At 52.5% G+C, this 571,833-nt stretch overlaps 3 protein-coding genes across 8 annotated transcripts; 1 reads left to right on the forward strand and 2 right to left on the reverse strand.

The window, feature by feature from the left end:
* Nucleotides 1–7,283: 7,283 nt before the first annotated feature.
* On the forward strand, nucleotides 7,284–418,375 carry PDZD2 (PDZ domain containing 2). 6 transcript variants are annotated; one of them, XM_055146291.1, is made up of 27 exons: nucleotides 7,284–7,440; nucleotides 52,408–52,595; nucleotides 124,494–124,656; nucleotides 149,484–150,303; nucleotides 293,552–294,032; nucleotides 308,212–308,354; nucleotides 312,566–312,698; nucleotides 316,497–316,652; nucleotides 350,121–350,217; nucleotides 362,812–362,957; nucleotides 371,040–371,159; nucleotides 371,941–372,055; nucleotides 377,027–377,100; nucleotides 377,430–377,655; nucleotides 379,501–379,618; nucleotides 381,343–381,475; nucleotides 389,752–389,833; nucleotides 391,529–391,563; nucleotides 392,735–392,891; nucleotides 393,659–394,410; nucleotides 397,432–397,576; nucleotides 399,088–402,568; nucleotides 404,051–404,168; nucleotides 404,741–404,842; nucleotides 406,186–406,456; nucleotides 410,198–410,332; nucleotides 415,198–418,375. In XM_055146291.1, the coding sequence occupies exons 4-27, from the start codon at nucleotides 149,819–149,821 to the stop codon at nucleotides 415,362–415,364; spliced, it is 7,872 nt and encodes a 2,623-aa protein (XP_055002266.1). In that variant the 5' UTR covers nucleotides 7,284–7,440; nucleotides 52,408–52,595; nucleotides 124,494–124,656; nucleotides 149,484–149,818; the 3' UTR covers nucleotides 415,365–418,375. The 6 variants fall into 6 exon arrangements, with proteins under 6 accessions (XP_055002266.1, XP_055002201.1, XP_055002383.1 ...); XM_055146226.1 differs by having other exon boundaries at nucleotides 7,284–7,435; XM_055146348.1 differs by lacking the exon at nucleotides 7,284–7,440 and adding an exon at nucleotides 49,925–50,195.
* Nucleotides 418,376–427,653: 9,278 nt separating this feature from the next.
* Nucleotides 427,654–464,921, reverse strand: GOLPH3 (golgi phosphoprotein 3). Its single transcript, XM_055120793.1, has 4 exons — nucleotides 464,393–464,921; nucleotides 440,523–440,654; nucleotides 433,464–433,578; nucleotides 427,654–429,576 (listed from the first exon to the last, which is right to left on the reverse strand). Exons 1-4 carry the CDS (start codon nucleotides 464,615–464,617, stop codon nucleotides 429,152–429,154), a joined length of 897 nt encoding a protein of 298 aa, XP_054976768.1. The 5' UTR covers nucleotides 464,618–464,921; the 3' UTR covers nucleotides 427,654–429,151.
* A 30,273-nt stretch (nucleotides 464,922–495,194) lies between these two features.
* Nucleotides 495,195–566,570, reverse strand: MTMR12 (myotubularin related protein 12). Its single transcript, XM_055120603.1, has 16 exons — nucleotides 566,333–566,570; nucleotides 532,637–532,697; nucleotides 530,747–530,889; nucleotides 528,547–528,619; nucleotides 527,585–527,715; nucleotides 525,619–525,712; nucleotides 522,012–522,144; nucleotides 517,786–517,861; nucleotides 515,703–515,809; nucleotides 514,921–515,045; nucleotides 513,531–513,609; nucleotides 511,232–511,302; nucleotides 508,776–508,948; nucleotides 501,479–501,646; nucleotides 500,678–500,839; nucleotides 495,195–497,619 (listed from the first exon to the last, which is right to left on the reverse strand). Exons 1-16 carry the CDS (start codon nucleotides 566,411–566,413, stop codon nucleotides 497,032–497,034), a joined length of 2,265 nt encoding a protein of 754 aa, XP_054976578.1. The 5' UTR covers nucleotides 566,414–566,570; the 3' UTR covers nucleotides 495,195–497,031.
* Nucleotides 566,571–571,833: the final 5,263 nt, after the last annotated feature.

The raw sequence follows: 571,833 nt of genomic DNA on the forward strand, positions 1-571,833 counted from the left end.
GAAAATAATAAGCAATACCTGATCTTTACTTGCTGGTGTCAAATTCATTTTTTTTCTTTCTAAAAATTGTATTAAAAACTGACCCCATCAAGTTGTACTTACCGAGTAGAAATGAAAGGTGGAATGAAAGATTAAAAAATAGATGGTTTAGCTGCCCAGAGAAATAGAAATTGTGTCTTCTGCAAAGGAAAACCCAGGAGAAAATAATAAATATTGTATCCCCTGTAATATTTTACAACACTGAAAACAAGAAAAAACAATGGTCTGAGTTCTGTGATCCCGCTTGTGGGAACAGAGAAGCTCATTGTTTTCAAAAACCGCTTGAACCTTTCTCCTTCACGGGGATTTTTAAAAAGTAGACATTTAGAACAGTTTCATTTTGTGCATTGACTGATACAAGACAGTTTTTATCTAGTTAAGGAAAAGATCGCCATTAAGATCTAATTCTAGAATGTGACATAATGGGTGTACATACACACACACACACACACACACACACACACACACAGGCTGGAGCAATAGCACAGCGGTAGGGCGTTCGCCTTTTATGTGGCTGACGACCCGTGTTCAATTCCTCCACCCCTCTCGGAGAGCTCAGCAAGCTACAGAGAGTATCCTGCCCCCACGGCAGAGCCTGGCAAGCTACCTGTGGCGTATTGGGTATGCCAAAAACAGTAACAATAAGTCTCACACTGAGAGACGTTACTGGTGCCTGCTCGAACAAATCGATGAGCAACGGGATGACAGTGACATGATATACACACACACACACACACACACACACACAGCACTGCACTGTAGTATTGTCATTCAGTTGTTCATAGATTTGCTTGAGCGGGCACCAGTAACGTCTCCATTGTAGTGTTGGGGATGGAATCCAGATCTCCCACATTCAAAGGATGTCCTCCAGCCCATTTCCTGAGGCCAGTCTCTGCCTTTTGGGTTGGGGGCTCTTGGAATCCCACTCACCATCAGTGGGATTCCGGAGCTATTTCTGGCTCTGTGCTCAGGATTAACCGGTGACATTGCTTGGGGGATCTTATCTGATGTTGGGATTTAAAGAAGGGTCGGTCACATGCCAGGCAAGTGCCTTACCTCCTGTGCTGTCTCCGACCCTCTCTCCCACAGGAAACGTCCCTCTGTTTCCGGGTGTACTACACATATACTCTGAGGCCACCCAAATCACAAACCTACCAAGTCACTATGTCAGGTGCTGATAAGAGAGCCCCCAGCCCCACAAGTCCTGTCAAATATGAGATCAGGCTTTTTTTTTGGGGGGGGGTGTCACACCTGGCTATGCACAGGGGTCACTCCTGGCCCATGCACCCAGGAATTACCCCTAGCGGTGCTCAGGGGACCATATGGGATGCTGGGAATTGAACCCGGGTCAGCCGCGTGCAAGGCAAAACACCCTACCCGCTGTGCTATCACTCCAGCCCCTATCTGAATTTCTATCTGAATTTCCGAGGATCCCTAAACACTTTGCAGATTCACATCCACTGAATTAATCTTTGGGGGATATTAGTCTGTGTTCGTTGTTTTGTTTGTTTGTTTATTTGTTTGTTTACTCCCAAGGGAGAGAATCTGGGACTGCTGGGTAGAATCCTTCCCTCCAGGCTCCTGCCCTCCCAGCCACCTCCCAGGTCTGGCTCTGTTCATATTAAGGCCTTTATTGGCCAGAGGCTGGCTCATTCCTCTGTGTGTTGATGAATGGAAGATTGAGTGCCCGGGAATTTGCAGAAGAAAGGAGCCTAATTAGCTGGGTAAACAGGAAGCTGGAATCTGGGAGATCAAAGACAGGCAGGGAGGTTAGGAGGAGGAGAAAGGGAATTGTTTTGGTTCTTCTTTCAGAGTCCTTCAAGCCTAGGAAAGGACAAGGAAGGGCAATGGAAGGGAAAAGGCGGGAAGCTGGCTTTTCAGCGTTTCATTTGAGTTGGAGATCCAACTTCCAATTTCCTGTCAACTGCTGTGATGTTAGCGTTTTCATAGTCTTCATAAAGAAGGAAACTCAGAGGTAGCCAGACGCCACGGTAGCCCAAGAGAGTCTACTGGACCACTGAAAGCAGGCAGCAGCCTGTTTGTGGGTTTACAGGCCACATTCGGTGCTCAGGGCTTACTCCTAGCTCAGTGCTCAGGGATCACTCCTGGAGCAGTTCAGGAGACGAGATGCCGGGCCAGGAATCAAACCGGAATCAACTGCTCAGGTCCCAAGTCTTTGGCCTCTTTCTGAGACAGCAAATCTTCAAGCAACGCTGTCTCATTCAGTGTTTTCTTATAAATTTTATTTTAAAAAAATTTATTCTTAGCCCAGAGAGATAATGAAGGAGGTAAGGTGCTGGCCTTGCATGAAGCTGACTCCACTTTGAACCTGGCACTGCATATGGCCCATGTAAGCACTGCCAGGGGTCACTCCCAGGCAGTCCGGAAGGGCCTCTGAGCAGCGCCAGTGTAGACCAAAAATCAAAATCAGGGGCTGGAGTAATAGCGCAGCAGGTAGGGCATTTGCCTTGCACGCGGCCAACCAGGGTTCGATTCCCAGCATCCCATATGGTCCCCTGAGCACCACCAGGAATCATTTCTGAGTGCATGAGCTAGGAGTAACCCCTGTGCATCGCCAGGTGTGACTCCCCCAAAAAAAGCAAAAAATAAATAAATAAATAAAATCAGTTCTCAGCAGTGGGATGGAGTGGGGGTCGGGCATCACTGTCTGTGGAGTATCTCCTGTCTGAGTGAGTGTCTTCTGGGTATGTCTGTTTGTCCATTTCTTCCCACACTCCCAAACGTGAGTGCTAAGTATTGGCATGGCCAAATGGGCACAGCCATCATGTGCTCATGTGCCCTGGGACAGACTGAGACCAAGGATTAGACCAACCGTGAGTGACCCTGCGCTACAGTAAGCAGGGCTGCAAATGAATGAATATAAATGATTGTTTTATAGTAGAAGTATGGAAGGGGTCTTAATTTTTTAATTTGGGGGGCTTGGAGGGCCATACCTTGTGATGCCCTGGGGCTGTTCATGGCTCTGTGTTCAGGAGTGATCCCTACCAGTGCTCCGTGGACCATTTGTGGTGCCAGAGATCTAACCAGAGTCGGTTGCATGCAAGGAGAGTGCTTTCCTGTACTCTCCAGCCCTTGGGGTCTTAGTTTAGAAGTTTGGTGACGTATTGCTAAACTCTGCCATGGGAACTTGACTTTTGTTTATATCAATTAGCCCACGGAAAAGTTGGTTTTATAATCCATCATTTCGCTTTACAGTGCAAAAGCTGTTGATGTTTTTAAGGGAGGACTCACTGTATCATATAGCACAGAACAATTTTTTATTATTATTTCTCGGTTCATTATTTTCATCTTTCCCAGTCTCTTAGATTTTCTGAATCTTTTCTCCTGCTCCATATTGCATTTTATTCTGAGCGGGACATTAAAATGGCGACTTGGACAGAAGTACTAATCTGCGACTAAATATTTAACAAGGGCGCAGAAATAATTTACATTTTGATCTCAAGCGCTGGAAAATAAATGCCCTCAGCTGTGAGCTGTCCAAATGGGCAAGACTGGCAAGGGCAAAACAAAATTTCCATGCATTTGATTGACCCCTGGAGAGGTGACCTATTATTAGCAAGCAAAAACTTGCCGAAACTATCTGGAAAATACTGAATGGAAAGTGTCTGAAACTAGAAGTGTTTCAAGCTGTCAGCAAGATATGTCCAAAGGAGACAGATTATAAACTATGACAGGAGCTGGAGAGATAGTACAGGGAACGGCTAGGGCGTTTGCCTGGCACATGGCAGACCTGAATTCTGTCCCCAGCACCCCATATTGTCCCTGAGCACTGCCTGGAGTGATTCCTGAGTGCAGAACAAAAACTAAGCCTTGAGTCATGCCAGTGGTTGCCCCAAAACAACAACTAACCACCCCCCAACAAAACTCAAACCTTTACAAACATATAATACACACGACTGTCACATACAATATCATATATGCTTATACATTCATTATAAGTTTACGGTTATTTACTTTGTTTCTTTTATGACCAAAAACAGCGAGTCCCTTACCTTACCAAGTCCTGACTCTCTGCCCTACAGCACTGTCGCACTATAGCACTGTCGTCCCGTTGTTCATCGATTTGCTCTAGCGGGCACCAGTACCGCCTCCATTGTGAGACTTGCTGTCACTGTTTTTGGCATATCAATTACGCCACAGGGAGCCTGCCAGGTTCTGCCGTGCGGGGCGGGATACTCTCGGTAGCTTGCCAGGCTCTCCGAGAGGGGCGGAGGACTCGAACCCAGGTCGTACACATGCAAGGCAAACTCCCTACCCACTGTGCTATCGCTCCAGCCCTAAGTTTACAAATATTTGTTAAATGGCTTTGGGTCAGACAGTCAATAAACACTGATTTGGGAGCCTAAAGAATAAGACCTATTTCCTCTGACCTCTGGGCACTTACAACCTGTGTGCAGGATTTCTACAACTTACCATCTAACAAGAATTGTGGTAGCCACTTGCAGAAAGTGCTGAAGCTGCAGTGATTTGCAGGGAGAGAAGACCCCTCGGGGGGTGCCAGCTTTCAGAGAAGGCTTCCCAGAAGAAGGGACATTGAACTCTTGGGGAATTCAGCAGACCTAGAAAGGTAAGTATGGCATTCTGGGCAAGGAAGCAACTTCTTCCAGGTTGGAGTGCCTGGCCAATAGGAGGAGGTTGGGAATTAATTGAATAAGAAAAAATAGTGCTGGGGTCCGAGCAATAGTACAACGCGGAGGTGGGTGGGGGGCCAGCAAGCACATGACTAACCCAGGTTCAACCCCTGGCATTCCTTATGGTCCCCTGAACACTGTCAGGAGTGATTCCTGAGTGCCCAGCCAGGAGTAACCCCTGAGCATCACCAGGTGTGACCCAAAAACAAAACAAAATGAAAGGCAAGAAAGCAGGAAGGCAGGTGGAAGGAAGGAAGGAAGGAAGGAAGGAAGGAAGGAAGGAAGGAAGGAAGGAAGGAAGGAAGGAAGGAAGGAAGGAAGGAACTTCGGAAGGGAGGGAGGGAGGGAGGGAGGGAGGGAGGGAGGGAGAGAGGGAGGGAGGGAAGCAGAGAATGAGAGACAGGGAAGGAAGGAAGGAAGGAAGGAAGGAAGGAAGGAAGGAAGGAAGGAAGGAAGGAAGGAAGGAAGGGAGGGAGGGAGGGAGGGAGGGAGGGAGGGAGGGAGGAGGGAGGGAAGGAGAAGAAAGGCGCTTGGGGTATGAGGAGAATACCCGGCCACTCTGTGTCTCATGGGACTGAGCTCAGCGGAGGACAGTGCGAGGCCTGCCGGGGAGAAAATAGCAGTCCTGCTAGCTTCTGGAGGGATGTTTGCGGCGTCCCAATCATACCTTTCTAGGTAATAACTGTCATTTCACCCAGCGCCTCTGACTGCTGTGCTGAGTTGTTCTGTTCCTGCCAGTGCACACAGCCCTCCCGCCTGGCTACTCCCTTGGCAGAGAGGAAGGAAGAGTTGGGTGCCTGAGGTCACACAGCTTGTGACCCCTGCAGCTTTGACTGTGGAGGTCTCAGTGGCTGGGTACTGAGAAAGCGGACAATAGGTGAATCCCCAGTACAGTCCCACCCAGCCCCAAATACCACCTTGAGGTATTTGGAGACCACCATGATCTGAGACTGTGAGTGGGATTTCTCTCCTGGTCTCTGGGGGCTGCACACATGACTTATTCTTTTTTGAAATTCTTGTTTGGGGCCACACCCCACGATTCTCAGGAATTGCTCCTGGCTCTGCAGACAGGTATCAGTCTGGCCTGCTCTGGGGGCCACATGGGATGCTGGGGATCGATCCCAGGTTGGCTGCGTGCTTGGCAAGTGCCCTACCTGCTGTACTAGCGTGCTGACCCCGCAGAGATTAGTCCACACAGCTTACTGCCTCGCCAGCTGCACCGGGCCCCTGGCCCACCCCAGCCCCCGACAGCAAAGATTTCCAATTACTGCTCTGCAGAAAATGTCAGAAGCATTATTCAGCTGTTCATTATTCCAGGTTTGGTAATTTTTTCATATGTTTTTACTCTTATCTACTAGCACTTGAAAAAGACCATCTTTTCCCTCTTAGGCGAGCTTAATTTGCAAAGCTGAGCTGTCTCTCTATTATATTCTTATCACCACTCCTGTGGTGGGCAAAAATGACAAGGATGACCAAAAAAAAAAAAAAAGACTGTCACTGTCACTGTCATCCCGTTGCTCATCGATTTGCTCGAGCGGGCACCAATAACGTCGCCATTGTGAAATTTGTCTGTTACTGTTTTGTGCGCAAGGATGACTAAAAAAGAATACGATTAAAAAAAAAAAAATTGGAAGACCTTGCTGGATGTCCTGGGGAAGGAAGGCCCAGGTCCCAGGCTGCAGGCAGCGTCATGAGTGACCTGGTCATCATTCTTCTTGTTCCCTCAGCAGGGGCTTTGGGCTAATAACTCCCAGGGCCAAAAGCCCCTTGACCGGGCCTCAGGACTGCAATACACACACGAGGGTGCTTTACTAGGTGTGTGGAGATCCCTCGGAAACTCTCATATGGGTGCTTAACTTTGGTATTCCCCAAACAGAAGACCATGGGTATCCTGGGGTGGGAGAAAGCCCTCCCTCCCCGGCCTCCCCCCGCCCGCCCCCGCCGACCCCCTTCCTCCTGGTCTCTCTGTTCCCTTCTCTTCCTAGACAATTGCCATTCCACACCCCCCCCCCCACACACACACACACATCGCCCCCATTCTCGGTGCAGGGCTACGCAGAGGTGACTTCAAATCCCCTAGCTCGCTCTCTTCCACCTAGGTGGCGCCCCAAGCCCCGCCATCTGGAAATCTGGAAATTCAGAGCCGCCACCTACATGCGGCTTCGCCTCCCAGGACCCGCGAGGTTTCCGAGCCAGCGCGCGGGGGACGCCCGGTTCCCCCCAGGGACGCCCCGCGGGCGGCGTGCCAGGCTCGGGGTGCGTGTGTGCGTGTGTGCGCGCGCGCGCGTGTGTGCCTGTGTGTGTGTGTGTGCGCGCGCGCGTGTGTGTGTGTGCCTCTGTGTGTGTGTGTGTGTGTGTGTGTGTGTGTGTGTGTGTGTGTGTGTGTGTGTGTGTGTGTGTGTGTGTGTATATCTGTGTTGGGGGGATCCCCGCCCACCCTGTCATTCCCGCGGGGGAATCCCCGCCCCCCGCGCCTGTCACTCCGGAGGGGAGCCCCGCCCCCCGAGTGCAGCCGGCGGGAACCCCCCGCCCATCTGGAGGCTCGCCCGAGCCCCAGCGCCGCGCGGCTGCCAGGCAGAGCCGGGAGCGGCCAAGTCCCCGCGCCCGTGCGGGCCGCGCCGGGCACACGGGCAGGCGGCGGGCCCCGGGGCGGGCCGTGCTGCGGGGTCGAGCCCGGGACCCGCCGGGCGGCGCCGGCGTCCGGCCGCGCGGAGCAGCGGGACCGTCGGCCGATCCCCGCGCAGGTGAGGTGAGCGTGGGGGCGGCGGCGGCGGGCGGGACGCGGGGGTCCCCCCCTCCCCGGGGTGCGCAGCGCGCGGCACCCGCGGGACCGCTTGCGCCCGGCAAAGTTTCCCGACCCATCTCGAGCCCAGACCCCGTGGGGCGGGACGGCGCCGAGCCCGGGTCCCCGGGGTGGGCTGGGGGGCGCCGCGCTCTCCCCTGCGCGCCCCCGGCCCGGACCCGGCGGGATCCCCCGCGGCGCTCTGCGGCTGCCCGTCACGGCCCCGAGCCCGGGCCGCCGGCGGGAGGGGCTCAGGTGCTCGGGCCCTGCCTGGGGTCCCTCCCCGCCAGCTCCCGCCCGACCCCGGGAAGAGATGCGCCCGGCGAGGGAGCGCGCCCGGGGCAAGGGCATCTCCGCGCCGGGATTGGCGTCCCGCCCCGAAGACGGGAGACGTGCCCCTGGGGACATCCTGCTCACTCCCTCCCAAGTCGCACTGACCACCCGCCTGTCCCCCCTCCTACGCCCCGCGCGCCCCGCAGCCCCGGTCCGCGCAGACACTGCGATAAGGGGACGAGGTCTGGCACCGGCGGGGCGCAGACTGGAATGGCAGGCACGAGGGCATTCCAGAGCGCCCGGGCTGCGCCCGCCCTGGGCTGCAGGGCTGTGGGGGCTGGCGGGGGGTCACCCCGGCCCATCTTGAAGAGGCTGCCCACGAGGGTCCCTGGGCGCGCTGCTGCGTTAAGTGAGGGTCTGGAGCGCCCGCACTGCTGCCTTGCTCCCACCCCCATCTCCACCCCCCAACTCCGCCGGCTCTGAACTGAGCCCCCTCCCCCTCCCCCGGGCCCCGCGGTTTTCTCTGGGACCAGCTTTCCCGGGCTGTGTCTTCTGGGCGGGGGTCAGTGGGTGCAGGTGAGCGTGGGGCGGGCAAGGCGAGAAGAGGCTGTCTCACACCCGGGGCTGGAGGTGGTGGTTCTGGCCCAGCCATTCCCTTTTCCATTAGCCCGCGCCAAGAGCTGCGGCTCCGCTAATCACCACCCAGTGGTGTGTGTCTCTGTGGGTGGGGCCCGACGGGCAGATGGAGGGCCCGGGTGATTGGCAGGTCCTGGGAGGGGGCGAATCAGAAACTTGTGAAGTAGAGAAACGGACTTCCCCGGGACAGAGTTAATATGCGCCTGGAAAGACACTGACGTAACATGAAATCTGTCATTGAAGTGGATTTCACAGACAGTGAAGGCAGCTTGCGATGGAAGGAAACGCTTGAAACGTCCTGATTCACCCCAAGCCTTTGATTTTGGGTGTATACCTGTGGTGTGCAGTGCGCAGGGCTGGGGAAGAGCAGAGGTGAATGGAACGGGGTTGCTCCGCGCTGTGGGAGTCTCCGCCTGTCAGGAGCCGTGATCTGTGCGTCTCCAGGGCTCTGATGAAAACCCTCTGCCTCCTGGATAAAGGAATGAAGAGGTGATCAAATGAATCCAGTGTTCCAAAAAGGAAACTGGGGTGTATGGAGGAGAAGAAACCCACATTCTGGGGGTGGTAGAGGGGATTGCTCTGTGGTGTGCAGGGCTTACTCTTGGTTCTGTGTTCAGGACTTGCTCCTGGTAGACTCGGGGATCATATGTGGCATCAGGGATCAAACCCAGGTTGGTCACCTGCAGCAAGCACCCTCCCTACTGTACTCTCAGACCCCTGCAGGAGCTTACATTTGACCTAGAAGATCTGCAGGGTTTGCAGAGGTGAATCTTCATAAAAATAGGAGGGTCCGCTCACCAGGAGGTGAGGGGTGCTTTGTGTCTGCCCAAGGGCATGCAGGAAGAAGAGGATGAGCTGGACGTGGGGGGAGCTTGTTCTGCAGTTGAAAGGGGCATTTGGGGGACTTTTCAGTGTGATTAACTCAGTGATCAGGGCCTGGGTGCATCTTAGCTCTTTCGGAGGAAGGCTTGGGATTGGTTGGGAGGGAAGGGAGGCGAGGGGCTGGGAGCTGTGGGGGCTGGGAAGTCCTAGAGGCTGAACCAAGGGGACAGCAGGCCAGGAAGTCCCCTTGGCCTTGGCCTTGAGGGTTGTGCACGGCTTGAACTTGGAGTGAAGAAACAAAGGTCACCTGCCTTTTAGGAGCATAAACACGGCGTGGCACAAGAGAGTTTTAACGTCTAGCACACCAGAGCCCAGGGAAATCCATGCTCCCAGTCTCTCACTCCGCCCACCTCTAATCAGCCACCAAGTCTTACTGATTCCCTGTCCTTGTAAAACCTCCCAGGGACTCCAGGGACCCGTGGGGGGGGGGTGGGTAGAGCCCGAATCCTCTGTGCCTCTTCAGATGCCTTTTCCGCTGCATCTTTTGATAGAAACACACACTGTAGGCTTCTACAGGCTGTTTTGTCTGGGGTGGTGGTTGGAGGGCCGAACTCCTAGAATATGTTTTTCTCCCCAGCCCTGTTGAGCTTCTTTTGGAGGGGTGAGTGGTGGTGGAGGAGGGGGGAGGGGAGCGGCATTGGGGCGAACCCATAGATGCTTAGGGCCCATTCCTGGCTCTGTGGCCAAGAGTGACCCCTGGTGGTGCTCTGAGGTACCATATGTGGTGCTGGGGATTTAAATCAGGGTGTCTTGGCAGTAGCAAAACAAGTACTTTTACCTTTTGCACTATCTCTCTGACCTCTGAACTTCTTGTTTGTTGCTGTTTTGGGGACCACACCCGGCAGTGCTCAGGGCTTACTCCTATCTCTGCACCCAGGGATCACTGCTGGCAGTGATGGGGGACTGTGTGGAATGCTGGAGACCACACCTGGCTCAGGGCGTGCAAGGCAAGCGCCTGAACTCTGCCCCGTCTCTGGCTCTGATCTCCAAGGGTCCCCTTAGTGCCAAGAAAGATGTCAGGAGGACAAGTCCCGAAGGAAGATGAACAGACAGGAAGACGCAGGGATCTCTGGGAAGGGCCAGCATCCCAGGACCAAGGAAGGCACCTACAAACAAACAAGCAAGGACTCCAGCCGGAGTGCCAGGGAAGTCAAAAGCGATTGCTGTAGCAGTGACGATAGTGTCCCCGCGGGGAGAGAGGCTGGATCTAAGGGGAGCTGGAGGGATGGCACCAAGGGCTGGGCGCATCTTTGCACATGAGAAGCCCAGGTTTATTTCCTGGCACTGCCTGGCCCCCCAAGCACGGCTTGGGTGTGCCCCCACCTTTACAAAAGCAAAACAATTCACAGCCCGAGAGTATTTTAAGGAGGTGGCAACATCGCAGAAAGGCTTATACAGGAAAGCCTCCCAGTCTTCCCCCTCACAGGCGTGTTGAGTGCTAATGAGAAGTGAGGGAACGTGATAAGGAGAGCTTGGAGGAGGGAAGGAAATGGCAGGCTTGGCCTCCCTTGAAGGTGGAGGGAGGCAGAGGAGATGTGACGCCCTTTGGGGGAGTGCACCATGCAACCAGAGCTGGGGGGGGTGCTGCTGATAGCGGGCAGGGTGTAAGTGGGTGGGTGAAGGGGCAAGGGGGCACAGGTGACGCTTTGCTGCAGCCTGGGAAGGCAGAGCTGCTTCTGGGCACCGAGAGAGGCAGCCTCGAGGGAAAGGAAAGATTTCTTCGAGGCTGCGTGGGGCTGGAGAGATAGTACAGGAGTTAAGGCATTTGCCTTGCACGTGGCCGATCCCGGTTTTGTTCCCAGCCCCATGTATGCCTTAAATAAATCAGCCATCCAATCAACCAACCAACTGGAGACGGGCTTGATCATGTGACGGATTAGAGCCTAAGTTTACAGTTGTCGTTTCCTCGGCCCGTTCTTGGGAGGAAGACAAGGTCCATTGTCCACTCAGAAAGCCCTGGTGCATGTGTCTGGTACAGAGGGAGTTCTTCTGATCATGTGTCGGAAACGAGTTAGCCTCTGGCAGCTCAGTTCAGTGCATCCGCAGGATTGTCTTCATGGACTCGACTGAAGCACCTTTGCTTGAAGCTTTGGGTGGAAATCTCTGGGCTGCTCTTCCTGTTTCCCCTTGGAGGGGTCTTTCCAGGAGTCCACAGCCTTCACTGCTGCCTGGTTTTGGTGGGTACTTGTGTATTTCATGACTCTCTTTTCCGCCAAGGGCAAATTGTTGTGCTTCTGTTTTTTTTTTTTTCTTCCTTTTTTTTGGTCACACCTGGCAATGCACAGGGGTTACTCCTGGCTCTGCACTCAGGAATTGCTCCTGGCGGTGCTCAGGGCACCATATGGGATGCTGGGAATCGAACCGGGTCGGCCGCGTGCAAGGCAAATGCCCTACCCGCTGTGCTATAGCTCCAGCCCCAAATTGCTGTTCTCCTGGGTGGTCTCGCCTCTCCTCTGCGGTTTGGAAGGGGCCATGTGTCTACTGGTGGCAGCCTGGCTCATTCCTGCTGGCGGGGAAGGTGGGACTCAGAGAAACAGAGACTCGCCTCCTCCTGTGCATCTGGAACCACTGTCCACAGCTGCCCGCGATGGAGAACTCTTCCAGTTCACTGTCCGATATACAGGGGGCTGAGGGAGAGGGAGCAAACTCTGCTCCCCTGGCTTTTATTAAAAGATCTATGATTGTTCTTTGGAAGAGGAGCTGAATAGTGACTTGTCACTCATGAAGAGGGGAGCGGGGAGGTGGCTCACCACTCACTGGATGTGACAGCTGAGGTGCTACTGGTGGCAATCATGCTGACTTGGTTTTTAATTTTTTGGTTTCTGGGCCACTCCTGGAGGTGCTGAGGACTTAGTCCTAGCTCTGCCCTGAGGAGTCACACCTGATGGGGCTGGGGGGACCATATGGAGAGCCCAGGATAGTATAGTAGGCAGGGCGCTTGCCTACTGTACTCTCTCTGGCCCGCAGATTTAGTTTTTTCAGAAATAAAATATATAAAAGTTTGGGGCCAAATAAATAGTACAGTGGGCAGGGCGCTTGCCTTGCAGGTAGCAGACCTGGGTTCTATCCCCCATACCCTGTATCCCAAGCCCGACAGGAGTGATCCCCAAGCACAGACTCAGGACTGAACCCTGAACACCTCCAGGGGTGCCCCCCCCCATCAAACTTGTATAGATATTTACAAATTATTTTTCTTTACTTCCCACCGAAATGGTGTATGTCTAGATTGACGCATCCTGTAGACCCAGGCATCTGGCCTGGGAGCGGGCGCTGAGGACTGTGAAGACCCCGAGCGCCTGCTGTCCACTCCCCACACCACGTAGTGCTTCCCTGGGCCCCCCTCCCCCAGCCCACCCCTCCCCCCACCCCCAGCAGACCTAGCCAGGCCACCGCCAGCACAGATCTCTGCGGCAGCCCCAGAGCTGGGCCCTTCTAGGGAGGCTTCCATCCGAAAAAGTGATTCCATAAAATTAATTAAAATGAGGGGTTCTTGAGGTCTTTTTATGGCACTTGAAAAAGTTTAAGTTCTCTGTGGTGGCCTGTGGCTCAGTGCTGCAGCTCGTGTCCTGCTGTAAAGCCTTGGTTTGATCCCTGCCACCCCCGCCCATGACCACCGCAATAGATCTTAAATTTTCTCTTTTTTCTTTTTTTTTGGAGGGGAGAGGGGGTCACACCCAGTTATGCTGGGTTATTTCTGGCTCTAAAGAATCATTCCTGGTGGTGCTCGGAGAATTAAATGGGATGCCAGGGATTGAACCCCAGTTGGTCACGTGCAAGGCAAGTGCCCTACCCATTGTACTACCCTACCCATTCCAGTCCAACTCTTCTTCTTCTTCTTCTTTTTTTTTTTTAAACATGGCAGGACACGAGCTGGAGCACTGAGCCACAGGCCGGCACAGAGAACTTAAATTTTTTCAAATGCCTTAAAAAGACCTGAAGAGCCCCTCATTTTAATTCATTTTATGGAATCACTTCTTTTGAATGGGAGGGGGACTCCCCAGCAGTGCTCAGGAAGCCCAGGGCCCCTCCCAGCGGTTCCTGGCCCACCAGACTGGGGGTTCAATTAAAGCGCCCCATGGATGTGGTGCTACTTGGGTTTAGGGTACCAGGGATGAATTACCACCCCGGTAATACTGGAGACCAGTCTCAGGACTGTAATGCTCGGGGACCATGTGGCACTAGAGATGGAACTGGGGTCAACTCCTGCCAGGCCTGCGCCTTAACCTCCATACTCTGCACCTCCAGATTTCAAAGTACTTTGTTTTGTTTTTGGGGTCACACCTGGCGATGCTTAGGGGTCACTCCGGGCTCTGCACTCAGGAATTATTCCTGGCAGTGATCAGGGGACAATAGGTGGTGCCGGGGATCAAACCTGGATCGGCTGCATGCAGGGCCAACACCCTCCCCGCTGTATTATCGCTCCAGCCCAGATTTCAAATTCTCGGTCTCCTACTATCCATATCGGAGGAAAGGCACCAAGCGGAACCGGGGAAAGAACCCATTTGCCGTGGGTTGTGCGGTTCTGGGCGGAGGCTCGGGTCTCAGATCCGTGCTGGGCCGCCTGTGATCTCAGGCGCTCCACACTTCGGTTTACAGATGTGTTCAAGAAAACACTAGGAGCATTTACGCTCTGAAAACTCCGTCGCTGAAGAGGCCCTTTGTGGCGGGAGCCGAGAGGCGGCTTGTGAAGGCACCAAGCGTGCGGAGAAGACACGTTTGTTTTTCAGGTCACTCCAGATCCTGGGAGGAGGCTGCTGCCCTGCCCGTGGCCTCTTGTCCCGAGGTCTCTTCAGGGGACCACCCCCCCTCTTCAAAGCCGGAGCGCCTGGCTCCTGGGCGTGCCCCTCCTCCATCGAGCTCCACTGCGTTATTAGCTTGCAGGAAAAGCGAACGGCAAGAGAGAACTCTCGGTAGAAGCCGTCTAATGAGACTGGGGAGCACTGCGCATCTGACGGGGGAAGTTATTCTCGGATTATTGGCTGGCTGCAGAGTGTTTCTGTAGCTCATCAAGCTCTCTCGGAGACAATGAGAGGTTCTGGAGGAGCCTGCTGGAGGGGTGGGTGGGGGGGTGGCGGGGACACTGGCTGCTCGGCAGAGTGGCATTTCACGCACACCCTTGTCACCGGCTTTGGATGAAACGTTAGCCAGGAGAGGGGCGGGTTGGGTGGTCGGAAGGAGCCTGAAAGGCCCAACCCTTCCATGAGAACTGGAAAAGAAAGGAAAAATCCCCATCCCAGGGGTTTTCTCAGAAGAGCGCATGGCTAGGGGCTGAAGCCAGTGCAGTTTACTCCAGACAGCGTCTCTGGGGTTCACCGGCCCCGTGGAGGTGCCCTCAGCCTCCAAGTACCCTTTACACAATGTTTTTGTTTTGTTTTAAATTTCGCGCCACACCCAGCGATGCTCAGAGGTAACTCCTGGCTCTGCACTCAGGAATCACTCCCGGCAGTCTCGGGGGACCGTACGGGATGCCAGGAATAGAACCCAGGTCGGCCGGGTGAAAGGCAAACACCCTACCCGAGGTCCTGTTGCTCTGGCCCGGTGCCCATAACAAGCGTTTTTTGTTTGTTTGTTTGTTTTTGTTTTATTTTCTTTTTGGGTCACACCCAGAGATGCACAGGGGTTACTCCTAGCTCTGCACTCAGGAATTACCCCAGACAGTGCTCAGGGGACCATATGGGATGCTGGGAATTGAACCCAGGTTGGCCGCGTGCAAGGCAAATGCCCTACCTGCTGTGCTATCACTCCAGCCCGTTTTTTTTTTTTTTTCAAAGCAGGAGTGGAGATGGGTTTGAGCTGTCCACCTGCTCTCCTTTTATTGCAGGGGCCAGGGTGTTGGTGGTCAGAGAGATCTGAGGCTCTCACCCAGAGAGGTGCCATCGCCCCCGCCCCTCCTGTCCTTTCTCTCAACACCCGACACCTCCGGCACTTGACTTCGCACCAGCTCCTGGGGAGAGCCGCGCTCTCACCCACCCTGCCGCCTCCTGCCCCCGCCGAGTGATCCTCCTGCTTGGCTAAAAATAAAGCTGGTCAGGCTGCAGCCGAGTGCTGTGGGCCCAGGGCAGCGCTAAAGAGAGGGGGGAGACGGGAGCACGAGGAGGGCCTAGAAGAGAGGGGGCGTCTGGGAGCTATGCCGCCCCTTCCCGGGGGCCCTTGCTGGGGACTGGCCTGATGCGGTCTTGGGGTGCCTGGGGAAGATGGGCTGAACACTGGCTCCTCTGTGCCTGTCACTGAAGGGGTGGGCTTCGCCGATGCCTACCTAGCAGGACCCTGCCCGTCCTGTCCACGAGCTGGGCTGCCGCTGCCGTGCCTGTGTGGTCCAAGCGTAAGAGGCGAGTGAGCAGGGGTCAGACTGGCCACATTCTCAGGCCTGGGGATTACCTTTGAGCACCCAGTCATGACCCTCAGCCTTCTTTTCGGGGTGGGGAGGGGGGCCACACCCAGCAGTGTTGGGGATTTCTTCTGGTGGGCTCAGGGACCCTATGGGGTGCTGGGGATCGAACCCAGGCCAACCGCATGCAAGGCAAGTGCCTGACCCACTGAGCCCCCCCTACTGTTGCTCTGATCCCTTGCCCTCCCATCCTTCAAAGCAGGAGCATCATGTCTTTTGGTGGAAGGGGGCATAGAGGGACCACAGGGGGCAGTGCTTAGGGGCTCTTCCTGGCTCTGTGCTCAGGAGTGATCCCTGGCAGTGCTCAGGGAGCCTATGTGTTGTGTGCAGGGCAAGGGCCTTACCGGTCCTGCTCTGTCTCTGCCCACGTATTCCTGACACTTCTGATACCTGCACACTGGCTATCTTATGTAACCAGAGTTATTTCAAGGGCTTGAATGCTTGTTTGTTTATTTGTTTGTTTTGAGTGGGGGAGCATACCTGGAGATGCTCAGGGGTCACACCTGGCTCTGCACTCATCACTCCTGGTGGTGCTCCGGGGACCGTATGGGAGGCCAGGGATCGAACCTGGGTCGGCCACGTGCAAGGTCAACACCCTACCCACTGGACTATCCTATAGCCCGAAGAATATTAGTTTTTGTTTGGGGGCTACACCCAGTGGTCCTCAGGGCGTACTCCTGGCTGTGCACTCAGGGATCACTCCTGGCGAGGCTCATGGTGGTGCTGGGGGTTGCAAGACCACAATGCCCTATGCTCTGTACTATTGCTCTGGCCCCATCAAATGTTTGAATGTTTCGGGGACTGGAGCAATAGCACAGCGGGTAGGGCGTTTGCCTTGCACGCGGCCGACCTGGGTTCAATTCCCAGCATCCCATATGGTCCCCCAGCACCGCCAGGAGTAATTCCTGAGTACATGAGCGAGCCAGGAGTAACCCCTGTGTATCTCCGGGTGTGACCCAAAAAGCAAAAAAAAAAAAAAAAAAGTTTGAATGTTTCTTTTGTCTGCCTCTAAGATGAGGAGGTGGCCAAGTTTAATAAAGCCAGATGTCCATAAACTCTCCATTTTCTGTGTTGGCCAATGGACCCTTTCAGGCATCAGCTTTTAGCTGGGTCTCAGGCGGATTTTCCCTTCCCCTTTTTCTGGCACGGCGTTTTATAGAGAGTTGGGTAAAGCTGGATTTGACTCAATTGGTCTCTTGGTGAAGAAATTAAGTTCCAAGGCTAAAGTAGCCATGCAAATATTATTACAAAACCACGCAGCATACCAGATTGGCATCGCTTTTGCTTTCCTCCGTCGTTCCCGCTGCCCACTGCCCACTCCTGCCCCACCCCGGTCACTGCAATTCCCAGCATCATTAGGCGGAAGGAAGAGACAGCTGTCCCCGGAAAATGTGCTCCGGGGGTCCTGGTCGGCTTGGATTCTCATGCAAGAGCCAGCGCGAGGAGCGGAAGGTGCTGGAGAGAATCGCATTAGCCCTCTTTGGACCCGCTGCTGGATTTCAGAAGCTTGAGCAGATGCGAAGCTCATTGGTTTCTTCACGGAGACCCAGGGGGACAGTGCATTTTTGGCTCCAGGGAGACACAGATGGCACTTGCGCCTCCTGCCCGCCTCCTGGCCTCTTACCTGCCCAGATTCTGGGCACCATGTATCTGGAGGGTCCGCAGAGCATCTGCCCTTTCTCTCATCCTCTTTAGCAGCCTGCCGTAGGGAAAGAGGAACATTGTTTTCTGGTTGGCAGGTGCTGTGCTAGACTCCTGTGATTCGCCTAATTCGTGAGATGTAGCTCTTGTCTCCAATCCCGAGGGTTGCTCTAAGAAATTACCGCAAGCTGGGTGGCCGCAAACCCCAGAAACATCTTCTCTCGGAGTTTAGAAGGGCCAGGGACTGAAGTCACGGTGTTGGCAGGAGACTCCTGGGAAAACCCTTCCTTGCTCCGTCTGGCTTCCCGGGCATTCATTGACAGGGTGGAGCTTTCTCCCCAGTTCCTGTAGAGGCACAGCCTGTGTGTCCATGTCTGCATGACTTCCATTTTGTGTGCATCTCTCTCTGTCTGTCTCTGTCTCTGTCTGTCTGTCTCTGTCTGTCTGTCTGTCTGTCTCTCGTGTCTTTTCCTTTTTTGTGGTTAAGAGGAGTCATACCAATGGTGCTCAGATGCTGTTCCTGGCTCTGTGCTCAGAAGTGACCCCCGACGGTGCTCAGAGGGCCACAGGTGGTGCTGGGGATTTGCACTGGGGCTGGCTACATGCAAGACAAGCACCTTGAGCCCTGTACTATCTCTCTGGTCCCAGCGTGTCTCTTATAAGCTCTCTTACTATTGGATTCACCCTGGATCAACCATCTCAGCATCTTCAGTTTCCTAACAAGAGCAAAGCCTTTTGCCAAATAAGGTCACATCACATTCACAGGTACCAGGGCATGATCATATATTTTTGGGGGGGGGGGTGGAGGGTGGGAGGGGACACCATCCAATGGCCTACCTCCTGTCTTTCCTCTACAGAAATAGCGGGGCAGTGTGGGCAAGCAGGTTCTCCAAGGGCCAGGGGTCTGGTGAGGTGGAAGTTTGGCTCAGGAGCTTGCACTCCTGGCGCTTTCCTCCACCCCCTCTCAAGGCACATGCTCCACGATGGCAGGGTCGAAGGGGAGGGAGCTGGAGAAAGAGCCGTTGATCACAGCGATCCGCAGCCTTCTCCATGGCTGGTCTACTGAGGAGAGTGCTCATCACCCTGAGAGTGGGGTCGTAGCTGGGCGTGGCTGTGGGTCCTCTCTGCTCGATACTCCCTCCTGGGGCATCTCCTCTGCCTTAGGGTTTTCCCCGCCATCTCTGTGCTGTTGTGCCGAGTTCCAGACCCAGGCTCTCAACGGCTTGCCCTCTGCTCGGGTGGGTAGGAGGCATCTCCTTCCTTGCACCCCCAAGTTGGAGCCCTTGGTCCTTCTCCCTCCAGCTGCTTATTTTCCTCTGCTCCGCGAGTAGCACCTAGCACCAGCCACCGTTTGCCTAACAGCACCTTCCCAGAGCCTAGAAACCACGCTTCCTTCTTCCCTGCCTTCCCTCCCAGCATTGAGCCCCCCCAGTCCCGTTGACCCTTGCTCCGGTTCCCAGCTCCTGAGTCCACTTCCCCGGCAGACTTGTTGGGGCTGCCGCAGTCTTGTCTTTGGGTCCCTGCTGTCCTAGTCCTCTCGTGGGTTCCACGGAGAACACTTGACCTCTAGTCCTTCGCCTCAGAGTGGCCAGAGTCTTTTTCCCAACACAAATCAAAGTCAGGTCACTCTTCAGCTTGAAGCTGCACATTCCTCGCTGCCATTTGGGTCAGACCCAGGAACCTTGTCCCCACCATCGCTCATATGACTTCCTCTGCAGCAGACACACTGTCCTTTTCCTTCTGGAACATTCCAAGGGGCACAGCCAGGACTTAACCTTTGCCCGGAGGCTGCTGGTCCAGACATCAGATCATCTGAAACAGTTTTGCCTCGGGACTCAATCTCCTTTGAAATGAAAGTTGTTTCTTTTTTTTTTTTTTTTGAGGGGCGTGTGGGCACACCAGGTTGTGCCCTGGGCTTATTTCTGGCTCTGAGCTCAAGGATTATTCCTGGCAGGGCTTGGGAGACCATATGGGGTGCTGGAAATTAAACCTGGGTTTACCATGTGTAAGGTAAGCACCCTGCTTCCTTAACTATTGCTCTGTAGCACTGTAGCACTGTCCTCCCGTTGTTCATCGATTTGCTGGAGCGGGCACCAGTAACGTCTCCATTACTGAGACTTGTTGTTACTGCTTTTGGCATATTGAATATGCCATGGGTAGCTTGCCAGGCTCTGCCATGCGGGCAGGATACTCTCAGTATCCTGGGCTCTCCGAGAGGGGCGGACGAATCAAACCCGGGTCGGCTGCGTGCAAGGCAAACGCCCTACCCGCTGTGCTATTGCTCCAGTCCAACTATTACTCTGGCTCCTGAAATTAAGTTTCTGCTTGCTTTGCATGCGGTTGAGCGGGGTGCGATTCCTGCCGTCCCATATAGTCTCGCGAGCTCACCAGGAGTGATTCCTGAGTGCAGAGCCAGGACTAAGCCCCGAGCATGGCCGGTGTGGCCTTAAACCAAGAAACAAAACAGCAAAGGTTTTGATCTCTTTGATTACCTGGTTGCTGGAACATAAGCGCCATCAGGGTACCTTGCCTTGCTCACTGTGTCACCGGAGCCTGCCAGCCACGGTGCCTGGTCTGTAGTCGGCACTCAGTATAGGGCAGACCCAGTGCCTGCTGAATCCAGGCTCTGATTTTGCAGATGAGAGAAAGGCAGCTCTGCAGGTCGAAGGGCCTGACCTACTTATCCAGAGTTGGGGCAAGAATACGAACCTAGCTGCCCTGACGCCGCAGCCAGCGCCCTTAGCCGTGATGGCTGGTGGCCGGCTGGGAAGCAGACATGGTGAGCACCCCAAAAGTCCCTGAAAAGTCCCGAGCTTTCAGACTCAACTTCCTGTGCATAAACCTAGGGCACAGATCATTCATATTAGGACACGGGGTAGAAATATACTCACTCAGCTGCCAAGTCTCTGATTTCTCGGAAAAGTTGGTCTCGGGGTGGGAGCTGAAGGAGGTAAAATCATTTCTGTTCGTTTAGTAGGCCCGGGCTGAGAGAGGAGGGTTGGGCCACACCCCACAGTGCTCAGGGGCTGCTCCTGGCTCGGTGCTCACTGATCCGTCCTCATGGTATCCTCTGGAGATCCAACTGGGGTCAGCTATCTACCAGGACCCTGACTTCTGCATTATCTCCCCAGCCCTGGTTTTTCTTTTTCTTTATTTTTTTTAAATTTTTTTTTATTGAATCACCATGAGAAAAGTTACAAAGTGTTCAGGCTTAAGTCTCAGTCATACAATGATCAAACACCCATCCCTTCAGCAGTGCACATGTTCCACCACCAAGAACCCCAGTATGCCCCCCCATCTCACTCCCAACCCCCGCCTGGGTGGCTGATGATTTTCATTTTATTTTCTTTTTACTTTGATTACATTCAATATTTCAACAGAAAACTCACTATTATTATTTTGAATTTTTCTTTTTCTTTCTTTCTTTCTTTCTTTCTTTCTTTCTTTCTTTCTTTCTTTCTTTCTTTCTTTCTTTCTTTTGTTTTTTTCTTTTTGCTTTTTGGGCCACACCCAGCGATGCTCAGGGATTACTCCTGGCTCTGCACTCAGGAATTACTACTGACAGTGCTTGGGGGACCATATGGGATGCCAGGGATTGAACCCAGGTTGGCCACGTACAAGGCAGACACCCTACCCGCTGTACTATTGTTCTGGTCTCCCTGTTTTTTTCTTTAATTGTATTAATTTTTTTTACTTTATTTAGTCTGTCCATCAATTTTATATCCTTATTTGCGCATTCAGATGGAACATCCAATACCAGTCTTTCCCCTCTGATTTATTTAACCTCACATAATTCCCTAGAGCTCTTAGGAGTTATTAAGAATAACTCTTAAGCACTGAGCCAAGAATAGCCCCTAAGCATCTCCAGGTTGAGTCCACAAGCAGACCACACACACACACACACACACACACACACACACACACACACACACCATTTTGTTGCAAATGGCAAAAATTTTATTTTATGTTTTATAGTGAAGTAGTGTTCAGTTGCACTGATGTACTGCGAATTTATCCAGTTCTCTATGGATTTGGGTTGCTTCCTTGTATTTTGTTTATATATTCTTCAGATAGATGCTTTAACGTGGGCTTGCTGGGCCACGGTGAGTCTGTCTTTAGTTTCTTGAGGAAATTGTGCAGCGTTTTTCCAAAATGATGGTACTGGCTTACCTTCCCACTAACAGCATGCGAGTTCCTTTTTTTGTGATTTGCTGGTTTTTGTTCTTAGTTTTGTTTTTTGGATGAAACCTGGTGTGGCTCAAGACTTATTCCCCCTGGCTCTGTGCTCAGGAGATCACTCCTGGCAATGCTCAGGTACTGTACGTATTAGGGATTCAACTGGGATCTGTAAGAGTTAGAGAGAGAGAGAGACAGAGACAGAGAGACAGAGAGGCAGAAGAGATGTAAACTGGGAACTGCCTTGCGCAAGGCCAGCACCTCGTTCTCTGTCTCGAAGTCCTGCTTCAGTTTTGGTTTTGTTTTATTGAGATCACAGGCTAGGTCTACTCCCTTGGTGCTCAGGGGTCACTTCAAGGCAGTGCTTGGGAATCCATGCAGTGCTGGGAACTGGACCAGCTCTCTGAACTCTCATCCGGGCCAATAGAGAACCTTCTCCTCAACCTTTTCTACAAGACTTGTTATACTGTGTTCTGGTGTGTGTGTGTGTGTGTGTGTGTGTGTGTGTGTGTGTGTGTGTGTGTGTGTGTGTGTTAAGCAAGAGAATTTTTTTAAATTTTATTGAATCACCATGAGATAGTTACAAGCTTTCATGTTTGGGTTACAATCTCACAATGATCAAACACCCATCCCTCCACCAGTGCACATTCCCCACCACCAATATTCTAGGTATACCCCCCCTTTCCCACCCTCCCCCTGCCTCCATGGCAGACAATATTCCCCATACTCTCTCTCTACTTTGAGGCATTATGGCTTACAACACAGACACTGAGAGGTCACCATGTTTGGTCCATTATCTACTTTCGGCACGTATCTCCCATCCCAACTGGTTCCTCCAGCCATCATTTTCTTAGTGATCCCTTCTCTATTCCATCTGCCTTCTCCCCTCCTCTCATGAAGCAGTCCTCCAGCTATGGGGCAATCCCCCTGGCCCTTGTATCTACTGTCCTTGGGTGTCAGCCTCGTGTGATGTTATTCTATACTCCACAAATGAGTGCAATCCTTCTATGTGTGTCCCTCTCTTTAAGCAAGAGAATTTTTATTAAAGCTTGCTTAGAGATTGTGGGAGAGAAAGAGAGGATGTCTGTGTTCAAGAGAGGACACGGGTTTCTCCAGATTGGAAAAGCAGAGGGATTGTGAGACCAGCGAGCGTGGCAGGTGTTCAGGGGGAGACCTGGGCTGCACCGCTGGCCTGCTTCTCTGTGTTTGATGTAAGCTGTTCTCCTCGTCGTGGTCTTTCTCTGTGCTCCCTGGGGGTCAGTGATGAGGAGTATGTTCTCCTAGCAGCAAGCCAGTGTCCTTCTTGGAGAAGGGTTTAAGCACAGCTGTCCATTTGGGTTTTGGTTTTGGTTTGTTAGTTTTGTTTTTGTGCCACACCCAGCAATGTTCCAGGGTTACTCCTGGTTCTGCACTCAGGACGTACTCCTGTGTGGCGGGGGGGGGGGGGGGGCGGTGTTGGGGAACCATGTGGGATGCCGGGGAATCTAACCCAGGTCAGCTTCATGCAAGGCAAGTGCGCAGTGCTCTCTCTCCAGCCCCACAGCTGTCTGTTTTGGAATTGGGAAAATTTTTCTTCAGTTAGGCTGTCTGAGAGCTTCACATCACATCCCTTGAATATCAGCTCTTTGTGAGGTCAAATGCGGACCACTGCCAATACTTTCTGTTACCTAGCAGACTGTCTTTTTAAATTTTATTTTATTTGGGAGGGGGCAACCACACCCAGCAATGCTCAGGAGTTACTCCTGCCTCTGCACTCAGGAACCACTCCTGGCAGTGCTCGTGAGACCATAGGTGATGCCAGGGATGGAATCCGGGTTGGCTTCGTGCAAAGCAAACTCCTTACCTGCGGTACTATGGCTCCAGCCCCAAATTATCTATTTATGCAACTCATATTTGCTGTGTCAAAGTTTTTCAGTTTGTTTATTTTATTGCTTAGTGTCTATAGTAAAATTTGTCCCTGAGACTCAGCAAAGGGGTCACAATGAGTCACTTTGTCATGGCCATGGGTGAAGCAACCCCTGAATTTGACACAACTTCAGTGTGTATTTATTTACTTACTTATTGTTTGAGGGCCACACTTACCTGTGCTCAGGGGCTACTCCTGGCTCTGCATTCAGGAATTACTCCTCGTGGTGCTCAAGGGACTATATGGGATGCCGGGGATCAAACCTTAGTTGGCTGTGTGCAAGGCAAGCGCCCTCCCCGGTGTACTATCTCTCCAGCCCACTCTTTCAATTTAATATGGTCCCAGTTGTTTGTCTTTCGTTCTCTTTTCCTTGCTATTAGGACCAGTGCTGCCACATGCCTCCAACATTGATGTCACTGTGTCATGGTCTGGTGTGTGTGTGATGCTTTGAGCTCTTACATTGAGGTCTCTATTTATGTATTTATTTTTAAATTAAATCACTGTGAGATACACAATTAGAAAGTTGTTCATGATTGGGTTTCAGTCATACAATGTTCCAACATCCATCCCTTCACCAGTATACATTTCCCACCACCAATTTTCCCCAGTTTCTCTTCCTCCCCTGCCACCTGCCTCTGGGGCAGACAACTCTCTCTGTCTCTCTTCTCTCTACCTCTCCTCTTCTTTGACTCTTTCTTTTTGGGCCTTATTATTTGCAATACAGATACTGAAACGTTATCACGTATATCCCTTTACCTACTTTTAACACTCAGTTCCTGTTCAAAATGATCATTTTCAACTATTATTATCATATTGGTCCTTTTTTCTATCACATTGAGGTCTTTATTTTTTTTTTTTTTTTTTTTTTTTTTTTTTTTTGCTTTTTGGGTCACACCTGGCGATGCACAGGGGTTACTCCTGGCTCTGCACTCAGGAATTTCCCCTGGCCGTGCTCAGGGGACCATATGGGATGCTGGGATTTGAACCCGGGTCGGCCACATGCAAGGCAAATGCCCTACCCGCTGTGCTATCGCTCCAGCCCCCGGACATTGAGGTCTTTAAACTAATTTGATTTCTTTTTTACCGGTGAGATTAGAGTCCTGTAGACTTTCCTTCCCCTGCCCCGTTTTCCCCACACCCTTTGTTGAAGAGACTCTTCCCATGGTCTGGCCTGCTATCCTTTGATAAATTCAATCTTGATAACTATGGATTTACTTCTGGCCTTTCCCTTTGGTTCCAGTAGTCCATGGGCTTGTTTATTTATTTATTTATTTATTTATTTATTTATTTCCTTTTGGGTCACACCCAGCGATGCTCAGGGGTGACTTCTGGCTCTGCACTCAGGAATCACTCCTGGCAGCGCTGGGGGGAACCCTATGGGATGCTGGGAATCAAACCTGAGTTGGCCGTGTGTAAGGCAAACGCCCTCCCCACTGTGCTATCATTCCAGCTGCTTATGGGCTTATTTTTATTCCCATAGCATGCAACTGTCATGACTGAGAACACAGATCTCTCAACTGGTTGGTAGCAAGGCCCTTCCTGATGGGTCTGACTAGAAACAAAAAATCCCAGAACCCCAAATGGATCCTTCTCTCTGTCACCAGTTTGGGGCCGTGGTGGAAGAGGCTACAGGAAGAGATCCCTGCCAGATGTGCGGCTCCGGGGCGCTTCTGCCAGGCTGGAAAGAACGAGAAAGCAGATGTTTGTTTTCTTCCCTGTTGCCGGGCCGCCTGTACAGAAAAGAAAGAAAGAAAAAGTTCCATCCTGGACGTTACATCAGTGCCCCCATTAGTAAACATCAGCTGCTACTGTTTCAGGCACGTCTTCTTGTGCCCGGGTCCAGGCCCAGCGGGCCAGGCTCTGGCTGTAGAAGGGACTGTGAGTGCCCGTGATTGACACAGCCGCTTCCCTGTGGGAAAGCACACTTCGGCCAGGGGCCTCTGCTGTCACGAGTGGGGTTTGCTATGGAAACCAGAACTTTGCCCAGGGGGGTGTGCATGTAGCGTGTCACTCATGCACAGCCTCCTTTATTTTTAGCATCACCCGAGGAGGAGCTGCTCATTGTTCCTGCGAACAGGCAGGTGGGGTGCGGTAGTGTAGTCCTGGCGTTGTGTGGGGTGTGTGTGTGTGTGTGTGTGTGTGTGTGTGTGTGTGTGTGTGTGTGTGTGTGTGTGTGTGTGTGTGTGTGTGTGTATACACTGGTTTCCTGGGGGCGTGTGTGTGTGTGTGTGTGTGTGTGTGTGTGTGTGTTGGTCTTCTGGGAGTGTGCGTGGGGGTGTGTATGCTGGTCTCCTGGCTGCCGGCCCCGCCCACTGCTTCTCATTGGCTGCGTCCCTGACACGTCTGGATTCCATTGGTTTACCATCTGCCCACTCCCAGCTTTGCTCTTGGGACTTTTTTAGAACTTTCTCCACCAGTTTCCCATCTTCATCTTGATGCAGCCTGGAGGAAGCTTTGCCAGTGAGGGTGGTTCTGCAGCTGGGAGGTAGGGAGCAAGCAGTGAGCATCCTGCCAAACTATGGAAGCTTGTGGAAGCTCAACAAACTTTTTTTTTTTTTAAATTGAATCACCATGAGAGACACACAGTTACGAAGTTGTTCGTGATTGGGTTTCAATCATACAATGTTACAATGTTTCAACACCGTCCCTTCACCAGTGTACATTTCTCACCTCCAATGTCCCCAATTTAGGGGGGTGGGTGGGTGGGTGGCAGCCTGTCTCTATGGCAGACACTCCCCCCCCCCCTTTTGGGCATTATGGTTTGCAATACAGATACTGAAAGGTTATCATGTATATCCCTTTCCATACTTTCAGCACCCAGTTCTTGTCTAGAGCGATCATTTCCAACTATCATTGTCAGAGTGCAGAGTGGTCTCTTCTCTGTCCTAACTGCCCCCCATGCACACATACACTTGTGGCAAGCTTCCAACTGGGCCATTTCTCCCAGCCCTTATTTCTATTGTCCTTGGGTATTGGTCTTATGCTATTTTTTTTTAAATATCCCACAAATGAGTGAAGTCATTCTATGTCTATGTCCCTCTCCTTCTGACTCATTTCATTCAGCATGATACTCTCCGCATCCATCCATGTATAATCAAATTTCATGACTTTATTTTTTCCTGGTGGTTGGTAGAATTCCATCCTGTAGATGTGCCATAGTTTCTTTAACCAGTCATCCGTTCTCAGGTACTCGTGTTGTTTCCAGATTCTGGCTATTGTGAATAGTGCTGCAATGAACGTAGAAGTGCCAATGGTGGCTCTGCTAGATGTGTTTGGCCCCCAGGATATATTCCCGGAAGTGGTATTGCAGGGCCAAATGGAAGTCCAATTTCTAGTGTTTTGAATTTTTTTCCAAAAAAAGGTTGGACCAGTCGATATTCCCACCACCAAGAATAAATGCGAATCCCTTTCTCCCTGCATCGGTGACAGCGCTGGTTGTTCTTGTGCTCTGGCTGTGTGCCTGTCTTTGTGGAAGCCCAGCACAACTTTGATTTGTTTTTTCTTTTTCTGGGTCACACCCAGCGATGCTCAGGGGTTACTCCTGGCTCATGCACTCAGGAATTACTCCTATTGGTGCTTGGCAGACCATACGGGATGCCGGGAATTGAATCTGGATCAGCTGCATGCAAGGAAAAGGCCATACATACCCACTGAACTATTGCTCTGGGCCCTAGCACACCTTTGGAGGAGCGAATAGGATCTTCAGTTCTTCTCGGTTCTCTCCTCGTGCTCACCCTTTACCCTTACTGCCTGCAAACCAACATGGTTTTCCCTTTTTCTTTTTAGTTTCTTATTTTCATTTTGGGGCAGGGTCCCACATTAGGCTGCCCCCAGGGATCACTCCTGGCAGGGCTTGGGGAACCATATGTATGATTCCAGGGATCCAGCCCTTCCCTGCTGTAGTATCTCTCTGGCCCTTTTTATTATTCATCTAATATTTATTTAGCAGCTGCCACACAGAGACAAGATATTGCCTGTCAAGTTAATTTGAAGGGGTGGAAAGCATACTTGATCCCTGGTACTTATTGTACCAAGCTGGGAGTGGCTCCTAAGCGCTGACTTGTGGGGGTCTCTGCCCAAAATATAATGATCCCATTCTGATTGCCATGCATTGTTAATTGTACTAAGTATTGGAGCCACAGTACAGGATTCACCTTCCATGAATCCAATGTAATTTTACCCCCATACCACATATGGTCCCCAAGCACCGCCAGGAGTGATTCATGAGTGCAGACCCAGGAGCAAGCCCTGAGCACCACCGGCTGTGGCCCCCGAACAAGAAAAAGCTCTATGACTCCCCCCCCAACCCCCAAATTGCTTCAAATAATTCATTACTTGGTGTGGGAAGAAACTGGACAAAGTGTGGCTTGAAGGCGCATTGAGTCACCCTTTGTTGGAACCGTTAGCTCGCTTGAGAACCTCTTTGGTGTACTGACTTCAGAATCTAGCTTGGCCAGGGTGTCACCAGGCTCATGAAACATTGCTTCATAGTGGGGGGCTCTGACTGGGCATGGGGACTCAGCCACCAGAGCCCCTCTGTGGGCTGACACCAGGGGTGAGTCAGAAACCTGGGCTGGGGCCAGGGAGAGATATAGTGGGTAGGGCACTGAACCTTGCATGTGACTGACCTGAGTTCAACCCTCTATGGTCCCCTGAGCACTGCCAGGAGTGATCCCTGGGTGCAGAGCCGGTAGTAAACCCTGGGCACCACCAGGTGTGGTCCCCAAACAGAAACAAACAAACAAAAAAGTAGAGCCCTGGGCTGGAAGGTTCTTCAGGGAAGAGTCGTTCCTGTCTGATGCCGTGACTCAAACCCCAGCACTGTGCCTGGGTCAGGGGGGACCTTTCCTGAGGGTTCCTGAATGTGAGCGGACACAGTGTTGCCCTGGCACGTGTGGGAGTGAGGGACTGGACTCCAGGTGAGGTCAGCGACAGCCGGCCCCAGAAAGTTCCCAGGTGTGGGAAATGCCCAGGACCATGAAATCAGCGTGGTACCAAGAGAGATGGTCTGAGGCACCCCTGATGCTGGAGGATGCGAGCAGTGAGTGTCATAAAGACTTCCCTTCCCATCAGTGGCATTTTGCACTTAGGCAGACTTCAGCTTTACACACCAGTCAGTTATATGGGGGGAGGGGGAGGGGAAATGGGTGGTCACACCTGGTAGTGTTGGGGGGAACTGTATGGTGCTGGGGTTTGAACCCAGGGCTCCTGCATGCAAAGCACGTGCTGCGGCCCTTTGAGCCTCTTCCAGACCTACTTTATTTTTCCTGAAGTAATGTTGCATTGTAACATGGTGTAAGTTTCAGTACGCATCATTTTTAAGCGCTCGGGGTATCTATTATGAGAAGGTCTCACTCAAAGTCCAGTTTCATGAGATGGAGAGAGGACAGAGGGAAGGCACTTTGGGCTGCAACCCTAGTTCAGATCCCTGGTATCACAGATGTTCCCATGAGCACGGCCAGGGGTCACTCCTGAGTGCAGAACTAGGAGCAGCTCCTGAGTGTCACCCAACCGCCCATCCCCACCCCCTAAAGAAAAAGTCTAATTGTTTTTAAATTTTGTTTTGTTTTGGGGTCACACCCAGTCGGGCTCAGAGATTGACTGGGTCTGTGCTCAGGGATCACTCCTGACGGGGCTCAGGTGACCACAAGGGGTTCTGGGGACTGAACCTGGGTGAGCCCATGCAGACAAGTACTATTGTTCTGTCCCCAAAGTCTAATTCTAATCTTTATAATGCTCCCCTTTTAGTTAATTTACTCCTCCTTGTTCCCTTCCTATGAGAAAATCAACCAGTCATTTGGTCTAAAATTAAGTTTTGTTTTTATTTAGTTCATTTATTTGTTTTCTCTAATTATACACCTGTGAGTCAATTGTTAGTGTGCATCTCTCTCCTCTGTGTTGAGAAATGACAGGATTTCATTCTTTGTCTTTTCTTTTTTTTCTTTTTGGTATTTTGGATCATACCTAGTGATGCTCAGGGGTTACTCTGGGCTCTGGACTGAGGAATTACTTCTGGCAGTGCTCGGGGGACCATATGGGATGCTTGGGATTGAACCCAGGTCAGCCATGTGCAAGGCAAATCCCCTACCTACTATACTATCACTCCTGTTTCTTCATTATTTTTCTTTTCTTTAACTTTCAAATTTTATTTTCATAAAGTTGTTCACAATAATTGATTATATTCAATATTTCAACACCAATCCCACCACCATTACACCTTCCCACCACCATTATTTTGAATTCTCCCACCACCACTCAAGCCTGCCCCACAGGTAGATGCTAGATAATTTATTTTGTATTGCTTGTTATGAATAGTTTGAGATGTCTGTAAGAGTTTATCTCACAGTGATTCAACAAAAAAAAGTAAAAAAAAAAAGGTATGCGATGTTGTGTGACTACAAAAGAGGCCGCACACTCCTGCAATTCTAAAATTTTAAATATTTGGGGCCTGGAGACATCTCTTCAGCAAGTTGCTCGGTTGTGGATTCATATGTGAGTCTCTGAATCATGGCCACTAATGTGCTTAAATGGCACCTGGAGGCAGTTCGTGGACATGACAGCCAGGACCCCGAAAGTGCGGGGAGTGGGGAAGGGTGGCCCATTCCCAACCACTTGAGGGCTGGCATTTTCAGTCACTGGTCCTGCGTACCTGGGTTTTTCAGCAGATTTATTCTCTCGCTTGGGGGGCCAGGATGAGCCTGTGAAGATCGGCCGTGACATTGGCAGCAATTGGGTTCTGGAGATTTACAGCTGCCAGAATTCATCTGGGGCAGGCAAAGAGAGGAGGACGCCTGCTCCCGTCTGCAGTGCTCCCATGAAATCAGCCTGACACAAGATCTGGGGACGTTTCTGCAGTGGGCGGCTCAGTTCCGAGATTCATTTATGTGTCTCCCCTTCGTTCTTTTCCTGAAGCTGGGTTTATCCATTGTGTATTCTGACACTCTGGCTGCTTTTGTTTGTTTGTTTGTTTTTTGCTTTTTGGGTTACACCCGGCAATACACAGAGGTTCCTCCTGGCTCTGCACTCAGGAATTACCCCTGGTGGTGCTCAGGGGACTATATGGGATGCTGGGAATTGAACCCAGGTCGGCCGCATGCAAGACAAATGCCCTACCCACTGTGCTATTGCTCCAGCCCCTGTTTTTGTTTTGTCGGGGCCACAGCCAGCGCTGGTCAGGGACCATGCCTGCAGTTGCTGGGGTATCAGACACAGTTCTGGAGATCGAACCTGGCTTGGCTTCACCCACCACGTTGTGACTTTTAAGATTTATTATCATTATTTTAGTTTTGGGGCCACACCTGGCACTGCTCAGGGGTTACATTCCTGGCTCTGCACTCAGGAATCACTCCTGACAGTGCTCAGAGGACCCTATAGGTTGCTGGGGATCGACACTCCCCCCCCCCCCATTCCTGGTCACCATGTGCAAGGCGAGCACCCTACCTGCTGTAGTGTTGTTGCCGTCCAACCTTGTGACTTTTTAGCACATTTATTGGACTGATTTAACCAGCATTTCCTCCCTGCGCTGCCCTCGGAGGATGGAAAATCTTGGCGAGGACTGTTTAGGAACTGGTGGAGAGGCTCATTCTTCAACACTTAGGACAGTGCTTTGCATCACTTAGAAACGCTGACCAGGCACTCAGGAAATATTGCTTGAGAGAACACAGTGGAAGAAACCCCGGCATTTCTAATTCTAGTACGATGCCCCGGGGATGGGCATGTAATTGGTAGGCGGCTGAGCCCCCGTGCTGGGGTTTTTTCAAACGCTCCCCCCGGTGCCACAGTCACAAAACACTCCTTGTTTGTCTCTTTCTTGGGGCTTTCTTGTGCCTCTGCGGCTTGTGCTGTTGCATTCTTAGGAAATCCATTAGTCTCAACACTGAAATTGCAGGGGGTGACTGGAGCGGGGTCGGTGCCACGTCCCCTCGCCTGCAGGTCGTGGTCGTGGCGGCATCTCGCCCGTGTGACTACTGCGGGGTTTCGTCCTTGCTTGAGCGCGGCTGAGCTCCGAGGGCCAGCGCAGAGCCCCTAATGCAGCGTCGTGCGCCCTCCGTTCCTCCCCGCCTCAAGCAGCGGCCCGGCCTCTTGGTACTTGGAATGCAAGCGGGCGTTTGGATATCGCTCAGTTCCTCTGAGGTCCATCAGGCCTGTCCCCAAGCTGTCCCGTCACCGCCAGCCCGGCTGACCCTGGCCAAGCCTCATTCCCCGCCCCCTCTGCTGGCTCTTGTTTTTTTTTTTTTTTTGCTTTTTGGGTCACACCCAGCGATGCTCAGGGGTTACTCCTGGCTTTGCACTCAGGAATTACTCCTGGCAGTGCTTGGGGGACCATATGGGATGCCGGGGATCGAACCCGGGTCGGCCGCGTGCAAGGCAAACGCCCTACCCGCTGTGCTATCGCTCCGGCCCCCCTCTGCTGGCTCTTGACCTGGCTCCAGCACATGTGTGAAGTCTATGGGGGAAGGTGCCTGTTTGTGTCCATTTTGGGACACCCTCTGCCCCCCCCACCCCCCACCCCCAGTAGGCAGTGGTGCAAGGCTGACAGATGGCCAACCTGTTCTTGCCTCATGGCTTGGCAGCTTCTTAGAAGCACTGTCCAAAGGCCGGCGGTCACCTGTGACACAGTCAGGGATCAGATTCTGCACAGACACCCTGACTGCTGCTCTGTAGTGCAGTCTTTCTCTCTGTCTCTGTCTCTCTCTGTCTCGGTCTCTCTCTTCCCTCTATCCCTCGATCCTTCCTTTTCTCCATATCCCTCTCTCCCCCTCTATCCCTCGATCCCTCCTTTTCTCCATACCCCTGTATTCTCATTCTCTTCTCTCCTCTTCTCTCCTGCCCTGCCCTGCCCTGCCCTGCCCTGCCCTCCCCTCCCCTCCCCTCCCCCTCCCCTTCCCTTCCCTCTCCTGTCCTGCCCTCCGTTCCCTCCCCTGCCCTGCCCTCGGCCCTTCCCTCCCCTCCCCTCCCCTCCCCTCCCCTCCCCTCCCCTCCCCTCCCCTCCTCTTCTCTTCTCTTCTCTTCTCTTCTCTTCTCTTCTCTTCTCTTCTCTTCTCTTCTCTTCTCTTCTCTTCTCTTCTCTTCTCTTCTCTTCTCTTCTCTTCTCTTTTGTCTTTCTCACAACTCTTCCCTTTAGTTCTCTCTCTTCTCTCCATCCCTCCCCCCAGCATTGCTCAGGCTGTGGAGTGAGTGCCAGGGATCCAACCCAGGGCCTCTCGCAGGCCTGGCATACACTCGGCCTGTCGAGTCACCTCCCACCTAGCTTTCTCAGTTTGTTGATGATTTTTTTTTTATTTTTAAAGGAACAAGGTTTGTGATGTTTCTTTATTTGGGAGGGAGGTTTGGGGGGACCAAACCTAGTGTTGTTCGGGGGTCCTGGCTGTGCTCTCAGAGGTCACTGCTAATGATGCTTGGGTGATGCTGTGTTGGACTGAGACCGTCTACAGGCCAGGCAGGTGCCCTTGTCTCCTGCATACTCTCTCCCCACGCCCCCCCTTGCCAGTTGGTGATTTTTCACAGTGATGGAATATGTAGCTTGTAAGGTTAAAATCCCTGAGAGCTGCCCCCCGTTTGTAAGTGATGCTCCTCGGTAAAGCTCAGATACTGTCACATTTGTTTTCCCCTCATGACCTCCCCGATCAGGGCCGGGAGATAACTCAGATGGTTGGAGCACATGGCTTGGCACGTTGGATCCCTGGTTCAATCCTCCAAGCACTGCTAGGTGTGATTACTGAGCACTAAGCAGGAGTACTCCCTGAGGACTGCTGAGTGTGTCCCTTCAACCAAGCCTCAAGGAAATCCAATCAATAAAATCCCGTCTTTTCAGTCCTTTGTGGTTTTTTTTGCTTTTTAGATCACACTTGGCAATGCACAGGGGTTACTCCTGGCTCTGCACTCAGGAATTACCCCTGGCAGTGCTCAGGGGACCTAATGGGATGCTGGGAATCGAACCCGGGTTGGCCGCGTGCAAGGCAAACGCCCTACCCGCTGTGCTATTGCTCCAGCCCCACATCTTCTCAGTCTTTTGTTTTGTTTTTTGGATGACAGCCATGCTCAGGGCTGACTCCTGGTCCTGTGCTCAGGAATCTCGCTTGGTTCCGGGCTCAGCCCATCTGCAGGGCTGCAAGCAAGGCGGGTGCATTACCCACTGGGCGCTCTGTCCCGAGTGCCGGCCCTTTGTCCTCAAGATGAGGGCTGGAGACTCTTGGAGGATTGCTCTTTGTCTGGCTGATACTCTTTCCCACAGCCCAGGAGCTCGGGCCCCTCGCCACCTCCCCTTGTCCCCTGCACCCTGGGGCCGGGGGAAGGTTTACAGAGGAAAGTTCTTAGCACCTTTGTGGAAACTGGTGCAGGGCTGAGTGATGTCATGGTGAGACAGGAAGCACATAAAGCTGCGAAGTGTCCTAACGCAATTTCCAGCTGGTGGCGGGTGCCCGAGACAGACCGGAGGGAGAGAAGCAAGGAGCACGTGTGTTTGCCTGTTTGCATCCTGGGGGAGGAGGTTCCAAGCAGCAGAGCAAGGAGGGAGGTGGGGGGCTGGGTCACTTCTCGGGGGGAGCACTGGGGGCAGGTGGGAGATGGGGAGGGCAGCTGGCAGTAGAGGGACAGGGGAGCTGTAGGGACCCGAGAAAATGCCTTCCAAGAGCTTGGATAATCTCCATCCCAGAGAAGCCGGACAGTTCTGCACTTAGTCTCACGATGGAGACGTTACTGGTGCCCGCTAGAGCAAATCGATGAACACTTATGTTGCTACTTATGTCTTTTGGGGCACACCTGGTGATGCTCCGGGCTTACTCCAGGCTCTGTACTTTTGAGTCACTCCTGGAAGGGTTCAGGGGACCCTATTGGGGTACCGGGTCTTCTGCCGGTAGAGCATGTGCCTTATCGGTTGTGCTGTCCTTCTGACGCCTGTACTTGGATTTAACCAGCTCACTCTGTGTAGCTGAGACTCAATGCTGTGTTGGTTCTGTTTGCTCCTGGTCACATCAGAGAAACACAGATCCCGTTTTCAGAATCTGAGCAGAAAAGCCAGGCGGGGTATGCCAGGGGGCTTGCACAGCAGCCTTTCACCACGAAGTCACAAAGTTACTCTTGGTTGGGTTTCAGGCATACAATGTTTCAACACCCATCCCTCCACCAGTTCCTACTTCCCCCATCCACGCCTCCCCGCCCCTCTGCCTCTACGAGAGGAGCTTTATTATTATTATTATTATTATTATTATTATTATTATTATTTTGCTTTTTTGGGGGGGTCACACCTGGCAGTGCACACGGGTTACTCCTGGCTCTGCACTCAGGAACCACCCCTGGCGGTGCTCAGGGGACCATATGGGGTGCTGGGAATCGAACCCGAGTCGGCCGTGTGCAAGGCAAACGCCCTACCCTCTGTGCTATTGCTCCAGCCCCAAGAGCTTTATTATTTTTTTGTAAATAAATTTGGGCGGCCAGAGCCATATTATAGTGAGTGGGGCATTTGCCCTGCGTGCAGTCAACTCAGGTTCCATCCCTGGCGTGTCATATGGTCCCCTGGGCCCCGCCAGTAGTAATTCCCGAGCCCAGAGCCAGGTAACCAGGTAACCCCTGAGCACTTCTTAGATGTCCTTTCCCACCTAAAACAAACCCCAAATAAACAAGCACCCCCTCCCCAATAAAGTAAGTTTTTTCCTGTCATTTACAGTCCTGTTGCTTCCTTTTTTTGGGGGGGGTCACACCCGGAGATGCACAGGGATTACTCCGGCTCTGCACTCAGGAATTACCCCTGGAGGTGCTCAGGGGATCATATGGGATGCTGGGAATCGAACCCAAGTCGGCCGCATGCAAGGCAAATGCCCTACCCTCTGTGCTATCGCTCCAGCCCCCTGTTGCTTATTTCAAGTGTCATGTCATAATGATTCTTTGCCACCTTCCAGCCCCACGCCCTCCTCCCGATTGAATGCATCCGTCCACCAGAGGCGTTGCCCCCTCCCTGTCCTATCCCAGCCCCCTTAAGCACCATGCTTCCTACTGAACCCCAGTTCTCAGGCTCTTTGTTTTCACTGTCTTTGGGGATTTGTTATTCCTTAACAAATGTAATACTACCCGTTATTCTGGGCTTCTTTATACCCTGCATAGGAGAGAGGTCATTTAGCTTCACTCAGCATAATACTCTCGGATCCCTCTGTGGAGCGGCCAATTGCATGGCTTCTATTTTCGTATGTACCATAATTTCTTTATCCAGTCACCTATTCGTGGACATTTGGGTTGTTTCCAGATTTTGGCGATCGCAAATTGTGCTGCAAGGAGCATAAGGGTGCAGATGTCTTTTCTCCATTTTGTTTTTTGACCTTTTGGGGGCTGTTTTCCTAGAAGCAGAATTGCTGGGCTCAGAGGAAGCTCAATTCCAATTCTTTTTTTTTTAGGAACATCCATATTGTTTTCTGAAAAGGCTGGGCCTGTGGGCATTCCCACCAGCAGTGAATAAAGGTCCCCCTTTCCCCCACACTGGTTGTTCTTGTTCTTTGTTATCTGTGCCAGTCTCTGTGGTATGAGATGATATCTCAGTGTGTTTGGAATTGCGTCTCCCTGATGGTTTGTGATGGAGAGCAGTTTTTCATATGCCTTTTGGCCACTTGAGTTTCTTTCTTGAATAAGTTTCTATTCATCCCTTCTCCCCATTTTTTGATGGGACTGGATGTTGTTGTTTTTTTTTTTTTTACTCTTTGTAAAGTTCTACCAGTGCCTTGTATATCTTTGATATTACCCCCTTATCAGATGAGTGGTAGGTTATGCAGATGTCCTGTAGAGCAGAAAGAAAAACTCCCAACTGTGCTTATCACCGGATGCCCAGGAAGCACTTGAACGATGGTCTTTTATTTTTATTTTTTTGCTTTTTGGGTCACACCTGGGTGATGCACAGGGGTTATTCCTGGCTCTGCACTCGGGAATTACTCCTGGCGGTGCTTGGGAGACCATGTGGGATGCTGGGAATTGAACCCGGGTTGTCACATGCAAGGCAATGTGCTATCCCGCTGTGCTATCGCTCCAGCCCCTTGAACGATGTTTTTTTTTTTTTTCATTTGTTTGTTTTTTATTTATTCTGGGGTTTGGTTCTTTGGACCACACCTGGTAGTCCATCCAGAATGTGGACTATTCCCTGCTCTGTGCTCAGGGCTTGCCTCCCAGGGTGCTCCGGGGACGTCTATGTTCAACCTGCCCAACTCCCTGGGCCCGACAATGTTGCCTCCCTCCCTTTGTTGTGGTGATGACGGGGTGGCCGGCTCTGCGGTGATGCTCACCCGAGCTGGCTGTGCTGTGCCGAGGATGCAGGCTGGGGAGTGTGGCGCTGGCACGCTGGCACGCTGACCTCAGCCCAGACAGACAACAGGAACAGGTGGGGCTCGCAGGCCTGGACAGATGGACAGACGGACAGATGGCAGTAGCAGGCAGGGCTTGTCCTCCTGCCGAGCAGCAGGGTACGGAGCGCCAGGGTCTCGCCTCGAGCGGGGGCCGTCGCTGGAGACCCGGGGAGGGCAGGCTGGCAGGGAGCCATTGGTACAGTCCCCGAGAGGCCCAGACACAGACCCCAGGGGGACACAGTGAAGGGCTCCTCTCAGCTGGACAGATTCCAGCTCGGGAACAGCGTGCAGGGACCAGAGCAGATCCTCAGCACAGGTGGTTTCGGCCATCCAGACAGAGAGAGAGGAGACGACGGCTGTCACACACAAGCAATAGACCTTTTTTTTTTTTTTGCTTTTGTGGAGGAGGTCACACCTGACGATGCACAGGGGTTATTCCTGGCTCTGCACTCAGGAATTACCCCTGGTGGTGCCCAGGGGACCATATGGGATGCTGGGAATCGAACCCGGGTCAACCTCGTGCAAGGCAAATGCCCTACCCGCTGTGCTATTGCTCCAGCCCCAGCAATAAACCTATTTATTTGAACTGTATAATACATTTTTTTCTTCTTAACCTTTTGAGTTTTGTGTGCAGGAAAAAATAAAACACTTTCTTGCTAATAGCTCCAAGGGTCACAAGCCCCCCAGGCATCTCTGGGTTCTTGCTCGTGAGTGGGGCCAGGGATCCAACTCAAGGGCTCTCGCCTGCAGGGCGGGCAGCGTCCTGTTGCACCTTCCCCCACCTGTCGAGGACCCCGGGTTGCAGCGGTTCCCGTGGCTCTGGGCTCCCGTGGGAGGGCTACTACGGAAACCACCTGTTCCTCAGCTGCCTTTCTCCTCGGCTGTCCCCTGCCTCCAAAGCCCTAGTCAGTGCAGGGTCCTGGCGGGAAGCAGCCCATGCACAGGGACCAGCGCCTCTGAACTGTCTGCCCTGTCAGGCTGGGGGGCGTCACCTTCCCCAGCCATCCCCCTGCTCTCCCTGCCCTCCCCCGCCCCCATTCTTGCTCTCTCCCTCGGCCTCCAACTCTGTTTCTTTATTTGGTCGGGGGGCCACACTGGCAGTGCGAGGGGGACCATGTGCGGTGCTGGGGATTCAAACCAGGGGCAGCCGAGTACGAAGTGATCACCTCACCCCCATGCTGTCTCTTGGCCCCTGTACTCTTTTATTTTTTTTCTTCTTTTTCCCTTCGAGGAAGCGTTGGAGGCTTAGTTGAGCAATGAGTAGCCTGTCCTCACCCTCACCTCACCCTCCTCCTTGCATTTTTCCTTTATCATGTTGTTCTTTTTTTTTTTTGTCTTTTTGGGTCTTTTTTGTCTTTTTGTGCAATAGCACAGCGGTTGGGCATTTGCCTTTCACGTGGCCGACCCGAGTTCGATTCCTCCGCCCCTCTCAGAGAGCCCGGCAAGCTACCAAGAGTATCAAGCCTGCGTGGCAGACCCTGGCAAGCTACCCATGGTGTATTCGATATGCCAAAAACAGTAACAATAAGTCTCACAGTGAGAGACGTTACTGGTGCCCGCTCGAACAAATCGATGTGCAACGGGATGACAGTGACAGTGACAGTCTTTTTGGGTCACACCCGGTGATGCACAGGGGTCACTCCTGGTTCATGCATTCAGGAATTACTCCTAGTGGTGCTCGAAGTAATGGGATGCTGGGAATCGAACCCAGATCGGCCACATGCAAGGCAAATGCCCTACCTACTGTGCTATCACTCCAGACCCTATCATGTTGTTCTTGATTACTAATAGATAATGAATCACATTTTGGTGCCTTTGTTTTCTTTTGGGGGGGGGGAGTGCAGATATGACTGTGCTTAGGGCTTACTCCTGGCTCTGCACTCGGGGTTCACTCCTGGCGGTGCTCTGAGGACCATATGTTAAGCGGGGGATGGAGCCTGGATCGGCTGCCTGCGAGGCTGCCCCCCTGGCTGCTGTATCATCTCCACGACCCTTTGGTTTGTGTTTGGGGCCACACCCAGTGGTCCTACTCCCAGCTCAGTGCCTGGGGCGCGGTGCTTGGGCGAGCCTGGTGCAGGGACAATACCACAACGGTACTGCGTGCCAGGCATGTACCCCCACACCACAAAGGAGCCATCTCCTTGGCCCCAAAGTCCCGTTTTTGTGGAGGAGGACCCAGAAATGCAGGCGCTCAGGGAAATTTTCCTGGATGGTCAGAGTTAGGGTTTCAGACGCTCTCTGGTTTGGAAATGCCTCAGCCTTGTCTTTGACATCGGAAAACGATTTCAAGTCAGGTCTGTGTCATCAGTTTGTACCCTCCTTGGTTTGGGGGGAGCTTTGCAGATAGTAATAAGGAGCCCCTCTGATTCCAGCGAGTGCTCTGAAATATGTCTCTATGTTTATTGCTGGCATCTCACCTGCCCCCGAATTTCTCAGACTCTCTCAGTCTATGCATGTATTTTGGGGGTGGGCGGCCACACCTAACGGTGCTCAGGGCTTGCTCCTAATTATGTGCTCAGGGATTCCTCCTGGTGGGACTCCGGGGAGCATGTGTGGTGCTAGCGATTGATTGCACTGAGTTCGACCATGTGCAAGGCAAACGCCTTCTTGCTGTACTCTCTCGCCAGCCCCTGTTTTCTGATTCTCCCGGCAATCCTAAGAACCCGCTGCCACGTTCCTCCCCGGCCTCCTCCTCCTCCTCCTCCCTTTCCCAGAGAACTGGGAAGGAAGAAATGAGAAAGGGTTAAGCCTCCGTTCACTTGGAATGGCTTTTAATTAAGTGCAGACTCCCCAGCTCTAGGGTTCGGGGTTGCTGTTAAAATAGTAGCCCGCTGTGTGACGGATGTGGCGGGGGCCATGGTGGGTTTACAGGCTGGAACAAGAGGGAGAGGCCAGATATTGGGGGAGGGGACCCAGGGGCCGAGGAGAGCGTGGCCTAGGAAGGAATATAGAAGCCTTTGTGCCTCGTTGTTTTTTTTTTTTTCCCCTATTTTGTGTCCGCCCCATTGTCCTGGAAGGACCCGGCAGGCTGCTGAATGGAGCAGGTAAGCCCGAGAGAGGGAGGCGGGCGGGCAGGCGGGCAGGGGTTTCCTTGAATCGATTTAGAGCGGGGATGGGAAACGCAGAGACTCGACTGGCAGTTCCCCCGCTGGTGATGACTTTCCTGCCCTTGGCTTGCTGCTGTTCTCAGCACTCTCGGGGGCGTTTGTCCGCTGACACACCCGCCCTGCCCGTGATCACTCCCCGCTCACACCTGCTCCCTCCAGCCTGATTGTATGACTCTCAGCCTCTTCCCAGTGCAAGGGGGGGTAGGGGGGGCGGAGTGCAGGGCAAGGCTGGAGGAAGGAAGGTTCTGCAGCCTGTCCCCCAGCCCAGGTGGAGGCCCCCCCGCCTCCCTCGGCCTCCCTTGTTTGGAGAATGTTTAGGGAACGCTGTGGGGCCAGCTTCTTGCAGAAGGTTCGAGATGAGGGCCAGAGAGATAGTACAGTGGGTAGGGCGTTTGCCTTGCTGGGTCCGGTACCTCGTATGGTCTCCAAGCCCCATCAGGAGTGAACTCTGAGCACCACCAATGTGACCCCCCCCTCCAAACACACACACACACACACACACACACACACACACACACCAGGTAGGGTATTGAAGGACCACAGACCACAGAGAGTTTGAAAACAGTGTCCAGCATTGGGCCCCAGGTCAGATACCGCTAACTTTGAAAACTGACATTCTTTTCCTTTTAATTTTTGGTTTGCTTTTGGGCCACGCCTGTGTCAGGGTTACTCCTGACTCCGTGCTCGGGAGTCACTGCTGCTGGTCGTCAGGGGACTGTGCAGAGCCGGGGGTCAAACCCAGGCTCTTGTGTGCAGAGCTTAGGCTAAGCCCCCTGCACAGTCTCGGTCCCAGTAGCTGGCTTCTGTAAGTGGTGCGGTTACATTTAATGATTCTTGAAGTCTCTTTAATCTTTTAAAGAGGAAAATGACCCCATGAAGGGCTGTGGCTTAGCGATCTGTGTTTTGTCCCACCCTGCGTCTCCCTCCTAAAGACCTCCTCGAGTCTGCAGTGCTGTGGACCGCCTGTGCATTTCTCAAAGTTCATAAATTATACCCAATTTCCGGTAGCCCTGAGGTCCTCCCGTGAATATAAAAGGGTATGAATATGAAATATGAAAAACGGCTCTGAATATAAAAAATTCCGATTCCCTTTAGCTGACAAGTCTATCTTTTGTAAACTGTGAGCGATCATCTAATTAATATTATTGTTGTTATTATTATTTTGGTTTGAGGGCCATACCTGCACTCCTGGTTCTGTGCTCAGGTATCACTTCTTTTTTTTTTCCTTTTTTTGGGGTCACACCTGGCGATGCACAGGGGTTATTCCTGGCTCATGCACTCAGGAATTACCCTTGGCGGTGCTCAGGGAATCATATGGGATGCTGGGAATTGAACCCGGGTCGGCCTCGTGCAAGGCAAACGCCTTACCCGCTGTGCTAACAGGTATCACTTCTGATGGTGCTTGGGGGACCATATAGGGTGTTGGGGGTTGAACCTGGGTCAGCTTTATGCAAGGCAAGCACCTTACTATTATACTATCTCTCCAGCCCCTTCCTCTCATATTTTATAGATGAACAAATTGGGACACAGAGAGGTGAATCGCTTCTAAAGCATCCCACAGGGGCTGGAGAGATAGCACAGCGGGTAGGGTGTTTGCCTTGCATGCGGCCAACCCAGGTTCGATCCCCAGCATCCCATATGGTCCCCTGAGCACCGCCAGGGGTAATTCCTGAGTGCAGAGCCAGGAGTGGCCCCTGTGCATTGCCAGGTGTGACCCAAAAAAGCGAAAGAAAGAAAGAAAGAAAGAAAGAAAGGAAGGAAGGAAGGAAGGAAGGAAGGAAGGAAGGAAGAAGAAGAAAGAAAGAAAGAAAGAAAAGAAAGAAAGAAAAATAAAGCATCCCACAGTAAAAACTGTTCTTTGGGATTTCCACCATCGTTCTGCATGGCATGATGTAGGTACATGGCAGTCAGTGTTTAAAGGAAAGCTGCAGGGCCAGAGCCTAGTCCAGTAGCTAGGGCGTCTGCCTTGCACATGGCCAAATAGGGTTCGATCCCACCAGCATCCCATATGGTCCATGAGCATCACCAGGAGTATTTCCTGAGTGCAGAGCCAGGGTGACCCCTGAGCATTGCCAGGTGTGACCCAACAAGGAAAGAAAAGAAAAGAGAAGAAAAGAAAGGAAAAGAAAAGAAAAGAAAGCTGCTGTTTAATTTCTGAAAGAAGTATTTTCAATAGGAGGCTATTTCACCCTGGAATTTGGGGGGGGTGTTGTGCTACACCTGGCATTTCTTGGGGGCTCATCTCGGCTCTCTGCTCAAGAGTGATCCCTGGCAGTGCTTGGGAGACCATATGCAGTGCAGGGGTTACACCTTGGAATGCAATTTTAAAACGCATACAGGGCCAAGGAGCGACTCAATGGGCTGGAGCACAGAATTTGCATGCAGGGGGCCTGGGTTCAATCCCTGGCATTGTCTGGCTCCCTGAGACCCCTCCTGGTGTGATCCCCTAAGCATAGAGAGATGGGAGTAGTCTCTGGGTATTTCTGGATGTGACTTAACCCCCACTCCCCACTATGCCCCCGCCAAAAAATGAAAAAAAGAAAGAAAGAAAAGAAAAGAAACAAGTTCCGTGGATTTGTCCCCTGAAGGCGGCCGCACAGGGTGCATTTCTGTGCTGTTGGAACTGGCAGGTCAACATCTTGCAGACAGACGGTTCTGCGCTCCTTGGTTAGCTCCTACCCAGCGCAGATCTGACTCACGGGTGAGATCATGAGAAATCCAGGCTGTTTTTCTCGATGACTTTTTCTTTCCGATTCCAATTTTCTTTTGCGGTATTTGGCTCCGTCTGACAGCCATGCTGGGGACGGGAATCTTGCAGAGGCTGTCCTGAGGGTGGCCTCTGCCAGCCTCCTCCTCACCCCAGGCAGCGGCAGGGGGGGTCTGGGCGGTGCCAGCGCTCCCCTGGGGCGCATTGGAGGGGAGGTGTGGGTTGGTCGGTGTGCGCATGCGCACACGGACGTGTGCCACTGCGTGTGCTGGTTTAATGACAAAATTGTGAATGTCCCTTTCCTAGAATTTGAGGGATTCTGGGAAGACCTTCTATTTGCATTCAGCACATGTTAACTTAATACCCACCCTTTTCCTTGGTGCTGAAGATACGTAATGGAGATTTCTACCATCTAGAGGAAGTTATTGTAATTCGATGCAATTATAATGAAATTTTGTAAAATGTGTTGAATTTACTAAATCCAATTAAATTTTTAAAAGGAACTATTATGCTACTCAATGTATTAGGATTATGTTAGCTGCAGTGAAAAATCTCCAAAATTTGTTATTTATTTATTTTTGCGGGTTTTTTTTCTCTTTGGCTGGCTTATTTTTGTGGTCCACATCTTGTGGTGCTTGGGGCATACTCCTACCTCTGTGCTTAGTGATCACTCCTGGTGGGACTCAGGGGGCCATAATGCATGCCAGGGATCAAACCTGGGTCAGCCACATGCCAGGCAAGAACCCTGCCCACCGTACTATGGTTCCAGTCACTTTTTGTATTTTTATTTGTGTCCAGAGCTTAGTCCTGGCTCTGGCCTCGGGTCCGTCCTGGAGCTGCTGGGGGCAGTTTGTGCCTGGGGATTCAGAGTCAGCCGCACGAGAGGCAGGGGCCATAACCTGTACTGTCTCTAGCCCACTTCGTCGCATTCCAGCAGCTTAGAACAACACAAAAATTCCTTCTCACAAAACAGCCTGAGTGTATGAGGGCAAGACTTTCTGGTCAGCCATTACTTAAAAGAAATATAATTTTTGCCCCCCGACCCGCCCCCTCTCGCAGTGGTTGGCGTTCCAGCGGCCACCCTGGGGTGCCCAGGGGTCCTGCATAGATCCTCACACATGTCCAGCACATGTTCCATTGCTTTGGGTCTCCCTGGTCCTTGATCAGCTGTTCTTGGGTCTTCTTCTTCCTTCCTTCCTTCCTTCCTTCCTTCCTTCCTTCCTTCCTTCCTTCCTTCCTTCCTTCCTTCCTTCCTTCCTTCCTTCAGTCCCTCTTTCCCTCCCTTCCTTCCTCCCTCCCTTTCTTCCTTCCCTCCTTTCTTTCCCTCCCTTCCCTTCTTTCCTTCCTCCCTACCATCTTTTCTTTTTTTTTTCTGTGAGGCAAGGTAGTTTTTATTGCATAAAATCTGGATAGAAAGATGCAAGAGGAGAGGAAGAGGAGGACCATGTTTGAGAGAGCAGAGGCTTCTCCAGAGTGGAAATAAGCAAAGAAACAGAAAAGTAAGTGACATACTGTTCAGGGGAGAACATGGGCTTGAAGAGTGGCTGTTCTTGGGTCTCCATCTTCCCCACCTCCTGTCTCCCGCCTCCAGGGCTGCAGTGGTCACCTCTCCCTCCCTCTGGGAGGAGAGAGGAGCTTGGGCGCTTTTCCTGGCTCAGTGCTCAAGGGTTACACCCAGAGGTGCTCCGGGAACCCCCCGAGCGGTGATGGGGATGGGACCCAGCCTTGCATGTGTGCCCCCGTCCTTCTCCCTGGCCCACCGCCCTGGTTTGAAAGTGGACTTGTTGCTTCTCACTTGTGGTCAGTAAGAACACATGCAAAGGCGTCTGGGAATGGAGTCCCTGCGCGTTCAGGGGGGACTTGGGTGCCTGATTGAGTCTCTGCTGTGACCCGGAGCACACACTTGCCCGTTCAGTGAGCCCTTTCCCTGGCGTAACAGCCAGGGCTCTAGGGGCCTCGGGGAGACGAGGGAGGCCGGGCAGTCCCTAGCTGGTGGGGTGGTGGAGAAGCATGTGACCTTCCTACCAAGTCCAAACGCCCCGCGTCGAATGCCCCGGTTCTTAGAGCTGAAGATGCAGCCTGCGTGCTCCCCACTAACCATGAGACTGTGGGGTGCTCTCTGGGGTTCAGGGTCCACATGCTGGAGAAGGTGGAGGCACCCGGGGCAGGGAGGGGGGCGCTCTCCCTGGGGAAAGCATGGCCCTTGGCAACAGGACGAGGCAGAGGACATCCAGGGGTCTTGCTCTCCCAGCTAGAGGCCTGAGGGAGGGTGCGTGGAAGCTTCTAGAGTCGAAGCAGTGGGCTCTGCCTGTTCCTGTCCCAACAGGCCCCCAAGGAACACGGGGTATTAATTTGGAGCTATAAGGAATGAGCCTGTTTCTCCTGCACTTGAACTTAGCTCCTAATTCAAGAAATATTTTCTTACTAATTATTTTTAATGATCTCAAGGAAAGTGCTTTTTGCGATTATCTTGACAAGTTCATACATGCTAGGGCCCGGCTGATCCTGCGTTTATGAGGTGACGGCTGCTTTTACTGTTTAGGTTACCATTACAGGGACCTAAAAATAGCGCGGGCCGCTGGGTGCTCAGAAGGGAACTTGGCAGGAGGGCTCGGCCAAAGCCCCAAGTAACCCCACGGGCTCTCAGCGCTGGCCTCCGAAGCTTGGTTCTCTACAGCCTGCAGTTGGGGGCTGTTCCTCTGCGAATAGTCATCATCCATAGAGACGAAAGGCCACGCATCGCAGGCGCGGGCCACATCTTTATGGGATCGAGGGAACTGTGGTTTGCAGTAGTGTAAATGCAATGCCACCGCATCACATCCAGTACCAAAACCCATTAACTGCTGTCCTTAAGACCCTCTTAGCTACCTCCATCCTTTCCTTGCTAACTCCGCCCCCTCTGTTGTAACCCCACCCCTTCATAGTAACTCCACCCACTCCCTGGTAATCCCGCCCCCTCCTTTGTAAGCCCACCCCTTCATAGCAACTCCACCCACTCCCTGGTAACCCCGCCCTCTCTGTTGTAACTCCACCTTCCATAGTAACTCTACCTACTGATAACTCCACCCCTCCTGATACTTTACCCTCTCCTTGGTATTTCGAATGCCCTCCTTGGTAACCTCGGTTTTGTCATCAGAGTCTAAGGAAAATTTATTCAGGAAAATTTATTCTCCCCATTGTCCATTTTCTTGCTTACTTGCTTTCTACACTGCATATAAGTGAGATCTGATATTTCTCCTCCTTTTGACAAGTTTCACTTAACATGGCATTCTGTCTCATTCTATCCTACATTAAAATGCAAAATTTTATATAGGTGTGTGTGTGTGTGTGTGTGTGTGTGTCCATTGTGAATATATACCACACCTTCTTTTTCACTCCTCTGTTGTTGGATGGTTTCCAAATTTTGGCTATTACAAATAAAGGGCTGGAGCGGTAGCACAGCAGGTAAGGTGTTTGCCTTACACACAACCGATCTGGGTTCGATTCCTTTGCCCCTCTCAGGGAGCATGGCAAGCTACCGAGAATATCCCGCATGGCAGAGCCTGGCAAGCTCCCTGTGACATATTCGATATGCCAAAAACAGTAACAGCAAGTCTCACAATAGAGACGTTACTGGTGCCCGCTCAAGCAAATCGATGATCAAAAGGGGTGACAGTGACAGTAACAGCGACAGTCCTTGTATCTTTTCAAATTAGTGTTTTGTGTTCTTGAGAAAGGGCCCTGGTGGTGGAATTGCTGGGTCACGTGGGAGTTCTTATTTTTTTGAGGAGTCTGTGCCTGGGGAGCTGGGCAAGCACCCCACCTTGTCACAGGAGCAGAGGACTTGGGTCCCACTGATTGGCTCACTGGAGAACAGCCCTGACCGTCCCCAAGGAAACACATCACATCTGCTTAGTTATCAGTTCAGTGGCTCATCAGTCCTTTGAATTACAAAGTTATAAAGTTGTTCCTGATCGGGTTTCAGCATGCAGTGTTCCAACACCCATCCCTTCACCAGTGTTCACTTCCCTCTACCAGTGTCCCCAGTTTCCCTCCCTCCACCCCCACCCCTTCCAAGTCTGGCCCTATGGCAGGCACTTACCAGTTGGCTTTTGATGACGCATTTGCATGCCAAGATCATTTGGGCTTTGGCACTTGGGGCTCCTGCTCTTTCTCATGTCATAAATGGGGAGTGCTAACCCAGGGGGGGAGGCTGTTTGGAGGTTTTGAGTAGAGGCCCTTTTAAATGATCAATCTTCCTCGCAGGCCAGCATGGCTAATGATAGACTAGGGCAAAACAAAATCGTGGCCGCCAGAGCACGGCCGGGTCCAAAAGGTCTGCTGCTTAATGCAGCGCGGTGGGGAGTGAAGGATGACAGGCCGCGTTCTGTTCGGATCGGCGTCCCAGGAGCTTCTTGGGTTTCTTTGTTTTTTAAACATCAGGGGCTGGAGAAAGAGCTCAAAGAGCTGGTGCGCATGCTCAGCAGGTAGGAGGTCTGGGTTTGAACACTGGTACTGCACGGTCCCCTGAGCACTGCTGGATGTGACCCGGAAACCGTCAAGATGAAGATGTGATGAACACGAAGCTCGTCTAAGGTGGGCCGTGCTTGAATACGGACGCCAGTAATCAGGAGAACTGTTCTGGAGCGTTTATGCAGATCAGGACTTGACCAACGCCTTAAATCCTGTCTCGTTAGAACCTTACCACAGACCTGCATGCAGGGGCTGCTGTCATTCCCTATACACAGATGACAAAACTGAGGCCCGGGGAGCTGAGTAAATACCGGGTGAGGAACTGACTGTTGTTCCACCACATTCCCGAGCTAGTGGCCCAACCTCTAGTGTCCCTTATTTCCTAGATGCCAAGGCGAAATTCCATGGAGGGCTCGCTTGATATAGGAGAGCAATGTTATTATTATACCTGGTTTGGGACCTCCCCACGACATGCTGGAGGTTGCCCCCAGAGGTTCTGGGGACGCCATGTGGTGCCAGGGATTGGTCCAGAATTTGCTGTGTGCGAGGCAAGTGTCTTAGCGCCTGTACTCTTCCTTCCATCCAGAGTCTGTCATAAAAAAAAAAATTAAAAAATTAAATTTTGAAAAGGGGAAGTAGGAGAGGAGGGAAGCTTTCTTTCTTTCTTTCTTTCTTTCTTTCTTTCTTTCTTTCTTTCTTTCTTTCTTTCTTTCTTTCTTTCTTTCTTTCTTTCTTTCTTTCTTTCTCTTTTTTGTCTTTTTGAGTCACACCCAGTGATGCACAGGGGTTACTCCTAGCCCTGCACTCAGGAATTACTCCTGTTGGTGCTCAGGGGACCATATGGGATGTTGGGGATCGAACCGGGGTTGGTCGCGTGCAAGGCAGACACCCTGCTCTGGCCCGAGGAGGGAAGCTTTCTTTGGGAGAAACCCCAATGTGCCAACATTTGAGATTCTTTCTAGACGGTGTAGAGGAGATAGTCTGGGAGCTGGGCATAGGGTCGGTCTCTGAGCCACTGAGAGGCTGCATGTACGGTGGAGGGAAACCCTGAAGGAGCATGAGAGGGCTGGCAGGCAGGGGGTGGGGGAGAGACCCCCTTTCCATACCCCCGAGCCCCAGGAATAATTCAGGCCTGAGCTCTGGAGGCTTCCAGGGGATGCTGTCCCCTTGCCCGTTGTGATTTGTCACCATCATCTGGTTCCTATTGTCTGTAAAAGTGGAAATTCCAGAGCCAGAGTGATAGTTCAGTGGTTGCGGGTTTGCTTTGCATGCGGCCGACCTGGGTTTGATCCCCAGCACTCCATATGGCCCCTGAGCCCAACCAGGAGTGGTCTCTGAGCCTGGTGATGGGGTTGGCATTGGGAAATGGCAGACTTAAAACTTGATTATGAATAACTTTGTAATCACAGCACTGCAATTTAAAAAAATGTTTTTTTTTAAGTGACAGTTCCTTGGAGACCTTCTCCGTGCCTTAGTGCAGAGGGTGATCGCATCAGGGGAGCTCTTAGGTGGGGAGTCACCGGAGGAGGGTCCCAGAAACAAAGTGCTCCCCTGGGCTGTGAAAAGGGGTGCCTGGGTGCCCCACTGGCCGGGCCCTTTCCAGAACATTCTCTGACAGAGCCGCACACCAGAAGGGATGGAGCTGCATCCTGGCCTCTGTGAGAACAAACTCTGAGCTCTGAATTGCAAACTGCCACAGTTGGGGGGCGCACTCTGGCCGCCTTATGGGGGTGCCCAGCCCAGAGCAGCAGCTGTAAGTGCTCCCGTGGCTTCCCCGGGGCAGGCTGTGCCTCAGGGGTGGAGGGAAGGGGGCTCAGTGGAGGGACTGAAGGTGACTCCCCCCCTTCCTGTATTCCTCCCATCAGGAACATCAGGTGGGGCTTTGATGAGTTCGAGGGGTGAAGACCCCGGAGCACCCTTCTTGTCCCCTTCTCCCTGCACGTCAGCTACCCCGAATGGCCCCGCGTCTTGACCTTGGACCCGCTGCCTCCCCCACGGGAACCTGTGTCTGTTGTTGAAGCCGCCATGTTTGTTTCAGTGGCCAGTCTAGGCCAAGGCAGTCATTAGAGGCCAGACAGTTCAGCGGGTAAGGAGCTTGCTTTGCATGCAGCCGACCTGGGTTCGAGCCCAGGCACCCCATAGGGTCACTCAAGCACAGACAGGAGTGATCCTGGAGTGTCGAGCCAGGAGTCACCCCTGAGCACAGCTGGTGTGATTCCTCCCCAAAACCCAATGACAGGGTCTGGCCACGGCTTCCATACACCCTCCAGGCCAGACAGGGGGCTGTGGGGGGGAGCATCAGTGAATACGGGGAATCAGACAGTGCCTTTTTTTTTTTTTTTTTGCTATTTGGGTCACTCCTGACTCTGCACTCAGGAATCGCCCCTGGCGGTGCTCATGTGACCATATGGGATGCTGGGAATCGAACCTGGGCCGGCCGCGTGCAAGGCAAACGCCTTACCCGCTGTGCTATTGCTCCAGCCCCAGACAGTGCATTGCTCTTCAGTTATTTTCAGAGACGGGAGGTTGTTCAGAGAGACGGAGCACGTGCCTTGCCCGAGTGTAGCGGCTGGGTGTAGCATCAGCAGGCACCAAGCCCATTCTGGACCTGTGTCACAGGGGTGGCCCCTAGACCCTGTGGTTGGGGGGGACCCTGCGTACCTCCCCCATAACTTAATTCCTTTAAGAACAGGAATTGATGCCATGTACATGTTCTTCCTATTTTCCAAGAGGTTGAACTGGCTACTAATGCACTAAATCATGTTGTTTCTTTAGTGATATTTATTTTCTTAGTATCTTTATTGGAAACCCAAAGCTCAATGTACTTTAGTTCCCCAAACAGTAACTGTCAGGTTGCTTTATTGGCCTGCGAAACCCAGCTGACCTGAAGCAGCTGCATCAGGCGGTGAGGGGGGAGGTGGCAGCAGCGTGCCGAGGGGAGAGCTCAGGCTGGCAAGGCCCAGGGGGTGACAGAGAGGGGATGCTCGGGCCTTAGAGAGAGGGGACAGGGGATGCGTGAGCACTGGGGAGTCATGATCAGACAGCGTGGATGAGTGCAGGCTTGTGGAGGCCCCGTGTGCTGGGTTTCTGTTGATGGAGATTCGGCCGTGCAGCAGCCTTTAACGCTGACGTGATTGTTGCCTCAACAAGAGAGATGATGAGTGGGTTCCCCACTAAAGCCCAGGAAGGTTCAAACCCTGCTTCTGTGTGTCGCTATCTAGAGAACATCCTGGTATGTGATGACTCCCTTCTGTGAGACCCCTGTCTGTGTGAGACCCCATCTGTGTGAGACTCACTTCTGTGATAACTCCATCTCTGTGAGAACCCCTTCTGTGAGAACCCCATCTCTGTGAGACCCCCATCTCTGTGAGAACCCCTTCTGTGAGAACCCCATCTCTGTGAGACCCCCATCTCTGTGAGAACCCCTTCTGTGAGAACCCCATCTCTGTGAGACCCCCATCTCTGTGAGAACCCCTTCTGTGAGGCCCCTTTCCTGTGAGACCCCCTTCTCTGTGAAATACATTCTCTGTGAGACCTCTTTTTTGTCAGACCCCCTTCTCTTTTGAGATACCTCCGCAATACCTCCTTTTGTGAGACCCCCTTCTGTGTGGGACCCCCTTCTGTGTGAGATTCCCTTCTCTATGAGACCCCTTCTTGTGAAACCCCTTTCTGTCAGACTTCCCTCTGTGTGAGACCCCCTTCTGTGAGACCCCCTTCTGTGTGAGATCTCTTCTCTGTGAGACCCCTTCCTTGAGATTCCTTTCTGCCAGACTTCTCTTCTGTGTGAGACCCCCTTCTGTGTGAGATCTCTTCTCTGTGAAACCCCTTCCTTGAGACCCCTTTCTGTCAGACCTCCCTTCTTGGTGAGACCCCCTTCTGTGAGACCCCCTTCTGTGTGAGATGCCTTCTCTGTGAGACCCTTGTCTGTGAGACTCCTTTTCTGTGAGAGCCCTTCTCTAGGAGACCTTCTGTGAGACCTTTTGCCTGTGAGACCCTTTTTCTCTAATTTATGTGTGTTGTTTGCTTTGTTTTGTTTGTTGGTGGGGGGGGGGGCACACCCTGTGGTGCTCAGGGGACCATGCGGTGCCAGGGATCAAACCCAGACCTCCCATATGCAAAGTGTGTCTCCAGCCCATTGAACTGTCTCCCCAGCTCAATACTTTCCTCTTCTTCTTCTTCTTCTTTTTTTTTTTCTTAAGACACGATGTCAAAACATTTTGCCCTGCCAGACAGCAGGCAAGTGACACGGGCAAGCCAGTGGTCTGTCTGTTGACAAAGCCACCCCCCACCCTCCACCCCCGTGAAACTACCTACACAAGGGCTGTCTTGCCTCGGGTGGGAGATAACGCCACCGAGCATCAGCTCTCCACGAAAGTGACTTTATCAGCGCTGCTTTCCCCGCCGCACCTGATGGAAAGATCCACACTGGGCTGGCACCAGCGCCACGCTTTCTTGCGGGAAGCAAAATATTTTATTTCATGTTTGCAAAGCAGCTTATGCTTAAAGACATCTCCAATATGCAGCCTTTCCGACGTTTCCTTCTTGACAGCGGGGGATTTGCAAAAGCGGCTGGAGGCAGCTGCTCTTTCATCTCGAGAGACTTGTCTGGGGGACACACTGAGGTTCCTCGTGGGTGTGTGTGTAGGGGGGCATCGAGGCTGGATGAGGGGCTGAGAATGTCCTGATCACACTGGGTTGGGGTTTGAACATTGGTCCCTTTTTGGGGGGGCCAAGAGGAGGGAGAGAGAGGGTCTGACTGTGCATTCAGCCTGCGGCTGTGCTTTGGAAGGATCTTTGCCCTTGGAAACCCTGGTTTAAAAGCTGGAGCAGGGGCTGGAGTGATAGCACAGCGGGTAGGGCATTTGCCTTGCACGCAGCCGACCCGGGTTCAAATCCCAGCATCCCATATGGTCCCCTGAGCACCACCAGGGGTGATTCCTGAGTGCATGAGCCAGGAGTGACCCCTGTGCATTGCTGGGTGTGACCCAAAAAGAAAAAAATAAAAATAAAAGCTGGAGCAATAGCACAGCGGGTAGGGCATTTGCCTTGCACGCGCCGACCCGGGTTCGATTCCCAGCATCCCATATGGTCGCCTGAGCACTGCCAGGGGTGATCTCTGACTGCAGAGCCATGAGTAACCCCTGTGCATCGCCGGGTGTGACCCAAAAAGCAAAATAAAATAAAAGCTCTCCCCCTCATGCTGGTTCTTGGGAAGCCGAGTCCTCCCACGCTGCTGTGAGGGGCTGGCTCGGTGCGGCTCGAGTTTCCGGGCCAGATTCTGGTGGTGAGCGCACGCAGGCAGCCAGCAGCCAAGCCCCCGGCCAGCCTTGTCTGAGCTTGATGACTCTGCTGCTTTCTGGAACCTCTGCCGGCTTGTCCTTGAAATCCCTGACCACATGCCAGTCCCTGCTGTGCTTGTAAAACCTCTCCCGTTGTCTGTACAGGCAACCTGTGTGCCGCCTGGCAGCTCGGCCCTCGCTGTTTCGCAAGACGGATGGTGGCAACTGGGCCAGCTTGAGTTTCTCTGGCCGTCTGACCTTCTCCAGAGAGTAGGTGACTGTTGCTGGCCCCTTGGGGGATTGTCCGGCTCGGAACTCCTTCCCAGGATCCCCCCAGCCTTCTCACTGTCAAGGTCAGTATCTTGCAAAACCATTACCACTGCTCATGTAAATATTCTGCTCCCCACCCCCCACCCCCGCAGTCCCCTGTGGATGGAGAGCTTTGCCCTATGGCCAGTAAATGCTCCTGGATGTTGGGTGGTAGATTGCTGTTAGTTTTCTTTCTTTTTCTTTCTAAATTTTTCATTTTCATAAAGTTGTTTACAATAATTGATGACATTCAACATTTCAACTCCAATCCCACCCCCATTACACCCCCATTACACCTTCCCACCACCATGACTTCAAATTTTCCCACCACTACTCAAGCCTGCCCCACAGGCAGATGCTAGGTAATTTATTTTGTATTGCTCTGTTATGGGCTGGAGCCATAGCACAGTGAGTAGGGCTTGCACACTGCCGACCTGGGTTCGATTCCTCCATCCCTCTCCAAGAGCCTGGCAAGCTACCGAGAGTATCCCACCCGCACGGCAGAGCCTGACAAGCTACCCATGGCGTATTCGATACGCCAAAAACAGTAACAACAGGTCTCACAATGGAGACGTTACCGGTGCCCACTTGAGCAAATCGATGAGCAATGGGATGACAGTGATACAGTGATACAGTGATACAGTGATTGCTTTGTTATGAATAGTATGCGATGTCTGTAAGGGTCTAGCTCACAGTGACTCGACATAAAAGTGAAAAAAAAATATGAGATGTCACATGGCTGCTTATGCAGCTGCATGCTCCTGGAATTCTAAGATTTTAAATAATTAGGGTCCAGAAACATCTCTGCTGCGAGCTGCTCGGTTCTGAGATTCATTTGTGAGTCTCTGGATCATGGCCATTGATACACTTAAATGGTACCCAGAGGCAGTTCATGGGCGTGACTGCCAGGACCCCAGAAGGGCCAGGAGATAAAAAAGGGAGTCCCAGACCGAACTCCTTGAGGCCTGGCATTTTCAGTCATTGGTCCCACATACCTGGGTTTTTCAATGGATTTATTCTCTTGCTCAGGGGTTGGGGGCCCAGGACAAGCCTGTGAAGGTTGGCTGTGAGGGTGGCGGCCATTGGGTTCTGGAGGTTTGCGGCTGCCGGGGTTCCTTTGGGGCAGGCAGCTATTAGTTTTCTTGATCATGGGATAAACATGGGAGATTTGATACTGTTGGCCTATTGATAGGGTCGGCTTCAAAAGCATCCACTTTAGGGCTGGAGAGCGTGCTTTTTCCAAAGGCGCCCAAAAAATGCCAGGAGTGACATTTTTTTTGGGGGGGGGCTCACACCCGGCGATGCACAGGGATCAGGGATTACTCCTGGCTCATGCACTCAGGAATTAACTCCTGGCGGTGCTCAGGTGACCATGTGGAATGCTAGGAATCGAACCTGAGTCGACTGCGTGCAAGGCCAACGTCCTGCCCGCTGTGCTATCACTCCAGCCCTGGTGAGTGACCCTTTGAGTACAGAGTGGGGTATAACTCCTGAGCACTGGCCGGTGTGCCCCCCAAAAACAGATATGCAGACACACGTATACACAAACCGTATTATTTATTCATTAATTAATTCTGTGGGTGCCGAGGTGTGAACCTAGGACATCTCACCTGTAAGTCTAGTGCCCCACCACTGTGTGACATCTCTGGCCCCCAAGCCTTCTGTTACTTATCATGTCGTGCGGGTAGGTGGAGGGCTTGCTCCATGTGTGATGTGCTCAGGAGCTACTCCTGATGTGGTACTCAGGGGACCACGCGGTGCTGGGGCTTTAACGTAGGTCTCCCACATGCAGACCATATGTCCCAGCCCTTTGCAGTCCTTTGATCATTTTCTTGGCCTCATTTATTTTTTGTGGAAGGTGGTCGTGCCAGGGCTTACTCCTGGCACTATGCATAAGGGGTCACTCTTAGCGGTGCTCAGGGGACCACATGGGGTATCGGGGATTGAACCCAGTTTGAGTGCATACAAGGCAAGCACCCTGCCTGCTGTACCATTTATCTGGCCTCATTTGTTTATTTATTTATTTGTTGTTTCGGGGTCACACCTGGTGATGCTCAGGGGTTACTCTTGGCTCTGCACTCAGGAGTCCCTCATGGTGGTGCTTTGGGAGCTATATAGGATACTGGGGATTGAACTGTGCAAGGCAAATGCCCTACCCACTGGAGTATCACTGTAGCCCCCGTGTTTTTTTTTTTGTTTTTTTTTTTTAATTTTATTAGTTTATTTTTAATTAGAGAGTCATCGTGAGGGTACAGTTACAGATCCATACAACTTTATGCTCATGCTTCCCCCATACAAAGTTCAATAACCCATCCCTTCACCAGTGCCCATTCTCCACCACCCGTAAACCCAACATCCCTCCCCCCCTCCCCAGACCCGTGCCCCCCACCCCACCCTGCCACTATGGCAGGGAATTCCCTTTTGTTCTCTCTCTCTGATTAGGTGTTGTGGTTTGCAAAAGAGGTGTTGAGTGGCCATTGTGTTCAGTCTCTAGTCTGTATTCCGCCTGCCTCACCCTTCCCCCACATGACCTCCAACCACATTTTGCTTGGTGGTCCCTTCCCTGAGTTACCCAGAATGAGAGACCAGCCCTCCAACCACATTTTGCTTGGTGGTCCCTTCCCTGAGTTACCCAGAATGAGAGACTAGCCCTCCAACCACATTTTGCTTGGTGGTCCCTTCCCTGAGTTACCCAGAATGAGAGACCAGCCCTCCAACCACATTTTGCTTGGTGGTCCCTTCCCTGAGTTACCCAGAATGAGAGACCAGCCTCCAAGCCATGGAAACAATCTCCTGGTACCTATTTCTACTATTCTTGGTAGCCCCCGTGTTTTTAATAGACTTTTAATTCTGGAATAAATTTAGCTGAAGAGAAATAGTGCCAAGATGGTTAAGGGTGTCTCTTATCTCTGGTCCCTGATTGTGTTTTATTTGCTTTTTACTTATTTATTTTTTGCAAGGTAACTTCTATCAGAAGAAATTACAGTGGGTAGGGCGTTTGCCTTGCATGTGGCTGACCTGGGTTTGATTCCTCTGCCCCTCTCAGAGAGCCTTGCAAGCTACCGAGAGTATCCCGCCTGCACGGCAGAGCCTGACAAGCTACCCGTGGTGTATTCAATATGCCAGAAATAGTAACAACAGATCTCACAATGGAGACATTACTAGTGCCTGCTCAAGCAAATTGATGAACAACGGGACAACAGTGCTACAGTGCAGATGTGAGGGGAGAGAAAGAGAAGAACACATGTTCAAGAAAGAGCACAGGCTTAAAAAAGCAAGCTGGGTCCCTACTGTTAATATCTCCCGCAACCAGGATGCTTTGGGTAAAACAAGGAAACCCCTCACCCCCAAAAACACTCGTAAGCTGCTCTCCATACCCTCTCCCGAGTTCACTGCTGAACCTTCCCCCTTTCCTGGGTGCAGCCCAGCACACCATTATGCACTTAGTGGCCTCTGCTTTGGATCAGAGTCCAAAGCAGAGCTTTGGACTTTTAGCTTAGGCAAAAGCCAAATGCACAATGAATCATATGGAGCGTGGGGTTGTCTTACAGGGAATACACTTTCTCCTCTCTGATAACCAAGACGTAACCGTGATCATTCTAAGTTGTAAGCAGTAGATGCTAGTGACGTCATTGACATCCCAGATTCTTCCTGATGTATTATCCTGCTTGGGTTTACATCTCCAGGCTTCTCTTTGTTGTATTGTGACCTCAAGAAAATGAAAACTCGGCCAGAGCAATAGTACCGCAGGTAGGGTGTTTGCCTTGCATGCTGCCGACCTAGGTTTGATCTCCGGCATCTTCTATGGTCCCCCGAGCACTGCTAGGAGTAATTTCCAATGCAGAGCCAAGAGTAATCCTTGAGCATTACCAGGAATGATCCCCCCCGCTGGAAAAAAAAATTAAAGAAAAGAAAAGAAAAAACTCTCTGAGCGCCATCATTTTGATATTGAATCCCAAGTTATAATGTAATACTAAGAATGTTAGATAATTAAGTTGCGTTATTATGTATTTGTCATAATATATTATGTCTAGTAATAATATGCTCTATAATTATAACGCATAATTATATAGTTAAATTATATAATTATGAAACATAGTCGGCTACATTATGTTATAATGATAGACTTTCTAATATAAAACACTGATAGGATATACACATATTACATAAATGTATATGTCTCCCAACCTGTCTACCCTACCTGCCATTATCTGATCTTGCCATTATGTGGAAAGCTTTTAAAATTTAAAAAAAATAAAATAAAATAAAACCTCCTTTTCTGGGTGCTGGAGCATACAGTAAGAAAGTTGTTTGTCTTGTACATGACTGACCCTGCTTTGATACCTCGTACCCCATATGACCGGGAGTAATCCCTGAGCGCAGAACGGGAATAAACTCTGAGCAAGGCCGGTTTCCACCCCCGCACCATGCCCCAGAATAGGATAAAGTAAAAACTCACTTTCTAGGGGGCTGGAGCGATAGCACAGCAGGTAGGGCATTTGCCTTGACTGCGGCTGACCCGGGTTCGATTCCCAGCATCCCATATGGTCCCCTGAGCACCGCCAGAGGTGATCCTGAGTGCAGAGCCAAGAGTAACCCTTGTGCATTGCCAGGTGTGACCCAAAAAGCAAAAAAAACCCAAAAAACAAAACTCGATTCCTAAAGTTAGCGCCTACATGGGCTCAGCGGAAGAGAGTATGTTGCATGTGTATGAAGTTCTGCATTTGGTCCCCAGCAAACCCACCCCCCAGATTAGTCCATAGAATAACAACTTGACCTTTGAAAATATTTGCCCGTGATTTGACTGCAGTCACCCTCTGAGGGGCCTGCAGGAGGAACTGCATAGAGGCTCTCGCGTCTGCCTTGCAAGCCTGTGGTCAGGACTTCCGATGGCCTTGTCACTGTGTGCCCAGTGGGATCGTGGCCCATCTGCTATTTGTCATCTCCAGAGCCACACGCAGTTTCCAGCTCCTTGGCTAGGCGTGTGTGAGCACCCCCAAAAGGGGGGGTGAGTCCTGGTGAGCTCCTGCACTGAAGAGGTGTGCAAGCACCACAGCCAGGGAGCACGGCTTCGGTGAGCTCCAGGGAGCACCATACCAGAACCATGGTCCCTAAGGAGCATCTGTGCCAGCCCCATGGTCAGGCGTCACACCTGATGTCTGATCCCGGTGAGCAACATACATAGCCAGAACCACAACCAGGAGAAGAGAAGAAGAGGGTGGGTGGGCCGGGCCAGGGTTGGAGGAAGGTGAGCCAGGAAATTCAAGACACAAGCATCAAGGCAATGGCCTTGCATGCACCTGATTCAAGCCCCAGCATCCCACAGGGTTCCCTGAGCCTCACCAGGAATGATTCCCTGAGCACAGAGTCTGGAGGAATTCCCGAGGACCATGGGGCTTGAACCCCAACAGCAAGTAGAAAAAATTTACAAGTTGATTTTAGCAACTATTGGATAGACGAGTGTATATTTTTTGTTCACTTCTCTACCTGTCCTTTTGACTTGGTCACGCCTTGAGTCCCTGTTTTCCAGGTCATGGGACAGCGTGCGGAGCTTGGGGTATTTGGCCTTTGGACAGACCTGACTTCCCGTCACTCTAGCCACAAGGGAGTCATACTTCGTGTCCATTTGGTCACTGGAAAGAGAAAGAGAAGCCCCCTCGCCTTCTCTCTGCTTTTCTCCAAGGGACTGTGAACCTCTTGGTGACTCTAGAAACTCCACACAAATCAAAGCAAGAAAGAAAACAGCGTTGTGTGGATAGTGTGGCTCAGTGGTCGAACCCCTGCCTCCTTTCTGCTGTAAACACAGAGAGAGAAATGAGAAAATGCGTGACCAATCGTAAAGCACCAGCTTCCTTGCGCTGATCTTTCTTTCTTTTTTTTTTTTCTTTTGGGTTTTGGGCGACAGCCAGGTGGTGGTACTCCGGGGACCATATGGGATGCTGGGGTTCGATCCCAGGTCAGCCGAGCAAAAGGCAAACCCCTATGCACGATACTGTCTCTCCAGCCCGCGCTGAGCTAATCTTCAGACAACTTGTTTAGAAGAATGGAAGATGTCCAGAGAGATGCTGACCCCGAGGAGAGGGACTGTAGGGGCATCGTTGAGGCTCCCTGAGCGAGAGACAGCAAAAAACAGAGCCCAGGACCAAAGCAAGGGTATAATTTTTTTTTTTCTGGAAGTCCACATTCTTTCTTCTCCCAAAGACCCACAGAGATAATTACACGATTGGAAAATTAGCCCCCAGAGGGAAGTTGAAAGGAGCTGGAACTGGTTAAACCAGAGGAGGTGAGAGCACAGGGTTCGGCTGATGGGCTGCAGCAGCTGCTTGGCATTTCCTGCCGGGCAGTGACTCAGGCCTCGCCAGAGGGACGGAGGTCAGGCTTGGCCGCAGGAAGAGGGTCAGCTCCACGCTCAGGCTTTTGCTCGCTTTCCTGTGGGAGCCTGCCAGGCTCAAACAAACGGTTTTGTCTCCTCCTTGGTGCCAGGTCCACACCCCGGGTTGACTGACCCGGGGAGGGTCTGAGCTTTGCTTTTCACCACCCAGGATCCCACCCCACCCCCCCGACCCCCACTAACCTAGGAGCTTCACTGGGGGAGGGGAACGGGACACTCCGGCTTCTAATGAGCACCAGGGTTTTATTACCGTAAAGAATCGCAACAGTCCCCGGGACGGTTGACGTTGTATTCGAATAAGGTACGTCCTCCGAAAAGGTTACGGAACTATAAAGGACGAGGGTTAATTGAGTACCTTCCTTCCCGAGTTAACATCCTCAATAACCGTTTAATTGAATTCTCTTTGTTTTTCTTCCTCTCTGCTTAGAACTAGAGGATTCTTCGTGGTTGGAATCTGTGTGTGTGTGTGTGTGTGCGTGTGTGTGTGTACACACACCCATTTTAGGACTTCATTGCGGTTAAGCCGCAAAAGCTCTGCAAGGTGAAATTCACATGGGCCAAGACACCTCTTCCACTTCATAAACTGCCTCAATCTTTTTTGTGGTGTTTCCCTCCCCGGGCTGCCCCCTCCCAACTTGCCCCCTGAGAGGCGGCTGAAGTAGGCAGACCCCTCCCCCAGCTCCTGATCAGATTTGCGCATGTGCACCCGCTGTAGGACCCCCCCCCCCACGACCCGCCCCCACTTTCCACATCAGATGGAGCTCCTTATCTGCCTGGTGTGGCCACACGAAGGCTCCCTCCGACTTGATCCCATAGAGGCGATCTCCTGCCTGACCCCTGCCATCTGGTGTTTGCCAGCCATTTGCATAGACCCTTACGTTCTGGTCATTAAACACCCTCCTTGGCAGCCTGTCGCTAGCTTGCCTGCAACTTTCACAGCTTGGCTTTGGGAAGAGGCAGCTTTCCGCAAAGGGACAAAATCTCAGATCAGAATGCTGGGGGCGGGGGTGGGATGGGGGCGATCAAGAAGAAAAGAGGAAAAAGTCACAAGGCCAAGATTTCCATTCAGATTTCAAATTTGTCTCTCATGTAACCCTAGTGAGTAGGATGTGGGGCCAGAGTCTTTGAGCAGTTCCCCCCCCCCCTAAAATAACTGGTAAGGTTGCTTTTGAAAAAAGTACAGACATATAAAGGAAATGGAATAATGCCACCTATAACTTCACTGTTTGGATAAACATTTTGTTTTGATTTATTTTCTTTTTTCTTTTTTTTTTTTTTGCTTTTTGGGTCACACCTGGCGATGCACAGGGGTCACTCCTGGCTCTAAACTCAGGAATTACCCCTGGCGGTGCTCAGGGGACCATATGGGATGCTGGGAATCGAACCCGGGTCAGCGCGTGCAAGGCAAACGCCCTACCCTCTCTGCTATCACTCCAGCCCCTTGTTTTGATTTTTAATGGAAAATCATTTACAAAATGCCAACAGTGCAGAATGCTTTAAACAACCAGAATCTGGAAGCTTTTATATGTAGATAGACACATATTTACCCAGGGGAATGAAACACAAGAGGTTCTGAACTTTGGGACTTTTCTTCTTCCCTGAATGAAGGTGTCTCTTGTGGATGGTTCGGTTTCGGCACATTAAGGTTTCTTCCTCCCTTTGTATTGTCTGCAGAGAAGTCTGTCCTCGGGACACGGGCTGGTCCCCCTCAGTCCCCCAGGGAGAGACACGCGGTGCCATTTTAACGCTTCTCTGCTGCTTACTGACTCCTTGTCTAGGCGTCCCTGGGACTTCTCCCATAAACACCATTGCATAAATGAATACAGAGAGCAGGATTAGGAAAACAAGCAAAGATGGTGCTGAAATCAGATGAACAGTGCCTTCATATCCCCAGGAGAGGCGGCACAGACATATTCCCACACGCTTGTAGAACGATCTTTCTTTTTTTTTTTTTCCAGGAACACTCATCAATAATTTTTAAAATGTCAACCCAGTTGGAAACGATTTTGATTTGAGCTTTGATTTGAAATTCATTCCCCACCCCCCAACCCCCGCCGCACCACCACCTCATGCTAAAATCGGTGACCCTCACCCTGGTTATCAAACACTCTCTATCTCCCCCCTAGATCTGAAATGTTCCTTTCATTATGTCTTTATGCTGATAACACGCAGACACACATTTCCACACTTGGGCCCCACGGTCCCAGAGCAAGTGCTGTTCGCTGCCAATTCCTCTCTGCAGTGTCTGGGGCTCGCCCTGGGAGAGAGTGCTGGTTCCCGATGCACAGCTTTCCCTGCAGAACCCGTGCCCGCTCCACTTCTCCCCAGTAACCCTGAAGAGCAAGTCCTCCATTCCTGTCTTTCATTTCGCAGTGCCGTGTTCCAACCCAACTGGGCCCCCCACCTGCCAGGTGAATTCCTGGAACCCGCTCGCTTGCCTTTTCTCTTCCTTCCCTCTGACCTCTCAGCAGCCTGGCACTATGTCACAGTTCTGCCAACTCAGACGGTGGCTTCCCCTTTGCTCCAAGTTTTTTGCAACATCACCTCTTGGGAAGACCAACACTGTGGACACTGGAATTGCATGTTGTTGTTGTTGGTTTGTGGGAAGGGGGCACACACCTCAGGGTGCTCAGAGCTTGCTCCTGGCTCTGCTCTCGGGGATCACTCCTCAAAAGGCTCAGGGGACCATCTAGGGTGTTGGGAATGGAACCTGGGTCACTCGAATGCAAAGCAGGTGCCCATCCCACTGTACTATTTCTCTAGGCCTGGAATTTCATTTCTCATGTTTATCTTTATATATTCTTTCCACAAAGGATTCAGTTATTTATAGGTTTATTTCTATCACAATTTTTTATTTCTTTAGGGTTCTGGGGCTGGACCCAGCAGTGCTTACTCCTGGCTCTGTGCTCAGGGGTCATTCCTGGTGGTATTTGGGAGACCCTTTTTGGTGCTGGGGAAGGGACTGGGGCCAGTTGCATGCCTAGCAAGTGTCTGGACCCTTGTATCATCACTGTGGACCCATTTTTAGTTTGGTTTCTGATCAGATCTGTGAGGTGAAACACCATGGATGGCCTCTATCTTCCCCGCGCCCCCCTTCCGTCTGTACCCCTCCCAGCCCATGCATAGTTTATCTGAGCTTACACCCCATGTTTCTCTAGTCTTTCCCTGTCACCCAGAACTTTCTTTCTCTTAATTATATACAAACCTCCCCTCATTCCTTTTTCCTTCTTTGTCTGAATTAGGCTTCTCCTAGAACATCTTTCTCATGCCTAGTTCTTCGGATCTCAACTCACCCTTATTACTCTTTATCTAGTCAAACAACTTCTTAACTTTCTTTTGTGTATCATGTCCTCCTGACAATGCGCCGGGTTTATTCTTGACTCTGTGCTCAGGGATCAACGCTGGCGGTGCTTGGGGGACTGTATGTGGTGCTGGGGATTGAAATGGGGTCTGCCGTTTGCAAGGCAAGTGCCTTAACTGCCATACTATCCCCCCTGGCCCAGTATTTATTTTCTTGGCAATAGTTAACCTCTTTATACTTTTTTTTTTGGCTTTTTGGGTCACACCCGGTGATGCTCAGAGCTGACTCCTGGCTCTGCACTCAGGAATCACTCCTGACGGTGCTCAGGGGACCATATGGGATGCTGGGGATGGAACCCGGGTCGGCCGCGTGCAAGGCAAACGCCCTACCTGCTGTACTATCGCTCCAGCCCCACTTTTTTTTTTTTTAAGTTGACTTACTATTTTTTTTTTAGGGTGGAGGCACTGCCCTGGCATCCAGCTCAGGGCTTCACACATGCCAGGCAAGTGCTCTACCAATCCCAGGCCTTCTTTACTGCTTTAAGGACTGGGGAGGGCGGGAGATGAATGAAACCCCGGGCCAAGAGAAATAGTGCCTGGAGATGCTAGGGCTTACTCCTGGCTCGGAGCTCAGGGATCTCTCCTGGAGGTGCTCGGGGGACCATATGGGAGCTGGAGATCTAACTCTGGTGAGCGCAGGGAAGGCAAGAGCCCTGCTCCCTGTACTACTGCTCCCGCCAAAAGGCGAGGCCTGGCGTCTGTTGCGTTGGATGCTTGTTTGTTCAACAATTCGCATCGTGCCGGGCTTCTCGCAGGCACCTGCGGCTATTTCTGGAATTGTATTTTGCACCATTGTTCTGTGTGTTTTATTCTCCACTGCTAAATTGTTCTCATTATCGGAGCCTCCTAATAAGTTCGAATGCCTCTAGCTAGCACCAGCCATTCTCGGCCCCCGTTCCCTGCACTTACCTCCTTCCCAGCTATTCCACGTTTATTTTTTCCAGAAGAGCCTTCTAAAAGGAGTTAGTTGTTGGTATTTTAATTGGGTGCACATTGAACTCAGAGATTCATTTGGAGAGGGTGAAAAAAATTAGTGAACCTCTTCAAATGAATAGTAAAAGCAAGGCTAGAGCTTTCTCCTTATTGAAAAAGTTCTTCCAGGCCCTCGATAGATTTGTTTAAAAAAAAAAAAAGAATTTTGAGTCTGTAGAGTGTAGAACATACCTAGAGGTGGTGAGAGCAGGAAAATGCCCACCCACCCCCCGTGCCTCACCCAGACCTCGCCCGTCTTACCATCTAATTTCCAAACTAATCCTTGTCCTCATTATTCTTTCTATAAGTGGTTCAGAATGTATTTCTAGAAGACAAAGTTGTTTTTTTTTTTTAAAACAACATAACCAGGATGCCATTATTATAGCAGCAACAATCAGACTGATGACTTTTGTTGGGTTATGGACACACCCCGTGGTGTGGGGAACAGGGAGGTCTGGTGTTTCCTCTCGGTGGCTCTGGGGGCGGGATGGGGGCGGGATGGGCATACTGTGCCCGGATCAGACCTGAGGCTCCCGCAGGCAAGATATGTGTTTCAGCCCTTTGATCCATCTCCACAGCACCAATATTTTGATATTAATAGTGTCTTTTTTGTTGTGGCTTTTTTGGTTTTTTTTGTTTGTTTGTTTGTTTGTTTTGCTTTTTGAGTCACACCTGGCCATGTACAGGGGCTACTCCTGGCTCTGCACTCAGGAATTACTCCTGGTGGTGCTCAGGGGACCATATGGGATGCTGGGAATCGAACCTGGGTTGGCCGCGTGCAAGGCAAACGCCCTACCCGCTGTGCTATCGCTCCAGCCCCCATTTGTTTGGTTTTGCTGTTGTTGTTGTTGTTGTTGTTTTGTCTTTTAGGTCACACCCAGCAATGCACAGGTGTTACTCCTGGCTCATGCCCTCAGGAATTACTCCTGGTGGTGCTTGGGAGACCATCTGGGGTACTGGGAATTGAACCCAGGTCAGCTACGTGCAAGGCAAATGCCCTACCCACCATGTGATGAGGCTCTGGCTCCAGCCTCATTATAAATAGTTTTAAAGGGGCCAGAGGGATAGGACAGGGGGAAGATCCTTGCCTTGATATGGTAGACCCTGGTTTAATCCTGACACCACTTATGACTCCTACAACACCACCACAAGTGATCCCTGAGCACGGAGCCCAGAGTAAGCCCTGAGCACTGACAGATAGAGCCCCCTGACAAAAATATAAACAGAAGCCAGGATCTGCGTGCCCTCGGCCCCTCAAGGTGGCTGGGCCCCAGAACTTGGCTTCTGTTGTGGCATCTCATTTAGTTTGCTTCTGTGGCACACTGGTGGTTGCTCCTGGCTCTGCACTCGGGGATCACGGCTGGTGGCGCTCGGGGGATCATATGGGGTGCCAGGGATCAAACCCAGGTTGGCTGCCTGCAAGGCAAGCGCCCGCCCTCCCTGCTGTGTACTATTGCTCCGACTCCTGTGAGACTGCTAGGGCACCTGAGGATGAGTTCTAGGTCCCTCTCAGTGGAGTCTGGAGTTAGCGCCTCGTAATGAAATGAATCGTTACTGGGCCTCACAATAGGCACATCACAAGCGCGGGGCATAAAGACTGGTTGAAGAAACTTTGGTACATCTATACAATGGAATACTATGCAGCTGTTAGAAAAAAGGAGATCATGAATTTGGCATATAAGTGGATCGGCATGGAAAGTATATCATGCTAAGTGAAATGAGTCAGAAAGAGAGAGACAGACATAGAAAGATTGCACTCATCTGTGGAATATAGAATAACAGAGTAGGAGACTAACACCCAAGACTAGTAGAAACAAGTACCAGGAGGCTGACTCCATGGCTTGGAGTTGCCCTATCCTCACATTCTGGGGATAGGGCAACTCAGAGAAGGGGTCACCAAGTATAATGCGGTCGGAGGCCATGCGGGGGAAGGGTGATGCGGGCTGAATGTAGACTAGAGACCGAACACAGTGGCCACTCAACACCTCTATGGCGAACCACAATACCTAATTAGAGAGAGAGAACAAAAGGGAATACCCTGCCACAGTGGCGGGGTGGGGTGGGGGGAGATGGGACTGGGGAGGGTGGGAGGGATGCTGGGTTTGCTGGTGGTGGAGAATGGGCACTGGTGAAGGGATGGGTTCTCGAACTTTGTATGAGGGAAACAAGAGCACAAAGATGAGTAAATCTGTAACTGTACCCTCACTGTGACTCACTAATTAAAAATAAATAAATAAATAAATCTCAGAAGAGAAAAAAAAAAGACTTTAAGTGGCCTCAGGACAGTCTGGATCCCTCTGGGGCTTTGCCGCCAAATGCCTTGTCAGACACAGTCCCGGGGTCCTCCAAGCCCTTTGCCTCAGGAGCTACACGAAGGAATTTGCAAGGCCCTCGGGAGAAGAAGGTTAGCAGGGGAGACGGAGAAGGCAAGGGCCGGTGCCCTTCCCCCGGCATTCGCTGACTTCCAGGGTCCACGTTCTAAATGTCCATGGGACATCGAACTTGCCAGAACCAATCCCTGCTTCCTCCTCCGTCCCCCTTGGTGGTGGAGCCCAGGGGACTAGGGACTGGGCCTCTCACCCATTTCGGGGACACATGTCTGTTCGGAGGTTGAAGGTTCAAGGCAGTTTTCATGCTCCAGAATCTGGTGGGAGCCCCAGGGGTCGGGGGGAGGAAGGAAGGAAGGAAGGAAGGAAGGGAGGGAGGGAGGGAGGGAGGGAGGGAGGGACGGAGAGAGGGTGAGAGGGAAGGAAGGAAAGGTGATAAGGAAGGAAGAAAGGAAAGTAGTAAGGAAGGAAAGGTGATAAGGAAGGAAGAAAATTAAGAAAGAAGGGAAAGGAAGGAAGAAAGGGATAAAGAAAAAAGAAAGATGAGGAAGGGAGGAAAGGAATGAAGGAACGAAAAGAACGTTTAGCCTTCTAGCCCCTCCCCCAGCTGGGATACAGAAGGGATCACTAGGACAATGATGGTTAGAGGAATCGTTTGGGATGGGAGATGTGTGCTGAAAGTAGATAAAGGGGATGGGGGGGTCTCCCCTCCCGCCCCGGTCTTTTCTCCTCCCTGAGAGTGGAATGAACATGCCACTGAGTTGATTGACTCTCTGCTTCGGGGAGTGAGGGTCCTGGGAGCAGGCGGGGTTGCCCGGGTCAGAGCCCGGCCATGCTCTGCTCAGCGCCTGCTGCTGCGTGAATGGGTCTCCCTGGGCTCGTTAGCGTTTCTGGTTCCCGGCGTGTGGGATTCGGTGGGCGGGGCCTGACAGGACAGGACCTTGTCTCCAGCCAGCACCACCTCCAGCTAAGGCTGTTTCTGAGTGAAGCCGCAGGCCAGGCCAGCCCGGCCTACCTGCCTGCCCTGAGGTCTGAGTAAGACAACGCCAAACTACTGTGAAAACCGGAGCCATAGCTGCACTCGTTTGTGGAATATAAAGAATAACATAATCTGAGACGGACACCCAAGGACAGTAGACACAAGGGCCAGGAATAATGCTCCAGGGTTGGAAGCTGCCTCATGAACTGGGGGAGAAAGCAGCTGGGATGGAGAAGGGATCACTAGGACAATGATGGTTGGAGGAATCGGTCGGGATGGGAGATGTGTGCTGAAAGTAGATAAAGAAAGGACCAACCGTGATAACCTCTCAGTGTCTGTATTGCAAACCATAATGCCCAAAAGGAGAGAGAGAGTATGGGGGAAATTGTCTGCTGTAGAGGCAGAGGGAGGGCTGGAGAGGTGGGTAGAGGGCGTTAATACAGGGGACATTGGTGGTGGAGAATGTGCACTGGTGGAGGGATGGGTGCTTGATCATCGTATGACCAAACTCGAACATGAAAACTTTGTAACTGTATCTCGCAGTGATTCAAGTTAAAAAAAAAAAAATCAGAGCCATAGTCCAGTGGGTCGGGCGCTTGCCTGCTCGTGGCCGACCCAGGTTTGATCCCTGGCATGTCAGGAGTGATCCCAGAGCACTGCTGGGTGTGGGCCCAGAACAAAACACACAAGAAAGAAAAGAACGTTTAGCCCTCTAGCCCTTCCCCCTTTCTGACTGGGTTCTGTCGAGCCCGATCCTCATTCCCCCTTTTCTCTCCTCGGTGTTGGGATGAGGGTCGCATTTTATTGTGGTGCCTGCACAGTGCTCCCCGGGGAGCACCCTCTTTTGTTGCTCACTCATGAGTTCGCTGTGAGGGGAAGAGGGTTTTTTTACATTCCCATCCGGGGTCTTCCCGCACCTCATTTTAGTTATGGTGCTTGCAGAGGGGGACCCTCCGTGGTGCTGGTGCTTGCACTCACCCGGTCAGAACTGTGTGCAGCCCTGGGCAGGGCAGACATTAGGACCGCAGGGATCCAGCTCGGCGCAAGTGAGCATATGCCAGGGTCGCACCTCTGGCCTCGCGCAGGTGCTCTGACCACTGAGCCATCTCCAGGGCCCTGCTGGTATCTTCTGGGATCTGGGTGATGCTTACCCCAGCCACCAAGTGTCTTTCCTCTGTTCTGGAGAAATGTCCCGGGATTTTCCCTCCCGGAGCCCTGTGGCTTCTTCTTGGAAGCTGACGATGCTCTCCCTGGGGGTCCCGTAAACCTTAACCTCTGTTCCCAACAAGGGCCAAGGCCTGGGCTGCTTTCCTGCTCTGATTAGTCTGTGCCGGCGCGTCTCTGGTGGGGGTCTTGGCTCCACTGCCCTTCCTTAGGAAGGAGAACGGGGAAATCCCCGCAGGCCCCCGCCGAGCTATTTGGGTGCTGGCAAACTCATCAAGCCTGGGGCTAGGGTCATTGGAAACGCTCTCTCCCGCCCCGCGGCACCCGCTACCTGCCCCGTCCAGTCAGTCATCCTTGGACTTGCAGCAGGCGCCAAGCCCCAGAGAGAACTCTGGTAAAAACATCACTGGGGATCGCTGAGGGCGCAGAGCTGCCGAGACTGCAGTGTGTGTGTGTGTGTGTGTGTGTGTGTGTGTGTGTGTGTGTGTGTGTGTGTGTATGCGCGCGCAGGGGTGGGGGGGAAGAGGGTGGTTGGTGGGGGGGGGGTCTCCAGCCTCCAGCTGCTGTCAGAGCATCGGAGAGCAGTCGGGACGGCCGGTTCTGTGCTGCCTCTGGGTCCCCGAGGACGCTGGCAAGTGCTCCTCAGGCCTCCTCAGCTCCTGTCTTAACTCACTGAGTCCTGGGCGGGGTCGCAGCGCCCCTGACGCGCTGGGCTACCAGGGGCAACGTCACCGCCCCTTCAGACCACGGCGGTGGGGCTCTGCCTCTGTGCTTTCCAGCGCTGCCATAACAGATTACCAGAAACCGGGAGACTTAAAACAACAGACGTGTGTTTTCTCCCCGTTCTGGAGGCCAGATGTCCCAAATCAAAGTTTTGGCAGGGCTGCGCTGCCTCGGCCGGCCCCCGGGGACCACCTCCTGGTGCCTTTGGCAGCTTGGAGCTTGGGCTGCTGCTCACGCCCCTGCTCGTGGCTGCTGCCCGCCCCCCTCCACCTCCTGGGCCCACGACGGCTGCTGCCTCCCCTCTGTGACCTGTGAGCTCCCCAGCCTGTCCGCTGGGCGTCTCTGCCTTCCCGCCTCCAGGCCCACCTCGACTCTCCCTGAGCTCAAGGGCTGCTTCTCTAGATTCATGGCTGAGAGAGGACCAGGGGTTTAGGCACTCGCTTTGCACACGGCTGACGGGGTTTGCTCCCTGATGCCCCATATGTCCCCTGAGCGTGGCCAGGAGTGATGCTTGATTGAGCCAGATCCAGGGGTAAGCCCCGTGCACGGCTGGGCATGGCTCAGGACCCCCAGCCCCCAAACAAACAAACAGTCAAACATAGCTTAAAGGGCTGAGTGCATGCTTTGCAGGCAGGAAGCTTGTGTCTAATCCCCAGCACTTCCTGGACTGCCCTAAGCTCCACTGCTGGGTGAGCCTTCCAAACAAAAGAGAGCACAGGGGGCTGGAGCGATGGCACAAGGGCGTTTGCCTTGCACGCGGCTGACCCGGGTTCGATCCCCAGCATCCCATATGGTCCCCTGAGCACCACCGGGAGTAATTCCTGAGTGCAGAGCCAGGAGTAACCCCTGTGCATCGCCAGGTGTGACCCAAAAAGAAAAAAAAAAGAAAAACAGAGCACAGACTCTTAAAGACCCTTAACCCTTGCTAAAGACCCTTAGCAAAGACGGGGATGTCATTGATGCAGCCTTTGTGGAAAATGATAGTGAGATTCCCCAAGAAAGTTAAAGGGACACTGAGGAGGCAGTTCTTGCAGACTTTCCCTGACTGAGGTCCTGTGTTCCAGCTTAGAATCAGCATTACAGGACCCCAGCACTGCTGGGTGTGGTCCCCTCAAAAAAAAAAAAAAAAAAAGAAGTGCCCGAGAGCAGACGACTGGTTAAAGAAACTTTGGTATATCTACGCAATGGAATACTATGCAGCTATTAGGAAAGATGAAGTTATGAAATTTGCTTATAAGTGGATGGTCCTGGAGAGTACCATGCTAAGTGAAATGAGTCAGAAAGAGAGGGACAGACAGAAGGACTGCACTCATTTGTGAAATATAAAATAACATGAGACAGACACCCAAGGACAGTAGACATAAGGGCCAGGAATATTGCCCCATAGTTGGAAGCCTGTCTCATGAGCTGGGAAGGAAGGCAGCTGGAATAGAAAAGGGGCCACTAAGTCAAAGATGTTTGGAGGGACCAGTCGGAATGGGAGATGTATGCTGAAAGTAGATAAAGAACCAAATGTGATAGCCGCTCAGTATCTATGTTGCAAGTCATAATGCCCAAAAGTAGAGAGAGAGTATGAGGAAAATTGTCTGCCATAGAGGGAGGGGGAGGGTTGGGAAGGTGAGGGTTAATACTGGGAACATTGGCGGTAGAGAATGTGCACTGGTGGAGGGATGGGTGTTTGACCATTGTATGCACTGTAGCACTGTCATCCCATTGCTCATCGATTTGCTTGAGTGGGCACCAGTAACGTCTCCATTGTGAGATTTGTTGGTACTGTTTTTGGCATATTGAATACGTCATGTAAAGCTTGCCAGGCTCTGCCATGTAGGTGAGATACTCTCGGTAGCTTGCGAGACTCTCCGAGAGGGACAGAGGAATCGAACCCAGGCTGGCCACGTGCAAGGCAAACGCCCTACCAGCTGTGCTATCGCTCCAGCCCACCATTGTATGACGAAACTCAAACATGAAAACTTTGTAACTGTATCTTATAGTGATTCAATAAACAAAAAAAGGGTGGAAATGCCATTTGATGTAGCCATACCATGATGCGCAAGGGCATGAAGGGATACGGGGACACAAGTTCCCCAAACCCTGTGGCCAGAGGGGCAGAGCAGCCTCCACAGGGGCTGAAGCACGGAATCAACCCCAAGGCAACGGACAGAGGACTCTTCAGGCACCCGTCCGGACACTCAGTGGAAGCCTAGTGGGCTCTTACAGTGATGAAATCGTGCCCCGTGGGGCAAAATGAATGGAGCTTGAGGCAGTGAATAAGCAGTGAGAGGCAGTTACCGGATGCCTGCGCGCCTATGAATCAGTGAATGGGCAGAACTAAATGGAACTCGCTCCTGGGCTTGATGAAAGCTGTGGCAATTACTAGGGACGGGGCGGGGGAGAGGAAGGAGGCGGACAGAGGTGTAGTGAGAGTCTTTGAGGAGCGGGAGAGACAGTTCAGGCGCTTGCCTTGCATATGGCCAATACTTGTTCGATCCCTGGCGCCCCGTCTGGTCCCCTGAGGCATCACCTGCAGTGATTCCTGAATGCAGAGCCAGGAGTGAGCCCTAGGTCCACCCACCCTATCCTAGAATGAGAGAGAGAGAGAGAGAGAGAGAGAGAGAGAGAGAGAGAGAGAGAGAGAGAGAGAGAGAGAGAGAGACAGGGAGAGAGAGAAAGGGAGAGAAAGGGAGAGAGAGAGAGAGAGAGAGAGAAACATCCTTATCATATCCACAAAGATGATAATAAGATAGAGCAGCAAAGGGGGTTTCAGGCATGTGGGGTGTGGTCAGGGCGTTAGGGCGGTGCCAACAGGACACTGACCTGATGTTCCCCGCCTCCTGGCATTGCTCTCCTGGTACCAGGCTGGCTCACCTTTCCATGGGGAGTGTCTGTGAGGTCTCAGCAGGTGATGCTCCTGAAGGTGCTGCAGCGTGTGTGTGTGTGTGTGTGTGTGTGTGTCTGTGTGTCTGTGTGTCTGTGTGTCTGTGTGTCTGTGGCTATGTGGGGGGGGGGGAAGGAGCGGTGGTAGTGGGGAAAACAGGGGCAGTTGGGGGTCTCCGGCCTTCAGACCTGTGTCCAGGACTGGTGGTGGTGGCAGCCACCTGCCTGCCTCCGTGAGAGCCTCCAGACAGCTCCATCCTCCCGTCCCGTGGGGCCGGGATTCGGCGGTTGGTTTGTTTTTGTGTTTCAGTCAGGGACGAGGCAGCTCTGGGATTTGGCAGGGACTTGGGTGTGTGAAGCGAAACCATGACAGGGACCTGCTGTGCGATTAATGGATCTGTGTGAGGTTTGCAGGGGTTGGGTGGGGGCTGCGGGGGGGCCCCTCTAGGGGCTGGAATCTGTGTGGTTCAGGGCTCTCTCTCCTGCCAGCGCCCGCCAGAGGGGGAAGGATCCGGAGTGTCCCGGGCTTGCCTGCCTGCCCACACTGGCAGGTGCCCGCCAGTCACTCTGAGCAGCGCCCTTGCTACGTCACTGCATTCGATTGAATCTCTGTTTGGCAGAGATCTGGGGGCCTCACCTGGCGGTGCTCAGGTCTGTTCCTGGCTTGGACTGGGGTAAGCCCAGAGGGTGGCGCTGTTGCTGGGAACGGAGGAAGAATCTTCCCGAAGTGCTCAGCTTGCTCCCTCCTTGGGCTCTGTCACCGTGGGGGGTGACTGGGCCCCGACTCCTCACCACCCTGCTGTGTTTGGAGACACAACATCCAGGTCACACACATTCTCTCTGACACAGGGGAGAGCCCCCTGCTGCCCTGCGCTGGCCCTGTGGGTACCCCTGGGTCCTCTGGGAATATTTGTCCCGTGGCTGGAGCGTGCGTGGGGCACGCATGGGCAAGGGTGGAGAGAGAGGCTGCGTGTGTCTGTCCCGGAGCCACTGAAGGGCCACGCCAGCCCACCCCGCCCCCTCCACAGCCGCCTCCGGGGCAAGAGTCTCCTTCCTGTGGCTTGGAGGAGAAAAAAAAAACCCTACCCCCTCCCACCTGCCCCGATCTCCCCGGGACCTGATGTCACCCGTTTGCCGCTGGGAACGGCGCTCTGGCCGGCTCCCACCTTGGGAAGCGCGCGGCTAATGAGCAGCTGCTTTTCTAATAAGCAGGAGACGAGCGGCGCTGACGCGGGCGCAGTTTCCAGCGCGTAAGTTAATTAGCAAGCTGGGGAGCCCAGATAAATAAAGCTTTCTGCTTCCTCTCCCGGAGCCGAAAATATCTGATCTGGAGGTTCCCTCCCGTCCGCCCCGAGCCCCCGGATTGAAAAGGAAGCACCTCCATAGATAGGCCTGTTGACCGGCGTGTGCGTGTGTGTACGTGTGTGCGCGCGTGTGCGCGTGCGTGCGTGTGTGTGTGCGCGTGCGCGTGTGCATGTGTGTACGTGTGTGCGTGTGAGTGTGCGTGTGTGCGTGTGTGTGCGTGTGTGTGTATGCGCGTGCGCATGTGCATGTGTGTACGTGTGTGCATGTGAGTGTGCGTGTGTGCGTGTGTGTGCGTGTGTGTATGCGCGTGCGCATGTGCATGTGTGTACGTGTGTGCATGTGAGTGTGCGTGTGTGCATGTGTGTGTGTGTGTGCGTGTGTGCATGTGTGTAGCTGGCTTCCGGGCACCCTGTGCTCCCTGCACTCCCTCACACACGCCAGCACATGCACATGCACGGGCCTGGGCTGCTGACACGGGTCCTTCCCCTGCCCTCAGAGGAAGTGTTTCTCACACCTGCTCCCAGGAGCTGGTCGGCAGGAGGTGACACAGGGCAGAGGTGACTCATGGTGGCCTGCCCGCTGCAGTAGCCCTTTATGGCTCTCTGTTGGGGCCACACCTGGGGGTCCTGGGGTTGACCCCTCACTGACCTGGGAAGCATGCAGTGGTGGGGATGGAGCCCAATGAACCTTCCTTCTCCTGATCTCCGTCGCCTTTCCAGGAGCTCAGCCGGGTGAGCGCCATAGCCCCGCCCTTAGTCTGAACCTCGGAGCGTTCCCTCAAGGGAGGCGGCATTGTGACTGCGCAGACAGGAGAATGGAGAGTTGCACTAGCTCAGCGCTGGTGGCTGGCAAGGCCTTTCCAAAAGGAAGGGCTCCTGGCGTTGAGAAACTTAAATCTCCCTCTACTCCTGCCCTCCATCCCCCCCACCCCCCATACGCACACCCTTTGTATGTGCTTGAACCAAACCTGGCACTGCCCAGGGGCTACTCTCAGTTTGCTGTTTGAGGATCACTTTCGGTGGGGCTTGGTGGATCAAACCCAGGCCTCCTACATCTCAAGCGAACACTCCAGCCTGTTGGACCCTCTCTCCTGCCCACTTCCCTTATTTTGTTTTTGTTTTTTACGTCGCCCCTTCTTATTGAGATTCCATGATGTACCACATAACAATACCGTTAGTGATCGTTTCATGCACACATTGTTCCAACACCTCCTCGCTTTACTTCCTTTTGTGTGAAACTTTATTTAAACACCATGGTTTATGAAGTTGCTCATAATACAGTTGTTTCAGACATTCAGTGTTCCAGCATCAGTGCCACGACCAGTGTGACCTACCAGTGCCCCCAGTTTCCCATCCTCCCCCTAGTCTCTTCCTTAGCAAACACAAAATAATTTACTTTGTATTGCTTCACTTGTATCACTTGTCATCCCCTTGATCTTCTATTTGTTCGAGCAGGCACCAGTAACATCTCTATTTGTCCCTGTCGAGTGCTAGTGTAGCCCAATGGTATCTGCTCGCTTATACAATACATATCTCTTAATGAGGTGACTTAGGTCGTGGCCTGAGGATTTACGGAGCTGTTCGTGCAAATTGAGTCTTCTAGGCTGATGGTGAGGCTGGAATAGCTTTTCAATTGGGTGGCAGCTTTGGGGCCCACCACCTCACTTTCAGCGTGCCATTGCAGAGTTCTGTAAGTCAGGCTGCCTAAATGATAGCATTGCTCACAGTTCTTGGGGCAGTGGGGCCTGGCTCAGGTACCGGTAGACTGTGGGGCTGGTGAGCATCTTCCTGGTCTCCAGGGGGCGACATGCTGGGGGTGGGGTGGGGGCCTGGTCCTCTCCTCTCTCTCACAGGGTGTCGCTCCCCTCTGGACCCGTTCGCCCTCATGACGTGGGGCTCTTGGGGGTGAAACTTGGGGCTTCAACAGAGAAATCTTGAGGAGCTGCCTCCAAAGTCGCTTCCCTTTGACAGTGAGGGCTAAATCTAGAGAAAGAAGTTTATCATCCGTCTCTGGTATTGCTTTGTGCACTGATGCATTTTGCTTCCCTTTTCCTTTCCCATTCTTTTTTTTTTTCCTTTCTGGGTCACACCCAGCGATGCTCAGGAGTTACTCCTGGCTCTGCACTCAGGAATCACTCAGACCGGTGCTCAGGGGACCATATGGGATGCCGGGGGTCGAACCCGAGTCGGCCGCATGCAGGGCAAACGCCCTACCCGCTGTGCTATCACTTCAGCTCCACCTTCTTTCCCATTCTTTTTCTCTTTCCCTTCTCTGTCCGGACACTGTTCAGAGCTTACTCCCAGCTGTGCGGGGCGGGGGGGGGGGTGGGGGGAGGGCTATGGGGGGGGGGCTAACTGCTGCCAGGGACTGAACCTGGGTCGGCTGCCTGCTCTCCTATTTCTCCAGCCCCAACCGTTGGCCCTTCTGCTCTTCACTCTCATCTTTAAAAAAGGGCAAAAAAAAAAAAAATGGGGGAAATTGAGGGCTGGAGGGATAGCACAGCAGGTAGGGAGTTTGTCTTGCACTCGGCCAACCTGGGTTCGATTCCCAGCATCCCATGTGGTCCCCTGAGCACTGCCAGGAGTGATTCCTGAGTGTAAAGCCAGGAGTAACCCCTGTGCATTGCCGGGTGTGACCCCAAAAGCAAAGAAAAAAACGGGGGGAGTCACTGCTGTCAAGCCAGCGGGAAGGCTCTCGCTTCCCGAGATCGTCTCCACCACGGGTTCCAGCCCCAGGCTCCTTCCTGCGCTGTGTCTGTGGGGCCAGTGCTTCAGAGCCCAGGGCTGGGCGTGGGGTGAGCAGCACCCCTGCTTGGCGCCGCGTTTGCCCAGAGGTCGTGGCTGTTGCTCGCCCTGCTTTGAAACCAGAGCCATGTGTTTTCAATCGAGGCGCGAGTTTCATGCCTGGTTAAAAATACCGACATGGAGGCTGGCTGCAGGAATGAATTCCCTTCGCAGTGGACCGGGGCAGAGGAGAGGGGAGAGGGGCCTGGGCCCGCACGCTGTCTTGATGCCGAGGTGACCCCCGTGGAGGGGGCTCCGGGCTCTGTGAATGGGAAGGACAGTCTGTCTGTTGCCGGAGAAGCTTTTGCCTTCCTTGGGGAGAGCGTCCCCCCAAGGGATATTGGGGAAGGGCTGAATTTGGGCGGGGGGTGAGGGGGTGGGGTGTTGAAATGCAGCCCATCTTACTAAAATACTTTCTGAGAACTCAAGCAGGGATGAAGCTAGGACAATTGCCATGTTCCTATCCCTAAGGCCATGCCTGAAACCGTTCCCTATCTATCTGGTTTTGTTTGTTCTGGCATTTTGGGTCACAGCCAGCAATGCTCAGAGGCTACTCCAGGCCCTGCACTTAGGAATTACTCCTGGTGGGCTCAGAGGAACACATGGGATGACAGGGGCTGAGCCCTGGTCTGTGGTGTGCAAGGCAAACACCACCCTATCTGCTGTACTATCACTTTAACCCTCAACCTAACATATTCAACCCAAAGGCCATGCTTTTCTGATGTTGAAATAAATAACTGTATAAAAATTCAGGGCTGGTCATTAGTCTTGCATGTGACCAACCAAGGTTCAATCCCTGGTACCCCTTATGGTCCCCCGAGCCTGCCGGGAATAATTCCTGAGCACAGTCAGGTATACCCTCCATACCCACCAAAAAAAAAAAAAAGGAATTTTTTTTTTTTTTTTGGTCAGTCATTTTGATAGCACAGCAGGTAGGGCATTTGCCTTGCATGTGGCTGACCCAGGTTCGATTCCTTCATTCCTCTCGGAGAGCCCTGCAAGCTACCGAGAGTATCTCGCCCACACAGCAGAGCCTGGCAAGCTCCCCATGGTGTATTCAATATGCCAAAAACAGTAACAAGTCTCACAAGTCTCTTACTGGTGCCCGCTCAAGCAAATCGATGAACAATGGGAGGACAGTGCTACATTGCTACATTTCATCACCCCCAGATAGCATTTGTTTCTATTATATTGCTTTAAAGTCTTTTTCCCCCCTCTGTGTTTCTTGATAGATAAAGAAAACAATATTTTCCAAATTGAGTTTATTCTCCTAGTGCTGTGTACCGTTCCCCCCCCCCCACCTCATGGACATATTGTGCATTTCTTCCCGTTTCGTTAACGAGCCTTCAAACGCTTTCTTGAAAGGAAAGCACAATTCTCCAGCCAGTGGATGTGCCGCGATGGATTTAACTAGCGCTCTTGTTCTCAAATATTTTGACGGCAGGTTTTTCCTATTATAGAATACACTGTCATATTCTTGTCCTTTACCCTGAATTACGTGAAATGTCTCCTTTGTTTGAAGTAGCGTTACTTTCTTCCCCTCTCCTGCTAATGATGAATGTGTTCCGGCAATGGAAGTCAAATTACCTTCTAAATGCAGAGCTCCTCTGACCCCAGTTGAGGAGGGACCTTTTGTTTAAAGGACGCCAGATTTTTAAAAATAAGGAGGAATGAGAAAGGGACAATGCCTATACATGTCATCTATAAACTTAGAGTGTATTATGCGTGTTAAGAATATACACGAGTAGGGATAGAGCAATAATATTAGAATATAAGTACTTTCCTTGCATGCGGCTGACTTTTGGTTCAATTCCCAGCACCACATTCTGTCCCCCTGAGACCCATCAGCAGTGATGCCTGAGCACAGAGGCAGGAATGAGCACTGCTGAGGTTTGTTCCGGGTGTGGCCCTAAATATCCTCCCCACCCCCCACATACACACACACGAATTAATCAGTTTATATTGTACTCTCAAGGGAGCCAATTGGGAGTTTGCTCAGAGGGCCGGGGAGCATGTCTTTACTGGTTTCGGTCCCCTAATACCACCTGGTCTCCTGAGCACTGGCTAGGGAGGACTCCCGGAATGGATGCACTGAAAGGAAGATTCAGAGAATAATGAATGAGAGACTCCTGCAAGAAGGTATCTTCGGTTGGGGCTGGAGCGATAGCACAGCGGGTAGGGTGGTTGCCTTGCATGCGGCTAACCTGGGTTCGATTCCCAGCATCCCATGTGGTCCCCCAGCACCGCCAGGAGTAATTCCTGAGTGCAGAGCTAGAGCTAGGAGTAAACCCTGTGCACCACCGGGTGTGACCCAAAAACCAAAAAAAGGGGAGAAGTTATGCTCGGCAATGGGAGACAGTCAAAGAGGAGGCAACCCCTTGTATTTTCCAGGACAATAAAGGCTTGGTGTGCTTTGGGCCTTATGCCCGCGATCTCTGTGTTGCCTTACAATTGTCCTACAGATTTACTGGGCTTTGGTTTTCAGGTCAAACCTGACTGTGCTCAGGGCCTGCTCCCAATAATGTGCCCAGGAGTTGCTCCGGGCAGTGCTTGGAGCAGCCAAACCAGTACCTCAGGGCTTACATATATGCCGGGGATAGACTCCAAGGCAGGTGCCACTGAACCACGACGTCGGCTCTCCTGCAGTTGCTCTTAGGGTGGAGGAGACGCGGGCTGAGGAGAACACAGCAGGCCGGGCTCTTGCCCAGCACACAGCGGACCTGGGTTTGATCCCCAGCACCACACAGGGTTCTTGGTCCTTACCAGGAGTAAGCCCTGAACACACACCACTGGGTGTGTTAACCCCCTTCCCCCCAGGGGTTCCCCCCCAAAAAAAAAACTCAAAAAAGCAAACAAAACAAAACAAAACAAAAAACCCAAAAAAACCCAAAAACTATATACTATAGTTTTTTGGACCCTTGCAAAACTATAGTGTAGTCAGATTATAGAATGTGCAGTACGAGAGTCGGAGGGGCCCCAGTTTAGAGATTAGCAGGCGGTGGGAGCGCTTGGTCAGGCTGTCTCTGCGGAAAGTGAGGATCAATTCCCCAGGGCATGCTTGTCATTGTCAGTGTCTCACTTGTCTGCTAGGCAGGGGATGAGTGAAGGATGGGCAGAAGACACAGAAGATAGGAGAAAGCGTGGTGTGGGTGTCTCGTTAACACTTAAAGCAACCCCGCTAGCCATGTGGCTCCAAGGTAGAGCACACAGCTTTAGACTACGCACCATTAAAAACACAACAACAGCAACAACAACAACACAAATGAAGAACCTTGCTTTGCCCTCCCTTGGCTCATGGCTTGGGTCCTTCCTCCTAACGTGACCCTGTTTGGGGATGGGGTCCTGAAGGAGAGGGTGAAGATTAGAAGAGGCTGAGGGTGGAGATGATAGTACACGGGTAGGATGTTTGCCTTGCCTGTGGCCAGTCTCGGTTCAATCCCAGCCCCCCAACAGGGTCCCCCCGGGTCCACCAGGAGTGACCCCTGAGTGCAGAGCCTGGGGTAAGCACCCTGAACACCACCGGCAGTGATCCCCAAACAAAGCCAGACGAGACTAGATGAGGTTAGTCGGTGGGCTTCAGCCTGAGAGGATGGTTGTACTTAGAACAAAAGGAAGAAACCCCAGAGGGCACCCCAGCAGTGACAGGCTCTCCCGGGACCCAGAGGGGAGACCACACCTGGCTCTGCTGCCTCCAGAACTGTGAGAAAGAGAATGTGGGGCGTCACCGCCAGCCTGTTACGGTGGCCTGAGCAGCCTGGAATACTCTGGATGGAAAATCAGACTCAGCGTTTGAAGCCCATGGGGTTGTTGGCTGGTCACTGTCACTGTCATCCCGTTGCTCATCGATTTGTTCGAGCAGGCACCAGTAATGTCTCTCATTGAGAGATGTATTGTTACTGTCTTTGGCATATCCAATACGCCACAGGTAGCTTGCCAGGCTCTGCCGTGCGGGCTAGATACTCTCAGTAGCTTGCCGGGCTCTCCGAGAGGGGCAGGGGAATCAAACATGGGTCGGCCGCATGAAAGGCGAAAGCCCTACCGCTGTGCTATCGCTCCAGCCCGTTGGCTGGTAGAGAATTGAAATAATGTCCTTCTGTCCTGCTGCCCGTGGTCGTACCTCTCCCCAGTCCTCATGCCGGAGGACTGTCCCGGACCAGGCTCCTGTTCTTGTTATCGGGGAAACTGATCAAACAGATGCATTTTGTGTGTTGTTTGTCTTTTATTTGGGAGCTGCCCCCAGCTTGGTGCTCGAACTCAGGACTCCTGCATACAAAGCATGGCCTGCAGCCTCTCTCTGGCTTCCCAGCCCCTGATGGCTCTAATCATTGCAACTGATCTAGATCCTTCTCTTCAATTTTGGTCTGACATTCCAGATCCCTCTCTCCTTGCAACTTATTTATTTATCTGATTTCTTGGCCCTCCACGGTCACTCCCTATCCCAGACCGAGCACAGATATAATCCGCCCACAATGATACATCAAAACTGTACATCTGGGGTGCATTTGGGGTGGGGGGGAGTGGTGGTCGCTACAGGCCCCTCACATGTCCCCTGATCCTAACCCGAAGCCCTGGGACACTGTTTCTAGGGGAGGGCCACGTGGCTGGGCCCAGGCTGGGGTTTTTCTTGGCAGTCTTCTGGGCTTGGATGACCCTCTTCTTTCTCAACTAGCTTCTGTGGACACTGAAGCTATCATTAAAGCAAAATTGATGCTTTTGTTTGGCATGTTTCTTTGTTTTGTTTTGGTTTTGTTTTGGGGGGTGGAATCCAGGGCCTCGCACACCCCACCACTGAACTGCATCATCAGCCCTGATGCTTCTGTTGTGTTGAAACAGAAAGGCTGACTTGGAAAATCATTCCTTTCTATTTTTTTTTTTATCTTGTTGGTGTTGCACCACACCCAGCTGTGCAGAGGGCTGACTCCTGGCTCTGTGCTCAGGGATTAATCCTGGCGGGGCTTGTGAACCACAGGGGTATGCTGACAATTAAACCTTGGTTGAAAAGGCAGCTCAGATAGAGGAGGGACCACCAAGTAAAGGGTGCTAGGAGGGCCCGTTCGGGATGGGAGATGTTGAAAGTAGACTATAGACTGAACATGATGGCCACGTAATACCTCTACTGCAAACCACAACACCCAAAAGGAGAGAGAGAGCGAGAGAGCAAAAGGGAATGCCCTGCCGCAGAGGCAGGGTGGGGTGGTGGGGGATGGGGTGGGGGTGGTGGGAGGGATACTGGGATCATTGGTGGAGGAGAATGAGCACTGGTGGAGGGATGGGTAAACGATCACTGTATGAGTGAAATGCAAACACGAAAGTTCATAAGTTTGTAACTGTACATCACAGTGATTCTCTAATTAAAAAATTAAAAAATAAAAGGGGAATGCCCTGCCACAGCGGGGAGGGGAGAACGGGGTGGAGGTGGTGGGAGGGATGCTGGGACCATTGGTGGTGGAACATGGGCACTAGTGGAGGGATGGGCACTAGACCATGACTGAAACGCAAGCACGAAAGTTTGTAAGTCTGTAACTGTACCACACGGTGATTCACTAATAATAATTTTTTTTTAAAACCTGGGTTGTTCACATGCAAGGCAGTTCATAAGCTCTGTGCTACCTCTCTGGCCCCTGAGACCCTGTATTTTGAAGCTGAGCTGCATGAGCAGTATGTGCACTGTAAGCCACTCCCCTGGAATGGATCGGGCCTCCCGGTGGATCCAAAGTACTTCCAGGCCAACGTCATCTGGGGGTTCCCTGGAGCTCGGGTCACTGACCAGACCTTGATGAAAGCCCCCGGCTTGTTCTCTTTCTACCTGCCGTGGTCCCCACGTGAGTCCTGATGGCTTTGGCCATTTTTGCCCATTATTATCATCACTGTTGTTGTTGTGACTGATGCTATGGATATAGCAGGGAGTCCAGGTTGCTTTCCAAGAAGCTGTAGGAATAACCCGATGAATTCAACTCCATCTTCTCAAATCATGCACTTTGGGGACAGTGACTGGCTTTTTTGTTTTGTTTTGTTTTTGAAGAGAGCATTTAGCCAGTGTACAGATAAGTCAAGAACCGCTTCTTTTTTTTTTTTTTTCTTTTTGGGTCACACCCAGCAATGCTCAGGGGTCACTCCTGGCTCTGCACTCAGGAATCACCCCTGGCCGTGCTCAGGGAACCGTATGGGATGCTGGGAACCGAACCGGGTCGGCTGGCTGCGTGCAAGGCAAACGTCCTACCCGCTGTGCTATCACTCCAGCCCCAAGAACCGCTTCTTAAGGTAGAGACACGTGCCTCTCGTGGGACTCACTCCAGCCCAACCTCCAACACCTCGTAGCACCCTGGAGGCCCTCGACACAGCCGGTTGTGATGGGGGTGCTGTTGGGCTGGTCTGTAATCCTGCCACTGCAGGACTCGTGCCCCCTTAAAATTTTTTCTTAGCCACTGATTTTTTTTTTCTTTTTGGGTCACACCCAGCAATGCACAGGGGTTACTCCTGGCTCTGCACTCAGGAATCACTCCTGGCAGTGCTCAGGGGACCATATGGGATGCTGGGATTCGAACCCGGGCTGGCCACGTGCAAGGCAAACGCCCTCCCCACTAGTGCTATCGCTCCAGCCCCCGCCACTGATGTTTTTGTCTTTCCTTACTTATGTTTTGGTTTGGGGGTGCACGGTGGCTACTCGCTGCTCTGTGCTCAGGGTCACCCCCAGTGGTGCTGGGAATTGATCCCAGGCCTCCCGCACGCAAAGGATGCTCCCAGCCCCTCTCCGGCCTGTTTTCCTTTTTAAGAAGTGCGGAAGCAAGGCCCAGCCCCCTCGGGCTCACATACTCCTGCGCTTCTTAGGGGATTCTCGCTGCGTCTCTGCCTCTGGGATGGGAATCAACAGGAGGGGGGATGGGTGCCCCCCCGACACTCAGAGCCTGTCCCCTACCTGCCCCAGCTGTCCCCTCCCTGCCCAGGAGATGCTCGGGACTCCCCATCCCCACCCCCCCTTAGTGGCTCTTCCTTGACCGGAAGGGAGCGTCCACTGAGGTCTCTGGGGAGCGCAGGCCAGGCTGGACATGGAAGGGCTTTCTTACAAGGGGTGCTGGCCTGAGCACTGGGGAACAGGAGTCTTCAGACACCCACTCCCTCCTCGGTGACCCTGCTTGCCCCCAAAGCTTCCTCCGAAGCCTTTTCCAACCCGGAAGCTGCATTTCCTTCTCTCCTGTTTCGAAAATGGGCCCGAGTGATAGTACAGCGGGTGGGGCCCTGGCCTTGCGGGTAGATGGCCAAGCTGGGTTCAGTCCCCAGCACCCCGGACGGTCCCCTGGGCCCTGCCAGAGAGTGGTCCCTGAGCACGGAGCCAGGAGTAAGCCCTGCACACTGCCGGGTGTGGCTCAAACCGCCCGTACTCTCCCCACAAACGAGAGAAATGTGGTCAGTGCCCACCATCAGGGTGGCTGCACCGGCTGTCTCTGACCCCAGCGCCACTCCAGAGACTGTCCCTGGGGGGCGTGTCATGTTTGATGTGCACATCGGTGCTGTGTGGTGGTTCTGAGCCCGGGTTCCGGGGCTGGCTGGACTCGGGCTGGTGCCAGGTCACCTGGAGCTGGCTTCTGAGCTGCTGTGAGCTCCAGGTCCCTCCAGTGTGCAGGACAGAGACCGAGAGCCTCCCTGGGCGCTCAAGGGAGCCAGAGAAGGTGACGCATTAGCAGACACCTGGGACAGTGTGGGGACATCTGGGGAAACCTAAGTACCTGTTGGGACTGTATCCACAGTGCCCTGGGGAAAAGAATGGATGCAGGAGGAGCTCTTCCGACCTGGAGGTCTCTGGGACCCAGGCCCAGAACCTTCACATTCTGGCTGGGGTCCGGGCACTGACAGACAAGTGGGGGCTCGATACTGGTCGGGTGTTATCTGTGAGGGTGTCATGATGGGGAGCTGAAGGGGTTCGAGCAATAGCACAGCGGGGAAGGCCCTGGCTTTGCATGAGGCTAACCTGGGTGTAATCGCCGGCATCCCATATGGTCCCCCAAACACCTTCAGCAGTGATTCCTGAATGCAGAGCCAGGAGTGACCCCTGAGAATCGCCAGGTGTGGTCCAAATACAACCCTCTACTCTGCCTGGCAAAACAAAACAAAGACAGAGAAGGAGCCAGGCTGCCTTTTGTGCTGAACTAGAGAATGGTGAGACTATGTGTGTGTGCATGTATGTGGGTGTGTACATGTGTTCATCTGTATGTATGTGTGTAGGTATGTGCATGCACGTGTGTACATGTGCTCATGTGTGTGAGAATGCATGTGCATGTGCACGTGCATGTGTGTTCATGTGTGTGTGCACGCACGTGTGCATGTGATGTATAAGCATATGTGCCAGTGTGTGCCTGTGTATGTGTGTGCATGAGGTGTGTGTTCAAGTGTGTGTTGCACATGTGTGTGTTCAGTTGTGTGTATATATACCCATGTGTATGTTCATTTGTGTGTGTGCGTGTGCATGAGTGTGTGAATGGTGTGTGTGTGTGAATGTGAGTGTGTGTGTGTGTGTGTGTGAGTGGCACACTGCACAGAGGGTCTTTCTGCTCTCCCTATGGTGTGCGTTTTCTGGAGCTCCTGGAAAAAACCGGCTTGACTGTCCATGTGCTTAAGCCACAAAGTAGAGGCCACGCTCCAGCCGGTAGGTCTGCGGGCCAGGGCAGGGCCTGTCGCCGCTGCTGGTGGTCACCCCTGGACCAGTCGCAGGAACTGGGTCTGCTTGGGCTTCTTCCTCTTTGACCCTGACGAGCCCTAGCTCATGTCCAGGACGGTGTCCTGCTGAGTGGACCGTGTGGGAGCTGGAGAGAGCTCTGTGGGCCGGGCACATGGCTCGAGTCTCCACCTAGTCCCCTGAGCACCAAAAGGGGAAACTGAGCACTGAGCACTGCTGGGTGGAGTAGCCCCAACTCCAGACCTCAAGCATACTAGCACTGAGCACTGCTGGATGGAGTAGCCCCAACTCCAGATCTCAAGCATACTAGCACTGAGCACTGCTGGGCGGAGTAGCCCCAACTCCAGACCTCAAGCATACTAGCACTGAGCACTGCTGGACGGAGTAGCCCCAACTCCAGACCTCAAGCATGCTAGCACTGAGCACTGCTGGGCGGAGTAGCCCCAACTGCAGACCTCAAGCATACTAGCACTGAGCACTGCTGAGCGGAGTAGCCCCAACTCCAGACCTCAAGCATATACTGGTGTGGGTCCATGAGCTTCCAGGCCACATGCGCTGTCACGCCCCTGATCTCCAGTATCCTGTGGCCAGGGCAGACTCACGTTCTTGGAGCCTCCTGTGGCTCTTCTGGGCGGATCAGAACCAACAGGCCACCCAAAGTCCCAGCCTCCGCCCCGGACGCAGGAGAGGCTGCCCTGTGCCTCGTCAGCAGGGGTCCCAGGGGCTTCTGGGGAGACAGCAGGAAGGACAGATCTGACCTGACAGTTTGGGGCCCCGAGTTCCGGCCCCGGCAGGGCATAGCCATACCTTGTGCATCACCAGCTGTAAGCCCGGGCGGTGCCAGGAAGCCCCAGGCCTCGCCCCCTAAACCAAAGGAATCGCTACGAGGCAGCACTGGGAACCTTCGAGGCTCCAAGTCAGGGCTGGTCTCTCAGGAACTGTAACTGCGTATCGACTTCAACGATCTCCTGGCCAGTGAGCCGGCATCGGGACCGGCTGTGTCGAAGCAAGCAGGGGCTCTAGCTCCAGCACGCAGACGGCTGCCTTGTCCCGGGTGCGAGGGACTTACATGGGTGGGTGTGGCATGTGGGTGTGGCGTGCTGAGACTGGAACCCAGATAGACAGACAGACAGGCACGCAAGGTGAGCACTGTCCCGCCGAGCCTCCTCCCCATCCCCTTATCCCAGGTCCTGAGTCATACCGGCCCAGGTGCCCACGGTCCCGGCTGCCTCCCGCTGCCGTGCCACCCTCCCGCTGCTGTGTTCTGGATTCCCTGGGCTGGGAATTGGGGCAGAAGCAGGCGGGACATTTTTCTGCTTTCTGTGGCATGAACCAGAACCTCCCTCGCCCCCCCTCCCCGACCCTCACCCCCCCACCCAGCAGCTCTCCTGGGGTGTGGCGGGTGGCCTGTGCAGCAGGGGCTGACGGCTGACCCTCTCCATCTGGCCTCGCCCTCTGCTGCTTTGGCGGCGGCGTCGCCAGGTTTCCGCGCGGGGTCCCAGGCTCCCGGGAGACAGGAAGTGCCCGGGGCTAATCCTCTTAAAGGGTGGAGCTGGACGGGCCCCTGCGGTTCTTCTGTCCTGCTCGGTGGATGGAGCAGTCCCTGGCAGCTCCCGTGCCAAGTGCTCTCACACGTGGTCTCTCCTTTGAACTGGGAAGTGGCTGGAAAGAGGAAACACCGACAGTGGCCATCTCTGGGGCTCAGCTCCCACAAGGCCCCGGGGCGGGGGGGGGGGTGGTGGGATTTGGAAGGATCCGGAATCAGGGGCCACACCAGGAGTCAGGAGGCCCAAAGGGCCTTGGGCTTGTCTGTGTTGGCCCCAACTGCCTTCAGGATCAGAGCTCCCTGTGGCCAGGCACGAGGGGTAGAACCGGTACGAGCGCTCGGGGCTTCCTGCACCCAGGAAGGCGTCCGGGTGCAGCTCCATGGATGCGCCCCATCAGCCCGGAGTTCTCTGCTCGGCTGCCCTGCTTGGGAGTGTTGAGGACACCCAGAAGGGCCCAGAGGTCTTGGCCGTGTGCATCTGGGTGTGGGATGGGGCGTTGTGATTTCTTCTATTCCATGGTCTGCCCAGGCCCGGTCCTTCCGGGAAGGAGGGAGGCTGTGGGCCCGTGTCTGGCTTTTCCCTGGGCCCGGCTGCCCGCATCTGCAGGGCTCAAGGCTCGCCCCAGTGACGGCTGGCGACTGGCGTGGCCCCCAAGGCCTACTTCCTCCATGGCGTGTGGAGTGGCCTCGTTTCTGGATGTCTGTGGACTCAGGCTGAGTGCGTTTCCACCATTAGGGCCGGCCGTGCATGGTAATTATCTTTCCATCTGCATACTAATTATTCCTAATTACGTTGCCGGCTCAATGGAAGTCAAGGTCTGGTTCTTAGCCGGCTCACTGTCCTTCCCCGGGGCTCCTGCTGAGCTGGTGCTTCTGTGGGCTGTGGCTTGACGACGATGGCGGCATCCGGAGAGCTCTGGAATGTTCCGGCACTGAGGGGGCAGTGCTCCGGGGAGTTCTGCTAAGGAGAGACTGCCTGGGTCACGAACCAGGCTGGCCCCTGGTGTTCCTGCGGACGACCCACCGTAGCCCAAACCTGGAGACAGCTCAGGTGTCCAAGAATAGGTGACGGGATAGAGAAATGATGGAATACGCACACAAAGGAACCTCTCACTCGGCTGTGAGAGAAGAGGAAAGGCATGAAAGTCACGGCTCCAGGGAGGGATGTGGAGAGTTTGGTGCTGAGTGAGTGAGTCAGAGGGAGAGAGACCGACGCAGAAGAGACTCTCTCCTATGCGGGATCTAGAGAGACATAGTGGCCAGACCCCGGGACACTCGGGACGCCCCAGAGCGGGGCAGGTGAGAGCCCTTCCCGCCCCAAGGGACCCAGCCCCGGCAGTTGGAAACCTCCACAACCCAACTGCCGCCATGCTCGAGGCCACTCTCCACAGTAAATTCCTGTGTGCAGAGCCAGGAGTAGCCCCTGAGTATCATTGGGTGCGGCCTAAATGATCACTGGGTGCGAGCCTTACCCACAAGTTAACCTGTTCCTGGACCACGCTGCCAACACTTCAAACTACACACCTTACCCATACTCCAAGAGTACCGCACCACATTTGATGGGGTTTAAAGTAGGAGGCAATGAATCTTAGGGGGAAATACATAGGGGGAAATACATACATACATATATATATATATATATATATATATTAGATATATATGTGCACACAGGACTCAATCTTTCACATGTTAGTGGTCTCTTATAGAAGGTTTTAATGGCTCCTGTTGAATAAAAACAATCTTCACACTCTTTCCTCTAAGGATACATTTTTTGTAGCATTTTCAGCAACAAACTAAACAAAAACAACAACACATATTGTTTTGGTTCAGCTTTGGGACAGGGACTGGGGTTTAGGAAGGAAACATCGGGAACTTGTTGGTGGGAAGGTGTCATGGTGGTGGGATTGGTGTTTGAATGTTAAATGTAATCAAATATTGTGAACTACCTTATAAAGTAAAAAAAAATTTTAAAAGATAACTAAAAATGGGGCTGGAGCGATAGCACAGCGGGTAGGGCGTTTGCCTTGCATGCGGCTGACCCGGGTTCGATCCCCGGCATCCCATATGGTCCCCCAAGCATCGCCAGGAGTAATTCCTGAGTGCAAAGCCAGGAGTAACCCCTGAGCATCGCTGGGTGTGACCCAAAAAGCAAAAAAAAAAAAAAAAAAAAAAAAAAAAAAAAAAAAAAAAAAAAAAAGATAACTAAAAATGAAGAAACAGTGGTGGAATAATGAATGCCCCGAGACAGTGGGAAAAAAGAACACCAGACCTGGTATTCAGTGGGAGAAATGCCTCCCAGGGGGCTGGGGGATAGGGCGGGGAGGGGGCAGCGTCTCTGGAGGGAGATGAACTCAACCCGAGGCGGGGCTGGTGCAGGGAGGTGCTAAGGTGTTGTTGTGAAACCCTGTCAGCAACAGGACTCACAGCGCACAAATGTGCTTTTAAAAAGAAAGTACCCCTCATAAAAGCAGGTGGAGGAAATGGAAGGGTGTGTGTGTGTGTGTGTGTGTGTGTGTGTGTGTGTGTGTGTGTGTGCGCATTGAGGCTCAGAAGAAAGATGGTGCGTTTGTCAGTGGGCTGTCAGAGAAAAAGCTCAGGGGGCGAGTGGGTGTCATGCTTTTCATGCCAGAGGCCCAGGATGGACATCCGCCATCAGCAGCTTCCCTGAGCACCACTGGGAGAAGCCCCTGAGAACTACACTGGGCATAAGGCCCCGAGCATCGTAGCACATGGGTCAAACTGGGGAGGAGGGGAGAGCACTGCAGATAACAGCTCTGCAGTGAAACACATGTCTCGCATTCATAAGGCCCTGGACCCAACCTGCAGCTCTGCAAAGAAGGAGGAAATGGAGTAAAGAAAAGAAACAACAGCAGTGTGGGCTGGGGACACGGCTCATAGGACTCATAGTGAGCTCAAAGCTCACTCACTTTGGACGCAAGGGCCCCAGAGCACTGCCAGGTGTGTGTGTGTGTGTGTGTGTGTGTGTGTGTGTGTGTGTGTGTGTGTGTATGTGTGTGTGTGTGTGTGTGTGTGTGGTAAGGGGAGGAGAGGGGAAAGTAGAATGAGTGAGAGTGAAGAGCAGAGCAAGAACAAGGATGAAGGAGCAGAGCGTACCAAAGCCTGTCAAACTCTCAGCCTTGGGTTACAAACCAAGATCACCCTGCAGAGTGGGGCGGGGGCAGGGAGGGGGGGTACAGGGGAGGGAGGAAGCTGCCGACCCAGGTTTGATTCCTTTGTTCCTCTCAGAGAGCCCGGCAAGATACCGAGAGTATCCCGCCCGCATGGCAGAGCCTGGCAAGCTACCCATGTTGTATTCAGTATGCCAGAAACAGTAACAACAAGTCTCACAACGGAGACATTACTGGTGCCCGCTCGAGCAAATCGATGAACAACAGGATGTCAGTGCGATGACGACAGTGCGACAATACTCTATTTTATTTATTTTTTTTTTGCTTTTGGGGTCGCACCTGATGATGCTCAGGGGTTCCTCCTGGCTCTGCACTCTGGAATTCCTCCTGGTGGTGCTCAGGGGACCAGATGGGATGCCATGGATTGACCTGGGTCAGCTGCATGCAAGGCAAACATCCTCCCTGCTGGACTATTGCTCTGGACCCTGACCCTCTCTTCTTTAAACAATCCCCCCCTCTTCCACCCCTGCCAGCTGGGTAGCTGCAGCTGTGAGCTGATGGGCACTCTCCTTTCATGGGGAGAGTGGCTGCCTCACCTGTGCTCACACTTTCTAGAGCTCACCAGGTCTACACGGACCCAGTTGCAGTGCGGGTGAATCACAGACGGCGGGAGCTGCCCCAGGCTTGACGAACAGAGATGCCAGGAGCACGCACGGCCCATGTGGTGGCCCCGGGACCTGGACCCATAACCACACGCTTTCCAGACGGGTGCTCTGAACCCCTGTGCCTTTTCTCTGGGGCCCTGCTCCTGAAACCACGTCTGTCCCTTGCTCTCTGTCCCTCCTGACGGCGAAGAGATGTCACACGGCTGCATGGGAAGCAAGCCACAGCCTTGCAACTTTCCCACACGCCCCTCCCAGTCTGTGGGACACCCCCATCTGTAACTGTCCTGGTTGCCCAGCAGAGCCTGGAGCCTTAATGCAGAGCAGCTGTGCGGCAGCCCTGGTGGGCGTCTGGGTGGGGCCTTCCAGTGTACTCTGAGCCCCAGAAACCACCGTCTCCACCAGGGCCTGGAGCCAGCTCGGGCCAGAGACAATTTTGAGGTAGGCAGTTCCTCCTGGCTCCCCCAGCCTCATCTTTGGGGGGTCTTTTCCTTGCCTTACATCCTTCAAGTCCTCCCAAAGGGGCCTCTCTTGACTCTGCACTGCACTGTAGCACTGTCGTCCTGTTTCTCATCGATTTGCTCACGCAGGCACCAGTAACGTCTCCATTGCGAGACTTGTTGTTTACTGTTTTGGCATATTGAATACACCACGTGTAGCTTGCCAGGCTCTGCCGTGCAGGCAGGATACTCTTGGTAGCTTGCTGGGCTTTCCGAGAAGGACGGAAGAATCGAACCCGGGTCAGTTGAGTGCAAGGCAAACGCCCTGCCCACTTTGCTATCGCTTCAGTCCCTCTTGAACTCAAATTGCGTAAATAGACCCAAAAGTTCTCTCCAAAGAGTATAGGAAGGAGGGAATGGTATGTGGTATAAGTGTATTTATTTCTCATTTCCTTCTTTATTTGGGTTCAGCACCCAAGAGTGCTCGGACCTTACTCCTGCCTCTGTGCTCAGGGATCACTCCTGACAAGGCTCGGGGGACCATATGGGGTGCCGGGGATGGAACCTGGGTTAGCTGAGTGCTAGGCGAGAGTCCTACCTGCTTAACGTTGCTCAGACCCATTGATTTCTCCTTAAAATCCTCTCCTCTCCCTCTGTGCTTGCTGATCTTGTGGTTTCTGGGGGCCATGCCTGCGGCCGGGCCAAGGTGTACACGATGCGCGTGCTCCCTCGGGGTCACACCCAGACATTCTGGTTGTGGGTTCACTAGGGGGCGCTGTGGTGTTCTGCGCTGCTCTCACATGTGCTCACCCAGGGTTGCACCTCTGGGCTCTGGTGCTCAGGCACCTTTCTAGGTTTTCCCAGTTGCAGTGCTTGCTGGGGGCCTCAGCCCTTTTGTGGTGCTCACACAGAGCCTGGCTGAGGGGCAGCTGGACACTGCTTCTAGTGCTGGGGGCGTCAGACAGCCGGCTGCCAGGACTGTAGCGACATAGCACACACTTGGCACGTGTGGCGGAACTGTGGGCTTGAACTCATGACCATATGCTTGCCAGGCCCCGAGCCGTTCCCCCGGGCCTCCAGTGTGAGAAGAGATGACTTTGTTATGGGGGTGACACGAGGGGTGCAGTTGTTGACCCAGGACCGTGTGTGTATGCACATGCATGTGTGTAATTGCATGTTTGCATGCACATTCATTCATTCATTCATTCATCCATCATTAGTTCTTCCACTGTCCTCGGCAGGGGCCATGGGGAACACTCTGAGGCAGGAGAGGACCCGTTAGGAGGAGGTTTGGCAGCTGGAAGCTCCAGTTAAGGCTCTGGTGCGTGTGTGTGTGTGTGTGTGTGTGTGTGTGTGTGTGTGTGTGTGTGTGTGTGTGTGTGTGTGTGTGGTGTGTGCGCATTGAGGCTCAGAAGAAAGATGGCGAGTTTGTCAGTGGGCTGACTCCAAGAGCCCTTCTGGGGGTTCCCACCCGCTAGTGCCCTGGGGGTCCTCCCGTTCCATGCCGGGAGCCGCTCCGTTCCCGTTGGCGCTTAGGAACTGTGGAGCCCGATGGAGCCGTGACCTTCTGCCTGCCACGCCCGTGCTCCAGCCCTCGGGGTTTGCTCTCACTGGCCCACAGAAAGCCCGGGAGCTGGGCACCGTGCGTGGCTTCTCCCTCCTCCTCTTACCGCGACTCTCCCGACTCTCCCGTCTGGCTTCTTTCTGAGGGCGCCAGCTCGGGGCAGGCCCCGCCCCCAGGCTGCCTCTGCTTCGACGGGAACCCACCTAAGTGGCCTCCTGCAACTCAAGGCTGGGTCTGCAAACTGGGCGCATTCACACACTGCGACAGAGGCGTTTGGGAAGGTCACGGTGCAGACCAGGCCAGGGGGATCTCCAGGTGGGCGACCGTCCAACGGCAGGTCACAGAGATTCCAGCATGGGTCCAAGAGAGAGCACAAGGGCCGAGCGCATGTTCGCACAGCGGAGGTGCAGGTTTGATCCCGGCACCGCCTAACCTCCCTGAGCACTGCCAAGAGAGCCGAGAGTACTCCCTGAGCACTGCCAGGTGTGGCCCGCGAACAGACAAGAAGCTCCAGTGCTCCTTCCATGCCAGGCCGCATGGGGAGCCCCTCCAGGAGCTGAGGGCCGGGTGGTAGGCAGGAACAGGCTGGGGGCGTGAACTGTATCAAGCGGAGCCCAGGGAGAAAGAGGCCGGGAGGGGTGGGCGGGAGACGGCCCAGTGGACTCTTCTCTTTGCTCCCACGCGCCACTGAGTTCTCACCCACTGCGCCTGCTGACCCAACAGTGGTGCCTGCCAGCGTTTGGCCCCTGACTCAAGGCTCCCCATGGATGAAATTCCGCCTACAAAAGAGATTTGCTGCATCTCTCTGGAAAGACTCGCTATTGTTCGGGTTTAGCGATGGGAACAGTGCTTCAGAGGGACCGAATTTGAGACTCGCTATGGAAAACAACACTTGTTTCCTCTGTTTGATTTAAAAAGAAAAAGTGGGTCAAATAACACTTTGGCGCGGGTGGGGGGATGACACAGCTGGCCTTGATTGAAGGCCACCCCCACACGATGCTTGGGAGTCAGTCTCGGCTGTGCTCGGGGACCAAACCTGGGCCTCCCGCACGCAAAACCTGTGCTCCAGCCCACAAATAGCAATTTAAAAAAAGAATTTTTTTTCTTTTTGGGTCACACCTGGCGATGCACAGGGGTTACTCCTGACTCAGAACTCAGGAATCACCCCTGGCAGTGCTCAGGGGACCATATGGGATGCTGGGAATCGAACCCGGGTGGGTCATGTGCAAGGCAAATGCCCTGCCCGCTGTGCTATCACTCTAGCCCCTTTAAAATTTATTTATTTATTTATTTATTTTATTGAATCTCCGTGAGATACAGTGACAAAGCTTTCATGTCTGAGATTCAGCTATGTAACGGTCGAACACCCATCCCTCCACCAGTGCACATTCTCCACCACCGATGGCCCCATTATTTGTCCCCGCCCCCATCCCAGTCCTCAACCGACTTTTTTCTTTCTTTTTTTCCTTTTTGGGTCACACCCGGCGATGCACAGGGATTACTCCTGACTCAGAACTCAGGAATCACCCCTGGTGGTGCTCAGGGGACCATATGGGATGCTGGGAATCGAACCCAGGTCAGCCGCGTGCAAGGCAAACACCCTCCCCGCTGTGCTATTGCTCCAGCCCCTCACCCGACTTCTATGGCAGACAATTTCCCCGATACTCTTTACTTTGGGGGATTATATTTTGCCAATAGCAATTTTTAAAGTTAATGACTGCCAGAAAGGGAGATTTCACAATCTGACCTCTCTGTCTCTGTCTGTCTGTCTCTCTCAGCTGTTTGGGTCACAACAACCCCTGACGCTTAGGGGTTACTCCTGGCTCTGCACTCCAGTTACTCCCGGAGGTGCTTGGGGGAACATATGGGATGCTGGGGATCAAACCCCCAAACCCTGTGTAAGGTTTCCTGCTGCTGCGCTCACCAGGGCTGGCATCCCCAGCTCCCTTTCCCAGCAGGCAAACCCCGCTTCGTTCCTCTCGGCTCCGATTGACTGGGCCGAGTCACAGGCCTGTCAGGAGGCTGGGAAAGCCAGAGCCTCACTCCACCACATACATCTGTAGAGTCATGTGATGGGACACTGCACACACCGGAAACGTGGGCCAAAACCCTGGCAGGTGTCTACTCACCACTCTCACTGTCACGGAGAAAATATGTTCCTATTCAAAAACAAAAGCCGAAGTCCTGCAATTAAGATGGGTGTGTAACATGATGGTGGTCAGAACAGGAGTTGCTTACGGCCGGTGGTGATCAAGGGAGGCTTCCTGGAGGAGGAGATTGAGTACTGAGAGCATCTTAATGGAGGAGGCAAAAAAAAAAGGGAGCAGCTTGGAGCTCAGTAAGTCACTCTCCAACCTTAAACATGCGTTCACCAGATTCTTCTAATTTGGTGCAGTGAGCACTCCAGATTTGTTTTAAAAATTGGAACTGATGAAGTAAAAGGGAAAGGCAGCCTGAAATCGGAGCGTATGAGGGTCAGACTCCGGTGAGGGTTAGCAGGAAGGTGCTCCGAGCACCCCATGGGCCGGGTGCTCTCTGGCTCGATCTTCTCCCTCCCACTTCTGCACCCTTCAGACGTCCTGAGCGCTTCTGGTTTCCAGGAGAAAATAGCCCTGACTCCAGCGGAGAAACCCTTTCCCCTTAAAATACATGTTAATCAGGAAAGAAACGAGGAGCGCAGACAGCTCGGGTTCTTTAGAAGTCGTATTTATAGCTTCATTATCTGTATAAAAATCTCAAATGCAATCAAATGACTGTGCCTTTGCATTTTCCCTCCCGCTTTCGTAGCTTAGATTTCTGAAGCTAGTCTTAGCTGTATTGCCTGATTGTTGTGTTTGGTCAATAAATATTTATTAATAATGAGGCTAAGAGTCGCGCTATTTTTAAACCTGAGGTTAACTGACCTTCCTTCCTTCCTTCCTTCCTTCCTTCCTTCCTTCCTTCCTTCCTTCCTTCCTTCCTTCCTTCCTTCCTTCCTTCCTTCCTTCCTTCCTTCCTTCCTCTCTTCCTCCCTTCCTCCCTCCCTCCCTCCCTTACTTCCTTCTTTCCTTCCTTTATTCTTTCCTTCCTTCCTCCCTTCCTCTTTCCCTCCCTCCCTCCCTCCCTCCCTCCCTTCCTTCCTTCCTTCCTTCCTTCCTTCCTTCCTTCCTTCCTTCCTTCCTTCCTTCCTTCCTTCCTTCCTTCCTTCCTTCCTTCCTTCTTTCCTCCCTCCCTCCCTCCCTCCCTCCCTCCCTCCATTCCTCTCACCTTTCCCCTGTTCCTTCTGGTTGAAATAGCACTGGTTTATGATGGTATATCGGTCTCAGATATACTCCTCATGGACCCACATCTGTCTGGACTCCATTCCGTTCACTCCCTCTCTCACCACATGTTTGACCCCTTTGCCCTATATGTCCACCTGCTCTTTCTCTCTCCTTCTGGGAACCATGATTTTATCCTTTGTTTTGCTTTAGTGTTGGAATTTCAGGACCACATATGAGTGACATAAGTGGTGCTTTTTCGTCTGACTTCTTTTCTTCATCTGACTTTTTTTTACCTACTGCACCACCCCCCACCCCCCACCCCACCTAACCTAGTCCCACCATCTGTCTTTAAAGATACACAGCTGCACAGGATTCTGCCTGCTTTTCCCCTCCTTCACCCGGGGGCACATAGCCTGTTTCCCACCGCTGGCTGCTGTGGGCAGTGCCACGGAGAATGTGGGAGTGCAGATAAGCGCTTCGCAGGGCATGTTTTCGTCTTCTTTCAGCCTGGCATTTTCTTATTGCAGCTCCCCGCTCATTTCTCTCCTAGCACTTGCTACAAGAACTCAATCCTATGGCTCGTGGGTGAGGGGGGGAGGGTGGGGTCCGGGCTATGTGTGGTGGGTGCTGAATCTCCTGGCTCTGAGCTCAGGGATCACGCCTGGTGGTGATGGAGAGCAAACCCAAGTCGACGGCATGCAAGGCAAGTACCCGGCCCGCTTGTACCATCTCTTCAACCCCCTCAAACTTTATTTCCTCACCTATGTCTGCGGGCAGGAAACTATCCATGGCTCAGACAGTGAGCCAGAGACGGTCTGAGCCAAGCACACGAATCCGCTTTAGAGCCTACAGGCGTGGCGCGGTGGGTTCCTTCATTCCGGTGAGAGGCTGCGTCGGTCTCTGAGATAGCTTGCGATTCCTCCTGCAGTGCCGTTTCCCCGCTGCAAACACATCAGACTGGGCTGTTGCAGGAACTTCCAACAGGAAGTAGCCCTGGACCCCCTCTTGGCGGGAGGTAGCATTGCTGGGAAATCAAAGCTTCCCTCTCTTTGCCTAAGACCCGGCTTAGGTGGGTGGGAACCAGGGCTCATGTCTATGTTACTTTCCCGTCAAGTTTCATGCGCTCCTCCTGGTATGTCAGCTGAGGAGTTTGGAGCTTTGTGCTCTAGAAACCGCAGACTGTTGAGCTGGGCGGGGAGCTCACATGCATGGCTGCTGACTTCGGGAACCAGGCCTCTTGATGGCTCCGGCCAGCCTTGGAAATGCAGGGGTGCTTTTTGTTTGCAGTGATTCATTTACCCGAACCTATGCAATGTCCGCCAAAGTAAGCTTCCCTTGTGGTATCACCAATAACCGATGGCTAAGATTAAGAGATGGAGCATGTAGCAGTTTAATAGTTTTTTTTTTCTTTTTGGGTCACACCCAGCGATGCTCAGGGGTTACTCCTGGCTTTGCACTCAGGAATTACTCCTGGCGGTGCTTGGGGGACCATATGGGATGCCGGGGATCGAACCCGGGTCAGTCGCGTGCAAGGCAAACGCCCTCCCTGCTGTGCTATCGCTTCGGCCCTTAGTAGTTTTTTTAATGAATCTTCATGGGATGGGGGAAGGGACTTTGAGCACGCCTGGCTCCAGGTGCTCTAGTTCTGGTCCTGGCCTGACCCCTGGCAGAGGTGCCAGGACGCAAACCAGGATTGGCCACATGCAAGACAGGTGCCTAACGCCTAGTACTATCCCTCTAGCCCCAGTGAATGAGTGCTTGGGGGTTGGTATTTCTGGGATAGCTCTTTGGACAGGGTACCTTTGGGAGGGTCTCCTCATTTGATCTTTTTGTTTTGTTTTGTTTGTTTTGTTTTTTGCTTTTTGGGTCACACCCGGCGATGCACAGGGGTTACTCCTGGCTCATGCACTCAGGAATAACTCCTGGCAGTGCTCGAAGGACCATATGGGATGCTGGGAATTGAACCCGGGTCGGCTGCGTGCAAGGCAAATGCCCTACCCGCTGTGCTATGGCTCCAGCTCCTCCCCTCATTTGATGTTTCCAAACCCCTTACAGAGCAGGTGACCCATTTCACGGATGGGGACAGTGAGATTGGGGAAGGTCGTTAACTGGGGTCAGGCCATCTGATCAGAGGAGGCCCAGTGTTTGAACAAAGATGGTCCTGCTTCCCGAAGCAGCTTCTCTTGACCCTGCCAGCATGGGGCGGCCGGCTCGGTCTCTGCTGTGTTCCTCCCTCTGCCAGATGCACAGCAGTCTCTCACCTCCCAAGTTGATCTTTCCCCCCCATATTCTGCTTTTCCTCCCCGGGGCCTCTTCACCCAGAGCGGTGCAGTGGGAAGAGGGCAGAGGAACGCCTGTCGCCCGAGCTCACGCCCAGAGCTGGCATTTCGCATGCACGGTTCAAATGCACAGATTCCATCTCCCTCTGGTCCCGGCGAGATGAGTGGAGAAGCGAAGGCTCTCCTGATCTTAGAGTGCAGATGCGGGCCCCGGAGTGTGCTCCAGGACAAGTGCTCTCCGCTGCTCTCGTTGTGGACACCGCGAGGGCCAGCTGTGTGGATGAGAAGGCTCACTGGGATTGCCCTGTGTGACGGAACTCCCTCACTCCACACACTCTTCCCGGGTGGCCGGGGTGGAGGTTGGGGGGGTGGGGAGAAGCATGTGTGTCTGCCCTGGACAGGACAGAGGGAAGACAGTGAGGGTACATGTTTACGTGTGTCTGAGCACATCTGTGGTGTGTGTGTATGTGGGGGGGTCTGTGTGGTGCCTGTGTGCATGTGCATGTGTGTGGTATATATGCATGCATGTGTGTGCTAGCAGTTTGTGTGCCTGTGCGTGTGTATGTGCATGTGTGTGGTGAGTGTGCATATGTGTTTGAGTGTGTGTGCATGCATGTGCATATGTGTGGTGTGTGTGTGCATGTGTGTGCTAGTGGTCTGTGTGGGTACCTGGTGAGCGTGTATGGTGTATGTGGCGTATGTGTGTGTTCCAGTGTCTGCGGTCTGTGTGGTGTATGTATGTGTGTGTTTTATGTGGTAGTTACATGTGTGTGTGAGTTTGTGTCTGGTATAGGTGTGGTCTCTGCTGTGTGTGCATGTGTGTGAGGGGTAAAGCCACCTGATAAATGGCTGACGTGGTCCCTTGCAATTGGCCCTGCATCTGTGTTCTCAGGGGTCTCCTGGAATGAGTCTCAAAGTGACGGCTGCCCCTGTGTCCTTGCATGATCCTTATATCCAGTGACATTTGAACACTTCAGGCTTCTCTTCCAATAAATTCTTCTCCTTCTCTCCCAGACTTCTTTCTAGGAAATTTCTTTCAATGCAAACTACTTCGTGTCCCCCAAATAACCCCACCTGAGGGTGCCTTGGTCACGTGGGTCCCCGTGACATGTTTCCCTGTAGTGGAAGGGCCGCTTTCCTGAGGAGAACTGCGGGTGTGCGTGTGGCCGCTGGCTGTGGCCAGGCCTGTTTTGGCGCCTGCCGAGGTGGTTCTTTTGAGACCTGCAACGCCCTCAGTACTTTTCTGAGGCTCTGTCCCAGGTGCTGTGGGAGTCACTCGCTTGATTTTTGCATCTGGCGCTCAGGGGTCACTGCTCCAGCCTGTCGGAGCCTCCCCGGAGTGACCTGGCCCCCGCTTGCAGCTGGGTCTGAGGTGCTCAGGGGCCTTCTGTGGCACTGCACGTGCTTGCTGGTATTGACGTTGTTTTGCATTTCCTAAGGGCAGGAAGTACGTAGAGCTTGCTGATGGCCGTGAAGAGGCCCCAAAGGCCCGGGGCCCCTGTGTTGGCTGGGCAGTCGGGGTGTCCGGGCCTCCACAGCACCGGCTCACTCGGCATTTGTTTGTATTTGGTTGGTTTGTTCCTTGAGTTCAGGGCCACACCTGACAGTGCTCTGGGACTCCCTCTGCCTCAGTGCTCAGGGCTTGCTCCTGGCAGTGCTTGGGGACCACAGGCACTGCTGAGGGTCCAGCCTCAGCCTCCCATGTGCAAGGCATGCGCTCAGCCCATCCTGATATCTCTCCAGCTCACAGCTTTAGGAAAATTGATTCGTGTAGAACCCACAAGGCACTGAGACTTTATGGCATTGACTGCAGCCATGATACTGGGCAATGATCGCCTCTATCGGGTTCCTAAACATTTTAGAAACCCCCCAAATGCCAATTCTGCACCTTTAGCCAGCGGTTCCTCGTATAACCTCCCCCTAAGTACTCCCAGTGACATTGGCCATTCTGCATGTTGCCTGTAAGAGGGGTCATGCAATATGTGGCCTTTTGTACCTGGCCCTTTTGAGATTTTTCTGTGGTATAGCATGTGTCAGAACCCTGTTCTTTTTCAGAGCAGAGTAATATTCCTGGGTGTGGAGATATAGCACCCTCTAGCTTTTCACCTCTTGGGGCCTTTGCACTGTTCCCACCTTTGTTTCTTGGAGTAGAGATCTCAGGAGCACTCGTGCACACCAGTGTGCTCGTTTGAATGTCTGTGCTCAGTCCTTTCAGGCATAATTTCAGAGCACAGTTGCTCTGTGACATGGCCATGCGTGTTTAGCTTTGTGAGCACTGAGTGTTGGCTGTGAGAGAATCCTGATCTGCTCCTAGGGCTCAGAAGAGCCGTGCTCGACTCAGGAAATCTGAGCGTGAGCAACAGCTGTGAAGATCTGAAATTTAAGGAAGTTTCACTCACCGTCTCACCCGTTCCAGGAGGTTCTGCCTATAGCCAACCTTGTGGAGTCTCCCCCAGGCCCCACATGCAGATTCTGAGGGGCACCCCAGTTCCCCAGGTGGCCAGTGCCAGCTCTTCAGTCACCCTAGTCCTGCCCTCAAGGTTGGTGCTATTGCCAGAGTCCCCAGACTCTTGGCTTTCTGCAGGTGACCTTCTATGTGGAGGAGCTGGGTTAACGTCTGTAAGCCTTGTTACCCTTGATGGGGTCACTGAGTGACTGCTTGGGAATAATCCACAAATGCCCTCTCCTTCCTACCCACAAGCTCTCGAAGGAGCACCCACTGACCTTTGTTTGATTGACAGCCCTCTGATCACTCTGCCCTTCAGATGCAAGAGCAGCAGAGGTGGGTGCGAGGATGGAGCCTGGGCTGGAAGGCTTGTGCTGAAAGAGGTGGCGCCTCCCCCTCGTGGTCCCCACGGCCTGTGACCTTGGCCAGCTGTGCTGACTGCAGATGCAGGAAGAATGTGTCGCCCTAGAGACTGTTTTGTTTGGAGAGAAGGCCATGCCCAAAGATGCAGAGAAAGTCCTTGAAAGTTATCCAGCTTATTATGAGGGTGATAGGATGAAGAAAATATTATGCATAAACCTTCCTTAAAAAAAAACTTTATTAAGTCATTAGTTTAGTTGCACACACTCAGTATTCCAGCAACAATCACACCACTATTGCATCTTCCCACCACCATTATCTCCAATTTCCCCAACCATCCCTTGAGCTGGCCCCCATAGCAGGCCCTCAGTAATTTATTTTACATTGCTTGTTATAAATAATTTGCTGAAAGAATGATCAAAAAAATGCTTTCTTATAAGAAAGTGAAGATTGTTGTATCTCACCATGGAGCCCTTAAGCTTTTGAATAAGAGATTGCTAAGATGTTACAGGTTACACCTTCTGTGTTTATATTTTGCCAATTGAGATTGGTTGCCTTCTACATTACATCCCATCCAATCTGATGTGCTACCCCTGGTTTATCAGTGTTGTAGAGTTTGAGATGTTGCATGGCCAAAATTGTGGCGGTGTGCTTCAGGGTGTCCAAATTTTTTAATGGGGTGATACAGCTGAAGTTAAGTTTTTAACTGACTGGTGGTTTTTTTTGGGGGGGGGGTGTGCATGACTGCTGAACTTCCAGAAGTACAGGGAGATGGGGGGAGGTAGCCCATCCCTGACCCGTGAAAGACTTCAGTCACAAAACCTGCATATCTGAGTTGTTGTTGTTGTTGTTGTTTTGTTTTGTTTTGTTTTTTAACAACTTAATTTCTGGATGAGGCTTGTCTGAGCAGAGGGGTCTGGACAGAAGCATGGTGGGAATTGTGGAGTGTGGATGTTTGCGGTGACCGGGCCTCTGTTTGGGTAGGTGGAGAGCCTCATATACTGCCCTCGGAGTTGCCCTGGATAATTCAGCCTTGTGCAGGATTTGGGAAAAATTCTTCTGCTTGTTGATCTCCTTTAAGATTTATTTCTGAGTCTCTAGATCATGGCTGGTGAAAGAATTTACAGGGTGCAGGAGGTGGTTCATAGGCGTGACTCTAGAAACTCCTTATTGAAGTCTAATGTGCAGACAGAGTCTTATGGTCTTGAGAGAGCACGTTCCATGGAGCTCACACTTAGAAGCGTGATAGAGACTGACATACCCATGGTGTTAGAAATCAGGATATTGGTTACCTGGTGGAATCATGAGGGGTGCCCCTAGCAGCAACTAAGTCCCAATTCCTTTGGGGGTGGGGCTGCTGGATTTTTGTGATTGTTGTTGTGACTGAATCACCATGAAATACACCATTACAAAGCTACTCATGATTGGGTTTTTAGTCATACAATGGTCCAACACCCATCCCTTCTCCGGTATGGGAGATTTTGGCAATGGCAGTTGATCGTGGGATGGCACTGTAGCACTGTATCACTGTCACCCCGTTGTTCATTGATTTGCTTGAGCGGGCACCAGTAATGTCTCCATTGTAAGACTTGTTGTTACTGTTTTTGGCATATCAAATACGCCACGGGTAGCTTGCCAGGCTCTGCTGTGCGGGCGGGATACTCTCGGTAGCTTGCTGGGCTCTCCGAGAGGGGTGGAGGAATCGAACCTGAGTCGGCCATGTGCAAGGCAAACGCCCTACCTGCTGTGCTATCACTCCAGTTCTTGTGGGATGGATGAAGGGGAGTTGGTAAAATCACATGGCTTTGGCACACAGAGGTTTTACCCGGTGTGTCTCTCTGGGCTGGCATGTGCCCTCATTCTCCTAGAACTCGGGTCTCAGTCTAAGCCATCAGTGGAGGAAATGAGAGTCAGGGTTGATGGGAACTTGAATGGCCTGCTGGGGCCCAAAGATGACTTCCCGCGGCCCATTTTATAAAAGTTGTCCATGCTTGGGGCTGGAGTGATAGCACAGCGGGTGGGGCGTTTGCCTTGTACGCAGCAGACCCAGGTTCGAATCCCAGCATCCCATATGGTCCCCCGAGCACCGCCAAGAGTAATTCCTGAGTGCATGAGCCAGGAGTAACCCCTGTGCATCGCCGGGTGTGACCCAAAAACAAAACAAAACAAAACAAAAAAGTTGTCCATGCTTATAAAAGGCACGTAAGAATTAAAGGTGGCTGCTTAGGGAAACAGATGTTTTTAATGCTTCTACCTGGTAGGGAAGGTCAAAAGAATACCCGGGATCAGTTATCAAACCTGGAATGACCCACACAGTCGGTATCTTGTGGTTTGCCATATAGATTTTAGCTACTTGTTGGACGGGGGAAAAATATTCAATATAGCATTTAAGGATTTTGTGATAGCTTGGTGAGGACTTGAGACTGAGTAATAAGTAATAATAGGCGGTGCTAGGGGTAGGGGGACGGGGGCTTGTTAAGCTTCACCCCATGGTGCTCATCAGGGGTTATTCCTGGCTCTGTGTTCAGGAGTGACCCCTGGTGGTGCTCTGGGGACTATATGCAGTGCCAGGGGAAGATCCAGGTCTGGGCTGGGAGATAAGCACTTTCAACTCCTGTTCTCTCTCTCTCTCTCTCCCACCCCCCGGGACTAGAAATGCATCCAGGACCAGTGAGCACTACAGTGCCATCTGCACGGGGACTCTATTAGCAGCCCCAGTTCGTACCTGTAGACTTGACCCCACTTGGAACAATTAAGGGCACTGACTCCCACAGTCTGTCCACAATCAACTTGAAGTTGTCTCAGCTAGAAGTTCAACTCTTTGACTCCCTGTTCACCCTGGTGGGGCTCTGAGAGAGGCTGACTGGAGCACGAGAGCAGTTCTGTTACCATTGCCTAGGAGACTGGCGCTCACGTGGCCTCATGTCGAGATGATGCCAGGGCCTGTGGCTGTGATTCATGGACCCGGGAAGGGAGTGAGTGGGGCACCAGCGGAGTAAGCTGGAGCCCAGGTCTCTGGCGCTGGGGACGGGCTTGGTGTGGGACTGGGGTACATGCTCCATTGACCATCAGGATTGTCTTGTTGGAAGAGGGAGGTGGCAGCAGAGGACGGTCCTGATGCGGTTCATTACTTGATCATGAGAATTTGTGTCCTCAGACAGGGGCTAAGTGGGACAGGAATAGTCGCAGATCTTGAATAATTTCATTTTTAGCCCTTGTGACTAATTCCACTGCCCTTATGTGCCTTACAGGAATGACTAAGAAAATATCCATAAAAAAATAATTTTTTTTGAGGGGGAGGTGTTTTTATATTTGGAAAACACCTGGTGGTGCTCAGGGGTTACTTCTGACCCTGCAATCCTGGCAGTGATTGGTGGACCACACAGGTGATAGGGATTGAATCCAGGTCTGCCACGTGCAAGGCAAGTGCCCTCCCCACTGTACTTTCTCTCCAGCCTCATGTAATTTGTTTCCTTTTTTGGCTTTTTGGGTCACACCCAGTGATACTCAGGGGTTACTCCTGACCCTGCTCTCAGGAATCATTCCTGGTAGTGTTTGGGGGACCAAATGGGATGCCAGGGATTGAACCTCAGTTGGCCACATGCAAGGCAAACGCCTTCCCTGCTGTACAATTGCTCTACCCCCCCCTTCCCCCCCTCCCCCGCCCTCAAGTAATTCTTTTTTTTGGGGGGGGGGGGTCACACCTGGCGATGCACAGGGGTTACTCCTGGCTCTGCACTAAGGAATTACCCCTGGCGGTGCTCAGGGGACCATATGGGATGCTGGGAATCGAACCAGGGTCAGCCGCGTGCAAGGCAAATGTCCTACCACTGTGCTATCGCTCCAGCACCCCTTCACGTAATTCTTTAAGTCTCTTCTTTCTGCTGAGAGGAAGATGAGTGAGGGCCAGAGAGACGGTACAGAGTAGGGTGCCTGAAAGTTGCCACTCGGGGTTGGATGCCCCAGTATCCCAGATGGTTCCTGACACCACCAGGAGTGATCCCCGAGCACAGTGCCAGGGGTAAAATTCTGAGCACTGCTGAGTGTGACCCAAAAGCCAAAAACAGAAAAGAAAGAAGACAAGTGGGCAGTGACTTCCAGAAATAAAATGGCAAAAGTGATAACTGGCTGAATCTGCTCTTGACTGACCCCATGGCTGCTGGTACGAAAATTAGCATTCTGAGAGAGGTTTCCATGGGTTCCGCCAGGTGTTCCGCTCAGCGCTTTCTAGGGATCGGCTGGTTTAATTCTCAACAGACCTCTCGGGGGCTGGAAGCACCATCACCCCAGTTCTCTGATGAGAAAACTGAGGCTCAGACAGGCTCAGTAACTGGTTCACGGTCCCCCCGGCCGTCTGAGCCTGTGCAACAAGCTTCATTGTCCACGTTTCTGGAATTTGGAGAGATTGCCAGGCAGGGAACACCTCCAGTCAGTTTGGTCTGTTTGGAACCAGGGATGGCTTCCCAGTTCTGAGAGCGGAGTTTAAAAAAAAAAAAAAAAGAGCATCCTTTGGGAGTGCTCAGCGCTAATCTCAGACTTTCAGCACTGCCTGATAACAGAAAGTCTTCACCGCAAGACGTGCCAGTCGTGGCCACCCTGGGAGGGACAGGGGGGGTGACGAGTGTCCTTGCCATCAGGGCTGCTGAAGGCTGTGGCGGAGTCCTGGGGAGATGGTGACCCCACAGCACGGCCCCTCCTTCCACTCCGGGGCTGCGCTTTCTAAAAATATCCCCGGCACACAGCTAATGGGCGTCTTGGCCCCGCGGTGCTCAACCACGCTGCCATCTGCGGGGATGCTTCTGCGGCAGCCTTGATTTATGCCACCGGGATGGAAGAGTCATTTCTCGGGCCTTCACGCCGGCCTGCTCACCCGAGGCCTTTTACAAACAATCGAGTACTTTGGGCGGTGGGGAAAGGGGGTGGCGGGGGGGGGGGTGCTCTTTGAGCCTGCGTAGCCTGTTCATTTGCTCATCAGAAATGAGGTGAGACAAACTGAAAGCTTGGCAGGAGAAAGGTCAGCGGTGGTGTCTGCCAAAGACTGGTGTCAGCGGGGAGGGGGGACGAGGGGTAGGGGGAAGGGGGAACGTCTCTCTGGAAGAAGCAGTTGCTTCACGGAAATTCAGGATGAATAAGCAACCCAAACATGATTTCAATTATAGTTTTTGTTTGTTTGGGTTTGGGGGCCACATCTGGTAGTGTTCAGGGTTTACTCTCGGTTCTGTGCTCAAGGATCACTACTGGTGGGGTTCAGGGGACCCTAAAGGGTACCAGAAATTGAACCTGATTGGCCGCATGCAAGGCGAGTGCCCTACCTGCTGTGCTATCTCTCCGGCACCTTAATTATTCACTTTCATGTAACTTGCTACAACCTTTTTGGGGGAAGCCTTCCGGAAATGCGGTTGAAAAGCATAATTCCTTTTCTTAATGAATACGTTTTAAAGAATGAGAATACATTCTAGAAACCGAGAGAGATTTAATTCATCAGAGCGTCACTGACGATATAACCCAAAATTGGGCCAAGCCCTAGCTTCCCCACAATGGAAATGACGGAAATAAATTATAGAGTTTGATTTAGTCTAGTATTTTGTAGTTATTAAAATGCCAGTCTTTGAAGAATCAGAAAAGATAGGGAAAGGTGGTTAAGCTATCAAAAGCCAAAAGACGAGCTTAAAAACTGTCTCCAGGGTATGACTTCAATTAGGTACAAAATAGTACATGTATACGCATGTGCATACAGTTTGGGGAAAGATTGCAGGAAGGGTCCAAAATGATGGTTGTTTCTCCTGGGTGAGATTAGGGGTGGGTTTATTTTCTTGATATATTTCTCCAAGAGAGAGAGTTCGCATGTGTGGTACGTGTGTGTGTGTGTGTGTGTGTGTGTGTGTGTGTGTGTGTGTGTGTGTATTTTGCTTCCATGAAAATTCATTCAGTGAAGTCAGGAGTTGGTGGTTCAGGGGTCACACCGATGCTGAGAGTCAAATCCAAGGTCTTACACATGCAAAGCGTGAGCCACAGCCCAGCCTGTGATTTTTTTTTTTTCTTTTTGGGTCACACCTGGCGATGCACAGGGGTTACTCCTGACTCTGCACTCAGGAATTACTCCTGGCGGTGCTCAGGGAGCTAGGATTTGAACCCGGGTCGGCCTCGTCCTAGGCAAACGCCCTACCTGCTATGCTATCACTCCAACCCCACAGACTGTGATTTCTTAGTTCAAGAATTCCTTGTGCCAGCATAGAGTGGTGCGTTGTTTTATTCCTGGCATCTGGTCCAGGGGTGGATACACTAGAGTGCTCCTAAGGGCTTACTGGGAAAAAGTGTCTGTGTACGGATTCCAGCAGAGCTTAGAAGTTTTCCTTTTCCAGGAAGCTTTCCTGGAGAGCCATCCTTTTTCCAGTCTTGCTAAACACATTTCCCTCTGTGCTGTACCCCACCTCTCCTGCCTCTCACCTGATCAACCCCGGGCAAGCAGGCCTCTAGCCTTTTAACCTTCCTCTTGCCGTTGCTTTCCCTCTCTAAAGGAAAGACATGCCCCCCGCCCCCCCCCCCAGCCTGTCCTAAATAAAAATGGAAACATTCGTCGTGAGAACACAGGGGGCTGGGCACAGGTTTTGTTTGTCGACGGTCTGGCTTGGACTCCCAGCCCTGTATGGGTGGGCCCTTGAACATGGAGCTGAAAGTAGCCCCTAACCCTGCTGACTGCCTCTCCCTCCTACTACCCCCTCCAAGCTCAGCTTTTATTATGTAAATCTGTACAAAATCATGTCACTGACTTTTTTCTAAAGTGAGAACTGAAGCATCCTCCTTCTCTTTTTTTTTCTTTTTGGGTCACACCCGGCGATGCACAGGGGTTCCTCCTGGCTCTGCACTCAGGAATGACTCCTGGTGGTGCTCAGGGGACCATAGGGGATGCTGGGATTCGAACCCAGGTTGGCCGAGTGCAAGGCAAACGCCCTACCCGCTGTGCTATCGCTTCAGCCCCTGAAGCATCCTTCTTGGGACACGGCGGGTTTGGTTGTCGGAATCTAAGAGCAAAAGCACAGCAACAGAACCCAGAGACACTCGAGCCCCGAAGCCTCTAGCATCAATCACACAGGCCACCCCACACAGGTTGTCCCTCAGAGCCACCCAACCTAGGTCTCTCACTGGAGCTGCGGGGGCGCTCGCCGATTCAACGGGCTTGGAAGTCTGGGGCCATTGATGGGGTTCCAGGCACCCCAGGAACGGCTGGAGTCACGGCTGGTCCCCGGGGAAATCTGGGCAGAACTTTGCCCGGGGCCCACCCAGAGGCCTCAATGTCGGCGGCACAGCCCGGGTGCCATTGTCTGCCCGGCCTCGGGGAGCTGAGGGCCGTGTGAGGAGATTTCCTGAGCAGATGAGATAAAGACCCATGAGGACAAATCCGTCTGGACTCCTGCGTCAACGCATTTTCTGGGCGCGCTGGAGCGCTCCGAGAAGACGGTGCTTTGTCGGCACTGTGTGGCGGGGGAGCTGTGATCCATGAACAATGTCTCTCCGGGGTCCGGGCGTGGGACGGACCCAGGCAGGCTCAGGCAGGCTCGCTCTTTGTCCTCTTTGCACTGACAGGAGCTGGCGCCTGCAGAATTTCAATGAGCGCTCTTGGAAGAGTCAGGGCCGGAGAGATAGAGCAGGGGCCACGGCACTGACCCCAGGTCAACCCCCCCCCCACCAGCATCCCCTGGGGTCCTCTGAATAGACAGGAGGATTCCCTGTGTGCAGAGCCACGCATGACCCCTCCCCCCAGGCATGGTGTCTGTGTGCAGCTCCCAGCCCCCCGCAAAGTTAAAATACAATTTACAAAGCAAAGAAAAGAGAATAAGTCAGTTTACGAAGGGTGCAGGGACTCTGGGGGCCACGTGAGTTTAAGAGTGTGAACCGGAAGCTTCTATATGGGGCTGACTCACTGCCCAGCTTTTCCCAGCTCGTGAGAACAGCTGTCAAGGGGAGAGGTGAGTGTGTCCAGCCCTCTCACATGGACAGAGCTGGCCTTTCTGCTCTGTTCTTTTCAGGGAGCCCCGGGGTTGGCTGTTCTTGTCTCTACTCCCCAGGATGGATGGTGAGTCCCCCCCCCAAACCTCCCCACTTTGAGGGGCTCCCAATCCAGTGAGACCCTCTTACCCTCTTGGGGATGTTGAGTTGGTATGGCATGCCAGCCACTGTTGATCTTCAGAGCCACAACCTTTTAAAAAAAAATTTATTTTATTTTTATGAAGTTGTTCACAATAATGGATTACATCCAATAGTCCAACACAAGTCCTGCCACCATTCCACCTTCCCACCACCATATTTCGAATTATTCCACCCCCCCATTCCCAAAGCCTGCCCCCAAAACAAAACATAATCATTTAGTTTGTATTGCCTGTTATGAATAATCCACTAAATGTGACCCAACAAAGTTTCCTCAGAGGAAAGTGTGTGAAGACTGTTGTATCACCTCGGAGGCATTAAGCCCTTGTAATAGCGTATGAGATGTTGCGCAGCCACATTTGCAGCCGCATGCTCCAGAAATTCTAAGATTTTAAGTAGGGCAATACAGTAAGAATGAAATTTTCAACTGGGTGGTGACTTTGGGGTCCAGAGGCATCTCTGCAGTTTGTTGCTCGCTTCTGAGGTTTATTTGTGGCTCTCTGGATCATGGCCGTTAATGAGCTTAAATGGGACCAGAGGCAGTTCATGGGCGTGACTTCCAGCTACCAGAAGCACCGGGAGATGGGGGAGGTCGCCCGTTCCTGACTCAGGGCGAGCCTGGAGGTTTCAGTCACAAGTCCTGCATAGCTGGGTTTTTCAGTAGATGCACTCATGGATGAGGCGCATCTGAGCCTGTGGCGATCGAGGGCCACAACGGCTGTGGAGAGGCCAACAGCCACCCTAGGGGCTCCCTTCAGCACCTCTAGAGAGAGTCACCAGCAGCTCTCCCGGCAGCTTGCCCAACCCTCACTCCCTTCTTCTTGTACCACCCCAAGGAGACCTCGTATCTCCTGCTTCTTACCAACCCCGCCCCTCCACCCCATGAAATCTCTCCTAGAATGGCATTGCTATCAAATATCTTTCTTTTTTTTTTTTTTTTTACTTCGGGGGCTCAGGGATCACTCCTGGTTGTGCCCAGTGCCATGGTACCAGAATTCGAACCTGGGCCGGCCGCATGCCAGGCAAGCGCCTCAACCCCTGTGCTAATCTCTCCAGCCCTCACACACCCTTCCCTCTGTGTGTGCCACCTCATTGACTGCTGTGTGTCGTCTGACATTTCCTAGACTTCCGACGCTTGCCTACCCCTCCTTTGCTGCCGGAGACCAGCTGCGGACCTCAGCCCCACAGGGAGTCCAGTTTAATTCCAACGAACTTGATCCAGTGCTGGCTGGATCCAAGAGACAGGCGTGGGCCTCGGGCGGGGAGGGACTCGCCGATGATGAAAGCCCAGCGCTTTGCAGGGGGCATTTCCAGCTCCAGAGACGATGATGTCCTCAGAAAGGCATAAACCGCTCTGCTTCTGAAGACAGGATTGCCCGGGGCTCTGACATGAGTGGGGGTGGGGTGGGGGGTGTATGTGACAGCAGGAAGCAGCATTTGGAAAGTGCTCAGAAGAAAGGGGTGGTATTTTGACAAGCGTAGAAGGCACGTGACAGAACTCAGGAGAGAGCAAGGTGAGCAGAGCAGCGAAGGAAGGCGGGGTGAGCAGGGAACCGGGAGGAGGCCTCCCCCAAAGATGTACAGACTCGCAAAGAGCAAGTGGGCTTGGGCTGTTCGGTTCCCACTTCTCTTCCCACCTCCTCCCCCGGCCCAAGGCCTGCAAGGTGTCTCACTTCCCCGACGGCACGTGAGTGATGCACAGGAGCACTGGCCCCCAAGTCTGCAGTTAGAACCCCCCAACCACTCACTCCCTCTCCATGACGCTGATGCCACACAGGGGGCTAAGACCCTTCCCAGGCTATCCCAAAGTGTGCATGTGGTGGTGGCGGGCACTGGGCAGCCCCCCAGGAGATTCTGGAAGGATTCATGGGGTGGTGATAGTCTCATGTACAACTGGGGCCACCTTCTGTGTGCTCACCAGAAGCCACAGATATAAGAGGGGGCACTGAGTGGGCTCCTCTCTGAAAACGACCAACAGGCCAGATGAGTTTGGAGACCCCTGCTGTGTGGTGTTAATGACTGGCCAAGGGGGCTCCAGTCTCCCAATGGGGCCCCACAGGGAGTCAGGCCTGCTGGGAATTGCCCAGAAGGAGACATTTATTGAATGGAAATCGACGGGGCGAGGGGTGGGGGGGGGGGCACCTTCCTGTCACATTCTGCTGATACAAAAGAGCTTGGGATTTGTTATTTGCTTCCCATTCCTTCCGGTCCAGCCTCAATACCCAGAGTCTCCACCTGCATCATGAGCACCCCCCCGCCCCTGCCCCCACCCACCCATTCTTTGCATTAGCTGCTCTGATTTTTTTTTTTAATTTTATTGAATCTTTGTGAGATAGTTACAAGCTTTCATGTTTGGGTTACAATCTCACAATGATCAAACACCCATCCCTTCACCAGTGCACATTCCCCACCACCAATATCCTGGGTATACCCCCCCTTTCTCACCCTCCCCCTGCCTCCATGACAGACAATATTCCCCATACTCCCTTTCTCTATTTTGGGGCATTATGGCTTGCAACACAGACACTGAGAGGTTTGGCCATTATCTACTTTTGGCATGCATCTCCCATCCCAGCTGGTTCCTCTAGCCATTATTTTCTTAGTGATCCCTTCTCTATTCCATTTGCCTTCTCCCCTCCACTCATGAAGCAGTCTTCCAGCTATGGGGCAATCCCCTGGCCATTGTATCTACTGTCCTTGGGTGTCAGCCTCATGTGATGCTACCCTACTCTCCACAAATGAGTGCAGTCCTTCTATGTCTGTCCCTCTCTTTCTGAGTCATTTCACTTAGCACGATACTCTCCATGTCTATCCATTTATAAGCAAATTTCATGACTTCATCTCTCCTAACAGCTGCATAGTATTCCATTGTGTAGATGTACCAAAGTTTCTTTAACCAGTCGTCTGTTCTAGGGCACTCGGGTTGTTTCCATATTTTGGCTATTGTGAGCAGAGCTGCACTGATGTTTCCTGGGCTCTGGTCCCCAGATTCTCCCAACTGGTCTCCCTCTTCTGTCGTAAAGCCCAGACTCTTCGCCACCCTGGAGAAAAGAACCTCCCACAGCACTTAGTTTTTTTTGCAGAGTGGGTAGTTGGGGTACATCCAGAGGTGCGGCTTACTCCTGGCTCTGTGCTCACGGGTCACTCCTGGCAGTGCCTGTTGGGAATCGGACCAGAGTCAGACAATGCCAGTGCCCTACCCACTGTACTCTCTCACCAGCCCTCCCATAATCCTCGGCCATTTGACATCCTCTGTTGCTTACAAAGTGCCAGAGCGTGGGAATGGTCTACGGCCAAAAGTCCAGAAACAGCCAGTGCCGGTGCAGGTGCGGTGACAAGAGGAGCCGTCACTCCTTACTACTAGTGGGGCAGTTGTCTGGCTCAGCCTCTACCAAGAAATGGTTGGAAGATGTCTCAAAAAAGAAAGAAGAAAGAATAGCGCCTCCGTGTGACCCAGTGAGCACAAAAACATCCCTCTGCAAGGCTCCGGGCACACGGTGATCATCAGTGTCACTTACCACGGGCAACCCTGGCCGGTCATCATGCATTCCCGACAGCAGCCAGGGCCTGGGAACCCCCTTAGCGCCGGCCAGTAGGTGGGTGGCTCGAGAAACCGTGACCTACCTCCACTGAGGACTGCTCCTCGGCTGTGGGAGAAGACGAGATCTTGCAGCTGGCTGCAGTGGCTGAGTTGAGAGAAATATGCATGCCGCTGCTCAGAGCATGCGACAGAACAAGGGACCCGACAGTCTTCAGTGGAAGCCAGCCGAGAGCTCGGGCTGCAAAGGGGCAGCCTGCAAGGAGGCAGACATGCAGGAGTATACTCTAAACCATCATTTTTTTTTGTATGTTTTCCTGGAAAGCGGATGATAGGGTGTGTTTGGGGCCCTCTGCCTAAACAGGTTTGCTGGATAATCTAATTTTTTTTTTTTCAAGAGCAGCTGTGGATTCAGAGTTTTGGCCTCATTTCCAGGTATTACCAGGCAATCCCCCCCCCTTTTTTTTGCCCCCCTTTTTACCTAGTGAGAACCGTTGGGAGGTCCTGGCTCCCACCCCGGGGCCTGTGATGTGCACGCCAACTCCCTCCCGTGCCCACCCTGAGGAAATAAGGATGTGGATGCTGAGATCTCCGGGGACTCGGGTCTGCTCTGTGCTCGGGAGGAAGCTGTTGGCGTCTCATTTTCTTCCTCTCCTGCTTGCGCTTCCTTGTCCTGCCTCCCTCCTGGGGGGCGGAGGGGGGCCTTGGAGTGAGGATGATTATTCTCGTCTGTGCCCCCAGCGCCTCCCTGCCCCCCCCAACCCCGATCCCGGCTTCTCCTGACACAGAAGTGCTGCGGTAGCTTGTCCTGAGCTCCGAGCAGCCGCCTTTTCATTTCCCTCCAGGAGCGGCTGGAAATGGAGGCTGCAGGCTTCTGCGAGGCGTAATTGGTTTTAAATTGTAGGTTTAATAATAATGATGTTGGGCTTAATGCGGTGCCTTTCAGCCGTGGCTTGCGGCCCGTGGCAGCTAGTCACTGGGTCCTCCTGAAACTCTGTTCAGGAGGGGACAGCTGGGGACCCCAGGTGGCCCCTGCACCCAGGTATGGCCCTGGAGATGCGGGACGAAGCCGGGCCTGAGTGCTCCTGAGCCTCGGCCCACAAGGGAGAGAGCGAGGCAGCTGGGTGGGCCTCCCTGGTGTTCAAGGCTGAGTGGTCAAGAAGGGATTTAAAGACTTGATTTTTTTTTTTTTTGAGGGGGGTGAGGGGTTATTGGACTAAACCCAGCTGTAGCCACCTACTACTTTTTTTGTGTTTGGAGGCCACACCCAACGGTGCTCAGGACTTACTCCTGACTCTGCACTCAGGAATCACTCCTGGGGGTGCTCAGGGAACCATATGGGATGCCGGGGGTCGAACCCGGGTCAGCCGCATGCAAGGCAAGTGTCCTCCCCGCTGGACTATCGCTCTGGCCCCTCTGTGGCGACTTCTGCTCAGTGCTTGCATGGTGCTTCTAGTGGTGCTCGGGGGACCTCAGGAGTACCAGGGATTAAACCCGGTTTCCTGCCAGTAGAGAGCTTGCTCTGGCCCACACCGCTACCTCTCTCCCCCACTCTTCTTTTCTTTTTTTTTTTTTAAGTATTAGTTTTGTTTGCTTGGGGGGCCACGTCTGAAGGTGCTCAGGCCTTACTGCTGGCTCTGTGCTCAGGATCACGCCTGGCGATGTTCAGGGGCTCATGCGTGGTGCCGGGATCCTACAGGGGCTAGAGGTATGCAAGGCTAGCTCCCTCTGGACCTGCTCTCCCGTCTCTCTGGGCCCCCTCTCTTTTCTTTCTGTGTTTCTACCCCCTCTTTCCTAGCCTTTGGGTCACCCTGCAGCTCAGGAGCCGAGGAACTCACGTTTCCCGAGCTGGCTTCTGTGGCTCAGGTTTAATTGGGACGGAATTAACTTAATGGACTGTCATCAGGCTGCCGGCTTCTCTGTATTTTTAGCAACTGTTTCCTCGATCCCTCTTTCCCATGGCCGGGAGAGCGTGCTTTCCAAAGATTAGATTTTTGTGCTTTGGTCTCTCCCTGGAAATGAGCTTTGCTTCGGGCGTCAGAAAGTCCGATTCTAACCCTTCTTCTTCTTCTTCTTTTTTTTTTTTTTTTTTGCTTTTTGGGTCATACCCGGCAATGCACAGGGATTACTCCTGGCTCATGCACTCAGAAATTACTCCTGGCTGTGCTCGGGGGACCCTATGGGATGCTGGGAATCGAACCCGGGTCGGCCGCATGCAAGGCAAACGCCCTACCCGCTGTGCTATGGCTCCAGCCCCTCTAGTGCTTCCTACCTCTTCTCCTTTGCTTTATTTTGGATGTTGAGTTTGGGGACCACGCAGGGGGCCATACGCAGTGCGGGGATCGAACACAAGTCAGCTGCATGCCAAGTGCCTTCACCCCTATCTCTTTACTCCCTGGTGCCCCCTCTTTGCCGCTCAGTCTGTGTAAAGTCCCCTGGCCTCGCCTCTCCTCCCGGCCGCCTTTCTACTCAGTGACCTGACCACGCTGGTCCACTCCAGGGCAGCTAGGGGAGAGGCGTTTCTGTGACCGGCCACGAGCCTCTCCTCCACCGGGATGTATTTGCCAAGTCAGGGGGACCACCGGTCCGAGGCTTGGCCCCAGGAGGGCTGGTTCAGCGAAAAACGCCGCGTTTGTTTCCCAAAAGGCGGAGGGAAGGAGGTTGGTGGTGTGTGGTGTGGGGTGTCGTGCTGGAAGATTACAGGCACCGCCAATGACAGGGTGTAGCCACCCCCCGCTCCGCCCCCATTCCAGGCCGCCCTGGCAGGCTTGCCAGGGTCCAACCCGCTGGACGAACCCGAGGGGGTGGGCGGAGCCTGTGGCCTGGTCCCCCGGCCCGGGACAAGCAGCCCCTCCTTTGGCGGCTTTGCCACTGCGTCTGCTCTGCATCGGGGTTGTGTTGTAGCCGGGCACATCAGGGCGCGGGGAGAGCGGGAGGGGGCCGAGGGGAACCTGGAGCCGGCGGCAGCGTCTCTCCAGCCTCCCAGCCCCGGGGGCTGGGAAGGCGTGCCGGGGGGTGGAAGGTTTCGCCAGTACCTCTGCGGGGTGGAGGGTCGTGGGGAGGTGTCTGGCCTGGACCTGGTGGGGCTGCCTCTGGCTCCCCGTCTCCTCCCCCCTCCCCGCATTGCTCTCGGGGGCACCTGGTCTGCAGGTCCAGAGGCTGCCGCTGTCTCTCACCTTCAGCTGAGAAGTAAGCCAGTGGGGCTGGAGCCCGAAGTGGCCCAGGGGGCAGGCTCTTGCCGCGCACACAGCCAGCCCCGGTGCCCCTCAGCCCCGCCGCGGGTGCAAGCCCTGACTCAGAGCCAGGACTAAGCCCTGAGCACAGCCGGGTGTGGTTCCCAAACACACACACACACGCGCACACACACACACACGCGCACACACACACACACACATACAGCCCCCAAACACATATACACACACGGCCCCCAAATACATACACACACACACACACACACACACACACACACACACCACACACACATACACTCATGGCCCCCAAATACATATACACACACGACCCCCAAAGACATACACACACACACACACACACACACACACTTATGGCCCCCAAACACACACGGGCCCCAAACACACACACATACACACATACCACACACACATGGCCCCCAAACACACACACACACACACACACACTTATGGCCCCCAAACACACACAGGCCCCCAAAACACACACATACACACATACCACACACACATGGCCCCCAAATTCATATACACACACTGAGCCCCCAGACACACATATTTATGGCCCCCAAACACATACACACACACACACGGGCCCCAAACACACACACACACATACACACACACATAAACACACCATACACACACGGCCCCCAAACATATACACACACGTGGCCCCCAAAGACACACACATACCACACACAACACACACAGCCCCCAAACACACACACATACACACCACACACACACGGCCCCCAAACACACATATACACACACGGCCCTCAAACACACACACACACACACACACACACACACACACACACGGCGCCAGGCAGATGTCTCAAAGTCCTGGAGCCTGTGCTTTGCCCGTGGCTCTGCCGGCTTCCGCCCTGCAGGATCCCCAAGTACTGCCAGAGCCGCCCTCAGTCCTGAGCCGCGAGCAGCCCCAGAGCACTGCTGGGCGAGCCCTCCACCGCCCCCAGCGAAAAACAAACAAACAAAACTAGGTAGGTTTTTTTTTTTTTGAGGGGGGAGGGACGGAAAGCAGAGGTCAGGCCACCCTCACCCTGCTCAGGACTCTCTCTTGGCTCTGCGCTCAGGGGTCCCTCTTGGCAGAGGTCAGGCTGGTCGGGGGCACAGCAAGTGCCCTAACCACTGCACTGCCTCTCTGACCACCACCCCTCCCCCGCGCCCCCATATGTGGTTCTAATATTGTTTCCAAAAGGCAGCTGGTCAGCAGAACTTAACGGCCTCCGTGAGTCCCCGAGTTCAGTCCCAAGCAGTTCAGGGCCCTCTGAGCACCAGCCAATGAGTGACCTTACTGGTCCCCAGCACAGCCCTCGGGCCTTGCCCTCAACCATCAGGCCCGGCTGACGAGTGTTGCCCCCTGGAGCAGCCCCTCAACCCCCCACCTCCCGGAACTCTGCTTTGGAACCCTCCCCCTCCCCCCACTGAGAGAAGGGAAGAGGTTCTTGTTTGTTTATTTGTTTGTTTTTTGCTTTTTGGGTCACACCCGGCGATGCTCAGGGGTTACTCCTGGCTCACGCACTCAGGAATCACTCCTGGCGGTGCTCAGGGGACCATATGGGATGCTAGGAATCGAACCCGGGTCGGCCATGTGCAAGGCAAACGCCCTACCCACTGTGCTATCACTTCAGCCCCGAGAAGGTAGGAGGGTTCGTGCTCCCAGAGTAGCCCTTCTCTGAAGGAGCATAATGGAAGCAGTGAGTGAGGGGCCCCCACACCCCCCTTCCCGATGCAGTTTGCTGACTCCGCCTTAGGAAGCAGAGGAGCACCATCTAAGGAGCAGAGGCGGGAGCTGCCAGGCTGATGGGGGCTGCCTGAGCGGAGAGCCGGGGCTCGGCCGGGTGGGCATGGGCAAGGGCTGCGCTGGCCTAGACCCCCGGCACATGGATGGTTTCCTGAGCACCGCTGGGCCGAGACCCCCAGGTACAGACCGGAAACAGTCCCCGCACACTGGGTCCAGTGCCCAAAGCATCCCTCGGGAGATCAGAAAATAAAAGACTGGGTATTGACTTATCTAAAGAACTCAACCAGGGGCCTGGAGCGATAGCACGGGGGTGGGGTGGAGGGCATTTGCCTTGCACACGGCCGACCCGGGTTCGATCCCCGGCATCCCACATGGTCCCCCAAGTACTGCCAGGAGTAATAACTGAGTGCAGAGCCAAGAGTAACCCCTGAGCATCGCCGGGTGTGACCCAAAAAAAAAAAAAAATAAGGACTAGAACCAGGAGACAGTGCAGGCCTTTGAGTGCAGTGCAGTGTCTGACCTGGATTCAATCCTCACACTACATGGCCCCTCAAGTATCCCCGGGTGTGGTCGGGGGTACCCCCGATTATCTCAGGGGTGACCAAGCAGTCCCTGGCACCTTTGCGGATCCCTGGGGCACTGCTTGGGAGCCCCCCACCCCCCCAGAAGGAGGCATGCTGCGTACACCTGTCCACACTGGCTCGAGCACTGGGGATCAGGATTCAGGGTGCAGGTGTTAGCTCTGAAGGACAGCTTCCTCTTCTCTTAAAAAGACTTTTTTTTTTTTAACAAAAGTCTTCAACAAAAGCAGCTGGAAGCTTGCCACACGTGGGCGGGGTGGGGAGAGGTGCAGTTGGGACAGAGAAGGGACGACTGTGACGGTGACAATGAGAGTTGGAAATGATCCCTCTGGACAAGAACTGAGCACTGAAAGGAGGTGAAGGGACCTGGATATAGGTCATGGTGGATATTCAGGAACAGTATTGCAAAGAGCAGAGGGAGGGAGGGGGAGGGGGAGGGGCGGAGGGGGAGAGGGAGAGGAAGAGAGAGAGAGAGAAAAGTGTCTGCCATAGAGGCAGGCTGGGGGGTCGGGGTGGAGGGGGAGAAACTGACGATATTGGAGGTGGGAATTGTGAGCTGGAGAAGGGATGGGTGTTGGAACATTGTATGACTGAAGCCCAGTCAAGAACAACTTTGTTAACTATGAATCTCATTGTGATTCAATTAAAAAAAAAATTCGGATGTCACCCATGTCACTAGTGTGGTGTGGTCCCCAGCAGTGCCCTGGTGGTGCAGGCGTGGGGCACTTGGGGGGAAGAGCAGCACAGGAAGAATCCATTCAGGGCATGCCAAGGGCGGGGAGGTGGGTTGGTGTGTGTGAGTATGAATGTGTGTGTGTGTGTGTGTGTGTGTTAGAGAGTGGAGAGAAGTAGACTCGGGGTGTCAGTGTGGGGAGAGGTGTTCTGGGATGTGTGTGTGTGTGTGTGTGTGTGTGTGTGTGTGTGTATGTACCTGTGACCACGGTGTGCATGTGTCAGCGAGTGTGTCTGAGCAAATGTGTGCACATGTGAGCTCATGCATGTGCACACACGTGTGTTCATGTGTGATCATTTGTGTGCATGTTTGAACACGTGTGTGCACATACCTGCGCAGAGCTCAAGGTCCCCAGGTACACCACTGACTTGAGAGTCCCTTGAGACGGAGCCCTGAGAGAACAGGATTTCCCTGAAGGCTGTCTGCACCCTCTGGCCAGGCTGCCTGCCCGCTCAGGGGGAGGGTCACTTCTGGTGCGTTCCACACCCCGACCCCTGTGGGCCAGGCTGAGGGCTCACTCCCCCCTGGTGTGGTTACATTAGAGGAGGGAAGAGGAGTAAAGGGGGGCGGGGGGACGGGGCCCTCACACACCAGGGAGGGCCTGTTCCCGGGGCCCGTGGAGTCCCGGGGTCTGTGCGGACACGCTCTGGGGTGTGTGGGTCACTGCCCGGCCTCAGCCACGGCAGTTATGGGCCAGGAGGTGAGGCTGACGGCCGTGTGAGGGCGAGAAGGGGAGAGCCCAGAGGGGCTGCGGGACCCCGGGCTGCACGCGCAGCTCTGACTGGGAGCCCGGCTGCTGCAGGCAGGGGGACGCAGCCTTCTGTCCCCTTCTCTGCCTCTTCTCTCAGGGCCTGTCAGGACGCTGCCAGCTGCATCCCCTCCCCGGCTGCATGCTTCGGCCCAGGCCACTGGCCTCTGTGGGGGGGGCTGGTGGGAGCCAGGGCATGTGAGGAGCCCCTCCCCCCACGTCCATAAAGCGGGGCTGACTAAGCATAAGACACAGTGTCCCCTGGGGGCTGGCGTCAGTCGATCTCCTTCCCCCGCCCCCCCCACTCCCATGGGACTAGCGGTCCAGTTAATCAAGCAGATGTAGCGGAAGAAGCTGCCATCTCGGCAGCTGCCTGAGAATTGGGTCTGTGTCGGGTCAGTCGTGTCAGGGTGTCACGGGACACAGGCTGTTGAGAGCACGTTCGGCTCTCGGGGGCTCTCTCGGCTGGCTGGCTGGTGGGCCACGGTGGCAAATTCTCCGTAGGCGTTTTCATGACCTGCGTTGACACGTAAAATAAGGAGACCCTGGGTGATGGAGGCAGGGGAAGGGACGTCAGCAAGGTCTGAGCAGGAAGCCGCCCTGCCCCGTGGGGACGTTGCTACCACATTGACCGCTGGTGCTCATCCTCGGACGGCCCCTGGGCTGGGCTGTACCAACAGCAGTGGTCACTGTTGCCCAGAGTTCCTGCTCCATTAGTGCAGTGCTCCTGGCGGATCCCAGCCCCGCTGATGAGGTTTCCAGAGGGCGAGAAACGCTCGTGGCTGTGCCGGTGTCAATGAGTTTAGGGAACGGCCAAGTGAGAAACTGGGAAGAACCTGAAGTTCCTGAGCCGCCTCCCCGCTCCCCGCCTCCTCCCTGTTCACTGTTCCCAGGCACGGCGCGTTCTTGGTCCTGCTCACAGTGCTCCCCACCCCTTCCTCCGCCACCTCCCCTCTGTGTTCAGCTAGTTCTCACCCTCTCTCAGCCATTCGCGCTGCCCCAGTTTTCACCCCATGAGCAAGCAAGTCTCAGCAGCACCAGCCTGGGGGAGCCCCCGCCTCCCTCTGTGCACACCCACTCCCCCCTTCGTCTCCCAGCCTTTCTATTCATGTTATTTCTGGGCGCTTGGGAGGGAACAGCAGGAACCGGGTGCTGCAGAACCGGCGTGGATTGTGAGCACCCCACTCGGAGACACATGTGGGTTCTAAAAGGGGTGCACGGGCACAGCTGTGCGTGCACCCACTGGGCGCTCGGAGGGGGCCTGGGGGCGGGCGTGGAGTGTCACGCTCTGAAATGAAGAGCTCCGTCCTGTATGGAGCCCGTCACCCCACGGGGATCGAGCCTGAGCTCCAGCCGCCTCCCGGGGTGGTTCCTGCCTTGAGGCTCGGAAAGTGAGAGGGAGGGGGTGGTTGGGAGACCGTGAAGTGTGCGCTTCTCGACTTGAGGTGCAGGTGGCCAGGTCGGGGCTGTGGTCTCTCTCGGGGATGATGGAGAGTGAGGAAATGCATGTGGGGTTTGGGAATGGGAGATGCTTCCAGCACCTTCCAGCATTGATGGATGGAAGAGGGCATTCCTGCCTGGGAGAAGGATCCAGAAGGCTCGGAAGGAAGCAGAGCCAGTAGAAAGATGGTTGCTCTTTTCTTTCTTTTTTTCTTTCTTTTTGGGTCAGCGATGCACAGGGGTTACTCCTGGCTCATGCACTCAGGAATTACTCCTGGCAGTGTTCAGGGGACCATATGGGATGCTAGGAATCGAACCCGGGTCGGCCGCGTGCAAGGCACATGCCCTGCCTGCTGTGCTATCACTCCAGCCACTCGGTTGCTCTTTTTTTATTTTATTTTATTTCTTTTTGGGTCACACCCGGAGATCTCAGGGATTACTCTTGACTCTGCACTCACTCAGGAATTACTCCTGGCAGTGCCTGGTGGACCATATGAGATGCTGGGAATCGAACCGGGTTGGCCAAGTGCAAGGCAAATGCCCTCCCTGCTGTGCTATGGCTCCAGCCCCAAGCTGGTTGCTCCTGAGGGAGAGAGGGGCCTTAGGCTGGGTTGCTCTTGCACTGGACTCCGGTACTGCTAGTGAAAACCTGTGTTTACCAAGCCCAAGAGGACGCTCGACCTGGTTCCCTAGGGAATGGGCAGGCCTCAAGCCAGGCTCGGCTGGACACAGCACGTGTCCCTCGCGGCCACTCCCTGTCTGCCTGACTGCTTTGCTGAGTGGATATACCGTGTTTTGCTCATCATTCGCCAGGGGGTGAACATATGGGTGGTCTCCCCCGGGGGCTGCTGCGAGCGCCTCGGCTAGGACCTTTGTGCCTTGTCCACACACCTGCTTTCAATCCTTCTCGGTGAGTGCAAACGCAGGCTCCTGTGGTCGTTCCAGGACCAACGTCTTGGAGGAATCGGCCCGTTTTTTTCACCCCATGGTGGTGCCCTTTTGCATGCTTTCACTCCAACACCACAGAATGCAGGAACGTTCCGGGGGCTCCCCAACCTTTGCTTGACCGTGACCGATTCTCGGCCTACTCGTTCCCCAGCCAGGGGCTGGACCGCCCCGGGCCCTTCAGCCTTGGCCCTCCCTGTTCGCTTTCCCGAGCTCAGCTTCCAAGCCGGGCCTTGTCCCCGTACCTGGGCCGTGCCACCCGTGACCCAGCCGCTCCTTGCCGAATCTCAGGAGCCAGCCCCAAGGAAGGAAGCACTGGGCACGACGTAGGAAGGACCGGGCCTTCCCTCCTTCCGGGGTCTCTGCTCTGAGCAGTCGTGCCTCCGCGGCAGTGGGAGACACATGTCAGGGTGGTGGTGGAGAACAGCTGGCGGGGGCAATCACTGGCCATAAATCAAAGCTTATTGTCCGGAAGCATGAAATAATATCAGTGTGGGGGCGGGGAGAGGGATTCTGAGTGGAGTGCTGCGTTGGGGGGCTAGCCCCGTCTTCTGTTTGGGGCATCCTTCCCGCGAGAAGAATTCCCTTCACCTGTTTCAACTTGACCTGACGCTTCCGGGGGGCCTTTCCCAGCCCCCTCCTCTGCCCCACCCCCCACCCCCCACCCCTTCCTGGCATTTCCCCTCAGCGAGGAGCAAACTGGGAATAATCCGACTTGAAATCAAGGTGGCGCTCAGTAGAGCAGATAATTAGGGATGCCTTTTTTTTTTTTCTTCCCCTTCCCCCTTTCTTCCTTTTTTAAAGTGCTGGGGGAGTTAGAGACCTCAGACATGTCTGTTCCGTTTGTGAGAGCAAGATGTTCCCGGAACATCCTCCGGCGTGGTTTTGGGAGCGGGGTTTGGGAGCGGCTCTCAGTCACGAGAGTGTTGGGGTGCGCTCTGCACGCACGGGCACCCCCTGACCACAGAGCCCGCCCTCCCAACCCAGCCTGCCGCTGACCACCGGTGGTCAGCACCCTGTTCTTCCTGGCCAGCCTGCCAGAATGCTGCATGTTGTCCCCTTCTGGGCCCTGTGGTTTCCTGTGTAGAACAGACTAGAAAAAGAAACCCGGTCGCTCCTCAGTGGCAGCGTCTGCCAATCACAAAGAGAAAACAACGCTCATGCCAATCACAAAGAGAAAACAATGCTCATGCCAATCACAAAGAGAAAACAACGTTCATGCCAATCACAAAGAGAAAACAATACTCCTTCTCTTTGGGGGAGAAGGAACCACGAGGGCAGATTGGGTTTTTTAAAAATGTTTTTTAATTTTTTTTATTTTATAAAGTAGTTCACAATATTTGATTGCATTTAATATTCAAACACCCACCCCACTACCATTACACCTTCCTACCACCGTGTTTCAGGTGTTTCCATCCCAAACCCCAATCCCTGCCCCAAAGCAGAACCGAAAGAATGTATTTTCTATTGTTTGCTGTGAAAAACTGCTGAAAATGCTACAAAAAAGTATCCTTAGAGGAAAGAGTGTGGAGATTGTTGTATTTCACCCAGGAGCCATTAAACCCTTCTATTAGAGATCACTAACGTGTTATTCAAGGTTGAGCCTTGTGTGCTTTATATATATATATATATATATATATATATATATACATATATATATACACATACATATATATACACACACATATATGTAAAAAAATGTACATGTCCCTCTAAAATTGGTTGCCTCCTACTTTGACCCATATCAAATGTGGTGCGGTACTCTTGGAGTATGGGTAGGTTGTGTGGTTTGAAGTATTGCGCGGCTGTGGATGCGTTCATGTGGTCCAGGAATAGATTCACTCCTGGGTCATGCTCTGCCCGAGTGTGTGAAGAGCGGCTGCCCCATGGCAGATTCTTCCCATGAATGACAATGACATGCAGCTCCATAGAGCTGAAGTTGGCCACACAAGACTTGGAGGACACAGACAGAGGGAGTGATGTCAGCCCGACGGCACCATGGGAAACTTGGGCCTCACTCTTCGCCCACGGAAACACTGGCCCAACAACACTACCCTCATCTAGTAGCACTGTCACTGTCGCACTGTTGTCCCGTTGCTCATCGATTTGCTCGAGCGGGCACCAGTAACGTCTCCATTGTGAGACTTGTTGTTACTGTTTTTGGCATATCGAATACGCCACGGGTAGCTTGCCAGGCTCTGCTCTGCGGGCGGGATACTCTCAGTAGCTTGCTGGGCTCTCCGAGAAGGACGGAGAAATCGAACCTGGGTTTGCTGCATGCCAGGCAAACGCCCTACATGCTGTGTTATCGCTCCAGCCCTAGTATCCCTCACAAACTGGGAGCTCCAGCCATGGCACGACAGGCGAGGCACTTGCCTTCCATGTGACTGACACCCCAGCGGGTCCCTTGAGCCCTCAGAAGTGATCCCTGAGCACAAAGTCAGGAGTTAGCGCTGAGCACCTCCAGGGGTGGCCCAACCTCCACTGTTCCCTGCCAAAAACCAAAAAACAAAAAAACAACCAAATAAGGTTTTCAGACATCAACACACCCACCATAGGTTCTCACAACGCAGGATCTGGAGTTTCCTCAGCCTTTTCCACCACGTGTCCTTCAGTGCATGTCTTTTCCCAGACAAGACAGTCGCCATTTCTTCAGCGGCTCAAGCAGAGAGCAGGACATCCCTGTGGCTCTCTCTCTCTCCCAGATGCTGCTCAGGGCCAGGCCCCCGTGGGCTGCCCCTGGTTCAGCAGACGTGCTAATGGGGACGAGTCCCCCGCCCCGAGAGCAAAGCTCCAGGTCCTGGCGGTAGAAGCGGCTCTTCCTATCCCAGACCCTCAGCCGCCTGCCCGGGAGTTTCTACTTCCCTCCAGTTTCGAGCTTCGACCTTTGGCCTTGGGTCCCCAGACTCTAAGTTGGGAAAGAACTTGGTGATTGACTTAAGTGGAGGAGTGTGAAGATAGTTCTGTGGAAACGTTTAGGAAGAAGCTAGAGGCCTCCTTGCTCTCACTGACCTCCTGCCCACCCTTTCCCCTGAAGAGAGCAGCTTGAGAGGTGATGAGTGGACATCACTCATTGGACTCAGTGGACATTCCTGGGGAGTGGACATCAGGAAACTGTGAGGCTGAGCAGCAAGTAGCTATCCCCGAGCCGGCCCCAGGATGCCGATCTGTGCCTGTTGCTTTACCGACACAGGCCGTGTGTCCTGGGAGGAGTCACCAACAAAGACTGAGCTGTTACCTTTGCAGTGACCCTACCTAGGGACAGTGAGGAAGAAAGGCAAGGTTTAGGTGGGCTCTGAAATTTTTTTTTTTTGTCTTTTGGGTCACACCCAGCGATGCTCAGGGTTACTCCTGGCTCTGCACTCAGGAATTAACTGCTGGCGGTGCTCGGGGGACCCTATGGGATGCCGGGGATTGAACCCAGGTTGGTCGCATGCAAGGCAAACGTCCTCCCCGCTGTACTATCACTCCGGCCCCAAGGTGGGCTCTAACATTTTGCTCTCTCCCATGGGGTGAAAATCAGATGTCTCCATCGAAAAATCAGTAATAAGTAAACCCAAGGAAGAGCTAGCTAGTTCCATGGTCAGATAAGTTTTTGTTTTTGTTTTTTTCCCCTTAGGCCACATCCAGTGATGCTCAGAGCTTACTCCTGGCTCAAGCACTCAGGAATCATTTGCTGCTAGTGCTTGGGGGACCATCCTCGGTGCTGAGGAGTCAAACCTGGGTCGGCTGTGTGAGAAGCAGATGCCCTTCTAGCTGTACTATTGCTCTGGGCCCAGCAGGTAAGTTTCTAAAGCCCCGGCGTAAGCTTTAATATGCTGACGCCAGCACTGCAGTTTGATTAAGCTACAGTTTGCATTGATTAAGTCACACCCGAGTGTGAGTCACTGGGGGTCCCTGCCGGCATGAACGTGTTAAACAAGTTTTAACAACACAGAAACTCACCGGGAAGGGATATGTCCAGAATAGGCTTCATCACATACTTTTAAAGAAAACACAATTAGGGGAGCAGTATAGCAGCTGGTGCTTCCCTTGCAGGAGTGACCCGGGTTCGATCCCTGGCACCCCATATAGTTCCCCAGACCCTTCAGAAATGATTCCTGAGTGCAGAGCCAGAAGTAAGCCCTGGGCACCGCTGGGTGTGGCCCCCAAACAAACAATTGCAAAAGCTTTCTTGGGGGGGGGATGGGGAGGAGTTAAGGCCACACCTGGCAGTGCTCAGTGTCTGCTCCTGGCTTTGTGCTCAGGAGTGACCAGGGGTTGCTCAGAGCCCCGGTGTGGTGCCATGGATCTAACCGGGGTTGGCTCCATGCAAAGACTTTAACCCTGTACCTTAGCCCCTGCTCTGTCTCTCCCTGCCTCTGCTCCTGTACTTACTTCCTGAGCAAATGAACAGATGAGGTGGAACTGTTTCCATGCTCAGAACTGGAGACGTGTGTCATACTGCCATGGGCTGGAGAAGCCGGGGCGGCTCCTCCTGGCCATACGTACGGCATTTGCAGACCCTTTAAACCCCAGTGCCTTGGGCTGGAGTCAGCGCTAGCCAGCCAGCCCAGATATGGCACGAAGCTGTTTGCCTGCGTCGAAGCAGCCCCAGGTTCTGTCTCTGCAGGCTGCGATTCTGCTTCTGTTTTGTTTGTTTGTTTGTTTGTTTGTTTGTTTTTGCTTTTTGGGTCACACCTGATGATGCACAGGGCTCACTCCTGGCTCTGCACTCAGGAATTGCCCCTGGCGGTGCTCAGGGGACCATATGGGATGCTGGGAATTGAACCCAGCTTGGCCGCGTGCAAGGCAAACGCCCTACCTGCTGTGCTATTGCTCCAGCCCCTCTGCTTCTGTTTAGAACGCTATGTCTGGTAAATATTTCACCCCCATGAAGATACAAGGGAAGCTCTGGCTCAGAACCCGGGGGCCAAAGTTTGAGCCTGCAGTGACATTTCTAACGTTACTGTGCAAATCTTCTCCGACTTTGGAGTGGGAGTTTTGATGTCAGAAAAGGACAGCAAAGGACAGCAGCCGCCAAAGTAGGAATCCAGAGCGGAAGGGGGATCAATACCAACTTAATTTTGATGAAGCGAGTCAGGTTTCCACCCCACCTGGGTGCTGGGCTTTTATTTTTAAATCATTCCTCCGGATACTTGGAAAAACCTTGTTGTGTTTGGGCTCACCGAGGAGTCGGAAGAAATCGATTAATTTTTAATGCAAAATGCAGAGTTTGGGGCGTGTGAGAGTGGGTCGGGCCCGGCCGGGCCAGGAGGACTCAGGCTTGGGCCAGAGTCCCCCGTCTCGGGACGCAGGCGGTGGTGAGGAGCTTTAGAATCATCGTTCATCAACCATTGGATTTGTCGGTAGGTTTGGGTTCGGGTCCAGGGGCCACAGCAGGCAGTGCTTGGGGGCTACTCCTGGTTCAAGTGCTCAGGAAGCACTACTGGCATTGCTGGGGGTGTCGAATCTAGGATTCCCACAGGCTAGTGTATGTGCTCGGCCCATTGAGTGCTCTCTCTGGCCCCACACCCTGATTCTTGTTGGTGTAAAGGCAACGGCTTCGTGGCGAGTAGGGGGAGAAGGGAGGGAAGGGGGCAGAGGTGGGACTCGCCCTTCTGTGCAGAGGTCAGTCTCTTCAAAGCCCTCCCGGGAAGTCTTGGTGCGGAGGAAGGTTACTCCTGGCTCTGCACTCAGGAATTTCTTCAGGGGACCATATGGGATGCTGGGAATCGAACCCGGGTCGGCCGCGTGCAAGGCCAATGCCCTTCCTGCTGGACCGTCACTCTGGCTTCTGAGCACGTCTTTTGTATGATGCATTGTGTCCTCATGGGTGATCTTGCCCAGACTCGGGCACCGCAGTCAGGCTGTGGGTGGGGGGGGGGGGGGGCTCTTCTCGGCTCCTTTCGGGGAAAGAAGAAAAACGTGTCTCGAAGATGCTCGCTGGGCTCCAGAAGAAGAAAGCCCCGTGAGCGCTGCATAATCGCCAAGAGCAAGAAAGTAGGTCGCTTGGCCGCTGTGCGTGGATGCAAGAGCAAAGAGGAGTAAGAGGAAAGCGTCAGATCGTTTCATTGTCTCTCAGACCGGGTGTCGCCCATTCCCTGCACTCCTGGTGCTCCAGGAGTTTTGAAGAAAGTCCTGCTGGGTGGCGCTGACCAGAGCGGGCTGCAGGGGCACCCGTGGGGAGCTGGCTGAGCCCAGGGGTGGCTCCCTCCAGGGCTGGGGCCCGGTGCTTGGAAGAATTGCACTTCCGGTGCATGGGAAGAGAGGGGGGGGGGGGGGGAGGAGGGTCCTCAGGGGCGGAGGCTGGGGATTCACCCTGAGGGCCTTAGGGTGGCCTAGTCATCACCTCCGGGCTATCAGTGGGGCTTAGCTTTGTAAACAAACTGAGGCTATTCAGAAGGCCCCCAGGGGCTTTCCTGCTGTGTCCCCCAGCCCTCACATTCCTTGGGAAGGATGCTAATAGCAAGGACCCTCACAAAAAAAACCTGATTTGGAAACTGAGCTCAGAGCACTCAAAAGGTTTCCAAGCCAAGAGGCCGTTCAGGTGAGTGTCTGGGCTCTGTCGAAGCTTCCTTTGTGCCTGACTTTGGGGGCACATTCGAGGATGCTCCAAGGTCCCTGGGTTACATCACGACTTCTGTCTTTGCACTTTGGTTTCCCGGTACTTTTTCCTTCTTCAGTGCGGCTCCTTTTAGTTTTTTTTTTGCCGGAGTTGTGGTTTTGAAAATCCGCACACCTCTGTCGTTTTGTTTTTTGGGTCACACCTGGCAGTGCTTGGGATTACTCCTGGCTCCGTGTGATTAGGGTGACTCCCTGTAGTGGTGGTTGAGGGTTACTCCCTCCTCTGTGATGGGGGGAGGGTGTCATTCCCTGCAGTGCTCCCGAGACCCTGTGGCTCCAGGGCTCGCACCCAGGGCTCCGCTATGTGAAGCAGGTATTCCAGCCCTGTGCGCCTGCCCTCTGGTCCTGCTTGCCTTTCCCTCCCTGTGTGGTAAAGAAACACGCGTGGCTGACTCATTAGACAGAGTGCTGTGAAAAGAAGCACTGCAGCGAGGCAGTTTGTGAAGGGAAGACTGTTTTGTGCAAATAAGCGCAATGCAATAAAAGTGCTTTCGGGATGAGCTGGAGTCTAACGTCTTTGCTCTCCGCAAATTGCGAGGCTCTCTGGCAAAAGCCGAAGTTCTGCTACTCTGGGTTTGTTAAAAGAGGAAGTAGAAAGTGGTCTAGAGATCGGCTGTGATTATTTTAATAGTCTCCTAAGTATCCAGAGCGCCTCGGGGAATCTCCCGCCTCCGTGTGGGTCCTATGGGGTGCGTTGAGCCCGTGCTCTTGCACACAGCTCTCGTCATCCCTACGTTTGTCATCGGCGTCTTTAGTCCCATTGACTCGGGGCGTCTGTTACATCCTGAGTGGGTAGGGCTGTTTGGGCAGTTCCCAGGACCACCAAAGTTGACAGAGCTTTGCAGAGCGTGGGGAAGCAGAGCCCTGTAAAGGTAAGGCCGAGTCTAGCAGGAGGTCGGCTGTCGGGTTGGCCGGGGGCCACGGACAGGAAATCTAAGCCAGCGAGGAGGCGAGTGCAGGTACTGGAGCCAGGCCCCCTACTGAAAACCATTAGATCATTTCCTCACTGGCAGGAGCCAGGGCTGTGGTAGACCAGAAAGCCGGGAGTATTTCGCCAGACCAACGCCAAAGAGCTGCCAGTTCCAAGGACGGTGGAAGGGAGGATAGAGTTGGGGGGGGAGTGACTGCTCCCGGAGCCCAGACTCACTTCTGCCTGACCTTTGACCCCCCCGGGGTTGGGAGGGCCTCATTGCTTCATCTTTCCAACAACATGGCTTCAGATCCGTGACTCTGTGGGCGCTGGCATCCTTCCACAAGATGGGATTAGGCATGGGTGGAGGAAGCAGGGCCCCTCTGCGCCCTCTGGGTGGCCCTGAATTAGTATGAAGGCAGTGCCTCGACCTCCCCCACCAGAGGAGCACTCAAGGATCCTGGGAAAACACTCGTCCTAATGTTCTCCGTCCCTTCCGGTTCCAAAGGGTGTTCTACGGATTTGGGGATGAGTGTATTGTCCGTCTTTGGGGAGGGGGAGTGCTCCCGGAGGTGCTCAGGGCTTGCTCCTGACTCGTTCAGGGATGGCCCCAGGCAGGGTTCAGGGGACCATATATACGGGGTGCCAGGGAACAAACTTGGATAGACCGCAAGCACCTTGCCACTCTCACCCCAGTCTGCCTTAAGTGTGTTTTTCTAATTATTGTTTGTTTGTTGCAGGGGAGGGGGGTTACACCCAGCAGTGCTCAGGGGTCACTACTGGCTCTGCACTCAGGAATAATTCCTGGAAGTGCTTAAGGGACCATCTGGGAAGCTGGGGAAAAGAACCCAGGCCCGCCTCATGCAAGACAAGGGCCCTACCTGCTGTACTTTTATTTAATTTATTTTTTATTTTTTTTGCTTTTTGGGTCACACCTGGCAATGCACAGGGGTTACTCCTGGCTCTGCACTCAGGAATCACCCCTGGTGGTGCTCAGGGGACCATATGGGATGCTGGGAATCGAACCCGGGTCAGCCGGGTGCAAGGCAAACGCCCTACCCGCTGTGCTATCGCTCCAGCCCCACTTTAATTTTTTTCCCCCAAATGACCCACAGTATGCAAGATACTTTGCTCAGATACTTTCCTGTGTTTTGTTTTTTATGTTTTATGTATAATGAGGGGAGGGAGGTTTATTGGGGTTTTTTTATTGTTTTCTTTATTAAAATATTTATTTATTTTTATTGAGTCACCATGAGCTACACACTTACAAAGCTGTTCATGATCAGGGTTCAGTCATATAATGATCTAATACCCATCTCTCCACCAGCATCCTTTTTCCACCACCAGTGACCTCAGTTTCCCTCCTGCATCCCCACCCCCACCCTCACCCTGCATCTATGGCTCTATGACAGGCAATCCTTCTCTCCCTCCCTCCCTCCCTCCCTCCTTCCTTCCCTCCCTCCCTCCCTCCCTCCCTCCCCTCTCTCTCTTCTCTCCTCTCTCCTCTCTCTCTGTCTTACTCCGTTTCTGTCTTGTCTGTCTGTCTCTCTGTCTTTCTCTCTATGACTCTCCCTGTCTCTGTCTCTGTCTCTGTCTCTCTCTCCTTGGGCATTATGGTTTGCAGTCCAGACACTGAGAGGTTATCATGTTTGTTCCTTTACCACTCTCAGCATACAGATCTTATCCAGAGTGATAATTTCCAACTGTTGTTGTCATACTGGTCCCTTCTCTATCCCAATTGCCTTGAGAGGAAGGAGGTTTAGTCTCACCTGGAGGTGCTTGGGCGGGGGGCACTCCAGGTCTTCTCAGTGATGCTCTGGTGACGGGGGTCCATGTGGGCTAGTGTGGATAGGACCACATGCAAGGTATCTGTCTCTGCCCTGGGACCATCTCCCCAGCCCCCGTCTTATTTCTAGAAGGGTCACATCTGCACAAGGCCAGGCCTGTCTGTCCATCCCTGACCAGCCAGAAGCTTCTGCGAGCCAGCTGGATCCTCAGAGCCTGGTCACCGTTGAGCAGAGCTATACAGCACCCTGAAGACATGCCTGAGGGCACCCCACAGGCCGAGGGAGAGTGGGGGCCACCGGGGCACCCCGGCTTCGTGGGCAGGATGCAGGGAGTGAACGTGGGCCATCTCCGAGCAGACAGGAGCATCTTCATTCACTCTGTGCCTGAGCGGCTCCTGCTCCGGGCAGGGCTGTGTGGGCACAGGGGGAAAAAGACGTGAGAATCGTACTCGCCACGGAGAACTCGAACTGCCTGGAAACCAAGTCAGGTCGGGGCGCCTGGCTTCCTGTCCTCTATTCATGAAAGCTGGCTTTGACTTCCCGGATCGTGAGAAAAGCGAGAGCTTCGACTTTGCTCTGAGCTCCGTGGTCAGAGATGTAGAGACCCCCTGAGGCGGCTGACTGTAGTGGCAGGGGAAAATCTGGTGAACGAATGAATCGGGATGAGTAGCTTGAAGCTTGTCTGCCCCAGTTTGGGTGCTGGCTGTGGGCAGGTCACGTGGCCTCTCTGTGTTTGAGTGTGATGTGTAATCCTGGGGTGCCCCGGGCAGAGACCCCTGTTATCTCCCCGCCAGCTAGTCATGGCTACTTTCCCAAATGACCACTAAGAGCTCAACTCCCAGCGGGCCTGAAGTCTTTCGCCTCGGCTAGACCTGAGGTGGCCTGATCGAGCTCTTTCTTCCTCAAGTTGAACTCTGCCCTCGACTCTCGAACCAGGTGCCCTTCTGGGGTAGGTGGGAACTACCCTGCGCAGAGAAGGAAAACTAAGAGCTGGAAGCAGAGGCCGGAGGGAGGAAGAGGAAGGTGAGAAAAGTGCACTCAGAAGGAAGAGGAGCTGAGAGCTCTGGTTCAAGCCCTCCTCCAGGAAGCTGCTTGTCCTACAAAGAAAACGCCTTCCCGATAAGAAAAGGAGAAAGGTCGGAGTGGTAGTTCAGCGGGTAAGGCACTTGCCTTGCACAGGGCTGATCCAGGTTTGATCACCGTCATCCCATATGGTCCTCGAGCACTATCCTGAGCATCTCTTGGTGTAGCCCAAGAATAAAAAAACAAAAGAAAAGAAGAATCAAGCCAAAGATGATACATGTGGGCCAGAGCGATAGTAGAGCAAGTGGGGCCCTAACCTTGCACGTGGCTGACCAGATTCGATTCCTGGTACCTCTTAGGGTCCTCCAAGCCCGCCAGGAAAGCTTCCTCAGTGTGGAGCCAGGAGTAACCCCTGAGCACCACCAGGTGTGGTCCCAAAACAAACAAACAAAATAGTGCTGATGGGACCAAAGAGAGATAGTTACAATGGAGAACCCAGGTCCCCTTGCACACAGTGGACCTGGGTTCAATCTCCTGCCTCTCATATGGTCCCTCAAGCTCTGCCAGGAGTGATCCCTGAGCTCAGAGTCAGGACTAACCCCTAAACATTGCAGCCAGGTGTCGCTTCCCTTCCCCAAAAGCAGATCCTTGTCAGTCACACTGCCCAGATTTAAACCGTCTGGTACTTTACTCTATTTATTTATTTATTTATTTATTTATTTATTTATTTATTTATTTATTTATTTATTTATTTATTTATTTTGGGTCACACCCGATGCACAGGGATTACTCCTGGCTCTGCACTCAGGAATTACCCCTGGCGGTGCTCAGGGGACCATATGGGATGCTGGGATTCGAACCCGGGTCTGCCGCGTGCAAGGCAAACGCCCTACCCACTGTGCTATCACTCCAGCCCCCCGTCTGGTACTTTAGCTCCTTCCAGACTAGACACGCACAGACACTCGTGCCCACATGCAGCCTGTGAGTAGATGCTTAAGCCAGAGAAGCGCTGGCTCCCTGGCGTGTTGGTAAATATTTAATAAGTACCTGGGGACGACGAGCCTCTACATCTGTCGGGCTCACCTATTTCCGTGGTGTCAGTGTTCCTGCCACAGCTGGCCATGGTCTGCAAACCAGGACGTCCCACGGCCAGGCCAGCTCCCGAGCCCTCTGCCGTCAGCTTCGAGGTCCCAGCTGGCAGCTCCTGCAGTGAATTCCCTTTCTCCCCGCGAGTCCTTGTCCCCCACAGAGGGGCTAGCCCCAGAGCCCCTCTGCCTAGAAGATTCCTAGCCATTGTCCTCCTCATCGGATTACTTTCCGAATCGCTTTTCGGAGTTTACAGCTGGATCTCAGCCTAGTGGAGGGGCTTGGGGGTGGGGAGGGCCTGTTTCACGGGCTGTTGCTTGTGTGAGGAGGGAGTGGACCCCACACTCCTTTTTATGAGGTGGCGGGAATGGAAGTGGAGTGGGAGAGAGGAAGAGAAAGGCCCTCAAGCAAAGGGAGTGTGCGTGTGTGTGTGTGTGTGTGTGCGTGTGTGCATGTGTGTGCATGCGTTTGTGTCCGTGCGTGTGTGTGTGCATGCGTTTGTGCCCGTGCGTGTGTGTGTGCATGTGTGTGCATGCGTTTGTGCCCGTGCGTGTGTGCGTGCATGTGTGTTTGTGTACGTGTGCGTGTGTGCATGTGTGCGTGTATGCATGTGTGTGTGTGTGTGTGTGTGTGTGTGTGTGTGTGTGTGTGTGTGTGTGTGGTGGCCGGATGCTGCTGTCCTTTATCCCAGCATGGTTTGACTTCGTCGTGGCCGTTTTCTCCTGGGCCGTGGCCCTGCCAGCAGGGTCCCATGGCCGTCACTCAGTGCCCCCCGTCTCTCCTCATGGAGACGGATGCCCGTTTCTGCTGGGAAGAGAGGAGGCCCTGCAACTGTTTGGCCCAGGCGAGCCCCCTAATCAGATCCACGTTTCCCGTGTCGAAGGGCGCTTGGGAAAGTGCTGGGAGAGGAGCGGAGGCCGCAGGCACGAAGCCGCCGTGTGTCCGGGCGAGTCTCTCCTGCCCGCTGGCTCCCGCGCTGAGCGCCAGCCTTGGCGGGCTGTGGGAAGAGGCAGCTTAGGAAGAGGAAGGCGGGCGGCCGTGCCAGGGCACAGACGCCCACGCGGGAGCGTTAATTGCCTGGAGAGAAGCGGAGCCCCTGAGCTGCTGATAACAAAACTTGCTCTTTCAGGCCCGGGCTGCCGCGGTTTCCCCCCAAGGCTTCCTGGGCGGGGAGCAGGGTGCCGTGGGTGGGCAGGGGCGTGGGCAGGAGCCGCGTTTCTCCCTCCAGGGAGGAAGGAGAGACACGGCTGTTTCTTCCCCTGCCTTCCCCTCCCACAGAGAAACACCGGGGGTCTCGTGTGGAGGCCTGAGAAATGAAAAAAAAGAGCGTGTGTGTGGAATCCCAAATCTAGTTCTTGCATTCCGTTCCTTAAATAATCAAATCATGGGCCGGAGTGATAGTACAGTGGGGAGGGCATTTGCTTTGCACGCAGCCGACCTGGGTTCGATCCCCAGCATCCCATGTAGTCCCCCGAGCACCGCCAGGAGTAACCCCTGAGTGAAAAGCCAGGAGGAACCCCTGAGCATCGCTGGGTGTGATCCCAAAAAGCAAAACTAACTAAATAAATAATAAATAGATAATGAAATAATAAAAATGACCAGGACTCCAAAACCACTGTCTAAGAACCAGAGGGGACACTGCCCATCACCTGTCCCATCCCTCTGAACCCTCCCCCCCTACACACACCCCAGCCTTCATGTGTCCCCTGTCCCTCTCGCCTGAGCCCTACCCATTTCCACTCGGGAGTCCCGTTGGAACAGGCACGCGTCCCCGACAGCCCGCCCCCTGCCCTTCCTGCTTCGTGAATTCCTTCACTCTCTGCTGTTGGTCTTAAGTTATTTATGTGTCTGCCCCTCGGAAAACTGGGCATCTCCGGAGGGCAGAAACAGAACTGACTCAGTTTGTATTTTTAGCGGCGAGTGGTCATGCCTGGCACGGGGCAGCGGCCCTCGGTAAATATTTATGGAATGAGCTGGCCGGCACGTGGTATGTCTGTGTTCATCTTCCTGCCAGTTCCGCACGTTTGCTTTCAGTCTTGTCCACGATGGGCGCATCTGATCTCTGCCTTTACTGCCACCTGCTCCCGTCTGAATGCGCCCCGGGCTGGGCTCCCTCTGCTGTCTTGACCTTGCTGGTGGATTGGATGGGTGGGTGGGTGGGTGGGTGGTATTTGTTTCTGGCGCCTTTATGACGCCAGTGCTGTTTAGAATCCCCCAGATGAAGCTGTGTGCTGGCTTTTCAGCATCCTGGGGCCAGTCTCCTTCTCCCCAGCCCTGTGTCGGAGCCGTGATTTATAGGGTCTGGCAGTGCTTGGATGGAGAAGGCCGCGCCAGGAAGGAAGGGGCCAGGTGGGCACCATGCTCCCGGCCAGGGGCGGCCCAGCTCTCACTGCAGAGGGCAAGGGCTCCTGAGGTCCAGCAGGGACAGCAGCCCAGCTTCTGCCTTGACATCCGGGGCTCAGCTGTGGGTGACTGAGGCCCCAGGCCTGCCCCCTTGGCCTGACCTGAGCTCCTCAAAAAAAAAAAAAAAAAAAAAGGGCAGAGGGCAACGGCAGTTCACATGTCTGGAGGCGCTTTCTGCAGCTCGGCAGCTGCCTGAGCAGCACTGGTTTGCCCACGGGAGGGAGAATTCCTTTTACCGTCAAGGGCTAGAGAGGTGGGACCAGGTTCAGGCACTTGCCCTGTGTTCACCGACTTCAGCTGGGTTTCTCAGCACCGCCCTGAGTCCAGAGCCAGGAGTAAGCCCTGAGCACCCCTGCCTGGGGCCCCTCAAGGAAGAATGATCATTCCTCCACAAACACTGAACTCAAGCTCTTTGATTCAAACTCAGTGGAAAGGAAAAGTCAACATCTCTCCTACTTGTTTCCGGAGGGAAACAGGAAGGTCCTTGTACTGCCTCTGGGGTAGGAGAGAGGTTGGTAGATTCCCCCTTTATTTTTATTTATTTATTTTACTTTTTTGGGTCACACCTGGCGAGGCACAGGGGTTACTCCTGGCTCTGCACTCAGGAACCACTCCTGGCGGTGCTCAGGGGGACCATATGGGATGCTGGGAATCGAACCCAGGTCGGCCGTGTGCAAGGTAAACGCCCTACCCGCTGTGCTATCGCTCCAGCCCCAATATAATAAGGAATTTAAAGGAATAATCCGAGCACCTGCATGCCACCGTGGCCCTCATCCCCCCCCGCCCCCCCCCATCAGAATCTCTAAGGACTGCGGCTGACTTAGCCTGGTGATTCTGAGATTCAGCCCGTCCAGACAGGAAGATGCTTTGAGGCTTAGAATTCTTCGGGCACGAGTAACGCTTTGCGTATGGCTCTCCGTGACTTTTGTGGACTGAAAGAGCACAGGGATGTGTGATTCCTCTGGGCAGAAATTCCTTGGTGCTCATCTGGTTGAACCCAGGCACCCCAGAAACAGGCGTCTTTCTGATGCCCTTCCTTTCTGAGATTTGGGGAGGGGGGGGTTCGAGTGGAGAATGGCGGGAAGACCAGCCAGGGCAGGAGCGGGCAGGAACAAGCTAGTGGTTTGCGGTGGGGGGGCCCTGGGGTGGGGTGCTGGGCCCCCCTGGGGAGGCTTATCCCCTGCTGAGGTCACACGCCCACAGCTTCAGGCCGAGACCAGCTCCATATTTCCCCGATTCCTGCTGAGCAGGAGGCAGCCTTTGCATCAACCCTGCTTCAGGGCGTGGGGGAATGGCCGGGCAGAGTTGGGGGTGACTCGACCTGGCCATGATGCGCGTGTGGGTAGCACCTCAGCTCAGCAGGGTGCACGGGGCCCGTTTCCCACAGCACCCTTCTCTGCCTTGGAAAGTCTAGATTTCTGCTGGAAAATCTGCCACCTGTCATTGAACCCAACTGCCTGCGTCTCCGCGGGCCACCCTGCAGTTACACTCCGGTGCCCACATTTTCTCCAACCCATTGAGCTGTCAGGCCGTTGTCCTTGCTGTTGCGTTGTTGGGGGAGGCAGGGGTCATACTTTATTTTGAAGCTGGTGGTGGCGCTGGCACTGCAACACTCAGGCATGTGGGGTATTGCAGGGGATCGAACTCAGGGCCTCCGGGTTCGAGGTGGTGCTGAACCACTCAGTCACACGCCCAGGCCCTAGGAAGGCCGATCTCTGCCCCCCTATCTTTCTGTTTATTATTTTATTTTATTTTGCTTTTTGGGTCACACCTGCCAATGCCCAGGGGTAACTCCTGGCTCTGCACTCAGGAATTACTCCTGGCGGTGCTCAGGGGACCATATGGGATGCTGGGAATTGAACCTGGGTCGACTGCGTGCAAGGCAAACGCCCTACCCACTGTGCTATTGCTCCAGCTCCCCCCCCCCCTATCTTTCTGGGGGAAGGCTTTGCCTGACAGATGAGCCCCTGCTTCCAGTCTGAAGGGCTTTTTTTTTTCGCCGAGTGACGTCAGACACTTGACTGAGCACTGTGACTGACGACTGGAACGCAGGTCCCCTCGCAATCTGTTCCTGCATCTGTGCCATAGGGCTCTGGAAGATGCTAGAACAGTCTGGAAGCTAGCGGCATATGCTTCCTCAGCAGGTCTCCCGGGCAACGGTGCTGAGGAGGACATGGGGCCCCCCTGGAGTTTGACCTGTCTCCCCACTTCTGTTGTCTTCTGCCCTGGACACCTGGCCCGGGGTGGGGTGAGGGGTGCCTTGCCCTCAGGGGGCCCTGTGCCCCTTTTGCGGTGACGGCAAACTGGGAAGGTGTCCTGAGTCCCTCCCCTGCCCCCTACCCGTGAACTGGGGAATGAAAAGCCCAGGAACTGTGTGGGGAATTCAATTAGCAAATGCAGCGGATGTGGTGGAACATTCATCCTCACTCAGGAGAGCCCACGTGAATCATTTCAGCCATCCAAACACAGGCAGCCAAAGGGGCATCAGTCATCCCGGGACGATGGGCCCAGGGGTCACAGGCCCAACATCACTGCCTGATGATGTCATCACTGCCACGGTACAGCATTCGGAGACTGTGGGCATGAGTCAGAGACGGGAGGGACATGCAGAGGGCACAGCCAGCCCGAGAGAGAGCCCGGCCGACTGGAGCATGGGTTTTGATCCCCTGAGCACTCCCAGGACTGACCTTCCGGTGTCCAGCTGGGAATAGCCCCTGTGCACTGCAAGGTCTGCCCACCCACCCATCCCCTCCCCTTTTTTTTTCCAAAGGAAAGTTGTAGGAGCCGGATATTAGTGCCACCCTTTCAGAAGCTGGCCGGTGGTGGCCGAGTGGCTGGCTGATCTCCTTTGGCAAAAAGGCCAGCTCGCTCGGCCGAGGCTGTCCATGGCTCTCCGGGGGTTGGGCGCCCTCGGCTCCCCTGCCCTGGTCGGGTCCATGCGAGCATCCTGCCCACACAGTAGTGGGATCTCCGGGCTGGGGAGAGGACTTCATGGGTGGGAGCCCTGGCCTTGTCCCGGGCACTGTGTGCTTCCCCCAAGCACTTCTGGGGGCCGTGGGACCCCTGTATGCAGAGACAGATGATTGCGCCTTCTTGCTGGTGGTGTGTATGGCCGGCAAGCAGGTGTTCCTTCAGTGTGAGAAGGTTTCTGAGCCTGGATGCCTGGGGACCAGATAGTGGGAAGGGACCCAGATTGGGGTCACCTTACCCTGGTGACCTGGTCTTCTTCTTCTTCTTTTTTTTTTTTTGGCTTTTTGGGTCACACCCGGCGATGCTGAGGGGTTGCTCCTGGCTCTGCACTCAGGTGTGACTCCTAGCAGTGCTCAGGGAACCTATGGGATGCCAGGGATCGAACCCAGGTTGGCTGTGTGCAAGGCAAACACCCTCTCCATTGTGCTGTCACTCCAGCCCCCAGGTGACCTGGCCTTCCGCAGCCATTTCCAGCAGACCAGCCTTTAAGAGACTGAGGGTCCAGCCTCCATGTCCCCTGGCCTCCTATGGTCATCAGAGCAGTGCCCAGAATAGACCCTCCGTTAGTGATGTCCAGCCTTGTTCCTTCTTGGCCTGCTCTTGCTAGTTTTTTTTTTGTTGTTGTTCATTTGTTTGTTGTTGTTGTTTTGCTTTGGAGTCACAACCAGCTATGCTCAGGGGTTACTCCTGGCTCTGCACTCAGGACTCACTCCTGGTGGGGCTCAGAGGACCATATGGGATGCCGGGGATTGAACCCCGGTCGGCCATGTGCAAGGCAAGGCAAATGCCCTACCTCTCGCTGTACTATTTCTCCAGCCCCTTCACATCTTCTTTCCTCCATCTCTCTCTCTCTCTCTCTCTCTCTCTCTCTCTCTCTCTCTCTCTCTCTCTCTCTCTCTCTCTCTCTCTCTCTCTCTCTCTCGGAGGGGGGTTGCTGACTGGTTATACCTTACAGTTCTCAAAGCTTCCTCCTAGCCCGGTGCTGAGGGGTCACTCCCGGCGGCTTTCGGGAGACCATATGCAATGCTGGGGATCGAACCAGGGTTGGCCACGTGCGAGGCAAGTGCCTGAACCGCATCCTCTCACTCTGACCTCTTCCCTTCGCTTCTTGCCCACCCCGTTCAAGGCCAGGGGGCGTGGACGGTGGCAGTTGGCCGGGCTCACTCCTCACAGACTCTTGCCTTCCCTTTAATTCTGGTTTCCTGTGTGGAGGAGGTCACACGAGGACTCCCGCTTCTCTCTCTCTCGCTCTCCCATGGTCTCGGACTTGTCTTCTCATGACCATTGTTGAAGAGGCCTCCCTCAGGGAGGCCTGGGAAAGGGGGCTGCTTCTCCCAGAGGCCAGGGGCAGAACCGTGCACTCCGGGAGCCCCCGTTTCCTCTGAGGATTCCGTCTCCCGCCCCGTGCTCCAGCCCTGACCCCCCCCAGGCGGCCGGGTGGGGAGCGAGGGACGCCAAGACTCCACACCATTCAGGCCTCTGCCAACTCCAAGCGTCTGTGAGGCGTCTATGGAAACAGCCCATTTCCTCTCCGACTCCACCCGCGGCCAGCCCTCCCTCCTGCCGGAGACCGGGGTTCCTTCTGCTGCTCCAGAGAGCGATTACTCGGTAGGATACACTTCTCGTCTTCTGGAAGAGCTGAACGGCGGCTGTAGCTTGTGAACGTGAAACACCCCACCCCCCTCCACCCCACCTCCCTGCCTTGGTCTTGGCAGATCGTCAAAATCTGATAAAGCAATTTGGCCCATCCCTCACTCGGTTTAAAACTTCCATGTGTTGTGTGTCTCTGTCTTAATGAGACTAGCAACTGCAACCCCGCTTTGCTAACTCAGCTCCTCCGTCCGGGAGACTTCCCAGAGTTGGAAGGAAACTTAGCAGGAGACCCCTCCCGCCTCTCTCCCCGTTCGGCAGATCAGGAAACCGAGGCCCAAGGAAGCTCACCGACTTGCCTAGGGTCCCACAGCTAGCTAGAAGCAGCCTCCCAATGGTGCTGGATGTTGTAAGGATATTGTAAGTTGTTGTTAACTCGTGATGAGGTCAGGCCCCGTGTAGTGACATGCTGATAAGGTGAATACAGGCGGTGTCTTTCAGCACCAGAAGCATCCAGACAGCCTTAACTCCTGTACTATCTCTCCAGCCCCTATTTTAGGAGGTTTTGCAAGTCTAGCTCATTTCCTCTCTCTCTCTCTCTCTCTCTCTCTCTCTCTCTCTCTCTCTCTCTCTCTCTCTCTCTCTCTCTCTTTCTCTCTCTCTCTCTTTCTCTCTCTCTCTTTCTCTCTCTCTCTCTTTCTCTCTCTCTCTCTCTCTCTCTCTCTCTGTTATTTAGGCAAGCAGTCCTTGCTCTAGGACATCCCATATGTTCAAAATGAGCTTCTCAAGACGTCTGTTTCTATCCCACTCATTGTAGTTTGCCCCCACAACAGTAGCCATCAGATCTGGAATCGAGAGTCTTGTTTTGTCCACCACACCCCCTCCCAACAGTGACCAACCATCAGACCTAGAGTTGGAGGGTCTTGTTCTGTGCCCCCCTACAGAGACCATGAGACCTAGAATCGAGAGCCTTGTTCTGTCCACCTCAACACTGACCAGACCTGGACTCAGAGGATTTTGTTCTGTCCCTCCCCCCACACACAACAACCATCGGACCTAGCATCAGAGGGTCTTGTTCCGTGCCCCCAACTGTGGCCATGACACCTGGACTCAGAGGCTCTTGTTCCATCTTGAGGTGCTGTTCCTGCGTCTATGAAGCTGGGCCCTGAGTGGATGGACGCCTCAGGCACTCCATCTTCTGCAGTTTGCTCGGAAACACATCTCCCTCCACCCCCCACCCCCCAGTGCCAGCACAGACCTGGGGGGGCCTTGCTGGCTGGAGCCCCTTGTGTGCCCCTTATCTTCCCGGCTTGTGACACTCTTCATCACTGTCACAACCTCTTCCCCCAGGAGACCACGGCCTGCACAACCCCCTCCATGGGGAGCGTTGCCCCCTTAGCCCAGCACCAAGCTTGGCCCTGCCCCTCCTCGATGCCTGAAATCAAGGTGGGGTCCAGTCGTTCTCCCATCTCGCATGCCCGGCTTGTCTGCAAGTCTGCAGCTAGCCACACCACTGAGGAAAGTCAACCTGTTCTTCCAAAACAAAAACCCATCTAAGGGAGTCACAATTTTCTGGCCCTGCAATGGTCTGGGCCCGGTGTGGCCGTAACACCAGGGACTGAGCACTGGAACAAGAAAACCACCATGTCAGATACGGGGCTGGTGTCACTCTGATTGTCGCTATTGTTGCTGTTGTCAGTGTCAGAGGAATCCGGCAGTGGCTACTGAGGGAAGCATGGGAGACTGAAGTTAGATGATGCTCTGTACTTGAGTCTGGGGGCTGGAGTGAAGGAAAGCAGTGTGTTCATCAGGGAGTGTATTTCGCTGTTGTGGAGTCAAAATGAGGGCCTGCTTTTCTCTCGGCTAAGACTGGAGGTGGAACATCTGTGTTTGCTTTTGCCGTCGTCACTCACCTCCTCAGCACCACCTTCCTGCTCTTACTCACCTCCTCAGCACCACCTTCATGCCCTCACCTCCTCAGCACCACCTTCCTGCTCTCACCTCCTCAGCACCACCTTCCTGCTCTCATTTGTCTCCTCAGCACCACCTTCATGCCCTCACCTCCTCAGCACCACCTTCCTGCTCTCATTTGTCTCCTCAGCACCACCTTCATGCCCTCACCTCCACAGCACCACCTTCTTGCTCTTACTCGCCTCCTCAGCACCACCTTCATGCCCTCACCTCCTCAGCACCACCTTCCTGCTCTCATTTGTCTCCTCAGCACCACCTTCATGCCCTCACCTCCTCAGCATCACCTTCATGTCCTCTCCTCTTCAGCACCACCTTCCTGCTCTCACTTGTCTCCTCAGCATCACTTTCATGCCCTCACCTCCTCAGTACCACCTTCACACCCTCACCTCCTCAGCACCACCTTCATGCCCTTACCTCCTCAGCATCACCTTCCTGCTCTCACTCACCTCCTCAGCATCATCTTCCTGCCCACATCTCCTCAGCATCACTTTTCTGCTCTCGCTCGTCTCCTCAGCACCATATTCATGCTCTCTCCTCAGCACCACCTTCCTGCTCTCACTCGCCTCAGCACTACCTTCCTGCTCTCCCCTCCTCAGCACCACCTTCATGCCCTCACCTCCTCAGCATCACCTTCATGTCCTCTCCTCTTCAGCACCACCTTCTTGCTCTCACTCGTCTCCTCAGCATCACTTTCATGCCCTCACCTCCTCAGCATCACCTTCATGCCCTCACCTCCTCAGTATCACCTTCATGCCCTCACTTTGTCAGCATCACCTTCATGCCCTCACCTCCTCAGCACCACCTTCCTGCTCTCACTTGCCTCAGCACCACCTTCCTGCTCTCCCCTCCTCAGCACTACCTTCCTGCTCTCACTCGCCTCAGCACCACCTTCCTGCTCTCTCTCTCCTCCTCAGCACCACCTTCCTGCTCTCCCCTCCTCAGCACCACCTTCCTGCTCTCACTCACCTCAGCACCACCTTCCTGTTCTCCGCAGCACTAATGTGTCCCGGCCAGATCTGGCTGGCCACCTTCCATTCACCATCTCTGGGGCACAGGCTTTGGGGGAACATTATCTGCTTTGTCCAGGCCTCAGCCTGGAGTGGGCACTCAGGGGACATATCAAGTGAATTAATGGTAGTCCTCTAAAAAGTATCGGCTTTCCTTTATTCATTTCCCCATTTACTTAAATACCGTGGCTTACAAAGTTGTTCCTGATACGCCTGTTCCAGGCACTCAGTATATTCCAGCACCAGCATGACCTTTTCTCCACTGTTGTCCCCAGTTTCCCAACACCCCCCAAGTCTGCCCCCTTAGCAAGCACAAAATAATCTATATTGCTTGTTACCACTGAAGGAAGAATGGAATTATTTTAAAGAAAATTTGTGAAAATGGTTGTATCTCACCACAGGCTCATTAAGTTCTTATCTAGGGTTTACCGAGCTTGTTGTTTCAAGTTAAAACTTCTGTGTTAATGTTTTTGTTTATTTAGATTAATTGGCTTCTGTGTTCCTTTCCCATCTAATTTGGTGTGCTCCTACTGGGGTGTCAGCATTTGGAGGTGTCACTCCAGAAATTCCAGAGTATTTAATCGGGCCATGAGTTCACATAGTGACAGCTGTGAACTATGGATGGGTCTGGCTGCCAGGGCTTCCAGAAGTACAGGGGTCTGGGGGAGTCTGTCCATCCGTATTCCACAAGACCCCAGAGTTCTCAGCCTGGAGACAGGTGTACCTGGGATTGTTGGCAGTTTGGCATCTCTGTAAAGCTCAGTCGTGGGGCAGTGGAGTTCGGCCGTCGGCATGGTGGCAAGCTGGGGGGACGTGAGTGCGGCCTCTGGGGGTTCAGCTGGGCTGGGACTCGACCCACCCCTCTCCCGAGGGTGCCCCAGAGTTTTCGGAATATTAGCTTTTCTTTGAAACACGAGCATTTTCTAAAAGTCTAAAGAGGGAGCCAGTCAGGAAGGGAGGGATGTTGGAAGCCTTGTAACTTGGCAGCAGGCAGAACATGAGGTCCAGAGAGGCCAGACAGTTGCCAGGGGTGCTTTGATTTTTATTTTTATTTATTTATTTTGTTATTGGATCACCATGAGATACAGTTACAAAGCTTTCATGATTGGGTTTGTCATACAATGATAGAGCACCCATCCCTCCCCCAGGGTGCATTTTCCACCACACATGTTCCCAGTATCCCTTCCTCCCCTCCACCGCCCTCACCACCCCGCCCCCCCCCTCCGTCCCCAGCCTCTGTGGCAGGCACCTTCCTTCTGACTCTCTCTCTCCTCTTGGGTATCCTGGTTTGCAATATAGGTACTGAGAGGCCATCGTGTTTGGTTCTTTGTCTACTCTCAACACACAGCTCCTATCCTGAGCAATCCCTCTAACCATCATTGACTTAGTGATTTTTTTTTCTCCATCCCAACTGCCCTCTGCCCCAGCATCTGTGGCAGGCTTCCAGGGACAGACTGCAGGACCCTTTCATTCCTCCTTTCCTGGGAAGCTTCTGGATTTCAGGGACTATGGGCCTGTGCTTGGGGGTATGGTGCCACCAGCAGGTCAACCTGTACCTGTGGGGCGAGTGCATCAGCAGCCTGATGGTGCCTTCAGACTTCCAGATACCCCCAACTTGCTGCTGTGCCTTTGGCCAGACCCCAACAACTTGGGCCAACTTCACCAAGAAATTAAACAGCCAAAAGTTAGACATGTGGGAGACACACCCACAAACCACCTCCGGCTCAGCTATATAAGCTCAAAGCCTCCACCCCTCTTGGAGAGCCCGGCAAGCTGCCGAGGATATCCTGCCTGTATGGCAGAGCCTGGCAAGCTACCCATGATGGATTCAATATGCCAAAAACAGTAACAACAACGTGCTCTTTGTGTTCCTGGTGTGAGCAGATGCCATTGGGCTACACTAGCACATGACAGGGAGGAATGGAGACGTTACTGACGCCCGCTCAAGCAATCGATGAGCAACGGGATGACAGTGATACAGTGATGGTCCTGTGCTACTGGGCAGAGGACTAATTTTTACTTCATTTATTATTGTTTCTCTGTCCTTATCATTTCTGTCCTCCTCCTCCTCCTCCTCCTCCTCCTCCATTCCTACCAAAATTTAAAAATTCTAACACAAGAGATGAAATTCTAAGGAGTAAGCTCTTTGGGGGTTAGGTAACGGTTGAGGGTTGACAATGCTAACCATGATAACATCTGGAATTTTGGAGCCTCCTCCCCCACCAGTTTTCACCCCCCATGGGGGATTTCTCTCTGCCCCCAGCCGAGAACGCATGACTTAGTTCAAGGGGACCTGAGTCAGTGGTAGATTCTAACGCTCAATCGATAAATTGTTTCAGGATGGAATCATTTATTTTGAATGCTGAGGCTGTCTGCTTCAAGCTTCTCACAATTAATTTAGATTATCATGGCTGTTTGCTTTAGATGGGAATCTAATCGGGAAATTAGAGATGGTAGACCGGAGGGGATGGGGCCGTGGCTGTGGCCTCAGTTGGCCCCATTTCTGCCTTCGTGCGGAAAGGGTCTTCAGGCTGGCATGCCAACAGACTCAGAGATTCTGGAGCGGGAGGGAGTCTGCACAGCAGACTGTTCTTGTGTGGCGTCCCCGTGTCTACGTTTTGCTGAAGGCTTTGTCACTGGATGTGGTGGGAGGACCACCTCCTTATTCTAGCACAAAGCGAATGCGCCCACCCCCATTTTTATTGAGGCACCGTGAGCCACAGTTAATGATAGAGCTTCAGGCCTACGATGTTCCCGAACCTTAGCCCCCCAGCAGAGTTTCCGCCTTTTCTCTTCCACCCTGAGTCATCTCGCATCGCTGCCGTGAGCCCGGCGCCTGTGTTGCTGCAGTCTTCGGGAAGTCGGACAGAAACGGGTTTGTCGAGTTGGTGTCTGGGGACCAGAGAGGTAGTACCGTGGATAGGGTGCTTGCCCTCCACATAGCCCACCGGGGTTCAATCCTCAGCACCAGCTGGGGTTGCCCCAGCCCTGCAGAGGTGCTTCCTGAGGCCAGAGTCAGGAGGACGGCCTCTGGTCCCTGACACAGACAGACACAGCGGGGTGTGCCCCCCAAAAACAAACAAATGGAAAAACAAAGCAACAGAGGAAGAGGGAGCTGGGAGGCTCCGAGGACTCTCCCTAAACGTCCTGCAGGTGTGGAGTTGAGCGTTGCTCTTGTCCAGGCCAGCTCGGTCAGACGAAGTGTGTGGCGGGTGTCTGTCCACTGGGAATCATTCTCTGGACAGTCCTTTCCTGCCCCCACCACAGTCCGGGTAAAAGGTGGGTTGGTTTGGTTTGGTTTTTTGGGGGGTGGGGGCCAGGAGGATTTGGGAGCTACATTCAGTGGTTCTCATGGTCTACTTTTGGCAGTGCTGAGTGGGCACTGGGGGTACCCTGTATATTTCTGGGACCAAACCAGAGTTGGTTGCACACAAAGCAAGTGCCCTGCTTGCTCTATCTGCTCTCTCTCTGCTAAAACCTGCTGTACTGTCTTCCCACTCACCTCCCCACTGTTCTTTTCTTTTCTTTTTTTCTTGAAGGCATTACATTTTCTTTTCTTTTTTAATTCAATCACCATAAGATACAGTTACAAAGTTTTTCTTGATTGGGTTTCAATCATACAATGTTCCAAAACCTGTCCCTTCACCAGTGTATATTTCCTACCATCAATGTCCTCAGTTTTGCTCTCATCACCACTGGTGCTCGGGGGACCCTATGGGATGCCAGGGATCGAACCCAGGTTGGCCGTGTGCAAGCAAATGCCCTACCCACTGTACTATCGCTGCTGCTGCTGCTCCTGTTCCTCCTCCTCCTTCTCCTCCTCCTCCTCCTCCCCCTTCTCCTTCCCCTCCTCCACCTCTTCTCCTCCTCCCCCTTCCCCTTCCCCTCCTTCACCTTTTCCTCCTCCTCCTCCTCCTCCCTCTCGGTATCTCTCTTTCTCTATCTCCTTTTAAGCATTGTGGTTTACAATACTGTTTCTTAAAGATTATCATGCATATCACTTTACTTCCTTTCAGCACCCGGTTCTGTTATTATTTCCAACTATCGTTGTCATAGTGGTTCCTCTCTATCCTAAGTATACTCCCCGCAACAACTCCCTCCCTCAGTTGTGTCAAGCTCCCAACCATGGACCAGTTTTCTCAGCCCAGTGTTTCAACGGTCTTTGTATAACAGTCTCAAACTATGCATATACATATAAACAGTAACAATAGGTCTCATTCCCCTGACCCTGAAAGAGCCTCCAAGCGTTGCAAAAGATGAGTAAGGAGAGGCTACTAAAATCTCAGGGCTGAGAGGATAAAGACATTGGTGTCCGCTCAAGTAAATTGATGAACAATGGATGATAGTGGTATATATACATATATATATATATATATACACACACATGCATATATACACTGCAAATGCATACAGTTATTTTATGCATGCAAATGCATGCAGTTATTTTATGTCTGTCCCTCTCCCTCAGACTCATTTCATTCAATATGGCATCTGTCCATCCATGTTTAAGCAAATTTCATGACTTCATTTTTCCTGCTGGCTGCATGGTGGTCCATTGTGTAGATGTGCCATAGTTTCTTTATCCACTCATCTGTTCTTGGGCACTTAGGTTGTTTCCAGATTCTGGCTATTGTGAATAGTGCTACAGTGGATATAGAAGCCTTTTCCCTGCCCCATTGTGAATAGTGCTGCAATGAATATAGAAGCCTTTTCCCTCCCCCCACTGAATAGTGCTGCAATGAATGTAGAAACCCTCCACCAGTCTTAATAAATGTCCAATAAATACAGGTTGAATCCACACTGACAGATGGGAAATTACCTGTTTCTCCTTAGTTTTCTCAAGTTCAACTCATCAAAGAGCATCTTTTCCCCGTTCTATGCTATTGATCTGCATGAGACGATTGGAATAATGACTAACAACCTTCCATCACACACCATGAGGACTGTCAGTTAACGGATTGAGAGCTGACAGGGTGACAGGCACCGGGCTGGGGTATGGAATCCAGTGATGAATCAGACACTTTCTGCCTTGTCAACTGCTGACATCCGGGATGGGTGGGCCCTTTGTTCACTGTGAGCCCCGGTACAGGTGATTCAGGCTGGGGGCGTGGCTCAGAGTCAGGGCCTTTGTCTCCCTCGTTCCATTCCATCCCCCGGGTAGCAACAACCGCAAAGATTTAGTTTATTATCTTTTCTCATTTTATTTTTGAGGAAAAGAGAGGCTCATAAAAGTGGTTCAGTCCGAGATTTTGATTTGTCCACAAGATTTAATATGTCTGCACGGAGTCACTTTTTTGTGAAGAAGTATTATTTACCTGGCCAGAGGAGATGTTCAGTTTGTCTACATTCCTGGGTTATTGTTTCTTGGGTTTTTCTGCTTCTTTCTAATAAGCCCGTGATGATGTCTATGGTTGTTTGCTAACTGTTCTGATTTATTTGGAACTGCTTACTAGTTGGCATTCTAATTTTTAGGCCACTTGGAGCTCACCATATTGGAAATTTCTTGTTGGTTGATGAGTAACATGGTCATTTATTATCTTGCAGAAATTCTAACACCTGTTTATTATTAGTCCCTGTTAACACTTCCTATAAAGGCTGGAAAACATATTCTATGCAAGTTGGTGAGGTGGGTTGCCTTGGACTTACCCTGGGCAAAAGTGATATTGGAAGGAGAGTGAAAGGAATTGTCTTTTTCCTGTGTTCCCAGAGGAGAGGGGCAAAAGCGTCTTGGGTGGAGGAGGAGAATGGGTAATAGGTGCAGCTAACCTTTCACAGAGGGCCTTCTGATGGTCCAAACTCAGTGGGGACAGGACTGATACCTGCTGCCCGGGGCAAACACCCCCCTCTCTCTGCAGGTTGCAGGATGTCGGGGTTCCCTGGAGGTGGTCGCTTCGGGGTTGGCTAAGTAGAGGTCAGTTTTGACCAAAGCTGTGGGGTGCAGGGGGCCAGCGTTGCTCTGAGTAAGTGGGAAAAGGATGGAAGGAGGGCTGAGCCCGCCCCGGGCTAACCACAGCTTCATTCACTGGCCCTCTCTCTGTGGCCTCCAAATTGCTCCATTCTGGAATCCATCCCCTTCCGGGCTTTGTGACTGGGAGGGTCAGGGCCCACGGACCCAGGCGTCCACTTCCCCAGGGTCCCCTATACCTTTCCCTCCCCCCAGCAGTCTCTCACACACCTGCAGGTTGATGCGACTCTGACGGTGTGTGCACAGAGATGCTCTTCTGCCCAGTGTGCCCCAGCCCTGGCTGCTCAGGGACGTGCCCTGCATGGGGAAGGCGGGAAGGCCCGAGAGTTCCCGTTAGAGGCAAGAGGATGTGTGTTGGCGAGTCTTCGTGTGTAACCGGGTCCGTGTATCTGTCTTATTTCTGTGTATGTCTGGTATCTGTGTCTGTGTCTGAGTGTGTCTGTGTCTTTGTGTTGTGTGTCCAGTTTTCTGTTGTTGTCGTTGTGTTTGTTTTTGGTGATGTGAGGAATCAAACCTGCACACATTCTGCCCCTGAGCTCCATCCCAGGACCTTACATGTCTGTGCCTGTGTGTATGTGTGTTCCTGTGTTATGTGTATGTCTGTGTCTTTGTGTCTCTTTACGTTGTGTATCTATAGCTATATCTTTCTGTAGGTATTTCCTTTCTTGTGTGTATTTGTGTAGATGTGTGTGTATCTGTATGTTCAAGGTAGCACTGTAGCACTGTCATCCCATTGTTCATTGATTTGCTCGAGCGGGCACCAGTAACGTCTCCATTGTGAGACCTGTTTGTTACTGTTTTTGGCATATCAAATATGCCACGGGTAGATGCCAGAAACTGCTGTGCAGGCAGGATACTCTCAGTAGCTTGCAGGGCTTTCCGAGAGGGATGGAGGAATCGAACCTGGGTCAGCTTCATGTAAGGCAAACGCCCTACCCGCTGTGCCATCACTCCAGGCCAGGGTGGAGGGACACACCCTGGCTAGCAGGGAATGGACACCTACTTCGGACCAAAATCAAACTTGGGGGCCAGAGTGATGCTACATTGAGTTAGGTGCTGGTCTTGCACACAGCCAGCCCGGGTTCAATCCCTGGCACCCCACATGATCCCCCGAGCCCTGCCAGGAGCAGTCCCTAAGGCAGAGCCAGAAGTCAGCACTGGGCACTGCTCCACGTGGGCTAATAAGAAACAAAAGTGTGAACTCGGTTCTTGTGTCGCCCAGAGGACGGTTACTGGAAGTTGGAGCCTCGGGGTTGTGACTGGTTTTTGTCTTTGTCTTTTCCTCTCCTAGGTGTGAACGAATCAGAGACGCTCCTGCCAGCGCTGCCGGGAGGGACCCTCATCCCGGCCCCTCGCGTGGCCCCAGGCGCTGAAGTGAACCCGCCCAGGTGCTGAGCCCTCCGGCGGTTGCTGTCCATCTGCCCAGGGCTGTGCCCGTCGCACCCTCTCCCCCTTGCCAGCCCCGTCGCCAGCAGAGAACCCATGGGCTGGCCTGCCAGCCTGGCGCGCCTGCCGGGCCGAGCGGATGCTGGCCAGTGCGGCGGCCCAGGCCTGCGGGGCGTGGCGGGGCCCGGCCCCCGGCAGCGGCGGGTGGTCTCGTGATGCAGGGGCGCGGGACTGAGCACCATGCCCATCACGCAGGACAATGCCGCGCGCCACCTGCCCCTCCTGTGCCAGTGGCTGCAGGGCAGCCCGCGGGAGGGCGGGGCGGGCCCCGAGCAGCGGCTGTGCCAGGCAGCCGTCCGCAAGCTGCAGGAGTACATCCAGCTGAACTTCGCCGTGGACGAGTGCGCGTGCGCGCCGGCGCCCCCTGAGCCCAGCCCCCCGGAGATGGAGATCTGCACCGTGTACCTGGCCCGGGAGCCCGGCGACGCCGACGCCGTGGGCCTCAGCTTCGGGAACATCCCCGTGTTCGGCGACTACGGGGACAAGCGCCGGACGGGCAAGAAGAGGAAGCCGCCGCCGGGGCCCGTGCTGGACGTGGGCTGCATCTGGGTGACCGAGCTGCGGAAGAACAGCCCGGCCGGGAGGAGCGGCAAGATCCGGCTGCGGGACGAGATCCTGTCCCTGAACGGGCAGCTGATGGTCGGGGTGGACGTCAGCGGGGCCAGGTGAGTAGGGGCGCGGGGTTGGAGGGGGGGCTCCACGCGGGCCCCACTAGGGCTGGCATGTTCACTGCTGCTGCTACGGCCGGAAACGAAATGAACTTGGCTTGTGAGGGTGATGGAGGCCGTGGTGCTGATGGGGGGGTGGGCGGGGGGCGGTGGGGCTCTGGGCGGGCTCTGGATGGGCTGGTCGCTCCAAGCACACTCTCCCGGAGCTGTCGTCGGCTGTTTCTAGGAATTAGCCAGTCCGGGGGTCTCCAGGCTGCACAGCCCGGAGCACTGAGTCTGGAGGGCAGGAGGAACTAGGGTCAGGGCACGGAAGTTTTCGGAGGCAGAGGGAGGACTTCTCCTTGACTGCAGTGTGGGTCTCGCTGAGAGGCACGTCGCTGGGCTCTGGGAGGGAAGCCCCCCAGTACACCCCCACACCCCACACCCCATGAGTTGGTCTTAAGGAAACATGGAAGAACTGGGGGGGTGGGACCTGAGATCTGGCTCCCCACAGCTCAGGGCTATGTAGAAGTCACGGGAGGAAGAGAAGGAGATGAGCCCTTTGGGGTTTGCAGGCTGCACGCGGAGGGGCACCCTGAGTCCTCTGGGCCCTACTCGGGAGTGACCCCTGGTGGTGCTCGGGGTGATGTCGGTGGGCCCCACGGGTGACTTATGTGAAAAGGGGAGGAGAAGGACGGTCACTTTCTCCCCAACCGCCTCTATCACCCGGGACCAGGGTTACTGGGTTCTTGTCTCGCTCGCCGTAAAGAATTTCAGGAGTAGACAAGCAGTGAAGTAAACAGATTTTATTTAGAGGTTTTTTTGAGGGAAGGAGGAAGGGATAAGAGGGAGAGAGAAGAGTAAGAGTTACGCGCTCAAGAGAGAACGCGGGCTTCTCCAAGGAGGGAGAGAGCCCCTACACATATCCGAGCTTTAGACACAGAAGTATGAAAGCATGAAAGTACACATCTCAAGAGGGGAGATGCGGGCGACACATGTGCTCGGGCACCGCATGTGCTCAGCCACGCGGGCACAAGCAACACACGGGCTTGGGCAGCATATGCGCGCGCTTCCTTTGTTCAAGGTGGCCTTTATAGGGTTTCTTCAACCTGCCCCCACGTGGGGCTTCTTTCCAGGTAAAAGTCCATTGCTAAGGAGGTTACCAGGGAGGTTGGGAGTGGTGATGGCTTTTAATCAGATTAAGGGAGAGGTCTGAGAGTTTGAGGAATTTCATGGGGAGGGGTCCATTATCCTCAGGGTTTGCTGATGGTCTTACCCAGTCTGTTGTTTTCTGAGTCCACAAGGTAGATCAGTCTTAAGATTCCCCTTCCCGGAGACTTAGATTAGTTTCATTGCCAAGGGCCTTTCCCCTTTCCCTATCTACCTGCCTACATCATAGGGTCCTTAGGTGGTGCCTGGCATCAAATCAGGTCAGCCATATGCAAGGCAAGTGTCTTAACCCATCTACTCTCTCTCTCATTCTCTCTCTCTCTCTCTCTCTCTCTCTCTCTCTCTCTCTCTCTCTCTCTCTCTCTCTCTCTCTCTCTCTCTCTCTCTCTCTCTCTCGTCTCTCTCTTGCTGCGTCTCCTTTGATTTATTTTGCTTTCGGTGCCCAACCCAGTGGGGCTCAGGGCTCACTCCTGTTTTCTGGGATCACTTCTGATAGGGCTGGGGTGAGGCTGGAGACTGACCCCGGGTGGGAGGCCTGCACGGTGAGCGTCCTGCCTGCTGTGCTAGCGTCCAGCTCCCCTTTCCCTGTTTGGGGTTTGAGCCGCTCCTGGTTTTAAGCCACGGGCCCACCTTAGCTGCCTGCCGGGCAAGTGCCTCGGCCTCGTGCTGTCTCTCCGGCCCTTACTGCAGTCTCTGTTTCCAGATTGGGCTCACACCCACACGTCCTCAGGGCTGACTCCTGGCTCTGTGCTCAGGAATCACTCCTGGTGGGGTTTGGGGTATTGGGGCTCGAACCAGGGTCAGTGGCAGGCAAGGGAAGAGCCTTTAGCCCTGAGCTGTTTCTCTGATCTCAAGATAAACACAGTGGTTTTGGAATCAGAACTTCCTTAGAGGAGATGAGGGCTTGAGTGGTGTCTCTCCGCAGCCCCCCTGTTCATCGGTCGATCCCCCCGCCTCCTCAGAAGGAGACCTGATGTGGAATTGCGCCATGGCAGATGCGATGTGTTAGACTTAGCAGTCCTGTGGTGCAGCGGAGGACTCATCTGAGAGAAAGGGCTAGTACGGGTGGAGAGAGACCTCAGCGGGTTCGATTCCCAGCACCCCTCAGTGAGCACAGAGCTGGTAGAAGCTTCTAGCACTGCCCAGCATCACCTGGAAAACCTAACCAAACAGGGAAACCCCTGTGGGCAGACGCGTGTCCAGAGAGAACGAAGACGGGGGCCATCCCTGGCCCGTCCGCCTCACCTCAGACAGAGCTCTGCCGCCACCCATATCCGGGGCCAGTCACCTCCACAGCGGTGAGTCCAGTCCTGTTGGCTGAGGCCAGTCCATCTCCGCCACCTCCTGAGGGAGACTCACGCTCCGGAAAGGTCCGGGGAAGGTGGCGAGTGTGTTACTGCTGGGAGGAGCAGCTGTAAGAGGGTGAAGGGAAGGTCACGGTTGGTTTCAAATATTAGCTTGGAGGGGCTGGAGCGATAGCACAGCAGGGAGGGCGCTTGCCTTGCATACAGCCGACCCAGGTTCGATTCCCAGCATCCCATATGGTCCCCGGAGCACCGCCAGGGGTGATTCCTGAGTGCAGAGCCAGGAGTCACCCCTGAGCATCTCCGGGTGTGACCCAAAAAGCCCAAAAAAAAAATGAGCTTGGAGGCCGTTTAGGAAGATTATCCCCATGGAAGGACAAAGGAGCTGCAGCCACCAGCTGGACATCTCTCTGCAGCCCGGATCCAGCTCTGAGGCGAACCTCCCTGTTCCGCAGTGATCGCTTCGCTTGCCTCTCCTCCGAAGGACTGCAATTTTTATCCTGCTCCCTAAGCAGTTCTGAGAAACCGTGTTATTTTTGAGTGGAGCTAGTGAGCTTCTAGAGAACATTCTGGAAGGGGGAGGGATGTTGGCCATGTCTGACGTCACCTACAAACCCCATCTTGCAGCCATAGAAGAAGGCATTTGTTTGCCAGCTCTGGCACACCTACCCTGGGAGAGATGGGATTTTCTGGAACATTCTGTGGACTTCTGTTTTATGAAGAGAAAACTGGGAAGCTTTTAAAATATATATATATATATATTAGTTCCTACAAGAAATGCTTTGTAACCCCAGACCCTCACTCCCTCCCGGTTTGCTTTCTATAAGTAAACCAGATCTGTTCCCCGAGGACAGATTGTTCCAAAATGGTAACAAAATGTGGAATTAATTAAAAACACAACCCACACACCAAAACAAAAACAAGTAGCCTTTTCTGAAAAGTAAAAAGGGCCCATGTTTTATTTAAAATGTATTTTCCAGGAGGTGAAGCTTGAATGGGCTTAGTTTTTTTTTTCTCTTGTTTTTTGTTTTGAGGTCATTTATTAATTTATTTATTTTTGTATGTTCATAAACCTGAACAGGGGCCAGAGAGGAAGTGGTATGAGGAATAGGGTGCAGATCTTGTATGTGGCCAACCCAGGTTCCATCCCCGGCACCACCTATAGCCCTTAAACCTCATCAGGAGTGAGGACTGAGCCCAGAACTGGGAGTAAGCAAGCCCTGAGCACTGCCATCTGTAGTCATACACCTATAAATTAACAATGAACATGAGGCCAGAGAGCTAGTACAGTGGGTAGGGCCTTTGCCTTGCACATAGCCGACCCAGGTTCGATCCCTGGCATTCCCTGTAGTCTGCCAAGCCCACCAGGAATAATTCTTGAGTGCCAAAAATAACCCCTGAGCCTCACAGGGTGAGGCCCCCAAACCCCCCAATTTTTTAAATTAAATTAATAAAATAAAAATAATAAACGTGAGCAGAGCCTCAGAACTCACTGAGACATGAGTCTTGCTCCAGACCTGCCTATTGGGCCCAGACTGCGGGCAGGGGAGCGTCAGACTCGGGGTGTTCATTAGTGACTGAAAGGGTGCAGCCATGAGTTGGCTTAGCAAACGGCAGACACTCAACCAAGGGAAGCTTCGAGCTTCCTCCGCCTCCTGAGTGCTGTAAGCCCCGGGCGGTCACAGCCTGAAAGGCCTTTGGGTCTGGAGAACAGAAAAAGACGGCGAGGCAAATCACCTTCAGCTCAGGAACTCGGGTGACCAGGCGGGGGTCCTGCACGGCCTGGACACCCCCCATTTGGAAAGCATGTGAGTGTGTGTGTGCAGTGACGGAGCCCGTCTTGGCATTCCTGGGGTATGAAACGTTTCTGCGATCGCAGAAGAGGATCCAGGTGAGCAGGCCGTGGGGGCTCAGGCCCCTGGCTGCCCGTGTACAGAAGAATCTCGTGGGGCTGAAGTAGCGGGTAGGGCATTTGCCTTGCACTCGGCCAACCCGGGTTCAATTCCTGGCATCCCATATGGTACCCTGAGCACCGCCAGGAGTAATTCCTGCGTGCAGAGCCAGGAGTAACCCCTGTGCACCACCAGGTGTGACCCAAAAAAGAAAAAAAAGGAGAAAAAAAAAAGAATCTCGTGCCGGGCAGCTAAGCTGACCACCAGGCGCCTGGCCGGAAGCACCCGGGTGAGATGGAGGCATCTCTGCCGGCTCAGACTCTGGTCACCCATGGCAACCTGGAATTCCTCCTAGATTCCAGCGGATTTTCAGCAGCGTCAGGAGGCTGCTAGCAGGCCGTTGCCTGGAGCAGCGGCTGCAGGTAGTGATGCGGGCGAGGGCGGAAAGGAAGGGCGGCCAGTTAGAGCCTCCTCATCGGTCTCGGGGGCCGCGGAGGGGGCTGTCTCCAGAGCCCGCGGTGATCGCCGTGATGACCTAGAAACATCAAGGAAAGGTTAAATTATATCCCGCTCGCCGTTTAAGGAGCCACAGGAGCGTGTAATGTGCTTTCCAAAGATTTCCATTACGGGAGGTTAAAAGGAAAACAAGTTTCCGCATTTAAAATTCAATTATCTGGAAAAGCCGTCATGTGGAACGGCCCCTTCCCCCCAGGAGGCCATGTGGGCTGAGCGTCGGGCCTCACTCTTATGTGTGCACCGTCCTCCAGCCCACGTGCTATCTCTGGCCGTGACATGGGGGCAGCGGGACGCCGAGGGTCCCTCCGTGTCGGCGGCTTCCTGGACATCTCAAGAGTAGTGGCAGCGCAAATTGTGGTCCAGGGACTTGAATCCTTGAAGTTCGCCTGATTTGTTTGTTCGGGGGTTTTTTGTTGTTGTTTTTTGTTTGTTTGTTTTTGTTTTTTTGCTTTTTGGGTCGCACCCAGCGATGCTCAGGGGTCACTCCTGACTCTGCACTCAGGAATTACGCTTGGCGGTGCTCGGGGGACCACATGGGATGCTGGAGATCAAACCCTGTTCGGCTGAGTGTAAGGCAGACACCTTCCCCGTTGTGGTATCGTTCTGGCCCACTTTGTCTTCGGCTTGACACATAGTAGCCAATGAAATCAGGACTTTGAAATCTTTTCATCAGGGCCTCCATGCTGTACAAAGTCACGCACAGTGATTTCTGAACTCTGGGTCCACCACCAGTGACCTCCCCATCCTTAGGTTCCCTCCCCCTCCCCCAGACGGTCTGCGGGACTCATACATATTTGTCTTTTGGGGTCACACCCAGCAATGCTCAGGGCTTACTCCTGGCTCTGCATTCAGGAATCACTCCTGGCAGGTCTTAGGAGATCCTATGGGATGCTGGGGATCGAACCCGGGTCAGCCACGTGCAAGGCAAAGAAACGCCCTCCCCGCACACACATTTTTAAACATCATTATTGTAGCTCGGGTCCCAGGCTTCCAGTCGTGTCGGGTCTAGTGGTTCAGATCTGTACGGATATCTCGTCTCTACAGCCCAGATGAGCCCAAGGCCCCTGACCACCACCCCTGCGTTACCCCGACATCTCCTTTCTTGCTCCCCCCACCTCATTTCTCTTCTTTGCTGGCATTTTCATTTCTCTCATCTAGGGCCAAGCATTTGTCCCCGTTGGACGTTCCACTCCCTTGAAATTAGGATTTTCAAACATAAAAGAGCTTCCGGTTGACAAATAGAAAATCAAGCTTTGCATTTTATGCAATCTACCTAGCCGCCTACGTATTGCCTCGCCCCCTATCTTCGTGGACCTAGTCACTGCTGGGACCTCCTGAAGGAGGAAGCGCGCAGGAAGGAAGGGATGCCCGCTGCAGGGGCCGGACCGAGGCGCTCACCTGCCCCCTGGTGGTCGGAGTCGGGCACTGAGCTGGGAGGTGTCCAGGCCTGGAGATTTCTCCTCCGTGAGGATGTTTTTGGCCTTCGGAACTCTCTTGAGGATAGCCTGCCCTGAGCAGAAAGGGAGGTTCACTTCCGGGGCTGTTCCCTCTAATCCCATGCCTGGTGTCCTCACAGAGGCGTGTCTCTTCCCCGTCCCTCCCGGCTCCCCACCTCCTTACATCAGGCCCTGACCGCGAGGCTCAGCCCTCGCGGAGGCTCTTGCACTGGGCGGTGAAGGACGCTGTCACCGCTGTGGAATGACCCTCAGCCTCTGGGGGCCGGAGAGCCTGCAGAAAAGAGGGGAAGCATGCTTGGGAGGAGCTGTCCCTGGCCTCTCTCTGTCGCTGATGGGGGCAGCTCCAAAGTGCCCACCCAACTGGGTTCTTCGGAAGAAATAGGTCAGGGAAGAAGCGACATTCTCTGATCTGAGGGGGACAGAGGCAGCAGAACCCCTTCAGGCCGGCTCTGTTTTTAAAATTAAGTTGAAGACACAGGGCCGGAGCAGCAGTACAGCAGGGGAAGGCGTTTGTTTGCCTTGCATAGGCTCAGTCCCCGGCAACCCCTAGGGTCCCCCCGAGCACCGCCAGGAAGTGATTCCTGCATGCAGAGTGAGGAGTGATCCCTGAGCACTGTCAGGTGTGTCCCACAAACAAACAAACAAACAAACAAACAACAACAACTGTCACTTGTAAAAAACTAAAGAACACCGAGGGGCGAGCGCACTCGCAGGCTCTCCGGGCAGCTCTGTCTCACCGCCCACGTCCGGTGCCCCGGAACCGCTGTGTGTGCTGTCGGTCAAAGGCAGGCGATGGGAGGAAGAAGGAAGAAGGCCAAGCTGGTTGCTCGATCCGTTTATTTCATTCTCTCTCTCCGCTTCTCTCCCGCTCTCCTGGATCTGGCCCCCATGGATCTGGCCCCCCAACCCACTCTTACAGCCTAGTTAAATCTCCACAGCATGAGGGGGGTTGGGGCGTACACATAGGTGTGGTCACCATCAATAGGGTAAGGTCCTTTCCCTTAGGGGATGCTTCTCCTAGGACTTAATTCTCTTTCCATAGGAGGATCCACCCAAGGGCGGAGTCCCATGAGTGAGTTTCTCTTCTCCTCAGCCAGCAAACATATAAGAATTCATAATATTAATTATTTTGTATGGACACAATAAGAGATGCATTAAAGCTTATAGAATTGCTCTCCTGGGGCCATCTCAATCTCAGACTACAGTGCTCAGGCCAGATCAGTCTTTCCTATCCCTGGCAGGGTCCCAGTCTCATAATTACTATTGGATCATGACAGCATTTGTCTATGATCAAGCTCTTAACTTATAGTTAAGAATTAGGCACTTTGGCCAGGCCCGTCTCGATGCCAGGGTAGCACATAACTCACCGCTTGCCCTGGATCCTTCCCGTCCCACGTCGGGGACCCTACTTTGGGGTGCTAGGAACTGAGGGCAACTGTGGCTTAAGTGGAGAAAGCAGATGCCCGGGAGGGAATAATATTCGAGGCCAATTAATTCCCAAGTTATAAAAACATAATAATGTCTTCTTGTGTCTATACAAAACAGACATAGCTTTAAAGTAAATTATTCAAAAGGCACAAGAAGAGGAGAAAGGCAATATTAACTTATATAATATAAATTCAGTATCCTAGGAAGGTCTGACCTTGCAAATTAGCAGAGTCAGATTAAAGGAAAGCCGAGGATTAACTCTTTGGGGGAAGAGAGTATGGAGAAGTGATTATAGCTAAACAAAGGGATGGGAGAGATTCGGGACCACCTTGATGGGTGTGACTGGGGTAAGCCTAAATTCTGGGTAAAACCGGGACAAGCTACTTGTGGCAAGGAGGGAAAGGACAAAGTAATGTCATCCTACAGTCACTGTCATCCCGTTGCTCATCGATTTGCTCGAGCGGGCACCAGTAACGTCTCCATCGTGAGACTTGTTGTCACTGTTTTTAGCATATCGAATATGCCATGGGTAGCTTGCCAGGCTCTGCTGTGCGGGAGAGATACTCTCAGTAGCTTGCCAGGCTCTCTGAGAGGGGTAGAGGAATCGAACTTGGGTTGGCTGCGTGCAAGGCGAACGCCCTACCCGCTGCGCTACCGCTCCAGCCCATCAACAACAACAACAACAAATTAAATTAAATTGGAAGGGGCATCGCCAGTGGCCCTCAGGGGCTATTCCTGACTCTGTGCTTGCTCAGGAGTGACCCTTGTCAGTGATCCAGAAGCCATATGCAGTGCCAGGGGTCGCACCCAGGTTTTGGGGGATGGGACACAAGGCAAATGTCATCCCTGTCATATGACTCCAGCCCGGGGACATCCTGTGATGTGGCCAGAGTTTCTACTTCTCCTTCTGTGGCCCCATCAGAGCCGTGGCTGGTGGGGGACACACACAAGTGCCGTGACAGGGGTTACCCCCACCCCCATGCGGAATTGGTGTTGTGAAGGAAAATTTGCAGACACTAGAGGCCACACAGCTGCATGTGATGATGGTGTCGTGGGTGACGCAGTGTGAGGGGCCCAGAACACCAGCACACACAGGCCCCCCGGGCTTCTGCTCCCCCCGTGTCTCCTAAAGAGGATGTCATGGAGACCGTGGAGTCATGAAGGGCTGTCTGTGTTTCACAGGGTGACAGTGGCCCAGAGAGAGAGAAAGCGCCCATGGGGCCGGAACTTGCCTTGTGCACAGTGAACCCAGGTTCGGTTCTGTGCACCCCTTCCCCGAGAGCTCTCAGGAGTGATCCCTGAGCACAGCCAGGTGTGACACCCCCCAAAAACCTATAAATAAATAAGACTCAAAGGGAGGAGATAGGTGACGGCGCCACCAGCCTTCAGCCTGGACGGGCATTACGGCCTGACACCAGGGCATGGCACAGGGCCCTGCGCCTTGTGTGGGAAGTTACTGCACGAACCAAAGTGCATCTATAGGGCTCCCGGATGCAGGAACTCTGTCCCAACTCTGCTGACTTCAGAACACGGTGAAGACCTTCAGGGCATCCTGAGAGTTGAGAGGATTGATTGTGGGCGGTGACCAGAGTCGGGCTGACTTGCGATGGGGGATGGAGTGGCCAGGCCGGAGCTGCAGGCCCTGTCCGTGTCTCCGAGGTTGGGCAAGGCTGTCCAGACCCTCAGCCGTTTGTGCTCAGCTGGAACCCAGCTGAGTCTCCTCGTTGCAGCTGGACCCTCCCCGCCGCTCCCCCACCCACCTCCCCCCGGGTTTGCCCTAACGCTGACCAGCTGAATATCCCGGGCGGCTGACTGCCGGCTGTGGGAGTCCCTGGGGCTGGATGGTGTCTCCTCAACAGTGGGCTCAGGGCTGGGGAGATACTGCCAGGGGAAGACACTTGCCTGCCATGCAGCCCGTCCGGGTACAAACCCCAGGTTTGAGCATCACCCCGTCTGGTCCCCGAGCCTACCAGAAGTGATCCCTGAGCGCAGAGCCAGGAGTAAGCCTCGAGCATACCTGGGCGTGGTCCCCCTGCGGAAAACCTTCAGGGGAAGCCCTCACCCTGACCGCTGAGTTCTCAGCCACGTTCTCAGTGATGGTCTATTCAAACAAGCAAGAAGTCACTCCCTCCCACCCTCTCCAGTTTTTTTTTTTTTATGGAAGCTATGAAGAGACTACACAAAATACAAATTAAAGGAAAAAAAACTCTCACTGTTAAGCACAGATTATGCCTTGGGATGATATTTAATGATAGTATGAGGCCATTATAATTAGCAGGATATCTAAAATCTAAATACCCATGACACGAATACAAATAGTTGTAAATGTTTTAACAGTATTTAAAATCACGCTGTACCTAGCCTAGAATTTTCGTGAATTGCATAGTGAAGAGCCTGTTTTGAGTCTTTTTTTTAAAAAAAAAAAAGGAAAAAAAACTAATTGTTTAATTGCTTAAGTTAAATTGCTTAAAGCGACCCACCAGGGGCCCGGGAGAGTTCAGTGGGCTGGAGCATGTGCCTTGATGGAGGAGGCTCAGATTTGATCCTGGGCACCACGAGCTCCGTCAGACCCCACTGGGATCAGCCTCAGAGCACAGAGCAGGGAGTGGCCCCTGAGCATACCTGGGTGTGGTTCCCCCCCCCCCCAGCCCCGAAACAAAATTCCAATATTTTGATATTGGAATTTTTTCATATCTTTTTTTTGTTGTCTGTTTGGTTTGTTTTTTAGGAGATGCCCAGGGGTTACTCCTGGTTCCGCACTCAGGAATTTCTCCTGTTGATGCTCTGGGGACCCTCTGGGATGCTGGGGATTGAAGCTTGGTTGGTGTGTCCAAGGATCATTATTGCCCTACCCCACCCCCTCTTGGTGCATATCTCACCAATGCAAATGATCTGTGGAAAATAGCAGAGCTAGAAGAGGTTGTAGCTAAATTCTCTTGGAAGCAGCACAGACAGAAACACTGCTGAAGGCAGGTTAATTTTAATATTAATTTTGTTTGTTGTTTTTTGGCTAGACCTTCGGTGCTGGGGTTCTATTTCCATCTCAGTGCTCCGGGGGTCACTCCTAGCAGTGCTTGGAGGACCATGCACTGGGGTTCCCACATGCAAAGCCTGTGGTGCTCTGGCCCTTCGAGCCACCTCCCTGGCCCCCAGGTTTCTAACGTTTCCAAGCCCCCGTGCGCGGTGTGGGAGGTTTGCTGTGCAGCTCGTTGGAGATCGCTTCTCACTTACTCCAGATGGAGGTGGTTGCTTGATTCTGTCTCAGTAATGACAGGCAACACCTACTTATTTGTGAGTCACTAGAGAAAAGAGGTACCAGAAAAGATGTATTTTCAAAAGTCAATGACTTCGTTAGTTAAAAGAACGATCTCAGGGGAAATTATGTAACGTCGCAGCTGCGTTGACTAGAAGGAGGAAGAGTTCCGAGTCAGTGTATGGGAATAGGCTGCGAGATGACACTGGCTCACCCGCACCACCACCACCACCCCACTTGGGCCTATAAAACTTAATGCCGCAAGGAAACTAACGACAGATGTGCCCAGAATACCAGAGGAGGTCCTCAGTGTGGTTCGTTGTATAGGAACAAGGTCTTTAGGGAAGGCAGAAGCTGGTCCAGTGGACTGGTGAGCACAAAATTGTGAGTTCAGACCCTGGTGATGCCACATGTGCAGAGGGGCTTCTGACAGCCTCAAGGCAGGGGATCCCAGAGAGATAGGACACAGGACATGGCTGGGAAAGCATGCAGGCAAGCATGAGGGCCTGGTCTCGGTCATCTGTGCAGACATGCACTGGGTGATCCCCATCACCCAAAGGGCTGCGGTCCTAGGAAGAGTTAAAGTAATAAAGAGCGCTGGAGCGATAGCACAGCGGGTAGGGCATTTGCTTTGCACGCGGCCAACCCGAGTTCGATTCCCAGCATCCCATATGGTCCCCTGAGCACCGCCAGGAGTGATTCCTGAGTGCAGAGCCAGGAGTAACCCCTGTGCATTGCAGGGTGTGACCCAAAAAGCAAAAAAAAAAAAAAAAGTAATAATGAGAAGGGGGCAGAGGAGATGGCTACGAGGGCTGCAGCACAGACCTTGCATATAGGAACCTTGGTGTCCGTCCCCTGGCACTGCGTGGTTGCCAAAATACCGCAGGGCAGGACCCCCAAGCACTGAGCCAGGAGAAACCCCAAACATAGCTGGGTATGGCCTGAAGACTAATAATAATTGCAATAACTATAATAGCAACAACAAGAGCTGTGAGGACTGAGATGCGTCTTGGTGGTAGACTATAAGCCTCACATGCGTGAGAGCCCGTGTTCCATCTCAGACACCACAGACCAACTCGCACAAACTCTAGCATTAATTGCAGGCTTACGCCTGCAGTGGGCCGGGAAATGGGCATGATGGGGTTTAGCGTGATAGGGTTTATCTTGAGGCAGGACACTCAACAGGGTCACCAGGGTCTCTACTGCTGTTTCCTAGCTTAGGGGATGGGCTTAGGGTCAAGGATTAGGGTTAGGGTTGGGTTGAGGTTAGGGTTGGAGCTAAGATAGGGTTTCATAGTTAGGGTTGGGGTTAGGGTTAGATTAAGGGTTAAGGGTTAGAGTGTTTGGCTGGGTTTAGGATTAGAGTTTGGGTTTTCTTCTGTCTCTTCCAGGGAGGTTAGGGTTAGGATTACATTAAACACTTGGTTAGGGTTAGAATTAGAGATAGGTTAGCATCTGTCTCCCAGGGAGGTTTGGGTTAGGGTTAGGATTAGGTTAAGCACTTGGTTAGGATTAGGATTAGAGTTTGGTTGGCACCTATCTCTCCTATGAGGTTTGGGATTGGGCTAGGGGTAGGATAAGCACTTGGTTAGGGTAGGGTTAGGATTGACTTATCTCTCTCCCAGGGAAGTTAGGGTTAGGGTTAGGGTTAGGGTTAGGGTTAGGGTTAGGGTTAGGGTTAGGGTTAGGGTTAGGGTTAGCTTAAGCTTAGGGTTGGTTAGGGTTAAGTTAAGGATTGGGTTAGGGTTAGGGATAGAGTTGGATTATCATATCTCCCAGAGAGGTATGGTATGGTGCTGTGACAGCCAGGGACAGGCTTGATGACAGTCACACACTCACAAGTGTCACACTGATGTTTACTTTCCCTGCCATGGCGACCTGTGTTTGCAGGTGCTGTGATCTGCACCCATGCAGCAGTTCGTCTGAAACACATGGTGTGTTCGTCAGGCATAGAGCTGAGTGGGAGAGCACGTGCCTTAAGCCCTGGATTCCATCACCAGCATCACACACACACACACACACACACACACACACAAAATGAAACATAAAGGTATTGGTTTGTGCCTTTGAATCTGGGTAACTTAATACAAAGAAACTAAATACATATGTGTCCTGGGGGTTAGAGGTTAGAGGTGAGTCTTTCATCGTGAGTCACCTGTGGCGTAAGCATGTGCTATGGGGAAAGTGATGGCGAGAAAGTTGATGGAGCAGGTTGTCACAAACTCTGTGTGCTCGTGTATGTGTGTGTGTGTGTGTGTGTGTGTGTGTGCATGTGCCAGGGTTTGGGTGTGGGAGTCCCCAGGACTGAACCCAGATCTTGTGCTCCATTTCTGAGCCACATCCTTAGCCACACATTTTTCATTTTTCCATAGAAAGTGGAGTGCTGGGGCCAGAGAGATAGCACAAGGTTAGGGCTGAGAGATAGCGCAGGGTTAGGACTGAGAGATAGCACAGGGTTAGGGCTGAGAGACAGATAGCGTAGGGATTAGGGCACTTTCCTTGCACTTGGCCCACCCTGGTTCAATTTCAGGCACTGTGTATGGTCCCCCAAGCCCTGCCGTGAGGCTCCCCACCTCCCGAGCACAGAGTTGGGAGGAAGTCCCGAGCAGCACTGGGTGTGACCCAAACACCAGTAAGTAAGTAACAAACATATATCATACTTGGGACCAGGACATTTTCCCCCTTTGGAATCTTGCTAAAAACAAGCATTCCTGGGATGCAGTACTAATTCGAAGGACAGTTTGCCAAGTTGCTTTCAGCTAAAGGTTTTTCCAAGTGACTGTTTCATTAAAAATGTAAACACTAGGGCCAGAGTGATAGTACAGGAAGTAGGGCATTTGCCTTGCGTGCGGCCGGCCCGGGTTTGATCCCTGGAATCCCATATGGTCCCCCTGAGCACGACCAGGAGTGATTCCCGAGTGCAGAGCCAGGAGTAACCTCTGAGCATCGCTGGGTGTAATCCCAAAAGCAAAAAAAAAAAAAAAAAAACAGTGCTCACCAGTACCATCTTCCCCGAACCTGAGACTTACTTATATCAATTTTCAATTTCCACTTAGCCATTCTTTTTTATTTCTTTTATTTATTTATTTATTTTTATTTTTGCTTTTTTTGGGGTCACACCCGGCCATGCACAGGGGTTACTCCTGACTCTGCACTCAGGAATTACTCCTGGCAGTGCTCAGGGGACCATATGGGATGCTGGGATTTGAACCCGGGTCAGCATTGTGCAAGGCAAACGCCCTACCCGCTGTGCTATCACTCCAGCCCCCCACTTAGCCATTCTTAACTGTGATACATGGTAGAAACCATACATCTGCTGTTTTCCTAAATTGCCATGTAATTACCCAAGTGTCGTTTATCAATAACTCATTTTCCTCATTGTCTTGATTTATTATGATGCACAGATACATACCCACCTACGTTTCTGTTTCTGTTCTCCTGACCTAGATGTTGATTTGATGTTCACCACAGGCTTTTTTTTGAGCATATCGTAATATTTAGCAGTGCTGGTTCCCTCCTGTCTCTGCTGAAACTTTTCCCCAAGAGTCTATGAAAATTGAACCTCTCCATTTGTCCAGGATTGAGTTGCTAAGGCCGTTCCAGGGGATACTGTCTCTTCCCTCCGAGGCCATGCTCAGTTCAAAGTCTCACTCTGCAAAATTGTTCTCTTCATTCTCTCTCGCCTTCTTGAGCAGAATTCTGCCTCCATGCACACACACACTGTTGTGTGGGTGTCATTGATCCCAGGGGGCACAGGATTCCATAGACCCCTTTCTTGTCCCGGTCCTGAATTCCCTCCTTCCCCCAGCGGGGGGCGCCATGAGTAGATTTTACCCCGATGATCTCTAGACCCATCGTTGAGATTTGGTCCTGTTAGAAGACACGGTGGGCGTTGAGGAAGGGCCTGACCCAACCCCACTCTCCCTTTCAGAGCCCCTGGCAGCGAGGGCTGAGTGCAGGACGCTGACAGCTGTGCTGAGGCCACGTGCTAGAGCATTGCCTCCTGGAGATGCTGAGAGCTGCCTCCAGCAGAGAGCTAGCAGGAAGAAGGGGGTCCCCGTCCTACACCTGCAGAGAACTGGATGTGGCCGGCAACCAGTGGACTCGGAGAGGTCCCTGAGCCTCGGGGGCAGCTCTGGCCGACACTCTGATGTCGGTCTGTGAAGCTCTGGGCAGAGATCCCCCCCCCCCGCCCTGTGTGACATTTCACCCAGGAGCTGATATCTCGGGCTTGATCCCAACACTCTCTGAGGGGGTCACGGACTCTGGTGAGCACAGTGGCCACACGCCCTCTCGCTCATGCTGTTCGCTCATCTCTACAGCAGTGCGTTTGAGATTATGTCAGACAGTGACGTTTTCCAAGCAAACCTGGGGCTTCTTCTGTGCCGGCCACCGTATCCTGCTCTGTCCCCGTGGGTGGCCACAGCTGGATTTTAAAATAGGCCGTGTTGGCCTCATTCCATCCTGCAGGCCGCCCCAGGCTCCTGGGTGGGGAATGATTCACAGGCGAGGTGCATGCTGTACGTGTGGGAGCCCGGGGTGGGAGCCCTGCTACCGCACGGCCCTCCAGCTGCTCTGGGTGGATTCCGTCTCTCACAGCAGAGAGAAAACGGGACTGGAAAGCTGGGAGAAATGACCGGGAGCTCACCGCCAGTGTCCTCAGCCCCAGGGAAGGTGGGACGTGGCAACAGGCTTATACACTTCACAGGAAGTTGTGAGGGTGGCAGGAGCGGGTGCCAGTGATGCCCTTAGCTTGTGAACAGGGCTGGGTAAACACCATAAGCATCAGCTCCTTGTCATTAGAATGGAGATGCTTTGAGGCCCCTCCCACTGTCCCCGAGGAGAGGGCAACTTGTTTTGTGTCCTGTGATGCTCATCCTGGTTCCTCCTCTGGGAACACAAACACCCGCACCCACATACTCACAGAGACACTCAGACACACATAGACACACATACACATAGACACACATACACACGTATACTCAAACACATACTCACAAACTCACACGCATACGAATATTCACACACACTCACACACTTACACACACACTTCCACGCACATACTCATACACGCTCTCACTCACACACATACTTAAACACTCACATACACACACTCTCATTCATACTCATAGACACATACACATATATTCTTTCACACACTCACACACACTCTCACAAACACACACTCACACACATACTCATACACTCACATACTCACACTCACACACATACTCACAGACACATATTCATACACACTCTTACACATACATCCTCACAGACACATATTCATACACACTCTCTCACACACTCACACACACATACAGACACATAATTCATACACTCACACACTCACACATACAGACACATATTCATACACACTTACACACAGAGACACATGTTCATACACACTCATACACACATACAGACACATTCATACACACACTCACACACATTTATACACACTCTCACATACACACACATCACACACACACACATACATACACACACACACATCCCCTACCGCTCCCTCTGGCCGCCCTAGGGAGGGCTCAACTCCATCCTCCACCAGCCTGGCAGCTCCGTCTCCTGGGAACTGGGCGTCGTGCTCAGGAGAGGGGGCACCGCTCAACTCTCAAATCTCGGGCACGAGCTGGCCGGTCCGAGGCACCCAGAGGACAGTCCTGTGATGGGAGAGGCACACGTGTGGAGCGACGGAGGGACAGACAGCGCAGGGAAGCTGGCGCAGGGCAGGGAGAAGAGAGCGTCCCCTAAGCGCTGGGGCCAGGGTAGGGTCCAGGCATGCGGGTTTCCCTGTTTCCCCCGGGCAGCCTCCAGGCCCAGCCCTAGCGGGAGCAGCTGCCGACACCCAGGAGAGTGAAAGGAGGCTTCCCGCTCCTTTCCCGGTCTCGCTGCCGCGAGCTCGGCTGCATTCCCAGCGGCCTCTGGGGGGCACTGTTCCATCAAATGTATGTCACTGCAGTGCACACAGTGGTTAAGGAAAGGGAGCGTGGAGTAGTGGTGCAAAACCAGCCTCCCTGGGCACCTGTGATGTACTGGTTCTTACTTTAAATAAGAGTTTGTTTCTTGTTTGGGGCCAGGGCTGCTGGGGTGCTACTCCAGACTCAGTGCTCAGGGGCCACTACTCCCAGTGGTACTGAGGGTCAGTGTGGAGCAAGAAGCCCGGGTTTTATCCCCAGTACTCCTGGGTTCCCCTGAGAACCACCAAAAGCAGCATCTGAGAACTGTGCCGGGAGTATCCCCTAAACACCACTGGATATCACCCCTAAACCATATATATATATATATATATATATATGTATATATATATATATATACACATACATATATATTTATGCATACGTATATATGTGGCAGAGGGTTTCTTGCCCCCATGCCTGGCTGTCTTCCCTGGGGCCCCTCAGAGAGGGTGGGCTTCAGTTTCTCTCCCCACCCTGAGCAGAGCTCCCAGCAGCCGAAGACCCCAGAGCCTAGCCACAGCCGTGCTCAAGGCCCCTCTCCACACGTTCAGATGAGTCTCATGCATAAAGGAACCGGCAGAGGAGCCCAGGTGTGTGGGACCCAGAACTGAGACCTCCAAGCCTGCTCGGATCGGGACTGGGCCTCTTCTGCCCAGATTCCCCCTGTTCCAGTAGCTAGGCAGTCACACCTAGGGACTGCCCCCGGCCGCCGTGTAATCCCACCAACGGCCAACATCCAGAGACTATAAAACCAAGCTCCCGGAAGCTTGGTTATTTTGACATCTTAAAGCCTAGTTCTCCCTCTGGGAGAACCTGGCAAGCTACCGAGAGTTTCCTGCCCACATGGGAGAGCCTGGCAAGTTCCCAGTAATGAATGGAGACGTTACTGAGACCACTCGAGAAATTCCATGATCAATGGAATGATGATGATGAGATATGCGTGTGTGTGTGTGTGTGTGTGTGTGTGTGTGTGTGTGTGCCTTTACCAGTAAGTACCATGGATCCATATATATATGTATATGGATCTCTCTCTCTCTCTATATATATATATATGTGTGTGTGTGTGTGTGTGTGTGTGTGTGTGTGTGTGTGTGTGTGTGTGTACACACACATATGGAACATGGAACACCCCAGTTTGATCAAATGGTTGTAGGCCCTTCTTGGGCAAGATAACTTGTTCCTATAGGTGTCTTAGTAACAAGTGTCAAGCAGATTGAACATTGTTTTGTTTATCTTTTCCCCTTAATGAGGTGACAGCATCTGATGGGAACCAGTTTCAAGTTCAAGGCCTTCCTCTGCTCTGTGCACTGGGGTGTAATTTGCACTTTATGGGCATGTTCTCCTTCTAAATGAACAAAATAAGGAATTCAGTACCGCACCATTACAACACATTGTGGACTGACTGAGTTATTTGAGTGACACTGAGATAAATTATTTTTTCAAGTCCCTTTGGTCCCCAGGGGGGAGGTGTTTCCTGTCTCCTGCTTTGACCTCTGCTTCCCCCGAGATCTGGGATGTTCTCAGGCCAAGCTGAAGGCTGCCTGGGCTGGGAGCTGGGGTGCAGGAAGAGGTGTGGTTTTCCCAGGGCTGACTCCTGGCTCTGCATTCTGGAATCACTCCTGGTGAGCATCAGGGGACCGTTGAGGATGCCAGGGATCGAACCCGGGTCGACTGCATGTAAGGCAAGAGTCTTAACCCCTGTGCTATCTCTCGGGTCCTCATGCTGAGCTTTTTCTTTCCAACTTTGACTTTCATTATTCAAATTTCACCCTAAGCCTCTCTCTAAATCACTTAAGCTACTGGCATTTCTCTTTCTTTAGGTACAATTTGTTTTCAAACTTTTTAACCTTTGGGGTCGGAGTGATAGTACAGTGGGGAAGGCATTTGCCTTACATGTGGCTGACCCAAGTTCAATCCCCTACATCCCATATGGTCCCTCAAGCACCACCAGGAATAGTTCCTGAGAGCAGAGGCAGGAGTAACCCCTGAGCATCTCCGGGTGTGACCCAAAAAGCAAAGAAACAAACAAAACTTTTAACCTTTAAAAGAAGTTAACTCATTAGGTGCCAGAGTGATAGTACAGCAAGGAGGGCCTTTGCCCTGCACACAGCTGACCTGGGTTTGATCCTTGGCATCCCACAGGGTTGCCAGGCTAGGGGTAACCCCTGAGCATTCCTGGGTGTGGCCGCCAAAACAGATAAACAAAAAACAAGCAAATAAACGAATCCATTAACTCAGGGACCCCACTTTCCACCGTCAGTTTGCCCCTGACTGCCCAGCGTCTGTCACTACAGCCAGTCCCTGCCCCTGTCCTGGGCCCTGGTTGTGGGCGGTAATTCTCTCTGCTCCACACTTGCAGACAGTGTCACTGGGTCCCTGCATGGGAATGACGAGCCCCTCAGCATAGTCTCAGGGTGACTTCAGGGCTGGTGTCCAGAGGTCCCGAGCGGTGCTTGTATAGGGACAACGCCCAAGGGCCCCGGAGAAGCTTTTCCATCCATGAGGGCCGGATTTGTTTCTCTGGGTCAAGGTCCTGCTTACCCGGAGCCATGGAGGCTCAAGGCAGATGTGGCATCTACTTCCCAAATTTGCTCCCAGTAGGACAGCAAGATGGGGGCCGGGCCTGCTCTGGGCAGCTGAGGCGGGCAGGGGGTCCTTGTCATCCTGGTGTTTATCCTCACCATGGGTCATTGGCCAGGAGAAAAGGACGGGTTGTATTTTGTTTTGTTTTCGTTTTTTAGCTTTTTGGGTCATACCCGGGGATGCACAGGGGTTACTCCTGGCTCATGCACTCAGGAATTACTCCTGACGTTGCTCGGGGGATCATATAGGATGCTGGGAATCGAACCCGGGTTGGCCGCGTGCAAGGCAAACGCCCTCCCCACTGTGCTATCGTTCTGGCCCAAGGATGGGTCCTGAGGGAGGAGGAGACAAGATGTGGCCACATCTCAGATGCAGATGCTGGCAGTGTCGCTGCTTGGAGAGTGAGAAGCAGAGGGTTCATAGTTCGAATTTAACGGTAGGATGAATAACCAAGAGTGGAGGAAATGATCTGAAAAGCGAAAGGGGTGGGTGAAAAATATTGAAGTGATGAATAAAAATGATTGAAAATGAATTTTGGCCTTCCACGGAATCTTCATCAGAGTAGATTCCTCTGACAGGCTTTCAAAGGAGCCCTTTGAAAGAGAACAAGAAGGGGGCTGTGTCTGTACGCTCTCCTGGGAAAAATTGTTAAAGAGAAGCAGAAGGCAGTGTTTCCAGAAGCCAGCGCTCTCTTGATCTGCATACAGATTGCTTGAAATCTGTGGGACAACTTTTTTTTTTGGGGGTCACACTTGGCGATGTACAGGGGTTACTCCTAGCTCTGCACTCAGAAATTACCCCTGGCAGTGCTCAGGGGACCATATGGGATGCTGGGAATCGGCCACATGCAAGGCAAACGCCCTACCTGCTGTGCTATTGCTTCGGCCCCATGCGGGATAACTTTCTGCTGTGAGTGGTCAATAAAATAAAAAGTGCACAAACAGTGCAGCCCTGGGTTCGAGCCCTAGCACTGAAAATTCCAATGAGTTTGACTGTCTTGGGTTTGTGTCTGTTCTCTGACTGGTTCTGATTCATCCCATTCCTTGTAGTAGCAGTACATGTCATTGAGAATATAGTTTTAAACCCCAGTAGGGCCAGATTTGAAATTTCCTCAATTACTCACTAAAAATGACTGGAAGCATTATGTGTGACAGGGTTTGTTTTTTTTTTAAAAACTTGGTGTGTTTGCAAAACAGGCATTCTCGGCTGCTGCTCCCAATATGTCAGTCTGACCTACATGTTCGAAATAGATAGAAATGTATCTCATAAAAATAGCACGCTGGTGGTATTTGTGTAAGCTCGTGCCCGTCTTTTCTCTACACATGAGCAGTCACTTTACTGGTTTTGCGAAGACAGAGAGCCCTGGTTTTTGCCTGTGTCCACAACTCAAAGGAAACACGCCTTCCTGCTAGCTAAAGACTCTTATCAGGTTTCCCTCCACTTCCAAAGGTGCTCTAGTGCCCAAAGCCCCCGGGCCAGTGTCTGAAGTTGGAGTGAGGGTACAGTGGGTAGGGGGTTTGCCTTGCCCGGGACCAGTCCAAGTTCAATCCCTGGCATCCCAGGGCATCATAAGTCCTGCCAGGAGTGATTTCTGAGCACAGAGACAGGAGTAACCCCTGACCACGGCTAGGTGTGACCCCAGAACCTAAAAATTAACTAAAAAGAGAGGAAGATGTCCCATCTGTTCAGAATTATTAAAAGAAATGATGCCCATCCACTCACTTCTGAAAGAAGGGATACTAATTTGCCTACTAACCCTCTCAACAACCTACATCTTCATCTTGATCGCAGTAAGGAGCTTCATTGTATTTTCGAGCGGGATACATAACCCTGGGCCTCTGCCCTAGGAACTGGCTTCCCTTGTCTTTGGTGTTGGATTTTCAGTGCTGACTAGTCCAGAACACTCTGGGCCAATGAGACTCTCCAGCCCACCGGCTCACAGGACCCTCTGCTAGAGGCCGGAAAAGCCGTCTTGCCTGACCCTCCACGATAAGGCAGAGACCAGAGGTTGCCACAGAACTTGCCCTTCACAGAAAAGGCCGCAGTGCCCTGCTCTGGTCAAGGCGCTTCGGGGCCATGCCCTTAGCACATGGCCGCAAGTGCGTTTCTGGCTGACTTGGCTGGGGGCCGACTTACACAAGCCAGGGCCGTGGTGCTCCCTAAACATGCTCCTTGTGAGCTTCTGGGCCCCAGAAACTTTCAGTGTATGTGAGCTTTGCTGGTTCTTGTCAAAGTTATCTTAAGGTGGGAGGAGGCGCAGGAGGTCGAAGGGCCACTTTGGACTGTGAGGGTGGGGACATGTAGTGCTCGAGCAGAACTGGAACCCAGGACCTCGAGAACGCAAAGCATGTGCTCAGCCACTTGGGTCACATCTGAGACCTTCATGAGATCCAGGCGGCGGTGACACAGTTGCTGTGTGTATATGTGGTGTATGTGTGTGTGTGTGTGTGTGTGTGTGTGTGTGTGTGTGTGTGTGTGTGTGTGAGCACTTAGAAAATGTTAGTTTCCAAGTAGCATTAGCAGCTACTTTCTGGGCATCCTTCTCTGCTCATTCACCTTATTCATTGATTCCTGGTGCTAGAGGTCAACCCTAGGTTCTGGCAAGGCAGGAGCTCTCTGGCTGATGGGTTAGCCCGGTCCTGGCCCCAGCCTAGATTCCCCCAGGTCTTCAGTCAAGCCACGTAGTTTATAGATATTTATGGCATCTTTAGAAAGAGATGGGAAAGATGGTAAGGAGAGGCTGCTAAAACCTCAGGGCTGGGAGGAATAGAGACGTTACTGGTGCCCACTTGAGTAAATTGACAGACAACGGGATGACAGTGATACAGTGATGGCATCTTTAAAGTCCAGAAACACGAGCTAAACCTTTAAAAAAAAAAGTAGTATTCTCTATGTCCAGACTTAATGGATCCCAATTCTACTTTAAACACTTTTTTGAGGGGCCAGAGAGATAAAACAGCAGGTGAGTGGCCTGCCTTGCACATGGCTGGTGTCAGGGGTCCAGGTTTGACCTCTGACACCCCATATGGCCCCTCAAGCACGGCTAGGAGTGATCCCTGAGTGCCAAGCTAGCAGTGAGCCCTGAGCACGGCCACATGAAGCCCCAAACAAAAACCAACAGAAGCAAAACCAGTAAAACCTCAAAAACTCTTTCTGAGCCAGAACTGCTCCGCAGAGAAATTCTCAGAAGCCTGGATTTCCGGAGCGGAGTCTCAGTTTGGGGGACTGAATATCTCTCCCCGCCCCTTCCTGCTGGAGAGGAGGAACGAACTAAAGTGAGCAACCCCGAATACCTATGGGTGGGTTCCCGGACCCTCACCAGGAGGCGTCACTCTCAGGGTGGCACTGGTGCTGAAACACCCTGTACCTTCCCCTTTGAGGCAGGGTGTAGACCCAGCACAGAATGTCCCAGGCTGGGCCTTCTAGGGTGATGCAGCCTGACACCTTTCTTGGCGGAATTCCAGGCCGTTGGCTTCCGTGAGAGTCTCTTAGCCTCACCCTCCCTGGGACCTCTAAGGGAAGAGAAGGAAGGATGGAGTCTCTCCCGACTCTCTCCCACTGGACTTCTTTCTCAGCAGGTGCTCTTCCAGCATCCCCCTCCCCCAAATCCTGGTTGCTGGGGGACCCCTAGGAGCTCGCTCCTGGCAGAGATGGGGAAATCCCAGCTCTGGAGAGTGAAGCCCCCACAGTCCCCTGCCTTGTTGCCAGCACAGAAACACAGGCAAAGGTCATCTTGGCCCAGTTGACTGGATTTGCTTTCAATTCGGTCCCTCCCCTGCTGGGGTCCTCTTTGAAGCCTCATTCTGTTGATGGGTGTGGGGACGGGGCACAGAATCTTCATTTATCTTTGCTGCTCTCCTTGAAGAGGACGCCAGAGATCAGAGCACACAGTAAGACAAATGTTTGCCTTGGTCATCTTTCATCATTTGAGACTTAGTGATGACCAGAAAAGAGAAAGGCGTTTGCTTCTTCTAAGCTCCTAAGAGCTGCGCGAAGAAAAATACCATAAAATGAAACAGATTTTATTTTATTATTTTTTTCTTTTTTGGGTCATACCCAGCGATGCACAGAGGTTACTCCTGGCTCTGCACTCAGGAATTACTCCTGGTGATGCTCAGGGGACCATTTGGGATGCTGAGAATCGAACCCGGTTCGGCTGCGTGCAAGGCAAATGCCCTACCTGCTGTACTATCATTCCAGCCCCACGAAACAGGTTTTCAGGAACCTTTGGTGATATTGTAAGAGCTAATAATTAGAAAATCCTTGGATGAATGTTAATGCTTCAGTCATGAGCATATTTGCAATTTATGAGTTTGGGGCTACTGTCTCACACGCAGGGAAATGAGCCCAGAGCTTTCCGGTGGCAGGGAGGAATCTGATCTTTATTTTCGGGAGCCTCAGTTTATTCAAAAGGTCCTTTGATGGGAAGGAGAACTTGCCAGTTGAATCACAGAGGATCTCGAAGATCTTGAGAGGCCCTACAGATATTTGTACCTGTCTCCACTCCCCCGGTAGCTGAGCAGTAGTTATTATCACTAGTGTTGGAAGGCTCATTTAGATTTATTTTTTCATTTGTACCTGTTCAATCAAAGTGAGAAATCATTTTAATGATAAAAGCAGTGTGTGCTCAGTTCAGGGAAGACACAAGAAGAAAAGGAACATCACCGATGGGGTTAGGAGACAAACACTCCTAAGATTTAGCATATTCCTTGCCAGAAAGATAGTACCGGGGGTGAGGTACTTGCTCTGCAAGCCACCCACTCTGGTTCTATTCCTGGCACCGCGTATGACCCCCCACCCCCCAGGTACAGTCAGGAAGTCAGGATCACCCCTGAGCCTGGGATAGCATTGCCGAGTGTGACCCAACCCCTCCCCCCCCAACCATTACCACCAACCAGATTGGGAATATTTTCCTCCGTCCTCTAGCCCACATGCCTGTTAATACTGCATACCCCCCTCCAAGAGGGATTTGGTTGGGCTGCATGTCTGTTTAAAAGCATGAGCTTGACAAGTCCTAATCATCCTACCTCTGACACGTGTAAGATTGAGCAATTTCTTAATCTCACTAAGCCAAGGTTTCCCTAGCTGTGAAAACCAGCAAAGCCTAACTCCTAAGGTGGTTCAGAGTCCATGAGGCCCGACATGCAGAGACACAGCAGTCAGCGCCGGATGCACCCCACGCCCCAGGAGGGTGGGCCTTGGCACCCCAAAAACACATCCTAACAAGCCTTCCGTGGCTTTGAGACAAGAGCAGTGCGCGTCCACTTACACTGCTGCCTCCACTGGGGCTTGCAAGTGTTTGAGCCCCTTTCTACCAGTTTCTGGAACCTTCCATCAGAAACCATGTCAACTAGCATGTTTAGGCAGATGGCAGTCACGGTCTGTACTCCCCAAGAGCTGACAAAGAAGAGTTGAGACCCCAGCTCAGCTTCCCTCTCCCAGGGGGCCACTTATCAGATGCTGTCCCCACATCCGTTTTGAAGCAAAAATGATTTTTATTGGGGGGCTGGAGCTACAGTATAGTGGTTTGGCATTTACCTTGCATGCAGCCGACTTGGGTTCAAATCCCAGCATCCCATATGGTCCCCCGAGAACCACCAGAAGTAATTCCTGAGTACAGAGCCAGGAGTAACCCCTGTGCATCGCCGGGTGTGATCCAAGAAGAAAAAAAAGTTTTATTTAAAGAAATTTAGAGGAGGGATGTTTCAGGAAAGCAGCTTCCTGACAAGGGTCCAGTTGGTTCCAAGTAGAGTGCCCACTGCCTGCCAGGTGAGGCTGGCCTCCTAGACCGGAAGCCTGGTCACAACAAAAGTCCCCACCTCCTTGTAACACTTTCTGCCCAGTGCCTCAGCAAGCGTCTAATATTTCTTTTTTTTTTTTTAAAGAATTTTATTTTATTGAATCACCATGTGGAAAATTGCAATGCTTTCAGGCTTATACCACCAAAAAAAAAACACACACACAGTACACCTCCCATCCTGCCCCCCCACCTCACCCCCCACTTTGTAACTGATAAATTTCACTTTACTTTCTATTTACTTTGGTTACATTCAATAGTTCAACACAAACCTCACTATTATTGTTAGGAGTACCCCACTAGAGTCAGACCTGCTGTGAAGAGATATGAGGTCTTGGATTTTGGATTTCTGTACTTTAGCAACTAAGTCTAGAGAGATTTCTTTCAGATATTGGATCATTGCAAGCTTGTAAACCCATCTGTGGTCCTCATAATATATAGAGAGAAATATCTTTCCCCTCCTGGGAGGGCATGGGGCCGCGGCTTAGTTCTCAGTCTGGAGACATTCTGCGAGGAGCTGCCCATGCCGAAAACTTTAGCTGGCGTCTGGAGTCAAGCGTCTAATATTTCTTGTGGAAAGTGATTGTGCTAATAACATGATAGGAAATCCTACCTACCTTTCCATTTTTTCAGCACAAAAATCTAATCCAGAAGCAGGAGAGATAGTACAGTGGGGAGGGCATTTGCCTTGCATGCACCTGACCCGGGTTTGATCCCGGACATCCCATATGTCCCTTGAACACCACCAGGAGTAATTCCTGAGTGCAGAGCCAGGAGTAACCTCTGAGCATGCTGGATATGGCCCAAAAGCCACCCTCTGCCCCCCACCCCACCCCAACAAACCTAACCCAGGTCTCACCTATGTCAGGCATGAACTCCATCCCAGCCCCACCAGGGAAGATTTCGGTTGTTTGTGTCTGCGGCAGTACCCGTGAGCCCAGCGCCCATGTATGTGGCCCTTAAACCACATCCCTGGTCTTAGGGACACTTTAAATAGAAATGATGGCCCCACTACTCTAATCTATGTCTAATTTTCTTTTGATAATTTTGTTGGGGTTTTGTTTGTATGTGCGTTTCGGGACGACACCCAGCTTATTCCTGGCTCTGTGTTCAGGGATAATGCCTTGTGGTGGTATCCACGGGACCATATGTGGCGCCCAGGATCCAACTAGAGTCCGCTGCGCGCCAAGCGAGTGCCCTGTCAGCTTGCCTTGTGCTACCTCTGTCTACTCATGCTGTCTCTCTGGTGTGGTGGGTCTTGTTGTTCCGGAGCCACGCCTGGCAGTGCTCAGGGGGTCATGCAGAGCCAGGGATCCAGCCCAGGCCTCCTGCGAATACTCCAGCTCATTAAGCTTGTCCTTTCTCTGCCCAGTCCATGTGTGTGTGTGTGTGTGTGTGTGTGTGTGTGTGTGTGTGTGGTTTTGGGCCACACCCAGCTGTGCGCAGGGCTTACTCCTGGTGCTCAAGAAACCACATCTGATGCCAGGGCTGGAACCCGGTTGTCCGCACTCGAGCTAAATGCCTCACTCTCTGTCACGCTCCCCTCCCGCCCTCTTAGTCTACTCTAACAGCTACAGAGTGGTTTTCCGTCTTTTATGCATGACCAGGTTTTCCTCGGCCTCACTCGTGTCCTGCCTGCTGCCTTTCTCACCAGCCCACCCAGGGCCCTTCTCCGTCTCTGAGACATCTTGCTGACTGCTCTGCTTTTCCCTCCGAGTTTATTCGCAGCTCCTCACCTGCTGTCTCCGTGCGTCCCTGTGCCACGTGCGAAGTAATGCAGGCTCGTTCCCATCCATGCCCTGGCCCTCCCAGACACGCGTCTGTCAATGGGTTGAGCGCTCTGTTCCTTGGAAGGGTGACGTTAGGGACCTTAATGTGGTGCCACTTGAAAAGAGCAGGGCTTTGGGAAATAACATGGTTGATATGACCCCTGGGTCTTGACAAGGAACTTAGTGTTTTTCTTAGTGAGAAAATTGACCCAATTTCTATGTTCTTGCTTAGAAAATTAGCTAGTCCGTTGTTCTACTGACCTTCTCTAGCTACTGGAGAGCAAAAGTGAAGCAAATCGGAACTCGGGTTGGGGTCCAGGAGTTGCCTTTCTGGAAAGAAAGAAAACCTAATGTTGCAAGACATGGGGGCACTTGGGAAAAGGAGTTTGGAAGACTCAGGAATGTGACTCACTGGCTGTGATGAGGTCTTTTATCTCTTATCATAATACAGTGCATGTCAAGGTGAGGTACTCAAATAAATGTGAATTGCTGGGAAAAGGAAGATGGGTCAGAGTGGTTAAAATTAATGATGCAAAGAGTGAACATGGGAAGTGAATTATAAACCGAGGGAGAAAGGTCAGGCAGAGGTGACCGACTTCAAGTGAGCCATGAAGATGATTAAAACCTTGTCCTTGTTAAGAAAATGTCCATCAGAACAGAAATAGAAACACCAAAGGGGAGGGGGGCTTGGAGGATTCTGGAGTTTTACCAGTGCATATACATTTTGTTTAATGCATCATTCCCTACTAATGTAAATAATAAAGTATATTTAGGGGCTAGATCGATAGCACAGCGGGTAGGGTGTTTGCCTTGCACGCAGCTGATCCGGGTTCAATTTCCAGCATCCCATAAGGTCCCCCAAGCACTGCCAGAAGTAATTCCTGAGTGCATGAGCCAGGAATAACCCCTGTGCATCGCTGGGTATGACCCAAAAAGCTAAAAAAAAGTATATTTAAAAAATAAAAGTGGTGGGGCTGGAGCAATAGCACAGCAGGTAGGGCATTTGCCTTGCACACAGCCAACCCGGGTTTGATTCCCAGCATCCCATATGGTCCCCCAAGCACTGCCAGGAGAAATTCCTGAGTGCAGAGCCAGGAGTAACCCCTGAGCATTGCTGGGTGTGACCCAAAAAGAAAAAAATAAAATAAAAGTGGTGACTTTGATTTTTTAAATAATGCTGTAGCAAGGACCATAAAGATAGAAACTTAGTTTTCTTTCTTTAAAAAAAAATGCTTGAAACTATTTAAATATCATGATTTACAAAGTTGCTCATAATACAGTTGTTTCAGGCACCCAATGTTCCAACACCAATCATACTTTTCTTATGTGCAACTGCCCCTGGGTTGAATCCTGGTACCCCATATAATCCCCTGAACATCACTAGGAGTGATCCCTGAGCACAGAGCCAGGAGTAAGCCCTCAGCACCTCTAAGTATGATCCCACCCGCAAAATAAATCCTCAAAAGAAAAATATTCAATTATGTAGCAAGTACCACCTAGGATTGTGAGGTAAAGCAAAATTTTGGAGGGAGCGGGCACACCCAGAGGTACTGAGAGGTTACTCCTGGCTCTGTACACAGGAATCACTCCTGGTGGTCTCGGGGGACCATGTGGGGTACCAGGAATCAAACCAGGTTGGCTGTGTGCAGGGCCCAACCCACTGTACAACCCACTGTACAGCCCCAAGGTTAAGAAAATTTTAAAATTTCTTTGCAGGCCGGAGAGATAGCACAGAGGTGAAGTTGCTTCCCTGGCACGAGGCATCCTCAGTTTCGTATTCACCCCGTGTGGTCCCCTGAGCACAGAGCCAGGGTAGCCTTGAGCACCATCAGAGGTGGCCCAAGCCTTTTCAATCAAAAACACAAAAAGAAATCCTGTGTATTAGGGCATACTTATGTTTTAAAAAAAAGTGGGGTATTTTAAAAAAATTAGATCTAAAATCTTAATTGGGTACTCTTTTTTATCTTGTGACATTTGTGCCAATCTGTGCAAAGAAGATTACTAGCCCTAACGAGCTAGAGACCTCTGGGAGAGCCATTTCTCTGGGATGCTATTTTTGGAATTCCCTCCCTCCCTCCCTCCCTCCCTCCCTCCCTCCCTCCTTCCTTCCTTCCTTCCTTCCTTCCTTCCTTCCTTCCTTCCTTCCTTCCTTCCTTCCTTCCTTCCTTCCTTCCTTCCCTCCCCCTCCCTTTCTCCCTCCCTCTCTTCCTTCCTTACTACCTCCCTCCCTTCCTCCCTTCCTCCCCCCACTTCTTTCCTCCCTTCCTTTGGCATGAGATCTCTTTCCTATTTCCACTCATTGCCGAAGCAGTCAGGCCTTTTCTGGTGCAGGGAGACACTTGTGCATGTTCTCTGAGACAGCTGGGCTTGAACCAAAGGGCCTCTGCCCATTGCAGGCAGCCCTGTTGGCCGCTCAAGAGAAGATGGGCTTCCCAATGCTGATGATTCCTCAAAGAAATCTTCAAAAGGGGGAACAAAAGGCACAGGAGGCGGAGGGGGGCGGCGGGCACATTTGATTTCCAACATGTCTCACCTGACTCCCATGCAAAGCTGCTTTCACTCAGTTCTTTCTTTAAAAGTCTCACAAGTTGAGAGAGAATTTTCTAGCTTTATGCTGAAAGATGAATCGGTTGACCAAGGTCATGGACAGGGTATTGTTGCCTGAGCCAACTGTTGTGTTTGAGTGCAGTGTGTGACTGGCCAGAGAAATGGTGCAGTGGACAGGACGCTTGCCTTGCACACGGCCTCCCCATGTTCAATCCCCACAGTATCACAGATGGTCTCCAAGCCCCACCAGGAGTGATCCCTGAGCGCAGTCAGATGTGGCGCCCAAACAAGGGACATGGAAAAGTGAGCACCAATGATCAGGGGCATCCTCACGGCCAGCCTGGTGATCTGGCCCCAGGAAGCCAGAGCTCCCCACAGTTCCTGCATTGGTGAACATGCGTAGAAAGAGCCCCACAGCCTGTGCTCATGAGCCTGGGGGCACCTTTGCCTCGAGCTTTGGTACAAACCCCTCCCTGTAGGTAATTCTGAAGCTCGTACGTGTTTGTGGGAAGAACAGCCCAACCCCACATAGGGACTGGCTCAGAGACAGACTCCTCCATGAAGGGGGGAAGGGGGGGTGCCCAGGACATGGAGATCTGCTGCTGCGGCACCCCTGAGAGGTCTGAGGAAGCAGGAGTCCCCGGATTCTTACGGACACGGGGACCAACATGCCTGTTTGTCCCTTCCAGGCAGCTTATCTCAAGCATGTCTTCTCGCCTCCCTTTGGGTGACTCCAGAATCTTGGCTGCAGGTTCGAGGGGGATAGCGAAAAGTGTGCCACTCAGCTCCCACCCCCTAGATGTGGGCTGGGAACGCTGTGATGTGTCCCTCAAACGTCCACTCGCCGGGGTTGGAGCGATAGCACAGCGGGGAGGGCATTTGCCTTGCACACGGGCAACATGGGTTTAATTCCCAGCATCCCATATGGTCCCCCCGAACACCACCAGGAGTGATTGCTGAGTGCAGAGCCAGGAGTGACCCCTGTGCATTGCCAGGTGTGACTGGCAAAAAAGCAAAAAAAAAAAAAAAAGCTACTCACAGCTCACAGAACCGCTGACGCTCATGGCCCAGGGTAGTGATAATCAAACATCAAACTGCAGATGGAGCCAGCAGGTAGGACACTTGCTTGGCATACAGCTGACACAGGTTTGATCCCTGGCACCCCCTCTGTTTCCTTCAGTCCTGTCAGGAGGGTTCCGTGAGCACAGAGAACAGGAGTAACCCTGAGCAATACTGATGGTGACTCTCAACACCCTCCCCACAGAAGTAGATCTTAACAGCTACTGAAATAAAACGAAAATTAAAAGAAGAGTTATTTGCCGGCTATGCAGAGAAGATGGAGACTTTCCGGCCCAGAATATAGCCATCAGCAAAGCTCATGAATGAATTCCCAGATAGGCTTCCTTGGTGGGTAGGATTTAAGCCCAAAGGAGTTTTCTATTGATTAAAAAAAAAATTTATTACAGTGCGTGTAAATGGCTATAATAGTGTTCAAGTTTCTGATATTGGTGTATGAAGATACCACACCCCCTCACCACTGAAGTGCCCGTGAGCCTCTTACCACTGTCCCTATGTCACCATGTCTAGCCTTGAGGAGCTAGAATGTCAGATCCTTTCTGTCAGATCCTTTCACATTAAGGTCCGTAGAGTGACGTGCCAACTCCTTCAGCTGTCCAGGGGAAGTGATCATTGTGTCTGTCACATGGGCTTTGGGGCAGGGGCGAGGGGGCTTGTGGGTACAAGAATACTCGAGAGTTTGCCATAATGCTCACTCACACTGAAAGCCCCGTAGAGAGCGCCTGTGAGTACTGTTGCTGTTCTTGTTGGAATTATCTGCTGAAACTTGTTTTCCTTGTACTTACCTCTCTCGTTCATAGTAGGCACTTGTAAGTTGTCACAGGAATGGGTGCATTTGGGGCTTTTGTTTCCTTTTTTTAAAAATTTTTTTGACTACACCCAGCTGTGCTCAGAGCTGAGCCCAGCTCAACACTCCTGGCAGGGCTCAGGGGACCGTATGGGATACTTGAGATCCAACCTGGATGGGCCGTGAGCATGGCACTATCCAATGTACTATCTCTCGGGCCCTCGGATGAATGCATTTGGGAGTTTTCTGCTTGATACTCATTCAACATGTATTTGCATACATTCAACATACATTCACCCCTGTGTGTGCCAAGCATGGTGCTAGGTTATGGCAATAAAATTATAAACATGAGTTACCTTAAAAGATCCAAGACTCTAGAAGGGTGAGCAGACAAGGGAACGGGCAGTGGGGATGTGATTAGAGCAGCCATAAGGGACCCCAAACAGAAAGACTGAGACCCTTGGGAAAGAATTCTAATCTATGCACAGAGGGAAAGCAGAGATGAGTCAGGAAAGGGAAGGAGGGACAGTCCCGGCCTTCAGGTATTCAGGGGCCCCAGGCAAGAATGAACCTGTCTTGTTTTTGTAGTTCTTTGGGCAGGTAGTTTAGTTAGGATCTCTCCGAGAGATGCTAAGAGATGATTGGTGACCACAGTTCAGCTCCAGATTTTCTTCTTGAGGGGCTCAAGTAATGATACAGTGGGTAGGGTGTCTGCCTTGCATGTGGTTTACCCAGGTTCAATCCCCAGCACCCTACAGGGTTCACCGAGCACCACCAAAAGTGATTCCTGAGTGCAGAGCCAGGAGTTACCTCTGAACAGTGCCGGGTGTGGTCACCAAACCAAAATATTAAACATTTTTTAAAAATAAGTAAAATGTTCTCTTTGATTGTGCTATGCACATAAAATTCCTGCTTGATAGCTTGTGTATTCTGACCGAACAAATAGAAATGGAAGCAGATGTTGCCACCAAGTGTGTGTGTGTGTGTGTGTGTGTGAGTCTCAGCTTTCTGGTTTGTGTTAATGTGATTTATGCAATGTCCAGGAATGTAGGCTTTTATTCTTGAGTATCCAGTTCTTGTAAGCAATCTTTCTAAACCTGTTGAAGGCTTAAAGTAATGAGTGCATGTCCTTCTTGCTTCCACTCTGTTATTTCATCCACATTCTTGATGAGGGTTTCTTTGATTGGATTCCAAGTTGTGTGTACTTGTTGCTGAAAGGGGCGGTGGGTGAGGAATGAGAGATGGAACCAATTCTCACATGCGCTCCCGGCTCCATCCCTGTGCAGGTCTTCCTGACTCTCTGAAGGATACCATTTCTGTTGGATAGAACTGAGTTATTTGTTAAGAGCTGGGAATGCTCACTTATTTTCCACAGGAATTAATGGCAACAGGGGGGGAACATGTGCGCACAGCTCAAACCCCACCATCCCCAAGAGCAACAGTCTACTTGCAGATAGTTGGGAAAACCTGAATTATTCCCGAGGGCCATGGATTGAAATCAAGTAAGGGAACATTTGCAGAGTGACAGCAAGTACAAAGGGAAGGTGCCAGAGCGGAAGCACGGAGCTTTCTCTAAGTTCATCACATTTTCACGGACTTGCTTCGACCTTCCTTTCCCAGAGCCGAGGCCACTTGGATTGGGTTTCAGAACTCCCTTCCCTGAACGTGGGGATTTGAAGGTTCTGAGTCCAGGTAAACTAACTCCTAACCACAGCTGGGCCACACCCTCATGTTTACTGGCAAAACTCAGGCCTCCTCTTTCTTTCTATGCCGTGGTGTACTCGGGAAGGGTTTGCCAGATACAGACTGTGAGCAGAGTTCTGTAGAAGAGAGAGAGAGAGAGAGAGAGAGAGAGAGAGAGAGAGAGAGAGAGAGAGAGAGAGAAAGAGAGAGAGAGAGAGAGAGAGAGAAGGGGAGCTGACACTATATGATCAACTATAGCTTGCTTAGCCCGAATGTTGTTTTGTACTGGATGGTCCTTTGCGGACGGGCCTTGCTTATAGATCACAGGATGTACCACTGTATCCCTGACCTTTACTTACTAGGGATCAGTAGCTTCTGTTGCCAGAGTTGTGACTAGCAGGGGCAGGAAAGATTGTACAGGAATTAAGGCGTATGCAGCTAACCCCAGTTCAAGTCCAGGTATCATATACGATCCTGTGAGCCCCACCAGGAGCCATCCCTGAGCACAGAACCAGGAGGAAGCCCTGAGCATCTGTGGCTGTGGCCACCCCCCCCGCCCCCCTAATTTTCCCTGAATATGACCAAATGTGCCTTGCAGCTGGGTAGGGGTGCAAAGTAGCTGTTGGGTAAGAATCATGGATTTATAACCTCAGGCATCATCCTAGACACTTCTTATATAGTTTCATATTTAATCTCCCTTCCTGGGGTGAGAATAGAGATTAGAGGACTGAGTTTATATCTGGTATACTCAAGGTCCCAGGTTCAACCCCCAGACCCACAGAACTTACTGAACTACCTCTGGGTAGAGCCCTGGTGACCTCTAGTACCTCTGAGAAGATTCCCTCCTTCCCCAACCCCTTCGGGCTTGTGGTTTGAATACGAGCAAAGAAAGTGTGAAACAGTCTAGCCAGAGCCTCATGGGTAATGACTGTGGGATTTACTCATTAAACCTGGGTCTCGGGCCAAAGCAATAGTACAGGGACGAAGGCATGTGTCTCGCAAGTGGCCGACCACCATTCAAACCCTGGCAGCAGGTGGGTCCCCAAACACAGCCACATGTGTAGCTTTGGGGGACCCCAGCACCACCAAGGTAGCCGAGGTAAACCCTGCTCCTTTGCTTGCTGGTTGTATGACGAAGCAGACTAAGCCAGCTTCTGGCCCACTTTCCTTGCCTGTAAAATGGGTAGATAGTTTAGCACCTGTCATTAAGACTGCAATAGAGATTTAATGAGACCGCGTGTCAAGGGCCGAGAGCAGGACCCTGCATTCAGCAAGTCCTCCGGTCCTCGATTCTGGGCTGCAAAGCACGGCAGTGTCCCTTCCTGTGCTAACGGCAAGATCACAAATGGGGAAATGTTCCTGTGGAAAGTCAGTCCAGTTCCTGCCACCATTCCCTGAGCCTCATTGTCCAGGGGGTGGCTGCCTCTCTGCGGCCTTAGATTTGCAGTCTCGAAGATCTTTTTCTACATAGATCTGAAGACGCAACCTGCGCCCCTGTCAGGACCCTCGCTCACTCCCCATCCCTTCCGTCAGCAGACTTGACTACCTTTCTTCTCCTGGGCATCCTGTTTCTATTAACAACATCTGGACCATCAGCCAGTCCCCATCCCGCCCCGGCATTGGCTGCGCGTTTATTGGACAGAATTGTCATTGTTTGGTTCTTAAGATAATTCCAAGTTATTTCTGTGGCCTGCATTACAATCCTGAGGTTTCTTCGCGTGCTTCCCTTGATGCCACTGCTGGGCTTTGTATTTCTGGAGATCTGATGGCCCTGGATGTGGTTGGGATCTTCTCCTGGGAATTTCCTCTTTCTTCCTTCCTCCAACTTTTTATAGTTGCATACGGTTTAGATCTGTGTGCAAACACTTGGGTAGTCATGCCCTTCTCTGTTTATAGACTAAGAATAAATGGTCCTAATGGGAAAAGATCTGTCCCTTGGAGTAATTTAGATCAAGGGTTTTAGTTGTTTTTTTTTGTTTGTTTGTGTGTGTGTGGCTCATCTGCCTTTCTAAAGACCAGTTTGATGTCCATTTCACTCATGAACGCTTGATTGTTGATATACAACAGCACTCAGTAAACCCCATTAAAAATCTTCGCTTGTTCTAAAAGTAGCTGACACTGGGAAAGTATGTGACCCATCCATCTGCTTTCTCAAGGATATGCTGGATTAAAGGAGATTTCTGGATTTTTGAGTCTTACAGGGCAACTGATAAGAGCTTCACAAATGACCCATTAGAGCCTTATCCAGCAGCATTACAGACAAGATCAGTTCAGTTCAGTGTGTCTTAAAGACTCACAGTCACCATGCACTGGTTCATTCATTCATCAGTCACGGAAGACCTCATCTGATGAAAGGTTGGGATTAGGGGAATGGCTAAGTGTTTCTAATTAATAAAGTAGGTGAACCTTGAAATTTTCAGCTTTGCGGGAGCAAGAAATGCACCCTTCCAATCAAGGGGTGGGGGTGGAGGTGGGGGAGATGGTCGTGCACCCCAGGTGATGTAAAACTGTGAAGGTGTTTCATCCATTTGACCCCTACAAGCTTAAGTACTGCTTTTTGTGAGGTTCCTCTCTCCCTTCAGAAAAAAATCCTTCATGAATGGGAGGTGATGGTGAAATGGGAAAACGCACCCTTTTGAGTCAGACTAAGTGGATTTGAATTGCGACTCATTTACTAGCTGTCCCACTTAACTTTATTGTGACTCAGTTTCCTTGTGCTCAAAGGAGGCAAATCATTATTCCCGTGCAAGAAAAAGACATCAGCCACATAGATATTCTATGTAAAGTCATTAGGTAGGACAGAGCCCAACATAATTATAGAATGAGCATGATAATTTACAGCTTTTAGCCTCATTGATCATCATCAACTATGGGTATTTATGGGCCTATCCCACCAATATTCCACCAGTCCCACCAACGGGCTGGAGCGATAGCACAACGGTTGGGCTTTCACCTTTCATGCAGTCGACCCAAGTTCGATTCCTCTGCCCCTCTTGGAGAGCCCAGCAAGCTACTGAGAGTATTGAGCCCACGTGGCAGAGCCTGGCAAGCTACCCGTGCGTATTGGATATGCCAAAAACAGTAACAATAAGTCTCTCAATGAGAGACATTACTGGTGCCCGCTCGAACAAATCGATGAGCAACGGGGATGACAGTGATCCCACCAAAAGCAATACCTGAAAGCAATAAAGAGGAGTGAATCCACAATAGCTGCGTCATCCAGGCGGTGTCTGAAGTTGGATGTGATCTGAGAGATTCCCATCCCCCAGGGAAAGCGAAGGTCCAGCGAGGTGTGTACGGATGTTTATAAACACACCTTCAGGGGATCTGGCACTCATGATCTTTGCTCCTCCACCCAGTAGGGGGACACTGCAGCCCTGGAAGGGAATGAAAGGAGTTCACTAGCCGGGCGTTTGCTTAAACATGCAAGATCATCACTTTGGAGGGAGGCTGATAGGCCAAGACTGCAGACTGCACAGGGCTATCAGTGTCAAGTCAGTTACCCTCAGGATTCAGCAAGACTTCTTTCTGTCCAACCCAAATATTATTAATGTTGCGCTTGGGCCTCTTACCTCCTCTGTCTCCTGTCGGGATGAGGAACAGCTGGCGGGCTCCCTTTATATACCCCTGCATATGGGAGAAGACTGTTAAGTTTGCCTCGAGGCACTTTTTCACTCTAGACTAAACAACTCCAAATCCTTTAACCTTCCCTCCTAGGTTCTATTTTCTCTCTTTAATCATTTTGGTTCTCCTCTGGAATCTTTCCAGTGTCTCTGCATCTTTCTTAAAAAAAAAAAAAAGTGGGGGTGGGGGCTCAGAGTGGACCTATCACCCTCAGAAGAGTCTGTCTGCTGCCAAGTTCCTTATTATGGGGGAGGGAGACATGGGGGGAGGGGGATGCTCTTCCCCTTCGTGAACACACTCCCACCGGTGTGAGTGCCCCCCGACGGGGCTGCCTGTTTCCTCTTAGCAGTAGAGCGAGCGGATTCCCATAAAATGCACAGTCGGCGGCAGTGATCCTGGAGTCTTTGTCCGTCTCTGTCCCATCTAGATATTCGGCCCCATGTGTGACTGCCATTTGGACCATCATCCCCCCGGATGCCACTTCGTAATCAGCCCTCATGCTGAACTTTAAACTGCTTTTAATGAACCATTTCCTTGATGGACTGAAGCCACTTCGGAGTCTCTGAGAATACCAGCAATTCCCGTTCAAATGAATGCCATTTGTCGACTCAGGGTGCACATAGCAATTTTCAGCATTATTTAAAAAACAGGCCCCCGCTACCCGCGTGGAGACCCTAAGTGGGTCTGAAGCGCCCCTGTCTTTACGGAGCCACTGATCTCTTTTCCAGTCTGCAGCGATACCCGGTGGAGGAAAAGAGGCCCGTGATCCCGCTGATGAGAATGGCAAACGCGTCCAAGAGCTCTGCTGAAATTAAGATATTACACAGATGTGGTCAAATTTTAATTCCCAACACATACACACCCCAAACCAAGCGTAGACAACAAGGTTGGTGGGGGGGGAAGGGAGATATTTAACTGCATGGTGCTTAAAACCTTGTTGCTTTACTTTGGGGGCCTGGACACCCTCTCCAGCCCCCAGTGATTGGGGGCCCACGTGGAACCAAGGATGCTTTGCTATGTGTAGCAAGTGGCAATGCTCCGGGCCACATCTGGGGAAGGGTGGGGGTTTTATAATGGTGTTTAGAGGACCTTGAGGTACCAGGGATTGAACTGGGGTCAACCCCATTCAAGACATGCACCCCTCACCCTTATAATATCTCTCCCCAGCCTTTTCTCGAGACACCATGGGTTTGTATCGCATCCATTTAAGTACCAGATGGAAGAAGAAAGATGTAACGCATGAGCACACTGGCAGTGAAGAAAGCCATCAGAAAGAGGGGGAAGAGGAGCGCATCTGAAATTATAATTAGAAAATCACTCTGTTTGAACCCAATTCCCCGAAAACTCATCTGCTGCTAAGATGCTGATCCTTAGAGTCTGCAAAAAGGGGGAAAGTGGAGACGGCTCAAAGGGCTGCCACGCGCGTCTGCCATGCTGGAGGCGCTGGAGTTCCATGTCCAGAACCACATGGCCCAGCCCCCTGCCCTAACATCATCCTGGCGGCCCAGTGCTTCTGGGCTCAGCGACTGGGCATTGCCGGGTCAGAGCCCTAAAGCATCAGCCTGGCACTGCCCGCCAAAGAGCGCAGGGGAGTGTGCTCCCTGCTGGTCTGAGCACCGCCCCTCCCCCCCCCCCCCCCGCAACCCCCTCCCTCCACTAAAGTGTAATAAGTTCACCGTGACAGACATTCTACTTGGGGAGGGCAGGGTGGGGACCAGAGCAATAGTACAGCCCGACTGGGGTTCAATCCCCAGCATCCCATACGGTCCCCTGAGCACTGCCAGGAGTAAGCAATTCCTGAGTTCAGAGCCAAGAGTAAGCCCTGAGCATTGCGGGGTGTGGCCCCCAAAACCAAATTAAGAGAGAGGGGTGTGGCAGGAGCTAATATTCACAGAGACCCTCCGGGTGATGAGCATCTAGTGGCTAAGCTCTGCTTCTCCTGCAGTCATCTGGCCTCTTTGGACAACTGGTGTGTCAAACCGGTTCTCTTTGCGCAGACCTCAACTCCGAGCCTCTCATTGATTGGCCCACACCTCCTGGACTTCTGTCTTCCCTTCCAGTCCCTCCTAGCAGGATGCAGCTGCCCAGCGGCACGCCTGCATAATCTCTGGGTTGATGGATGTGCCAAGGGGAACGCAGCGACTGGGAGATGCCAGGCTGGGCGATGACCAAGACTGTTTCCCGGAGTGGCCCTGGGCGGGGGACCGACTTCCGGCTGTGCCTGGACAGGGGCAGGCCCCTCCCAGGCCCTCATTCCTCCGTTCCTGTGGCGCTGCTCTTTGACCATCTTTTTTCTGATGAACTGCTTCCAATTCCAGTCGCAGAAGCGCGTCTCCTTGGGAGGGGCGTAGGGCCGGGGTGCTGGGTGCCCCGAGGAGAACCACAGTTTAGTGCTTGGATCTTTGGGGCTGGACAGGAGCCGCCGGGAGTGGGGCGCGTCTGTGCCTGGGTGGGTCCCCCGGGGAGCGGGGAGGTTTTTGCCTTCCAGCCACAGGGGTTCTCGCTCCCCCAGCTCGCCGCGACCGACCTGGTGCCTCTGGAAGCAGGTGAAAATGAGTTTGGAGCGTTTGCTTCCTGGTTTGAGGTTTGGCATTGCCCTGCCTTTTCAACAAGTGTTAACAGGAGGGGCGGGGTGGGGAGGGGGGTGGGCGATGAAATAAAATACCACTGTGAAGAAGCCGGCCTTACAAATGTGGCTTGAGCACCCCCACCCCACCCCACCGCGTCTCTGCCAGGCCCTGGGTTTTCAAGAAAAAAAAAAAAAGAAAGAAAAGAAAAACAACTCCTTTCCTGCCCTGTGCGGATCCCGCGCGTCTGCCCGCGGAAGCCGGCGGGTGTGATGTAAACAGTGCATCCTCGTGCCGAGGGTGCAGGATGCGTGGGGTGGGGTCGGGGTGACTCGCGGGCGGGAGGGACGCGGGCGCGCGAAAGGTGGAAAAAGGAAATGCTTGAGCGCTGCAGTCACCGGCGATTGTAAGTCGGCGGCGGCGGCCGGCGGGGCTTCTCCGGGGGCCTCCTGGGGGCTGGAGCAGCGACGCTGCAAAACTTTCCTGCCGCTGCGGCGCGCCGCGCGGGGATCCTCCTTGGGGGAGCCCCCCCCCCCGCCCCGCGCGCCCATCCCCATCCCCACCCCTCCCCTCCCACTGCCACCCCCGGCCTGAACCCACGCCGCCGCCGATTATGAAACGGAGCAGTTATGAAATGATTTGCTGTCGGGGGGCGGAGCTGTGTGCGGAGGCGGCCGGGGGGGGGGAACTTTGGGGGGGCGGGGTGCGCGCGGGGAGGGGCGCGCGGGGAGGGCGTGCGTCTCCGCCTGCAAACCTGCGCGCGCGTGCAGCGGCCAGCTCCGCCGTGCACGGTGGCCCCCGAGGTGTCAGTCTCCTCCGGAACCCCCAAGTCGCGCCCCCCCCCACAAGCCCTCCTCCGGGGCGGTTTCCTTCCCCCCCCCTCCCCTCCATCCCCCAAACCCCACCCGCCCGCGAGGGGAGTGCCCGGGGAGGGGGGTGTTCTGGAATGCGGCGGAGTTTTGACAAGTGAGCTGGGATTCCGCTCCAGTCTCGGCCGCGCGGCGGGGCGAGGACGGGTCCCCCCCGGGAGTGGGGCGGCGCGTCCCGGCCGGGGAGCCCCCCGGGGAGCCCCCCACCTCCGCGCCCGTCCGCGGCTGCAGGTGACCGCGCCCCGGGCGCGCCTCCGCCAAGCACCGACCACCCGTCGCGACTCCCAGGCGGGATCTGGGGTCCCTCCACTCGCCCCCCGAAGGTGACTCCAGAACTGGAGGTAGGAAACCCGGCGATCCGGATGGAGGGGCTGCATTCAGCCACATGCACCGACCCCCGGGACTGGGATGAGGGGTGGGGGGGGGGACGTCGTCCCCGCCACCGCCTCCCTCCCTGCTCGGCGTCCTCTTCCCGGGTCACTCGGGGTCTCGGGTGGGGTGGGGGTGCGGATTTGCGTGTTCAGAGAGGGCTGGTGATGCCTGGGGCGGAATCACCCGCTGGAGGGGCGGGGTGGGGGTGGGGGCGCAAGAACCCAACGGGAGGGACCCCAGCCCAGATTGGAAGATGCTGTAGAAGCAGGGAGGGGGTGGTCCAACAGTGGGGCATTGGGGGCAGGGGGGCCGGCCTCACTTGGGGGGGTGGGAGCAGGGAATGAGTCTTGCAGGGAGCAGAGCTGTTCCGAACCCAGGGTCACTGATTTTATTTTTATTTTATTTTATTTTATTTCAGTTTTAGCCACGCTTTGCTGGCTCTGTACTTACTCCTGGCTATGTGCTCAAGAATCACCCCTGGTGGGGCTCGGGGGAACTATATTAGGTTCCGGGGATGGGAACCCCAGGCCAGCAGCGTTCAAGGCAAGCGCCCTACTATCTCTCTGGTACTGGGGTCCACTGTTGATGGTCCCAGGCAACTTCAGAGCCTCCTTCCAGACTGACGCTGCCCCACGCTGAGATTTGTCCTCCTCCAGGTCCGCCTCTTCCCACACCCGCGCGTGCTGTTTGGGGGAAAAAAGGCTTTGCTCGGAGCTTCCCGCACATCTGAGATGCTGGAGCTGAAGGATGCTGCGGAAGGGAACGACGCTTTCTTTCATGATGCCTCTACTCCCTGATAGACAGTCTGTAAAGACCAGGAGTGGAAGGAATTTTGTCTTGTCTCCTGAGCTGGCAGTGAGGAAGTGATAAGTCTCACCCGGGAGCATTTCTCGGAGGAAAGATTATTCTTTTATAAAAGTGGGTCAGCCTGGTTTGAAGTCATAATGAGGATAAACTACTTTTTTTTTTTTTTAAGGGAGTCTGGACCTTAGCGGGTAGTACCCGCCTCTGCTCACAGGCCACTCCAGGTGGTGCTGTGCGGGCTGCACGTGGTGTTGGGGAATTGATCTGGGTCAGTCCTGAGCCACGCAGGCACCATACCCATATACTATCTCTCTCGCCCTAGAGAAATTTTGATTTTCTTGGCAGTGAGGATAGAACCTCGCACCTCTCGACATGTGAAGCATGCATTCTACTACTTCGCTATGTCCTTGGCCAGGAGTGACTTTAAGTACATCAATTATCCAAATATACTGTCAGACTTTGCACTTTTAGGCTTTATGCAATCCTGGATTCATGTTGTAAGGGGACCCTCTTCCCCCCAGAAGCCAGCGGGCTGGTCTTGTTTCTGGGACCTTGAGTTGTCCATGTTCCAGCAGCATTGCTGCGCCCCACCTTCATCAGCTGTCATTGTTCACCCAGCTTTTCCACCGCCTTCCACGGGGTGCTCCTCGGAACCTCTTCCTGATTCTTGCTGGGTTCTCCTTCCGGAATCTCAGCCATAACCTGAGTTTTCCTGCTTTGTCAAAGCTAGACATACACAGAGTTTGAAGCACCCAGAGGCTAGTGAATAGTAGGGCAGTTAAGGTGCTTACCTTGCATATGGTCAACCCCAGCTCCCTCCTGGGCATGGTATGTGGTCCCCAAAGCACTGCTGTGTGCATCCTCTAAGCCCCCAGATTAAATAAATAAATAAATAAAACATGATATTTATCTATTTATTTTTATGTCTTGGGCCACATTCATTGATGTTAAGGGATTATTCCTGGCTCCGCACTCGGGAATGTCTCTTGGCAGTGCTCAGGGGTACCACGTGGGGTGCCAGGGATTGAACCCAAGTCAACCGTGTACCGGGTAAACGCCCTACCCTCCGTACTTCTGCCCAAATAAAACGTTTAAGTATTTCTACCAGGAGTATTACTCGAAACTGCAGTCTCTCCCTGTCCTGTCGCTCGGGCCCTCTCTTCCCTCAGAGGTTGCAGGGGTGGGGCTGCACCACGTGCGTGTTGTGCTCACCCCACAATTGTGCAGAGGAGGTACATCTGATGGGGGTACATTTGATGATGCGCATGCACTCCTGGTGGGGTGCTCTCTCACACACACACACACACACACACACACACACACACACACACACCTGACCACCATGTGTGGGCGATTGCCCAACGTTGCAGTGCTAGGGTCTGGGGCACAGAACTCACTCCTGCATCCTGCCCGGCACCTGTGGGCAGCATGCAGGACTCAGCTCACATTTGCGAGGCAGACCCTTTTGTCACTGCGCCATCCCTGGGCCTCGACATCTTAGTGTGTGTGTGTGTGTGTGTGTGTGTGTGTGTGTGTGTGTGTGTGTGTGTGTGTGTGTGTGTGTGTGTGTGTGTGGTGAGAGGTTTTGGCCTGGTGGCACTTGGAGCAACTCTTGACTCTGTGCTTGGGGTCGATGCTGGCAACACCAGGCATCGAACCAGAGTTGGCTCCATGCAAGGCAAGAACCTCCCAGCACTTTCTCTGTCTCGGTGGCTCCGACAGACTGCGGCACTGGTGCCATCTTCCCGGGCTTTGTCGCTCTGAATCTGACTGTGTCACCTTCGTCCTGCAAGCCCTGTCCTGCTTCACACTGAGGATTCATTTTGTCCTTGTCCCGCCCTATCTCCTTTCACAGGTCCCTCTAGCCTTTGCTTCTCTCTTCCTGGGAAGACCCATCCCCAAGTTCTGTGGGAGATTTGACATCCTCCCAAGTATAACGGGATCATTAACGGGGTTGGAAGTGCTTTTTCCTCAGAATTTGAGAAGGAGAGCAAATTTTAAAATTTTTAATCTTTATTTTTTTAGTTTGGGGGCTGCACCCAGTTTCCTTCTTGCTCTGCATTCAAGAATCACTCCTGGTGGTCTCGGGGCACCATATGGGGTGCTGGAGATGAAGCCGGGGCAGCCGGTGCCAGGAAAGCAGCTTACTGCTGTGCTGTCCCTCTGGCTCCAAGTAGTGCTGCTTTAGTTCCTGGCCTTTGGATATAATTATTTCCCGTCACTGAGGTTTTCTTGTCCTTTTCACCGTGATGAAATTGCGCTGGAATATACCTGGCTCTTCTATCGTCAGCTTTACTTGGCTTTCAAAGAGTGAACTTCTCAGCTGGGCAGGGTGTTCACGTCCTGCCTTTCTAAATAGTTCTCAGGAACTTATAAAAAAATTATTTTTCTCCTCCTTTTCCTGGAACTCTTATTAAATTAAAAGGATGCCCTCATGGATTCCATCTCTAATTTTTTTTTCCTTCTTATTTTCTGTTTCCTTAAATAAAAATTCTGCTTCCTGGGAAATTTCCCCGTTTTCTCTTCCAGCCTCTATGTTGAAGTTTTGGTCTGCTATCAGATTTCTCATTTCCAAGAGCTTAAAAAAAAAAATCTTCAAAATTTTTCTTTTTATAACCTCCCGTTCTGGTTTCCCAGATGAAAAGCCTTTTCAGCTCAGCAGATGTCAGCGTCAGCTTGAAGCGTTTCCTACTCCCTGCGCTGTTTCTTTCCTCTGATTTCCTCTTAGGTTTTTGGTGTGGTTTGGTTTGGTTTTGAAGTCTCTTCAATGTTAAGTTTCCCTTCACGTCCAATAGTCTCAGACTTGACTGCAAAACCGAGAGTTCTGTATGCCTGAGGGGTGGGGGTGGGGGTTGGGATGGGGGTGGGGGTTCTTCCTTCTGAAGAAGGTGCCCTGAGGAGCCAAGCGGATAGTACAGTGGGAAGGGCGCTTGCCCTGCCTACAGCTGACCCAGGTTCAATCCCCGGTATCCCAGATGGTTCCCTGAGCACCGCCAGAAATAATTTCTGAGTGCAGAGCCAAGAATAACCCCTGAGCATCACCAGGTGTGACAGCAACAACAACAACAACAAAAACCCAAAATAAATTAATAAATAAAAGGTGGCCTGAAACCATTTCCAAATCTAGAATAATGCCTGACCTGAGAAGCTGGCCACACTCACGACTGAGTAACTTGCATGATGCGAGGTCTCCAGAGGGCAGAGAGAAGTGACCACTGAAAGCTCCGCAGACATCTGGATGTGCACTTGGCCTTGAGGACCTGAGCACGGGGGTGTGCTACCTCCGTATCCTGCACCATTCCCTTCCACTGTGGGAAAATCTTGGCTTCCAAAGGAAACTGACCCGCTGGAGAGAAGGGGGTTGGTCTGTCACCGCTCAGAGACTGAAGCTGCTCTTTGCCTGTTGAGTCAGGTGAGGAGACCAGGAGTCTGACCAGTAGGTAGGGAGACTTTTCTCTTATTCCTGGTCTCCAAGCTGCACCCCGTCCCACCCTCAGCGTCCAGGTGCAGAACACGCTTGCTGGGGCCAGATGCAGGCAGTCTCTCGGGACCTAGGACTGAGAGGTGATCTGAGCCAGTGCGCGGTGTCCCCAGTTGCGGGAAATGCCAGAGCTCTGGCGTGTGGGTCCCAGCCTGCCTTCAGATTCCCAGCGAGGCTTCCTGTCAGCTTCCACTGACTGCTAAGTTAGTTACCATTGACCTCACCACTTCACCTCCAAAACTTGCTAGCATTCTTCTGCCTTCAGTTTGGAGCATATAGCAAGCCCCTCTTCCCTCAAGAGTTATTTTAATTTCTTGTTTTGTGGCCATACCTAGTGGTGCTGGGGCTACTCCTGGTTCAGTGTGTGTGTGTGTGTGTGTGTGTGTGTGTGTGTGTGTGTGTGTGTGTGTGTGTGTGTGTGTGTGTGTAGGGGGGATGGGGGAGATGGAAGCGGGTTGGGGAAGGTTACTATTGGTGCTGCTTTGGTCAGTATGTGATGCTGGGGATCGATTCCAGGGATCCAGCATGCAAAGCATGCATTCAATCCTTTGAACTTCCCCCCATGCCTTCCTCCAAGTTTTTTTGTTGTTGTTGTTGTTGTTCGGACTGGAGCAATAGCACAGCAGGTAGGGCATTTGCCTTGCATGCGTCCGACCCAGGTTCAATTCCTCTGTCCCTCTCGGAGCACCCGGCAAGCTACTGAGAGTATCCCGCCCGCACAACAGAGCCTGGCAAGCTACCTGTGGCATATTCGATATGCCAAAAACAGTAACAACAAGCCTCACAATGGAGACATTACTGGTGCCCACTCGAGCAAATCAATGAACAATGGGACAACAGTTCTAGAGTTGCTGTTTGGCTTTTAAGCCACATCCAGCATTACTCAGTGATCACTCCTGGCATTGTGCTCAGGGATCACTCCTGACTGAGCTCAGGGGACCATTGTGGGATGTTGATGATTGAACCTAGGTTAGCTATATGCAAAGTCCATTGTACTGTCTCTCCAGCCCTTACTCCTCAAGATTTATAAAAGTTCTTTATTCTCATTTCAATCTGTCCTGTTGTTCACTGATGAGTGATTCTTCCAACCTGATGTCTTCACTTTGCTCTGGAATCCTCTTGCTCTCAGTTCTTCCTTCTGTAGTTCTCCCTGGCAAGTGCCTGCCTGGGACAGAATTGCTGTCTGCAGTAAGCATTAGTACCCTGAATGGACAGGCTACTGAACACTCAGGCTAGGCACGTCAGCGACACCCCCGTATTGTTGCCGCCTGGCGTGGAGTATCGAGCAGACAGCATTCGTGGATGTGTCTGTCGCTCTGACTTAGCAGATCTCAGGCTGTGAAAACAGCTCCAGACCCGTTAACTTCCTAGGTGTTGATTTCCCTCCTGGTCTCGTGGACTCAGAAGAATCTATTCTCTGGGATGACCTGATTGGCGGAGGGCGGGGGGGTCCCCTCCATGCTGCAACCCAGAGACAAATGTAGAAAGAGGATGTGCTCCAGGTCTGGGCAGTGAGGTGTGAAGGGAAGCCCCTTGAGGTGCTTCGAGGTATGGTTTGCTCATTAGGCAGCACAGGACGTGAATGCCAATGGCCCGTGTGCTGTCTGCTGGTCGAGAACTGCGGGATGCATCTTGCCCTCCTGTGACTTTTGGCCTCCTGAGCCTTGGGATGAAACTGGCCGCAGGAATGGGCTGGTCCCAGCGTCTCCAGGAAGCCCCACCTTTTCTCTGTACTTCCCATCATGGAGATGATGAATTTCCTCTGCTTCAAGCCATTTGCAATCTGGGCTTGGGCTCATTTATCACCGCCCTGATACAGGTGGATATTTTTCGATGTGTTGTCTCCTTCCCAAGGCGTCAAGACTCACTGTAGACCCAAGATCTAAGCTGAATTCCATCTCCTCTGCCTAGTTTTCCAGGCACATGAAAGGAATTGCATTCTTCCAACTCTGAAGGAAGGATAACTGTTGGTTTGGGAGGAGGGGTTCCTTGGCCATAGAGTGGGCCAACTGAGTCCACAGACATGTATGATATTCTTTAAGTCTAGGACACCCAGCAGTGTTCACGGCATTCATGGCTCTGTGCTCAGGAGTGACCCCTGGCAGTGCTTGGGGCATCATGTATGATACCTGGAATTTGAACCAGGGTCCTAGCAGTCACGACTGCATGCGAGTCAGTACCTTAACCCCTGCACTGTCACTCCAGCCCACAGTGAATGATATTCTTTTTCTTAAAAAAAAATCATGACACCATGATAGAAAAAGTCGTTCAGGATATGATTGTTTCAGGCATTCAATGTTCCTACACCAACCCCACCACCAGCGTGACCTCCAGCATGACCACTCAGCAAAGCCTGTCCCCTTAGCAAACACCAACACGTCGACTTCATATTGCTTGCTGCAAAAAAAAAAAAAAAAAGGCAAATGGAAGTATCAAAAAGTAGATCAATAAAAGCCAATTTGTGATCTTTGTTATATCTTACAATTGTGTTATCACAGTCACTGCAGATTTACTGGGCTGGTTGGTGCTGGTTGAACCTCTGTTGTTATTGTTTTTGCCTATTGAGCTTGGTCGTCTTCTACACAACTTCCGCATCATATCTTTTCTCCGCTCCTACTGGGCTGTCAGTTCTGTGGAAAGGTCTCACGGCCTCGTGTTTTCCACGAGCAATGGAGCTGGAATGATTTGGTGGTGTGGCTCCTTGGGGAGGTTCAGTTGTGGATCTGGATTGTGTAGGCAGGGGTTCCTGGACCCTCTAAGGTGGAGAGGCCAGCCATGGAGTCAGGGCCCATCCCCATTCTAAGAAAGTCCCAGAATTCTCAGCCTGGACCAATCTACCTGGGATGGTTCAGCATCACCATCATGTTCTTTTTCTGCTGTGGAGCTGGGCTGTAGTGAAGGATGCTCTTAAAGCAACGAGGCCGTGGGGACCAGCTGCCTTCAGCCTGGAGAAGCCGAGCGCCAGATTTCCCCTCATCCGTGAGCGGGGGAGCCCGACTAGCCCGCCCGCACCCTGGCCGTGTCCGCTGGCTTCCAGCCTGTCTGTGCCTCCCAGGCTCCGGGACGCTCTGAAGAGGACACAGACCCCCCGATGCCCAATGTGGCCCAGACAGGCCGGATGCAGGAGAAAGTGGACTGTCCCTTCCTGCTTCCTCCAGTCGCTCAAGGGGCAGCGGCACATTCTTTCTTTCTTTATTTTTAGTGCAACCATATTTCATCTGTTAACTTGAATGTTTGTTGCTTCCTCTTTTCAACATTTTTTTGCTGATCAAGGTACTGTGACTTACAATGCTGGGCATGGTTTTCCCGTGCACTTAATTCCAGCACCAGTGTACCCACCTCTCCCCCTCTGCCCAGTGCCCCTCTTTAACTTTTTTGTTTTTATAAAGAATTGTAGTACTGTAGCACTGTCATCCCATTATTCATTGATTTGCTCAAGCGGGTACCAGTAATGTCTCCATTGTGAGGCCTGTTACTGTTTTTGGCATATCGAATACGCCACGGGAAAGCTTGCCAGGCTCTGCCATGTGGGCAGGATACTCTCCGTAGCTTGCCGAGCTCTCCGAGAGGGAAGGAGGAATCGAACCTGGGTCGGCTGCGTGCAAGCAAATGCCCTACCTGCTGTGCTATATTGGTTTTCTTATTGAATCACATTGAGATGCACAGTTACAAAGTTGTTCATGGTTGGGTTTCCGTCATACAATGTCCCAACACCTGCCCCCTCTTCACCAGTGTGCATTTCTCACCACCAATATACTCACTGTCCTTCCCACTCAGTACAACCCCTATGCTTGCCTCTACGATGGGCACTTTTCCTTTCTCTCTCTCTCTCTCCCTCTCTCTCTCTCTCTCTCTCTCTCTCTCTCTCTCTCTCTCTCTCTCTCTCTCTCTTTCTATTTTTGAATGCTTCTCTTTCAACCCCCCACACACACACTTCATAAACTTGGTCGTGTGGATTTGTTCTTCTACATTCTTTATTTTTCTGTGACCAAGAGGCCCTCCACATCTCTCTCATTCTTACTAAATATTGGCCTTGAAGGGAAGTCCTTACTCAGTCAGCACACTTAACACGGTACCATCATTTTCCCATTTTATATTCTTCTCTTTCTGAACCGGGACTGTAAGGATGGGTGCTTTGGGCTGTAACGCAGCTCATATTCACGGGGCCTTTGTTCCTCGCTGGGTGACAAGCATCCCCTGTGTGAGCCTGTCTCCTCCGGGCCCCTAGGAAGAAGGTGCCGTTACTTATCCCTCTTTTGTGGGAGAGACTGGCTGGGAGAACCCCAGGGTTGGGGAGACTGCTCCAGGCAGGCTGGCTTTTGAGGGGCTCGTGCAGATTCAGATGCTGGCAGTCTGGTGATGGCGCTTGTCCTGTGTTCTAGCCCATGGATGTGGAGTGCTCGATAACCTATCCTGAGTGCCGGAGCACTCTGGCGGCATCTGCGGGACACGGTAGGGGTTCTGATGCTACTGTGAACGAATGCACACCAGGATTGTTTTTTGTTTGGGTTTGTTTTTTTTGTTGTTTTTTTTTTTGGCCACACCTGGTTATGTTTAAGGGTTACTCCTGGCTCTGCACTCAGAAATCAACTTGTGGAGAAATCAACTTGTGGAGAAATCACAGAAATCAGCTTGTGGAGATGCTTGGGGGACCCTACGGCATGCTGGGGATTAAACCCAGGTTGGCCACAGGGGAGACGATGTTCTACTGTCTCTCCGGCCTCTCACACCAGGGTATTTTTTATGTCACTATTCCTTTCTTGGACAGCTTATTTCTCCAGAGAGGACCAAGGCCCATCATGGGGAGAACCGTTTCCCTTGGGTTGGCGGTTAAGTCGTTTGGGTTGGGAGGTGCCAGGTCAGGACTGTTTGCAGCACTCTCAGACACATGGTCACCAATTAGGAAGCTGAAGATCTCTCCCTGCTTTCTCTCATGTCTGCACCTCTTTGGCAACCATCCTGCCTATCTTTCCTTGGTCCCCGGGTCCCGTCACCATCTGAGTAGTTGGTGTTCAGAGGCTCCAGTACTTTAGGGTCTTTTCCAAGGTCCTTAACCAAGGACCCTGGTTACAGGTGGGGCAATAGCTGGCAGAGAGTCACTCTCTGACATGCAAAACCCTAAAACCCCACATTCCACTTGCTTTCTCATAAATCGGTGTTTCATACTTTTGAATCCCGAGATAGTATAGTCAGCTCTTTCCTTTGTCACTTAAGACTTTTGGCTGACTGCTAGGATTTTTGTTTGAATCACCAACCTGTAGAAAACATCAACAGGGGGGAAAATGTGTACGTGTGCAAACTTGGGAGTTTGTTTTATCTTTGGGAGCTGGGGAACATGTGGGGACCAAGAGTCAAGGAAAACTTAGGAGGTGACCTGGTCTGGCTGGTGGGTTGTCTCTGGAACAGTTTGCTGCTTACACCTCTAGTCAACAAAGACACCGTCCATCCGGCAGTAAAAGTGAGACTTTTAAGTTAGAAGTTCCAGTTTCGTCAATTAAGTTGCATCTGAGATAGGCTAGAAGAACCTGAGGTTGAAATTTAATCCAGGCTAAACCCCTTTCATAAAGTAAATGATGGATTTTGAAGTCGTAGCATGGAGCGTTCTCAAATAGACCTCAAGCGCACGCGTGGTGTGTGATTTATAAGGTTGTTGTGCGTTTCTCCTGCCTCCCCGTGGATTCTTCGCTTCCCCCATCCCAGGAGTCCTGTCTCTCTGAGCTCTAACATCTGCATCCTCCGGTTCAGCCCCTGGTGGGGTGGAGTTGGCGGGAGGGACGGGCAGTCGGTCCCGCCAGCCTCTGCATCCCCCACCTCGCTAATGTCGGGGAAGTCATGTCCAGGTCTCCAGTTGGCATCCTTCTCCGCTCTGACTGAGCGGTGCCCAGAGCTCTCCCCGCTGGCACAAACCCACAGGGCTACACCCTGCCTGTGCACAGCACCTCCATAAATGCCCCCCACCTTCTCACCTCTAGTCTCAGTTAAACCCTTTCCTGCGCTGTCTGTTTCCTACCAAGACCCCGTCAGATATGGTGTAGCCCTCCTCTTGGTCTTACACAATTCTTTCCTCTCTTTTTGTTTTTGGGCCACACCTGGTGGTGCTCAGGGCTTACTGTTTCACAGGGAGCACCCCTGGTGGGGTTCGGCGGTGTCATATGGGGTGCCAAGGATTCAACCTGAACCAGCCTTACCCGCTTGTGGTAGTATCTCTCCTGCCCCCTCTCATAAAATCTTACTTGTGCTCATAAAATGCCAGTTACACTTCTTTTATGGCATCTGGACGTTTGGGGTGGGGCGGGGGTGGGGATTGGGCCACACATAGAGGTGGCCCCAGTCTGCTTCTCGCTCTCTCCTCAGGAGTGGCCCCTGGTGGTGCTCAGGGGACTATTGGGCATTGGGGATTTGAAGGTAGGGTGCCTGCATGCAGGGTGAGTGCCTTACCCCCTGTATTCTGCCTCCCACCCTGACTCCATCTGAACTTGAACTATGGCTTGTCCTTATCTGAGAGCTTTTATTTTGCCCTTGTGTCTGTGCTCTCGACCCTATTTTTTTGGAAAGAGGTGTGGGTTACCCTCTTCCTCCCACTCTGTCTTTTACCTACGCGGTCACAGCCACCAGCCGTTCATATGTGAAACAGTGATGCAGAGGGGGGCCAAGTGCACGTGGCGTTTGAGGTATGATGTAGCAGTGCCTGTGGATGTCTGTTATAAAGCGTCATTTGTTTCCTTGTCACCTTCGTTTATGCAGCTCCTCGTTGCTAAGGCTTGCAGTTACAGGCAACACAGTCGTCAGCGTTTTGGTGGTTTTTTTGTTGTTGTTGTTGTTGTTGTTTGTTTTGTTTTGTTTTAACAGCATTCATTAAGATTTAGAAAGAGTCTTCATGGGAAACAGGGAATAGTAGGAATGACACGCCAAGGAGTCTGCTTTTGTCCAGACAAGTCTTCACTTTAAGGGGGCTCAGCTTCCTCAGCACAGGTGATCAGAGTGGCCTGCATGGTGCCAGGCCACGGTGCCCTGGCTCTCGGCTCCTTCCCTCTGTCCTCTGACCCTGCGCCCTGGACACTTGGGAGGTGCTCTCTGCTGGCAGAGTCCAGTGGGGGTCCTGGAGGAACCAGGAGGCTACCCCTGAGTCTTTCTTTCTTTCTTTCTTTCTTTCTTTCTTTCTTTCTTTCTTTCTTTCTTTCTTTCTTTCTTTCTTTCTTTCTTTCTTTCTTTCTTTCTTTCTTTCTTTCTTTCCTTCTTTCTTTCTCTTTCTTTCTCTCTCTCTTTCTTTCTTTCTTTCTTTGGCTTTTTGGGTCACACCTGGTGATGCTCAGGGGTTACTCCTGGCTCTGAACTCAGGAATCACTCCTGGCAGTGCTCGGGGGACTATATGGCTTGCCAGGGATCAAACCCAGGTAGGCCACGTACTACCTGGTAGGTAGGTAAGGCAAACGCCCTACCCGCTGTACTATCACTCCAGCCGGACCCCTGAGCCTATCAAATGCAAGCCAGGTAGTCAGGCTGCAAGCTCCTAACACAGCCACACAGAGGGCTGACTGTGGTTATCCTAATCCTGTTCCACCATCAACCCATGTGTAGACAGTGCTGCACTGCCTTCCGTTGTTCACTTGGACCTAGAGTGAGGCTGTGTGTCCTAAAAAAAAAAAAAGTCAGCTTTTTGTCTGTTTCTGAGGCGGGGAGACCTAGCCGGAGGTGCTCCTGGGCTCCTGGGTGCCAGGGATGGGACCTGGCTCCTGCATGCAAAGCACAGGCCCCGTGGGCCAGAGAGATGGCGTGACGGTAATGTGTTTGCCTTGCACATGGCCCGCCCAGGTTCCACCCCTCAGGGGGATGAGCACATATGGGCCCCGAGCTGCCAGGAGCCATCCCTGAGCACAGCCAGGTGGGAGCCCCCTCACCACGCCCCCCCTAAACTGGAGGAGGTGCTCACAATGCCTCTTGGGTGCCGCTCATTTGTTAGACCCAAAGGACTCGGGAAAATCATTTCTCTCCTAAGTGTATCAGGTGAAGACACACGGCAGGAACGGGGACCCGCGCCTCCCGGGGACACCGGGGCCACCCGCAGCCTCTGTCCTCTCCCCAAAGTGGAACTGAGGCAGCAGAGGCGGGGCTCTGCCTGAGCTTGGGTCCCCTCGAAGCCGGCCGGTGGTTAGAGACTCTCTGGAAGAGCCTCCCTGGCCCCCCTTAACACAAGCCCAAAGCCGCCTTTGCAGGCCTAACAAAAGGCGCAGGTTTCACCTTTATCCCAGAGCTATTTTCAGAGCCGGGAACAAAACAAAATATTGTAAGGAAACAGACCCTGCGGCTCGTGTGATGGGAATTGGTGCCAGGAGCAGGGGACAAGCGTGTCAGTCACAGTGTCACTCGGCCCAGCCGTCACTACTGTGGCCGCCCCTCCTCCCCTCCCAGCTGGAGCGGCTTAACAGCGTGAAGCTTTGCCCCTTGTTCCGTTCCACTTCAGCTGCGGAAACGGGTACAGGGCAGGGCTTCAGAAGCCCTCCCTTCAGAAGGTTCTAGAAAGTTCTCCCCCTCCTGTCAGATCTTCGCTGGCGCCTGTGCGGTTGACAGTGCCCTCGGCAGGGCGGGGCCTGTGCCCGGGCTGGCTGCCGGGGCTTCTGAGGCAGAGGCAGGGTGGGGCTCGCCCCTTCAGGAGGTGGTGACAGGGTTTGGAGGGTCTGTGCAGCTGCTTGGGAGTCCCCGCAGGGACGCCCCCTTCCAGACTCTACCTCAGTTGTTAAGAACAGGGAAGAAATGGAAAGACGGAACCGGAAGTTGGACCCCATGGCGTACTTCAGATGCTGGCCTCGCCGGTGTCCTGAGTGTGAGCTCTGCCCCGGAGACTCCCTGCGCATGAGGGATTTCCAGTCAGGTGTGTGCGGGAGCCAGGCAGAAGGGGTGTGGCGCTCTCTCTCTCTCTCTCTCTCACACACACACACACACATACCCCATACACACACATACATACCCCCCACACCACACCACACACCCATACCACACCACACACTACACATACACACACCCCACACACAAGCCACACACACCACTCTACACATACACACCACACACTACACACCATACATAAATACCATACACACACCACACATGCCACACACACCACACACATACCACACACCACACCACATACACACCATGCACACCACATTCCCTCCCACACACACCAGACACCACACCACACATACACCCACAACCCCCCACACACCTCATACTACATGTACACACCACACACATTAACACACCATACACATATAACACACACACCACCTACACTACACACACCACATCCCCTCCCACACACACCACACACCACATATACACCTACACCCCCCCCACACAAACCACACACACTACACATACACACCACACACACTTCACACACCATACCCACACCACACATACCACACACAAACCACATACCACACATACACACAACACCACATCCCCTCCCACACCACACACATACACACACACACTCACACCATATACCACACATACTACCCCCCCACACATACACACACACACACACACACCACACCACCACCTCATCCTACACACACACACACACACACACGTACCACAAGTAGCAAGATGCATGTGCAACAGTCATCACAGCTGCACCCTGGCCACCACACTGAGGGTCTCCAAGCACAGCTCAGAGAGACCCCCCACAAGCTTGTCCGCGTATGTCACCCTCACCCCCAATACAACATGGTGGAACTGCAGCTCAAGAAGCTCATCTCTTCCTGCGCCCCTCGCCGAGTATGTGAGCACCACAGGCTGAGGTGGGACCCCACAGGCATCCCGGCCTGGGCGCCCCTCCCAGTCAGGGCTGCATCAGCAACAGCCAGAGGAAGGGGAAGGGGAAGGAAAACAAAGACAGCCGTGGCAATCCCAGCCCGGGTCCTGTGGTACCAGCCACCAGTCCTCTGGGGTGTCCTGATTTTCGGGGTGCTCTAACCCCAAAGTTAGTACAAGGCAGCGAGGGTAGGGGGCTAGGGGGTGAGGGGGAGAGGTTATCTCCCCCACCAGAGTTGCCATTTAGGTCTTCGCAAATCCTCTGGAGCTGGGAGGATCTCGCGCTGATTTTATTTTGCACATCAGTGTGTTATTTTGGGAACTCCCTGCAGCCCGGCATGACCTTTCATCCAGCCTGGGTCCTGCGGCCCAGGGAGGCCAACTGAGGAAATTGTTTAAAAAAAAATCAAGCAATATTCCTGGGCATCTGACCTCAAGTGACAAGTGCTGTATTTTTTTTGTGTATGTGTGTGTCAACAAGGCTTTTAGAGAGCACTTAAAAATGAAACCAGTTGACAGCCGTTTCCAAGTAACTTAGATGGAAGTGAAGAGGCAAGTTTCTGGGGGAACTCAGAAGAGTGCCCCTGTCGCCCAGGTCACAGGAATTTTGCTACTAGAAATGCCAGCATACCCAAGAATTTGGTTTTTGTTTGTTTGGTTGTTTGGTTGATTGATTGGTTGGTTGGGGGTCCACCCGGCGATGCTCAGGGTTATTCCTGGCTCTGCACTCAGGTATTTCTCCTGGCATGGCGCTGGGAGACCCATACGAGGTGCTGGGGATTAAACCCAGGTCTATTGTGTGCAAGGCAAGTGCCCTACCTGCTATACTATCGCTCTGGCACCCCTAGACTTTGAAAACTTGTTCTCCTCGAGTTTGAAAATGGAGGGAGGAAGAAGACACCAGAACTTACTCTAAACCAGCATGAGCCTGCATAAGGCTGACATGATTTGCCTACATTGATGCACACAGGGGCAGTGACAGTGCCGTGGTACTATCTTTATTTGATCCTGGGGTCACATCGAGCTCTGTGCTCGGAGGTCACACGTGGCGGTGCTCTGGGGCCCCTTATGACGGGGTTTCAAATCCCTCTTGTGTGGCCATCGCCACACACAAGACAAGTTCCTTTACCTCTCTGCTCTCGAGCCGACCCCATGGTATATCTTAGTGGAACATGAATATCTAATGTTGTATGCCCTTTCATTTCCTCTTCTCTAGTCCGCTATTTAATCATTTTCATTGATCTAATCAGCTTGGACTGGAGCGATAGCACAGAAGGTAGGGCATCTGCCTTGCACACAGCCGGCCCAGGGTTCGATTCCTCCGTCCCTCTCAGAGAGCCCGGCAAGCTACCGAGAATATCCCTCCCACACAGCAGAGCCTGGCAAGCTCCCCGTGGCATATTCGATATGCTAAAAACAGTAACAAGTCTCACAATGGAGATGTTACTGGTGCCCACTCGAGCAAATTGATGAACAGCGGGAAGACAGTGCTAATCAGCTTACTCCATCAATTTTTCTAGCTGTTTTCTTCCTGGGCCAGTAGGCTCTCCTTGGAATTTGGGGTCACCCTCTGATCCAGCTCCCCCTGACTGCAGAGGGAATGCAGACAGAACAGGCTGTGTTTCCATCACACACGTTGTGGTCCCCTTGAATCTTAGCATTTCTCACTTGCATTCTCTTGGCCTGAAAAAATGAGTTGAATAAATGCCAACTACTCGTGTCATTCAGTTGTGTTTTTTTCTATTATGAACAATCTGTCCTGGTGCCAGCTCAGAGTGTGGGGTGACCATCTCTGCAGACCATCTCTGGGGGGGGGGGGGTCAGAGTCGGTGCGTTGCATGTGGGTGCCACGGGAAGCCGCCGCTGTGTGACCATGAGCACAGTGCAGGCTGGGGAGGGGCGTGGGGGACCTTTCGTCCCTCTCAGCCTGTCAGCCTGTGGTTTGGGGAAAGCAGACAGCGAGAAGTTCCCTCAGGAAACTTGCGGCCCAGGGAGGAGCAGCCTCCGTCCTCCATCCCTCCTCCATCCCTCCTTCATCCCGCACATGCGCCCTCCTGGTAGTGGATCGGTCACAAGGACTGTCCCTGCTGGCACCACAGTCCACTCACCCTTTAACTCCGTTTCCTGCCAAACCGGATGTGGATGCTTCTGATGGTGTTGATGTGTCAACGACGCCTTCTTTCATCTCTAAATGTCCCTCCTTGTGGGTCGCGTTAGTGCGTGAGAAACCTCAGCTGCACCCAGAGTTGTGAGTCTAGGAGAGTTCCCTGAGGAAAGAGTGGAGGGGGAACACGACCAGCCACAGAGCTGGGGCAGGGCGGCAGAGAGGGCACGAGGGCAATGCTTGCCTTGCAAATGGCTGGCCCCAGTTCTATCCCTGCCACGCCACGCACCGTCCCCTGAACCCGATGGCTGTGGTCCCACCATCGCTACAAAACGAGAGTGTGGTAGGGGGAGAAATACGGCCGCAAGGCTGAAATCCGGGATCTTAGGCAGGGTGTCTGCACTGTGCCTCTGAGGACAGGTGTCCATTCTCCCATGTAAATATTAGCAACATTGTTTAAGTGTTAAAAGAACTCTTGATGAGCTGCTTTGGGCTTTCATTGCAGTGAGCGATTCACAGGAAGACATACATCCTTAAGGTGCTGGCTCCTGGCTCCGAGGCCAAAGTTTGTCCTTTCCTGAGTCAAAGTTCTTTCATAGCCTCCGTTGCTGTGTTTTGGTTTTAGGAGTTTGTTCATTTGTTTTGGTGGGAGGGGGATGAATTGGGACACACCCCTCTGGCACTCTGGGAGTATTCCTTGTTCTTGCTCATGGATCCCTCTTGGCAGTGCTCAGGAGTCCGTATGTGGTGCCAGGGATCAAACCAGGGCAGGCTGTGTGCAAGGCAAGTGCCTTCCCTGCTGTACTTACTATCTTTCAGCCTTTCACTGGTTTATTTTTTTAACTGCTGCTTCAAAGAAAGGCTATTGATCTGATCTTTGGATGTTTGGGGAGGGTGGTACTCAGGGCCGACTCCCGGCTCTGCAATCAGGGATCACACCTGACAGTGCTCCAGGGACCATATACAGTGTCAGAGCTAGAGCCAGGGTCAGCCCCGTGCAAGACAAGCTCCCTGCCCACTGAACTATCTCTCTGGCCCCTGGCTTTGCTTGTAGGGTCTCTCCTGCAGTGCGTGGGGTCCTGGGATCTCTCCCAGTGGTGCTAGGGATGGAGGCCAGCACCTGACACATGCAGGGCAAAGCGCCACCGTTGAGCCACACCCTGGCCCCTTTATAGTAGCTATTTAAATATGCAGCAGGATTTGTTGGGGTGAGGAGGGAGGGGACAGCAGGGACTCAGGAGAGGCAGCTTTGAGCTCCCAGAAGTGCTGTGCCTGCCATTTCTCCAGAGGTCAAAATTAGGCACAGTCATCCGACCCCACAGCCATCTGGAGTCGGCCACTTTCTAGCCTCTAGGTCTTCACCTGTGCCGAGCTTTGTTTTTTGTTTTTTGTTTTTTTCTTTTTGGGTCACACCCTGCGATGCACAGGGGTTAGTCCTGGCTCATGCACTCAGGAATTGCTCCTGGCGGTGCACGGGGGACCCTATGGGATGCTGGGAATCGAACCGGGGTCTGCTGCGTGCAAGGCAAACGCCCTCCCCTCTGTGCTATCACTCCAGCCCTCCACGCCGAGCTTTGTAAAGCCCCATATCCTGGCCGTGTGGCTCTTCCCGCTGCCAGGGAACTGGAACTGGACCCGGTGCGGGGGACTTGGTCCCATGCTCCCAGTTCTATAGTTTGATGAGAACGGTAGCCATGAGTCTGGCCAGCGTGACCCCACACCACCATGCCCCTGGCCTTTCCACCCCCTACCCCCCCATATCTGCATGAAGCCTAAGACTGGGCACAGCTTGAGAGCAGGTAGGAATGTCCACTACGGTGAATAGTTCTCATGGGTGGCCTACAGAAGCATCAGGCTTGGCACCTGGCTGCATTTGGGACCTTTGGGCATTTCCAAGTCTATCCGGTGTGACGAAGAGTCTCCATGTAGTTCCCGTGGGTTGGGGAGTCGCCCTTCAAGGGCTGTGCTCGGCTCCTTGTTAGCACACAGCGTCACCGGTGAGATCGAGCTGGTCCCAAGAGACATGATTCCAATAGATGCTCATGCTGCACTCGAGTGGCCCGCTGGGAAGGGCAGCACTGGCCAGGGCAGGCTCCCGCCGGCCTGTCCTGTGCAGGGCAGCCCTGGAATCCCGCCTGCATCCTGGGTACTTGGCCTTTTGTTTTGAGAGGCAGGGGTGGGGGCATAGTCATGGCACGACTATGATTTAGACGCAAATCCGGTGCCCCAGAATCTCACATGCTCAGGATTGGGGTGGGGGGAGGGCAGTGTGGGGGGTTGGGGAGCCCTTCTGTGTGGTCCCCCCACCCCCCTACTGTGTTGGCCCGGCCTCTAACCATGTCTTCCTGCATGGCCTTTTCTGCCGGTCCAGACGACCTTGTTTCACTCCTTCCCTGTGTCCAGGGCTCCGTCCTGGTTCCCTCGAGTTTTGCTTTAAGGCGCCGTTCTTCCCTTTCGCTCCGAACCCCAGAGGACTCAGACTTGAGCACCTGAACGGGAGCGGCGGGCTGCGAGGTGCCCGGACCTCACTTTGCTTCTGAGGCTTCAGCTGGTTTGGCGATGGCTCGCTCCTGGGTTTTATATTCTTGGATTTTGGTGGGAGAAGGGAGGGCCGTCCTCAGCAGTGCTCAGGGGCTGCTCCTGGAACTGTGCTCAGGGGTTGATCCTGGTGGTGCTGAGAGCACCCTGTGCTGGGGACAGAGCCCGAGCATCATGCATTCAGGCGCGTGCTCCCGTCCACCGAGTGCTCTCTCGTCCAGGGGTGCAGTTTCCTGCCTACTTTCCAGGGGCCTGCGATGTCTGCTGTGATTTCTGCTGTCTGCGGCAGCCAGAGATTTCCAAGGGGGAGGGATTCTTCTGCTTTTCAGTGCAGGTTTTAAAATGCTTTTTAGGGGGCTGGAGCAATAGCACAGCAGGTAGGGCATTTGCCTTGCATGCAGCCAACCCGGGTTCAATTCCCAGCATCCCATATGGTCCCCTGAGCACCACCAGGAGTAATTCCTGAGTGCAGAGCCAGGAGTAACCCCTGTGCATTGCCGGGTGTGACCCAAAAAGCAAAAAAAATGCTTTTTAGCTGGCGGCTCTCCCTGTCCTCAGCATCTTTGTGAAATGAAGAGACACCTGCACCGAGGAGAGGAGAGGGAGCGCGCCTCCGGCCACGGAACCATCTGTTTGGTTCTACTTCATCTGACTCACGTGCTATGGAGGCAGCTCTGAGGCTTCTCCCAGCATCTGCAGCACCCCTGACATCGGAATTGGAGTCTCTGTTCCAGCGCGCTCAGGGAACCACAGCAGGATGGCCAACTCGGTAGAAACCTTGAGTCCAGGAAGGAAAGTCTGGGGCCGGGTATCTCCTTCAGAGGGAAGCCTGGAAAGGTGGGGACCCTCCTCCTTCCACTTCCTCTTTACGAGGGGCCTGACTGAGCACTCTGCACTGCCCATAACCTTTCAGTACCTGTATTGTAAGCCATAATACCCAAAGAGGGGGTGCAGGGAGAGGTCTTTCCCTCAGGGGGGAAACTGAGGACATTTGTTGTGGGAAATGTACACTGGTGAAGGAATGGGTGTTGGAACATTGTATGACTGAAATCCCATCATGAACAACTTTGTAACTGGTGATCCAATTAAAAAGTAATTCTGGGGGCTGGAGCGATAGCACAGCGGGTAGGGCGTTTGCCTTGCACGCGGCCGACCCGGGTTCGAATCCCAGCATCCCATATGGTCCCCTGAGCACCGCCAGGGGTGATTCCTGAGTGCATGAGCCAGGAGTGACCCCTGTGCATCGCCAGGTGTGACCCAAAAAGCAAAAAAAGAATAATAATAATAATTCTGATAAATAAGAAAGAGAAAGAAAGAAAGAAAGAAAGAAAGAAAGAAAGAAAGAAAGAAAGAAAGAAAGAAAGAAAGAAAGAAGGAATACGAGGGAGGGAGGAAGGAAGGAAGGAAGGAAGGAAGGAAGGAAGGAAGGAAGGAAGGAAGGAAGGAAGGAAGGAAGGAAATGGAAGGGAGGGAGGAAGGGAGGAAGAAAGAAAGAAAGAAAGAAAGAAAGAAAAGAAAGAAAGAAGAAAGAAAGAAAGAAAGAAAGAAAGAAAGAAAGAAAGAAAGAAAGAAAGAACGAGGAAGGAAGGAAGGAAGGAAGGAAGGAAGGAAAGAAGGAAGGAAGGAAAGAAATGTAAGGGAGGGAGGAAGGAAGGAGAAAGAAAGAAAGAAAGAAAGAAAGAAAGAAAGAAAGAAAGAAAGAAAGAAAGAAAGAAAGAAAGAAAGAAAGAAAGAAAGAAAGAAAGAAAGAAAGAAGGAAGACGAGGGAGAAGGAAGGAAGGAAGGAAGGAAGGAAGGAAGGAAGGAAGGAAAGGAAGGAAGGAAGGAAGGAAGGAAGGAAGGAAGAAAATGGAAGGGAGTGAGGGAGGGAGGAAGGAAGGAAGGAAGGAAGGAGGGAGGGAGGAGGGAGGGAAGGAAGGAAGGAAGGAAGGAAGGACGGAAGGAAGGGAAGGAAGGAAGGAAGGAAGGAAGGAGGAAGGAAGGAAAGAAGAGAGAGTGGAGGAGGGAGGAGGCCAGCTTATATCCTGGGTACACCCTCCTTGGACCCCATTCCCAGGAATTTGTTCCCTGGGGCCATTTTTTTTTTTCTGGTAGGTGTTCTTGTTTATACCTTTTACTGAAATTCCTTAGGGTTTTTCCTGCCTTAGCCAACTTGAAGACACACATTTTTCCATGATTTCAATCTCCGAAGAGGCATCCAGATTCCCTGGCACCTCCCAGGGCAGTGGTGGGCCAGTGTCCCCACTGCCTGCCCGGTGTCGGGGAGACTGGGATGTGGAGGGGGAGCGGTCAGCCTGTGGGATCTCAGAGCGGGACTGGGTGCCCCTCTCGGCCCTCTCTCTCGGCGGCTTCACTCTGCATCCTCGTCTGCAGATGCAGAGCTCCAACTGACGGAGCCCCGTTAGCTCTCAGGGCCCCGCAACGAAATACCCGTCTTTGAAAGTCATTGTTCCCCGGGAGGGGTGGTGTGAGCCCAGAACAGTCTTTCCTGATTGCCCCACGTGGAAGCCATAAAGGTCCTGCTGCCAAGCTCAGGAACTGTGGGCGCCCAGAAAGGCGGCATGGAGAGAGTGAGAGAGAGCGGCTTGCTGGCCACGCTTAGGGGTGAGACGGCTGAGCTTGGGGTTGGCGTTCTCCGAGGCCCTCCAGCTCTGCCTCAGTCTCCCCGCCCCCCTCTGCGCAGACAGGAGATCCAAAGCCTCTGCCTACTGTTTGCCGTTATTCCGGATTTGGCTTGCTCTGAAAATTAGGGTTATTCTCGCAGGAATGCATTTTTAATAATGCCGGCTCATCTCATCCCATTTCTTCATATTTAATAGTGTTTAGTCTGACTCCATCCATCCTCTTCTCTCCGGCATGCAAAAACCCATTCTCACAGTTGACAGCCCCGCATGCCGTCTTGGCAGGCCAGAGTTACTGCAAGGGATGCCGAGAGTGTGGCTGGAAAGGCGGCAAGTGGGCACCGGCCCCCAGGCCTGACCCCGCCCAGCGGTGGGGACCCATTGGCGTCCCCTTACGCAGAGGTTCCGCAGCTGGTTCACCTGCACACACCTGCCCTGTCAGTAATGAGCACTGCAGGGCTGAGCTCGGGGACCTCAGAGGACACGGCTGTGTCAGGACCCCACCCAGCTCTGGTGGGGTTTTGCAAAGTGACCTTCAAGTGGTAGATACCCTGGTAACTGTTGTGCTACCACGCCAGAGCCCAAAGCACTTCTAAAGGAGCAGGAGAGGGGCTGGGGCACAGTGCACATTGGATAGGACATTTGCCTTGCATGCGGCAGACCTGGGTTCGATTCCCAACATCCCATTTGGTCCCCCGAGCACTGTCAAGAGTAATTCCTGGGGTGCAAAGCCAGGCAGTAACCCCTGTGCATTGCCAGTATGACCCCAAAAAAGCAAACAATATAAAGTAAATAAATAAACAAAGGAGCAGGAGGAGGGACCTTTGTGGACACCTGGGCAGCCTTTGGGCACCACTTAGGAGACTCCTGCGTGCTGCGGGGAGAATGTTTCTAGCAGAGGCCCCGGTGGTAGATGCGGTCAGATGTTTTTTGTTTTTTTTTTTTAAAGGCACCTCAGATCATTTTCTGCTTGTTTGTAGCTGTAGGTGAGATGTTTTTTTGGGGGGTGGGGGAGAGTATAAATATTTATTAAATCTATCATTTGATAAACCCAGTTATGGTTTTTAGAGATCTAAGACAGAGGATAGATAAGGTTTGTCCACTACTCATTTAGCTTCTATTCTAGTGGAGAGAGAGAGAGAAGGTAATACAGTGATAAATAAGGAGAAAAAAGACATCTTCCTTCCTTCCTTCCTTCCTTCCTTCCTTCCTTCCTTCCTTCCTTCCTTCCTTCCTTCCTTCCTCTTCCTTCCTCTCTTCCTCCAATCCTCCCTCCCTCCTTCCCTCCCTCCCTCCACTCCCTCCCTCCCTCCCTCCCTCCCTCCCTTCCTTCCTTCCTTCCATCCTTCCTCCTTCCTTCCTTCCTTCCTTCCTTCCTTTCCTTCCTTCCCTCCCTCCTTCCTTCCCTCCTTCCCTCTTCCCTCCTTCCTTCTCCTTCCTTCCTCCTTCCTCCGTTTCTCCCTACATCCCTCTCTCCCTCCCTCCCTCCCCTCCCTTCCCTCTTCCTTCCTTCCTTCCTTCCTTCCTTCCTTCCTTCCTTCCCTTCCTTCCTTCCTTCCTTCCTTCCTTCCTTTCCTTCCTCTTCTTCCTCCATTCCTCCCTCCCTCCCTTCCTCCCCTCCCTCCCTCCCTCCCTCCCTCCCTCCCTTCCTTCCTTCCTTCCTTCCTTCCTTCCTTCCTTCCTTCCTTCCTTCCTTCCTTCCTTCCTTTCCTTTCTTTCTTCCTTTCTTCCCTTTCTTTCTCTCTTCCTTTCTTTTTCCTTTTTTCTTTTTGGGCAACACCCGGTGGAACTCAGGGCTTATCCATTGGGGATGCCAGGGACCAAACCCAGGTTGGCCACAAGCAAGGCAAGCTCCTACCCACTCTACTATCACTCCAACCCCTCTACTGTTTGTTTCTGGTTTTGGTGCCACATCTGGCTGCGCTCAGGGCTACCCCTGACTCTGTGCTCTGGCCTCGTATCACTGTGACAGGGCTTGGAGAACTATACCCAGTGACAGCGACTGACCCGCAAGTGCCCTAACTCCCATACTATCATCTCCTGCCCCCGTGATACTCATTTTCAAATGAGCAAAAGTATTTATTTCTTTTCTTTCCATATTTTCTTTTCTTTCTGGGGTTGGCCCAGCTGTGCTCAGAGCTTTCTCCTGGTACTGAGGACCCCGTCGGGGCCAGCTGTCTGCAAGGCAAGCGCCTTCACTCCCATACCATCTTTCTGTCTGCCCTGGCCCTTACCTTCTTCTCCTTTGGGGGAAGAAGTGTACATGAGTCAGGTGCTCAGTGGCTGAGTTTTGCTGTCAGAGCAAATTGGGATTTGCCTCTTTTATAGGACCAAAGCCCACTGGGCTCAGAGACACCAGTGGGGACTTAGTTCTGCTGCGTTTCTTCAGTGGCTGAGTCCAGCCCAGCAGCTGTCAGCCTGGTTCCTTACGTGATGGGTGTGGGGGGGCCTGTGGAGAGTCCAGTTCTGCCCGGTTAGGGTGGGGGTGGGGGAGGGAGCCAGTTCCCCTCAGCCAGAGCACTGCTGCCACGGTGCATCTATGTTGGCGTGGGAAGCGGAATTCTGCAGGATTGGAGAAAGGACAAGGGTGCTGACAAGAACAACTGGGAAGCAACTGTGTTGTGCATGGAAAAGCACCTTCTTTGTAGGAAAATCCTGAGCAAAGCTCAATGATATTTCTAATGTTTTCTATTTCTCTCCCAGACAGGGCCGGGAGATTGTGTTCTCTTGACTTTTTCAGTGGCTTGATTATAAAACCATTGAAATTGTCACGAGAACACGATCCTCACTGTATCTTCATTGCGTGCAGGAGGCCCTTTTGTTGTTGTTGTTGCTTTTTGGGTCACACCCGGTGATGCACAGGGGTTACCTCCTGGCTTTGCACTCAGGAGTTACGCCTGGCAGTGCTCAGGGGACCATATGGGATGCTGGGAATCGAACCCGGGTCAGCCTCATGCAAGGCAAACGCCCAACCCGCTGTGCTATTGCTCCAGCCCCAGGAGGCCCATGTTTGATCCCCAGTACCATCTGGTCTCCTGAGCACTGTCAGGAGTAACCCCCATCCACCATGCGGGAGTAGCCCCTGAGCACTGCTGTTTGTGGCTGCCCCTCCAAAAGTCAAACCAGAAAAGTAGAAAAGAAGAGACACTGATGACTAGTGAGACTGTCTAAAGGGCCCCCCATGAAAAATGAACACATGCCAACTCATGAAGAAGAGAACAGTGGCCAGTAAACCTATGCCAAGATGCGTGCAGGGCTCAGGGAAATGCAGATCTGAAACATCAGGGAAACGTGAAATCAAGCAATGATCGTTTTATGCCTCCGCCAGCACTTGGTGTCATCTGCACGGTGTCGGCTCAGGCTGGGCTGCGCTGCAAACCCAGCAGTGCCGGAGTCAGATGGAGGAGCGTTAGGCAAGAGGAGTATTTCCATGCTGGCTGCAGTAACCTCATCAGCATTTTTGGGTGGGTGGATGGGCTTTGGGTTTGGGGCCACTCCCGCCAGTACTTCAGGGCTGCTCCCGGCTCTATCCCAGGGCTGCTTCCGGTGGGTTTTCCTGGGACCCTGCAGTACCTCTCCAGGACTGCAAGGCCTGGGTGCAGACCTTTGAGCTGTCTCGCCAGCCTTGGTCAGCGGTTGGCATGTGGTCTTTGATCCAGACTTTACATACCGAGGCTGGCATTTGAGCGAATACTTGCATCTGAAACTGTGCCCACTCAGGAACTGTCTGGAAGGGCAAAAAGAAAAACAAAACCTGGGCCCGGAGTGATAGTATAGCGGGTAGAGCACTCGCCTTGCACAAGACAGACCCGGGTTTGATCTCTGGCATCCCATATGGTTCCCCAAGCACCACCAGGACCTATTCCTGAGTGCAGAGCTAGGAGTAGCCCCTGAGCATCGCCGAGCGTGACCCCAAAAAGCTAAAACAAAATAAAACCTTAGTGGGAGCATAAGTAAAACAGGGTACATCCCCAGAGAATGCTGGGTGACTGTTGGAGAGAAGAGTGATCTCTTTGGGAGGCTGGCCTCGTCTCAGCCTTGAAGTGGCGAGGAAATCTCCAGGTCGGGGGGGGGGGGGTGGTGCTCCCTGTTCTCCATCTATGACTGGAATCGGAGAAAAGCAGTGCTTCCGGAAGGTCCAGATGGATAACAGAACCAGTCATGGCTCTGTGAGGGGCTTCAGGAGGAGGTGAAGGCTTATCTATCGCCGGACGAGCGTGCAGAAGGAATGTGTGTGTCGGGAATCCACTCCACCCACAGCATCTTGACTTCAAGCGGGTCTTGCCCTGAGCCCAGATTGGATCTGCCCAGTTGGTTGTCAAGGGGTCTGTGTGTGGGGAGGACACGGTGGGGGGGGGCGGTGGCGGGGGTGTCAGAAGGGGGGTGCTTTTCCTTCCCCGCCTCCCTGCCACTCCCTCTTCCTCCTGCTTGCTGGGTCTGTGGCCCGACTCCCTTCCTTCCTCTCTCCTCCCGCGCTGACTGCCTGCCAGCTGGAGAAATTCCTCCCTTGGCCCCTGCTCCCTGCTGAGAATTTCTGGGCTGGCAGGGGCCCAGCACGCTCCCCGCAGGAAGCTGCTTCTGTGAAGAAAGGCTGTGGAGCGTGGGCCCTGGGCCACGGCCCGGGACCTTTGCCACATTTCTGGCCCGCGTGCCTGCGGCGAGACGGAGTCCTTGTGAACTCGACCTGAGCGGTGCTCGCGGGCGGAGCCCCGAGTTCCCAAGGCAGCGTGGAGGTGGTGTGAACGTCTCTCGTCCACCCACGGCGGGGCGAGTCGGGTCGGGTGGGGTGGGGGGGGTGCCAGACCCGTGCTGGGCTGCAGCCTGGCGCGAGCTTGCACGGGCAGGTTCCTCTGCTCCGAGTTCATTCCCTTCCCCGCCCTTCCCTTCGCTCTGCGGATGCTGTTGTTGCCTTGGCACAGGCCGACCGCATCGCTGAGGTGCTCACGTGTGCAGTGCTCATTGGGGAGTAGGAGGGTGCAGAAGGCGGGGAGGGTCGCACGCCTGGCTGTAAGTGGGGAAGACACGCGCACACACCTGAGAGCTTCAAGTGCTCACCTGAGCTGGACTCGCTCCCACCTGGCCAAGCTGGTCTGTCCATGTGGCTCTCCCAACGCCCCGGAGGGTGGGTGTCCAAGGTGCCCACTCAGGATGTGTGCAGCACATGCACGCACATGCGTACACATGCGTGCTCACTGCAGCCTGGGGCGGACGAAGAGGGGGGGGGGGCGGGGCTGAGTGGGAACTGGACTCGGGACTCGCCTGCCAGTTGCGTGGGACCAATTCAGTGTCTGGGGGACAGGTCACTGAGAGACCTAGTGTAGCAGTGACCTCGCTAGGGTCTCCGGGCAGTCTGGGGTCTGTCCCCCCGCCCCCCAAGTGTCGAATTTTGTCTATTTAGGTGACGTCATCCTGAGCCTAGGCCAGAGCTTCCCTGAGGCCACTTTCCCATAGAAACTGGGGTTTGGGGTTGGGGGGGGCCACACTCGGGCGTTCTCGGGGGCTTCATCCCACCCTGTGCTTCGGAGGTGGGGCTTACTCCTGGCAGGGCTTGGAGGACCCCAAGGTGCCGGCAGAGATCAGTCCCAGTCTCCTGCATGCAAAGCCTTGTGCTATCTCCCCAGCCCCTTTTCACTTTGTGGTTTTTCAAGAATCTTTAGTTAAGAGAATGTGTTTACGGTAGCACTGACATGTATGGTCTGGGCGCTCAGAGTTCCCTCGTTTAGCCACCAACAACCCCCCCCCCCATCCCCTCCAGCTAGGCTGGAGTTGGTTTGCGCCCCAGGGCAGGAGGTTGCAGCCATTGAGGCTTTTCCTTGCCTTGCTTTGTTACTTTGTATCCTCATCTGCCTCAGACTAGCAACTCAGCTGGCGCTTGTCTCTCTAGCTCGGTCCCAGGGCCAGTGCGGTGCCTGACTTCATCTCCCCTCACAGCTGCAGGATGTCCCTTTGTGCATCTTGCGGGGGACACTGGGCTTGTTGTCATTCCCTGGTGCTGCAGGGAACATCAGTGTGCCTCTCTCTTCTCATGGGTGTTTTTGAGTTTGAGGGTTGATACCAGGAAGTTCTCCCCCTTGGGGGAGGGACGGGGCGTGTACACCTAGTGTGCCTAGGACTTACTGCTGACTGTCATCAGGACCCCCCTTGGTGGGTCTCCAGGGACCGGATGTGGTGCTGGGGATCAAACCTGCGTTGACTGTCCAAGCCAGTGCTCTACCCACTATACAATCTCTCTGGCCCCTCCAGCCTGACCCCCCCATCCTTTTTTTTTTAACAGCAGAAAGAGAGCACCACGCCTGCCATCTGCCGAGTGTTTCTGTGCCTGTTATCAGCAGCTCATTGTTCTAGGAACTCCGGGGCTGGTTTTCCCACAGGACTCGAACGTAGTGGAGTGTAGGCATGCAGAGTGACACCCCAACCCTCGCCAATGCACACAGGCATTGTTAAGTTCAGAAAGGCAGAAATTAAGTTCTGATGCTTAATTTTGGGCTGCAGCAATAGCACAGCAGGTAGGGCGTTTGCCTTGCACGCGGCCGACCCGGGTTCAATTCCTCCATCCCTCTCAAAGAGCCCGGCAAGCTACCGAGAGTATCTCGCCCACATGGCAGAGACTGGCAAGCTCCCTGTGGTGTATTCGATATGCCAAAAACAGTAACAACAAGTCTCACAACAGAAACATTACTGGTGCCTGCTCAAGCAAATCGATTAGCCAACGGGGATGACAGTGATACAGTGATGCTTAATTTCAGAACTTTATTTCTAGGTGCTTGTCTTGCACCCGACCAGGCCTCTTTCACCTCTGGCACCACATACGGTCCCACAAAAACCGTCAGGAGTGATCCTGAGCACCAATGATTGTGGCCCCAAAGCAAACCAAAAAAAATAGAAAATGGATTTTCCTTCTGGGAGGCCACCCATCCATAGCTCAGAGAGGTTGCTTAGCTGAAGGGCAGCAGGACTGCGGTCACCCTCGAACACCCATGGGTGTCTGGAGTCACCTCAGAGGGAAGCAAGCCTAGTTCCTCGCCTGAGTTCTAGGACAGAGTCTACGGCTGTTCTGGTCCCTTTGCAACAGGGATCTGGAGAGCAGATGAGGCCCGTGGGAGCAAGCGATAAGGTTACATCAGTCCATCTCAGATGTCAGTCTGCAAGGTCCCGGGCTCTAGCTGGGTGTCCCCCTCTGTCTGCAGGCTTAAACTCTCTGAGGCATGTGACGTTGTTATTTAACAGTGTCAGGATGCTGCGGCTCCAAGCATCTCTGCGGCAGCTCACACACAGGGTAGCCCGTAAGCCGCTGTTGATGCTGGAGCTTTTCTTAACATTAAATCATTCCGCGGGAGACGTGATCTAAAGCACCTGCTCCTGGGATGTCTTTACGATACCTCCGTGTTGGACACAGAGGAAATGTCAGGATCACATGTGTGGCAGCGGGACCATCTCGAGTGCCATCTCCCCCCCCCCCCCGCGCCCACCCCATTTACAACCCCGCCCCCCCAGGCTTGCTCCTCCTCATCCCACCCCACGCCCCCATGGTACATATTTTGTGAATCGTTCCCCTGTTGGTCTTTGCAATGATTGATTTATACTTTTGTGCAGGAAAAGTCCCAGAGCCCTTCCCTCGCCTTGCTATAAAGTTGCCATTTAATGAGGCATGGGGAAGGCCACCCAGCCACTTGAAGTTCCAAATGTCACACTGATGCATTGTTCCCAGCCAGTATTTACTCTGGAGTCAGCCTCCTGCTCCTTCCTGGCAATTGCAGCGCCAATAAATCGTGCAGGGGCCCCGGGAACAGACCGGCAGGAGGAGCTTCTGTGGGGGACCCCTTTCTCTTGGAATGCTGACCACAGTTGGCTCCAGGAGGAGACTGCACTTTGTAGGGAGGGCCTTTGGGGGGACCACACTGGTGGTACTCAGGGCTTACTCCTGGCTCTGTGCCTAGGGCTGCCCCTGGCGGTGCTACAGGACTTTATGGGGTGCCAGGGATCAACGCCGGGGCAGCCACCTTCGGCCATGTATACCTCTGCCGCCTGAGAGTTATGGCTGTGTTTTCTGACATGGTTGGAGTTGGCGCTTTCTGGGGGGCCAAAGGGCATGACCTGTCCTGGCAGCACCTGGGGAGGAAGTTTGAAAATGCCTTTTCTTGGGGCCGGAGAGATAGTCCAGCGGGGAGGATGCTTGCCTTGCACATGACCAACCCGGGTTTGCTCCCCGGCATCTATATGGTCCCCTGTGCACTGCCAGGTGTAATTCCTGAGTACAGAGTCAGGAGTGAGCCCTGAGCATCACCAGGTGTGGCCCCACCCTGCCCCCCAGCTCCAAAATGCCGTTCTTTATAAATAAGACAGGGTCGATGCCAGAGGAGCTGAGATGACCAGGCAAGAGGGGGCAGTGGGTTTTGTGCATCAGGAAGGCGTGTGGCCGCTTCCTCTGGAGGCTGGGGGAGCCAGCCTGGTCCCGGGAAGGGGTTTTCTTGCAGTCTGCATTGGAGTCTCCTCCCAGGTCACTGCCCAAGTCTGGCATGGCCGCCGGTCCCATTCCAGAGTTGCCGGCGTTGCTGGGGTCCGAGAGAGGCCCTGCGGTGGCCCTGCCCGTAGACACTTCCAAGTGACGGCTGTGATCTCTGTCCACCTCAGATGCTAGTGGATGGGCCGTGCGCCACATGGGGCCCTCAAGCTCCTGGAATGCATCTCAGTGGGACCCAGGTCCTAGGCTTACAAGGCAAGGGCCTCACCCATCCACTGTCTTATCTCTTGGTCCTAAGATGATGATGATGATGATGATGATGATGATGATGACCACCTTTGGCCATTGCTGGTGATGCTCAGGGCTTCCTCCTGACTCTGTGCTTTTAGAGCTGGCATCTGGGGTGGCAAAGCCAGGGCTCGAACTGGACTCTATCGCATCCAAGGCAAGCACTTTATCCCCTGCACTATCTCTCGGGCTACATTTTCATTTTCTTTGGCCACGCGTGTTGAGTGGGGGAATCCCTGGGTGAGTGCAGGTGTGATGGGCTTGTCTGCTTTTGCTAGACACCTCCGGGCTCATCCCCTGTGACCTCCACAGCCTGCCGGAGACAGGCGGAGGTGAGTAGACCAACTACTGCCAGGAGTGGGGGAAATGAAGGAACGGAGACCCGGAGAAGCCAAAGGGAAGGGCTCACTCCGCACCTAATACACACAGCAGTACCGGGCCAGCAGCCAGGCCCTTCCCTGCTTCCCTCCCGCCTCTGACAGGCCGGCGAGCCGGCACTAGATGTTAATTAGAATTACTCTTTAGCAAGGGACCGGCCCACGGAGGGAATCTTGGCCGGCATCTGGAATCTTGACTGTGGGCTGTGCATTTCATCTTCCCCTTTCAAATCAAACAGGCTTAATGAGCAGCGAGAGTTAGGAAATCCCTCTGGGCCCCTCCATCGGAGGAGGAGGTTCTTGGGGACCAGAGGAAATGGGCCAGACAGGTGGGAGCTCCCCCACTTTCTGTTTTAGCTCTTTCCCTGAACGCCGAGTAAAGAGATGGGATGTTGGGGGCCCTCCTGATTCCACGGGGCATCCAGTAGTGTGGCTTCTGGCAGGTAGGGTGGTCTCAGCTAGAACCCGAAATGTACCTTTCTGCCCTGGCTCCCGGCTGTGTGCTCACTGCTTTCTGTGGTCGATGAGGGTTGTTCCATGTCTCAGGGGCTCTCAGAGGGTCATGGCTTCATGCATGGGGTGCTGAGCCCAGCCCGGTGGGTCGGGATAGTGAGGCAGGTTACTGCACTGATTGCCCTTGGGCCTGGCATTGATGGAGGGCTAGTGTGAGAACCCCAGCACCGCCAGCCACTCCCAACCTCACCCCACATCACACTAAGTTCCTCCACACTTACCCCGGGTCGACCAGATGACTGGAGGGAACTTGGGTGTAGACAGTCAAAGCTGTTCATCATGGGGGCTGCCATTCTTCACAAGACCGGTGTCCAGATTTCCTGCTTCTCAGAGTTGGTCTGGATGCTGCCCCCCCCCCCCGCTGCCCTGCCCCCACCTGCCATGCCCACGCCAGCTAGTGGGCAGGTGACTTTAAATGGTGAGCTAGAGCCTGGAGAGAAGGAACAGGCTGATCCCCGGCAGGCTGACGTGTTGTGAACCCCTGCAACCATTCCCATCAACTAAGCCACAAACAAGTATGTGTGTGACTTCAGCATCCACAGAGGGACGGACAGTGGGGGGGAGAGTGCGTGATGAATGACCCATAGTGGGCATAGGTGACCTCCAGGGTTAGCTCTGGAGTCAGTCTTGAGGCGTGAGTTCAGTTGTGTGAGTACTTTCTAGTCTCCTGGCGTGGGGACTGGTTGGTCCCTGGGCACACCAGGAGTTGTGGATGTGCCGGCATGTGTCTTTGTGCTGCAGAACCACTAAGAAGTCCACAGCTGCCTTTGATTTTTGCAGGGAGAGAGGAGGCCCTCCCGAGCCAGCCAGGCCAGCTGGGCACATGCTTGGGTGGGCAGTGCCGGGAGTCTATGCGGTGGTGGAGATTAAACAAGGCTTGTGCTTCAGTCCTTTGAGTTCTCTTCCTGGCCCAGAATTACATTATTTTATTTTTTTCTGTCGATGCCCATGGTGCTCAGGTCTTAGATAGGTCTTGGGGTACCATATGTGATGGTCAGGGATCAAATCGGGGTTGACTGCATGCAAGGCGAGCGCCCTACCTGCTGAACCAGCTGTCTGGCCTCGAACATTTGTAAAAGTCATTGATTGTGGGTATTAAAATTATTTTATTGAATCACTATTCAATATTGGGGCTGGAGTGATAGCACAGCAGTAGGGCGTTTGCCTTTCACGCGGCTGATCCGTGTTCGATTCCTCTGCCCCTCTCAGAGAGCACAGCAAGCTACCGAGAGTATTGCACCCGCACGGCAGAGCCTGGCAAGCTACCCGTGGCGTATTCAATAAGCCTAAACAGTAACAATAAGTCTCACAATGAGAGACGTTACTGGTGCCCGCTCAACAAATCGATGAGCAATGGAATGACAGTGACAGTGATTCAATATTGAATCGCTAATCACTATTCATAGTTACAAAGCTTCCATGTTTGAGTTTCAGTCATACAATGATCAAACATCCATCCCTCCACCAGTGCCCATTCTCCACCACCAATGTCCCCAGTATACCCTCTCTCTTTCCAACCCTCCCACTGCCTCCATGAGAGACAATATTCCCCATACTCTCTCTCTACTTTTGGGCATTACGGTTTGCAATACAGATACTGGGAGGTTATCACGTTTGGTCCTTTATCTACTTTCAGCACATATCTCCCATCCTGAACGACTCCTCCAACCATCATAGACTTAGTGATCCCCTCTCTGTAACAGCTGCCTTCTCCCCCAGCTCATGGGGCAGGCTTCCAGCTATGGGGCAATATTCCTGGCCCTTGTGCCTACTGTCCTTGGGTGTCAATCTCATATTGTGTTGTTTTATATTGATTGTTAATGTGAAGTTCTGCCGGCCCCAATTCTCCCATCTCACTTGAGATGAGCGGAGTGCATTTGGAGGGCACCGCCTGTAGGTGGGATTCACTGAAATCTCCTCTCAGCCCTGAACTGGGCCAATGTGCTGCAGCCACATGAGGACCACCCTGAAGTGGCTGGCAGCCAGGCTGAGACCTTGGACGCATTCCACGTGGTGTCCGTGCAGGTGCTCCAGCCCACGCCCAGGGGCATGACGGCGGTGACACCGGTCCTGACTGCATTTCCTCCTCCCCTCACCCCCGCTTCTATAAGCTGCACAAACTGCATCATAACAGTGAAACGAAATGCTTTTGAGAGAGAAAATTCTGGGCCTGCCTGGAATTGAGATAGTATCGCAGGTATCATGGGCCTTACACACGGCCCACCTGAGTTTGGTTCCTGGAGCCCCGCAGGGTCTGTCAAACCTTGCCAGGAGTGATCATCCCCGCGTGTAGAGCCTTGAGCACTGCCAGGTGGAGTCCAAATCCCACATTACACACACACACACACACACACACAAATTTTAAAAAGAGAGAGTGGAAATTCTCAATTCTTCTGCCCAGGGCATGCCATTGTCTTTCCAAACTTCTCTTGTCTGCGTGCAAACTTCCAGCCTAGGAGAATCCTCATTGGAATGATGGTGTGTCGTGTTGTACCATGGCCGGGGTTAGTTGGGAGGGACTGGGGTGACCTGATGGGATGCCAGGGGTGTGGCCCGATTGTCTTGGTGACAGCAGGGGCCTCGGAGGCAGGCAGCGGGTAATGGGAGCCCTGGAGAGCTATTGAGGTGCCTCCAGCCTGAAACCCCCCCGCCCCCCCCCCCAGGCACTTGGCTGGGAACCCTGGGGCTCTTGCACCAGGGGCTCTGCACCTCGCATTCCCCGCTTGGCTCTGCACTTGCATTTCAGCCCACCGCGGGGACGTCATGCGTTAGGATGCTGGGGTTGGTTAGACGGAGGAACAGCGTGATTGGTTGGCCCAGGGGAATGGCTTTTGGGGTGGGGTTGGGGGGTTGTTGGGCCTCATGAGCAGTGCTCAGGGCCGCTCTCAGCTCAGTGCTTGCAGGTCACTCCCAGCAGTGCTTGGGTGTGTGGTGCTGGGCACTGACGCCCAGGTGGCCTCCATGCAGAGCCTGTCTCGGTCCTTTGAACTTTTCTCTTTTTTTTTTTTTTTTGGTCCCAATCCAGCTCCCTCAGCTGTGCTCACGACCCCCTATGGGATCTTGTCTCTGACAAAGGGGTTGCGAAAAGGCTTCAAGGTTTGTTGTAAGATAAATGTTTGGCGCACTGTCCGTTGCTGTCTAGCCTGGGTGCCTATGTCATATACCTACACACCCCAAGTCATGGAAGGATTCCTCAGGTGTGAAGAAGTTGCTTGTGGAAGAAGTCCCAGAAGAAGCTTTGACCTCGAAGGGGCAGGAGTTTGTTTGTTTAGGGGGCCACCCCCGGGGGTGCTCAGGGCTTACTCCTGTCTCTGAGCTCAGGGATCACTGCAGCGAGACTTGGAGGAACATAGAGGCTGCTGGGGCTAGCCATGTGTAAGGGAAACACCCTACCCGCTGTTCCAACTCTCTGGCCCAAGGGAGAGGAGTTTTTAACCTTTCTGTGCCAGCGTTCTGGGGGTAATCAAGAGAGGCGAGCCTGGGCCCAGAAAGAAAGGGGAATAAAAAGGGGGGAAATGGGGGCCAAAGTGATCGTACAGTGGGTAGGGCATTTGCCTCGAACTCGGCTAGCCCGGATTCAATCCCTGGCATCCCTTATGGTCCCCTGAGCACCACCAGGGGTAATTCCTGAGTGCAGAGCCAGGAATAACTCCTAAGCATTGCTGGGTGTGACCCAAAAAGCCAAAACAAGGAAGGAAGGAAGGAAGGAAGGAAGGAAGGAAGGAAGGAAGGAAGGAAGGAAGGAAGGAAGGAAGGAAGGAAGGAAGGAAGGAAGGAAGGAAGGAAGGAAGGAATTGCCTTTCTGGTCTCTGGCCTCTGTGCCTTCCTGCCATGCAAATACTTGCTATTTCTCCATCACCAGAGGGAGGATAAGCAACTCCCTGGACTGCTGGTGTTTGGGTGGATACCTTAACAGTGGGGCTCGCTGACCTGGTGTCTCTGATTCCACACGCGGAGCACCCTTGTAGCACGGGGGCTGCATCTGTCTCTGTCCTGTAGCTGATCAGAGAAAGAAGGCGCGTGCTTGTCTGCAGACATCACAGTCCCCGCAAGGAGCTCTGGGCAGGGCTGGCGGCCTTCAGAAGAGGCCGGCGTGACCTGGAGGCTGGACGCATGGCTGAGTGGCTGCTGTGGGAGTCTGTCCCTGGCCTCATTTCCTGGCCTGTGAAACATGCATATTTGAGCTGGGGATGGTTTCTCTTGATAAACAACAAGCCAGCACAGAAACGGGGGAAGTGCAGGAGGTGGAGTCAGCCGTCGGGTCCCAGTGTGCGTCTTTGGCGAGCAGCTCTCAGAGGGCCGAGTGAGAGGGGTGGACGGAGCTTGTCCTGGAAGCCACGCCCACCACGCACGTGGCTGACGGGTGACTCAGCCGGTGTTTTCCCAGGGACGGACAGACTGTGTCCACGGCCATCGGGAAGGGGACATTCAGGACGAGAGAGAGAGAGGTCTGAGGCCAAGCTACTCTGACAGCCGTCTGGGGTGCGGGCGGGCTGGGAGCCGGCTCGAGGTGGCATGTTGGCCTTGGGGACCTCCCACAAGCTCACGTCAGGTTCCTTTCCTGGCACCCCATGGTTCTGAGCATGGCTGCGAGTGACCCCTCACACCCCCTCCCCGAGAGCCCTGGTTTCCTGTGAGTCCCCATGACCCGGTGCCCCTGCTACTGGATATTCCCAGAGAATATCATCTTTAAGAGCCACCTCAGCATGGGGGGCGTTGGGGACCCACATGGCTTGAGGGTTCAGGTCTGATGCTTCAGTGCTCACCCAGAGAGGCTGGGGTGGGGGTGTTGAGCTTGATGTGCCACAGCCGGGGACCTCGTGGCCTGGGATACATCTGCCATATGGCTCTACCCCTGAGCTGTCTCACACCCCCTGCGCCCCCCCCCCCCCCCCCCCCCTTAATTCATTGGGAAGAAGCCGGTGTCTGGTACTCAGGGGCTATTCCTGGCTCTGTGCTCAGGAGGGACCCCTGGTGGTGCTCAGGCGACCATAAGCAGTGCTGGGGATTTGATCCAGGGTCCCAGCCACATGCAAGGCCTTCCCCTTCGCTGCTTCTCAAACCCAGATGCCCAGGCTCGGAGGCTGGAGGCTGCCTGGGCTTGTCTGCCAGAGCATTTCTTCCTTTGGACTTCACCCAACCGCTTTCTCTCCTCATACAGAATTCATGCACTCAAACAGTTGACTGAACCCTGGCGTGCCAAGCCCTGGCTGTGGGCTCGTCTCTCATTCAAGAGAGACCATTAAATAGATGGAGAGCTATAATTCTCAAGCAAGAGTTTCTAAGTCTTTGGATATATAAGGAAACTTTGAACTATTCATTATAATAATCTGTGTAAAAGCAGTTTGCCAGTTACCAGGGAGAAAAACCTCTCACAGCCATCACTTACAGCAGAGAGAGCAGTCAGCTCGTGGGCTAGGGAAGTGGCTCGGTGGTACTTCCCCTGCCTGGCATAGGTGAGGCCCCCAGTTCCATTCCTGTCACCACCTGGTCCCCTGGCAGCTAACCAGGAGGAGACCCAGAGCACTGCTAGATGTGGGTAAGATTTTATCTTCTTAAATCAGTATTACTCAGAGTAAGGTCTATGGATATTTAGTTGTGGTCTGACAAGGTATTTTCCCCCTCTTTGAAATAGTTCTGTTCAAGAGCCAGGAAGATAGTGTAAGGATTAAGGCATTTGCCTTGCATGTAGTTGACACTGTAGATCCCCAAACATCAAGTAGGAGCAAATCTCAGGCACAGAGCTGGGAGTGACCCCCAATCACCACTGGGTATGACCCAATTCCCCCCCCCTGCACCCCCACGGCACACCCTGACACACACACACACACACACACACACACACACACCAATAAATTTTAAGTAAAATAAAATAACTAACATGGTGGGGCTGGAGCGATAGCACAGCGGGTAGGGCGTGTTTGCCTTGCACGTGGCCAACCCGGGTTCGATTCCCAGCATCCCATATGGTCCCCTGAGCACCACCAGGGGTAATTCCTGAGTGCAGAGCCAGGAGTAACCCCTGTGTATTGCTGGGTGTAACCCAAAAAGCAAATAAATAAATAAATAACTTGGTTCTTACACATGCCCATGATGTGGCCCAGTGGTAAAGCAAGTCTGGACCGTTCTCAGCACCCCAAAAGAATACCTGTACTATTCTCTCCCTGAACCCAGCTCATCTCGACAGCACAGGGGAACCACACACCTCCCTTGTGTCAGAGTTTCCTGTTCTGGACATTTCATGAAAGTAGCATCGGACATGATGTGAGATGTTTGTGATTGGCTCTTTTCACTGAATGTATTTTTTTTTTTCAAGATTCACCACCCCTGCTGTAGAAATGTATTAGTATTTTATTTCCTTGTACCACCAACATGTGGCTCCACTGTTTTCCATTGACCTGTTACTAGTTGATGACTAGTTGGGTTTCCACGTTGGGGCTCTTGAGACTCACGTGGCTATGAACATTCTTGCACATCTTTTTTGTGTGGGTGTTTTGTTGGTTTTTTTTTTTTTTTTTTTTCATTTCTCTTGGGCATATCCTGAGGAGTAGAATTGCCGGGTTACATAATTCTATGGTTAACATTCTGAAGATCTGCTAAACTTTTCCAAAGTGGGGACACTATTTTACTTTCCCACCAGCAAGGCACTGAGGGCTCCGATTTCTTCACATGCCATCAACAGCAAGCAGCTAGCTGTCTTTCTATTATAGTTACCCTAGTGGGTGTGAAACCCTATCTCATGACTTCGATTTGCATTTTCCGGATGACTAATGATGAGCATCTTTTCCTGTGCTTGTTGTTCATTTTTTATATCTCCCAGTCTTTCCCAAAGTGGAAGGATACTGTCCTTCAGGGAGGGGTTTGTCGATGGTGAGGGGGGGTCTGTAGTAAATTTGAGTGTAATTTGGAGGGTACTTTCTCTTTGTATACTTAAAGGAGGTACACTTATAAAAGTTGGGGCAAACTGAGTAATTTATTTTTTGCCTTTTTGGGTTGCACCCGGCCATGCACAGGGGTTACTCCTGGCTCTGCACTAAGGAATTACTCCTAGCGGTGCTCGGGGGACCATATGGAATGCTGAGAATTGAACCCAGGTTGGCCGTGTGCAAGGCAAACGCCCTAGTTGCTGTGCTATCACTCCAGCCCCAAACTGAGTAATTTTTAAAAATTTATTTTGGGCACTGTGACTTTTGATTCTGTTCATGGTAGAATTCCATGCATGAAACATCCTAACACCACACCCTTCACCAGTGCCCTCGTGTCTTCTCCCCCCACCCCAGCTGAGTATTTTTTTTTGAAGGGGGGGGAAATAGGTTAAACAAGTTTGGGAGACTCTGCTCTCCTTTTGACAGCTGTTCAAATCCACTCCCGTATCTTTCAGTTGGGTTGTCTTCTTATCATCGAGGTGCTGATATGTTTGTTTAGGACTCCACCTGTTGATGCGTAGGATGTTACTCCAAGCCCTGTGCTCGGGGTCACTCCCGGGTGTTGCTTGGGGCCCCACAGGATGCCAGGGATCCAAGCCAGCCTGCCTACTTGCAAAGCAGATGCCCAGCCCTTTGAGGTGTCTCCCAGTATTGACTTTGTAATATAGTTCGAGCTTTTGTATTTAGGTCTCTGACTCGTTGATGTTCACTTGCGTGCAGAGTATGAAGACCGGGGTCCACTCTGTTCCTTTGAGCTCCGTGGGTTGAATGCAATGGGGAAAAAAATACGTGTAAAGCATCTTTGGAGTGAGAGGATTTGCATTCAGAAAATTGCTCTTAATCTCTTAAAATGAAAAAGCATGTCGTTTTGAGGGCAAAAGAAAATAAGTAGGACAGGAAAAGGGATTTTGATGCAGTGAAAAGTGGAGTCTTGACTATTTTGCAGTGCTTGTTTGGTTCAAGTGTCTGGTGGAAGCTGATGCTACAGTGTTTGCAGATCAGGGACACCCTTGGCAGAGGGAGCCCTGGGGGTGGGGTGGGGAGGGGGGCTCACATGCAGGGCTTTCCTTGAGTCATTTTGAGCCACATTCCCCACCCCCACAAATGTGGACTTTAATGAGCCAAAATGTAAATCAAAAAAACAAGTCAGCAAAAACACAGCCCCAAAATATCACCCATAGGTGTTTATCATGTGATATTTTCCAACCTTGAATAATGTCACTTCCCCCCCCCCCCCCAGCAGAAGAGGAAATCCACTGGTGCTCTAGTGCCACTCTACCCCACCTCAGGACACCCCACGTTTAAATTGGGAGACACTTTCTATGGGGAATAAATCTTTACCTTGTTGTTACATTTATTTCCCCTTCTTATGCTTTGAGTTTGGGAAGCTTGCTCAGACCATCCAGTTTGGACCTCAGTCAACATCTAAGATAGAAAGGAGACAGTTGTGTCTTCTCCAAACAGTGCTTTTTTTTCTCCCAAATTAATCAAAAGAGGTTTTTGGGCCAGGGATGTGACTGTGGTAGACTCTTGCCTTGAGACCCTGAGATCAGTCCCTGACAGAGAGAGAGAGAGAGAGAGAGAGAGAGAGAGAGAGAGAGAGAGAGAGAGACGGGGGAGAGAGGGGGGAGAGAGGGGGCAAGAGGGAGGGAGGGAGGGAGGGAGGAAGGGAGACAGATTCAAACTATAATAGAATGATTCAAATATAAGACACTTCCTCTTTTGTGAGGTCAATTTTAGATGAAAATGCGACCATGCCTTGACCTTTGCTATGTTGTGAGCATGCCTGTCAATCATTCGGGATGGAGGTAGCCTGTTATTTCCTGAACAGAGATCCATCTCTGGCCCTTGACATGCATTATTTAGATTGAGTCCAACCGAAGTAGTTTCCATTTGGTGTCTGAGTGCGCTGGTGCTCAGTCTGAGAAACTCCCCAGCCGAGAGAGCCGGGCCTACCCGCACCCCTTCCCTGCCAGCCCCCACTCTGAGGCCCTTCGCTGGCGGGTGACTGTGCAGCCAAGTGGGGCCCACAGCACTGAAGTTTGTGGCTACCGCCCTGTCTTGCCCTCTGGGGACTGCCGAGAACCTCTCTTAAGTAGCAGGGGGAGTGTTCAGGGTCGCTGAGGAGGGGGCTCCCTGGGACAGAGCAGCAGCAGCCTGGGCCACGGCAGCACCAGGAAAAGAGCCAACGGGCATGTGGAACTTTCTGGCGGAAACAACACACTGCCCCAGGCCTGTGACTTGCAGGAAGGTGGTGCCAGATGAGCCCGATCTGCGCGCAGTGCTCACCACCCACAAGGCCGGCTCTCAGGGGCGACCCTGACAACTTCTGCCCCCAAGTGTGCAGGGGCGGGGTGGGGGGCAAACCAGCTCTGTGTTTGCCATGGCTGCCAAGTGCTGGTGTTGGATCTAGCGCTCTATGAGGATTGATGGGCCAGTGAGGCGTGCCCGCCATGTCAAACTCCCCCTGGTGCTGGCCGCCACCATCCGTATCAAAGTCCCCCTGGTGCTGGCCGCCACCGTGGCTGCCCACCGCAGGTCTGGGTTCAGTTTAGTCCTCAGGGGCTGGTGCCTCAGAGCACCCTCCTGGCTCTGCTTCTCCAGCTGCAGCCATCACGGGGGGACAGAGGTGCCTTTGAGGGCCCTCGACAACAAACCCCTCTGTTGCATGAACGTTCTGCAATCGGAGGCGCTGAGATAGGAACGCGGAAGAAATAATCACTGATTGGAGGACTAAGGCTCGCTCTGGCTCTTAGCAAAGGCAGAGGGCCTCGTGGACCTCCTTTTATTGATCATGGTACCTCTAAAGGGCGCAATATAGTGACGTCACCAAAGGCATCAAAAAATGGTACAGGGAGAACATTGAGACAATGGGAACATATTGTTTCCTTGTATGGGTAGGCCTATAGCCTCGGGAAAAGAATACAGAACTGAGAAGGGAAAGATACAAAACCGAAACTGAAACCTTCTTCAGGCACCTGGATTTACATCCCAAAGACTAGGCTGTGCTTGCCACTTCAAATACAAACTGGGCAGGCACCTGAAATCTGCATCCCAAAGACAAAGCTGGGCCTGCACCTGAAATCTACAATTTACAATATCAAAGGTCAGGCCTGGCTAACACCATCTGCATGTCAAAGACCAGCCAGGCTTCTGTGAGAGAAGGAAAAACTGCTCTTTTCAGTATTCTGAAATTATTTTTCTGAAAGCAGCTTGAAGGGGGAAAATGTTCAGCTTCATCCAAACCAGTCAGGACACACGAGAAGTCTCGCCCATTTTCATGGGTCCCTATGTTCCTGTCCGTAGCACGGTACAGTATACATGGGCTCGCCCTGATAGCTCAGTCCAGCCCCAACACCCCTCAGCTCCCCAAACCTGGGAGTAAATCCACTCCTGCTGATGTCCCTCTGGAACAATGGCAGCTTCCCAGGGTAACGTTGTCGTGGTGGAAGCCTGTCCCTAGGAGTCACTGGCTCTAGTTGGGGGGGTCCCAGGGAGGGCAGCAGGCAGAAGCGGAGCTTCTGAGACAGCTGGACCCCACCTTGAGCACGGTGGTAATGACCAAGGTGACAGGAGCAGGGCAGCTTCTTTCTCTCTTATTATGGTTGTTATTATGAGGTAGTATTTTATAGCTTTGATTTGCATTTTGTTAATATGTGTTAGTGATCGTCTTTTCATATTATTCTTACATTTGGAAGAATTGTCTATTCAAGTACTTTGTCTGTTTAAAAGGAGAATCGCTTATCTTCTTAGTAGGGTACTTATATTCGGGAGCCTGGCGTGTTAGATAAATGACATGTGAGTACTTTTATTCTATTATTTGCCTTTTCTTTTTATTAATACTTTCCTGGGCACAAAAGTTAAGATTTTGAAGATGTCAAGTTTGTTGTTTTTCCTTTTGCTGCTTTTGTTACCAGATCTAAGAAAGAAAGCATTGTCAATCCAAGTCATGATTTGTATTTTTATCAATAATTTTTGAAAACACTTTGTATGATTTTTAAATTTTTGGTTCTGACATTCTAGTTGGCTTAATTTTTATGTATGAGGTGAGTGGAGTGATAGCACAACAGGTAGGGCGTTTGCCTTGCACACGGCAGACCCAGTTCGATTCCTCTGTCCCTCTTGGAGAGCCTGGCAAGCAACCAAGAGTATCCCACCCACACGGCAGAGCCTGGCAAGCTACATGTGGTGTATTCGATATGCCAAAAACAGTAACAACAAGTCTCACAATGGAGACATTACTGGTGCCCGCTCGAGCAAATCGATGAACAACGGGACTGGATGACTGGATGACATTACTGTGATTGTTATTATTATTTATGGCAGTGCAGGAGGGCCACACACATACTCTTTCCCCTTTGTGTGAGAAATGCATTGTGGGTCCCTGAGAGAGAATATGGGGTTTAAGGCACTTGCCTTGCAAGTGGCCAATGGAAGTTCCCAGTTTCCTCTGCCACCACATATCCCCTGAACACTGCCAAGGGGTGCTCTGGTGCAGAACTAGGAATAGTCCCTGATCACCACTGGGTGTAGCCCTAGAACTCCCTCCAAAAAGGAAGAGATCTGCCTTCCTTTTTATTTGGGGGGAGAGTGGGGGTCACTCCTGGCTCTGCACTCAGGAATTACTCCTGGCGGTGCTCAGGGGACCATATGGGATGCTGGGAATCGAACCCGGGTCGGCTGCGTGCAAGTCAAACACCCTACCCGCTGTGCTATCGCTCCAGCCCCAAAAGAACTGCCTTCTTAAGCAAACAAGAAGCTTTCCCACCCCCCACCCCCACAAAGTTCCAGTGCCACCCCCCTCCTCCCTCCCCCTCCCCAGGTGATACCAAGGGAGCATATTTCCCACCTCAAAACTCTGGTTTAGAACTTGGCCAGTACTCTAGAAAAAGCCACCCGTGTCCTCTTGCATTTTGCTGTCATCTTGAAGTCTCAATTTTGCCTCCGGCGTGTAGTAAGTAGGGTCATTTTCTCTCTGAGCTCCTCTAACTGCCACTTGCAGAGGAAGCATTTGCATATAAATTGGGTTCTCTCCTTCCCTTCTCCCCACCCAGGGTCCTGTCCTGCTGCCAGAGCCAGAGCCAGCTGTCACTGCCTGCATCTCCCACAGGAGAGTTAGCCAGCGCCATCCCCCAGGGTGCGCCCACGTGGGCCGGCGTGAGGATCTGGGGACTGTCCTCAGGCAAGCCACATTGGCTTAAAATGTAGGAGGTGTGTGTGTGTGTGTGTGTGTGTGTGTGTGTGTGTGTGTGTGTGTGTGTGTGTGGTGTTTCTTGGCCACAGTTGGCAGTGCTCAGAGGTTATTCGGGCCTGTCTACACTCAGGGATCACCATATGGGATGCTGAGGCTAGAACCTGGCCATGTGCAAGGCAAGCGCCCTACCCACTGTACTATCTCACCAGCTCAAACCCAGGAGTTTTAACTTTTTCTTGGAGTTGGTCCCTGAGGACCACCCGGTGTGACCCCATCGATAAAGAAGAACAATTTCTTGACGTTAATAGGAGAGTCGGGTAGGTGGGTAGGAGGGTTGAATGCAGTGCTTCCGACGTACAAACATCCACCGCGCTGCTCACTGCATCCCTGACCCTAAGTTTTGCCTTTCTTTCCCCTTTGACGGGGGGAGGGGGAGGAGAAGATTTGGATCACTCCCCACTCCACCCCCCAGAGGCTATTTTTGGCTCTTATGCTCAGCATAAAATGCCCCAATGCAGCATCATTGGGAAGGACGAGTAGAGAGAGGCTTCTAAAATCTCAGGGCTAGGACGAATGGAGACGTGACTGAGACTGTCGAGAAATTCAACGATTAACGGGATGATGATGATGATGATGATGATGATGATGATGATGATGATGATGATGATGATGATGATGATGCTCAGCAGTGACCCCTGGTGGTGCTCAGAGGACCTCCTGTGATGACAGGGATGGAACCTGTGTGAGTAGCAGGCAAGGAAGGTGTATTCTCCCTTCAGGTCACAGGCTGGAGTTTTCCCAAATTAGAATCGCCGCTAACAAAATCAAACTCCGTGTGTCCTTGCCAGTGACTCCTCTCAAGGGTCCAGCACCGGGGTCTCCTGTGGAGAGGAAATGCTCCTGGGACCGGCCTAGAGACTGGACGCCTGATGTGGATGTGAGGACACGCAGATGGGCTGCTTCCTTCTTCTGTTCCCTGTGGCCCTGGGGGCTGGGGGTAGATGCAGCTGGGAGCTGGGTGGAACATGAGGCTCCCGTCTGTGCAGCGCCCCTTCCCAGGGCCGTCCTGGCATGGGAAGCCAGTGGAGCAAACCCGAATCAGGGATTCGCAGCCTCAGCTGTTCTGCGGATGAAGGCGGGGAGCAGCATGAAATCCTCGCTCCCAGCCAGCCTGCCCAGCGGGGATGCACAGAGACAGGCTCAGAGAGAGGCGGGCAGGGCTTGAGGGGCCCCGGGGACCTTCGGAGACGGCTGCCTTCTGGGGGTGAACTCGGGTTTCCTTTCAGATCCTCCAGGCTCAGACTGGTCAATGGCTGGAATGTGTGTGGGGTGGAAGGTAGGTAAGATAGAGAAGGGCCCAGTATGACAGTAATAGTTGGAAATGATCCGGCTGGACAAGAATGGAGTGTTAAAAGTAAAGGGACAGACACGACAAACTTCCAGTGTCTATATTGCAAACTTCAATGCCAGAGAGAGACAGAGAGGCAGAGAGACAGAGAGACAGAGAGGCAGAGAGACAGAGAGACAGAGAGGCAGAGAGACAGAGAGGAAGAGTTAGGCAGACAGGCAGAGAGGCAGAGAGACAGAGAGACAGAGAGACAGAGAGTCAGAGAGACAGAGAGACAGAAGCAGAGAGGCAGAGAGGCAGAGAGAGAGACAGAGAGTCAAAGAGACAGAGAGACAGAAGTAGAGAGGCAGAGAGAGAGAGAGGTGGGGGTGAGGGGTGGCAGGAGGAAACTGGGGACACTAGTGCTGGGAAATGTACACTGGTGGAGGGATGGGTTGGAACACTCTATGGCTGAAACCCAATCACAAACAGCTTCGTTAGGGTTTATTGAATCTCACAGTGATTCAATAAATAAAATTTTAAAAATAAAATAAAATCCTCCAGACTTCTGCGATACTCTCACAGATAAGGCATTTGCTTACCTCGCCGGAGGCTGACCCGGGACAGACATCACTCGGCCTGTCCCTCGATGCCCAGTCCAGTGTCCGTTGTCTGGGGTCCTGCCCCTTGGCATCTGCTCACTTCCAGTGCGTGATGGCCCGACCTTGCCCCTCCACCGTGCCCGAGCCAGTGTCTCTGTGCCCCGTGTCTCCTTGCTGGGCCTGTTGCTCTGTCGCCTGGCATTGGGCGTCCTCTCTGTCCCCTTGGTAAGTCTCTGGCCTTCACCGTGCATACACACAGGGGTAGGTTCCTGCTGTCCTGCCCTGACACTATTTCTCCTCTGGGCATTCAACCCAGAACACCATCTTCTTCTGGGTCTGGGATCTGATCGTGGTGGCCTTGAGGCAGCCAACTCCCAGCAAGTCCCTAGAGACAGGCGTGGGGCAGTGGCGGGGTGGGGGTGGGGGTGGTCTGGTTTATGAGCACAGCAGTGGGTCCATGCCTGGGCCAGGAGGAACAGAGGCTCACGAGGTGCAGATGCTGAGGAGGTGGAAAGGGAGTTTGGACCTAACCTCTTCAAGCACGCGCGCGCGTGCGCGTGCGTGCGTGCATGCGTGCATATGTGCGTGCGTGTGTGTGTGCTTGCGTGTGTGCCTGCGTGTGTGCGTGTGTGCGTGTGTGTGTGTGTGTGTGTGTGTGTGTGTGCCCGCATATGTTTAAATCTTGTTTCTTTTAACCACTTACCCTGCATCGAGTCAAGTATTCTCAGTCGTGTCTGGGGCGGGAGAAAAGGATCAGAGACGGCAGCTGTGCTGGTGAGCTCTTGGTTCCCGGGGACGCGCTCCTGCTTCTGCTCCATCAGTGGGGAACGTTTCCTCCCCGCCGGGCCTCTGCACTCCAGCCCTTCACTCCGGAGTTCGCTCTCCGCCGTTGGGAGCTCCTTGTGTGGACCGAGGCTCTGTGAGCTGCGGAACTGGCAGAGGCTACACTCGGCGCCGTGTGTCTGCGTCGGGCGCGGGCAGGCTTTGGAGAGAGAGAATGGGGATTCCGGGGGCCCCTGTGTGCCCATGTTGGTGGCACATACTCACGAAGCTTGAAGACTAAATCTTTGAGAGCCAGATCACTAGTTTAAGTGCTGGCGTGAATTTTAAAACATTGCCGGGGTACCAGAGAGAGGAGAGACAAGAGTACAGCGGGGAGGGTATTTGCTTTTGATCCCCGGCACCACACGTGGTCCCCTGAGCCCCTGTGAGGGGAGATCCCTGAGCACAGAGCCAGGAGCAAGCTCTGAGCACTGCCAGCTGTGGCCTCAAAGCAAAAATTTAAAAACCTCTCTGGGCATTTTCTCTGTGTGGAACTTGGTTGACAAAAGACCAAAAAAAAAAAAAAAAAACCTTCCTCAGTGCAGAGCCAGGACTAACGCCTGAGCATCGCTGGGTATGACACAAAAAGCACGCGCACACAGACACACACACACACACACACACACACACACACACACACACACACCAAAAAAAGCCTTCCTCAATGGCCCATTTGAGACCAAGACATGGGGGGCCCACGGTGGCAGCTTCAGGTGCCCTGCCTGATGTTCAGATTCCTCCAGTGCATCCTGGGTCATTTTCACCCACCTGGGCATTGCAGAGCAGGGGGCTCAAGCCTGGCTGCTCCACTGCCGCACCCCGCCCCCCCACACACACGTCTTGCCCGTCCCCCACCTGTGTGAGCAAGAGGGAAACAGGTACACCGGTGCCAAGTTTGAGTCGCTTCAGACACGGGACCTTACCTGCCCCACCCAGCACATAGTCTGGGCAAGTTGGGTGTGACGTTGCTGCCCTGTGGGACCCCTCCTCGGGAGCCTGGGCAGCTGTTTCCAGATGAGGCAGGCCCTGATGTCACTGCCACCTGTGCTGGACCAAGACCCGAGTATGAGCAGTTGTCTCCCTCTGGGGCACCTCGGGTTTCACCCAGTGTGGCTTTGTTTGATGACAGGCTTGTTCCTCCAAGATCTTGTGTTTGCAAAGCGCACACATGCAGGGAAGGGCCACAGAGAGAGAGAGAGAGAGAGAGAGAGAGAGAGAGAGAGAGAGAGAGAGAGAGAGAGAGAGAGAGAGAGAGAGAGAGAGAGAGAGAGAGAGAGAGAGTACGGGGGTTCATGCACTCGCCTGGCACATGGCTGACCTAGCTTCTAGTTCCTGGGCATCCAGGAGTGATCCCTGAGCACAGAGCCTTGAGTAAGCCCTGAGCACTGCCAGGTGTGACCCAAAAAACAACAAACAATTTTTCTTATCTATAAATACCCAAAGATCAAAGCCCTGTGATTTCAGATTTGCTTTCCTACTGTGGGTAGGTCCTAAGGCACTTAAGAGTTCATCATATTAAGCCGTATTTTGTTCAACGTTTCTTTCAGCCAGAGAGATAGCACAGAGGTTAAGGAGCTTGACTTGCACGTGGCTGATCCCAATCAAAGGCAATTATTCAATTCCTGGCACCACCTGTGACCCCCCCCCCCAGGGCCCTGCCAGAAGTGACCCCTGAGCATGGAGCCAGGAGTAAGGCCTGAACACAGCGGGGTGTGGCCCCCAAACCAAAATAACAAAAGTTCAAAGAAAATAAAACAGCAGCTCCCGGACCAAAAAGATGGTACGGAGGTTAAGGGGCTTGACTTGCACGCAGCTGACCCTAGTTCAATTCCTGGTGCCTCCTATGACCCCACCGAGTAGCACCAGCAGAAAATCCCCCAAATAAAAACATTAATAAAATGAAAGAGCATCTCATCACTCCTCTGATGACTTGGCCTTTGATGCTGAAAGTGGCCTGAGTCATTCTAACTCTCTCTCACAATTTCAGCATCAGTTAGAGATTAAAAAAAAAAAAAAAGCTGGTCATTCTCCGTCTTCTCTCAGTCTTAATTCTACTTGAGTCACTCAGTGTCAGGAGGGAACCCAGGATCTGTCTTTGTCGGTTGAGTACGAACCAAAGAGGCTTTTCCCCAGTGCCTCCCCTCTTTCCTGGTGCTAGAACTTTCTTTGCTCCTGCTACCCTTCTTTGGGCCAGAATCCGCATTGTTCCAGGCAGGCACATTCTTGCGTCTTTTGTTTTCCAACCATTCAGACCTGGAAGTCGCCCTGGGCCCATTCCCATGGGAAATCTCCAGTGATTGAAGGAAATTCTTGGGGGTGGGAAGGAAACAAATCGCCGATTGTTTGGAAGCGCAGAGGGAGCAAGAAGTTTCTCTCCAGGACCCACTTGCTTCCTCACCCCTGGCTTCTGTGAGCTGCGGTTTTGTCAGTCAAGTTGCTGCCACCTCAGGACCCTCCGCGGTTCCCTGAGAAGAGTCTGTCCCTGGTCGGGGCACGAAGGCCCCGCTAGCTGCAGCCCAGCCCGGGCACGCTGCGTGCTTTCATGTGGCGTGGGGTCGAATCCTCCTCCCGGGCTTCCCTCCCCGCCCCACCCGCCCCACCCCGAGGAAGACAGACTAATCGCTCCTAATCGTGGGGGAGACTTGCAGGGCTGGTAGGGTTGTGTGGATGTCGTTTCGGAGGAATGACTGGGAGATCTGGAAATCCCACAACCCGGTGCCCTGAGCCTTGCAAGCTCTGAGCCGCGCAGGGATTCCCCTGGCTACTGCCAGCCTTGGGCAGGGCGGGAGGAGACAGGAGGGAAGGACGTGGCTGGGCACCCGAGCTGCTGCCGAGCCAACGTGCTTCCAGGTGGCCCCATCACAGCCTTGTCACTCTGGCGGTGGTCAGTGTGGTGGCTTCCCCTCCCTTCCCACCTGGGACCTTCACTCAGCTCTGCCCCAGGTTCTGATCCTCCATTGCGCCTTGTTCAAACCCAAATAAACAGCAATATTCACTATGTGACCCATTTCGATCCCCCTCTTTTTTGTTGTCTTTTTGGGGCACTTTCGGCAATGCTCAGGGCTTGCTCCTGACTCTGTGCTCAGGGATCACTCCAGGTGGGGCTGAAAGACCGTATGGGGTGCCAGGGATGGCACCTGGGTAAGCCACGTGCCAGGCAAGCACCCCCCCACACTCTCTACTATGGCTCTGGCCCAGACAGTTTCTTTCTTTGAGTCACCAAGGATGGGAGGGGGGAGGAATGGGAGCAAGAGTGCTAGGATTTCAAGGGGTTAGTTTGTTTGTTTGCTTTTTGGGTCACACCTGGCAATACAAAGGGGTTACTCCTGGCTCTGCACTCAGGAATTACTCTTGCAGTGCTCAGGGGACTATATCGGATGCTGGGAATCAAACCTGCATTGTCTGTGTGCAAGGCATACAGCCTTCCCCTCCGTGCTGTGGCTCTAGCCCGCCCAGGTTTTGTTTTATTTTTTAATTTTTTAATTTTTTTTCTTTTTGGGTCACACCCGGCAATGCTCAGTGGTTACTCCTGGCTCTGCACTCAGGAATTACCCCTGGGGATGCTCAGGGGACCATATGGGATGCTGGAAATCGAACCCAGGTCGGCCGCGAGCAAGGCAAATGCCCTACCCGCTGTGCTATCGCTCCAGCTCCTTGTTTTATTTTTAATCCCAAAAGTTGTGAACTGTTTCTTCGAATCTGAATGAAAGCCTGGATGGGTCAAATGTTCTTGGTGAGGTAGTCATGTCACTGATGGTTTTGGTTTTGGTTTTGGTTGGCTTTGTTTTATTTTATTATTATTATATATATATAATTATTATTATTATTATTTTGCTTTTTGGGTCACGCCCAGCAATGCACAGGAGTTACTCCTGGCTTTACACTCAGGAATTACTCCTGGTGGTGCTCAGGGGACCATGTGGGATGCTGGGAATCGAACCTGGGTCGGCCGTGTGCAAGGCAAAAGCCCTACCCGCTGTACTATGGCTCCGCCCGTCAAGTGATTCATCTTCTGTAATTCTAAGGGGCCCTCCTTTCTATGTGATTTCCTTCGTTGGTCGTGCTGTCTTCAGTATTCTCTCTCTCTTTGGCTTTCGTCATTCTGATTTGGATGTGTCTTGGAGTTTATTTGGTTCTCTTTTAGCTGGTGCCCTCTGGGCCTCTTGAATCTGAGTGCATGTGCTCTTCAACTCGAGAAACTTGTAAATGGTGATTTCTTTGACTATTACTTTCTTCTTCAGAATTGCCGTCCTGGCCCTGGGGACCCTAATGAGTCTTATGTTATTCCTCTTGATTTGACCCCCGAGTTATCTTGTCTACTGGCCATTCATTTTGAGGCTTTTTTTCCATATTCTACTGATGCCTGGAGGTTTGCGATGTCTCACCTCAGAGCTCACTGGTTCTGCCCTCAGCGGCTGAGGCCTTCCAGTGAGTTTTTCATTTCTTTAGTTCTGACATTTCCGCTTGCCGTGTTCTCATTTCTGCTCTCACACTCCCTTATGTTTTATTGGCTGCCTGTTCCATTGTTTCTTTGAGCTCATTAAACATCCTCAACATTTCCTCCCTAAGACCCTCATCAGAAGGTCATGTAGCTGGTTATAACGGGTTGAGTCTTGAGCACTAGTGTCTTTGCTCGCTTAGTGTGGTAGAGTTTGGCATTGCTTCCCCGTTGTGGCTGTTACAGTCTGGTGTGTGTGTGTGTGTGTGTGTGTGTGTGTGTGTGTGTGTGTGTGTGTGTGTGTGTGTGTGTGTGTTGCTGTGTGGTGAGGTGACTAGAGTTAGGATGTCTGTGTATGATCCCTGTGAGCTATGAAGAGGTGAGGTGTCCTGACGTGGGGGTGGAAATGACTTCTGGGTGTGACTTCCTAACAAACAGAGGTCCTAGATGCTGCTCAGTGTCTTGCGACTGGGGTCCAGGGTTGTCGTTTTTTGTTTGTTTATTTGTTTTGTTTGCTATAGTGTGTGATGCAGGGGAGCCATGAGGTGCAAGGTTTGAACCCAGGGTCTCCCACATAGGAAGGTCTGTACGCCGGCCTACTTTGTATTTTTAGTGTGGTGATGTATTTTTAGTTTGGAAGTGGGGGGGGGGTGCCTGGGATCGAACCCGGATCTCGGTGCTGTGCCTCTGAGTCACACAGCCTGACCCCTTGACAATTTTATTGTCATAAGAATGACGGTTCTTCAGGGGCTGGAGCGATAGCACAGCAGGTAGGGCGTTTGCCTTGCACGCGGCCGACCCGGGTTCGATTCCCAGCATCCCATATGGTTCCCTGAGCACTGCTAGGAGTAACTCCTGAGTGCAAAGCCAGGAGGTAACCCCTGTGCATTGCCAGGTGTGACCCAAAAAGAAAAAAAAATGACGGTTCTGAGCCCTTCCCAGAACCATCTCACGTTGCATCCTAGTGGCATCGGGGCTGCGGCTCTGCTGGTCCCCGCTCTGGTCGTGGGCTTTAAGGACCATGAGCCCAGGGTGAACTCGGACCTGGCTGGCAGCAGGCCGCAGCCAATTGGTTGTTTCACAAGTGGCTACTTGGCACCTTCTGGCCCCGCCAGCGCCAAGTCGGGGCTGGTGCGGAGGGCCCCGCTTTCCCTGCCCTGGGAGGAACGGCCCACAGGCTTGTGGGCAGGGCCCAAACGGAGAAGCAGCTTTCGTGGAGAGAGTGTCGGAGAGATGCCCGAACACTGGCCGCTGACAGGTTCCGTCCCTGTTACCTCACAGGGTGCCCGGCCCCTCCTGGGGTCACTCCTGAGCACAGAGCTGGGAACAGCCCCTGAGCACCCAAAGAAAGCAAGAGGAGCAGCTTAAGATCCGTGGCCTCTGGGCTGCCCCTCCTGATTCCAGCCACGGGGAACCTCTCTGGAAGTCCTGACCCCACCCCCGCCCCATCCTTTTCCCTTTCCCCCGCGTGGTAGGGGGCGCCATTCCTGGGACGCTTTCTCCTCTGCCCCTCTAGTCTGGACGGCACCAGGGCTGGGAGGAGCCGCTCTCTGTAATTTGTTCTGGTTCTGGTCTTGAGCGGTGCCACATCCCACCAGCACTGGCTGGGCCCTAAGCAGGCGCCCCAGGAAAATGCCTGCAGTTTCCCAAAACTGGCTTCTTTAGTGACCCCCCCATGTTTTTCCATAGCCCTTGGGGAGTGCCCCCCCCCCACCCCGGGAGTCCCTTCCTCCGAGTGTGGTCTTGAGAAGGCCCGTGGTCCACGGCATGGGCTCGGAGACCACCATCCAGACTCGAGAGCCTGGTCGGGGGAAGGCGTGGGCTCAGGGCGTGGGCTCAGGTCTATGGCAGGCTGGGAGTCAGCTCAAATTGTGAGGGGCTGATGGGCTGGGACGGTGGGTGGGCGCTCGCCTGGCACACGACCGACCCCGGCTCAATCCCTGGCATTACACATGGCTCCCTGAGCCCTGCCAGGAGGGGTCCCTGAGCACAGAGCAAGGAGATAAGCCCTGAGCACTGCCGGGTGTGACCCAAAAACCGGAGCAATAAAACAAAAGGAACTGTCCGTTCTCTCCTCTGCCCTGCACCCAGCCTTCTCCCTGCTGGTCTGTCAGGACCTACTTGTTTCATGCGCGAAATCCTTCAGAAACAGCCTGGGTCAGAAATTCCTTCGCTTCTTCAAAGAATGATTGGGTCAGGGAGGGCTGAGATGGAGGGAGGCTCGCCCGGCAGTGCTCAGGGGCACCCCTGGGCAGCTCCCAGTGATACTCTGCCTGAATGTGCGACCTGATAGGTCAGCCCAGGGGCTGCCAGGACCCCTAGGACGCTGGGGGTTGAGTCCAGAGGCCCGTGAATGCAAGATCTGCACTGGAGCCTGTGAGGGGCCGCCCGGGTCCTTCCTTCCCTTTCCATGCTGAATGAGATGGCCTGGCACATACGTGTCCCCGTGTCTAGCCATCGCTCTGAGGAAGGACCCTTGCAATGCTTCCATCCTTGGGGTGTGGCAGCTGTGAATGGAATTGTATGGGTAGTTCTTCGTGTTCTATGTTTTCAATTCTTTTTTTTTATATATAATTTTCTTATAAAGTAGTTCACAATATTTCACTACATTTAATATTCAAACACCAATCCTACCACCGTGACCCCTTCAAATCACCATATTTCGGGTGTTTTCATGCCAAACCTCAATCCCCGCCCCAAAGCAGAACCGAAATAATATATTTTGTATTGTTTGTTATGGAAAAAAAAAACGATGAAAATGCTACAAAAAAGTATCCTTAGAGGAAAGAGGGTGAGGATTTCTGTATTCCACCCAGGGGCAATTAAACCCTTCTATAAGAGATCACGAACATGTTGTTAGAAGTTGAGCCTAGTGTGCTTTTATATATATATGCCAAAAACAGTAACAAGTCGTATAATGGAGACATTACTGGTGCCCGCTCAAGCAAATCGATGAGCAATGGGATGACAGTGATACAGTGATATATATGTGTGAAAAAAATAGTATTTCCCTCTAATTTTGAACTCCATCCCTCTGAACTGCATCAAATGTGGTGTAGACTCTTGGAGTATGGGTAGGGTGTGTGGTAGGAAGTGTCATTCGCAGCCTTGTGGTTCAGGAATATGTTGACTTGTGGGTGAGAGCAGTCTTGAGCATGGCAGCGGTTGAATTCTGGAGGCTTTTGGCTGCCGGGGCTGGGGGTCCCTTGGGGTGGGGAGGGGTCTCACCCTTCCCACTCTGGGGTGCCCCCGGTGAAACAGCCTGGCTTGGGGTCCGGCAGCATGGTTATGGCAAGCGTCATGTTGCTCCTTCCCAGGAGAGAAGGACATGTGATCTGGATGGTGGCCAATGACGAGATTATCTGGCACCAGTTAGGGGTGGCTCATGGTGTGACTGCTGAGTTGCCGGAGACAGGCGGGGACAGGTGGAGGATCTCCATTCCCCATCCCGTGGAGTCCAGGGTTGTCAGTCACAAAGTCCCACATACCTGGGTTTTCCGAGGACTCCCCCACAAGTGAGGCTCTCGGTCCGAGCGTGTGGGGACCGGCCGTGAGCTGGGCGGCGGCTGGGTTCTGGAGGTTTTCAGCTGCTGGTGCTGGGTCCCTTGGGGTGGGGAGGGGCCTCACCCGCTGGGGCATCCCGAGAGAAACAGCCTGGCGCGGGGTCCGGCAGCATGGTTACAATGAGCGTCTCATGTTATGCTCCCTTCCGGTAGAGAAGGACATGCGGTCCATGTTTTCGATTCTTTAGGTATGTGTGCAGTCGAGGGACTTGACTCCTGTGGTCACAAGATCTCTTTTCTTCTTCTTTTTTTTTTTTTTTTTTTTGGTTTATTGGTTTTATGACCACATCTGGAGGTGCCAGGACTTCTACCTTGCATTGTTCCTCGGTGCTCGCTCCCGGCTACACCATACATCAGGGATTGACTGGAGCCTGCCCCGCCCCCCGCCTCATCTGGTTCTCCAGCCTCCAGTGCCTTTTCCTCGAGGATTGCTGGACCTCTCCAGCTCGCTCGCTCTCTACTTTTGACCTTTCCCTGGTGCTTCTGCACCTGGGAGAGTCCTCTAGACATGTCTCCGTCCCTAAGCTACAAGTGGTGACCAGCTGCAGAGGTACCATTGAGTTGCTGCCCTGTACTTATGACCATGTCCACTTAGCACCACCCTGGAAGCTGGAGGCGGGAGGGGACACGGCACATCCTCCCCGGCCACAGTGTTCTTTTTTTTTTTTTTTTTTTTTTACTTTTTTTGGATCACACCCGGCGATGCACAGAGGTTACTCCTGGCTCTGCACTCAGGAATTACTCCTGGCGGTGCTCAGGGGACCATATGGGATGCTGGGAATCGAACCCAGGTCAGCCCCGTGCAAGGCAAATGCCCTACCCGCTGTGCTATCACTCTAGCCCCCTGTGGCCACAGTGTTCTTGTCACACTGCTTTCCTGATGTCTCCTGGACTGGCCACTTTCCTTCTCTCTCTCTTCTGTCTCTGTCTGTCTGTCTGTCTGTCTGTCTGTCTGTCTGTCTCTCTCTCTCTCTCTCTCTCTCTCTCCCTCTCCCTCTCTCTTTCTGCCTGTTCCTCACATCTCCACAGTGAGGAGGGAGGTCTCGTCACTCATGGGGGGTGAAGATCTAGGGTGTCCTCCTCCTGGCACCCGGAGCAGAGGGGAGGAAGCCGAGCCCCAGACTGACTGACAGCCCAGACCACAGACTTGTCTTCCCAGGCCCTAGCTGCTCCTCGAGGCTGGGTGCCCGCTTCGATCTGGGCCACGCTGAGTGGCTAATGGGTGAGTCAGTGCGGTGCCGTTCCCCTACAGCCAGGCTATGGGGTGCAGATGATCCACCCTTCATCGAGAGAATAGGACCAAGCGAGGTGGAAGAACTGGTTCTCCCGTAGATTTTTGGCAGATGTGACAAACTAATTCTGGAGAGAATATTCTGCAGGCAAATTTTCCCTCTGATTAAGATTGGAGTTTGGTCAGAGGCCAAGAAAACATTAACCTCTTGTTACCCTCCTCCTGTGGGCTTTGTTTGGAGGGTGGGGAGACCTCCCAAACAGTGTTCACAGGGCCTGGGAGCCCAGCAACACGGCCACTTGGGCAGTGCTTGGGTCCCAGCTTTGTGACGGTCCCTGGACCCTGCAGTACTGGGGCATCACCAGCCAGGCGGGGGGAAGAGGGAGCTGCCAGGGTGGTGCCCAGGATTCGACTCAGAACTCTGCTTCCAGACGTGCGCTCCAGTCCTTTGATCTATCTCCGCCACCCTGTACCCCTGCTTCTTACAAAAGCAGTTCGGGGAGGGGCAGGAGAGACAGTACAGGGGTTAAGGCAAAGCGCCTTGCATGTGGCCGACCCCAGTTTGATCCCCAGCATGGCAGATGGTCCCCTTAGCCCCAGCAGGAGTGACCCCTGAGCACTGAGTCAGGAGGAGGCCGTTAGCACTGCTGGGTATGGCACAAAAACAAACGAAATAAAGCCACAATCAATTAGGGACCAGGGAGCTGGTATAGGGGACTTTGATCCGTGGCACCACATGGTCCCCTGAGCCTCAGCAATGTGGCCCCAGAGGCCCCCAGAGCGAGGAGCCTTAGACCCTCACACTGAATTGCCAGTTCCCGGCAAGCATCCCTGGGACTCGCCCCCAGACCCCCTAAGCAAAGATCTAGATGTTTACTGCCCCTTAAGGGCAAGGGTCCGTGCAGTGCCCAGAGTGGGGGACGGTCATTCTTGGGCGGTCACCCACACAGACATCCCAGAGCCTGGACGTGCCCTGAGACCCAGAGCTGCTCCTCCTGCAGTTTCGTCTGTCAGTAAAAGGCAAATCTTTCGTTTCTAGGAGGTAGGAGAGTGGCCAGGACCTGTTTGGGACATGCTCGGAACTGCATCAAAAAAATTTTTTAGGAAGTTTTATTTATTTTGCTTGTTTCTTTTGGGACCCCACAAACAGTTGTCAGGGCTTACTCCTGACTCTGCACTGAGAGATCTTGCGGGGGGGGGGGGCGGGGGCGAGGAGGGGACCATATAGGATGCCATGCCAGGAATAAAACCCATTTCGGTTGCATGTAAGGCAAGTGCCATGCCCCTCTTGATCTCTCTGGCCCAGTAGAAGAAATTTTAAGCATTTAATCAAGAAAAGACAAACCACAGACACTCTTTAACTCTGGACTCTGGGGTGTGGGGGTGTGACTCAGGGGTCAAAGCATATGTCTGTGTGTGGAAGGCTCCGGGTTTGATCCCCGACCCTGGAAAATATAATCTGGATCCTAGCTCCTCGGTTTTTTGATATATGGAAAGTAAAAAGTCAGTTCTGAAGAGGGCGGGACTTCCTGTGGCGATTGGGAACAGTATTTATGACGTTGTGGATGTTGGATGGGACTCTACATGAATCTGTTAACCGAAGACAAACATGAGCCTCGAGCCCTAACGTCCCTGTGGGGTTTCTCCATGCATGAGCCAGGGCTGCGGTGCCAGTGAGAGGACGCGTGTCCCGGGCTCGATCCCGGCTCTGTGGGGTCTCGGAGCACCTCCTGGTCTCAGCCCCACAACAGTTACATTTTATTTGTTTTTGTTTTTGCTTTTTGGGTCACACTCGGCGATGCACAGGGGTTACTCCTGGCTCTGCACTCAGGAATTACCCCTGGTGGTGCTCAGGGGACCATATGGGATGCTGGGAATCGAACCCGGGTCGACCGCGTGCAAGGCAAACACCCTACCCACTGTGCTATTGCTCCAGCCCCACACAACAGTTATATTTTAATGGAGAAGTTCTGGACCAGGGCTGTTGCTCTGGGGCACACTTTTGTCTTACCCGTGCGGGGCCCCGGAGATGGTTCCCAGCCACAGACAGACCAAGCACCACCAAGCTGGTCTCCGGATTCGTGTGCTGTGAAGTGCTGGGCTTCTCGGGACCTTTGTCTCTCTCCTGACACCACTTTTACTCCAGCCACAAAAATATGGCAGTTTCCCCCAGTAGGTGAATCCGTGGGATTCACCCGGGGTGTGTGTGTGTGTGTGTGTGTGTGTGTTACCTGGGGGAGTCTGTGTCTTTCTGTTCCACCTCTTGATAAAATCTTCCAGGAAATCCAACCCTCTCTGTCATATTAACAGAGTTCTTAGCAGAGACGGAAGAGGGACAGATGCGTTACTGGATCGGGCACATTAGAGGTAGCTTGGGGGGTCCTGTGGTCACCCAAGGACTTCCTTACAAAATCCACTTAAAGTTCCCATTTGCTTTCCCATCTGGGTGCAAAAGGAATGACCTTTTGCAGGTCAGGCTGGGTAAGGGATCAAGGCCAAATTTATTTCCTGGCTTCACATATGGTTCGCCCCAGCCCTGCCAGAAGCAATCTCTGAGCACAGAGCCAAGAGGAAGCCAGGTATGGCCCCACACTCCCCAGACAAACAGACAAACAAACAAAAAAACTGGCCTTTTGTACATGCAAATAAAATACCTATTTCATTGTGAAGTGTGGGGTCCCGGGGTGAACAGTTCTGGACTCGGAAGACCCTTCTTGATTTTGCTTGGTGTGTGGGGGGAGAATTGGAGAGAACTTCAACAGTGCTCAGGGTTCACTCGTGGCAGTGCTTCTGCAACCATGTGTGATACTGGGGATCGGACTGAGGTCAGTCATGTGCAGAGGAAGTGCCTTTACCCACTGTCCTACTCTCCGATGCAGGAACCTTTTCTGTTTTTTCCCTGCGGGTAGTTTAGTGCTCTTCTTGCTCTTGCCCAGAGACCACAACAGCACAACAGGACTGTCACTGGTGATTGAATGAGGGTCAGCAGTTTGAAAGACAAGTCCTTAAACCCTTTGACTCTCCCTCCAGCCAACAACAGCAACAAAAATCCTTCTTGGGCTGGATGGATAATACATTGCTCAGGTGATTGCCTGGCGTGCAGCTGACCTGGGTTTGATCCCCAGCATTCCGTAGGGGTTCCCCTGAGCACCACCAGGAGTGATGCCTGAGTGCAGAGCCAGGAGTTCGCCTGAGCACTTACTTCCGGGTGTGGTTCCCAAACAAAACAAAAAACCTTTTATATATATATATATATATATATATATATGTTACTTCTTTTTTTATTATTAAGTTATTCTTTTATTGAATCACCGTGTGGAAAGTTACAAAGCTTTCAGGTTTAAGTCTCAGTCATACAATGCTCGAACACCCATCCCTTCACCAGTGCACATATTCCACCACCAAGAATCAGAGTATACCTCCCTCCCTCCCCCCCACCTCCCCAGCCCCCCACCCCGCCTGTGTAACTGATAAATTTCACTTTACTTTGATTGCATTCAATATTTCGACAAAAAACTCACTATTATTGTTTGGAGTTTCTCCCCCCTAAAGTCGGACCTGCTGAAAAGGAACCATTTGATAATTTGTTTTCCATTGCTGAGAATGAAGAGATATGAGGTCGAGTGGCCGCACTAGCGGCTGCACGGTCAAAAACCCCTTCTTGATCTATTGAGAGCTCGCCTCCTGCCCCAAATCTTTGGTCCACCGGCCTGAGTCAGGTGCCCCCCCCAACCTCCCAGGGGTGCCTCCAGAGACAGGCAAGAGTCAGTCTGCAGAAGGCTGCGGGAGGAAGCCTGTCCCCTCTGCCGGGGTTGGAGCCTCCCAGTGTCCCAGACCCTGCAAGCTCCCACGAACGAGCAGCCTGCTTCCAAGACGCCGGCGGGGCAGGGGTTGGCCTGTTCTCTAACAAGCGCCATTCAGCTGCGCGCCCTCATAAATGAAAAATGATCCGAGTGCCGTGGGAGGGGCCCCGAGCACGGGAGGTGAAGCTGGGCGGAGGAGGAGAGAGACTCAGAGCTCAGAGGAGCACGGGGAGCGGGCAGGCGCCGGGAGCCTGGCCCGGCAGCGCTCACCCAGGGGACAGCGAGTGGCCGGAGCTTCGGAGGCGCTGAGTCCGAGGCATGACAGGCAGAGCAGCCAAGTCTGGATTCAGTCCTGATCCCGGGCAATGCGGCACCACGGGAAACTCACCTGGCTTGCTCCTGACACAGGTAGGAGCGGAGACCAGAGCGTTTCTGCTGTGTGTCTCTGTCTTCCCGAGCTTTACTCGGGTCGCCAAGAGGCAAGAGTAGGCGATCGTGCGGATCTCGGAAGCTGACCGAGTCTGCCCACTGCCCCTCTCGGCCCCAGCTTGAACGTTTCTCTCTGACTCCTTTGATGGCCAGATAAGTGACAGCTCGAGTCTGGGGCCCTCCCTCCCTCGACCCACCTCTCTCTCTCTCCTCCCTAACCACAGACAATCATTCGGCGTTTAACATTCAAGCCCGTGTCACACTGGCAGCTCAGGCAGCGCCAACCTGGTTTCAGAACAGAGCGCTTTGAAGTCCGCCCCGCAGAATCTGGGATCTGGGCTCGACCTTGGCTGTATTTTCATCTTTTGGAGCCGGTGCGGTACTTGCTCCTGGTTGGCATTCGGAAGAAAGGGGGGCTGGGTGCCTGACAGCTGCGGGACCCACCTGGACGGGGCTCCGGAGGGGACGCTTGGATGCGCTGATGTTCTCTGGGTGAGGGCTGCTCGGCATCTGCTCTGCTTCTCAGTTGGGAAGCGCGAGTGCCCGGGGCGTCCTGGGGCAGGGGGCTGGACATGGTGACCGTGGCAGGTCCTCACTCAGAAGTGGAAGGAACAGGGAAGGGACGGCTGCGGTTGGGTGCAGCCACCTGTGTGAGATAAGTTATAGAAAGCCCGACCACGTCTCTTAGACTTCGACCTGAGTCTTGGGGCATCCTGACTGCTGGGGCTTGTGAATATGCACACGGGCTGGGGCCAGGGGTGGGGGAGGGGGTGGGGGGTCATTTGTAGCCTATGCTTCTGTGGGAGTCAGGCGGGTTTGACATGGATTTCCACCCCAGTGCAGTGGAAGGAGTGCTGTGGCCTTGAGCCGGCAAGAGGCAGGGGGAAGTGTGTGCACTGAGCGTGTCAGAGCGCCAGAACTAGGTCAGCTGGGTTCCAGCCCCGTAGTACACCAGCCTGGGTACTCCTGCATGGGAGCTTTTAATAATGGAGCCAGAGGGGGGAGGGGGATGGGCTACATTCGGCGATGCTCAGGGGTGCTCCTGACTCTGTGCTTAGGGGACTCTCTGCGGGGCCAGGGATGGAATTAGGATGAGCCACGGGCAAAGCTCGCACCCCGAAACTGTGTCCTGTCTCTCCGGCATGGACTCGCATGTTTGAGAAAGCTGCGCTGGCCGCAGAACTGTGTCGAGGGAAGAGCAGGGGACGGCTTCGCTCCCTGCAGACCCGCTGCGTGTCCTCGGGCCCAGGTGGCTGCGCCTGTGCCTTTGTACGTTGGGCCTGGAGGGAGGGCTGGGAGAGGACTGGGCTCCGTCCGGGCAAGCCTGTCCCTTATCACTGGGTGCTTTGCTTCCTCCGCCTCCCAAGCTGCAGCTTTATTTTTTTAAATGGGAACAGGGGTTCCATCTCCCTCCCTCTCCAGCACCCCCCCCCCCACACACACACACAACTTTTTTGGTCCGCTTCCCCCCGTTGGGTGGGTCTCCTTCAGTATCCAAGCTGCTCCCTGGCCTGTGCCAGGCGCTATTTACAGGGAATGAGGCTAGGTTGGGAGACAGGCTTCCTTCCCAGAATATGTTTTCTTGGCTATCAGAGGTCAGCAAAGCGAGGCCCTTGGGCCATGCCAGGGCTTGGACGCAAAGAATGTGCACTGCATTTTATTTCTGGGGTAGAGCACTGCCCGTGGAATGATTAGGGAACCATGAGGTGCCAGGGATCAAACCTGGGGCGGTCTCCTGAAGGCCCTGCGTCTCCAGCCCTTCCAGCACTCTCCCAGCTTTGTGTTCCAGAAAGTTCAAGAGAGAATATGGACAGGGGCTGAAGCAATAGCACAGCAGGAAGGGCGTTTGCCTTGCACGTGGCCAACCCGGGTTCGATTCCCAGCATCCTGTATGGTCTCCTGAGCACCGCCAGGAGTAATTCCTGAGTGCAGAGCCAGGAGTAACCCCTGTGCATCGCTGGTGTGACCCAAAAAGCAAAAAAAAAAAAAGAGAGAGAGAGAGAGAGAGAGAGAGAATATGGACAGAGGCTGACTGACATGGCCGGTGAGACCTCAGCTACAACCTGATCCCTTTCGAGAAAACATTTGCCAACCCCTGACTTTAAAGTCATCACCCATTCGTTTTCAAACTTTAAAATGTCCCTCCTTCCCCTGCCGTTATTCCTGTTGCGGTTTCCGGGACTCGTGCACCTGGTGGTCTTCCAGACATCCCCCGTACTTGTGACTCCAGGAATCCCAAGTGGCAGGGGCCCTGGGATGGCATTTGTCATGTTGAGCAGTGCTGGGGCTTGAACTCAAGGCCTCAGATCTGCAAGGCAGGTGCTGCACCCCAGAACACCCCCCCCACCCTGTCCCACCCCCACCCCAGACCGCTGGATTTCAGTACCTTCACGAGTACTGTGATCCAGGGGCTGACATCACAGGTCCTTGCCAGCTCCTGAAAGGGGTCCTCATTTCGTAAACCGCTTTCTCCTGTGCTAAATGTTAGGCTGTGCTAAATGTTAGGTCTCTGTGTTAGGCTGACGGTCTTCAACAGAGCAGATTCCAGACGTTGGAGCTTTCTGGCCCGTCTCCTCTAAGCATGGGCGGGCAAATTAGGCAAGGGTTCGAGATTGTTGCCCTCTGCCCTCATTGGTGAACCAGCCAGGAACTTTCCCACCTGTTGACTGTGACACCTGCCAAAAGATATTGATTTGGGGGTAGGAGTAAAGTTGGGGAGTGGGGGGGGTGGAGGGGCCCAAATGCACTCAGCTTCCTGCTTTCTCCTCCGTCCACTGATTGCCCAGACTTCTACAATCGTGGCTGTAGGGCTTGCCGCTTGGAGGGGAGGGGAAACGCTTCCTGTGAAGATAAAGCCATGAGAGAACTTTGCATTTAGTGTTCTTGCCTTTGCTACAGTGTTTCTTTGTGGCTCCCTGAGGAAGCTGCTACAAGCTTGCCACCCATGGCCCTGAGCGAGGGACCCTGGGAGGGGGGAGGAGGGCCTCTCCCCTGCCCCCGACAGTATCGCTCCGTTGTCGCCGCTTCTGTCCTGCTGGAGGGACCAGCCTGAATCTCCTAGAGGCGTGCCCTGTCCACAGCAGAGCCCCGGGAAGGTTCTCTCGGGGAGATGTAGTTTAAGAAGGAGAGTGAGGTGGTAGTTGTCACCCCGGTGGTCTTCCACGCCCTTTCTTTGCCCACTTTGTGTGTGGGAACGGGGGCCCTGTGGGGACGGAGGGGGGAGCCGGTGGGGCGTGCCAGGCGCCCGGAAGCTGGGGAGGGAGAGATGGAGGGAGAGAGGGAGGGAGGGAGGGAGGGAAGGTGCACTGGAGTCACCCCACGGGGGTCTCCTGCTGGGAAAGTGGGGTGGCAGCCACCGTGCAGTCAGAGCTGGCGAGGGTGGGCCCTTTCATCTCCCAGGGCAGCCCGGCAGCACCTTGGTCTGTATTTAGAAAGGAGGTTGGCGCTGGATTTAGAGCTTAAGTAACCTGCTATTCCTGTATGCACCGGCGCTGGAGACAGTCACAGGCCCGATTTGCGCAACTGTTCAAACTCAGCTGCGAGCCAGCTGGGCCCCCGGCCTGGCCGTGCCATGCCGGGGTGGGGGGTGAGGGACCTCGAGGGGCACCGCTTAAGCTGCCCCTGGGATGGAGGGGTGTCATGTGCTCAGGCCCGGTGAGGGGGCTGGGGGCAGCCTCGGGTCCCCAGAGAGCCAGGCGAGGGCGTGAGATGTCCCATGCGTATCTCGGGACTCAGCGCTGCCTCATGCCACGGGCAGCAAGAGGAACGTCTCCCCTCGGAGCCACGCGGTCTCTGAGCGCTTCTTCTCCCAGAGGCAGCCTGACACAGCCTCGGGTGCGCCAAGGCCTCAGCCACCAGCAATTCTCAATAGCCGAGTCGCTCAGCAGCAGCGGGGGTGGAGGGTCCAGCATCTCACTCAGGGCCCGGGTGTCTGGTAAAAGGGAGGTTTGCAGGGGAGGTCAAGGCACTGGCCTTGCACGCAGCCAAGCCAGGTTCAGTGCCCGGCACCATCCACGGGCCCCCGGGCACCGCCAGCAGTGATCCCTGAGTACAAGCCCTGAGAACCCCCTGGATGTGGCCCCCAAACAAACACAGAAGCAGTCTCTGTCTCAGTGACTCTGCTCAGGGGACGAAGCCATGGCCGCCAGCGTACCCTGTAAGGGCTGGTGCATAGGTCACCGCTGTTACGCACGTTCCCCTGCCCCATTGCCCCACGATCTGGACTTTGAAGGAAAACTGCAGAATTCTTGGCTCCCCCTCCTCCCTCTCCGCCCCCACACAAGAAAAGGGCCTTCGGTGAGGGATCTGATTCCTCCTCCAAATCAGGACCCCAGTGCCAGTGCCCAGTCCAGGGATGGAAGGGCAGGAGGGGCATGGTGCTATCATCTTCATTTGGGATTTTGTTTTGTCGGGGGCCACACCTGGCCATGCTCAGGGCTTACTCCCGGCTCTGCACTCAGGAGTCACTCACTCCTGGCAGTGTTCAGGGGACCATTTGGGATGCCGAGGATCAGAGCTAAGCCATCTGCGTACAAACAATGGCCTACCTGCTATGCTGTCTCTCTGGTGACCTTCATTTGAAAGCCCAGGATCTTGGGATTCTTCAGGGATTAATTTTTATAATTAATTAATTAATTTTTAAGTTAATTTTCAATTAGCAGAGCAAGTAGGGCATTTGCCTTGCACGCGGCCGACCCGGGTTTGATTCCTTCGTCCCTCAAGCTACTGAGAGTATCCTACCCTCAGGGCAGAGCCTGGCAAGCTACCTGTGGAGTATCCAATATGCTAAAAGACAATAACAAGTCTCACAATGGAGATGTTACTGGTGCCCGCTCGAGCAAATCGATGAACAACTGCATGACAGTGATACAGTGACAGTGTTAACAGTGATTTCAATTCATTAATTTTTTCCTTTCTTGCCCCCTTTCACCTTTTTTTGCTGTTGCCCTAGCGGCAACACTTGCCTGGGGTGCTCGCTGGAGATGTGGCTCCAGGGTCCCAACATCGGTGCTACCACTTGGCACGTGGGGCGGTGCCAGGGATGCAACTCTGGGCCCCACACCTGTGAGGCAGGAGGCCCCGCCTGGTGGCACTGTTCTTGAGGAGATCGCAGCCACCTTCTGCCTTCTGCCTTCTGCTGCTGTCCCTGCCCCTTGGACCCTTGGACGAGCACCTTCCTTTTCTCTCCCACGGCCCGGCTCCGGCAGCAAGGAGAGAGCGTTGCCTACCCAGGGACTCCATCTTTCGCTTGCCAGCTTCCAACCTTGGCGCCTTCCGCTTGCGACACGGGCTTACTTACGTTCCCAGCCGGCTGCCCGTGGGGCTGATGGTTGGCGGGAAGCTGCTGGCTTTGGAAAACATCTCAGGTATTTTTATTGAAACAGCCGTAAGGACCGTTGGGGCAGGGGCGCGATCCAGACCTGCAGGGAGGCAGAGACAGGAAATGCCCTCGGAGGGCGCAGGCAAGGAGGCCCGGGCTGCAGTTGCCATCTGTCAAACGGCCGCCTTGGCACGATCCTCCCCGCAGGCTCGGACTTGCTGGACGTGTGTTTCTCAAGTGAGTCAAAGAAGGATAACGAGGAAGGCGGCGAAGCCGGGGCTTGTCCCTGGGACAGCTGTGTGTGTGTGTGTGTGTGTGTGTGTGTTCCGTGGCACGACCCAGTAGTGGAATATTCTGCTGTGCTCACAGCATGGGGCCATTGGCCGTTCTGTCCCTAACTCATCAGGCCTTCCTCGGGAGGTTTTTTACGGGAACAAACATTTAATGCTTCCTCCTAAAAGTGTACGAAGGCGATGGTGATTGTTTCCGGCTCTTGGCTGAGGAAATCCTTCCGAGTCATCTCTGAAGTCTGTGTGGCTGAGTCACACATGTGGCCCTGGGAATCTGTGCACGGGAGAGAATCCACTGTGAGTCTAATTCTTTTTTTCAGGGGTGGGTGTTGGGGCCACACACAGTGATATTCAGGGGTTACTCCTGGCTCTGTGCTCGGGGGACCATCGGGGATGCTAGGAATTGAACCTGGGTTGGCAGCGTGCAAGGCAAGTACCCTACCTGCTGGATTGTCGCTCTAGTGACAAAGTGGGTCAACTCTTTTTTAGTATGGGTTCTCCATCTGTTTTAGCAGTCACCCGCTGGTTAACCCTGAAACCTAAGCCCTTGGGGCCAGAGCAACAGTACAGCAGCAAGGGCGTTTGCCTTGCACCCGGAAAACTGGGGTTGATCCTTGGAGTCTCATATGGTGTCTCAAGACTGCCGAGAGTGATCCCTAAGTGCAGAACCAGGAATAACCATTGGGTGTTCCCCTCAAAAAAAAAAAAAATCCCTAAGCCCTGTCAGGGCTGAGTCACACTTGTCACACTTCATAGTCCTTTTTCTAGGTCACATGGCAGTGAAGCTTCACTTCCCATTGCTGTTGTTAGCGCCGAGCTGGGCCTTCATCCCAGGACTGCACACAGGCAGGTTGCTGTGCCGCTGTCCTCGGCCCCGACCCCCAAACTGAGCCCACAACCTCCTATTCACTTATTTAACCTTTGTGGGGGTCACACTCGGCTATGCTTTCAGCTCAGAGGTTGATTCCAGCAATGCTGAGGGGAGCCCCAAGGTGCCAGGAGGGGTCAAACCAGGGTCTGCCCATGCAAGGTGGGCGAGCCTTGACCCCTGTACTCTGACCCCATGTTGGAGCAAGGGGATGTACTGTTTTTTTTTTTTTTCATTCTTTTTGTACCACTATAACTTAACAGGAAACGTCCGTGAGTCTTCCTCTGCCTGCAACCTGTTTGCTCTCTTACTGACCCTGTCTTAGATTGCCAGCCCCCGGGTCAGGCGGGTTAGAGAAGGTTCACGGGATGTTCAAGATGTGTAAGTTAAGAATCTTTTCCAGGTGAGCAGGCCTCGGTAAGGAGGTGCTCAGGAGGGGCTGGAGCGATAGCACAGCAGGTAGGGCGTTTGCCTTGCATGCAGCCGACCTGGGTTCCATCCCCAGCATCCCATATGGTCCCCTGAGCACCGCCAGGGGTAATTCCTGTGCATCGCCAGGAGTGACTCAAAAAGAAAAAAAAATAAATAAAAAATAAAGGGTTCTTGTTTTTTTTTAAAAAAGGAGGTGCTCAGGATGGCTGCCTGCAGGTGCTTGGCGCTGGGCGTGCCCCCTGGCACCTCATGCCCACCTGTCCTCAGCACTGCTTGGTATAGACAAGAGGTCTCTGGGTGTGGGCCCCCATGACAGTTTTTATTTTATTTGGGTGGTTTTTGGGGGGAGGGGAGCAGAAGAGAGGCACACAACTAGGGGTGCTTAGGGCTTACTCCTGGCTCTGTGCTCAGGGATCCCTGCCGGCAGGCTCAGAAGCAGATTGAGGTACCATGGACTGAAACATGGAAGGACATGGCACTATCTCTTCATCCCCTTCTCACAAAACCTTTTTGTTTGTTTGTTTTGGGGGCTGCACTTAGAGATGCTCAGGGTTTACTCCTGGCTCCACGGTCAGGGGACCAAATGGGATTGAACTCAGGTCAGCTGTGTGCAGGGCAAATGCCCTACCACCCTACTCTCACTCTGACCCACAAAAACTTTTTTCTTTCTTTATTTTATTATTATTATTATTTGCTTTTTGAGTCATACCTGCGATGCGCAGGGGTTACTCCTGACTTGTATACTCAGGAATTACTCCTGGTGGTGCTCGGGGGACCATATGGGATGCTGGGAATCGAACCTGGGTTGGCCGCATGCAAGGCAAACACCCTACCCGCCGTGCTATCGCTCCAGTCTCGCAAAAACTTTTTTTAAAAATAGAAAAGCAATGAACCATAGAGATGGGGGCCAAGGCTGTCTTGCATGTGGCTGATATCATGTATGGTCCCCCGAGTCCAGCCAGGAGTCATCCCTGAGCACAGAGCCAGGAGTAAGCTCTGAGGACAGCCGAGTGTGCGCCAAACCCCTTCCCTTCTAACTCCCCACACACACTACACACACACACACACACACACACACACACACACACACACACACACACCCCAAAACCCAGATTCAAAGGGGGAAGTGAAGAAAAGAATCAGGTCCATCAATGCCTACTAATCCAGTTGAAAAAAAAAGTATTCTTTTATTCTTTTTTTTTTTGCTTTTGGGGTCACACTGGCAATGCACAGGGGTTACTCCTGGCTCTTCACTCAGGAATTACTCCTGGTGGTGCTCAGGGGACCATATGGGATGCTGGGATTTGAACCTGGGTCGGCCGCGTATAAGGCAAACTCCCTACCCGCTATGCTATCGCTCCGCTCATTGCTAGGTGTGACCCAAAAAGCAAATGAACAAACAAACAAAAAAAAGCAAAGCTAAATTGTTTGTGTGTGCATGTCTGCGTGTGTATTCTTACATGTGTTTCCATGTGTACATGTGCACACGTATGCACGTGCTTATGAAGAAGTAGGGTTGTGAGTTGAAATCCACTCATGACCCTCCATCAGGCCGGGCTGCTGGGAAGGAGATACCTTTCTCTACAACCCTGAAGTTTGCAGGTCTGTGTGTCTCTTTGTCCATCTGCGTGTCCCACATGCTCAAGGGACTTCCTGAGGCTTTTTTGGGGAACTTCAAACCCAGTGGCAGCGCAGCTGAGGCCAACGTGTTGGTAGTTTTGCCGTCATGGCTCTTGGTTGGGGGCGAGGGCAACATCCCCTGCTGAGCCTTGGGTGGGCCTGTTTAAAACTCAGAGACAAATTGGTTTGGGCTTCTCCTGAAAGCGGATCTAACTGAGAAGTGCAGAGTTGCGACGGCTGTGGGAAGCGTTCCTTATTCTTGGCAAGAAAAATGGCCCCTAAAAGGAGCTTACGTGCGCTCTTGGTGTCAGGGCCCCGTTTCAGAACGCATTTCCATTCTGTCAAGCCCACATTTGCATGGGGGTCCCTCTCCAGCGGGACGAGGCGGCTTCCGATGCAACGGGGATCGTTTTCATGAGTCTGGGCAGTTGTGTTCAGAACCGTCTGGCACAGCTGCTTGGGAACTCTGAGACCCCACCGAAGGGGATTGATCCAAGCTCTCGGCCGCTTTGAAGCGCTTCTTTCTGTGCCAGGGACCCGTGTGGCGGGCGCTGACGAAGCCAGGCAGGCTGAGGCTGGACCTGTCAGAGCAACAAGTGGCTGACCAACTGCCTCTGCCCTGCCAGGACCTCACGGGGCCCCTGAGGACCAGAACGGGTGGTCAGAGCACCTGGCATACTAACGTGTGGTCCCCAAGTTCCAATCATCCTGGGGTCCTGCACACGTCGAGCACGTTCTGTGCAGCCCCGCAGCCGGAACTGCACCAACCGATCATGTCGGAGATTTCCAGCCACAGGGCAGCTAAGTTGGTGCAAGCTCCCCAAACTAGCGGGGAGGGCAGAAGTCAAAAAAGATGACGCGGACGGGTCAGGTGTTTAGTCTCACACGCACACAGCCAAGAGTGACCCCGAGCATAGGACTAGGAGAGCCCCTGAACAATGCCAGGTATGTTTTCCCCCACCCAAAAAAGTTGGGGTGCAGGCCCTGGCAAACACCAGAGCTAAAGAGAACTAAAGGGTGGGCCCCGGAACAAGGAAGTTATTGAGCGCTGGTGAGCACTCCTGTGAGCGTCACACATGTACCTGGGTGGGTTTCATTTCCCGAGTGATCAGAGTGCTCACCCAGTGAGTATGTCCAAGTACCGCAACTGGGGGAACCTCAGGGGCCAGCGCTGTGAGCATTCCCCCCCCCCACACACACAGTGAGCCCCCCTCCACCCGAGCACCATGACCAGGAGGGGGCAGCCCCGAACGTCAGCAGTGAAGGGAAGGGCGAGGAAGGGCGAGGATATGGCTCAAGGCACCACCCAAAATGATGATGATGATAATAATAATATTGAGTTCACAGATCCTATGAATAGGGAGATGTTCCCCAGAGTCTGGGGAGGAGAAAAACAAAGGAGGAAAGAAATCAAGGGGGGCAAGAAGAGATGGACAGTCATCAACAGGGCAGGGGCAGGAGTCCGGGGAATCCAAGAGCACCGGTGTGTAAAGGAGTGTTTTAACTAGACATCCGAACCACCATCAGCAGCAGTGAAAACAGACGTGCAGACGCCAACAACCCAACTTACAAATGTGCCTGTCAAGGAGGCAGGCTGGGGACGGGGTGGCTGGGAGGGAACCCGGGAACCCGGTGGCGGGAAGAAGACACTGGTGGTGGGATTGTGCTGGAACACGGTATGTCTAACACCCAACTATGAGTTTCTTTGTGAAATATAAGGCTTTCATAGAAATTTAAAAAATAAAATAGCATGAACAGCAGAAGGCAGCAATGTTTTTAAAATAGTGAGATATTGTTTGGGGGGAAAGAGTCGCCAACAGCCTGGGACACAGTCTGGAACACGCGGAGCCTCTCACAGGGTCCCCCAACACCATCTCCGGGTACCCTTAGTTTTATAAACTGGGGTGCAGAGAAGCTGAAAGGGAAAGGACTCAAATATTTGCCACTAACTTAAGCCCGAACGTTCCTCTTCTTTCAGCGATGGTGGGAGACCTGCGGGCCTCCACCTTGTTATGCCTGGGGAGGTAAACCTCTGATGGAGACGGGAGAGTTTAGGGACGCCCCGCTGTGAGCTGCACGGGCCACTTTTCTGTAAGCAGATGACAAAAACCGATAGTATCGATAAATATGGACTGTGAACATCTTTTCTCTTGTGATTTTCTTTTTGTTTTATTTGTGTGTGTGTGTGCATGTATTGGGGGGGCCACACTTGGGCAGTGCTCAGAGGTTTGCTCGTGGCTCTGTGCTCACGGATCACCCCTGACGGAGGCTGGGGGAACCATATGTGTTGCCGAGGATTGAATGCAGATTGGACATGTGCAAGGCAAGTGCCTTACCTGCTGTATGATCATTCTAGCCCTATTATCACTGTCACTGTCATCCCGTTGCTCAACGATTTGTTTGAGCGGGCACCAGTCACATCTCTCATTGAGAGATTTATTGTTACTGTTTTTGGCATATCCAGTACGCACGGGTAACTTGCCAGGCTCTGCCGTGCGGGCTCCATACTCTCGGTAGCTTGCTGGGCTCTCCGAGAGAGGCGGAGGAATCGAACACGGGTTGGCCACGTGAATGATTTTCTTAACTTTTTTTTTTTCACTATCCTGCTTTGCTGTAATACTATGCATGTAATATGCATGTATATCATAGCATCAGTTCATATAACATAAATTAGGTGTTAACCAATTATTTACTTTGCTGCTAAGGCTGTGGTCAACAGCAGACTATTCTGTAATAGTCAAGGGTTTTGGGGGGAGGAAATCAAATTTACAGGAAAGGGTCAGCACCCCTGACCCCACCTTGTTCCAAGGTCAGCTCTCTGTCCCAGCTGACAAAGATACACATTAGATACACATTAGAGGTCATCATTGGAATTAACAGTCCCCTTAACTACATTGAGGATAGGTCAGTAAATAAAGTTGTTGCTAGATCTTACTGTCTTAATATAGCAGTGCATAGGCTATAGTGCAATGTGTATGGTTCTAAACATTTGAAAGTTGTAGAATTTTTAAATGTTTAGAATTTTGTATTTCAACGTAATTTATTTCCTTTGTAATCCCATATTTTAAAAACTTTATTAAATTTTATTAATATTTTTTAAAGATTTTGAGGCTATCAGAGAGCCAGAAAGGCCTGTAGTTCAAGATGATAGCAACAGAGAGAGAAGAAAAACTGAGGGGAAGAAAGAGGAGGGGAAGGAAGGAAGGAAGGAAGGAAGGAAGGAAGGAAGGAAGGAAGGAAGGAAGGAAGGAAGGAAGGAAGGAAGGAAGGAAGGAAGGAAGGAAGGAAGGAAGGAAGGAAGGAAGGAAGGAAGGAGAAAAAGTTGTCTTAGAGGTTACCATTTGATTTATTTAGGGCTTATTTTTCCAGGAGAAAATATGAACCCTGGACAGTCTGGTATATTCTAGCCTTTGAGTATCCTAGAGCTCTTGGTAAAATGCAGGTTCCCATATCATAGATCTTTGAAAGGTCAGGGATTTCTGTAGTTTAAGTTCAGAGTAGCCATGCCGTACCTCACAGCAATCCCAGCAAAGCCCCGGCTCCTCCAAACTCACATCCAGTTATCTGCATTTACCTGGGTGGCCAAAGCTGGAGAGACAGAACAGGGGGAAAGGCGCTTCCCTTGGATGCAGCCAGCCCGGGTTTGACCCTGGACACCACATCTAGCCCCTTGAGCCCCCTAATGCAGGTTAAACCTAAAGCAGATTCCCTAAGCGGAACCAGAAGTCACTCCTGAGAACAGAGTCGGGGTAAGCCCTGAGAGCCACTGGATCTGGCCCCCTCCCCACCCCCAAATTAAGACTCTGGTGGGAGAGTCAGAGCTTAGCAGCTGTGGGAAGAGCTTCCAGCATGTGATGGGGGAGGGGAAGTGGGCGGGTCTCCAGACAGCCTCACCTGCTCCAGGCTGTCTGAGGGGCTCTGGGATCATGCCCTATGGGTGTGGGGTGACATTGAGGATCAAACTTGAGGCTATACCCCTGAGTTCTCACTGGGCCCCCGGAGATGAGGAAGCCTGAGGATGCCATGCAGGGCTGTGGGCCAGGGGTGGGCCTCAGGTTCTGGGGTGTCACAGGTGTCACAGGAGGGCAATCATCAGTTGCCCATCGTTAAGGGGGACTGGAACAAATGTACCCAGACATTGTTCCTCCCACCCCACCCCCAAGTTCTAGCACTCAAATGCAAGTGATGGTCAGCCACTCTGTTCCTTTGGTAGCGGACAGATTGAACCTCTGAGGCCACACCTCCTCATTAGACCACTTGGCTCTTCAGTGCCTCAACTTACCCATCTGTAAAATGCAGGTGATTTTTGTAAGGTTTGCACAGACCAAATGGCGACCGGCTGATAAGATAACAGAGTACCAGAATCAAAGATCACCCTGCCCCCCAGTGCGGAGGACAGGACTTACGACCCACCAGTGACAGGACGCCACCAGGCCACTCCCATGCTTGCTCACATCCATCCCCTCCAGATAAGAGAAGGCCAGACCGAGTGCCTGGCTCCCACCAGTCCACAGCTAAGAGCCCCCTTATTCTTTCCCGGGGCACCACCTTGCCCTAACCTCCACAGAGGTCCCTGGGGTCCCGCTGGGGAGTGCACCCCAATAAATGCCTCCTTTCTTCACTCTAACTAGTCTCTGCCCCTCTGTCTGCCCCTGGTGAGGTCTCCAACCGATCAATTCTACCCTCAGTACACCCTCCCTTTCGGAGCCATAAAAGCAAAGGATAGAGCTCTGGTTTCCCATGCTCGGAGCTTTGGGTTTCCTTCCTGGCACCTCCCAAAATAATTAAAGACATGGAAATGCAATCGTGTAGAGAACAGCTTCAAGGAGGAAAAGAATTACCAAGCATGATATCATCATGACGGTGGATTCATGCTAACCAAAATGATTATATTGCCCCCCCCCCCCCCGCCCCACAAGGAGTTCACTTTCTCCTGAGTTAGCCCCGTTTAGACTCACTGTGAGAGAAGAGCTATTTATTTTCTGACAGCCCCATGCAGGACTTCCCTGGGGTGGGGAAATCAAGATTCCCATAGAAACACCTCCCTTGCAGATTTCCCAATGAAAGTGGCTCTAATAGCCCATTAGCAAATCATTTCTCACCCTCTGCTCTTTGTGGACCCTTTCCAGCTCTGCTCCAAAGCCAGGGATTGTTTGGGGGAGCGAGTTGATGCATGCCAGTCTTGGGAAGTTTTCTTTGTCGGCTCCAAGGCCAGAGCTGTCTTTCCTGCCACTCCAGCTGCTCTGGCTAGTAAAAATGTTCTGGGAATGGCACGGTTTTCCTGCTTGGGTTCCAGACCAGAATGAACCAGGCAAGGGCTTAATATCTGTTTGGGAAAAAAGAGAAAGGCTGCAACTGTTCCAACAGAGCCCTGTCCCTGCAAGAGATCAAGCGATGACTTTCTCTCCCCCCAAATGAATCCCACATGAGAAGGAGAAAATCACCATGCACGGCAATGAGCCTGCATGAGATTCCACACTACCTGTGCTTCTGTAGAGCTGCTTAAAGAAAACCTAGAGACTTGGGGAGACAAGGTGCAAAGATGGTGACAAAGGAAATAAAATAAGAAGGCATGTCAAGGATGGAAGATGCAAATTCATGACAGGACCTTGAAGGTGCTTTTTTTGCAAGACCCTCCCAGCTCCCGGGATCTTTGTAGGATCCCCTGAGCAGTCTGAGGTCGGGCGACCTGGCAGGAGCTCATGCAAAGGGTCTTCTCAAATCCGTGAGCAGGACGTGCGTGGGCAGAGGAAATGGGAGCCCCCAGGGGTGGGGTGGGGGCTGGGGTTTGTGGAGAAGCCTCGTGCCAGCCAGACAGGGAGATGAGGTGGATGTCGTAGGTATGTGGAGATGGATCAGATCGGTCTGCAAAGGAGAATGAAAAGAACTGACAGTAAGTTGTGTCAAATGGTTCAAGTCATTTGCATTTGCTTAGAAGCTCAAATACCAGACGGCACAGGGTGTGCATTGGGATGGCGTGGAAAACCTTCCAGGAAAGGAAGAAAAATGCCACTTGGCTTCTGCCTCCACTTCACCGGGCTCTGAGTGAGTTATTTCAGAATCTTGGGAGCAAGTAAAAACAGGTAAAAGGCAGGGAGCCTGATGTTTTGACCGGGGAGGGAGGGCTTGGGGGGTCTTGGGGGGAGGGGCTCAGGACTTATTCCTGACTGTTCAGGGATCACTGCTGGCAGTACTTGAGGGGACCAGGTACCCTGCCCGGGATGGAACCTGATCTAGCTGCGTGCAAGGCAAGGACCTTCATCTCTGTGGTCCCTTGTGGTTTTTTTATTTTACTTCTCCAGATGCAACAGTATCGGGAACCATGTAATGTTTTGTGTGGGGCTACATCCGGCAGTGCTTGAGGGGCCATGAAGCTCCTGGAATCAAACCCAGACCTCCTGTGTGCAGAACATATACTCTAGCCCTCAGAGGTGTTTTCCCCATCATTGCGCACTGTCACTGTAGCACTGTCCTCCTGTTGTTCATCGATTTGCTCGAGCGGGCACCAGTAACGGCTCCGTCGTGAGACTTGTTACTGTTTTTAGCATATCCAATCCGCCCCGGGTAGCTTGCCAGGCTCTGCCGTGTAACAAAGTACATAACAGTCACAGTTAACATTTCTTGAGGGAAGCCACACGCTGTGTTCAGGAGCTACTCCTGGATCTGTGCTCAGCAGTGCTGGGGGACCGTATGTAGTGCTAGGATTTGAACAAGTGTCATGGCTGCAGTCACATGCTAGGCAAGCGCCTTTATACTTCATAGATTAACATTTTTAGTTTTTTCTTAGTTTTTCAACTTCTACTTTTTTTTTGCTTTTTGGGTCACACCCGGCGATGCACAGGGGTTACTCCTGGCTCTGCACTCAGGAATTATTCCTAGCGGTGCTCAGGGGACCATATGGGATGCTGGGATTTGAACCCGGGTCTGCCGCGTGCAAGGCAAATGCCCTACCCGCTGTGCTATCACTCCAGCCCCTCAACTTCTACATTTTAAGGAAATAAGAATCCATATAAATTACATAAATTGTGTGCACCCTAAACACTATACAAGGACTAATTAAACACCATATTACATATAGAAAATATGATGCTATATGATATCACTGAAAATTACAGACAGGAAAAGTACACTGATAGGAAAGTTGCTACTAATAACGTACCACTGAGTTTTAAAAGCATATGAAACCAGATGCATAGCATTTTGAATGAAATTCTAGGTGCATGTTTATACATAGGCATATGTATAAAAGTTATATTCATCAAATTGCTCAAAGAATGTATTGCATCCAGGTGATGAATTATGTGGACGCATTCTTTGTTCCCTGTACTTTTCTGCATTTGGAGGGAGGGTTTAAGAGCGCATGCCCAACAGTACTGGGGAGCCATATAGCGCTGGGGATTGAACCCAGGGTGTTTGAAAGCAAAGCATGCACTCTGGCCCTTTTAGCCATGCTCCTGTCCCTGTATGTGCCTTTTCAAGTAAATGTGTCATGAGGAAATAAATACAAAATTTTATTTCAGGAAAAATAATAATTCCTTTTGGTTTTGGGTCACATACAACAGTGCTCACAGAGGTCACTCCTGTCATGCTAATGGGACCGTGTAGTACAGGGGATCAATCCTGGTTCTCCTACATGCAAATCATTTGCTCCAGTCTGTTGACCTATCCCTTTGGTCCAAGAAACAAGTGTGTGAACAGAATCATCACCGTGCAATTTTCTAAAAAAAATAAATCCTCTTGTATGACATAAGGACAATGTAAAATAATTTTTACTTAATTTTGGGGTTTTTTTAAATTTCATTTTATTAGTGAATCACCGTGAGACAAAGTTACACTTACAGGTTTTCATGCTTATGTTTCAGTCATACAATGATCGCGTGCCCATCCCTTCACCGGTGCCCATTTTCCACCACCAATGGTCCAGCATCCCTCCCACCACCCCCACCCTATCCCTTTCACCCCACCCTGCCTCTGTGGCAGGGCATTTCCATTTGCTCTCTCTCTCTTTTTGGGTGTTGTGGTTTGCTACAGAGGTATTAAGTAGGCATCATGTTTGGTCTATAGTCTTGGGGGGGCCCAGCAGTGCTCAGGGTCTACTCCTGGTTCTGCACTCAGGGTCACACTCCTGGCAGTGCTCAGGGGACCCCATGTGGTGTGGGGGATAGACCCTAGCTTAGCCACATGCAAGGCAGTTCTTACCCCTCCTACTCTCTCTCCGGCCCCGCCATGTGGAACAGTCTTTAAAGCCCTCCTGGCTGGAGAAATAGCAGAGTGACTTGAGCATCTGCCTTGCAAATGTGTGGTCACAGATTAAAATTCTTGTCTCCTGTGAACTGAGCACAATCCCGGTAGCTCTGCAGGCTGCTTTTCTGGCTCTGCCAACAACTCCCAAAAAGCGCCTTGAGTGCCAGGGCTGGAAATGCAACCTGGTAAACACATGTATCAGCTCTTCAGAGAACCCTGGTGAGCACCATAACTGTGAGTACTGCAGCGTGGCCCCCAATAATTGCAACAATGACACCCCCAAAACAATGAAAGGGAGGAACAGCGAACATAAGAGAAGAAACAGAATGGCCCAGAGAGCTAATACGGGTGTTAAGGCACTTGTTTTGCCCACAGCCTGCCCTGGTTCAGCCCTGGCACCAGGTAAGGTCCCCAAAGTCCCACCAGGAGTGATCCGTGAGCACAGAGCCCCAGAGAAGGTCCTGAGCTCTGCCAGATGTGGTTGCCTTCCCTCCCCCTGCCCGCCCCCCAAATATTCCAGAAGTTAATTAAAATGCTTTTAGGTGGGAGGAGATAGCTCAAAGGGCTGAGTGCATGTTTGCATGTGGGAAATTCGGGTCTGATCCCTGGCACCACATGATCCCCTGAGCACCACCCGGTGGGGCCCCCAAACAAAGACAAACAAAGTCAGTTTTGGGGGGGTTGGTCAAGCATGGGCTCGAGTTCATGCTTCATAAGGCGGAGCCCTAGGTTCTACCCGAGCACTGCAAAGGCCCCTGAGCATCACTGGGTATTTGCTCAAAAACAAACCAAAAAGGCAAAGGGAACAAACGCCTCGAAGGGACTGAGGATGTATCTTTGGTAAAAAGGCATTGCATAAGACCTTGCATGAGACCTGGGTTCAGGACCCCACCCCACACCACCCTAACACACACACACACACACACACACACACACACACACATATAAATAAATAAGAACCTTTTTCCCTGCAATCTATGTGATGCTAACCAGGGTCTGGTTTGCCATACCATGGAAGCCAGTTCTGCCTCACTGAAGCACAAAGAAATTTAGAGACAGTATTAGGTGACCCACAGTGTCAACAGAAATACTGAGTTCTGTGCTCCACGGAGCACCAAGACCTGTGTAGCAGAGAACACAGACATGGCTTAGGACTTGGCCACTGTCACTGTGGCCACAGTCCTGCGCCTCCTGCTCTCCTGCCTCCTGGTCCAATGTCAAGCAACAGCCTCCAGAGCCAGGTTGAGCTCCTGTGCCTGGGAGAGGGAGAGAGAAGAAATGCCCCTTCGTCACAGGCCCCTCGTTCCCCCTAGAACTGAAGCCTTCTCAAAGCCAACAGGTAATCATATGCTGGGTTGCCATGCACACATCCTTCTCCTGGGACCCAAGAAATAGCACAGCAGGTAGGCACTTGCCTTGCACGTGGCGAACCCAGATCCGATACCCAGCATCCCATATGTTCCCCAGAGCACCGCCAAGAGTGATTCCTGAGAACAGAGCTAGGAGTAATTCCTGAGCACAGTGCCAGGAGTAACCTCTGAACATTGCCAGTTGTGGCCGAAGAAGCAAATAAACATCCTTGTCCTCTATCACAAAGGTGAAATAAAATAGAAATATTTGTCTGCTCTGTCTCTACCACCCTTCCTTGGGTCCTCTGACTTTCTCTTCCCCTGCTCATCCTCTTCTCCAGCTTGTTTTGCTGCTGTCCCGTCCACTCTTGGTCTGGGACAACTGGTAGACCACCAAGCTCAATGTTAGAAGTTGTCCCTCATGGCTATTTTTTTCCCCAGAAAGTCAAATAAATAGAATCATACAGCAGAGAGTCCTATAAGCCTCTTGTCTTTTCCTTAGTGCAGCCGTGTTATACCTGCTTCTGTAACCCATGGCCAGGGTCCTTTATGGTCCTGCTGAAGGGTTGGATAACATCTCTGGGAAGTGGGATTTTGTGCTCTTTCTCTCATCCCTGCCTATCCTGGTCAGTGGGACAGTGAAGATGTTCCTCTCTTTCCTGATAACCCTCCTGTGGCCATGCTAAATGATGTCTTCATAATGTTTCCTGAAACATTGAACAAATATGGAAAGGAGAGGAGAGAATGTCTTTTATTTTCCCAAAAGCATTGGGGTTCCATGGGATTTTTTTGTTTTGGGTTTTTTTTTATCTATATTGAATACAGATCTTGTTTCTAGCTCTTTTTACACTTTGAAACAAGTTTAAGCCCATCTTGTTTTTCTGTTTTGTTGTTTTTTTCTTTCTGAGGGACATTCTGGTCAAGTCTTTCTGAAGGGGCTCTGTCACTGTTTTAATATTATGACTTTTTAATTGAATTGTAACTGTTACATAAACTGGGATGCCGGACTTCAAAAACCTCTTTTAAAGCACTGTTTTTAGTTTAAAATTGGACTGGTTCCACTCCGTGTCTGTGGTAATAATTTTAAGATAGCTATGCCAAGAGATAGAGTTCTATCACAAACACCACATTCTGAATTTCAGGTTGTAAGGGGAAGGGAGGGATGATTTGAAATAATTATGTGATAGGAATGTCTGAATTTGTAACCTCTGTATACCTTTGATTTATGATTTGGTAAAAATAACTTTTAAAGAAAACCTTCTTGGATTTCATAACCTCAACTGAAGACTTGTGGGATGCTGATTACAGCCTCAAGATTCATTCTTATGATTCGAAGCCAGCCACTAGAGCTGGCGAGGTGAATTAGCTACTTGCTTTTCCATGGGGGTAAGCTGAACTTCCTGCCCCCTTAACTAAAGAAAAATCTTTCCAATTTTCTTTCCATAATTATAGTTTTTAATGCCTAGTATATAGACTCTATGTACACTACATTTTTTTTAAACTCTAGATTCTGCTATCTTTCTCCCCAGTAATAAGTGTGTAATTTTCATCAAGATTTGAAAAGAATTATTTAGAACTTAACAATGAAAAGATAAGATAGTTTTGGAAAAGTGAGAGTAATGCAAAGAAGTGAGTAATTACTCACCAGGGAGCAAACTATATTTTAAAGGTGTGGCACTCTAATCACAAACAGCTTTGTGGATCTTATCTCACAGTGATTAAATTTTAAAATCTTTTTTTTTTTTTTATAGACTTCTTTTATTATTTATTTATTTATTTATTGCTATTTGGGTCACACCCAGCGATGCTCAGGGGTTACTCCTGGCTCTGCACTCAGGAATTGCTCCTGGCAGTGCTTGGGGGACCATATGGGATGCCGGGGATCGAACCCGGGTCAGCCGCATGCAAGGCAAACGCCCTACCCGCTGTGCTATCGCTCCGGCCCCAAATTTTAAAATCTTTTTTTAAAATAAAATAAAAGGGTTAGCATGGGAATCAACAAATAGGCCAGGGGGAAAGAATTGTGAATCCCAATTTTGGTACACTTCTAAAAACATTTAAAAGGAGACATTTAAGATGTGGAGGACAATGACGGTCTGTTTAGTGAATTGTATTGAAAAAATTAGCCAAAACATTTTAAGAGAAGAGTACAGAGTTAGGTCATCATTATCCCATTGATCGTCGAATTTCTTGAGGGGACTCAGTAACGTCCTAGCCCTGAGATTTTAGCAGCCTCTCTTTACTCGTCCTTCCCAATGATGCCCGCATTGGAGGCTCTTTCAGGGTCAGGGGAATGAGACCGATCATTGTTACTGGTTCTGGCATATGAATACGCCATGGGGAGTTTGCCAGTCTCTCCCATGTGGGCAGGAAACTCCCTGTAGCTTGCCAGGTTCTCTGACAGGGAGAACTAGGCTTTATAATGTCAAAAAAAAAAGTTTCCAGGAGCTTGGTTTTATAGTCTCTGGATGTTGGCCATTGGTGGGATAGTGCCGGGGCAGTCCCTGGGTGTGACCGCCTCACTACTGGAGAATGGGAAATCTGGGCCAAAGAGGCCCCGTCCCTATCCAAGCAGGCTTGGAGGTCTCAGCCCTGGGTCCCACACACCTGGGTTCCTCTGCCGGTTCCTTCATGCGTGAGGCTCGTCCGAACGTGTGGAGAGGGGCCTAGAGCACAGCTGTGGTTAGGCTCCGGAGGTCTTCAGTCTCAGGAGCTCTGCTCAGGGCAGGGAGGGAAACTGAAGCCCACCCCCTCCGAGGGGCCCTGGGGAAGAAAGCCAGGCACAGGGGCAGAGACTAGTAGTACCTAACTCTAACTCTCTCTCTCTCTTACACACAGACTTAGGTACTATCTTAAAATAAATCCCAGGGATATAAAACTAAAACCCAAATTTATTTATTTTTTTAGTGAATCACTGTGAGGTACAATTACAGACTTACAAACTTTCGTGCTTACATTTCAGTCATACAATGATCGAGTACCCATCCCTTCACCAGAGCCATTCTCCACCACCAATGGTCCAAGTATCCCTCCCTCCCATTTCCCCTCCTCCCCAGCCAAAACTCAAATTTATGGAAGAATTAGGACAAAATGGACTGGAGCGATAGCACAGCGGGTAGGGCATTTTCCTTACATGCAGCCGACCCAGGTTTGATTCCTCTGTCCCTCTCCGAGAGCCCGGCAAGCTACCGAGAGTATCCTGCCCGCACACCAGAGCCTGGCAAACTGCCCGTGGTGTATTCAATATGCCAAAAACAGTAACAAGTCTCACAATGGAGACGTTACTGGTGCCTGCTCGAGCAAATCAATGAGCACCGGGATGACAGTGATACTGTGCTATTAGGACAAAATAGGAGACCACTGTCTGGGTGAGAAGCCTCCATAACTCCTTATGATGGAGAGTGGATGGAGAAAATGGTAAATAATATATTTATAGGAAACCTAGAGATTACAATCCAACATAAAAGTTGAAAGCTGAGTGATGGGAATTTGTTTGTCTGGGGCCACACCCAGCAGTGCTTAGGGCTTACTCCTGGCTATCTCTTTGCTCAGGGATCCCTCCTGATGGCCTCAGGGGACCATAATGAGTGCCAGGGGTCGAATCCGGGTCAGCCACAAGCAAGGCAAGTGCTCTCCCTACTGTACTATCTCTCCGATCCCAGTTTATGGGAACGTTTTTGTGGTTATAATGAAGGGCGACTTTCATGTATTGCTCAATATACTTTTCCGCCATACGAGATTTTAGCAGGAATGTATTCACGAAATTCCTGATTTTTCTCCATATGTTTATTACAGCCTCACTATAGTAGTAACATAGACCCTTTGAACTCTCTCTCCCACCCTCAGTGGGGATCTTTCTATGTAATTAGTAGATCTCTCTCCACGTGGAGCCTTGGGCTTGGATCTAGTCATGGTGAATACTGTTCTGGTTTTGCCACTGTATGCCTCATGCTTTAAATGTTGCATTTAAGTCTCATCACAGGTGAGAAAACTGAAGGAAAAAATCACACATAAGTCACTTTAATTCATTTAATGTTGTAAGTGAATTCAAATACAGGTGAGGGTTCTAAGCGATACAATCTATATTCCAGTCGAGGAGCGCTGAACTCCAAAACCTATATTCTGCTAATAGGCTGCAAGTTCTAACCCAGCCCCAGCTTCCCCACCCAGGAAGTAGTGGGGCGGGAGTGCCCCATCAGTGGTTTGGGCTCTCAGAAACCCACTGAGCCAGTCCTACCTCCCAGGCACTTAGCAGGAGCTTGCAGATGTGTCTTAGAGGTCCTTGCTGCTAAAGGGGGTCATGGAGTCAACATCAAACGTGTTGCTGAAACTCAGAAAACAAAATAACTGCTGAAAAATGTTCCCTCTTGAAAGAGCTTGAGCCTCTGGAAGCCAGCACTGTAGAAGAAATCAGTTGGCATCCTGTGGGTTCCATTAACCCCTTTACCTGGAGGTGATAAACTGACTCTGGCCACGGTAGTAGTTCTGCCTGTTGTGTGGTCCCCATCCTCCCCTCTGCACCTCCATCTTTCCTGCGCTTAGGTGCTTAGGTAGGGGACGTGGATGGTTCTAGTGGCGATCAGTCTCCTCCAGCTGATCTTCCTGGGATTCTGGGAGGAGGGTGGGGAACTGGCTGGTTTGTGCCACACCACACCTCATGGTGTTCTCAGGTCATCCTTGATGCAGTGCTCAGGAATGTCGCCTGGTGGTGCTCAGGAAACTATACTCGGTGCCTGGAATTTGAACGGGGGTTCACTGCAGAAGCAACCACATGCAAGGCGGTGCCCAGAATGTTTACGTTGCTTCCCTCAATCAGAGGGGCTGTCCCAGGCTAGCCTCGCTGGCTGCTGCCATGCTGCTCTTCACCCTGCCCAGAACTGTGTCCTTGAAGTCACTGCAGGTGACAACTGGGAATCACTGACCTTGTTATTTAGGTGCCAAATCATTTGTTTTTAATTGGTGGGGACACGCCCCTCCAGGCTCGGAGACTACAAGCTATGATAGGAGATGGGGCAGGGTGCAGGGTGCAGGGGGCGGGGGAGGGGGTGGAGAGACACGTGCCTGGGATCAAACCTAGGAGTTCACACATGGAAGTCACTGTGCTCTGCCACTTGAGCCACATCCTCGACCCCAAAACATCATCATTTAAAAAAGAATCAATGCAGCGATTTATACAATACAATGAAGCAGGTCTATACATCCACAAACTTCAAAGGCAGGGTTTGTGTTTTATTTTTACTCTGTGCCACACCCAGCAGTGCTCAAGGCTTACTCTTGGCTCTTCACTCAGGGATGACTCTTGGTGGTACTCAGGGGACCATATGGGGTGCTTGGGATCAAAACCGGGTCGACCACATGCAAGGCAATCGCCCCACCCTACTATCTCTTCAGCCCTGACTTTCAACAGTTCTTTGGGAGAGAGGGCTACACCTGGCAGAGCAGTGCCAGGGGTCAAAATATGGCCACCTGCAAGCAAGGCAAGTGCCTTACTCCTCTGTGCCATCTCTGTGGCCCCGATACACATATTTCCTTTTGACACGGTCCGTAGGCTCATCAATCAGAATTTCAGCTGGATCAGTCCCCTTGTATGTCTATCTTTTGAAGATGAATCAGGTGGAACTGGGCCCCATGAATGCAGTGCCTACCATGTCAATACCCTTCTTCCTGCAGTTCTTTAAGAAACAGCAATGTAGAAATTCCACAGATCTGCCTAGTCAGACATCACTACTCCTGAAACATGTTTGGGATCATCTCCTTTTGCTCCAAGGCCACCTTTGGGAGGTGGCCCTTGGAGAACAGGTGTTGCTGGTATGAATAGCCTTGGCGGAAGCTGGGCAGAAGGGTAAATAAATACATGTCCTGTTGATGCTCTAAGGAGACCTCAAGAGCACATTTGAAAAGCCTGCCTAAGTCTCGGAGGGAGGAAATTGCTGGAGAGAATTCAAGGTGCAAAGTGTTAACAAGAGGGAAACACCACCTGAGTTACTATGTGTTGCTTAGTTCTTAACCATGAAGGGGTCTGGTTAAAACACATCAAGCCCTTTAAGTATCCGAAGAGAACTGACCTCTGACCCGGAACTGCTGTCATCCTCATAAAGCTCCAATCTGTATGGGGAAAAAAGATAAGATGTGGGGGCTGGAGCAATAGCACAGCAGGTAGGGCATTTGCCTTGCACGCGGCCGACCTGGGTTCGATTCCCAGCATCCCATATGGTCCCCATAAGTGCAGTTTACTCCCCAGCCTGGAGAGCTAGATCCCCAGTCTGGAGATCCTTTATCTCGGGGAATTTTTTTTTCTAGTCTAAATGGATGAACAGCGTGATGCAAAACACTGGCTTTCCCCACTCTCTTCTTCCCCATCCCCAGATTCCAGAAGGTCCCACTGCTTCAGCGCTTTCATTCCTTCTCCTTTCCAGACTCTTTCAGACATACTCTTCCTGGTGCACAGCTCAAGAAATCACTCTGGGGGCTGTTTGTTTTCCCTTCGGAGCCCCACGGCTCTGGTTCTGTTTTTGAATGTTTTCCGTTGGCTCAGAGGAGAAGGCTCCAAGCCTAGCGAATGCCGCCCGCTGGCTATTTCCTGTCGAGAATGCTTGGGAACGACAGGAGTTCCTGAGAGTCTCGGGCTTGCAGGGGGCGCGAAGACCACACCTGCCGACACCCCACATGGTGTGTGCAGAGGTGCCGGCCGCGCCGAGTGTTTTCCCCGTCTGAGAGACCCTCTCTAGACACTTCCAAAACACGTTGTCCTGTTGACTGTCTGGTGGCATGGTGATATGTTGAAACGTTTCATATGAAAACAGCTGGGCTCTTGGAACCGCTCCTCAGAAAAGTGAGAGAGACCATTCATGGCAAGGCAGCCGGTCCAGAAGATGGCGTGTAAGCCAGATCCCTGTCACCCGGGCAGGAAAGGCCGGTCAGTGAGGGCAGAGGCCGGCCGGGAGAAGCTGAGTCTCTTCTGGAAGTACTGTCTCTGATCGCTCCAGGTCTCTGGGTTTATTTGTGATTCCTTGCTTGTGTCCGGCTTAGCTGACGTCATGCCTTGCTTGACCCCTCCCTGAGGCCGGGAACAATTCCAGGCCTGCTGTGCGGAGACCAGGCTCAGCTCAGGGTTCAGGTCAGGCCAAGGGGCCTGAGCCTGGCCAGATGCACGGGGATGTGACTCCAGAGGCCACGGGCTGGCTTGTGTTTGGAAGGCCAGCTGTGTCCTTGGGGCAGGGCGCAGCCCGCGCTCCTGTGCCTGTTGTCTACACTAGCTGATCCCCAGCCGACTCCGGCACCCGGCACCCCCGGCGCCTCTCTGCCACGGGCTGATGCCCATCCATGCGAACTCTTCAGAGTTTTCAGTTTTGCAATCTGTCTGTCTGTTTCCAAAGATTCCTTCTCCACCTTCACTGGGGCTCTCTCTGCTCCACTCAGGTGCTAACTTTTCGTTTTTGGGCATTTACCTACAGGGATCCAGGAGGGAAGCCTCTGGTTTGAATTACTCCCATTTAATCTCCCCGGCTGCCCCCCTGGGGTGATGCCCAAAGGATTAGTCTCTGAGCTGACCTGTCCTTCTAGGACCTGAGTGGTGGGGCACATGCCTGAACCAGGCACCGGCTGGCTCCAAAGAGTGAGTCTGAAGTGAGGTTCAGATGAGCCACAGTAATGCCCTCTCGGTGTTAAGTCCCAATCTGAGCAGCCAATGGACACCAAGGAAATTACGTTTTCTGCCGTAGGGCGTTTGCCTTGCACGCGGCTGACCTGGGTTTGATTCCTCCGCCCCTCGCGGAGAGCTACCGAGAGTATCCTGCCCGCACGGCAGAGCCTGGCAAGCTACCCATGGCGCATCCGATATGCCAAACACAGTAACAACAAGTTTCACGATGGAGACATTACTGGTGCCCACTCGAACAAATCAATGAACAACGGGATGACAGTGACAGTGACAGTGACAGCCATACCGGGAAAGGAACCACACCTCTTTAGCTTTTCAAAAAAAATCTTTGAATGCCGTTCTTTCAGCTTGGCCTCCCCAAACACCTGCTTCTCTTTCCTCCCTAGATGAGTTGAGCCATCCAAGAGTCCACTCCGATCTTACCTGCTGTCCTGTGCCATTGGGGAAACCCTTGTTTTCCCTTTTCCTGTCACCCTCGATGACTTTGGTTTCTCCAGGAACTCCTGGGCCCTGAGCTGGAGCCAAGAGTACAACCAACCTGCCGGGGAAAGGATGAGGAGGTGGCGGGGGTGGGCAGAGGGAGGTCGCCTGTGGGAGTCCTCATGCCTCCGCCCTGCTCCCCTGAGGCCAGCAATGGCTCCTGAGTGGCCAGGCCTTGACTTGAAGGCTGAGGCGGCCCTGAGGAGCAACCTGGGGGAAAAGGCGTGAGCTGCTGCCACATGGCTTCCTAGCGGGACATCACTGGGACATCAAGTCCATGCTTGGGTCTGGGCTCTGGGTGGCCCCTCTCTCAGGGGCTCCCTCATCCTGACTTCTCTGGGTCCCACCATCACCTGCTGACTGTGCGCAGTTATCTTCCCCCGAGAATCCACTGGGAAGATGAGTCTGGTTGCTTCTTGCTTCTGGCCAGTTGAGCCCAAAAGCCAGGAGGGGGTTCAGCAATAGAGGAAGCCAGCACTGCTTGGGTGCCGCTGACCGGGGTGCTGGCTCTGGGGCCGGGGGCCAGGGAGGGAGGCAAGGCCACCAAACTCCGCGCCCACACGGTTCAAGGCAGGCATTGGCTGGACACACCTTCACGTGTCATGCTGCTTGGCCTTGGCAGTGTTGGGGCCACACGGTGCCCTCAGCCCTCTGGCCATCTGGGCATGTGTTGCCCCACATGGTCGGAGTCCTTGGGGGCTGGAGGTGGAACGAGGCTGCTGACTTCTGTCACCCACACCCGCAACTCCCTGGCCTCCCCGATACGCACCCACCTTCCAGGTCTGCCTGGAAATGCCTCTTGTTTCCCCCATGCCCTTTTCTTCTGGGTTGTAGCATGGCTGGGGTGCAAATACGCCACTAAGGTTGAACCCTTCTATTGGCAATGTCTGAGACTCCAGTGCCTCGTCTCTAAAGCAGGGGCCATGACTCTGCTAAGGCACTGCAGACTGATGTCCGGTGCGGGGGATCTATGCAGTTCAGAACACACGGCATAGAGTGGCACCTCATCAGTCGTGGAGGCGCTTCCCATTGGCTTTTAGAACTTTGAGTTTTGGAAACGTCTATACACATATCGCTGAGAGCAAGCCCCCGTGTTTTCATGTCTGCGACTGTGCATCTCTGTTTCCCGTCTCCAGAGGGTTTTTCTGGAAATCCTGGGAGATCAGTACAGAAAACCCTCTGTTTTCCTGGTCGGAACAGGAGGGAGACTTGGGGACCACAGAGATACTCAGGGAATCACGCTTACACTGGGCAGCAGAACCCCAGAGAATGTGCTGAAAAGATGCCAAGATTTTCCCGGTGTTCTTTCCACACCAGAAGGACGTGGCTTACCGCTTTTTCTTAGTTCCTGTGGACTTGACTAAAGCCCTCTAAACTCAGAAGTGTCCCAGAGGAGCAAGAGATGGATGAACAAATGCACCCATCTGAATGGTTGAATACGTTATATTCACATAGATTGGGTTTTTTGGGACTTTTTTACTGAGGTCTCAAAATTAACATGATATGAGGGTCATTGTTTTATAGTTTCCGAGTACTACACCAATCCCTCCATCAATCCCTCCGCCAGTTCCCCAAGCTCATCCCCACTCCCCCCAGCCTCTTGGTTCCCAGTTCTATTGCTCTTGTCTCAGAAAAATCAGATTTTTAAGCAGTCCTGCATACTCTGTGTGGAAGAGATTCAGAGGGACCAAGTGAGAGGCATCAGTCTGGACCCACAGAGAGTGGGGGTTGTTTTGTGTGTCTTTCCATATCTATACGTATCTTTCCTCAGCTCAGTTCTGTACCTATCTCTTCTCCGCTGATTTCCAACCATGAAAGACGTGGGAAGGACATTCACTCTCCTGAGGGCAGAAGCTGTTTGGACATAAGTGAAAGCAGCCTTGTTGCCCCGGGAACAGACTCTGGCCAAGCCATTGGAAAGGGACTCTGGGGAAAGGCTTGAGGCCACCCGGGAAATGGCTTCAAGATGGAGTTGGAGCTGCTTGAGAGAGGAGCGGCCGAGAGGAGAAGCGTTTCAGGACTGTTGGCCTTGCCTATGGTGCCATCTCGGTGGTTCTGAGATGCGTGGAACCAGGGGGTCCCTTTGTGAGACTCCCCAGTGAGGAAGGGGGTTGGGGTTCCCTTTGGCATGAGGCAGTACCAGCTGGTGTGAGCCCTCAGAGTGGGCCGGTTTGAGGGGGAAACGGGGCCGAAAGTGAGAGAGTAGGTTGTTACTGACATAAACCCTCGGTTGGAAACACCTGGAAGGTTCCACAGAGCCACCGTGGGCCTCTGTCTCTGGTCACCTTCCACACTCTTTGTTGTGTAGGGACTCCTTCTGAGGTGCTCAGGTGAGGTGCTCCTGGCTCTGCTCAGGGCTTGCTCTTGGCAGTGTTTTGGTGACCCGTGTGGTGCCAGAGAGCAAACCTGAGCCTCCTACACACAAAATGTGTGCACCTGCCTTTGAAATAGATCTCACTGAGGCCAGAGCGGTAGGACAGCAGGTAGGACAGGTGCCTTGCATGCGACTGACAAGGGTTCCATCTCCATTATCCCATATGGTCCCCAAGCAGGAGTTATTCCCGAGTGCAGAGCCAGGAGTAACCCGGAGCATTACCAAGTGTGATTAAAAAAAGGAAGGAAGGAAGGAAGGAAGGAAGGAAGGAAGGAAGGAAGGAAGGAAGGAAGGAAGGAAGGAAGGAAGGAAGGAAAAAGGAAGGAAGGGAGGGAGGAAGGAAGGAAGGAAGGAAGGAAGGAAGGAAGGAAGGAAGGAAGGAAGGAAGGGAGGGAGGGAGGGAGGGAGGAAGGAAGGAGGGAGGGAGGGAGGGAGGGAGGGAGGGAGGGAGGGAGGGAGGAAGGAAGAAGAAAGGAAGGAAGAAGGAAGGAAGGAAGGAAGGAAGGAAGGAGGGAGGGAGGGGGGAAGAAGAAAGGAAGGAAAAAGGAAGGAAGGAAGGAAGGAAGGAAGGAAGGAAGGAAGGAAGGAAGGAAGGAAGGAAGGAAGGAAGGAAGGAGGGAGGGAGGGAGAGGGAGGAGGAAGGAAGGAAGGAAGGAAGGAAGGAAGGAAGGAAGGAAGGAGGGAGGGAGGGAGGGAGGGAGGGAGGAGGGGGGAGGGATGGAGGGAGGGAGGAGGGGGGAGGGAGGGAGGGAGGGAGGGAGGGAGGAAGGAGGGAGGAAGGAGAAATGATCGCTCTGGCCCAAGAGAACTGTTTCTGCTTCTGGATTTCTGCTCTGTGCTCGCAGTGGATTGTTAGCTTCTCCGACTCCAGAACTCTCCCTGGAAAACATTCATAGTGACCAGAGAATCAACTTCAAGGTGACCCACTGCAAACTGGGATTGAGCCTGGGGTTTCCTTCACTCGGAGCTGGCGCTCAGCACACCAGACTGCCCCTCTGGTCCACCTCTGACACATTTCTCCAAGCGTGGTGGCCTGGAGATTAGGAGGCAAATTGAGCGACGTCCCTGGAGCATGGTCTGAATTCAGTTATGGCGCACACATAGCAGCCTGTTCCTGGACAAGATCCAGGGCAGCACGTGACGGGCGAGCCGCGGGGACAGCGAGAGGGGAGGCAGCTGGCGGGGCCGGGAGGCTGGCTCTCCGACGGAGTCAGATGTTTAACGTGATTATTATTTTTAAAAATGAAGTATTAAATCCTCTTCTTTATTGCCTGTCGGCCCTGCTAGCTCGCAGACTCTGCAGACAGGAACCATCCGTTGCTCTGCGCCCGGCGGTATCCCCGAGTGGTTAGAACCGTGCCTGGCCTGTCAAAAGAATTCAGTCACTGCCTGTTGAGTGAAGGCGTCCGTGAATGAACGGACCAATAACCGAGTGGGAAATGCGCCCCTGATGATTTATAAGCAGGAAGGGAAGACAGTGTTCTGTCCTGAGGAAAAGGTGAATGAGTTGCACCTGCGTTCGCTGATGAGGCGATTACAGGCTGGTTCCTAAGCAGCAGAGCTCGGCTGGACCAGGTGGCCTTGACTGCTGATGAGGAGGGGATGCCCCTTCCAGGAAGAGGTCAGCAGAGCCCTGCAGCTGGCCTCCTAATCTGATTCCGTGTGGGCTGCGGGCTGATCTCACCCCGTCACAGCGAACCCTGGCTCCCCGGCGGCCTCTGGACCGAGTGATGCAATCCTCTGCAAATAGCAGCCAAGAGCTTGTCTGTTGAGAGCCAGTATCTCCGCCGCGTGCCACACGCTCTGTGTGTTATTGTAGGAGCCACACTTGGTGGTGCGTCGGGGTAGCCACAGAATTCTGAGCATGCTCGGCATGGGCTGACCCACTTGAGCCATATCTGTGACCTTTCTCTGCTGCGTTTCATTTATCTATGTATTTATTTTGGTTCGGGGCCACACCTGGCAGTGCTCTGGAATCATTCCTGGAAGGCACAGGGAGGTACAGAGGGTGCCAAGGATTGAACCCAATTAGCTGCATGCCAGGCAAACGCCCTACCAACCCCCGTATGACCGCTCCAACCCCCTCTGCAGCATTTTATTTTTGTAGGGGCCACAGTTGATGGTTACTTAGGGGATATTCCCAGCTCTGTGCTGGGGGGATCACTCCCAGTGTTGTTGGGGTGGACCCTTCGGTTCCGGGGATCAATCCCAAGGCTTCTGCATGCCAATGGACACTAACCCTATGTTCTCACTGCCACTTTGTGGCGTGTTTCTAAACTCAGTAGATCAGTGTTTATCATGGATCAGGCGTTCTCTACTTAAGTCAGCTCCCGAGCCCCTGTTCCCAAACCGTCTATGGAAAGAAAGTTCCTGTAGATTTCTACAGAAATGAGGGCATGGACGGCTTTGGAGACAAGCTTCCCATCCATGTCACTCTAGGAGGAGGAGGAAGAGGTCAGCTCCTTCCTGTCCTGTACTAGTAGAATTGGGAAATGTGGGAATGTGTACGACTACTTGTGGTAAGGATCTTGGCTGTGATGGTGGTGAAGTTGAGAATCTTCTGGTCTTTATTTTTGGAGCCTAACGTGGAGGTAAAAAGAGAGTCTCTTGCCCGCCCGCACACCTGGCTGTCTTCCCCGGGGCCCTTCAGAGGATATGGGCTCCAGCTTTCCTCCCTGCCCCGAGCAGAGCTCCTGGCCACCAAAGACCACTGGAACCTAGCCACAGCCATGCTCTCAAGGCCCCTCTCTACACATTCGGACAAGCCTCACACATGAAGGTACCAGCAGAGGAACCTAGGTATGTGTAATCCCATCAACGGCCAACATCCAGAGACTTAAAAGCAAGCTCCTAGAGTGATATCTTATAACCTACTTCTCCCTCTGGGAGAAACTAAAAAACTATTGAGAGTTTCCTGCCCACCTGGGAGAGCCTCGCAAGCTTCCCATGGTGTATTCATATGCCAAAGCCAGTAACAAGTTGGGTCTCATTCCCCTGACCCTGAAAGAGCCTCCAATGCGGCATCATTGGGAAGGATGAGTAGACAGAGGCTTCTAAAATCTCAGGGCTAGGATGAATGGAGATGTTACTGAGACCACTCCAGAAATTCAACGATCAATGGGATTTCGTGATTCGTGATTTGTGAACGTGGAGGTGCTACTGGTCTGGTGTTCAGGGGTGCTCAGTGTTCCCGCATGCCAAGCAGACACCCTTTCCCTTAGAGCTATCTCCTGGCCCGAGTTGTGAATTTTTTTTCTTCCCCCGTTTGACTGACTGAGGCACTGTGGCTTACAGCACTAACCATGATCATTTTCTGCATATATGGTTCCAACACACACCCACAGCCAGCACGCCCACTTCCCTCGGTCAGTGTCCCAAAGACCCCGCCCCTTCCCAAATAAATTCAGTGCTGTTGTCCTTGGCTAAATACTTCTTTTTAGTCTGCATATGAGAGCTCATTCTCCACATCGCTGTAAATGCATACTTTTCTGTCTTCTTTTCTTTTCTTTCCTTCCTTCTTTCTTTCTTTCTTTCTTTCTTTCTTTCTTTCTTTCTTTCTTTCTTTCTTTCTTTCTTTCTTTCTTTCTCTCTTTCTTTCTTTCTTTCTTTCTTTTTTTGGGGTGTGTGTGTGTGTGTGTGTGTGTGTGTGTGTGTGTGTGTGTGTGAACACCCAGCAGTACTTAGGGGTTACTCCTGGCTCTGTGTTCAGGAATCATCCCTGGCAGTGCTTGGGGGGGGACTATATATAGGATGCCAGGCATTGAACCTGTGTCGGCCGCGTGCAAGGCAAATGCCTTACCCGCTATGCTATCATTCTAGCTCTAATGTTCTTTTTTTCTTTTTCAAACCAACCACTTTTTATTGAAATATTGGGATTTGCAGTATCATTAGCTATACTTTTTTCATCTTTTCTTATAGGTGAGTAGTATTCCGTTGTGTATATGTATGACAGTTTCTTTATCTATTCATCTGTTCTTGAACACTGATGATTTCCAGATTTTGGCCATTGTGAATAGTGCTACGATGTGTGTATGAGCACACATGTCTTTCCACAGGGGGAAAGAAAGGAAAGGAAGATATATGGATTTACTTTCAAATTCATATTGATTTTTATTTCCTATTCTATGGTGTGAAGGAATTACTTACCTCTCTAGGGGCCAGAGGCGCTTCCCTTGCACCTAGCCAAACAACTCTGGTTCAATGCCCAGCACCCCATAGGGTTCCCTGGGCCCCACCAGGACTGATCCCTGAGCCCAGAGCCAGCAGTAAGGACTGAGCACCACCGGGTTTAACACCTCCCAACTCCCCCCTCCCCAAATAAAAAAAATAAATAAAGGAAGAAAAGCCAAGGACAGATTTTATACTAAAGGAACATAATCACTTATTCAGACTCCTTAGCCTGGGCTCGGCTAGGGGTGCCGGCAGGACTTGCCCGAGGAGCGGCGGTGAGCAGCATAAACCAGCTTCATCAACGTCCCGGCCCCCACCGGCCATTCGAACAGCTGGTTCCAGTCTCTCCTGCGCTGAGCCCGGGCGCTCGTCTCTTCTCAGAGCCTCTTTGGTGCCAGAGTGCTCTCTCCCATCCCGTCTACCTGCCTCCCTCAGTGCAAGGGCCGAGTGGGTTCATTTCTCTCCAGGAAAGACTTCCTGGGAGCACCAAGGCCCTGTGGTCGCTTCTCTCAGCACCGTGTTCTGTCCCCCAACTCCACCTTTCACTTCCCCAAAGGAAAGTTCGACTGACTCTAAGGGAGCGGTCTGGAATCTGAGAGACTTGGGGTGCCTGGGTCCCCCGGGAAATCACGCCCGTCTTCGCACAGCCCTTCATCAGGAGTGCCCAGACGGGACTTCCCCGGGGATATACTGACCTTCTCCAGGAACTGCAGTCTCACCTCCTCCCGCTCTCCTGGGTGGAATGAGCCCGTCGGGTGTTCAGAAGACTGCAGACAGCTTCTAGCCCCCAGTGACTTCTGAGAAAACAATTGCTTTCCGCTGCTTGTCCGGTGGGCCACTCACGGTGCCATTACTACCAGCTCTGGTCTCAAAAACCGACCCTGTCATGATTACTCCTCTAGACACATCCTCGGATGGGTTTTTTCTTCCTTTTGTCTGAGCACCCCAGGGAGACCTCAGAATCTTTTTTTTTTAATTGGTGGATCACCATGAGTTACATTCACAAAGTGATAAACTTTCGTGCTTGCGTTCCAGTCATACAATGATCGAGTACCCATCCCTCCTCCAGTGCCCATTCTCCACCACCAATTATCCCAGTATCCCTCCTGCCACCCCCACCCCGCCTCTGTGGCAGGGCATTCCCTTTTGTTCTCTCTCCCGTTTTGGGTGTTGTAGACCTCAGAATCTTGACGCTGGTGAAAAGTCTAGGTCCAGAATCTGAACTTTATGACTTTGCAGCCACAGAAGCCAGGGCCCAAAAGGCACATGAAAAAGTGCTCTACGTCACTAATCACCAGGGAGATGCAAATCCAAACAACAATGAGGTATCATCTCACACCACAGAGACTGCACAGATCACGAAGAACAAGAACAACCAGTGCTGGGATTGATGAGAGGAGGAAGGGACTCTGTTTCATTGCTGGTGGGAATGCCGATTGGCGCGGCCTTTTTTGGAAAACAATATGGATAATCCTCAAAAAACTAGAAACTGAGCTTTCATATGACCCAGCAATACCACTTCTGGGAATATACCCTGGGGGCCTGAAAACTACACAGCAGAAACACCCTCTATACTTTTATGTTCATTGCAGCACTATTCACAATAGCCAGAATCTGGAAACAACCTGAATACCTGGGAACAGATGACTTGGTTAAAGAAACTCTGGTACATCTACACAATGGAATACTATGCAGCCACCAAGACAAATCAAGTCATGAAATTTGCTTATAAGTGGATGGACATGAAGAGTATCATGCTGAGTGAAATGAGTCAGAAGGAGAGGCACAGACATAGAATGATTGCACTCATTTGGGGAATGTTGAAATGAAACATGGCATGAGACTGGTATCCAAGTAAAAACAAGGAAGCCAGGAGGATTGGTCCACTGTTGGGAGCTTGCCACAAACCAGGGCTTGTGGGGGCGGGGCGGGGGGAGTGCGGTTAGGATAGAGAAGGGACCACGATGACAATAATATAAATGATCACTGTTAACAAGAACTGAATGCTGAAAGTAGGTAAAATGATACGCATGATAACCTTTTAGCACCTGTATTGCAAACCATCAAGCCCAGAAGAAAAGAGAGTGAGAGAGAGAGTAAGAGAGAAAGAAAGAAGAAAAGTGCCAGCCTTAGAAGCAGGCTATGGTGGGGGTGGGGGTTGGCAGGAGGAAAACTTAGGACATTGGTGGTGGGAAATGTACACTAGTGAAGGGATTGATGTTGAGACAGTGTATGACTGGATCCTGGTCTTGAGCAAGTTTGTTGTCATACCTGGTTACTCTGAAACATACACACACACACACACACACACACACACACACACACACACACACAGGGCCCGGTTGGCAGCACCCCTCTGTGGGTTCATGCCGTGTGCCAGGCGTCAGTAATCAGTGGCCGGATGCCCGAGAGCCTACACACTTTGCAGAGGCACCTGGAGGTTGCTCCTTCCAAGGCCACTGACTCATCAGAGTATCCGAGCCAGCCGCAGCGTCACACCCTCTTCTGATAGAATCTGGGCCTCGTGACAGAGTGACGGGGTGCGCTTCGGCTTCCCGGCACCACCAGCCTTTGCCTTTCTTTCATTTCCTGCCTCCTCGTCCTTCCTGTTCTTCCCACACTGGGCCCAGCCCTTTCCAGCACCCAGTCTTATCTGCCAACCCCTTCCCAGGCCTCCTGCCCTGAAACCCTGAGAACCCAAACTCCTGACTGGAAACAGGGCCTCAAAAAGTGCAAAGAACTCCAAACTTTCTTTCCTATTTTATTTTTTTGGGGGAAGGGGGCGTCACACTCAATAGTGCTCAGGGCTTCCTCCTTGCTCTGTGCTCAGGAATCACTCCAAAGTGCTGGGGGGGGGGGGCGGAGGGAGGGAGGTGGTATATGCAGTGCCAGAGATCAAACCTGGGTCAGCTATGTGCAAAGCAGGCACTTGAACCCCTGGGCTATTTCTTTGGCCATTGAGCTTTCTTTCTAATTCAGTACTGTGTGTGTGTGTGTGTGTGTGTGTGTGTGTGTGTGTGTGTGTGTGTTTGTTGGGAGGTGGGGTGGGGTGGGGCTGGGGGTAGGTTAAAGATGCAGGAATTGCTTCATGAGCAGAGGGGAGAAGGCAGATGGAGTATAGAGAAGGGATCACTAAGAAAATGATGGTTGGAGGAACCAGTCGGGATGGGAGATGTGTGCCGAAAGTAGATAATGGATCAAACATGATGACCTCTCAGTGTCTGTGTTGCAAGCTATAATGCCCAAAAGTAGAGAGAGAGTATGGGGAATATTGTCTGCCATGGAGGCAGGGGGAGGGTGGGAAAGGGGGGGGTATACCCGGGATATTGGTGGTGGGGAATGTGCACTGGTGGAGGGATGGGTGTTTGGTCATTGTGAGATTGTAACCCAAACATGAAAGCTTGTAACTATCTCACGGTGATTCAATAAAATTTTAAAAATTAAAAAAAAAGATGCAGGAATTACTACTTGTGGTGCTCAGGGGACCGTATGGGATGCGGGGGATTGAACCCGGGTTGGCATACACAGTGGATGCCTAACCCTGGCTTATCTACCAGGCCCCTGAGCTCAGCAGTCTTTGAGATAAAGGAAGATGAGAGTTAACCAGAAATGCAGTGCCCACATGAGTGAGGAAAGTAACTGCAGAGGAAGAGCACAGACTAGAGCCCCAAACCTCGTTTCTGAATATACTTGTCTTTCTGTCTTTTTTTTCCAGGGGTGGGGATATAGGGGGCTGCATTTGGCGGTGCTGAGAGCTACTCCTGGCACAGTACTTGGAGGTCCCTCCTGATGGTGCCTGGAGAAACATGTGGGGCTGAGGGCCAGACCCGGGCCTCCCGGGCCTCCCTCATGCAAGGCATGTGCTTCACCCCTTGACCTGTCTCCCATCCCCTTCTGTCTTAAAGCCTACCGAATATGCTCATGATAAAGTTTCATTTTATTGCCTCAATAATTCCACATGCCAGAGGACACTTGAACATTTTTGGAAGAAAGGAAAAAGGAAATCATATAATATTATATGGAAAACTTCTAAATGGCTCATTTTACTTGTGTCACGAAAAGAAGACCATCTTTGGTTTTCTTTTTTTTTGGAGCCACACCTGCCATGCTCGAGGCTTATTCCTGGTCCTGTGCTCAGAAGTTACTCCTGGTGGTGCTCAGGGGACCATGTGGGGTGTCAGGGATCTAACCCGGGCGGGCTGTGTGCAAGGTAAGCGTCCTACCCACTGTACTATCCAAGGAGACCTCTTTGAAAGGTCTGTGCTTGTGTTCCATCTTCTCCTTCTCAGATACTGACTTTGAAGTTTAAAGACTCACATGTTGAATTTGTCTCCTGCTGAAGAGTACAGAGGATTTGGAAATGAGGCTGAGCCAGGAAAGGGCTGGGGAAGTAGGTCCTGCCCAGACCGGGGAATGTGCAGACTTCCCATTGAAGGTGATTTGAGAAATTGCAGGAAAATTACATACTGCCCCAAAGTCTCTTTTTCACCCACTTGCAAAGTGTCCATAATTCATTCCACTTGGTCTTTGGGATGAACTTAGAAAATCCTGAGTGCAGGAAGGAATAAAATAACCTGTCAGACAGTTCCTCTAAGGTGTCCGGTCATATTGATGGCCAGGAAGCCAGAGGGCAGCGAGGGAGACAGGACCAAGAGAAATATAAAGAGTGCTCACACTGCAGCTCTCCTGAGCGTGGGCCCCAGAAAGGAGTCAAATGCCTTCCAGGTGGAAAGTTCCAGGGTGCTTCAGCTTCTGTGAGAACAGAGGTAAGAAAGCTGTTCAGAATGGGAGACTAACACCCAAGATCAGTAGAGATAAGTACCAGGAGGATTATCTCCACAGATTGGAAGCGGGCTCAGATAGGGAAGGGACCACCAAGCAAAGGGTGTTAGGAGGGCCTGCTCGAGATGGGAGATGTGGGCTGAAAGTAGACTATAGACTGAACATGATGGCCACTTAATACCTCTACTGCAAAGCACAACACCCTAAAGGAGAGAGAGAGAGAGAGAGAGAGAGAGAGAGAGAGAGAGAGAGAGAGAGCGCAAAAGGGAATACCTTGCCACAGAGGCAGGGTAGGGTGGAGGGGATGGGGTGGCAGTGATTCACTAATAAAAAATTTAAAATTTTTTTTAAAAGAAAGCTGTTCAACTAGGAATGGATGGGTCAGTCTTGCATTTAAGAGGTTTGGTGGTTTGGGATTTTTACGTGGAGGTCACACCCAATAGTTCCCATGGGAAGCTCCTGGCTCTGAGCTCAGGGCCACATGAATAGTGCGTGGGGGACCCCACTGCATGGAGGGATTGAATCCCAACCTCCCATATTCAAAATGTGTGCTCAGCACCCTGAGTTCTCTCGCTGATCTGAGGCCATCCTTTGGGGAATTGACAAGAAAGTCTCTTTGTAGTTCCTGTCAGGTTGTATGGAATTTGTTGTTTTTCCTTTTTTCATGTTGTTCTTTTTTTTTTCCAATTACAACTGACAACCACCAATATATTCATTTCAGGTGTAAACTGTGAAGTGATCACCATGTTTCTCAATCCCCAGCAATTTCTCACATTTTCACTGCAGTGTTGATACCTCTGGTTTCATCCTAACGCCATCTCCCCAGCACTTAAGTTTTTGTACATGTGGAAATTGATCTTGATCTTGAACTCCCTCACGCATTTCCCCTGTTGTCTCCATTTCCCTCAGTTTATTCAGAAGTTGAGTCCAAAAGATGGAGTCTTGGGGCTGGAGCGATAGCACAGCAGGTAAGGCATTTGCCTTGCACGCAGCTGATCCAGGTTCGATTCCCAGCAACCCGTATGGTTCCCTGAGCACTGTCAGGAGTAACCCCTGTGCATCGCCAGGTGTAACCCAAAAAAAAATTTAAAAAAAAAACCCAGGGGCTGGAGTGATAGCACAGCGGGTAGGGCGTTTGCCTTGCACGCGGCCGACCCGGGTTCGATCCCCGGCATCCCATATGGTCCCCCAAGCACCGCCAGGAGTAATTCCTGAGTGCAAAGCCAGGAGTAACCCCTGAGCATCGCTGGGTGTGACCCAAAAAGCAAAAAAACAAAACAAAACAAAACAAAAAAACCCAAAAGATGGAATTTTAAAGCCATTTTACAGAATCGCCTCTGGGGGTGAAATTTGTTGTTGTTGTTTGGGGGATTTATTTTATTTTATTTTATTTTGTCTTTTATTATTTCACCGTGAGATACAATAACAAAAATTTCATGTTTGAACTTCGATCATATGTTCATCCAACACCCATCCCTTCACCACACATTTTGCACATTTTCCACCACCAAAATCCCCAGTATTCCCCCCTGCCATTCCACATCTCCACCCTGCCTGCGTGACAGATTGCAAAATATTCTTTCTCTACTTTAGTTAACTTTGATATTTCAAGACCAGTCCTATTGGGGGTGAAATCTTTTTCTGGTTGATGATAAATGCCCAAGAGTCCTAAGACCAACTTGGACAGGAAAAAAAAAAAAAAACCATTCAACAGAGCTTTTGGAGGAGTTATTCCTGGCTCTGTTCTGAGGAATCACTACTGGAGGTGCTCAGGGGGCTACGTGGAGTGCGGGGGATTAAGCCCCAAGTGACCACATGCAGGGTAAACACCTCACTGTCTCCTGGGCCTCAGGGCTTTCCGTTTTGTTTGGGGGCTGTGCCCAGTGGAGCTCAGCTCTGCTCCTAGCTCACTTCCATGCGGTACGAAGGATGAAACCTGGCTCCCTTTGGCTCGCCATGCTGAGGACGAGAACCGTTTCTCTTTTGCCAGGTTTGTGCTTTGTGCCTGGCACTGCATGGCCCCTGCTTCTGCAATCCCAGAATTCCCCCTGGGGAAGTCAGAGCCACGATTATTAAACAGGGACGCAACTTCGAGATGACCTGTTACAACCCCCTCACTTTGAAGATAAGGGAACCGGCATCCTGGGATGAAAAAGTCCACGCTGTGCAAAGAATGCACGCTGGCTTGGAAGCGGGGCGGGACGGGGCGGGGGAGGGGTGCAATCAGCCCTGCGCCTACAACGTAGCAGTTATTTATAACACCTGGGCAAGTTATTGTTGCTTCTGAACCCCGGTCTCTTACTCTGTGGCAAAAGTTCTTGGGAGCATCTTCACAAAGAATGAGAGATTGTCCATTCTTTTAAAAAATTTTAATTTTAATTTTAAAAAAATTAGAAAAATTTTAATTATGTTTTTTTTTTTTTTTTTTGCAGCGGAGGGGGGCTTGTTGGGTCCATATGCAGTGGTGCTCAGGACTTACTCCTGACTCTGTGCTCCCGGATCTCTCCTGGTAGGGCTCCAGAGGCCTTCAGAGGTGCCGGGAATCAAATCCAAGTCAGCTGCATACAACGCCAGTGCCCTACTGCTGTACTGTAACTTCAGCCTCCCAAGCTGATTTTTTTTTTTACTTTTTACTTTTTTTTTTTTTTTTGAGTCATCATGAGATACAGAGTTACAAAGCTGCTCACAGTCAGGTTTCATTCATACAATGTCCCAACAGCCATCCCTCCACCAGTGTACATCTCCCACCATGAATGTCCCCAGTTTCCCTCCTGACACCCTCCCCCAAGCCTGTCTCTATGGCAGGCACTTTCCTTCTTTCTCTCTCTCTGTCTCTCTCTGTCTCTGTCTGTTTCTCTCTCTGTCTCTGTCTATCTGTCTGTCTGTCTCTCTCTCTGTCTCTGTCTCTCTCTGTCTGTCTGCCTATCTTTCTCTGTCTCTCTGTCTCTGTCTTTGTCACTGTGTGTGTCTCTCTCTCCCTCCCTCTCTGTCTCTCTCCCCTTTGACGCATTCTGGTTTGCAATGAGACCTTACCATGTTTGTCCCCTTACCTGTTTTCAGCACACAGTTCTTCTCCAGAGCGATCATTTCCAACTATCTTTGTCATGGTGGTCCCTTCTCTATCCCAACTCCCTTCTCCCTGCTCAAGCTGATTTTTCAGTACCAGTTCACTGTCACAGCTTTAGCCCAGGATCAAAGACAGTTTTTTATTAGCTTGAATGGATGTCCAAGGACCCGTCTCTCTGTTCACATCACTTCATGTAAAAATTGAGGATGAGTTTCTTTGGCGTAGCTTCTATTTCCTAGCATCCTGACCATGAGGTGTGGGACAGAGCTGTGTGCATTTGGCCCAGAACTCAGTGTGTTCCAAAGATGGCTGGGGGCCGGCTTGCCCTGAGGATCCAACAACCTCCCCAGACCCCGGCTTTCAGCCCTGGGGAAGGAGCAGCCACCCCAGGACATTTGGGCACAGGAACTGCGTCTCTCTCGCTACTGAGCATGGAGGCAGCACGCCGCCTCGTTCGGGATGGGGCAGAGGATATTCTTCACTGGGCAACGGGCGGTGTGTAGAATGTGGCCAGCGGCCAAGGCGTTTCCCCGGGTTGCTGGGGGGTCGAGCCTCCTTATCTGGGCTGGCATGGGCGGAGGGGCCGACCCCCACCGGCTTCCTGACTCTGAGAAAGTGCTTTCCGTCGCCAGCTCTTTTGTGACCTGGTCATGCACATCATTTATCACGGGGCCATTTGATGTTCCGGTTTCTCGGTTATTCTTGAAGACACGGAGCTGTCCTTCATGTGCCGGGGCGTCACCTGTGTGATCCCGTTTCTAGCATTTCCTGCTACGAAGTGTTTGGCAGTCCTTGAAAAAAAAAAAAAAACACAAACTCCGTCGGGCCCTGGTCTTCCTTGAACCCAGCTGCCCCCCTGGGTCTGCTCTTCCTGCTGAAGGTTTTCTGCAGCAGCGCTTTTGCTCCCTGCTGCACTTGTCCGGGTTCCTGCCCGTGTACTGTGTAGCGTGGAGATGCTACACCTCGGCGGCCGGGAACGACCCGAAGCTTGAGTTCCCTGGTCCTCTGTGCGCCATTCTTTACCCCGGGGCCTGGCGAGAGTCATTCCATCAGAGCTCACACGCGCAAGGTTGGGTGCAAGAAAGGGGGAAGGGGGTGAGGCTGGAGAGAGAGTGCAGCAGGTGAGACACTGGCCTTGCCTGAAGCTGACCTGGGCTCATCCCTGGCGCTGTGTACGGGCCCCTAGGCATCAGCAAGGATCATTCCTGAGCGCCAGGTGTGCAACCCCAAAGCGATGGTTAAGGGGAGGATCATGGGCGCTGTTTGAGCCACACCAGGTAATTCTCAGAGGCTGTTCCTGGCTCTGTGCCCATGAATGACCCCGGGTAGCGCTTGGGGGACCAAACGCAGTGCTGGGAAGAGAACCCAGGGCGTAGCCGAAGCAGCCACGAGCTACACAAGTGCCTGTATTGTCTCTCCAGCCCGAGTACACGTTTTTAATGATAGGTTAGGGTTGACTCCGGGGTTTTCCGGTTTTGTTTTGTTGGGGTTTGCTGTGGTTCAGTTTGAGTTTGCGGCCATACCTGGCGGTGCTCAGAGTTTACTCCTGGCTCTGTGCTCAGGGATCATGATTTCTGATGGGTGCTGGGCATTAAAACCCAGGTGCACCTCGTGCAAGACAAAGAGCCTTACTCCTATCTCTCCAATTCCAGGATTGACTCTGAACAGAGAAATCCTCTGACTAATGCAGGGAGTAGTCATCACGATCACGAAATCCCGTTAATCGTCAATTTCTCGAGCGGGCTCAGTAACCTCTCCATTCGTCCTTTCCCTGAGATCTTAGAAGTCTCTCTCGACTTGGCCCTCCCAACAATGTCGCACTGGGGGCTCTTTCAGGGTCAGGGGAATGGGATCCAGCTTGTTACTGGCTTTAGCATATGAATACACCATGGGAAGCTTGCAAGGCTGTCCCATGTGGGCAGGAAACTCTCAGAAGCTTGCCAGTTTCTCCCAGAGGGAGAAGTAGGCTACAAGATATCGCACAGCTGCGAAGTACTATACTAGAAATTGTTAGTAACTAGGGCTTTGGTGGAAAGGGGGGATATTGGGTGTTAATTTTAGCATGGCCAATTAGGAATGAATGACAATGAAGGGGGTGTTCAGCATCTTCCGGAAGCTTAAAGCAAGCTGTTCACTGGGCCTTTGACCAGATGGGTGCAGCGTGGGCCTGCATGCATCTACCTGCATCTACCCCCGTGGTCCTCTGAACGCTGTCGGTTGTGGGCTCCACACGGAGACACGGAAGGGTTTTGTTTCATTTCTGTTTCCATTTCTCCTGTGGCTAACTGTTGGCTTTCAACTTAACGGCATTTCAGAGTAGGGCAGCATACTTCTCTCTGTGCCCCCACATCTGATCCTCCTGTGGTTTGCACTGACCCTGGAGAGTGAAGTCGGGGCGAGGGGCACGGAGGCTAAAGAGGAAAGTTATCTGGGGGGAGTGTTCCCTCCATTCTTGGCATTGCTCAAGGGCTACTCCTGGCTCTGTGCTCAAGAGTGATCCCTGCTGGGGATCAAAAGTGACATGGGTCTTGTGCCAGGCTCTCCTGCGAGGAGTCCCTCGGGGGCAGTTACGGGGCCTGACTCCCACCCTCTCTCATTGCAGTTACCTGGCTGAGCAGTGCTGGAATGGCGGCTTCATCTACCTGATCATGCTGCGGCGCTTCCGGCACAAAGTCCAGTCTCCGTACAACGGCGGTGGCGGCCCCAGCGCCGAGCCCGGAGAGGCTCCAGCCCTGCAGCCGGCCGACCGGACTGCGAAGAAGAGCAAAAGGACAAGGAAGTTTGGCGTCATTTCCAGACCCTCGGCCCACAAGGCTCCAGAGGACCCCGCAAGCAGCGCCAGCTGTGAGTTGGACAGCGACCCGCCGGCTGAGCTGGACCCCAGCCCAGACCCCATACTGGGCAATGGTCACGCCTTTGAACTCGAAAATGGTCCTGATTCTCTCAAGGACGCGGCTGGAGCCCAGCTAGAGAGATCGGAAGTGGACAGAGAGGCGGACGCTTCTGTGCCCGCCAACCACGACAAATGCCACCTCTCAAAATCTGCCAAGACGGACGTCCAGTCAACTGATTGCCCGGCTCGGGTGAGGCTTGGTTTGATTCTTGAACCTGACTTTTCCTTTGCTTCTTCCCTAAACTGGTTTCAATGTTTCTGTTTGTGTGATGGAAACATCCCTGAGTTTCAAGACTGGGTCTAATTTCACACCCTCCACACCAGTACAAGTTTCCCTCCACCGAAGTCCCTGGTACCCCCAAGATCTCCTTGCCCCACACCAGTATCCTTTGGTGGCCTCTGATCCAAGGACGTAGGTTGTTTTAGTGTGGTTTTGTTTGCCCTCCCAGCCCCCCCCACTTTGATTCTTTATATCTGACCCATAAGTGAGATCACCCAGTACTTGCCTTTTTTCCTTCTGATGTATCTTATTTAGCCCAGCCCCTTCTAATTCCATCTATGTCATTGCAAAAGGCAAATAGTATTCTTTGCTCAGGGCAGAGTAGTATTCCACTGAGTATTGGCTATATCTTCAGTCATTCATCCTTGGTGGACACTAATGCTGTGTCCAGATCTTGTGTTCTTAAGATAGATTCCCAGGAATGAGCTTTCTGAGTCATATGATCACACCTTTTTTTTTTTTAAATTTTTGGGTTACATCCGGAGATGCACAGGGGTTACTCCTGGCTCTGCACTCAGGAATTACTCCTGGCGATGCTCGGAGGACCAAATGGGATGCTGGGAATCGAACCCGGGTCTGCCACATGCAAGGCAAATGCTCTACCTGCTGTTCTATTGCTCCAGCCCCAAATCACACCATCTTTAATTGGAGAAATCTCCATAGTGATTTCTATAGGGTCTGGATGCATTCATGCCAACATTTTAAATATAGTAGGGAAGGTACAGCGAGGAGGGTGCTTGTTTTGTACTCATCTGACCCAGGTTTGATCCCTAGCACCTCGTATAGTCCCCACAGCCTGCCACAAGTAATCCCTGAGTGCAGAGTCAGGAGTAGTAGAGTCTGAGCACTGCCAGATGTGGCCACAAACAGCCATCCCTCCCCCCTCCAAAAAAAAAAATGAAAGCAGCGTAGGGACTGGAGAGATATAGTGGGTAGGACTGTCTTGCATGCAGCTGATTCAGTCTTGGTCCCTGACACCCATATAATCCCCCCACCAAGCCCTTCCAGGTTGGGCGTCATAAAACAAATCAAAATAAAGTGTACCTCAATTTGAAAAGAAAGATGACTTTTTATTTTGTAGAAACGAACACATTTATTAAGATAAATGATCAGAGGACATCATTATAACAACCCGAAAAATCACAAGTCGTTTTATCCTACTTGAGTAAAGAGATAGTGGAGTTTTCCTAAGTGGAAAATTTGAGTCTTCGGTGATATAATTTGAGTCATATGAGGCCCGGGGAAAGGACTCGGACTGCATCATTATTTATCACGGCTGTCACCGGTGGAATTGCTCTTCCAGGCCAAGAATTCCTGGTGGCAGCTGATAGCTTCAGCATCCACAGGAAGGAGGCCCAATGTGCAGGCAAGCATCTGCTTTTATTTTTAACAATTTCAAAGCAGTCACATGTTCAGAGGCTCCTGATCTTATGCTGCTGAATTCTGGTGACGTTCAGATGCTTCTCCAGGTCAGCATCTCTGACCCAGAGAGACCCAGGCGATGGGCAGAGTCAGAATTCCCCAAGGCAACAGCAGATACGCTGTCTCTAGCTTTGGAGGGTCTCATCCAACACTGTCTCTAGCTTCGGAGGGTCTCACCCAGCTTCATTTTCCTTCTGGTGAGCAGGATCATTTCCGTGAGTTCTCTTGGCAGAGGCCTCTGAATTCCAAAGGAAGCAGAAACGTCCTAAGAGGCTCCTTCCTGACGGGTTTCTTCTCTGACCCCCTCTAGGAGTGAAAGAATATGGGGAAGGGGGCAGATGGATACAGAGAAGGGCTTAGTTTCACAAGCTGGGGAGTGGTGGCTGAGCGTGGCTGTGATCTCTGAGGCACTGCTGTGCTTATCTCTGCCGTTATAACCAGTGTGTAGAATGGCCTGAACATAAGCCACATAACTCTCCCTCACAAGGGCCCATGTTTCTCTTTGAGGAGCTGAGTGATCCTCAAAAAGCCTTCCACAGAGGAAGCCCTCTTTCAAGATGGAACATGGAAATAAGCGAGAAGGGAAAGGTTAATATCGCAGTCACTGATTTCCCACTCACTTGAAGTATTCAGGATTAAGGGCCGTTTGGAACCAGAAGGTGGACCCACCCCACAATTCAGAACTGAAAATACAACACATGAGCTCCTTACTGGTTCAAACTCTACATTGATGGGATTTTCTTCCAGAAAGTGGAAGTACTCAAAAAGTCTAAGGTTAAAAAGAATAAGTTAGGGAGTGTTGGCTACATTAATCATTTTGAAGGTCTCAAGATAATCAAGGAGATTGAATTTCACAGGCAATTCAAAGAACAGGTTTTCACTTGGTCACAATGCAGGGAAATAATTTGGAAAAATTATTTTTTTTTCAAACCCATCAAAAAGAGATGATTATCCTCGCTCACCTAAAGCAGAGGATAAAATTGCTTTTCTGGTTTTTGTTTATTTGTTTTTATTGGTGGGGGTATTGTTTTGGATGTTTTGTTTGTTTTTTTGTTTGTTTGTTTGCTTAATGTTGATTGTGCATAGAAATTACTCCTGGCTCTATACTCAGGAATCACTCGTGGTAGTACTTGGAGAATCATATGTGTTGCCTGGGATCAAATCCACGTAGGCTATGTGCAAGGCAAGTGCCTTACTTGCTGTACTATATCTCATATCTCCAACCTGGATTTCTGGATTCAGCTATCTGAAGATGTCGCATCTCAGGATACCCTTGTCTGGTGGCATGTTCACCTATATGAGAAGATAGAGATGAAATAGTGGGGGAAAGAGACCTGGATCCCTTGGGCTGGAGTGATAGTATAATGGATATTGCATTTCCCTGGCATGTAGCTGACCCAGGTTTGATTCCCCAAGCCCATCAGTGATTCCTGAATACAAAGAGGCCAGGATTGAGCCCTAAGCTCTGCTGGGTGTGCCCCGCCTCCAGAGAGAGAGACAGAGAGAGAGACAGAGATAGAGATAGATAGAGAGAGACAGAGAGAGACAGAGACAGAGAGGCTTGGATCTCTTGCCTCCGGGGCATCTGTTTTTGAAGTCCTTGCTGGTGGAAAGGGCTGGCTGACTGTCTAAAAGTCACTTTCTTCATAAATTCTCATCATCAATTAGCTGATCACTGGTCCCAGGGTATGCTTGGGGTCTTGAAAGACAAGAAATTCAGAGTAGGTCATATTCTTTCTCAGACATGACTGTTTGTACCCCCCTTTTTAGCCCCAGAAGCATCCTCGTTAGCTGTATTCTCCCAGGATGGCTTGGGCTTGTCAGGAAGTGAATCTTCACGCCATCCCACAATCTTGGTGGCACCCCAATTAGAACCAGTGGACCTTCACTGATGGTTGCTTAGCTTCTTGGGTTGAGTGACATTTTATGTCACTCCAGAATGAGCCTGAGATCACGCTAAAATGGAATTTGCAGAGCAAAATTTCGCTCTTAAGTCCTGTGTGTGTGTTTGTGTATGTGTGTGTGCGTGTGTGAGCACGTGCATGTGTGTAGCATATTCCATTCCATTTGAATAGTGTGAGATTAAACAAGTCAGTGGACTGGAACAATAGCACAGTGGGTAAGATGTTTGCCTTGCACACGGCCGGCCTGGGTTTGATTCCTTCTCCCCTCTCGGAGAGCCCGGCAAGCTACCGAGAGTATCCCACCCACACGGCAAGCCTGGCAAGCTACCCATGGTATATTCAATATTCCAAAAACAGTAACAACAAGTCTCACAATGGAGATGTCACTAGTGCCCGCTCGAGCAAATCGATGAGCAACAGGATGACAGTGATACAATGCTATAGTGAAACAAGTCTGTGTTTCTCCATTCCACTTTATTAATGATTAATGTATCTACAAAGACTTAACAAATTATAGAAATGGCTTAGAATGATTGTTGAGGCCATTTTTATTTGTCAGGTACTTCTTTTTCATAGACTGTTACTTCACTGTCATCCCATTGCTCATCGATTTGTTCGAGCAGGCACCAGTAACCTCTCTCATTGTGAGACTTATAGTTACTGTTTTTGGTATATCAAATATGCCACGGGTAGCTTGCCAGGCTCTGCTGTGTGGGCATGATACTCTCATTAGACTGTTACTTGTTTCAGGAAAATAAATCCTCAGTCTTTGCTTTTCTATTCTGTTCTGCTTTAACAGAGCTAGAGGAAACCTGCTTCCTGCAAACAAATATCTCCTTTTTAAAAAGAATGAATGCTGTTTCCAGGGGCTGGAAAAATAGCACAGTGGATAACACATTTGCCTTGCATGCGACTGACCCTGGTTCAATCCCTGACACCTCCCATGAGCCTGAGCCCCACTGGGAATGACTCCTGAGCACGAAGAGCCAGGAGTGAGCGCTGAGCACTGCGGAGTGTATCCCTTCCCCCCAAAAAAGACAGTATATTTCTGTAAGATATCCACACATAAAGATATGCCACCAGACTAAGTTTTAAAAATGCGGAAGTTGAGCACATTGTGTAAATCAGACCGTTCCAGGGTGGAAACAAGCACGTTGAAGAATGGAGCCAAGTTCTCTATTCCCACGCTGGCAGAGGTCCTCATTCCCTGGCCCAGGTGAAAAGGTGGGCGAGTCTGTTCAGATAGACGTGTATCTCAGGAATGCGTGGGAATGCAAATCACGAAGCAGACTCTGACACGGAACAAAGCAAAGTGTTTCCAACCGTTTGAGTCTCATTCTCAGCCCAGGGCAGAGCTGTTGGGAAGTTTAAGCTGGCCATGCCATGATTTATGTTAGTTCACCCTGGATGTATAATGAAAAATACAGAACTAAAGGAATGAGAAAGGGAGGATGTTATAACGACCCAGTAGATAAAAGTGCTGAGGACCAGAGAGATGGTACAGCCAGCAGGTGCTGACTTGCATAGAGCTGACCCTGGTTCTATCCCTGACACCCCACATTGGGTCCCCTGAGTGCGGCCAGGAATGACCTCAGCAAAGAGCCAAAAGTGAGCCCTGAGCATCACCAGGTATGGCCCCTAACAAAAACAAACCAAGAAAGAGGAAGATGTTGATGGCTGTGACAGGGGTAGGGAGGAAAAGAAAGAGGAAAATGAGGCTATTTGGACCTGCCCTACCGAGGGTACTCATGGTTTGTTTAGTTTAAGAAGCAGAGGCAGAATGAAAGATAAGGCAAAGGCCCTGGGGTCTGCGTGTCCTCTCTAGCTTGCAGTGGGAAAGCCAGAGGCTGAAGGGAGTGTCCAGGTGATGGGAAACCCACGAAGGATGCGAGGGGTTCTTCTGGGAATATGTTTAATATTTTTGTTGTTGGGGGAGCACACCAAGTAGAGTTCAGGGTCTGTTCCCAGCTCTATCACCCCCCAGTGGCTCTTGGGGACCCAAGCAATGCTGGGCCAACCCCTGGCTTTCTGTAGGCAGAGCCTGGGCTCCAGTCCAGGGAGCCATCTTTGGGGCCCCTGTCGTGCTTACTTGGTTTGGTTGCCGCATCTGGCCGTGTTGACACATTCCCAACTTCCAGAGGTGTTTTGGGGGCTGGAGGGAAGGCAAGGGGGAGCAAGGAACCAGGAGTCCTGGCGATCAAATGCACGTGCTCAGCCTTTGAGTGCTCTCAAACCCAGTATCACTGTATCACTGTGTCACCGTCATCCCGTTGTTCATCGAGACAAGTAATGTCTCCATTCGTCCCAGCCCTGAGAGTTTAGCAGCCTCTCCTTACTCGTCTTTCCCAACGATTGGAGGCTCTTTCGGGGTCAGGGGAATGAAACCTGTGATTGTTACTTGTGCTTGGCATATTGAATACGCCACAGGGAGCTTGCCAGGCTCTTCCATGTGGGCGGGATACTCTCAGCAGCTTGCCGGGTTCTCCAAGAGGGACAGAGAATGTGTATCAGAGAATATAAGCAAGTATGTTAAAGCCAAACACATGTGTGCTGCTTTAGGCACATCAGTGGGCTAGACCATAAGAACCCACTATCATTATGTTTAATTTGGCCTGTTGGCTTTTGACCGGTTGCCAGGTTTTGCCTGCTTGAGACCTGGACTTTGTTTTTTAGATAGTCACTAATTTCAACTGTAGGTGGCTAGATTTAATACTGACAATAAGACAGTACAAGTGAAATGTACAATTATGACTGATAGCATCTTCCTCTTCCTGTTTGTACCTTTGTGTTCCTCCGGACTCCTCCATTAGATGATCAAAAATTTCAGGGCAAGGAATTTCCACCAATCTCTGTGAAGACTTCCCTTACAGTGCCTGCTTTCATGGGCGGGGTGGAGAGGAGATCGTTTCGGGGATAAGCGTGAAAAAAGATCTGTTTTCTGACTCCTGTGATGGGGGTCTCTATTGTAGATTGGGCATGTCTTCCTGCTGAAGTGATTTCTATTAAGTGTTTTTCTCTGCTTTTCACCAGTGAGGTGTGTATATTATAAGTGTTGAAATAGAAACAAGAGTGTGGAGAAGGCATGTGGATGCCCTATTCTGGCTGCAGTTACACCTGGCAGAACTCGAGGGTTAGTTCCAGCTTAATGTTCAGGGGAAACTATGGTCATAGGCTTCTGCATGAGAAGCAGATTCTCAGACCATTGAGCCATCTCTCTGGCCCCCATGCGGGTTCTCATGATGGTCTTTCAGTTTTTCAGAGTTCACTGTAGGACTTTCTTCTTTGCCTGTGACCATAGCGCTAAGTGTTTCTTGTTGCAAGATGTATTTCTAAATGCATTTGGGAAGGGGAAAGCACTCTGTATTATTGCCACACCTCTGAGCATCATGCTACATGTTCAGTGTAACAAAGGGAGAGTGTCCCAGGGAGGGGGCAAGGGATAGTAATGTAACTAATAATGGAGGCAGACAGGTTTTTACTAATTTGAGATCAAACCAAATTGTTCTGTTTGTTTTTGTTTTGTTTTGACCGTTTTTTTATTGAGCCACTGGAGTTTACAATACTGTTAGTCCTCTCCTGCATACGTCATCTCAGTACCACATCCATCACCAGAGGACTCACTTTCCTCCACCGGTGTGGTAAGACCCCTCCTAGCCACACTTGCCTTCCCCCCCCCCCACCCTTGTAAGCTCAGTTCTGTAGATTAAATTTCCAGTTCCAATGACTTTGACCATTTTTTTGACATAGTAAGTTGTTCTCTTACTATGTTTCTTTATAGCCAACATATGAGAGAGATTTCTTTTTTGATTTATTGTGAAGGTGGTAACACCTACACACGTATCGATGAATAAAGCTGAACTCATAAAGTTCCACAAGGTTGCACATCAATGATAAATGGGTAAAAACATATTTTTTCAAAAACTTTTTTAGGTATACACATTTTAAAAACTAATAGTATGTTTTAAAATTTACATGAGATATTATGTATCTGTTATTAGTAAGTGAAAGGTTGTAATGAACATCTCAACGGATGTAAAACCTACCTGAACAGACACAGAACATTCAATATAAATGGTGTTAATTCATGATTAAAAAAATATAAAATACCTCAGTAAACAGATCTTTCTTAACCATAATTACTCAATGGCAAAGTACTGAGAATTCTCTTCTGGCCTGTAGAGTCTCATTTGCTATATATGTGAATCTTAAATGCTTTTCTTTATGTCTTAAGTTCCTTCTTTGATCATCTGCTTTCAATATTCTGTCTCTGTCTTTGACTTTCATCATTCTAAGTATAAGGTGTCTTGGAAGTTTTCCCTGTGAGTCTGTTTTTTGCTGGTACCATTTAGACTTTTTGGATCAAGGTGCCTGCAGTCCTCAACTTGGGGAAATTCTTTTTTATTTATTTGTTTATTTACTTATTTATTTATATTAGTGAATCACCGTGAGGTACCATTACAGACTTACAAATTTCCATGCTTACATTTCAGTCATACAATGGTCAAGTATCCATCCCTCCACCAGTGCCCATTTTCCACCACCAATGGTCCCAGCATCCCTCCCACCATCCCCACCCCGTTCCCCCTCCCCACACCCTACCTTTGTGGCAAGGCATTCCCTTTTGCTCTCTCTCTCTCCTTCTGGGTGTTGTGGTTTGCAATAAAGGTATTAAGTGGCCATCATGTTTGGTCTATAGTTTGCTTTCAGGGTACATCTTCCATCCTGAGCGGATCCTCCTAGCACCATTTACTTGGCGATACCTTCTCTAACTGAACTGCCTTTTCCCCCAGTATGTGAGGCCAGCTTCTAAGTGTGGAGTAATCCTCCAAGTACTTATCCTTAATAATCTTGGGTGTTAGTCTCCCATTCTGTTACTTTTTTATTCCACAAATGAGTGCAATTTTTCTATATCGGTCCCTCTCCTTCTGATTCATTTAGCTTAACATGATACTTTCCATGTTGATCCATCTATATGCGAATTTCATGACTTCATCTTTTCTAACAGCTGCATAGTATTCCATTGTATAGATGTACCGAAGTTTCTTTAACCAGTCATCTGTTCTCGGGCACTCGGGATTTTTCCAGATTCTGGCTATTGTAAACAGTGCTGCAATGAACATACAAGTGCGGATGTCATTTCTACTATACTTTTTTGCATCTCTGGGATATATTCCCAGAAGTGGTATTGCTGGGTTAAATGGGAGCTCAATATCTAATCTTTTGAGAATCGTCCATATTGTTTTCCAAAAGGGCTGGACCAGTGGGCATTCCCACCAGCAGTGAAGGAGAGTCCCTTTCTCCCCACATCCACGCCAACACCAGTTATTTTTGTTCTTTTGGATGTGGGCCAGTCTCTGTGGTGTGAGGTCATATCTAATTGTTTTGATCTGCATCTTAACTTGGGGAAATTCTTATCTATGATTTCTTCAACTACTGGTTCTTCATTGAATTTGTCTTCCTGCTTTGTTCCGATGGATCTTGTATCATTCCTCTTGAACTCACCCCATTGTTCTCTGAATTTTTGTAGCTACCCACTCTGGGAGCCTCTGAGAGAAAAGACCTGGTGTTGCTCTTTTCCTTCACTGCCTGTCTTCACCCCGTGACAGGAGGTGTGAGTGTGTGCAGCGTGAGTTGTGCTGAGCGGAGAGCTACCGTGTGGCTGTGGTGTTCGGGAGACGTGGGCCTGCTGATAATAGACAGGATGTGTGGACCCAGCTGCACGGGAGGAGAACCTGCTCCGGCTCCATACGGGTCCTGGGCTTGCTCTTCAACTCCACATGAAGAGTGTCTCGCTTGCTTGTCTCTCTGTCTCTGCTAGCTTTTCCTCTCCAGAGAAGCCCGTTTGCTCTCTGGGACATGTACTTCCTCTTTTTCCCTCCTCTCACATATTTCTGAGTTAAGTTTCATTCCATAAAAACTATTAGGAGGGGTGCCGGAGCAATGGTCCAGCAGGGAAGGTGCTTACCTTGCACGAAGCCATCCTGAGTTCAATCCCCAGCATTCCATATGGTCCCCCAAGTACTGCCAGGAGTAATTCCCGAGTGCAGAGCCAGGAGTAACCCTTGAGCATCGCCCGGTGTGACCCAAAAAGAAAAGAAATAAAACATATTAGGATTCATGTAAAGAAAAGACCTGAGATAACTAGCCAGGGGTGAGAAGGGAGCAGAGGTCTGAGATGTGGAAGCGGGCCTGTTGGTTTCTCAGAGAGTCCGCTTATCCCCAGACCCCAGTAGTGGTCTCTGCGGCTCTTGGAAAGAGGCCCTGGCTTCTCAGTACCGGGAGAAGAATAGACTGGGTATTGCTCGCGCCACTGCACCTTAGGGACCTTTGGCGCATCGTCCACAGAAAGAAATAAGTCACACCACTTTTCTGCTCTGGTTTCAGCTGCCCCATGAGGCCCAGAGGCAGCCACTGGGTGGGTCCAAGTGCTAGTGGGGGATGTGTCCCAAGCCAGGACAGTGTGGCAGTTCCCAGACTGTTTCCCTGGGGGCTCTGCACAGTCCAGAAGGGCTCCGAGTTGCTCTCTCCATAGTAGCACTGATTCTCAAGGATGGCTTCTTGGAATTGGTGAAGACATAAGATGCTTGAAAGGCAGGAAGGGAGGGAGGGTGGGAACGGAGGAAGGAAGGGAGGGAGGGAGGGAGGGAGGGAGGAAGGAAGGAAGGAAAAAAAGGAAGGAAGGAAGGAAGGAAGGAAGGAAGGAAGGAAGGAAGGAGGGAAGGAGGGAGGGAAAAAGGGAAGGAAGGAAGGAAGGAAGGAAGGAAGGAAGGAAGGAAGGAAGGAGGGAGGGAGGGAGGGAGGGAGGGAGGGAGGGAGGGAGGGAGGAAGGAAGGAGAAAAAGGAAGGAAGGAAGGAAGGAAGGAAGGAAGGAAGGAAGGAAGGAAGGAAGGAAGGAAGGAAGGAAGGAAGGAAGGGAGGGAAGGAAGGAAGGGAGGGAGGGAGGGAGGGAGGGAGGGAGGGAGGGAGGGAGGGAGGGAAGGAGGGAGCTCCAGAGGTCAGAGGTACCCGACCCAAACAGGGCTCCTGCATGAGCTGGTGTGAACACTGACAAGCTCACACCCTGCTGTGGTCAGCCAGCAGTTTCTGAAGTGACAAATGGCCACAGGGGCCTCATCTGTCACGAGGGAGACAGTTGGTGGCCCCCTGCATGTGGCTGGGGGCAGGGAGCCCCACTATGCAGCGCTGTCGGGGGGGGGGCGGGGGGCGTGCTGGAGATGGCAGGGCCTGTCTGTGCACTGCTGGACGTCTGGCGCTTCCACTCGCGTGGAGGCCCATCTTAGTTTGGGCCGTGCGCGTTTTGGATTCCCCGGATGCCTCGCATTCCTCTCCCGTGCCCGCAGCGTGACCGGGCAGCTCGCCCACCTCTCGGGGACGGCGCTGTCCATGCTGGGCCTTCGCGGTTCCACTGGACCTTTCGGGTGGAGGAAGAGAAGAGATGGTTTAAGGTAGTGAAGAATGCAGTGTGGGCTCTACCCTTAGAGCCAAAAGTGACGAAAAGATCCCAGAAGAACTAGTGGGGTTCACCTAAAGCCCCCCAAATCGGCCCCTTTGGAAGGTTTCACGTCCACATCCAAACTGAACTATCAGAGGGACACACAACACACAGCGTCGGTGTTGGTTGGTGTGTTGGTATTTCTGCTGACAGGAAACCCAGGGGAGAAAGCCCGAGCTGAACAGCCGCCAGCAGTGCTGAAGGCCTAGAGACAGGGATTTTACTTTTTTCTTTTTGATTTTGGGCCACACGAGGTGGTCCTCAGGGGCTGCTCCTGTCTCTGTGCTCAGGAGTAACTCCTGGTGGTATTCATGCAGCACCAGGGATTCAAACAAGGACTGGCATGACGCACAGACAGTGCCTTACCCCTGGACCATCTCTGGTCATATTCGTTTGGGGGGGGGGGGTGTTTATTTTTCATAAGGCCTGAAGCACTTTTTGTTTGTTTGTTTTTTTGGGGGGCCACACCTAGTGGTATGCACAGATTTGGCTCTATGCTAAGGGATCACTCCTGGCGGGGCTCAGGGACCATTTGTGGTGTTAGGGATTAAACCTCAGTTGGCCACCTGCAAGGCAAGTGCCTCGCCCACTGTATCTATCTCTCTCTAGTCCCTGAAGCACTATTTGATATATTGCAAGAGTGTACAGACCAATGTTTGTAGAAGTGGATAACGGCTCTCATCAACGAATTCCCGATTTTAGTTTTATACTGCTGGAGATTTCACTTATATGTTTTAAATAAGTTTAAGAATCAATTAAATATGACCCAAGGCATTTGCCTTGCACACCGCCAACCTGGGTTCGATTCCCAGCATCCCATATGGTCCCCTGAGCCCCGCCAGGAGTGATTCCTGAGTGCATGAGCCAGGAGTAACCCCTGTGCATCGCCAGATGTGACCCAAAAAGAACATACACACACACACACAAATATGACTCATTTTTTGCCTACATAAGTAATACATGGCTGACTAGGGACCAGGGAGATGGGTCAGTGGGGTGCTCGCTTTGCATGCAGGAGCCCAGATTCAATTTCAGCTCTGTATGTTCCCCAAAGCACCAAAGCAAGTAGGAACTCCAAAGCTCCAAGCAGAAGCTGTGGTGTGGCCCCACAATAAACAAGCAAAAATGCAAGAGTTAGAGTGTGCCAGGGTTAAGGAGCTTATCTTGCACAGACCTTGGTTAGACAGGCAGGTTAGACAGACCCTGGTTCCATCCCCAGCACCCCGTTGGGTCCCCGAGCCCCTTTAGGAGTGAGCCCTGATCACAGAGATCCTAGCCCCCGAACCAGAACTCAATATAGATAGAGGATGGGCAGGCACTAAACAACATTTATCTGGTCTCTGCTGCATCTCAGAATGCTGCTGCTTGCTTTCGTGAATATTTTATTGAATCCTAACAACAGAAAGGAGGTCTTATAGAATGACTGCACTCATTTGTGGAATATGAAGTAACAGAATGGGAGACTAACACCCAAGAATAGTAGAGGTAAGTATACCAGGAGGATTACTCCACAGCTTGGAAGCTGACCTCACACGCTAGGTGAAGAAGCAGCTCTGATAGAGAAGGGATCATCAAGCAAAGGGTGCTAGGCGGGCTCACTAGGGATGGAAGATACGGGCTGAAAATAGACTATAGACCGAACATGATGCCTGCTTAATACCTCTGTAGCAAACCACAACACCCAAAAAGAGAGAGCAAAAAGGAGTGCCCTGCCACAGAGTGGGTGGGGTGAAGGGGACAGGGTGGGGTGGTGGGAGGGATGCTGGGACCATTGGTGGTGGAAAATGGGCACTGGTGGAGGGATGGGTACTCGATCATTGACTGAAATGCAAGCATAAAAATTTGTAAGTCTGTAACTTTATCTCACGGTGATTCATTAATAAAAATAATAATAATTAAAAAAAAGAAATGGGGGACTGGAGCGATAGCACAGTGGGTAGGGCGTTTGCCTTGCACGCGGCTGACCCGGATTCAAATCCCAGCATCCCATATGGTCCCCTGAGCACGGCCAGGAGTAATTCCTGAGTGAAGAGCCAGGAGTAGCCCCTGTGCATCGCTGGGTGTGACCCAAAAAGCAAAAAGAAAGAAAGAAAGAAATGGAGGTCTTAATACTTGGCCCCACTGTAGAAGCAAAGAAACCAGGGTTTGGGGATAACAGGTGACTTCTGTGGCCAAGTGAGGCTCAAACTAGTCACCTGGCCACAAGACCAGTCTTCTTTTCATCTCGCTCTTTATTAACGAGGAACTATGCACAGATGAAAGGAACCCAGAGGCAGCCAGGCCCTCCAGACCCCGGGGACCTAAGCTTCACCCCACGGGCCCCCGGCCACACCACTCACCAACGAGTCAAAGTAGAACAGGAGAATCCAGCGTCTCAGGGGTCAGGAGCCCCAGTGTCCACGCCCTGGCTCACGGTCTGTGTCGGCACCAAGACAGACACTTCCATGCTGGTGGGCAGTTGTGCCGGACAGCTCTGCCGACTGAGAAGGGCGCCAAGGCACTGCCTGTTTCCCCGTGCCCGATCCCCGTGCCCAATCCCCTGTGCCAGTATGTGGCCTCGTCCACCCCTCCTCTCTCCCAGCTCCAGCCGTGTGAGTTGTGTGTGTGTGTGTGTGTCTGTGTATTGGTTTGGGGCCACATACAGACGATGCTCAGGCTTCCACCTGGCTCTGCACTCAGGAATCACGCCTGGTGGTGCTTGGGGCATCGTATGTGGTACTGGGGATCAAACCCTAGTTGACCACATGCAAGGCAAGTTCTGTGTGTGTGTGTGTGTGTGTGTGTAGCGACTTGTGTGTGTGTAGCAACCTGTGTGTGTAGCAACCTGTGTGTAGCGACCTGTGTGTGTGTAGCGACCTGTGTGTGTAGCAACCTGTGTGTCTGTAGTAACCTGTGTGTGTAGCGACCTGTGTGTGTAGCAACCTCTGTGTGTGTGTAGCGACCTGTGTGTGTGTGTAGCAACCTGTGTGTGTGTGTAGCGACCTGTGTGTGTGTGTAGCAACCTGTGTGTAGCAACCTGTGTGTGTGGTAACCTGTGTGTAGCGACCTGTGTGTGTGTAGCGACCTGTGTGTAGCAACCTGTGTGTGTAGCGACCTGTGTGTGTGTAGCGACCTGTGTGTGTGTAGTGACCTGTGTGTAGCAACCTGTGTGTGTAGTGACCTGTGTGTGTGTAGCGACCTGTGTGTGTGTAGCGACCTGTGTGTGTGTGTGCACGCAAGCACATGCAAGTGCACATACTTATGCTCAATAGCACTTTCTTTGTCTCTCCAGGAGGAAGTCGGCCGGATATGGAAGATGGAGCTGCTGAAAGAGTCGGACGGGCTGGGCATTCAGGTTAGTGGCGGCCGAGGATCCAAGCGCTCGCCTCACGCTATCGTGGTCACTCAAGTGAAGGAAGGAGGTGCCGCTCACAGGTGACTAGATAATCTCCCCCTTTCTCTGCTTGCCCCCTCCCCTCCCCTGCCCAAATCCTCTCCTCCTCCTCCTCCTTCCCGTCCACCTCCCCCCGCCCCCCAGCCCCGGGGACTGGATCTCTTTCATTTGGGTCAACACACTGGTAATTAAAGTTCACAGGCTTGGGCTGGGGCCGGAAGGAGCTCAGGCCTGAGCTGGTCTAATTAAACACCCTCGGAGCACAGGAAGTGACTAATTGCTGGCGGGAGGCAGGCTCCTCCCAACCATGAAAGAGAGAGTGGATTCCTCGGGGTGCCCTTTAGGTTTCAGACAAATGAACCTGAGGTTGGGGGGTGCTGATAGCGTGCAGCGGGGGCCCTCGTGCCCGACACCTGAACTGCTGGGGGTGCTGGTGAATGACTCAGCCAGGCCGGGGGCTGCCGAGGGGGAGGCGGTCGGGTTCAGCGTGACAGTGACGCATGGATCCGTCAACAGGAGACTGCAAGGCATCGGGCGAGACACATGTCCTTGCCGTGCAGGTCCACGCGGGATGAGAGAAGTCACTGGGAAACGTGTCAAAGAACAATCCCTGTGTCGTGCAAACGATTTTCCAATCCGGACAAGTCTCCGGAGTAGTGAGGGACAGTGCTTGGGCACAGTGCAGAGAGAAGAGTGGAGTGACAGAGAAGCCCGCTCATGCGTGTGGCTCCGTGGCCACGTGCTGGACAGCACTGGTCCCGATGAGCTGTTCCATGGAAGGGCGGTATAGCGCCCTCTGGGTTTGTGTGGTCACACTCCACGAGGTTTGCACACTTGGGGACACTGTTCCCGGCACAGGCTCCATCGTCTGCACCACTGTGGTTGTCCCAGCTCCCAAGGCGCGCACCGCTGTGCCAGAGGATGGCTCTCTTGGGCCCCGGGCGTCTCCTACTCGCAAGCAGGGTTTCGTGCAGCTGTAATTCTCTGTGCTCCTTATAGCCTATTCCCCCCGGGGAGGGCGCCTTCAAGGGGGCGTCCCCAAAGCAGCCATGGAGAGCACACATCTCTGGCTGAAATTTCAAATCTTGTTTTATTGTGTGGAACTGTGTAGTCTGGTGCCGCCTAAGATGGAGCCAGATCAGCTTTGTGTGTTTGCTGGCATACATTTTGCAGTCGTGTGGGAGAACGAAGATTAAGATTTTTAACAAAGAGGGCCAGAGTGATGGCACAGTGAGTGATTTCCTGGCACGCCGCCAACCTAGGTTCAATCCTGGAACCCATTTGGTCCCCTGAGCAGCCTCATGAGTTCCTTCTTTCTTTCTTTCTTTCTTTCTTTCTTTCTTTCTTTCTTTCTTTCTTTCTTTCTTTCTTTCTTTCTTTCTTTCTTTCTTTCTTTCTTTCTTTCTTTTTCTTTCTTTCTTTCTTTCTTCCTTTCTTTCTTCCTTCCTTTCTTTCTTTCTTTCTTTCTTTCTTTCTTTCTTTCTTTCTTTCTTTCTTTCTTTCTTTCTTTCTTTCTTTCTTTCTTTCTTTCTTTTTCTTTTTGGGTCACACCCAGTGATGCTCAGGGGTTACTCCTGATTCTGCACTCAGGAATTACTCCTGGCATTGCTTGAGGGATCATATGGGATGCCAGGGATCGAACCTGGGTCCACCGCATGTAAGGCAAACGCCCTCCCTGCCATACTGTCGCTCTGGCCCCAGGAGTGATTTCTTTTTTATTATTATTATTATTATTATTATTATTATTTTGGTCACACCCGGTGATGCACAGGGGTTACTCCTGGTTCTGCACTCAGGAATTACTCCTGGTGGTCTCAGGGGACCATATGGGATGCTGGGAATCGAACCCAGGTCGGCCGCGTGCAAGGCAAACACCAGCTATACTATCGCTCCAGCTCCCCCAGGAGTGATTTCTAAGTGCAGAGTCAGCAGTGATCCCTGAGTATGGCTGGGTAGGCCCACCCACCTCCCCCCCCCAAATGGATTAAGAGAATACCCACACTACAGCTGCTGCTGGCCTGGCCTGAGCTGACTCCCATGGGTGAGCAGGGGCTGTACAGAGGTGGGGTTTTTACTGATGGGGGTGGGGGCTCAGCCTCGAACCTAAAGGTTAGTCCAGGTCCTCTGATACTGAAGAAGAGGTGGCAAACCAGAGCTGTGGATTGGCCCTTTGAAACGGAGAAGGTGCTAGAACATCTGGGTGCGCTGGACTTGACATAGGTCGCAGGTGTTCAAGAACGTGCAACTCGGAAAAAGAACAGAGCACAAAAGTAATGGGCGTGTCCCCCTTCTTAGAGAACGTGCCACTAATAGCCGAAAGGGAGATAAGCTCCTCCGCACGGCTGGCTGTCAGCTGGGTGGCCGCGATTACGGGAGGAGGAAGAGCCAGGATCGCTTTTATCCAGAAGAGCATCGGGACACTTCCCAAATGATGCGTGCTTGCAGGACGGAGTCCCATCAGATATCCTGGCCCCCGTCCTGCACGCCGCAGTGACTGGCAAGTTGGCAGTTAGGACAGTGCTGTGCCCGCGAGCTGACGCAGGCCCGGCTTTAGTCTGTCTGCTGTGCCAGCTGTTTCCGGGAGCTCCCACCCCACCTGCTCTTCTCACCCTTGGCTGGGAGCTGTGTGCGTGTGCGTGTGTGTGTGTGTGTGTGTGTATTTGTGTGTGTGTTACAGGTGTAACTGACCTGTTTTCTAGAGTGTAGCTGACATACTCAGCCCTGCCCCACCGCCACCCACCACCCCTGGCAGTGTAATTGACATGTGGGACATCCTAGCTCAAAACAGGGGATGTAAGAAGGATGGAGAGAAGCAGGAAATCAGAAAGTGAGGACAAGGGTGGTCTTCCCAGGAGCCGGCCAAGAGCGGTTCTGACTTTCAGCCTATTCCCTGTGGTCCACAGTGGCACCCCCGAGGGCCCAGCTCTCTGCCTCGCATTTTCCTTCTAGTCTCCTCCTTTCCATTCTTCGCAGTCAATGGGATGGGTCATTCCTCTCCCTCTGCGTTAGGGACTTTTGAAGACCCAACACAGAGGCTGTGGAAAGGTTTTACAGCTTCCATTCATAGGAAGGGTGATGCTGATGATGGTATAAAGATGCAGACAGGGAGGAAAGGAGGAAGGGAAACTGCGAATGGAGGGAAGGATGGAAAGATCAAAGCCAAGAAAGTTGTTGAAGGAAAACAAGGGGGGGAAATGCAGATTTTACAGGTTGGAGAGAAGCAGATGATTTTGAGAGCACCGAATGTGTACACAGATGGGGCCAAAGAAATAGTACAGCAGGGAGGGCACTTGCCTTTTATGCATCTGATTTGATCGCTGGCACCCCATGGGGTCCCCCCGAGCCTGCCAGTAGTGATCCCTGAGCAGAGAGCCAGGAGCAAGCCCTAACCACAATCAGGTATGACTCAAAACCAAATAAATTTAAAATGTGCATGGTCCCCCACCCGCTGCTGTCAAGCTTGTGAGGGCCTGGTAGAAGGCTTGGATCTCGCAATCACACCAGATCCGAGTGAACTTGGGGGAACTCAGCTCAGCACCTAGCCCCATGGCACGACCCATCATGAGGCTGGGTAGCAGGTAGGACCCAGCAGGACCGAGTACTCTCACATCTACCATCCCGGTTTCCCTAACGTGATTCCCACCCGGCTGGGATTTATTTCCTTGACTCCGATGCCAGAAATGCTGCTAACTTAAGAACAGGATAATTGCGGGGCTGGAGCGATAGTATATCGGGGAGGGCATTTGCCTGGCACACGGCTGACCCAGGGTTGATTCCCAGCATCCCATATGGTTCCCTGAACACCGCCAGTAGTAATTCCTAAGGGCAAAGCGAGGAGTAAGCCCTGCGCCTCTGCTGGGTGTGAGCCAAAAAGAAACACTGTAGCACTGTCGAGCAGTTGCGGTTGTTCATGGATTTGCTCGAGCAGGCACCAGTCACATCTTCATTTTGAGACTTGTTACTGTTTTTGGCATATGAATACGCCACAGGTAGCTTGCCAGGCTGTGCCGTGAGGGCGGGATACTCTCAGTAGCTCACCCAAAAAGAAAAAAAAAAAAGAACATGATGACAATTGCTAAGCCACCATCTGAAATCACGGCGCCTGTCCCTCCGGAGAGGACCTCCAAAGCCAGCCAGGCTCGAGAAGTGCCCCGCACAAACTTCTTCCCGCATCCCCCCGCCCCCCGCCCCCCGCTGCCCCCACTCCCGCAGAGTCTTGACCCGGGTTTCCGCCTCCTCTCTGTCTCCCCAGGGATGGCAGACTGGCCCTGGGCGATGAGCTGCTGGTGATCAACGGGCACTTGCTGGTGGGACTCTCGCACGAGGAAGCTGTGGCCATCCTCCGCTCGGCCAGTGGAGTGGTCCAGCTGGTGGTCGCCAGCAAGGTAGGTCCTTTGGGTCTGTGCTGGGACTCAGTCCTGCTCCTCCTTTGCTTCCCTGTGGCCGTGGGACGCTGTGGTCACACCCTTGTGTGTGGGGGGTGCCCTCACACTGGGTGGAAGAGCCCATGAATGCGGTTGTGTCTCATGGGATGTGGGCGGTGCCCAGGGTACGAGCAGCAACTCACAGAGCAAGGCAGGTGCAAGGAGCTGTCCCCAGCACCACCCGAGTTTGTTTGGTTTGACTCTGTCTGGTTGCGGGGCCACACCTGGAAATGCTCAGGGTGACTCCGGGCAGTGCTCAGAGGACCACAGGTGGTGCTGGGGATTCGAACCAGACTCCTGGCCAAGGTGGCCACATGTAAGACAGGCTCCTTACTGTCTGTACTGGCTCGCTGGCCCCCAAGCTTGTTTTTAAGTATGTATCTGTGTTTCTGGACTTCGATGCGTGTATGAGCATATACGGGCTGGAGTGATAACACAGTGGGTAGGGCGTTGGCCTTGCACGAGGCTGACCCAGGTTCAATTCCTTCGTCCCTCTCGGAGAGCCCGGCAAGCTACCGAGAGTATCTCGCCCTCACGGCAGAGCCTGGCAAGCTACCCATGGCGTATTTGATATGCCAAAAACATTAACAATAAGTCTCACAATGGAGACGTTACTGGTGCCCGCTCGAGCAAATTGATGAGCAACGGGATGATAGTGATGACAGTGATACAGTGATGTGCGTGTATGTGGGGTGTCAAACCCATGAAACACATCCCTGGCCCCTGTTGTGGTTTGCTTTGCAGGCCACACCTAGCTACCCCCTGTACAGTGCTCTGGGGACCCCGCAGAGCAGGGCATCAGACCCAGACCTCCCCATGAAAACATGCACTCAGCCCTTTGAACTCTCTCTGACCTGGTTTCCAAATTTTGGTTTTTTTTTTTAGTGATGGTGATGGATTTGCATTTGAGTCCTCCCTGTACCACACCCACACCCACACCCCCACACACCCACACATGCACCTGCATGCTTGTGTGCACACAGACCTATCCTGGATCGTTTAAACAGCCGTGATTCTGAGCTGCAAATGCACACAAGAGTCCTGAACCCCACATACGTCTAATTTTTCTTTCTCTAAAAAAATTTCATCTCACTGGTTTCTTCTTTTTTTTTTTTCTTTTGGCTTTTTGGGTCATACCCGGCAATGCTCAGGGGTTACTCCTGGCGCTGCACTCAGAAATTACTCCTGGCAGTGCTCAGGGGACCATCTGGGGTGCAGATGATTAAACCTGGGCCAGCAGCCTGCATGGCAAATGCCCTATGTGCTGTATTATCCCTCCAGACCCATTTCACCTGATTATAATAGTGTCAGTGTTTTTGGTCTTGATGTACAAAGTTACTGCATCTTCACCACCACCAAAGTGTCCAATTCATAATTCTTTCTTCTAAGTGCCTTTTGAACAATTTTTTTTGGAGGGGGAGGTACCACCAGCCGTGCTCAAGGCTTACTCCTAGCTCTGTGCTCAGGGATCACTTCTGGTGAGACTCGGGGGACCCTCTGACTGTGCCAGAAATTGGAACTGGGTCTGTTGCATGCCAGGTGCATGGCGAACACCTTGTATGCTGTACAAATCCAGCCCCACTTTTTTTCATATATACAGTTATGTTTTTTTTATATTTTTTCTTTTTTTGTATTTTAGTGAATCATTGTGAGCTACAATTACAGACTTAAACATTTTTGTGATTTACGTTTCAACCAAGGGCTGAAACAATAGCACAGCGGTTGGGCGTTCGCCTTTCACACGGCCGACCCGAGTTCGATTCCTCTACCCCTCTCGGAGAGCCCGGCAAACTACCGAGAGTATCTCGCCCGCACGGCAGAGCCTGGCAAGCTACCCATGCGTATTGGATATGCCAAAAACAGTAACAATAAATCTCTCAATGAGAGACGTTACTGGTGCCCGCTCGAACAAATCGATGAGCAACGGGATGACAGTGACAGTGACGTTTCAACCAAACAATGTTCAAGTTCCCATCCCTCCACCAGTGCCATTCCACAGCACCGATGTTCCCAGTGTCCCTTCCGCCACCCCCACCCCTCCCCACCCCCTGCCCCTGTGTCCGGCCCGAGGAGAAGGCCAGCATGGCCGGGTGGGGAAGCACAGGCGGGGAGAGGAGCGGCCAGCCCAGAGGCAGCGCAGACCTCGGGGCCGTGCTGAGGTTCTGCCCCTGGGAGATCCTGGAGGGCGGCTTCTGACTCACGCCCCGCAGGGTCGGTGCCCCAGGAGAGCCCGTGGGGCCTGTTCGTCCAGCCACCCACTCCTTCTCCTGCACCTTGTTTGACCCTGGGCCGGGAGGCCCGGCAGCCCAGTCAGGCTCCTACGGCCCCCTCTGCCCGCTGCCCCTCCTCCAGGAGGGACCCCTCAGGCCGTGGCCCCGGGCCCCTTTTCCCAGTCTCTTCCCGCCCTGGGAGAGGGAGCAGGCACCAGGGCTGCTGGCCTCAGGGTCATCCATGGACAGGAGGGGCGGGGCCGTCTGGTCACCTCACTGCTGCTGCTGCTGCCGCCAGGATGCCCCAGGAACCCTGGGACTGAGGGGCCCCCGAGGCAGAGCCTGTTTCGCCTTCCAGCTCACCCCAGCTCCCTCTCAAGGAAGAGTCAGCCTGCGGCCACCCCACTTCTCCCCGCGCCCGCCGGCCCCTCGTGCCCGAGAGGACGCGTGAGCCTCCACTCGGCTGCTAGTTTGTTTTCCGGGAGCTCGGGGTTCTCTCCTGGCTCTGCGAGCAGGGTCTCTCCCGGGGCTGGGGTCCAACCCAGGTGTTTGGTCTCGGGCCTTTGGAACCAGCTCCAGATTCCTCGGCTCTGTCGTCTATTTCCCCCATCAGATTTTTTTTTTTTTTTGCTTTTTGGGTACACCCAGCGATGCACAGGGGTTACTCCTGGCTCTGCACTCAGGAATTACCCCTGGGGGTGCTCAGGGGACCATATGGGATGCTGGGAATCGAACCCGGGTCAGCCGCGTGTAGGGCAAACGCCCTACCCGCTGGGCTATTGCTCCAGGCCCATTAGAGTTTAAGGGCCTGTTTTCAGAGGGTTTCATGAATAGGTTGCAAGAAAATTTTGCATTTTCTGATTTGCTCCTTGTATGCCTTTGGCCCCAAGCCCCTTGCTCGGGACGCCGGGCTCCGCCTAGGCGGGCAGAGCTGGCAGGGCAGGAGCTGGGACGCGTGTCTCTTCCTCCCTCGCTGCCTCCGCGCCCAATATGACCTCTGCGCTCTCTCTTCCATTCACATGCGTGCGCACACACACACTTATGTGTGTGCACAAACACACACACATGTGCACACACAGACACAACACACAAACACACAGACACACACACATACAGACACATTCACACACACAGACACACACGCACACACAGACAGACACACACGCAGACACACATATAGACATACACACATGCACACACAGACAGACACACACGCAGACACACATATAGACATACACACATGCACACACAGACAGACACACATGCATGCACAGACATTCACATGCATAGACATACACACAGGCACATACATGCACACACGTGTACACACACGCACGTGCAGAAACGCATACATACATACATGCAGACACACGCACACACAGAGGCACATACGCATGCACACAGACACACACACAAACACATACATGCACACACACAGACAGACACACATGCAGACACAAAGACACACAGACACACACAGACACACACACAGTCTTGTTAGGTCTAACTGCAAGGTGCCCGGGGTAACGCGTGGACTTCTGTGTCGCAGGAGAACTCTGCCGAGGAGCTCCTCCGCCTGACAGCCAAGAGTCTGCCCGACCTGGCCAGCTCGGCGGAGGACGTGTCCTCCTGGACTGACAAGGAAGACCAGGAGCCGGATGCGGATGAGGACGTCGGAGCCAGCGCCTCTTCCAGCCGGGGGACGGTAAGTGGCCTGCTGCGTGCTGTTGCCCTGCGCGTGGTGCGGGGCTGCGGGAGGGCCCAGAGTAAGCACACGTGTCCTCGTCTGCGTGAGCCTGGGCAGGCACCAGCACCAGAGAGCAAACGCTCCAGTGACAGAGCAGAGCTGGCACGACAGAGGACCTCAGTGCGCCACAGGGAGGACTCGGTGTGCCACGGGGAGGACCTCAGTGTGTCGTGGGGAGGACTCAGTGTGCCATGGGGAGGACCTCAGTGTGCCACGGGGAGGACTCAGTGTGCCATGGGGAGGACCTCAATGTGCCACGGGGAGGACCTCAGTGTGCCACGGGGAGGACTCAGTGTGCCATGGGGAGGACCTCAGCGCGCCATGGGGAGGACTCAGCGTACCACAGGGAGGACTCAGCGCGCCACGGGGAGGACCTCAGCGCGCCACGGGGAGGACTCAACGTGCCACGGGGAGGACTCAGCGCGCCATGGGGAGGACTCAGCGCGCCATGGGGAGGACTCAGCGTGCCACGGGGAGGACTCAGCGTGCCGTGGGGAGTACCTCAGTGTGTCGTGGGGAGGATCTCAGTGTGCCGTGGGGAGGACTCAGTGTGCCATGGGGAGGACCTCAATGTGCCACGGGGAGGACCTCAGTGTGCCACGGGGAGGACTCAGTGTGCCATGGGGAGGACCTCAGTGTGCCATGGGGAGGACCTCAATGTGCCATGGGGAGGACCTCAGTGTGCTGTGGGGAGGGGACCTCGGTGTGCCATGGGGAGGGGACCAGAGTGTAATATGGGGAGGGGACCTCAGTGTCCATGGAGGAGGACATCAGTTGTGCTCTTTTGACTTTGTCATCAGAGGCTTCCAGAAAAATCTGAGGGTGATGCCTTTCAGTGAGAAAGAAGCCCTGGAGCTGACAGCAGAGTGGGAGCCAGTCGGGTATCGAGTTCAGCACCTCCGAGGCCGGGGGAGCTCATTCAGGACAAGGCTGTCGCTGCTACTTGCTGGTGCAGCCCTTGGAAACTCTAAACAGGAATTTCTTGTTCAAAGCCGATGTTAAAATCACACAGAAACATTTAGGCCCGGAGCCGGAGAGATAGTCCAGCAGGGAGGGGGGTGAGGGGGGGCGCTTGCCCCGCATGCAACCATCCCGGCTTGGGTCCCCACATCCCATAGGGCCCCCTGAGCACCGCCAGGAGTGCTTCCTGAGTGCAGAGTCAGCAGTAACCCCTGAGCATCGCCAGGTGCGGCCCAAAAACCACAAAGGAAAAGAAACAACTGAGACCGCACTGAGGCCAGCTCTTCCCCCCGGTCCTCGCCGGTGCTCACCCAGCCTGGGCTGCCTCCAGATCTCGGGGTTCACACCATCGGGGGGCTCTGGGTCCCCGTCTCCTCTGGGTGTCCTGGACCTAGAGGATGGCATTTGTAGAGTGAATCCTTGTGATTCTTGTTGCTCGTGTTGTCATGAAGAGAGAGGGCTCCTCTCTCTCCCACCGGGGTCTCCTCACCTCCACACGCCAGCCTGATAAAGAGGCAAAGCAGCATGAGCAAGCTCTGGAAATGTCTTGGATTATAATTAGGCCAAGAAAGCCACCTCCCCCCCCCCAAAAAAAAAAACCATTTAAAGCATTTTTGTTTGTTTGTTGCTTTTTGGGTCACACCCCTCAATGCACAGGGGTTACTCCTGCCTCATGCACTCAGGAATTACTCCCGATGGTGCTCGGGGGACCATATGGGATGCTGGGAATCGAACCTGAGTCGGCTGCGTGCAAGGCAAACGCCCTACCCGATGTGCTATCGCTCCAGCCCCTAAAGCATTTTTTATGATATTTACACAATATGCTATTTTTTTCTTCTTTTGCCACAGCAAGTGATGCTCAGGGCTCATGGACTCCACTCAGGGATCACTCCTGGTGGGGCTTAGGGGACCCTATGGAGTACAGGGGATCAAACCCACTGTGCAGAACGTTGGCAGCTCTACAAGTGCAAGGCAAGCACCCTCCCCACGACACGATCACTCCAGCACCCACAGTATGCTATTCTAATTTTAGAGGGGAGGGGAGAAGTTTTTCCCCCTTACTTTTGGATCTCTGGAGAGTCAGAGCCTGAGTTTGGTTGTGCAGGTTGTGGATCCCCACCTAGACTTATAGGTTTTGCTTGCAGGAAGATTGGAGTAAAAGGAGCTTGACTGCGTCAGAATCAGAATCTGAGGTGAACTTTCTGACAAAGGAGAGACTCTGGCCTTGTGAGTTTTGTTTGTTTGGTTTGGGGGCCACACCCAGTAGTGCTCAGGGGCCACTCTGGGGGCATTGCTCAGGGCTTGCTCCTGGAAGTAATCAGGGGGACCACAACAGCAACATAACCAGCCAGGCTTCCTGCACGCAAAGCATGAGCGCTACCCATTGAGCAACCTTTCTGGCCCTTGGAATCCACCTTGGAGAGCTACAAACTTTTTGCAGTTTGCTGAGAGGCACTATACAGTCTATGGTGGGTTCTAGATTTTTCTCCCTCTGCCTCTCCTTCTGAGGAGACTCTGTTGGGAGACTGGCCTGCAAGCAGAGCCCAGGGGGGCAGACCTGAAGGGTGTGGAGGTGAATCACTGAGCACGTTGACTCTAGCCCTTCACTTGGGATTCAAGTGGTGTGTCACCCTAGCACACCCAGCCTTGCCCACTGCCACCCGGGGTCTCTTCTCTTCTTACCTCTGCTGGCAACTGCAGGCCACACTGCCCTTGTTTTCACTCAGTGATGATACGATCTTTCAGGATCTCGTCTGTGTCCGTGTAGTGGCCCCTCAGATGGCACCTGGCTTTGTGCCCCAGGACCTTGGCCAAATGCTCTGCCGCCCTCACTCCAGATGGGCTCTGGCTTCGCTTTGGAGCCCTTGGCATTATTTCTGAGTTCTGTTGGAGGTTCCTGAACAACGTTACCTGCGTATTCACCACATCTGTGAGATCCCTCCGCTCCTTGCTTTTTGTTTGCTTGGCCTTGGTTTGGGGTCTACACCCGCAGGGATGGCTCATGACAGACTTGCAGGACCGTAGGGCGTGCTGGGGATTGAACCCAGGTTGGCCGCGTGTAAGATAAGCACCCCGCCTGCTTTACTCTCTCTCCAGCCCCATCTTATTTTAGCGGGGTGGGGAGTGAGGCGGGAGGGCTGGGACCACACCCCACAGCACTCAGGGGCTACTCCTAGCTCCCTGTTCAGGGGCCGCTCCTGATTGTGTGCTGGGGTCTATGGGGATGGCGGAGGTTGAACCCAGGTCAGCTATGGGCAAGGCAAGTGCCGTAACCCCTGTACAGTCGCTCCGGCCCAGAAACCCCTTCACTGTTTCTCAGCGGTGGGGGATACCCGCCTCTGGCCGAGGGCATCCATCAGGCTGCCTCCCGTCCGTGACTCGGGCTGTCCGCAGCCCACCTGCCTGTACTGTAGAACCTGCACATCAGGTTCTGAATAGCTAAAAGACTCTGGGCTCGAAAAAGTGTCCCCATCACGCTCTGCAGCCTGACCGTGTGGCACTCTTGTGAGCTGCTGGTCACACTCAGACTTGTGATGCTCTGATTAAAGTCTGTTTCTCGGGCTGGAGCAATAGCACAGCGAGCAGGGCATTTGCCTTGCACACAGCCAACCCGGGTTCAAGTCCCAGCATCCCATATGGTTCCCCGAGCACCGCCAGGGGTGATTCCTGAGTGCAGAGCCAGGAGTCACCCCTGTGCATCACCGGGTATGACCCAAAAAGCAAAAATAGTAAATAGCACTGCACTGCACTGCACATCGATTTGCTCGAGCGGGCACCAGTAACATCTCCATTGTGAGCCTTGTTGCTACTGTTTTTGGCATATCGAATACACCACGGGGAGCTTGCCAGGCTCTGCTGTGTTGGGGGGATACTCTCGGTAGCTTGCCAGGCTCTCCAAGAGGGACAGCGGAATTGAACCCGGGTTGGCCGTGTGGAAGGCAAACACACTACCCGCTGTGCTATAAATACATACATACATACATACATACATAACAAAATAAACTTCCAAACAGAGCAGAGTAAGGACTCGTCAGACACTAAGGACAAAATGAGAATAAGCTCTAAGTAAAAAGCCCTGGCAATGACTCTGGCAGCCTCGAGTGGCCTTTGGGGTGATGTCCTGCTCCCAGCCCCAGGACCTGCCGCGGGGACACTCTCTGATGACACCAAGAATAGGCCCAACCCTCCTGTCTCTGTCCCTCCTCCTTCCACCTCCTCATTCTTCCGTGAGCCCCCCAGACTCCAAGTGGAGCTTCTGCATTGACTGTGCTCTGCTCTGCGTGGCCCCCCCCCCCGACCCCCCCCCAACTCCTTGCCTTCTGCAGCACATGCAGGGGATGGGCAAAAGTGAGGTTGCAGCTCTCGAGCCTCTGGGTGTACCCACGGCCCTGACTCTCGCCTCTTCCAGCCGAGCGGTGCTCCCTGCCAGCTCCTCCCCCACATGCCTGCGGCCTGGAGAGCTGGTCCCTGCAGAAAGAGTCCGAGGAGAGGCTGGAGCAGCCTCTGCAGACAGGTTATCGTCACATGGATTTGTGAAAATGGCATCGCTCACATTCTCCTGCAACAAATTCCTGGGATGATCTGTCTAGGGAGATTTTACACCGAGCACCGGAGAGAGTGCATGGGGGTTAAACTGTTTCCCTTGCATCTTGTTGGCCCTTGTTTGATCCTCAGCATCCTATATGGTCCCCTGAGCACTGCCAGAATCACTCCTGACCACAGAACCAGGGATAGCTCCTGAGCACTGCTAGTGTGACCCCAAATAACACCCCAGGAATATAAATAAATATGTGTGTATATAATATACACACACACATCTCATACATCTCAAGTCTATGTGTTAGGCATTTATATGTTCCATGTTATTGTGGGGGCGTTATGTTGTAATTTTTATGAATTTAAATCATTACACACATCCCCTTATTCTCAGGGATGTGTTTAAGATGCACGGAACCACAGATAGCACCAATATCTAAATTGACTATGGCTTTTCTATTCATACATGCCTATGATGTAGTAGGCACCATAAGAGATTAGCGACAGTAATGTGTAATAAAACAGAGCAATTTTAAGGGCATACTGCAGTTATTTGGGTGTATCCTCCTCTCTCTCTCTCTCTCTCTCTCTCTCTCTCTCTCTCTCTCTCTCTTTCCCTCTCTCTCTCTCTCTCACACACACACACACACACATACACGATCATTTTTCATACTGCAGTGGGCACGCAGGTAATTGAAACTTGCCAAATGCAAAATTGCAGATAAAAGGTACATATAATTTAATGAGTTTTTCTGATTGCAAAAGTAATGTTTTCACTATATAAACATTTTTTTTTATTCTCTACCCCAGGCCCCCGCAAAAGACAATCAGCCATATATGCATTCTCACGCTATTTAAGATGCCCTTCCTTAACATTTTCAGTTGGTTCCTACTTGATCTTTTTCTTAAGCTCAGATGTATTTTTTTAATTAACCTCACATTTACTTCGGAAGTGGGCTGTGACTTCGGTGATACAATGGTGCACCTTTCCCTGTGTCTTTGGGAACATGATTTATAGTGGCTGAGATTCCGTAATATAGAAATGCCATCATTTATTTCCCCGTTTGTCTTCCACCAGTTCCATTTACATCAATCAGATATATGTTCATTTTCCACCAAGACTGTGAAGAATTCCATATAGACATTTTTGTCCATATATCTCAGTGCATTTTTCCCCAAGTTCCTCAAATGCCATATAAGCTTAGCCAGGGGTTTCTCCTGAGAGGCTAGGCCGGTCTGTCTTTCTCTTACCAGCCAGTACTATAAATAGCATAAAATCACATCTTCACCAATAACATAAACTCTTTGTTTGGGCGGGGGGGGGGGGTTATTTGGGGTAGGGGTGGAGGGAAGAACACCAGCGATGCTAGGGTCACTCCCGGCTCTGCACTCAGGAATCACTCCTGGTGGTGCTCAGGGGACCTATGTGGGATGCCAGGGTTCGAAACCAGGTGGGCCGAATGCAAGGCGAGCACCCTCCCCGCTGGATTATCTCTTCAAGTCCCAGTAATATAAATTTGATTAAAAAAAAAAAAAGGTCACCAGGGGTGAGAAAGTACAGAGGTCAAGGCGCCAACCCCACTGATCCCAACACCCGTTTGGTCCCTCAAGCTCTGCCAAGAATGACGTCAGAGCTTAGAACCAAGAATAAGCCCTGAGCACCACCGGGTGTGGCCCCAAACAAATGAACAACCAAAAGAGTCCACCAGGTGCTGGGGAGAGAGCACAGTGACTAGGGCACGTGCCTGGCATTTAACATCCCTGACTCTGTGTGGATCCTGCGTGTCACACATCACAGGGTGCAGCCCCAGAGGCCCCAAGGATGACCCAGGTCATGGCGGTGCCCAGGTGGTCCACTGCGTCGACCCACCTGCCCAGTGTCACTGCCCCCCTCTAGAGCCCTGCTGAGGAGCCCTGCCCCCCTCTAGAAAACTACTTTCCACTCAGTCATTTTTATTGTCACTTTTCCTGTGGAATTCCGGCACGTTCTATCGTAACATACTTGAGTTTTTGAGATGTGGGGGGGTGTTGGGATTGGACCCAGAGCCTCACGCACACACAGCATCTGCTCGGCCCCTGTGTCCCATCTCTGTAGGGCCCATCTTATGTGATGGGGCCGCTTTTAAAGGGAAGAAATGACTCTGGGCACGGGCTCTGTGCTCCACGTGCCCGACGCTTGTATTTCGGGGAGTATGCCCCGTGCTGCCTCGGCCCCTCTCGCCCCGGTCTCAGGCCCACTCCCATTCCCCAAGACCTCTAGGGGTCCTGCTTTGACAGGCCCCTCCCCACTTTCCCCAGAAAGCACGCCAGCACCTCTCCCCCAACTTCCCACTGCAACCCTCCCTGCTGTTCTCTGAGCTCCAGCTCAGCTGAGAGCACGCGAGCCCCTCTGCTTTGCCTGAGGAGCACGCAGCTGGCCTTTGGCAAACGGCAGAGCGGCGGGAAATGCCCATGCTGACCACCCCGGGCTCTGCGTTTACCATTCTCAGGCACTACTGGGCCCCTGGCTGCTTTAGTAGATGCAGTGACAGAGCCTTCATTTTCCCAGGTGCTGGTGGTTCTCCCTGCCACGGAAGCTTGCTCAGCCCTGGATTCTTGCTGCCCCTGGGAGCCAGGGGGGAGGGGGTGAGGATACCAGCCATACACCTAGGAGCAGCCTCGAGCGCCCTGCCAGTGTTCCTCATGGGTCCCCTATGCAGTCCTAGGCGAGCCAAAGAAGTCAGGTCACCGGGACTAGAACAATAGCACAGTGGGTAGGGCATTTGCCTTGCACACAGCCGACCCGGGTTCAATTCCTGGCATCCTGTATGGCCCCCTGAGCACTGTCAGGAGTAATTCCTGAGTGCAGAGCCAGGAGTAACCCCTGAGCATTGCCGGGTGTGACACACACAAAAAAAAAAAGCAAAAATAAATAAATAAATAAATAAAAATGAGAGAAGAAGTTTGAATGTACCAGGGTGCCAAGTGGGTGATACATCTTAAGTGGTTGGGAGCTTATTTCTTTATATCTTTCACACACACACACACACACACACACACACACACACACACACACACACACACACAAAGGAAGACTGATTGTCTTTGCCAAACCTGCAATTGTCAGAGCGCAGCTAGGAAGAGTCAGTGTAGCTCATCCATCAGGAGGCCTGTATCCAGCTTCCTTTGGCATCACGGGAATCTGTCCTAATGCTTCTTGGAAACACCAGCTGGGGGGAACCTTAGAGAACATCTTGGTAGTTAGGGCACCGCATATGGTGTCTCTCCATCTCCCTCTAGCTCCGGGAGTGAGCCCTGAGCACAGAGCCAAGAGTGAGCCCTGAGCACCACTGGGTGTGCACCCCCTCCACCATCAGCCCCCAACACACACACACACACACACACACACACACACAGGAGAGAGAGAGAGAAAAAGAGAGAGAGAGAGAGAGAGAGAGAGAGAGAGAGAGAGAAGGAATCAAGAATCTCATCTCTAAAGGGAAGACAAGCTGGGCTGTCTGCGTCTGCATTTTTCTGAGTCTGATGTCGGTGAGTTTCTGCCCGTTGGTGTTAGCCTGGACCACTGTCTGCCGGAGAAGCCACATCCTCATCTGCAGGTGGGCAGAAGGGGAGGGGGCGCTGCCTTTAACTTGGCTTTGCCAGCTGACCGTGTCACTGTTGCACGTTTGCAAACGTGTGTGGTGTCGAGGATTCGCGCCAAGTCGTCTGCTGGGTCTGTTCTGGCTGAGCCCAGCTGTCGTCGGAGAGGAACGGGTCTCTGATTGGGGGGCAGATCTAGATTGTTCCGGGGAACCGAGCACAGACTGCGTGCGCTCGCAGGGCTGAGAGACAGTGCAGCGGATGACACGCTTGCCTGACGTGCAGCCAATCAGACACCACATATGGTCTCCCGAGTCCCATCGGGAGGGATTCCTGCCACTGCCAAAAAAAAAGAGTATAATGCAAACTTGTGCGTAGTAAGAGACAGGGAGGGCTCAGTGTCTACGCGAAACTCCCTCTGGAGTGTGAAGCTGCTTTCAGAGCCAGGCGCCAGCACAGCTTCCCAAGCTTGGGGCTTGTTTTCTTTTCATTATTATTTGATTGATTTGATTGGGTTTATTATTATTATTATTATTATTATGGCACTGAGCCAGGCTTTTTGGTCACTGTCACTGTAGCACTGTCATCCCATTGCGCATCGATTTGCTCAAGCATGCACCAGTAACGTCTCCACTGTGAGACTTGTTACTGCTTTTGGCATATCGAATACGCCTCGGGGAGCTCGCCAGGCTCTGCCGCGCGCGGGCTTTTTAGTAAACAATATGAACAGTTCTCAGAAACCAAGGAGTTGGGCTTCCCTGGGACGCAGTGGTGTCTTTTTCGCTTCCCTCCCCCTTGTGTCCTTGACGCTGGGGGTTGCACACACACACGTGCCTGCGGTCACACTGCCGGCTGCATGCACGGAGAAAGAAAGGGTTCCGCACGTTGGCAGGTGTGTCTGGTGTTGAGGGTTTGTGCCAAAGGGCGTGTGGAGCCTTTTTTGTCAAAGAGGAGCCCGGGGGGGGACAGGAAGCGGCCTCTCTGTATAAAGGGGCCAGACCCAGATTGTCTGGGGGAACTGAAGTCTGAGCCGAGCACGAAGAGCAGCGAGCACAGGCAGCGGGATGAGCACTGTGGAGGGAGCTCCCTGGGCATTGCCAGGCGTGGTGGCCCCGAGGTCTCAGTGCTCAGCGAGCTGTACCCCGTGATAGCGGCGCGGCTTGCAGACCTCACCAGGGGCTCGTTCCGCAGTTCTGGTTGCACGTGATTCTGGTTGTGTGGCTGGCCGGGTGCTCTGCGGTGCTCACACACACACACAAACACACACACACACACACACACACGCTTTCCGGGAGTCACACCTCCTGGGCCTGGGGCGCCCTGGGAGTCTTCGCCCCTTTGCCCAGTACTCCCACATGCCAGGCTGAAATTGCAGATCTGCCTGGGTCACGCCCGGTGCCTGTGGGACACTTGGCATCTGAACCCATGGCCAGGGGTGGGAGAGATAGCACATTTGCCTTGCATGCGGCTAACCCGGGTTCGATCCCTCGAGTCCTGCCAGGAATGATCCCTGAGCATAGAGCCAAGAGTCACCCCTGAGCATTGTCAGGCATGGCCCCCAAATACAAAAATATCAAAAAGAAAACTTGCGAGGCAGACACGTCGAACCATTGTGCTATTCTCCAAACCCAAAGCTTTTCCTAAGGAAGCAAAATGTCTGTCGCTCAAGACTCCAGGAAGAGTGCTCAGCCCATCTGTTCCTATGGGCTGTATGCCACTAAGCCTCGGGCTTCCTCCCTTACCCCAGCATGGGACAACAGCCGGTACTTCTCAGGGGCATCCTCAGTCTTCCCATGGGTCAGGAATGGTCTTGTGCTTCCCTGGGCTTCCACTGCCTATTTACGAGACTTCAGGACTCACTTCTTCCAGGAAGCCTTCCTGGATACACACATCCTTCATGTCTGAGCCCCCAGCCTGTAGTACCTCTATATTTCCCTCCATAGCCCTTAGCACAGGTTGTGACACTTTTATTCACATGATGCTTGGCTTAATGTCATGGTCCCGATTGGTAGAAGGAGCGGTGGGCAGGGCCCAGGACAGGCTAGCTCAGTCCTGTGTCCAGACATTCCCTGTGAGCTCTCAGCTGGTGCTCTGGCATGGACAGATGGTTGGACGGGGGAGCAGACGGGTGGGTGGTGGCTCCCTCTCATCACTGGGTGTGACCCAAAAAGCACAAAACAAACAAACAAACAACAAGAAAAAAAAGCTTTCTTTCCCCCCTACTTTTTGGGTCACGCCCAACAATGCTCAGGGGTTACTCTCCTGGCTCTGTACTCAGGGATGACTCCTGGCGGTGCTTGGGGGAACCATATGAGATGCCAGGGATCGAACCCGGGTTGGCCGCGTGCAAGGCAAATGCCCTACCCGCTATGCTATTGCTCTGGCCCTTCCCCTCTTTTTCTAAGTAAAATTTACACTGACGGCCTCCTTTCTGGAGTTGGCAGCGGGGGGGAGCTGCATGCGGGCCCAGATGTTTGGAAACTTGGACGCGGCTGAGTTTACGAGCTGCTGAGTTTACGAGCACAGATGCGCCGTGCACGGACAGGCGCCACGGCCCGAAGAAATCAAGGCATCGGCGGCAAGCGGGCGGCAGCACCACCCCATCCCCCGTGCCGGTCCTTCTCTCCGGCCGGCTGCAGCTGTGCGTGACGGCCCTGCCCCTTCCACCGGGACTGTCCAGACTAAGGCTCCCAGAGCACACATGAGGTGGGCACAGAACCCCCGTACGGGACTCAAGCCGCACCCGAGTGAGATGAGACTGAGCGGGACCCCGTGGAGAGTCCTCCTGAAACGGGAGGGGGAGGGGGTCTCGGTTTCAGACGCGGAGAGATGCAGTGATGATTTCCACGGGCAGGGGGCGGGGAAGATAAGCACAATCCTGATCTGACTGGATTGCCGGGAAAACCCGAGAAGGCTGAATTAGGTGAATGTTCCGGAGCCTGTCCCAGCTCGTTCTCTGGCTACGTTCTCAGCCAAATGGTTTAATTCTCGGGAAGTCAACAACTTGTAGCATCAGCAGAGGGGAGCGAGCAGGGTGGGGCTGGAGAGATCGTACAGCAGGGGAGGTGTTCCCTTTGTACGTGGTTGACCCAGTTTTGATTCCCTCGCGTTCCCTCGAGCACAGAGTCAGGAGTAGTCCCCAAAACAAATAAATAAACAAAAACACAAGTGTCTTCTGGGGGGGCCAGAGAGATTGTTTGGTGGGTAGGTGCTTGCCTTACTGAGCACTGGATCCCTGGCATTGCCAGGGGACCTACCCTAGGTTCAGTTTCCCACGCACTTCCAGGAGCGATTCCTGAGCACAGAGTCAGGAGTAAGCCCTGAGCACTGCTAGGGCTTAAAATCTTAAAAAAAAAAAAAAAGGTGGGGAAGAGCAGAGTGGGTAGGGCACTCGCCTTGCGTGCGGCCAACCTGGGTTCGATCCCCCGAATCTCAGATGGTCTCCTGAGCACCATCAGGAATAATTCCTGAGTGTGGAGCCAGGAGTAACCCCTAAGCATTGCCAGGTATGGTCCCAAGACAAATAAATCAACAAAAACGCTCTTTAAAAACGTTCTCAAGGGCTGGAGCGATAGCGCAGCGGGTAGGGCGTTTGCCTTGCACACGGCTGACCCGGGTTCAAATCCCAGCATCCCATATGGTCCCCTGAGCACCACCAGGGGTAATTCCTGAGTGCATGAGCCAGGAATGACCCCTGTGCATCGCCAGGTGTGACCCAAAAAAAAAAAAGTTCTCAAAACAAACAAACACCAAAAAAGTGTATTGTGTGTCGCTTGTGGCTCAGTGGTATCCAATAAGAGGAAATATGTGTGTGTGGGGGGGGGGAGGCTGGAGGGACAGGCGAGGGTAACAGCAGGGAACCCCGAGCACCTTGCGGTGTCTGGGAGGAGTCTTAACCTGCAGAGGTTTGCTCTGGTTTCTGGTAGTGTGGGGCACACATCGTGACGGCCACGGTCTCGGGGTGAGCTTCTTGCAGGCACTGGGAGTGCCCGGCGGCTGCTGAGTGCATGTAAGTCAACAACATCACAACGTGGAACTGATGAGAGGCAGCTAAAGACACATCCCTGCCCCCAGCCCCCACCCGGGCAACTTGATCTTCGGCTTTGGGACTTAAAAAATTCGTTCGGATTCCAGTGGAAGTCAGAGAGGGATGACGCGAGCAGGCGAGAAGGCTCCCTTGCCCTCCAATTACTTGAGCGGGTGGGAATGGTAGTGCCAGCGGCAGCAGGCAGCCCTTTGACAGCGCCTGGAAGCTGCTTCCTGCCCCGTCTGGGGCCGTCTTCTGAGACCTCTCTCAGCCCTGCTCCCTCTTCGGATTTTGCCTCTTAAGAATATCAGTGAGGAGGCTGGAGCGATAGCACAGCGGGTAGGCATTTGCTTTGCTTAGCATGCAGCCGACCCAGGTTCGATTCCCAGTATCCCATATGGTCCCCCCAGCACTGCCAGGAGTAATTCCTGAGTGTATGAGGCAGGAGTAACCCCTGTGCATCGCCGGGTGTGACCCAAAAAGAAAAGTAAATTTAAAATAAAATCAGTGAGTTTTCCATGTCCTTTGGGGCTCGAAACCTGCGGTCTGCTCACTGAAATGTAAAGTGGGCTGTGTTTAGACTGGCCGGAAAGGAGGCCGCTCAGAAGGAAACCCAAAATAGACCTTGCTTCAGTCACAAACTGATGGCAAAACCCTCCCGGGAAGAAAAGCAGGGGTGCCGGTGGCCCAACCACCACGGGCCTCGCAGCTCTCTTAGGGAGCCGTGAACTTCCCAGAGCCGGCAAGGTGACAGGAAGCCGTGCAATGGATGTGCCCTCCGAGACCATAACACACAGGGTTCGACTCCCCAAGACCCAGGGTGACCCCCGCCCTCTGTTTTGAACCCAGTTATTGTGTGGGGTTTTTTTTGTTTTTGTTTTTGTTTTGCTTTTTGGGTCACACCCGGCATTGCTCAGGGGTTACTCCTGGCTCTGCACTCAGGAATTACCCCGGCGGTGCTCGGGGAACCATATGGGATGCTGGGATTTGAACGCGGGTCGGCTGCGTGCAAGGCAAACGCCCTACCCGCTGTGCTATCGCTCTAGCCCTATCGTGTTGCTTTTTTATTGTCTTTTTTTCAGGATGATAAAGTCCCCTTTGCCCGTGCAGGGAGGAGCTGGTCCGTCTTTCTCAGCCTTCCCACTTGGTTTCATTGGCGTGCCCCCTCCCCATCCTGCCCCCCTGCCCCCTTGCCCCCCTAGTCCCATCCCTTGCTGCCCCTCCATGGACTCCACTGTCCCCTGTGGGCCCCTGGGGAAATCCCGGCACTAAGACAGACAGTCGGGCACCAGGTGCCGGAGGGCTGCAGCCACGCGTCGGTGGGCTTGTCCTGTCCCCGTAGACGGAGGCCACGGGGGAGAGGCCGCCCGCTCGCGTTCCAGACTCTGCCGGCCGGGAATTCCCGTTGTCCCGGCTCACCTCTGCCGCCACAGGCCACTGGTGAGCTCCCGGGCGTGCCCGTGGTCCAATAAAACGTGACACCAGCAGGTGCGGGCGTACACGTGGCCCCCAGGCGGCCGTCCGGTGGGCGGGCCTCTCCCCACAGCTGCCCGCGTGGGCCCCGCCCACCGCCCGCCCCGCCCCCGCCCGGGAGAGGAGATCCAGGGACAGGCCGCAGGGGGCACTGGGGGCCAGGCTGAAGCGAAACCCCCCAGACTGGATCCGGCGGGGCCCCGCTGAGCCGCCACCGCTGTAGCCCGGGGAAGGTTCCGGCGCGTCCCACGCGTCTCGGCTGGGGGGCTGCTCCGCTGTGTGCGACACGTCCGGTCCCTGGGCTCTTCCTTTCCGTCCTGCCAGGCCCCCTGTTGGTTCCTGGGGTCTCTGTTGCTGGAGATGCCCCCCCACCCCCACGCCGTGCCCAGGGCTCAGTCCCAGCCATACGGCTGACCGGCCCGGCCAGAGGGTTCAAGGCTCGGGCCCAGACTGTGGCCCTGTGGTGCTGGGGTCACCAGATCACCACTCAGGGTCTCCAGGGCCACACACACGGCGGTCCGGGGGCTTGGGGGGCATATGATGTCAGGGTTCAAATGCATTCCCCGTGTGCTTTGTCTCTGCCCCTATTCTTAGAACTCTCTCTCTGTCTCTCTTTCTCTCAATCTCTCTGTCTCTCTTCCTCTCTCTCAATCTCTCTTTCTCTCTCCCTTTCTCTCTTTGTCTATCATTCTCAATCTCTCTCTCTCTTTCTTTCTCTGTCTCTTTGTCTATCTGTCTGTCTCTCTCTGTTTCTCTCTGTTTCTCTCTCTGTTTCTCTCTCTCTCTCTCTCTCTCTCTCTCTCTCTCTCTCTCTCTCTCTCTCTCTCTCTCCCCCCCCCCCCTTCATTTTGGGACCATCCCCGGTGCTGCTCAGGGGACCCTACGCAGTGCCAGGATCCAAACCAGTGCGGGCAGATCTCTGTACTGTCTCCCTGACCCCAGCAGCTCTCTCGCTTGTCTGTTTGGGCGTCATACCCAGCTGTTTCCGGGGCTGCTCCTGGCTCAGTGCTCAGAGGTTGCTCCCGGCAGCCTCCCAGAAGGATTCAGGCCTTCTTCTTGCCAGCGCATGCAGCAGCCCTCTACACTGCCTTCCCAGGCCCTCTTTGATGTGTCTCTCTTTGGGGGGAACCCTCCCACCTCTACTTTTTATGAAGGGTTGGGGGACTGGGAGCCACCCCCAGTGGTGCTCAAGGGCTGTTTCAGGCTCTGTGCGTAGGAGTGCCTCCTGGCAGTGCTCAGGGCACCATATGCCATTCTGGGCATCAAACCAGGGCCAGCCACATACACGCAAGGCCAACACCTTACCCCCGTCCCGTTTACCTGGCCCCACGCCGGCTCTCGTCTATCGGAGGTGGTCCCACATGCAAACGTTTATCCTTCCAGAGTCTCGGCCCAGATGCGTCGTCATGCTGCTGTCAGAGCCCAGTGCCCTGCAGGCCAGCAGCCAAGCCCTGCTGAGAAATGACCCAGGGCGCGCCGCCGGGAGCCAACCCGCAAACCCATATTGCTCCAGGCCCCCCAACAGCTCCCGCCCGGTCATGAGGACATGGCGCGAGGGAGGAATTCCAGCCGAGAGAGTCTGTGCTGGGCTTGCCTGCCCCCGTGTGAGAAAACCAGTGCAGGGAACGGCCTCGCCGTCTCCACCTCCAAGTCACTTGAGGACACGAGGACCCTGTCCTCCTCGGGGAAACGGGACGTACCAACTCACAGCCTGATGTTTGTCCGACCCACTTAAGGGGACTGGTTTTTCTTTCTGAGTCACACCTGGTGATGCTCAGGGGTCACTCCTGGCTCTGCACTCAGGAATCACTCTTGGCAGTACTCAGGGGGATGGGGGGGACATATGGAATGCTGGGGATCGAACCCGGGTCTGCCGCGTACAAGGCAAACACCCTACCTGCTGTACTGTCGCTCCAGCCCTCGGGGGGACATTTTGCCTCAACATGTCAACCAAGAGAGGGGCTGGAGCGATAGCACAGTGGGTAGGGCATTTTTGCCTTGCACGCAGCCGACCCGGATTCGATTCCCACCAGGGGTGGTTCCTGAGTGCAGAGCCAGGAGTAATCCCCATGCATCGCCGGGTATGACCCAAAAAGGAGAAAAAAAAAAACTATAGTGACCAGGAGATCTATTTAATGGCCAGGCCAGCAGCCCATTCCTGTTGTGCATGGCTGGTAAAAGGGGGGAAACTAGAAACGGGGTCCGAGGGGACAGGGAGTATCATGTTATCCTCGGAACCCCAGCTGCGTGCGACATGCTTGGATCATCGGGTGCCAGGGCCCTTGCTGGGGGTCGGCGCGTTTCCCCTTCTCTACCCTCCTGTTTCCTCTGTTGTTCCGACTGGCTCTCTCGCCTGCCAAGGCCAGCGCCCGGAGTGGGGGTCTCTGCGTTCCTGTCCCCCCGCCGGCTTCCTGCAGTGGGGCTGATCCGACTGTGCTGAGCCCCCTTTCTGACTGACTCTTCATTCCCCCACCTTGGCCTCTCGGCCGACCATCTGGTTCTGCCCCAGAAGTCTGGAGCGCAAGCTTCCTCAGGGAGCCCAAACAGCACACCAGAGAGTCTGGAGCCTGGAGGGGAACCGCCCGTCTCCCTCAGCCTGGATGTGAGGACCCTGACCAGGCCACAGCTGCCCAGGGACCTCGAGCTTTCAGGGTTTATGTCACACCTGCAGAATTTTTTTTTTTAACCAAGCACTGGCAACCAGGCAAACACAGTAGGAACCGGGGTCAGCCTCCAGCGGCGTTCCACACAGGCACAGCTCGCCAAGGGGAAGGGTCCGAGATAAAAGCCAAACTTTGCCTGGTCCATTGGAAGGCTTCTCCCAATCCCAGAGAAAGACTCAGGAGTCCATGCGGTTTTGTCTCTCGGTGTGGAAAGGCAGGCTACCATTGTTTTTTTTTTTTTTTTTTGGTCACACCTGGCTATGCACAGGGATCACTCCTGGCTATGCACTCAGGTATTGCCATCCCATATGGTCCCCTGAGCACCACTACCCCTGGTGGTGCTCAGGGGACCATATGGGATGCTGAGAATCGAACCTGGCTCCGCCGCGTGCAAGGCAAACGCCCAACCCGGGGTGCTATCGCTCCAGCCTCCCAAGCCACCATTGTTATACGCCTTTGCTAACCTCCCGGCTTGCAGCATGCACCCCAAAGTCTGTCTCAGGGCTAACAGTGGTTTGCTTGCTCCCTCCCATGTCTGAAATCGGCCAGAGCTGAAATCACTGCATCTGCTGTTTCTGATGCCATGTCTAGTCACTCTGTCCTGTGCCACTCCTCCTCAGAAGTTCTGCCAAGAGATTTTTTAAATTTTTTCTTTAAAGAAAGAAAGAAAAGAAAAAGAAGCACACCAGAGGGGTGAGGAAGATAGAACAAAGGCTGGAGCACATGCTTGGCCCGTGGAAGACCCCAGGCTTAGTCCCAAACACACCATGATCGAGAGTATCATGCTAAGTGAAATGAGTCAGAAAGAGAAGGACAGACATAGAAGGACTGCACTCATTTGTGGAGTATAGAATAACATCACATGAGGCTGACACCCAAGGACAGTAGATACAAGGGCCAGGGGGATTGCCCCATAGCTGGAAGACTGCTTCATGAGCGGAGGGGAGAAGGCAAATGGAACAGAGAAGGGATCAGTAAGAAAATGATGGCTGGAGGAACCAGTTGGGTTGGGAGATGCATGCCGAAAGTAGATAATGGACCAAACATGATGACCTCTCAGTGTCTGTGTTGCAAGCTATACTGCCCAAAAGGAGAGAGAGAGTATGGGGAATATTGTCTGCCATGGAGGCAGGGGGAGGATGGGAAAGGGGGGGTATACCTGGGATATTGGTGGTGAGGAATGTGCACTGGTGGAGGGATGGGTGTTTGATCATTGTGAGATTGTAACCCAAACATAAAAGCTTGTAACTATCTCACGGTGATTCAATAAAATTTAAACACACACACACACACACACACACACACACACACACACACACACACACACACCATGATCCCCTGAACATTGCCAGGAGCAACCCCCAAACACTGCTGGGTATAGCCCCAACACACACACACACACACACACACACACACAAACACACACACACACACACACACACAAAGTCAACGTGGCAATGATATTTATTCAGCTAATCATTGTGCGGCTAATTCAAAATCCCCTTGCAAGTTGTATCTCCATATGGGAAATCTAAAGAAATCCGCTGTCAGATTTAAATTTCCCGCTGCATTAGAAACCAGAGCACTTCAAGGCGTCTTTCACTCTTTCCTATTTCCTTTTCTTATCATGGTTTGGGTACTATGGCTCTAACAGTGTCAAAGCTTATAGTATTGGCATAACAAACACGCTGCTCCACGACCCCCTGTCCTATGCCTTCTTATGCTCCCTTGGAGCAAATGCCATTCTCGCTGTGGGTGCTCGGATCAGGCGTCCATCTGCAGGGTGGCCTGTTCTCCATGGGAACAAACACGGCATCCTGCGCCCTCAGAAAGGGGCATATATGATGAGCGGCCAGTCTCGAGGGCTTTCCTGCAGAGTAGCACTGCACTGGAGCACTGCCGTCCCATTGATCATCGATTTGCTCAAGCAGGCACCAGTAACGTCTCCACTGTGAGACTTGTTCCAGTAGAGTAAGATGGAATTCCGTTGGAGGAGGGGTCAGAGCCAGCAGTGCTCAGGGCTTAGTCCCTCAGCCCCAGAAGTATAGATCTCCTGGTGTACTACACTAAGTCCTGGACTCTGTCCTCATTTCCCTCCTGGACCCTTGTCCCTCTGCCACCACCTCTTAGCGTGGCAGTGCTTCAAGAAGAAGCTGCACTTCTCTCGTGATCCTTTTCCTCTGCGATTCTTGAGCCACAGCCGCTGTCGTTGAATAAGGAACTAGTAAGGGCTAATTCCTCACTGTCTGCACCTGAGATTACTCTTCCTCCAGTATTTGCTGCTACGTATTCCTGAGCCGCCCGTCGCTATGCCCCTGGCGTTCGCTTGAATCCTGTGGGGATGAATCCCTCCACTCTCTGTTGAAAGTGGCGCCTTAGTGGGCATCTTTCTCCTTCCCAAGCCTGCCTGAGGAATCTCAGTGCCCTTTTTTTTTTCTATTTTTATTTTTTTGTTTGTTTTTTTGGGGGTGGGCTGGAGTGAAAGCACAGCAGTAGGGCATTCGCCTTTCATGCGGCCGACCCATGTTTGATTCCTCCACTCCTCTCGGAGAGCCCGGCAAGCTACCGAGAGTATCCCACCCACACGGCAGAGCCTGGCAAGCTACCCATGGCGTATTCAATATGCCAAACACAGTAACAATAAGTCTCATAATGAGAGACGTTACTGGTGCCCGCTCGAACAAATCGATGAGCAACGGGATGACAGTGACAGTGACAGTGTTTGGGGGTTACACTCGACAATGCTCAGGGCTTACTCCTGACTCTCCACTCAGGAATCACTTCGGGAGGTGCTGCAGGGGACCCTGTGGGCTGCCAAGGTTGGAACCCAGGTCAGCTGTGTGCCAGGCAAGCACTCTACCTACTGTACTGTTTCTCCAGCCCCCACGTGCCAAGTTTAATTTAGCATGTGCTAAGTCAGCAATCATCTCCAAAGTCTGTGCCAGCCAACCCCAGGTTCAGGCCTCATTTATGCAGGTGTGGCTGGTGGCTTGGTGACGTGGGAGCGAAGGAGTGCTCAAGAGAAGAGTGTCGCCACCTCTCCGCTCAGCCCGTGGGGACACGCGTGGCCTGGAGTCGCAGCCTTGGCACAGGCAATATGCGTCCATGGCCTTTGGCTCACAGAAAAGAATTAGGGAAGCAAGGGCAGTTACTGAAACGTGTTCAGAATGATGTGAGGGGAGAGGAAGGGAGAAAGTGTGATCAGAAGAGAACACAGGCTTCTCCAGAGTGGAAACAGGCAAGCAGAGAAAGAGTAACTCCTGAGCATCACTGGGTGTGCCCAGACACAAAAAATATGCAAGTGAGATGCGTGTTCAAGGGAGAACATGATTTTGAACAAGAGCAAGGCGGGGGGGGGGGGGGGCGGAGCCATAGTCCAGTGGGGAAGGCACTTGCCTTTCATGTGGCAGACCCGGGTTCAATCCCTGGAGAGCACTGCTAGGAGTGATTCACTGACTACAGAGCCAGGAGGAACCCCTGAGCATCACTGGTGTAGCCCAAACACCAATAAAATAAAAACATCAAAGTTCCCCTGCTCCTTTGCTTTCTGTGCCAGATTTCTTTTTCCTACAGTTTTCTCCTGGATTCTGTGCTAAGAGTCGAGGGCGGGGGCGGAGGGGCAGGGAGAAACTGTCATTAGGATCTTGATGGAATCAATTCCTCTGTTTACTAACAGCCTCTGCCTATTCTCTGCCTTCTCAGGGCTGCCTGGTTCCAGCCAGGAAATATTTCCTCAGCGGACCAGCATGCAGGTCCAGCCACCATTTGCCCTGCATGGCCCTCATTCAGGATGACTCCTGTTTGCTTCCGATGTCTGTGTCTCGGGCCATTTCCATCAGGGCAAAAAAAACCAATGTTGTCCCTTTGGGCCTGAGCAATAGCACAGTGGGTAGGGCATTTGCCTTGCACGCAGCCAACCGGGGTTCCATTCCCAGCATCCCGTATAGTCCCCTGAGCACCGCCTGGTGCATAAGCCAGGAGTGATCCCTGTGCATTGCTGGGTGTGACCCAAAAAAGGGAAAAAAAGTGTTGTCCCTTAAAAAATACCTGAGGCCCAGGAAGATAGTATAAAGGTGAAGCCACTTGCCTTGCATGAAGCCAAGATAGTTTGATCCTTGGCATCACACATGGTCCTTCAAGCACTGATGCCTGAGCACTGAGCCAAGAGTATCCCTGAGCACTGCTGTGCCCCCCCTCACAAACAAAAATTGAAAAGGGGGGGGAATTTTATTTCTGGGGGCTTTTGCGGCTAGAGTATAAGAAAGGCACTTGCTCTGCGTGTGGTCACCCCGTTCAGAGCACTGGCAGTGCCAGAAGTGAGCCCTGAACACAGAGCTAGGAGCTGCCTGAAGCACCCCCAGATGTGGCCCCAAAGAAAAATGAAATAGACCCAGGGATTTTTTGCAAACTGTCCCTTTAAACCTATGTGTCCCAGCCTCTCTCGGGTCGGCTTTCCCCGTCCCCTCACTCCAAACGCTCTGTCTGCAGTTTCATTTTGGTCTTGGTTTTGGTTGATATTTTCATCCAAAGGGCCACTTCCAGCAGTGCTCATGGGCTTTCGGGCTCAGTGCTTAGGGCTCAGTGCAGACCTGCACCCCGGCTCTGTACCTGCCGCCGTGGTACCCCAGCTCCCCTCATTTCCCACCCCCTCATGCTGTGTTGTTTACACCCACCATCAGTCCTCTGTTTAGTAAAAGCAGGACATCCCCGGGGGAGTCCCTGTCCAGCTCTGTGCCTTCCTTTCTTCCTTGGACGGATTGTGCCTCTGTTCCCCGGGGCCGCCTCTGATTAGGCAGACGAGAGCATCTCCCCACCTAGGGGCTGCCCGCTGTGGGTGGTCAGGGGCCAGGCCCTCACATCTCCGTTTCTCGCCAGTCTGCCCTCTGAGTCCTCAGTTTTACCCGGAGGGACGCGGCTTTCTCCTGCGGGCTGATTGCTCTTGGTTTTCTCTCATCCACTGGTGCACTGTTCGAAAGCTCAGAACTGGTTCTCGATGTCTCAAAGTGTCCTGTGCAGGGGCTGGAGCAATAGCACAGCGGGTAGGCCATTTGCTTTGCACGCGGCCGATCCAGGTTTGATTCCCAGCATCCCATATGGTCCCTCGAGCACCGCCAGGAGTAATTCCTGAGTGCACGAGCAAGGAGTAACCCCTGTGCATCACTGGGTGTGACCACCCCCCCAAAAAAAAAATCCTGTGCAAACTTGCTTTTGGAAAACGCAGGGCTCTGGGCCTGTAGAGTAGCCTTTACTCCCTGGGGCCTCCAGAGCTGCCCTGTAGCCCCCCCAGCACAGCTGGGCCCCAAGCACCGTCTCACTGCCAGCCCAGGAGTGGACACCAGGCCCTGAGGTCCCCTGGGGATGGCCCCATAAATACACATAAAAGCATACATACATATGTAATAAAATAAAGTTGCCTTCTCAGAAACTGCAGTTTGTAGTATTTTTTTTTTAGCCACACTTGCTGATGCTCGTGACTTACTCCTGGCAGTGCTCGGGGCACCATATGTGGTGCTGAGGGCGATCGAACCCGGTTTGGCTGCGTGTAAGACAAGCGCCTTGCCTACTGTACTAGCTCTCTGGCAGCAGTTGCTGCTTTTTTCCCTCGCTCTTCATTTTTATTTGGGGGCCACAGTCCCGGCAGTGCTCAGAGCTCTGGCTCTGTGCTCAGAGCTCTCTGCTGGCAGTGTTCAAATCTGGGTCCGCCCCGAGCGAGGCAAAGCTCCCTGCCCACTCTAGCTCTCTGACCCCCCCATCGTCATTTTATGGGGGTGTTTCTTCCCTCCTGGACCCCGGAATAGGGCTAATTCTCTTTGGCCGCCCGTTCCTTTTGCTTGATGCATCGATTAAAGCTGCCCACTCTGGGCTGTGGAGGATCCGTCTCTCCCATCTAGAAAGTCTGTAATTACCAGCGTTGCGGCCCCCTGGGACCCGATGCGGCATAAGCTCCAGCTTTTTCATTTCAAAGCAATCTTCTCTCTACCCCTTTGACACACATCCAATATCATGCTAGTACTCTCAGGTGCTGCTGTTGTCAGCTGGGGGCGGGTTCGAACTACACACAGTGGTGATCAGGGCTTCCTTTTTTTTTTTTTTTTTTTTTTTTGCCTTTTGGGTCACACCCAGCAATGCTCAGGAATTACTCCTGACGGTGCTTGAGGGACCATATGGGATGCCGGGGATTGAACCCAGGTCAGCCGCATGTAAGGCAAACGCCCTACCCGCTGTACTATCGTTCTGGCCCCCAATCAGAGCTTACTATTGGCACTTGGCTGGGGGATCACTCCTGGCAGGCCTCGGGAGACCATAGGGGTCATCAAACCCAGGTTGGCCGCCTGCAAGGCAAGTGACCTACCTGCTGTACAATCCAGCCCCTCACATATATCCTTACTCGAACCTCACAATAACCGTAGGATTGCGGGACTGGAGTGGGAATAGAGTATGTAGGGCTTTTGCCTTGGGTGCAGCTGAACTGAGTTCTATTCCTGGCATCCTCTGGTTCCTGAGCACTGCCAGGAGTAACCCCTGAGCACCCCAGGTGTGATCCAAAACAACAACAATAAAAATAACCCTACGATGGCAAAGTAATGTTGAACCTTTTAAAACAAGTATCGGTGTCCTTTTTGCATAATTAAGAAGCGATTGCACGGGACTGGCAGGATAGCACAGCGTGTAGGGCATTTGCCTTGCACGAAGCCAATCTGGGTTCGATTCCTCCGTCCCTCTCAGAGAGCCTGGCAAGCTACAGAGTATCCCGCCCACACAGCAGAGCCTGGCAAGCTACCCGTGGCGTAATTAATATGCCAAAACAGTAACAACAAATCTCACAATGGAGATGTTACTGGTGCCCACTCGAGCAAATCGATGAACAACGGGATGACAGTGCTACAGTGCTCTGTACTCTGAGCCGAGCAGGGCTTCTGCAGCTCTCTCCTCTCTCTCACCCACTCCACTCTCTCACCCAAGATAATGGGCGAGCACTGCCAGAAATACCTTGGATTCATTGTGTGGTTGAATATTTTCTTCTACTTCTTTTTGGGTCACACCTGGCGATGCACAGGGGTTACTCCTGGCTCTGCACTCAGAAATTACTCCTGGCGGTTCTCGGGGGACCATATGGGATGCCAGGGATCAAACCCGGGTTGGCCGCGTGCAAGGCAAACACCTTAGCTGTTGTCCTATCGCTCTGGCCCCTGTGTGGCTAATTTGAAATCTTTTCTTGGTCGCTGCCTGTTCAGAAACCTTTTCGTGTTGCCAGATGGGGTCACAGTTTAAGAACAAAGGCCTGGAGAAGGACATGGTGATCACGAGTTGCCCTCCTTCCTGGGCTGATGGGCTACTGTGTCGGGCTGGAGGGTAACCCCCCCAGGAGGGCTCTTGGGAATGGGGGGTGGGGAGGACCCCGGGAAATTAGGGTTGGCCTCTGTGAGGCTGCTTCTGTTTGGACATGGGTGCTGGGGAAAGGAATGGCGGGGCCCCGCCCTGTCTGATTCATCGGCCTGGGCCTCTAAGCTCTTTTTGTTGTTGTTGTTTGTTTTGGATACTCCCTTGGTACTAGCGGAGTGAGGGGGTTGTGCCCGGCCATGCTTGGGGACCATGTGGTGCCAGGGATTGAACCTGCACGGAGTACTTTGAGCGTGCGCCCCAGCCTGCCAGGGGATCGGAAAGGAAACAGAAGTTTTGTCCAGGTCAGCAGTTTTCAAACCCCAGGCCCCAGCCTCTGCGCTCAGCTGCTCCAGCCCCGGGAATCTCCCCCAAAAATCACAGGGCCTGAGAGATTGTACACTGGGGAGGGTGCTTGCCTTGCACACAGCCGACACAGGTAGGGTCCCCCTAAACTCCGCCAGGAGTGACCCCAGAGCACAGAACAAGGAGCAAGCCCTGAGCAGAGCCGGGACAAAGAAACAAGCCAATGAATGAAATCCAGTCTCTCTCTACTCGCCGTCCGCAGCTCTCAGCCTTGTGCCTTGTGCGTGCCAACTGTTTCGGCCTCTACATCATTCCAACTGCCAGGACCCCTTTTCTGGAACTCTGGGGACTTCTGTGCTCGAGGGGCGTTCTCCCTCCTAGTTACAAGTTCTTCCTCCGTAGGAGGAGGAGGAGGAGGAGGAGGAGGAGGAACCATGGCCACAGGTTTGCTCACCCGCTGGGAGCGTGGCTTTTGCTCTCAGCCTCTTCCCTGACCTTTCGGGAGGGAGAGCTGCCTCAGCATCAGGATCCTGACTCGCCCCATTTTGCGGCTGAGGAGACTGAAGCTCACAGAGGCTGCCTGAGATGCTTCAACCGCCAGTAACTGGGGCATCCCAGAATTATGCCTGGGCGGCTGCATTCTTAGCCACGCTCCCTGCCACCTTGCTATTAGAGCAGATGCTAAAGCGTCTTCAGCGGGATGTGACCGAGGTGTGGCAAGTGATGCCCCGGGACTGTCACTTGGAAATGGCTCGACTCGGCAGGTTTCCCTGCTACCTGAAAGTAGAACATTTCTGTTTGACTGGATTTGGGGAAAGTGGAAAATCTAGAAATGCTTGAGGGCAGGAGGGGGTTCCCATATAAATTAATGATTACAGATGTTGGCATGTGGGTGACTGAGTTTGATCCATGGAACCTCGGGGTAGGGGGGAAAAATAAGTAGAGCCAGGGGGCTAATTTAAAGGTTACTTTGAGGGGCTGGAGTGATAGCACAGTGGGTAGGGAGTTTGCCTTGCATGTGGCTGACCCAGATTCGATTCCCAGCATCCCATACGGTCCCCCGAGCACCACCAGGACTAATTCCTGAGTGCATGATCCAGGAGTAACCCCTGTGCTTCGCCAGGTGTGACCCAAAAAGTAAATAAATAAATAAATAAATAAATAAATAAATAAAGGCTACTTTGGTTCCCAGGCCCCCAGCATGGATTAGGCCCTGGACAGTGCCAGATGCCGATCAAAAACAAGAAGAAATTTAAGCCATTTATGGTAGTAGCGTTCCCAGACACTCCAAACAACCACCAAATCCTATCAAATAGGATGTTCTTCTTAGAGACAGCAAGAACGCCTTGATTAAATTTCATGACTACTTAATGGCAGCGTTGCATAACCTGTTAATCAGAAATGCTGACAGATCACATGGTGAGTCCTCACCGAGTATCGCTCATCACTCTTGGAAACCACTCCTTTAAGTGAACCAACATATAATGCATCCAGTTTGGTCACACGCTGACGGACGGGACGGAAGCAAAAGTTCAGGTCCTCTGACGGGGGCAGAGAGATAGTCCACTGCGCTTTGCATTCTGGAGGACTGGTTTTGATCCCCAGTGCCTCACAGTTCCCTGAGTAACCCCAAGAGTCATTCCCAAGCACCAAACCAGGAGTAGCCCTGAGCACCATCAGGTGTACCCACCCCCAAAATTTAAGTTCTTATGGCATGTTTCTGGCCACAAAACGACACAAACTTCTAGATAATGAGCCCAGATACTAGCAGTACTAAGCCTTTGGGTAGCTGGAGCCTCTTCTAGCCACTCTGGAAGGTGGGAACCAACCCTGGACAAGGGTCCCTTCAAACGCACCCCAATATGGGATGTGAGAGGAGACAACAGCATGGGGACAGCTCACAGACCCTACAGATAGCGCCCCCCACTGGCTACTGACCTTAACTCAGCAGTTTATCAGGTGACAACATTTGAACAAAACATTAGTTTATAGATCTGTCAACTCGTAGATGATACCAGCTATTTCTCTGCAACTTAGTCCTGCAGGAGTAAGTTTCGCACATTTCTTTTTATTATTATTATTATTATTATTATTATTATTATTATTTTGTCTGTGTCATGCTTCTAGATCTTTAATTGACCAGAACATACCCATGAAATTGAAAGGTCTCGAACAGCAAATGTACCAAAGGTCCATACATTTTAATCTTGAGGAGAGGTAGAATTATGGCCAGGACCCCACAGAGTGAAGGAAAGGTTCGGTAGACTCCTTAATTACCCTACCATTCAGAAGTGAGACTAAACCATAGCAACAGTGAGGGGGTCACATCGATAACAAAGACAAGAGGGGAAAGGGATATTCTTTCTATTTTTTTATTAATTTTATTTACTTATTTTTTTGCTTTTTGGGTCATACCTGGTGATGCACAGGGGTTACTCCTGGCTCTGCACTCAGTAATTACCCCTAGCGTTGCTCAGGGGACCATATGGGATGCTGGGAATCAAACCCCGGGTCAGCCATGTGCAAGGCAAACGCCCTACCCGCTGTGCTATCGCTCCAGCCTGGGATATTCTTTCTAGTTATTCTAAAAATGGGGATTATGGAGAAGAAGAACATGCCCAGCTATGCTCGGGCCTTGCTTCTGGCTCTAAGCTCGGGAATCACTCCTGGAGGGGCTTAGGGGACCTTGTTGGGTGCCAACAGACAAATCGACACACGTTTCTCTTTAGAATGACCGCATGACATCATTTCCAGAGCAGTTGGGTTTGTTCTGTACATTAGGGACAAAGGAAATGCAGCAGAGGGATTGTTGAGAGTTTGGGGAATGGGGACTTTTTTTTAGACAATAGGCACAGGACCTAAACAAGGCTCATTGTGATCAAAATTGCACTTTGTATATTGCTGCTTCCTGAAATAATCTGGAACTAAAGTAGCTGAGCAACCTCCTTCCTGTTCATTGAGTTACAAACGCCCTAAAATCACGATAGACCCATTTTCTGTTACAAGAGGAAACAGTTTGATTTAACTACGGAAGTCCATGCTAACACTTTCAGGCGCTTCTGAGATAAGATTTCAGCCCTGCCTCCAGTTCAGCGGTCCACTCTAGCTGCTGCTCAGACATCTCCCCGTCCTTTCTTACTTCCACGTAACAGACCATCTATAGCATAAGATTTTTTTTTGGTGCAAGAAATCTTTCTGGTATTTTATAGAGCAAAGAAACAAAATCTCCACTGATTGGGTGCTCCCCCCAGCAACAGCCCCAAAAATCTCATTTCATTCTTCAGTGCATTTGAGGATTTGAGGAAACAAAAGCCATTGTAATTCCCTCCTAAACCATATCCCGCAGATTCTGAAAATAGCTTTAGGTGTTGGTACTTGCATCCTAAGAACTCCCCATGTTCATCTCTCCTCTCCTGCTTCCGCACTCACACTTACCTCCCCAGCTTTCTCTCTAGATCCCAGATGTGGAGTCCTCGGTTGTACAGATTCAAGAAACGTTCTTTTATATATTACATACCCTAGATCTCGGATAAGGAGATTTGGATATAATGGTTATATACAAAAGAGTTACTTAAGATGTGTTTTACTCCCTTACTGGTTAAAGGGAGATTATGTTTTCCATTTTGAGTCATACTGTGAAAATTAAGTGTGTGTGTATGTGTGTGTGCATGTGTGTGTGTGTAAGAGAGGGGGGGGGAAGAAGGAGGGAGGGAGAGAGATGGGTTGGGCAGTGGGGGAAGGATGAGCTTAAGGAACTATCCAATACAATACAGTTTTAATCATCTGAGTATTTGTTTCCCAGAGAGACCTGAATGAACTGAAGTACATGTTTTGCATGTGGGAAGCCGAGTTTGATCCCTGGAGTCACAAGTTCCCCTGAATCCCCCCAGCGTGGTATACAACGCAGAGGGCCAGGGGCAGACCCTGAGATGTCGGGTGTACCTCCTGTCTCCCCACCAAAAATAGTTATAAAAAAAATTTGATTTATGTATTGGTTGTGCTGGACCGATAGCACAGTGGTAGGGCGTTCGCCTTTCATGCAGCCAACCCCGGTTCGATTCCTCTGCCTCTCTCGGAGAGCCTGGCAAGCTACCGAGAGTATCTAGCCCGCACAGCAGAGCCTGGCAAGCTACCCATGGCGAATTGGATATGCCAAAGACAGTAACAGTAAGTCTCACAATGAGAGACGTTACTGGTGCCTGCTCGAACAAATCGATGAGCAACTGGATGACAGTGACAGTAATGTATTGGTTTGGGGGCCACACCCAGCAATATTCAGGGGTTCCCCTGGCTCTACACTCAAGAATCACTCCTGGAGGGTGCAGGGAGTGTTGCTGTAAGCAATGTTCGGGATCAACGCACCTTGGTTGGCTGTGTGCAAGGAAAGCGCCTTACCCACTACACAGTCACTTCAGCCCGTTTTCTTTTTGATATTTTTAATCTTTCTATTATTTACAATATTTATATTTTATTTAATATCTATATTATTTATAATACTTAATTTATAATAGTTAAAAATATTTCTAATATATTTAGTATTTGGACTGGAGCCATAGCACAACCGATAGGGCATTTGCCTTTCACACAGCCGACCTGGGTTCGATTCCTTCATCCCTCTCAGAGAGCCTGGCAAGCTACTGAGAGTATCCGCCCGCACGGCAGAGCCTGGCAAGCTACCTGTGGGCGTATTCGATATGCCAAAAACAGTAACAACAAGTCTCACAATGGAGACATTAACTGGTGCCCACTGGAGCAAATTGATGAACAAAGGGACGACAGCGCTACAGTGCTATTTAATGTTTGTATTTTTTGAAGCACCACATTTTACAATGCAGCTCTGATGGGGCTTCCCACGCCTTACCATCATGGGGATGCCAACTTCCAGCCACCTGTGTCCACGGACCTGCCATCCACAATCCCCAGCCCTCTAGTTCCGCTGCCTTTGGCCGTTTGTTACTCCCTTAGTGTTTTTCTTTTTTGTGATTTTGGTTTTTTTATTTGTTTGGGTTTGGGTTTTGTTGGGTTTTTGTTTGCTTTTGGTTCTTGGGCCACACCCAGCAATGCTCAGGGGTTACTCCTGGCAGAGTCAGTAATCCTCCTGGCAGTGCCCAGAGGGCCATATGGGAAGCCAAGGATTGAGCTGAACTTGGTGGCCCCGTGCAAGGCAAACGCCCTGTCTGCTGTACTATGTCTCCGGCTCCACCCTCACTGCTTTTCTTTCTATCCCACAGATGAGGGCGGACACTCTGCTTGCGTCCTGCCCTTCTGGCTGCCTCCCTCAGATGATGCCCTCTGGTCCCCCCACATTGAGACACCCCACGGGGTTTCACCTTTTCATTAACCTAGTAATGTTCCATTGTGTACAGAAACCACAGGTTTTCTTTTTCCTTTAGCTTTTTGGGTGTGCCCGGCAATGCTCAGGGGTCACTCCTGGCTCTGCACTCAGAATTACTCCTGGCGGTACTCAGGGGACCATATGGGACGCCGGGGATCAAACCCGGGTCGGCCAGGTGCAAGGCAAAAGCCCCACCCACTGTACTGTCACTCTGGCCCAAACCAGTTTTCCCATCTGCTCATCTGTTCCGGGTCAGTCAGGTGGTGTCCAGATCCCGGCCCTTGTGAAGAGTGCTGCGATGATCGTAGACTCACAGACGTCTTCGTGAAATAGTGTTTTTGGGTCATCAGAGTCCATGGCGAGAAGTGGAAGCACTGGGTCCTCCGAATCGTTTTCATTCTGAAGCATCTTTGGTGGAGCAGGCGGGTGGGGCTGAGAGTTGGGGTCGCCTTGAAGGTGTAGTCTGGGACCTGGGATGGGACACGGTCTTTCTGCTCACAAAACTGTTTCTGTCGCCTTCCAAGTGTTTCTGACGGGGGGCAGCGGGTAGGGCTCTTGCCTTGCACAAGGCACAACCGGGGCTTGATCCCCGGCATCCCTGACCGTCTCCCGAGCACCGCCAGGAGTGATCCCTCAGTGCGGAGCCTGAAGTAGGTCCTGAGCACTGCCGGATGCGGCTCCCAAACCCAACCAAGCAAAACCTATGTCTGGGCTAGCATAGAAGGCACGGAGGCGGGGAGCTGTGCTGTAAACATGTGCCGGAAGCCGGGGGAGGGCGGGTGATGCCCAGGGGCGAGGATCGTCCTCCCCATTGGGAGCAGCGGAGCAGACAGGCTCCCCCGGGCCTCAGACCTTGGCGGCTGGGATGAGCCGCCCACTCTGTGGGCACCAAAGGGGCCGGGGCCGGCCCCTCCAGTCTTGGGGTGGAAGGCAGCTGGGCAGCCTCACCGGAAAGAACCGGGAACTTGAGTCCTCTCAGGTAATTGCTGTTTACTGTCTGCAGACAGGTTCTTCCCACAAAGCGAAGTTTAAACCAAACAGTGTGACGCCCCCGGGCATGGCTGGGATTATTTCTGCTTGCTGGCCTCCAGCAGGCCACGGCACGGCACGGGTGTGGATTCACTCCTTGGATTCATGTCAGGACTTGGGGGTGGGAAAACATCGTGCCCCTCCTCCACCCCCATCTCTAAAACCATCGTCGGGATCTGAGTCTTGGCTTCGTCCTTTGAGCCTGGAGAACTGCCACCCTGCCCAAGACAGAGAGTTCCCGGCAGATTTATCTACCAGTCTAGTTTGCTTTCCTAATTCCCCTTCTGCTGTTTGCCTCTGTCTCCTCAAATCCTGGGAATTTCCTCCACCTCCCTCATTCAGAAAGATCCTCGAGAGGGAATATAATCAATAAGCCAAAAACAGTAGCAACAAGTCTCACAGTGGAGACGTTACTGGTGCCCGCATAAGCAAATTGATGAGCAATGGGATGACAGTGATGCAGTGATGCAGCGAATATTCCTATCAAACGAGAGCCTCCTTTCTCGGAGAGGATTCCAAGATGCTCAGGAGGTTGCATATGCCACCAGATACTTGGGGCCAGCAGGGCACCATGGCCTAAGGTCACAATGCTTCTTAGGCCGGAAGGATACCCAGGACCCTGTGACACTCTGGGGTCATACCTAACTATGGTCATGGTTCTCCAGACCTGCACCCAGTGATGCTCTGGGGACCGCCAGGAATCAAACCCAGGTCATGCATATGCTAGCCTTGCGCCCTAACTACTGTGCTATCTCCTGGCCCTAAACAATTCTGCTTAAAGGGGAAGTTACTTGGGAGATGACTTTCACCATTTACCTGTACATTTCAGTACACGGAGTCTAATAGATAATGCTTATTACCTTTTCAGAATTCAAGACAGTTGTTTTTTTAACATCCTAATTACATGACTCCAATGACTTCTAGGTGTTGAAAGATACCTTCTATATCTTATAAAAGTACATAACTTCCTTGGTGTGAATCTTACCTACTCTAATTATTATAACTTTTTTTTCCCCTGCAGAACTTCAAAGGGAAATAAGATTTCAAATGAGAACACTCTCTTGTTTGATGTATATCATAAGTTTTATGCATATCCCAGTGTTCTTCCCCCCTGCCCAATTTTTAGTAAGCTCTCCATAACATAGAACTACCTATTCTTCTCGAATGACGTAGGTTTGAGCTTGTGAGATAGTACAGGGGTTCAGGAGCTTACCTTGCAGGTGGTCAACCCTGGTTCAATCCCTGAGCACTGTCAGCAATGAATGCCCCCCCCCCCCCGCTGCCTCCGCCCAGCACAGAACCAGGAATAGTCCTAGAGTGCCACCAGGTGTGACTCAGTTGTCCCTTTTCCAGATAAATACACACATACACTCACACACACACACACACACACACACACATACGTGCACACGCACACACAAACAGAAAAGGGTTTTTTGAGGCATATTTGACGTAAAGGAGAGGTGGGCCCAGCCAGGTCTGGATCCAGTGTTTCCACATCATTGCCCCTTGGGATCTGGTACCGTGGACAAAATAGCCTCATCATGACTTGGGGGATGCGGGTGGGGAATAGCTCCTGTACGATCCAATGGACCCAGGCCTGTAGTGTTTGGGCTGCCACCAAATTGCTTTTCTGCGTTTTAAGCTTTGACTTGACTTATTCACCCAAACTTGAATATTTGGGTTGTTCCCGAGCCCAGCTCTTGTCCACAGTCCTCCGGTGAGCATAAGCGTGCATGTGTCCTTTCCAGTGAGTGTTTCTGTGTTGTGGGGGTGGGGGCAGTGGATGGCAAGAGGAAGAGTTGCTGTGAGAGTTGCGGTACGTAGAATCAGTGGGGGGGTTGCTGTAACACGGATGGGGTGGGGGGTGGGAGCACTGTGGTTAGCGAAGTAAGTCAGTAGGAGAAGTAGTACCGGTACTGGTCTATCCCACTTGCTTTTGGAACAGAGAGACACATCATGGGGCTCCACAGTATTGAGTAACGTGTCCCTTAGTACCCGTACCGAACCATGTGAGAAGGAGGGGGAAGCCCAGACGAGGAGAGAAGAAGGGAGAGTTGGTGGGGGGTCACGGGCACTCTGCTGGTGGGGGTGTGCAGGCATTATGTGTCTCAAAACTATCAACTTTAATATCATTATAACCGCCTCAAGATAATAATTAATTTTGGGGGTCTGGAGCGATAGCACAGCAGGTAGGGAGTTTGCTTCGCACGAGGCCAACCCGGGTTTGACTCCCAGCATCCAATATGGTCCTCCGAGCACCTCCAGGATTAATTCCTGAGTGCAGGGCCAGGAGTAACCCCTGTGCATCACTGGAGGTGACCCAAAAAAGCATAAATAAATGAATTAATAAATAAATAAATTTTTTTTGAAAAGAATCTTAGGCTTGGCGAAGCCAGAGTAAGTAGCTCCGTGCGTGAGGCACTTGCCCTGCTCACGGCCACCCCTGGTTCGTGTCAGCACCATATATGGACTAGTCCAAATTTTGTTTGTTTAGGGGCCATACCTGGCAGTGCTCAGGAATCTCCCCCGGTGGGCTTAAGGGTGCCAAGAGTCGAGCGTGGGTTGGCCGTGTGCAAGGCAAGCGCGCTACCCACTATGCCATCACTCAGGCCCTCAGCACCATATATGGCCCCCTAAGTACTGCCAGGAGTGATCCCTGAGCACAGAGGCAGGAGTGGACCCTGAGCACTGATGGGTGCGTTTGGGGTCCCCGAGAACCACAACAGCAAGAACCCGAGGCTTGATTTCCACCTCCGCCTTCCTCTTGGCTGACGCTCCCGGGGTCAGGAGCACCAGCTGCCCTGGGGAAGCCCAGCTTGGCCTTCATGGCCGCGTGTGTGCTCCTGACCGACTCGAATCCTCAAGGCACATAACGGGGCCCGAGCCCACGCGCCAAGCGAGCTCTGGAACGCGCCCAGAGACTCCGTCCCGGGCACGGCAGGGGAGGGCCCGGGTGGCCCCCAGCAAGCCTGGGGAGCTCCCCTCCACAGAAAGAGAAAGACACGCCTGCTGAGAGGCCCCTTCCAGCGGGGCTCCGGCCTTTGCCCCGTGAACCCCTCTTCTCATGTGACCCGGCCCGCGGCTCCCGGAGCCCTGGGGAACTGCACATCAGCGCTGCGCTCTCTCTGTTCCAGATGCTGGGGTCAGACGAGTCGCAGGAGGACCTCAAGGGGAACCTGGACAGCCCCAAGCAGGGCAGCAACAAAATGAAGCTCAGGAGTCGCCTGTCGGGTGAGTGGCCTGCGGGGACCGCGGCCTGCGGACCAGGGGAGAGGAGGGACGAGGCGGACAGGCTGAGACCCCCCCACAAATCTGGAAACTGGTGCCCCCATCCGTGGGTGCGGGCCCCAGGCAGGTCTCTCCCCACCCACCCCCCAGGGCAGCCCACGTGGAGGCTTCGCTACGTGTCCCGAGTGAATATCGGCATCTGCATGTCTCTGCTGAACCCTGAAGTGCCCACGTGTCCTCCTCCTCCTCCCCCACACGGGCATCGTTGTCGGCCGCTTCCTCAGCCACATCCCCTCTGGCCTGTTGGCCTGTGCCCGAGGTGGGGGGGTGCCACCAAAGTGTGGCACCAAGAGCTGCAGAGAGATCGCATCCAAATCTCCGCAGAGCAGGCCTGGGGAGGGGGGGGCAGCTGTGGGGCTACGGTCACTGCACCAGAGTGCCCCGGGGACAGGAAGGTGCCACGTATCCCATTGGCATCCAGACAGCCGCCACCCTCGGCCCCCAGAAAGGAAAGCAGTATTGTAAGTCAAGGCGGCGGGTGCGGGGGCACCTTGCATGACTTTTTTTTTTTTTGGCTTTTTGGATCACATCTGGCAATGTACAGGGGTTACTCCTGGCTCTGCACTCAGAAATCACTCCTTGCGGTGCTCAGAGGACCATATGGGATGCTGGGAATCGAACCCGAGTCGGCCGCATGCAAGGCAAACGCCCTCCCCGCTGTGCTATTGCTCCAGACCCCATGACTTTTTTTTTAAATTATTTAAATGTATTTATTTTTTAATTAGTGAGTCACCGTGAGGGTACAGTTACAGATTCACACATTTTCGTGCTTATGTTTCCCTCATGCAATGTTCGAGAGCCCATCCCTCCACCAGTGTCCATTCTCCACCACCCATGAACCCAGTATCCCTCCCACCCCCCCAATCCCATCCCCCCACCCCACCTCGCCTCTGTGGCAGGGCATTCCAATTTGATCTCTCTCTCTTTCCTTTTGGGTGTTGTGGTTTGCAATAGGGGTATTGAGTGGTCATCCTGTTCAGTCTCTAGTCTACGTTCAGCACGCATCTCCCTTCCCGCGCAGGATCTCCGATCACATATTACTTGGTGTTCCCCTCTCTATCTGGGATGACTCTCCCCCAGCGTGTGAGGCCAGCCTCCAAGCTATGGAGCCAACCTCCTGGTATCATATACTACTATTCTTGGTATTAGTCTCCTACTCTGTTGTTTTATATTCCACAGATGAGTCACCCTGCATGACTTTAGTGGGACCTTTGCCACTGCCACCCCCATGGGCTATTCCCCCTCCCCCAGAGGGAAGGAAATAACCACAAATTCTCTGTGGCTGCCACGCAAGCCCTAAGCCAGGCTCTGCCTCCGGCCAGCCACGGCTCTTCTCGAGCCTTGAACAGAAACGAAGGAGCGGGCCTTTCTAGGGCCCCTGCCGCCCCAGGATTCCCACGTGGGAAACAGGCCAGAGCCTGGCGGGGCGCGTGGGCCCTGGCGCACTGAGGCAGGTGGCTTATGGCGCCTCGACGTCCAGGCTCTCACCTGAAGAGGGAGCCAGTGAAAGGTGGGACAGATTTTTAAAAGGAACAAACAAAAACCGCCGAAAGATAGGACCAGGGTTAAGGCGTAGGACTGACCCCGGTTCCATCCCCAGCACCCCGTGTGGTCATCTGAGCATGGCTTGGAATGCTCAGATGACCAGATCTGAGCTGGCCCCTGAGCTCAGAGCCAGGAGTGAGCCCTGAGCACTGCCAGGCATGGGAAAAGAAAGGAGGGAGGGAGGGAGGGCGGGAGGGAAGGCGGGAGGTAGGAAGGCAAGAGAATGAGGAAGGAGGAAGGGAGCACTTGAAACACACAGAAAAGGCACCTCAGCCAGAGCATGGGTATTAGCACCTCCCAAATCTCCTCCTGCCCCGCCCCCCAGATCAGGAGGGAGGGCTGGTGTCTGTGTCTGCCACCCCCTCCCTGCAGCCCTCTTTCCTGCACCCCCGGCCTGCCGTCTGCTATGTTTCCCGGCCTCGGTACCACAAGCATCTTCGATTTCTTTCTCAGCGCAAGGAACCGCACTGCTTTGTAGCTATGACACAGACCAGGCTGGAGCACTGGAAAAGGCCTCAGGGAGCACTGTGATGAGCAAAGGGGGGAGCACTCAGTAACTCTGAGAGGGTACAGTGTGGGGGAGGGGGTGGGGGCGGGGAATCCCCTCACCCCTCACCCCTCCTCACAGTGGTTCTGTCAGGAAGTCCCAGAGCTGGGAGATGTACTGAAACCAGTGTGGTGACATTCCACATTTTATGGGGGCGGCAGTCACGGGGAGGGACAAAGGTCACGTCTGTGCCAGCCTCTCAGGGCTCTGAGAGGCCCCAGGAGGGGGTCGGGCAAGGTGAGGACCGTGTTGGTGTGTTGTCTGCTTGGGGACCATGCCCAGCAGTACTCAGGGGATAGTCCCAACTGCAGGTTCCGGGGTGTCACCCGGTGGCAGTTAAGGGACCGCGTGGTGGCGGGGAAGGAACCGGGGCTCCGCTATGCGCAGCGTTATCCCAACCCTGGGGGCCGCTCTGTAATTAATCCCTTCTGCCATCCATCACAGTCGTCAGGGGAAGTGGGGCCCTATCTCCTCCCCCTGGCCTGCCACGTTGGGGAACACTGGAAGGGACTGGTCCCTGCTCCCCCCCCCACCAGGAGGGCGCGATAGGGTGGTGCTCAGGGCTGCCTCCCGGCCCTGTGCTCTGGGATCACCCCTGGCACCCCCGACGCTGTGCTGGGGACTGCACTAGGGACTGAAGGTGGGCAGCTGCCTCATGCCCGCGCCTCTCAGTCCCGCCACACTTCCCCGCTTGGTCAGGACACGGGCGAAGGCAGATTCTCGCCCCGTGGGCCAGCAGCTGGAGCCGTGGCTCTCGTGGAAATGCTGGAAAAGCAACCTGGAGATGCCTTCTTGAGCCGGGTTATGCCTTGCCGAGATGCCCTCGTGACGGGTCTCCAGTTGGTGCCCTGAAACAAGGTCCCTGTTCAGGACAAGGGAATTCGGGGGGGGGGGGGGGGGAGGGTTCTTTCCTCTGATCGCTCCTGATTCGTCCTGTAAACGCAGGTATTTAGTTCATACTTTCCTCCGGTGAGCCCGCCGGGACCCACATGCCAGTGTGTTATCTGCAGACACCACTGCACGCTGTTTCCAGGCTGCCGACGGCAAGGGCCTCCCTGTCAGAGTGAAAGGAATTTTCTGCGAATAAATCTTTTTCAGATGAGTAAGCCTGCCAAGATGGATGAATCCAGTCATAAATTATTAAGTCCTGAATTCTTCAGAAGGTTCTGTCGAGAGGTTCCAGCCTTTTCCACTAGATTTTGCCCAGTCTGGTTCCAAAATGACTAAAGCAATGCGATCTTTCATGTCATAAACATTTTTCTTGGTATCCTAAGCCAGGTTTTCCTTATTTCATGCCTCTTTTTTTATTTATTCATTTATTTTTGGCCAACAGAACTTCTTTTTAATTTTTTTAATTTTTATTTATCCATGTTAATGTCAAAATTTCTTTTGACTGCTGCACAGAAATTTCAGCTCTTTGAAAGCCTGCGTCTCACAGTTAATAATTAACTTTGGGGGTAAAAAAACCTTGGGGACTGGAGTACAGTGGGTAGGGCACTTGCCTGGGATGTAGCCAACCAACCAGGTTCAATCCCAGCATCCCTTAGGGTCCCCAAGCCCACCAGGAATAGTTCCTGAGGGCAGAGCCAGGACCAGAGCTGGAGCATCTCTGGGTGAGAGAGGAGGAGGAGGAAGAGGAGGAGGAGGAGGAGGAGGAGGAAGGAGAGGAGGAGGAAGAAGAGGAGGAGGAGGAGGAAGAAGAAGAAGAAGAAGAAGAAGAAGAAGAAGAAGAAGAAGAAGAAGAAGAAGAAGAAGAAGAAGAAGAAGAAGAAGAAGAAGAAGAGGAGGAGGAAGAAGAAGAAGAAGAAGAAGAAGAAGAAGAGGAAGAAGAGGAAGAAGAAGAAAGAGGGAAAGGAAGAAAGGAAGGAAGAAAGAAAGAAAGAAAGAAAGAAAGAAAGAAAGAAAGAAAGAAAGAAAGAAAGAAAGAAAGAAAGAAAGAAAGAAGAAGAAGGAAGGAAGGAAGGAAGGAAGAAGGAGGGAAGGAAGGAAGGAAGGAAGGAAGGAAGGAAGGAAGGAAGGAAGGAAGGAAGGAAGGAAGGAAGGAAGGAAGGAAGGAAGGAAACCTTGAATAGGAAGTGGATGTGTAGAGCATGGATCAGTAGAGCATGTGTGAGGCCCTGAGTTTGATCCCTAGAACATAAGATGCAAAAACAAGCAACAATAGCAACAAAAGTCTTTAGCGATAATCATTATACTATAACTGTGTCTGCACTACCCAATCCTCTCACCACTACTGAAGACTCATCTACACATGCATACATATCTATGCATATGGATGTATAATTTGGGGGCCAGACCTGACTGTGTGCAGGGCTTCCTCCTGACTCTATGCTTGGGATCACTACTATGGGGACTCAGGGAACCATATGAGGTGCTGGAAATTGAACTATGGTCAGCTGTGTTCTAGATAAGTGCTTTATCTACTGTAAGATCTCTCTGGTTCCCATTTTTTTTTTTGTACATAAGAAATAATCTTGTTTTATCCCATGAAAAGCTTACTGAGGAATTTATTTTTATTTTTTATTATTAAACCTCTTTTTTAATTTTAAATTTTTTTTAAATTTATTTATTTATTTAAATTTGTTTTTTTGATTGAGTCACTGTGAGAACAGTCACAGGGCTTTTAGGATCGAGTCTCAGTCATACTATGCTCAAATACCCATCCCTTCACCAGTGCACATGTTCCACCACCAATAACCCCAGCATACCCCCCCTCCAACTCCCCCTCTGCCTGTGTGGCAGATGATTTTCACTTTACTCTTTCCTTACTTTGATTACATTCAATTTTCGACAAGAAACTCACTATCATTATTTGGAGTTTTTCCCCCAACAGTCAGACCTGTCGGAATGGCATCATTAGATTGTATGTTTTCTATTGTTGGTAACAAAGAGCATATGATGTTGCACAGTCGAGAAAGTGGCCGCCCAGTTTTGGAATTCTGGTATTAAGACCAGAGGTATTTCTGCCAGCAGGCACTGCATTCCTCGATTGGTTTCTGTGGCACTGAGATCATGGCTGTTCAGGAGCAGAGGAGCTGTCCATGGGCGACCACTCGGGGTCTCATTTGGGCAGGAGGCAGGGCCGGTTCTGCCTCCCCCATCGCAAAATTCCCCATGCATCCCGTCCCATCACTGCAAACTCCTACCTTACTGAGGAATTTTAAGGCAATTGAAATTTAAGTGCATCAAATTAAATGTTACATAGTTTAAGAGAACTTGATATTCTAGATAATCTGAATGTATATATCATTCATATATCTACTAATCAAAAGAAAAATTTAAATTGTCAATGTCTGTTTAACCAAGATATCCATGAAGGTAGCCAAAGATATAATACAGATTTTAGGGTGCTTGCCTTGCATGCAGTTTAATCTGGTTTGATTCCCCAGAAACATGTATTTTCAGCCCTCCAGCACTGCCAGGTGTGGTCCAAAAGAAAAAAAAGAAAGCATGAAGGGAAAGGAAAGGGGAGTGACAGACATAGGGCCAGAACATGTTTCCAAAAATATCAATAATCAAAATAATAAATCAACAATAAAAAGACAGAAACTCAATAATAGTCTTGATGATACTCTTTACAAAGTAAAATATCCTTGCATATAAGTGAATCAACATGGAAAGTATCATGCTAAGTGAAATGAGTCAAAAGAGAAAGACAGACATAGAAAGATTGCACTCATCTGTGGAATATAAAATAACAGAATTGGAGACTAACACCTAAAAATAGTAGAAATAAGTACCAGGAGGTTTGCTCCATGGCTTGGAAGCCAGTCTCACATGCTGGGGGAAAAAGGCAGCTCAGATAGAGAAGGGAACACAAAGTAAAATGTGGTTGGAATACCCACTCAGGAAGGGAGATGCATGCTGAAAGTAGACTATAGATTGAACACGATGGCCACCCAATACCTCTATTGCAAACCACAACACCCAGAAGGAGAGAGAGAACAAGAGGGAATGTCCTGCCACAGAGGCGGGGGGGGGGGGGGGGATGGGATTGGGGGGTGGGAGGGATACTGGGTTCATTGGTGGTGGAGAATGGGTGCTGGTGGAGGGATGGGTCCTCGAACATTGTATGACAGAAACACAAGCATGAAAATGTGTAAATCTGTAATTATACCCTCACGGTGATTCACTAATAAAAAAAATAGTAAACTACAAAGTAAAATATCCAATAAATTTTAGCAGATAAGGAAACTCAGTTTCACTAATCATTAGTGAAATAAAAGTTAAAAATTAGGGGTCAGAGCAATAGTATGTGGGTAGGACACTTGCCTTGCATTGTCTGATCAGGGTTTGATCCCACATGGTCCCATGATTACCATCAAAAGTGATTCCTTACTATGCAGCTGTTAGAAAAGATGGTCATGAAATTTGTATATAAGTGGATCTACATGGAAAGTATCATGTTAAGTGAAATGAGTCAGAAAGAGAGAGACTGACATAGAAAGATTGCGCTCATCTGTGGAATATAAAATAACATAGTGGGAGACTAACACTCAAGAGTTGTAGAGATAAGGACCAGGAGGTCTGCCCCACAGCTTGGAAACTGGCCTCACAGGCTAGGGGAAAAGGCAGCTCAGATAGAGAAGGGAACACCAAGTAGAGGATGTCGGGAGGACCCATTCAGGTTGGAAGATGCAAACTGAAAGTAGACTATAGACCGAACATGAAGGCCACTCAATACCTCTATTGCAAACTACAACACCCAAAAAGAGAGAGGACAAAGGGGAATGCCCTGCCACAGAGGCAGGGTGGGGTGGTGGGGGATGGGGTGGGGGTGGTGAGAGGGATACTGGGAACATTGGTGGAGGTGAATGGGCACTGGTGGAGGGATGGGAAAATGATCACTGTGTGAGTAAAATGCAGACACAAAAGTTCGTAAGTTTGTAACTGTACATCACAGTGATTCTCTAATAAAAAAAAGTTTTAAAAAGTGATTCCTGAGTGCAGAGGCAAGAGTAAACCCTGAGCATCACTAGGGACTCAAAAACCAAGAAAGGAAGGGAGGGATGGAAGGAGGGAAGACCACTACACATTGGTGAATCGGCCAGAGTGGCTCCAAGGAAAAGGTGGGAACTGCCCAGAGTGGTGGATACGGGGAAACAGACATGCCAGGAGGGAATGTGGATGAGAGCCTGGGGCCCAGCACCTGCTCCCCGAGATCTAAGGTGACACAAATGCCTTGTCCAAGGAGCATGTGTGTGGGAATGACCCGGGACCCGGAGCGCCCACCTGTAAGCATGAGGGCGCTGGTTCAGTGGCCACGTGGGCCTAGCGTGGTTCCAGCACCGCCGCCATGTGGGAACCCTGACACCACGACAGCCTGAACCACACCCCCATTAGTGCACTGTGCACAGGTGTGTGAGCCTGAGAACACGGAGATCCAAGTGAGCGGGAGCACCACAGCTAGAGAGGGTGACCCCAGCAAGCACGTGTGCACACACTCGGCCAGCGTGCGCGACCCCGAACAACCACCAAAGAGTAAGCGGAATCCATTTGAAATGTTCTTTTAGATTATTTTGTTGGTTTTTGGTTTTTCACTTGTTTCATCTTTTTTTAAATTTTAATTTCATAATTTTTTTATTTTCATAAAATTTTCATACTTTGACTGTGAGTGTGGAAAGGTCAGACTGCAGCTGAGCCTCAACAAGATGATGCTCATGAAAAATGAACTAGTCCCTGACGTTCCATTTGCTCTCAAAGGAACGAACATCTCCGAATGCAGCAGCTATGTGTACCTGGGTCGAGAACTCAACGTGAGGAATGACTTGGCACCAGAACTGCGCAGGAGGAAGAGAGCAGCGTGGAACACCTTCAAGAGCGTCGAAGAGGTGGTTAAGAGGATGAAGAACCTCTGACTCCAGGCACATCTTTTCGATTCCACCGTTCTTCGTGCACTAACGTACGCCTCAGAGACCTGGGCCCTATGAAAACAGGATGAGAATGCTATTCAGAAATCCCAAAGAGGCATCAAAAGAGCTATACTAGGAGTATCACATTTCACTCAAGTTGAGAGAAGGAATTCGGAGTTCCGATCTCCGTTGATGGTCAAGAATCAGAGACACTGTCTCGTTTGCCAAGACATCAAAAGTCAGATGGGGGGAGCTGGAGCGATAGCACAGCGGGTAGGGTGTTTGCCTTGCACGCAGCCAACCCAGGTTTGATTCCCAGCATCCCATATGGTCCCCCGAGCACTGCCAGGAGTAACTCCTGAGTGTATGAGCCAGGAGTAACCCCTGTGCATCGCCCAGTGTGACAAAAAAAAATCAGATGGGCTGGACATGTAACTCGATTCAGAGATGACCGCTGGACTAGAGCTGTTACTGACTGGATTCCACCGGTCGTCATCGAAAGACCAAGTGGCTGCCCACCAACGAGATGGTCAGACTTCTTCATCAAAACCCTGAATGAACGGTTTGAGGATCTTCCTGTTCCTGGAGTGAGCAGATATCATTGGCTGCAGTAGCACGTGACAGGGACAAATAGAGACAATAGAGGCGCCCGCTCGAGCAAATCGAAGATAACAGGAAGACAAGTGATACAAGTGAAGTGATATTTTCATAAGGTCTTTCACATTATTTGATTACGTTCCATATTTCAACACCAATCCCATCACAATTACACCTTACCACCACAATTATTTTGTATTTTCCCACCACCATTCAAGCCTGCCTGCCAGGGGCAGATGCTAGTTAATTTATTTTCTATTGCTTATTCTGAATATCATGAGAGGTTTCACAGCCATAAACTTCTGGAATTCTAAACTTGTAAATGGTTGGGGGTTCAGAGACATCTCTGTAGGGAGCTAATCCATTCTGAGATTCACTTGGGAGTTTCTGGATCAAGGCCATTGATGCGCTGAGTTGGCACCTGGAGGCAGATCATGGGCGTGACAGCCAGGACCCCAAGCAGGCAGGGAGATGGGAAGGGAAGACCCCTCTCAGCTGCTGCCAGGTGGCCTTTGCTTCTGGAAGCTCTTGGCCAGAGAGGTTTCATCGTGAATGGGTGGGCTGGGACACCCCCTTCCTCTTAAATGCTCTGTCTTAAATTAACCTGTTTATTTTGGTTTGGGGGCCACACCCAGTGGTACTCAGGGCTTAATCTTAGCCCTGGCTCAGGGATCACTTCTGGAAAGCTTAGTGAATGATATGGGATGTCAGAGGATGGAACCAGGGTCCGAGGCATGCAAGACAAGTGCCTTGCCTTCTGTATTATTGCGCCAGCCCGTGTTGTTTTTATTTTTAAGAGCATGATCTAGAGTAGGCACCTGCAAGCCCATGCAGCTCTGTTTGTATGGTCTACAAACCACAAGCCTCAGGAGGTTGTAGAAATATTTATTAATAGCCAAGTGGGCGGCCACTTTTGCGACCATGCAACATCATATGCTCTTTGTTACCAACAATAGAAAACATACAATCTAATGATGCCATTCCAACAGGTCTGACTGTTGGGGAAAAAACTCCAAATAATGATAGTGAGTTTCCTGTCGAAAATTGAATGTAATCAAAGTAAGGAAAGAGTAAAGTGAAAATCATCTGCCACACAGGCAGAGGGGGAGTTGGAGGGGGGTATGCTGGGATTATTGGTGGTGGAACATGTGCACTGGTGAAGGGATGGGTGTTTGAGCATAGTATGACTGAGACTCGATCCTAAAAGCCCTGTAACTGTTCTCACGGTGACTCAATTTAAAAATAAATTAAAAAAAAAAAGAATAGCCAAGTGTCTTAGGGACATAGCAGGAAAAAATCTTGCTAAAAGGTATAAAAAGTTTATTTTAAAAAAAAAAACCTCCTTGAATGGCCAAAGAAATCCTGGGACAAAAGAAGATGAAGAGGTCTATTCTCGCTGACTTTAAATGGTACCATAAAACTATAGGAATCAAAACCATGTGGCACTAGCATAAAGACAGACTCGGACCAATGGAATAGAATTGAGAGCTCAGAGATCAAACTCCAGATATGTGGACAGTTAATCTATGACTAAGTAACTGGGTACATGCAGTGGATCGTGAAATGCCTCTTCAATAAATGGTGCTGGGAAAACTAGACAACCACATGTCAAAAAAAAAAAAAAGAATCTGAACCTTGATCTCACACTGTATGCAAAAGTTAACCCAAAATGGATTAAAAACCACAATATTGAACTCATCAGGTCAATATTGAGATTGAATACTAAATATATAAGTCAGTACTTAATATTTGAGTGACTGTTGAGGTTAAATGTTTCATATTTAAGTTCACAAATAAATATTAAGGACAAGGAAAATACAGGCAAAACCCTCCATGCTATTGACCTCAGATGCATCTTCAGTGACCTGAAGTCCTTGACTAAGAAAACAGAAGTCAAAATAAACAAATGGGAACTGTGTTCAACTAAAAATATTCTGCCCCATGAGAGAAACAATGACAAAAATATGGAATACTACTCAACTGTAAGAAAACAGGAACTCATTTGTAAACAATTCACTGCAGGTGGACCTCAGCGGAGAGTATTGTGCTGAGTGAAATGAGCCAAAGGGAGAAAAATAAAATAATGATTTCTCTTGTATGTGGAGTACAAAGAAATAGAAGGATTTCTTTCCAGAGTCTTGTGGCCTCTAGAGTAAATGCAGGGAGGACATGAGACAGTGGTGGTGGAGGGACGTGGCTGCTATTGGAATCCAGTCAGCAACAGTAGTGTAAATCAGGGTCACTAAAACGAATTTCTTTAAAGGTTTTGAGTGAACCTGGGTGTTGTTACAAGAAAGAAAAAAATAAAAGAAATATAGTAAGGGGGGGCTGGAGCAATAATATAGCGTGTAGGGCGTTTGCCTTGCATGCAGCCAACCCGGGTTCGATTCCCAGCATCCCATATGGTCCCCTGAGCACCATCAGGAGTGAATCCTGAGTGGTGCAGAGCCAGGAGTAACCTTTGTGCATCGCCAGATGTGACCCAAAAAGCAAAAAAAAAAAAGAAGAAGAAGAAGAAGAAGAGAGATATATATTAAGGGAATTTAAAATGGCCAATAGTGCCAACGCTGAGATTCTGCCCAGAAAAATGGAAGTGGGGGATTGGTGGAGCAGAAGCGGAAGGCGGCTTAGAGACGAGGTGGAGGGATGCTGATACTCTGGTATAGGCAGTAGGAGCACTGTGCTCCAGAAACATTAATATCCACAGTCTTATCAATCATGGTATTCAAGAAAGCAAATTAAGTATAAAATTAGGCACCAGGGCCACACCAAGCAATCCTCCTGACTCTGTGCTCAGAGATCACGTCTTGAAATGTCCAAGTCATATATAGTGTTGTAGATTGAGTAGGGTTGACTGCATGCAAGGCAAGTGCCTTAACCCCTGGACTATCTCCCAGCCCATAATATTTTTTAAAACACCCATAAAACTGAAGCAGTAGCACAGCAGGTATGGCGTTTACCTTGCACGCGGCCGACCCGGGTTCTATTCCTCCGTCCCTTTAGGAATGCCTGGCAAGCTACCAAGAGTATCCCGCCCTCACAGTAGAGCCTGGCAAGCTACCCGTGGTGTATTTGATATGCCAAAAACAGTAACAAGTCTCACAATGGAGACGTTACTGGTGCCCACTCGAGCAAATCAATGAACAATAGGATGACAGTGACCCATAAAACTATGCAAGTTACCATTTGTAGCCTATAAAGCCTAAAACATTCTGATCTTTCCAAAGTTTGCTGACCCTCATTTAAGACCTTAAACTGGCTGCAAACCAAATGTCCATCAGCAGCAACACAATAGGACAATATGTTTATACAGTGAATTGGTATGCAGAAATCGCATGAGCAAACTGTTAGCGTGGTTTTAAGTTCACGAACATATATTAAGGACAGGGAACTGAAAAATAAAATGCACATTCTGTATGTTCATTTATGGAAAGTTAAATATGGGCTGAAGTCATTGATGACATTAGAAGCTGGGAGAACGTTAACTTGGATGAGGGCACCAGATGCCTTGGGGTGTGTATTTTTTGTGAAAATCACGGAACTGCATACTTAGGGTTGTCTGCCTTTCTCTAGGTTGTTAAATCTTAATAGAAGGTTTGCTTAAAAGGTCATTGCTGTACAAGAAAAGTGCCTGCCACAGTGATGGATCTAACCAACCGCAAAGTCATACCCAGCCCTCCGGCCCTGGAAACTATCTCTGAGAACATTCTCGCTCTTGCTTATTATCCTATCAACCATGACTACATCCTACAGAGCCAAATGTGCCTGTTGCGCCTGGTCCAGTCTGATCCCTGCCAACACTGACCCCTTCTTCATCACCTGGCACGGTGGCTCCACACACAGGGAGTGGATGCAGAGCTGCACAGCAGAACCATGGGAATCCTTTTGGAACCTCTGCCTATGCTCATATTGCAACAGGTTCCTGCCTCTGGACTGCCTTGAGATTCTCTTTGTCCCATATCAAGTCATAGTTTTCCTCTTTGTTTCTTTCCCAAGGGGGTGTGCACCGTTTAGAGTCTGTTGAGGAATATAATGAGTTAATGCTGCGGAACGGGGACCCCCGGGCCAGGATGTTGGAGGTTTCCCGAGACGGCCGGAAGCACTCTCTTCCCCAGCTGCTGGACTCCACCGGCACCTCACAGGTAAGTCCGTGACCACGGAACCCTCTTGGACTCTCTTACAGGCGCTGCTGGTTGGGAGAGAGCCTCTGCCCTGGGTTTTTCTCGGATCCCTCTAAAGACCGACCAGGGCTGCCCTGTTCTGAGGAGCTGCCCTCTGTGTGGGCTGGGAGCGCTGGGAGATGGAGGGAAGCAAGTCAGGTCTATCCCGGGCAGCAGCAAGGGAGTCAGCCCAGGATGTGAAAATGCTAGAGGAGAAAAACAATCCTGGGTCGAATCTCAACAGCTTGGTTCCCCTCCCTGTGTGTTTTGGAACCAAGAGCTGCTCTCAACTGCCAGGAGACAATGGCGCCTCATGGTCTGTGGTGAACCACCATCACTTAGGGGGGCGTGTCCCATGTCAGTGGAACAACTGTGTGGGTGGACGTGGGGATGTGGGGGAGAGAGAGAGTGTGTGGACACCTCTGCGGTGCCTGGGAACCTACCTGTTTACTCAATCATGATGGCCACAGCTGAGGTGGAAAGGGGCTGAGGAGAGGCGGCAATGGACGCCTGAGTTAATCATATAGTCTGTCAGGGGGCGGCTCTCCATCGTGAACTCACGTTATGAGGTGAGTTCATAACCAACTCATAACCAACTGAGGGGCAGACCCAGTCTCCGGGGAACTTGTAGGATGGTAAGCTGAAGGACTCCTGAGGAACCACTGGCGTCTTCACCTCAGGCCTGTGACAGAGCAGAGATGGAGGAGAGGGAGGGGCAACACAGAGGGGGGAGAGGGGAGGGAGAGAGAGAGACGGAGGGAGAGAGAGAGTCAGAGAGACAGAAAGGGAGAGAGAAATGTTGGAGAGTAACAGACAGGATAAAAGGGAATCTCCGGGGTTGTTTCTCTCATTGTGATAGATTCACTGTGAAGGAAGTTCTGACCTGACTAGCCAAACGGAAAGTGCCACGTTGCAGAGTAGGGGCTAGTCGGCTCATGTGTGTTGGATCCAAGTGTGTTGACAATACCAAGACCAAGAGAAAGGAGAAAAATGGACGTTGGGTAAAATATCTCCAGAGTAGTAACTGGAGACAAGTGTGTGAGTCAGAATGAGCCACTTGGACCAGTACTGGGGGTGGGGGGAGGCGGTGGGGAAGGGGTCGTCCGAGGCTGCAGGTGAGCAGCTGTAGGGGAAGGAGCACTACCTTCTGGCCAGGGAGACCAAGCATTCAGGGGGTGACCCTGTCCACTGTGTGTCACAGCTCTGTCAGAGTAATGGCCCGGAGACAGTGGGGAAGCATGCAGACCTTTGGCTCACACTTGTCCCCCAAGCAGAGATGGAGTGAGGTGTCCTTAAAGAATAGCGAACAGGAGCTGGAGTGATAGTACAGTGGGTAGAAGGTTTTCCTTGTATGTGACCGACTCAGATTCAATCCCGGGCATCCCATATGGTCCCCCAAGCACCACCAGGAGTAATTCCTGAGTGCAGAGCCAGAAGTAACCCTTGAGCATTGTCAGGCATGACCCAAAAAGAAGCAACAAAATAAGAAAGAAAGAAAGAAAGAAAGAAAGAAAGAAAGAAAGAAAGAAAGAAAGAAAGAAAGGAAGGAAGGAAGGAAGGAAGGAAGGAAGGAAGGAAGGAAGGAAGGAAGGAAGGAAGGAAGGAAGGAAGGAAGGAAGAAGACTGGTGAGCAGAGAAAAGAATTCCCTTACCTAGGATCTGTACAGCCCTGAAATCCCTCATCCTAACTAGACTTCCAGGAAGCATAGACGTGAAAAATTTAGAGAAAAGACATAAGGTTCTTTTCCCAGCTTTTTTTTTCTCCCAGCTCTCACTTCTTACCTCTTCCCCACTAAGATTTGTCTTCTTTTTTCCTTTTGAGTTGGGCGGAGGATGAGGTGGGTGGCCATACTTGCCAGTGCTCAGGGCTTAGTCCTGGCTCTATACTCAGGGATAACTCCTGGGGGAGCTCAGAAAACCAAAACCAGGTGGTACCAGGATCAAACTGGAGTTGGCTACATGCAAGGCAAGTGCCATAACCACTGTATTGTCTCTTCAGCCCCTTCTTAATCTTTCCCCTCTTCACTAGAAAGTACTGTGTAGAAGGTCCTGGGAGATAGTACAGTGCTCAGGGCACAGTACCCAAGTTTGATTCAGTGCCATATGAGCACTGCTGGGGTGGCCTGGGTAATCCCACAGTGCTGGACTGGTGCAGCACCACATCATCTGACCCTAGCATTGAACTGCAACCTGGTTGGCTGAGAATTGCTGGTGGACACACACCCCCCTCACTCAGCCTTTGCAAATATATGTATATATATGTATTTCATATATATTATGCATATATACATATATATACGTATATATATATATATACCAGACGACCCACCCTACCCACGCCTGATAAATACTTCATCAGCCGACCTCCACTACCTCCACTACCCAGCCACCGCCACACTCCAGGCCGCTTTCCAGACCACTTAAACCCATTTTCCATAATTACAGCACCGTATTTGATGGGTTTCAAATATGGTGTGAACCAAGGGAACACCTGTAAGATTGATTGCCCTTTTAAGCCTCCATCCCTCTTGGAGTGCCCGGCAAGCTACCAAGAGTATCGCACCTGCATGGCAGATCCTGGCAAGCTCCCCATGGTGTATTCAATATGCCAAAGACAGTAACAACAACGGGCCTCATTCGCCTGACACCGAAAGAGCCCCCAATACGACAGCATTAAGAAGGATGAGCAAGGAGAGGCTGATAAAATCTCAGCGATGAATTAGACTGCCAAAACGAAGGACTAAAATGACTGTATTTTCAATGCACATACGCTGGCATTGGAAGCATTCATTGAGGACATGATGGTGCAAGCACAGAAGATCAAGTACGACATCATTGGTCTGACCGAAATGAGAAGGCATCACATCACGCCATTTTTGACACTGGAGAAGAACTGTTTCTCAGAACATGTGAAAACAGAGGCGTTGGTGGCATCAGTGTCCTTGTCAACACAAACTTGGCCGTAAGCATTGATTCATTCGAATGCCTAACAACCCATATTGGATGATTACGCTTAAATAGATGTGGCTCATTGCTGGCAGTTTCTATCTTCATCATCTACGCACCAATATCCACCTATGATGAAGAAGAAATTGAGAAGTTCTACATGGAGCTGGAGAAGTTCTATAAGGAAGACCACACCTTCTACAAGATCATTATTGGTGATTTTAATGCCAAGATAGGACTGAGAAGGTTGCCCGAAGAACTCCACATTGGAATCCATGGCCCAGAATGGAACGAGAAAGGTGAGAGACTGTCTGAGTTCATCATGTTGACCAAGGCCATCCATGGCAACTCACAGTTCCAGAAGGCCGAATTGAAACACTGCACATGGGAGTCTTCCAGTGGACAGTTCCACAATGAAATTGACCACATCATATTCAATCGAAGGTTTTACCTGAATGATGTCGCTGTTGTCTCCCAAAATTCCAAACGGGATCGGACCATCATCTCCTTCATGCAGAATTCTACTTCACAGAGCGGGGATAAAGGTCGCAAAGTTTAATTTTAACAAGAGAACTCCCAGAATAACCACCAGCTGGGAGCTCTTTGGCATTATTGCAGCAACGTGGGAAAATGCCATCTTTGACAACATCAACAAGGAATACGATCAACTGGTTCTGCACCTCCATAACTACACGAGGAATGTTGAGAGTGGGAAAGCCACAAACAGATGCCTGTCTTTGGAAACTCTCGAGCTCATTCACCAACGTGGTTTGGCATGAGCCTCGGGCAATCACAAGCTAACATCCGAGCTTGTAAAGGTGTGCAAAGAAACAATAAAGGAAGACCTCAAAGAGAGAAGAGCAGCAGTGTTGGCCGATGCAGAAGAATCCGGAAAAGTATTCACAACGCTCTCCTGTCCTTTGCCAACTACAAGACCAAGATGACTGCCCTCCGATGTCCTGATGGATCTATCACATCTTCCAGGAGGGCAATGGAGAGGATTATTCATGACTTCTACTGAAATCTCTTTGACAGCCATGTCCAACTGCCCACATACCAAATTCCACAGGATGGATATGTCGTTCCTAACATCCTCCCTTCCGAAATCCAACACGCCATTTTATCGGTAAAGACGCGTACAGTGTCCAGACAAGGTAAGATCCAAACACCTGAAGAATCTGCCACCAGTACTCATCAATACACTGTCTTGGCTCTTCACATGTTACCTGTCTATATGCAAGGTTCCAGTGGAAAACCAGCAGGACCGTTCTGTTGTTCAAGAAGGGAGACATCCACGACATCGGCAACTATCGCCCAATCTGCCTGTTGTCCGTCGTCTACAAGTTGTTCACTTGCGTCATCCTGAATAGAATAGACAGAACACTAGACGAAGGACAACCATGCGAGCAAGCCAGGTTCTGAAAAGGATTTAGCACGATCGACCATATCCACATGGTGACCAAGCTCATTGAAGTTTCACGAGAGTTCAAGATGCCACTCTGACATTCATCAATTTAAAGAAGGCCTTTGATTCTGTTGAGAATGAAGCGGTCATTGAAACCCTAGCCAAACAGGGCGTTCAAACTCAGTACATCAAGATCCTCCTCGAGCTGTATTACGGAGTCACCACCAGGATCTCACCATTCTATGAGGAAGTGATCATTGACGTAAAGAGAGGGGTTCAGCAGGGTGATACCATTTCCCTGAAACTCTTTAGTGCCACCCTCGAGAACGTGACGCGATGACTGGAATGGGAAGGAATGGGAATGAAGATAAACATTCGGTAACTACACCACCTCCACTTCACTGCATTGTTTTAGTAACACCAAACATTAGCCAAGTGTCACAAATGCTGGCCAACTTCAACTGTGAGTGTGGAAAGGTCGAACTGAGCTGAATCTCACCAAAACAATGTTCATGAAAAATGAACTAGTCCCTGACATTTCATTTGCTCTCAATGGATTGAACATCTCCGAATGCAGCAGCTATGTGTACCTGGGTCGAGAACTCAACATGAGGAATGACTTGGCACCAGAACCGCGCAGGAGGAAGAGAGCAACGTGGAATGCCTTCAAGAGTATCGAAGAAGTGGTTAAGAGGACAAAGAACCTCTGGCTCTGGGCACATCTTTTCGACTCCACTGTTCTTCCTGCACTAACATATGCCTCAGAGACCTGAGCCCAACGAAAACAGGATGAGAACACTATTTGGGTATCCCAAAGAGGAATTGAAAGAGCCATGCTTGGAGTATCACGTTTCACTCAAGTGAGAGAAGGAATCCGGAGTTCCGATCTCCATCGCCGATCAAGAATCAGGGATGCTGTCTCATTTGCCAAGGCCTCAAAAATCAGATGGGTCAGACATGTAATGCTACTTAGAGATGACCACTGGACTAGAGCTATTCCATGGGACATCAAAAGAGCGTGTGGCCACCCACCTACGAGATGGTCCGACTTCTTCGTCAAAACCCTGAATGAATGGCTTGAGGCTCTTCGTGTTCCTGGAGCGAGCAGATATCATTAGGCTGCACTAACATGCGACAGAAATGAATGGAGACGTTACTAGCACCCGCTCGAGCAAATCGAAGATCAATGGGATGACAAGTGATACAAGTGATACTCATATATATATTCTAGAATACAACTGTTCAATAAATCTTTTTCTTTTTATGCTGTATTTTTGCAGGGAGGGGGGGTCACACCAGGCAGTGCTCAGGGGTTACTCCTGGCTCTGCACTCAGGAATTACTCCTGGCAGTGCTTGGGGGACCACATGGGATGCTGGGGTTAGAACCCGGGTCAGCCAAATGCAAGGCAAATGCCCTACCTGCTGTACTATATAGCTCCAGCCCTTCAATAAAGCTTTTTCAATGACATAATATAAAATAATCTAATATGCAAAGTTTTCTGTCTAAACCATGCAATGTGACCAGCCACTTTACTGAGTGTTTACTGAGCAACGAAAAGTGAGAGTGAAGAGTCCACTTTTAATTCATCTTCATCACAACACAGTTCACCCTTGAATAACAAGGAGTTTGCATTCCCAGGTTCAGTGAGACATAGATTTATAGATTCCACCACCCCCTATGTTCATTTGATTAAATCCACAAATACAGAGCCCGCAGATATGAAGACTGGCTACATGTGACTTGCACGGCCCAGAATACAGTATCCAGAGGGAGTTTCTAAGTCCAGTCCCCAGAAGATACTAAAGGACTCCTGGAGTGAAGTCCAAAGATGAATTAGAAATGGAGAGAGTCCAAAATGATCACAGATTTCCAACCACATCAGCGTCAATGCTCCGGCCTCTACATTGGTCAAAGGTCAAAGGTCACCTGACATCACAGCGACCCCGTCCACTGTATCTGACAGCTCTGTCAGACAAGTGGCCCTAACACAGCAGGGAAGCATGCAGACCTTTGGCTCACACTTGCCCCCCCACCCAAGAAGAGATGGAGTGAGGAATCCTTCAAGACTGGCGAGCTGGAAAAGAGTTTCCTTACTAACTCACACACGAACCCCTAATTTGAAAACCCATGTGCTGGAGGGCTCCCTGGTGGTTTTAGGAAGAGACTTGCCAAGCCAACATCGTTTTGTTAATGAATCAGTGTGGAAGACCCACATTACTGGCCTCTATTTTGTGAAACTGCAAAATAGCATTGTCCCCAGCTTCCAGGAATCCAGCGCTGCAATAGCAGACCTCTCATTTCTACCTTTGAATGCAGAAGTAGACTAATCGAGGCTGAGAACTATTTTCCGTGGTCTACTCTCTCATATTAAACAGGAGGTGGTTTCTTTATTTTGCTTCTGTGGAAACATCCGCCATTTCCGAGACGATTACTCTAAGAACAACAAGAGGTGCAGGAACTCCCTCTTGCTTAGATTACAAATAGTGTGCCCCGCTCCACACGTCTACACTGCGGGTGCTGGGCAGGAAAAAGAGATCAAGATTTGAGCCGCAGCACGCCGGGAAGGGAGAGTGTGGCTTATGGGGGGGTGGAGAAAAAGCACGCTTTCTTTTCCAAATGTGTGGGCTTAGACCGAAGTGGCCGCGGTTTCTTAGCGGGATGTTTTATCTGGAATAACAGTTGTCTGGGTTTGGGCTTTGGGGTTTGTCAAAAATTAGAGTGAGCAGATGAACTCGGCATGATGAGCTGCTTTCTAACTCCGACGCCCCATCTGGGCTGGGGCGAAGGGGGCATTTCCAAGGCAGGGCACAGCAGAGTCGGGCTATGTCTGGGTCTCTCTCAGGTTCTGCTTTTTTTGGGGGGTAGGGAGGGGGTCACACCCGGCGATGCACAGGGATTACTCCTGGCTCATACACTCAGGAATTACTCCTGGCGGTGCTTGGGGGACCATATGGCATGTCGGGAATTGAACTGGCGTTGGCTGTGTGCAAGGCAAACATCCTCCCCGCTAGACTATCACTCCAGCCGCCCGCCTCTCTCTCTCTCTCTCTCTCTCTCTCTCTCTCTCTCTCTCAGATTTTGGATCCTGACTCAGTTCTAGAAAACAAGAGGTAGGCTCTGTGGAGACAAGTAGCCCAGGAGGACGTAACCTCAACGCCAGGGCTCAGTATTCCCCCGGCAGCAATCCCTGGGGGTCAGCAGGTGGGGGAGGGGGGCTATAGGAAGTATTTTTCCCATACTTGGGGGCCCCTTCAAATGGTGCTGAGGAGGCTCAGGTGCCACTTCTGGCAATACTCAGCCTGGCAAGTCACCCAGTTGAATGTTTGGGCCCAAGGATGTGGTGCCACTTGGTGTATAGTGCCAGGAATCGGCCAGGAGGGGCCCAGAGAGAGAGCACAGTGGGTAGGGCTCTTGTCTTGCACACAGCTGACCTGGGTTCAATCTCTAGCACCCCATAGGATCCCCTATGCACCACCTGGAGTGACCCTAAGCACGCCTGGGTGAGGTCCAAACCCTCTCCCCCACAAAAAAAAAAAAAAGGAACTGTACGGCAGTCCCATATATGCAGGGCATGTGCCCTACCCCTGCACTGTCTCCTGGGCCCCCATTCATACTGACAACAGACCCAGGGTCACGGCCGCAGAGCACCACCGCGGGCTGCGATGTCTACCCGCCGAGCCTGTGTCTCTGACTGACCACGCTGCCTTTCAGGAGTACCAGATCGTGAAGAAGTCCACCCGCTCGCTGAGCACCACGCAGGTGGAGTCGCCCTGGAGGCTCATCCGGCCCTCGGTCATCTCCATCATCGGGCTGTACAAAGAGAAAGGCAAGGTGAGCGTCGAGCCGTGGCCCAGGGCTTGCGGGGCTCTTGACCAGAGCACCGTGCTCGCCCAAAAGGGCAGGGTTAGGGGCCCCGTGCAGGGGTCTCAGCAGCCGCTCAGGCACCCATCTCCTGTGGGCTCCGGAGGGAGACGGACAAGCCCTCATGGGCACCTGGGGGCTCCCGGGCACAGTGAGGGTGGAATCAACACCCAATAAATAAATCAATAGGAGGGGGGTGAGCGATATCACAGCGGGTAGCACATCTGCCTTGCACACAATTGACCCAGGTTCGATTCCCAGCATCCCATATGGTCCCCTGAGCACTGCCAGGAGTAATTCCTGAGTGCAGAGCCAGGAGTGACCCCTGTGCATCGCCGGGTGTGACCCAAAAAAAGCAAAAGAAAACAAAAAAAAACCAAAAAAATCGATAGAAGATAAGAAGATAAGGCAGATACAGAAGGACGGCCCAAACCTGGACTTGTGGAGCCTGAGCTGACCGTCGTGAGCTGTGTGGATCTGCACAGGGTGCCCTGGGGAGGCATCCAAGGTAGCTCCATGTCGTTGGTTCCCCGATAGGGTCTACAAGTTTCTCCTCTCAATGGAACACCTAGTGAGTGCGATGTGAAGAGATCCAAGGAGGGAAGGGACCAAAGGCTGAGCTTGAATTCACGGCTAGTTCATCTGACTCTGCTCTTGGTGGGGCAGGGTGCTTGAGTGGTAGGGTGGCATGGTTCGACAGCCCCAGGGGAACCCTGCGGTGACAACCTGCACCCCATCTCTCTGGGTGTAGGGCCTGGGCTTCAGCATTGCCGGAGGTCGCGACTGCATCCGAGGCCAGATGGGGATTTTTGTCAAGACCATCTTCCCCAACGGATCAGCTGCGGAGGATGGAAGACTGAAAGAAGGTAGGAGGGGTCTCCTTGGGGTTCTGGGGCAGGGCGGGAACTATGTAGATCTGGCCTGAACCCAACACTTACCATGGTTCTGGACAGGTAAATGCAATGGGCAGTTTGTATTCATTGGTAGTCAACTTGAAATATTAATACTTACCACCAAGTTGTTGTAAACATTAAATGAGATGCTATGTGAAAAACAGCTACGTAATTTTCTGCTTCGTTTTTGTTTGGGAGCCACACCCAGCAGTACTCAGTAGCCACTCCTAGGTCTGTGCTCACAGAGGGGTCTTTCCTGCTGGTACCGGGAAGACCAGGCATTACTGGGGACCAGATCCGCTCCCCCTCCACACACACACGGGTGCAAAGCAAACACTCAAACAGTTGACATCTCTCCAGTCCTAGCTTAACCATTTTATCACAATTTTTAAAAGTCTATCTCATTCCCTTAGTATTTGACAGTATTATTAAGAGTTGCCTTGATGATTCCTAAGAGTTTGTGTAGGAGGGGTGTTCATTTAATTATTTTAATATATTTTTAATTCAATCACAACGAGATACACAGTTACAAAGTTGTTCATGGTTGAGTTTCAGTCATAAAATGTTCCAACACCCATCCCTTCATCAGTGCACATTTCCCACTACCAATACCAGTATCCCCAGGTTCCCTCCCAGCCTGCATCTATGGCAGACTCTGTCTCTGTCTCTGTCTCTGTCTCTGTCTCTCTCTCTCTCTCTCTCTCTCTCTCTCTCTCTCTCTCTCTCTCTCCCTCCCTCCCTCCCTCCCTCCCTCTTTTCCTCTTAGGGACTTGCAGTACTGAGTGCAGGCATTCCATTTGTCCCTCTCCCTCTCCCTCTGACTAGTTTCACTCAGCATGTCCATCCATGTCTAAACAAATTTCACGACTACGGTATTTTTATAGATAGGGGCCCCACCTAGGAATGCTCAGGGTGCGTGCAGTGCCAGGGATCGCACTCGGGGCCTCGCATGCCAGAATCTAGAGCTCTGCCATGAACTCCATTCTTGTCTCAGGGCTGCAGTATGTCCAACATCTTTTTTTTTATATATATTCTCCTACCTAAGGTCATCTCCCATCTCACATTGCAGGAACATTCTTGACCAAAGGCTTTTGCCCCCACCTCCGCTTTATTGAGATGTAACTGGCATAAACGTTGTGTACACTGAAGGAACACTCGGTAATTTGATGCACACATACGTGTTGCCGAGTGACTGCCACAGCTGGGCGGCAGCCATGTGAGCCCACACCCCCTCACGTGCTGACTGAGAGAGAGAGAGAGAGAGAGAGAGAGAGAGAGAGAGAGAGGTGAGAGCCTGTCAGATCTCTCATCAGCTTGCAAGTCTATCACCCGGGGTTATTAACCATAGTCACCTGAACCTCACACCCTCAGAACTTTTTTCCATTTTTTTTTTATTGAATCACTCTGAGATAGACCCTTACGAAGCTGTTCATGATTGGATTTCAGTCATACAGTGTTCCAACACCCAGCCCTCCACCAGTGTACATTTCCCAGCACCAGTGTCCCCAGGTTCCCTCCTATCACCCCTCACCCCCAACCTCCTCCCCCTCCTCCTCCTCCCCTCCTTCTCCCCTTCCTTTTCTCCCTCTTCCTCCCCCTCCTCTTCCTCCCCCTCCTCTTTCTCATCCTCCGCCTCCTCCCTCCTCTTCCTCCCTCCTCCTCCTCCTCCTCCTCCTCCTCCTCCTCCTCCTCCTCCTTCTTCTTCTTCTTCTTCTCCTTCTCCTTCTTTTTCTTTTTCTTTCTCCTTCCCTCTCTCTCTCTCTCTCTCTCTCTCTCTCTCTCTCTCTCTCTCTCTCTCTCTCTCTCTCTCTCTTTCTGGTGGGGTGGAGCCCCACCCTATCAGAATATCTTCATAGGTCTTGAGTTTCATTTCTCCTTTTTCTCAGTACCTGTCTTTCAGGGGATGTATCACATTCAGGAAGTAAAGGAACCACATTCAGGAAATAAATCACAGTATTGCTAGTGATTTATTTTTAAAGAGGAGGGGGTGAAGGTGCGAGGGTTGGGCCAGAGGTTAGCTCAGCATTAGACCACATGCTTCATGTGTGAGGTCCCAGCACTGTAACAAGTTACAAACACCAACATGTGAGCATTCAGTTCCATTGGCCCAAACCATCGATGCTGCTGGAATAAACCAGCTCACTTTTTCTTTTTTTACGTTTTAGAACTAATCAGAATGAACTAAACTCTCCCCGTTTTCAGGCTAAGATGTGTCCAGGCTTAATATTTTCATGGCAGAATATTAGCTTCTGTGTCTCAGAGGAAGGGTGAACTCCTAGGTGGAGTTTGCATCTAGTTTCAGAACAGTCTGGCCGAGTATTTTTATAATGGATGTACCACACGTCCTCTTGTTCGCAATGCTGCCTGCCTGCTGGTACAACGGAGTGCAATGGAAGGGGAAAATCAATAGTTAGAAAAGCTTAAGAGCACTTGATTCTCCAAAACATTGTTGTGTGTATGTGTGTGTGTGTGTGTGTGTGTGTGTGAGAGAGAGAAAGAGAGAGAGAGAGAGTGTTCATTTCAATAAAAATAACCCATTGGACCGTTGGAATGGATTTTCAACCTGTTGGGTGATATGTCTTTTAAAAAATCTTGCATACAGATTTTTAATAGTATGCACAATAGTTTTTAAATGTTTTTCTTTCCCTCCTGCGGAAACAAACCCAAAACCCACCCCTTTGCCCAGCTGAGTCATTGGTGGTACTGGGCAACTTTTTCACGTTATTTCTCTTACATCTTCCGTTACCCATTGAAGCAAGAGCACTGGGCAGGATGCTGCCCGTGGCCAGAATTCCTAGTTCAGGACACGCAGTTTGCCCCTGGGGGGCTCCTGGGGGAAGGGAGAGTGCGGTTTCTGTTGCCGCTCTGTGCTTTGCTAGAGGGGGCAGGTCCCCCTTCTGTACTGCGTGGCCATTCAACATCTGGGACATCTCTGCAGTGCTGTCGATGAACCATCAGTCACTCCCCAAATCAGAGCATGGGCCCAGGAACTAGCTCAAAAAGCTAGCAGACCAGTCTGCCACGCTCCCCAGGGTCACCCAGAGACCCCCAAACACCGCAAGAGAAGCCCCCAAACAACAGCGAAGAGTCCCCCAAGACTGCCAGACCATGTCACATGACTACAAAGCAGAAACATGGAAACATGTCAACAGGATGTCCAAGATCTTGTCTGTTCCCAAGAGACACCCTGTCAGTGGGGAAACGGCCTGACTTTACCTCCTTTTTTTTTTTCTTTTTGGGTCACACCTGGCAATGCACAGGGGTTACTCCTGGCTCTGCACTCAGGAATCACCCCTGGCGGTGCTCAGGGGACCATATGGTATGCTGGGAATCGAACCCGGGTAACCCGCTTGCAAGGCAAACGCCCTACCCACTGTGCTATTGCTCCAGCCCCCTGACTTTACCTTCTGAGGGTTGCAGATGAGTCTAGGCTAGTGATGGGGAGGAAAGGGGGGTGTATTTTAACAACCAACCTACAATCAACTCTCATTCCTGGGAACTAATTTGTCAGCCTCACGACTGGGAACCAGTAAGGGTAGGCATCTAAGCTGTTTTGGGAGGCTAGACTGTCATTCCCAAATACTAGCTGAGCAAGCTTTTTCCATCTCTATCAGGGAAACCGTTTTCTCCGCACTCGCTGGTGGTTCTCTAGACTCGAGGAACCGGTCTTTCTGCAAATAGAGGGGTGGCTGTTCCTACACTGAGGGGGCTCGTGCTCCTTGCCACTGCCTTGAAGTTTCTAAGCAAAGACGCTGAGGAAAGACCTGGCACTCATTCTAACAGAGGGGTCTGCAAATGTAAGGTGTCTGTCAGACTCAGCACTGACTCAAAAATAAGATATTTTCTTCATGTAACTAAAATAAATAATTTTATTCCATTATTTGTGAAGCAGAAGACTTGGACACGTTTTACTAATTTTTTCTTTTTCTCTTTCTAATATTTCTTTCTTTCTTTTAAAGATTTTTTTTATTGACTCCCTGTGAGATAGACCCTTACAAAGCTCTTCATGATTGGGTTTCAGTTAGACAGTGTTCCAACACCCATCCCTCCGCCAGTGTACATTTCCCAGCACCGGTGTCCCGGGTTCCCTCCCATCACCCCCCTCTGCCCCCCACCCCTGCCTGCCTCTATGACAGGCACTTCCCCCTCCCCCCCCCCCGTCTCACTCTCTCTGTGTCTCTCTCTGTTTCTCTCTGTCTCTTGTCTCTCTGGCTCTGTCTCTCTGTCTCTGTCTCTGTCTGTCTGTCTGTCTGTCTGTCTGTCTGTCTCTCTCTCTCTCTCTCTCTCTCTCTCTCTCTCTCTTTACTTTAGGACATTGTTTTGCAATAGAGACACTGAAAGGTTACCAGGACTATCCCTTTACCTACTTTCAACATTCACTTCTTGTTCAGCATGATCATGTCCAACTATCATTGTCATACTGGTCCCTTCTCTGTCTTACCTACCCTCTGCTCCCCCACACTTGTGGTAGATCCTAACCACTGACCACTCCTCCCAGGCCCTGTTTCCCCTGGCCTTGCATATTAGTCTTCTACTATTTAAAAAATAAAATCTTGATGTTGTTTTCCATAGCTGTTTTATGATGGAGTAGGGGTGGTATGTGGGGAGATGCCACCTCCAGTTGGTGTTCAAGGGCTACTCCCGATGCAGTGCTTAGGGGTCACCCCTGGCAGTGCTCAGAGAAGCAAGCATGCACTCCAGACCACTGACACCTCTCTCTGGCCCCCCCAGACCCATTGTAGCGAAAGGCGGAAGTACAGAATTATTGCAAAAGAGCACACACTGTCATTAATTATCCCAAGTGTGGCATTCCTGGGAGCTAAGCTAATGAAAGTGGGTTGAGTAAAACAGTTTGTTATGTTGTAAATCAGGGGCCAGTCGTGTCCTGGCAGTCCCAGTGAATTCCTGTCTAATGTTAATGTCATTCTCCCGTTCGGTCGCTAGGGGATGAAATCCTAGATGTGAATGGAATCCCAATCAAGGGCCTGACGTTTCAAGAAGCCATTCACACCTTTAAGGTAACTGCATTCCTTTTTTTTTTTTCTTTTTGGGGTCACACCTGGCTATGCACAGGTGTTACTCCTGGCTCTGCACTCAGGAATGACTCTTGGCGGTGCTTCAGAGGACCATATGGGATGCTGGGAATCGAACCCGGGTCAGCCGCGTGCAAGGCAAATGCCCCACCCGCTGTGCTATTGCTCCAGCCCCTGCATTCCTATTTCTTTGCATCTCTTCCTTATTTCTTTCTGGTGTCATGTCTGGTGACTTCTTTGGCTGTGTTTGTTGGTGTATTTTTAACATTTAGCCCTGGAAGCATTGACCCTCCTCTGTCTTGTTGTTTCTTCAGCAAATCCGGAGCGGGTTGTTTGTCTTAACAGTCCGCACAAAATTGCTGAGCCCCAGCCTGACGCCGTGTTCGACACCCACCCACATGAGCAGATCCAGCTCCCCGAATTTCAACGCCAGTGGGGGCACGGCAGCCACGGGCCCTGAGGAGAGCAATTCTTCATCCCTGGGCCGGAAGACGCCTGGTCCCAAGGACAGGATTGTTATGGAAGTCACACTCAACAAAGGTGACCCTCAGCGTCCTTGCTTGCTCTCCGAGGCCGAGAACAGGGATTTCTATTCTGTTCTTAGGCTTTGTTTGGTCTTGGCTTTGGACCAGACCCAAGTGATGCTCAGGGCTCACTCCCGGCTCTGTGCTCAGGAATATGACTCCAAGCAGTGCTCAGGGGACCATATGGGATGGCAGGGATTGAACCAGGTTGGGGGTTGGCCATGTGCAAGGCAAGTGCTTCTCCCTCTGTACTAGCTCTCCAGCCCCGCCCCCACGCTAAATATTTGTTCAACTTTTGAGCCATACCCAATGGAGCTCAGGACTCATCTCAGCTCCTTGCTTAGGGCTAGGGCAGGTTCAGTTTTTTTTCTAGAATGTGTTCCTTGGAAATAACCTCTGTCAACAACACGGGAAGGTATTTGCTTAATGGATTTGGAAATAGAGAATGTAGTCATTTATGAAAGAGAAGGAAAGTTACCAGAAGCACTGAGTGCTTTAAGCACTAAATGAATCTGTGTATGTCAAATAATCATTTTGTTGTTGTTGTTGTTGTTTTGGTGGATTTTTTTTTTTTTTGCTTTTTGGGTCACACCCGGCAATGCACAGGGGTTACTCCTGGCTCTGCACTCAGAAATGATTCCTGGCGGTGCTCAGGGGACCATATGGGATGCTGGGATTCAAACACAGGTCAGCCGAGTGCAAGGCAAATGCCCTACCCGCTGTGCTATTGCCCCAGCCCCCAAATAATCATCTTTCATTTTGTTTTTTCAAAGAAATCTCTGGATGAAACTGAGTGGAATTGCACACGTCTTGTTTGTGGTGATCCCTGGCACTAACCCCCCACCACAAATTCTTTTTCACTGACTAGCTTAAATCAAGAACTAATGTAAACATGTAAAGAACAAAAGGCTATAGTTAATAACACAATTCACATCGGTAACTAAAAATCACTGAAGATCTTTATGTTTTTCATCTGTTTATTTTCCTCTCCTCCTATAGAAACATGATGAGCAGGGTGCTGGAGAGATAGCACAGCGGGGAGGGCACTTGCCTTGCGTGCAGCCGACCGGGGTTCAATATCCAGCTTCCCATACACCACCAGGAGTAATTCCTGAGTGCAGAGCCAGGAGGAATCCCTGAGCATCACTGAGTGTGGTCCCCCAATTAACAAGAAAAAAATGAAAGATGATCCCGCCTGCATGGCAGAGCCTGGCAAGCTCCCCGTGGCATATTCGATATGCCAAAAACAGAAACAAGTCTCACAATGGAGACGTGACTGGTGCCCGCTCAAGCAAATCAATGAACAACGGGACGACAGTGCTGCAGACAGATGATTAATTTAAAAAAATAAAAGATTGGGGCTGGAGAAATCTACAGTGCATAGGTCACTTTCCTTGAATGCGGCTGACCCCTGCCCTCAGTTCTATTCTAGCACCACAAAGGGTCCCCTGATCCAAGACAGAAATGATCCCTGAGCAAGAGTTGGAAGTAAGCCCTGAGCACTGCCAGGTGTGTCCCCAAAACAGAAAGAAGTTTTAAAAAAATAAAACCCAAAATATTAATCCCTAAAGAAAAGAGATGAAAGGAAACCTGAAGTTTCTTGTCCAGAATGAAAAAAATAAATTACTTATATTCTGCCTATTTCCAAAATCAGGCTTCAGGGGCCAAGGGTAGACCATTGAACAATTCACAGCCTGAGCTTAGCTCTCATTCCATTGACTGAGGGTGATGGCAATGTTGACAGAGAAAAGCAAGATTTACATTATGTCTGGTCCAAAAGTTAATGAGTATCTGTCTGAATCTATATTAATGCAGTTCCAAGTCCCTTCGATTCTTTTTCTAACTTTGTCTTGGCTCCCAGAGCCGAGAGTCGGACTGGGCATCGGGGCCTGCTGCCTGGCTCTGGAGAACAGCCCTCCGGGCATCTACATCCACAGCCTGGCGCCTGGATCCGTGGCCAAGATGGAGAGCAACCTCAGGTTCGTAACCCGCCGGGCTCCCTGGGGCCAGTGTGTGAATTCTTACCTGCTCGCTGATGACCCTCGGTGGGATTTTAAACCGTCGTGCTAGTTGCACTGTAGCCAGGGCTGCAATGAATAGCGTTGCAGAGAGGAAAAGCTTTTGTCGGGGAAATTTAATGGGACTCGAGGAGCTTGGCTTTCTGAACCCATTTTGTTCTGTTTGGATGTGGAAGAACAGTTTCAGAAACGTGGACAGACAAGGCTATTTAGATAGCAATGATTTAGCAAAGAATTTTTTCCACGGTTCATTTATATAAAATTCGTGTGAGATTCTGGGATCTTCTCAGAATGGTTCCGAATCGCAAGTCAGGAATCAGGCCCTTGACAAGGTCTTCACTACTGTTATGTTTTGAGCCTTTTCTGCCTCATTCATTTTTTTTTTCCCAAGCATCTGAAATGCCAGCATGTCTAATTCCTCCATCCAGCTAGTTGGGTTTTTAGCCCGGGTATTCTGTTTATGCAAGAGCTGTCTAGGTATTCTATTAAATAGTATTTGCAATAAGTCTGTGCCCACTGAAATTTCACAAAAATTTACGGGTACTGCGCAAAGCACGCTATGAAAACAGTATCAACTTTCTCTTCCCTAAGTTCTTGAGCAACTGAGAAATTGTCGAAACGACATTCCTAGAGGTTGCCGTTTTGGGGCCCTGTTAATCGTTTAAATTATGCTTTAAGTTAATCATCAGAGTGAATTTCCATACGAAAAAAATTTTGACAAATCATCCAAAGTACATTAAAGAAAATATACTTTTAGAACCCAAGGAAAAAATCCTTTAATGACATCCCAAGATGATGTTTCTTCCTTGAATGGTTCCATATGTCTGGAGCCTGCCAAATGAACATTCTTTAAACCTCACAGAAAGACTCTTTGTTCCTTTGTACTGTGTTCCCTCTCTGTAATTTCAAGTCAGAATGGGCATCTTGTCCCCAATTTCTCATTTGTTCAAATCTGAACTGTTTTGTTTTTTGTTTTTTTTAACAAATTTTTGGGTAACCTTTGAGTTTCAGACATTTCCTCCTTAAAGTATATTACAATAATCATTTCAAGATGGGCAGAGGCTGGCGAGCTATCATCTGATGACCCAGAGTTGGGCGAGGTCAGCGGGGTGCCCTTCCTGCTGTTCTAGTTAGCCACTCTACTCCTTGTGTCCTTCTGGAAATGCAGAGAGATGCACAATCTAACGTCTTCAGAGGGACCTGGTGCCTTTTCCACACAGAGCAGCCAACGTCATTTGCTTCTTTAATATGTCGATGCCATGAGTGTGTTTCAGCACCTGGCCACTTTATTAAATAAATCCTCCTTTCTTTCAATGAGTAGAAATGAAATTCATGAAAGCATCAATAATAAGTACATTTAATTGGACTCCATGGCCACCGTTTTTTTTTTTTTCTATTTGCCAAACCCACGTCATGAACTCTTGTACACACTTGGTGGTGCAGTCTGATGTGGCATCCAAGTGTGAGCCACCAATGAGCCACACAGTGTCCATGGGACATCTAAGAATGAGCCGCCAGAGTCAGGCACTGCCCGGTGTGTATGTGTATGTGGGGGGGGGGGCATCTGAATGTGACCCTCTGGTGGTACGCACTGACATCAGCATGTCCAGGTCTTCTGAAAAGCCTCTTGTCTGGAAAGTGCTCCGAGAGTGTGTTCAGAAATGACCGTGTTGCTCTGTCCCCAGCCGTGGAGACCAGATCCTGGAAGTGAACTCGGTCAACGTGCGCCACGCCGCTCTGAGCAAGGTCCATTCCATCCTGAGCAAATGCCCCCCGGGACCTGTCCGCCTGGTCATCGGCCGGCACCCGAACCCAAAGGTGATGCACGTTTCGCTCTTCAGAGGGCGGGCAGGTGTGGCGGTCTCCTCATTCCTGAGACCGTGTGACCGCAACTGCATGGCTGGGGTGGTTCTTGGGGCAGCTGGTGGGACCAACGCCACTAATCCCCTGTGCAATGGCCAACCCCTTTGTCAGCTACTTATTTCTCTTCACGTGCTTAGGAAGTTGTGTGAGGAAGTTTTCACTGTTAAAAAAATTGGTGATTTTGGGGCTGGAGCGATAGCACAGTGGGTAGGGCGTTTGCCTTGCATGTGGCCGACCCGGGTTCGAGTCCCAGCATCCCCGAGCACTGCCAGGAGTATTTCCTGATTGCAGAGCCAGGAGTAACCCCTGTGCATTGCCAAGTGTGACCCTAAAAGGAAAAAAAAATGGTGATTTTTTTTTTTTTGCATCACACCCAGCGATGCTCAGGAGTTACTCCTGGCTTTGCACTCAGGAATTACTCCTGGCAGTGCTTGGGGGACCATATGGGATGCCGGGGATCGAACCTGGATTGGCCGCGTGCAAGGCAAATGCCCTACCCGCTGTGCTATCGCTCCGGCCCCAAATTGGTGATTTTGAGGTCAGACCAGGTGGTCTCAGGGGCCGCTCCTGGCCCAGAAGCCCATGTAGTGTGGTGTCCTGCATGCAATGCACTCGACCCGCTGAGTCATCTCACTGGCCCTAAATTATCCCATTTAAAATTTGCTGGAAAGGAAGGACCGCTGCGTGGTGAGCAAGCCCCAGATGGCTGCCTGCCTGTTGATGAAATTTTTAACCCTTTAAGAAACTGGGCCGGAGAGTACGGCAGGGAGGGTGCTGGCCTTGAAGCAGCCACCCAGATTCAGTCCCCAGCTATGAGTGATCCCTGAGCTCTGGGTGTGGCCCCCCAAAATCACCAAGAGAAAAGAAAGAGTACTGGCCTGCCTGGCTTTCCCAGGCCATTCTTGATCTCCTAGTAGTTAGTTTTTTTCTTTCTTAATTGGCTGGACAAGGGGTATGCGTGGTGTGGAGGGGTGCTGCAAAATGCTGAGGGGTCACACCTGGCTGAGGGGCCACACCTATACTCAAGGGCCATGCCAGGTGGTGCTCAAGGCACCGTTTTTTTTTGTTTTTTTTTTTTTTGCTTTTTGGGTCACACCCAGCGATGCTCAGTGGTTACTCCTGGCTTTGCACTTAGGAATTACTCCTGGTGGTGCTTGGGGGACCATATGGGATGCCGGGGATCGAACCCCCGGTCGGCCGCATGCAAGGTGAACGCCCTCCCCACTGTGCTATCGCTCCGCCCCTCGGGGCACCGTATTGGTGATAAGATTCGAACGGCTGCAGCTACATGCGAGGCAAGTGCCTTAACCTCTGTGGTCTCTCCTTGGCTGTAGGACAAAAACTTCTTAGGGCTTGCGTGAAGGATGCTCTTTTCTCTTTTTTTCCCAGCATCAGTTTGACTCTGTTCACACGTCGTGACCTTGTGGGTAATCGCAGATTCTGCTGATATTTGGTCACATTGTGGGTGAGCAGTTAGTTGCTTTTATCCTTTGAAGAGACGCAGAAGAGAGGTCAAAGAGAGAGTAAACGGGTAGAGCACTTGCCTTGCATGAGGACACCCTGGCTCAATCCCCAGCACCACATATGATGGCCAGGGGTCATGCACATTTGGTTGTGGGATTTGCAGGGGATCACACATGAGGTTGGGGTGCTCCTACACTTGATTGAAGGGCATACTGCCACGGTGCTTTAGTTGGGGTGCTTGGGTGTATGCTGGGAGAGGGATCAGGATTCTTCAGTTGTGGCTTAACACTTTTTTTGTTTGCAATACTTGGTGTCAAAATCTTTTCAAATTAGTCTCCCTTGAATATTACAAATTGACCTCAAAAACAACTTGGGTTAAGATCATCGGAGTGGAAAATCCCTGTATAACTTTTGATTCTCCCAGCCTTAATTGCTATCAACCCAGAAGGAAGCCTTACCATAAGTTTAAACTGTCTTACACATATTTCATATGTCCTGTGTATTATTATCATATTCTCACAGTACAGTAAACCAGAAAAATACTGTTATTAAGAAAATCATAAGGAATAGAAAGTGCAGCCAGGGATGTGGCTCCATGCTAGAGCTTCTATGTCATATATGTGAGGTTCTGGGTTCAGTCCCACACACCAAAAAAAAAAAAAAAAGGAAAAAGGAAAATTTATTTACTGTTCTGGTTTTGGAGGTTTTGTTTGTTTGTTTGTTTTTGTTTTAAGTAACACCCAGTTGTACTCAGGGCTTACTCTTGACTTTGAGCCCTGTTGTATATATTTTTTCTTTCCTTTTTTTTTTTTTTTTGGTTTTATTGTAGTAACAATGGACAGCAGGTAGGGCATTTGCCCTGCATGTAGCCGATCCAGGTTCAATTTCTTCATCCATCTCGGAGAGCCCAGCAAGCTACCAAGAGTATTCCGCCCGCATGGCAGAGCCTGGCAAGCTACCCATGGCATATTTGATATACCAAAAACAGTAACAAGTTTCACAATGGAGATGTTACTGGTGCCCGCTCAAGAAAATCGCTGAGCAACTGGATGACAGTGCTACAGTGCTATTGTGGTGTAGGCCACACTTGGCAATGTTCAGGGGTTACTTACCCCTGGCTCTGCGCTCAGGAATTACTCCTGGTGGTACTCAGGGGACCATATGGGATGCTGGGGAATCAAACCTGGGTCAGCTACATGCAAGGCAAAACGCCCTCCCCGCTGGACTATCCCTCAACTCCTGAACCCTGCTGTATACTTATCCATGCCTCAGTTCAAGAGAATCGCACAAAAGTGGGCAATCCAAACCTGTGTTTGTTCAAGGGTCAACTGTGATGGAGTTTTATTTGAGGGGCAGGGACATAGGTTATTCCAGGTTCTGTGCTCAGGAGTGACCCCTATCTGTGCGCATGGGACCATTCGTGGTGCCTGTGATTCCAAGTGGAGTCAGCAGGATGCAAGCCCAGTGCCTTTATTCATATCTTGCCTCCTTGGCCTGGCCACAGGGTGTTTTACAGAACTGAACCTTGTCCTTTTCACTACTGAAAATGCTCTTTAAGGACATGAGCTGTCTTTGTCTTACTTGTAGCACTATTTGATGAGCACCTAAGTGGTCCCAGGCCACCCAGCTAGATGAGCTTGTGTGCATTTAAAGAGCCCAGCCTTGGGGCCAGAGCGATAGCACAGCAGGTAGGGTGTTTACCTTGCATGCGGCCGACCCGGGTTCAATCCCTGGCATCCCATATGGTCCCCCAAGCACCGCCAGGAGTAATTCCTGAGTGCAAAGCCAGGAGTAACCCCTGAGCATCGCTGGGTGTGACCCAAAAAGCAAAAAAAAAAAAAAAAAAAAAGAGCCCAGCCTGGGGGAGGCCTGGGCTCCTCCTGGATGCTTCCTTGGGGTCTTCCAGAGCAGAAACACCTCCTGACAGCCCTGCAAGCATCTTAGTGGTGCTGGTTGGCTGTTCTGGAAGATTCTATCAGCTGGATTCAGAGTGAAGTCTGCTGCATGTTTTTCCTTCACATTTTTTCCCTCTTGTCTACATACATCTCCAAAATAGCTAACCTTAGAAAACCGGACAGGTCACACAAGGGTAAAAGTGCTTGCCTTGCACCCTGGTGTGATTCCAGTGCCCCAGGTGGTTCCTTGAGCATTTCCAGGAGTAATCCTTGAGCACAGAGCCAGGAGTAAGCCCTGAGCACTTCTGGGTGTAGCCCCAACCAAACATTCCTCCATGTCCACCCCCTTCATAAAAGTGTCTTTCCTCAAAAAAAATGTTTGAGGGCCAGAGAGATAGTACAGTGGGTAGGGCCCTTGCCTTGCATGTGGTCAACACAGGCTCAATCCTCAACTTCCCATATAGTCCCCAAAGCACCACTAGGAGTGATTCCTGAGTGCAGAGCCAGGAGTAACTCCTGAGCATCGCCAGATGTGACCCAAAAACCAAAAGGAAAAAAAATAAATAAACAAAACCCACAACCTTTTGAATCAGTAACATTAACTTACAACCAGGTGCTGCTCCCATTTGTTCCCATTTTTCTTACCTGTCCCCCTTCTGTGCCACCGTCTAATCCCTTCCCTAGGGATCTACCCCTAAGAGGCCTCTGGTTCACTTTTTTTTTTTCTTGGCTTTTTGGATCACACCTGGCGATGCTAAGGGGTTACTCCTGGTTCTGCACTCAGGAATTACTCCTGGCGGTGCTCGGGGGACATTATGGGATGCTGGGAATCGAACCCAGGTCGGTTGCATGCAAAGCAGACACCCTACCCGCTGTGCTATCGCTCCAGCCCCCTCTGGTTCACTTTTATTTTTATTTCTTTTATTTCACTGTTGCAGGGCTGGGGATTAAAGCCAGGGTCTTGCACCTGCAAGGCAGATACTCTCTCCCCTGAGTTACAGCCCCAGTTCTTGCTGGGACACTTGTGACACCCCCTGATCTCCCAAGCAAGGCTAGATTCTGCTCTTTGCTCCCAGAGGCCACTCTCAGGTCCCTCTCCCGCGTGGCCACAACCCCTCAGCTTCAGAAGCAGGGGTCCAGCGCGCTGTGACTGACCCAAGACGCCCCCCTGGCATTGCATCCTAGAGAACAAAGTGGTCTGTGGCATGACCATTGTCAACTCTTTCTGCCACCAACCAGGACAGATTGGCTTGCTGGGACGTTGACTCCATCTCCCCCACCAAGCATCTGCCTTATTTTCCAGCACCTCCAAACATCCACATGGCCTGCCGGGGCAAGGCAGAATGACCCCGACGGGCAGCCTGCTCGTCTGTGGACCCACTAGACTCGCTGGCTGAGACCTGGAGGTCCATGAAGCTGCTCTCGAGGCAGCCAGCAAAACGCAGGGCTCAGTGCAGATGCGGCCGCCTCTCCCCGTTTCTTCTTAGGCAAACATGGTGTTCCGAGTTGTAACAGCAGACGATGTTTTCCTTTTGGTCAAGATTCCACTTTCTGCTGGATGTATTTTTGGACCCCTGAGCCCAGCATTTCATGCCAATCCTACAGTTGGATACGGAATGTATGCGTTCCCCTTCGTTTTCATGTGGTTCCAAGAGAAATACCACAAGGATTTTCTTTTATTCTGCTTCTCATAATGTCTTGGAGCAGTGGGTGCCCAACAGGGATATTCGAACCCTGCAGGTCTAGACAAGCTGCGATTTGGACCCGCTCAGGTGACAGCCTCAGCGCAGGTCCAGTGGAAGATAACCCAGGAGGTCCGGGTTTCACGGCCCTGGGGTTTTCAGCATGATCCAAGTTTGCCAGGAAATCCTTCACGTTTCCACCTCCAACCATTTTTCTCCCACGCAGAAAACCAGTTGCAAATGTTGAAAAGAAAAATTTGCAGCCACCCTTCAAGCTGCTCTCTTCCTTGGCTGGTGTGTTCGGAATGACTCTTTGCTTTGTGAAGGGTGTGTGTGTGTGTGTGGCTGTGAGTGGTTATGCCTGTGGATGGATGGGCACATATTTTATTTTCTGTGAAAGCTACTTGAAAATATGACAGAAAAGGCTACAAAGCGATTATGATTTATCCGTTAGTCTGAAATGTCATGCCGAATCCGTTGCAGAAATATTTATGTATTAAGACAAATTGCGGTGCTTCTCCAAATATTTATGCAGAATGTTATTTTAGTATATACCATGTTGCCATCCTCAGTTTAAAATATGTTTTACCTCTAAGAAAAAAAACATCAAAATTAAAAAAAGAAACACTATACAATTGTCATAACAACTGGCTTTTAGATATATAATGTATTTCATTATCTATTAGACTTTCTAGAAATCTTCCAACAGACCATGAGTTACAGAGAACAGCTAATAGGGGCTGGAGGCGGGAGGGCGGGAACCCGAATCTACTGTGATTCCAGTAACTAGAGGAGAAAAGTAAGAGTTATAAAAGCACTGTTGTGAAAAATTCGTAGTTACAATTGATTCAGACAGGCATAACGAATGATGCGAAAACCACTCCGTGAAAATATAGCTTTGAGCAAGATATTTGCATAGTCTTGAACTCTCTCCTCACGGATCACTTGGTAAAGACCCAAACATTAAAAAATTCATTGGAGAAATCTGGCAAACTCCCTCCTCATCGAAAGGTCAGAGATACCATCACTTGGTATGAGCCACGAGGCCCTGGGTGCCTCTGGGATACAGGAAGGAGGAAACCATTTTTGGTGCTTTTCTGCCCCCAGAATGCATGCTCTAAAACTAAGCATGAAGAAACTACCAGACAAATCCTAATTGAAGGTTTGGATTGGCCTGGTTTCTTCCAAAATATCGGTATCATGAAATACAAAGAAAGGCTCAAGAATTATTTTGATTAAAGGAGTCTAATGAGACAGGATAATTAGACCCTAAACTGAATGCTAGACATATGTATGTATGTGTGTGTATATATATATATATATATATATATATATATATATATATATAAAGCTTTACTATGCTGGCTCTTCAAGCCTATATTCTCCCTTGAATATGTACCTCTCTTGCTTGTTTCTTGCTTTTTGCTTTATTCCTACCCCAGAGAGACCTGTGTTCTCTCTTGAACATGTACTTTTCTCTTTCTATCCCCTTGCCTCTTTCTAAAGAAACAAATAAGAAGCTTTACTATGCAAAAAAAAAAAAAGTCCATGCAAGTCCAGTAAAGGCCTCTAACAAAATACAGAATTTGCACTCACATGTGGTTATTTATGTCCCTAAACACCATTTATCCAGTTGAGTTTTTTCCTCCTAGCAAAATGTTGATGAAAGAAGCTGTGTTTGGGGCTGAGGAATGGCTTGTCTGGAATGCATGCTTTCATGCAGGAGACCCGGGTCCCATCCCCAACACCACACGGTCCTCAGATCACAGCTGAGAGCACTGAGCCAGAGTAGCTTCCAAGCACCATCGGTGTGGCCCAAGATCTGCACACACACACACACACACACACACACACACACACACACACACACACAGAAGAAGAAGAAGAAGAGGAAGAGGGGCTGGAGCTATAGCACAGCGGGTAGGGCGTTTGCCTTGCATGCAGCTGACCCAGGTTCGATCCCCGGCATCCCATATGGTCCCCCAAGCACCGCCAGGAGTAATTCCTGAGTGCAGAGCCAGGAGTAACCCCTGAGCATCGTCAGGTGTGACCCAAAAAGCCAAAAAAAAAAAAAGAAGAAGATGGATGTTGATTTTTTTTTTCATATTGTACCAAGCTGACGTTCTTCTCTCTCCCATTCTAGACACACCTGAGTAGCATTTCTGAAGGGCAATTATTAAGACAGTCGGCTAACCTGAAGTAACCCCGGCTTTGACAATAGTACCTGAGTTATCTAAGAGAATTTCCTTGGTTTCACAAGATAGGTACTAAAATAGTTACAGGTCATGATGCAACAAGTTAACTCCCAAATGGTTTAGCAAAAAGATGTAGGAGGTGAGTGTGTGTGTGTGTGTGTGTGTGCGCGTGCACGCGTGTGTGTATGTGTGTAAAAAGTAAAAAGAGAGCACCTAAGTACAAATGTGGTAAAAAAAAAAAAAAGAAAGAAACCTAAGTGACATAAATTCTCATACTAGCCAAGCAAGTTTTAGGTACTTTTACATATAAACATTTAGAGAGAAAGAACGAGGGGCTGGAGTGATAGCACAGCGGGTAGGGCGTTTGCCTTGCACGCGGCCGACCCAGGTTCAAATCCCAGCATCCCATATGGTCCCCTGAGCACCGCCAGGGGTGATTCCTGAGTACAGAGCCAGGAGTGACCCCTGTGCATTGCTAGGTGTGACTCAGAAAGAAAAAAAAAAAAAGAACGATGGGTATTCCAGAACAGAGGTTCCCAAAGTCATCAGTCCACCACCACCCCTGTTTTAGGAAAGTAATTAATTCAGTGCTTCCCTGAAAATCTCCCCTTTCATTTAGCAAAGAAAAAGCACTCCCCAGTTGCACGCCTGATCGTTCAGCCCCCACAGGGGCAGGCTCTGCCATCCACTTTGGGAAAATTGTTTCTAAAAAGTCCCCTTTTTCAACCACGTTGCCCTTACGCATACTACCTGGATGGATGCATTGCTTAATAGACTGGGGAATCGAGTGAAGATCTTTCTTCCTTCTGTCTCTCAGCTAACACAACTTCCCTTCTTCCGTGTCCTGAACTGTGCTTCTTGAACATGAGCATAACCTCTAACCCTGTGGCTTTCACCTTTTTAACTGTGCTCAGCTCCTAGCTGCATTCCTGGTACTTTGTCAGGGGGAATAAATAAATAAAAGCATCTCATTTGTGCTTTCTGTTGGAACCCAGGTTTCGGAGCAGGAAATGGATGAAGTGATAGCGCGCAGCACTTATCAGGAGTGCCGAGAGGCCAGCCCTTCCCCCGGCTTAGGTACTGTAATTGCACGTTTTCATTCAACATTCCGAAGGGCTTCTCGTTAAGCTTCCCCACGGGGCCACTCTCCGTGCACTATTATTACTATTATTGGACTCTTTGTCTTCAGGTTTGGCAAAAGTAGCTGTCAAAGAGATTCTGTGCTTTCTCTTAACCGCGGCTTTCGATTCCTGCAGGTAGTTAATGCGTTTTATTCAAGTTCCACGCAGGCTGCTTTAACCCACTTTGAGATAATTTGCAAAAATGAGTTAGCAGCACACATTCCCGCTCACGTCGTCTGACAGGGTCTGGGTGAAAATGAAGCAATACCAAAATATCTGAGGTACAGAATATGATTTGCCCAAAACCTTGGGATTTGGTTCCGTGGATTAGAAGTCTCAGCTCAATAAGAAAGACAGAGGGGGTGATTTCCCTTCTGAGGTGGAAAAGTCAAGCAGACAATAGTTGTGAAGCATTTCAAATGAACTTACAACATGAAACATTACATTGTTTCAAAAACAAAGGCTTCCTGTAGAATGGAAACTGAAAGGGATTCTGCAAACACTTCTGAGCTGGACATTTTTTCCCCACTGTTTGGCTTTGCTTCTTGCAGTGCCAGGTTATGTGCGTGCACGACGCACACTTGACCCCTGAGCCACGGCCACGCCTTCGGATATTATTGATGTTGAGAATGATGTTCGGAGGGAAAGGAACTGAGGCATGAGTTACTGGTTGTCAAAGGGAAAGGAAGGCATAGGTTTTTTTTGGCAGCAGTGAACTACCCCGATTATTTGCATCCATAATTAATAGATTTGAAATGGCCACGGCCATAATAGCCCCTTTATTCAACTCCTGACCTGCCTGAAAACTGCCTCTTCGTAATCCCAACCTATTCACTCTGTCGTTTATAAAAGAGTTTATTAAGCCAGGATCCTTATGTCCAAGATCTCTTCATTTAAGGCATATATATATATATAATTCATATATATATGTAATTTAAAGTCTCAGTGCTGAGCCTTTTTATATCCAGCAAAAGCTTACTCAGCTCTTTCCCTGGTCCCACTTTGTTCATTAATTCTTTAACCCATTCATTCACCTGCTCCCCTGAACACCCCTTGATTTCCAAGTCTTGTGCCGAGCACTGCGGGCTCCAAGCTCCAGTGGTCTCAGCCGGGGGGGGGGGGGAAGCTGGGAGACACTGTATCACTGCATCACTGTCATCCCGTTGCTCATCGATTTGCTTGAGCGGGCACCAGTAATGTCTCCATTGTGAGACTTGTTGTGACTGTTTTTGGCATATGGAATACGCCACGGGGAGCTTGCCAGGCTCTGTTGTGCGGGCGGGATACTCTCGGTAGCTTGCCGGGCCGGAGCCAGAGGTCGGTCCTCCCTAATTAAATGGTACGGGGTGTGCGTAGGACCTGGCGGATGGGCCATATCGCATAACTGTTGCGGTCCAGAAAGGGGTGTTTCCAACAGGCATTGGGCTCAGAGCGCCCAGTGGGTGCTTTCCGCATGAGCACTCTTAAGCAGGGGGACACTGGGGGTGAGCACCCCGCGTATGCACATGCCGCTGTATCTGTGCCACAGCCCCCCAGGCCTTCGAGAGGGCTTTGCCTAATCTGCTTGGCCCCTTCTCTGCTAATTAAGGAGGTGAGCGTGGCGTGGCCACTCTGCTGTACTGACCGTGTGGTGATCTCCCTTCCCCGACAGGCACGCCCTTGAAGAGCCCTTCTCTTGGGAAGAAGGTGAGTCCCCTGGCACGAGTCTCCTGCTGCTCTGGCTTAGGAACCTGCACCCAGACCCCAGTGTGGAGCCCGAGAGTCCCAGCACATGGCATCCCTGCGACTAGTTGTCCGGCGATGCTCAGGGGCCACTCCTGGCGGTGCTCGGGGGCTCATACGGGATGCCGGGGATGGAACCTGGGTCAGCCGCGTGCAAGGCCAGTGCCCTCTCCACTGGACTACCTATCGCCCCGGCCCCCGGTGTGACCCCTTCGTACAGGAAGGCACTACAATGCTCCTTTGAGATGAGCAGGAGGTTCTTTTATTGGGCGTTCATCCAGGAAAGGCAGAGTGACGAAATCAAGGAATAAGCTCTCTCTCTCTCTCTCTCTCTCTCTCTCTCTCTCTCTCTCTCTCTCTCTCTCTCTCTCTCTCTCTGTGGGCTGGCTGTCCCACGGGGATCCAGGGGCAGGATTTCATCTCATTTCGTTTTTGCTTCCTCCGTTGGCTTCGGTCTCACCCAGTTGGCTTGGGTTTGGCTTCTCTCTTCCTAACCCTTCCTCCTGTGTCTCCTCAGGGGGAGGCTCCATCCAGAAACACCCCTGTGGCTTTTCTGATAGAGAGACAGACAGACAGACAGACAGAAACAAGAGAGAGAGAGATACAGAGACAGAAGAGAGAGAGAAAGTCGGAGACAGAGAGAGAGGAGAGAGAGACAGAAACAGAGACAAAGGAAGGAGAGACAGAGAAAGGCAGAGACAGAGGAGAGTGAAAACAGAGAGACAGAGACAGAGAGATAGAGCAGGGACAGAGAGACAGGAAAGAGAGAGGGAGACAGAGGAGAGAGACACAGAGAGAGAGAGGTTCCCCTGCGAGCATTATCTGGCAGCACCCACGGTCTCTGTCTTTGTGCTGGTCCCACAGAGCGGACATCCATACTGTGTTCTCTGGGTTTGCCTTGCGGGCCACACCCACAGGCGCTAGGGGTCTGCTCCTTGCTCAGTGCTCGGGAGATCCTCCCGACAGTGCTTGGGGGAACATGCCATGCCGGGACCGACTGGTCCTACCACGCAGAGCCTGTGCCCTGTGCTTGGTGCTCACTGCCCTGCTCAGGAGCCGGGGTGGGGGGGCACCCTGGTGGGGGGTGCATCTGCTGCCCGTTTCCCCGCCTCACCAGCTGCCCTTGCCTGGGCAGGACTCGCTGTCTTCGGAGGCGGAGCTGTCCCAGTACTTTGCCGCGGATGCCCCGGGCCCCTTGTCAGATTTCGTGGTGGCCGTGTCCGAGGACGAGGATCACCTGGGAAGCGGCTGCAGTGCCCTGGAGGACGGTGGCCTGCCGCCCGCCCCTTCTAGTAAGTCCGGGTGGGGCCCCGCATCTCAGCAGTGTGAACAGAGCTAGAAGCTCCCGCCCTGGGGAAACCCAGACTGCCCTGGAAACGCAGCCTCGGGTAGCACCCAGGGGTGGGCAGGCACACTTCCTACCTCAGCCGGAGGCGCCTACTCGCCCGCCCCCCACCCCGGGGCTACTGACAGACGGTCTGGGATGTGGTGCCACCAGACCCCGTGTGTTCTAGCCTTGACCTCGTGTTCGGGGGCACCCCTGCGGCAGAACCCCACGGCCCTTCCTCCCAAGGCCCTCCCTTCAAGGACCAGCACTCAGAAGAAACCCGAGTTCTCACAGAGCTTGGGTCGAATCTCGTTCATGTCCATTCTCCAGGACTCGCAGGGCAGTGCTCTGTGGCGGTCCCTGGCTCGATGCTGGGGTCCGCTGCCAGCTGTGCCTGATGGAACCCCAGGGATCCTGCGGGTGGGGGAGGGGGAGGGGGAGAAGGAGGGGCAGAGAGTCCCCAGCCATCTCCCCAAGAGTGACCCCCAGCAGTAGGGCCGTGGGGGACCCCACCCAGAGGTGCTGGAGCACAGCAGCAGGGCTGTTCAGGAATGGTAACCTGGCGCGTGTGGGCCGGGCGCGTGGATCCCGGCGAGGCGAGGCCACCAGCCACACCGCCGGGTGTACTGTCCGTCAGGGAAAGTCGGGGTGCGAGCGAGTGAGAGCAGGACGCACCGGAATTTGATGGCGTTTCCCCTTCCTTCCTCCCCCCTCCCCCCTGCCCCATACCAGCTCCCAAGGAACCGGGCAAAGCCAGGGCCAACAGCCTCGTGTCCCTCGGAAGCCACCGGACCTCTGGACTCGTCCACAAGCAGGTGACGGTGGCCAGACAAGCCAGCCTCCCCGGGAGCCCGCAGGGGCTCCGAAACCCTTTCTTCCGCCAAAAGAGGGTGGGCACCGATGCCAGCGACGAAGACGAGGAGGACGGGGACTGCGTGTCCCTCCCAGGCACCCTGGCCGACCCCAGCCGGCCCCCGAGCCAGGACAGCGCCGGGCCCGGCTTGTCCGGCTCTCCCCGGGTCACGGTCAGACACCACGCAGAGGACGCACCGCTCAAGACGCGGGTCAGCAAGGCCTCGTCGGTCCCTCTGCTTGGCAGCCCGCGGGACTCGGAGCGGACTGTGCTGGGGGCTCGAGGGGACGGTCCTGCCCAGGCGGCTGGCCTGCAGGCTTCAGGCGCGGCTTGCACGGGCGGCGCCGGGAGGAAGGAGCTCTCTGCCTCCAGGAGCTCCCCCAAGCTGGAGTACAAAGCCACCGCCGCCGGCCCCCCGACTCTGCTGGTCCCCGAGAGCCCCAGCCCCCACCAGCAGCAGCAACACGATGGCGGCCTGGGGTCCAGGCACAAGCCTGTGGCCAGGGTCATGCCACACCGCCAGAGGCCAGACGCCGAGGCCCCGGGCTCAGAGACGTCAGAGGTGCCCGGGGCTGCCCGAGACCCACCAGCCCCGACCGCGCTCAGTCCAGGGACTGGAAGGGCGGGAAAGGTCAGTGTGTGTTGGCTTGGAGTGAGCGGGATGGAGCCTCAGGTGCCCGTGGACCCGGAGAGCGCTGGGAAGCTCGGGCCCTCTGCCCCCTGCCAGGATGCTCGGCCCAGCTTCCTCCTGTCTCTGCCGCTTGGGAGTCGGAGGGCCCGGAACGTTCCATCTTGCCTGTGGATGAAGGCGGGCGGCTCAGGGCGCAGCCTCTCTGAGGAATGCTGGGCACGTTAGTGGAGCCTGTGTCTTCAGCACTGGCCCAGTCATCTCAGCGCAGGTCCAGCTGATGGGCCGAGTGACTCTCACTCCCCAAACATTCTGCAGAGATGGCAGAGCATTAAAGCTACCCGGGCCCAGACCGGAGCCACAGATCAGGGGGGATAAGTCCCTTGCCTTGCCTTACTCCAGCCAGCCCAGGTTCCTTCCCCCAGTACCCACACAGGGGCCCTGATTAGCACCAAGAGTGACCCTCACGCACTCTTGAACCAGGAGGGAATTTCTGAGCACCGCCGGGTGTGGTCCAGAAACCTGAAAATAAAAACATGATGTCCAGGGGCTAGGGCCATAGTCCACCAGGAAGGGCATTTGCCCGGAATGTTGCTGACCCGGGTTCGATCCCCAGCATCCCATACGGTTCCCCGAGCCCACCAGGAATGATTCCTGAGTGCAGAGCCAGGAGTAAGGTCTGAGCACTGCCAGGATGGCTCAAAAAACAAAGAGCAAACAAAAACTATGATGTCCAGGGAGGGATGTAGTTGGGGGTGGGGGGAGGGGCGAGAGGTGGGGGGACTTGCCCGTGTGAGGCCTGGGACTCAGGCTCCAACAGCAGCACCCAAATGCCCATTTCACTGGCCCTTCTGCATTTATGATCTGCATGGCCGTCACCCTGCTCCAGTTCCAAACCCTCTGCAGCTCTGTGATGTCTAAGCCGCTCTGGCAAGTAGAAAATCAACCGGGTTCAACCCTGTGTCAATTTCCCCTCCCCTGAGAACAACCTGCAAACGCTTCTCCTCTCTTACCTCTTTCCTCTGCTGCCACCTTTGGGCCGTACTGTGACTCCGTCACTCAGACTGTGGATTTCAGATGGATCTGACTTAACCATTTGGCAGACTTCATTATGGTTTTATTTTTGGTTTGGTTTTTGAGCCACACTGACAGTGCTCAGGGGCAATTCCTGGCTCTGTCAGCATTGTTCCCAGTGGTGTTCAGGGGGCAAAGTGTGCACTATATAGCAAAGGGAGTCATCTCCCAAGACCACAATTTTTTTTTTCTTTTTGGGTCACACCTGGTGATGTACAGGAGTTAATCCTGCCTCTGCACTCAGGAATTACTCCTGGTGGTGCTCAGGGGACCGTATGGGATGCTGGAAATCGAACCCGGGTTGGCCGAGTGCAAGGCAAACACCCTACCTGCTGTGCTATCGCTCCAGCCCCCCACAATTTGTTTTGTGGCAATTTTGTTTGTTTGCTTCTGTTGGGAAGGTGGGGTGGGGGGGTGGCACACACCGCTGTGATTAGGGATCACTCCTGGCCCTGCCCTCGGGGTCTCTCCTGGCGGGCTCAGGGAACCCTGTGTGCCCTAACTACTGGACTATCTCTTTGGCAACTGCTTTTTTTTTTTAATGTTTACAGTGTTATTAAAAAATAAAAAGAGGGGGCTAGAGTGATAGCACAGCAGGTAGGGCATTTGCCTTGCACGAAGCCAACCCGAGTTCGATTCCCAGCATCCCATATAGTCCCCCGAGCACCACCAGGAATAATTCTGAATGCATGAACCAGGAGTAACCCCTGTGCATCACCAGGTGTGACCCAAAAATTAATTTTAAAAAATGATAAACTGGGGCTGGAGAGATAGCACAGCGGGTAGGGCGTTTGCCTTGCACGTGGCCAACCCAGGTTCGATTCCCAGCATCCCATATGGTCCCTTCGAGCACCGCCAGGAGTAATTCCTGAGTGCATGAGCCAGGAGTAATTTCTGTGCATCGCCGGGTGTGACCCAAATAGCAAAAAAAAAAAAAAAAGATAAACTGATAGTATCATAAAATTTTGAAAAATTGATTATCAGTTTTCTCCACCCAGAACAGTCTCTTTCCAGCTGCCGAAGCTGATTTTAGTCTTGGCTACCTCTCTGCATACCACAACCATAAACCCCTTACATTTCTATAGCTGTTTGTGTGCCACATGCTGTTTTCATAACTGGTATCTCAACTAATCTTAATTGAAACTCTGAGTTGGGGGGAGCCAGAGAGATAGGCCCGAGGTCAAGCCTTGCATGCAGCTGACCCTGGCTCGAACCCCAGCACCACGCATTGTCCCCCAGGCACCACCAGGAGTGACCTGAGCACAGAAGCAGGAGTAAAGCCTGAGCATCTCTGGGTATGGGAGACAGAAGATAATGAGTCGGGAGACATTTTATCCCCATTTCCTCCTTTTTTTCAAATTGTGATAAAATGCGTAACATGAAATTGAGCAGTATAATGATATTCAAATCGTGTTTGATACACTCATAACGTACAATCATCCTGCCTACCGACCTCCATCTTACCAAAGGGAAACTCTGTCCCCATCAAACGGCGCCCCCCTTCCCCTCCTTCCCACCCCCGAAACACCCTTAGGGTTCCTGTAGGGCTTGGACCACACAGCCCATCCCATCGAAGTAGACTCCGTGTTCTTCTTGTGACTCCTGATTCCACCTTGCTCAGGGTCCCCGAGATTCACCCACACTGAGCATCTGTCAGAACTCCCTTCCTTTTTTTTTTTTTTTGTTTGGTTCTTGGGCCACACAGGGGGGTGCTCAGGACTTACTCCTGGCTCTGCTTTGCACTCAGGAGTCACTCCTGGCGGTCCTTCAGGACCATTTGGGATGCCAGGGATGGAACTCGGGTCAGCTGCATGCAAGTGCCATTTTAGCCACTAACAATTCCCATCTTAGCACTGAGAAGTGGAGGTTTGGCAGAGACGAGGCTGAACCTTGAACCCAGAACCCGGCTCTCACGCTGCTGTCTGTGACCTGTGCTTGTCATTGTGCCAGGAGCCTCTGGGGAAGCTGGGCACGGGGCATGGCTGCGTCCCTGCCGACGGGCTGCCAGCGAGTCCTCCCCCTACTTCGGACACCGGCCAGCACACAGGGCAGCTGCAGGAAGCCACAGGAGAGCGAGGGCGGCTACCCAGGACGGGTAAGTTCATCCTCGAACTCAACTCAGCATCAAGGTGGGCTGAAGTTCTCTGATTCAAAACATTAGGAGGGGAGAGTCTTGAGTGGGATGGGGAAATTGCTTCATACTCAGCTCCGTGTTTAAAAGTGACCTTCTTGGGGGCTGGAGCAATAGCTCAGCGAGTAGGGCTGAGTTTGCCTTATACGCGGCTGACCCGGGTTTGATTCCCAGCATCCCATTTGGTTCCCCAAGCACTGCCAGGAGTAATTCCTGAGATGCAGAGCCAGGAGTAACCTCTGTGCATTGCCGGGTGTGGCCCAAAAAGAAAAAAAGAAATGTGACCTTCTTGGAGCGGGGCGGGGGGGGGGGGGGGGAAGCACATGCTTTGTATGCCAGAGGCCCAGGCTGGATTCCTGGTACCACCCTCTCCCCAAGCACTAGGCTGGGAATGACCCACAGCACCAACTGATGCAGCCCCCAAACCAAAAACAATTAGTTTAATTATTGCGTGGTAATAGTGGTGATTACAATTAGTGGCATCACTCAGGGTGTCAGAGTGTATCAGAAATCTTTGACCCAAGATAGCAAATGATCAGATCAGACAAAAAGGTTTTCATAGGGGTCGCCCACAGTGCTTACTGGGGGAAGGGGGCACTGGAGCCATAACTAGCTTTTATCCGCCAAGGCTCCATGAAGCAGTGCGGGGAGGGATGGGGGAGGCAGTGCTTGGGACCAAACTCGGGCCTCGCTCTTGCAATCCGGACCCTCTCCCCAGAGCCTCATCACAGAAACATTCGAGAGCTTCAATTATTTATCCTACTGTTATTTATTTATTTATTTTCTCCTGTTATTTATTTATTTATATCTCCTAATATGGACCACACCAGGGTGCCAGTGCTCCTGGCTCCGTGTTCAGGGATCACTCCTGGCAGTGCCTGGGGGGACCTTATGTGGTTCCAGGGCTATCACATTGGGGTTGGCTGCATGCAAGGCAACCGCCTTAAATAATTCTGAACTATCTCTTTGGGCCTAAGAACTTCTCTTTTTTAAAATCAATTTTCAGGGCTGGAGTGATAGCACAGCGGATAGGGCGTTTGCCTTGCATGCGGCCGACCCAAATTTGATTTCCAGCATCCCATAGGGTCTCCCGAGCACCGCCAGGAGTAATTCCTGAGTGCATGAGCCATGAGTGCATCGCCGGGTGTGACCCAAAAAGAAAAAAAACAAATCAATGCAACACAGCATCCGCTGCCTCCTTCTGTGGCCCAGCCCCTTCCTGCCCATCCCTGGCACCAACCAGGCAGGAAAGCTCTGCCTAGTGGGGTTCAAAATAGGCCGGGGGGTTAGGGAGGGTTAAGGCGCTTGCCTTGCACAGGCCTGACCCTGCTCCCAGGAGTGACCGCTGAGAACAGAGCCAGGAGTGAGCCCCGAGCACTGTCGGGTGTGACTCCCCACTCCCCTCCAACTCCGTGGTTCCCATTTTCTCCCATTCTTCCCCTCGCCATCCACCTTGTGTTTTCTCTCGCCCGCAGGCCTGGACGGCTCCTCTGACCGCATCCCTGTCCAGCAGCAGAAGGGGGCGGCCGCCCCGGGCCCCAGCCAGACGCCCGGGGAGGCAGCGCAAGCCAGGAGCCCCGTGATGCACATGGAGGCAGAAGACCGTCCAGCCAGACGGGAGCACAGCGTGTCCCCGAGGAGGGCCCAGCCCGACGGCAGCCAGACACGGGCGGCCAGTGCGACCCCTGGCCCCCGGATGACCGCAGCCCACAGTGGGGCGCCCCGGGGAGCCCCTCAAGCCAGCGGCGAGCACGGCCAGGTCCCGCCAGCCTCGGGTCTCCTCCCCGGGAACTCTGCTCTTCCAGGAGTCCAGGGGGCCTCGCCGGCCAGCACTTCACCGTCCTCTGCGTGTGGCGGGCTCTCGGGACACTGCTGCCCTCCAAGGAGCAGAGGGAGGCCAGTGACCGAGGTGGACAGACTCGCCCCGGAGCCGGCCAGACTCGCGTGCCCTCCGCCAGGGCTCCCGGCGGCCATGATGGCGGCTCGGGCCCAGAGCAGTGGCCAGGCTCAATCCTCGCTGCTGGCGTCCCTGCAGCCCGACAAGCCTCTAGCGGTCAGCAAGAGTTTCCTGAGCAGCTACTCCCGGAACTTCAGCAGCTGCCGCCAGGAGGCGGCCGGCGCCCCCACACCCGAGCCGTCCATCATGTACGGTGGTGCCGAGGACTCGTCCTCTGACCCCGAGTCACTGGCCGAAGCCCCCCAGGAGGGCCGGGCACCCCCTGCTGCAGCCCCGGGAGACGCCACTGCCGCCGAGTCTGAGGAGGAGCCGGTGGAAATGTGCTCCCGCCATGGGGTGCCCAGAGCGCTGCCACTGAGGCTCGGAGCCCCCCGAGACAGGCCCACCCTCGGTCCTGCAGCCCCCGCAGGCTCCCAGAGGCCCTCCCCTGCTGAGGACACGGCTCCAGCGGGGGCCAGCAGCCCGCCGCAGACCCCGGCTGTGGTGAACGGTCTCGAGCATGACCTGCTGGACGGCAGAGCCCCGGCTGGAAACCAGGATGTGGACACTCCGGCCAGGGGCCCCCCGAGCTCCTGGGTCAGGGTGAGCCCCCAGGACAGGGGCGCCGTCAGCACAGACCTGCACATTTCCGAGGACCCAGACCCGGAGGATGCGCCCCAGGGCCGCCACGGCAGCTCCAGAAGGCCCCAAACAGCCTGTGTCCAAGACCCCCATGCCAGCGGGCCCAGCCGGGCCGAGAAGGGGCGTCCGGCCGTGGCTGCCAGCAGTCCCGAAGCTCGAAACCCGGGGCTGGGCTCAGCCCCCAGAAAGGGGAGCAGCACCGCTGTGCCCAGCGCTAGCCCCCCGCCGCCGAGACAGGGTCTGGAGAACAAAGACGCGCCCAAGAGAAATTCGGCAGAGGCGCTGCCCGGCAGCGGGCAGAAAGCCAGGGCGGGGTCCCGGCTCAGGAGGCTGAGCCTGAAGGGCAGAAGCAAAGCGGGCGCCGAAGCACCCAGCGCCAAGAACTCAGGGCCCGATCCCAAGAGGCCCCTGGGGTCGCCGCAGAACCCCCCCAAAATGTTCTCCAAGGTAGTGTCCCAGCGGCTGCAGAGAGCCGAGCTCGGGGAGCCAGACCCCAAGTCGCCGGCCGGGCCCTCGCCTGCTTGGTGTGGGTTGGAGAACAAGCCCCCGCCTGCCGCCCTGGGACCCCTGCGGCTCTCGGCCTCCGACACCAGCCTCAGGACCTGTGTGTCCCCCCTGAGCTCTCCCAGGACTCCTCCCGAGCCGGCCACCTGCCAGTTGCACGTGGCGGCCCATCCCTCAGAAGCCGACAGGGGTGGCCCCCGGCCGCCCAAGTGTGGCCCCGAGAGCAGGACGCCCCCCACCGCCTCCAGAAGCAGCGGCGGGCCTCCCCCCAGCACCCAGCCAGACGTCGAGCGGCCAGGGTTCGGCCAGGTGGGTTCAAGCCCAGAGGCCGCCCAGCCCGGGGTGAGTGGTCAGCGGGGCGGCAGGGCCATGGCCGGCGATGCCCGGGAAAGGACCACGCACCTGAAAATCGTGGAGATCCCCACGGAGGGGACCGCCCAGGACGCAGGCGAGGACGGGCCGGCCGGAAGCAGCCGACCGGGCGGGGCCTGGGCGCAGGGCAGCGGTCCCGAGAAGCGGGAGGTCAGAGCGTGCATCCCGCCACCTGAGCCATCATCGGCCCCCGCTCACCCGCCGTCGCTCCTGCCTTGGGCCACCCCGGCAGAGCCTGACACGCAGCCTCGACCTCTCGGCGTGGCCAAGCCGGCTTCATGCCCGTCCTCCTCCTCCTCTTTCTCCTCTTCCTCCTCTTCTTCTTCCTCCTTGTCCTCCTCCTCCCAGCCCCTGTGCTCTGCGCAGGTGAATGGCTCCCTGGCCAGGTCGGACTTCGGGGGGATGCCCAGGGACAGCTCCTTTGCGGGCGCAGGGCTGGGGGACGCCCCCTATTACACGCCCAGGCCGGCGACCAGGACCTACTCCATGCCCGCCCAGGTCTCCAGCCTCTTCGGGCGGGAGGAACCTTCCGCCCACAGCCCGGCCCGAGCTCCTGCTCACAGGGACGGCCCTGGGTCCACGACCAGCCCAGAGGCCAGGGCCCACAGGGGCCACGGGAGTCTAGGCCTGGCCAATGGACAGGGCCTCTACAGCGTGAAGCCCCTGCCAGAGACGCGGGACCTGCCACCACCGCCGCCGGCGGGCGAGGGGGAGATGAGCTGCCTGGCCACCGACAGAGCCCGGGGCGGCAGGAGGCACTACTGCCCCGAGCAGCACTGGCCGCCCGAATCTACCTCATTCTTCTCGGTCAAGCAGCGCATCAAGTCTTTCGAGAACCTGGCCAACAGCGACCGGCCAGCGGCCAAGGCCGGGGCGTGCCCCTTCCTGTCAGTGAGCGCCAAGCCGCCCATTGGGAGACGGTCCTCGGGCAGCGTGGTTCTGGGGAGCCTGGGCCATGCCGGGGACCCCACCCCGAGGTCCCTGAGGCGCAGCCTGAGCTCCTGCAACGAAAGCCAAAGCGAAGGCGGTGGCATCCTCGTCCCCCAGCTGAACAAGTCGCCGTCCAGCGCCGTGCTGACGGGCCCCCGGCAGGGCCCGGCCGCGGCTGGCAGCAGAGGCCCCGAGACGGACCCCAGGAAGCCCCTCGGGCCTTCGGGCATTGTCCCCACCGCCCCCGTCCCCACCTCGGCCTCGCCCGCCAAGAGGAACAGGTCCTCCGTGCGCCATGCCCAGCCGTCAGCCACCCTGTCCCGCTCGAAACTGCAGGAGCTGCGCGCCCTGAGCATGCCCGACCTGGACAAGCTCTGCGGCGACCCCCTGGCCGGGTCCACGACCGTGCTTTTCAAGACGGAGCTGGAAATCGTGCCCCGGAGGTCACCGGGATCCCCGGCGGGATGCCCCGACGGACCCCCAGCCCTCTCCTGCCCGCGGCCAGGGGCGGACAGGGCCTCTCCGAAAGCCAGTGAGCCGGCCCTGCCTCCTGGGACCAGCTGGTCGGTGAAGTAAGTGTCTGCTCTTACTCTGGGGGGGACTTTGGGCTTTCTACCGTGCACTGCTTTTATTTTTTATTTTATTTTATTTTTTTTTTTTTTTTTTTTGCTTTTTGGGTCACACCTGGCGATGCACAGGGGTTACTCCTGGTTCTACACTCAGGAATTACCCCTGGCGGTGCTCAGGGGACCATATGGGATGCTGAGATTCGAACACGGGTCGGCCGAGTGCAAGGCAAACGCCCTACCCGCTGTGCTATCGCTCCAGCCCCTGTGCACTGCTTTTAGATGTCCAGGAAAGCGAGAGCAAGACCGGAAGTCCAGTACCCCCGGCTGGGGTTCCTCTCCCTAGAGTTTTCCTCCCCGTCACTGTCCAGCGCAGGTCAGTGGGAATACTGTGCCTACAGCCCTGTCCCGATGGCAGCATTGGAAAGACACAGTGCCCATGGCAGACACGTCTGCTGAACGCGGCTCTGCAGAGCTTTCTCAGCCCGTGACAGAGTCACTACGACATGAACCAGCGGCAGGAGAGGCCTCTCCCCCACCGCGGCCAGCCAGGACCTTTCTGGGCACTGGGGTCCCGGAAGGAAGTTCTAGACTATTTGAAAATTTGAAAATGGTATTTGAAAATGGTCCCCTGGGTTCCAAATACATTGAGTCTCTTTCTTTCTTCTTCTTTTTTTTTTTTTTTGGTTTTTTGGGTCACACCTGGTGATGCACAGGGGTTACTCCTGGCTCTGCACTCAGGAATCACCCCTGATGGTGCTCAGGGGACCATATGGGATGCTGGGAATCGAACCCAGGTCGGCCGTGTGCAAGGCAAACACCCTACCCGCTGTGCTATTGCTCTAGCCCCGAGTCTCTTTCTTGTCTCTGCTGGTCAGTCCTGTGACATCTCAGAGGGATCCCTAATTCCCCACAAAGGTCCCCCAAAGTGACCTATGGTGCAGGACTCGGGCTTGTTGTTTTATTTTTGTTCAGGGGGGGGCATACCCGGAAGTGCTCAGGGATCACTCCTGGTGAGCTCAGGGGACCATGTGAGATGCCGGGGATGAAACCTAGGTGGCCACATGCAAGCCGAGCACCTCACCCAATGAACTACCTCCCGATCCAGAGGGAGAATGTTTTAAATGCATCCTTATAAATACGGCGTTTCACCCTCCATAATAGAAATCATCCGTATATTATCCAGTTTGAATCAACTTGTTTGAAAGGCATCCTGTAAACACGGCCTTCTGTGTTTACACACACACACACACACACACACACACACACACACACACACATCTCTTTTTTTTCCCCTTTTTTATTGAATCACTGTGAGATAGACCCTTACAAAGCCCTTCATGATTGGGTTTTGGTCAGACAGTGTTCCAACACCCATCCCTCCGCCAGTGTACATTTCCCAGCACCGGTGTCCCCAGGTTCCCTCCCATCACCCCCTGAACCCCGATTACCTTCTTTAGTTTGAATCTGTCTTTTAATCTTCTTTAGTTTGGATCAACTTCTGGCCTCGGCAGGGGATCAGCAGAGATTACAGTCTGTTTTATCATCAGTCGGGTCCAAGTCAGGAGTTGGGACTCTAATTCAGGAGGTGCAAGGACAATCAGAGGTGAGTAAAGGGGCAGCAGGGAGGGCCCTTCAGGCAGTGACCCCATGCCCTTCCCCAAGTCCTCGGGGTGTGCTGGACAGCGCAGGTGAGTGTCCCACTCGCTTGTCTGCCGTCTGCTCCGAAGCTGGACCTTGCCTGGGGTTTTCGTTCCCCACCTGGGGCTCTTCTCATCCCCCTTCGGAGTCTGGGCCTGTCCTCCCGCCCCATCATGCAGAGCTCACCAGTGTGGGGGGGAGGCCAGTGAATGGGAAACGGAGCCTCCTACCCCCCTCAGGAGGGACACCAAGGCGCTGGGGACAAGCCTGTACCCAAACCAGGGCAGGGGGTGGGGGGATCAGTGTCATACTTCTGCCGGAACCTCCTCATTCCTTTTATTTTTGTTTTTTATGAGGGCCACATCCAGCGATGCTCAGGGGTTACTCCTGGTGGGGACAATGTGGGGTATGGGAGATCGAACCTGGGTCAGCCTCGTGCACGGCAAGAGCCCTACCCACTGTACTATCACTCCGGCCCCCGCCTCACTCTTGACATGAAAAACAGACTCTTGTTTCTGCTGGGTTTTTTTTTGCCAGGACAAAGGAGATGTTTACTTTGTCGTCTTGAACAAAAAGGAAGGCTCAGGTCTGGGATTCAGCGTGGCAGGAGGGTCAGAGGTGGACCCCAAATCGACTGTGGTAAGTGACAGTGGGGCATTTGCACGGCAGGGAGTTTGCGGCTGCCCACCAGGCTTCCAGCCACCAAAACAGAATTGGAAAAGTGGATAAAGCAGCACCCAGGGTTTTCATGGACAAAGTCACATGGTTTTGTTTCATTTCTTTTTTTTGGGGGGGGGTCACACCAGGCAGTGCTCAGGGCTCAGCTGTACTCAGTAACTGAGTACCTTTGCCTAAGCCAGATGCATGCAAGGCAAGTGCTTTTCCCAGTGGCCTATCCTGGCCCTAAAGTCCTCATTTTAGTTGATGGTCAGACACACAGCTCATCTGGGTTTGATCTCCGGCATCCCACGTGGTCCCCTGAGCACCGCCAGGAGTGATCCCTAAGTGCAGAGCTGGGAATAATCCCTGTGTGGCCCCCAAACAAAACAACAAAATAAATTCCTAATTTTAATTTTTGTTTCTGGCCATACCCAGCAGTGATCAGAGGGTTTATTTCTGGCTCTGCATTCAGGGATCACTCCTGGCTGGGCTCAGAACACCGTTTCGAATACCAGGGGTCAAACCCGTCTCTGCTGTGTGCAAGGCACGCACCTTAGCTGCCCTACTGTCTTTCCAGCTTCCAACTCCTGTGATTTTAAGCATTTTCCTTAGAAACACAATTGCCTGTGTCTTCATTATCCACATTTTGTTCACCAGAAGGAAAAAAAAAATTTTTTTTTTGGGGGGGAACATCTTGGCTTGCATCTGAAATGACTTCTTTCTCCCAAACAACTTAAAAATTTCCATCGCTCCAAGGCCTTTGAGATCATGAGAGGCCACTTCCCGGGAACAAACCAGGCCTTGTTCGAGTCTGTATCCTCATGGCCCCTCGGAGTGCCAGGCATAAAGCTGAGCTAAGAGATGCAGGATGCTGCCTTTGCTCTCACTTCATCCTCCAGAGTGTGTGTGTGTGTGTGTGTGTGAGAGAGACAGAGACAGAGACAGAGAGAGACCTGGCAATAGTCAGGGGTTACTCCTGGCTCTGCATTCAGAATGCTGCTCTTTTTCTCATTTCATCCTCTTCTCTGTGTGTGTGTGTGTGAGTGTGTGTGTGTGTGTGTGTGTGTGTGTGTGTGTGTCCCGGCAATGCTCACGGGTTGCTGCCCTTGCTCTCATTTCATCATCCTCCGCTGTGTGTGTTGTGTGTGGGGGTCACACCCGGCAATGCTCCCAGCTCTGCACTCAGGATTCTCCCTGGGGAGTGCTCAGGGGTCCACAGGGGATGCCGGGGCTCTCTCGTGGGTCAGCCACGTGCGCGGCCAGCGAGGCTCAGCCCCAACAGTAAGGCGAGCTCATCCATGCACTTGTTCTCTGTCCTCCAGGTCCACAGGGTATTTTCTCAGGGGGCGGCTTCTCAGGAAGGGACCGTGGACAGAGGCGACGTCCTTCTGTCAGTCAATGGCACCTCACTGGCCGGCTTAGACCACGGGGACGTCGTGAAGGTCCTGCACCAGGCACAGCTGCACAGAAATGTTCTCGTGGTCATCAAGAAAGAGAGCGGTCAGCCCCGGCTTGTGCCCCCGCTGGAGCACCCCGCCGCCAATGGGAGGGGCTCTCTGGCCGGGAGGAGCGCCCCGCCGGAGCCTGCACTGGGTGAGAGGCCAGTTCGGCCATGGGCAGAGGGTGGCAGGCAGCTGGCTTGGTAGTAACCAACCACCTTCTGGGTTAGACAAACTAGATGTGACCAAGTGTCTGTGAACGCTTCTTGCAAAAGCAATGACCAGGTGGCGCCCCAAACTCCCCACGTCCTTAAAGCCACATTGGGGAAGGTTTTAATTTTTGTCACACACCCAAAGGTGCTCAGAGGGTACTCCTGGCTTTGAACTTGGAGGTAATCAGGGGACCATATGGGGTGCCTGGGACTGAACCTGGGTAGCCACGTGCAAGGTAAGCACCTACCCACTATCCTATCATTCCAGCAACCCACACTGGGTAAGATTTAAAATCATTACTCGAGAATGATTTTATCCAGTCATCTCCAATTGTCCTAAGAAGGAAGCCCTTTTGCAGTTGCATCTTTTTTTTTTGGGGGGGGGAGGGCTTAGGGTCACACCTGGCTGTTTTTTGAACCAGTGCTGGCCATCCTCAAGGCAGGAGCCTTCACCCCAGTCCAATCTCTCTGACCCATGTTGTTTCTTGGTGAGTGACTATTAAATAAGAGACTAGTACTGGGGAGCAGCGTAGACAGAGCAGAGCAAAACTCAGAACTAAGATCTGTTCTAAGATCTAGGGAAGACACCAGGGTTTGTACGGCCTCTCAAAGCGAGGCCGCATACGTGTTCTCAGACCAATGGTAGGTCAGCGAGTGAGTTCAGCAGCGGGCATGCGGCCGTTGCAGGTGGGGTGACTTGGGTTCACTCCCCGACACCACGTGATCTCTCAAACACCGAGCAAGGAGTAGACCCTGAGCACCGCCAGGCGTGCTGCCCCCTAATAATCAAGCAAAATAGAACAGATGGCAACCGGCACCAGCCAGTCCAACGAGAAGAGCTTAGCGGGCCACGGGAAGGCTTCTCAGATGCACCGAGTTTCTTTTCTGTTGTTGCTTTTGGGGGTCACACCCAGCAGCGCTCAGGAATAGACTCCTGGTAGTGCTCGGGGGACCCTAGGGGATGCGGGGGATAGGATCCGGGCCAGCTGCATGCCAGGCAAGCACCCTCCCCACTGTGCTGTCGCTCTGGGCTCTACACAGTCTCCCCCTGACGCGCAGGCGCGTTTCTGCCCTCAGTGCCTCCATAGTGAGGTGCTTAGCAGTGCCCTCTGTGGCTCCTTTTATTTTACAGGGGCACGACGTGGGGCGGGGCCACACCCACTGGTGCTCAGGAGTGGCCCCGGGCAGGCTGGGGGAGCTCACAGTGCAGAGCAGCTCGGGTCAAGGCCCTGCCTTCTGGGGAGCACTTCTGTGCCCTCTCGGCACCTCTCCCCTGTCCCCCACTTCCGCCCCACCCCAAAGAAGGGTGTCTCTGCTCGCCTTGGCTGTCCTCTTTGTGAGGACGTGGCTGGCAAGCACAGCTTCCTGCGGGACCAACAAGCCCTCTGCTTGTCCACACGCAGCCCTGGCACCAGCCTCTGTCCTGCCCTGCCCCCTTTCAGCCCTCTAGAGAGCGGATGCGCTGGGCTCCAGGGGGCTGGGGGCTGGGGTGGGGGTCAGGGCCCTGAGCAGTCTGGCTCTCACGGGGCCAGTTTATCATCAGTGAGGACTCCTGGGGCCCGCCTTGGGGGTACCTGGCCTTGAACCAGCCTGCAGTGACCCAGCTGTGAGCCCATGGCCGCTCTAACCAACGTCCTCAAACTCCTGGAAGTGCCCCCACCTGCCCCCTCACCCACTCCCAGGCAGCTGTTCCCTCTCTGGCATGATTCTGAGCATCTGGCCTCAGGCTTGGTACATGTTAGAGGCAGTGAGAAGACGTCGCCTTAATTTTTTGGCCACACCAGGTGGCGCTCAAGCATCTCTCCTGGTGGGACTCGGAGGTGGGGGGGAGGGCATAAGATGCCAAGGACTGAACCCGGGTCAGCCGTGTGCAAGGCAGGCACCCTGCCCGCTCGCTGTGCCACTTCTCTGTCGACACTGGGGGACTTTTGAAAGTCACGATGCCCCGAAAGCAAACTCTGAGGCACGGGAGCCTTTTGATTACACTTTCCAGGTGATTCCAGTGGAAAGCCCCGGAATGCACCCGAGGCATTCTGTGTAGGGACGAGTCAAATCCCCGAGGGAGCAATGTGGGATTTCAGTTCCCTTCGGATCACGTGGCGTGGCTGTTCAGGGGCGACCCCAAGGGGAGGCCACATCATTCCTGGCTTGTTGCTGCTTCCCAGGGAACTCTGCACCTTTTTGGCCAGTCCTAACACCATCTGCTGACAGGGGGAACGGAGATCAGACCCCCACACAGACCCTGCTTTTTATTTTTATTTCTTTTTATTGAATCACCGTGAGAACAATTACAAAGCTTTCAGGTTTAAGTCTCAGTCACACAATGATCCAACACCCATCCCTTCACCAGTGCACATGTTCCACCACCAAGAACCCCAGTATACCCCCCATTCCAGCCCCCACCCTGCCTGTGTGGCAGATGATTTTCACTTTACTCTCTCTTTACTTTGATTACATTCAATTTTCGACAGAAAACCCACTATTATTATTTGGAATTTCCCCCCAACAATCAGACCTGCCGAAAAGGCATCATTAGATCATTTGTTTCCTGTTGCTGAGAATGAAGAGCATATGAGCATATTGAGCATATGGTTGATCATGCAGAGCTATTGAGGCCGTGCGGTTTTGGAATTCTGGTATTTTAGTAATTAAGTCCAGTATTTCTGCTAGCAGCTGCTTCATTCTGAGATTGGTTTGTGTGCCTCTGGGATCATGGCCGCTCAGGAGCAGAGGAGCCATTCGTGGTCTCGTCTGGGCGGGGAGCAGGGCAGGTTCCACCCCCTTCCCCATTGTGCCCCATCACTGCAAGCTCCTACCTCTCTGTCCAATTGGCTCTGAAAGGTGGTGGTCGCCATGCTGCTGCAAAAGGGAAAAAGCCGAGAGACAAAAACCCTTCCCCTCCTGGGGCAGCACGGGGCCGTAGCTTAGTTCACAGCCCAGGAGCATTTCTGCCAGCAGCTGCTGTGTTCCGAGATTGGTGCCTCTGGGATCATGGCCATTCAGGAGCAGAGGAGACAGGCCCTGTTCTGACCCTGAATCGGACCCCCTCAGCCAGCTGCAGCACGGTGGGATCAGTCCTCCCCATGGTCCCAGGGCTGGCCTTGCCTCCACAGGGTGCTCCTCTCAGATAAAAGGCCACAGAGATGGCCCCTCCACTGGGACCCTGATAGCCCCAGATCCATGCTCAGCCTCACCTGAGGTTTGGCATGTGGGCGCTGCAGGTGTTTGCACCAGGCCGTGAGGCTCAGCCGGAAACAATTTGACTCCCACCCCCGCCCCCCCCCACCAGCGTGCTGTACGCTGAGACACACATGGAGCTTGCCCAGAGGTGCCTTGGCGATATTCCCGGAGCACACAAAGTGTCTCCTATGCCGGGAGGACGTGCGTCCCACACAGAACAGTGGTAACGTGCAACAAGAGCACCGATAGGACAGCAGGGAGGGTGCTCACCTTGCATGCAGCTGAACCGGGTTCGATCCCTGGCATCCCCCGCCGCGCCAGGAGTGATTCCCGAGTGCAGAGGTCGGAGCAAGCCCTGAGCACCACCAAAACTAAACAGAGGAAATGCACTGGGCATTGGGGGGGCCTGCTGCCCGGCCCTAACGCTGGGCACGGGCATTCGGGCGGGCCGTGGCTCCTTTGCCGGGGACCGCGGGCGCCAAGCCACCTTCCTGTCGCTGCAGGTTCTCGCGGGGCCATTCCCGACGCCGTGTGCGTGCAGGTGCTGAAGACGGCGGCGGGGCTGGGCCTGAGTCTGGATGGCGGGAACGCGGCCATGTCTGCAGATGGGCCCCTGTTCATCAAGAGAGTGTACAAAGGTGAGCCCCCCGGGAGCCCCCCAGCGGCCCGGGGCAGGCCTTCCACGGGGAAATCACGTGTTTTAACAACCTGTACAGTGCCCGCGGGCAGGTGAGCCCGGGCTCTGCCGCCTCCCCAGCCCTGCGGTGTTTCAGACCTGCGGCACTTCCGGCCTGCCAGCCCCGTGGTCGGGTCCACAGGCGAAACTCCGGATTGGTCGGGTCCGCAGGCGAAACTCCGGATTGGTCGGGTCCGCAGGCGAAACTCCGGATTGGTCGGGTCCGCAGGCGAAACTCCGGATTGGTCGGGTCCGCAGGCGAAACTCCGGATTGGTCGGGTCCGCAGGCGAAACTCCGGATTGGTCGGGTCCGCAGGCGAAACTCCGGATTGGTCGGGTCCGCAGGCGAAACTCCGGATTGGGCGGGTCCACAGGCGAAACTCCGGATTGGGCGGGTCCACAGGCGAAACTCCGGATTGGGCGGGTCCACAGGCGAAACTCCGGATTGGGCGGGTCCACAGGCGAAACTCCGGATTGGGCGGGTCCACAGGCGAAACTCCGGATTGGGCGGTTCCACAGGCGAAACTCCGGATTGGGCGGGTCCACAGGCGAAACTCCGGATTGGGCGGGTCCACAGGCGAAACTCCGGATTGGTCGGGTCCACAGGCGAAACTCCGGATTGGTGCTCACAAGTCCTGCTGGGAAGTTGCTGGTGCACACTCTACGTGAGCATGAAACAGACAGTCTGCACGGGTCTGCCTCCGCGCCACCTGAGTCCCCACTCAGCGTCCCCCATCCAGGGGCCCAGCAGGAACTGTGTGATGGGGCTTCCGGCGCTAGGGCCCGTGGCCATCCATCAGGGCTCCTCACCCTTGGCCCGGACCTACTAAATTTCAGGAACACTTTGAGTAGGAGACCTCATTGCTCAGAGTAGATGGAAGATGGGAGATCTCGGGGCTGGAGCCATAGCACAGCGGGTAGGGTGTTTGTCTTGCATGCGGCTGACCCGGGTTCGATTCCCAGCAACACATATGGTCCCCTGAGTCACCGCCAAGAGTCGTTTCTGAGTGCATGAGCCAGGAGTAGCCCCTGTGCATCACCAGGTGTGACCCTGTCATCCCGTTACTCATCGATTTGTTCGAGTGGGCACCAGTAATGTCTCTCACTGAGAGACTTATTGTTACTGTTTTTGGCATATCCAATATGCACGGGTAGCTTGCCAGGCTCAATACTCTCGGTAGCTTGCCAGGCTCTCCAAGAGGGGCAGAGGAATCGAACTCCAGTCGGCCGTGTGAAAGGCGAATGGCCAATCGCTGTGCTATCACTCCAGCCCTAAGTGTGACGCAAAGGAAAAATAAAAAAGATATACCATCTCTTTATGAACTTCAACAGTTAAACTTTTTTGTTTTCGGGCCACACCCGGCAGTGTTCGGGGCTCATTGCAGGCTCTTGCTCCTGGTTCACTCCTGGCAGTGCACCGAGGACCATATGTGTTGCCAGAGACCAAACTGAGGTCATCTGCATGCAATGCAAGTGCCTTAACCTCAAATTTTCCCCTCCAGGGGCTGGAGCAATAGCACAGCAGGGAGAGTGTTTGCCTTGCACGCGGCTGACCTGGGTTCAATCCCCAGCATCCCATATGGTCCCCTGAGCACCGCCAGGAGTAATCCCTGAGCACATGAGCCAGGAGTAATCCCTGAGCATCGCCAGGTGTGACCCAAAAAGAAAAAAAAAAATTTCCCCCTCTAGCCTGAACTTTTAGAGGTGAGGCCTCTACTTACCATTGAACTGCATCCTCATTCGATGATCCTGGAAGTTCTCACAAATTTTTTCAGGTTCCTGAGTTTAACTGTCCTACTAATGCCAGCCTACGTGTGTATGTGACCCGTGTCTCCAATCACATGTGCTGACACTGTTAGGATGGTGTGCCTGTTTAGAGGCGAGTCTGGGGACCAAGCTTAGCTGTTGTTAATACAGTTGATGGGCTCAGGAACCCGAAGGTATTCAAAAAATGAATACCTTCCACGGTCAAAAAATGAATTATTCAAGTTCATGAAGAGGCTTCAAATTCACAGTGACATCTCCACCTCCCTTGCTAATTTCTTGCCGTTTACTTAGTGTCTGAAGCCCAGATAGAAAGTTTGCTGTGCATACCATACGGCAAAGTAAGTAGGTCAGCGAGTAAGAAGCTCATGCTGCTCAGCCAAGCATTGCTACTTCTCGCGGAAGGCACTAGTCTGCAGCTCGTGCCCTTTTTCTGCAGTTACGTAATTCAGAAGTATCTCCCTCCTGGCCCACAGGGCAAATATGAAAAAAAAATATTATTAGTGGGCTGGAAAGAGAGCACGGGGATTTAGTAGCTGACTCCTAGCACTCCAGAGCACCCCCAAGAACGATCCCTTAGCACCACTGGATGTGACCAAAAAAAAAAAGATTTCTTATATATGATGCCATACTTTAAAAACCTTTTCTAGGACCAGAGTGATGGTCCAGCAGGTGGGCACTTCTCTTGCATGCAGCCAGGTTCAATCCCTGACACCATATATGGTCCCCTGAGCACCGCTGGGTGTGACCAAAAAAAGTCATAATTTTGCTCAAGTGGGCACCAGTATGGGGGCTGAAGCAATAGCACAGCGGGTAGGGCGTTTGCCTTGCACGCAGCCGAACTGAGTTCGATTTCCAGCATCCCATATGGTCCCCTGAGCACTGCCATGGGTGATTCCTGAGTGCAGAGCCAGGAGTGACCCTTGTGCACCACCAGGTGTGACCCAAAAAGCAAAAAAAAAAAGTGGGCACCAGTAATGCCTCTATTGTGAGACTTGTCAACTGTTTTTGGCATATCGAATATGCCACAGGTAGCTTGCCAGGCTCTGCCGTGCGGGGTTGGGGGGATATTCCCAGTAGCTTGCCGGGCTCTCCAAGAGGGACAGAGGAATCGAACCCGGGTCAACCAAAAAAATTAAAAATAAAATAATCTTCCCTGGATCCAAGCAGAAAGGCAGCTCCTGGTGATGAGCCTGCGGAAGGTCAAAACTGCAGGGCAAAGGCTGGGCCTGGCCAGAGTGACTGTACAGCAGGCTGGGCGTTTGCATTGCACTAGGCTGACCAGGGTTCAATCCCCAGCAGCCCGTATAGTCCCCTGAGCACCACTGGGTGTGGGTGGGGGTTGGGGGGCTTCTGGGCCTGAGCCCAGCAAGGAGCTGAGACTGAGTGAGTGCTCGCAAGTGTCTTTAATAGAGCAGACCCAGGCTTGGGTTTGCCTCCCAGCCGGGCAGAGACTGTTTTCCTAAGGCCCAGGAGCACAAGCCAGGCGAATCCTGTGGATGATTCCAGCACCTGGTGGACAGGGAACGGAGCGCTCTGGTGCTTTGACAGGACAGCAGAAGGACAGAGCACGGGACCAACAGGAAACCGGCGTGAGAGCACTTCCAGTAGAGCTGTGATGTGGTCCATGAGCTCTGTCGTCCGTGGGAAGAACCCACAGACCAGTAAACTGGGGGAGTCCATTAAAAATAGGGGGGTGGGGAGTGGAGAGCCAGTACAGGAGACGAAGAACTTACCTAGCCCTGGTGAGAGCCCCGGCACTGCACGTGGTCCCCTGAGCACAGAGCCAGGAGTAAGCCCTGAGCACAGCTGAGTGTGGCCTCCAAGTTAGAAAAAGACAAAACCCACTTAGAGATCAACAGAATTTTCGATATATTGGCCATAACCATTATCTCCAAACACTATAGCCCGAATGCAAAGATCACCTATCGTAGACATAAAATATCTGGCTTCTAAGTGGCAAAATAGTCAGAAGCAAAAAATAAATGCAGATGTGATGAGCAGAAGATATCTGCAATGTACTAACTCCAAGACATACAAGGACATGTAATTAGGGAAAATACAACACCCTGAACACTGTGTTAGTGGTGTAGGGAGCCCTGAACTCACCCCAACCCTTGACAGTCTGCAGTGACCCCCACACCTGACTGATAGAAGCTGATTACCATCTACTGCCATCTTGGAAAGCTAGAAAAGATGTTAAATCAGAGAAAATATACTTGCATACTATACTATCGAAATACTTTATATTTACTTTTTATTTTCTTTTTGGGTCACACCCGGTGATACACAGCGATTACTCCTGGCTCTGCACTCAGGATTACTCCTGGTGGTGCTCAGGGGGCCATATGGGATGCTGGGTATCGAACCCGGGTCGGCCACGTACAAGGCAAACGCCCTACCCGCTGTGCTATCGCTCTAGTCCCTATTTTCTTTTTTTTAAATACTCTACTAGATAATTTATTTTTCGTATGCAAAAAGATCAGTCTTTATCACTGGGTGTGACCCAAAAAGCCCCCCCCCCAAAAATTAATCTGCTTCACAGAGAAGTATGTAATCAGATGCACAGACCTGGATCTGTCAGCCCAGATTTGTTTACATTAGAAATTCAATCTGCTTTCCTTCTACTTACCAGCCCTATAGTTTTGGGAAGTTAAATTCCCTTGTCCAACATTTTCTTTATTTTGTGTCTTTTTTTTTTGTTTGTTTTTCTGGATCACACCCGGCAATGCTCAAATGCTCAGGGGTTAACTCCTGGCAGTAGTGGGGACCATATGGGATTCTGGGGATTGAATGTGCAAGGCACGTCGGCCACGTGCAAGGCAAACACCCTTACTAGCTGCACTATCGCTCTGGCCCCATTTATTTTGTCGTTGTTGATTTGTAGTTCTGATCGGATCTGGATTAAACATATTGCATTTTACAGCCTTATTTTCTCTGCGTATACACACTGTAGGTCTTAAGGTGTTTTTCCATCCCAAGGACACACCACTCTCAGTCTCCTTGGCACTGACAGTGACGCCTATCGCGGACCCAGCTGGTAGCCTGCATTTGTTTTCACAGGTGGTGCCGCGGAACAAGCCGGGACAATAGAAGCTGGAGATGAAATTCTTGCCATTAATGGGAAGCCCCTGGTGGGGCTCATGCACTTCGATGCCTGGAATATTATGAAGTCTGTCCCCGAGGGGCCTGTGCAGTTGGTGATCAGAAAGCACCGGAATTCTTCCTGAATCGAGCTGGCAGGCGGGGCTTGTTCTGTTCTGGTTTTTTTTGTTTGTTTTGTTGTGATTAAGAACCTCCTCGTCTTTGTTCCCTTCTTAAGCTAGCAGACCAGAAGGACGTCTTTCAATACCGCACCCCCCAAAAACAACAGATACTCTTTTCCAGCCAGGACTGTCAAAAACTTCCAGGTCTTGGCTTAGCCCTGACCGAGCCGACACCTGGAAGCCTCATACCTGGATCCCCCAGGCCAGTGCCTCTCCCCTGCCTCTACTGATGGGGGACAAGATGTGGTGCGCCCCTCGTCGGACACAGCGACACCTTTGCATCTTCCTCGCCACCTCCCCCCCACCCACCCAGCCGGGCAGTCAGGGAGTGACTGAAGTCACGGGGGCAACACAAATGCCACCATGAAAAGGACTCTAGTTTTATAGAATTTTATAAGTAAATCCTAGAATGATTGTAGACTCAGCCCGTTGGGAAGAGGAGCTGTAGGTCTGTCTTATACCTTGAAAAGAAACTTAAAAAAAAAAATTTTAAAAAAAAGGAGAATTATGTAATGATGACCTAATTGGTTAGTCTGAGCTCAGGAATTCCCCACAAATGAAAAAGCAAAATAGAGAAAGAGGTATTTTTAAAGAGTGAGTTTAATGTGCCACCAACAGGTGCAGAGTTCCACTCCGTGGGTGACTGATCCCCATGAAGTGTCGATCATGATTTGTAAGTTGTAAAGTCACGAGGCTGTTCTATAGAAAAACAGTGCAGTCCAGTGTTCTCAATAGCCATGAACTTCGCTGCTGGGAGCGAACGAGAAGTTCCCGCCCTGAAAGCACCTTGCATCTTATTTTGGAACTCGTCTTAGATCCATACTTGAAATTCAACCGTGGCCAACACAAAAGCAGGCAGGAGACATGTCACTGAGTTTCCATTTCGATATGTTAACGCTCTCCAACCCATTAATTTGAAATTTGTAGAGATCAAGTATCTTTTTTAGCATCCTTGGGTTCCTAAACATCAGCATTCTATTTACAGACCAATAGAAGAGCTTAAAATACTCCTTTGGGGGACCTTTTTATTTACACGTGTGCCACCCCACCCCAACACAAGCTTAAGAAAAGCAAAATCTCGACTGGATCTCTCTTGACCTGGGTGTAATGACCCTGCTCGGCAGCGGCTGGAGTTTCTGCCATTTTCCTGTTTTGCCAAACATGCTTCCCTGCGTGAGCCGCTTTCTCCTTTGGAAGCATGAGCTGTTTCCTAGTAGCTGTTCCCACCAGCATCAGATGGGCCGTTTGTCACAAAATTGGCTTTTCTCGCCTCACATCGCACCTTCTTCAGTTCCAAACCCTGAGCAGCTCCGTTTACCAGAGCCAGTGTTAAGAAAATGGAGGGGCCGGAGAGAGAGCTCGGTGGGTTGGAACGCATGCTTTGCATGTGGGAGACCTAGATTTCGACCCCCAGCACATCACGGTTCCCTGAGCACCTCCAGGCGCAACCTCTGAGCACTAAGCCAGGAGTTAGCCCAAAAGAAAAAAGAGAAAATGGAGAGCAAGGGGTGAGTCACTCTGCCAAGCTAACTAGTGTGGGTGCACAGGCCCGCTAATGGACGCCCAGAACATGGGCAAGATCGCATGTCTGTCTGCATGCATGGCGACGCAATAAGTTTTATGTTGGAGACTTCCTTCACTTACAGCTTTGGGGGCGAGACTGCATGTCTGCATGCATGATGACACTAAGGTTTTACATTGGAGCTGTTCCTTAACCCACAGCTTTGGGGGAGGGACGAGCTGCATGCCTGCGTGCATGGTGACGCTCAGGTTTTATGTTGGAGATTCCCTTCACCTACCGCTTTGGGGGGCGATACTGCATGCTTGCATGCACGATGACGCTCAGGTTTTATGTTGGAGCTGTCCTTAACCTATAGCTTTGGGGATGGCTTTGAAAAAAAAAAAAAGAGCTCATTACACCCCGATCGTGTAGGTCCTTAGCCCATCCCCTGTCCCTCCCCCTTTTCCGAATGGCCGGTCCTCATGAAACTCTGCGGGGCTGGCCCCCAGCGACCTCCCCAGAGGGCTCTGGCTAGGGTCTCGTGAGTCCAGATCGCTCATTTCTTCTCACAGGTTATGTACGAGAATGTAGTAGCCGAACTAGCTAGAAAGATCTGATTCATTTAACCTTGACTTTGCACTCACTCCAGTCCCAGGTAGGGTCGGTGCAAGGTGCATGCTCGATGGTTGTTCAGTCTCTGGGGTCCGTCTTGTGGTTTCTGCTTTCTTGCCTGAGTGACAAGGAGACCATAGAATCAACGCTGCCAACGATTTTTTTTTTTGCCTCCACGCCTCCAGCTGTGCCTCCTAGTATGAAACACGTCATCCTGTCAAACCACAGGCGTGGCCGTCTCTGAGACCCCCGTCCTCAGAGCTCTACAGACCGCTGGCTAACTCAAGGCACCAGCCCCTCCCACGGGGGGCTGCCAGAAGCGTTTCCTGGTTGACAGCTGGAATAAACAGGAGGAAGCAAAAGCTCAGCTGTCTTTGACCCGGAGATAGAAAACTATTTCTTTGTCTTCAGTGTTTGAGGCATGGCTAGTGTTTCTGATTAGTCTACTTTCACACTTCCTGAAGTGAACACTAATGGTATTGTCCTATTAAAACTTCTCATTGTTCTTGTTTTCTAACTCATCACTCACAATAAGCTATGAGGGTAAATATGTGTTATAACATGTAAATCATAGTTGCAAAGCTATTCCGTGAAGTAGGTGGGGTTTCATTTCTCTCCTTCCATACACATCTCATTTAATTTTATGGTTGACTTAAGTGGCACCACACCTATTGTATGATAATATCCATTATCCTTTATTTATGTAATATAAAATGCCTTATATATTAAAAGAGTAAGTGCAATAATATGAAATAGCCTGTACATTTTTAAAATGTTGTCGCCAAATTATGTAAATCCACATCTCTGTAAACAACTTTTTTAAGAGTAATTTTAAATAAACACTCTGCTTATTATACTTTAAGGTGCGGCTTCTGTAGAGTATTTTAAAATATGAAAATATGTTATTACCTCACGGACAGCACAAAACTCAAATCAGCGCCTCTCTCCCAGTTACATTCAGCATCTGACCACCCCACTCCCCAAACGGTCCACTTCTGGAATCTTTTTTTTTTTCTTTTTGGGTCACACCCAGCGATGCACAGGGGTTACTCCTGGCTCTGCACTCAGGAATTAACTCCCAGCGGTGCTCAGGGGGCCATATGGGATGCTGGGAATCAAACTCGGGTCGGCCAAGTGCAAGGCAAACACCCTCCCCGCTGTGCTCCAGCCCCCACTTCTGAAATCTTTTTTAATTTATATTTTTTAAATTTTATCACCATGTGGAAAGTTACAGAGTTCTCAGGTTTATGTCTCAGTTATACCGTATTCAAACACCATCCCTTCACCAGTGCCCATATTCCACCACCCAAATCCCCGGTATACCCCCCGCCCCCACCCCAACTGTATTTAACTGATGAATTTCACTTCATTTTCTCTTCACCTTGATTACGTTCTATATTTCAACACAAAACTCACTATTGTTGTGGGAGTTATACCCCCAAACAAGATACCACTAATAAGGAAGCATTTGATAATTAGTTTTCCATTAAAAGTTGTATGTTTTCAGGTTTTAGAAAAGGTCGAGTGGCCACACTAGTGGCCGCGCGGCTCGGATGTGTCCCAGTCCCGAATCCTGGAGCCGTGTTAGTTGCTGCTCAGTGTTGCCAGGGCTCCATCTGGAGAAGGTGTGCTGGCGGCACCTCCTCCTTCCAGCTCCCCGGTGTTGCTGGCCCCAATTCGGGTCTGGAGCATTTTTCCGGGCCACGTTGCTCACCAGAATGCCTGCCGCTTCTCTGTTGATTATGGCAAGATGGCCGCCACTTCTGAAATCTTAAAATCAAACATTTCATGCTTTCACAAGCTCCTCTCAGCCCAGCCCCCACCTCCTTGTGTGCCCACGAAAGGCAAGCACCTCACCCCGGGCTCTTTCGGTTCTAAGACTGGAAGAGGGAGGGCACCTCGCAGAGATCCACGGCTAGAGTCCAGCCAGGGCGGAGGGCCGAGAGCAGGGGGCACTGCAGGGCGTGGTCTTCCCGCGTGCTTTCCCCTGACCGGAGCCTGGCAGGCGTGGGCCTGCTCCTGCAGCACTGCACACCCGCGTCCCCCGCCAGCTGGCAGGAAACACCCAGGAGGGCTCAAGCGGGGAGAATAGGCCCTGAGATGAGCCTCCAACCCCGCATGAAGAGGGCCCCACTTCACGGTCTAACTAGCCAGAACCAAAGGAAGCTGCCAGAGAGAGAGAGAGAGAGAGAGAGAGAGAGAGAGAGAGAGAGAGAGAGAGATCAACAGTCAAGGCTCTTGCCTTGCACGCAGCCGATGCAGGTCCAGTCTCTGGCACCCCTCTACGATCCCCTGAGCCCCACCGTGTGTGATCCCTAAGTGCAGAGCCAGGAGTAAGCCCTGAATACTGCCAGGTGCGGCCCAAAAGCCAGAGAGAAAGAGAGGAGAGGGAGAGAGAGACAAAGAGACAGAGAGAGACAGAGAGAGCGAGAATACACCTGAGGATGCCTTTTTGGTCCCTATCTGTATCAGAATATTTCTGTACTTAAAACTGACTTTCCCACTCATACTCCAAAGCACGAGTCTGCGGGATCAGCTCACCTTCATTACGTCGTGTTCACAGGAGTTTCCCTCACTCAAAAGCCTGCTGACATAAACTCAGAGAGAAACTGAAATTTTGATATAATGGCCACAACTCCATAGAATGGAATACTGCATACCGTGTACATTGAACCCAAGACCAAACAAAAGAACAATGAAACGGGATATGATGTTCTCTGAATAAGAGAGAGAAGGTAGTATGAAATGAAAGCTCAAAAAAAAAAAATTCCTACCTTGAGTCAGAGAGAGAGACACAGAAAGATTGCACTCATTTGTGGAATATAAAGTAACAGAATGGGAGACTAACACCCAAGAATAGTAGAGATAAGCACCAGGAGGTTGGCTTCAAGGCTTGGAAGCCGGCCTCACATGCTGGGGGAAAAGGCAGCTCAGATAGAGAAGGGAAGACCAGGTAAAGCGTGGTTCGAAGACCCAAAGGGGATGGAGATGCGTGCTGAAAATAGACTATAGACCAAACATGATGGCCACTCAGTGCCTCTATTGCAAACCACAACACCCAAAAGGAGAGAACAGAAGGGAACGCCCTGCCACAGAGGAGGGGTGGGGTGGGGTGGGAGGGTGGGAGGGATACTGAGATCATCGGTGGTGGAGAACAAGCACTGGTGGAGAGATGGGTACTCGAGCATTGTATGACTGAAATACAAGCACAAAAAGTTGTAAGTCTGTAAAAAATATAATTTTTTTTTAAAAATTTAAAAAACATTAAAAAAGAAAATCCTACCAAAGCCCTTCGTGAGTTCAAAGTGTCCCATTTAATGCAGAGCTGTTGGCATCCTTCTAGAACATCTGAGGGAGCTCAAGCTATAGGACTGCCTGTAGGTGTGACTGACCATTTACAGAGGTCAAGCGTTTCGACAAAGACGATTCTCTGAGGGGATTAACTCAAGGAGACACTGTCTCTTGGGGCTATATGAGAAAAATTAGCCCAGAGGCGACAAGTGTTGTACTTTCTCTTTCCCTAGTAAATATAAAACAATTAAGTTTACAATTCTAATACTTGCGGTGATATGGATAAACACAGTTAAGAGATACAGATTCCAAAACTTAGTTCTCTTGTCTCCAAGGGCTTTACCGTATATCTCAGACTAGGTCCTCAAACCTGTTCAGCTTGTTCTTTCCCAGAGGGGTCCTGTCTCTTACGGACATGACCATCAAGACCATGCTCTTATGCTTTTTAACTGTTCCATTTTGATTCCAGGGTAGCTTTGCTGCTTGCCCCAGGGCCATCCAAGTCCCACAGTGAGGAACCCCCTTTCTGGGGTGTTAGGAACTACAGCATCTGAAGCCTCAGTCAAATAATTATGACGAATGCCCAGGAGTAGATATATTTCAGTCAATCAGCTCCCAAATATTAGGAGAATAGCATTAATGGTCTTCCTGTGTTTAAGCAAAGAACACTGCTCGAAATTGAAAAGTGAAAAGGCTATAGGGGAATAGAAAAGCAAGCAATTCACTACAAATATAAAGTAGAGGGGCTGGGGCGATAGCACAGTGGGTAGGGCGTTTGCCTTGCACGTGGCCAACCCAGGTTCAATCCCCAGCATCCCATATGGTCCCCTGTGCACCGCCAGGGGTAATTCCCGAGTGCAGAGCCAGGAGTAACCCCTGTGCATCGCGAGGTGTGACCCAAAAAGAAAAAAAAAGTCCAGAATCACCAGTCTTGACTTACAAGTAACCATGACTAACTTGGGGAATGTAACAGTGAGAGCTAAAGCACAAAGGTTAAACTCTGGATTAGGGGTGCTCTCACGAGCATTGTGAATTTCTCTGGGGGGAGGGAAATCAGTTCACTGGTGAAGCCTAACTTAGGGTTAATATCCCACAGCCTGTACTTGGAGAAAGGGAAGACAAGAAAAGGCAGATACTTGTAAGAAAGAAAAAAAAAGAATAAAAAACGGAGTCAATACTTTCAAGTCTACATCAAATTCTAACATAAAAACTCCAGTGTCATCCCTATTAAAGTACAACACAAACAGGATGTCCAGCCACTGTCGGAGCTGACAAATTATTAAGTATGTGCAGGAACCATGTGCAAGCTAGTGACCAGCTTATACTAAGCTAATTAAAGCTTTTCCAAAGGGGAAGGGAGGAGAGAAAAGCAGCAGGGACCGGGCTTGCCTTGCGTGCAGCTGACCACGCTGGCATCCCAGACACCCCAGAGGGTCCTCCCGAGCCCCGCCAGGAGTGATCCCTCAGAGCAGAGCTGGGGCTTGAGAGAGGACAAGAGTTATGGATACTTATCTTGCAGGCGCCTGACTCCAGTTCAAACCCCCACACTGTAGATAGTTCCCCAAGGACCAAGGACCACTAGGAATGACCTCTAAGCACAGAGCCAGAACAAGAAAGAGACCATAAAAACGTAACACAAAGTATCCTAATTTACATATGATTTACCTGGACGTATAGAAAAACGCGTGCACCAAAATAAAAGATCATTAACAAATTGGAAATAGAATTGACCCCAAACCAAAAAAAAAAAAAAAACTCCAAGCAAAACTGGCAGATACACAAGATAATTAGAGTCCCTAAAAAAGAAAACCTGAAATTCTAATTTTCTGAAATTGAGACTGAAACTCGATTTGCCACTCCATATTGAAAGCATACCCTTGTCCTTAGCGAGATGACTCCAGAACAAGCAGTATGGAAACACACTAGCAACATACCCTGGGGGCTGCTGGTATGGGGGAGAAAGTGGCGGTGGGCACCAAGCAAAGCCAGGCACACCCCGGGGACAGAACGGTGTGTCATGGGCCGTGGGACAGTGCAGAGTTCGAAGAGCTAGTGCACCTGCTTTGCAAAATGCTGGAGGCCCGTCTGATCCCAGGACACCACACAGTCCCCTGAGCTCCACCAGGTCCAAGAAACAGCACCGTTGCTGGGCCGGCGCATCGAGCCATCCAGCCCAGTTGGCGGGGTAATTCCTGGGAGCGGTCCCAGGTCCCTGAACACTGCTTGGGAAGCAAAAGGAAATCAAAGTGAGGCTTGGAGCGATCCTAAAGCAGATAGGGCACCTGCCTTGCATGCAGTCAACCTGGCTTCAGTCGCCAGCATCCCATATGAGGGGGGGAGGAAGGGGAGAAGGAGGAAGAGGACGAAGACAAAGACAAAAGAAATATGTCTTCAAAAACAGGGCAGGAAATGTATAAGATGAGGCGGGAACATCTTGTCACATTAGGAGGTCATCAGAGATGACTCAGGATCTTCCTATGACAAAACTGGAAATTCTGAACATCTTATAAAAATAAATGTAACAGATCAAATCACATGGAAGAGTGTTTATTTCTGAAGCTAAAGAGACCGTATAAAAGTTAAGGCCCTTGGGGCTGGAGCAATAGCACAGCAGGTCGGGCGTTTGCCTTGCATACGGCCGACCTAGGTTTGATTTCCTGCATCCCATATGGTCCCCTGAGCACCGCCAGGAGTCATTCCTGAATGCAGAGCCAGGAGTAACCCCTGTGCATCGCCAGGTGTGACCCAAAAAGCAAAAAAAAAAAAAAAAAAAAAAAAACACAAAAGTTAAGGAACTTGCCTTCCTGCGGCTATGGTCCAGGGCCCTAGTTCAAATCCCAGTACCACCTGTGATCCTGCCCACTAAGTGTGCCCACACTCAAAAAATAAAAAAGAATTTTTATTTCCCTAAGTTCATAATGCACCAAGTATCCTTGGCGAACACTCAAGGATATCCAATTATATTTTGGAAACTAATACAATGTAAGGATTTCTCTTACAACAGTACTAAGAGAACGTAGAACAGAAGTTAACAGATTAACTTAGAGAAATGTCCTGGCTAGTCAGGATTCAAATATTACACTGCAACTACAAGCATGGGCTCTAAAATAAGCCAGAAACATCGGAACAGGAGAGCCATTGAGTGTCTCCTTTTCTCTTTTGGGTGCCCAATTTGAAACCCTAAGTCCCACACCTCCATGCATGTCACAGCATGTGGTCTCCAAGGCATATGCCACGCCTGTTATGAGCCGCTCAAAGAACACGCCACCAGCTCAGAAACAGAGTCGCCTGAATTGGTGTTGCCTAAACCTGAGGACATCTCGGGTCCACTGCCCCGTTCCTGGGAATGCAGAGGAATGTCACATACACCATGTGGACAGAATCACTTCAATTCTGGGAGCTGGGAATCTCTATAGGATCAGAAACGCAAATTCATTGACAAATGTTTCATTGCGGGGGAAGAATAAGGGGTTGGGGGGAGAGGAGGGAGGAAAGACCGGATATACAAAGGCCTCTCATATGAAAATGGAAATGAAACCAAATTATCAAGAGATAATGGGAATGCATTCAGACTCAGGGCTGAGTGTGCAGCTGGCTAGGATCTAAAGCTGTCTCCCAAAGCAGCAATACTGCCCCCTGGTGGGCACTGTGCAATAGCTCAGTTGCAACTGGAGGGGCGCTCTGCAGGCTGCAAGGCTCCAGGGGGTTACTGAGTCATTTTGTTTTCCCCCTGAAAGAGGGCAGGAGGCCAGGTAAATCTGGAAACCTCCGGTCTACATACTAACCTAAGTGATGGCCACAAGCGGATCTGTCTTAAAATAACTCAGTAATCAACATTTATTTTATATAACTTAAAGCTTAAAAATCAAAACTATGTATGGACACAGACCAACTATACTTGTCTAAGCAACACGTAGGCTTATTGTAACCATCACCAGCTTTGATTTGGAGGCCTCGCTCAGTGCTTCTGTAAGTTCCTCTGACAAAAACCAAATCTAAAAAGATGTACGTGACTCCTTACAGCTGCACAGCACTCCACTGTATGGATGTCAAGAGGATGGGCTAGAGGGGACAGGGGATATGGGACGGAACCTGGGACTGGTGGAAGGGAATCTGGGGTTGGTGCTGCAATACTGTACTTCTGTCTAAAACTCAACCATGAATAACTTTGTGAATCACAGTGCTTTAATTTAAAAAATTTAATGGACATTCATCATCATCCCGTTGATGTCGATTTTCTCGGTCTCAGTAACTTCTCCATTCATCCCAGGCTTGAGATTTTAGAAGCCTCTTTACTTGTCCTTCCCAATGATGCCGCATTGGAGGCTCTTTCAGGGTCAGGGGAATGAGACCCATCATTGTTACTGGTTTTGGCATATGAATATATGCCACGGGGAACTTGCCAGGCTCTCCCATGCGGGCAGGAAACTCTCGGTAGCTTGCCAGGTTCTCTGAGAGGGAAAAGTAGGCTGTAAGATGTCGTGCAGAGCTTGTTTATAGTCTCTGGATGTTGACAGTTGGTGGGATTACATGGCGCCAGAGGCAGTTTCTGGGTGTGACCGCCTAGCTACTAGAAAATGGGGGATCTGGGCGGAAGAGGTCCAGTCCCAATCCGAGCAGGCTTGCAGATCTCAGCCCCAGGTCCCACACACCTGCGTTTCTCTGCCGGTTCCTTCATGCGTGAGGCGCATCCGAACATGTAGAGAGGGGCCTTGAGCATGGCGGTGCCTGGGTTCTGGAGGTCTTTGGCTGCGGGGATTCTGCTCGGGGAGGGGAGGGAAACTCAACCCACCCCCTCTGAGGGGCTCCAGTGAAGACAGCCAGGCGCTGTCATTAAAATAGTTAAATAGTACATTAAAATAGTTAACAGGGCCGAGAGATAATACAGGGCATAAGGCACTTACCTTGCATGTGGCTGACCCTGACTCAATACCTAGCATTGCATATGGTTCCCTGAGCACTGTTGGTGTGGCCAAAAAAATAAATAAATAAATAAACAGCTCTTAAAATAATGAATATAATCCAAACAACCATAAATGGCAATTTAGCTAAATTACATAATGGAACTTAGTGTAATTGAAAAGACTGTTGAGTGCTTCTTCTGAAAGCTCTCCACAACAGAGCATAAAAAGACAATTACATATTAGCACATGCTGCTAACGGGCTTCATTTTCTACTCAGCTCTCAGGGTGAATGCCAGGCTACTCTAGCAGAGAGCTGAGGAAGCTCGGTTTTCACTTTCACGATGCTCCTGGCCCAACCCTCCGAAGGCTAGCCCGAGGATCTGAACCAGAACCTTCCAAGGAAGGGAGCAGGGAGGGCTGAAGTACTGATGACTCTTGTGCAAAACTCACCGACCAGGGTCGAACTCTGGGACCCCATGGGCTGTGATGAATTAAAGATGACTTCAGGCCGGAGTTATCATTATCTGAAGTACAAAGAAACAGTACTGGCAGACATGTAAGCAAAGAGATAAGATGAAAGAAGCCCTAGAGTTGCCACTCAACTTTATAGATCTAACTTCTAAGTGATAGTTCCCAAGCTCCGCAGGCAAAAGGAGCCAGGCCTGGCCCAGACGCCTCATCAGGCCGGAATCCAACTGCATACTGGAAGGGACAACACGGCGGAGCACTTGGCACCAGGATCATGTTTTTCACACGCCTCCTCATGTTTTGAGAGACAAGTGGCTCCTCTTAGTGCCCCAGTTGGAAAAATTCCTAAAATACTGTGACTGTTCCCCTCACTTTTTTACTTAAGTTCAAACTTACCAGAGAATATTAATCATTCCCTCAAAGTCTGTTCTTCAAGCAGAGTATTTGGGGTGTGGGAAGGTCAAAAAACGGTGCAAAATCCTTCACCAGGCACTGGGCCTGTTCTAATTTCCTTCCTCCAGTCTCAAGAGTGTTCTTCTTGAGGTCACTGTATGAAGTAATTACACTAACAACATAAAAAGCAGCAGCAGTCACTTTACTGCACACCACAGCTCTGCATCAAATTTTGTCACCTTCAAATTCACTTCCTAATTCTTGGATCTGAAAACTTGCAACCAAAGTTGCAGCAATCTGGGAGTCCTGCATGTACTAGGGAGAACAGCGTGCTACAGGACAACAGCCTCCCTCAGGGCTGTACTCCAGTTCCCGTCTCCTCTGAATGCAGTCACTCGTCCTGAGCGGGGGTCACACACGAGCGTCAGGTGAGGCAGGTATGTAGTGCTGAACTCCCGAGAAACAGTAATTCGAGAATCATCTAGCGTTTTTCCAAGATAAAAAAGATCAATCTTTACTATCAGCGCCAATATTTTTTTAAAAAATGCTGCGGGGGCCAGTCCCAGGGGTGCTGAGGGGCCACTGGTCGTATCCAGTTATACTTGGGGACCCTTGGGTTTAAGTGCTGGGAACTGAACCCGGAGCCTCCCACATACAAAGCACGTAATTTAGCCCTTGAGCCACTTTTCTAGTTCCTCCAGTGACCGTCTTACAGAAACAAACTACGTGCCAGCGCCCGGGACAGGGCACAGTGGGCTGGAGCGCGGCAGTGCATGCTGCGGGCCTGATGCTGTAGAACCAGTAAATCTTGACTGTGAAGTTGGGGTCTGTGGTCAGTTGCCTGTTTTTACTTAAACAAACTGGAATACTCCCTCACCTACTTATTAAACTGTCACTGGGAACTGCAACGCAACACACTGAAAGTACAACACACACCGTTTCTCACAAAAGCTAAACTATTTATTACCAACTATCAGATCCTGTAAGAAAATGTTGCCAATCAACACACTGAAACGTTACCAAATATTGTTAGACTTCATTAGAAAGAAAACAAAGACTACAAAAACACAAATGACATGCTTGCTCTGATTCAGGCACTTTCAAGATCATAGTTTATTACTTCAGATAAAAAGATAGTATACATATTAGGGAATCCCTTAAAATTCAACTCTAAGAGTTATACACCATCTAGTACTTTTGCATCGAAAGTTAACCAAAGAAATCTCAAAACACCTGAAAGCCCCACTATTAACATGAACTATGTAATAAAAAATTTGACATTTAATTTGTTCAATATATAGTATTTACATTATGAACCAATGATGATACGATAAACCGTGATAAAGACATAGTAAAAATAAACTTTAAAAAGGAAAGGCTTATATTCTTATGATGTGCTAATTATCATAATTATATATAAAAATTGAAACAAAGCAGAGCTTTCTCTTACAAATTCTTAATCATCTGAGTTGTAGTCATTACTTGCTAACAATTTACATGCAACATCTGCTAGAAGTGACATTTGATTTTCTTTCCCCCAAGAAAGTGTGAGTAGATAAATGACATTTAAGCAGAGACATTAATTTACTCATGGACAGAAAAAGAAAAAACTGTACTCAAGATTAGTACTGGTCACAAGTCTCTTCCCTATAGAAGTGATAAAAACAGTAAGACCCAGAAAAGGAACAGAAATTCCGAACAGGGGATGCATAGGCAAAGTACCATCAGTGGCGCAGCTCAACGACTTGGAACCAACCAGACACGGATCCTGTCCCTCTCCTTCACTGATGAGAGGTCTGACCCGTCAGCAAATACGTCTGAAGCAAGTGAGGGGCACCAGGTGTACGACTAGTTAAACTTTAGAAATACTAGGATGGAGGCAGAGTGGCCACGAGGAGGGACAATTTCTCTAGAATTCAAACTATATACAGCACAACTGGAATGCAGCCCATCCCAAACTGGCTTCGTGAAACGATTGGACCTTGATGACTTAATAATTAAAATTATAACAAGTGTAATAATACAAGAGATTTACATGGGAAGCAAACTCCAAGGGGCATTTTATAGTACTGTGCTGTCTCAATTTTAAAAATAATTTTGCCAAGTATACATCTCAACTGAGGTCTATGTAGAAAACGTCCTAATAGATACAGATATTTACCTTTGGTGAGTTAAAGGCCTTTTTGTGACTTCTGTCTGCACTGTAGGCAGGATGCGGGGAGTACGTGCACATGGGGAAAAACTCAAACTGAGGCCACCCCACAGACGCGCGTGTGGGGAGCTGGGGGTGCTTCGGGGCGTCAAAGCACGCCAGAGACCCGGGCAGGCAGCCGTGACAACGGCAACGAGGAATGAAATGCCAACGTGGCAGTGTGACTTTCGGAACAGAGAGAGGAAGGCCTCTCGTACCAGCAGAATCCTGCATACGCACAAAGGGGACAAGCCACCCACCAATTAGTAACAGAAAAGCCAATTCTAGAATGGAAAGTACAAACTGCAGAAAACCAGAAGTCAACAGAAAGAGAAAGAAACAAGCAAACGCCTGGTTTCCTTGAGAAGGGAACGCTTCATTCCGAGCGGGGTTACTTGGTGAAGGCGGCCACCACGGCCCACAGGACCTCGCTGGTGCTGGCCTTTAGACACTCCACCTCGGGATCCAGGTCAAGAAGCTGCCGCACACGCTTGGTGGCTAAATCGTATTGCTCGTCCAAAAGAGGAGCAAAAGCATTCTCCAGAACGTCGGAGGCGTGGGCTAGGTAGATGAGGGCCAGCAGGCGCTTGTCCATGCGGTGAGGGTCGTTCACCCACCTGTCGAGCACGGCTTCTTGCACCTTCTTGATGAGGCGCTGCTTGATGCTGTTGTTGGTGAGAGGGTGGGTGGTCATGTCAAAGAGGAGGAAGTTCTGCTTCTCCGTGGTCAGCACGCCCTTCTCCACCAGGTTCTTAGCTAACCGTTCCCTTACGTTTCTTAACTGATAGTGTAACTTTAAAGGGTTCCATGTCTCACCTAAACAAAAGATAACAGAGGTCAGAGTAGTAACTGCTAATGCTACTAAACTGTCCAGTAATACTGGAATTATCTTTTTCCAAAGAAAGCCTCCCCCCCACCCCCCCACCCCCCGACAGCAAAAGCCTGCTTCTCTGGGCCCGAATTGGTACGTTCCAGTTAGGGTCTGGGGGAACAGTAACAGCACAGTGGCCACAGCTCAAGCTGTGGTGTCTGACCTGGCAGTGCTGCCATGTGCGACCCGGCTCCACAAGCCGTTCCAGCACACAGCAGCAGGCGGGCCTGCCGGGGAGCCAGTCACGGCAGCGTGAGCACCGAGCAAGCCCCCCGCAACAAGCACCAAGCATGCACCTGTGACCCCGGCTGTCACAACCACCCATCCGCCACAGAGCAAGGAGAGAGGGAAGGAGACTAAAATAGTGAATTAATAGAACAACCAGTTCCTCATTTCAAGCGCTGACAGGCCGGAGTGACAGGACAGCAGGCAAGATGCTCGCAGGGAACCCGGGTTTGCTACCCGGCACACCACACGGTCCCCAGCCCTGGAGTGACTGAGCCCAGAGCCAGGAATCAACCCAAACACAACAACAAACAAATTAAGTTCTCAACAACCATGCCTGGCTGGTGGCTGCTGACCGACAGCACAGAAAGCTCGGGAAGGCAGGGTTGGAGAGAGAGTAGAGTAAGACATTTTGGGGGCAAGCAACACCCCCAGGCTTGATCCCCTGCAGAGCACAGAGCAGGAGTAAGCCCCTGATCACGGCCAGGTGTGGTCAAAACCCAAACACAAGCCAAAAATAAACTTTAAAAGTTCTGGAAGACAGGATTATCTTCAAATATACCACCCAATGCCACACAGAAAATCATTTTACCACATGACATCTAACACGGAAAAACGTCCCGGAATTCCCTGAACACTGAAAATTTTCAATAGAATACCCAAGACAGCTGCTTACAGACACTAGTCAAAAGGCAGCCCAGAACTCCCGCCCAGTGCAATTCACGCCAGCCCACGCGTCGGCTCTGAATTCCATTCCAGAGAACAGCGGGGGAGGGAACGCGGGGCAGCACAGCATCCCCTTGTGTGCAGGGAGAGGGGACCACAGCGTGGGGACACAGCACCAGGGAAGAGGAGACCCCCTGGTGCTCCCTTGAGCCTGGCAGGGAAGAGCTCCCAGAGCCAGGCAAAGGAGTCCCCACAGACTGCCGAGCTGCTCGCCACGAAGCCAGAGCAGAAAGACCCACGGGACACCTGGGGGGACACTGACAGGGTGACCCGAGCCCTGGGGTCCCAACACTCCGGATCTGGCCTAACGAAGCTGAAAAACCCGCTGGCCCACAAGTCCCTTGACTGCCCAACTGACTAAAAATCCTAACCTTACTTTTGGTTTGGGGGCCACACTTGGTGAGTGCTCGGGGGCTACACCTAACTCCATGCCTGAGGTCATGCCCTGTAACGCTGGGGACGGAATTGCAAGGACACCAAACCCTGTCCTATCTTCTCCAGTCCCAAGCAAACTTGAAACGTACAGAAATGACAGGGTTCCTTCTTCCTAACATCCCTGAGTGGAACCGACGGGAGGAAAGGTCCTCCAGGGCTATGTGCCCAGCCACTGCCCATCAATCACTTCACTGGAAAATGACACACTGACAAATACTAAATAATTCCACTACAAAAAACTCCCATTTCCTTGACATCGCGTCATGCAAGTAAGCATATGGCATAGCGACACCCTGTGACCAAACTGATCACCTCCTCCATAGACAGGTCGGTCAGGTGGGCCGGAGAAAGAGTGCAGTGGGTAGGGTGCTCGCCTTGCAAGTGGCTGGCCCGGGTTTGATTGCCGGCATCGCATATGGTCCCCCCAATGAGTGGGGAGTGATTCCTGAGCACAGAGCCGGGACGGCCCCCAAGCCAATAAATGAGCCCTTCTTTTTGTCTTCAGGCTTCTGCTTCAGGGCTCCACCCAACAGTGCTCAGAGGCTGCTACTGGGAAAGTCCCAGGAGAATGTGAAACCAGGCAAGCAAAATTACATGTGTAATATTTAACATATGGAGTACACGTGACTTCTGTCCATGGCAGCATTAGCTAGAGATGACGATAGGTACTGAGCGAATCTGCATATTTAATTTATCTAACTAAACACACCTTATCAAATGACCAAAGTGATTTTTAGATGAGTGTTGCGAAAGAAAGTAAGGAAGGCTTCACCCCCAGCCTAAAGCATAAAGGGAGTAATGGGGTAAAGTGTCTGTCACTCAATGAGTAAGAACCTTCAGCAGACAGGAAGGGTGTAAGCTCCCGGGACAGCCGTGTGTGTGAGCTCCGCTCTCTCTGCGAAAGGATGAAGAGTCAGGGTGTGCTCAGTGGCAGGCAGGCCTTGCGGTCTAACCCCAGACGCTGCTCACCATTAGATCTGAGATACTCTCACCACCAGCCCAACAGGCGCCAGGGTCAAGTGCCCAGTATTCACCCATTAGTTATAGAAGAGCACCTGTGACCCCCACCCCCAGATTCCCAAAGCCGTGCTCACAGGCCCCACCAGTGAGTACCGGCCAACCAAAACCACCTAGCTGGTGGCCCTTAGGGGCCTCCAGGGTTATACTCAGCGATGCTTGGGGGACCATGGAGTGCCAGAAATTGAATCCAAGTCGGTACAGGCTAAACACATGCCCTAAGCGTCATACTCTCTCCTAGTCCCTATAGTCCATGGTCTGTTTTGCTTGGGGGTGCAGGGGGCTCACTCAGCAATGCTCAGGGCTTACTCCTGGTAGTGCTCAGGGGACCATGTTGGATGCTGGGAGCTGAACCGGAGTCAGCGGCATGCAAGGCGAAAGCCCTACCCGCCATCTGTTTGTTTGGACTTGGGGGACACACCTGGTTCTGTGGTCAGGGGACCAGTGTCCCGAGTACAGCCACAGGCCAGGCAAGCACCTTCACCTATTTACCATCTCTGGCCCAACATTCCATTTAACATGCACAACTCAAAATCTTGTATTTACTCAAAGAACTACCTCATAAACAAGACTATATTAGAAACTTTATAAATGAAAACATTTGATTCTATTTTCCTTTTAATTCTTTTATTTTATAAAGTAGTTCACAATATATGATTACGTTTATGATTCTAATTTTCTAATTGCTACTCTAATATCCAAATGTCCTTGAGAACTGCTCTGAAGAGCAATGTTCAAACATGAAATAAAATGACAATAAATGTACATGAAAGCTGTTTTACACATTAGTAGAAAAGACTAAGTTAGGTCTGACACCCCGAGTTCACCATACAGATCACACAAATACACAAATGACGCTTGCAACTGTCGTGGTCAGACATGCACTTCAGGCTCTCCCTGTGTCCTTAGGCGGGGACACGTGGCAGGCTTCCACAGGGAGGCCTTAAGCCCGTGTCATGTCTGAGCTGAAACCGAAGCGCACGGGGGACTTGCTCTGCTCTCTCCCTTTCTGATACCAACTGACAACGCTGGTGGCGGTGCCGCCTGCCAGGGTGAGATGAAGCGGTCTGTGATTCACAGCAGGAGTGAGGAGAGGGAAACACTTGTCTTGATCCACTGAGATTGTGAGGTAGTTTGTCAACTCACCTTAACGCACCTCTGCAGTGCAGGGCAGCTGCCCCGAGGGAGGACAGGAGCACTAGGGAACAGCACACTTCATTCAACATGAGCCCGTCTCATTTACCACAGAGATGAAAACGGAAAGGCAACTCTTCCCCGTTCGAGGACTACTAACTTTCCACTTCACCTCAGTAATTAAGCTTTCAGGTATCATATGCAAGATGCTTTCAAAAGGATTTTAAACCTTTACAAAAATCTTTGAACAGACTTAAGTTTACACATAGGTTTTCGTCTACACACGGAAGCTTACCACTCAGTAATTCAATCCAATTCTGGACCGTTTCTGGAGGCTGAGTCTCCTTAACGTGCTTTAGAGCTTCATCAAGAAGAACATCCCCTGTTGGAGCATCTGACTTACAGATCACCTAAAATTTAAAAAAATGTAAGAAAGAAAGGCTCTACTGATTCCTTTTCTCTGATTCAATTTCTGTAAATGAAGAATTTATATATTATAACAAGTTCTAAGTGTTTCTGAAGTATCAAAGTTCAGATTTTAGGGAAATCTGGATTTAACTTAACCAGGTTAGCCCGACCATTACTGACTTTTGACTTTATAGCCAGAGAGAACAGGCACAACTCAGGGGTCAGGGCCACATGCCACACGAGTACAGAGCCCTGGGCTGTAGCCCTGCTGTCCCCTGGGACCACTGGGCCTGATCACAAACTGTCAGGCCCACAGAACCAGACAAAGCATCTGCTCTGAGTGAGGTTCAGAAACAAAGCTAGTTAGTACACAATGATTGGGAGGGGGAAAAAAATGCTAAAATAGTATACTCACTATATTGCACTTAATTATTAACCTTTGGGCTACTAGATGCAAAATTCACTTTTTAAACACTTATCAGTTGCAGAAACAGATTCAATTACATACAATAATTCAAAATGATATAAAGTGGCATTTCACATAGATGGAGAAATTCTCAGTAAATACTGAAACAACTTGCTGACAAAATAATTTTGTGAAAAGACTTAGAACAAGTTCCAAGAAGTTATATCACAATGAAAGATAAAAATCTAAATATGCGGCAAAAGATATGGTTTAAGTGGCTCAGATGAACCCTGGTAATACAGAGCACTTCCAGTACCACTGGGTGTGGACCTGGCGTCCACTGAGTACTGAAGTAACCTTGTCCCCATTAACACCACAGTAGCCCCTGACCCCTCTAAAACTGTTAAAGTGTGATTCTTCCCTCATCCCCCCAAAATTGAAACATGAATAAAAGCTTATGGATAAGAGAAGTTTTTCCAAAGGTGTGAGAACTAGCGTATTGTAAAACAATCTTTACAATATTAATACATCTGATCACATTTAAAACAAAACAAAACAAAACAAAGAACGTGAATATGGGGCTGAAGCCACAGTAAAGCAGGGCACTTGCCTACATGCAGCAGACCCAGGTTCAATCCCCAGCATCCCATTATGGTCCCCCAAGCACCGCCAGGAGTGATTCCTGTGTGCAGAGCCAGCAGTAGCCCCTGAGCATTGCCAGGTGTGACCCCCACCCCCCAAATAAAAGAACTGTGATCTGGGGAGTGAGATATGGCTCAGTGGGAGAGCACTTAACTCACATCCGTGAGGTTCTAGGTTTTGATTCCAGGCACCGCATGGTCATTCAAGCACCTGGAGGAGTAACTTCCAAGTGCCAAGTCAGGGGTAAAAACCAGAACAAAAAGAATTCTTTCTGGGGGGCTAGGGGTGAGGAGTCAGCCCAGACCGAGCAGTACTCAGCGGGCAATAGACAATGCTGGGGATTCAGCAGGCTGCCTAGAGACAAGGAAAGTGCCTTCACATCAAGGCTAAGGCTCTTAAGAGCGAGAATGCTGCACTGTCTTAGGCTTCCTGAAAGTTCTTAACTATACAACAACTTTCTTGTTAAAATTCTACAAAATTGAACCCCTTGAGATACCTCAACAAGCACAGAGCCAGGAGTAGCCAGCCCCTGAGTACTGCTAGGTGAGGCCAAAATAAAACCTATTTTAAACTGCTAATAGGCAAAGAAAAAAAAATGACATTAATTTTCTTTATTTAACCCACTTTGCAATGTATACTAAATTTTGTATTTTATGTTTTTCCCCAGACTAAATCTTCAAAATGCCCATATATGATTCTATTTTCAGCATATTTTCATTTGCACTGGCTCCCATTCTAGAGTCCAGTCCCTTGTGCGGTCCGCCGGGCTGCTCCCGGGTCAGCGCTGTCCGATAGGCCAGTTGAGACGACCGTGGGAGAAAAAGCTGTACTGTCTCTCTGCTGAGTCAGGCCGTCCCTTCTCCCGCTTCTTCAACCCGAAACCACCTGCCACACTCTTCGCCTCTGAGGCCACAATAACCAGGTGTGGGCATTTGTCCTAGGAAACTCTATCACCTACATCTCTCAGTGCGACACTTCACTCTCCAGTACCTACGAATCTCCCCAGTCTGATTACCTCTCACTCAATCTCACACAGACGCCAGTTCATGCCACCGGCGCTCTCTCCTGAAAGTGGTCTAACCAACTGTCCGCCGGCACCAGCACGCTGGGAACTGGTCTGAGCCCTTTCCAACCCGCCCTCCCCACTCAGGCTTCTGAGAGCGGGTCTGTGGAGGTTCCACTGCTCTACTGCAGACTCTTCAATGACTCGTTAAGTTCTTAACTCCTTACAAAATTCAGTAACATTTGCCCCCTCATAAATATTCTCTGCCCACATATATTAATTTTTTTCTCATATATTAATTTTTATAGTGGTTTTTTTTCCTGGAGAGGAGTGAATTTTAAATATAAAAATATAATCAAGGAAAACAAAACGTCTTTTTTAAAAAAAAAAAAAAACTTTTAAAGGAAAGTCTTCAACACTAAAGTCAAAACCGTAAGAGAAGCCAACTCTGCGAAGCCAGGGAAACGGCTCAAAGGGCTGGAGAGCATTCTCTGCACGTGGGGGTGCCCAGGTTCCATCTCTGAGCACCTCCGAGAGGGGCTGCTGACAACCAAGCCAGTAGCAGCCCCTGAGCACCTTCATTTATTTATGCGTGGCCCAAAGATGAAACACAGGAAAAGAAAATTTTCAAAAACATACCCACAGAGACCCCATGTAAGAGACGGTGTCCATACAACAAGAGTAAAAAGCCACCACTGAGGCAGGGTACAGTGCACAGGCAAAGCACACACACACACGGAGCATGTGTGTGCCGCCGATAGCAAGCAGCGCCCGAGCACTGCACGCCCATTCTGCTGGCCCCAGAGCCAAAGTATCAGGACCACATGGCAGGGAATGGCCCGTCTCCTCCCCACACCACTAGGTGTGAACCTTATCAAATTTTTTAAAATTTTAAGTCCCACAATCAAAGACAAAAAAACTGATCCTAGAAATCAAAACCACAAACATTACAGGGAAAAAAAAAATGAACACGGGGTAAAAAGGTGGAAATTTTCAGCACACCAAAGACGAAATGATCTCAACTGCTCCCAGAGACAGAAAGATAGACGTTCAACAGAATGAGAAATCAGAAGGGCACGAGAGCGGACAGCACCTGCTTACTAAGGCTGTGGATGTTCACCTTTTGGACCCAAGCAATGGTCTTCAAATCGATGGCTGAAAACCAGCGTACTAGAGCACACCAGGGAAACGCCCTCAATATTCTGTCCGAGTAAATTTAAAGGAATGCTCTATCTCAAGTCACACTTGTCAAATAATGTAAGCACAAGAAAGCCATTTTCAGGCATGGAAAAACTCAAAACAGCTTCCTCCCACAAGGGTAGAGGATTTTAACAGAACCCAAAGACAGGAAGTTGAAAACAGTACAGATGTGACAGGAAGCTCCAGTAGAACCAGTTCAGACTGAAACACAGCGCAAATTTTAATGGAGCTATCTTATGTATCTAGGATTTTTTATTTTTTTTGGTTTTTGGGTCACACCCGGCGATGCACAGGGGTTACTCCTGGCTCTTCACTCAGGAATTACCCCTGGCGGTGCTCAGGGGACCATATGGGATGCTGGGATTAGAACCCGGGTCGGCTGCGTGCAAGGCAAACGCCCTACCCGCTGTGCTATCGCTCCAGCCCCTAGGATATTTTTAATATGCATTTAAAAATTAAGATGCATGGGGGCTGGAGTGATAGCACAGCGGGTAGGGCGTTTGCCTTGCACGCGGCCAACCCGGGTTCGAATCCCAGCATCCCATATGGTCCCCCGAGCACCGCCAGGAGTAATTCCTGAGTGCATGAGCCAGGAGTGACCCCTGTGCATCGCTGGGTGTGACCCAAAAAAGCAAAAAAAAAAAAAAAAAAAAAAAAAAAATTAAGATGCAAGTGGGGATTAGAGGAATAGTACACAGCAGGTAAGGAAGGCACTTGCCATGTGTGTGCCTGAACCGCATTAAATACCCAGCATATGACCTCCCAGGCACTGCCAGGAGCGGTTCCGGAATGCAGAGTCGGGAGTGACCCCTGAACAAGGCTGTGTACCCCAAATAAAAAACTAAAGCCAAAATTAAAATTTAGGGCTGGAGCACTTGTCTTGGCACAGTCATTTTGGGTTTAAATCCCTCACATCCATATGGTCCCCTAAGCCCACCAGGAGTGATCCCCGAGTGCAGAGCCAGAAAATTAAAATGCTATTTTTCTCTTATGGAGCATATGTAAGAAGTAAAGCAGCTAAAATAAACTTTTTTTTTTTAGGGGGCTGGAGCGACAGCACAGTGTTTGCCTTGCACGCAGCTGACCAGGGTTTGATTCCCAGCATCCCATATGGTCCCCTGAGCAGCGCCAGGAGTAATTCCTGAGTGCAGAGCCAGGAGTAACCTCTGCGCATCCCCGGGTGTGACCCAAAAAGCAAAAAAATAAAAAATAAAATAAAAAATAAAGAACATAAGCTCAAAGAAACAAAGGTCCAAAGGGAAAAATATATAACTATGCAAAGAATAATATTTAACTAATATATTATTAGTTTTATATAATAAAATAATAGTTTTAATTACACTGAATGATTATTGCTATTTTACAAAATACTGATATAATTCAATATATTAGGAAGACAGAAGGGGTTGGGGGCACGAGTCAAGAAATAGTCACGTTTTCTTTTTTTTTTTTGCTTTTTGGGTCACACCTGGAGATGCACAGGGGTTAGTCCTGGCTCTGCACTCAAGAATTATTCCCGGCGTTGCTCAGGGGACCATATGGGATACTGGGAATTGAACCCAGGTTGGCCGAGTGCAAAGCAAACGCCCTACCCACTGTGCTATCACTTCAGCCCCCTACTTATTCTTCTAGGAAGTAAACAGTCTCTCAAAGAGACAGTATAATCTTATTTAGAAATGTGGTGGTCCCTGCCAAAAGAAATCACTGATTGCATTGAGTTGGTTAGTGAGGCCCTCCTCCCCAAAAAAAAGAAAAGAAAGGAAAAGAAAAAAAAATAGTCACATGAGAGAAAATGATTCAAAAGGCTACAACACACACTTTGCATGAGGGAACATCAGGTTCAATTCCCTGACACTGAAAAGTCATAAGCAGTACCCCCAGCATTGGCAGGTGTACAAAATCACAAACAAAAAGAAGTGTTCAGGTCCCAAGCCCCGCCCCCACCCCACAAAAAAACAACAATGAAGTGTTCATGTTCCAATCTCCAGAACCTAGTTCCCAGATCTTGCCAGAGGAAATGTGGTTCAACGAGAGCTTAAGATGATGAGATCATCCTGGACTATCTGGCTGGGAGAACAGCAATAAAAATGTCGTTCTAAGAGACACACAAAGACGATGACGAAGAGGAAGACAGTCCAAGAGAGATATGGCCATAAGCCAATGCAAGCACTGAGCAATTAGAAACTGGGAACACAAGGGAACAGCACTTGCCCAGAGACTTCAGTGAGCGCAGAGCTCATCGTGGTTTTATACTCTGGCCACCAAAACTACAAGAGGGCACCGTTTGTGGTTTTAAGCCACCAAGTTCATGATAATGTGTTAAGACAGACTGAGCAGATTAAGACAAGAACCAGGACTGCTCACCTCACAGGCAGGAGGACAGTGTTAAGAAGACTGCTCTCTCGTCTTTCTATACAAGCTGGTTTATAACTATTAGATAGCATCTTAATGAAAATATTCCTAAATAAGTAAATTATATCAGAGTTGAGTATTTTTTTTCCAAAAACCTATCAAATACCCAGCTGGAGCTGGGTATCTTGGTCATCACAAAATTTCCAGGACCAGAGCCAAACGCAAGACAGATTTAAGCACTAAATATGAGAACAGACAAGATGGTAAGTAGGGCTGGAGAGGAAGTTCAGGGGCTAGAGCACAAGTCATGAACAGGACCCAGAGTAGATTGCTGGCACCCCATTCAAGCATCATGGTGCAGGGCTGGAGCAACAGCAAAGCGGTTAAGGCGTTTGCCTTGCACACGGCTGACCCAGGTTCGAGTCCCAGCATCCCATATGGTCCCCTGAACTGCGCCAGGAGTTACTCCTGAGTGCAGAGCTAGGAGTAACCCCTGTGCATCACGGGGTGTGACCCAAAAAGGAGAAAAAAAAAAAAAGCATCATGGTGCAGCCATGGAGGCCCTGAGCATACTGGGGTGGTTCCACTGGTTCCCCAGCCCTAACACTCAACCATCTGATCTGATCTGGTTGGCCAAGAATTACCAACTCTGGGGGGTGAGAGATAGTAGAGCAGGTAGTACATCTGGGCCCAGCACCCGACATGGTCCCCCGAGCACCACCAGGAGTAATTCCTGAGTGCAGAGCCAGGAGTAACCCCAGAACATCGCTGGATGTGACACAAAAAGGGGAAAAAATTTTAAAAAGCAGCAGCAGCACCACCAAGAGTGGGCCACAAGCCTCCTGGGCACCATTTGGGAGCTCGCTTCCCCTACACCCACCCCCAAAAAAAGATGAGGGCAAAAGGGGGGGCACACAAACAACTTTCTAATAACCAGCACAAAAATTGTTTTTGCTCCCACAAAAAGCATCAGTATCAATAATGTTTCCCATTAGGCCAGTGCTCCAAAACATGAAAGCAAAACTGCTGATGATTACTATAATTAGTAGCAACCAAATATATATATGTACATATATTATTAATAAACTATAATGAGGTTCTTAGAACTAATTTCAAACTAGCTCATTTGACTTGACTTTAACAGACTAGTTCAGTTTTTATTTTAGTTACTGTTGAGTCTGACAGTAATTACATTATTCATTAATGTGTAAGGGATCAAAATATAAGTGTAAAAACATAAAATAATTCAACAAAAAAAATCAACTTCTCTTTAACTTTCAATGCTATTAGTAAAAACATTTTTAGTCAGTCTTAAAAGTGTCATTATTCAACACTCCTCTTACCTTTCGTGTTAACAGACTTTTACGTCTCATTCCACAAGCCTCTAGTTGTAACCTTCCTCTCAATGCTAATTCAATCAACATACAGCCACGTAATCCAGATGATATACAGTCATTCCAAAATGATGTGTAACCCTATTAAAAAGAAAACAAAATAGCTAATTCAGAACCAAAACTAGAAATATTTTCTAGCAGAATTTATTTTTGGTGGTTTTAACCTTGCGTGCTTCTTGTAACGATACAATGCTAGGGTTTGGGGATGGACGGTTACCATGGTTCTTACCTAAAGTTTTAAGGAGCTTGTCTTTTTATCACGTATCCTTACAAGTAGATACATCATTTTAGAAATCAGTTTACCATGTAACTACTTTGTGTGTACAAAGCAAGATAAACTTTAATGAAACTTGCTTAGAAAGAGAGGAGAGGGGAGAAAGGAAATACCTGATCAAGAGAACACTGGCTTCTTCAGAGTGGAATTCAGTGGAATTCAGCAAGCAAAGACAGATAAACAAGTGAGGTAGTGTCCAAGGCAGAACACGGTCTTGAAGAGCAAGGCTCGGTTCTTGCCAGCCAGGGCGGACTTGTACCCATCTCCTCTTGTGATCACGGCAGATCCACACAGAGTGACTTCCCAGACACTGGCCTGACCCCAGCAAAGCTTCTGCAGCAAGGTGGACAAGGAGAGGCCCCAGGCTGCTTACAACAGAGATGCCCCTGCCAAGAAGGAAGCCCCAGTGCCACCCCACAGCCTTGCCAGTGGGCCACACAGAGCCTCAGGCTCCATAATTAAGGGCCTGAGCACAAATTCCTGAGGAACAGTCACCTCAGCAAAGTAAGGGGCTGAGACACTAACAGGCTTGCTGGGGGTCAAAGTGGCAGTACAGCAGGTAGGGCACTTCCCTTGCATACCCAGGCCAAGTCCCCAACATGCCATGCTTTCTCCCGAGCACCGCCAGGAGTTGATTCTTGAGTGAAGAGCCAGGAGTAACCCTGAGCACTGCCAGGTGTGCTCCAAAAACAAAACAAAATGCTTACAGAGAGAGGGACCACAGCCCCTCCCAGCATACACCTGACTGCCAGCAAGCAATCTGCAGCGAGCCCCAAAGGCAGAAAACACCCCACAGACCTCTCCCAACTGCCAGAGAGCCCTGGGCCCCTGTCCCGCCCACTCTGCCTTCAGCTGAGACTGAGGCCTTCCTTCCAATCGAGTCCAGCACAGGTTCCTTACGCATCAGCCAAGGCAGCAGAAGACACAAGGGCCTGGTCAAGGCTGCCGCACAGGTGGCCCCGGTAACCACTACCTCAAATCCTTGGTCACTCCCAGGCCCACTAGCAATCACTGCCAAAGCCAAGCCCCCACAAATGCAACTTCCCTGGCCCTGCTGAAGCCCTCTGAAGCACCTGATACAACAGGGGACAGACGTGAGGAGCACCAGAGACTAAAGCCAACCTGCAAAGGGCTCCTAATAGAGCAACTATCCTAGCAGTGCACACTGCAGTGAAATCACCAGAGACCTTCAACACAGTGAGCTGGGGCCATGGTAGCCTGAGGCTAAAGTCACACACTTTTCAAGTCCGAGGCTGCCAGTTCCATTCCAAACTGGACCACACACACCAAGCACAACCGCAGAACTCTGAGACCCCCAGCACTGCAACTAAAGCAACCTACAGGACCCAGGCAAAAGTACAGAGGGTAGGGCCATGCCGTGCACAGCAGCTGACTCAGCTTCGATCCCCAGCATCCCAACTGGTCCCCATAAACTGCTAGGAGTTAATTCCTGAGCATACAGCCAGGAATAACCCCTGAGCAATTGCTGGTGTGGCCCAAAAACATAAACAAATAAAGACGCATCCTCTAGTACATGCACCACAGTCAAACCTGTGTGTGAGCCTGGTACGATGGGTAGCAGATGCAGCAGAAAAGCCAAAGAACACAATAATGTGGAAAACCCATAATGGACTCAGCAACAGAAAGGAAGCAGCCAAAAGCAGAAACTGTGAGCTTGAAGGGAAAGCATGAGACACCATCCAAAGACTTGCAAATCAAAAAATTAAATCAAAGCCCTCCAGGAGTGATTCCTGAGAGCAGAGTTAGGAAGAAGCCCTGAGCAGCACCCAAAAACAACCAAAAAATGTCAATTTAAAACAAGATGGGGGTCGGGGGAGTGTGGGTCCTGCCAGAGCAATAGTACAGCGGGCAGAGCATTTGCCTTGCACAGGACCAACCAGGGTTCGATCCCTGGCATCCCACATGGTCCTCCAAGCACCACCAAGTGTAATTCCTGAGTGCAGAACCAAGAGTTAGTCCTGAGTAATGCTGGGTGTGACCCCAAACCAAATAATAATAATAATCATAATAATCATAATAATAATGCCGAAGTGTACAGCAGGTAGGGTGCCGCCTTGCATGTGGCTGACTGGGCTCAATCCCAGTACCCTGTATGATTCCCCAAGCCCCATCAGGAGCAGACCCTGAGCACCACAGGTGAGGTACAAAAACAAACCAAAAAACCCACAAAATGAAAATAACATACAAGTTGTAAGGGAGCAACAACATTCTCACCATATGGATTTTATAAGGAGAGGCGAGTTGGTATTTTAAGACAGAACAGTTAAGAACTTTCCCAAGCTGGAAAGGGGAATTAAGACACCTAGAAAGCTCAGAGCTCAAAAGAGAATTACCCCAGACCACACTGAACTAGGGTAGAACTGAAATGGCAAAAAATAAAAAGTAGCCAAAAGTCGGAGTCCCATTCACGAGAGCCCAGAAGACTCCGTCAAGTGCGGCGCATACAGGGCAGGTGTGGCACGATGCAAACAAAGCGCTGCATGGAAAAGACCATCAGCCAATACTCCACCCAACTAGGCTATCACCAGACTCGGGGATGGAGTAAGAGTTTTTCAGACAAACAACAGTAAGAAGAATTTATTCCCACCAGCCCTCTAGAGAAATACTTCAGTACTTCGAATGCTTTTGCAGAGGTGTACATCCCACAGAGTTCAGGGCTTACTCCTGGTGACTGTATGCAGTGCCAGGGACTGAACCCGAGTCGCTGGTAGGCAAGGCAAGCATCGACCTGCTGTACTGTCTCTCTCTGGTCCTATATAACACATTTGTTTCCCCCTTCCCATCACCCTTTCTAGATCCCCACTGAAATACGATGTTAAACTTTGCTGCTCTAATGGTCTCAAACACTCTTCTGAATTTGAAGGCCGGAAAGCTATCAAGTTTTCAACAGGAATTAAGCAAGAAACTACACTGGCATCTCCCCAGTATCAGCCTGTATTTCTGTACACGTCAGTAACTTCTGATACAGTGTCTGTGTGTATGCTACACCATTTTTCAATGTCCTGCTAACAAGCTTATGTAGTATGAACTCGATTTCACTCTAGAAGTGGCACTACAGAAGGGCCAGAGCCATGGTACAGCAGGGAGGGTGCCTGCCTCGCACGCGGCAGACCTGGATTCAGTGCCAAGTATCCCACGGGGCTCCCCAGGCCCTGCCAAGAGTGATCCCTGAGGAGAGAGTCAGGAGGACATCCTGAACACCAGTGTGACCCAAGAATCAAACAAAAAATGGCATTCATACTTAAACTCAAAAAATCCTTTGGAAGAGGGCTGTTACTCAAGAAAGAGAACTAATCCCTGCTATGCAAATTCAATCCTCAGAATCACACGGCTCCTAAGCACCACACAAAGGTTATGGGCCCTTACAAACATCTAAAAATACAAATTCACTGTAAGAATGTACCAGAACTACCAGAATCTGACTCCTCTGTACCTCCCGTACCACATCTTGCTCCAGCCTCCATTTACTCACACTGGGATTCTATAGACATCACAAGTTTGTTTACAGAAAAAGAAAAATCGGTTCTCCTTTCCTTTGAGGGGGAGAGAGGGGGATCCCAAAGCAGTGCTCAAGGGGACTGGGGGGCTTTCCTGGCCAACCAGGCCAGCAGAGTGGCACTGCTCAGGTCCAGCAGCGGTGGGGGCCACCAGGGATACACCTGATAATGTTCGGGTGCCATCGAGTGCTAGGGATTGTCATGCAAGGCATGTGCCCGGACCCCTGAGCTGTCTCCTCAACCCCTCTTTCTCCGGGATCTCTGACTGCTTTTCTGCCTGCTCATTTTTGTTAGCTAGCAATTCAAGTTCAGGATCACATAAGGGAGGACCACTGATCAGACCATTCGTTTCCTGAAAAGGCAACAGCAGCTATACTGAGAATACCAACAGTTATTCCAGAGAGTCCTGATGTAGATTCAAACACGAAACCTATTTGGAGCTCAGTAAGTTCAAGACTATAATCGTAAGTGAACTCCTTTATTCTAAAATATAAAGGTGGGGCCTAGAGAGATTCTACAGCAGGCAGGTCCCTTGCCTTGCACATGCTGAACCGGGTTTGACCCCTGGCATCCCATCACGGTTCCCTCAGCCTTGCCAAGAGTGATTCAGGAATAATCCCTGAGCACTGCCAGGTGTGGCAAGAAAGCAAGAAAGATAGACGGGAGAAGGCAGAGAGCCCAAAGAGATCTGGGTAATACCCTGACTGCCCAATAGAATCAAGAGAAACATGACTTTATTAGGTCCACGTGCCCAACACACAGCAGAACATGAAAAATCATGCGATTAAGATCCCAGTGAGGCTGGTGCTCTGGAGAACATTAGGAACCTGAAAACATCCGAAGGTTCTATGTATCATGTGTGCCTACAGACTCCAATAAGGGGACAACCAGACAGAGCGGGAATGTGAGCTTATAGGCTGATGAGCATGGTAACTTGCCTTGGTAACTAATCCAAACTGCCTCTCCTAGCTGTTCAACAAACACTTGAATAACAGGTATCAGTAATAACCAGGAAGTATGTATTTCCCCAGTGCAGTACCAGCTAACATACTACTAAAACCTGCTCAGATCAATCTTGCTGCCAAGACTGCGGATAAGGCTGACCTTTCAGGTATCCCTGCCTCATGAGAAAGCTGTTTAACTGAGATCAGTCACCTTTCTCGTAGATTGTGCCATCCAGAAGCAAGAAGCCAAGTAGAGGGGCCGGAACAATAGTATAGTGGGCAGGGCATTTGCCTTGCATGCGGCCGACCCAGGTTCCATCCCCAGTATTCCATGTGGTCCCCTGAGCACCACCAGGAGTAATTCCTGAGTGCAGAGTCAGGAGTAAGCCTTGAGCATCACAGGGGAGAGAGGGAGGAAGAGGAAGAGGGACTATAGGAAACCTACAACGTTTCGTATCTAAGCAATAACCTCAAATCCAGCTTTCTCTCAATAATAAAGTAATATATGTATCTGTTTGCCTGTTACCTAAGCATAAGGGGTTTTGCTGTTTAGGAATAAACTGAATGGCACGCTACCCAAAGTAAAATATAATAAAACCACTTATCATACATATGCAAGCAGAATTTTATGATGGTTATACATGATCTTACAATGAGAAATCTATAAAATAGTACATAGTATTTCAGAAATAACATGCACAAATGCATGTTCACTAACTCCCAAAATAGGAAAATAGGAAAGAGAACACTTTTATATGTAGTAAAATATATTCATTTACAATCCAGATGCTCGTCAAACTACAAGCTGCATAAATAACCATCACACCTATGCGCATCACAGTTAAGCTGTTGGCAATAACAGAGTATCTTAAAAGCAGCAAGAGAAAACCTATCACACATAAAGGAACACTAGACAACTTCTCACTGGAAACACTGAAGGCCAGCACAAAGTAGAGTATCATATTCCAAGGGCTTAAGTGTGGAGGAGAGAAGAACCAAACAAGAACCTACAGCGAACATTATATAACCAGCAAAGCTTTACACTTCAAAACCAAAGATATTAGCAAATGATTCCTTGAATTTGTTAGCTGATGCCTTACAGGAAATACTAAAGCCCGCAATGGTGCAGCATCTTAAAATGCCGCCTTGCAGGCACAAGGACGAAGTCTGATCCCTGGAGTTGCCACACGCGCCAAGCACAGTCCCAGCAGCACCATGGAGTAGACAGTGCACAGCCAGGCGGGTGACACACCACCACTAAGACGCACGAGCACTGCACCTGGGACTGGCACCAATCTTCCCAGCAGCAGCAACGAAGAGGAGGAGAACAGAAAAATAATCCCCCTGAGGAGATAAAAATGTGACCTAGGGCAAGACATAATAGGAGCTGTATTAATTATTTTAATAGATCTGCAAGCCAGTTATCAAGGGTATTTTGTTGCTGGTTTGGGGTTACACCCAGCTGTGCTCAGGGGCTACCCTTAGCTTGGTGCTCAGGAGACCACGTGGTACTGGTAATAAAACCCAGGGTCTCACACATACCAAGCCAAGTGTTACTATTGAGTCACATCCCCAGGTCCTGCTACCTGGGCACTTTTTAAAATTTTAATAGTCCATTTAAATAAACACTGAAGGATGGGCCAGGAAGAAAAAGCTCAAAGGGTAAAGAGTGCCTGCTTTGCACGCAGGAGCCCCGGCTCTGCCCCTGGCGCTGCATGATTACCGGAGTGGTGCTTTGGGTAATTCACCAGGTATGGCCCAAAAACTGGAGAAATGAGCCTCAGGAATAAAGTTAACGTATCTCAGGATAGAAAACATTTATAACAAAAATTGGTGGTTGCTACTATTCCACTCAACCTAATGGAAAAGAACATTTTCAAGCTCGCACTGGACACTAATATTTTTCCTTTCATTTGCTCAGAGGACCAGGGTAGCAGAAACTGAATCCAGGGACCCAGCAAGCAACAGAGTTATTTCTTCTGCCCCTGAGATTTTCAAAAATGTCAAACAGAGGAAAGTTGAAAATATCTCCCCACACTGCTAACAGAGGCCTGACAAGTGTTTATTCCTTTACTATTCTGATGGGCAGGTAGGGCAGGAGAAGCCACCAGAACCACACCTAGCGGTGCTCAGAGAGAGGCCATCCTTGAGAGAGGGGCGCATGCCCAGGAGGACCCTGCACACCACAGGCCATGTACTCTACCACTTGATCCACATCTCCAGCCCCCATGTAAGGGCAGTAAAAATCAAAATTAGACTCTTCAGTTGACAGGTTCTAGACTGCACAGAAGCCTCTACAGATCACTATTAACTACTGCCTAAAAAATACACATCCCAGCAGGCTGAAGGAACAAGCAGAGAACAGCTTGTCGTCAGAAAGAGTACAAATCAGAAAGCCAAAAACTTAAAACCAGATTTCAGACAAAGCAACTACTGTGCCCCTGTAAGGCTGAGTTGGTCCTAATTATTCCTGACCCCCGATACTTATAACTTCCGGTAATCCCCACCTCTGCTTCTAACAACCAGTAAGGCAATCAGGATAGGAACAGCTGCCATGAGTCAAGTCCTAACATGAGACACACCAATCAAGGATCTGAGGCTCAGGCCAACAACCAGCAACAAACAAAACCCTGCTCCAGCTGAGATCTTAGATGAAATGCTAGACAAAATCCCAATGGCAAACAACCCATCAATCCACTGTTAATGAACCAGATGGATATATAGAAGATGCATCTATCTACACAACGGATTACTACAGAACCACAAAAGATCTCTACACAATGATGTGAAACAATCTTCAATCTGTAGCACTGTTATCCCGTTGTTCATCGATTTGCTCGAGCAGGCACCAGTAACGTCTCCACTGTGAGATGTGCAGTTACCGTTTTTGTCATATCGAGTACACCATGGGTAGCTTGCTAGGCTCTGCTGTGTGGGTGGGATACTCTCGGTAGCTTGCAGGGCTCTTTGAGAAAGGATGGAGGAACTGAACCCGGGTTGGCCTCGTGCAAGGCAAACCCCCAACCCGCTGTGCTATTGCTCCAGTTCTTCAAGCTGTAATATGCTTTAAAAAAAAATTTTTTTAATTAAAACAAGGAAGCAAGCCAACCAGTACGAATGATTATCTTTTACAGATGGGGGGAGGGACACACACACAAAGTTTTAATTTTAACATGGCTATGGAATACTACAGAGAGAAACCACAGACTTCTTCCAAATCACCAGAGGAAGAGGGATAATAATGGAAATGTGACTTCTCATTTCTAACTCATAATACACCCATTCAAAACAAAACGAAATAGTAAACCAGTGGTTTTCAACCTTATTTTAGACCTGTGACTTGGCAGCAGTTCAAAAATTGGCACCTTTCTGCAGACTGGCAGTTGAAAACCACTTTTATAAACAAAACGAACTACAGGATAGAACCACCAAAAGAATTATTTTTTTGAATGCAGCATTTCAATTGCACATCCTTTGTAAAAGTACTAAAACAAAAATGTTTGAACAGAGCGGCCAGAGCGCCAATTCAGGAGAAAAGGCCTTGCCTGTGGCCCCTCGGGCTGACCCGGTTTAATCCCTCGCACCGACACTCCCCGGCAGTCAGGAAGAGTCCCTGAGCACTGTTAGGTGCTGCCCAACAACCAATCCCCTCCCCCGCAGGGTAACTAAACTCAGCAGCCAATAATACCGACTATATAAATTTCAAACTATTTTTAACCGGCATTGCTCAGGACTTATGCCAGGCTCTGTGCTCTGACTTTTAAAACTTGAGTAAGCAAATGCAAGCTAGTATTTTAGGAAAAAGACCTTAAGGGGGTGTGGGGGGGAAAGCAATACAAGTGAAGGAACCCACACCCCCTCTTGGGTTCACTCCAATAAAACTACAATTTTTTTTCTTTTTGGGTCACACCCGGCGATGCACAGGGGTTACTCCTGGCTCTGCACTCAGGAATTACTCCTGGCGGTGCTCAAGGGGCCATATGGGATGCTGGGATTTGAACCCGGGCCGGCCGCGTACAAGGCAAACTCCCTACCGGCTATGCTATCACTCGAGCCCCTCTACAATTTTTTTTAAAAAAGAGATGAAACGCATATCAAGTGAAATCCACTGTGCTACTCTGAATCCCAAAACATGGAACTGGCTTTCTCTCAGAACAAAACATTATTTCTGTTTCTTGAAAACATATATTCTAGGGGCTAGAGAGGTAGTGCAACAGGTCGGGTGCTTGCCTTGCATGCCTCAGACCTGAGTATGATCCCTGGCATCCCATTTGGTCCCCGGGGCACTGCCAGGAGTGATTCCTGAGTGCAGAGCTGGAGTAACCCCTGAGCTTTGCCAAAGGTGGACCAAAACACAAAAACATTTTATTGTTGTGTACAAAAGGTAGCAGAAGCAAATGGCAAGCATCACCACCTCGCACCCCGACTAAGGCCCTTGCCTCACTACTACAAGCTAAGATTACTTGAAGAAGTTAGTGAGTACAACTCTGATAAGCCTGGGTCATGTTACTGTAGATCAGAAAGCAAGAAATTATCATAGCACGAAGGGTATTCGCCTTGCACACAGCCAATCCAGGTTCGATCCCCGGCATCCTATATGGTCGCCCAAGCCCACCAGGAGTGATTCTGAGTCCAGAGCCAGGAGTAACCCCTGAGCCCTGCCAGGTATACACACACCACACCCCCAAAAAAAGAAAAAGGGGGGGAACCCTTTAAAATAATAAATGTAAACTGTTAAAACATAATGAAATAATTTTTTAAGCACAACTCATAATAACAAATCTTTAAAGCCCACATCTCACACAAAGACTTTAATTTCAAAGTCCTTTCTTGCATTTAAAAGAACATTAGGGGCTGAAGTGATAGCACAGCAGGTAGGGCGTTTGCCTTACATGCGGCCCTGCTGACCCTGTCCGATTCCCAGAATTCCAAATGGTCCCCTGAGCACTTCCAGGAGTGATTCCTGAGTGCAAAGCCAGGAGTAACTCCTGTACATCGCCAGGTGTGACCCAAAAAGCAAAAAAAAAAAAAAGAAGAAAAAAGAAAAGAACATTAAGTGCCTGTCTGTCCTGCCTTTAAGTGCATTATGCAGAGATTACAAAGGAAAATGAGTCATTAAATGCATAGTTTTTAAAATAGTTTTTAAACTTTAAACTGTGGTCATGATTCTCTTTACACTAAACAAAAATTTCTAGAAGCAACTCTAACAACAATTACAATATGGCGACTGTGGGGCCGGAGCGATAGCACAGCGGGTAGGGCGTTTGCCTTGCACGCGGCCGACCCGGGTTCGATCCCCGGCATCCCATATGGTCCCCCAAGCATCGCCAGGAGTAATTCCTGAGTGCAAAGCCAGGAGTAACCCCTGAGCATCGCTGGGTGTGACCCAAAAAGCAAAAAAAAAAAAAAAAAATGGCGACTGAACAGAGACAATACTGGGAGGTGTCCATAGTAACTGCAATGTAGCACTATAGCACTGTCATCGGGTTGTTCATGGATTTGCTCAAGCAGGCACCAGTAATATCTCCACTGTGAGACTTGTTACTGTTTTTGGCTTATTGAATACATCACAGGTAGCTTGCCGGGCTCTGCTGTGCAGGCGGAATACTCTTAGTAGCTTGCCGGGCTCTCCAAGATGGAAGGAGGAATTGAACACGGGTTGGCCACACGCAAGGCAAACGCCCTACCTGATGTATTATCTCTCCAGCCCACTGCAATGTAATATAAAGAAATCTCTGGTTTCCATTACTGAAATACTCACAGGGACTATTAATACGAGTTTGACTTGTGACCTACATTCATAATTGAAGATGTTAACTTCCAAGTCATAGGTCACTAAAAATACAAAAATCCTTCTTTCCGATCCAAGATTTTTATCCCAAATTCTGCCAACCATGGGAACCCATGAATGAGAATACAAAGTGTAAGAACTTTACAATGGACAAGGTTGGCACCAGATGACATTCTAATTCCTTACACCAGACATCTCCTGATGTGATGAAAATGGAGACATACTGTATCATTTAAGAAACTTTCCCAAAATTTGGAACATGAATCTAATAGCTCCTTCCATCTGTTGGAAAAATGGGAGCAAAAGGTACAGAAAGAAAGAAACAAGCAAAACCCCAAAGCGCTCACTCTTAAAGCCTTATCCCATGCTTGTCTGTTTCTTCGCTTGAATATTTCTACTTTAGAGAAGTCTGTGCTCTCTCTCCAACATGTACTTCTTCCTTTCTTTCCCCTCATCTTTGTGATTAAGTTTATAAAAATGTTCTTGCTTCAGCAAAGAGAAAGACAAAGGCAGAGAGACAGGCCGACCTAGAGAAAGTGAAGGGCTTGACTTAGGCCGTTTGTTTTGTTCTGTTTTTGGGTCTGGAGCCATTCTTGCTGGTGCTCAGGCACTATTCCTGGCAGGGTCGGGGCCCGAAGGCGGTGACAGGAACCCAAGCTAGCATCCCGCTGCGGCAGCCCACAGCGTTCCCTCCGCGCCCGCGCTCTGGCCCAGGCCTAGGGCACTGCAGTCTAGTCACGCTGTCCATCGCACACAGAAGCATCAACACTGTTGAAAAATCATGTTACCATAATATCTTTTAAAATTTATTTTTAATTAATTTTGGTTTTTGGATAGTGGTCAGGGCTTAAGCCTTGCTCTGCGCAGGCATCAGTGCCAGCAGTATGCAGGGGACTGGGGAACCACATGTAATGTCAAGGATCAAATCCAGGTGCCAACACACAAGGCAAGAGTCTTACCTGCTGTAATATATCTCCAGCCCTAAGAATTTTTTTAAAAAAACTTGTGCCCCCATTTGTTTCCATAAATCCTAAAATTAAATGTTGATGATGAGGAGGATACACAACTCCTGATTATCAAAAGTCAGTAAATGTGGGAGCCAAAGAGATAGTACAGCACTTGCCTTGCACGCCAGCCCAACTGGGTCTGACCCATATGCTCCCCCAAGGCCACTAGGAGTGATCCCTGCCCGCAGAGCCAGGAATAAGCCCTGAGGGGCCCAACCCCCACCCAAAAGTTATTAAATTTAAAGGAATTAACTTGTAGGTTAAATAAATTATATCCAAAAAAATTTTTTTAAGAATTGCAAATAGCTCCATTTAAAATATCAGGGTGGACAGACAGCTCTGAGGGCTGGAGGTACATGCTCTGCAACATGCGCCCTGGTTCTCTCCAGCACGGCCTGGTGCAAGCAGCCCCCCGAACACTGGCTGTGGTCCCAAAATCAAAAAACAATTTCAACAAGTGCTCGGTTTTCTCTTTTTTTTTAAATTAACAATAGGACAATAAAACTGGTAAATGTTTCATTTTGACCCTCCACCCACCCATTTAAGAACCGTGGTATTGGGGCCGGAGCGATAGCACAGCGGGTAGGGCATTTGCCTTGCACGCGGCCGACCCAGGTTCGATCCTTGGCATCCCATATGGTCCTCCCAGCACCGCCAGGAGTAATTCCTGAGTGCAGAGCCAGGAGTAACCCCTGAGCATCGCTGGGTGTGACCCAAAAAGCAAAAAAAAAGAACCGTGGTACTCAAGTTAGCTTATGCCTCAAACGTTCCTTTTGAAGCAGTATGAAACTCAGAACCCATTTTCCCCCATCGGTCACAGCAGGCCTCCTTCGGCATGGCCCAGACTCACCCTGTTCACACAAAGCTCAAGCTCTCACACCTGTTCCCTGAAAATTTAGGTGCCAGTCTCAAACCAAGAACCTCTGATAGAGTGTAAGTCAAGCAGTAAGTTCAGTTCAGGTGTAGTTCCTTCTCCAATTCCAAACCTCCCATTCTTCCCTCCCCTTCCACCCACCACTCCCAATCTTTTTCAAAATGCCACCGGTCTGCCCAACACTGATCGTACAATAATCAACATATTAGAACTGTGATAAACATACGATGTGCACCATGTCTAATTCTTAAAAGACGTTATTCTTCCATGAAACATGTTTTCATATCCCAAGACATGAACTGGGCTCAAGAAAATCAAGGGGGCTGCCTACCACAGTTACTGAGCGGCAATGCTTTAACCAAAAAAGTCGACTCCAACTCCAAAATCTTGGCTCTGTAATTTCCTCTTGCCTTCCAAGACCTGCTGGCTCAATGGCTGCTGTAGATGTGCTTCCTGTCCACCCCATGAGAATGGAAGAGCTGCTCATTTCCTACCCATTCCTGTCACAGATCACTAAGCTCAAGGGAGCACAAAGCAAGTGGAGCATGAACAAACTTCCTTTCCAACAGATGAATTTTTAAAGGATTGTTGGCCAAGTGCAGACTCTTGCCAGTCAAGCTTTAACAAGACCTAACAGTGGGGCTAAAGGGAAAGTACAGCTGTAGGACACTTGCCTTGCATGCAGCCAACTCGGATTCGATCCCTGGCATCCCACGTGGTCCCAGGAGACTCACAGGAGTGATTCTGGAGTGCTGAGCCTGGAATAATCCCCGGGCTCCACTGGATGTGCCATGCCCCCAACCCCCACAAAAAATTAAAGAAACAGAGGGCCAAACTGTACCTCAGTGGTAGAGCATACAGGTTCCATCCTTGCCACCAAAAGTTAAAAAGATAGTGGGTTAATAGAAAATTGTGTTAATTAGAAAAGAAAAAAATTATTATTATGAGTGGGCACCCTGTCCAACCAATGCAGAAGATCCCGACCCTGAAATCTTCTGAAAGAGTCAAGGGCTATCAAGACATTAAAACGTGAGCTTTGGTGATCATAGGGCTAGGGACGTATTCAAAGCTTTCTGAAGTTTTGACACATAAACAATATTTGCAGTGTGCCAACTGAGTCAGACACTTTACAACTGTTACTTGGAAGGTCTGAGTCTCTGATATATTTGGAAAGTTAGCCGTTACAGAACTGTTTGAAGACAGGGCCAGAGTGGGTAGGGTTCTTGACTTGCATGCAGTGAAACCAGGTTCAATCCCTGGCAACCCGTAAGATCCCCAGAGCAGAGCCAAGAGTAAGCCCTGAGCACTGTCAGGGTGTGGCTCAATGATTTTAAAAAAAAAAAAAGAATTGTTTGAAGGCAACTGGAAGAAATCAAGTGGTTATTACCAGATTTCCCAACCAGGCTAACAGAGATCACCACCCCCCAGCCCTCCCTCAAACACAAACACATATTCATACATCAGACTGGAGATTCAGGATCAAAGGCCTAGATAAGGACTGAATTTGAATGGAATGTTCACTAAGCCCACAGATACAGTACAAGAGGATCAAGTATAATAGAAATAGTAAGAATATTAAATGCCAAGACCACCAGAGAAACCGCACTCTGGGGTAGGTTTACCCGTTTCCATTTGTTCAGTGCCTTCTCATTTTCAAAGTACTCACTCAAATCAATTCCAAGGACCCCTACCCACAACCTGGAGGCTATGGAGACAGTTCACAAAGCCCATTTCATCCTCAGGAAACTGACAGTCTACTATCCCAAATCTCTGATCCTAGCTCTTCAGTGCGTTGAAGACAAGGCCAGAAGTCAATAATGTGTCAAGTATTTTGGTTCCTGTTCAGACATCACTAATGCACTATGGCCCTGTCTGCCTAGTGCACTGAACATGCCTCTCCCCTAATATCAGTACTTTCTGTGTTTGTTTTTTATTTGGGAGCCACACCTAACAGAAGACGGGACTTACGCGTAGCTTAGTACTTTGGAGTCACTCCCAGAATTGCGTGTAAGGCCATGTGGTATCAGGGCCTGAATCCCAGCATCCAGCATGCACAGTCTGCTGAGCACTCTCTGCAGTGCCAGGAACATTTTAAAATTCATTGTAAATCTGACTTCTATAGAGACAAATGCTTAATATGTTGATGTTGGTGCCACAATTTATGTTAAACAAGACATATTATTCACAAGTGAGTCACCAGGAGTATAGGCCAGCATCAACAATTATGGTACGATTCTTTTCGTTTCGTAGTGCAAGGGATTGAACCCAGGGCCTCAAGATGAACAGCAAGTGCTCAAATGAAATGTTTCTTTGGGGGCCAGAATACAGGGGGTAGGGTGTTTGCCTTGCGTGAGACCAATCTGGGATCTGGGTTTGATCTCCTGCACCACGTACAGCCCCCACAAAAGCCTGCCAGAAGTGCTCCCTGAGCTTCGAGACAGGAGTAAAAGCCCTGAGCACCGCCAGGTACGGCTCAAAATCAAACAAAAAAGTTTCTTTGGGCCAGAGAGGCAGTACAGAGAGCAGGGCACTTGTCTTGAACCCGGGCAACCTGGGTTTGATGCCAGTCATACGCCCCCTTCTTCCCCCCAGCCCTGCCAGGAATAATCCCTGAGCACAGGGCCAGGAGTAATCCCTAAACGGCACTGGTTATCACCCAAAAATAAAACAAGAAAAGTTTCTTTTGTAGCACCAGCACCAAGCAAAGAGAATGTCTCTGCGAAGAGACATCTATTAGCAGAATCAAGCTATGGGGTGAAGGACGGAGTATAGTGGTTGGACACAGGCCTAACATGTGTGAGGCCGCCCCATCTGGACCCCTGGTACCAAAACAAAGTGTGTCACCCCCAAGGACTTCTTGGGGTGTGGCTCACTAAGAGTACATACCTCGTAAGAGCGAGACCCTGATTTAATCCCCAGCACTGCAAAGAAATTTTCTTAAAAAGCAAAATGAATATATAAATATTAAACTTCCTTTGCCATTGGCAACAGGGGATATAAAAATTAAACCACAAACTCAATTTGGCGCTAAACTGAAATTTAAGTTACAATCATTTGGGGAATCAGAGGTTTGTGCCACACCCAACGGTACGTGGGGGTCACATCTGGCTGTGCTCGGGGGGCTGTATGTGGTGTAGGAAACAGAACCAGTGGCCAGCTGCGTGCAAGGTAAGCACATGACCCCCTGCATCATCTCTGCCCCGTAAGTTACATTCTTTACTGGGAGAGGTCCCTCCCTGGCAGTGCTGCTGCCACAGGGACTAGGTCCAGCGGTGCCAGCGGTTTGAACCCAAGGCTCCCACAAGCAAAGCATATGCTCCAGCACTTTCTCCCCGCAGCCCTTAAATTATATTCTTAAGTGCTATTTCTGAGCTCATTTTTGCTAACTTGGTACAAAACTCTCAAATTTAAAAAACTGTAAGTAGAAACTGAAACCAGAATAAAATCTACCATTAGGCTTGCTGGCCCTTGAACCATACTTGGCATCTTGTCTCTGTTTCTTTGCTTGCTTGTTCTTTCAAGCTCTGCTTGTCTCTGTATCTTTGCTTGCTTGTTCTTTCAAGCTCGTGTTCTCATATTCCTTTCCTTCTTCCCAGTCCCCTGCATCTTTCTCAAGTTTCATTCAATAACAACTATCTTGCTTTAGAAGCAAGAGCGACAGTACAGCGGGTAGGGCACTTGCCTTGCATACAGCTGACCATCCCATATGGGTCCCCCAAGCTCTCCAGGAGTGACTGAGTCTGGGATAACCGCCGTGCATCGTCGGGTGTGCCCCGCCCAACCCCCAAAACTATCTTACTTCACTTAAAAAAAAACTACCCTTCATAGTAGTTTATCTGCAATACTTCCATATCCAGTACTCAGAGTAGTCGGTGAGGACACAGAGAACTTAATCACTGACTAGCAACGAACAAGAAAGCAAATTCTTTACAAATCTGAATTCTGACACACTAAATTATAAAACGCAATGGGCCTAAGATAGATACCTTCTTCCAAGTGTTTGTACAATCAAGGATCTTGCATAATAAACATCTGATGAAAGCATGGAAACAGCCAGAATCCCAGACCAGAATCCTAGATGTGCTAATCACATAGCTTGTAAATGCCAACTTGGCAGGGAGACTGGAAATAGAAACATGGCTCCCTATCTCAAATCTCAGAGAATCCAAAAATTCAACTTACTGTACCCCTGAAACTGGAAACCTGAAGTTGTTTATAGTAAATTTACAGAAAAAAATAAAAATAAAATAAATTTTAAAAAAACACTTAACATGTTTACACTTAACATGAGGCTGACCTGGGTTCTATCCCTGGTATCCCATATGGTTCTCCGAGGCTGCCTCAGTGATTTCTGAATTCAGAGCCAGAGAAACTCCTAAATGCCTACAGGTGGGGCCCCCAAACAAACAAAACCAAAAAAAAAAAAAAAAACCTTAGCGCAATGCTCAGTACTTTTTATCCCTATGGCTCAATGAACGCTTTCAGTATCTAATAAAAGTTATATTCTCCAGGAAAATGCACACACACACACACACACACACATCCAGGAAAATAGCGCAAAGGCTTAGAACACTTGCCTTACAGGTGTCTGCCAGTACTTTCATTCCCAGTCACATGCCAAGAAGCATGATCCTGGAAGCCCGGCTGTCTGAGTCTGCGGTCTGTAATACAGAGAACCACAAGCGATTTCTAGCTGCAGCAAAGCCAGGTGTGTGAAAGCACCATAATGCACTGCAACCTCCAGCAAGCAACCCGAGAGAAAATGTGTAAAAACAAAACAAAATAAAACATTTTTCCAGTGTGAGCACATCAGCAGTCCCTCTCCCTGCAAGCACTTCGGAGTGTGGGTGCCTCAGCTAAACACAAGTGTCGACAAGAACCACAGCCCATGTGAGAGCCCTGCTGAGCAGGGATGTGCAAGCCCCACAGCCAGGCAGATGCGTGTCAGTCAACATCAGCAACACAAGGGAAGGGAGTTATAAGCATCCACAACCCTACAAACTGCCGTGCTCAAAAAATATATGCCCCTTTGTTGCCTCCAACTTAAGAACTCTGCCATTAAGACTAGATAAACTCGTCTACATTTAAAAAAAAAGGGGGGGTTAGTATTCAGCTCTAAGAAAAGATGAAATCCTACGGTTTCCCTGAAATCTGTATGACACAGGACATTGCCATGCTGAGCAAACTGGGTCAAAGGATGAACAAATGCCCAATGATCTCTCAAGTACAGATATCTAAAGAAATACAGGGGATAATAATAGCCACGGAAAACAAACCCTCAGAGTCCACCTGTAAGAACTGATTTTACTAAGAATACAAAGGAGGGAAGAGGGAGACCACCCAGAGACAGTGGGAGAGGGAGGCTGACATGGGTGATGGGTGAAGTCTAGGAACACTGTATTCCTGAAAGATGAATGATCGTGGTATTGTAAATCACTCCAAGAATTAAAAGGAAAAAAATATTTGGGGGGAAGCAGATGGAGTTGGCAAGTGATCCAGAGAATACTTATGGGGTCCTGTGGAAGATGAGACCTCATTTCCGACCTCAGCCAGAACCCCATATCAGGGTCCTCCACTCTGCAGCAAGACAGGCCCCCCATTGGGGTGCAGGTGTCTGTAGTCTGAAGGAACACTACAATACCTGAACTGGCTGTCCTGGGGGGAGGGGTGCTACCAGGGATCCATTCAGTGTCGCCTCAGCGTTTTTTCCAACAAAAGGAACAGAGGCATTAACGGGGCATCCTAAGGCTACAAAGAGTGGTAAAATCCAGGAAGCAAATCACAACCAAAGGGAGGCAGGGTAGAAAACAAACTTTTGCAAGGAACATGCAGAAACCAGGGAGTGAATAGTGGACTACTGACACACAGCAGAAGCTTTTCAGGAAACTGACAGACTGAGAGAGCTCAAACAATAGAGACCCCTCTAGCCAAGAATAATCACATTTCAGGGGCTTAGAGCCATAGTACAGTGGGCAGGGCGCTTGCCTTGCACACAGCCCACCCGGTTCCCATCCCTAACATCCCATAGGGTCCCTGGAGCCTGTCAGGAGTGAGCTGAGTGCAGAACCAGGAGTAAGCCTTGGCATCGCAGTGTGTGGCACAAACACAAACAAAATATAGTAAGAACACCACAGTTCTTTCCACTTCTGCTACTCCACTTCCTCTAAATTACACTCTTCTGTATAATCAAACCCAACTAAAGATGACAAACATTTGCCACTAATTAAGATATTTAAAAGTATGTAACAGGGTCAGGCAGTACAGCAGGGAATGATGACCTTGCCCAGAGCAGACCCAGGTCAGATCCCAGCTCCACATATGGTCCCCAGAGCCCTGCCGGGAGTGATCCCTGAGCACAGCCGAGTGCCCCTCCCTTTATATGACCCCAATTCTTCTAAGGAACTCTCCTCAGACAGGCCTGCTGTAAACGCTCTCCTGGAGGCTGCCGTGAAAAAAGCAGAGTTGGGGGAAGGAAAGAGGAGGCACATTCGCTGTCTCTCCCCTTCTAACAGTCACAAAAATCTTGCTAAGGACTATGGAAGTTGAATTCAAGCTAAAATTAAAATTATTCCCCCAATGCAATAACAATGAAAAAATAAATTTTTCAAAACTAAACCTTCCATTCTTTCTGAGGTCCGTGAACAGTTCCTGTTGAGCGGGAAGGGGGCCACGCCCAGATACTCAAGGGTTACTCCTGGCTCTGCACTCAGAAATTACTCCTGGTGGTGCTCTCGGTACGTTATGAGATGCCAGGGATCAAACCCAGGGTTGGCCTGAGCAAAGCAAATACCCTTACTGCCATGCTATCGCTGACCCCTAAAGAGAGCCCTGGAGATAATTCAATCCCTGCAACACTGACACTCCAGCACCACAGAAGAACCACTCCACTCAAATAGGAGGGAAGGAAAATCAGTGGAAAACCTGAAATGTGCACTTCAAACAAAACAAAACACACCTTTCACAGTAGCCTGAGCTCAGCGAAAGTCAGACCATGTGCTGAATGATATGCTGAGACTTCCTTCAGCAAAACTTGGGAGACGGAAAACACTACAATGACAACATAAATCAAATACTTTTTCGCTATTAAAAGTTAATTAAGACAATGAACATGATAGTCTTCCATAATACAGTTAAATCTCACAAACAATGCTAATCAAAAGATACAACACAATAAAATTACAAAAATGGGCAAAATTAGCCCCATGCTTAATTTTAAACTCGAGCTAAGGAAATTAAGTAGGAAATCTGGAGAGCAGGTCAGGGTTCTCTCTTGATTGAGAAACTGATTTAACACCTGTAGTCAGTCTGTGAAAACTCAAGACACATGGTCTTGACTGAAAAACTAGTTTAAAACCTGTACTTAGTTTGTGAAAATTCACACTTAAAAGAACATTTCTTTAAGTTAATTACTCAACCAGAATTACTCTGAAAATCCATCCTTGGGGGCTGGTAGGGCGCTTGCCTAACACACAGCCCACACTGGGTCACTTTCCCGGCATCCCATGTACTCCCGCCAGGAGTAATGAGCTCAGAGCCAGGAGAAACCCCTGAGCACTGCCAGGTGTCACACACACACACACACACACACACACACACACACACACACACACACACACACACACACACACGAGAAACCCCTGAGCACTGCCAGGTGTCTCACTCACACACTCACACACATAGGAGCCAGGAGAAACCCCTGAGCACTGCCAGGTGTCTCACACACACACACACACACACACACACACACACACACACACACACACACACGAGAAACCCCTGAGCACTGCCAGGTGTCTCACTCACACACTCACACACATAGGAGAAATCCCTGAGCACTGCCAGGTGAGACACACACACACACTCTCAATGCTTACAGAAGATATCAAAGTGAAACTCATTTCAAAATTTTTTTAAATGCTGTATTCTGATTTCAGAAAAGGTTTAGTTTAAACATGTGTGTGAGGCTGACACCCAAGGACGGTAGATACAAGGGCCAGGGGGATTGCCTCATAGCTGGAAGACTGCTTCATGAGCAGAGGGGAGAAGGCAGATGGAATAGAGAAGGGATCACTAAGAAAATGATGGCTGGAGGAACCAGTTGGGACGGGAGATGTGTGCTGAAAGTAGATAACGGACCAAACATGGTGACCTCTCAGTGTCTGTGTTGCAAGCCTTAATACCCAAAAGTAGAGAGTATGGGGAATATTGTCTGCCATGGAGGCAGGGGGAGGGTGGGAAAGGGGGGGTATACCAGGGATATTGGTGGTGGGGAATGTGCATGGGTGGAGGGATGGGTGTTTGATCATTGTGAGATTGTAACCCAAACATGAAAGCTTGTAACTATCTCACGGTGATTCAATAAAAATTAAACAAAATTTTTAAAAAAGTTTAAACATGTGTGTATCCAGCTTTAAAATCCTCTCCAATCTTAAAATTTAGCTTTTAAATATCTTAAGACTACCCATATATCACAGAAATGAGTACAAGTTAAAAAATAATGAAAGGAGCCAGAGGAGTGATAGCAAAGCAGGCAGGGCATTGGTCTTGCACAAGGCTGGCCCTTAGCATCTCATATGGTCCCCCAAGCACCTCGGGGAGCAATCCCTGAGTGCAGAGCAGGAATAACCCAGAGCATAAAAGCCAATAAATAAATAAAAATAATGAAAGTAGGGGTCAGAGATGTAGTTCTGTAGGTTTGCACAAGATTTGCATAGTGAAGGCCTGGGTTCAACCCATGGCACCGCGTGGCCTTTGTGAGTGACCCTTAAGCACGCAGTCAGGTGCCACCCCAAAACAAACACTAAGATAATGGACTGTATTCAAGTATATAATAGCTCAAGTTTGGACCTTGTCATATCAAACTAAGCTCAAAGCTATTAATAAGAGCATAAATGACTAGATTCTCAGTAATTCCTGCCCCAAGAAACGTAATGGAAACCCACCCCAAGGAGGCAAACATATGAACAAGTGGACTAACAAGACTAGTTATTAGTATGCAAAGCTGTGAGCACTGGTAAAAATACATCGTCTAACTCCTGAAGAACAAACTCCAACCTCTTCTACTCTAGTTCCCTGTACCTGTTGCAAAAGGGGGTGGAAAGCCCTCAGAACTGGCTAGTATCTGGACAGTGGATACAACACGGCAGAGTCCCCCTGAGCTCTGCACACAAGACAGGGCCATACTGTAAAAACTCAAAAACCGTAACGGTAATTTTTAGAAACATTCATTCAGGAACCAGATGAGTCTTTTTCACTTATTTTTAATGTCACTTCGGTCCCAAACAAAGAAGATAAAACTCTCTAATTATTACCAAGATTCTAAATTTGAACCCTACAAATGCCACATTCAATAATCATATTCCTAAGATAAAGGTTGGATTTGTAAAGCACATCCAAAACCCAAAAACTTCACATACAACCTTTCATGAAAACTTAGTCATTAACTGAAAAGTTACTGGGCCCCCTTCAGAGCTAGGAGCCTTTGTCAAGTGATCACTAGTAAAACCTGAACCCAAGACTAGAGACTGCAAATGCTCAAGGTCCAGACAGTCAACTGGCTCAGGAGATTACTATATATCGGGAGGCAACGGCTCGTACTAAACTACTCTCTGAGGACACAGCTGATAAATGTTGATTTATCAAATACAATTTAGAATCCTACTGTTTTTATAAAGACTGTTTTATAAATTACCACTTGAGGGCTGGAGCAATAGCACAGCGGGTAGGGCATTTGCCTTGCACTCGGCCAACCCGGGTTCGATTCCCATTATCCCATATGGTCCCCTGAGCACCGCCAGGGGTGATTCCTGAGTGCAGAGCCAGGAGTAACCCCTGTGCATTGCCGGGTGTGATCCAAAAAAAAAAAAGTTTATAAATTACTACTTGGTAATTGAAAACACTGCTATAAAAAAATCTATTTTATTTTTTTAATCTGACTCTTCGAAATGTGATCTGCAGTTTGAAGGGTGGGCGTTTTCTGGTTTTTTTTTTCCGGTCTTTTGGGTCACACCCTGCAAAGCTCAGGAACTGCTCCTGTGGTGCTCAGGGGACCACATGGGGTGCCAGGAGCAAACCTGGGTCGGTGTGCTACAAGGCAGACGCCCTGCCCACTATATTATGGCTCCGGCCCCCAAGTAGCTCTCAAATTGAGATCAAACTTCTGGACCCACCTCACCAGTGATTCAAGGAACATCCAAACATCTGAGTCTGCAGGTCTCTAAAACACAATGATTTTCTCTAACTAGATGTGTGACAGAGAAAATGCAGCAGAATGTTCATTATAGGACCTAGGAAATCAGTAGGGGCGGGGCGGGGTGCCAACTGTAGCATCGTTTTCAATTTCTCTGCTGAAATTCTCCCCCACTGGATCAAAGAATCGTTTTAAGTCAGAACACAAAGAACTAGGAGATAGTCCGGCGGAGAGACAGTCCAGCGGAGAGACAGTCCAGCGGATAGTCCATCAGGGAGGGCGTTTTGCCTTGCACGCGCCCGACCCGGGTTCGATCGCCGGCATTCCATACGGTCCCCCTGAGCACTGCCAGGAGTAACTCCTAAGTGCAGAGCCAGGAGTGACCCCTGAGCATGTTCCGGGTGTGGGCCCCAAACCAATCAATAAACGAACAGAGTTGGAGCCGGAGAGGCAGAGCAGTGGCTAGACGCAGCTGACCCGGGGGTGAAGGAATCTCTGGAACGACACGGGGTCCCCCGAACACCCCCAGGAGTGATACCCGAGTGCGGGGCCAAAAGTAAACCGTGAGTGCCGCCCAGTGCGGCCCCAAAAAAACAAAAGAGGGGGTTAAAAAAAAAAACACAAAATATATTCAGGGGTCGGGGGGCTGGGAGGGTTGAGTAAGAGATGTACCGGGGGTGGGGGGGAGATCGAATCCGGGGCCTCCCCCTTTACCATCCAAGGCGTGATCCTCGAGCCCGCTGGAAACACAAAAGAATTGCTCTCCCGCAACTGAAGCGCGCGGCGTCGCACGCGCACAAAACCCCGCACCTGCAGCCTAGCCGGTGCCCGGGAGAAGGAAAAAAAAAATTCCAAAAAAAAAAAAATCCTCCTTGCAAAAAAAGGCCCAGGGGCGCCGGAGACGCCTAGCAACGGCCAAGCACGCCAGGGCGACGTCCAGAAAATCCCGAACACAGAAATCTTCTCCCCGGGCCCCGAGCCGCGGCCGGGCGGCTCCCGAGCAAAAGCCCCACTTGGGGCCAACTTCACTGGGTCTCCCACAACTTTGCCTGCCCGCCGCCGGGGCTGCCCCGCGCCGCGCCCCCTCCCCGAGGGCTCGCTGCAGAGCGGCCCCGCGCGCCGCCCCCCCCCGCCCCCCAGCGCCCGGCCCCGCGGGGCCCCGAGGAAGTTCTTGGCTCGCGCGCGCCCCGGGCCCGCCCCGCCGGCCCGCCCGGCCCCGCACCTCTCGGTCCTTGAGGCCCAGCAGCAGCACCTCCTCCATCAGGGTCAGCCGGGTTTCCTTGGAGTCGCCCTTGTCGTCGTCGTCCTGCTCGTCGCGGCGGCCCTGCGCGTCGTCCTCGCCGCCGCCGCCGCCGCCGCCCGCCGCCCGCTCCTTGTCGGCGGCGTTGCGCGACGCCTCGGTGCGCCGCTGCACCAGGCCCGAGCTGCGCTGGGTCAGCGAGGTCATGGCTCCGGCCGAGGCGCCGCGCCGCGCCGCGCCGGCCCGCACCGCCGGGGCTGCCTGGCTTCCCCGGCCCGCGCTTCCGGGTTAGATCCGGCCGCCGCGGCCACGTCCGTCAAACGTCATGGGGACAGCGGGCGGGCGGGGCGGGACACGCGAGCCGGCGTGCTGGCGGCCGCGACCCCGCGGCGACAGCTTCCAGCCCGAGCGCCGAGGCGGAGGCGGAGGCGGCGCCGGCGGTGGTGGCGGTGGTGGTGGCGACGGCGGCGGTGACGGCGGCGGCGGCGGTGGCGGACGCGGACACGGACGCGCTTCGCAATATGGCGGCGCTGGCTGACGTCACCGGAGATGTGGCACTGCCGGCGCGGGGCGGGGCGGGGCGGGCCGGAGGCGCCGGAAGTGGCGAGCGGGCACCCGGCGGCAGGGGGCGGGGCGGGCCGGGGGGCGCCGGAAGTGGCAGGCAGGCAGGCACCCGGCAGCAGGGGGGCGGGCCGGGCCGGAGGGTGGCGGAAGTGGCGGGCATGCCCCGGGCGGCAGGGGGCGGGGCTGGCCGCAGGGTACCGGAAGTGGCTAGCGGATGCCTAAGCCGGACCCTTCTTTCTCCCCCCGGTCGTTCCCGTTTTCTCCGCTGGGACTGCGCTCTCTTCCCCCATCCCCAGTTCCTGGGACTTGGCTTCCAATCCTCCCACTTTTCTCCAGACTCGGGGCTCGAGCCGGCGACCGGCGCGGCGTTTTCCCGGGGGCACCGCACGCCCGCACGAGCTGGGGTTGCGGGAGGAAGCGGGGGTTCCCGGGAGACGCGGGAAGGACCAGGTCAGCCCCACCCAGGGGTGCCCGCGGCCCCGGACAGGCCTTTGGAAGCAGCCTGGAAGCGCGCTTCGGAGGCTGGCCGGGTGCCGGTTGCCGGGTGCGAGGCTGCGGGAAATGAGAGCTGCCTGCACGTTGGCGGGGCTTGTAAAACTTCCTTTCCCTTCCGTCCTTGTCCATCACCAGGGTGCGGTTGAGTACTGCCCGCGGCTGTCCGTGCCAGCGACCTCAGCGGTCTGTTTTATAGAAGCTGTAAACCTGTGGTTTCGTGCCACGTCTCTGCACACGCTGAGCCTCCTTTCTGTCGGTTTAGGGGCCCCAGCCAGCGGTGCTCGGGGGTCACTCCCGGCGGGCTCGGGGGACCATGTGGGGATGCTGGGGATAGACCCCGGGTCGGCCGCGTGCAAGGCAGCCTCCCTACCCGCTGTACTCTCTCTGCCTCCCAGATCCTCCCATCTAGCTGCCGATTTCACTCCTCTTGGCTTGCTTGGGCGGTGAGCGATGCTAAAGAAGACATCCAACCTGTGGAGTAAAACGGGCATGAGCTTCTCCAAAGATAAAAAACTTGGCTTCCTTCGGATACTTAAAATGTCAATTTTTCTTCTGTTGAATGGCCCTTGGATTCTTAAGATTCTAAAATTGTGAAATCTGTCTATAAACCCAAGTTTGGGGGCGGGAGAGATAGTACAGCTGGTGAGGAACTTACTTGCCTTTATAGGTTGCTGACCCAGCCCGGCTGGATTCAGTCCTTGGCCCTACCTTTAGGAGTAAGCCCTGAGCTGGGTTTGACCAAAAAATTTTAAAAAATAAAAGAAATAAAAGACATCAATAAGTTCTCTGATGCTCCTCTTGATGTTGGTTTTTTTTGGGGGGGGCGGGTAATTTTGGCTTTGGGGCCACACCCATCAGTACCCAGGGTTTACCCTACTATGTGCTCACAGATCACTCCTGGTAGGCTCAGAGACCATAGGTGGTGCCAGACATCAAACCCAGGTTAGCAAACATGGTGGCCTCTCAGTATGTGTATTGCAAAACATAATGGCCAAAAGTAGAGAGCAAGTTAAGAAGGAAATTGTTTGCCATAGAGGCGGGCAGGGGGAAGGATGGTGGGAGGGATGCTGAGGACATTGGTGGAAAATGTACACTGGTGGAGGAAATGGGTGTTTGATCAATGTATGACTGAAACTCAGTTGTGAAAACTTTGTAACTGTATCTCATGGTGATTCAATAAATAAATAATAAAATTTAAAAAAAAAAAAACCCAGGTTAGATGCATACCAAACAAGCATCTCACCCACTGTATTGTCACTCTGACCCCAGATTCCCCCCCTTTCCAAAGAGAAAGGTTAAGGGCTGGGGAGAAAGATAGTACAGAGATGAAGATGCTGGCCTTGCATGAAGTCAACCCGGGTTCAATCCCCACACCACACTGGTTTCCCTAAGCATGACAAGGAGTGATCCCTGAGTGTCATCGTGTGTGGTCCAGTAACTCACACCACCACCCATAAATAAAAATGAGAAGGAAACCTGGGGCTGGAGGGATAGCACAGTGGGGAGGGCGTTTGCCTTGCAACTCGGCTGACCCGGGTTCAATTCCCAGCATCCCCTGAGGACCTCCAGGAGTGATTCCTGAGTGCAGAGCCAGGAGTAACCCCTGTGCATCACCAGGTGTGACCCAAAAAAAGAAAAACAAATGAGAAGGAAACCTAATTTCCCTTGCCTTCAATGTGCACCTATTCGATTGAAGGGACTGCCTTCGAGTGAATAGAATGTGAATAGACAGTGTGTGACTTCTTATGCTAGGTCATAAAAGTCTGCCACTGGCTTGCCCCATCTCAACTCTTTCTCCCTCTCTCCGATCAGTCCCTTTTGGGAGGACCTGCTTCTACACTGACATTCACACCAACTAGAACAGGCACAGAGCATAGGCTCCTACCCGCAGCCCACTTAAGGGAGCATTATTGGAAGTAGAGGCTAGCTTCAGTTCAGTCTTGAAGATTCAAAGCATGAGACCTGCCTCTTATCCCCAGCACTACAAGAAAAAAAGAAGGGAAGGCTGGGCCAGCGAAACCATTCCTGAATTTCCAAGTTAGAAAAACTATGAGAGGGGCCAGAGAGATTCGCCTTGCTTGTGGCTGACCTGGGTTCAATCCCTGGCATCCCACGTGGTTCCCCCAGCACTGTCAGAAGTATTTCTTGAGTGCAGAGCCAGGAGTAACCCCTGAGCATCACAAAGTGTGCCCTCCATCACCACCAAAAAAAAAAAAAAAAAAAAACCTAGAAAAAATAAGAGTAAATATTTGTTTTAAGCTGATATGTTTAGGGGCTGGAGAGATAGCAGACCAGGTAGGGTATTTGCCTTGCACATGGCCGACCCGGGTTCGATTCCCAGCATCCCATATGGTCCCCTGAGCATCGCCAGGGGTAATTCCTGAATACAGAGACAGGAGTAACCCCTGTGTATCGCCAGTTGTGACCCAAAAAGAAAAAAAGAAGCTGATATGTTTAGGCTGATGTGTCATACAGTAATAGACACGTACTTGGAGGCCGTGGACTTGGCGCAAGTGGTAGGGCACATGTCAGACATTTGCGGGGCCCTGGGTTCACGGCATGTTCACCCCAGCACCTCCAGCAGTGACCCCGAATCCCCACGTGGTCCCCACAGCTAAAAAGTAAAATGCAGTAACAAACTACTTAGATGCACCCACACACGAGTACATAACAACTAATAAGTCTTCCTTAGACAATCTTCTAGAGAATTTTTTTCTATATTCAAAAACAGTGAAACTTTTATACTTTTTGTGCAAATAATAACACAAGATACACAGTCTGTTTTGTATATTGATCTTTATCACAATGTTGGAGAGTTTTCTACATCAATACTCACGACCTTCCTGCTTTGTTTAACTGAGTCATTTTCTATTAAACATATAGTTCGCAAGTCAATCTCCTGTTTTGGACATTCAAGTTGATCCCAATCCTCATAATTATATATAATGCCATAATAAATACAAAAAATAACAACATGTATTTTGTCCACAAGAGTATTCATGGTCTTTCTATTCATGGACTCTTAAAATTATTGAGACTTTTTTTTTTTTTTTGCTTTTTAGGTCACACCTGGCCATGCACAGGGGTCACTCCTGGCTCTGCACTCAGGAATTAACCCTGGCGGTGCTCAGGGAACCATATGGTATGCTGGGAATTAAACCTGGTTCGGCCGCATGTAAGGCAAACGCCCTACCCGCTGTGCTATCACTCCAGTCCCAAAATTATTGAAACTTTACAGGATCTTGCTGCTCCATTTTTTGTTTGTTTGTTTGTTTGTTTGCAGAGCTGTTTCTAGCCATTTCTCCTTGCTATTGTCCAGAAAATGAATTTTTAAAATGACCTTGTCAAGGGCTGAAGCAATAGTACAATGGGTAGGGTGTTTGCCTTGCACGTGCCCGACCTGGGTCCGATTTCCAGCATCCCATACAGTCCTCTGAGCACTGCCAGGGGTGATTCCTGAGTGCATGAGCCAGGAGTAACCCCTGTGCATTGCCAGGTGTGACAAAAAGCAAGAAAAGAAAAAACAAGACCTTGTCGAGAAAAAGAAAATGAGAAGAGGAAAGAAGTGAAGGAAGAAAGGAGGGAAGAGAAGAGAGAGGGAGGGAAAGAAGGGGAGGATGGGAAGAGGAAGGAAGGAGGTGCTAAGGAGAGAGGAGGAAGAGGTGGGAGGAGAAGAAAGGGAGGCAGGAAAGAAGGAAGAGTTCCCCATGCCATGGACTTCAGGCCTCTCCTGCTGCCCAGGCTGTCCACACCCACCTCAGGCCACTAGGGACAACCAGAAGCGTGCATGAGTGAGTCCTCCAAGCGAGTGGATCAGAGTCTTCCTTTCTCTCCCCAAATGCATAGTTTGGGGATCCTTATACCACCTCTGCCGGGCACTTAGCTGCAGGAGCACAGCATTACATTCTAGAGGGTCCACCCTCCTTCAGGCCTCACTCCCCTCTCTGCTCCTGCCTCGCACTCCCTGGCAAGCAGGAGCATGGGGACCTTTGTCTTACCTCTGTCCTGCTTTCTGAGGCACCCACGCAAAGACACGCCATTTACCTGTGGAGGAATTGAGCCTCTGGGAAGTTAAGTAAACTCCCCGCCATTGCACACTCACAGACAGGGAGCCTCAATAGGAAACCCGGCCCTTCATCCAATCGTTGAGCAAATATTTATTTTTACTCTTGTTTGCTCTAGGCTGGGCATTATGCAAAGCAACGTGACTGTTACTTCCTTAGGAAGTCAAAGGAGGCAGGCTTGGCTTCAAACAGCCGCGTAGTGGAGGTTACAGATTTGGGAACACGGGGGCAGGTTTTTGGGTCACCCTGGCAGTACCCAGGGGCTGTTTAGTGCTCGGGGGTTACTCCTGGCTCGCCACTCAGGAATTATCCCCAGCAGTACTCGGGAGACCATATGGGATGCCAGGGATCAAACCTGGGTCAGCCATGTACAAGGTGAACACCCTCCCTACTATACTATCTCTTTGGCCCCATCATTTTATTTATTTTGGTTTTAGTTTTTGGGTTTTGGCCACACATGGCAGTGCCCAGGACATAATCCTGGCTCTGCGCTCAGAGATCACTCCTGTTGGACCTTAGAGAGCCATATGTGATGCTTGGTAGACACAGGTAGACCACGTGCAAGGCAAGCGCTCTACTCACTGTACCCTCTCTGCCCTCTGCCCCCTTACATGTTCGTTTTAGACTGAGCTGTGAGGTTCACCGTTCTTGACTTCCTGGTGGCTGCATCTGTCAGGAAGCCACATCCTGGTCATAGCTTTGCACTCAGGGGTGAGGCATTGGACTTGACCTTGGGGTTGGCCCCAAAGGTATCAGCATAAGGAAACCGGAGGTGTGAAATTCACTCATGCAGTTATGCTTGTCCCCTGGACCTCTGGCAGCTGACACACGAAGGGTTTCTTTCTTGGCCAGATTTCCTCTCTGGCCCAACAGTCCCTACAGAAAGACAATGGAGCAGACAGAAGTGAAACCTCAGCCTGGCACCTAGCCACGTCCCCCTAAGGTCGGGAGACGTGTTCTGGCTGCAAGTGATAAAGTCAGCACAGGACACAGTCTGCCATGAAATTTTTTTAAATAAATTTATTTATTTTTAATTAGTGAATCACCGTGAGGGTACAGTTACAGATTTATACACTTTTGTGCTCATGTTTCCCTCATACAAAGTTCGAGAACCCATCCCTTCACCAGTGCCAATTCTCCACCACCCGTAAACCCAGCATCCCTCCCACCCTCCCCAATCCCATCTCCCCCCCACCCCACCCTGCCACTGTGGCAGGGCATTCCCTTCTGTTCTCTCTCTCTCTAATTAGCTGTTGTGGTTTGCAATAAAGGTGTTGAGTGGCCACTGTGTTCAGTCTCTAGCCCACATTCAGCCCGCAACACCCTTCCCCGGCATGGCCTCCGACCACATTACAGTTGGTGTTCCCTTCTCTGAGTTGCCCTCTCCCCAGAATGTGAGGCCAGCCTCCAAACCATCTGCCATGAAAATTTTGTGTTGCCAAGGGCCAAAGTAAGCGTGAAAGGACTGGCAAGACCGAACAGGAGTGAGGAGCTGGCCCGGCCTGCAGCTGCCCCAGTTTCAGACATCCGGCCCCGCATAGGGTCCCTGGAGCACAAGCACGCCCGGGTCACTCCTGAGCGCGTAGCCAAGAGCAGGCCCCGAGCACTTCCGACTGTGGCTCAACCCCTCCGCCAAATAATGAATGTCAGGGAGCTGAGGGTGCAGTTCAAGTTAGAGTGCATGACAGCACTGCTTCCGTCCCCTGCCCCTGCTCCCTCAACCTCCTCCTCCACCGTCCCCATGAACACAGCCAGCCTTGGGGAGCTGCAGCATGTCTTCCTCTTTGCAGAAACCGCATTTCCCTCTCACAGTCAGTCACAGTCATCCCGTTGCTCATCGATTTGCTCGAGCGGGCACCAGTAACGTTTCGTTGTGAGACTTGTTACTGTGTTTGGCATATCCAATACACCACAGGTAGCTTGCCAGGCTCTGCCGTGCAGGCAGGATACTCTCGGTAGCTTGCCGGGCTCTCCGAGAGGGGCGGAAGAATCGAACATGGGTCGGCCGCATGCAAGGCGAACGCCCTACCGCTGTGCTATCGCTCCAGCTGCATTTCTCCCTAGGAACCAAATCTGCTTTCCTGTCGGAGGAACAAGTCTGCGGCTGTTTTCTCTGAGCTTTGCAGGAAACAAACAGCCTGAGTGGATGTGCTCAGCCCATGAGGTCAGGAGGGGGAGAGGGAGGCGCCCTTGTGCGGGACCCAGACTGTGGGGGGCCCCGAGGGCCAGGACCCACAAAGTGCTTCAGCGACATCAGTGGAGCTGTTCTGCTCCAGAAGCTCTCCTGGGAGAGAATCGGCTGGGGGTGGCCTCAGGTGACAAGCAGAGCCTGTTTCCTAGGACTGGTAGAACTGGGGGGCTTGACTCCCAAAGGCCATTGGCTGTCGCGTCCCTCCTCCCCGAATCCCCTGGGTGGGCCTCACCCATACGGCCACAGCTGCAGGACAAGAGGACCCCAGCACTCGCACCTGCGGCAGCGTCACGGAGACCATGACATCCCCTGCTGACGTGCAGCCCCCACTCCAGCAGGAGTCCTAGGAGTGGGAGCCAGCTTGGGGGTCCCGGGGCCCGCCCGGCACTGCGGTCATGGAGAGTGTGGGAATGAACGTGTTAGTGAGCGGAATGCAAACTTTCTGCAAGTATTTTCAGTTCTCTCTCTCTCTCTCTCTCTCTCTCTCTCTCTCTCTCTCTCTCTCCTCCTTCTCTTTCTTTCTCTGTGTGTATGTCTGTCTGTCTGTCTCTCTCTGTGTCTGTCTCTGTCTGTCTGTCTCTGTCTGTGTGTGTCTGTCTTTCTCTCTCTCTCTCTCTCTCTCTCTCTGGGTGTGTTTGTCTGTGTGTCTGTCTGCCTGCTGGCCTGTCTCTCTGTCTGTCTGTCTGTCTCTGTCTCTGTCTCTCTCTGTCTCTGTCTTTGTCTCTCTGTCTCTCTCTGTCTCTGTCTGTCTGTCTCTGTCTCTGTCTCTGTCTGTCTGTCTCTCTCTCTCTCTCTCTCTCCTCCCTCTCTCTTTCTCTGTGTGTGTATCTGCCTGTCTGTCTCTCTCTGTGTCTGTCTCTCTCTGTCTCTCTCTGTCTCTCTGTCTCTCTGTCTCTCTGTCTCTCTCTCTCTCTCTCTCTCTCTCTCTCTCCCAATAAACTTCCCAGACCCCCCTGTGCATGAGTTTCCCCCACCGAAGAGTGCCTACTGTGTGGTCTGGCGCTTGGGCTGGGTTCAGCCGGAGCTGGCCAGTGTGGGCTGCCCTTGTGACTGGCCGTGGCGGCAGCTTGACTCGCCCTGGCTGGGCTGCCAGTGGCTTGTTCACAGATGTGGGGATGGCAGCTGCCTGTGGTTGATCCTCACGGCTCCATCTGACTGGCCTTGCCTTCCTCACAGGGCCGAGTTCCTAGGGCAAGAGAAGCTACAGGACTGAGAATTGTGCAATATTCCCTCCGCCACACGGTGGGTGGGGAACAGAAGAGTTTCTTTTCCTTCCTACACAGTGCAAAGTTCAAACTGGAGAGTCCTTCAAAATTTACCTGATGGCTGTCACCAAATAGCCATGCATGCCTAAAGATCCTTCCTTCCCTTCTTCTTTCCTGCCTCCCTCCTTCCCTCCTTCTTTTGTTCTTTCTTTCCTTACTTCCTTGTTTCTTTATTTCCTTATTTATTTATTTTGCTTTTTGGGTCACACCCAGCAATTCACAGGGGTTACTCCTGGCTCTGCACTCCGTAATCACTCCTGGCGGTGCTCGGGGGACCATATGGGATTCTGGGTATCGAACCTGGGTTGACCACATGCAAGGCAAACGCCCTACCCGCTGTGCTATCGCTCCAGCCCCTATTTCTTTTTTTCCTTTCTTTCCTTCCTTGTTTCTTTCTTTCCTTATTTCTTTTTCTTTCTTTCTTATGTCATCCCCTCTCCTTTCTCTTTTCTTTCTCTCTTTCTCTTTCTCTCTTTCTCTCTTTCTTTCTTTCTTTCTTCCTTCCTTCCTTCCTTCCTTCCTTCCTTCCTTCCTTCCTTCCTTCCTTCCTTCCTTCCTTTCTCTCTACCACTTCTTCTTCCTCCCTCCCTCCCCTCCTTCCTCCCTCCCTCCCTTCCTTCCTTCCTCCCTTTCTTTCTTTCTTTCTTTCTTTCTTTCTTTCTTTCTTTCTTTCTTTCTTTCTTTCTTTCTTTCTTTCTTTTTTGCTTTCTTTCTTTCTTTCTTTCTTTCTTTTTTGCTTTCTTTCTTGCTTGCTTTTTTAAAATTTTTTTTTGCTTTTTGGGTCACACCCAGCGATGCACAGGGGTTATTCCTGGCTCTACACTCAGGAATTACCCCTGGCAGTGCTCAGGGGACCATATGGGATGCTGGGAATCAAACCCGGGTCGACGGCGTGCAAGGCAAATGCCCTACCCGCTGTGCTATTGCTCCAGCCCCCTTTCTTTCTTTCTTTCTTTCTTTCTTTCTTTCTTTCTTTCTTTCTTTCTTTCTTTCTTTCTTTCTTTCTTTCTTTCTTTCTTTCTTTCTTTCTTTCTTCTTTTCTTTTTTCCATATTCCAGTGGTTGGAGGACCACAAGATACAAGGGGTGAGACTAGTGTGTTTGTTTTTTCTATATATAAACAATTGGGAGCTTGCACCAAGTGATGCTCAGGGGTTACTCCTGGCTCTCATTAATTACTCCTGGCAATGCTTGGGGGACTATAAAGGATGCCAGGGATCAAACCCAGGTCAGCTGTGTACAAGGCAAATGCCCTACCCACTGTACCATCTCTCCAGCCCCTTAACTTTTTTTTTTTTCATATTTACAGGGGCCAGAGGGATAGTGTAACAGGTAGAGCACTTACTTTGTACAAGACTGACCAGGGTTTGCTCCCTGGCATCCCATATGGCCAGATCACAAAAGTGGTCTCTGAATGCAGAGCCAGGAGTAAGCCCTGAACACTGCCAGGTGTGGCCCCCAAACAAAAATGAATGAATGAATGAATGAATGAATGAATGAACAACACAGTAGGCCAGGGAGATGCTCAGTGGACTGAAACACGGGCTTTGGAATGCCGGGGCTAGTGAGGGGGTGAAAGGGCGAGAGTGCAGGCTCTGTCCCACGAGGCCCCGAGTTGGATCCCGGCACGTCATGCCCCCCAGGGCAGCAGTGGGTGGAGCCCTGGAGGCCCCAGAGCCTGCCTCTCTCAGCCCAAGAGCTGATGTGCCTGTGCGGTTGGCCAGAGAGCACCAAGGGTGGCCCCTGGGCCTCTTGAACACGCCCAGGAGAGAAGCAGCCCTTCCCCTAGAAGGCCTCGGGATGGTCTCACTGCTCGGGAATGGCGGGAGTTCAGCGGCCCCTGAGAAAGGGCCTTTTCTGTGCTTACTGGCTGGGCTTGTTGTCACGATGGCTCTGGGGACCCCACCCTGTCATCAAGCAGGCGGAAAACCCAGCAGCTCCGATAGCCATGGTGAGCTGTCAGTACCAACCTGTTGGACCTCTCCCTGGCACAAGCCCTTGGCCGCTAGGAAGGGCCCCAGGTCCCAAGTTGTCTGGGAACCAGGTTGTTGCCAGGGGCAAGCTGACATTTCTAAGAAGAACATAGACTAATTGGCCCTGATTGCCAGCAGCCGATGGCTTGAGACAGGGGATCAAATCAGGCATCTTTGGGTGCCAGCAGTTTCTCTTTCTGCCTTAGCGCATCAAGGGCAGTGCTCCAGAAGCTTCTTCCTAGTCATAGCAATGTCCCACTTTTCTCAGCCACCCGCTCGTTAGTGCACGTCGGCATTCTCCCTCAGCCTCTGTTTAACCATTGTCTTTCCTAGTAAACTTTGTCACACGACTACGAGTCTATGACCCGTGTGGGGTGGCTTTGTCTTGGCCATACTGTGCACACAGTCTTGAGCATCCATCATCCCTGACTCAGTCCTCCGTTTCCCAGGGTCCAGGTAGTTGCCCGAACAGCTACGCCAACCCACCACAGCTCAGCATGGGACGCAGAAGAGCCGTCTGGGAAAAAATGGAAAATTCACACACAAAGGAAGAGGGACTTCCAAGCCCAGACTCCTCTGAGCAGAGTCATTCACATTCAATGTGTTTCTCCTCCGGAGGGCAAACCAGCAAGTCAGTTATTGAGAAGAGCAGGTTTTTTGTGTGTATTTTTTTTTAATTGAATCACTGTGAGATACAGTTACAAAGCTTTCATGTTTGAGTTTCAGTCATCCAAGGATCAAACACCCATCCCTCCACCAGTGCACATTCTCTACCACCAATGTTCCCAGTATACCCCCCCCCCCATTTCCAACCCTCCCCCTGCCTCCATGGCAGACAATTTCCCCCATACTCTCTCTCTACTTTTGGACATTATGGTTTGCAATACAGATACTGAGAGTTTATCACATTTGGTCCTTTATCTACTTTCAGCACACATCTCCCGTCCCGAACGATTCCTCCAACTGTCATTGTCTTAGTGATCCCTTCTCTATCCCAGCTGCCTTCTCCCCCAGCTCATGAGAAGAACAGTTTAGGGACCAAGAGGTCGCCGAGTTCTTCATCAGCTTCCCAGGTCCCTGTCAGCTACAGGGAAATGCTGGCCCCGCGTTCATCTTACAGGCCAGAAACCTGGAGTAGGAAGCTGAGTCACCAGAGGAGACAGTGGCTGGAATTACTGGGGAGTGAATGACAAGGTTTATCCAGCAGAGGAGCGCTGACGTGTCCCAGGTCACGGGGAGAGAGGTCCTGCTAGCATGTAAGACTTAAGGATGGCAAATCAGTGGGCTGGAGGTCTCAGGCAGCAGGGAAGGTCCTGGCCTTGCAGGCGGTTGACCCAGGTGCCATCCCGGACACCACATATGGTCCCAATACCACCAGGAGTGAATCCAGAGCACAGAGCCAGGAGTAAGCCCTGAGCACCCCCAGCTGTGCTTCAAAGACCAAAAGGAAAAAGAAAACAAATGGCAAGTGAGGGCCAGGGAACCAGTTCAAAGGGCTGAGCTTACGCCTTGCCTGCAGCAGGTTTGGGCCGGGGGATGGGTTGCCACAGAAACTAATGTGGCCAAGAAGGAGAAGGAAAAAGCCAGTTCAGTGCTCAGACTGTGACTTGGAGGAATCGGTACAGAAACCGTCTCTCTTTGGCTGTAGAGGAAGCACAGGGGCTAAGGTGCTTGCCTTGCATGCAGCGGGCCCCGCTCAAACCCCCAGCACCAGTCATGGCACCTGCGTATTGCCAAGGGCCCCCCTGCGTACAGAGTCAGGAAGAGACCCCGAGCACCACAGGGTGTGACACAAACAACGCCAACCCCACTTTCCCTCCAAAAAATTTTACAAGGGAAGGGAAAGATTAAAAAACAAAACCAAACCCACACCAGAATGCTGTTTCTTTCTCCTCCCACACCAACCCACCCCTTTCTGGGTCATCCTGGCGATGCTCAGGGGTTACACCTGGCTTTGTACTTAGGAGTCACTCCTGACAGTGCCCGAGTCAGCCTCGTGCAAAGGCAAGCGCCCTACCCACTGTGCCATCACTCAGGCCCCAGATGCTGATTCTTTAGGTGATTTCTGGCAAGGAAGCCTGGGAAGGCAAGTCACCAAGGCAACCGTAGATTAGCTAACCTGCCGAGGCTGAAGTTACCTGTAACCTAGAATTAGAGATGAGCGCTTGGAATTTGATTCTCCTGAACAGTTTAAACATCTGAAAATATGGTTACTTTTCTGGGTATCCCTGCTATGTTTTAGTTTCTAGGGCTAAGTTAATACTTGATGATAAAACGGTACTCTTTGGAGCGGAAAGCACTTGTTCTTCAAGCCCAAGAACAAGCATCTCACTTGCTTGTTTCTATATTTCTTTTTTTTTTTTTTGTCTCTATATTTCTTTGTTTGCTTCTTCCACTCCGGAGAAGGCTATGTTCTCTCTTGGACACGTGTTCCTCTCTTCCTCTTCTCCCACGTCTTTCTAAGTGAGTTTCATTCAACAACAACAACAAGAAGACCTTGCTTCACTTAAAAACAATTTTTTTTAAATAAAGTGAAAAATCATATAAATAGAGTTTCTTTTTTTGTTGTTGCTTTGTTTTTGGGTCACACCCGGTGATGCACAGGGGTTACTCCTGGCTCATGCACTCAGGAGCTACTCTTGGCGGTGCTCAGGGAACCATATGGGATGCTGGGAATCAAACCCGGGTCGGCCACGTGCAAGGCAAACTCCCTACCCGATGTGCTATCGCTCCAGCCCCATAAATAGAGTTTCAACTGAAAGTAGTGCCACCTCCTGCCACTGCCAGGTGCTGCCTAAGTCCCTCGGCCCTTGGATCTCTTCTTAGCTGCTTTCCCTCCTTTCACTCTCCATCTCCAACCTGATACCTTGATATGTCTCCCAAAGGCAGAGCCTAATGCGAGCTGCTTATTCATCCCTGAGCCCTTCTCTCAGATCACTGGCCCCCCTTTATCTCGGCTCAGAGTGACCTGTGAAAGAGACAGGGACAGGGAGAAAATAATTCCTAGGGATCTGGAGAGATAGAACAGCCGGTAAGGCACTTGCCTTGCATGAGGTTTACCCGGATTCCATCCCCGGTACCCCATATGGTTCCTCAGTACCTCCTGGAGTTACCCCTGAGCACAGAGCCAGGAGGAGTGAGCCCTGAGCAGCGTTAGGTATGACCACAAGACAAAATAAAATTCATACTAAGTATGATTATGACCATATGCATGTAAATTTCTTTTTGTTTGGGCTGGAGCAATTGTCCAACAGGTAGAGCACTTGTCTTGCACGTGGCCGGCTCAGGTTCCATCCCCAGCATGTCACATGGCCTCCCAAGCCTCCCAGGAGTGACCATTGAATGCAGGACCAGAAGTAAGCCCTGAAAACTGCCAGGTGTGGACCCCCCCAAAAAAAAACATCAAAAAAATTTAAAACCACTTTTGTTTGTAATAATGCAAAATTAACAGAACTCTTCATAGACCTGACTATCTGGGTGAGCCATTTTTTTTATATCTCATCACAGTTGATTGTTTATTCTCTCTCATGCCCACCTCTGAACCCTTAACCTTTCAGGGTGAGATTCTTTACACACACACACACACACACACACACACACACACACACATACACACACATATATATATGTATATATATATATAATTGGAGCTATAGCGCAGCAGGTAGGGCGTTTGTCTTGCATGCAGCCAACCCAGGTTCGATTCCTTCTTTCCTCTCAGAGAGCCTGGCAAGCTACCAAGAGTATCCCACCCACACGACAGAACCTGGCAAGCTACCCATGCTGTATTCGATATGCCAAAACAGTAACAACAAGTCTCACAATGGAGATATACGTGTATATATATTATGTATATGGCCACACCCAGTAGTGGTCAGGCCTCTTCCTATCTCTGTGCTCAGGAGTCACTCCTGGGAGTGCTGGGGACCCATAGGTGATAGGTAGTATCAGGGACTTGAACTGGGGTCAGCCACATGCAAGTCAAGAATCTGAAGCCCTGGACTATTTCTCTACTGCCTACAACTATATCTGTATTATTATTATTATTATTATTATTATTGTTATCATTATTATAGCACTGTCGCTGTCATCCCATTGCTCATCGATTTGTTTGAGCAGGCACCAGTAACATCTCTCATTGAGAGACTTATTGTTACTGTTTTGGGCATATCCAATACGCACAGGTAGCTTGCCAGGCTCTGTCATGCGGGCTCCATACTCTCAGTAGCTTGCCGGGCTCTCCGAGAGGGGCAGAGGAATCGAACTCGAGTTGGCCGCATGAAAGGAGAATGCCCAACCACTGTGCTATCGCTCCAGCCCATTATTATTATTATTATTATTATTATTATTATTATTATTATTACTTTGCCTTTTGGGTCAAACCCAGCTTTTGGATATCATTGGTTTGTCCTGCTCCCCTTGCCACAAGGAGCTTAGGTTTATCAGTCACGCCCATCAAAGTGCTCCCAAGTCACTCCCATTCCTTTGTTTATCTGTAACCACTTCTACCAGTTTATCTGCTCTTCCTCTAATCAAACTGTTAATTTGTAAGGTCAGACCTTGCTAAGACAGTGAACTTGTATTGTAAGTTAATATTGTCTTTCTCCTCTCATATCTTTTGATAGTTTACCTTAAAACAATATCCTTTTTTGTGTGGACAAAGAAAGACATTTATTAATATGCTTTGGCAACATGAGATTTAATTGGCTTCAAATATTATTCATTCCTGGGCATCTGCTTTATTGACTAAAGCCTCAGCTGGCCTTACTTCCTAGCACCCTCAAAAGCAGGGTCCCAACGAGGAACGAGACGGACCCAGGGCAAGCGGTGAGTTGTGTGCTACCCTGGCATCGAGATGGGCCTGGCCAAAGCGCCTAATGCTTAACTATATGTTAAGAGCTTGGTCATAGGCATGTCATGTCATGATCCAAAAGCAACGACGAGACTAGGGCCCTGCTAGGGCTAGGAAAGACTAATCTGGCCTGAGCACTGTAGTCTGAGATCAAGAGGTGACCCCCCCACACAGCAATTCTATAAGCTTAATGCGTCTCTTGCTATGTCCATACAAAATGATTTATAATATGAATACTTATATGCTAGTCGGACAAAGAGAGGAGAAACACGCCCATGGGATTCTACTCTTGGGCGGATGTCCCGCTGAGAGAGATTCTGTCCTAGTGAAAGCATCCCCTAAGGGATAGAACTTTACCCCCTATGGATTGTAACCACACCTACACATAAACCCTGGCCCTCTGCGTGTGGGGGATTTGGGGGATTTAAGGTAGCTGTATGAGGGGGCTGGGGGCGAGTTCCAGAGGAGCAGAGAGAGAGACGGGAGTGTTTAGAAAGAAGTTTGGAATAAACTGCAGTGAGACCAACCATCTTGGCTCCGTTCCTTCCTTCTCCTGCCTCGCCGCCCCTTTTGTGCTTTTACACACCCAGCGATGCTCAGGGGTTACTCCTGCCTCTTCATTCAGGAATTACTCCAGGCGGTGCTAGGAGGACCATATGGGATGCCAGAGATTGAACCCAGGTCAGCCGTGTGCAAAGCAAACACCCTACCCATTGTACTATCGATCCAGCCCCTATATCTGTATTTTTTTTGGGGGGGGTGTTTAGGTCACACCTGGCGATGCACAGGGGTTACTCCTGGCTCATGCACTGAGGAATTACTCCTGGCGGTGCTCAGGGGACCATATGGGATGCTGGGAATCGAACCCGGGTCGGCCGCGTGCAAGGAAAACGCCCTACCCACTGTACTATTGCTCCAGCCCCTATATCTGTATTTTTATGTCATCACAACAGAGCTATCAAATCAGGAAATTTCACCTCAATGCATAATTTCTCTGCAGACTCGTTTTGTCAGTTATGTCAGTATGATATTCTTTTCTCCTCTTTTTTCAGTTCCTCTTATTTTGTTGCCCTGGTGCGGTTGTTTCTTGGCTGTGGAGCTCGCACACTCAGCGATGCTGCTCACAGGATGCTTACATACCTGATCCCCGGGGGGGGTGCAGTATTTTTTGGGCAGGGATCGGCTGTATATCTGGCAGTGCTCAGAGATCCCTCCTGGTAATGCGTAGAGAGCTACACAGTTCAGGGGTCACACCCAGGCCGGCCTTGTGGTGGCCAAGTGCCCTCCCCGCTGCACTGTCACGCCCGCCCTCACACTTCCTTACTCTGGCTCATCACCATAGTCCTTGTGACCTTCTCTCGCCTCCCCCAGCGCTTGCCCAGTGATGCACCAGGGTTACTCCTGGCTCTGCGCCCAGGAATTACTCCTGATGGTGCTCGGGGGACCATAGGGGATGCTGGGAATCAAACCCAAGTCGGCCGCGTGCAAGGCAAATGCCCTACCCACTGTGCTATCGCTCCAGCCCCCTCCTGATTTTTTTTTAATAAAAATTCTATTTTATTAAATCACCGTGTGGAGAATTACAATGCTTTCAGGCTTAAGTCTCAGTTATACAATGCTGAAACAACCATCCCTTCACCAGTGCACATATTCCACCACCAAAAAAAAAAACAAAACCCAGTACACCTCCCATCCCGACCTCCTCCTCCCCGTAACTGATAAATTTCATTTTACTTTCTCTTTACTTTGGTTACATTCAATATTTCAACAAAACCTCACTATTATTGTTAGGAGTTCCCCACTAGAGTCAGACCTGTTGTGAAGAGATATGAGGTCGCACAGTTTTGGATTTCTGTACTTTAGCAACTAAGTCCAGGGAGATTTCTTCCAGATATTGGATCATTGCCAGCTTGTAACTCTCATCTGTGGTCCTCATAATATGGCAGTCACCACGCCCTTCACCCCCGGCAAGGAAAAAGGCGAGAGAGAGAGAGAGAGAAATACCTTTCCCCTCCTGAGTAGGCATGGGGCCGCGGCTTAGTTCTTAGTCTGGAGACACTGTGCAAGGAGCTGCCCATACCAAAAGTAGTTTAGCTGGCCCCTGGAGTCATGCTCGTGCAGCTGCAGAGGGGCCACGTGTGTGGCCCCCGGGATCACATCTCGGCGGCCTCCTCCTGATTTTTTTTAAAAGCCAGAATAGGATTCGGTGGTCTTACTTTTGACATTTTTTGGCTTTTTTGTTGTTATTGTTTGGTTTGGGGGGCCACACCTGCTAGTGCTCAGGAATCGCTCCCGGCAGGGTTTGGGGGTTCGTCTGTGGTTCCATGGCTCGAACTCAGATGAGTTCAAAGCCAGAATAGGGGAGCGAAGAGAGAGAGAGATCAAATGCAAGTTGCGCTCTAGTTCAATTAGAGTGCAAGGTGAAAGATGGTTTGAAAACAAAAAATTTTACCCTGGAATTTCTGTTGCATAAGTGGTGAAATTATTCAGAATCGCATTCCTTCACGAGGGCACTCCTATTTGCTCTCAGCAAGGGTTCAGTTCAGCCTGGGTCAGTGGATAGCAGCCTGAAATACCATCCACATTTCCAGACACTCAGTAACACCTTCCTTCCCCAGCAGCGAGTCTCACCCACCACAGAACTCACGCATTCAAACGGTGAGATAAGGACTTTGGCTGGGTATTGGAGGGCAGAATCAAGGAGTCTGCTATGAAGAGTCAGTCGCCTGAACTTTACTCTGGGGACTAGTTATTTTATTTTTATTTTATTTATAAGTTTTGAAGCCACATCTGGCGGTGCTCAGGGTTTACTCCTTTCTCTGTGCTCGGGGAGCACTCCTGGTGGGGTCTGGAGTGGAACTCAGGTCAACCACGTGCAAGGCAAGCACCTGACTATTGCCCTTGCACACCCATTGTGAGTTTCCAAAGGAAGGCGTGAAGGCGCACACGGGACTCGAGTGCTCGGTGCAGAGAACCGTTCTCCAGGCCGGATGACGGTGCTGGACAGATGAAGGACCGCGGAAGAGAGAAACAGGGGAACAGGGTCCAAGGCTGGTTGGTAGTCAGTTTATTTCTCTCTCCTCCCCAGTGTAGCCCGATCTCTCCCCTTACAGCACAGTTGCAGTCACAGTTTTTGGTCGTAGTCCCAGTGATCACAGTTCCATCATCCTCATCTGCTCCTACTCCTCCTAGTCCTTGTTCTAGATCTTCTAAAAAGTTCTAGTCCTTGTCTAGAACTTCTCTTGTTCATAGTCCCCTCTTTCCCCTTACAGCATATAGAAATCTCCTGACGGGTGGGGGTACACATTAGGTGGGGTTGAATGTTGTTATAACGACAAACAGAGGTAAAGCCACTCCTTCAGGGGAAGTTCTAGGAGATTCAGCACTCCAGATTTTTTTTTTAATTTTTTATTAGAGAATCACTCTGATGTTACTAACTTATGAACTTTTGTGTCTGCAATTTACTCATACAGTGATGGTTTACCCATCCCTCCACCAGTGCCCATTCTCCTCCACCAATGATCCCAGTATCCCTCTCACCACCCCTACCCCATCCCCCACCACCCCACCCTGCCTCTGCCACAGGGCATTCCCTTTTGTTCTCTCTCCTTTTGGGTGTTGTAGTTTGCAATAGCGGTATTGAGTGGCCTTCATGTTCGGTCTATAGTCTACTTTCAGCTCGCATCTTCCAACCCGAATGGGTCCTCCCCACATCCTCTACTTGGTGTTCCCTTCTCTATCTGAGCTGCCTTTTCCCCCAGCATGTGAGGCCAGTTTCCAAGCTGTGGGGCAGACATCCTGGTCCTTATTTCTACTATTCTTGGGTGTTAGTCTCCCACTCTGTTATATTATATTCCACAGATGAGTCAGCACTCCAGATTACTAGGAGATCCGCTCAAGGGCGGGATTCCATCCAGAGTGTATTGCTTTCTCCTTTCCTCAGCTAATAAACCATTTAACCGATCATAGTAAATTTACTTCTTATAATATTTCTAGTAATTTTGTATGAACACAGTAAGAGCTGTATTAAGCTTAAAGGTTGGCTCTTCCTGGGGACATTTCACTGTATATTCCAGAACACAGTCCTCAGGCCAGGTTAGTCTTTCCTAACCCCGGCAGGGTCCTTATTCAATTACTTCTTTTTTGGGTCATGACAGAGTTTGTCCCATGACTGTGCTCTTAACTTATACTTACGGCGCTTAGCTTATCTCCTTTGGATGCCAGAGTAGCTTACAGCATGCCCTGGGTTCATCCAGGCCCTTCGTCAGGACCCTTCTGTCAGAAAGTAAGAGCGACTGAGGTTTAAGTCAGGTAAATATGATGGATGCCCAGCAGTAAATATTATTTCAGAGTCAATATTAACTCCCATATTACAAAAGCGTCTATACAAAAAGAACATTGCTGGATAAACCATGCAAATGACATAAAGGAAAGAGAAAAGCCATATAGGATTATTAGTGCCTGATGGAATTGGGTGTGCCTCAGGAGCACTGTTGTGGGAGTAACTCAATAAACCTAATCTCCCTGCGGGAGGAGCAAGGACAGCCCAATGTTATCCAACAACCGGACAACCCAATGTTGTCCAACAACCCACAGCAGTCACAAAGTTGTTCATGATTGGGTTTCGGTCACATAAGGTTGCAATACCAGTTCCTTCACCAGTGTATATTTCCCACCACCAATGTCCCCAGTTTCCCTCCTGCCCCCAAGCTCAGCCTGCCTCTATAACACGCATTTTTCTTCTCTCTCTCTCTCTCTCTCTCTCTCTCTCTCTCTCTCTCTCTCTCTCTCTCTCTCTCTCGCTTTCTCTCTCCTTTTTGAATATCCAGTTATTTTCATTCCTACGTGTGAACTTTTTTCCTTTTAACATGTTTTTCAAGGAGAAAAGCCTTTTAGCTATGGACAAACGTAAACCTCGGGCTAGAGAGACAGAGCGATAGCTCAAAGCACTGACCACATACTTGGTATGTGGGGGTCTGGGTTCAAACCCCGGCACTATGGGGTCCCACAAGCATCACCAGGAGCAACCCCTGTGCACTGGGTTAGGAGAAGCCCCTGAGCACTGCTGGGGTGTTGTCCCCAAACCAAAAGAGTAAATAAAAATCCAAAACCAACCAAACAAAAACCCCATGAACGTATGTTAAATTAAATTCTTTTTCCTTCTTTCGGTTTGGAGCCACACCTAACGGTGCTCAGGGATTATTCCTGGCTCTGAGCTCAGGGATCTCTCCTGGCTGGCTCAGGGGATCATATGGAGTGAGAGGGATCAAACCCAGGATGGTGTGTGCAAGGCCAGTGCCCTGCCCGCTGCACTGTCACGCTGGCCCTTTTCAGTTTCTAGATACATAGTTTTGGGGATCACACCCGGTAATGCTCAGCGGTTACTCCTGGCTCTGCATTCAGGGATCATCCTGGTGGTGCTCCGGGCACCATGTGGGATGCGAAGAGTAAATCTGGGTCAGCCACCTGCAAGGTGCCCTCCCCACTGCACCATCGCTCTGGCCCCAACTCTCCCTTTTATTCTATTTTTTTTGTTTGTTTTTTTGGGTCACACCCGGCGATGCACAGGGGTTACTCCTGGCTCATGCACTCAGGAATTACTCCTGGCGATGCTCGGGGGACCATATGGGATGCTGGGATTCGAACCCGGGTCGGCCGCATGCAAGGCAAACGCCCTACCCGCTGTGCTATCGCTCCAGCCCCACTCTCCCTTTTATTCTGCACACTGCCCAACGCCCACGTGACTCTAGTCTGACCTCTGAGGCCTTGCACCCTCTTTCCTAGGCTTTCCAAATTGTTATTGATGGTGTGTGTCTTATCCCACCGGGGCTGTGATAATAGACCATTCGTGCCCGGGTGGTTTGTGAACCATGGAAATAATTTCCCATCGTTCGGCAGGTTGGGAAGTCCAGACCAAGGCACAGCAGAGCCTGCGTGTGGGCGGTGAGGTCGGCTTTCTTGGTGGGGTGCTCACGGGGTCTCTTTCATGAGGGCACGGATCTCCTTCCCAAGGCCCCCACGCCCCTGCTGCGAAAGCCCCAGCTCTTCATCCCCTCACAGTGAGGCCCAGAGAGGGGGCGAGGGGACGCACACATTCCATCCATCACAACACAGAAACCTCTTGCCTTCGGATTCGGCATGCAGCTCGCCTCAGTGCTCTTACTGTTCAGCATGTGTGAGGTCCTGGGGTCGATCCCTAGCACTGTACCAGTTAAAACAGTCTTGCTGGAACCACAACACCCGAAAGGAGAGAGAGAAAAAAAGGGAATGCCCTGCCACAGAGGCGGGGTGGGGAGGGATGGAATGGGGGTGGGTGGGAGGGATGCTGGGATCATTGGTGGTGGAGAATGGGCACTGGTGGAGGGATGGGTACTCGAGCATTGTATGACTGAAACACTGTCCCATCCCACGGGACTTGGTCAACATGGGTAGCTAGGAGAGGGTACGCAAGTGAAAAGGAGACAGATACAAGAAGAAAGAGACAGACACAGACAGACACAAAAGAATGGGAGCAAGCTCCAATTTTATTTCTCTTAAGCTAGCTTTTTAAAAAATTTTTAAATTTTATTGAATCACCGTGAGATAGTTACAAGCTTTCATGTTTGGGTTACAATCTCACAATGATCAAACACCCATCCCTCCACCAGTGCACATTCCCCACCACCAATATCCTGGGTATACCTCCCCTTTCCCACCCTCCCCCTGCCTCTAAGGCAGACAATATTCCCCATACTCTCTCTCTACTTTGGGGCATTATGACTTGCAACGCAGACACTGAGAGGTCATCATGTTTGGTCCATTATCTACTTTCTGCACACATCTCCCATCCCAACTGGTTCCTCCAGCCATCACTTTCTTAGCGATCCCTTCTCTATTCCATCTGCCTTCTCCCCTCCGCTCATGAAGCAGGCTTCCAGCTATGGGGCAATCCCCCTGGCCCTTGTATCTACTTTCCTTGGGTGTCAGCCTCATGTGATGTTATTCTATACTCCACAAATGAGTGCAGTCCCTCTATGTCTGTTCCCCTCTTTCTGACTCATTTCACTTCTTAAGCTAGTTTTTTATAGTTGATTATATGAGGAAGTGGGAAGAATGGGGGAATAGCAAAGAATGCAAAAGTTTAATGAAACTGGATGTAGGCCCTGATGGCAGTTATCCTGGGTGTTGTTCTGCAACCTTTAAAAGGTACTTTGATGTTTTCCCCAAGAATCGGTTGCTCCTTAGTTACAGGTCAGGTTGTACTGACATATTGGTTCACAGCCATTGGTTCCTGGCGGTTCCCGGCATGGGTTCCCGGCAAAACACAAGCAGAAAATATGTAAATCTGTAACGGTACCCTCACGGTGACTCCCTAAATAAATAAATAGAAATAAAACAAAACCATCTTGCTGGGTCTGGAGAGACAGCATAGCAGGTAAGGTTCTTGCCTTGCACGAGGCTGACTCTGGCATCTCGATGATCCCCCCAGCACCACCAGGCATGACTCCCGAGTGCAGAGACAGGAGGAACTCCCGAGCATCGCCGAAGCCAAGCAACTCAGCTCTTCTCCTTCCCCGCCACCCTGGCCAGAGGCAGGCTTGTCCCGGCCCGCGCTCTCTCGCTACCTTGCGGAGAGGTGGAGCAGACTCAAGTCCTCCCAGCCTGCTGGAGCAGGAGACCCAGCGCCCTTCTATGCTCAGACTCCCCTGAGCAATGCTGTGTGCGGTGGGCGAGGGGCCTCAGCCCGTCCTCAGCACACTCACGGACCGCAGAGCCCGGAGCAGGGAGTGGGGTGCTCAGTGCCCGCCCTCAGTGGAGCCAGCCAGGACTCCAGAGAGGCCAGGGAGGCGGGAAGCGTGTGGCATGAGGCCTGGAGAAGTCTGCTCTTCTCTGTACGTGCGCTGGCCTTTGTGATGGTGCAGAAATGGAAGGCCTGGGCCCGGGGCCGAGTCCCGGCCACACTGACTCGGAACGAAACGCAGCTGGTGTGTGGACTGAAGGTGGCAGGCTGTGAAGGGAAGGCAAAGTCCTGGAGGGTGGGGGCATCGGAAGCAGGGCATGGCGCCAGCATCCTGGGACACTGCGTTGCAAGCTGGGGTCGTCAGTCCCCTCCCGGGCCCCCTCCTACACATCTCACCCCCACTTACATCTATCAGAAGAACAAAACTCCACAGGGTCTTGAATTGCTTTATTAAAAGCCCTCTGAGGTAGATACCTCAGTTATTCACCCCTTCTCTGCAAGGACAAACTGAGGGGGGACAGTGACTTTCCTGAAGTCACAGACTTGCCAAGGCTAGAACCATCAGTCTGACTTTGGGCTCTTCATCCGATGGATCAGAAAACCTGCCCTAGGGCTGGAGTGATAGCACAGCAGGTTGGGCATTTGCCTTGCACTCGGCCAACCCAGGTTTGATTCCCAGCATCCCATATGGTTCCCTGAGCACCGCCAGGGGTGATTCCTGAGTGCATGAGCCAGGAGTAACCCCTGTGCATTGCTGGGTGTGACCCAAAAAGCAAAAGCAAAAGCAAAAAAAAAAATAAAAGAAGAATTTTGTTAATTAATTTATTTACTATTTTGGGGCTTCTTGACCCTCTGTGGGGTTGGAGATCAAACTTGGGTCTGTCACATGTGAGGCAAATGCCTTAAACCCTGTACACTCTCCAGCTTTCCTAACAATTTTATTTTTATTTATTTATTTTTGCTTTTTAAGTCACACCCGGCAATGCTCAGGCATTACACCTGGCTCTACACTCAGGAATTACTCCTGGTGGTGCTCAGGGGACCACATGGGATGCCGGCAATCAAACCCGGGTCGGCCGCGTGTGCAAGGCAAACACCCTCCCTGCTGTAATATCGCTTCAGCCCCATTGCCTAAAAAAATTAGTGATTAAAAAAAAAAGTCAAACTGTCACGCAGAATTTGTAATGCCTGTTTCCTTAAGGGGGAAAAACTCAGTTCTGTTTATACAGTATACAAAGGTGGAAACACAAACACCTTTTCAGAAACCTTGATGATTAGCAACAGGACTCAGGCAGAGCTGCTTGTCACCAGGGTGCCTGGTTCCTCCTGCAGGGCTGGGGGCTCCTTTGACACCCACCCCCATCCCCACCACAAGCACTGAACTCAGTGCTGGCAGCTGAGTCCCCCACACCCCGAGCTGCCACAAAGAACGTGACCCCCAGGGGCTGGAGCAATAGCACAGCGGGTAGGGCATTGCCTTGCACGCGGCCAACCCGGGTTCAAGTCCAAGCATCCCATGTGGTCCCCTGAGCACCGCCAGGAGTAATTCCTGAGTGCACGAGCCAGGAGTAACCCCTGTGCATCGCCGGGTAACCCAAAAAGAAAAAAAAAACAATAACAACAATAAGAACGTGACCCCCAGCAGGTACCACCACTAGGGATGAGGCCAGGAGCGGGGATCTGGCAGCAGGGACACTGCCCAGCTCTGTGACCAAGGGCGCCACCACAGTATGGGGGAGGGAGATGCTGTGTGGGCTCCCTCGGGTGTGGCCAGCAGGTCTGCCTCTGTTTCCGGGAATGTGTGCCCAGTTCTCAGCTGACGTCTCTGCTGAAGGGTGCACTAGCCAGCTACGCCCCGAGTGCAGCAGGCTGAGACTGGAGCTTTCCAGCTCTGGACCCTGGGTGCCGTGTCGCCGGTGATAGGTCCGTGAGCTCAGCCGACACAGACAGAGACAGACAAGTAAAATGAAGGAAGTAGGAGAAGTTTTCCGGGGGGCGGTCCCGGGTGGGCTCTAGGAACCTCCGGTGAGGTTGGGGGAGAGCCGTGCCCTGGGAGAGACTAAAGGGGGATTTCAAGTTGTCTTGGGTGGGAAAAGGGGAGACGGGAACCAAGGCTAGTGGATCCAGGTGCTCGGCCTGGCTCCCGGTATCTGTAGTTGGGCGATGGAGAGGAAGCACGGGATGCAGCCAGGTGGCCTCCTGGCGCCAGGTGATAAGCCCTGTCTTCCGTGTGGGGTGCGGTGATCTCTGGTTCCAGGAAAGCTACTGTCTCAACAGTGGTCATCATTTTGTCCCGGTTACCGTCTTGTCCAAGCAAACCTTAGAGTTGGGGCCTCTGGATTAGGGTGTCCTTCAAGACTAATCACAATCTGCAAAATCTTTTCATTTTTTTTTTGGGGGGGGGACACATTTAGGGATGCTCAGGTTTTACTTCTGGCTCTGTGCTTGGGGATAACTCCTGGCAGAGCCCTGGGGACCATACAAGGTGAGCAAACTCGGGTTGGCTGCAGGCAAGGCAAGTGCCCTACCTACTGAGCTATCTCTTTGGCCCTCCAAGCCTTTGAGGGGAGGTAGTGGCTTCAAGGTTCAATTGACTAGGGTCTGCTTTTGGTGTGGGTTTTGTTCTTTCAGCCATGTCTGGCTACTCTCAGCTCCGTGCTTAGGGGGGGTTACTCCCAGCAGTAGTGCTCAGGTGGCCAAGTGGTGTAAGGGGTAGGAGGCGGCTGAACCTGGGCCCCGCAACCTGCACAGATGGACTCAGCCCCCGCAGCTGCCGGGCCTGTTTCTCTGCTCACTCGGGGATGTGAACAGACCTCAGACCCACAAGAGCAAATCCATTTCCTCCAGAGCAGGGCTCAGGAAGTGCCAGCCTGCTTCCACCAAACGGTCCGGAGAGCAGGAGAGAGGGGAGAGGGAGGGGAGGGGAGGGGAGGGGAGGGGAGGGGAGGGGAGGGGAGGGGAGGGGAGGGGAGGGGAGGGGAGGGGAGGGGAGGGGAGGGGAGGGGAGGGGAGGGGAGGGGAGGGGAGGGGAGGGGAGGGGAGGGGAGGGGAGGGGAGGAGAGGGGAGGAGAGGAGAGGAGAGGAGAGGAGAGGAGAGGAGAGGAGAGGAGAGGAGAGGAGAGGAGAGGAGAGGAGAGGAGAGGAGAGGAGAGGAGAGGAGAGGAGAGGAGAGGAGAGGAGAGGAGAGGAGAGGAGAGGAGAGGAGAGGAGAGGAGAGGAGAGGAGAGGAGAGGAGAGGAGAGGAGAGGAGAGGAGAGGAGAGGAGAGGAGAGGAGAGGAGAGGAGAGGAGAGGAGAGGAGAGGAGAGGAATGGGGCTGGGGAGGCGGGACCCAGAGGAGGTAATCTGGTCCCTTCAGCCACTTTGTCCAGCCTTTCCTTGGGAACAAAGATGATCTGGTCTCCCAGAAGCCTGGCGGCTCAGACCCACGACAGGCACATCCTGCCTTCGTCCCCGGGTGCAACTGCTGTACCTAGCCTGTAGTGGGATCGGTGTTGGAATGCACGAATGCAATGAATCATCGTGAGCAACCTTACAACGAAGTAAGTAAGGGCTGGGGGGAAAGCAGAGCAGGTAGGGCGCTTGCCTTGTGTGTGGTGGACCTGGGTTTGATCCCTGGCATCCCCTATAGGGTCCCCCGAGCACCGCCAGGAGTCATTCCTGAGTGCAGAGCCAGGAGGAACCCTTGAGCACCGCCGGGTGTGACTCCAAAAGTCAAAATGCCAAAAGAATTCATTAATGAATGACTTTTAAAAACTTTGACGTGCCTCTTCAGCAGAGAATGTGCGGGTGGCCGCCGCCCACTGTCCGCACGTACTCGGGGGTGGACACACCCTGACCAGCAGTCTGGAATGTTCTGACACCGGAGCTGCCTCCCCTGGATCGGGGCTTCCTCCTCCGTGGGACTTCCTGGAGAGCGTCCTCCACCCTGGGTAGGGGGGCGGGGGGAGGACTCAGGGGTTCCCGGACGGGGAGGGCGAGCTGTCCAGGAAATGCCAGGGGACACCCAGACTTTGCTCCCAGACTTTGTTCTAGGCAGCAGCGGGAGTGGGGCGCAGTGGAGGAGTGAGGCGGGCGAGGCTGGAGGAATGCAAACACCCCGCCCTGCCGGGAGAGTCTCTACAGCACCCGGCCCGGTGTCCATCTTCCAGAGGACGACAGGCGGAAGGAGGAGAGAACGTCTCATTCTACATTTGCTTGCTTCAGGATACATTTTTGATTTCTGCTTTTTTGGGTTTTGGGTGTTTTTTTGTTTGTTTGTTTGTTTTTGCTTTTTGGGTCATGGGTCACACCCAGTGATGCTCAGGGGTTACTCCTGGCTCTGCACTCAGGTATCACTCCTGGCGGTGCATGGGGGACCCTATGGGATGCCGGGGATCGAACCCAGGTCAACCACGTGCAAGGCAAACGCCCTCACCGCTGGACTATCGCTCTGGCCCCCAGAATAGATTTTTGTTGTTGTTGTTTTGTTTTGTTTTGTTTTAATTTTTATTTTATCACCATGTGGAAAGTTACAAAGTTTTCAGGTTTATGTCTCAGTTATACAATATTCAAACACCATCCCTTCACCAGTGCCCATATTCCACCACCAAAATCCCCAGTATACTCCCTGCCACCACCCCCCACCCCCAACTGTATAACTGATGAATTTCACTTCATTTTCTCTTTACCTTGATTACGTTCCATATTGTAAAACAAAACTCACTATTGTTGTTGGACTTTCCCCCCAAGAAAGACAGCCCTACTAAGGAAGCATTTGATAATTGGTTTTCCATGAAAAGATTGTATGTTTTCAGTTTTTAGAAAAGGTCGGATGTGTTCCAGTCCCGAAACCCAGAGCCATGTTAGTTGCTGCTCAGTGTCATCAGGGCTCCATCTGGAGAAGGTATGCAGGCTGTACCTCCTCCGTCTGGATCCCCGGTGTTGCTGGTCTGGTTTCAGGTCCGGAGCATTTCTCCGGCCACGTTGCTCACCAGACTGCCTGGCCTCTTCTCTGTTGAATGTGGCAAGATGGCCTGTTGTTGTTGTTTTGAGTCATGCCTAGTGACACTCAGGGCTTGCTCCTAACTCTGCACTCAGGAATTACCCTGGCAGTGCTCGGGGGATCCTATGGGACACTGAGGATCGGACCCCTGGAGGGGCCACGTGCAAGACAGACGCCCTCCCTGCTGTGCTATCACCCAGCCCCCGCTTCAGAATAGAGTTTTAAACGTTAGGAGCCGGAGAAACAGGACAGCAGGCAAGGCACATAGCTTGCACACAGCCCACCCAGGTTTGGTCATGGGTGCTCCACGCTCCCCTGAGCACTGCTGGGAATTACTACTGAGCACAGAGTTGGAAGCAGTCCCCGAGCTCCAGCAATGTGGCTCAACACGCCCCCCACCCCAAAACAATCAGCAACACCTGGTGTGCGGGCAGGGGTATCTGGTCTGGGGCTCCGACACGGGGCAGTGCGAGCCAAGAAGCCCGAACTCGGGCGTAGCTGGGCTCTGTCCGACTCCGTGGCCGCCTTCTGCCCAAGGCAGCCCAAGCTCTGCCCTCCTGTGCCCGTAGCACGCAGAGCCCAGTGCACCAGCGTTCTGCGAGGGAGTGGGCACCAGAGACCCCGTGGTGTCCCTCGGCGTGGCAAGACGCGGGTGGCGGTGGATGGGAAGTTAGCTGCAGGGGCCAGAGCGACAGTACAGCGGGTAGGTTGCACACACATGGCCGACTTGGGTTTGATCCTGGACATCCCTTATAGCTCCCTGAGCACCGCCAGGAGTAATTTCTGAGTGCAGAGCCAGGAGTAAGCCCTGAGCACCACCAGCTGTGCCCCCTTCCCCCCCAAAAAAAAGATCAAAACTACCAGATTCCATCCCTCTTCAACTAGAAATGACATTCATGTGTTCCTCCAAGGGCCTGAGAGGGTTCATCGGGCTGGACACAAGTTTTGCCTGTGGAGGCCTGGCTTGGTGCCCAGCACTGAAGAACTAAGCTGAGCACCTCTGCGGGTGAGTCCAATTCTCCCTAATAAATACTGTTATTTTATTTTATTTTTTGCTTTTTGGGTCACACCTGGTGATGCTCAGGGGTTCCTCCTGGCTCTGCACTCAGGGATTACCCCTGGCAGTGCTCAGAGGACCCTATGGCATGCTGGGAATCGAACCCGGTTGGCTGCATACAAGGCAAACGCCCTACCCACTGTGCTATCACTCCAGCCCCCAATACTCGGTTATTTCACTAGTGCTCAAAGGCTGCTCCCAGCTCTGTGCTCAGGAGTTGCTCCGCGGCCTGCTCAGCTGTCTTGGGCCCACACGTATTCCGGGGCATCGCCCGGGGCAGGCCTGGCCCTCCGCTCTCTCATGCAGAAGCAGCACCTTGGCTCTCAGACAACAATCGGCCTCAACGGGGTCCCGTCTCCCACCTCCACTCATGGATTCGGGTGGGGGGGCTGCTCACCTGTGCCCAGGGGCTTGGGGGCGTTTCCTGGTGATACTCGGCATGGCCAGGCAGGCCTGAGGCCTTGGTGCTCGGATCAGCAGTCCTCAGGGGACACAGGGCTGTGGCCGCAGTGCCTGGGTGACCGCGTGGCACCAGGACTGAGCGTGTGCTTGGAAGTCATGTTCCTGCCGCATGCCAATATTCAGGGGGGTCGAAGAGAGAGGGTGTGAGCGTGTGTGTGTGTGCGTGTGCGTGTGCGTGTGTGCACGGGCACGCCAGTGTACTGGAGAGGCTCTGCATAAGACCATGATCTACAAACCCTCTCGCAGCAGTGGGGTCCAGAGGCCCGGGAGCTGGCAGAGTGGGGGGCAGGCAGGCCCCGCCCTTGCTCCTGTTCAACGATCCTGATCGTGACCTGCCAGGGGCCCGGACACCAGCCGACAGCTCTGGCTTCCTCTGCTCTGCCCCCTCGCAGGACAATAAGGTACAGGAGCCGGGAAGCCTGGCCCCTAGGCCGCCTCCTCCCCCCCACCGAGGCCCCAGACACAGAGCAAGGGAAGCCAGAGCCGCCGGCTGCCTTCCAGACTCCTGGACCATGGCCTTATGCTGGGAGAAGGGCTGGGAGGAGACACCCTTGAAAGGAACTTTCCTGACACAAACGTCAAACACAGGGCTGGAGAGATAGTACAGCGGGGAAGGTGTTTGATTTGAGGGCGTTTGAGGCCGGGTTCGATTCCCAGCATTCCATCTGGTCCCCTGAGCATCACCAGGGGTAATTCCTGAGTGCAGAGCCAGGAGTAACCCCTGTGCATCACCGGGTGTGACCCAAAAAGGAAAACAAAACAAACAAAATGAAATGTCAAACACAGCTGGGAAGACCCCCTTCTCCCACAGGGGACCCTCTCTGGGAGGAGAGCGGGTGAACGTGAACTCAGGTCTCACTGTCCACGCCCCACTAGCCAAGAGCAAGTGCCATTGAACCCTTTTCCTACCCACAGCAGAGGGCCTCTCACCCTAGCTCACTATGCAGAGCTTTTGATTGCTTCCTGAAATGTAAATATTCAGTCATTGGTTTCTCACTGTACCAGCCAAACACGCACGCTCGCACACACACACACACACACACAATCTTACATCTCGTAGGCTATCGCCTGGCACCTAGTGTATGTACTGTTCATAAATATTTCCAGGATGAATGAATGGAATGCTGCCACGTGCTTTATCAAATACCCTGAATGCAACGCGGCTTGTTAATTGTGCTTTAATTTCTGCAACCAGATACGATGCAGTGAAGAGACAAGTATAAACCTTCCATGTACATCCAGAAAATAAAAAGCACATTTACACACTTAGTGAACAGCTTATTCCCTTTTCTTTCTTTTTTTTTTTTTAAAAAAAAGTCTTGAATGTGATTAAAGCTCATTTCTCTTCAGTGTAAAAACTTGGAGGTATAAACAAACGCGGGCTATCATACACAGTTAATATACATTTCCAAACTTGCACAGTGTAGCATTTCGAACAAACGCGATGGTCTCGCTTCAGCTTTTGCTCCTAAGCATGATCCACGTCGCACGCGCGCATAAAAATGTCACAATATACAAACCCACTTGAGAAGTCTGTACACAAATACAAGCTTATAGAAATCTGACTTCAAATATAAATATGTAAATTGTCATGGCCTTACATGTTACAACAGCTTATTCATTTTTTCTATCATATATATATATTTCTTAAAACCATAGAAAAATATTTCAATGCACATTCAACTGCTATGACAGGGGCCATGACCTTGTGCCTTTAAACCATACTTTGTGGCGTGGAAGGCGCCACACCGGGCGCTTGTGGAATGAGAATGACGAAGATGGGGAGGAATTGGCAGAGGTCACTGACTAATACTGGGTGTGAGGTGGGGTGGGGGGGAACACCGTTAGCGCGAGCTCAAGGGGCCCCCAGAACCTGGGGACGAGGGCTGATGAGCTCCCCAACTTGCCTCACAGCAAGATTCTTAAGGCAACCCAGACTGGACCCGTGTCTGGCCCCCCGGGGTCAGCAGGAGAGGGCAGACAGCACGGCACTTCCCAGACAGAGGCATTCAGTGCAGACGGACAGGGTCCTGCTGGGTGATACGTTTCCCGAGTCCCTTGGCCTTGAGCGACGGAAAGTTTTCCTAGGTGCATAAATAATACTCGGGCCGTGGCCGAGACAGGAGAGCAAACGTGGGCAGGAGGCAAACACTCAGCGAGAGCTGAGTCTTCCCGCCCCCCTTCCGCCGCGGGGCTGGAACAGGGACCCATTGAGAGGGGGACAAGGGCCTTTACAGGAGCCCTCCGAGGGTGCGCCCAGATGGGGTTGCTTCTATGGCTTGGAGATCGCTGAGGTACGTAAACTGTGTGAGAGTTGTGAGTGCTCAGAAGTGGCCCCTCCTGGGAGCGCATTGGGGAGGTGGGCAGTGTGTGTGTGTGGGGGGGGGGAGGGTGATGGTGGTGGGGGCGTCCCAGGGGCTCCCCAACTGGCCCAGAGAGTCATAGGCAACTCCTGAACCTCCAGACCCAAGTTCCTCGATGGGGGCAAATCAGCACAATCCCCCACTCTGATATTTCCGTTCCCCGCCCCCCCACCGCTGGCTTCACCAGCTGCGGGGGCTGCAGGACCCAGGACCTGGAGCCCAGGCCGGGGGCGAGCCAGGCGGAGCCCTGGAGCCCAGAGCACCCCAGCGAGGGCGGTGCAGCACCCCAAGGTCTGGAGCGCGGGGGGGGGGGGGTGGAGGGTGCAGCTGGCAGGCCTGGAGCCCTGCACCCGGCAGGAGGCCCGCAGCGGCAGCACCACGCGGTCCGTCTCAGTGCAAGCCAGGCAGCCCCGCGCGCCCAGCCGTCCGTCTGACCAGCCCCTCTGAGCCGCTGGACACGCAGCGGCGCCGAGCCAGGCGCTGCTTTCCCACGCCCACCCTGCCCGGGCTGGGTTGGGGCGGCGATGCCTTTCCAGGAACGACATTGGCAGAGGGCCCAGGGGGTGTCCCCCTGTGCCCCGCCAGGCCCCGGCTGTCGCTGTCACAGTCGCCGCCGCTGCCGGGAAGCACCCGTCACACATCCCCCAGGTCCACGAACTCGTCCTCCCGCTTGGCCAGGTCGTCCTCGTCGCCCAGGGCCTTCCAGCCGCTGGTGGGCAGCACGGGCTTGCAGGGGTGGCGTGGCTGCGGCAGCGCGAAGGGGAAGAGGGCCGAGAGGCGCGCCGAGTCGCGCAGCAGGCAGGGGCCCGGTGGCGGGGGCGGGGGCGCGCGCGCCAGGGCGGGGCTGGGCGGCCGCGCGGCCACCTTCTCCTGCAGGCTCTGCAGCTCCTCGGCCACCTCCAGCAGCTTGCGCGTGGTGGCCGCGCGGCCGCCGCCCACCACCTGCGCCTCGGGGATCCAGCGCAGGTAGCGCTGCGCCCACACGCGCACCTCGGGGCCGCCCACGCGCGGCAGCAGCAGCCCCTGCGGCTCGGCCGGCCGGCTGTGCCACGCCTCGTAGAACTCGCGCCACGCGTCCGGCAGCTCGTCAGAGGCGTTGATGAGCTTGCTGATCCTCTTGCCCAGGAGGTTCTTGATGAGGTGGTCCGTCTCCTCCCGGAAGAAGCCTCTCTTGGGGGACGCCTTGGGCTGCGTGAGCGGCAGGGACAGCTGTCGCTGGTGCTAGGAGAGAAGGCGGCACGTGGGCACCCGGGGTGGCCCCGCCCGCCGCCCGCGCGCCCTCCGGGTTTCACGGGGCCCTGGCACTGGGCTGCGAGTGTGGACGAGTGACACACTGGGGGGCACAGGCCCCCTCTCCCCCACCCGCCCCCAGGCCACACAGCTGAAAAACAAGCTCACTTGAGAAGCAGCGAGACACACCCGACCCATATGCCGAGATTTTACCAGCACATTCCAAAGGGTTCCAAGTAGGAGGCAACCAGTCTTAGAGGGAAATACATTTTTACAGATATATATATATATATATATATATATACAGTAACGCATCCCGTTACTCATCGATTTGTTTGAGCGGGCACCAGTAATGTCTCTCATTGAGACTTACTGTTACATATATATATGTGTATATATATATATATACATATATATATATATATATATATAAAGCACACAAGGCTCAACCTTTAACTACATGTTAGTGATCTCTCATAGAAGGGCTTGATGGCCCCTGGGTGAAATGCAACAATCTCCACACTCTTTCCTCTAAGGATACTTTTTTTTTTGTAGCATTTTTGAGCTGTTTTTCATAATGAGCGATACAAAAGTTCTGCTTTGGGGCAGGGATTTGGGTTCGGGCTGGAAACATCCGAAATACAGTGGTGGGAAGGTGTGATGGTGGTGGGACTGGTGTTTGAATATTAAATGTAATGAGATCATGTTAACTACTTTATAGCATTGTAGCACTGCCGTCCCGCTGTTCATCAATTTGCTCGAGTGGGATCTAGTAACGTCTCCATTGTGAGACTTGTTGTTACTGTTTTTGGCATATCGAATATGCCACGGGGAGCTTGCCAGGCTCTGCAGTGCGGGCGGGACACTCTCGGTAGCTTGCTGGGCTCTCCAAGAGGGGTGGAGGAATCGAATCCAGGTTGGCCACATGCAAGGCAAACGCCCTACCCGCTGTGCTATCTACTCACAGAAATAAACACTTTATTTCTGCCAGGGGTTCTTCCTTGTATAAAAGCAATTTTTATTATAAAGCATTCTCAATTTATTTTTCCCTGGGTGGTGTGGGATCAGGTGGCCACACCTGGCGGTGCACGGAGCTCACTCCTGGCTCTGTGCTCAGGGATCACTCCTGTCAGGGCTGGGGCGGAGGTTAGGGGATGACATGTGATGAGGGAGACTAAACTCAGGTGAGTGCGTTCGAGGCAGCTCCCGACCCGCTGTGCTGGGGCTCCAGGTCACATTTTAAATTTTCTTTAGTTTCTTTGTGTTATGGCTTTTTGTGTCACACCTCATGATGCTCAGGGGTTATTCCTGGCTCTGCACTCAGGACTTACTCCTGGTGGTGCTTGGGGGACCATATGGGATGCTGGGGATCGAACCTGGGTTGGCTGCTTGCAAGGCAAAAAGCTCTACCCACTGGACTACCGCTCCTTGACATAGAATAACAACAAATAGAACAAGGGAGCGGGGCAATCCAGTCCCAGCTCAGAGATGACCAGGGTTCCTGCCCTTCCCTCTGGGAGACAGAAGGGGTCAGCAGGGCAGGGACCCAGGGCTCACATGGAGTGCCCACTGACTGCTCAGATCTCACTGCACTCCTGGCCTCAATCTACCTCTTTTCAAGGTCACTATTACAGCTTCATTTTACAGAAGAGGAAACTGAGGCCCAGAGGTTCAATCTGCAGAGCCCAGGGCCACACAGTGGCCTCCTGTGCTAGGTCTCTGAGCACTGTTTGCAGCTCAGCCCCACCTGCCGGGCACGGGAGAGCTTCCTAAAGGAGTCTGTCCACTCCACACGGCACCCCTGACTTCTGTCCACTCCACATGGCACCCTGACTTCTGTCCACTCAACACAGGTGCCCCTGACTTCTGTCTACTTAACACAGGTGCCCTGACTTCTGTCCACTCCACACGGCACCCCTGACTTCTGTCCACTCCACATGGCACCCTGACTTCTGTCCACTCAACACAGGTGCCCCTGACTTCTGTCCACTCAACACAGGTGCCCTGACTTCTGTCCACTCAACACAGGTGCCCTGACTTCTGTCCACTCCACACGGCACCCCTGACTTCTGTCCACTCCACATGGCACCCTGACTTCTGTCCACTCAACACAGGTGCCCCTGACTTCTGTCCACTCAACACAGGTGCCCTGACTTCTGTCCACTCCACACAGGTGCCCTGACTTCTGTCCACTCCACACAGGTGCCCTGACTTCTGTCCACTCCGCATGGCACTCCGACCTCTGTCCACTCCACACAGTACCCTGACCCTGACCTGTCCACTCCACACGGCACCCCAACCTCTGTCCACTCAACACAGGTGCCCTTGACATCTGTCCACCTGACCTCCGACCATTCCACATGGCACCTCTGACTCGGCACCGGATCTATCCACCCCACAAAGGTGTTGTCTGTCCACTCCACACAGCACCCCTGACCTGTCCACCCCACACAAGCACTGCTGATCTCTGACCACCCCACACGGGCACCTCTGACTTCTGTCCACCCCACACAGACACCCGTGACCTCTGTCCACCCTAACCGGGCACCTCTGACCTCTGTCCATCCCACAAAGTCACCCCTGACCTCTGTCTGCTGGCTTGTCCAACCTGGGTCTCTTGCAGGGCCCAGGCCTCCCCACCGGGGCTGGCAGAGAGAGGGAACTGTCTGACGGGGTGGGGGGCTGCCTTCACAGTGCGGGGGTAACAGGCCCCTGCTGCCTAGAGAGCACCTCCCCCTGTCAGCACTGAAGTACTCCCCCCCACCCAGGCACACCATGCACTTGCAGTCTGCAGCCAGCAGGGGGCGCAGCCCACACTGGAAGGAATGGTGGCTGGGGGCTCCTGGGAACCCAGGGGCCCAGGGTCGTGGGGGGCACTGCAGTGGGGGCGGGGCTGGGAGTACACCTCCCCCTGGGCCAGGAAGAGTGAAGCTATGAGCTATGCAGGAGCCGAGGGGCCCTGGATCCTGGGGCACCCGTCCCCCTCCCCTGTGGCCTTTACTGTCACCTGGGGGCGTGCGTGCGTCGAAGACAGGGGTGGGTGTCTTACCTTGCAGCGAGACCCCCTCCGCGGGCCCTTGTCTGGCTTTGGCTTCTCCGCGTACAGAGGGTTTCTGAGTAACAGCTGGGCTTTGGGCTCAAACTGCACGGACCAGTCCCACACGGAGAGCTGGGCCAGGGGCCGGCCGGGGGCCTCGGGGCTTTCCCTGCCCTGCCAGAAAAGAAACAGCAGGCCGGTGGGTACTGAGAGCCTGCAGGGGCCAGGGGAGGGCCTGCTGCGGAGTGGGGGAGGGGAGTAGCTGACAGCCTGCATGGGGGGCAGCTAACAGCCTGCACAGAGGGGGAGCTGAGCACCTGCATGGGGAGCAGCTGAGGGTCTGCATGCGGCACAGCTGGGAGTGTCTGCGGGCTGACCGGGCCCCTCCACCGCTGCGTGATGCTGATTTTTTTTTTTTTTTTTTGCTTTTTACGTCACACCTGGCAATGCACAGGGGTTACTCCTGGCTCTGCACTCAGGAATTACCCCTGGCGCTGCTCAGGGGACCATATGGGATGCTGGGAATCGAACCCGGGTCAGCCGCATGCAAGGCAAACGCCCTACCCGCTGTGCTATCATCACTCCAGCCCCCTGCGTGATGCTGATTTCTCTGACCGGCAGGCAAGGAAACAAACAGGCTGAGGAGCTGCGGAGCAGCGGGAGGGCGGTGGGGTGCAGGCTGAGGGGCGGCAGTGGCGGGTCCCCGCTGTGCTGGGGGGATGGGGTCGAGCCCTCCCGGAGGGCACCCGCTGTCTTTGCAACCAGGGCCAGACAGGGAGCCCGGGGCCCTGGGACCCGGGGCCGGGCGCTCACCAGGTTTGCGTCTTTCTGATGCGGCGAGTTGAAGAAGAAGGTGCTGAAGATGGGGAGGTAGAGGCTGTCGGACAGCACCGTCAGGTACGTCTCCGTGAACTCGAAGGCGGACGGGTGCTGGCTCACCAGCTGCCACACACAGTCCAGGAAGAGCAGGAACACGGGCACCTGCGGCGGGCGGGCGGGCGCGGCTCAACAGGAGGGCCCCGTGGGGCAGGCCGCTCCCCGGGCTGGGCCGTGGGGAGGCGGGGAGGGGGGTGCAGGGGGTGCGGGGAGGGGGCTGCAGGGGGGCATGTCCCGCGCCTGCGGCTGATGGGTCTGGGAGGGAGTGCGAGCCCCAGCTTCTCACTGCAGCTCGCAATCCCCGAACCCCTTGAATTCTTTTCCGTGCTGTGGGTGGGACCCTCTCCCCTCGCCTCACGGGGGCCCGGGGGAGAGGCCCGGAGAGAAAGCACAGCGGCTGCGACAGGGGCCTCTCTGTACACATGCCTCTCTCCCCAGCACGCCAGGGCCAGGCCTCTCTGCCAGCAGCCGCACCCCAGAGGGAAGCCAGGCACCAGGGCCGGGCTGGGGGTGCCCCGAAGGAGCCCCCAGGGCTCTGCGCTCCAAACACCCGTCTGTCCACGAGGAGATGTGAGTGGAGCTTAACGAGCAGGGTACAAAGCAGGGGGCCTCGCTCGACAGCCAGGAGCCGGGACCCCAAGCGGGGATCTCCCCATCAGGTCTTCTCCCAGGAGTTCCTGACAGCCCCCTCTTAGGTCACCGATGAGGCCTGACTCCTCGGCTGTTGGGTCTCATGTCCGTGCAGAAGGGGTTCGTGCGCCAGGGCTGGAGCCATAGCACAGCAGGTGGGGCGCCTGCCTTGCCCACAGCTGACCCAGGGTTCGATCCCCAGCATCCCACGTGTTCCCCCAAGCCCCACCAGGCGTGAGGAGTAAGCCCTGGGCACTGGTGGATGTGGACTCCAAGAAATTAACAACAAAAAACTCTATCTCAGGGCTAGAGCGATAGCACAGTGGGTAGGGCGTTTGCCTTGCATGCGGCCAACCTGGGTTCAATCCCCAGCATCCCATAGGGTCCCCTCACCACCGCCAGGAGTAATTCCTGAGTGCAGAGCCAGGGGTAACCCCTGAGCATCGCTGGGTGTGACCGAAAGAGAAAAAAAAAAAACAAAAAAACCGTTGTATCTCAGGCAGGCGAAATCTTTCCCAAACTGAAAGATGGTGCGGGGACCACGGCAGCCTGTGTCCCCGAGAGTGGCCATGCCACTGCAGGCCAGAGCCAGGGCTCCTGTGCCACCTTCCTGCGGAGCCTGGGGGCTTACTGGCACCAACCAGGACACAAACTCTCCCGTGTGCATGTGGAGGTGCAAGCCTGGAGCAAGCCACAGGGCCAGCAGGTGGAGGAGGCGTGGGGCCGGTCCCCAACACAGACACGCCAGAACAGCTGGGGCCACGTGGCTTCCTCTCAACAGTCCGACGCACTAGGAAGGGGTGCTCGTGAGACGATGCATCCGTGAGACCCGGGTCCTTACTGATGCTCCCTTTCATTTGAGGTGTCCTGACCTCAGACATGTGGAACATCTGATCTACCACTGAGTCTCCTACACCCGAGCCCCCCTGTATATTTTCCGGATGAAACATACATGCAATGTGTGTGTATAATGTATATATAGTGTGTGTAGACAAACAGTATATATAGTGTGTGCACATACACGGTGTTTTTATAGTGTGTATAATGTGTATATATACTGTATAGTATCTAGTATATATGCCTCCACTACCCAGCCACCGCCACGCTCCAGGCCACTTTCTGGACACTTGGGCTGAGCCTCACGGATGAGTGAAGCCCCACAGAACCAGGTAAAATAGAACTTTGTGATCTTGGACTCCAGGCTCAATGGGACCCGGAAACAGAGATCCTCTGCCTGCTTCCTCTAATTTCTGGCGGCCCAGGGATCACACCCAGATGACCCGCCCTATCAGCGCCAGATAAATACCTTATCGGCCAACCTCCACTACCGCCACTACCCAGACACCGACACACTCCAGGCTGCTTTCCGTAACATCATATAACACTTAATACCCATTTTCCATAATTACCGTACCATATCTGATGGGGTTCAAATATGGTGTGAACCATGGGGACACCTGTAAGGGTGATTAGAGGCCGCCCTAAAAGCCTTCATCCCTCCTGGAGAGCCCGGCAAGCTACCAAGAGTATTCCGCCCACATGGCAAAGCTACCCGTGGCGTATTCGATATGCCAAAAACAGTAACAACAATGGGCCTCATTCCCCTGACACTGAGAGAACCCCTGATATGGCAGCGTTAAGAAAGATGAACAAGGAGAGGCTGACAGAATCTCAGGGACGAACTAGACTGCCAAAACAAATAAGGACTAAAATGACTGTCTGTATTTCAACGGACGTACGCTGGCTTCAGAAGCATCCATTGAGGACCTAGTGGTGCAAGAGCAGAAGATCAAGTATGACATCATTGGTCTGACCGAAACGAAAAGGCATGGATCACATCATGCCATTTTTGACACTGCAGAAGAACTGCTCCTTGGAACCTGCGACAATAGAGGCGTCAGTGGTGTCGGTGTCCTTATCAACACGAACTTAACCATGAGCATTGATTCATTTGAATGCCTATCAACCCAAATCGGATGATTACGCTTGAATAGATGTGGCTCACTGTTGGCAGTTTCTATCTTCATCATCTATGCACCAACATCCAACTACGAGGAAGAAGTAATTGGAAAGTTCTACATGGAGCTGGAGAAGTTCTATAAAGAAGACCATACCTTCTACAAGATCATTGTTGGTGATTTTATGCCAAGATAGGACCAAGAAGGTTGCCCCAAGAACTCCACATTGGGACCCATGGCCTAGAATGGAACGAACAGAGTGAGAGACTGTTTGAGTTCATCATGTTGACCGAGACCATCCATGGCAACTCACAGTTCCAGAAGGCTGAATCTAAACGTTGGACATGGAAGTCTCCCGGTGGACAGTTCCACAACAAAACTGACCACATCATATTCAATCAACGGTTTTGCCTGACTGCTGTCGCTATTGTCCCAAAACTCCAAACAGGATCAGACCACCGTCTCCTTTGTGCAAAATTCTACTTCACAGAGTGGGAGAAAGGTCTGCAAAGCTTAAGTTTAAAAAGAGAACTCCCAGAATGACCACCAACTGGGAGCTCTTTGGCACTATTGCAGCAATGTGGGAAGATGCCACCATTGACAACATCGATGAGGAATATGATTGACTGGTTCAGCACCTCCATTGACTGCGCAAGGAATGCCAAGAGTGGGAAAGCCACAAACAGACGCCTGTCTTCAGAAACTCTCGAGCTTGTTTGCCAACATGGTTTGCCACGAGCCTCAGACAATCACAAGCTAATGTCCGAGCTCGTTAAGCTGTGCAGAGAAGCGATAAAGGAAGACTTCAAAGAGAAGAGCAGCAGTGTTGGCAGATGCAGCAGAAGCCGGAGAAGTATTTGCAATGCTCGCCTGTCCTTCGCCAACTTCAAGACCAAGATGACTGCCCTCCGATGTCCTGATGGATCTAACACATCTTCCAGAAGGGCAATGGAGAGGATTATTCATGACTTCTACTCAGATCTCTTCAACAGCCACATCCACCTGCCCACATATCAAATTCCGCAGGATGGATATGTCATTCCCAATGTTCTCCCCTCCGAAATCCGACACACCATTTCGTCGGTAAAGATGCGTACAGCACCCAGTCCAGACAAGGTCAGATCTGAACACCTGAAGAATCTGCTGCCAGTACTCATCAATACACTGGCTCCGCTCTTCACATGCTACCTGTCCATATGTAAGGTTCTGTCTCAGTGGAAAACCAGCAGGGCCATTCTGTTGTGCAAGAAGGGAGACATCCACGACATCGGCAACTATCACCCAATCTGCCTGTTATCCATCGTCTACAAGTTGTTCATTCGAGTCATTCTGAATAGGCAGAACACTAGATGAAGGACAACCATGCGAGCAAGTGGGTTCTGAAAAGGATTCAGCATGATCGACCATATCCACACGGTGACCAAGCTCACTGAAGTTTTGTGAGAGTTCAAGATGCCTCTCTAACGTTCATCGATTTAAAAAAAGCCTTTGATTCTGTTGAGACTGAGGCGGTCGTCGAAGCCCTAGCCAAGCAGGGTGTTCAAACTCAGTACATCAAGATCCTCCGCGAGCTGTATTACAGATTCACCACCAGGATCTCACCATTCTACAAGGAAGTGATCATTGATGTAAAGAGAGGGGTGCGGCAGGGTGATACCATTTCACCGAAACTCCTCAGTGCCAAATGCGACGACTGGAATGGGAAGGAATGGGACTGAAGATAGACAGTCGGCAACTACACCACCTCTGCTTTGCTGATGACATCATTCTAATAACACCAAACATTAGCCAAGCAGCACAAATGCTGGCCGACTTCGACCACAAGTGTGGAAAGGTCTAACTGCAGCTGAATCTCACCAAGACAATGTTCATGAAAAACACAACTAGCCCCTGCTGTTCCATTTGCTCTCAACAGAACGAACATCTCCAAATGCAGAAGCTATGTGTACCTGCATCGAGAACTCAACATGAGGAAAGACTTGGCACCAGAACTATGAAAGAGGAAGAGAGCAGCGTGGAACGCCTTTAAGAGCATCGAAGAAGTTGTTAAGAGGACGAAGAACCTCTGGCTCTAGGCACATCTTTTCAACTTCACCGTTCTTCCTGCACTAACACACGCCTCAGAGACGTGGGCCCTATGCAAACAAGATGAGAAGGCTATTCGGGTATCCCAAAGAGGAATTGAAAGAGCTATGCTTGGAATATCACATCTCACTCAAGCGAGAGAAGGAATCCAGAGTTCCGACCTCCATTGCTGATCAAGAATCAGGGACGCTGTCTCATTTGCCAAGGTGTTGAAAATCAGATGGGCCGGACACATAGTGCGATTTAGAGACGAACCCTGGATTAAAGCTGTTACCAACTGGATTCCACGGGATGTCAAAAGATAGCGTGGCCGCCCACATACAAGATGGTCAGACTTCTTCGTCAAAACCCTGAACAAGACGGCGATCCAGCTGAAACGGGAGGCGCGCGCGCTTGCGGGAGGCCCCAGGGGGCGGGGGCGGCGACCCCCGCCCACAGCAGATAGATACTTAAACCCACCTCCCCCACGTGTGCTTCCCTTTGGACCCTGCTGCGGAGCGAGCATGATGGAAGAGCCCAAGGAAGCGCTCTTGGACTCCAAACAGCCCACTGAACTAATTCCGGCATGGGACCAGAGACCCCACGGTGCGCTGAAACAGTGGGAGCCGGGCATCCCCCAATTCTTTTAACCTCTCTCTCTCTCCACACCTCCCCCCTGAGCACAGCGCAGGATCCGCGGTTTTCCTGAGCGCAAAATGGAGACGCCGAGCCTCTCTCTAGGCTTCTCCATTTTATGAGCACCATAAAAGGGTAAAAGTTTGTAGTGATGTTATTTCTGGTTGTACTTTCCCTGGACTTTATACAGAAACCCAAAACCTAATGTCATCTTAGCATCAGCAATATGTAATATGTCCCTTTTTAATGGGTCGGACTTTTGTGGGAGATCCTAACAAGAATAGTAAGTCTGTTGCTGAAATATTGAAGGCAATCAAAGTGGTAGCCATCTCTCTAGACTGAACTAAGCTATATCCCCACGCCGGCTGAGAAGAAATATCCTTCTTTCTCGGGAAGAAACACGGCGTGGTGTCAAACATAGTGTGATGTCCATTAAGCAAACAGATCTGGTGGCGTGGGAATGGGATATAAGGGGAAAAATTATGTACATGGAACAGTGGGACGCTGGTGGAATCTCGAGCCGGAGCCAATACCAGCGCAAGCCCTTCGGTTCCAGAAACTGCTTGCAGAAACTCTACTAGACTATCAACTAAGCCAGAGCCCCACGCCTGCCGATGACGGGAAATAACCATCCTTTTCGGTTTTTTTTTCCCTTGTCAGGCAGCGTGGCGATTACCAAACAGGCGTGAACTCGGTGGCGAGGGGCAAGGGGGAAAAAGAAAAGTTATGTAACAAACAGCGGGACTTAATATCTCTATATTCTTAGCAGTGGAGGACTATCAAATGCCTCCTTGGCAATAGGACTGCTTTCCTTTTTTGGGGGAAACCCCAACAACGGTAGTGAGTTGTGTGTTGAAACATGGAATGTAATTGAGATAAGGCGTAAACGAAGTGGAACTTATCATGTACAAGGGTGGGGACTGGGGAGGTGGGAGGGGGTGGCAGGTATACTGGGGGGGTTGGTGATGGGAGATGGGCACTGGTGAAGGGAAGGGTGTTTGAGAATTGTATAACCAACATAATCCTGAGAACTATGTAACCCTCCACATGGTGATTCAATAAAATTATTTAAAAAAAAAAAAAAAAAAAAACCCTGAACAAACAACTTGAGGTTCTTCATGTTCCTGGAGCAAGCAGATACCACTGGGCTACACTAGCACATGACAGAGATAGAATGGAGACGTTACTGGCGCCCACTCGAGCAAATCGAAGATCAATGGGATGACAAGTGATACAAGTGATATATCTAGTACATGTACAGTGTAGTTAGTATATAGTGTGTGCACATACACTGTGTGTATATAGTGTGTATAATGTATAATTATGTATATACACTGCATAGTATCTAGCCATTGTATATACAGTGTACACAGTGTATATAGAGTGTGTATATATAGTTTGTATACATGTGTGCACATATATAGCTTGGGATATACACGGTTTGCGAGTATAGTATGTGTATATATGTGTCTATATACATACACATGCACAACACACTCGTATATATGTAGTATGGGGCTGAGCCAGCAGTGCTCAGGGCTTGCACTCAGGAATTACTCCTCCTGATGGGACTCAGGGGAGTACCATATGGGGTGCTGGGGACTGAACCCGGGTCAGGCACGTGGCAGGAAGTGTCCCGCCCACTGTACTGTCTCTGGCCTATAGCGAGAACTAAAGTCGTCTCTCTCCCAAGCGAGTCTGCGCTGGTTCTTTATTGGGGCCAGTCCTGGCGGTGTCACGTGGTACCAGGCATGAGCCTGCCCCCCACCCCGCAGGCGGCACACTCCAGCCCTCAGTCCCCTCCGGAGTCCAGGTTCACTTCGGTTTTACAAACCCGCGTGACTGCCGCCTGAAGCCCCAGCTCCCGACCCGGTGGACACGGGGACACAGGCCCTGGTGCCCAGCAGGAGGCAGTGACGTGGCCGGGGACGGAGGGGGCGGCTCACCTCCTCCTTGTCACTCTGGCGCAGGTGGTTGCAGCGGTCCAGGAAACAGTGCCCGCCCATGACCCACTCCTTCTGGATGAGGCTCTGGAAGCCCCCCATGGTCCTGCAGTGGGGGTCCATCATCACTTGCACCAGCGAGGACAGGAGGCAGCAGAGGTCGGAAGCATTCTCCTCTAGGGGGCGCCAGAGAGCCGCGTGGTGGGGGGAGGGGGAAAGGGTGTGAGTGTCAGTGCAGCACCACTGGGGGTGGCCCTGGGTACCCCCTGGGGCCACAGGGTCCGAGCAGCACCACACCCCAGGCTTGATCCCCAGCACCTGTATGGTCCCCTGAGCACCCCCGTCATGGCCCCAGAGCCAGACAGCCAGCCAGAGTAGACGGGGTTCGGGAGGCACGCGCCTTGCGGTGTCTGTCCATGCCACTGAGCTGCTGACCCCGGCCAGCTGGCCACCACCACCGCGCACCTGAAACCTCCTTGCCGAGCTCGGTCCTTGCTGCCACAGAGGCTCTCCTCCCACCCTCCTCTGAGGGACGGGAGGTGCTTTGAAAAGGGCCCTTTTTTTTTTTCTTTTTGGGTCACACCCGGCGATGCACAGGGGTTACTCCTGGCTCTGCACTCAGGAATTACTCCTGGCGGTGCTCAGGGGACCATATGGGATGCTGGGAATCAAACCCGGGTCGGCCAACGCCCGACCTGCTGTGCTATTGCTCCGGCCCCCAGAAAAGGACACTTTTTATTGTCATTTCCAATAATGCGGGTGGGGGCTCCGGGCTAGAGCAGAGCAGGGAGGGCACTAGCTTTGCACAGGGCAGACCTGGGTTCAATCCCCAGCACCTCCTGCGCTCAGGAATCACATCACCAGGAGTGGCTCCACAGGGTGTGGCCCCAAAACCAAAAACAAAAAAATTTTTTTTAATTATTTTATTGTTTTGGGTTCTTCTTTTTTTTTTTTTGCGTTTTTTTTTTTTTTTTTGCTTTTTGGGTCACACCAGCGATGCTCAGGGGTTACTCCTGGCTCTGCACTCTGGCATTACTCCTGGCAGTGTTTGGGGAACCATATGGGATGCTGGGAATTGAACTCAGGTGAGCTGCTTGCAAGGCAAGCACCCTCCCCACTTTACTATTGTCCCGGACCCCCTTTATTTTTTTCTTTTTGGGTCACACCCGGTGATGCTCAGGGGTTACTTCTGACTCTACACTCAGGAATTACTCCTGGCGGTGCTTGGGGGACAATATGGGATGCCGGGGATTGAACCCGGGTCGGCTGCGTGCAAGGCAAACGCCCTCCCCGCTGTACTATTGCTCCGACCCCCCCTTTTTTTTTTTTTTCAAAATATGAGACTTGTTGAGGCCAGAGAGTGGCTCAGGGCCTGGAGTGACACCCTGCACCCCCAGCACAGACACGGCATGCTGGTCCCGAGGGCTGTGCCTTTCAGAACCCCAATCTCTTCTTCCGTTGCTCTGGTTTCGAGGCCACACCCAGGACTGCTTGTGTAGTACTCTCAGTTCAGTACTCGAGGATCACTCCAGGTTTTAATGACGGGGTGGGGGGGGCATGCAGGGCCCAAGAAAGACCACAGACAAGGCAAAGCGCCTTACCCCCGTACAATAAAAATATACTCTAGATCCCACCAAGCTGAGTGAACATAAACCAACGTAAACCGAGTCTCAGAGGCAGGCTCGCGCTGAGGCCCCATGGCAGAGCACCTGCCGTGCACGTGCAGAGTCTTGGGTCTGATGCCCAGCATGGCGCACACGCACTGGAGGGAAAGAAGCAAGGGCTTGGGCTGGAGCCACAGGAGAGCGGGGAGGGCAAGTAGTTTGCCTTGCACGCGGCTGGCCCAGGTTCAACCGGCGGCATCCAATATGGTTTCTCGAGCACTCTCAGGAGTAGAGCCAGGAGTAACCCCTGAGCATTACTGGGTCTGACCCAAAAAAGCAAAAAAAAGAAAAAAAAAAGAAGAGCTTGGACCAGAGTGATAGAAGCAGGGTAGGGGGGTTGCCTTGCTCGTGGCTGACCCAAGTTTAATCCCCGGTCATCCCAGATACACCCCCGAGCACCACCAGGAGTAATTCCACGGTACTACTGCCCCGGCACCAAGAACGTTGCGAGGTATGACCCAAAAAGTCAAAACAACAGCAACAACAACAAAACCCATGAGAGTGGGCTTGGCAGAGACACCAGTTTCCTGGTGGGGCTGCCAGTCAGGCCCCCCAAGCTCAGGTGGGTGGAAGGATTTGTTTCCAAAGTGTGAACGCTGAAATCTGATGTAAACGATGCCCGGGAGGGGAGGGAGGACCGGGAGGAGCCCTGGACTGCTGCTCCAGCTGCCCGATTCACTGGACAGTCCCAAACACAGGAGCTGCGGGCTCGCCCCCTGCCCCCCCGGGGTCCCGGAAGCACAGCTCAGGAGGCTGTTCTCACCCCCGCCCCCCGTGAAACAGGAAATGTCTTACCTAAAAGAAGAACATTCATGTTCTGGGCCTCGAGACACGCTACGATCTCGATTGCTTTCTTCAGGCAACGTCTGAATCAGAAAGAGACAGAGAAAAGAACATCAGTTTGTTTTTCTGTATTTTGGTTTTCTTTTCGGGTCACACCCGGTGATGCTCAGAGGTCACTCCTGGCTCTGCACTCGGGAATCACTCCTGGCAGTACTTGGGGGACCATATGGGATGCCGGGGATCGAGCCTGGGTTGGCTGCGTCCAAGGCAGATGCCCTCCCTGCGTGCTAGTTCTTGAACCAGCTGTCATAGACTGAGGGTCTCTGATTTTTCTACCTCTGCTTTTCTACCTCAATTTTTTTTCCCACTATAAAACCTTCCAGGAAAGAAACAAATGACCGTTTATACCCGAAACTGTAAGACATTCATTCGCATACTAGAAATGCAAAATTATTCAGTAGGTTGAAGTAAAAAAAAAACTCTCCTGTGAGGCCAGAAACAGGACAGGCCTTGTACATCTGACCCCGCCTGGATCCCTAGCAACCCAGTGGGTCCCCAAGTAGAGCCAGGAGTGATCCCCACGCACAGAGCCAGAAGTAAACCTTGAGCACCAAGCGGGTGTGGCCTGCCACCTTCCCCACACCCTACGCAAATGCTCCTGGGTAATTTCTAAACTAAAGAGGGTGTTGGGGGGGAGTAGGGGCTGAAGCCCTGGGTCTCAGCCAGGCAGGGCAGGGGGCCCCTGCTGTGCTACGCCCTCTGTCCTCTGCTCCTGACGCTGTCCTTGAGCGCTCAGAGCCCAGTGGGCTGCTGTCCCGGCCAGGCCCAGGGAGGCCAGTGCCGCAGGCTGGGCCGGTGCCCCGGATCACTGGGAAAAAGTGTCGGTTGGGGCCGGATTGATAGCACAGCGGGTAGGGCGTTTGCCTTGCACTCGGCCGACCCGGGTTCGATCCCCTGCATCCCATATGGTCCCCCAAGCACTGCCAGGAGTAATTCCTGAGTGCAGAGCCAGGAGTAACCACTGAGCATCGCTGGGTGTGACCCAAAAAGCAAAAAAAAAAAAAAAAGTGTCGGCGGGGCCAGCAGCCCTTTAACTCTCTCCAGTCAGGACTTCCTGGGCGATGGCGGCCACCCCTACAGCGGGGGCTTCTCTGGTGACAGCAAGGGGTCTGCTGGGACCACTGCCCCCCCCGCCCCAACTTTCATGCCCATTTTTCATCTGGTAGGGGGGGTCTCATGGCAGCTGCGCAAGGAAGTGTGGGATGCGGATGAGAGACGGCGTGCAGGGTCAGGGGAACGTCCCCCTCTCCCCTTCAGAAGGCTACAGGGAGGGGCCCTGTGGTCTGCCCGGTGTGGACACAGAACGCACAGCTCGGGGCGGGCGGCAAAGGCCCTTCTTCAGGGATGCAGGAGAACCAGGGGGCCCGGGCCCACGGGGAGCAGCCCCCGGGCACTCTGCGTGAAGCCCCTCCTCGCCGCCCCCAAACAAGCAAACGGGTGTGGGACACCAGCAGAGCAGGGATGCAGCTCCAGTGCCGGGGCACGGGCCGCGTGTGTCCGAGGCCTGGTTCCGGTCCAAGCTGCTGGGTGCGGCCCAGACCCCGCGCCTCTGCTCCCTGGTCCTGCCTCTGCTGCAGCCTTGTTGAGTCGTTACCTTAGGGCCCAGAGTACCAGCTAGAGGAGCGTTTCTCAGTCCTTTCCTGGAACTGTTCTGCGGCTGTCTGTGCTCTGGGCCACAGCAGGCTGTGCTCAGGGCTGACTCCTGGCTCTCAGTGCTCAGTGCTGGTGGGCCCCGGGGGACCCTACGGGGTACCAGAGATGGGAACTAGGGCAGCCGTGTACAAGGCAGATGCCCTCCCCCCCGGTGCTGTCTCTCGGGCCCCTCTCCGTCTTTCTATGTCGCCACAGGCCCCTTCTAACCGAGTTTCCTTCCTCTGGACCCCCGAGGATCACGCCGTGTCCCCCCCGCCCAGCTACACGATCTTCCCCTGCGGCCCCCTGGGGCAGTCCCGGGGGTGGGGGGCAGCTCTCTGGGGTGGGCTGCTTGTCAGTGAAGTCTCATCCAACAAGCACAGAAATAAGAAGCCACGAGGGTAGGATCCCCAGCACGTGACCTCCAAGGCCTGGAAGGGAAAATCCCCGTGAGTCGGGGGTCTGTTGCTCGGGATTGCAGCTCCGAAGTAGAGCGTGCTGCCCCCTCCCCACCGGAAGGGTCGAGGCCCTGGGGTCATAAACGACTCTGGCACTTGTGGGCGGGGCTCGCTGGTGACACCTGGGGAGCGGTCCCACCCGTAGGCGAAGAAGGGAATACCTGACGATGTCGAGCCAGCTGCTGCTCTCCAAGAGAGAAAACCACTTTATATCCGTGTCCCAAAACTCACTGCTGTTGTCTGGGAAGAAAGGACACAAAGAAAGGTGAGGACCTGGGGCGGTGCCCGCTGCTCCCCTAGGCAGCCCCCGCGAAAGCAGCATCCCGACCCGCCTCCAGGACATGAAACCCGCCCATGGGGGGCTTTGCTCGGGGAACCCCAGAAGGGTTCTCATGGCTACAAGGTTGACAAGTGCTCCACACTATGTGGCACAGCCGGCATCTATTCCCCCACCCCCCCCCCGGGAGGGGAGTCGGGGGAGGCAGGCCGGCCGCCCCAGGAAGCCTGAGGACCCACCGCCCTCCCGAGCCCCGGGGCGCAGAGAGCACGTGTGATGCCCAGCCTCGTCCAGCAGCCCAGGGGCCACACGCCTGTCCGGTGACCACAGGCCCTGGCTGTGATGGAGAGGGGTTGCGCTGGGTAGACAGCTGCTGGGGACCCGAGCCCACGGCTCAGAGGGGCGCCCAAAGGCCCCGCACTATCCCCCCCGGCCCACAGCGAGATGGCCCAGGGGTCACCCCGGACAACTGCTGGGAAAAGGAGGGAGAGGATGAGGTGGGGGTGTATATATATGTGTGTGTATGTATGTATATGTGTATATGTGCGTGTATGTATGTATGTGTGTGGTGGGGAAAAGGAAGAAGAGGATGGGGGTATGTATATATGTGTACATGTGTGTGTCCGTGTGTGTATGTGTACATGTGCGTGTGTGTGCACTTGTGTGTATATGCACGCATGTGTGTATGTGTGTGATGGGAAAAAAGGAGGGAGAGGATGGGGGTGTGTATGTATGTATGTATGTATACATGTGTACGTGTGCGTGTATGTATGCATGTGTGTATGTGAGTGCATGTGTGTATGTGTGTGCGTGTGGGGGGAAAAGGAGGGAGAGGATGGGGGTTTGCATGTATGTATACATGTGTACATGTGTGTGCATGTGGATGTGTGCATGTGTGTGTACATGTGAGTGCATGTGTGTGTGCATGTGTGATGGGGAAAAGGAGGGAGAGGATGGGGGTTTGCGTATATGTATACATGTGTACATGTGTGTGCATATGGATATGCATGTGTGTATGTATGTGTGAGTACATGTGAGTGTGTGAGTTTGTGTGTGTGTGGCGGGGTCTGCAGCAGTGAGAGGAAAGCCCGGAGGATGCGGAGAGGGAGGGCGAGAGAGCAGCTGGCCAGGCCCACCAACCCCCACTGCGGCGCGCTGCCCCCGAGGTGCATGTCAGGCCCTACAGGCCCCAGAGGAACAGCCCAGGGGCGGTGGGCGCCTGCTGCCCCCACGCCCCCCCCCTGCTGGCAGACCGGCTGGGCCGCCCATCTCACCGATCAGGAAGAGCTGCTTGAACTTGGAGTAGGCCGCCTGGATTTCCTGCAGGGACAGGAAGTTGCTCGAGAGATCCTCCGTCCTCACGACCTCGTAGGGGGGCCTGTGGATGGTCCTGTAGACCCTGGGCGTTCGAGAGAGCACAGCGACAGCCTCAGAGCGGGCCGAGAGCAGAGGGAGCCCCCTCTCCTGCACCCTCAGTACACGGCAGGCTGGTGAGGAGCCCCCTCCCCCCGCCCCTCTACTTCTCACCCTAGACACCCCTACCCGGCACCGCCGAGAGGTGGAAGCGAGGTGGGGCGCCAGGACTCCCTGCCCGAGAGTATGGGGGTTCACGACCGAGGGGCCTTGACCGGAAGCCACCCTCACCCCAGAGCTGTCCCCTCCCGCCTAACTTCCTGTTCCGGAAGACTTACGAGAGGCGTGAGGGCAACGGGGCGCAGTGACACACACCCTCACCGCGTCGCCCACGCACGGCCGTTCCCCACGCCACGCCGCCAGCCCCCTACCCCGGTACTTCGGGGTGCAGCTCTGAGGCCCACAGGAGCGGCCACTCTGGACGGTGCCCTGGCCTCAGAGTGCACACAAAGCATGTGACGGGGTTCCTGCTCTCCCCCAGCCCCCTTTCCATGACACTCGGGGCACGGGGCTGTGGCACGCCCCTGGCGACACCCCTCCAGCTGTACTGCCCGGGCGCGTGCTTGCCAGGGGCACAGACACGGAGGCACCGGGAAGCAGGAGAACGAAGCCGAACACGGACGGAATCTGGGGTAGCACTGACCCGTCCAAGAAGCTCTTCTGGCTCTGCAGCAGGCCATCGTCCTGTTCTTTGGGCAACGCTGACATCTTCAAGAGGGCACATCCGTTGTGGCAGGACCAGCACCAGATCTGCAGGGGCAAGGAGCGTGCCGGCAGCCATGCCGCAGCTGGCCAGCAGGGGGCGGAGCAGCCCTGCGGTTCGGGGACTCCACGCGGCCCAAAGCTCTCCCCACAGTCAGAGCTGACTCCCCCAGGGCCTGGGAGTCCCCCGGGCCCACCGCAGCAACCCCTCTGGTGCGGAATGCCTGGATTCTGGTAGGCAAAGCCAAGTGGTTGCCAGGAAATAAAATTCAGTCTTTGAAAACCAGAGTAGAACACAGAGCACCACCTGAACACCAACCAACACGCTCTAAACACTAAGCAACATACCCTACACACGAACACAGCCTAAACACTAACACACCCTAAACACCAACCAACACAACCTTAACACCAACAGAGCCTAAATACTAACACAACCTAAACACCAGCCTACACACCCCAAACACTAAGCAACTCACCCTAAACACCAACACAACCTAAACACCAATACAACCTAAACACTAACACAACCTAAACACCAACACAACCCAAACACTAAGCAACTCACCCTAAACATCAACACAACCTAAACACCAACACAACCTAAACACCAACACAACCCAAACACTAAGCAACTCACCCTAAACACCAACACAACCTAAACACCAACACAACCTAAACACCAACACAACCCAAACACTAAGCAACTCACCCTAAACACCAACACAACCTAAACACCAATACAACCTAAACACTAACACAACCTAAACACCAACACAACCTAAACACTAACACAACCTAAACACCAACTCACCCTAAACACTAACACAACCTAAACACCAACACAACCTAAACACCAACACAACCCAAACACTAAGCAACTCACCCTAAACACCAACACAACCTAAACACCAACACAACCTAAACACCAACTCACCCTAAACACCAACACAACCTAAACACTAACACACTCTAAATACCAACCAAAGGAATGTTCAAACCAGTGTAGGTTTCCATGTGCAAACATCAAGCCCCCCTCCCCGTGAGCAACACCGGGGGGCTTCTCTTTCCTCTCTGGCTCCCAGGCCCCCAGCAGGTACCGAGCACAGGAGCAGAAGCAGGCGGGGCTGGGGACTGAGCCGGCGGCCAGCCGCATACCGGCCCGATTCCCTCAGTCCCTAAGAACTAAGAAGGACCAGGGATCGGGAGCAGAGGGTCTCGGAAGCACCACTCTAAACTGAAGATGGCGTGGGGGGTAGGGGCGGGTCCCTTCAGTCTTTTTCTCATTTCACCAGCTTCAAACTTGCAGGAATAATCAAAAGGCCCACCTAAGATCCACGCTTCTGGGCTTTTCTGGAGAATCTGGGGGCCACTGGCAGAACCCGGCCGGCACAGAGAGCTCTGCCCGGCCCCCCAGGCCAGGCAGAAGCCGACACGCATCCCCTGGTGCCCGAGTCCTGCCTGGACACCCCACCGGTCTCCCCACCAGCTGTCTCCCAGGGGGTCCAGCCCCCAGCACAGTGCCTGGATACTCTGCAAAGCTCACCCTGGACTCGACTGCCCGCAGGTGACTCCAGGCACCCATGGGCAGCAGCTCACTGCCAGAGTCCTGCTCTCTCACCGGGGACACGCTAAGGCATCGTCCACCCCGGCCTCTTCCCTGCAGGCCACACCCGCACAATGATGGGGTGGGGGGAAACAAGTCTAGATCTGGCGCTTGTGCTGCACGTGGCCACTGGCCACGTCTGGCTTGCTCCCTGGATAACACACATGATGCCCGAGCACTGCCAGGTGTGGCTCCCAAGCCCAGAACGACCCACACATGGGCTCAGGCCGGCACTTCCCAAGCTCTCTAAGGGCTGCGGGGGACCCCGAGGCGAGCAGGGGGCCCGGCCCCCAGAAAAGGCACCTCTGTTTAGGGGAGCCCCCCGCCCCCGCCCCCAGCAGGTCTGTGTCCAAGGCGCGCCTGGGGGGGGCTGTCCCGCGCAGAGCACTGAGTGACCGGGTCCCCGGCGCGTACTTACCGGCAAGCCATGGCCCTGAAAGCGCGGCACCTCGTCTTCGGAGAGGGCGGCGGGGACCACAAAGTAGGCCGGCAACCTGGGAAAGTGGGGCGCCATCAGCCCCCGCCCCACAGCGAGCTCCGGGGCCCGGCACATGCGCCGCCTCCGCCCATGCGTGCTGGGCACCCGATCCCGCTCCCGGCCCGGCCCCGCCCTGCGCGTGCTGCCCCCGCCCCTTGCGGGATGGAGTGGGGGGTGGCGGAGAGGTCAGTGGCAAGAGTGGGGTCTCAAGCCCAGCGATGCCAGGGGCCGGAGCAGTGGAGCGTGTTTGCCTTGCCTGCTGCTGCCAGCCCGGGTTCTGATCCCCAGCACCCCGGATGGCCCCCTGATGCCACTAGGAGGGATTTCCGAGCACAGAGCTAGGAGTGAGCCCCGAGCACTGCTTAGTGTGGCCCCAAGGCCAAAAAGAGTATCAAGTGCGGCCATCCCAAAGGAGTGAGTGGCCATCCCCACCCCCTGGCCACTGTGGAGGGCCCAGCAGTGACTTTCAGGGGCTCAGAAGCAGACGTGGGATGGGGGCCGGAGCAACAGTCCAGCGGGGAGTTTGCCTTGCACGTGGCCCACCAGGGTTCGATTCCCGGCATCCCTGGGAACCGCCAGGAGTGATTCCTGAGTGCAGAGCCAGGAGGAACCCCTGAGCATCACTGGATATGACCCAAAATGAAAAAAAGAAAACCTGGGATTAAACCCGTGCTGGAAGAAGGGGCACAAAGGCCCCCTACAACTTCCTGGGTGTATCCCGCTAGAGGTCCCACTGGGTATGCCCAGTTGGCACTCAGCACAGCGGAACCCGAGGGGCACCATGCTGCCAGGCCCGAGCACTGGACGCTGGAACGGGCCGTGCGGAAAGGGGCTCCCAGACCTCCCGAGCACTGTCTGGGAGGCTCCCCCACTCCCACCCCCACCCCCACAGGATGGCTGGGGCCGGGCCTGGTGTTGGATCAGCTGCTCCGGCAAGCACTTAAGTGCTTCCCGGGTGCCGGCGCTGGCCCCGCCTCCTCCTCCATCTCTCCAGAGGGTGGGCAATGCAGACGCACCAACCACGCCCGGCAGTGCTCAGGGCTTACTGCCGGCTCTGCACTCAGGGGTCGTTCCTGGTGGGTCTCAGGGAGCCACGTGGGTTGCCGGGGATGGAGCCTGGGTGGGCCGCGTGCCCTCCCCTCTGTCTCTCTCTCCAGCTGCCACAAGCAGTGCCCTTCTCGGGCTGGAGGGGTGGGGGGGCAGGACCCACATAGATGACTCCAGCGTCTAAGGCGGAGAGCCTGGGGCCAGACAGACAGCTCCTGGGGCTGCTGGTTCAATCCCAGCACTGTCCACCAAGCACCCAAGTGGGGACACCCCCTCCCCGTCCCTGCCCAACGCCAATGGGTGAGGCCCAAATACAATGTAAAATGATCTTCTTAGTTGATCAGTGCTGGGGACGCAGTACAGCAGATAGGGAGCATGCCCTGCACGTGGCTGGCCCGGGCTTGATTCCTGGAACCCCATGTGGTCCCCCAAGTACCACCAGGGGTGAGCCAGGTGGACCCCTGAGCACTGCTGGGGTGGTCCCCAAACAAAATAAAACAAAAAATCTTCTTCGTTGACATTTGTGACCACTTTAATATCATCCTACGAAAAAGAAAGGCAAAAAAAAAAAAAAAAAAAGAGCCCTGGCAAGGCCGTGATACCGGCACACAACTGCACGTTTGGAGGGTTCCATTCACTGGCGCCCTGCATGCCGGTGACCTCGGTTCGATCCCTGGCACCACATCTGTTTCCCCGAGCACTCAGGAGTGAGCCCTGAATGCAGAATCAGGAATGAGGCCCGGGCACTATGGAGTGTGTCCCAGAAGTCACCCCACCCCCCCCAAAAAAAAAATGAGAAAGGGACAGTTGAGCCTGGTGGTCAGAGCATGGCCAGAGAGAAGTAGGGTCCCACCCCTGGACCACCACCAGCTGTGTTGGGCTCCCCCTCCCGTGCTCCTCACGGCCATCCCCATCGCCGCTGGGTCAGGGGATCGGGAGGTGGACCCTAAGCAGAGCCGGTCCACCATCAGTGCCATGATCACAGAAAGAGCCAGCAAAGGAAGAACCTGGCGGAGTTACGGGCAGGAAGGCAGGAGGCATGTCCCCAGGGGGTGGCAGCCCAGTCTCCAAACGTGCCCGCCCAGCCGCCCGCCACCGCCACTCTCTGGCCCAGCAGGTCCCCCGCACAAGCAAGGCAGGACTCCAGGTCAGGCGGTGCCCTCCCGTGCCCTGGAGCTCCCACGCGACCCATCGGCTCCTCCAGACTCTGCCCGCGGGGCCGCCTGTCCCAGCCAACGGCACCCCGACTCCCCGGCTGCGTCTGTGGGTTCCCCACTCATCCCTGTTGCGTGCTGTGGGGCACTGTTCCTGCTACGCCAGGCCGGGAGCTGCAGGCAGGCAGGGCCCTGGGTCCGGGTGCGGATGCAGAGGGCAGGGAGGGGACGCAGGGCCCTGGCGGGGCGTGGGGGCAGGATTGGCGCACAGCACAGCGCCAAGGCCTCCGGGAAACAAGCAGACTCCTTCCCTCCCCGCCTTTTTTTGTTTCTCATTTGGGCCACACCCCAGAGTCTCAAGGCTTACTTCCAGCTCAGGGATCACTTAGGAAGGGGTTCGGGGGCCCTTTGGGGTACCTGGGATTGAACCCAGGTTGGCCACGTACAAGGCAGGCGCTCTACCCATTGTGATATCGCTCTGGCTCCGCAAGCTCATTTTTTAGCATTTTAAGGGGCATTTTGATTATTTTGAGTATTTAAAAAAGCTAAATGGGGGGCAAAGGAGACAGAGCACACGGGTAGGGTGCTTGCCTTGCATGCAGCCGACCCAGACTGAATCCCCAACATCCCATAGGGGCCCCCAAGCACCACCACGTGCGATTCCTGATTGCAGAGCTAGGACTAACCCCTGAGCGTTGACAGGTGCAGGCAAAAAAAAAAAAAAGGCAAAGAAGGGATGAGAGAGATGTTACGGGGTTAAGGCGCTTGCTTTACACTCTCTGGCCCCCTCAAAAAAAAAAGAATATTAAGAATATTTTTATGATCAATAAGTAAAAAGGTAGTATCATGTGGAGAAAGTGGAACCCACATAGACCGCTGACTGTCACTGTCACTGTCCTCCCGTTGCTCATCGATTTGCTCGAGCAGGCACCAGTAACGTCTCCATTGTGAGACTTGTTACTGTTTTCGGCATATCGAATACTCCTCGGGTAGCTTGCCAGGCTCTGCTGTGTGGGCAGGATACTCTCGGTAGCTTGCCGGGCTCTCCGAGAGGGGCGGAGGAATCGAATCCAGATCAGCCGCGTGCAAGGCAAACGCCTTACCCGCTGTGCTATTGCTCCAGCCCATAGACAGCTGACAAGAGTAAAAAATGCTGCCACTGCTGTGGAGAAGTCAGGCAGTTCCCTAAAAACCCAGTGGCAGAGTGCCACATGCCCAGCAATGGGGTCAGGGAAGGCGTTCCTCGGGAGGGCACGTGCCTTGCAAACAGCCAACCTGGGTTCAATCCCTGGCATCCCACACAGTTCTGAGCAGCGCCAGGAGTGATCCCTGAGCAGAGTCAGGGGTGAACCCTGAGCACCACCAGGTGTGACCCCAAAACAAAACAAAACAACCTGCGGCAGGAGCGATAGCACAGCAGGGTTTGCCTAGCAGGCGGCCGACCCAGGTTCGATCCCCGGCGTCCCATATGGTCCCCCGAGCACCAGCAGGAGTAATTTCTGAATCAGAGCCAGAAGTAACCCCTGAGCACTGCTGGGTATGACCCAAAAAGCAAAAATCAGAAACAAAAAAAAACCAAAAAAATACAACCCCAACCAACCGAAGAGCCAGCAGGTCCTCTCCTGTGTGCGGGACCAAGAGAACCGAAGACAGAGGACACACGACTTCATGCACCCAGTGCCCACGGCTGGTGAGCGGCGAAGCGCATGGCAGAAGCCCCAGATCATGGACTACGCCTTGGCACTGTAAAGGACAGAACGCCAACAGGCTGCGGCTCAGAGGCCCCGGCGAGACGGGCCAGGGAACAGCTCGGCAGATGGGCTGCTGCCACGTGAAGGGCTGGGAGCGGGCACCGGGCAGATGCAGATGGGCAACAGCGAGTCGGCCTGAGGCTGGGCAGGCGGGGCGGGGGGGAGGGGTGCAACCTTCCCGGTGGGCGGGTGAGGACAGGCGGGGCGGGCTCACCTCTCGCAGACCCTGGCGCCTTCGTTCACACTCACGGCTTTGTACTTCAGGTGGCCCTTGGTGCGCTCCAGTTCCCAGCACCAGTCCTCGAGCGAGTTGAACATCACGGTGTGGGTCTCGGGATCGGCGGCGGCTACGGGGACAGGTGGGACGAGACCCGGAGCCCTGTCACCGGGCCCGGGCACACCCAGGGCAGCCGAGGCTCCTGAGCAGAATAGATTCCCCGAAGGACCCTCCACCAAGGCTCCCCCCGTCTCTGCCACTCATCCAGAATTATGACTGAGGCTCCTTTCACTGCGGACAGAGAGAGTGGTCCCTGCTCCCCCGCGGGCGGGAGGAAGCAACTGCTAACCCCTTTCAGCCGCTGGACCACACGGCAACTTCCACGGCATGAAGAGATCCCGTGAAGCCCAGGGAGACAGACTTGGCACAGACGCAAGAATAATAAGCATATTTTTAGCCCTGCCAATGTGTGCCTACGGTGGCAAACTCGCTGGGTGGGTGCGTGAGACCCTGGCGTGGGAGGGGCCGTGCCAAGCAGGGGGTCAGCACCCTCGAGCCCTGCACCTGGGGGACGGGCAGAGGCACCCAACCCCCGCATGCTCCTCCTAAGAAGACCAGGTCCTGGAACCAAGGAGGAAAACGAAGACGATGCCGAGAAATGGAAAGGGCCGGCAGTGTCCTGTTGGCAGGCGTCGGGCGCCTGTTCTTGGCGCCGGACAAAGGATCAACCCAACTCTCGCCACCACCGAGGAGGCCCGAGTGCTTCCACCGGTCAGTTCACAGCTGCGGCACAAAAAGGTGTGAGGTCACCTGCCCCCAGTTACCGAGCAGTGCAGTGGCAGAGCTGGGACCTGGGGCACTAACCCAGGCAGCTGCCGGGGAAATCTCCACAGGCTGATGGCTGAGAAAGAAAACGACCCCGCGGGCACTGCACGACCGCACCCAGGCACACACAGGTCGTTCCTCGGCAGCACAGACAGGTCTGCAGTGCCACGTCACAAGCATCGGGGACCTTCCAGCCTGTGCAGTTTAGTGGGCGCTTAGGCCTGAGAATAATTAAAGATATTTAGGTTGCGAAGCACCCACTCTGCAAACCTTCAGTGCAACCCAGAGCTGACTCATTCATTAGCATCCGTTGGTTTTTACGGAGGCATCTCTAAACACACACGCGCGCACAGGCTTTGCTAGTTGGAGGCAATGAGGAAGATGGGAGTGAAAGAGAAAAAAGGTGCCGCATATTCGAGCTTTGTGCCACACACAGCCACCGTGAAGGAATGCACCGCTGGCATCACTCAACGCACAAAGACATCTGGATGAGCTTGACGCAACCAAGACCCAAAGAAGAGGCAGGATTCCTAGGACAGTCCAGGGCTCTCTTTTTTGCTTTTTGGGTCACACCCAGCGATGCTCAGGGGTTACTCCTGGCTCTGCACTCAGAAATTACTCCTGGCGGTGCTCGGGGGACCCTATGGGATGCTGGGAATCGAATCTGGGTTGGCCGCGTACAAGGCAAACTGTGCTATCACTCCAGCCCACAGTAAACCAGATCTTTCTAATGTGGGCCCCGGATATGTCCACACGAAGCACACAGGCAGCAGAGAGGCCCCAGGTCTCCCATTTTCGGACTCTGCAGGGCTGAGGTGAACAGGCCCCGCGAGCTGGGCCTGGCACAGAGTCACGCGGAAGGGCCCTATTGTTCATGACAGACCAACCGGCCCATTATTAACTGTGTGGGAGCAAGGAACAAGTTATTCATCAAGCTGGGCCCGAGAGCAATGCTTGGTACGTTCTCTGGAGGTGATTCTCGGAACGTGTGTCCTGAAGAAGTTCCCAGCGCTCTCTCGACCGGCCGTGCCCTCTGAGCTCCTGCCCTGACCCTCACTAGCTTCACAGCAGTACTTCAAGGGCGGCACCAACACCGCTGCTGCTCTCCGGGGAACCCCGAGTTCCCGGGAGCTAAGTGGCCGGGCGGGGCTGTGGAGCAGCTGGGCGCGGATGTGGACGCAGCAGGACGAGCCTTCGTGACCACGTGGGCTCATCCGACTTCCCCAAATGCGGCCTGCTGACGCAGACACCCGAGTCCCTGCACGTGACCATCCACTGGCTTCCAGGACCCTCCCTGGCCTCCTCTATCAGCTCAGGCCCAGCCTTCGCCCCCACGACCCTCGCCCTCCCCCGAGGTGGTAGTGGGGGGGCTTCCTCCCACTGCTCGGAGGGCCCCCTTCCAACAGGACACGCCCCTCAGCCACCTCGGTCTCACCTGCCGCTCCGAGGGGACAGAGGTTTCATCCAGCTCCTCCCCACACCGTTCCCCGGAGCTGGAGCAAGTGTTCCTGAGTAACTACTCCAAGGCGGTTAATGACAAAGCCACTCCACATTCCAGAGAGCCGCTCAGAAGCACGCAGACTCACACACCGCCTCCCGGGAGCAAAGCCCCTGGCACAAAGGGCCCTTAACAAACATCAGCTTCAGAGCAAGTGCAAGTGCACAGACAGACGGAAGGAACCTAGAGGAGGAAGAGGACGGTGACCGGTGGGAACGCAGTATAATCTATACCAGGGATCACTCATGCACACGACCTAGGCTTCTGACTTAAAGAGGTGGGGAGGGGGGCGCGCGCAGAGTGACAGAACAGTGGGTAGGGCTCTTGCCTTACACGTGGCCGACCCGGGTTTGATCCCTGGTGTCCCCTCTGGTCCTCTGAGCACCACCAGGAGTAATTCCTGAGCAAAGAGCCAGGAGTGACCCCTGCGGCATAGCCGGGTGCAGACTAAAAACAATTTTAAATGATTGGTCTTGGGGCTGGAGAAAGAGCACAGAGTTAAGGCACTTGCCTTGTCCACCGTCAACCCAAGTTCTGTCCCTGGCACCATGCATGAGTGATGGTGCCAGGAGTGATCGCCAACCCCAAACCAGAAGTGAGTCAGGAGTGAGCCCTGAGCACATCCAGGTGTGGCCCCAGCACAGAAATCAAGCAAACCTCAGACCGCCCTGGAATGGATGGAAACACATGTGGGACCTCCAGTTTTTTAACCCAATGAATGCCCTGACGTGCTGACACCCAACCATTCCATTTCTCCCAAAACATCTGCAAAGCATGTTGGTAATTTTTTTCCTACTCTACAAGGCGTTGCTCTAGAGCCTTAAGAAATGCAATCGGGTCTACGAAAGCGGAAGAGGAGAACCCAAGGACCAACACAGTTATTCCACACTTGTCTCAACTGTTTGCGAACTGTCTCCCGCTCTCAGTGAAGAGATGTTGATTTTTCTCTCTCACGGGACATAAGCAAATTTACTAAAGAATCCCTCTCAGAAAAAACAAACCCAAAAGACGAAAGTGAAAGTGATGAAGATCATCTGAAAGATGCAAAAGCCCCCTCAAGAAACTTGAATGAATGCCCTAAGCCAGAGGCAGCTGACTACAAGAGAAAAGGGGGCAGGGGGCCGGAGAGACATGGCTGGAGCGGGGAGGGCACTGGCCTTGCACACAGCCAGCCTGGGCTCCATCCCCGGCATCCCATATGGTCCCCCAGCAGTGCCAGGAGTAACCCTGAGCACTGCTAGGTGTGGCCCGAAAACCAGAGAGACAGAGAGAGAGACTTACCTGGCCTGCTCGGGGCCGCGGCTGCATAGGAGAACAGAAACAACCGTTTCAGCAGTTTAGGAGCTTGGGTGTGATGGATGATGCCACTCACAATCTAGAAGAGAGCCAAGCGATGGAGAGTCAGGCCCCCGGGAGGCCAGGAGGGCCATGTGCTAACTCGCACCCAGCCCTGTACCACACGTGTCCGCAATGGTCTCTCTGGCACTAATGCCCAAGAAACAGCACCGACCGCTTTGCCAGGCTGTCCAAAGAGCTCTGAATTTTACAGACGTTCTGATTAAACCACGGTCTAGTCCACAATGACACATTTTAAAATGATTTAAACGGTCTTAAAAAAAAAAAAAGACCCAAGTGCTCAAATATGTTCAACATCTTTGAACGCTCAAGGACTTGTTTAAATACTTAGAGAAACTGGGGTGGGAGACATAATACGGTGGAAAGGGAGCTTGCTGGCAGGTGGCCGACCCGGGTTCCATCCCCAACCACCCCATAGGGTTTCCCGAGCCCCGTCAGGAGTGATCCCTGAGCCCAGAGCCAGGACTAAGGCCCTGAGCACTGCTGGGTGTGGCCCCAAAACAAAGTGAGAGAAGAAATACTTAGAGAAACTGAGTATCATATTCAGGAAATAACCACGACACTTAGAGAGCTGATTCTCTCTGTCACAGCCTCAAGGGCCTGCTGGGTGAGGAAGAGAAATCTAATCCCTCTCCTCTTTTCTCTTTAGGAAGTGCTGGGTCCAAGTATCTTTCGCTCTGTGACAAAAGCATCCTTCAAAACCCTCTTCCTGCTCGGAAGACAGGCGGGAGTCGGGCTGAATTCCCTGACGGGAGATACACCAGCGGAGAGAAAACGAAGGCGTCTCGTGTGAAGTCTCCGTGACTCGCTGGGGCCAAAGCCAGTGGAGGAACGGGCCTCTTGTGAGGGCTCTGCCGCTCTGCTGACCAGAGGGAGGGCGGCCAGCACTGCTGCACCAGAGGCAGGCTCTGGGGTGCTCCCTCCCCCTAGCCTGTGGCTCCCCTGTCCACAGGGCACCGGGCAGCCGGCCCTCTGCACTCCCTGCTGCCAACCACCAGCTTCTCCCGCTGTCTTTTTTTTTTCTTTTCTTTTTGGTCACGCCCGGCAATGCACAGGGGTTACTCCTGGCTCTGCACTCAGGAATTACGCCTGGCGGTGCTCAGGGGACCATATGGGATGCTGGGAATCGAGCCTGGGTCGGCCGTGTGCAAGGCAAACACCCTATCCGCTGTGCTATCGCTCCGGCCCCTCCCGCTGTCTCCTTAAGAGAAATCCTGGACGTTCTCACGGCCACTGCAACCAACCAGTATGAGCAGATCCACAAGACCGGATCCGCCACGGCTGGGCTTCAAGGGTGCCCGCGGCTCAGCTCTCCCTTGAGGCTTTGCCTGGGCCCAGTGACTCCGGGACCTCCTCCCCCACCCACACAGAACCCCAGCCTCCCCCCCGAACCCGAGCGAAACTCGCTCTCCCCGGGAGCTGGGGGTCTGGGCCCGATTCATGTCACACCCTGTCCCGCATTGTCTTCAGGTCCTGGTTCACCGCCTGCACGACACGGACACGAGCTGGAAGGATTGAGGGGACCAGGCCGCCGGCTCGGTTCAGGGAACTGTCTCCATGGAGACAAGGCATTGAGCCTTGGAGCCGATTTCCACTTGAAGTGGGTGAGAGGCTCCTCCACCCTCGGCCACAGCCGAGCAGCGACCAGCGTCAGCAGGGACAACCTTGCGGGGAAAGAAAACCTAAAAGGCCGCCTGAGAGTGACGGTCCAGCGGGGAGGGCGCCTGCCTGCCTTCCGCGCAGCCCACCCGGGTTCCCTCCCCGGCATCCCACACGGGCTCCCACCAGGAGTGATCCCAGAGGGCAGAGTCAGGAGGAAGCCCCGAGCCTTGCTGGGTGTGACCCCCCCAAAAAAAAAAAAACAAACCCTAAGACACATGCAACTAGTTACCCTTTTGACTTCCTCTTCTTTTGTGTACCTCAGACAGAAGTGGAAGACGCGGAGGTCTTTGCAGTGGATGATGAGCTTCTCGGGGTACTTCTTCAGCTGTGCGGAGAGGGCTTTCTTCTTCTCGTCGAACACTGCGCAAGCACAAGCAGCTCAGGAAGGGGAAGGCACAGGAGCACGACACCCCCTCCACGGCCGTCTCTTAGAAGCCAGGGGTGGGCGCTTCCGTCTGGGGCCCGGACTCCATCCCAGAAGGTAGCTCCCAGGGTTCTGCTGGGCCCCAAACACCGACGTGATCACAGAAAGCAACAGCTGGTGTGCTCAAGGCAGACGACATCCGGGGCCGGGGGGACAGGGGGAAAGTACAGTGGAGAGGACGCCTGCCTTGCACGCAGCTGTCTCGGGTTCAAGCCCCGGCAACCTGTATGGTTGGCTGCCCACGCCCTGCTACGAGTGATCTCTGAGTGCAGAGCCAGGAGGAAGCCCTGAGCATCGCCAGGTGTGGCCCCAAAGGGGAGGGGGGGAGGCAGCAACATCTGGATTCCCCTCCCGGGGCTCTCCTGAGGCCACAATCTCCGCCCCAGACTGGGACCCAGGCGCGGAGACGGGGGCGAGGCCTGCCAGGACAGGCGTGTGGTGGGCAGGGGAGGCCCCCAGGCCCGAGCACAGAGCACAGCCCTCGCTGCCCCACTGACACCGGGAATCGATGGCACACACGTGATGAGGGCGGGCACCCCGGGGAAGGACGGGGCTCCGAGTCACATGTGAGCTGCATGAGCTGCTCCCGGGCCATGACCCCACACAGGGCACCCCACCCCTCTCGGCTTTGTCACCTGTGAGAGCGGTCTGAACCGGGCGCACGGGCAGGGAAGGCTTCCGCACACTGGAAGGGCCAGCACCACGCTGGGGGGCCAGGGGGGGCTTCCCCAACGCCAGCAGAACCTCAGCAAGGGATCTCCACTTACCCCCGTAAATCTGGTCCACGCAGGGGAGGGTGATGTCATTCTCTCCGACAACCTTATTCTTAAACTGGGTTTCCTAAGAGTGAAAGGAGGCAGCTGTGAGGACGTTCTATTGAGCAAAATGCCGCATACCCCAGACATGGGGTCTGGGGGCTGAGGGCAGAGGCTGGGGCAAAGTCAGGGCTTTGCACGCAGCAGGGGCTGGGTTCAATGAGGAGGGGAGGGGCAGAGAGTTAACGAGAGAGAGAGAGAGAGAGAGAGAGAGAGAGAGAGAGAGAGAGAGAGTCTTGCGTGTGTCCAACCCGGATTTGAGCCCCAGCATCTCCACATGGTACTCTGAGGCCACAAGGAGTGCTCTCTGAGCACAGAGCCAGGAGTCAGCCCTGAGCACCACTGGGTGTCGAGTCCCCTGCCACCCCAAAGAGTAACAGCAAGAGGGAGGGTGAGAGAGAGCAAGAGAGGGGCTGCAGCCATCGTACGGCGGGTAGGATGCTTGTTCTGCACGTGAGCGACTGAGTTCTACCCCCAGGGCCCCCTGCGGTCCCCTGAGCCTCATCAGGAGTCAGTCCCGCACAGCCAGGTGTGGCCTAACCGAGGGAGACAGAGATAGACAGAGACAGACGGCGCAAGCGAGGAAGAGCAATCGCGGCAGAGAGACCGTGAGAGCTGGCGAGAGCGTAAGTGGAAGGGAGAGAAGGAGAGCGCCCAAGCCCGGCTGAGAGCCAGAGGGGGAGCCAGCTGGGGAACGGGAGAGAAGGCGTGAGAGAGACTTACACAAGGGCTTGTGGCTCCAGGTGAGGTACCACAATCCTCATACCTTCTCCTCTAAGAAAACTTTTGGGGATCGTTTTTAATACATCAGGCATAACCAGCCATACAAAATAACTTATTGACAACCTGCTTTGGGGGCAGGCTTGGGTGGTGGTGGGAAAATTTGAAATAATGGTGAGGGGGGGAGGTGTTACGGGGTGGGACTGGTGTTGGAATCACTGTATCACTGTCATCACCGTCATCCCGTCGTTCATCGATTTGCTCGAGCGGGCACCAGTAATGTCTCCATTGTGAGACTTGTTACTGTTTTTGGCATATTGAATATGCCACAGGGAGTTTGCCAGGCTCTGCCATGCAGGCGAGATACTCTTAGTAGCTTGCCGGGCTCTCTGAGAGGGCTGGAGGAATTGAACCCGGGTCGGCCGCGTGCAAGGCAAACGCCCTACCCACTGTGCTGTTACTTCAGCCTTGGTCTTTTGGCTAAGATCAAGTGTAGTATCTGTTCTTGCGAATAACTATAAAAATAAAATTGGTGAGGAGAAGAAAATGAGTGAAAGAGCAAGAGCACAGAGAGAAGGGGAAAGCCAGAGCAAGGGAGTAAGAGAGGGGCTGGAGCGATAGTACAGCAGGAAGGGGATCTGCCTTGCATGCAGCCCACCCGGGTTCAATCCCCAGCACCACCTATGGTCCCCCGAGCACTGCCAGGAGTGATTCTTGAGTACAGAGCCAGGAGGAACCCCTGAGCATCACTGGGTGTCACCCAAAAGGTAAAAAAAAGAGGGGGGGATGGAATAAGAGTGTGAGCGAGAGAAAGCAAAAGCGAAAGAACCACTGAGAGCGAAAGCCAGGCAGGCCCTCCCGAGGGCGGTGGGGAGGGGGCAGAGGCCCAGCCCGCCTCGGCTCACAGGGCACCAGGCCATCAGGGAGCCCGGGGAGCACAGTGTGTTGGGCTTCTGCAGGGCCCCTGGGTGAGGACTGGGGAAGCAGGGCCGGCCAGGCCACCCCGGAGAGAGCAAGATGCTATTCAGGACCGGGGGCATGGGGGTCCCGTGCTGGGCAGGCGTGCGCCCCCCACCCCACCCCACCCCGTTCTTCCCCATCTCACGGCAGGTGGAGGGGACAGGAAGGGACAGGAAGGGACAGGAAGGGAGCCCAGCGCCGCCTCCAGCCTCAGGGTCCCAGCGGGCTCTGCATGCAGACGCTGGGGCCCACCAGTGTGTGTACGGGGAGCACTGGGGTGCCAGGGGAGGGGCAGAGTCTGCGCTGACACGCGGAAGAAAGCGAGAAAGCACGGGTGTGGCACGAGCCCAAGAGACGGGACTGGCCAGCGAGCCCAGGGGCGCCAAGAACTCTGGCCCTTGGTGTCTTGGTGCGGCGGGGAACCCCCTGGGGAGACACACAAGGCGGCCGGACGCGGCTCCCAGGGACATACGTCGCTCTCCAGGGCAGGCTCGTCGTCGCCCAAGAAGGCGATCTTGAAGTCGGTGCAGACGAGTCTCCCGTAGATGCCGCGCTGGCAGGCGTCCTCCTGCACGTACTTGAGCACCGTGCTGGCCTCACAGAGCAGCTGCTCACCTGGCGGGAAGGGCGGAAGGGGCGCGCCTGAGCATCCCGCCTGGGGCGCGCGGCCAGGGGCGCGCGGAGGAGCGGCGAGGGGGCCAGGCTTCTCGCGGGCAGCAGGGGGTGGTTGGAGGGAGGTCTGCAGGGCCCTGGGCCGGCAGGGGCCGCCCCCACCCCCACTCCCCACCGCCCACCCGGGTCCTCACGGCTCTGATGCCCACAGGCATCTGCCCAGGCGGGAAGGGAGCCGGGACGCGGCAGCAGCGGGCGCGGGGCGCAGCCCACCACGGGGTATCCCTGCGCGGATGTCGGTGCGCCCGCGGGGGCGCCCACGGGCATCCACTTTGGACACATGGTGACAGCGGCCTCTGCAGCCGGGGTCGGGAGGAAAAGGGAGGTGAGAGGCCAGCGTGGGGGGAAAGGCCTGTTTCCGCTCTTCCCCCGGAGGGCCGCCTTTCCTGCCCTCTCTGCCGGCTTCCTGGAGAGGGGGAGCACTTCTCCAGGCGCACCCGCGGGCACAGAGCCTCTGCAGAGGTGGGGGATGGGGGGGACCTGCAGCCCCCTGCAGGGCAAGAAGTTCCCCGGGGCTGGAAGTCTGGGTGAGGGCAGGAAAAGGAGCAGGATTGGGAGGGGTGCACAACTAAGTGGAATTACTTGGCAACAAAAAAAGACAAGGAATTTTCCCATCCTTCCACGGAGGACTGCCCCCCACCCCCCAGATGCTCTCGGGAGAGTTCCTTCAAGGTCTTTCAATTTCCGCTTTGGCTCGGTCTTCATTTAGGACAACTTTTTGATAGGAAAACAAAGAAGAGTTTCAGCTACTAAGACTAGCAAGGTCCCTATGAGAGGGGCCCGGGCAACAGTAGGGGGGGAGGGGTGCGTTTGCCTTGCACGTGGCCTACCCAGATTCAATCCTGGCACCCCATAGGGCCCCCCTGAGTATGCCAGGAGCGATTCCTCAGCCAGGAGTAGGCCCTGAGCGCGGCTGGGTGTGGCCCCAAACAAACAAAGGAACCCATATTAGCTGGTTTTATTCTCTTCCACGAGGCCCCTGTCACTCAGGGGCTGGAGGATGGCTGACCCTCGGCTGGCCACCTGTGAGGAGACTTCTGAGGAAAGAAAGAAGAAGAAAGAAGAAGAAAAAAGAAAAAGTAAGAAAAAGAGAAAGAAAGAAGGAGATGGGAAGACATAAGAAAGAGGAAGAAGGAAAGAAAAAGAGAAAGAAAAGAAAGAAAGAAAGAAAGAAAGAAAGAAAGAAAGAAAGAAAGAAAGAAAGAAAGAAAGAAAGAAAGAAAGAAAGAAAAAGAGGGGCTACAGAGATAGCACAGTGGGTAGGGCGTTTGCCTTGCACGCAGCTGACCGGGTTCGATTCCCAGCATTCCATATGGTCCCCGAGCACAGCCAGGAGTAATTCCTGAGTGCAGAGCCAGGAGTAACCCCTGTGCATCACCGGGTGTGACCCAAAAGCCAAAAAAAAAAAAAAAAAAGAAAGAAAGAAAGGGCTTTGCATCTGCTGGAGAAAGGTGAGAAGGCCCTGCTGAACCCCCATCCATTTGGATCGGGGGGGGGGGGGGGAGGCATGAAAATTCTCTGTGGATGTGGTCCTACTCCAACCCAGGCGTGAAGTTCCTGGAGAAGCCTGTCCCCATCACCGCTGCCCCACAGCCTCTGAGGGAACACAAAGGACCCACACACAGTGCCTCGGAGCTGAAGTCATTTCCCAGGCTTGGGGGACCAGGGAAGAAGCGAGCAGGATGGTTACCTGGCAACAGGTGGAGAGTCACTTCCTTCTCGGCCACTTCCTTTTCATTCGTGTGAATTTCCTATGAGAGAAGAGCAAAGGGTAGGACCTTCCTCTGTGTAACGTGCAAATGAATAAGCAGATCGTCGTCCTCTGAGCCCAGGAGACGGCACAGGGGCTCTGGTGCTTGCCGTGTGCGGGCCAACCCCACCCAGCAGAGGGGCTCTGGTTCTTCCTGTGTGCAACCCCAGTTTGAGCCCCAGCACCTTACGGTCCTCGGAACACAGCCAGATGTGGCCCACACACTCTCCCCGAGCCCCACCACACACACACACACACACACACACACACACACGCACACACGCACACTTTCAGAGAGAATATATACAAAAGCATCATAATGGTCTCAAGAACATATGAATGGGAGAGTACGGTGCATTTGCTTTGCACGCAGCTGGCCTGGCTTTGATCCCTGGCATCCCATAGGGTCCCCACCTAGAGTGACTTGTGAGTGCAGAGCCAGGAGTAACCCCTGAGCACCACAGAAGACGACAAAGAAGAGGAAGAATTAGAAGTTCTGTTGAGGACAAGTTAGCTATTTCCATTTTTGCTTTGCTTTCTTTTTTTTGGGGGGGTGGCGGAGGGTGAAGTGGGGAAGAGTTTGGGGGTTCGTGCCTTTCTGGTATGGTGGAAGCCAGGAGATCAGACATGCAAAAACATGTGCTCTACCGCTCCTGCCCAGTCCCAAGAGAGTTGCTTCTGTAACGAGGTATCTGTATCTGGAGGAAGATACTCTCAACACAGCAGTCCAACACATGAAGCTGCTGAGTCTGAGTGGCCCCTGGCTGCCCCCCAGGAGAGGCGACACGGGCACCGTCTCCCTCGTGGAACAGACGGCCAAGGAGGGCAGGGGAGGCGCTGCCCAGGGCCCTCCCGGTGTCCAGTGAGTCGCCGGGGGCCCCGGGCACAGCAAGACGGGCGGTGCGGGCGGGAAGCCGGAAGTGCCAAGGTCCCGGGCATCGCCAGGGAAGGGGGTGTCCTTCCCGCCACGGAGCTCTCTCTTCCTTCCGATGAGAGCATGAACGCCAGTCCTCACAGCGCTGGCGTGGCAGACCCCAGGCCCAGGGACGAGAACTGGGACACTCGGGGTGCGAGTGAGCGCGGGCCAACTCGGCTACCTCACTTGGAGGCCACGCTCTCTCCCAGTCACTGTGTCTCAGTCACAGCAGCTCCCGGGGGCTGGGCAGAGGGCCGGGAGAACAAGGATCCACCCCCGGCGCTGCAGGGTCCCCTGACCACCGTGCCAGGGGCAATCCCCAAGCTAACGAACATGACAGCAGCCAAGAAGACACAGGGCCTGTCTCCCCATGCTTCTCTACGGCTGGGGTGCTTGCTGGCTACCCAAGCTGATTTCTGATCTTTGCACACGGGGACAGAAAGGAAGGTGCTGAGGAGCCCAACACCTCCCTGCCACCTGCTCCAAGCGGAAGGACCCCTGGGGATGGGAGCATGACCCCCTGGGGACCCCCCCCCCAGCAAATCAATCGTGACCGTGGACAGCTCCACCGTCCCGTCGATGGTGAAGCCCAAGATTTGGTACTGGTCAGAGACGGAGGTCCCTGGGCTTTGTGCATCCAGACTGGAATCGGGTATGAGCTGGGGGCAGCTGAGGTGGGGAGCGGCAAGCCTGGCGTTCCCAGGCCAGGAGTGGGAGCAGGCGGGCTCCGAGAGGACCCGGGTTCCCTCTCGCCTGCTGCCCCCACCCCTGGGCGCTCCTGGAGCTCAAGCCCTGGGCTGCCTCATGTGCCCGCCCGAGGAGGGGGCAGGTGGGGGGGGCGCTCAGAGTTGAGGGCAAAGCGCCTGATGTGTGCTCTGGCCCCCTGAGGGGGGGGACCCTCGCTAGCGGCAGAGGTGAGCACCACCAGACTGTCGGGCCGCAGACCTGCCCACCGAGAGTTCGGAGCCATCCGCCACGGGCAACCAAAGCACAGTTATTTAAGACAGGTCCATCATCTTCCTCTGCGGAGACGGCAGAGCTATTCGTTAAGCTCCAGGGGCTGCCAGAAGACCCCAGCAATCATCCTGGGGGGAGGCGGGGGGTGCTGGGCGGAGCCCCAACACTGATGCTGCCCGGAGGCTCCTGGGCGAGCCAGCACCCTCTGAGCACAGAGCACAGAGCACTTGCTCCACCCGCAGTGACCCGGCCCAATGCTGTCTGTTTCCCGTCTCCCTCCCTCAGCGGCCGCCCCAGGCTTCGGATTCTTGAAGAGGTCACGGGTGCAAATGTTCCGTGGACCATCCGGAAACGGAACAAGAGACTGCGAGGCAAGTACCTCTGAGCTGGACACCTGTTCCCGAGTGGCCCCTGCCTTCTGGAGAGAACCAGGAGGACCAGACTGGGGCCCCTCAACGCGTGCAGTGCCTCACCAGGTCCTCAGCCATCCGGCTGGAGGTCATGAATTCCCTCTGGTCAGTGCCAGGAGCGACGTGGGGTTCCCGCTGCGTGTCACCCCACAAAGACCTCAGAGACAATGATGGCAAGGACAAAGGTGTGGTCATGCCACCAGCTGGGGTCAAGTTCAACCAAGGCCTCGGGGCCTGGAGGCAGCATCCGAGCTAGCGGGGTGTGTTCAGCAGGCGGGGAAGGGTCAGTCTCCGGCTGCCAGGATGGATGGTAGCGGTGCAGATGATGGGGCCCGCGAGGGCTTTGCCCTGTGGCGTCTGCCCACAGTGTTCCCCAGAGGGTCTCTTGGGGGCAGAGGCAGGTACCTGCCACCCGGCCCAGCCTGAAGAGACAACAAAGGCAAACGGCCTTCCTCATCCCCAGGCGGATCCACCCGGCACCCAAGCACAGCTATCTGCAAGTAGCCCCCGACTCTCAGACGCTGGGCGGGGGGGCGGGGAGACGGTGGCTGAGGGGTTACACCCGGCTCCATGCTGCAAGGCTCATTCCTCACGGTGCTGGGAAGTCTTCTGGCTCCAGAGACTGAACCAGGGATTCCTGTGCTCAAAATATGTGCTTAGACCTTTGTGTAATCTCTGTCTCCCCCCGCCACCCCGATATCTCTGTGGGGAGTAGGGGGTGGGGGCCGTCTGGAGTACATACTGCAGTACTCGGGCTGGCTCCTCACTCTGCAATCAGGGCAAACCAGAGTCAGCCACGTGCAAGGCAAGTGCCCGACGCTGTCCTACCTTTGTGCGTCTCACACTCGCGCACACACACACACACGCATGCACACATAGAGTTTTTATAAAACTCTATGTAGAAAGAGATGCTGTAGAAAGCTGATGCTGGCCTGCTGAAAGTGGACTAGTGGACTAGTGACTGAACATGATGGCCACTCAGTACCCCTATTGCAAACCACAACACCCAAAAGGAGAGAGAGAGAGAGAGAGAGAGAGAGAGAAATTGGAATGCCCTGCCACAGAGGCGGGGTGGGCTAAGGGGGATGGGATTGGGGGGGTGGGAGGGATACTGGGTTCACTGGTGGTGGAGAATGGACACTGGTGGAGGGATGGGCTCTCGAATATTGCATGAAGGAAAAACAAGCACGAAAATGTGTGAATCTGTAACTGTGCCCTCACTGTGACTCACTAATTAAAAAATAAATAAATTTAAAAAAAAAAAGAAAGCTGACGCTGGCCTTCTAAAGAGAGTTGAGTTCTCTACATGGAAATGGAGGAGACTGACATTTCCAATAGTTTGGCTGTTTAAATATGTCCTCACCAAAGTCCAAGGTCCAGTGGGGAGTAGCAACGCCCCCCCCCCCCCCCCCGCACACACAGTACCACCCTACCACCACACAGGGTCTGCTGTGGGGCTGTGGGAGCAGCAAAGAGGGAGCCAGACTGTAGGAACTGGGCAGAGGACAGGGAGGGGTAGAGACGATCCGAGCGAGAGCTTCGAGGGGAGTGGCCGGAAGGAATGTCCTGGAGCTCAACAGCTGGGCACACAGGAGAGGACAGAAGAGAGGTGGAAGGACACACAGGCAAGGCGTCCTGCAAGAGGGGTGGGAAACACTGAGTGGGGGGCGACCCCACCCCCACACAGGGTGAGCCCTGCAGTGCACACGTACACACATGCACACATGCACACATGCATGCACATGCAACACACATGCACGCACGCCCATACACACGTACACGTATGCACACACACATGAGCATACACACAAGTTTGGCCTTTGTCCCGTGGGCCATGGGGAGCAACAGGAGTTCTGTTGGTTGGGGGGCCACTCCCGCACTGCATCCACTCCTGCCTCTGCTCTAGAGTCCAGGTGCCCGGCGGGGCGGGGGTGGGGGGTCATGCGGTGCTGGGATGAACACTGGACTCCCACACGCAAAGCCTGCACCCCGACCCTCTGGCATCCCAACCGGGGTAGCAGATCCGTAAAAACTGGGTTAAAAGCTAAAGCCAGGGATAGCCGAGCACGTGGTCTTGGTATTGACCCTCCCGAGACCTGTCCTTGGGCGGCCAGCCCAGGGACGAAGGGGTGGCCGGCCACCAAGAGCTCAGGAGGACCCGGGCATGCTCTCCCAGGGGCCGAATCCACTCTAACATCCCACAGGGAACAGCGGGGGGGGGGTCCCTCCCGTAAGATCCCTGCACGCCCCCATGCTCCCCACTCGGCCCGGACACATTTCTAAGGGGAGACCCCGCAGTGGACGCTGGGGTCAGCAGGAACGTGCTGTCGCCCCACTGACTCTCCCTCGCGGAAGCGACCTCACATGTCCCCTGGGGTTGGCTGCAGATGCTCGGAGGTTAGCCACAGTCACCGGGGTTTTGAAAACACTCTGACCGCGTGGAGGGGAGAGGAAAACCCACAGAGTGGCGAGCCACGGGGCGTACCCGGGGTTATTTCAACACTGGACCGGGCTGCGGATAACCAGCCGAGACTCCTTCCTCACGGGGCCCGGGCTTCCTCCTGGACCGCCGTAACCCCTGCGAGGGCGGTGTGGAGCAGCCAGGGCTGCGGGTAGCAGCCGGCGGGGCGGGAGAGGCCCTGGAAAGAAAGCCGGTGTGTCCAAGCACCACCGACCACGGGAAAGGAACAGAATGGATCCCCCGACACAGGCGGGGCGGGGGGCGGCTCACTCCCGGGTCAGCCAGGATGCAGAAGGAAAGGAGATCAGGCCAAGTCCAGAGGGCGAGGCGCTCAGCCTTCCACAAGGCAGGCCTGGGGCTGACCCCTGGGCCCCAGACTGGCCCCCGAGACTGCGAGCGAGCGCTGACACCGACGTGCAGAGACAGAGGACAGCCCTGACACACCTGGGTGTGGCCCCCGCCAAAAAACAAAAAAAAAGTCTGTTATTTCCCTCCCTGTCTCCGGAACCTGCTCATTTCGCTTCTCTGGGACACGCACTGGAACGTCCAGCTGGGGCCTGAGAGCCGAGTCCAGTCTGCCCGGGGCCACCCGCATACACCGCAAGGCCCCTCCGCTCCCTCTCTGCACTCACAGGCTCCCTGCCAGGGACGTGGGGGACAGGGAGAGCGTCTCCACCTTCTGCGCAGCCCGCAGTGGCATGGCGAGGATGCCAAGGCCCCCACTGGCCCCCACGAGGCAGCTGCAGGCCCCGCCTGAAGGCCAGTTGGTCTCTGGAAGGCCAGTTGGCCGACCTACGGGTGCAGCTCGGGGACTGGGCTCCACCACCAAGTCCTCTGGGAGTCGGGGATTCGCAGGGAAGAGAAAGTCAACCCCAACTCTTGCCCAGGTGTTCACGGGCCCTTACAGGAAAGAGGGAGGCGAAAATACTGAAGTCAACTAGCTTCATTTAGAGAAAAAGGAGAGAGGGAGTGGGAGAGGGAGGGAGGGAGGAAGGGCGGAAGGAGAGGGAGAGAGAGCAAAAGGAGAGGGAGGGGGGAAAGGTGGGAAGGGCGGGACGGGGAAGGGAGGGGGGCAGAGAGAGTGGAGTGAGAATAGCACACATTCTACACATGGCAGGCTGAGGCGGGAGAACCTCTAAAAGAGAGAGCTGCAGTGCACTTGATTACTTATTTATTTATTTATTTATTTTTTGCTTTTTGGGTCACACCCAGCGATGCACAGGGGTTACTCCTGGATTGCACTCAGGAATTACTCCTGGCGGTGCTCAGGGGGACCCTATGGGATGCTGGGAATCAAACCCAGGTCGGCCGCATGCAAGGCAAACGCCCTCCCCGCTGTGCTATGGCTCCAGCCCCCCGCTTGACTGTTTTATGGAACTCCCAGGCGTTCCCCCACAGAGGCGGCTCCCGTTTCCAGGCCCACCAGAGCTCCTTCCAGACAGCCTCCCGGTCACCCATCCTTCAGAGAGGTCACTCGCACAGAGTCGGGGGCTCGCGCAGGTGGTGGCTTGGATTTGTGTTTTCCTAATGAGTAGTAAGTGATGTGGAGCGTTCTTGCATGCATCTGTGAGTTATCGGTACAAAAGTGTCTATTCATATCTTTAGCCTCGAAAAAAGATTGGGTTGTTTACTTGCAAGCTCTTTATATATGTTGGATACGAACCCCTTGTCAGATGTTATATGCAAATATCTTCCCCTAGTGTTCTGCTGTGTGTGTGTGTGTGTGTGTGTGTGTGTGTGTGTGTGTGGTAGTTGCTTTCAGTGTGTAAAAGCTTTCAATTTGATGTGGTCCTGTTTGTTTACTTTCCCTTATTATTTCCCTGGCCACTGAAGTTGAGTCTCTAAAAATACCCCAGAGCCAACACCCTTCCAAGTTTCAAAGCACTGTTTCTTCCCACCACACGGCACCCACGTGCCCAAAGGACAAGGCACAGAAGCTTCGTCTCTGCAAAGTCGCTCCGCTTCCCTAGACTGGGTACGTAATACTTCGTGTTCTCTGCTAAGAGAAAAACCCGAGGGTGGACACGCATCGTAGTCACGTATTACACGGGAATCGATGTGCATGTAGAGTAAAAAACCGGGGCCGGAGCGGCAGGACGGCAGGTACGGTGCTTGTCTGACACACGACCTGCCTGGGTTCCATCCCCAGCACACACATGTCCCCTGAGCACTGCCAGGAATGAATCTTGAGTGCAGAGCTGGGAGTAACCCCTGAGCATTGCGGGGCGTAACCCCAGGCACCCCCCAAAAAAATACTAAAAATGTATCTTGGGGTCACTCACACCTGGCTCTGTCTGGGGTCTGCACTAGGGGTCACTCCGGATAGGAGACCATATGTGGTGATGGGGGTCTGAACCCAGGTGAGCTACACACAAGGGCAAGCTGTGCTCTCTCTCTCTCTCTCTCTCTCTCTCTCTCTCTCTCTCTCTCTCTCTCTGTGTCTCTGTCTCTCTCTCTGTGTCTCTGTCTCTGTGTCTCTCCCCTAAATGTGACCTTTTTTAAAGCAGAAAGGTATGGTGTTCTACAGATAAGTTGAAGTAGCGCGGTCAGGGTCATCTCAACATCCATGGTCCTGACGACACAGTTCCTGCACCTGCACCGACACCCAGACACCCACCTCTGTCCCGGCCAGCCCCACCCGCCTCCCCTCCCTCTCCGACCCGCGCTGGCCCGGCCTGTGGTGCTACTGCCCCAGCCCTGAGATTTCTGTCTTGTGACTCACTCTTCTTTAAAATTCTTATTTTCTATTTTTTGGCTTTCAGGCCACACCCGGCGATGCTCGGGGCTTGTCCTGGCTGCTGAAGCAGGGCCAGGCACGTGCCGAGCGAGCACTGTACCCGCTGCACCCACCCTCAGCCCCCACGGCCAGGGACTTCCAGCGCCTGCCCCTCTGCTTCGGGGCACCTGCCGATTCCCACTCGGCACGGGATCCCCAGCTGCCCTGAAGGGCGCCCCGACAACCCCCAGGTTCCTGCAGGGGAGGGTGCTGGGGCCGTGACCCTGAGCACAGAGGGCGGGGCGGCCGGCTGGGGATGTGGATGAAAGGAGCGACTGGGGCACAGAAGGGCCGGAAACCCACTGGGAGGAAACAACAAAACCCCGGAGAAGGGAAGGGAAGCTCGGGCAGAAGCAAAGTGCGGTGACAAGACTGCGAAGGCTCAGCCCAAGTCCCAAGCTCTTCGCCTGGACAACGCCCTGCTCTCACCCAGGGAGAAAATGCCCAGTGGGCACCCCCAGCCCCAGACAGGTGGGAGCACAGCCTGGGGGCGGGGGGTGGGTGGGCGCTGCCTCACCTCATCTGGGGGCTGCACCCTCAGCTCCCGCTCTGCCCAGGGCCAAGCCTGGCGATGCTCGGGGCTTACCCAGCCGCGCGCCGGGGGGCAAGCACCTTACCCGCTGAGCCCTCTCCCCCAGGCTCTCTCTGACGGGGGGCATCCTTCTCTCCTTCTCTCCCCTCGCACCCCCTCGAAGAAAGACATGTGACTTTGCTACTTGTTTATCTGAACGCTGTTCTGTGAGGCTGGACGGGGGGACTGGGCTGGACGGGGGGTCAGCGCTGCCCTTCCACCCCTCGCGAAGAGCCATCCCTGGCCCCAGCCCAAGAAGTCGCATGGGAGGGGCTGGTTCCCGAGCTGTGCTGATCCAGGGGCCGTGGGTGCCCGATAATGATGATGAAGACTGGTGGGGTTCCAGCCGTGTGCGGGGTGGGTGGTGGGGTGGACAAGCAGCCCTGACCCCTCCAGGGAGACCGAGGTGAGTGCCACAGAGGGCAGTCACGCGCTCCCCCCCAAGGCTATGACCTCCCTGACTCCCCACTCTTTTTGTGTGTGTAAATTTTTCTTTTTCCTTTGAACCACCATGAGGTACAGTTACAAAGCTTTCATGATTGAGTTTCAGTCACACAGTGATCCCGCCACCAGTCCACATTCTCCACCACCAATGTCCCCAGTATCCCCGCCCCCCTCCCGACTCTCCCCTTCCTCGGTGGCAGACAACTTCCCCCCATACTCTCTCCCTACTTTGGGGCATTGTGGTTTGCAGTACAGATACTGAGAGGCTATCACGTTTGGTCCTTTATCTACTTTCAGCGCACATGTCCCATCCCAAACGACTCCTCCAACCATCATAGACTTAGTGATCCCCTCTCTACTCCAGCTGCCTTCTCCCCCAGCTCATGAGGCAGGCTCCCAGCTATGGAGCAATCTTCCTGGCCCCTGTGTCAATCTTCTACTGTCCTTGGGTGTCAGCCTCATATTATGTTATTTTACATTCCACAAATGATGCTCCCCTATTCACCTGTCACCCGTGGCACTTGGCGAGCCAGCTAGGAGCCAGGGATCGATGCCCGCTGCCGGCTCACCACACAGCCCGGCAGACCCTCAGGCCTCACATCACTGCAACTTGGAGATGTCGCCACGGCAATTAACGAACAGTGACTTTGAGCAGGGTTTTTTTTGTTGTTTGGTTTGGTTGGATTTTGGGTCTTACACCCGGCAGTGCTCAGGGGTTACTCCTGGCTCTGCACTCAGGTATTACCACTCCACAAAGGGCCATCTGGGATGCTGAGGATGGAACCTGGGCTGGCCGCATTCAAGGCAAATGCCCTACACACTATACCATCCCTCCGCCCCCATAATGGGGGTTTGCTGTTGTTGTTATTGTTTTGTTTTGTTTTCTTTTCTTTTTGGGAGATACCTGGCTCTGGACTCAGGAATCACTCCTGGCGGTGCTTGGGGGGACCATATGGAATTCCAGGGATCCAACCTAGGTTGGCCATGTGCAAGGCAAACGCCCTCCCCACTGTACTATGGCTCCAACCCCAGTAGGCTGTTTTTGTTTTTTTTGTTTTTTTTTTTTTAACCACTCCAATTCTGAACTAGAGAAACAGACAAACCGTTTCGGGCCAGTATCTAAGAAGCAGGAGGACGCGGCCCAGTGCCAGAGGGCACGCCATGCACAGAGGGGGTCTTACCAATCGCAAACAACAGAACAACGGGGAACGGGCATTAAAACAGATGCTGCGGAGGGCCAGCCAGGGCTGGAGTGATAGCACAGCAGCTAGGGTGACTGTCTGCCAGGAGGCCAATCAGGGTTCAACCCCCAAGATTCCACATGACCTCCCGAGCACTGCCAGGAGGGGCCCCAGAGTGCAGAGCCAGGAGCAAGCCCCGGGCACGCAGGGCGTGGCAACAAATGAACTACAGGTGGTATCAGACCCGAGTCTGCCTGAGCCTCCACAGCGGCGAGCAGCAGGGAGAGAGAGCACACCCCATCGCAGTCAGCCGCACGCACACGTACTAAGCCGGGACCGCAGGAGGCCGACCGGGGTGAGGGGCCCAGTGTCCAGCCAGTTCAACCAGAGTCAAGCAGCTGTCTGCAGTAGCTCTTCAGAGGGCTGGCGGCTTCCTCAACCGTCCTCTGGTTTCAGAGAGGGGCCGGCGTCCCCCGAACCTCTGCTCCTCCAGCCTGCAACTCCAGTCACCCCTCAGCAAAGGGTCAGTCAGTTCCTGCCCTCGCTAGATAAACTGTCTGCAAGAAATCGTCTCTGACCCCAAAGAAACACCCTGGCTCACTCCCGGGCGGGGAAGGAAGCAGAGCCCGATTTCTGTACCGGGTAGAACCGGCTCTGTCGGCCACACCCCCGGGCTGGCGCAGGGAGAGCCAACTGCACTTGGACGCGATGCCAATGTCCCACCAAGGCCAGGGGGACACCCCAGGGCTTTGTGTGGCCCCTCTTGCTATTCCGCCCGAGTCCCAGGCAGAGCTGGGAAGGCAAAGGCAGCGAGTCAGCCTGACAGAACTAGGGTATCCCAGTGGCCTCGATTCCAGGAGAACAGCAGCAAGGAACAAACCGGCAGGCCGGACCAGCCTTTGGTGGAATTTTTTTTTTTTTTGGGGGGGGAGGGGAAGGGAGGGTTGGTTGGGTTTTTTTTTTTTTTTTTTTTTTTTGCTTTTTGGGTCACGCCTGGCGATGCACAGGGGTTACTCCTGGCTCTGCACTCAGGAATTACCCCTGGCCGTGCTCAGGGGACCATATGGGATGCTGGGATTTGAACCCGGGTCGGCCGCATGCAAGGCAAACGCCCTACCCGCTGTGCTATTTCTCCAGCCCCTGGTTGGTTTTTAATTTAACCTTATTTTGGGTTTGTGGGTCACACCTGGCGACGCTGGCCGGGAGGGGAACCGCAGGGGTGCAGGGACTGAGTCTGTGTGCGAGCAAGGGCCCTGTCTGCGGTGTCTCGCCAGCACCTGGGGTGGGCTTTCGGTGGTGGTGGTGGTTTTTTTTGGTTCTTTTTTTTGCGGGGGGAGGGGTTGATTTTTATTTTTGCTTTTTGGGTCACACCCAGCCAGGCGGGGTTCCTCCTGGCTCTGCACTCAGGAATTACTCCTGGCAGTGCTCAGGGGACCGTATGGGATGCTGGGAATCGAACCCGGGTTGGCCGCGTGCAAGGCAAATGCCCTACCCGCTGTGCTATCAGTCTGGCCCAAATACCCTCTTTTCTCTGACCTCTTTGCCTATGATGTCATATGACTTGTCTTCAAGGTCACGAGTCCAATTTTGAGCTTCGGCCCTGTCCCTTCTGCTGTCCTGCCGCTAACCCCGTCCTTCCCATCTGAATGAGCGCTCTCCTGTTTTCCCCACCCCCCACCCCCCAACTCCATGCTCGAAGTTACTGAGTTTTCTTTCCCATGTATTTCCTCAGTTCAGAGGCCAGCGAGAGGATCACTCCACCAACGCCACCCTCGGCAGCCAAGGGGCTTCTTAGGTGTCTGTCCGCCCCTCCCCCACGCCCCCCCCCACCGCAGGGGCTGAATTCCCTCATTCTTCCACTACTCGTGAGGGAAGGGTGGAGCCCCGGGTTCCAAGTGGCCCAAGCAACGATCCTCTGCCCCAACTTTAGGCCAGTGCTAAGCGCCCCCTCCCCCCAATCCCACCCCAGGTGCCCGGCAGCTTCTTAAGTGCCCACAAGGCCCGCCCAGGGCCTGCAGCCTTCTCTGACCTGTGGCACCCGCTCCGGGGAGTGGCCACAGCACGCCTGGGGTTCCCAGCTGCTGGTGTCTGGCACCACAGCTCCGGGGGGCCAGGTGGATGTAGTGTCAGGGGGCCCCCGAGACTGTGGTCACTGTGCCCCCTCGCAGCTGCCCAGCAAGCTGAACGTCTCGGACAGTGAGGGGTGGGACATTTGCACAGAACGAGAGCTCCACGGGGCCTTTGCACGGGACGCCCGCCACCTCACGCACAATAGTGGGGTGTGGGGGGAACTTCCTGGGGTTCTGGGCCGGCTGCAGCCACACGTCTGTTGGGCTGTGGAGCAGCTCAGACCTGTCCAGCGGGGCCGGGGTGTGTGCCAGCCCTCGGGGAGGAGCTGGGCTGCCGCCTTGCGGGACAGGGCTCACCGGCCCGTGGGAATGGCTGTGCCCGGCCAGGAGCAGCCACACCCTTCGTTGGTTTTGGGATGTTTGGTTTTTTTCCCTTTTGAATCTGGGCCACACCCAGCTGTGCTCAGGGCTGACTCCTGGCTCCGGTACTCAGGGGTCACTCCTGGTGACGCCTGGGGGACCACAGGGGTTGCCAGGGATGGATCTGGGCCAGCAGCACGCAAGGCAAGTGTCCTCCCCGCTGTCCCATCACTCCGGCCTCCACGGCCTTCGTTGGGTTTTTGTTTTGTTTTGTTTTGCTTTTTGGGGCTATGCTGAGGGGTTATTCCTCCTGGTTCTGCACGCAGGGATTACTCCTGGCGGTGCTTGGGAGCAAACTCGGGTCGGCTGTGTGCAAGGCAGGCAAACACCCTAACCACTGTACTATCTCTCCGGCCCCCCTCTTTATTGGATTTAACAAGACTATTGATAGCTGCAGTGGCTGCAAGGACAAAGCCATATTCTGTGAGAAACTTCAGCTCCCTGTACCCCAGCACCTGTTTGCAGGGTACCGTGGGGCTGGAGGCTGCCAGGGGCAGCCAGGACAGCCACCCTGTCAGGCGCGTCTCTCTGCGGGGACGGCAACTCCCAGCTCTGTGCAAGGCCTGCTGTGACCCGAGCCCAGGGCCTGAGCGGTCATGCAGGCCTCGCCCGGGCCAGGCTGGATCGACCCCCGGCACCACATCTGGTCGTCCTGAGCACCACCAGGAGGGACCCCTGAGCACACAGGAAGCCCTGCGCTCTGCCAGATGGGGCCCTAACACCCCTGCCCCCTCCCTCTCGTCCCCTGCGCCCCCAGAAGACCTGAGTCTGCTTTCAACATCGCGAGTCTCCCAGCACAGCTTGGCGCCAGCTGTCCCCACCTCTGCTGCAGTCTCTGCTCCCGCCCTCCCTCCCGGCCCGGCGGCGTCCTGAGCTCGGTGGTTCTGTCTGTCTGTCTGTCTGGGCGAGGCTGATCCCTCCGGGGAGTTTGGCAAGCAGGCCTCGCAGGAGGCTGGGCTCAGGCCCACTGGCGTCTGCGCTCCCTGTGCTCACAGAACTCCCTCCTCTGGGCCGATGTGGCCCTTCCCTCCTCCACGGTGGAAGGTTTACTGGGGCCGGAGGAAGCACTCAAGACTGGAGCTTACAGGTGCGTGTGGGAACCCCAGGCTCCGTCCCCTCAGGACCGCTGGGAGCGACAGCCCCTGCCTCCTCCGGCACCAAGCTCTGAGTCAGCACCGGCACGGCACGACGGCCCCCAAACCAACGCGCAGCACGCGGCAGTGACACTGCTCGCCCACTGTTACACATCCACCGCCCCGAGAAAGGAAGCTACCCACGACCACAGCCACCGCCGACCTGAGAGTCTCCCTGCTGCTGTGAAACAGCCTCTGAGAAACAGTGCTGCTGTCACAGCGCGGCCATGCGGACCTCCAGGGGACCGAGTGAAGTGAAATGAATCAACGGGCAGAAGATGATTTCACACCTCTGTGGGTGATTAACAATCGAAACAAATGAAATCAACAGAGCCCCCCACCCCACCGAAAAAAAAAAGCACTCATTAGATTCCTACGACAGATGACAGCTGGGGAGGCGGGAGAGTCGGGGACGGCCAAGCAGGTGGGAAGCAGATCTTTGTGACGCCCCTGGCGTGGTCAACACAGGCGCTGAGGTCTGACTCCAGGCCCCCAGAACTTTCTACAGTGTCCTAAGCCAGTGCTATCGAAATTTAAACATAAATAAAACATAGCACGAAAGTGCCCAGAAACTGTGATTTTTTTTTTTTTTTTTTTTTTTTTTGCTTTTTGGGTCACACCCAGCGATGCTCAGGGGTTACTCCTGGCTTTACACTCAGGAACCACTCCTGGTGGTGCTTGGGGGACCATATGGGATGCTGGGGATCGAACCCAGGTCAGCCACGTGCAAGGCCAACGCCCTACTCGCTGTGCTATCGCTCCGGCCCCCGAAACTGTGATTTTTAATTCAACTGCCCACCAGTGAGTGTCCTTTCACCTGTAACAAAGTTTCCTGGGCAAGGAAAGAGGCGACACCCATGAGGTGCGGAGCCTTAATGGGTCCTGGACTTCAGTGCCACCCAAATCCCATCTTCCATCTTCAGGTCTGCTGCTCCAGCCCTTCGCGCCTCGGTTTCTCCGAGGCAGACCCTAACTCCCCCGAGCACCCACGCCAAAGCCCTCCCGGGGTTTCGCCAGCTCACGGCTCACCGAGCGGCAGTGAAAGTATTACTCATCAGGCGTCTCGGCGGGCGGCTCTCCCCAGCCTCCAGACAGCGCCAGGCCTTCGGCAAACTCTGCCCAGCACGAAACTCGAGTCAGGGAAGTGGTGAGACCTGAATCCCGCAGTGCGCTCGGGGCCACAGACCTCCCTCCCCCAGCTCGCCTGCTGGCGTGATGGACATAGGCACGACCCAGGACGTGGCACCTGGGCAGAGACATACATGCCACCTGGGCAAACAGGCTTCTGACGTACCCCTGGGTCACTGACTGATCGCGACAGCATAAAGGGATTTTTTTTTTTTTGGCTTTTGGGTCACACCCGGCAATGCACAGGGGTTACTCCTGGCTCTGCACTCAGGAATCACTCCTGGCAGTGCTCAGGGGACCATATGGGATGCTGGAAATCGAACCCAGGTCGGCCACGTGCAAGGCAAACACCCTACTCGCTGTGCTATTGCTCCAGCCCCGATTTTTTTTTTTTTTTTTAAATCTGGCAGTGCTGGGGACTGAACCCGGGGAGGGCGTTACATGTGCTGGGAAGTACTCTCTCACTGCACTACACCTCCAGCCCTTGCAAAATAGTTTTGGAGGATTTTTTTTTTTGGAGGGGGTCACACCCAGCAATGCTCAGGGGTTACTCCTGGCGGTGCTCAGACCATATGGGATGCCGGGGATGAAACCCAGGTGAAAAATATTTTGGGGAGTCAGAGAGAGAAAGTATAGCGGGTAGGGTACACCCCTTGCACAGGGCTGACCAGGGCTCAATCCCCCGCACCCCTTCTGGTCCTCCATAAGGAGTGAGTGCATCCCTGAGTGCACGGTCATGAGAAACCCCTGAGCACCGCAGGGCATGGTCACTGTCACTGTCATCCCGCTGCTCATCGATTTGTTCAAGCGGGCACCAGTTATGTCTCTCATTGAGAGACTTATTGTTACTGTCTTTGGCATATCCAATACGCCAAGGGGAGCTTGCCAGGCTCTGCCAAGCGGGCTCGATACTCTCGGTAGCTTGCCAGGCTCTCCGAGAGGGGCGGAGGAATCGAACAGGGGTCAGCCACATGGAAGGCGAACACCCAACCGCTGTGCTAGCACTCCAGCCCGAAGGGCATGGTCTCAACACAAATCAAAATGCAACAAAGTTGACTCGGGGAGGGCCATAAAAACTGAGAGCAGAGTCAGCAATCAGGGAGGCCCCCCTCTTCCCAAATCTCCCTCCAGGAGAAATCCACAGCTCCGGAACCAGGAATGATGCTGCCCCCAGCTAATGCCAAGCCCCTCCCCGGCTAGCCCCAAGCACAAGCTGCTCTGTGTGTGGGGGGGGGGGCGGTGGTCCAGGAGGAGCCAGGGCCCCCCACCGCTACAGCAAGCAGAAAGGGCAGCATCTAGGGTGAGGGGAGACCTGAGCAAGACGGGGATGCTGGCAAGGAATGGACACCATCCGGTGTGCTGCCTCTGGGCTGGGCTCCTCTTTCCTTGCTAGCTCTGGGCTTCAGTTATTGGGGATCTCAGGTGCTGAGGGAAGGAACCACCATTGCTGGAGAAAGCCGCGGCTTCCCATCACAGGCGTCCCCTGGGCACCACGTGTGCCCCCGGACACACTGGCAATTGAAGGGCCGGGCTCTGGAGATGCATTCTGGAAAAGGTCTGCAGAGAGGGGCTGGAGTGATAGTATAGCGGGTAGGGCGTTTGCTTTGCACGCGGTGGAGCCAGGGTCGATTCCTGATATCCCATAGGGTTCCCTGAGCACCGCCAGGAATAATTCCTGAGCGCAGAGGCAGGAATAACCCCTGAGCGTCACTGAGTGTGACCCCAAAAAAAATAGAAAAAAAGAAAAGAAAAAGACCTGCAGAGAATCATGTGTTGGGGGGGGGGGGCTCCAAAACACACAGCAGAAACGCCCTCTGCACGCCTGTGCTCCCTGCAGAGAAGCTAGAATCTGGAAATGACAGAGTGCCTGAGAACAGATGACTCGATAAAGAAACTATGATACATTTACATGATGGAATACAACTCAGCTGTTAAGGGAAATACAGTCATGAACTCTGCTTACACAGGGATGGACACAACAGCATCACGTGGAGTGCAATAAGTCAGAGGGAGGGGGGCAGACAGAATGACCGCACACATTTGTGGGATAAAAAACAAACAAACACGGTATGATACTATTATTCAAAAGAAAGTAGAAACGAGGACCAAGAGGAGTGGTCCGGGGTAGGAAGCAAGCTACAAGGGGAAGGGGAGGGCAGCTAGGACGGAGAAGGGACCCCCATGACAACGATAGTTGGAAATGGTCACTTCAGACAAGTACTGAGAGGTGAAGGAAGGGTAAGTGATACACATGGTGACCTTTTAGTAACAGTGTTGCAAACCCCAGTGCCTAAAAGGAAAATGAAAGAGAGGAGACAGAGACAGGAGAGAGAATCTGCTCTAGAGGCAGGCTGGGGCCAGGGGTGGTGGGAAAGGTGCGCTGGTGAAGGGACCAGTGTGGGAACATTGTGTCACTGAAATCCAATAATGACCAACTTTGTAACCATTGGTCTCCCAGAATTCAGTTAGACAAAGAATCAGCTGTCTGAAGAGCTTTAAAAGGGGGCGGACCCGGAGCAGTAAGAGCACCTGCGAGCCTGAGGCCACAAGTTCAATCCCAGGGCCACCCTCATGCGCTGAAGGTGATGCTGGTGGCTCTGCTGTTGGGGACCCCCCCACCGAGATCCCCCCATGTGCTGCAACATAGTCGCCCAGCTGGGTCACCACAGCAGGTGTGTGTGAGCACAGCTATAGCATGCAGACGCCCCGCCTTCCCCCTCAGTCCCCCCACATGTGTGAGCCCCCCCATGGAGCCCCCAGCAAGTCTCCAGGCAGACTGAACACAGCTACTCCAGGAGGGTGACCTGGGGGGACGCTGTGGCCAGCTGGGCAGCGCCACACTCAGCCATGCGTGCAGGGGAGGGCAACTCAGGTGCACAAAAGCTCCACGTTGGCCGCCCAGAGTCATACAGAGAGGAAGTGGGAGGCGGGCTGCAGAGACAGGAGAGGGGAGAAGTGTTTGCCCTGCACGCAGCTGGCCCCGGCTTGACCCAGCCCAGCACTGCCAGGAGCAGTGATCCGGAGACAGCCCCCAGCACCCTGGAGTGTGCCCCCACACCGGCCCCCACGCCAAAAAGAAAAGAGCCCAGGCCGAGTGCAGCCACTCAGGCCTCGGACTGCTGCCCTGAAGAACCTGAAGACCAGCCCGGATACACGCACACTCTGCAGCGGGTTGCCTTGCAAGCCCTCGACCAGGGTCCCATCCCGGTACGTCGTATGGTCCTTCAAGCCTGCCCGGAGTGATCCCTGAGCACTGAGGAGTATAAGCCCTGAGCACCGGTGGGCATGGCCCCCTCCAAGGAAACCCCCAAACATAAAAGAATAGTAGCGCAGGGGCCGGAGAGATACTACAGAGGGGAGGGTGTTTGCCTTGCACATGGCTGGCCCGGGTTCCATCCCCGGCATCCCATACAGTCCCTTCTCAAGCAGCACCGGGAGGGAGTCCTAAGTGCAGAGCCAGGAGTAATCCCTGAGCATCGCTGGGTGTGACCCAAAAAGCCAAAAAAAAAAAAAAAAAAAGGAGTGACGGCTGGCTCTTCAAGCCAGTCTCCCTGGAGCAATAACAAGGCCGGTAAGATTTCTGCCTTACACGCGGCCAAGCTGGGGTGGATCCCCGGCATCCCACGGGGTTCCCCGAGCCTGCCAGGAGTGATCCCTTAGCAAAGAGCCAGGAGTGAGCCCTGAAGATCCCCAGGAACGGCCCTCACACAAGCAAACAAAAAAACCTACCTTGCGGGGGTGGGGAACTACCTTGCTTCACCAAAAGAAAATAAGAATAACTGATAACTAACATCCTGTTTGGGGGCCACATCCAGAAGCGCTCGCGTGTGTGTGTGTGCGTGCGTGCATGTGTGTGTGTGCGTGCGTGTGTGTGTGCGTGCGTATGTGTGTGAATGCGTGTGTGTGTGTGTGCATGCGTATGTGTGTATGCGCGCGAGTACGTGTGCATGTGTGTGTGTGTGTGTGTGTGTGTGTGTGTGTGTGTGTGTGTGTGTGTGTGTGTGTGTGTGTGTGTGTGTGTGTGCATCCGGGATTGAGCCAGACCTCCCTGCACACAAGGCCCGGGCTCCCGCCCCCTCCCGACCACGGGTCACCTTTACCAAGTTTTTCCACCCTGCTAACTTTCCGCTGACCTTAGGGACCACCTAACAGGCCAGGTGCTAGCGACCATGCCCCTTTCTCAAAGGAGGAACTGAGCCGCCAGCTGCACTCAGCAGAGGAGCAGTGGACATGCCTGGGTGCTGAGGGCGTCTGGGCGGCCGGCCGGCAGGATGGCAGCATCGAGGCCAAGTGGTGTGGCCTTCCATCCGCCCCCGAAGACGGCATGCCAGGGCAGCAGGGAGGGGCGGACGCCCTCCAACAGCGCTTCTGGGTTCCTGGCGCAGGAGGAGCCGGGGGCAGACCAGGAGGGAGCTGCAGGCCCAGCAGGAGACTCCCCCGTCTTGGGCACACGCCACCTGCCCGCGGGGCTGAGGACAGATGCCAGCAGTGCCTGGTCCCTCCTGCAACGCCTCCCCGCCCTCTCCGGCCCCCTTTACGGCTGCCCCTGCTCGCTCCTGCGCCGCGGGGCTGGGGTCTCCTCTGGGCTCTGGACATGCTGGGTCCCTCCTCGGAGCGGGCTTCGCTGACCTCCCCGAGAGAGCCAGCAGGATGCGAGCCCCCCGAGAGTGCACCCCAGCTTTTCATCTACAGCTCAGAGAATGCTGGGCACACACCTGCGCTTCCGGCACGTTGGAAAGGGAGGCAACAGCCAGGCTCGGGGCCCAAGCTGGGGCCGGGGGCTCGGCCTGCGGGAAGGACGCGGAAGGACGGGACAGCTGGCGGGTGAGGAAAGGGGGGCTCAGGGTGCCCAAGTCACAGCACTGCTGCCCGGGCTCGAGGAACTGGAGCACAAAGGGCAATCTCTCTCCTCTCTCTCCCTCTCTCTCTCTCTCTCTCTACCCCCTCTCTCTCCTCTCTTTCTCTTCTCTCTCCTCTCTCCCTCCCTCTCTCCTTTCTCTCCCTCTCTCCTCTCCTCTCCTCTCTCCTCTTCCCTATCTCTCCTTCTCTCCTTTATCTCTCTCCTTTCTCTCTCTCCTCTATCTCTCCTTCTTTCCTTTATCTCTCTCCCTCTCCTTTCTGTCTCCTCTATCTTTCCTTCTCTCCTTTATCTCTTCTCTCCTTTCTCTCTCTCCTTTCTCTCTCCCCCTCTCTCTCTCCTTTCTCTTCTCTCTCTCCTCTCTCCCTCCCTCTCTTCTTTCTCTCCCCTCTCTCCCTCTCTCTTCTATCTCTCCTTCTCTCCTTTATCTCTCTCCCTCTCTCCTTTCTCTCTCCTCTCTCTCCTTTCTCTCTCTCTCTCTCCTCTCTCTCCTTTCTTTCTCTCTCTCTCTCTCTCTCTCTCTCTCTGATTCTGTGTTTGGGGTACACCTGGCAGTGCTCAGGGACTACTCCTTGCTCGACACTTCAGAAATCACTCCTGACGGGCCTCGGAATGCCGGGGAGGGACTCGGGTGAGCGGTGTGCTAGAGCCCTGCCCACTGGACTACAGCTCTGGCCCCCGCGGTGTGATTTCTAAGTGGCTCCCACTCGCTCGTCTATCTCCGGCATTTCAGTGCATGGGCCGAAGCAAAGCAGAACTGGGAGGGAGGGGGAGGGAGGGGGCGGAAGGGTGGGGTGGAAAGACAGTCCCGGGGGCAGGCGCTTGCCTTGAATGAACTGGGGTTCAATCCCCAGCAACTCAAATGGTCCCCCCAGCACCACCAGGCGCGATCCCTGAGCACAGAGCCGGGAGTAAGCCCTGAGCACTGCAGGTGGGGCCCAGAAACAAAAGCTGAGCTGCCTGTGGATCTGGCCCCCACCGGCCAATTCAGAGGCTGGCCGAGGGTCCCAGGGGAGAATCTCACCCCAGCTGTGGCCAAACCTCCAGAGTTCCAGGGGCACAAGGCAACCGAGCCCCTGCCTGGCCCACGGCCAACAGCGGCAGGGATGGGTCTGCCCCGCCACCCAAGCCCAGAGGGGTGCCCAGGACAGGAAGAGGCGGGACGGGGAGGCCGGAGTCCGTTTAGAGCACGGGTTTCACAGGACATCAGAACACGGGGTCATGCGCGCAACGGCCTTTGAGAGGGATCAGAGCGAGGGGTACCCTGAGTTTACCGACGGGATCGCAGAGAAGCCCTCAGCCAGCTGTGATCAATAAACAATAAACAAAATCAATCCAGCCATGGGGGAGAGACTTGTCAGACTTGAGGGCAGAGGAGGAGGTCGGGGCTGGGGCCAGGGGTCTGCAGCATATCTGAGCCCTGACTTCCATCCCCGGCACCAGAACAGAAAAAGTAGGTGCTTCTGGTGACGGGATGGGTGTTTGAGCATTGTATAACTGAGACTTAAACCTGAAAGCTTTGTAACTTTCCACATGGTGAATCAATAAAAGAATTTAAAAAAAGAAAGAAAGAAAGAAAAAGTAGGTGCTGGGTAGCACAGGTGGCAGAGAGCAAAGGCCCTGATCTTCAGAGGGTCCCCTGCGACCGGACGCCCCACCCCCAAAGGCTGACCGGCGGAGCACAAGCCAACTACTCAGATAATGCCGTCACTCGCAAACGCAGAAAGGAACAAAGAAAGGAGGAAAAGGAACTTTTGGAGACCGTGAAAAATATCCTAAGGAAGCTTCGGGTGAACCTTCCTGGCACGCTGCCATGGCAACCAGCACCACAAGGAAGGCTCCGCCGTCATTACAGCCACGGCTGCCAAGGAGAGCCAGACTCGGAGATTAATGATTAGACATTTCCTGAGAACTTCCAAGAGGCTCTGGCCAACCGCTGCCCAAGAGTAACGACCAAAGGGGCGTGTGTCACCGGCAGGCTTACAACGGCGGGCCAGGTCCCCTGCAGAGGGCCTGGCCCAGGGAAGGGTCATTAATACTCAGAAGTACTGCGGCCACCCAGCAGCTGTGATGGGGACGTTACGGACATTCCCAACTGGCTGGCAGGACACACAGCAGGGCCGTCCGGGGCTGACCTCCCTCGCGGTGTCTGACAGTTTTGCTGAGTGTGTGGTACTCCGGGTTCAAGAGGGACTCAAGGAAGGCGAGGCCTTGAGACCTTCCGGTTGCTGGATGCCTTTACTCCCCCCTGCATCCCTTTCCGGGTCCACCTCTCCTCGTTCTCCCACAGCAGCAGAAGACAAGAGGGTGTCAGTTATGCCGGTTCAATTCCATCCCCCAGGCGGCCTCAGTGGGTTTATCTATTTAGTTTGCTTTGGGGGCCACACCTGGGAGATGCTCAGGGGTGACTCTCGGCCCTGCACTCAGGCATTCATCACCCCTGGCGGGGCTCAGGCGACCATGTGGGCTGCCGGCGATTGAACCTGGGGGTTGGCTGTGTGTGTGCAAGGCAAGTCCTCGACCCGCTGTACTATCTCTCCAGCCCTCACAGTTTGAATGATTCATTCACGCTTGCTCTTTATGCCCATGTTCTCTCGTGAACATGTATTCCTTTCCTTCTTCCTCTGCCCTCACATTAACGTAAGTTTTGTTCAATAAAAACTACTTTGCCTGAGGCCGGAGCAACAGTACAGTGGGTAGGGTCTTGCCTTGCACTCAGCTGACTTGGGTTCGATCCCCAGCATCCCATATGGGCGTTTACCCCCCAAGCACAGCCAGGAGTAATTCCTTAGTAAAGAGCAAGAAGCAACCCCTGAGCAGTGCTGGGTGTGACCCCAAAAGCAAAATAAATAAATAAATAAGATGTTTACTTGTAAATATCTGAAAAAAAAAAAAACTATTTTGCCTCACACACAAAAAAAAGGGAGACACAGCTCAATGAACTGGGGACCTGCTTTGCATGCTGGAGGCCTTGTCCCCCCGCCACCACCAGCCTGGCCAGAAGCAGCCCTTAGCACCAACACTGCCAGGCTGGAGTGCATGCTTTGCACGCAGAAGCCTCAGATCTGATCCTGAGCACCAGAGGGTCCCCCAAGACCTGAAGGGGGAGGCCCCAGATACCACTCTGGGACTGGCTCCAAAGCAGCAGCAAGTGTGGCCCAGAGACCAAAACAACGACAAAAAGTACCACCTGAAAGTAGAACGAAGAGGGGCTGGAGAGTGATGGATAAGGGGCTTGGTCCACACGCAGCCCACCTGGCTCCATTTCTAGCATCCCACGCGGTGCCCCCGAACACCAGCAGGGGTCACTCCTGAACACAGATCCAGGAATAGCCCCTGAGCATCCAGGGATGTGACCCCAGAGACCATCCTCCCACCTAAAAAGTAGCGAGAAGAGTAACCCAATGAGAAACCACAGGTGAGTTCCAACTGGGAAAACAGTCACAACAACACCCTCTGCCAACGGCAGGACTGTCTTCCAGCACGGCCGCCCTCAAACGCGACAGCCACAAGCCGGTTCTACGTGTGTTCAAACATCACAACTACAACCATTCGAGACACACACTGCATGGACAAGGCCTGAACATGTGGAGCAAGGCAAATAACTGCTTAGGTTGGAGATGCATAATTAAGGGTGATTTTCTCTTTCTGACTTCGCAAGCCTGCACCTTCCACGACATTGCTTTAACCCTAAAAAAGGCGGGGGGGAGGGGAGGTGGGGTAGGAATGTGGTTCAGTGGGGGAGCACAGGCCTTTCGTGCCCAAAGTCCTGGGTTTGATCCCTGGCATTGCAGAGAGATAGAAAGAGAAAGCATACATCTTTGACTGACTTAAAAAAATAAAATTAGCCCCTGAATTCTAGTCCTCTCTGAAACACACTGTCATACTGCGTGGTTAAAAGTGGAGTCCAGGGGCTGGAGCGATAGCACAGCGGGTAGGGCGTTTGCCTTGCATGTGGCCGACCCAGGTTCGAATCCAGCATTCCATATGGTCCCCCAAGCACTGCCAGGAGTAATTCCTTAGTGATGAGCCAGGAGTGACCCCTGTGCATCACCAGGTGTGACCCAAAAAAGCAAAAAAAAAAAAAAAAGGGAAGTCCAAGGGGACTGGAGTGACAGTACAGCGGGGAGGGCGTTTGCCTTTCACGCGGCCGACCCGGGTTCGATTCCCAGCATCCCATATGGTCCACCAAGCAAGCACAGTCAGGAGTAATTCCTGGGTGCAGAGCCAGGAGTAACCCCTGAGCATCACTGGGTGTGACCCAAAAAGAAAAGGAAAAAAAACGTGGAAGTCCAAGATGATCAAACGTTCTGCTGAAGCTGTCGGGAACAGTGTGCAGAAACGTACGTGTCTGAGCGACGGGTTCCGCAGGTTTCCGCAGGCGACCCCGGGTTTAAGGTCACAGCGGGAGGAAGGGTGCTGAGACGCGTCTGGGTGGCTCCCTGTGGCAGCTGCTGGACCAGGCCACAGGAAGAGCGGCCGGACACAGCCCCCCCCCACGCCCCCACAGCGTCTGATGCTCCATGTGCAGGAGCCGGGCGGGCCGGAGCCGGCCCAGGGAGATGCCGCAGGAAGCGTATGCAGGAGAGAAAGCGGAACCTTCAGACGAGTCATCGCGCCCAAGCCGCAGCCAGGAAAGTGATTTTTTTAGGAAGGACTTTTAAGGGCTGTGGATGATGACCAGTGACTTCAAAACTCAAGCAGAAAGTTTGCCATGAATAGAAATTCGTTTAGGAAGGAAGAAAGAAAAGAGAGAAAGAAAGACAAAAAGGGGGGCAGAGAGAGAGAGAGAGAGAGAGAGAGAGAGAGAGAGAGAGAGAGAGAGAACAAACCCAGCACACAGAGTCTCCAAGCATTATTAGGTGTGGCCCAAAATACTTTTTTGGAAAAAGGAAATGGATCTAAATTTTTGCTTTTGAAGGTTTTTTTTTTTAATTGCTAGGACTGAGGAAGGACGTTTGTCTTCAGAAAATCTACTCTCTCCTTGTCACAGATCCAGCAAAGTATGAGAGACAGTGCTCTGACAGAGGGCTGTCCCACAGGAAAAAGAAAAAAAAAAAAAAAGACTTGCAGTCTCCCAAGTTTTGTATGCCCCAGATCCGGATGCACGCCTGAGACCAGCAGAGACCCAGGAAACTTCACAGAGCGAATTAACTGCATCTCCGGGGCTCCTTCCTTATCCGGTCCCCCGCAGACAACCTAACCCAGGACAGAAGCAGCGACTGGCAAGCGTGCCTGAGAAAGCCCCAGCCCCGACTGTAAGCACACTCCGCCAGTAACGTGGCCTGTGTCCAGAACACAAGCGTAAGAAAATGGCCCAGGAGGGGGACTGCCCTAGGTTTGGAGTTCACACCCAGTACTGCTCAGGGCTTACTCTTGACTGTGTGCTCAGGAGACACTCCTGGTGGAGCTTGGGGGACCCTATAGGATGCCAGGGATGAAACCGGGGTGAGCCGCATGCAAGGCAAACGCCCTCCCCGCTGCACTGCCTCTGCAGCCCTGTTTCAGACCCTTCTCAGTCTGCAGCTCTCTCGCCTCTTTGCCTCACTTCCATGGAAAACCGTGCCGGAGCCCCTGGCTTAGCCACTGGCACTGCTGGTCTAAGGAGTTAGTGCTTCCCTGCACCCTGCGATACGGCAGGGCCCGGCTGGAGTAGCCCAGTGCGGCTTCCTTCCACATCTGCAGAACAAAGGCAGGCCCAGCCGTGGAGCAGGTTATCTTTAAATTATCTTCCAAATCTAAAAGTCTGCAAATCAGGGGCTGGAGTGATAGTACAGCAGGAAGGGGGGTTGGAACCTTGCACGTAGCAGATCAGGGTTCGAGCCCCAGCATCCCATACAGTCCCCGGAACCCCACCCAAGTGACAGCTGAGCGCAGAGCCAGAAATAAGCCCTGAACACAACCAGGTGTGGCCCAAGTCCTCCCTTCAATCTGCAAATAAGTCACCAATAACTATTTTTCTCTCATTCAGCTTAAACACCGACGTGAACGCTACAACAAGTAGCGATTGTTGTTGAGGGGGCCTCAGAGACAGCTCAAGGCGCTAAGCGCATGCTTTGCCTGCAGGTGACCCGAATTCAGTTCCACCACGCAGCTGGGGTCCCCTGAGAACCACTGGGAATGAGCCAGGTGTAGCCCCTGAGCGCAGCTGGGTGTGACCCCAGAAGAAAAAAAACAAGGGGCTGGAGCGATAGCACAACGGGTAGGGCATTTGCCTTGCACACGGCTGACCTGGGTTTGAATCCCAGCATCCCATATGGTCCCCTGGGTTGATTCCCAGCATCCCATATGGTCCCCTGAGCACCGCCAGGAGTAATTCCTGAGTGCATGAGCCAGAAGTAACCCCTGTGCATCGCTGGGTGTGGCCCAAAAAGCCAACAAAAAATAAAAAAACCACCAAGTACAGTCTGGGGGAAGCAGGTGGGCTGGAGCAAAGGCTTTGGACGCAGGAGCCTCAGTGGCCCCCGCCCAGCACGGAACACCACCAGGGCTGGCCTCCAAAGGACAATTGGGAGCTGCTGCTGGACGTCCGTGGTTGACTGTATGCTTCGCGTGCATGAGGCCCAGGGCTCACCCCGGCCCGCACACACCACACACGTGCACACACATGCACGCATGCACACACACGTACACACATGTGCATCCTAACCATATTCGGGCACGGCACACATCTAGCAGAGTCTAAAAGCGGAGCATTTCCTCGTCCTAGTTCAGAGAACACACAAAAACTCCCGGAGCTTTGCTTTGACTCCCTACCGCAACGGAATCGGCTCTTATTAACCAGGGACTCAGGAACCAGAGAGATGGGGCAGATGTGAGGGCGTGGGCCCCGCCCCCCGCGAGCAGCGGGCCAATCCCCGGCACCGCCAGCATCGCAGGAGGGATCCCCGAGTACAACAAGGCCCGCCCCCCGCGCCCAAGTCAAAAATAAGGGCTTGGAGAGAGAACACGGGCGGGGAGGGCACTTGCCTGGCACGTGGCTGACTCAGGTTCAATCCCCGGCACCCCAGGTGGGTCCCCGGACACTGCCAGGTATGGCTCCTGGGTGCAGGGCCGGGAGGGGCTGCTGGGCATGGCAGAGTATAGCCCGAAAACCAACACAGAATTAAAGAGTAGGGGGCTGGAGCAATAGCACAGCGGGTAGAGCGTTTGCCTTGCACGCGGCCGACCCGAGTTCAATTCCCAGCATCCCATATGGTCCCCTGAGCACCGCCAGGAGTAATTCTTGAGTGCAGAGCCAGGAGTAACCCCTGAGCATCGCCAGGTGTGACCCAAAAAGAAAAAAAAAAAAAGAATTAAAGAGTAAATAAACCTGAACCCAGTAGGTCCCCTCAACGATCCTTTATTTTTGCTTCCGCGTATAGGCTCTTAAGTTTCGTCTTGTTTAGGCTTTGAGGTCACACCCGGCGATGCTTGCTCCTGGCTCTGCATTCGGGGGCCACTTCTGGTGGGGTGGGAGACCATCCGGGGCGCCAGGGAGCGAACCCGGGTGAGTCACGGGCAAGGCAAGTACTTTACCCACTCACCGTACGGTGTCTCCGCCCCAACACTAAGCATTTCTCATCACACCAGAGCTTCAGTTTTATTACTATTTTGTTGTTGTTGTTGTTATTGGGTCACACCCAGTGATGCACCAGCGTGGGGTCGGTCACTCCCAGCTCTGCTCTCAGGGATCATTCCTGGTGAAGCTCAGGGGTGCTGGAGATCAGACCCAGGCCAGCCGCCTGCAAGGCAAGCGCCCTACCTGCTGTTTTACTGTGCTAGCCATTTTAGCTTTTTAATTTATATTTGCTCGTTGGGCCACACCTGGAGGTGCTCAGGGCACCACACAGGGTGGGGATGGCAGAGGGCTTAAAGTTCAAGGAGGGGCTGGAGCAATAGCACAGCGGATAGGGCGTTTGCCTTGCATGTGGCCAACCCGGGTTCGAATCCTAACATCCCATACGGTCCCCTGAGTACCACCAGGGGTAATTCCTGAGTGTAGAACCAGGAGTAACCCCTGTGCATTGCTGGGTGTGACCCAAAAAGCAAAAAAAAAAAAAAAAGTTCAAGGAGACAGGGGGCTGGAGAGGTAGTACAGTGGGTAGGGCGCTTGCCTTGCACATGGCCAACCTGTTTGACACCCCCCGCCCCCCCCAGCATCTTACACAGTCCCTGGAGCACTGCCAGGAATAATTCCTGAGTGCAGAGCCAGGAATTATTAAACCCTGAGCATCATCAAATGTGGCCCCAAAAACAAACCCTAAAAAAAAAATTTTTTTTTTAAGTAAATTGAGCAGAGAGCTGATAATCTGGGAATCTTGCATGATACCACTATCAGCACCACAGTTGAGAACTGGCAACCTGAAACATCAAAAGTGAACTCATTCCGGACCAGGAAAGGTGACTAAGTGGAAAATCATTTGCAAATCACACCGCTTGGGGCTGGAGAGATAGAACGGGAGGGACGCAGCTGACCCCTGTTCAATTCCATCCCCAGCACCACCTGGAATCATTCCTGAGCATCTCAAGACATGGCCCCCGAAACTCACACACCCTGAGAAACCTCACACCACTGTTTTTAGTTCTCTTTGTCGCCCTCTCGCCTCACAATGTATGTTTCTAAAGAGGAAAGGACTCTGGGTTCAATGGAACCAGAAATGGACATCCTCTACCCGTATCCCCCCTTTCCGGCCACTCAGCAGCCACGCCCATAGCCACCTCTGGCTGGCGCCAGATAATCTCGTCATCGGCCACCATCCAGATCACACGTCCTTCTCTCCAGGAAGAGAGCATAACATGACGCTCACCAGTAACCATGCCGCCGGACCCGCGCCAGGCTGTTTCACTCAGAGTACCCCAGAGTGGGGGCAAGTGAGATCCCACCCCACCCCGCGGGACACAGCCCCGGCAGCTGAAATCCTCCAGAACTCAATCACCACCATGCTCGTGACCGCTCTCCACACGCTCGGACAGGCCTCACCCATGAGTGAACCTATTCCCGGCCAACTCATACCACACACCCTACCCATACTCCAACAGTGCCACACCACACTTCATGGGGTTCAAAGTAGAGGCAACCAAACTTAGAGGGAGACAGACAGACAGACAGACAGACAGGCAGATAGATAGATAGATAGATAGATAGATAGATAGATAGATAGATAGATAGATAGATAGATAGATAGATAATGCATACAAGGCTCAACCTTTAACATGTTTGTGATCTCTTATAGAAGGGCTTAATGGCCTCTGGGTGAAATACAACAATCTTCACACTCTTACTCTAAGGAAACTTTTTTGTAGCATTTTCAGTGGTTTTTCATAACAAACAATACAAAATATATTATTTCAGTTCTGCATTGGGGCAGAGGTTGGTGTTCGGGATGGAAACACCTGAAATATGGTAGTGGGAAGGTGTGATGGTGGTGGGATTGGTGTTTGAATATTAAATTTAATCAAATATTGTCAACTAGTCTGTCACTGTCATCCCGTTGCTCATCGATTTGTTTGAGCGGGCACCAGTAACGTCTCTCATTGAGAGACTTATTGTTACTGTTTTTGGCATATCCGATACGCACAGGTAGCTTGCCAGGCTCTGCCGCGCGGGCTCGATACTCTCGGTAGCTTGCCGGGCTCTCCGAGAGGGGCGGAGCAATCGAACTCGGGTCGGCCTCATGAAAGGCGATAAATTTTATTTTTTTAATTTAAAAAATATGAAGAGGAACATGTTGGTGTGGAGTGACGTCATAAGGCTCAGTGGGTGAGAGCATACGCACCGGATGCTGGAGGCCTGGGTTTGACCCCCAGCCCTGCATAGGCTTAGAGCATCGCTGGGTGTGACCTCCACACGCCCAGTGAGAGCACGCCCTGAGCACTGCCACGCGCGCTCAAAACAAACAGAGGAAGCTAAGATAGCATCAGGGGCTAATAACTGACCCCCCCAAAAAAGGCATTTTCTAATAAACATTTCTGGTGAATAAGGGTGATTACTGAAGAGTATGATAAGCAATATTACTAGTATTATCACAATGTCACTGTACCAGATAGTATGATTAGCAATATTGCTCTCAATCTGTTAAAAGGTATATACAGACATTTCTGATAGGATACACCCCAAGCTGTTACTAAGCTCTACAATTCAATTTCGGTTTTGCTTTTGGGCCACACCCAGCGGTGCTCAGGAGCTCTGGACCCACTCCTGACAGGCTCAGGGGACCATACGGGATGGCGGGATGGCGGGGAGCGAACCCGGCTCAGCCTCGCGCAGGGAATCACCCCACCCACTGTACTATTGCTCTGGCCCAGTGAGCTCTACAATTAAAACATTTTTTGTTATGCAAATCGGAATTTCAGCTTCTGAAACCATCAGACGGGAATTTCACTGAACAGAAAGATGGTCCCACTAACAAAGCCAGGCCTCCACGAAGCTCAGCATGGAGGTCCCTGCAGGAAACACGGACACCTGGGGCTACACTGGGGTGCGGAGATGGAGAAATTTCGGGGAGCCAATCACCAGGTGCCACCTGCTCCTGTCCACCCCAACTTCTGGAGCCACTGCCCCCCACTTGCTCGCTGTGCTGATGTATGACTCTCTTGGCAGAGTTCCTGAAACATGACCAGGGCCCTAGATTTCACTTCACAGCCTTGATCTTCACACTCGCTGCAGCTGGAGAACCAATGCGAGGAGAGCCCAAGCTAGTGTGGCAGAGCGCTGGTTCTGAAAGCTGGAGTTTGGGGCCGGAGTGATAGCACAGCAGGTAGGGTGTTTGCCTTGCACGCGACTGACCTGGGTTCGATCCTGGGCATCCCATACGGTCCCCCGAGCACCACCAGGAGTAATTCCTGAGTGCAGAGCCAGGAGTAACCCCTGAGCACCGCTAGGTGTAACCCAAAAAACAAAAACAAAAACAAACACAAAAGCTGGTGTTCTGGTCCAGAAAGAGAGCGCAGGAGGCCTTGCAAGCGAATGACCCAGGTTTGATCCCTGGCACGGCACATAGTCCGCTGAGCACGACCAGGAGTGATCCCACCAAGTATTTCTGGGTGGGAACCACACCCCTCCACCCCCTCACGTCCCCCCCCCCCTCCGCCCCAAGAAAAAGAAAGTCGACACTGCTTGACTACCACTTTCTTAAAGTTGCCCAGAGTCAGTCTTTTCGGGTCCCAAGAAAATTGTAATAATAATCCGTCATGTCTAAAAGCATCATCTTCAAATACTTGATCCAGCTCTGTACTTGTGTTCTCAACACCCGGTGCTGATTCCTGAGAGGCGTCTGCCCACTGAAGGGAGTGGCCGCTGAACTGCCCACAGGGGAGCTCATCGGCACACCCAGCTCTCATGACATCATAAGGTGTGACAGTGGCTCCGGCAGCACAAGGTGTGCCAGCAGAAAGGCATCTGAGATGGGGCCGGGAGATAGCCCGGGGCTGACGCGGGTTCTCCGGGCACTGGACAGGGTCCACCTGGTCCCCAGGGGCCTCCACCAGGAGAGATCCTTGAGCACAGAGTCAGGAGTAGGTCCTGAGCAATGCTGGGGGTGGCCCCCAAACCAAAACACAAAGAGAAAAGAAAAACCAGAAAGGGACAGGCAGGACAGGAAAAGCTGCTCGGATGCTTTCCAACCACGGGCTGATCTAGCAACAACTGTCCCTTAAAAATGAAATTGCTTTCTCATCACCTTCTGCCCTTATCTTGTCAAAGCCATCCACAATTTCAGTCGGAGCCTTATCCCCTGCTACCAAATATGCTGAAAGACAGATGACAGCAGACCTACAGTGTCTACACAGCATTGTTTCCATGCAAACCCCCGCCCCCAAAACTGCCAGCTATGAGGATCTGAAAAATGTGACCAGTTCAGGCTTACATGGGGGCAGAACCACTCCCCTTCTTTAAGTATCACTCAAAGGAAATCTAACAGGCCTTGTGGAAAGAGGGAAAATATGTCTAATTACAACATGTGCACAGGGTGGGTGAAAAATTTGAACATTCTTGAACTCTGGCCACATTTCAAAAGTCTTGCCACCTGTAGCTTAATCTCCCCCACCAGAGGAAAGGTTAAAGAACAGCCGTACTTCGACCCAGCTTAAACAAAACAGATGCACAAAGAAACTGACCACACCACTTACCCATGATGCTACAGGAGAAGCCTGCTGTAGTCTCAAGACCCCGGCCCCCAGCAGGGTTCCAGGAGGAAGTGGTTTCCCTTCACACATCAGAGGTCAAAAGAAGAGCCATTTCAAGACCACTGCCAGCAAGGAAAGTGTCCATAACAAAGGTGAAGGCTTCAGGGGTCTTGCAGAACAAAGTAAGCCCCTGACCGAGATCTCAGGCACAGCTGGCCTGCCACTGGGGGAAGCACGGGAAGACAAGGAGTTCGCAGAACCGCACGCTGCTGATTTGCGTGCCAGTGAGAGCAGCAGTTAAAATAAAATTAAAACCAGAATCCAAACCAAGAACACATCTAAAGAGGCATTTGAACAAGGAGCTATTTATCACTGGAAGCCCTAACCTACAAGCTGCCGCGTCCCTAACCTCTCTGGCCATTCCTTTCTTCCATAACTACTTGGTTTCTGCAAGGCTGGTTCCAAGAATCCAAATTCTTCCCTCTACCTGCACCTTCCCCCCCCCCCTTTGGTGATGGCAGGGATCGAACCTGGGGCCTCACGCACTGCAAGGCAAGTGACTCATCCTGGGCCCTCTAGCTACAATGCTTCAAGTCTTTGCTCAAATGACACTAGTCCCACAGATGGTACTTTTTCTGCTCGCTCACCGGGTGCCGATGATCTTTCAAAGTGCCCCCAGAAATTATTTCTATTTGGGGCCGGAGCGATAGCACAGCGGGTAGGGTGTTTGCCTTGCACGCGGCCGACCCGGGTTCGATCCCCGGCATCCCATATGGTCCCCCAAGCACTGCCAGGAGTAATTCCTGAGTGCAAAGCCAGGAGTAACCCCTGAGCATCGCTGGGTGTGACCCAAAAAGCCAAAAAAAAAAAAGAAATCATTTCTATTTCATCTAGGATTCTGCTCTGCTCAGTCCTCTCTCCGTCCAATAAGCTGCAGGTAGTAGGTGGGGGTGGGGGGGTCGTCGGGTCTTTAGTTTTTGATTTTTTGATCTACAGCCCAAACATTTCTGAACAGTGCCTGGCATACAGTCGGAGAGAGTGAGGGGAAGGAAAAAGAAAAAGAAAAAGAAAAAAACCTCTCGGAACTCATGAATGAACTCCTTGGTGAAAATTCCAGGAGGAGAAGCAAGGAGTGGTGGGACGGAAGCGCCGCAGAGGAATTGGAATTCGTAAGGGGGGGAGTGTACAAGTGATGGGGCGGGCGAGTGTGTGTGTGGAGGGGGTGGGAGTTCACCCCCAGTTTCTTCGCGCAGGGCTGATGCGCGGCGGGAGGCGGCGGCGCACCGGGTCCGCCAGCGCCACCAAACTGCAAGAAGTGGTGCTCAGACTCACGGAGAAATCGCTCGGGCAGGGCAGTGTAGGGCAGGGCAGACCCGCGCGGGGCGGTCCCGGGGACACCCGCACACGGGGCTAGTTCTGGGAGTCCTGGACGCCCGCGGTAAGGGTGAGGGTGGTCCTGGTCTGACTGGAGCTGGGGCCGGTTCCGGGCAGAGCCACGCGAGGGTCCGATCCCGGGCACACCCACACAGGGGGACGGACTCTGGGGGTCCTGGGTGCCCGCCGGTCCTGGGCCGGCACTCGCGGGAAAGGGGCCGGTCCCGGGCACACGCGCATCGGCGGCGTGTTCTGGGGGTCCTGAGCGCTGGGGGTAGGAGTGGGGGCGGTCCTGGTCAGACTGGAGCGGGGGCCGGTTCCGGGAAGACCCACGCGGGGGCCGATCCCAGGCACACGCGCACCGGGGGCCGGTTCTGGGGGCAGGAGTGGGGGCGGTCCTGGTCAAACTGGAGCTGGGGCCGGTTCCGGGAAGACCCACACCGGGGGCCGATTCTGGGAGTGCAAGGCGCTGGGGGGCCGGTTCTGGGCCAGCCCCTCGCGGGGCGGGAGCGGCGGACCACTGCCCACCCACTCCCGACACCCCTCCACGCTGTCCACACCCCCGGCTCGCACCTCTCCGGTGATGTCCCGGCTTGGCCCCCTCCACCTGGCCGCCTGCGAGCCGGGCCCAGCGCTCCGACACCTGATGGCCCACGCCGTGGTCCCCCCCACCCGGCCGGCTGGGAGACCCCCGCGCACACGCGGCCCTGGGAGCCCCCCGCTCTCCCGCGCCCCGGCCGCAGCCCGGCAGGAAGCGCCCACGGGCCTCGCCGCGCCCGCCCGAGAAGGGGCTCCCGGCGCGGCCGCTTCCCCCCCGCCGGTCGCCCCCTCACCTCGGGACGCACGTAGGACACGAAGGACGGCTTGGGCGCCTTCGTGCCGCCGCCGCCGCCGCCCACCCCTTTGCTTAGCATCCCGCCGCCCGGGCCAGCAGCGTCGCACCACGGCACAGGCGGCCGCTCGGGCTCGGGCTCCGGCAGCGGCGCCAGCCACCAGCACCAGCGGCCGGGGCTCCGCCCATCCCCGCGGCCGCCGCGCCGCCTGCATCCGGCTCCGCCGCTGACAACGCTCGCCCCGCCCCGGCGCCCGGGCCCCGCCCCCTGCCCCGCCCCGCGCACCCGGCCCGCCGGCCGACCGCGGGGGCCGGAGGCCACGCCCCCTCCACCGCAGTGGGTGGGGCCGAAGGGTGGAGACTCACCTTCCGGGGCCGGGCTCCACCCCAGTCCTGCGGCGGAGCCCGCCCCTGGCCGTTCTCGGATAGGACCAGAGAACGCCGCCAAAAACCCCGCCTCTCCTCGGAGAGACGTTCCCGCTAGCCAATCAAGATAGCGTTCTCTCCGGACCCCCCGGTAATTGGATCGCAGGGTTGCTAACTGTCGTCCAATGGTGCTGCGAGCGTCGCGGAGTCGGGAGCCGAGGTTCTGGGGACCTGATGTTCTCTGGGCGCTTTGGAACAGGAACCAACGTTTTCAAAAAAGATGGATCTGATTGATGTTCTATTAAGACGTATCTTTTGAGTTATAAGATATATATATATATTGATCTATCCACATAAATTCTAAATCCACATCAGGTGTTTAAATTTTAAATGTAAGCAAAAGTGATGCAAACTAAATATTAACGGGTTCTTAGAAATAGCTTTTAATTATGGTTATGAATAGTCTTGTCGATTTTTTTCTTCCACACTTTAGTGTGTCCCCAAAATGCCAAAACCCTTAAGAGATTTTTTTTATTACCTTTCTAAAAGATATTATCCTGGGGCTGAAGCAGTAGCACAGTGGGTAGGGCGTTTGCCTTGCATGCGACTGACCCGGGTTCGATTCCCAGCATCCTATATGGTCCCCTGAGCACCGCCAGGTAATTTCTGAGTTCATGAGCCAGGAGTAACCCCTGTGCATTGCCGGGTGTGACCCAAAAAGAAAAAAAAATGTATATATAGAAGATTTATTATCCTTTTACCCGAGTTCTCTTTGAACCACTCACATTTTAGTGATGATTGCAAAACGCCCGTTTGGGGGCCAAAGAGAGTACTGGGTAAGTTAAGGGGGCTTGCCTTGCTTGCGACCAACTTCATTTCTGGTGCTTCTTATCATACCCCCAGCACTGCCAGGAGAGATTCCTGAACCCAGAGCCAGGAGAAGGCCCTGAGTGATGCCAGGGATGATATGCCTCACTGCCACCCCGCCCCCCACCCCCAAATAATAAACTCTACATTTGGCCCCAAGCATTGTGTTAGAAGCAAATACATAAGATAGATAGAACCAGCTGGCTTTGTTTGGGTGGCACTGCCCTAAACACTAGACATCAGTGACAAATATTCTTCCTCTTTTCAGTTCTGTGATTTCCTCCTTCCCAAAAGCACTACAAATAGACAGAAGCCCTTATGTAAAAATGAATGTGCTTAGTTTTGCAAACATTTTAGGAGATATGAAACCTCATTTCTTTTTTGTTTTCTTTTTTGGTTTTTGGACCACACCCTGTGATGCTCAGGGATTACTCCTGACTTTGCACAAAGGAATTATTCTTGGCAATGCTTGGGGAATCATATGAAATGCCAGGGACGGAACCCAGGTCGGCTACGTGCAATGCTAACGCCCTACCCACTATACTATCGCTCTGGCCTCCCTGACACCTCGTTTCTGGTAAGACTGTCATTAGTAAAGCCTTCCAGTAGAGCCCAGCGAGCTCCCACACTGAACAGCAATATCCCCAGTTCAGATGGGGAAACAAATGCAAGTTACTTGCCTCCTTTACACAACTAATCACCCACAACCTGAATTCCAGTCTAGGTTTGTTGATTCCCAAAGCCAAGGTTCCCGACATTATAACTACCAGTTTGAGAGGGCATTTCGGACCAGAGGGTTAATATAGCTGGGAAAGTACTTGCTTTGCACAGGGCCTCTGACCTGGGTTCAATTCCTGGCACCACATAGGGTCCCCTTCAGGAATGATCCCTGACCCCAGAGCCAGGAGTAAGCCCTGAGCACACTGATGTGGTCCACGGCCCCTCCCCCTGCCCCAAACAGAGAGTAATCACTTCTACTTAGGAAGGCCAAGTCAGGAAAGATTCCCTGCAGAGGTGTGGAAGAACTGAGCTCTTGACTGGAGCATCGTGCAACGCAAGTACTTTCCCAGCTGTACTCACCCTCTGATCTGAAAATGACCCCTTGAGTTGGTAGTTATAATGCTAGGAACCTGTGCTTCGGAATCAACAAGCCTGGGCTGGAATTCCAGCTATCCGTGATTAGTTGTGAAAAGGAGGGAAGTAACTTGCATATTTCGTGGCAGCAAGCGAGTTCTGCCCTGGACCTGCACTTAAAAGTGCTTGTAGTTTCATGCTCTGTGGTCACACCTTGGGCATTTTTGGTGTGTCTGAGTGTGTGCATGCGACTACTTGTGGGTCCAGGTGTGTGGGCACCCTTGCTTCTTTTCTTGTTTTCACTTCCTCCCCCTTGCCTTCATTGTGGTTGATGTGATGAGCAGAGGTATCCCCCATTCCTGGCGGTGACATTTGCCCATTTTTCGCCTGGTTGCTCCTCAGATGTTGCACATCAGGCTACAGTGCTGACTCCTCTGGTTACATTGCTCACACAATCTCATTTCCCGGCACAATGTCTGTACATCCATTTCACTGTGGTGCTTCCTAGGGGCTGCACCCTCTTTGGGGGGCATGCTACTGGTACCTGAGTGTGACAGAGCTAGCAATCGCTTGTGGCACTGAGGCTCACAGACATCAGAGCTGCCAGGGGTTGGCCTATGTGGGACACCAGAGCTTTGAACTTGTGACTGTAGGGTGCACGGTGGACTTGACTCCAGAGCACTGCGCTGCCCCCGCAGGCCTGGGAGTGATGCGAGTGATGGAAACCTGGGCTTTGGTATGTCAGGCCTGCACTGGACCTTCAAGCTCCCTCCCCGGCCCCTGGATCTGTGTTTGAAGTCAAGTTGGATGGAAGAATGGAGCAAGTCCAGTGGTCTTGGCGCTTCTGCTCATGAGCGCCGGCTCTCTCCCCAGCATCCTCTCTCCCCAGGCAAACCTGAGACTCTTACTGACCTCTCCGCAGGGCGGCAGGCAGGCCTTATTGCCAGGTTGGGGGAAGAGGTGATGTGTGTGTGTGTGTGTGTGTGTGTGTGTGAGTGTGTGTGTGTGTGTCTTGGTTTCACTGTAGCCATCCTGCCCTCTACCCAGTGGGTGCCTGAGCCAGTTTATGAGGGTTGGGTACAGCCCCTGTCCCCACCTCATTACAGCCCTTAGTCCCACCTGGATCTGTGTCTCTGGGGTGGGACAGAGCCCACCCAACCTTTAGCTGACAGTGCCATAGCTGCTCCCTGGGGCCTCTTGCCCCGCTCCTGGCCACCTGCAGAATATCGTTGTGATCCTTTGAGGGCGGGGGTGGGGGGTCAGCCATCAGCTGTGGAGGGGAAGTGGACTCCTTCCTGCATCCTTCCCCCAGAACGCCACACATCATTTTCTTGTTTCGGGTCCTACCCAGCATACTCAGGGGCTCCAACCAATTCTTGTCATGGAGAGAGGGGGACACTCCTAGTGCTGCTTGGTTGGGGGATCATGTGGGGTCAGGGGTCAAACCGAGGCCTCCAGGCTTGCAAAGCAGGCGCTCAGCGTGCTGAACTATCTCTCGGACCCAAATCCCACATTTTCATCAAAAGCCAACAAACAAACAAAAAAGGGAAAACTAGAAAAAAATAAACTCCACATTTCTGGTTTTTTTTTTTGTTTTGGGTCACACCCCGTGGAGCTCAGGGCTTACTCCTGGCTCTGTGCTGAGGGGTCGCTCCTGGCGAGGGTTGGGGAGCCAGACATAGGTGGTGGCAAGAACCAAACCTGGGTCAGCTATAAGCAAAGCACCTTGCTCTCTACCCGGCCCCAAACTGCATATTTTCAATTGCGCTGGAACCTGCAAATTATGTAGCTGACTCAACCTATTATGGAGTACCCAAGGGTACAGATATATATTTATCTCTGCATGCTTGGGTCCATTTCTTCATCTTTCTGGGCCGCTCTGGATCTAGGATGATAGCAGTGACAGCCATAATTACCGGCAGGTGACTGAGGTTTGTTTTGTAGATTGACATGGTGATCTAAAGAATGCCAGTAGGCAGCAGCCAAGAGCCAATCAGGTCCTTGGTTCCCGTCTAGCCACTAGGACTCACCCTTTGTCTGGACTCTGTAGAAAGAGACTTCTCCCAATTACCAGGAGTTTGAAAAAGTTTCTGCTAGGGGCTGGAGCCATAGCACAGCGGGTAGGGCATTTGCCTTGCACACGGCCGACCCGGGTTCGATTCTCAGCATCCCATATGGTCCCCTGAGCATCGCCAGGGGTAATTCCTGAGTGCATGAGCCAGGAGTAACCTTTGTGCATCACCGGGTGTGACCAAAAAAAAAAAAAAAAGAAAAGAAAAAGTTTCTGCTATGATGTGACTCTCGGTGGTAGAGCATATGCTTCACATGTGTGAGGTCCTGGATTTGATCCCTGACACAGCAAATAAACAAATAAATGCTTTGTTTCTTTAAGAGCTGAGGCTGAAGAGATAGTACAGAGGGTGAAGTATTGGCCTTGGGTCTGATCCCCAGCACTGCCAGGAGTAAGTCCTGAGCACAGATGGGTACCGCTCCAAAATCAAAATAATGATAGTAATTTAAGACTATTGTTTGTTCCTTTGTTGATTTAGGAGGGGTGTGTGTGTGTGTGTGTGTGTGTGTGTGTGTGTGTTTGTGTGCGCACGTGTGTGTGTTTGTGTGTGCGCATGTGCACGTGTGTGCGCACATTTGGTTTGGGGGCTACATCTTGGGCTGCTCAGGACTTATTCCTAGCTTTGTGCTCAGGGATCACTCCTGGGCAATGCTCAGGGAACCATATGCCAGGGATCAAACTGGAGTTGTCTACCTGCAAGGCAAGTGCCTTAACCCCTGGATTATCCCTCTGGCCCTTGTCTCTTATTTCGAATTCTTGCTGCAACTCTTAGACAGTAAAGAATGACTTCTGCTTGTTTTGATTTTGGTTTTTGGCCACACCTGGCAACACTCAGGGACTGTGCTCTCAGAAATCACTCCTGGCAGGGCTTGGTGGACCATATAGGAGGCTGAGGGTCAAACCCAGGTTGGCCATTTGCAAGGTAAACACCTGACCCGCTGTACCGTGATCAGGCCCCTGACTTCTGATTTCTAGTCCACCTTGCCAAAATTCCCTCCCTTCAAACTACTCTGCTTTATAAGTAGTTACATTATCTGCTCTTCGGCATCTATTGTGGTCAAACAGATTAATGTGATGAGTCTGGAAATAATATAGCATTGGGTCTGGTGGCTGAAAAACTAACC

The sequence above is a fragment of the Sorex araneus genome, chromosome 1, assembly GCF_027595985.1.
Source record: "Sorex araneus isolate mSorAra2 chromosome 1, mSorAra2.pri, whole genome shotgun sequence".
NCBI classification, from domain to species: Eukaryota; Metazoa; Chordata; class Mammalia; order Eulipotyphla; family Soricidae; genus Sorex; species Sorex araneus.

Excerpts from the sequence above, each read along its gene's own strand:
- PDZD2 (XM_055146291.1), top strand. The coding sequence starts at position 149,819 with ATGCCCATCACGCAGGACAATGCCGCGCGCCACCTGCCCCTCCTGTGC. Across the intron at positions 312,699-316,496 it reads AGCTGGTGGTCGCCAGCAAG|GAGAACTCTGCCGAGGAGCT; the intron begins GTAGGTCCTTTG and ends TCTGTGTCGCAG. Across the intron at positions 379,619-381,342 it reads AAGATGGAGAGCAACCTCAG|CCGTGGAGACCAGATCCTGG; the intron begins GTTCGTAACCCG and ends CTCTGTCCCCAG.
- GOLPH3 (XM_055120793.1), bottom strand. The coding sequence starts at position 464,617 with ATGACCTCGCTGACCCAGCGCAGCTCGGGCCTGGTGCAGCGGCGCACC. Across the intron at positions 440,655-464,392 it reads TGGGCCTCAAGGACCGAGAG|GGTTACACATCATTTTGGAA; the intron begins GTGCGGGGCCGG and ends TCTTTTTAATAG. Across the intron at positions 429,577-433,463 it reads TTGGATTGAATTACTGAGTG|GTGAGACATGGAACCCTTTA; the intron begins GTAAGCTTCCGT and ends TCTTTTGTTTAG.
- MTMR12 (XM_055120603.1), bottom strand. The coding sequence starts at position 566,413 with ATGCTAAGCAAAGGGGTGGGCGGCGGCGGCGGCGGCACGAAGGCGCCC. Across the intron at positions 530,890-532,636 it reads GACTCTCCACCTGTTGCCAG|GTGAGCAGCTGCTCTGTGAG; the intron begins GTAACCATCCTG and ends CCTTCCCGCCAG. Across the intron at positions 508,949-511,231 it reads CATGAATGTTCTTCTTTTAG|AGGAGAATGCTTCCGACCTC; the intron begins GTAAGACATTTC and ends GGCGCCCCCTAG.